Below are 576,716 nucleotides of genomic sequence, written 5' to 3' on the forward strand. Positions count from 1 at the left end.
TAGGACATTCTACTGCTGTCCTTCATGGTAGGAGAGAGAGAGAGAGAGAGAGAGAGCAAGCAGAAATATGTTTTGCTCATTTGTGCACCCACTTTATAAAAGGGTAATGTACAGCATGCATTGCATATTGTTATCAATCTTACTGTATTCCTTAGCATTCACTATTTGCACAGTGTATTCATTGTATTATATGTAGATATCCAGCTGGGCAGATAATTATGTTAAATGATTTGGAAATCTGCCAAAGTGGGAATGGAGAACAAAGCAAATGGCTGCAGAAATATTCAGAAATATTTGAAAACTACTTCCCTGTTGAGGAAAACCTCAGGCTCTCATTGTCACTTCTTAACACAATTCAGGGTGGTGTGGTACCTTTAATGGATCGCTCAACAAAAACAAGGCGAGCTTTTGAGTTGTGCTAGGTTACTTTCCCATAGAACAAAAGGAAGACAATATTTTTTGTGTTTTGTTTTGTTTTTCAAAATAATTGTACAAATCAGATTCCATAAATAACGATAACACGGTTTCTGTGTTTCTCCAGTTTGCAAAGAGGTGCAAGGTAAATTCTTTCTGCTGGGATAGGCTACACCACCTAAATCCATTCAGTATGTGATTTGTAATAAGATGTCATGCTATCCTTAAAATCTGCAGAATCCTGTTGCAAGGCCATCCTCAGAGTCTACCATTTGTGTTTGTGCATAGGAGGCTGGGTTAACTGAACTCCCCTCCCCAATGTGAGAAACACATCTTAGAGACAAGACTTATGTGACTTTTTTTTTATTTTCCAGTGAATCCTCCAGGAGAGGATTCAGTCAGTGTACATGCAAGCACAGAAGCACACACACACATACGTGCGCGCTCTCACACAAAATGGCCTGAAGTGGTACAGTCCAGAAAAAACACCACATTCCCTTTGATTCTCTTGCTTCTAGAAACCAGTGTATATCTGAGCTTGGAAGTAACCTGTTAAAATTCTGTTAAGATTAAAATCACTCCTTTTCCTTCAAGTGAGAGGGAAAGCACCAATATATTTAACACTTTTAAAAACACTCCCTAAAAGTAATGTTACCACAATTTCTATGCATTAAAAGTGTTACTAGGGCTGTGTCTTTGTGGCCATAATCATCCTCCATGGAAATAAGGTCCTCATGCACCATCCCATTAAAAAAACCTACCTCTATACAAGTGATTCTTTACCCTGGTACTTCAGATTTTTCTGGACTACATTTCTCAAAAGCCCAAACCAGCACCACCAAACGCAGAATTTCTGGACTTTCATGGCCTGTGAAATCATTCACAGTTGTACGAGTGCAATTAAAGGGGGGGAAGCTTCATGGAGGGGTATGTTGCTCCATTAGCATGAAGTGTGCATAAAGATGACAGCTTGGGTCCTCTTCTTTCAAAAAGATTGTCAGAGAACATGCTGGGTATGTGAAACTCTTGAATGCTCAGAATGTCTTTCTGTTTTTTTTATTATTATTATTATTATTATTATTATTATTATTATTATTATTATTATTAGTATTAGTATTAGTATTAGTATTAGTATTAGTATTAGTATTAGTATTATTAGTATTAGTATTAGTATTAGTATTATTATTAGTATTATTATTATTATTATTATTATTATTAGTAGTAGTAGTAGTAGTAGTAGTAGTAGTAGTAGTAGTAGTAGTAGTAGTGTTATTGTTATTGTTATTGTTGTTGTTGTTGTTGTTGTTGTTGTTATTATTAGCATGAAGCATGGAATCATTTATCCCTGACCCTTTCATTTCTTCTTTCATTTTAAGTGGCATAGCCAACCATCTGGCTTTGGGGTCTTTTGTTTCTTTTTTACTGCCTTCAGTGAGTTTTGATTTGTTTTTAGTGTTTGTGTTGCATGTTGAAGCCTTCTTTTTAGCCTCTGCCACAATGCATGCCAAAGCTGAAGTGTGATTCAGGAGAGGTGAGAGGTGGCAGTGATTGTTTTTCTTGGACTGCCTTGAATTTGGCCAAAATAGCCAAAACGTCTGTTGCTATGACCACAATGGCAACAGGCGGATAATGTACCTGTCATTTGTGTTTCATCTTGAGTGTCTGTTAACAAACCAGGAGCCAATGGTAACGGCCTATTGTAGGCTGCCCATCTGTCTGTCAGCCATGTTTCTTCTTGAAAGGGAAGCTACACTTGCACCTGGGAAGGAAGGCAAGCAAAGGAGAGATTACTTAGAGGGAATACACCTATCTGTTGTCCAAACACCAGAGAAGTGGCTACCTAAGTGTGCAGAAATAAACAACTAGCTGAGAACATCGCTGCCCAGAATGGCTGCTAACAAAAGCTGATGAAGAATACACTTGAAGGACTATAAAAGAATTTGAGTGAGAGGAGAGAACTGTGGAAGATCTGTCTGGACACTCAAGTTGACTTCTGTTTTCCAGACCACATATAGGAAGACTCAAGACAATCCAAAACAGTGTGTTGATTTCTAGAAAGGTGATTTCACTTGTACAACACAAATACTATTGATTTTTCCCCTATCCTAAATGTCCCTTTTTAAAAATCCCATTAAAAAAAAGAAAGTCTAGGCTTTCGTTCCTGTATTTCAGGAACTGGCTTTCAAACCTTACTCTCCTCCGTATCTAAAAGATAGGTTATATGATTGTGGAGGCAACTCCTTTATCCATTTTAATAGGAGGTTATTCTGCCTTATTTTGCTGTGGCATGACCAGCTTTTCTTTCCCTGACAACTTAGAACTATTTGGCATGAAGGTACTCATGAGGTGAAACACAGCGAAGGAGTGGAACAATGCTCTCTGATGTAGTTTATATACACTGGTGGCAGAAGTGGCAATTTATTGAGAAATGAGTGAGAGACAAAAGGACTGTGTGAATGAGGCGGAGCAGGTCTTCTCATTGACAAATCCGACTCGTGGCTTTATAGTTGATAGCCCTATCTATTACATAGGAATGAGTTAGATCTCATATGATTGACTACCACAGTGATTTGGGATAATGAAGAAAGATGGAAAACGTTGAATTATGTGGGATTGTCCATCACAAACAGGCAGGTATTCTGGATGTAGAAATAGTTTTATTAATGAGGTGTGTTGGGGATGTTTGAAAATATATAGCTCCTTTTAGTCACTTTATATTCAACTCAATGTTTGTTTGTTGTTTGTTTGTTTATTGCCATTAGTTAACTTTATAATGTGTCATAGTTTTGTATAAGAGGTCAGATTCACATGAGACAGGGTAATGGCTGTTTTGTGCTATGACCTCACTTTATTTACAGTTTGAGCAGTGAGTTCCTGTGTTTATGGTGTTATGGAATGTTGATCATGCCCTTTAGTTAATCAATGCCTCTTTTTAATGCACTGTAGCCCATCATTTTTATACAGATCATTTTCAACCCCTTTTCACTCACTGTTTTATCTGAGCTCAGCAGTAAGAGTGACGCAGGGCTGGAAAACTGGCAGGTGTTCAGAACAATATTTCATGAATAAATTACTGTTAAGCAAAAAGCAGATGTACTCTGAAAAAAATTGACAACTGGCATATCAGCAAATAAAATTGCTTTCACTCTTCGCTTTCCTATTAGAAAGGGAAGGGAACATTACACCTTCTGCATGTTTTGTATTTTAACTCTCATAATAATTTAAGATTGACTTAGATAACTCTTTGGAGAGTTGAAGTCCATAAAACTCACACTTAATTACTGTACAGATATTGCAGACCCCCTTAGCTTTTTGTTGTTGTTTAGTCGTTAAGTCATATCTGACTCTTCGTGACCCCATGGACCAGAGCACGCAAGGCCCTCCTGTCTTCCACTGCCTCCCGGAGTTGGGTCAAATTCATGTTGGTCGCTTTGATGACACTGTCCAACCAATCTCGTCCTCTGTCGTCCCCTTCTCTTGCCTTCACACTTTCCCAACATCAAGGGCTTTTCCAGGGAGTCTTCTCTTCTCATGAGATGGCCAAAGTTGTGGCTATATGCACCATGACTTGCATGCTTATTGTCATGTACTCATGTTGTATTACTTTATGTACCACGTTGATGTCCTCGTGCGATTTTTGCTGGGCAGATTACTTTCGACGCCCTATTGGTTCAGACCATTTGGTTATGTAACCTACAGTTATGTTATGTAACTTACAACACAATAAAAGGAGGTGCCAGGCATCGCTGAGGCAGAGTGAACAGAGTGAACAGTGATGAGTGTTCCTGTACTCCAGTCGATGATCCTGAGCATGCTTTGAACCTGATTACTCGACTGCAGTCTCCTTCATTTCAGAGATCTCTCCCTCCAGACTCTTTCAAAGATTTCTCCCTTCACCACAGACTGCTGGAGCCGGATTCTGACACAAAGTACTGGAGCCTCAGCTTCAGGATCCATCCTTCCAGTGAGCACTCAGGGTTGACTTCCTTCAAAATGGATAGGTATGTTCTCTTTGCAGTCCAGGGGACTCTCAAGAGTCTCCTCCAGCACCACAGTTCAAAAGCATCAATTCTTTGGCGGTTAGCCTTCTTTATGCTCCAGCTCTTACAGTACTTCCATACATTGTTACCAGAAAAAACATAGCTTTAACTATGCGGACCTTTGTCGGCAAGGTGATGGCTCTGCTTTTTAAGATGCTCTCTAGGTTTGTCATTGCTTTCTTTCCTCCCAAGAAGCACGTGTCTTTTTATTTCATGGCTGCTGTCACCATCTGCAGTGATCATAGAGCCCAAGAAAGTAAAATCTGTCACTGTCTCCATATCTTCCCCTGCTGTTTGCCAGGAGGCGATGGGACCTTTGGCCATGATCTTAGTTTTTTTGATGTTGAGCTTCAGACCATTTTGGCACTCTCCTCTTTCACCCTCATTAAGAGGTTCCTTAATTCCTCCTCACTTTCTGCCATCCGAGTGGTATCATCTGCATATCAGTTAAGCTCTTCCTCTGATCATCTGCAAAGGGACGGGGGAAGTGATTTTTTTTAAAAAAAAATCACTTCTCCTTATATCTGTGTTGTTCCATTTTTCCCTTCCCCCGCCCACTTCTCTTATTGTCCCCACACTTTCTCTCTCCTCCCTCAGATTCTGCCGTCACAGTGGCAGAGGATGCTGGAGACTGCTATCGTCAGGCTAAAGAACAACCATGCCAAAAAGAATGCATGCTGTACTGCTGGACTATAAAGGTGTGTGACAGCTCATAAAGGGGGAGAATGGATCATTCTATGTAAAAACACTTGTGAACAAGGTCTTTTTTCTGATCCAAACTATGCCATCAGCAGTCCATATATCATTTGTATATGACAGTGCGGACAGGCCTTAGTCCCACTGATTGAAACAGTCCTTCTCATGTTAAAGTCATAGTGAGGTAGGCTCATTTGAATCAATGGAATGTAGAGAAGACTTGTCTCACCAAATCCCCATTGAGAAATAACATTTTTTGCCTATGTAGGATTGTAATACATGTTTCTTACCAAACATTTCAGAACAAACAAAAAGAGAGCCAAAAAGAAAGCTTCTGTACGCTTCCTGTTTCATCAAATATGTAACGAAGCTGACAATTATTCTGGAGGCTGAGAAAAGTTGTACAAATGCCAACCTGTATAATCTCATAGATTATATGACAGTTTAATGTGGCATAGCATAATTGCTTGTGACAAAGTGCTCCCATTTGTCATCATGCAATGCATCTCCCAGGACAATTGATTTTATAGAAAGAGAGAAAATAAAATTATGTAATGCCAGCACACAGTGGTATTTGCTTTCCTCTTAAGTATTTTGCCTGGTGCTCTTCCAAGCAGTTGCTATGTTGTTGTTGTTGCCTTTTTAAAAACTCAGCTACTTTGATACTGGCAGAAATGTTTATTGTGATTCAATGTAACTCCCAGTCTTAATGGCAAACAAATGTTTTATGCTGCATGGGATATTTTGAGTTATTTCAAATATGCCCTGGCACATCGCAGAGAATCTGTGAGGTTTCAATACGACTCTGGAGGAATTACTCTATTTCCAGGGCATTCTCAGCTGTTGTGATAATGGAACATAATGTTTTTGTTTTTTCTTGCTATGGCATTTTTATCATCCCGTATCAACTGATCCAAAGGTCAAGCATTCCAAAGTGTTCTGCTGCCTCTTACATCCTGGCCATGGACACTGACATTGAGGCCAGTGGGTAGATTTAGGCCTGGTTCAGATCACACCTTCAGGTTTATTAGAATGCTCCGACTTATAAAACTCATGGCCAGAGTGACATATGCAAGATCTCTTTTTTTTAAGTCCTTAACATGTCCACCAAGTCATCACTAGATCTGACAGCTGTACTACATGGCAGAGCACATGCTTAACATGCAGAAGATCCTGTGCACATTGGTAAGAATGAAAAAATCAGGTAAGAGATGTAAAGAAAGGCCTCTGGTTCTCTATTCTGACTCAGAGGAAGTTTCCAAGGACTTCTCAGCTTGCACGTGTTTGTGTGCGTGTTACGTGCACCATCAAGTCAGAACCAATTTATAGGAATCCTAACAGGACTTTCAAGATAAATGAGATATTTAAGGAGAGGTTGAATGAGTGCCACACATACGTACATACACAGACACAGAAATTCCTATGGTCAAGCAGGGATTTGAACTCAGGCCTCCTGAGCCCTAGTCCCTCACTGCATCTGTGACACCATACCGGCTATCCCATCCCCTGCTACCTGATCCTTTTAGCTGGTGAGGATGAGGATTAAAATTGAAAGCGTCTGTATGCCAAGCATGTATTTTACCATTCAGCTATGGTCCCACTCCCAAGAATATGCAATACTAGTGACAGATGATATACCCAGTAGGATCTCAGCACGTGATTTAAGATCTCTTAAATGTTTTTCTCCTGAGAACGATCCTCATTAAGAAAGTCCCACTGAATTCCATAGGGCCTTCCTTTATGTACACAATTGAAGGGTTGATGACTAATGTTGTTGCATTAAGTTACTGCAAATCAGTATTTGCAGGAGATGGGGAATACACACTAATATTGACTTGAACAGTCTTGAGCCCAAGGAGACAACGTACAATGATTCCATAAATCATCTTTTCCTTACTTTAAGGATCAGAATGGAGTTAAGACTAGAGATGCACATGAACCTCGGTTCAGCGGTTTGTGCCTGCCCGTAAGTGAGACACCACAGGTGCTGCACGTTCCCTTACCCTCCCTCCCTCCCTGGCCAATGCCCCGCTCACCAGCCAGCACGCACTTCTCCTTCTCTATGGCTGTTCGGCCAGTCCTCGGCAGGAGCGCAGGCTTGCTTGTTCTGCCTCGTCTGAGTGGGCGATCAGCCAATGAAAGTGGGGCTAAGAACCCTGTGCTCCTGCCGGGGACTGAACAGCTGAAGAGAAGGAGGAGAGAACGCATGCCAGCTGATGTGTGAGGGATCCAGCCAGGGAGGTGGGGAACAGCAACATGTGGCACCTCTGGTGCCATGCTTTCAAACTGGCACAAACCTGTGAACCAAGGTTCATGCCCATCTCTAGTTAAGACACAGTTGATGAGACCTACAGTATAATGTTTAGGTACAGGACAAATTATAGATACACCTCCAGCATATGAAGTGTGCAGGCCTAGTTGGAGTCATTTTTCTTCCTGAGAACAAAGACAAAGTGGCCTTTTCCCTACCGTGTCCTTATCAAGTTCTACATATGGAAGCTAAACATATTGACAACTGATCCTTTTTAAAATACATTTTTAATTTTTTTAATTCTATCAGAAACAAACTAAACCAAACTAAAAACACTTCTACCTTGCTTTACATTAATTCATCTCTCTTAAACATATTGTTTCACCCATGTCACCCTTCAGGGCTAGGTTTTACTTTTAATAGTCTTACATTTCATTCTGCCTGCTTTCTCTGCAGAAACACATTGATTCTTCTCCCGGTGTATTCCCCCTCCCTTTCCAGTATTCCAGAATTAAATTCCATATTCTTTTGAAGTCATTAATTTTTGATAAACCTCTTCTTAATTTCATTTCACAAGTCCGTTTGTCATTAATTGCCATTTCTCCCATTCTTCTGTACCATTCTTCAATATTAATTTTGCTATCACTTTTCCAATTCTCTACAAAGAATAACCTTGATTGGCAAAGAATACAAAGAATAACCTTGATCCTTATCTAGATTAGACAGTGTACAGCAATTGGGACATGGGGCTCTGTTCTTAAACCCCTCACCCCAGTCCCTTCTGCCCAATGTCTGCTGCCTGAGGAGGCTGCCTAACTTTGCTTAATCATATAGCTGGTCCTGGAAGTGTGAGGTGTTAAATTTAAGCAAAAAGGGAGAAAGGAGAGCTGAGTGTAATAGTTAGCTAGGTACTGTCAGGTCAGAGCTGATTTATAGTGACTAGAGATGGGGATGTTCATATTCCTAAATGAATGAATATGAATATCCCCATCCCATCTGAACCTAATGAGGTTTCAGCCCCCGGGAGCAGACTGTCCACTCACGCATACTAGTGCCATGAAGGTCCTGCTCTTCCTGCCAATGGTGCCAGGAGCTCTGCTCTCTCCCTGTTTGGCTGTGGCCACTCCAAGCAGGGGGCGGGAGGACGACTCTCCCCACATGGCTGCTCAGTGGCCAGCCGAGCAGGGAGACAGCAAAGTTCCTGGTGCCATTGGGGTGAAGACCAGGACTTTCATGGTGCCAGGACACATGAGTGGATGGTCCTGTCCCATGGGCCAGACCCTTATTATGTCCAGCTGGGACGGGGATATTCATATTTCTTTATGAATACAAATGCCCCTATCTTTAATAGGCTTTCAAGGTATGTAAGTGAGATATTTAAGGAGCAGATAGCCCGTTCCACTCATGATGGCTGATTGCAAAGCTGGCAGTATCTCCATCGCCATGGACATAAGAAGGCTGCTGACATCTGGTGGGGCAGCAACAAGGGCCCTTTGCCTTCTTCCCTTCCCTTCTGCTCCACCGTGTGACGCCTGTCTTCTGGGCTCCATGGTGCAAGAAAGCTTTTGAGCGCTTTCCTGCCCCATGAAAAACTGAACACCACAGTTGCTGATCAGTTTTGGTGGAAGCGGCAGCAGCTGTAGCCACAGCAATGAAAATCTCAGTGGCAAGGCAACTGCCAGATTTTGATGGCAGTGAAATTTCAGTGTGTCAGGATGTTGCTTGTCCATGCTGTAAAGATTGGATTCACATGGGATTTCAAATCAGTTCCCTTTATAAAATGGACCTGCCACCTTTCATTGCTGTTTTCAAGATCCATATAAAGCAGGTTATCATTTGTCATCATAAGTCACAGGAACCATGTTTGCAAACTATGAAGACTGCAGAAAATGAGAAAGCTAAACTATGCTACCTAATACTCACACACTAGCATAGAAGACCAGCATAGCTCTGAGGCATCGTATATACGGCACGGCAGGATAACAACTAAGCATAGCATCTCAAAAGATGCTAAACCACCAAAAGTAAATTCTGAATCCTTAATAAAATCCTATTCTGGATCCTTCCAGATAGTCTGCCAATCAGGTTTGTTCAAATGTTGAAGAAGACAGAGTACTTTCTGCCGCCCCCAGCTGAAATCATCTCCCAATTACTGTGGTATCAGGAACAAGCCAACTTGGCCTTGAAGGCCTCTCTCTAACAAGATAAGCTTGCAGGTTTTACCTCCTCCTTTCTACTGGTGGTTACAATTCTCAGCCAGCTTTCCTAGGGATACACAAAGAAACCTGTTTTTTTTTTTTTTAAAGATGGATTCCATGTTTCATTTCCCCCAATTTCTCAGTTTCTTTGCACCTGTGATTTGGCTGTCACTTTTCAAAGAAAGGTTAAAGGAGCATGAAAATATGTAAGCACATGGATCTGCTTTAAATCTGCACATTTAGATCCCTCACTGTGTCCTGTTCAATCTTCACCAGTTAAGTGGAAGGTGTGATTGTACCTAGGCATGGCTACCATCATCAGTGACATAAGTTGGTAGTTCGGTGTTTCGTTTTTCTTTCCCTCTGCCTGCTTCTAACTTAAACATTTCCATTCCTATTTCCAGTCTGCATTGGTGCCGCAACTGGAGGCTGAGATGAGGCACTTCAACATCTACAATAAAAAAGCTATAACATTGACATGTCCTAACATTTACATGGAATGAACTGACCTTGGTGTGCCGTGGCCCCAGCCCCTGCTCGCCCAAACGAGCATGCATTCCCTCGTTGCGAGGTAACATATTACCTGTGCAATAAGATGGAGGTACAAAATGCAAGATGGTGTCTCCAAGGAAGATGCTACCAGGAAAAAAAATAGCCACAAAGTGAGCCACGTCCCTCACACTGAAGCATGAGAAAGAGTTAGGTGGGAAAGTGGTGAGGGAGTTTTCTTTGACAATGCTCTGAGAGGGAGGTCTGTGCTTCACGAATAACGAGTGTGAAATAGCAGCACGCTATTGATTAAAAGTATATAGTAGTTCGGAATAAAAGTACTGTACTTGCAACCCAATACATAATCAAATCCTTGTTAATACCTGATACAGTTCATGTGTTTTTTTATCTTTGTGATTTACTTGACAACAAAAGAATATTTGTTAATTAAACCTGTGATTCCTAAGTTCAATAAACCTTAGCTTTGGCAGAACACGTGTATAACATACATAATCGGTATTAGGAGGATAATACCTGGTGGCAGCTAAAAGAGAAACGGGTGTGAGCCTGTGTGGAGGGACAAATAAACAGGGGCAACAAGGTTGAGCGCCACAGGAGGGGACACCAATATTTATACTAGTGAATAGGAAATTCACCGTGATTCAGTGTAGATGTTCCTTTTTTAAAAAAAAGATGAGCAAAACCAAATCTAAATTACAGAAGACACTTTGCTTTAGAACCGTTATATTAGGCTTATTAGAGTTGCCAAACTAACTTGAAATGTGATCCGTGGCAGGTTTATTACTTGCCGCTGGGACCTGAACGTAATATGAGGCATAGCAGATTTGCACGAGTGAGTCTCTCTTACTCTCATTATGTGCATTTCTTCAAGGAAAGAGCTGAGGCAATAGTAGACAGACTGCATCTTAACATTTCCTAACGCCTTGATGTAGGTGGCTTCATTAACGCCTTCAGTGTGCTGTCAATCTTGAATAATTGAGATTAGCCGTGCAGTCTAAAAGTTATAAACACATTGGTCCCAAGACAAGGGGAAGGTCCTAGACACTTGAGTGAATAAATGAAAACTTGGTAATTAGAGTCATAATCAAGGTTTTTTTTTTCCTGTCGGTCGCCTTTGAAATTTAATTAAAAGTGTTGTTCTTCCAGGGCTGCTGTTCATCATTTCATCAGGGAAACAGCACTCACTTTTTTACTCCTGCACTTTTAATTGAAATAGTAGAGCCCTTCTGTAGTTCCTAGGCCAAATGCAGTGTCCAAATATATGCCCACAAACCCATGGGCATGAAGTTCTGATAGACTGTGGAGTATGTCGTGACATGTGGGAATAGTTGTTTTAAACGATGGATCAGAGCTCTTATTTTGGCTGATACTATACAGTGGTGCCTCGACTTATGAACGTCCTGACTTGCGACCAATTCGAGTTACGACCAGTTCCGGCCGCAAAATTTTGCTTTGACTTGCTACCGCAACTTTGAGTTGCAACCGGAAAAAAAGGTGGGGGAAAAGGTGGGGAAATTTGAACTGCTAACTGTTGGTCAGCAAAGAGGCTGCTTCTTTGTAACTCTTTCGCCCCAGCAGTCAGAGAGTTTGTGATCGGATGAGGCTTCGGACTGCCTGGCAAGGTACTGCTTTTTGCTTTTCAAAAACTGCCTGTTCTGGGTGGGTTTTGCAGTGTGGGTTTGCGGTGGGTGGTGGGATTATGTTTCGATGCTCTGATGGGTCTTTCAGTGTGTTTTTAAATATGTTTTTAGGGGGGGTTACGGCTGGAATGGATTAATCGCATTTCTGATGGCTCTTGCAATGTGTTTTAGTCCCTGCTGGAATGGGTTTGTTTGATTTTGAAGAGGTTATGTTTCTGTGCTTTGATGGCTCTTACAGTGTGTTTTTAGTGTGTGTTTTTTGTGGAGTGTGTGTGTGTGTTTTGGCCGGAACGGATTAATTGTGTTTCAATGTATTCCTATGGGAAATGGTGCTTTGAGTTACGACCAATTTGAGTTACGACCATCTTCTGGAATGGATTAAGTTCGTAACTTAAGGCACCACTGTAATCACTTACAGACACGCCACACACGCACGCACACACGCACACACACACACACCTATTGAGAGACAGAGAGAGGTGAACTGATGGGCATTTTTAATTTATATGACGATATTCACACTTAAAAGTATGTAGCATGAATTTCCCCTAAATGTATTTGTCTGAAGTGACACGACGTTGCCCTTGAAATTAGGCTCTCTTGGGCCTTTCCCCTGCACCCTGAGGGCCCAACCTCAGCTGGAGTGGCCAGTTCTTTGGTGGCTTCCAACTCCAGAGGGCCAGGACTTAAAAGAGGAAGACCTCTCTGATAGAGCCACGATAAGCTTGCCTTTATATTTCATGAGACATCACTTACAGTACTTTATTGTTCGTTAAGCGGCCTTCTGTGCTATGTGTCACACATCAAATTTTTCAATAAAATAGTGAGATAAATAAATAAGACCTGTGCCAGTTTAATTCAACATGTTGCCTCCCTTGCTGGCTTGGAAATCCAACCCCTCATCCAATATTGATAGCTGGACTACAGAACTCTTGGAATTGGCATTTTGGGAATGTATGGTGTTTATATCGTCATGCTTTACAACACATCTTTAATGGCATATGGGTTGCCTTCCTGGACTGCTTTGAAGACAATTTTGTTGCCCTAAAGCAACAGTACTTGTGGCCTAATATCTTAACTGGCTGCCTTCCCAGTTAATACAAAATGCTGCTCTCCCATTTCCTTTGCTCTTTTTCTACTCTTCCATGCTTTTCACTAAGATGGCCTCCTTTTGCTCCTTATGTTCTTACACAGCTAGAAAAAGGCAGGGGACCAGTGTGTGCATGTGCATAGATCAGACAGTTAGCAACAGGGACATAATTTAATTAGAATGCAATTCTTTACTTTGGAATAATTGTGTACCACCAAAAGAAATAATATGTAGTCTTTCCTGAATTTCAAGGGGAGTTTAAAAAATTGTTTATTGTTTTCCATTATTTAAAACAAACCTCATCACAATAACAATATTACGATGGGATGGTGTTTTAAATAAGTAAGAAACAGTAAGCAAATTATTTTTAATATAAACTATTAAAGACTTAAATGCAGACTTAAATTCTGGAACAGGGATTTGACATTTGATTTCTTAGAATGCCATAACCGAGGTTTGTTTCCCTCCCAGTTTAGTTAGCTCTTGGAACTACCTATGACACTGATTTAATTTTAGGAGAGCTTTAAAATTTTTTAATCATTATATGTTATTGAAATCCACCTTTCAAACAGATGATTCTTGTAAGACTTATGGTTCCCAGGTGGGATTCTTGGAGCTTGACGTGGCCTGCAAAGTATCACACTGTTTGCTCTCAGTTAAAATCAAAGTATTTTCTAGCGACTATGGGATGTAAAACTAAGTACAGGGAAGCCCACCCCCAGATATTTGATGTGTTTTGATCCACCCTGCAGCAGGGGCTACTACTGTTTTGGGGTCTTCTGCCACATGTGATCGCCTGTATTGTTCCGAAGCAGCAGTGGAGTGTGGATGTCTTTAGTGACATCAACAGTGATAAGTTCTAGTCTTCCCTTGGAATAATTTTTTTCCACTTTAGAAAGAAATGCGGTTGTGAAATGTAGCACTGAATCCCTTAAGTGCTTTTGGACCTTATAGGAAAGTGGGTGTGTTATGTTTTTCAAAGGTTACAACCTGCCTTGAGTCATCTGCTAAGTGAGTTAGAAGCTGACTTTAAAAACAACTACGGCTATGAATACACAAGGGAAGAGGGATTGTGTCTGTCCTCCTTTTCCCTGATCACACTGATAAAAGATTTTTCCTCCAGCAGGAAACTAAAGAGCTTACATAGAAACAGGAGCTTGGGCTAACTTTCCAGAGGAGAAAAACCAGAATCATGGTGAGGGGAACAGAGGCAGAGCAGGGGTGGTGGTGGGGAGGCAGGCAAGGGAGAGCTTCCCTTGGGCCCTTTTTAGGAAAAAAAAGTGGGATGAAAGTATTTTTAATTAATTAATTAATTAGGGAGGAGTGTGAAAGGGAATGAGAGGCAGGTCAGGCCAAGGCTTAGAGTGTACAAAGAGGAAGAAGTGAGTGGGCTTATCTGCCTCCCTGGAAGAAGACAAGCTAAGCTAAGCCAAGGTGGCATTAGCTAAAACAGCCTCCTCCTGCACCAGGATGCATGTGGATGATAGCAATGGAGGCTTTTATTGGCCCTCATCCAGCACAAGTCACTGAGTGTGCTTTCTTCTGTCAGTGCCCCACTGGGTCTTCGGGACAAGAGGACTGAGATGCTGGCAAATGGAGGTTAAAAGAAGGGTGAAAGAGGGAGATGCAGGAGGAGGAAGAAGGGGATCATACAAAATCCCACCTTAAAAAAAAGCAAGAGGGAGGGAGGGAAAGAAATGAAAGAAGGAAAACTCTGAGCTCAAGCATTTCGAATTGTAATATTAATTCAGCATTGTAACACCTGACAACACATTTAAAAGGGAAGAAGTCCAGAGGATGGCTAAAAGGGAGCAGTATGTGAAGAGGGTGGTGTTAATAGGGTATGAGGCTGTGATCAAGTGAAAAATGTAGTTCTTGAAAGGTATAATGTTGACTTTTAAAAAAAGAATTGAACATTTCCATGTGAAAGGCTGAAACTATTTCAGCTGCAGAAATTAACACTTCCAATCAAGCCAAATAAAGCCAGGATAAGCTCTCTGTGTAGTCCCACCCTCACTAGGTTGAATGGCAATCAGAGTGTTCTCTTATTGAGAAACAGCTACACAGATACAGTACGTGCTTCTTTCAGCTGTTTTTCACGCAGCTCATTTGACATTAAAGAAGCCATTAGAGAATCTTCAAATGATGGCCAGTTTGTACAGAAAGGAACAATCTACAGCATAATTTTTTAAAGATTAAAATTTAAAATTTCTTTTTTTAAAAGTTGAAAACTACTGAAATAAACTAAGAGAAAGTAATTTCCTCTGAATTGAGAGGTTTCCAGTCAGTGGAATTTATTTCAAATCATTTCTCCAGATCAATATCCGGTGAAATGAGATATTTGTTGAAACACTGTAATTTCATCCAGCAAAGATTCAAATATGTTCGGTGTCCTAAGAGTTTGGACAAGTTCGACATTTTAATCCTGGGCTGTAAAATCTGTAAGAGGAAGTCTGTTTTGTGCTAAGTATTCCCTAATTGTCTTTGTTGAAGAAAGTGATGTTTAAAAAGTTAGGAAAAAGAAACTGTTAAATGAACAATGCTTGAAGAGATACAAAGCAACAGCTTGCCATCTTGGTAACAGAACAAAGCAGAATGAATTGGTTCCATTCTAATATTAGCTCTCAATGTTTTGGTTATGATCACAACAACTCAAGTCTTACAATAATGTTCTCACTTAGTCAAAGTTTCACATATACTTTGAGAAAACTAAGCGAGTGTTATAATTTTCTTTTGTCCAATTAAGGACTGCTGCAATTAACTGTTCCTCTTAAGTAACACTGAGAAACGGTATGGTGTAGCAATCAAAGTGTTGGATAAAGCTGCGAGAAAGGGGCCATTTTCAGGTCACTGGAAGAAAGGTGGAATATAAATGTAATCGATGCAATAACAACAACAGTAATAATATTTTTAAAAAATATGTATAGGTAAACATAGTTGGAGAAAAACTACGGGCTTGTTCAGAGGGAGTATTTGTTTTTATTCATGTAGCTGTTCAGTACAAATGGTTTCCAGATTTCTCCTATTGTCCAAATTTTGTGATGCTGGTCTTGCCAATCTCATTACCTTTTTCTGTGTCTGCCCATGTTTGTTTTTGTCCTTGCTGAAGGCATGGTTTATTTTCTTTCAGGCTTTGTACCAGGACAGAGTTTAGGGCCGAGGTGCTTTCCGATATTCTGCATTTCTATATAAATAGGAAGGTACTGATTAGCACAGAAATATTGACATGTTTTAGGAGAGAGGCTCCACAAAGACAGCGGGTTGCTAACATACTTTAAAGACTACATGCAGAGGGGGGAAAGTGAGATTTGGATGAAAATGCTGGGAAGTCTTGCTCTCCTTTGCAATGAGCCATGGCCATGGGAGCAGAACATTTGCCCCATGTGGAATGGCACTGCATTTTGGTTGCGCTTCATCACCACTGAAAGGAAAGGGGCAAAAGTCAGGATTTCAATGGGACCACAGACCAGCTAATTGGCATTTGAGTTGGTAAAACGTAAAAATTACTAACACATTTAACAAATGGAGCATGAACACACATGATGCAATTTGGACGCCTTTGGTTCAGGGTTCCAGATGCTCCATTCCGCTTACTTTTCTCAAATTTCTGTCTATTGCCTCCACAACAGCCAATTGGCATTGGATTGGTGGATGACCACTTCCTCCTGATGTTTCTGTCATGTGATTCCCCCCCCCCCCGAATTTCTACAAATCATATTGTTTCCTCCAAGCCCACTGATTCGCATGGATGGTTCCATTTGGGCTGTGTAAGCACTTTCTCTCAGAAAACTGAAATTGCTGTGAGTATGTGTGATTTTAATTAACACCCAACATATGTTTCTGAATCATAACTATGACTGTTAATTTGTCATGAACAAAAACAAATACTTTTTGCACCTCTAAAAGTTAGTGCTGCCACCAGCAGAGGGAGATTTTTGGTCATTTAAGACTTTTCCCCTTTTTTCTTGTGGCTTGTCTGTCTTGTTCATAATCCATCTCATAACATGGAAGCCATGGACACCACCGGAAAGAAGGAAGAAGCCTTTAATTGAAAATCTCCTCCATCAATAACATCATCTGGGGGCAGCAATTATCAATAATTAAAGTCTTCCTCCTTCTGTCCTGTGGTTCACACAGCTTCCATTACGCATTAGTTGCAAGGGGGAGGGGAAGAGTTTAATTATTGAAAATCTTCTCCTGTCTGTGACAGCATCACCTTCACATCTGTAATTTACCTTACCTGTAACTTACCTGCAACTTCCATTAGAGGATTTTGGTCAAAGGTGGTGTGAGTGGAGGAATAGAAGTGAGCAGTCCTCACAGACACCCAAAGAAGAAGAGTGTGAAGGATGTGCCGTAGGGGAATTGATCAAGTTAGATGATGATGAAAGCATGACCAATAAAGCGATAGAGGTGTTTCTAGCAGAGAGGTCCAGAGACTGGAGGGAGGAGTTAGAGACATGGAGATGGGATGACAATATAAAAGAAGAGAGAGAGAAAAGGGGAGGGAGTTCAGAGGGAGTGAGCAGAGAGACGCAAACCGTGGAAACAGGAGTAGAAAGAGAGCGGATCGCGACCCTCGTGAAGAGTTTTCCAAACCTGATGAGAGAAGATGGGTTGTTGCCAAGGAAATAGACAAGTTCGGAGCAGGTGAGAGGAGAAGGGAATGGAGGCAGGAAGCGGCTTTGGCTACTCCCCCCTCAGCGAACAGCAGGACCCTTGGTAGTGTCAGCCCCCTCCTACCCAGATTGGAGGGTTTGGTAGTGATCTATCCATGCTGCAGGACAACCTGCTCGGTGCTGAGTGCACCAGTCATGAACCACAGTGTAATTTCCCGCTTTGGGGTGAAGAAACAGTAAAAGTTAAAGATGTGGGACCTGGGGTCAAACCCAAGAAGTACAATTTGTTGACTAACGGAGAGATACCGGACCGGTTTGGTCCTGAGTTGTTTAATGTTAAAGTTAATAAAACAATCCTTTTATAACGGCAACTTCGACTCCGACTGTCATTCCCGCCAAATCCCTTGGCCCACCCACTCTAGAGAAAGAACCCAATCACAGGTGGAAAATGTGCAAGGCTACTGATGAGTCTTCTGTTGCAAAATATGAGAAAACAGCTTGCTTTTAAAATGGAAAAATAAGAAAATATAGAGGTCTACTGGTGGATCATATTTGGTATTTTGCTACAAAATAAAAATATTAGAATCCTGCTTGTCAAAACTGATGCTGATGCTCAGTTTCTAACTCTTCCTATTTAAATGATAAAGCAAGAAAAAGAAGCACTGCTTATCAACATGTTTTCCTAAACAGCTCATGTGTAGACTAGACTGTCAAAAGCCTCAGAGACTCCTAAGGGAGTACAACCTTCCATTAGCTAAAAGCTGAAACCTCCTGCTTTTCACTTCAGGCAAAAAACAAAGCAAAAACAAACATGCCAACCTCTTGACATGTCCCAACAACAGAACGACAACCAAAATCTGCAAATGACAACAGATTTTTGTGCACTGTATTTAAGTATTTGTTCACTAATAAATTCTACTGTAACCACTGGGATTTACGTCCCTGAAGCTGTGTTTAGCATTAGCCTAAGACTACAGTCCCAAACATTAACCACACTTAATGTGGCATAAGCAAGCTCCAGCAGAATTATCAAATTGTGTGAGTTCAATGCACACAGCTTACTCTAATTAGATAAATCTCTCACAGCTGATTGCTCTCAGTCTGATGAGTCATAGAATAATGCAGTTGGAAGGGGCCTATACGGCCATTGAGTTCAACCCCCTTCTCAATGCAGAAATCGAAGTCTTGAATGCCTCCAGTGCTTGAGTGCACACTGTCTCCCAAGGTACAGTAATTGATTCCATTGTCATACTATCATACTTCCATTGAACAATTAGTGCATTCTTCCTAATATTCAACCAAAATTCTCCCTATAACTTAAGCCTATTGTTGCATGTCCTGCACTCTGGGTGACTGGGAACTGGGCACAGTATTCAAGATGAGTCTAACCAATGTAGAATAGAGGAATCTACTACTTTGCATGATTTGGAGACTGTATTTCTGTGAATGCAGCCTAAAATAGCATTTGCCTTTTTTGCAGCCACATTGCACTGTTGGCTCATATTCAGCTTGTGTTCTACAAGCATTCCAAGATCGTTCTCACATGTAATATTTCTGAGCCAAGTTTTGCCCATCACAGTTTACTGTGACTCCCAGCATCTACAGTTTATTGCAAATACGTAGCCATATTGAAAGACATTACAGTCCAATAACATCTGGAAGACCATACGTTAATCAACATAACTTAAACTTCTATTTCCTCCCTGTAAGTATAGCTTTGTAGAGGAAACCACTCCTCATGTCTCACAGCAAAAACTTTTGAACTGGAAGGAATTTGTGTACGCACATCAAAATTGTTACAGGGTATGCCTAAACACTTAGGTGGATGTAAAATACCTCTCTGGATTCTGGCCAAGGCCAAGAAGAGTTTTGATCCCCCAGAATAGGTGTACCTTCTATGGCAGTCACACGGAGACCCTTTAACCTACTCTCCATAACATCTGGTCTCAGAGGGCTAAACATGCTACTCTCTTACAGCACAGGCAGTGGGGCTTGAGGCATGACAATAAAGAATTTCATTCATGGGGACGGGGGAGATCAACAGGTGGGTCAACAACATAAGCATTTCTTGAAAAGTTTGCACCACACTGTATAGACTCTGGCCAAAACCTTGTTGGGGAGGCTCCACCTGTATAAAGGAAATTACTTTCAATTTCACACTGATGAGTAAGTATGAATGTGATTTAAAATGTGTAATTTATTTATTTATTTATTTATTTATTTATTTATTTATTTATTTATTTATTTATTTGTTTATTTGTTTAATTAATTAATTAATTAATTAATTAATTAATTAATTAATTAATTAATTAATTAATTATACCTCACCCCTCTAGACCATGTCTACTGTAATGGAGTAATGGAGTGAAAAAATTGTTTGAAATATTGCTACGTAGTTCCTACGTTGTTCAGGGAGTAAACTACGGTAAGTCTTACCCCATGAAACAAACTTTCTAAGGGGGGAGGTATGTGGCGGAATGCCATCACATTACGTCACTCCTGTCTGTCCATCATGTAAACTCAAAAGGTAGGAGCCTATGATAGGGCAGGAGGGGCGAAGTCAAAGAGACAGTTGAAGAGTTAGAATGACAGTTATGGAGTTAGAGAGGAGTAGGAGAGAGAGGGGGATTTGAAAAGGGAGAGTTAGGAGATTGAACTGAGTAGGTTAATACATAGATTGGACAGTTGGAGTGATAGAGAGAATAGGGAAAGACCTATAAGGAATATAGTAAGAGTATATTGTTGTGAATAAAAATACATTTAAACCAATGCATAACCAAATCCTATTTAATGAATGATCCTGAACATAACCAAATTCTATTTAATTAATGATCCTGAACATCTGTGATTTCCATTTGTGATTTACATAATAATAGAAGAACATCTATAATTTACGCCTGTGATTCTCAAACTTGAAAGTTCAATAAACCTATTGTATTTGGCAGCACACATGTCTGATATACGTATTTAGTATTGTATGAAGAATACTTGATGGCAGCGTGTAAAGAGAAAATGCATCCAGAGGGTGAACCTATGTTTAAGGAATAAACAAGGGACACTGGGTGGATGTGACAAAGTGGTGGCAGCGGTGGGACTTCATCTCATATTCACATGCACACACACTCTCACTCCTTCCAAAATAGGTTCATCCTATGTGTCATTCAACTACTGGGTTCAAAGAGCATCACACAAACAGGGCATCCACTTGGAATGATTTACTGCCTCTTGTACGTACTCCCTGTTTTGTAACCCTGGCTTCTAAACCACCTTCTTAGCAGGTTCGGAATGTTGGCTCGTTCTTGCTCCAATATGGAATTGTCCATGCGTCTGCTTATTTCCATATGTTTCCTCCTCCCACCCCACCTTTAGTGGACCACCAAGAGAGAGCTTTGTAAACAAGTGCCCAACATTGACAGTCTCTGTGCAGCCTGAGGATCATGATTTAATCTGATTAATCCAGTGAAGCAATCACCTACACGTTGCTTGTGTTAGCACTTTGAAGAAACAGTGCCACTCATCGTCAATGATTTCCTGAGTAAGAATCCAAAAAACATTTGTTCTTTTCCAGGAGTTACTTAGCTCACAGTAACTACCTCTTCTCCACATCCCTCTTTCAATTAGATGTAATGTATCTTTTAAATCCAAAGTAGGGAATATGTGGTCTTCCAGAGGTTATTCCATCTAATATGCACTAGCCAACAAAGCCAGTGGTGAAAAGTTCCATTCTTCTCCTTGTTTTTCACCCTTTCCTCAATCTAGTTGTAGGTGGTAATCACTGTATAATTCAGTCATGCTAAGGACCTAAATTGAACCGATGTGAGCTCATGGCCCCTATGCTCAATTGGTCACTAAGAGCTTCTGTATTCATACATGGATGGCATCATAAATAGCTTCTTGTCTGCTTTTTTGACATGGGATTGGATGACAGCTAAATTCAAATAAATTCTGACATTTGCTTCCCAGTCAGACCACAAACTCTTCTCAGCATCCCCTTAAAAGAAAACTACTTTGTATTCATGGCCATCCTATTCTGCTCTGTAGAAAATACCTTAAATATTCTGTATCAAGTGACAAACAGATCAAGCTGTGGGCTCTGATTTCTACCATGTGTGAAGCAGTTTAGAACTGGTTTCCTTGAAAATAATTGTATCTTTTCAGTAATTGTATCTTAATCTGAAAAGCTGCAAAAATTATACTCTTGTTTTTAAAATATCTGTGTGCTACTATTGAATTATTTCCATCCCCTTTTGTTCTTATTTGAACAGAATATTTGCAAAGTACTGGTTTCCTGTCAGGTTCCCAGTACAAATAAGGCAACTGAAATGAATTTTCAAAACTCTGAGCTAGAAATGTTTTCAAAAGTCAATCTTAACACTTGGGCTGATTTAGAAGGTTAAATACACAATGGAAAGTATTACAGGCTCTCCAGATTTTTGATATAAATTTATTGGCTCCCCAAAATATTTACAAAGGAGACATCAGTATAAATATTGCCAGTCTTGTTTAGACTATCCAGGCTATTCTGAATCTTCCTCAGGCTGATAAAGCTTAGAAAAGCACATTGCAAATTGCGCACCACCATAAAGATAAAGCCTGAATTCAAGATACCATTATGGGTACTATTTCTGACTATCAAAAAAAATATCGGGGGGCGGGGACTCTAAAATCTCAAAAACATTTCAGCTGAGAAAGCAAAGTGTGCTTCACCATATACAGTATACTGCCCCATAGAGCTTAAAGCACCCTCTGGATGGTTTACAATTTAATGATGCAGGCTACATATTGCCACCTCCCAGTGAGCTGGGTGCTCAGTTTATCAACCTTGGAAGGGTGGAAGCCTGAGTCCACCTTGAGCTGGCTACCTGTGCTTGTTGGTGTTGAACTCAGGCCTTGAGCAGAGGCTTTGACAGCAGTACAGCACTTTAACCCCTGCACCAAAAGGCTCTCTAGGTCTGAGTAACACTGCCGTAGTGACAGCATAATGAAATGTTCTGTAATATTGCTTTGGCTACCTCTTTGCCATAGTTTCCTGTGCTTGATGATAAAGAAGCTTCAGTATGCTTAGGAGGATGTCAAATGTTCTTGCTTTTGTATGACACCCCTTTCCATGTATTTTCCCCTCCAATCCATCTCCTCTTGAGATGCAAGTTCCAGCCCTTGCTGGAAAGATAGCTCATTGTTTTGCAGTAACTTTAGTCAAATGTTGTTCAAGATTCAATTTGAAAGCACTTTCCTTTTCAGGTCTTTTCCCACACCTCCTTAATTATTTCTACATTCTCTATACACAGAGCTTCACATCTTGACAGATGAGGTTGATCTAAGCCCTCACAAGGCTTAGTGATTGGCATTTACAGGACAAGGTTAGGCTTCCATTCAGCTGACAGGCTCCTTATTGTTCTCGTGCTTCCTTCTTTTACTTCCAAGTAATTGCTAACTTAGCAGTTTGAAAACATGTAAAAATGTGAATAGATAAATAGGGACCACCACGGTGGGAAGGTAATGGCGTTCCGTATCTAGCCGCGCTGGCCATGTGACTACGGAAACTGTGTATGGATAAATGCTGGCTCTATGGCTTGGAAACGGGGATGAGCACCGCCCCCTAGAGTCAGACACGACTGGACTAAATGTCAAGGGGAACCTTTACCTTTACAATTTTGTTCAAATGCTGGTTTTTCTGATCCCATGAATACTAGGCTAAACTTATTTGTGTTGACGCTCTTAAGCAACCTGAAAATGACTAAGGGTCTTCTTGAACTACTTTGTATTTGCTCTGATAATGTGCAAATATTCTTGCTTTGTGTTCTTTAGGCAACTGTCTGTGGTTTGAGTGAGTGGGAGGGACTTTTCTGGCGTGGGATGATTGTTTATCCAACACTAACCACTAGCTCCTTCCAGCCTTTGAATTCAAAAAGAGCCCCGTCTCTCAGCTGAGGTTCTTTCCTTCTCCTTCCTCTATTGGGGGCAGTTGTTTGTCTGCTGTCAGTATCTTCAATTAGCTGCTAAGTATGTCTGCAGTAAAAAAAAAAATCAGTATACAAGTGGTGCCTCGCACAACGGGTGCCTCACACAACGATGAATTCACACAACGATGCCTTTTTCTGTTAAATTTGCCGCCTCACACAGCGATGTTTCCTATGGGGGATTTTGACACAACGATCTCCCTTTTCACTCCTGTAAAAGTGTCTTACAATGTTTGGAAGCTGTTTTAAATGATTGCAATGGTTAGCCCACCTCCTGAAACCTACGCAAGCTGATTTTGGTGTTGTTCTGACACTTCGTTAATTTATGATGATTTTTTGTTTTCTCCATTGGAAACCATTAGACAGACCATCCAATGGTTTCCAATGGAGAAAATTCAAAAAATCATCATAAATTAACGAAGTGTCAGAACAACACCAAAATCAGTTTGCTTAGGTTTCAGGAGGTGGGCTAACCATTGCAATCATTTAAAACAGCTTCCAAACATTGTAAGACACTTTTACAGGAGCGAAAAGGGACTTCGCAAAGCCATTGAAATGTATTGAGTCGGCTTCAATACATTCCAATGAAGGAAACATTGTTTCACACAGCGATGTTTCCTATGGGGATTTTCACTCAGCGATAGCAATCTGTTCCAAATGGAACGGATTAACCGGTTTTCAATGCATTCCTATGGGAAATGGTGTTTCACAGAACAATGTTTCACACAACGTTGATTTTTTTGGAACCAATTAACATCGTTGTGTAGTAGTAGGCATCCTTCAGTCTCGAAAGACTATGGTATCGTGCTCTGTATGGAGGACTTGGAACAGCGTCTAGTGTGGCTGAGGAGGCCAATTCGAGAGTGACAATCCCTTCCACACTGGAGACAAATCCAATCTGTCCCCTGTCCAGCTCCCTGGTTTTGCTTCCTTTGTGACTTCCTCTTTGCCTCAGCCTGCTGGACAAGGGTCTCTTCAAATTGGGAGAGGCCGTGATGCACTGCCTGCCTCCAGGCTGAACGATCAGATGTCAGAGTTTCCCATCTGTTGAGGTCTATTCCTAAGGCCTTCAGATCCCGCTTGCAGATATCCTTGTATCGCAGCTGTGGTCTCCCTCTGGGGCGATTTCCCTGCGCTAATTCTCCATATAGGAGATCCTTTGGAATCCGACCATCAGCCATTCTCACAACGTGCCCAAGCCAGCGTAGACGTCGCTGTTTCAGTAATGTATGCATGCTGAAAATTCCAGCTCGTTCTAGGACTACTCTATTTGGAACTCTGTCCTGCCAGGTGATACCAAAAATCCGTCGTAGGCAACGCATATGGAAGGTGTTCAGCTTCCTCTCCTGCCGGGCACAAAGGGTCCAGGACTCGCTGCAGTACAGGAGTGTGCTCAGGACACAGGCTCTATAGACCTGGATCTTGGTATGTGTTGTCAGTTTCTTATTGAGCCATACTCTCTTTGTGAGTCTAGAGAACATGGTGGCTGCTTTCCCAATGCGTTTATCCAGCTCGACATCTAGAGAGAGGGTGTCAGAGATGGTTGAGCCAAGGTACACAAAGTCATGAACAACCTCCAATTCTTGTGTGGAGATGGTAATAGAGGGAGGTGAGTCCACACCCTGGCCCATGACTTGTGTTTTCTTCAGGCTGATTGTTAGTCCAAAGTCTTGGCAGGCCTTGCTGAAACGGTTCATGAGTTGTTGGAGGTCTTCAGCAGAGTGGGCAACAATGGCTGCATCGTCTGCAAAGAGGAAGTCCCTCATGCATTTCAGCTGGACTTTGGTCTTTGCTCTCAATCTAGAGAGATTAAAGAGCTTTCCATCTGATCTAGTCCGGAGATAGACACCTTCTGTTGCAGTTCCAAAGGCATGCTTCAGCATGACAGCAAAAAAGATCCCAAAAAGTGTTGGTGCGAGGACACAGCCCTGTTTCACTCCGCTTCGGATGTCAAAGGGATTTGATGTTGAGCCGTCAAAAACTACAGTGCCTTTCATTCCATCGTGGAAGGACCTGATGATGTTAAGGAGACGAGGTGGACATCCAATCTTGGGAAGTATTTTGAAAAGGCCATCCCTGCTAACCAAGTCAAATGCTTTTGTAAGGTCTATGAAGGCCACAAAGAGTGGCTGTTGTTGTTCCCTGCATTTCTCCTGCAACTGTCGGAGGGAGAATACCATGTCAGTGGTGGATCTATTTGCTCGAAATCCGCACTGTGATTCCGGATAGACTCTGTCTGCAAGCACCTGGAGCCTCTTCAGCACAACACGGGCAAGCAGCTTCCCTACAACGCTAAGAAGAGAGATACCACGGTAGTTATTGCAGTCACCCCTGTCACCTTTGTTCTTGTACAACGTGACAATATTTGCATCCTTCATGTCCTGTGGTACTCCACCTTCCCTCCAGCAGAGACAAAAGATTTCATACAGTTCGGTGATGATGATCTCCTTACCGCATTTCAGCACTTCAACAGGGATGTTGTCCCTTCCAGGTGCCTTGCCAGAGGTGAGGGAATCCAAGGCCGCATTTATTTCTGCTAGGGTTGGTTCGCTGTCCAGCTCTTCCAAGACAGGCAGGCACTCAATGTTATTTAATGCTTCTTCGGTTACTACATTCTTTCTGGAATATAGCTCGGAGTAGTGCTGCACCCAGCGTTCCATCTGCTGTGCTCGGTCCTGGATGATCACACCTGTAGTAGACTTCAAGGGAGCAGATTTCTTCTGTAATGGACCTAAGGCCTGCTTGATACCATCATACATTCCTTTGATGTTACCTGTGTCCGCTGCTATCTGTATCTGAGAGGAAAGCTGAAGCCAGTAGTCATTGGAGCATCTCCTGGCAGCCTGTTGGACTTGGCTACGAGCGGCTCGAAGAGCTTGCAGGTTGTACTCGCTAGGACAGGCTTTGTATGCTGCTAGAGCTCTTCTCTTATCCTCAATGGCTGGCATTAACTCCTCCGAATGGGCTTCGAACCAGTCAGCCATCTTTCTGGTCTTCTTGCCGAAGGTGGACAAGGCAGTGTTGTAGACAGTGTTCTTGAAGTGTTCCCATCGTTCAGGTGCATTTACATTTGCTGGACCTGGAAGGGTTTCCTCGAGTGCTTGGGCAAATTCCTTCACTTTTCTTTGATCGCGAGTCTTGTTGATGTCAATACGTGGTCTTCCTTCCTTTTTCATGTGATACAATTTCTTTGTTCGCAGTTTTACTCTACTACACACCAGGGAGTGATCAGTATCGCAATCAGCACTCTGGTAGCTGCGTGTGATCGTAATACTAGGAAGGCTAGAACGTCTAGTGAGGATCAAATCGAGCTGATGCCAATGCTTGGATCTTGGATGTCTCCAGGAAACTCTGTGTTGCAGCTTCGTATTAAAGAATGTGTTGCTGACACAGAGACCATAGTAACAGCAAAACTCCAGTAAGCGTTGGCCATTTTCGTTCATCTTTCCAATGCCAAAACGGCCTAGACAAGTGGGCCAAGAATTGTGATCAGCACCAACTCTAGCATTAAAGTCTCCAAGAATGAACAGTGACTCTCTTTCAGGGACTTTGTGTGAGGCACCACTTACACACATTTGTAATTTCAGGCAACTGTAAGTAATGTTTTATTCTTTCTCCTACAAATGTTTCAGAGTGAGTTATTGAGACTTCAAGTGCCAGTTAATGAGAAAGACGTGAACGTGACAAGTAGACCTTTGGTCTAGATGGGCGGGGCAAAAATCTAATAAAATAAATAAAAATTAATAAATAACTCTAGAGGACTTGTAGCTATTCTGTTCTGTGAATCTCTGTACGTGTACTATGTAGAAAAAGGGACTTTGCCAGAAATTTAAAATTCTGCAATACAATGCAGCACTAGACAATACTATCAAAACTATCATGGAAGGCTTCGAGTCAGCCAATCTGAACAGCAGGAAGAAGCCACCCATGTACAACTACATTCAGAGCATGACATGACTAAACTGTACAATGATACTATCCACACAGTAACATTATCATTCTGGTCCATTGGCACAAGATTAAAGAGTATTGGTACTGGGATAGCATCAGCCCACGAAGGCATGCACTGGTAGACTGCAATGTGGTAGAGTGGTTAGAGTTGGCCTAGTACTGGGGAAGCAAGGTTCAGATCCTTACTCAGCCATGAGATTCACTGGGTAATCCTTGACAATCATTATCTTTCAGCCTAACCTCATGGGGTTATTGTGAGGCAAAAGTGTGGGGTGGGAGACAGAGAGACGTATGTGCACTGTCTTCAGCTCCTTGGAGAAAAGGCGGAGTATAAATGTTAACAAATAAATAAGTTGCGGACCACCACAGGATATTAGAGGCAACAAAGATTTTAGAAGGATTTTTTTTCCCCGTAGGCTGTTCTAGTCAGGAGTTTCTTCTCGTTCAGAGAGTCCTGGAATTTCACTTCATGTTCTGTGTGTTTGGCTGACAGCTTGAATGTTCCTTTTGGGTTTTCTGACTCAAAGCAGTGAAGTGATGGAACTGATTCAGATTATTTTTAATCAGCAATGTTCATTCCACCCTTAGAAGTTGTTTGTTCACTGTGTGGTCCTTTCCCTGAGCATTTTAGGTATAAGCCATTAATTGCAATGCACGGTTTGCGAACATAAATATTGTTATGTCAAAATCTCCTGCAAAACACAAAGCTTCCAAAAATTCCAGGCAGATGTACAAGGGCAGATGTATTGAGTCTTATTTTTGATACCATCTGAGCTCTAATTTAAAAAAGAATGTTGCTGTTTCTTCACGAAAGAAATCTAAGCTGGTGCCAATGGCTGCATATGAGCTAATTTCTCATGTTTTTTTTCACTGACTATGCACAAGCTACTTTCATATTTTATACAGACCCTTTTAAAAAGTTTCTGCTGTTAAGAGTAACACTGTGGCACCTTCAACATTCAGAAATTATCCCCAGACTTGCTTCCATCTAGATTTAACTATTGTTGAGGGTGGGGGTTATTAAGTCATGCATATGCACAAGCAGGAAAAAACATGGATGCCTCCAAATGTGGACAGGGTTGCCTTGACGGCGGCTAATTACTACTGTGAAAGGCCAGGACTTGGAGGCAGGAATTTTAGGCCTCCACTCAGCAGAAGGAAAAGTAGGAAGTATGAACACAGCAATAAGTAGGATAATATACATTGACAACCAAGGAGCAGAAGGCATAATAAGACCAGAAAATCTAGAGTCTAAAGTCATCTATTCAGATCACTGCAGACAATCACATGACCAATTAAGGAAACTGCTCCTCCATTTATGGCTAAAACTTCTGTGATATATGGTACCCAGTGCACCACACACTTCACTGGGGATGTGGAACTAGTACAACCAGTTCTTAAGTACCTTGCTTACCTTGAAGACCATATTTGAGTTTGTATAAGTCAGTTCCAACTTGACAGCATGTAACAACCTCTATGAGCATAGATGGACTGCCTTTTTTCTTTTCTTTTGGTGGCTATTTCTGGGGTCTGAGTTTTCAAATGTGACTTCTTAGGATGTCAGGGAGCTTCAGTAGGGAATGAAACTGGGGGGAAAATTTCCACCACTGAAGACTATGTACAAAGTATTCTCAAAGGCTTTCATGGCCGGGATCTGATGGTTGTCTGTCTGGCTGTGTTCTTGAGGTTGTTCTTCCTAACATTTCGCCAGTCTCTGCAGCCGACATCTTCAGAGGACCGGAGTCAGAACTCTGTCTGTGCTCTGATGCAGTTTGTGGGATAGTTAAGTATTTATAGCTGTGGGATCAGCTTTTTTTGACCCCAGTCAGTCTGAAAAACCTACAACAACTATGTACAAACTTTGGGAACTTGGTCATTAATCTACTTCTGTACCAAGTAACCTGGTAATAAGTCCAAAGAAGGTGAATGGGACTCCTGTACTTCTGCTCCATGCACCTATGTAGATGTGTTTATATGACAATTGTACTAGTAATCACGGCATTCTGCCAGGGTACCAACAGACACATGTTCCTGAAGCATGTGAGAGGTTATTCTGAAACTCATGTTTTATGGGAACTTTGAGCTTTACCAGTAGCACGCCTAAGCAGATTTGTCACAATGAAATACAGTAAAATACACAGAAATACTATTCCTCAGGGGAAACCTCTAAATTAATGCCCAGAAACATATCCAGCTCTAGCTCTAGATCCATATCTATAATAGTTGCATGCCATCAAATTGTTTCCAGCTAGAGAAGGGGTATTTGTATATGAATACCCCAGCACAGGTGGCGTTAATGAGGGTCCAGCCCCATGGGGCCAGATGGTCCACTCACCGATCCGCCACGGACATGGACCACGTGATTCTACCAATGGATCCACAGTGCGTGATTTGCTCGCCACTCCTGGTGGGAGGCGGAAGGACAAGGCTCGCTGCAAGGTCGAAGAGTGGTGAGCAGATCGTGCACTGTGGATCCATTGCTAGAATTGCACGGTCCGCATCTGTGTCAGATTGGTGAGTAGACCGTCCAGCCCCATGGGACTGGACTCTCGTTAACACCACCTGTGTGGGGGTATTCATATACGAATACAAAAAAAAAACCATCTCTAATTCCGACTTATGGTGACCCCAGAAAACCCAGAAGTGGTCTACCATTCCGTTCTTCTGGGACTGTGCAGCTTGACCAAGGCTGCACAGGCTGACTCTTCTCCCAGGAGGCACAGAGGGGCCTCGGACTCCCAACCAGTGGCTCCACAGCCAGATAGCTGACTCACTGAACTATCCCACCAGCTACAGCTACATCCATCTATACACATACAACCATTCATGTAAAGCATTTGCTTGATTGCATGTAGTATATGAATTCTTGATCTTGGTGGGCTAATCCTCCAGGATGTCTGGGATGTTAAGGAATCAGTTGGGATCCTGTAGGGAAGGGACGGCAAAGAAGGTCACTGTAGAAAGGGAGCCTTTAAAAAGGCTTCCATTTTTGTGTGCCCTGAAACAACAGCAGCAGCAGCAGCAGAACAACTTGTTGAGATTTTCTTGTAGACCCTGGGTTCCCAAGTTGAAGTGATTACAGCTTCTGGTTCAGCAAGAGGAATTCAGTGAAGGTAGGAATTAAGCAGAGGATAGACTGCAGAGCCTGGAAAAATTACTCCGGAGCTACTGGGCATTCTGGGAGTTGTAATCCAAACACATTACTTTTCTAAGAGCTGGGGACAGAGAAATAGTAATAGAACTGTGCAGGAAGCAGAAATAAGCAGGAGCAAGGAACAAACAATAGATATGCAATGAAGCTCAACAAGATCACTCCAAATGAACAAGCAGTGTTCTGCTATGACAAAGACTCTTGGGAGAATGTGGCAGAGAGATTTCTGCACCTAAACTAGAAGAATATCAAAAAGAACATAGCAGACTCAGGTCATAAACATCCTTAGGCAGGTAGAGTTGCCCACTGAAATCTAACCAAGATGAGAGACCTGTATTATATTATACATATCAGGTGAGAATTTGCTAGTGTGTGTGATAATTCAGCTGGGTGTATTTACAAATTGTGCCAGATTGTTGTTGTTGTTTTGTGTCATCAAGTTGCCTCCGACTTAAGGTGACCCTATGAATAAGCAGTCTCCAAAATGCCTTGTACACAATTGCCCTTCTCAGCTCTTGTAAACCCAAGATTGTGGCTTCCTTTACGGAGTCAGTGCCAGATTGGCAGTCCTCAAATATATCTCCCATCATCAGAAAATGCTTGCAATGGTGGTTAATTTGAGTTTCATTGCTGATGCATGTAATGGTGGCCAACTGAAGTACTACTGCTGAAAGACATCCACTTGACTACTTGGCCAACTGTTGGGATGATGCAAGAAGACTGTTACAGACTGAACCTCCAGTGTCCTGTGTGCTTTTCATCTGCATTTGGTGACATGATCTCTCTATGCTCACTCACATGGAGCACCTCACAAGTCTCTCAAGGTATCAGAACAGACATACAAACCTCAGGTGGGCTGTCATATGAATTCTTGTAAATGTTGCACCCAACTAACCTCTGCCCATACAGTATTTTGCAGAACAAAAGTTCATGTGAGGTATGGCACTAGGATGATGTCAACAAGTACAGAAAATATTATCTATACATGTATAAAAGCCACAAAGGCTCACATTTTCAATAATATAGTGACCTACTCTTACCATCATGGCATAGAACCTTCCTTCTGTATATTAAACCATAGTGTGTAACCATCAGAGAACAGGTGCAGATGAGAGATGCCCCACCCAGTCCGGTGTGCATTTATAGTCCCAGGTACAGGAAACAATAATTCTTACCTTCACGAGATTCCATGCATTGTTCTCAATCTAAAAGAATGACTTACAGCCAATTTATAAAATAGTTTGGACACTTCTAAGGTGAGTACATGTACACTTTCCGCTTACAAAAATAATAAAAATGTGCTCAGATGATTCCAAATTTTGGGCAAGAAGAAAAGGAGGCTGCAATCTAGAAATGTTATGAGATTTCTTTTAAAAAATAGCCCTGATTCTGCCTGATTAATTTTGATTCTGCTAGTCATGGTTGTGAGCTTGGAGCACAGATGCCACAAGACATCTATATAACTGAAAGTTCTGTTGAGTGTCTTTGTAGATGGTAGTGCATTTTCAATTTTTAAAATAACCTTAAGAACTAGAAACGTGTTTGCTTTTAAAAGAAAAACTGAGTGTGTCTGAATTCTATGCCCAATATTTTTCCAAAACAGAACAAGCCCCATTATTCATTTCATGATTAGCTTTAAGGTTAGGTAACATTGTAGCCCAGGGTAGTTTACAATGCAATAATAAAATACAATAAAGTCGATAAACTACTTTATCCTTGTCAAGCATCCCAAAGGCACTGTACAAATAAGATTTAAAAGATAAGAGTTGTTCTAAATGATATGTGGAGTCTGTGAAGCCCATCGAAGAAAAAAGCAGTAAAAGGTGACACTGGCAATATGTTATTTTAAGACCAGTTGCCCTATTAGTTTTGTATCAGCTCAAAGTCTATTTTAAGTGCCTCACTTGTAAGACCAATCATTAAGGAAGGGCAATTACCAACAACAGTATTTCCTACACACATATAAATGTGTCGCGAGGAGCATGCGGCAAAAAAAAGTGCAAGACAGGCTGAGCCCTTCAGGCTGTAAAAATAACTCTTCATCATCAGTAGGCCTAGTTCAGTCTCAAAGGATACACAGGAGACAGGAAAGAAAGATGACTGAGTCTCTAGATGGGAAAGGCAGGATGAACTGATTGCATTAGAGGGAAATGACACTTCAAGGGCAGTGCGTATGGTACACTGGGTGAATATTGAAAAGGTTTTCCTGCAAAATTAACTTTGGCCATTTTTGCAATTTCTCAGTCTTCAACGTTAGTGAGCCACAGGCTTAGAGAAATCAACATTAAATCACATTTGGAGGAATTCGAGGGTGTAACGGGATTAAAAGTAAATTGGGGAAAGTCAGAATGTTTATTGTTAAACCACTCGGATGAGGAGAAAAGAATGAAAACAATATTTGAAGGTAAAATGGGAAATGTTATTGAATATTTAGGGATTAATATAATTTAAATAAATCTGGATATATTGAAAAAAGAGATAACTGGAAGGATAAAAGATTATCAGAAATCAAAGATTTCTTGGTTTGGTAGAGTGGCATTGTGCAAAATGAAAATTATTTCTAAATTAAATTTTATATTTTGGATGCTTCCTATAAAGATTACAGAAAAACAGCTGAAAGAATGGCAGATAATGATAAATTGTTATTGCAATGAAAATAAACAAGTGAGGATTAATAAGGAATTATGGTATGTAACACACAAAAAGGGAGGTCTTGGATTACCCAATTTAAAATTATATTATACAGCAAATCAGCTCAGACATATTCCAGATATTATTAAAGGTAATAAAAAAATTAATTTGGACAGAAATAGAAATGCAGGGTAAGGAAGAAAGAATTGAAAGTATATTGTTTAAAGAAAAAAAATGGAGAAGAGATTCAAAAGATTACTAACCCTTTCCTTAAAAATATGTTAGAAAATTGGGAAAAGTTTAGAGGTATATTGAGCCCACCAATCTCTCCCTTATCCCAGTTGGTGGATTTAAAGAATTTTCCAGAAAATCTTTTTTTAAAAAAAACCTCTTAAGAATATATTAAAAATAATGAGATAAATAGGATAAAAGACTGGATGGAGAAGATGAGAGATATAGGAAATATAAAAGAGATTTTGGGAGGAGAAGGAATTTCTTAGTTTAATATGATTCAAATAGAAAGATGGACAAGTGAATGGAATATTAAGGAGGGGAAAAGTAGAAAAATGAAAACAAAGAGATTATTGAAAAAAAGATTGAAATTAGAGGAAAAGACAGAAAGAAAGGGAACTGTAATTCAAATATATAAATTTGAATTTATATATTTGAGGCTGAACAGGATACACAAGGATTAATAACACAGTGGCAATATGATTTGGTTAAAGATGGAGGTGGTATTTAACGCCAGTAAAACTGAAAAGAATAATTAAATGTATCATCACTATGCTGGAGGTGTTAAAAAAAGAAGGGGACATATATACATATGTGGTGGTCATGTGAAGTAAGAAAGCAAGAATGGAAGCAATTTTTTTAAGAAATAAGGGAAATAACTGGATGAAATATTCAAATGTCCCCATCAATGGCTTTATTGAATTTGATTAAGAAGGATCAATTGTTGAAAGAAAATAAGGACTTAATAGTAATAATGATTACGGCAGCAACGTTAATTTTTTTAAGAAACTGGAAAAATGATAACCAACTCAATTTAGAAGAATGGTATAGAGAACTACGGGATACGGCAATTAATGATAAACTTATGTGTGATACGAAAATAAGAAGAGGACTATCAAAAAATAATGATTTTAAGAAAATATGGAATGTATTCCTGGAATATGTATTTCGGAGAGGGAAGGGATATACACCTAGGGAAGTAACAATGAAATGTTGGTGAGAAAATGGACTGAATGGAATTTCAAATATTATTAATGCTAGCCCTGAGGGTGATGGTGACACTGGTGTATTACGTAATTGTATTTTATTATGGTGCTAGGTTTATGTTGTTTAGGTTGGATGTTTAATAAATTTATAAAAAAGAGATAGAAATCAACATGTAGATATATGCAATTCCTCAATTATCTTTCTCCCCCCTCACAAATCCCTGTAACACTCTGAATGTTCTAGAACCATTACCTCTAGCTCCTAGTTGGAGGGGACGCAGCTCATAGACAAAGCAGAGGGTAGGGTGCCATACTTCAGAAAATGGGGGCCATCCTGCAGAGAGATGCCAATGGAGAGAGATAAACATTGCTGTTGATAAATCTACTGGAAAAAGCATACTTAACAGCATGCACCAACTAATTTTAATTTTTTTTCAATGTTAACAATCATTCTAAGGGATTAATACTTTTCTAAAATGGTTTTAATTGGCCTCCAATCAGATTAGATTCATTGGGGATGAGAGGCCAAGCAGATAAATCTGCCCACAGCCAATTTTCTTGGAGAAGTGAAAGCTCCCTTTATAACAGCCAAGAATTGGATGGTTCTTCAGGCTAGAAGCCTGAGAGAGGAAGAAAGTGGGTCAATTAAGTGCACTTCTGGTACCTTTCAGACAGTATAATGATGACTTCTCATCTAATTAATAATGATTGTGACACAAATGACACTTAAGGCCAATTGATCTATTTCCTTCAGGAAACACCGTATGCCAGGGCTCTGATGTATGGATGCTGACACAAAGCGCCAGGCTGTAGGAAACGTGTTCACAATAACTGTTTTCATCTCATAGAAAAATCCCCTGTGCCAGTCAGCTCTGGTTCAGCTTTGAAGGAGTCCTTGACCAATGTCCTCTGGCATCTTCCTTCTGTTGGTAGATTCCCCTGGCGGAAGACCACTCTACCATTTGGTACAACGTGGAGCCTGTTTCATATAACAGATTTTGTCATGGAAAGGCAACACATTCTTAATCATATTGTTATTGTTTTGGATTATGATAATGATGATTACTCTGCTATTTAGTTATGAATTATTTGACTTTTCAAAAAAACTACATTGTTTTGATATGTTCTGTTGGCTGGACACCACTGAAATCTATTGACATAGGTGCGATCAAGGATCCCGCTATGGGCGTGCGCACAACTCCGCTTCCCTCCGCACGTCTCTCTTCCTTCTCTGCTCAGCAATGACATTAGGTTCTGGTCATGACAGAACCCAGTGCAGGGGGGGACCGAGAGAGAGAGTCCCCCCCCAGCGGGGCTGAAAATTAGAGGATATTTTGGCTGGGATATAAATATTTTTCAAAATTACTATTTTGTATTCTCGAAGGCTTTCGCGGCCAGTTGTTGTGGCCAAAGAGCCCAAAAAAACCCACAACTACTATTTTGTTGTTGTTACTATTACGATAACACTGCCAGTGATGGGAAGATGGGATTGCCTCTTACACCAAACTAATAAGGCTGCTTTAGGGTATTTTTGGCAGGAGGTCTCTTTGGCTGCTTGGCCTCAAGCCAAGCCTTCCTCAGTCACAGGCTTATCTGGCAGCCATTTAAATTTCCAAGAATGCCCCTATAATACCATTTTAGGGGAACTGTGGTGCCAGGACTCTAGTTCTTAGCCCGTTAATTGGGTGGAAGCCATTTTCCCTTGGGTGGATGTTATTTTCCATAACCCAAAATGCCACAGCTACAGTTTCATTATTGCCAGTCTCTCCCACTGGGTTTGTCTGTGTGATTCTGGTGGCTGCAGTTTGCATATGCATAAACAGAATGCTCCATCTGCGAGAGCTGCCAAATCTCAAAGTACCAGTGAAAGAGGCTCAGAAAATTCCTTTCCTCCTCTGGGTCTATAGACAGGGGGAATAAAAGAAAGAAGAAAGTCCAATTTTACTGTGTGTTGTGACTTTTAAGCCTGGCTGCCCATCTCTTCCCCACTGCCAGCAGTTTTCTCAGGGACCCCTGGCTCACCACAAAAGCATTTATATATGTGTGCGTTGTACATGGTATTTGTTTTGGAGGCAGTGCAAGAGGTCCATACAGGTATGGAAAATGTGTATGCACTTTTGCATCTGCATACACACATGTACACACATATTCGTAAATGTTATTTCGCAATTGTTACAGAAGGGGCTTCTCCTTGGTCTCAGATTTGGGCCCTAAAATCCCAAGGAATGGGAAGCTGCTGACCCATCATCTCTACCAAGTTACAAACTTTTCCTGGAGTATTCTGGATGACTGTGAGGAAACTGTGACCATACAGAATAACTGCTGGGCTCATTTTACACATGGACGTCCGTGTTACCATAAATTGGGTGGTGGTGGTGGGGAAATATGAAAAGATATTTCTTTTATGATTTGTGTTTCTTCTGTTGCTTTCCAAAAGACGGCCTCTGAAACACAAATCATCCATATTAATGCAAGAGAGCTACGGCTGATTCCCGTTCTTCTGTGTTTCCTTTTTCTATGTAGCCTTCCTTTCACCCCGTTAGTTGTAAAATCACCGGGGAAACATTTGTCCTAATAGTGCCATGAAGGCTGTTGTCAGCAGCCAATCAGGATGACGAGGAGTGAGGGGAGCAAGGATTTTGAGTTAGTGAAAGGACTTGGATTAGTTGGAACCCAGTGAGGAGGAGAAAATGCTCTTTCTTGGCTTCAACATGGTTGTCCTGCCTGCCTGCTTGCTTGATTGATTCAATAACTCAGTCAAACAGCCAGCAGCGAACCAGCAGGAGTTTTGCCATGGTGCCTACAGGAGGCAGAGTGGGGAGCCAGAGAGGAGGTAGGAATGGTTTCTGCCTTCCCTTTCTCTTTCCCTCCCTGGTGAAGGGGAGCCCTTCTGTCTGAAAGGTGGCTGAAGCAGGGCAGCCAGCATGAATAAATGGAAGACGGAGAAGAGCTGGAAAGGAGGAGGAGGAGGAGAAGAAGCCATGATGGTGTTGCAGCTGGCCATGGGCATTTTCCTGGTGTCTAGGATTTTAAAGGGGTGCTGCAGCCAGAAGCAGAAGCAGTTAGTCAATGCCATGGCCAGCCCCCCTGTAGTTGCTTGCTAGCTCACAAGACAAGGGGCCACAGCTCTATGACTCAGCCCTCAGTGGCAGTGGAGGCGGCGGCAGCAGAAGGAAAAGAAGCCGTTGCTGGCTGAGCTTTGGTGGTGGCTGCGGTGGAAGCAAGTGAGGGGGCTGGCGTGGGGGTTCCCTGCGCCATTCCTTTCTCCTCCCCCTCTCCTTCCTTACATTCGGCTCTTTCCATTTTGACTGTCTCATTGTTTCCCCCTTTCTCCTGTTAAATGGGAACTCACTTGCTTTGCCATGATTCGCCCTCCCCCTCCAACTCCACCATTCTGAAACTTTAGGGCAGGTCTTGGTTGGATATGGGTGTCAGTAGATTTTTATGCCTGCTTTAGGGCTTTTTTGACGGACTGCCAGATGCAACATGAATGGGGAAAGATGGCCCAAAAAGGATCTGAAAGTGCTCGTCTCTTCCTTGTTACATGGAATGACCAGAACATGGAAAACACAGAAGCAAAGAGGCAGCATCAAAAAGAACCCAAAATGAATGGACGTTTCTACCATGCACATCCCTAATAGTTACATCCCATTATTGATTGGCAGAGTGGTGGGGAGTGCCATCTGGCTTAGGTCTCCACAAGGGGAGACCATAATGGACTTTCTGAGAACAACTTTAGCAGTGCTGATACTCCATCTGTACCAGTAAGGTCCTAGCATTTTATCATATATTGATAATAATATTGAGTTGTTTTATGGAACAAACTAAAGCCATGGACTTGAGGTGATGATAATGTACATTCCTTGAAGATGTGGGAGTCTCACCAAAGCCTGGTCTGCAACTGTTTCAGTTTTAAAGCTTTTCAACTTGGCAAACTATCGCGAACACAGCAGTGTCTTACAAAGCTGGTCGGTCTGCCTGGTAAAATCTAACGCATCAAGTTTATTACTCTGTTAAAGTTTGGCTCTGAGCAATGCTCTCTGTTTGTCAGTTGTAATGGGATCCATTTTCACATGTAGATACAACACCCATCTTCAGTCTAACAACACTGAAGCTAAATTAAAACAACATTGCTCTTTGCCCTTGAAAAGAGATCATTAAACTCTTAGGCCTGGACTTCTCCTATTATGATTCTAAACATTTACATGAGGAAAAATAAGTGGGGAAATGAATAAGATGTCCTGCCATCATTAGGTTAAGATTCCTGTCTCTGAAAACTTCCTATCTGACCACAAAAGCAGTATGAGGAAATAACAAGACAGCTGTGGTGCACAAGCCTTCCACAGGCCACTTACCTACCTACCACCTTTACACTGAGGCAAGTCCCAAGACCTCATCAGTGCATAACATAAGCCCCTTGAACAAGTCTGACCTTAAAAGAACACTTTACTTTTACCCAGTACTTTGCAAGTACAGATACATGGGCTTTGTAATTCCTTAGAATTCACAACAGCTCACTTACGTAGGACTCTCAATGATAGCTAGTTTGTGGCCCTCTCCACCTCCTGGATTTAGCCAGGCCCTGCTAGTCAAGAGACCAGTCCTTTGTAAGAATTTTTATAATTATTTTTAATTAAAAATAGAGTTTCATAGAATCAGTTTATATTGCTCAAGCTTTAGCATAAAGAACATATTCTGAGATCATTACAGTTAAATAACATTACTAATCCCCATTAAAATAAAATAAAAAACTACTAAAGTGGGCTAATCCCACCTCCTGGCAATCAGATACTTTACCATTCACCTACATAACACATTCCAGAAAGAATCATCATCTCTCAATTACTTCAGAAATCAGTTAACTTGTAGCTAAACTCTCTTCACACACTTCTCCTTCCATCTTTTCTACATTCTCTGACCCCTCCCTTCTTCTTGACACTCCATGGCTGTTAACCAATTAGCCTCAAGTGGCTGTAACACCTTCCTCCACTCTCAATTCCCATGAAGATCCAGGTGTTTTATCTCTTCTCCAATTAGCTCAGAATGTTGAGTCTTTCACGGGCCCCTTGGTCCGACCTTCAGCTTTATCACGAACCATGTTGTACCGGTCTTCAGAAAAGCACTCTCATAGCACTTAGAAAAACACATTCCAATGTCTCTCAAATCATCTTCACACAGAACCTGTCTGACTCCATCTTACATTTCTCTGACTACATATCCAACAGTGCATCAACTCCATCATATGCTGCCCTTTAAATTTCAAAAATACAGGGTTACATATGAGCCTGCATTTTTGACTAAACAAAAGCTAGGTTACATATTTTGGCCTCGTAATTTCACTAACTCTATGTTAAAGTTATACAATGAAATAAATGGCAAATTTTAATTATGCATTCTAACTAGCAAGCATGAGGTAGAAAAAGGTTCTATCAGGAGCAATTGAATATAGAACTCTGGGGTTAAGCACTTCTAGGAGTCTGGAAAATAGAAAACAGTTATGTTAGTAGCAAAACAGAATCACACTCTGATTATGCTCAGGAACCATTGAATTCAGAATATATTCTGGTTATTCTCAGGAACCATTGAATTAGGAATATATTCCGGTTATGCTCAGGAACCAGGAAATCAGAAAACACTTCATCAACCATCTGCCACATTTGAAATTCCACAACGCATCCTGGACAGGCTGTTTACAATGACATTCAGCTTCCCAGGAATGTGCCGAACCTTAAAATCAAAATCCTGTAAAGTTAAACTCCAACGCAACAACTTTTGGTTATGAGATTTCATCTTTTGCAACCAGACTAATACACAATGTTCAGTCTGCAGGATAAACCTGAACCCCCATAGGTAAGGGCATAAATGCTGAAGTGTTCAGACAACAGAATAGCCCTCTTTTACAGGTACAGAGTAACTTTTTTCACGGGGAAATAACTTTTTTTACTGAAATAGGAAATAAGATAAGAAATCCCATCATCTCCTTTTTGTAACAACACAGCCCTAATCCCCACCTTAACAGAAAGTGTTGTTCTCAGAATTAACAGAGGAGAGAGATTGTCATATATGCCTCTGTGAGCTCACTGAGGGGAAAGGGAGTATAAATGTAATTAATAGATAAATCATGCCACAGTACTTGTAACTTGTTGAATTCAGCTCATTAAATAATACAGATCTTATAGCCCTTCTGAAATCTGCATTGGTGTAACTTTTAAATGGTTTAAACTTTTACTGGGACAAGTTGTCGTCCTCTCCGATCTACATATTCAAATATTCATATTCAAATCAGGTGACTCACCAGTCCATCCACATGAGCATGAGACAATAATTCACTGCTCTCAGCTAGATTACACATTGCAAGTGGCCCCCACTGAACCTTTGGTAGGGTCAGACATCCCAGAAGTGCCTGAAAAATTGGGATCTATTGGCTGAAATCCTCTTCCATAAGTTACATTCCCATAAGACTGATGACAGAGTGATTTTGTGGAAATAAAAAAAATCTGAATTTCCCCCTCCCCAAAGGTCCTGCACGATCCCTTCAATTGTTAGAAAACCATTGGAGGCCGCAGGGTGAGGGTGGGATCTTTAATTTCCAAAAATTGCTGCCGACACTTAAGTCATCCATCTGGGGACGATTTGAAAACTCCCCCCCACACATGCACACACTCTCTGTGATACCTAATGGCTTTTCCATAACGAAAACCTCAGGATCTTTGGAGGAAGCTGGAACTTTTTTATTTCTGAAAAAAATGCCGCATCTGATAATATTAACAGCCTTACGCAGTGTAGTTGCACAAACAGAAATTCAGCTCACACATTCCTCATTTTCAAATCAGAGGGTATATAGAATGGACATGTGGGCCTGAGTGGGGCTTGCCCCTAATCCATATGCATTCCGTTTTAGCACATGTTCTTTAACTGGGGGGGGGGGCATGCACATTGAAACAAGCCTTGGCCTAACAGCCAAATATACAGATGATTATGTAAGCCAGGAAGCATGAACTTCCGATGAAAAATAAATACATTGATCAAAAAGAATGAGGATTAATCAGGGGGAAAGTGACCAAAGGACAAAAATCCTTATAAGACGTCAAGAGAGGCCAAAATGCCCAACCCTTCCTGTCTTTCTAGCTATCACTCACCACTGTTTACTTTAAATGCGATGTTGCTGCACTTATTCTAACAGCTTTTTTTTTCTTTTTGCATTTCTTAGGTTCATATCACAGTGCCTTGCTATGGAACCAGGATTCAAGAGTTTGAAACCCTACCCTGCCTTCCAGGAGAGGGGCCAGCAGCAGGGAACACACAGAGCTTGTGTGACTGGTGAGATTTACATGCCTCGCCACCTATGTGGTCTTTGGCAATCTGCCCAGTCCCGGAGCACACCGGGAGGAGGGACTAGCAAACCACTTCTGAGGGCTTTTTACTTAGAAAACTGTGGGCATATCTCTATAAATTGTAATCGATTTGACTTCGTATCATGGCCAAAATCCTGTTGCACAATTATGCAAAAGGTGTAACTTTTAGAGGTGAACTGCCGAAAGTTAAGAAATCTCCGTAGGCCTTGTACACCAAGTTGCTGACTCGGTGTGCAACAAATAATGTCTGCAGAGATTTCTTACATTATAGCAATTCGCTTCTAAAAATCACACTTTTGGTGTATCTGTGCAATAAAGTTTCAGCCATTAATGTGTTGTTGTCATTGTGTCTGCTTCTAAAATTGACTCCCAAAAAACAGTTTTAGAATGCCTTTCCCTGTTTTATCCACCAATCAGTCTTCTAGAACTGGTGTTACATGATCAATCCTTGTTCGCTATTTTTGGGGCACATCAATATTCTCAGGCACTGAAAAATGAATACTGTCTCACATACAGTACATAAGCAAAAAAAAAAAGAGTTCTTTCAAACCAATCAAAACACCATGTCATAATTTGTTCATCAGCACCATGTAAAATCTAACTTGAATGGAGAAACAAAGTCCTCAAATTTTCAAGGGAGTAGATAGAAGGAATTTGATAAAACATGATTTGATGTTTGTGGAATTGATTGCTTATTAAAAGCATCCCCATTCAACCTTTTTTTAAAAATCAGGGTCTGTTCCATTCCATCTTCCAAAGCAGACTTTCAGCCTCATGTACGATATCTTTTGGGATACCAAATCATTATGAATAAGCAAGTTATCTCACTGAGGTACCCTGGGCATTGCACTGTAAAATAAACTTTAACATAAGGACATTACTTTTATTTTAAATTTTCTTTCCACGCATAACATTCCAGGGTCCTTCCCAGCCTTTGGGCAAAATCTACCAGAGAACAGAGGAAATTCTTTACACCTAACATGCATTTAGAAAAGAAAAAAACAAAGAAAAAAAAAAGAAAAAGAAGAACTGTAAGTGTCCTTTCCAGAGAAACAGCATTTTTAGGGAGGCAATTTTAATTGAAGCTGTAGTTCAGGGCAAAAAGGTTTTTGTTTTTGAACAAAACCTAATCTCCACTCGAGAGATCTGATCTCTGCCCAGAGGAGCAGCCTGCCCTCTCATAAGGCAGTTCTGCAATGTAGGCATTCTGCAACTTTTTTCACCTGAAAAGTTGTAAACAAGTTTAGCACACGTTTCAGCCACTTACTGCACATTGTTCTAAAATTTAAAAGAGGACAATAAATAAATAAGCAAATTAGCCAGGACCAAAAATTACCTCAACAAATCTTTTCTTTATTCCAAGATTACTTTTTTGTTCCAGTCGACACAATAATTTATTGGGACAAAACCGTTATTTGCAGACATGATGTCTCCTGGTTGTCAGGAGGTTTTATCCATTCTCTTGGGGTCAAGAAACTGTGGAATTTTCATTGACCATCAGGTAAGTACAATGTAGATCATTCCCTAACATTAACAAACAACCCTAATCCCACTGCTAAACCTCAGTACTGTGGCATCCTCAATGGGATCAAAAATTACCCCCACAACTCACTTAGTGCAGGTATTTTTATCTTGGCACAAAGGGACTGAAGTGCAAAGTACAACATGTGTACAGGTGGTTAATATACTAATGAGTTTGGCTGTATGTTCACTGACAACCGGTGGCAAGAAGAAAAATTACTTGGGAGATTAATAGAGAACATCTTTTGAGGACCTTTCCTTTGATTCTTCTTTCCAGGATTTCTGTGCAAAACTAAGCCCTCGCCTGAGCCTGAATTTGTACCACTAAGAGAGCACATTCATTCTGTCCACCAAACAAGTACAGGCAGAAATTCCTCTCACCTGGGAGGCTGGTGACTTGTTTTTTCAGAAACGATATAGACAGCATCAAGAGGTGATCTTGTAACATGTCTTATTAATTATAATGTACCATCAAATCACTTATGATTTATGCTGACCCTTTCCTAGGTTTTCTAGGCTTAAATACCAGTGGTTTACCAGTCCCTGTGACGTAGGCCTATTAAAAAAAATAATAATTGGATGAGTATGGCACCAGAATGTGAGGAAAACATTTGTACATGTTCTTTACCTCAGCTGGGTAAAGTGCAGTTTGGTTTTCTTTTACAGAGAAAACCATCGATAGTAAACTTGGCTGCTTTTATCACCATAAGATTGCATATTCTCTATCCTGTTGAATGTGTGGACCAATTGTTTAGGAATTTTTATAAACGAGGTGTCAAAGCACACAGTGTACATGTGTCTGTTTCTGTGTCTCCGTGTGTTAAAAATCCAGGTCAAGAATGCAAAAATATATTCTATTTTTATCTGAAACCTCATTTTGTAGGAGAAACTTGCATAAGCTTTCAAGCTAGTGTTGAAACACTACTTTAGTTGGGACTGGCAACAGGATATTGGCTATATAAATGGGATGTCTGACAGTGTCCTTCTTGTTCAGCAATTCTGTAAGAATGTTCTACTTACATATGTGAAATACATATGCAAAAAAAGTACTACTTACATATGGGAAATACTTGAAAGGCAATTGATATGTGATAAGCTCACACCTTAATATGTTAATCTGCTGCTTTGCATTTGATCATCATGGAAATGAAAGCACAATGTAATCAGGAAAGAAAGACTTCAAAGGTGTTTATTCAAAAGCAGTAGTATTCTTAGGGCAGAAAAATACAGTACATAAAAACTACATGGAGTTTTCCCCCAGGCATTTTCCAATGTACGTAAGGGTGGATTCAGAATCTGTACAGTATAGCCATTTCCATAGGGAATCATAAAGTATGGCAGTCTGATTTGGTAATATCAGAAGCAGCATTTAGATGGTTAACAAAAGGTGCTAAATCAAAGTGCAAAATGATACTGTCTTTTTAAGGGTGATTCATTCCTTCTTGCATACCCCGGGCAGTGCAGAATTTTGAAAGCCACCAGTTGGACCATCCATTTTTCATTTCTGTCACTATCCAGAGAGAGATGTACATCTTGCTTTCTTCAAGGCTTGGAACAGTTCATTTTGATGAACACTTCAATACAAACTCTAGATCAGTTTACTTATTTATTTGATTTATACCCAGCCCATCTGGCCTATAAGGCCGCTCTAGGCGGCTTCAGTGGTTCCTAAATAGAGATGGGCACGAACCTCAGTTCAGAGGTTTGTGCTGGTTCATACACACAGCACCACAGATCTGTGCATTTCCTTCCCCTGCCTCCCCAGCCAGTTACCCCACTCACCAGTCACAGCACACTCCTCTTCAGCTGTTCAACCAGTCCCCAGCAGGACCATGGGTTTGCCTGTCCCACCTCCTTGTCTGAGTGGATGCTCAGTCAAGGAGGCAGGCAGGGAAGTACATCCTCTTGCAAGAGACTGGCCAGAGGGGGAGCACGAATCGCTGAACCAAGGTTTGTGCCCATCTCTGTTCCCAACCATGGGTAAACCTGGTTCTTGGACTGCAGTTCCCAGAAGCCTTCACTTCCAGTTGTGCTGGCTGTGGTTTCTGGGAATTGCAGCCCAAGAAAATCTGGGTTACCCAAGGTTAGGAACCATGGGTACAGACCCAAATATAATAGCTGGCTTCTTAATATCCACAATGTTGATCATCTGCAGAAAAGTAAGTTCCTGGATCTCGACTTTTAAAGAAAGATTTGGAAATCATCATTGCAAAACCTGATACAGTATAGCATCAGAAAGCAGGATGGACTCCCTTAGTCTCATCTAAACTCACAGAGTTGTTCAGGGAAAGAGGAGATCTATGAATGTTACCTTGATAAAGAATGAGATATAAATATAAATGGGGGAATGCACATGTATAGGTTTGGGACTACAAAAAGCTTTTGTTTTTCTACTAAAAGAATCATGTTTTCTTTTGGTCTACAGATCTACCTCAGGAACTTTGGAAGCTGTAAAACACCAAACCTGCACACTTCTAAATGTAACTAAAAAGTAACTGGGCAAATGTTCAGTGCCACCCACTTTTCTCCTAGTCTTGGACAAAGCTCTAAAGCTGAAATTTGGAGTAAGTCTCATTGAACGGAGTAACACTTCTGCGTAAGGATATATAGGACTGGAATTCATTATTGTTCTCATATCCTCTGCTCGTATAGTGCAAGCCTCACTCCTGTATTTCAACATCCTGGCACCTGTAAGAAACCAGATATTGCATCCACATTAAGGTTGACTATGATTCATGTTGTTCATAAGAGTAAGTACATAATTTGAACTTTTTAATTACAGAATACGTTTGGAAGTAGATTGTTTCTTTAAAAAGATACCTAATATATCCAATAACAAAATTGTCAGATTTTCATATTTCTTTCTCTCTCACACACACACACACTCACACTCACACACACACACACACACACACACAGAGAGAGAGAGAGAGAGAGAGAGAGAGAATTCATTTTTAAAAATGTAGCAAGCAAGTTCATTTTTAGAATACATAACAAAAAACTGCATTGGTTATTTTTTTAATTTAGAGATGTTAATATTCTTGCCAGCCCATCAGCATTTTTTACTAAGAAACATTTAGCAAAGGCTTACACACCATTAATCAAAAGACAAGGAGCAAAAGCTTTGGAGATTAAAATAAATTAAAAAGGCCCAAATTTACGTTCAAATCAAAAAGTTGTCAAAAGATGGCTGGGGATGAAGATACTTAAAATAAAAGTTTTGTCTACAAATTCTGAGGAGAGAAAGTAGTGTAATAAACCTCCATACCAGAAGCAGTGCTCAGCGTGTGAAACAAATATGGAGAAAATACAGCAGAGACAATCAGGAAAACATCACAGTAGGACTGTGTGCATTCCCATTGTCCATCTGTATTAGTACTATCCTTGCTTTCCAGTCCCTTTCTCAGGGAAGCTCCCCATTTTGTTCTGACTATCTGTTTTGTAGGGACTCCTTGTTAACATTGTAGTGCTGCTGATCTGTTGGAATTCTCCCTTCTTGTCCAAGAGTAGATTCTAGAAGTCTCACCTATAATGCATATTTCTTACTTTACAGGGGAGAGAGGCTTCTATTTCTGTTTCAGTGCCACTCAGCAAAGTACCCCAGCAAAGTGCACTCTTGAAGGTGGAATCTGAAGAGCAAAGGAAAATCACCATGACTCCTTTTCTGTAATCCATTGTTTTGTTCATAACCTCAGCAATGGAATGACCACCCACTTAGAAGTTTGACTTATTTCAAATGGTTTTGATATTCTTCTGGTAACATATGTATTTGTATGTATTTGGAATGTTAACCAAAGTGTAAAGTCCAAAAATCCATGTTCTTAACTGAAAGATGCAAAATTTAAGTTGGGGGAAAACTCCACATCCCGTATTTATTTTTAGACAAAATAATTAGCAAAGATTCTAAAAACACAAATCAATGAATGTGTCATGCAATAATGAGAAAATTGACAATCATTCTGCCTTTTCCCAATTTCCAACAATATAAATATATTTTTTCAGAAAAGATGGAAGGGAGAAGACAATCAATCCATGTGGGGATATTTTTGCTGGGCCATCTATCCTTAATAATGATGTTAGTGTTTTGAACAATTAGTCTAACCTCCACCAATCTCACTCTACATTTATTTGCACATTTCTGTCTAAAAGAGGAGCACCTTACTGCATTTTTACCCATTTCTTTGCTTCTAACGTACAGTATAGCTTGTTTGCTGGATAGTGTTTGTAAACTTGCATGTATCTCAAAACTGCCATGTCCAAAGATTTTTTATACAGAAATGAAGCAAGCAAGTGATGGCTGTGGGCTATTACATTGCAAGGAACTCTTCAAAGCCCAATGGGCTTGAGTTCATCGTGCCATTTCATGCTGATTCTGTCCTTACCCTTGAGCAGGAATAAATTGCTCTCTGACCAAATATCCCAGCATTCTTAGAGTGCCAGATCTGCCTCTATCAAAGTGCATCTGTGACCCTGCCTCTTTTGTTTTTTTCTCCATCATTATTGATGGATCCGTTTCACTGTTTTTGAACCAAGCAGCTTTCTCTGAATGAGAACTCCCTCCTGAGTCCCAGATCTTTAACTGACAGCCAGCTGTCAGCTAGTCAGTCACACGGTCACCCTTCTAATGACATAAGACCAGTGGATCACTGCCAAGACCACCATCCATGAATAGAAACAGCCTACAGAAGGGCACATGGCTCGCCCGGGGCTGCAGCTTTCATTTTGCTACAGACAGCATCTTCGACAGGGTCACTACTACTGAGCTGCATGGAAATCATCAGTACAATTATTCCTGTACTTCTGTTTCTTCTCTGAATTAATCCATCCCCAGATAAGAGCATGTTCGCTTCCCCCCCCCTCGATGTTTACTGCATCTCTCTCTCTCTCTCTCTCTCTCTTTCTCTCTCATATGCAAAAAGATATATGGACACAGTAAAACCAGAGGGAAAATATTTCAGCCTCTCATAACACTCTGGGTCTTGAGAATCACCTAATCTCAATGGTTCTGGAAACAGAATTGGGTTGGGAGTATTTAGCAGTTAGATGGGAGACCACCAGGGAATAATAAGGAGCTCCAGAAAGAGTTAAGAAAGCTCCCGGAGAGCCATTGTTCTCCCTTAGAGGATGATCACATGGGGAAATAGAATGGGATTTGAACCACTTGAGCAGCATTCCGGTCCAGCCGCTCAGAGTGGTATAGATTTACCAGATGAGCGGGATATAAATCAAATAAATAAATAAATAAATAAATAAATAAATAAATAAATAAATAAATAAATAAATAAATAAATAAATAAATAAATAAATAAATAATTCCCAGTGGTCACACAACATACAGTACAGGGAAATGTGCTCCAGCCTAATCCCAATCAGTGCCCAAGCTGGACTTTTTGGGTCCAGATGTAGGGCTTCTACTTTTGAAGGCTGGGCTGGAGAGATACCCTGGCAGACAGAAGGATTACTTCGAGGAAGATTGCTCCTGTTAAAGCAACCCTTTCCAGCACAGTCAAGTGCTTGTCTGTGCAGCCCTCTGATCATAACCTCAGAGTGACTATGGTGGACTAGATAAACCAATGATCTGATTCACTGTAAGGGTGTTCCTATGTTTCTCTCTAGTCTAGCCAAGGAGGCTCCACTCCTGCCCTTCCCATATTCAGCCGGGTGGTCTGAAAGGCTGTTCCAAAGCACAATCAGCTAATCACACTTAGAATCTCCTTCAGATATCCAAGTTATACATGGCTGTTAAGAGTGAGGCCAATAAGGATGGAGATGTTGGAAGTGGGTTGGGGCATAAGCCCCCATGTGTTCTTTGAATATAAGTAGACCTAACGTCTGAATTGAATAGGGCTTATGTCACTGATGGCAAAGTAGCCAGTCCTGAACAAAAGAACTCTGCAGGGAATCTCCAGCAAGAAACTAAAATTTGTCAAGAAATTCTTTTTTTCTATCCTGTAGTGTCAAGACAGCTGGTTTATCCCCACTTAGTGTTAATTGGCTTGCCCATTCCAGGATCACATGTGTGCATGTTTCCAAAGATGTTGCTTTTCTTTTTGAAATTAAAAAAGAAGAAGAGGTTGGAGTTAGCAAACAATGTCACTGGAAACCAAGGTCAAAATCATCCATAGCATGTGAAAGAAAGACAGGGAAGAAAAACAGGGACTAATCAACTCATTTGAAATGTGCCATTGATACAGATACTAAAGACGGCTAGAAAAGCAGAAAAGCGGGTGCTCAATGAAGTCAAGCCAGAACTCTCACTCTTAACAAAACTGAGTAACTAGAGCCTATCCTACTCAGCACATATAATGGAAATGCAGAAGTGACAAGAATAGACTTTATTGCTGGGGAAAGTGGGTTTGGTCCAGTAGACAAAGAGGAAGAACATGAGATGGGTTTATTTGATAAAGGAAGCCACAGCTATTAGTTTGCAAGATCTAAGCAGAATTTAATGGAAAAGACAATATTTCTAGGAGAGGGGAGCAGCAGGAAAAGAGAACAACCTAACCTGAGATGATGTTGGTTTACAAGATCTGAGCAGAGCTCTTAATGACAGGACATTTTGGAAGTCGGTAACTCATATTGAGCACGATCACCCTGGCATATAGTCATCAAAGCCACCAGAATGACATCTAAGAGGAAAGGAAGGGAAGGGGGGAAGGGTAAGGAAGTTGACTCCATGGGCCCTACCCACACAAGGCAGCACACTCCCAGCAGAGCCCCAGCTGAGAAAGGTGGGGGGAAGGGTTTTTTTTAAAAAAAACTCCCTTCTGTCTCCCTAACCTTCACCCCAATGTTCTCCCCTCACACTGCAGTTGTCCTTGGCTACTGTTACTGTTGTCTCATTACTTGTAATCCAGGTAAAACTTTGAGATCATCCCCAGGCACAAAGTAAAAAAAAAAAAAAGTAATTTCACAACTTAAATGAGTAAGCTGCTGAATAGTATTCTCTTTTTAAAAATATCTTTTTAAATATTTTCACAGGAAGGAGTTTAATGTTTGCCTAGGGAGGAACTCAATGTTTTCTTTCACAGTTACTGAATAGGTTTCTGAGTGGAAAGGTCAAAAACGCGATCCATTTATAATCCTGGCAATATATAAGGAAGCCCAAATTCTCACAATTTATCTCACTTTAAAACCACTAACTTCAAAGTGTGTATTTTTGCCATGAATGGCTGAATGCCTTCCAGTTTTTTAAAAAAAATGGGAGCTGGGACTGAACATTTTCTTTCAAGGTATGCAAATCTGGTCTTATCAATTTATTTCATATGTTTCAAATCAACCAAAGCTCAAGGTCACTTGCTTCTGCACAGGGTTAGAGCAGTGTTACTTTAAAAAAAAACAACATAACTTGAGAACCCTTTATCCAAACATCCCCGATTTTGGCACAGAGGAAGAGCAAACATTCTGTTACACCCATGCTAGTTTTGGTGCTGATCTGAGGACCAGTTTCATAGTTATATATATATATATATATTTGTTTGGGGCACTCCTGTTTTTTGAGTTGCTTCATGGAATGCTGAATCCTGCTGGCAGCATAATATATTGGTGCCCTCCCAGGCACCAATAATAAAATAAATAAATAATTGGCCACCCTTTCATGGCTCTTCCAAATCTGCTACATGTGGCAACTGTCTTGCCCCATCTAATGACAGGGTTGATCCTGACAATATTGCCACCTTACCGCGTGTTCCATTGCCTCCCATAGATCTAGGATGTCTTCAGTGCTAAGTTGAATTTTGGCAGCATCATTTTGAATTCTCAAGTTGAGTACAATAATGTTAACCCCTAACACAGCTTTTCATAGGTCTCTGCATGTGGTAGCAGCAGCTGAATGGTGAATATACATCATAAAATTAAATGATTGGGTGGAACATAATGCAACTGATTGCGACTAAATGAATGTTTCTTGCCTCCCTAGAACTGGGTTACTTCTGTACAGCGCCAATAACATATGAGCTTAAATGCTACATTGTCCCCCAAGGCCACATTGGTGAAAGCAGACAGGATATCAGTAGGATTTACCATGTTAACAATATCTATTGCCCTAAAATCTTACACCAAAACTGGCCCTTGAGATGTCACAGAAGCAGGCCCCAGCACAGGGGGAACATGTTGGCTTCTTAGCCTGTTAATTGTGGAAATAGGCATAAGGGGAATTTGGATAAATGGGCCCAGGTGAGATCTGGCTAACCAGGTAATACTGTATTAGGCTTGCCATTCAGCCCATTAGGAATCTTTCCCCAGCCTTGCTCTGAGCCTATGAGGTCTTCTCCAAGAAGAAGTGTCCCAAGTTGAAGCCAAATACATGCACGGAGTGGTCCACTCCCAAGTCCCTTTCCACTCTGCCTTTGTTTTTTGATGTGCTAATTCTATGCAAGGGCAACATAGCTACAAACAGTTCTACTGAGGCTAGGAAGCCCTAATGACAGCTGACAAAGGGTACTGCTCCTCCTGAGTCTCTCAACTTTGTCTCCTCATCTGGAAGCCAAGAGAAACATACCGATGCTCTGACACCAGGCAACCATAGACACCAGTGGGTTGTCAACAATAGCTTTTCTTATTCTATGCCTAGCTGCAGGTCTAACAGTATTTTCTCAACTTTCCCTACAAATTAGATTTGAATGGTATGGTCAAGTCCTAATTCAATTTGAGATGTGAATGCTTAATATATATTCTAGTGTTACTCTGAACATAAATACATAAGCACAGGGCAAGGCAAAGCAACAGTTTCGATTCTGAAAGATGCCCCAAGGAGTGTTTTGTACATCGGTGTAGCGATAAACCTGGAAGTGAGGGAACTCATCACAAGTCTCCATAGCCAACCCATAAGGAGAGTCCAAAAATGGACACTTTGCATTATGACAGGAATAGCCTACCTCCCCATTGCGACTGCCCACTCACAGAACGTAGTGTGCGCTTCTCTCCTCTGCCTCCGATGGCTGTCCGCTCCAAGACAGCATTGCAGGCTTCCCTGCCCCATCGCCTCATCTGAGTGAGTGGCTGTCGGAGGAGGAGAGACATGCACGCTGCATTCTTGTGAGTAGGGAAGTCATGCTGGGGAAACAGGGAGCAAAACACGCGTCACCTGGGGAATGGGAGAGCACACATAGGAGGCACAAGAGGGGAGCGTGCAGTGCCCATGTAACACCTGTGCAGTCATGGCACCATTGCGGGCTGAACTACTGAAATGCAGTTTGTGCCCACCTATAGTCTTAAACTGCTGGGGGTTCTAAATGATAGTGTCAGCACTTTGAACCTGGCCTCATTTCTTGGGAAACAACAGACATAACCCCCTAAAACAATCATAACCCCCTAAAAAAAATATAAAGGTACATTCTACCCAAAGACAGTATGAGGCAATGCAGCAAGAAATTGTACAAGAATCACTGTTCCAAATTCATGCCCAAAATGCATTGACATCATCATAAATTAAGCCCTACATTTGGTTGCTAGCCCCAGGGGTTTAGATCTCTGGCTGTAGATTCAGAGTCTGGGAGTTCAATTTCTCACTGTGCCTCCTTGACATGGGCTGGACTTCATGATCCATAGGGTCCCTTACAACTCTGAAGTTCTAAGAGGATGATGATAATGTATTAGTGAATGTAAGTCAACACATTTGTAAGTCCCAATGATTCAGTGGGTCTACTGCAAGGTTTCATTGGAGTCTCAAGGGCTGATGCGATATGTAGTCTCACTCTATAGAGTTGGTCTGTCATAACCCTGAACCCTTGTTTGCTTCTTCTGGAAAAGTCAATATAATGGCAACAGAAGCTCAAGTGGAGGTGAGAAAAGCTTCTTTTTAAGCTGCTTTTTGGGGGTGGCATCTCCTAGGACTCTGCCTGGGGAAATTTCCGGTGAACTCTGACAGCTGTTGCCCAAATGAAATGAAAGTCTCATGCCTGCAGGGTTTTGCCAGGCTGAAAGTCATTTTACTGTGAGGAAAACAATTTAAACTTATGACAGATGTCAATAAGTAGAGATAGCTCTGCGGTCCCTTTTTCTGCTCAATCATCAGTTCACATTTTCTACATAGCGCCTACTTTGACAGACTTCTGATTTCTTAAAAACCTGGAACTGGTAGACTAAGAGGTACACCAACTTTCCTTAAGCTGTACATACTTTTTTTTTGGTGGATGTGAATATATTTTCCTGCCCTAAAGGGAACGGGGCTCTGAACTGACTCACTCTGTCATCGGTGACCTACTCAAAAGGGATACGTGTGATACATGCGGCAGATGCTGTTAGGTGGGGGTACACCTTCCTCACGTACAGCCTACACAGGACATGTCTCCCATTTGTCAATAAATATGCAAATTCATTGTAGACCTCAAGACACACAACTTGTTGCCATGGCAATCCTGTATGCTGCACAAGCTGGCCACTCCTGCCTCGCTTGGAGAAAAACAGCACAGAAAATGACAAGTGGACTTTCTTCCAATGACACAACCCTGTTGAGTAACAGCAGCAAAGCTTTGAAATGGGGTGGTGGGGGAGGACCCGCGGGGGACTACATGTCCCAGAACTCAACAATTAGCATGGATGATAGGAGTGGTTGTCAAAATAGGCATTGCTTCCTATCACAGAAGGAGTGCTTGGGCTTGGAAACTGTGGACCAGTGGTCCCCAACTTTTTTTGCCTCTGTTTTAGTGTGCAGGAGTGGGGGGGGGTCCATGTGTGTGTGAGGGGCCATGCATGTGTGGGAGAGTGTTGGGGAGAAGGGCCATGGGAGGAGCTGTGGGCAAGCGGGAGGGGCTGTGGGAGGGACCATGCATGCATGGGAGGGGCATGCATACGTCTGCACATGCAGGGAGGCAGGAGATTTGTCTCCGCAGCCCAGTCCTGGCAAAGCTGCAGACTGGGAACCCCTGCACTGTTCCATCTCCCACAATCTTATCTCTGTTGGTATCCTAGGATGCACTGCGGTAAACCCATTAAACTTTTATACAGATCAATTAAAGCAATCTGGAAAGCTCACATGACACACACACCGCCCCGCCCCCCTTGAAGTAAAGCAACCAGTATCTAATTCACAGGAGAACACAAGGATGAAGCTGGCTGAGAATTCAGTTTGGGTCATGTTTTATATATGTCCTGTGTAGGATTAACAGTGTGAGTTTGGTAATTCGTATATTGTTCCTACAGGGGGGGGGGATGAGATTCTAAAAATCTGAATGTGGGAGAAAGGAAAACTGACAAATTCCTCTCCCCAGGCAGCAGATTTTAAATGTTTCACTCTTAAAACCTCCATCTGAATCATGTTGTATTCCACCATACATGTGGAGCAGAATGAAAGGCAACGGCATCTCTTTTTTTCTGACAGGCACCTTACCTTTAATACCTTCAAGGCAGGCAGAATCCTCTCTCCAGAGAGTTGCTGTACCTATTGAATTTGGGCAATGCAAGTGGAATTGTATCCACCAGTATTCACACTGCAATGAATTTGTTCATCTCAAAGGTGACGTAATAATTTTGTTCATGTTTGTGCTTTTGCAATTGCAAAATATGTGATTTTTTTTACAAATGGAAAGAACATGAGATTATTATTCATACAGCAAGTGTAGGGAAGGGGAAAAAATAGCAAAGTGAAATATAGATTCATCCCTACCCATGACTCAGATAAGTTTGGAAGGCATTTCCACTGGATAATGAAACTTTCCCCCCCTAACCAACAGTGGAAAACATGGGACCTTCCAGGTGTTACTGGAATATGATTTCCACTAACCTGGGCCAGCATTTTTACATCAAAATTTTATATTTGTATAGTTACATATTATGTAAGGAATCCCCTCCAAATTGCCTTTTAGATGTGTTGGATTATAGCCTTCACCATCTCCATCTAAATTAGCTCCCTGCTCTTAGGTGGGGAGGGGTGATGGTAATTGAAGTTCAACACATCTGGATGGGTCAAGGTTGGGACAGACTGAGGCAAGTAGCTCTGTACCTCCAGGACAGCTTTGATCTATTCTGATTGGATATATTCCAGACTTGATATCTGGAAGGAAGAAAAACAGATGCCACCACTGATCCCTGGCACAAATTAAGTCCAGAGTCAAACATGCATATGTCAAAATGAGCAATGGATGAGATTTCAGTCTCAAGAGCACTGCATGAAGACAGATGGTTATCCAAAGACAAAGTCACTGGCAAAATCTCCCTTGTGTACGTCAGAATGTCGTTTACACCCAAACCCTGCAAAGACCAAAATAACTGCTAACCAAATTTGGCAACAGAAATTCAGGGGCATCCTGTGCAGGCCAGTTTTCTGCATACAAGAGATAAACTCTCCCTGTAAGAAGGTTACCGGAGAAGAGGAACACCCAAGGAGACTCCAGTCCGTTGAATACAGCTGCAGGCTCAAATGCTTCAGATCTAGAGGAAAGGGGGTATGTGAGACAGCAAAGTCAGCTCTGTCAGAAGAGATGTAAAAGGAGCAGTAAATAGAGCAGCAGGATTTTTTAAGATCCTCATTGCTGTTCTTAAAGGACAAAGAGGAAATGATCAATAAACATAGAGGGTGGGAGGATTTGTTCTGAAACCCACCAGATAAACACTGTAAATATGTCAGCTACATGGTGTCTGATTTTACAAAGGCAAGCCTAACCAGTTTAGGAAAGAAACAGTAGGGAAGGGATGAAATTTAGCAGATTAAGAACGAGAGGAATATGGCAAAAGAAGCTCTGTATCTTTTCTTTTCCCACTACAGCCCCGTGAAACCTCAAGGATGGATCATGTACTACATTTTCTGAGGACAGGGACAGCCATACCGTTAAGACAAGTGGGGCAGCTATATCAGGCAGCAGATGTTACAGAGCAGCAGGAAGATGTGGAAAGACAGAGCGATATGAGCCCTGGGCATCCTAAGCTACTCTGTTGCCCTCAGAAAGTGCCATTAGTAAAGTCAAAATATGGTGTACTCATCAGGCTTTGCACATGGAATGGTAAGCACCACCTTATCCTTTGCTTCAGGCATCCAAAAATAGTAAGGCCAACCCTCTGCTTATTTATTTATTTATTTGTTTGTTTGTTTGTTTGTTTGTTTGTTTGTTCGTTCGTTCGTTCGTTCGTTCGTTCGTTCGTTCGTTCGTTCGTTTGTTTGTTTATTATGTTTTTATTCCACCTTTCTCTTTAAAAAGATCCCAAAGACTTGGACTCAGACTCGGGATCCAAGGCAGCTTTCGTCATAAAAAGACAGTATTTAAAGCTAAAAACAGTAAGTATACACATACTGAAAGGCGGGAGAGTTATCTGATGTGATACCATCATTTAATGGGGTCAAGCAAGGCTGTATTCTGGCCCCAACATTGTTGAAATTCTATATTAATGATATAGTGAATAATTTATTGAGAGCAGAGTTTCACATACTGAAAAACATCAAGAAAATGCCATACAAAAAATGGCAAACAAAATCAGCACCAAAATTCCTTACCCGCATTCAAAGTGGGTAAGGCACACATTTAAAGGTGTCACTCCGGCAGCCAGTCACTGAGGGAAAGCCTGCCTGAAGAGAAAGGTCTTTGCTTGCTTGAGGAAGGACACCAAAGATGGGGCCAGTCTGGCCTCCTTTGGGAGGGAGTTTCAGAGTCTAGGAGCAGCAACAGACAAGGCTCTCTCCTGTGTCCCAACCAAACACACCTATAATGGCAGTGGGACTGAGAGAAAGGCACCTCCTGATAATCTTAACACCCAGGCAGGCTCATAAAGAGAGATACGGTCCTTGAGATAGCTTGGGCCCAAGCTATTGCAGGCAACAGGCCTTAGCTTTTCCTTGCCTTAATCTTTCGAATTTGTTTCTTACACAGGGGCAGGGCCGTTGCATTGTATTAACACTCCCACTTCCCATGCAATATTTTTGGCAGCCATGTAGAGGAACTTAGCAATTGCTTCACATGATGAATCCATTCAGTGTGGTGAAAAGGGGGACCCATTGTCATGGGGGAAGCAACATTTTCAGCAGCCTGTAATTCCCACAGCTCAGCTATTCATCCAGGCATGAGTACAACTACTGTATGTCTTCCTGAAAGTTCTCTGTGCAGAAAGAATGTCCATTTTCTCTTTCCTCCTTTCTCTTTTATTCCCATCCATCTGTCCTCTCCCGACAATTTCACCTGCTATTTCCATACTCTTTGCTTTCTCCTGACTCCTCTTTCATCCTCTTCGCTCTTGTCAAATTCCATTTCCTTCCCTCTCTGAACGCCATCCTCTTTGCTTTCCCCTCTTGCTTCTTTCTGTCCCTTTCCCCTCCCCATTTCTCCCTTCCCACCTTTTCTTTTCTCTTCCCCTTCCTGATTTGCTGTTTCTACTTTGACTGCTGAAGGGGTCATTTGCTATGGGGACGGGAGGAGCACCCGCAAATGGCACATCACTCCCACACACACACTTCACCAGAGCCTTTGTAGCCCAATCCACCCTGTGCCCAACTGGACAGGCTCAAAGTCTCTCTTCCTTTTGGTTTTTGCTGCTTTCCCTCCTCTTGATTTTTACTTTAGCTGTGTGCTCACAGATCTCCCTTGGCAGGCAGGCATCAGTCTTCAGTGTTTGAAGTAAATAGAAAAGCTTCAACGGTTCACCCTGTGCATATTTCAGCACACACAATACACTTGGTCAGGACATGTTCCTTTGGTATTGGAGATCTTTCTTTCTAACACTTTGGCCTTTTAAAAATATTCTCTAGTAAAAGCCTTAATACCTACCTTAACAATTTATGATTCCCCTCAGTAACAGGAAGTCATCAGCTAGTGTCCTGCTGTTAAGATGCCTGACAAATCCCTCTTTTTGTTCCAAGAATCCTCCCCAGGCAGGGACAATAGGAGGTTTACTTAGCCCTCTGCCTACTTAGTGAATTGCATGTGGTTGGCAGGTTAACACTTGTGCAGATCTAATCTACAATGTGCCTTTCACAAGTATTACCTTTGGGGATCTTTCAGGGCCATTGGGTCAGATAATCAATAAACACAAGCTTTTTCAGGTCTTAATGGGGTGAAGGAGGAAACACTGTGTGTTTCTAAAACACACAGCCACAAGATTAACCGCTTCAACTTGAGAGGCAAGTTATCCTACAGTTGAAAGATACGTTTTTAAATGAACAAACTGAGAAGTAATTAGTAGAGTCACTGTTGAAAATGCCATGATGGAGAAGTGTGTGTGTGTGTGTGTGTGTGTGTGTGTGTGTGTGTGTGTGTGTGTGTGTGTGTGTGTGTGTGTGTGTGTGTGTGTGTGTGTGTGTGTGAGAGAGAGAGAGAGAGAGAGAGAGAGAGAGAGATGTCTGCTATAAGCTAACATTGTGCTGATGCTAGTAAAAAAAGTGGACCTATAAGTATATCTCCCTTTATCGAGTCTAGAAAAAGAACAGACCAAAGTAGAAGAATCTATTCAGTGACAGACACACCATAATGGGTAGACAGATAAGACAAAGACTACCATATTGACGGATCTTCAATATTTATTTCTTTTACAGCTCAGCATATGGAGGAGATATTAACAAAACACACACATACATTATTCGTTCATTCGTTCATTTTATGAGCCCTAAATAAATGAAACTCCCATAGTGGCATGCATAAGAAAAAAGAAATAGGAATACAGGAAAAAGACTAAGGCATAGCTGGTGCAGTAAAATCAAAATAATGTTTTAAAACTAAAATAAAAATAAAAGGAGGAACAACTAAATGTTTCAAACAGAATTTTAAAACAGATGCAAATATCAAACACCTAAAACATAAACAAGGACAGTTTTACAATGCAGCTTGAACATATCGAGAAAATAAGCAACAGATGAACAGTGAAAGACCAGAAGGCATCAATGGTGTAGTGGAGCTGGGGCTCACAGGGATGAAGCCCTGGGACTTTCTCAGTAGCAGGGACTATAACATGACTTTCTTGTGTAGGCTTCCCTGTACCTCTGAGCTTAGCTAGAGTGGCTGGGAGAGAAGTGGCATTTCCCAGGATGGGTATATCTGTTACAAGCTATCCCACTTCTCATGCAGAATATCTGAGGGTGGTTTGATCTTGCTATGGGCAATTAAGATCCATTAATACGACAAAAGATCTGCTCCTCATTTGTTTGTATGGACCAATCTAGCTGCCTGCATTTTGGACTCTTCTTGGGGGGGGGCAGTGTTTCCCATGAGGGACAGTCGTGATAAGCACTTGCATTTCCAAAGTTCCTGCGACACAACTGTGAAAAATAATAAACTCTTCACTTAGCACTGAGAAGTCACCAAACTGGGTATCAAGCAGACCTTTCTAAAAAGGGCATTCCACAATACAGAAGCCATCATGGGAAAAGCCCACTGCATCTTCATATGGAGATGTACTTGGAGAAGGGTATCAGATGAGGAACTTGCAGCAAAGCCAGAAACATATGGGAAAAGGCAGTCTTCAGATACTGTGGCCCCGAGGCATGAAGAGCTTTATAGTTTAATACCAACAATGTAATCTGGACCTGGAAAATGACTGCTATACTATGACCGTGGCATCCAATTCCAATCAAAACCCTATATGCCTTTGTTCATATTCACTAAAGTTTCCAGACTGTATTTAAGTGAAAGCCCTCATAAAACATATTTCTCTAATCTAGTCAGGAGTTCACAAAGCTATGGATCACTGAAGCCAACATCACAGAGTCACAAATTATTTTGTGTGATGTGCTCTGTGTCACAGAAGTAACAAGTACCTCTAGTGACAAACATGGTTCTACAAGCAGCTCCCAGCCTCCATGATGTACCTCAGGGGAGAATGCAGCTCCTTCCAAAACAGGTTGAACACCTTACTGTTGAAATGCTAACAGGTCCCTGTGATGTCTAAAGTGCATGGCCAACTCTTTGATTAACTGTGAAAGCAAGTTATCCTTCAGTTATCCAAACCATCCAAAGTCTGTCTTCTCAGCCCTCTGTCTGAGAACTCAAGCATAGCTATTCACAGAAGTAGTTTGCACAATAGTTATTAAGATCTTCAGAAGAAGAAATAAGGAGATTTACCATGGTGAGAAGCATATAGAGCAAGCCATACAGGAGCCAACTGGAATGAAGAACAAAACCACAGAGTCTAAGAAAGTGGATTGTAATCTGGAAGAAACTGCAGTGTTCAGATGCTTCAGGACTGCTTTTTTAAATCCACATCTCTATTGTTTCGTTACTGTAGCATTAGGTTGTGGCTTACATGTGTGAATGAACAATCACAGGTCAAAGCTCACTTCCAGGAACGTCCCTTTCAACGTAACCAAAACATATAGCCAGCTCTGTAAACTAAACCTTGACTAAACAAATGATGTCAAAGCCAGTTATTGTAGGTGAACTAATTCTTCTGCAAGAATTGTATGAGCAAATGAAAATCATTCTACACCTTTCCCGGAAAAATCATGTAAGAGAAATCTGTGAGTTTGGGATGGCTTTGGAGTTCATTTCCCTTAAATGGATTGATACTAGTGTTGTATATTTCAGTCAAATGGTTCATAATTCAGGTTTGTTGACAGGGAACACTGTACGAGTTAATATCCCTTTATTAATCACCAGCTGTACCTCACTGAGCAGAGAAATTATCTGCTGTGTCTATGAACAGATAAAGTTCAAACCATTAACATCAAGTCTAGCAGCAATTATATGAGCAAACAGAACAGGGATGTGTAAATAGAAGCCCAAGAGCATAATAAAGCAGTGAAGGGGAGGCAGTGAAATGGGGCTGTAGTTTAGGCACAATAGATTTTGAAGAGTAGGCGCCAAATAAAAAGAGGAGATGGCAAAGACTCAAAAGATGCTAAATAAATCCTTGACAGTCTCTCTAGAGCAAAAATATTAAACCTGTCCCAGAGCTGGGGGGGGGGGGGGCTCCTCAAATTTCCCAGCTGTTGGTCCTGCTGGACCGTGGGGAATTCTGACAGTCGTACTCCATCAAATCAGTGTTCCTAAGTTGTGGTCTTTCCTCTTTTCAGTGTAACCAAAGCACATTGGTTGCAGGGTTGCTGTCCACAGCATGCTTCATACTTGCACATGGAAGTACAGTGGTGCCTCGCTTAAAGAGGATAATTCATTCCGTTCAAATCGCTGTTAAGCGAAATCCTCGTCAAGCAAAACGAAAAAGCCCATTGAAATGCATTGAAAACCGATTCAATGCGTTCCAATGGGCGAAATACTTCAGCGTCCAGCGAAGATCCTCCATAGGGTGGCCATTTTCCGGTGCCTGTAATGCGAGGAATCCATCCTAAACCACAGCGGGGAGCTATTTTGCACAGCGGGTGGCCATTTTGAAACCCGCTGTTTTTGATCGTCGTTAAGCAAAAAATCTGTTCCCGAAGCAGGGAACCGATCATCATAAAACAGAAAAACCCCATTGAATCATTGTTTAGCGATCACAATAGCGATCGCAAAAAACTAATCGTCAAGCAATTTCCTTGTCTAACAAGGTAATCGTCAAGCAAGGCACCACTACACAGCAGTATTTCACATATGCCCTGACACACACTGAACAGTTGTTGCTGGATTCCATTTCCCAGTTGGTCCTTCAAGGTTGCTGCCTGCTCACCTGCTTGCATATATGCAGTTTCCTCAGGAACCACATTCAGGTTCAAGAATCATCTGCTCACTCACGGCATGTGTGAATTCGGCAACCGACACCTCATCTGTCTCATGGTGGGAGCATTGTGAGGGAGACCACTTAAATCTCCAGGTGTTTGGCTCTTAGCCGACTAACTTCTCATCATCTCCTGTTCACAATTTCGAAGGAAGCAATCACTAGAAGCCAGAGCAGAAAACACCTATAGCAGGAATTGCAGCAGCTCATTCACAAAATTGTAGTTATCTACTGTAAAGGTCTCAGGCACATACAAGAAGAAACAGAAGGATCAGAAGACTGGCATCAGACACAAAGAGAGAGCCTTTCTTATACTTTTTTTATGTTGTTACAAGTATGTCACTGCAACCTTTGATCCAGAGATAATAACTGTGGGGAAATGGGGAATACAGCCTTTGCATCCCTCAGTGACCCGGCATCATCTAATGGTAGTGGAGAAGACTTCCTGATCAACAATTTCAGAACTTCCAGGATCACTGCTTCTGCTCCATTATTGGCTCAAAAAGCTAAGGAGAAGCCAGAGTCCAATGTGGTTACTTATGTGAATCTTACTTTCAAACAGTAAGATTTTTCAAAGGCTGGTACTTACTTAGCATTCATTTCCATAGTATCAGGTCACTGGAGAGCTGTAGTGTGTTTGTTTGTTTGTTTTTGGTGATATAACAAGGTTTATTTATGCATATGTACAAAAATAAAATGAGGCTGGTTCACAGCATTAAAACTCCAACAGATTCTTGTTTCCCAACAGATACCTAGAAGAATCCACAAATCCCATAGAATTTCTTAGAAAAAGCATAGCCTTGAAACAGGACAAGAAAGGTTAGAGAGGAGAATCTGAGAGTTAAGCTCACTAGGGATGGATATAGCTTCTAGAATACAACATTCTAGTAGAATTTCAAATTTATTCTTCATAGCTTCATTCAATCACATTTCTGAATTAATCTGTGATTTTTTTAAAAAAATCCAACCAGAAGTTCATATTTTAATGACCCAAATTACGTTCCATAAGGTGTGATGATTTCACATGCCAGTAATTAAAGAATTCCAGCTTTGATCCTGTGGCTCACCTAACTTGCCTACAAGTTGAAGCTGATTGTGGGAAAGTTGCTGCTGAATCAGGTGAGCTCCAGGATCAAAGCAGTAACACTTTAATTACTGGCAATCTCCCCATATCAGTGGCACCACCACCCTTATGCTGGCATCATTTGCTCAATGGGATTTGGAACAATGTTCACATACAAGACATATTTATAAACATATCCCAAGGTATACATTTTGAAACATTTTTTTAAAATACTGTATGTGATACTTTTGGGACCTGAGAGCTACATGGTGAAATTCAGTGTTGAAAAAATATGTGAAAGATAATTATTTTCCAGTTGGCACCTTTGCTGGGAGGTGAGAACAGGACCAGGTCACTCTACATCAAAATATCAAAATTCAGAAACAGAAAATTCCTCATGTGTCCTTAAAATGTATAAAGTCCAGCCAAGAAACACTGCCCTGCACTGTTGCTAACCAGATAGCACTTATTTGTGTGTGTAATGTATACATTTCCCCTGAGAAAAAGCAAAATCAAAGCATATTCAGGTGTGCAGAAGAATTTTCATTGTATCCAGGAGGGAATTGTGTCAGAACTAGCAAAGGTCAGCAACAGCTCCTTAGGAAATAGTTTATTCAGTTTCTAAGGAAAAAATGTTATGGTCCTCTATTCTTTATTTTGCACTGTCTACTATCACATTCAGTTCTTTATCTTTCAGTCCTGCAAAGCCATTTCATCCAAACTGCCTAAAAATAAATGATGCTGGAATGCAACAGATATTTCTTACTAAAGCACATGACGATGCTCCCATAAAACACACATTTTCTCTGTCAAACAATATGCTCTGTATATTGTGAATTGCTGACATTTAATGGAAAACATCCTACCTGCTTGTCTAGTTCATTTTAAAATTGGTGATTGATTGTGGTACTGTTTTGTCTGGTCTGCACACTAGATCTTTTTTATTTAAAAAGAATACCACAATTTTCCATACTATTTATGGCTGGAGACACTATATATTTATATATTTTTTGTATCTACTACAATCTATGCTGTTTATTGATAGCATACTTAAGGTCATGTCCCTGACAGCCTTAATCAGTTTCCTTAAGTAATTGTCAGGTTGAAAGGATTACAGGGGCTGTAATACCTATAAGCATTCCAGCTGCTCTGCTGTCTCACTAGGACATGCTTTCAAAATTTGGGAGATTCTTTTCTATTAGATAGACATAACAGGAACTTTGCTGAAAATAAGCAAGATCTTGTGGCACCTTTAAGAATAACAGGTATATGACAACTTTCAGGTGTTGTTACCAACAATTCCCAACTAATATATCTGTGAAGATTCTTAGTCATCCAGGTGAGGTTATCTGGAAGTTGAGTCATGGCAACTGAACTTTTTTCTTGTTAGGTTGAAACGTTTCGCTATTCATCCAAGTAGCTTCTTCAGTCTGAGGAGAGTTGGTAGGAGATCCTCTTGCACTGGATGGCATATACTATATTGCTCTTGTTGTGTTTGGTGTCCAGTGTTTACCAAAAGTCAAAAGGATTATTGGTAACACCACATACCCATACACTTCAAACCCACAAGGACACTAAGGCAGAGACTTGTCCACTCAAAAGACAGGACACCAAACACAATCAAAGCAATATACTATATACTGTCCAATGCAAAGACATTTATTTTAATTTCTCCATTCTTGACAATAAAGTTGTATAGTTCTTCTGTAGTGAAGATTTTAGTCTTCATAACTGCAGTCCTGCTTTGACATATCTTTTTTCACTTTCACTAAAAGTTTTTTCAAGTCATTGCTCCTTTCTGGCAGTAAGATGGTGTCACTGACTTAAACTATTGCTGTTTCTTCCACCAAGATATGCAGATGACACTATCTTACTGGCAGAAAGCAGTAATGACCTTTAAAGAAAATCAGTCTAGAAGCATTTAAAGTAGAAAAAGGGCATCTTACTTACAGTAGCCATCTGTAGTTAAAGTCAGAGGAAAGTGGGGGTGGGGGTGGGGATGGAGTCTCTAGCATTCAGAGGCCACTGCATGCTTGCTGCTTAGAGGATGGTCAGGAAGGAGAGAAAGCTATCAACAAAATAATGGGAGTGAAAACATAGAGGAAGAGGAGCAAAGGCTAGTCTTGAATGGCAGAAGCACAAGAAGAACTTTTACCAATCAAGCTAGTGGCAAAGAACAACCATATTAGGCTGTAAAGCTCCCTCCCACTGATACCCAGTGCCTGTAAATGTAAGATTGCTATTATCCTAACAATCATTCCTTAACATGGAGTGTGCAAGGTGGATCTGATGGGGTCAATTCTTTGTAAACTAAACATTTTAGTGCCCCTGCTGTAGCTCAATGACCCCAAGCCAGTTAGAACTAATTAGCTATTTTAGTCCCATCACAAGGACTGTTGTTTTGTCAAAATGTGAAATTTTGTGTTTAGGGAATATTAAAATAATTAAGGTGTGTGTGGGAAAAGTAGCCCTGAAAATGAGCAAGCTTCATTTGAAAAATGAGGCTTGAACAACAGTTTGCTAAAGTCATTGCAAAACAATTAGCCAGCTCTCCAGCCAAGCAAAGTCACTGTACCATAACATTCCCGAGAGGTTAATGTGTTTTACAAATGATAATAAACAATCACAAAGGAGAGAGATGAAAGCATAATGAAATAAACAGAAAGAATGTATGGTTGTAGGTTTTTCAGGCTGTTTGGCTGTGTTCTGATGTTTTTTCTTCCTAACGTTTTGCCAGTCTCTGTGGCTGGCATCTTCAGAGGACAGGAGTTAGAACAGACAGAATTATAACACCTGTACTCTGAAGATGCCAGCCATAGAGACTGGTGAAATGCAGGAAGAAAAACCCCCAGAACATGGCCAAGCAGCCTGAAAAAACCTACAACAACCGATGCCAGCCACAGAGACTGGTGAAATGCAGGAAGAAAAAAACCCAGAACATGGCCAAACAGCCTGAAAAACCTACAACAACCATCAAATCTCAGGTGTGAAATCCTTCGAGAATAGAATGGATGTATATTTCAATGTGTTGATATGACCGAAAATGGCATTTCCAGGTCCTATAAATTGCATTATCTGTAGCTACAGTACTCTTGTTTTACAGTAGCTTGGTGTACCAGATCCTCTATCTTAAAGACTTTTATTCCTCCAAGCTTTGCAAAATTTAGTCTCAACAATTATGTTCATCATCATAGTGGCGGCCTGCTAGATTCTGAGTTACAAGCCCTTTTAGTTACAGAAGGTGCAAGGATGATAGAAATTTCTATTATAAAATTTAGATTGATGCACCAGGCCCCTGGACCTCCAGGTCTAGCAGAAAGAATTGCTGATAGTTGATGAAGGAGAAATAAGGGTATAAAAGCCAGAAAAATAGCCAGGGGGAAAGCATCACACCACAAGGCAACTCCATGCTACATCACACACACTGAGTAGTAACAACATTCACATAGCAGCAAAAGCATCACCAGACAAGGACAACAGAAATTTTCCTCCTTAGATTCAAAGCGGCACAAGGCTGGGTGACCACTGAGAATCATTTTCATGTGTGCCTAGATATGCTAAAAGGCTAATTAATATACTTTCCTTTCATAGATTTTTAATTTTAACAGCTTTAGTATTTTAGAGGTGTACATTTCAATGTGCCTTTTTAGGCTATAAGCTTTGGCATTTTTAGAATGTAAGCCACTGTAACTTTGAAACCTATTTATAACATGACTTGAGCATTTGCCGGCAGCTTAAGTTTTCATAAATATTTTAAGGATTTGCATCTGTGCTTTTTACATAGCTGTAAATACTTGTGTACTTTTTAACAACTTTGAAGTATTTTTGTGCTTATGGAACAGAGAAGTCATGTAGAGAAATAAAGTTTATAGAATTAGACAAGCTGATGTTGCTTGGAATTATTGCAACACTGAAAAAAAATTATGGCTTCAAGAATCTGGCAGCTGAATTTTGATATGATTGAAAATGATTGTCTGATTTCATTCTGGAATTATCCCTTTGGGGATACATGCTAGCTGTGATGAACCAAGGCTTCTGATCCCCCCAACCCCGGAGGGCTGTACAATTCTGTAGGGCTCTTAGGAAGATGTTCAGGTGTCAGACTCCCTGAGCTGACAACTTAATCATCTGAATTCTTGTTGTCACCATTTTCAGACTTACACACTCCTGCAAATAGAGGCTAACTTTAGCAAGGTAAATGTCATAAGTGTTTTGAGCACAATTATGCTTCCTAAGAGCAACTGCTCAAAATATTTCCTTGTGCATGAGTGACATCTAATTATACCCCAACAACCAGTGTGCAATCAGCATTTTATAGGGTTGGATCAAGTACACCGATAGCCTTAGAAAGTACTATACTGAGATAATAATAAACTTAAAGACGCTTACTCTTTTCTCGTAATAAGAGGCAAGTTATAAGCAGAAAACTGACAGGGGAAAAAATTGATTCGTTTGAAATGTGCTGCTGGAGGAGAGCTTTGCGGATACCCTGGACTGCTAGAAAAATAAGCAAGAAGGTCCTAGAGCAAATCAATCCTGTACAATCTCTGGAGGCAAAAAATGTTGAAACTGATGGTGCCCTACTTTGGGCACATCATGAAAAAGCAGGATTTTTTGGAAAATTATGCTGGGACAGATGGAAACCAGCTGGAAGAGAGGAAGGCCAAGTATGATATGGACTGACTCTTAAAGGAACCTCAGGCTTGATTTTGAGCTGAGCTGAGCAGGACTCTTGAGAACAGGAAATTTTGAAGATTCCTCATTCATGGGGTCACCATAACTCGGGGTGACTTGACATCACCTAACAACAACAAAGCAGTTTTATATAGTTTCCTTAAATACATAGATAGAACAGAGTTCCAAGCAACATATGGAGTCTCAACATCTGATTTTAACCCTGCCTGTGCTTCTCTTGATGTGTGGTGACAAATTCTACAGCAATTCCTTCAACAACGCAATGCTGAAGGTGCACCACAATGCTGAAGTACCTAACTGTGCTCAGTCACCAAATACAGTGGTGCCTCGCATAGCGAGGTTAATCCGTTCCGGATTAACCTTCGCTATGCTGAAGCATCGTTGAACGGGGCAGGGATTTCCATTGGAACGCATTAAACATGGTTTAATGCGTTCCAAATGGGCCAAATACTCACCGTTCAGCGAAGCTTCGTAATGGCCGGCAGCCATTTTCGCGCCCTCACCTCGCTTAACGAGGGCGCGAAAACGCTGCGCGTGGCCATTTTGGGCCATTTCCGGGCTTCCGGCGGCCATTTTGGCTGCCGAACAGCTGATTGTCGGGCTTCGTTTTGCGAACATCGGTAAGCGACACGCTTACCGGTCTTCGCAAAGCGAATTTAGCCCTATTTAAAAAACGTTAAGCGATCGCATTAGCGATCCGAAAAAAGGATCGCTATGCGATTTCGTCGTTATGCGGTGCGCTCGTTAAGCGAGGCACCACTGTAGCTAGTCTTTATTATCCTATACAGCTGATTTGATCTTTGTAGTCTCTTTCACTTCTAACAAGAACTGGATGTGCTTTATCACCGGAAAACCTGGGGTTTCTGGAGATCAGTGATGGTGAACCTATAGCACATGTGCCATAGCTGTGGCATGTGGAAACCTCTCCCTGGGCAAGCGAGCAGAGCGCTACCCCACCCACACCCCACACCCAGAGCCGAACCTCAAACTGCACAATTGTAAGCCACCTATCCCTGCTACCTTCCTTGGTTGGGGCAATTGTAAATTAGTTATTTTAGAGATTGGAGATAAGACTGCTTTAATGTTTACTGCTGTAGAACAGTCCAGGGCAGTCAATCCAGCTTGTAAATTACTACTTCTGCCAGAGGTGACTGCAAGCAGGAGGGAAAGCTCCAATTAAGGTGGGAAGGAAGGTACGAGAGAGGGACGGGTGGATTCATCAGCTTGTTTAAATGTAATGAGAGGAAACAGGGACATACTGAACTGATGCAAATGATTGCTGAAAATTTAGGGAGGGAGGAAGCTTGTGTGCCTGAGAAACTGACTCTTTCATAAAACCATGAAAAAAGGAACCTTCCAAAGTGTGTGTGTGTGTGTGTGTGTGTGTGTGTGTGTGTGTGTGTGTGTGTGTGTGTGTGTGAGAGAGAGAGAGAGAGAGAGAGAGAGAGAGAAAGAGAAAGAGTTCTATTTTTAATCCAAAATATGGCCTTCCAGTGACTTTTTCTGGTAAGTAGGGAAATTAACAAAAGAAGCCTAATCACGTTTGTCTTAAAACAGCCTTTGATGAAAAGATTTTTCTGCCCTCTGCACCATTTGAAATATTTAAATATCTGATATTTTATTATGTGATTATTTAATTATTATATTTTATGATGAATATATTTTATGTTGAATTTATTTTATACTTGTAATTATATTTTGTGTATTCGCAAAGGCGAATACACAAAATATAATTTTTGTTTGACTGTGTTGTGAACCACACAAAATAGCCTGGCTAGATGGGTAGCATAAGAAAGAAAGAAAGAAAGAAAGAAAGAAAGAAAGAAAGAAAGAAAGAAAGAAAGAAAGAAAGAAAGAAAGAAAGAAACAAACAAACAAACAAACAAACAAACAAACAAACAAACAAACTTTTAACTTGGCAGCAATAGTTCAAAGTTTGAAAAAATATAGTACTGTACTATGGAAATATATCAGAAATATATCATTAGAGCTTCACCATATGTTATGGGATGGAGCTCTGAAATCCTGCGATGTAACACTTCTAAAATGCAATGCTATCCATGTTCATAGAAGCGTAAGTCCCTTGTAGACAATGGTGCTTATTTCCAGGGTGTTTATAGGAAGACAGGCTTGATAAATGATTATTCATTAATCTTTCTGGATTTTTAAAGGACAAAGTAACAGTATGAGTACTTAATTCGTTCATTGGTTAAGTATAACATTCAGAATGCCTCCACCTACTGTATCTTTAATTGAATTCAGTTATGCCATTTATCAGGCTCCTTAGGTGATCTTCGTTAAGATACTGGTTAGATCCCAATCATCTGAGGCTTCAGCAAAGTCCCCAGACTCTGTTTTTGATTCCCAGGGTTCCCAAACTGAGAACACTGAGAAACGCTGCCATGATAGATGTGACCAGTCACGCGATACTCTGCAAAACAAACTGCTGAAGTGAAAACAAAAGTAGCTTTTCTAAGAAAAGCATGCAACAGAGATGGGGGTTGAGCTTTAAAAAAAACTACTCTTCAGGGAGGCTTTTCAATCCAACCCTGTCTGAGCGCTTCCCATCTGGTCATCTTTATTGTGAAAATTTGTTGGTGCCATTGGCTTTTATGGTTTTGATTTGTCATTGCTGTTGCTGTTACATTTTAGTGTCCATAGTTTGTTTGTCCTGGGTTTGTAATTGTCTGTAAGCTGCCCAGAATAGTACTTTGGGACTAATGGGGTACTATATAAATTAAATATAAATAAGTATAAATAAAACAATGTAAAAGGGAACCTTCCAAAGTTCATCTCCACTGCATTTAGCTCTGCAATTTTTTCTGAGAACAGCAAGTACAGTATTTCAAGATTCTGTTTAGACTCTAAATTGAACTGGGCAAAACTGGAATATTTAGCAGAGTCTCACTAACAGCAAACACCTAGTAAAAGACAACCAACACACCTGAGACTAGATTTCTGAAGTGTGTAACAATCACGTTTCTCTGTTTCTCATCCCCAAAGCAGGCAAAAGTATCATAATTTATTCACCAAACTTGAATCAGAGTCTCTCTGCTCCTGGTCCTGCTTTGACTACAACACCAAACAAAAGGTCTTAGAAACAAAAGACTGTGGCTTTCTTTATTGAGTCAATCTATCTCATGTGCAGTCTTCCTCTTTTCCTACTGACGGAAGTACTGCTTAAACTAATTGCTCACCATCTTAGTACATGCGCTTGTAATCTCAAGATTAGACCACTGTAATGCGCTCTACGTGGGGCTTCCTTTGAGGTTGCTGCGGAAATTACAGGTGGTGCAGAATGCGGCGGCCAGATTACTCAGTGGAGTGAAAAAATTCCAACATATTTCGCCCACTCTGGCCGCATTGCATTGGCTGCCCATCAGGTTCCGCATCGACTTCAAAGTGTTAACGCTTACGTATAAAGCCCTAAACGGTTTAGGGCCTCGATACCTGGCGGAACGCCTACTCCCACCAAGCTCTACCCGGGTCACACGGGCGAGCCAGGAGGTGAGGCTGAGGAGCTTAACGCCGAGGGAGGCCCGAAAAGAGAAAACAAGAAATAGGGCCTTCTCGGCGGTGGCTCCTCACCTGTGGAATAATTTACCTCCTGGTATTTGCGGAGCTCCCTCGCTGGGCACCTTTAAGAATCTATTAAAGACCTGGATGTTTCGGCAGGCCTTCTCACCAGATTACTTTTGATTTTCTTTTCCCCTTTATTGTTTCTTTACTTTAATTGCTTTGTAATTTGTTGTTTTATTTTATTGTATTTTATCTTTGTTGTTGGCCGCCTAGAGTAGTCCACCGCGACTAGATAGGCGGGATATAAATAAAATAAAATAAAAATAAATAAAATAAAATACTGCATTGCACTTTTTCCTGCATTGCTGCCTTTCCAGTGAGCTTGTCTTCTCATGATGCCACTGTAGTGCAATATGCTTTGCTTGGTTATTTCGGCTTCTGTGAGAATCCACACTTAATTTGCTTTATTTATCTTTCTGACAAGTCATGATATCTGTAAATCTCTTTTCCGACACTACATTTCAAATAAGTAAAATGTGTGTATACACATTTTGTATGTATAAAATGTAGGTATACACTTAAAAAATTTACACTCCTATATATAGTTGCTTTTCTGAGGGTAGCTTACTTTGGAGGAAACAAGTTAAGGATTTCAATGTACTTAATAAGCTTTATAGGGGGACGTGGTAGCGCTGCGGGCTAAACCGCAGAAGCCTTTGGGTGCTGCAAGGTCAGAAGGCCAGCAGTCGTAAGATCAAATCCATGTGATGGAGTGAGCTCCCGTCGCTTTGTCCCAGCTCCTCGCCAACCTAGCAGTTCGAAAGCATGTAAATGCGAGTAGATAAATAGGTACCACCTCGGTGGGACGGTAAACAGCATTCCGTGTATAGCCGCGCTGGCCACGTGACAATGGAAACTGTTTTCAGACAAACGCTGGCTCTACGGCTTGGAAATGGCGATGAGCACCGCCCCCTAGAGTCGAACACAACTGACTAAAATGTCAAGGGGAACCTTTACCTTTAATAAGCTTTATAAATAGGGTGCATTTAATTCAGTGTAGCATTTTCCACTTCACTTTTTTCTAAAAGAGCTGTCATTTGGAGGAATCAATAAAGAACCAGACAGACAAAATGTGTAAACGACATGAGTTGTTTTTTCTAAACTAAAACTTCAGTATTCAGGTTTAATTGCAGTGTTGGCACTTCAAAATAAATAATTTGGTTTTGTGATGCTGTTTGGACACTCGGGCTCAACAAGTTTCAGCATCACTGCTCTAGATGATACGCCTAAGCATGTTTGAAAAAGAGGAGATCCCTCAGGGAGTGCAATATGTGTTTCCCATAAGATCTGTTTTTGCTAAGCTAGGTATCTTGCATTTAGCATGCTTAGTTGTTTTGTGACTGATTGGGGAAGGAAAATAGAAGTTTACTTTTCAAGTCTGATTGTCAGGACATGTAGCTCTCAGGAAATCCAGCTGCAGGAGGAACAATGGATTATTTGAAGGAAATACACATTCCTCTTGGTTCTCATTTACACAATGCAAGGAGCCACCCAGGATCATAAAGGTTCTCTATCCCAGGCAGTCACCCTCATCATGTGATGGGTGTGAAGCGATGGAATGAGGTTAAATGTTTGATCCTGCCTTCCACTGTGTCTGTGTTGCTGCCAATGGTATGATTAGGGCAGGATATTGCCAAATTCTGCAGAGCTCAATGTTTTTCCAAGGAATCTTATGCAGCAAAAATGCATTCCCCCTCCCCAAAGGAATGAAATTTTGCCAAATTCTGCACAGCTCAATGCTTTTTTCCAAAGAAACTTGTGCTTCAAAAATGCCATTTTCATAGGAATTATAACTCTGCAGAGATGTGTATTTCTTTCAGGAAAACACAAAATACCTAGGAAATGTTATGAGATTGCCGGTGAGATGCTGGAGTGGAGGAACGCTCTCACACACAGCAATCTTGCTGTGAAAAGAAAGGAAAGATGCCAACCTTGATGGGGGCAGGGAGATGTAAAGAAATTTGCAGAGACTGCGAGACTGTCATAAAGAAAAATGTTTTTATCACATGCTTTTTAAAAAAATCTGTGGTAAATGATGCTGCTGGAATTTAGGAGTTCTCAAGGAAACGGTTCCTTCTTATTTTTGCTTTGAAGCCAGTTTTATTTTTCTGTTTTTAGTTTTAATGCGAAATTAAGAATTGGTTTTATTCATTTCTTGATTAGAAGTGGGTTGAGTGATGGGAAGCGAAAAAGGAGGAGGCATGAGAATTTCTCAAAATTAGAAAGGGGGTGAAAATTTTGGAAATCACCGGCAGAGATCACAAATGTGACAGGGAAAACTTCCAAAAACAGATGAAGCTGTGTTTAGTTCAGGACCAATAGTTGTTACACATGGACTTTTGGTAAAACTGTTGGCTTCCTATTTTCCCCTCCTGCCGAAATGCTTATACTGAATCTTGCTTTTTGCTTAAACTAATTGCCATGCTCCTCCAAGTCAGAAATTAATCATCCTCAGGAAGGCTTCATGGGCTTGCTTTTACAATATAAAACAAGATGCATGTTTTCTTTTCTTTTCACTTCATTTAAGAATTATGTCTTAAGGGTACAAAGGATTGGTTGGGTTGGCTGGTTGGTGTAATTAACTGCAGCAGCCCCTAAGACAATTTGCTCCAACTTTTTGAGAGTCCACTGTATCTTCTAAATAGGAGCCCTTCTCTGTCAGTCAAGAAGGAAGAATTATATTGTTTCTTCCCATCTACAAACTGGTGGCATGTTGAGCAAAATGGAAAATAAAAGAGGCAATCTTTATATGTGACCTTGCTCAGACACTGTTTGCAGTTCTTAAGTTCTAAACTCCAACGTCTGAGTGCACATGATCTTCACAGACCTTCTGCTCTATTATTGGCTGAAATCCTGTTGTTTAGCATAAGTCACACAAGAGTAGGTCCACTGAATCAATGAGTCACCTCCTCCATAAGTTCCATTGATTCAAATGGATTTTGGCCAATGTGATTTTGCATGACAATACAAATGTTTGGTTGTTTAAAATCCTTTCATTGTCTGTCCTCACATACACTCCACTTTTCCCTTAGTGTGCTCCTAGGCAAGCCATGCAAAGAAGATTACTAACAGATCAGGCAAGTGTCTGGATTTCACTTGTTTTCCAAGCCCAGTGCTGTGTCCTGAAACAATGCAGGCAGGTTCATAGGGCAACATCCAAAATGCACAATCAGACTTCAATTCAGCCAGTAGGACTTCCACTTCCTCTCCTTTCCGTGAACACCTTTTCCATCCTTCCACACCTGTTTCAGAAGGTCCTCTAACCATCCAGATTTCAGAGCTGTGTTGGGGCTGCAGAGGGAAGAGGGCATCCTTTCTGCCACAGGGACAGAAGAAGTGGACTCTAGTCTATGAAAGCTTGTGAAAAATAAAACATCTTAGTCTTAAGGGTACAAAGGATTGGTTGGTTTGATTGGTTGGTTGGTTGGTTGGTTGGTGTTACTGTTTTGTTACAACAAGCCAACACATCTACCTCTTTGAAAAAATCCTCTTGCCAAATGTGTCCATCCCAGTAGTACATATGTGTCTGTGCTTATGTGCTGTCAAGTCAGAACTAACTTAAAGTGACCCTAATAGGGCTTTCAATGTGAGATATTAAAGGAGTGATTTTACCAGATCCATTTCCTGAGTGAGTTTCTATGACTCAGTGGGTATTCAAAACATATTCTCCAGAGTCCTAGATGGTCACTCTATCCACTACACCACACTGGTAATCCAATAGTGCATATACAGGAGGCTAATGGACCAAGTGGAGGTCACAAGATGTCAATGAACAGATGGGCCCCCCTAAATGCAACCTATAGACTACACTACAAAATAGCCAGCAAATCCCACCATAACAATTCAAACAAATAAAATGTGTACTAAATAATATACTGATTTTATATGAATCTGCATTTATTTGCTTGCTTGCTTGCTTGCTTGTTTGTTTGTTTGTTTGTTTATTTGCGTACCACACTTCTCAGACAGCAAAGTGCCTTTGAATTCTCTCTGGATAAAGTTACAAGAAGATTTACTGTTAACCCTCTGCACTAATGGGTTTGGATTTTCCATTACCAGGGAAGACACCTAATGCATTTAACACCAATGCTCGGAAATTCCATTACCATGCAGAATGCACTTAGTGCCTTTATTGTTCCCAGCAGTGGGAAAACATGTATTTTCTGCTTAGTTTTCTACTTTTGTTATTGTAAATTTTTTTAATGTAGAAGTACCTTGAGGAATCTTACATATTGCAGAAAAGAACCCATCATTGTGTGGTACAGTGGAGTGGGTGTTTGATTTAGGTTACTGAAGAGCACTATAGAAATTACATATCCTCTTTAAAGGAACAAAAAGGTATCCTTTTCCACCAGGGTACTTTACTTATACAAATGATCAAGCACTGGCTCTTAATAAAAAGTATTGATGGAAGCCATCCTTTCTGCAAGATCTGATTAGAATGACGTTATTGTTGTGTTAATGTGCTGTCAAGATGGAACTGACTTACAGCAATCCAAGTAGGTATGCGTGATATTTGACGAGTGGTTTCATTAGTGTGACACACACACTCATTAGTTTCCTGACTGAGCAGGGATTTGAACCCAGTTCTCCTAAGACCTAGTCCAGGGGTCCACACACCCCGGTCCATGGCCCGGTGCCGGTCCGTGGCCTTGGCCAGACCGAGCTGCAGAGACAGATCTTCCACCCCCACGCACTCCCCCGCACGCCCACCCGCACAGCCCCTTCATGTATGAGCATGAGTGTGTGCATGTGATGTGTGAGTGCCCCACCCCTTTGTGCATTTGCACAGGTGCCTACATGCCCCCATGAGTGAGTGCAGCCCCTTTACACATGTGCATGAGTGCGCACAGCCCCTTTGTGCATGCGCACAAGTGTGTGCAGCCAGTTCACGCATGCGTGCACACAGCCCCTTCGCACATGCGCATGAGTATGTGCACCCACTTCTCCATGTACAGACTACGTTTCCCCCCAACTGGTCCACGGTATCAAAAAGGTTGGGGACCACTGTCCTAGTCTATCCATTATAATGGTAAAGGTTCCCATTGACAATTAAGTCCAGTCGTGTCCGACTCGAGGGGCCGGTGCTCATCCCCATTTGTAAGCTGAAGAGCCGACGTTTCTCCATAGACACTTTCCGTGGTCACATGGCCGGCACGACTAGACATGGAACAGTTACCTTCCCACTGAGGTGATATTTATTCATCTATTCGCATTTGCATGCTTTCAAGCTGCTAGGTCACCTTGTCATGCGGATTCAAACTGTGGGTTCAACCTTTTGATCAACAGCCCAGTGGCTCAGCGGTTAAACCCACAGCACCACTCACATCCCCTCTGCCCATGATAGTGTATTGCACAATCATATATATGAACATCGTCATCACCACCCTGCAAAGGAGAAAGAATATCTTCAGTTTTTGGAAAGCTGATAAAATGCTTCATCCAATTGAATGAAAACAAATCAAACACAGAGATTCAAAATTCAGAACAGTTTTTTGAACTTTTTGTTTATGTCTCTCACTGTAGTTCCAAATCAGACATTCTCCATAGCTTCAGAACTCACAAGCCCATATCTTGGAAATGAACTAAGCCCTAATTTCTCCTCTCTCCTACATAAGAAGCACCCATGTCCATAATTCTCTTGTTTATTGTAAGTCACTCACTGTTGTACACTAAGTGCAGTAATGAACCTCATACCAGCTTATACTGGCTCAATCACAACTTGTTTCCACAGAAACCAGTGTCCATGCCTTGCAGTGGTTCATCAGGTATACTTATCGCCTCACCCTCCACCACCACAGTGACAGACGTGGTTTTATTAATTACCTTGAGAAAACAATACATTGAAGACTCAACAGGAAAACAGTTGATACTTGGTTTTCAACAAGAGAAAGTAAACAAGTTGATTTATTCTCTGCAAACTGCATTTGCCTCAGAAGATAAACAGCCTTTTATTGACTAGGAAAACATAGGAACGAGAAGTAAAGAGTTTATAACAAGGTCACATTATTATATGTTAGAACCGTGTTATTTCCAGGCAATTACACAAGTGGTTTTCCTGTGTGCGAACTTCCTCCATCTACAAAGCCTGGAAATATGACATGTGTTGACCAGAATGCCTGCCACTGCCACGAAACCTTCTGACTCAGAATTATCTGATACTTTCCTGTTGATGTAAACCATGATTTGTAATTTAAGTTTTGTTTCATTTGACTACAACTCCCAGAATCTCCTGCCCAGCATGGCTGCCACTAACTAGTTGACCTTTGTTTAACACAACAAGCATCAGAGTGAAGTTTGCTTAATAGATCACTGGCTAGTTCAATGTTTGAAGCCCTTTGTGAAACAACCCTGTTTCCCCAAAAATAAGACAGGGTCTTACCTTAATTTTTGCTCCAAAAATGCAGTAGGGCTTATTTTCAGGGGATGTTTTATTTTTTCTACGTACAACAATCTACATTTATTCAAATACAGTCATGTCATCTTCTTCTGGTGGCTGCACAATGGTGGAGGACGGGCTTTCACTTAGCTGGGGCTTATTTTTGGGGTAGCGCTTATATTACGAGCATCCTGATAAATCATACTAGGGCTTATTTTCAGGTTAGGTCTTATTTCAGGGAAACAAGGTACCACTGTCTTGTCTTGAACTACGGACACCCAAAGAAAAAGGGTTGATTTTTTTTTACCTCTTGGGAGCTGTTTCTACTCCAGCTGCCAGTCTTACAGTCTTATGCTATGCCTAAATGAACATGCCGGCCTCCAGCACTCCCTTCCTGTCAGTCACTAACAAGATCCTTGCTGAATAAAGAAACAGTGCATGGCAAAATATGTGGACTCAGCTCGACAAAACTAGGAGCAGGGGGGTGGGTCAATTAAGATGTCATACTCAGGAAAGACTAAAAGAGAAATTTGGTCCAGGCCTGGGGCAAGCAACAGAAAGAAGGCAGGATTCCTACTACTCAGGATAGAATTATAGAAACTAGGAACAGAAAAATCGGTCTCCTGCGATTCACTCTGGCTGAGCCACATCGCTTGCCAAAATGATAACTCTGGGACTCTAAGAAACCAATTGCAGAGCGATCCCAAGGTTTTTACTGCCCCCGCCTGACTGTCCTTGTTTAGTTTTCTCCGAATCCACATGTGAATTAGTTGTTCATGAGAAGTCAAACAGAGTGGAACCTCTAATAAACAACATAGGTACAATGCAGAGGGGAAAAGTCCTCACAATTTCCAAAAAACGCACCTTCCCTTTCAGTAGTTTGGGTGAGAGCAGCTGAAAAACAAAGTGGAAATGTTGGCCCTTTCAGAATGAGTGGGAGAAACAGTGCCCTCACTTCAATTTTGCATCACAACGTTGTTATGCTGGCCAAAATCCAACTGCATGGTTACACCTATGGAAGGCAAATAGCACACCTTTCTGTGGCTTCTTACTGGCAATTAACACATTCCCACTTGGATTTTTGGATTCATACCTGCCTGCTGGCTTGGGACATGCCTGAAAATCCAAGCAGGGATTTGATATGCCATTTAACTTCCAGAGGAGTCACTACACAACAGGATTTTAACCTTCAGCAAATCAATTTTGCTACATGGCATTATGAGCAATCTTATTTATAATGACAGTATGTGTTTGTGATATCATAATGGAAACATTATGAATAAAACAAATACAGGAACAGATGACAGCTTTATTGGACCACGAAACAAAACAGCAAGCTTTTAATGGTAATTCTTCTTCTTCAGGCTGTGCACCAAGTTCCGGGAATCACACAGCCTTTTCCTTATTTTTCCTGAACTGTGTAAGATACCGTAGAATGGCTGGTCAGGGCACCAACTGAAGAACAACAAATATCATGGACTCCTGAAACCAGACAAGCAGTAATACATGCAGAGGAAAGTATCCATCAGGTGAAACTATTGATTTGGCTTTAATTCAGCTATAATTAGCTGTTCCTTAACTACCTTTTTTTCAAAAAAAAAAATCCTAATTCTGATGGAGCTGACTATGTTCCTGGGTTCTCTTGCTTTCCCCAACCGAATAGAAATTAATTGAGTTTCAAAAGAAGGCAGATGTGGGAAATGAGGAGAGATCAGATTGCTGGGCTGCCCTTTGTTTAAAGAGTTGGGTGATAAATTCCAAAACATTGGCTAGGAAGGGGTTTAAAGCCAGATCCTTCCCCTCCTACAGGCCTCTTGCAGACTGCAGCCATTTCCATCTAAGAAGCTTATGCTGACCCCAGCAATGACCATTGAGGCTTTGGGACTTTAATAAAAGCATATAAGTTTGGAACCACTCACAGAAACCTGGTGCACAGCCTGAAGAAAATAAATTATCATTGAAAGCTCGCTATTTGTTTTTTATGTTTTGCTTTTTAGTTTTATTTCTTTAGTGGTCCAATATAGGTATCACCAGTTCCTACATTCGTATTGTTTGGGGGGACGACCACACAGCTTTTTCCTGAGTTTTTTTGAATTATGAATAAAGCAGAATATAGATGAAGAAAGAGATAAGGAAAGAGGATAAGGAAAGAGACTTTCACAGACTTCCCTCTGTTGCACCAGTTTTCCATGGCCAACTTTTAGCAAAATCCTAGGCTTGTTACCCCATTCTGGCTGAAATCCTGTTGCTTAAACATTGCACTATGTAAGGTTGATGATGTTATCAGCAGTGGTGGTTTTTCATAAATTAAATATTTCCGGTTCCCCCCAACCTGAGGGTCCTGAGAATTACCTGGAATCCCTTTCTTCATCCAGAAACCACTGAGGACTGCAGGATGGGGGCAAGTCTTTAATTTCCTATAATCACAGCTGCTGCTGCTGCTGCTGATAATGATGATGATGATAAACCCATCCCACCACATTAATTTTTGGTACTTTAAGATTTCCCCTCCTGTCTCTCAGAGCCTAAGGGTTCTATGAGAATGAAAGGGGTTCTATGAGAGCCTTGAGTCCTTTAGGGCAGTGGTCTCCAGCCTTGGGCCTCCAGATGTTCTTGGACTTCAACTCCCAGAAATCCTGGCCAACAGAGGTGGTGATGAAGGCTTCTGGGAGTTGTAGTCCAAGAACATCTGGAGGCCCAAGGTTGGAGACCACTGCTTTAGGGGAGAAATCAGAAGTGTTTCTTTCTGAAAAACCGTCATGGATAATGATATCATCAGCTTTACATAGTGTAAATTACACTGCTGGATTTCAGCCAATGAATGTGCAGGTATAGATCTGCCTAAGGAAACTTAGAGACAGAGATACCCAGTGTGATTTAGTGGATAGAATGATGTGCTAGAGCTTAAGAGCCCTGGGTCTGAAATCCCCACTTGGCCATGGAAACTCAGTGGCAAAGTGGAACTAGTAATACTACTCCTTAAATATCTCACTTCCTTTGAAGACCCCATTAGGGTTGCTATAAGGCAGTTCCAATGTAGCAACAAATTAGAAACAACATTTTCACTTACTTTTGTTAAGAATCAAAATCATTTTTGTCTTCTGTCACCAGTATTTAAGAGTGAGGTTTATGTGTCTTTTTATTATTCTTAAATTATATATGTTCAAAATTTTCTCTAAAGATTAAAACTAAATAAAATTAAATGAAATGGTAACGCTAAATATTTTTTTCATATCCCCCCTCCCTTCCTGCACAGGTTGACAGAAGAGGCAAAGCACTGATTGGAGAGAATCATTTTATAGGACTTTCATCTTCACATTAAAATAAAAGAGGAGCGGGGGAAACCAGGAACCCATTTATGTCATAAAATCTGCACTTGCCTCTAAGAGACCCACCGTAGTTCTGTAGTTGCAATATTCAATATATGAACAGCAAACCTGAGGGAAATTAAGGTTAGCTGGGATGTATGCTGCATTCCATCTGAGGCAGCAAATGGAAGCCAACCTTTTAAGAGAAAGAAATATTCTTATGAATAACGTGTAGGTTATCTGAAACCCTATCAACTTTTTAATAGAAAAAATGTCCCAGGTGTTGAAGATCACCTAGTGAGAGAGAAAAATATATGTGCTGAAGCCCATGTTCTGTTCAGTGGGTTCCCCCCCCCCACCGACATACAAAATTAAAATTCAATCAGAGTGCCGCCTTTGAGGAAGATAGGTATCAGCAAAGGGCCTGGTGTTCAGCCTTTCACTGTAATCTAGTGCCTAGGTTCTTAACCTTTGTTACTCGGATGTTTTTGAACTGCAACTCCCAGAAACCCCAGCCAGCACAGTTGGTGGTGAAGGCTTCTGGGAGTTGCAGTCCAAAACTCCTGAGTTACCCAAGGTTAAGAACCAGTGATCTAGTGAATCTCTTTAGAAATACAGAAAGATATGTGCATGTTTTGAAAGGAGTTTACTGTTCCATTACCAACCAGCAGCATAGCAAATCTAGGGTTTGCAGGTTTGAAATGGAGGCATTTCTTTAAATTAGCTGAGAGGATGAGATTATCTGCTGCCCTGCTCAGGCTTCCATTTTGCCTTCTGAGTATCGCTGTCATCCTCACAGTTATTACGTATGGAGAAAAGGAGTACATCCCCCTCTCAACAATGCATTGCTGAAAGCTCTCTCTGTTGTAACAGAAAGTACTCAGGGGATAGAGGCGGGGGGGGCGGGGGGAGGGAGCTACTAACAGATCTGAATGTCCAGTTCAGATCTGTTAGCTTGGAGGTGGTGGTGGGGAGGGGGAGAGACCTTTTTGAAAACTGCTAGGACTCTACAGTGGCAGAAAACTCAACTCAAAATACAACACTGTGTTGTTTCTGTAGTATTCTTTCAAGCAATGTTTGACAAGATTTAGTTCATTAAGAAATCAGGAAAGCTTTATATGCTGAGTTTTGGGGCCAAATTGAACCTGAGCCTTCTGGTATCAGGTTCCTAGCCTTCTGGAACCAGGGCCTGGCTTACATTTTTGGGTCCCTGACCACTTGAATTGTTATGGAGGCCCCTTCACAACCAGCAAGGATGTCTGGATAACCACTGTTATCTTTTTCAATGGAGTTGTGCCATGACAAATCACCACATTTTTTTTTTTAAAAAGGGTGGGACTAAATTTGCTTCTGGGTCTCCTCCGAGATTAGGGGCCCTGAAGTTTAAGCGCCATTAGTTTCCTAGTAAATCCGCCCTGTCTGGAATAGATTTTTAGGACATGTGAGTGTTGCAGGAAAGAGAGAGAGATCATTCCTCACACTTGAGCTGGTAGAAGCAACTTCTATTGGGTACTTACTGCTCTTTTAAGCTCCTGGAGGAGTCATTAATTCCAAAACAGACTGAGCAATTAATGAGCAACTATTTTTGTCCTTACCAGTAACAGAGTGTTTTGTTCTCCTTTTTATTTTTCCTTTTTTTAAATTTTGATTTATTTTTATTTTTTTGCTTGTGTTATGGTAGTATGCCATAAATATTAAGGTTGGGGATTGCTGACAGGAGACTGTCTCTCTGCCTTGCCTTTCATGAAACAGTAGAATAGAAGGCCATTCACAAAGGACACAAATAAGTCCATCCATTCCAAAGGAAAGGGCAGAAGAGTAGTGACAAAGGGGTGGAAGAAACCTAGGGATCAGGTGACACTTCAAAATGAGGAAACAGAGAGGTGACCTTCAGAATTTCACAGCAGTCCTAACAAAAAAAGGGGGAAGGATGGCAGTGATTTCTGTCCTCGTTGGTTTTAACTTTTAGAGCGCAGGAGGTTAAAAAGATAGGGATAATAAAAATAACTGGCATGTAGATCCTTTCAAACACCCATTGTACCACCAGGAGAATCTCAGTAAAGTACTTTTGTCTCTGGTACACAACTCAATTTGCCGTTACTTGGTTACAAGCAAAGGACAGAAAACCTCATTGGTATAAAAGCATCTGTTTATGAAGATGTAAAAGATGTTCTTTTTTCACTTCATTATTTAAAGAAATGTTAGATTTGCCCAACACTTTTTTTCCATCATCCGCCCACTCTTTCTAAAATAGGACGTTTGTTGTGTTTATTCATTCTGAATCATGATCTATTTGGCCATCAGCATTCAACAGACTGATGTTTTTAGATGGCTTGCAAGTAACATTTTTCTGACATTAGAAACTATGTTCCAGTTGACATCCTGTTCCAGCAATGTGCATGCTGCTAGTGAAGAAGCCAAGCTGTGGAAACAGAGCTTCATAGGGACGCTCTGTATGAAGTAGCTGCGATCCACACTGGCCCCACCACTTCTCAGCGACAGGGCCCAAGAACTATTTGGGGGATCCAGTGGTAACTTGTAACATACATTCCTTGCCAACGCAACGATTACAATCCCCTGCCGTAAAGAAAGCTTAGAAGTAGAGATGGGCACAAACTGGAAAAACAACAAATCAGGCTGTTTTGTGGTTCGTGGCTAACAACGAATCACAAACCACCACAACCCCCCTGAAAAACAAACCAGTTTACAATTTGTTTTCCTAGTTCATGCTGGCGGGGGGAGAGAGAAGATCTGCTTCTCTGCCCCCTCTGCTGCCCACCTGCCCCCTTCCCTCTGCCCCCATCCCCATCCTACCAGGTCTTGCCTTCTCCACCACCTCCTCCTCTGCTGCTGCTGCTGCCGCCATTTTCAAAGACCAGCCCTTCCAGGAGCCAGCCCTGCCGCCTCTGCACATGCACACACCTTTCAGCTGATAGGCAGGCTCGTGCCCAGAGACAGCAGGCCCAGTTCCTGAGAGGGAGGCTGAGCCGAGGGCTCTAAAAGTGGCAGTGGCAGCGCGAGACAGCAGCAGGGACAGGTAAGGAGGTGACAGGGGCAGTGGTGGGCGATGGGAGGGCATCCCTTCTGCCGAAGCAAAGGCAAGTACTAAGGGGAGGGGGAGAAGTTTGGCGCTTCATTTCATTTTGGCAAAATGGGTTATATGAACCAAACTACAAATTGAACCATAAACCACTCTGAACTACAAACTGGGGGGGGGGGGGGGACGGACACAAACCACTTTGGTTTGTAGGGGGGTTTTTTTGTTCTGTTTTGTTTTGTTTTGTTTCAGTTTGTAGTTCACGTTGTAGCAACCATTGACAAGTCATATAGTTACCTGCCACTAGTTACTTTGGGGGTAACGAGTAATGCAATGTGTACTTTAAAAAGATATAGTAAAAGGACATTCTGAGCCTTGTCGGACTGGTCTCTTTACCCTGCTTTGAAGCTGCTGTTTCTTATCGTTCTGTTCCATCCAAGCTGGTTCCGGCGGCATTACAGCCTTACTTAAAGTCATATCTGATGGGTGTGAATTCCAAAATTTCATTCTGATGCATGTCCATCGTGTCCTGCCCATTTTGGCATCGGTCTTTATTCACAAGTGCCACGATAGCCCATTCGGTGTTATTCCATCATTTCCCTAGCCCTGTATTCAGCACAATGTCCAGTCTGGCAGGGATTCCCACAAAGCAGGGGGGCCTCTGATGATTTGTTTTACTTCCAGTGAACCAGCACAGCTGTAAACATTTCGTAAACAGACCGATTTAAACATTTTGTAAATGATGTGTCAATTCTTCTCTTTTAAGTAACAGCTTTAAGATGTTAGTGCTCTCCATCTTTATTGTTTTGAGAAACATTTTCCATTGTAATCTTCCTTGTCAGCCTTTCTGGGGGCTGAATAAATGGTACATAAAAATCTTTATATACGTACATATAAATATCTAAAGTGGCAACTTTACATCTCTATCTTAGACTAGCATCTTGTTTATGACTGTGGACTTCTTCACCATAACTATGAGGACAAAAACTGGAGCAGACATGCACAAACCAAAAGTGCCAACTCTCATACAGGACCTAAAATGTTACCTGTTACGTATGAGCTGTAGTTCCTCACTAAAGAGCTGGTTCCTACTATAATTCTAGAAATAAAGTGTAACTCTTTACTTTCCCACTTACCAACACTAATTACATTAATTGTTTTATTTACTTCTAAAACTCTGGCTGCTATAAGCCTGCATCCCCGCATCATCCCCTCAACACACAAAAGAGAGGTGAGGCAGCAACACAACTCAGCACTCAGAATTATGTGCTCTTGTTCTTCCAGCATTTGAGACTACACATCCATTAACTATAAACATGTTATATAAGAAGTGAAGCTGTTCTTTGTTAAGTTATACCAGAGTGTAACATAATTATTTCTTGGTTACTGGGAAAAGGGGTGAACAAATAATTTGTTTTTTTGTCACTCTTCAGTTCCAAATGCTAGTGTAGTAAAAACTATACTTCTTGTCTGTGAAACAGAAACCGAAAACTATATTGGACTTAAATCTTAGTCACAGATGCATACGCCATTTTGGGGCAAGCAGGGCTGGCTCTAGAATAAATAGCAACCAGGCAAGGGAAACACACACACAAAGATTTACTTTTTCATGGGTTTCTAGAAAACTTATGGAGCAGATGTCAGGTGTGACTTTGGGGTCTTTGTTGCTCCCTGTTACAAAGACTTGTGTGTGTGTGTGTGTGTGTGTGTGTGTGTGTGAGAGAGAGAGAGAGAGAGTGTGTTCAAAGCTAGAAAACATGTACAAGAAATATTGTATGCAACGACTATGTGTGACAATTGCTACCTACATCACCTTTTTGCCCTGGGATCAAGCATAATCTTCCTTTTTTCCTGCATGGGGATGTGGGAATAGGGATGAGATTGTGCTACTCCTGAGTACTGTCTCCAAATTGCAAAGTAATTCCAAACATGTGCCTACCACAAGGGTGCGAAACTCCAAATCCAGGGTGAATGTAGCCAGTTGGGGTTCCCTATTAGGCCTACAAGCTCCTTCATGGTCTTATTTCCAAACAGCAATCAGAGATATGAGGTGACTGAAAACTTGTGAACCTACTGCATGTCACTGTGCTCCAGTGTGCAGACCCAGAACCTGTGGACTGTAAATGAATTCTGCTTTGCAGCAGTTCTACAAGGTATCTGGTGGAGGTCTTGCTAGGTGTGAATCCTCTAGCTGGATACACTAGCGATTGGACCAGGGATCACCTCTGTTCAAGCACTACCACTGAGGTACAGTTATTTTAGGCAGCCCCTTATGTTCAGTCGCCATGTCATGCACACTTCAAAGTTATTAGTGTGCTGTCTGTTGGGGTGAACTGGTTCAGGATCTCTAGGTTTTTGATAGTGTGGAATAATATTATTATAAATGAATGAATGGCTGAAAACCTGCTGCTTAGCGTAAAACCATTCGTAACTTTCACTCCATTCCTAGCCAGCAAAAAAAGATGTCCACCGTGATTCTCAGGGCTGTGTGCACATGCTAGCTTTGTTTGTGCACAATTACGTCCCCGAGAATTACTCCAAGGCTTTTTAAATTGCCAGCTAGGAATGGGCTGGAAGTTACACATTTTCTTTTGCTAGGCAACAGGGTTTCAGCCAGTGTATAATAAGCAATGCTTTTAATTGATCAAAAGGCTTGTGATAACATGGGCCTGGCCTTCTTGGATTGTGATTCCCATAATCGCCTAGTCCTGCTGATTAGGAATTATGGGAGTTATAATAAAAAAAGAGAAACTTTTCCAAGTTTTGGAGGATTAACTGAAAAAGCCTGCGCATTTTGCTTCATAAGTATGAATTTGCCTGGGCGGCATTTGTTGGGGGGGGGGCGTATGAGACTCCACCCCCTTTTTTTGTCAGATAACCACAGAAATAACAATCCTGTCACTCTAAAGAATATATCTGTGTGCAAACCAGATTTTTTCTTGAAAAGTTTGCCTCCTTTAACTACTTGTTTCCGTTCCAACTCAAATCCCTTCATAATCTCAGCTGGCTACTCTATAAATGAGCTTTATGCAGCCAACGCTGCACAGGGAGCTCAGTAAAGAAAGGAGCAGCATGAAAAGATCAAATTTAAATAACGATTCTCTCTGCTTCGGGATGCTCCTTAGCTGCAGAGTTGGGAGAATGAATACAGAGAAGTCGCCAAAGAGCAGCAAGCCTTTCATTTCTGAGTGAGACAAAGGTTTGGGTGCCCGTGTCCTACTTTAAAATCCTTCAATATTGTTCTGCCAGCAGCTTGAATTCTTCCAATTAAGTAAAACTAATTTTTTAAAAAGGCAGCGAAGGCATGACGCTATTAAAAAGAAGGAGAAAGTGTCAGCCCAAGTGAAACAAGGTCAGTTTTGCACTTCATCTCCAATATTAACGAGAGAAGGGGGTAAAAAGGTTAAATATTCCTATCCAACACTAATTTTAAAATGTACGAAAGCAAGAAAAGGCAGCCGTAGGAAGGGAGACTCAGTCAGCCCTGTCATAAAATAGGTAAAGCAGCTGCCGTAGGGAGCAGGTGTGGGGTTATTTAATTTGTCATATTGTAGCTGCACTGCCAAGGTGGAAAGAAGTACGGATAGGCTTTTTTCTGCTTTGTCTTCCAAAATAACATTGATAATCTGATGAGGCATCACTGGCTGCTCTGCCTTAGGCAGCTGAGTGTATTGGGCTGGCTGTGGAAGGGGGTGACCTTTTTAGAACACAAAACAAGGTTCAATGAAATTGATAAATCAATTCCCTGCACATTTCAGCAGGGTAGCTAAGCTTGCAATGCTGTGCAGCCAGGGAAAACAGCTAAACGCCAGTTGATGGTGTGGATCTCCGTGTCTGTGTAACTCCTGTTTATACTGTCACTGATTCCATGCGCAGATGGATGTTCAAAAGCTGGTAAACTTGGTAACTTTGATGATCTCTTAAAAGAGAAATCCAAGCCATGGAAAACACCACAATTCAAACTTCCACCAATTTAGTTTGCTCCAGAAGTGTTGGGGGACAACTTCCATCCTTCTCAAACCCTATGACTTAAGGCAGTGGTTCCCAACCTTGGATTTCCAGGTGTTCTTTGATTACCCCCCCCCCCCAGAAACCTTCACTACTAACAGTGCTGGGCAATATTTCTGGGAGTTGCAATCCAGGGACACCCGGGGACCCAAGGTTGGGAACCACTGACCTCAGGCCACCCTCAGTGGGCATGATGGCACTTTTGATTCAACACAGCTGAAGGCCACCAGGTGGTGGAAAGCTTCCAATTTTCTACCCTTCTAAGAAGGATGTTAAAAAATGGAGGGGTATTTAATCAATAATGACATAAATTACTGCATGTGAGATGTATCACACACCCAAGACTCCTACAGCCAATGAATATTTAGAATATTCTACTTGTGAAACTGATATTTCGTCCATTATTTCATTCTGTTTCCATATGTCTGAGGAAGTGGACATGTCCACGAAGTCTCCTGTTAAAATATAATAGTCTCTAAGGTGCCACATGGTTTTGTCTCTTGTTTTGTTTCTTTGGATTTTGCCTGATAGGCTGGAATTCTGCTGTTTAGCGTTGTAAGTCACAACTAGGGTAGGCCCATTGAATCAATGGGACTTACAGAGAAGCTGACTCACCAAATCCCCATTGATTCTATGCATCTACTCAGGTTGCATCTGGCTCCAGTAAGCAACAGAATTTCTGACTATAGGTCAAAGTCTCTTTTTACTGGCATTACAAGAATGCCATTCTTGATTTGCATAGGTAAGGAACCTGAAGAAGGAGGAAAGAAAATTCTATGTGTTACCTCTTAGCCCCTTGAGATTTCACCTTTTCTGGAATTTCCCTCACCAGGTAGACCTTGAAGCTACAAGCCATTTTGTCAAGCTTGATTATAAGAAGGTTGATCTTCTTTCATTCCAAATGATTTATACTGGCCAGAATCCTATTGCTGATCTATGCTTGCATAAGTGAAATTGCACAAACTGCAACAAACAAATTTCCACTCATTAGCAAGGTGCTGGTTGGCTTCCATGGCATGGGTCCAATACCAAGCCAACAAAGGGGATGGGGACTAGCAGTGGTGAAGAATGGCATACTATGTTAGGCACTCTCTGAGTTATGTCGGAACCAGGGTATGGATAAACTCTGAAGGCCAGCACTAACAGTTAATCATGCCTGGAGATCAGCCAATAGCCAGCCAGTGCAGTTGACTCCAGTAGTGCTGCGTATGTACTTGCTTCCTTGCACCAAGAAAAAGAAAAGTGAGTGCTGTTTTTCACTAACTCGGGTTTCACAATGCTCAATGGGAAGCATCATGTACAGCAATGGGCCCTAGATGTTCTGAGTAGTTGTGACAAGTAGGGGTCATGCTGCCATGAGACAAAATGCAGTAACTGTCTCAGGAGGCAAATATGGAGGGGCAGCAGTGGCAACTACCTAGCTGTTATTTTCTCTTGAAGCGCGGAGCAATGCATGCCACGTAGCCTAAGCTAAGCCGCCTGAATTACTCTGCTGCCTCAGCTCAGCTGGAGAAGACCATCTCATCAACTGCCAGTATACGTAGCTTCTGTTGATGAAGAGGAGACACCAGTTTGTTCACTGCCTCAGCCAGCAAAATGTCTTGGGCTGACACTGGTGGAAATATTCCTGGAATCTCAGATCATGGACTGCCCTGTTTAGACTTCTGTTTCTTTTTAGACTTCTGCCCTGTTTCTTCTGTCTATGGAATCGGCATTATGTCAAGACAAGGTGGGGCCACTGCTGCCATCCCATCACCTCTCTGCCTCTCTTCCATGCTTCTGGCCTAGTCACCCTCCCTCTAATCCTGTAGTGCTCTTCAGGCATTCTTCTCTCATTGTGGATTATATCACATGGTCAGGGAACAGTACCATGCGTAACCCACACTTTCTGATCTCTTCCATACTGCCCTCACACCAGGGATATTTCTTTAGGACAGGTGAAGCCTGCCAAACACACCTCACTTCTAATTGTGCAGGTTTCTATAATTAACTTACAGGGCCAGGCCACATGATTAATAAGCTTCCTCGACAGCAGTGGTTCCCTTCCCCCCCCCAACTCACACCTCTCTTGAATGACAGTGGCAGCGCAAGGGGTGTGGGGGGCAGACATGGAGGCAAAGGAGGTGGAGCCAGAGGAGGAGCACCATTAACGCCACCACCAGCTCAGAGAAGAAACAGAGAGAGGATTCTGCAGCACCTTTGGCTGGATTTGGCAGTACCCCCAGGCACTAAGGAGGCCGCAGAGCAATGCAGCGTACCCTTTGGGAACCCCTGCTCTACAGTGCAGAGTAGAGATGTTAAAAGTTAAAAATGAACCAGGAAGTTCATTTTAAAAATCCCTAATTTGTTGATTTGGATCAGTTCAGGTTCATCCAAACTAGAGAACCCAAACTTTCCCAAACCAGTGAATTTTGGGGCAATTTTTGAACCCTCTGGTTTGTTGCACCCACCACAGCTTGCCCCTGCCCCCTTCCCGCTGCCCCTCCCTACCTTTTCCTGCCACTGCCTCCTCTCCCTCCACTGCTGCCTCCAACTTGAGACCCCCTGACACAGGCTGTTGGCCTTTGCAAGTATTTCCCCCTCTTATCTGGTTGCTGTGGACATGCGCAAAGGTACCCCTGGGTGGCTAACAAGCCAGCTAACTAAACAACATTTTCTTTTTAAAAATTAATTAATTTTTTTCTTTTAGTTAGCTGGCTTGTCAGCCGCCAGGGGAGGCCTTTGCGCATGTCCATGCCTCTCAGCTGGGAGGTGGGGACATGCGCAGAGGACAGCCATCCAACTGACAGGCCAGCTAACTAACTAAACAACAACAACAACAACAACAACAACAACAACAACAACAACAACAACAACAGCCGCCACTGGGCTGTCAAAAAAAATCCAAAATGAACCAACGATCCGATTCATGGTTTGTTCGGAGAATATTCATAAATTCATGGTTTGTGGTTTGTGGACTGCCATAAGCCAAGATAAACTGTCATCTTGGCAGTTCGTTCTCATCTCTGGTGTTGAGCCTGAACATTAAACTTCCTCTACAATGTAGAGTCTAAAATAACGGGAGTAGGGATGGGCACAAACTGTAGTTTGTCGGTTCGGCTCAGTTCAGCTCTGCACCTCCACAGGTGTTGCACGGGCACTGTGTACTCCCCTCTCCCACCTCCTCTGCATGCCTGCCCATTCCTTGGGTGATGCACGCTTCCCTCCCTGCTTCCCCAGCATGACTCAAAGGCAGCACTGCAGCATTCCCTGGCCCACCTCCTCATCTGAGTGGGCAGCTGCTGAAGGAGGCGGAGGAGGGAAGTGCACACTGTTATGGATGAGTGGGCAGTCATGCTGAGGATGTAGGGAGGGAAGCCCGCATCACCCTGAGAATGGGAGAGCATGCAGAAGAGGCAGGAAAGGGGAGTATGTGGCACCTGTGCAGACGTGGCACCGAATTGGGCCAAAGCGCTGAACCGCAGTTTGTACCAATCTCTAAAAATAGGTGGTAACTGATAGAAGGTGCTCTAGGACGTGGCAGCCAGCCACAGGATGCCATTTTTGCAATGTTTTAAAATGTTCTCCTTCCAAACATTCATTTTCAGAGCTTTGATGTCTGCCCAGTCAGCTTGCAAATTAATCCTGTGCTTACATTTGTTCCTTTCTCTCTCTACTAATGAGACCCTCCATTTACCAAAACTCAATAGGCTGCTTAATCCATTCAGTTTTCTGCCTCCAGGCCCCACTTCAGGAATAAGGCAACAACTAAGCTGATGCATCCTCAGCTAGGTTGGAGGTGGATGTTTTAAGCATAATGTAAGTGGTTTGATCCCAAACAGAATTAACTCTGATGCTTTCTAAACTTTTTTTTTTCAGCTAGTATTTTTATTCTTGTAAGGGAAAGAGATTTTACATTTGCACACTATAGAAGAGATTGTAGGAGGAAATTTTAAGTGCAACCTAGTTGAATGCTGTCCATTAACAGTATGTTGGAGTTTACAGTGTCGTGAACAACCTCAGCCCTCCCACCACCACTATATTTTTCGAATGATCTTCAGGCAGGAGTTTGGGTGAGCTGTTCTCAGCTTCCTGAGTTACCATCAGCTTCCTATAAAATGTTGTTTTTTCCATGGCAATATCTACATGAACTGCATTGTGTTTTTTTTCAGGGGGGGGGGAATCCTTTGTAGACCTAAGCTGATACCAGCAGATGATGATGATCAGCCTGTGACAGATGATCCACTATAGGCAGGGGTGTCTGTGTTGTGCCATTTCATCCCCCTTCTGGTTATGGGAAAACTGGTTGTACAACTTTCAGATGTGCCTGAAAAAGATGCAGACCCTGTTTGACCAAAGGCAACAGGGGGATTTTTAAAAAAAGTAGATACATCATGGAAAATGACAACTTTTTGTCATTCTCCCTTTCCTGCTCTTAAGTTTTGTCTGCCTCCAGTCAGAGACAAACAGAACTGAATTATTTGTTCCACCAAAATATCATGTAGTGCACAACAAGCAAAGGAAAGAAGGCTTTAAACAACACAATTCAAAGAAGATCAAATGCAACATTTCAGTGGCAGATAGAATTCTAAAGTGGGACAGAAATCCAAACTTTCAGACCTTCAAGATGGAGCACAAGGGTACTAAGGGCAATATCGTACTGAATTTCCACCAAAAGGAAAGACCCACCACTATAGTAACATGAGATGGTGCTGGTTTCAATAAGCTTTGGCAACATGGGTGCAAATGGCGCCATCCCACATTACTGCAATGGCGGGCCTTTCCATTCGGCAGAAGCTCAGTAGGATACTGGCCTATAAACTTTAAACTATCAGTCCAGCAAATCGATACGGCTGTGTGACTAGCCAAAAGTCTGACCCAAGTCCTCTGCGCATTAAGAAGACATTCCATCAGCATCCGGCAAAGCCACTAACAATACATGAAAGAGGTTCTTAATTGCCAACAATTGCGACTTGCAAAGAGGCTTTGCTTCTCTTTGTTCACCTGACCGTCTCTGCCACAAAGCTGTCAGATGCCATTTCCCCTGCTTATTGCAAATATCTAAGGCAGCCATTCTTTTCTCTGCCAATGCATTAACACCTTCGCCCTCCTGTCTGAGTTATCAGAGCCTGCATCTTTCTGTGGACGTGCAGGTCAGATTGGCCAGGATGTTGCTTTCAACAGGCAGGCTTAACAGATTGCTTGCGTGGACACCTTTAAATGTCAGATGGTGTCCTTTACAACAAGCTTCACAAGAGGGGCTAAATGGATTCATTATCAAGAACATTTCCTCTGCCCCCACAGCCTAAGAGTTTATTTCCACTACATTTTTTCCCCTTTTGGTTTCATGATTGTTCCTCCCTTTTCATTCAGTGGTCTCACCCACCGGTTGTTTTGTGTCTGTCACCTGCTTGCCTCGAACAAAGAAGGAGCTCGTCCTGGAAGTCATCACAGAAATCTCTCTGGCACAAGCCTGAGTCAGAGCAGAACTGGGAAATGTTTCCTTTCTGGACTAGCCACTCAGAATCCCACAGCCAACATGTCCACTGCCATGCTGGCTGGTGTGTGTTCTGGGGATTAAAGTCACACAAAAATAATAGTAATCCCAATTTCTAGGCCAAAGTAACTAAATTCCCCAAAGGCACATCTCTGTGTCTTGGTCCTTGCTCTGTGAATAGCCCCCTTGAAAAAGCCTGTTCGAAACCATTCTCACATATGAAAAATCAGAAAGGTAGCGGCCAATCCCAATTCATAGCACCCTTTCAGCTTTATAACAAACTTACCATTTCTGGTCTAAGAAGTGATCCAACATGGTTCAAGAAAAGGCAAGAGATAGAAATTCTTATCTGTTCAATCCCATATAGCTGGCTGGATAGCTCACTGACAGTGTGATTACACTAGGAAAAGAACCCATGTTTGAATCTGTTTTGGCATGTTTTAATTTAAATCGATTTTTTAAGGAGACTACAGGGAAGCAAGGATTGCTTTGGCAGGGAAGAATGTGGGTTTTTTTATCAGAAGCAAGGTATTTTACTCCTTTATTTTAACTCAAATGTCAAATCAATTTATTTTGAATTATTTTGGCATATGTGAATGCCTCTCGCCGTGTAAATTGTGTCTGTGGGACGTCTCCTTCGTTTGCAAGCCTAGATCTGATCAAAATATCAGTTTCAGTCTGGGCTGGCAATTCCCTGTTTCCTCTCCTTCCCAGCACCCTCTGTGTGTGTGTGTGTGCGCATGTGCGTGCAGATGTGCATGTGTGCGCATGTGTGCAAACATCTCTGGTCAGATTCAAGGGCTTCTTGTCTCCTTCCTTCACAGACCTAGAAGTGCCCAGATCAAATCGAAATGGCAGTTTCATCAGCCTGGTTCTGTTGTGGTTCTGTACTGCCCCTCCTTCTCCATCTTTGTGTGTGTGTGTGTGTGTGTGTGTGTGCGTGTGTGCGTGTGTGTGTGTGTACGTGCGTGCGTGCGTGCGTGCGTGCGTGCACATATGTGTCAGGCTGCAAAGAAACCTCTGTTTTAATTTTTTTTCTATCTGTCTTTCTGTTCTGGTGTTATATCAGAGGCCAGTTTTTTTAAAAAAATTATAAAAATAGCACTACAGCAGCAGGAACTAGTGGCTGTGACAGGCAGGCAGAGCAAGGGTGGGCTTACACAGGACAAGGCCTCAAATCCCATGATTCTAAAGGGCCATGTAGCTCCCTTGACCAATATATAACAAAGTTTTGAAATGGATTAAAAGTTTTCCCAAAGATATGCACACATCAATAAATTAAAGGCTCCCCCCCCCCATTGTACAGTGGAACCACAGGACCAGGATGGATGCCAGTGGAACTGGGAGAAATTTGAGGGTGGGAAGAGGGATTGTGAATGGGGGCATGATAAACTGGACTTGGAGAGACCTTGGTGTTCTCATCTGACCTGCTGGATGGGAACCACGACGATCATGAATTCCCAGTTGCTTTGGTCCCACCCAACTTTACCAGCAGCTTTTCTAAACTAGATGTTATGGTGTGGGTGGTGTATTTATTTAGCTTATTCTGCTAAGTTTATTTACTTTATTCTGCTACGTTAATTATTCTTTTATTTTGAGTATTTTTATAGATTCAATCTTTTTCTAAATATTTTATAATTAACATGCTTTATTTATTTACAGTATACATAGAGTAGCTTTCGTGGCTATATCTGTAATTATTTTCATATTTAGTTGGTATCTTATGTAAGCCGTTAATCCATTTTTATGAGTTGTTTACTTTTGCATGTAAATTTTAATATTGTAGATAGGATACTTAAGCCTTGATTTTGTTTAAACATTTTATATGTATATTATTTAATTTGCTTAGGGACCTTTTTCATTTAGTATTTAAGTAGGGAAACTTTGTGTATTAACGAGTGGACTTTTTTATTTTGGGAAGACTAGCTTGGGCTTGGGTAGGTGGGTGGGAGATAACCTCTCTGTTTTTTTTGATAGTGTTAATTTTCGATAATGGAGAATGATCCCGGCAATAATGGGCAGGGGGAGATACGATAGGGTTGGGCTACTCACTCTTACAGGGAGAGTTCAGGCTAGAAATGTGATTCCTGTCTGGAGCTCTGGCTATCCCACACACCCCTGACATGAGCGAGGTAACCAGCTCAGTCAACCCTCCAATCTCACCCTTTTGCTGCTTAATCCCAGGTCAATCCAAAATAAACCTCATCTTATTTACAATCTAATTATAGATGTGAGAGTCCAACTGGCATGTATAACCTAGACCTGGGTGGGTGCAGAGGGAGGGGCTGTTCCCACCCAGATGTGTCCACCCAGGTATTCCATCCAGCACCAGGGCAGATTGGAGGGAGAGGAAGGGTCCCTGTGCTCCATAGGGATTCCATCTGGATCAGCAGGACATCCACCTGGTCGAGTCCAGGTCTGAAGTGTCTTCACCTGACCATGGGGCATAGGGATAGATTTGGGATAGCACAGTATCTTGCTCCCCCTGTGATCCAGTGCTCTCCCTTCCAGGGCAGGTGGCGTTTGCCAACAGCCATGATGTTGAGGTCCCCTAAATTACTTTTAGTGGAGGCCTTCAACATCCATGCTCAGGCGGAAGTCTCCAGACAGCCTCAGAGTTCATGGATTCTATGACAACCATGGGCCCTCTCTCAACATGTGCTTGGCCCCACACATAGAGCAAGGCACACTTTGGACCTGATATTTTCAATGGGTGGGGTGATGGTTATGATCAGAGGATGAGGGACATTGTGTCCTCTGCCTTGTCATGGTCAGATCATTACCTGATGAAATTTGGATTGGTCACAGCAGCCCTCCCCCACTGAGAGAATTCACCCATGAAAATAGTCCATCCTTGATGGCTTCTTGATCCTGGTGGTTTTCAAGAGGCTTTGGGAGAGTTTCTGACTGACCTGGCTGATGAACCTGTCAAAGTCCAGGTCAATGGGTGGTATACTGAAGTGGCCCAGAAAGTGGACATGATAGTGCCTTCTCCACTTCAGAGCCCAGCCCTCCCCCTGGTTTACAAGGAACTTTAGGCATTGTTGTTAGTAAGGAGACAGCTAGAGAGCAGATGGAGGAAAGATCCTTTGGAATAGAATCTGGCTGCAGTGAAGAAACTGACCAGAAGATATGCCAACACTTTAAAAGAGATGAAAGAGACATTTAACAGCAAGTTGATCAGTGAGACGGTAAACCAACAAGTAGAACTCTATCAGGTGGTCCACAGCCTCACTTAGTGTCTAACACTAAACATTATTAAACATTTACTTTTTAAAAGAAAATGCAATTGATAAAGTTCATGAAACATGAATAATTAATAAAAAGCAAAACAATTCTTGAAAAAGAATTAATTTTTATTTATATTTTCAGAAATTCGTACCCATGGTGAAAAAAATATAAATATTCATAAGTCTATCTAAAATTGATCAGCAATGGCATAGAGAAGCCACAGTATGTTTTGTGCAATATTCTTCTCAGTGCTGAATCCATGAACGCTTCTAAACGCAACCATCACTTAGATAAAAAGCATTTAGAACATATTAAAAAGGATTTTGAGTTCTTTCAATGCCATGAAGCTGGTATCAGACATCAGAAACTCGATTCAACGAGACATTTTCAGTAACGGAGCTCAGCAACGGTGCAAGCATCATATGAAGAAGCCACATTAGAAATTGCCAAACCGCCCACCTCTGCGTGCAAATCCTTACACAATCACAGAAATATTCATCCAACCCTGCATGCTGAAAATGGTGAATTTTTGGGGAAGTCAGTGAGATAAAGAGGCAACAAAGGGCTCTTTCCAATAACACTCTTTAGAGGCCCGTTTCCAATACGTCTGTAGATGTGAAAGAGCAGGTTTTGAAAAAAAATCAAAATTTCTCCATTGTTTTCTTTTCAAGTTGATGATTCACTGGATGCAAGTTCGTGTTCTCAGTTGCTTGCCTTTGCGAAATATATATATATATATATATATATCCAGATGACATCAAAGAAGAGTTTCTGTTTTCTAGTGCACTTGAAAGTACTACAAAAAGTGAAGATATTATGGAGAGGATAAATACCTTTTTCGAAACTCAAGGGCTACAGTGGAAAAACATCTGTGGGGTTTCTGCAGGTGGAGCACCAGCTATGCTAGTGTCACAGTCAGGCTTTCAGACAAAAGTGAAACAACTTGCTTCCCAAGCAAAGGGCATTCCCTCCATGATTCACCAATACGCAAGCTGTTGCCAGTAAGACCCTTTCAGCCTCTGCAAGTGGTACTTGATTCTCAGATCAAAATTGTGAATCACATCAAATCAAACACCCTCAACATTCATCTGTTTAAAGAACTCTGTAAAGACATGACTTCTAATCACAAGGTTCTTCTTTTCTACGCTGCTGTTACGCTGATTGTCAAAAGGAGATGTTGTCCACCAAGTCTTTGAGTTGAAAGATGAAATCCAGTTGTTTCTGAAAGTGCAAGGGAAACATGACCTTGTGGCGTTCTTTAATGACGAAGCTGGGAAGAAAAGAGTTGCTTACTTAGCAGTCATTTTAGACCAGCTAAATAAGCCAAACTTGAAACTTCAGCGAAAGGAAACACACATCATCAAAACCGGCGTTGGAAGGCAAATCTTGGAAACATTGCGTTGTTTGACAAACTCTGTAGTGTGGCAAAGGAATTGGAAGGTGAATTAGATGAGAATCTGAAAGAGGAGATTGCTGGTTACCTTGAATCCGTTGAAAAGGAATGTCAGCGGTACTTCCCTGACCTTTCAGAAGAAGAAGCTGTATTGGTACGAAACCCATTCTCTGCTTCCCTGAATGTAGCCCACTCCATGATGAAGTACAGGATGAATTCTTGGATCTGCGACATAATTCCTCAGCAAGTAATTTATTCCATGGAAATTGATAACTCAGTTGTGGTGTACTATCAGCCCTATCCAAATCTCACTATGCTTGCCTTTCAAGTTTTACTTCCATTTGCCTCTACATATCGCTGCAAGACGACTGGGTTTTCAATACTTCTTCATATCAAAACAAAGGCAAAAAAGAGGCCGGATGTTGAGAATGACACAATGTCGGCATGAACAAACACTCAGCCACAAATTTGAAGTTGGTTGCCCAGATGCAAGTACAACCATCCTCTTACATATCAGGTTAGAAGTATATTCTAAAAAAATCTATTTTTAATTTGTTTTCTTCATCCCCATTAAAAATGCCTTTTCATTCATTTTCTGGCAAGAGGGTTGCAGGTTACTTTTCTATTATAAAAGGGGGTTGTGACTCAAAAAAGATTGGGAATCCCTGTCTTAGGGTGTTGGCTCTGAAGTCTCAGGGAATTGCTGTGCTCCTCAGAATCTCCAGGTGGAGAGACAAACATCAGGGCCACCAGTGCTAGAGGTGCAGAAAGTATGCTTTTTGTGCAACAAATGGTTTTAAGGTCTATTCCAAGGGCCCCTCTGAGGAGCCCAAAAGCTTGCACCCACTGATGCTCCCTCCAGTGCCCAGTGTCTTTTTGGTGCATCAGAGTTGGGCTATTGATGACATTTACAGCAAGGCAGGTAATTGAACAGCACCAGGGAAGGAGCCTCTGTTCTCTCAACTCTCCTGTTCCCTGCCCGTGTGGTATCACAAAGGACCTGCCCTGTGATTTCAGAAGGCCCTGCCTCCTGGTCTGAGGTTCTGGCCTCAGAGAATGGGATGCTGCTGATCTGCCAACAGGAGTTGAGAATCCCTGCATTGGGCAAGTCTTAACGATCTGTATTCTTATAAAGGGATAGATTTCTCTCCTGGGACATATCCTGAGAAGATCCCTCACCCTAGTGCCGAGGTTCTAGTCAGCCTTTATAATCCAGAAATGTGAGCATGCAACACTTTGTAAATTTGTAATAGCAGGCCACTAAGTGCTCTATCTGGGAGAAAAAGTGGATTCTCCTACAAATTAAAATTATAGTCACATTCATTTCCTTCCCCCATTCCAATTGTTGCAAAAAGAAGGAGGGGAGGATGCGGAAATATAAACATTCATGAAGAATAAATTTTGGGTTGTATTCTCTGAGAATGCAGTCCTGAGATTAATAAGCACTACGGCCTCCTAAAAAACTATGGGTCTGCTCTGGAGGAAAGAAGCATAGCTTTATAGACCATTGGTAATTTTATATATGCACTCTCAGCCAGAAGCTTAAAATCATGTGTTAGATGAAATATGGAAGATACACTCTATTCCCTTGATCCATGGGTCCTAATAACTTCAGTGAGGGGAAAGCAAAGCATGGCTGTCCAGAAGCCACAACTTCCATTAGCCCCCCCCCCCCCCCCGCTCCTCGGATCTAGCATAACCAATGGCAAATGCTGGGAGTTACCACCCAACAGTGTCTGGAAAGCGTCCCTTTGGTCCATCCTGGCTTAAAGGGATGTGTGAAAAGTTTCAGGTTCAGGATCAAGGGGAAAAGTCCAGGGAGGGGAGGTGTCAAGAGAGACCAAGCCTTGAGGCACCTGCTTTGTACAAGCAGTTATGAAACAAATATTTAGTGCAGTCAGTTGTGCAAGCTATTTCTTTATGGCATCCAAAGGTTTACTTAGCAGCCTAATGAACTTCTAAATTAATATGCCAATCTTTACCATATTTCCACCAGAACAAATCAGGAGAGAACAGATGTTTCTCTTCAAATTAAAAAAAGCGCAGTGTAAACATAAATCCACATAACAGGTGCCCAGATAAACAGGTGATATTGATCCTCTTACCTTTCATGAAAGTCTCCTTGAGCTATTTTTATTTTGGTTTAAGAAACCTACACAAAACCCACAAATCTCCATATTAATAACATTGGCAGTGAAAGTCCCTTGCTTTGTCTGGTTTAAGGAATAACAGTCCTGGGTCCCAGTGCCATACAGATGTCAAGTACCAGCTCTGTCTTTGAAATACAATGGATGGCCAGTCAATAAAGGGACTGCAGGTACAAAAAAAACAATCAATTCCTTGCTTTCAAGCAGATCCAGACACCCTGAATTCAGTGGAAGCCTTTTATTAAACTGTCTCATATTATGGAATGCACCCTAACGTTTCTTTTAAAAGATCTTCTATCTACAATAGATCTCTTAAGCCGTGTTTCCTTGATACTTTTTGGCACTGAGAGATAATCTGATTTATTACCAAGGGCGAGAACCATAGACAGTCACAATCCTTTACAACCCTTTTTATTTTATTTTTTATTTTTATTTTTTGGTCACTCAGGAGCTTTCAAGGGTAGTATGTCCGATATAGCCATTAACAAATGAACAAACAAGCATGAAAGCAAAAATAAAGGAGTGGTGCCTCTTAACCTCTTACTGGACTTCTTGCTAATTGTAAACAATACAGATTGCAGGCCAGTTAGCAACAGCCTATATAGTGTACCTGAGTCTTGCTGATGTCAGAAGGAACCATCTAGATCAGGGGTCCCCAAACCCTGGTCGGAGGCCCAGTACCAGGCCGTGGCCTTGGCAGGACCGGGCCGCGGAGACAGCTCTCCCACCCCACCCGCACACATGCCCCCCTGCACACACGTACGCCCTCTCCACACACACACACATGGATGCACGTACATCCCACCCATGGACGCAGAGATGCACGCCCACACACACACCCATGCACGCATGGATGCCCACGCATGTCTTGCTCCTGCATGCACAGACACCGCCCCCCCCCGCCCACACGCTAAACTGGTCCACGATTCGAAAAAGGTTGGGGACCACTGATCTAGTTTGGAAATGAAAGAGCAGTGCTTATACACACGGCACACTGTTATTGGGGCACACTTGTGGGAACAGTAACAACCATGTTCCAGTTCCCCCATTAATCAAATGCATGAAGGGAAAGTAGGGACACATCCCACTATCTACACCTCCCCCCGTCGTGATCTTCATGTGGTTGGCCATAGGTGAGAGCAGACTTTACAGGTGTAAAGCTGTGCATGTCCATGTACAAACAATTGAAATCCTAGTGCATAAGTGTTCATGGGGGCAGAATGAGACCATGGGAGGGAGAAGCTGCAGCTGCTGTAGGCAGGCCATCTGCCCCAAGTCCTCACTCCCCCCCCAACAGACTTCATGGAGACTCCAGCTATACGGCAGCTGGAGGGTTCTAAGAGCAAGAGAGACGCCCCACCAGGTGAGAGAAAAGAAGAAGAGGCTGATGAGCCATACCTGAGGGATGGGGCAGAGGCTGGCCTGGGTTGGTGGGACTTGAGCCTAAAGGAGGAGTAGAAGGAAGAAGGGGGCTCAGACTAGAGCTGGTTTCCATCTTCTCTGCCCTCTGGGAAGACAGGCAACTGGAGATCCAGAACTGGGGAACGGGACCAGTTCCAGACAGCTTAAGGGAGAACACATGCAGGAGGTGAGCCACCTGTCAGCCCATCAACCACAATGATCCCACAGAAGACCAAAACAAACTGCTAAGCTCACCAGCTGCTCACTGACCCACAGACAGCACAGGTGAGGGAAGAGCAGAAAGAGCACCTTCAGCAGAGCGACTGGCAGCAAGACGAACTTGAGGGGCAGGGACACAGGAGTCTGAAACGGCTTGGCATTACTGGCCCTCCTTAAAACACATTGTCTGGCTGTGGTTTGTGTCGAGAAATGGACCTCAGCCACAGACTAGAGACTGTGCCAGCCCAATGACTGCAGTTAGGGCCCAGCTGAGGACTGGAAGCAGCAGGTGGGTAGTGGAGTTCTCAGTCCCCCCCCCCAGAGGGCTGATGGGACAGGGGGAACCAGGCGCCCAGCCATCCTTTTTACCACTAATACAAATAGTTCAACCCTTATTAAAAATAACCATTCAAGCAGTGACAAGAGTCTGGATTTCATGGAGCCCATAGCTAAAGAAGCCCTTGCCACCACCTTCAACAAGGTGAGGGTGCTAGAAGTCAGAGACCAACACATTCAGTAGCCATGATCCCACTCCAATTGATGACCCACATTGTGAGAACAGGGCAAAAGAACAAGACACAAAGAACCACAGTAGTCAGACCAACACCTGGGTCTTGAAATGATCTAGAAACAAAAATCTCAGTATGTGTGTTGTGGGGGGCGTGCTTAATCCCTCTTGGTAAATGTCATCATGATTTGGGGAAATACGTTTAACAATTTGTCGTTGCCGTCTTAGGTTTGATGGAGGTTGTTTTTATATTCTTGTGGGTTGGCAAGGGTGTGGGTTCTTACTCTTACGTATCTTCTTATGTCAGAAACTGCCCAAAGTAGTGGCATGCCACTAGATGGTATAGTATACAGATTCAATCAATCTTAACGCAGGAGCAGGCAACGCGGGTGGATGCAGGGGCCAGTCTTGCACCCCCAGGATACTAAGTGGTTACACCAGCAACCACCACCTTATCTGAAAGAAATGAAGGGTTGCCAGGTCCCGTTTCTGAAATTCTATCTCCAGTTTTGGGAAGGGAGTGATGAGTTTGTGATAGTGTTGTGAATTTCTGCATCCAGTTTAATAACAAACTTGCTGCTCTTGAAGTTTTCCAGAACACAAACAGAAGGCGATGACCATCATAAATTACACGCAATGTAATAATCACAGGGTACAAAGGAACAAATGCATGCAGACTATAGACAAAGTACTTAATATATACAGTATGCAGAATAAGAATGAGTGCAAACAATAAGTGAGAAGAGTATGTTATCATAATTTGAAGAGTGACTTGTAATAGGAGTTTACCTGGAATCCTGTCACTCTGCATCTATACACTGACTCACATAATCTCTGTATTTATTCTTATTTATACAAACAATGTGCTGGCTGGATAGCTCAATGGTTTAGGTACCTGGCTGCAGAGCGAGAGGTTGGGAGTTTGATTCCCCACTGGGCTTCCAGGGAGAAGAGCCAGACTGGGTAGCCTGGGGCAAGCTGCACAGTCCCATAGCTGCCCCCAGAAGAAGGGAAGGGTAAACCACTTCTGAGTACTCTGTACTTAGAAAACCCTGGAAGAGGCTGTCATAAGTCATAAACCTTTGGTCTGGATGGGTGGGGTATAAATCTAAATAAATACATAAAAATAAATAAATTATTGTTGCTGTTGTTATTTTATATTATTATTATTATTATTATTATTATTATTATTATTATTATTATTATTATTATTATTATTATTATTATTATTATTATTATTATTATTATTATTATTATTATTATTATTATTATTATTATTATTATTATTATTATTATTATTATTATTATTATTAACTCGTGTGTATTTTGTAGCACTTTTTTTGCTGCTGCTGGAAGTTTCCAGGAGTGGAAAATATTTTTTCCAAAAATTTCAGAAACAAAATATTGAGATGTCTGTGGGGCCTGCAGGTGGTGGGGGAAGATCTATAAGATCTCGTCGTTGAGTCGTTTAGTCGTGTCCAACTTTTCGTGACCCCATGGACCAGAGCACGCCAGGCCATTCTATCTTCCACTGCCTCCCGTAGTTGTGTCAAATTCATGTTGATCGCTTCGCAGACACTGTCCAACCATCTCATCCTCTGTCGTCCCCTTCTCCTCTTGCCGTCACACTTTCCTAACATCAAGGTCTTTTCCAAGGAGTATTCTCTTCTCACAAGATGGCCAAAGTATTGGAGCCTCAGCTTCAGGATCTGTTCTTCCAGTGAGCACTCAGGGTTGATTTCCTTTAGAATTGATAGGTTTGTTCTCCTTGCAGTCCAGGGGACTCTCAAGAGCCTCCTCCAGCACCACAATTCAAAGGCATCAATTCTTCGGCGGTCTGCTTTCTTTATGGTCCAGCTCTCACTTCCATACATCACGACAGGAAAAACCATAGCTTTGACTATTCGGACTTTTGTTGGCAAGGTGATGTCTCCACTTTTTAAGATGCTGTCAAGGTTTGTCATCGCTTTCCTCCCAAGAAGCAGGCGTCTTTTAACTTTGGGGCTGCTGTCTCCATCTGCAATGATCATGGAGCCCAAGAAAATAAAATCTGTCACTGCCTCCATATCTTCCCCTTCTATTTCCCAGGAGGTGATGGGACCAGTGGCCATGATCTTAGTTTTTTTGATGTTGAGTTTCAGACCTTTTTTTTTTTTTGCACTCTCCTTTTTCACCCTCATTCTTTAATTCCTCTTCACTTTCTGCCATCAGAGTGGTATCATCTGCATATCGGAGGTTGTTGATATTTCTTCCGGCAATCTTAATTCCGGCTTGGGATTCATCCAGTCCAGTCTTTCGCATGATGTATTCTGCATATAAGTTAAATAAGCAGGGAGACAATATACAGCCTTGTCGTATTCCTTTCCCCATTTTGAACCAATCAGTTGTTCCATATCCAGTTCTAACTGCTGCTTCCTGTCCCACATATAGGTTTCTCAGGAGATAGTTAAGGTGGTCAGGCACTCCCATTCTATAGATCTAGAATGGGAGTGCCTGACCTGACCTTTTGGCACCCACCTATAAGATCTAGGTGGTTGCCAAAAAAAAAAAGCTTAAGGAGTTGCACGTAACCTGTGGGCCACATTGTGCTAACTTCTAACCTAAAGCAAGTGCTATCCTAATGGCTTCTCCTAGACTGTGGAAATTCTTGCCAAAAGGGAACAGGCCAGCCCCACCCTGATTGTCCTTCCACTGGCTGCCAAAGGCTTTTAAAAAAATTTAGGAAGCCTTTTGGCTGCTGAGAGAGGGGCATTTAAGTAGGGGGTGGAGCTATGCTTTGTTTATTGACACACTTTTGAACTGCATTCAGTTCAATTGTTATTTTAATGTGATAGTCCATTTTAGTGGTGCACTTTTAAACTGTTTTTAATTCCATTGTGATTTTAATACGATAATCTGTTTAATTGCATCTTAGTTTTACAATGTATTGTGCTTTCATTTGTATCTTTTAAAAAACATGGTATGAAGTTCCTCCCTCAAAGGCCTGCTTTACGCTCTCCCCACACACGTCCAATCCCTGGGCATTTGGACAACTACAGTGGTGCCTCGCTTAACGAGCGCACCGTATAACGAAGAATCCGTATAGCGATCCCTTTTTGGGGATCGCTATACGGAGCTGCCCCAATCGCCGCACTTGCGGATGACCCGAAATGCCCCCCCCGCAGTGTTTTCGCGACCTCGGTAAGCAAGGGGAGGGCGCAAAAACACTGACAGGGGGCCATTTCGGGTCATCCGGTGGCCATTTTGGAGCCGCCGAACAGCTGTTCGGCGGCTCCAAAATGGCCGCCGGACCAGCAAAAACATCGCTGGAGGGGTAAGTTTTGGCGCCTATTAAACTTAGTTTAATGCGTTCCAATAGGCTTTTCCTGCCCTGTACAGCGATGTTTTCGCATAGCGAAGGTTAATCCGGAACGGATTAACCTCACTATGCGGGGCACCACTGTATTTCAGTATTAACAAATGCTCTCTCCAAGGTCCTAAACCCACTTTAAAGTGGCAGATTTCTGTCCACAAGCACAACACAAGAGGGGAGTAGTGGGAAGAAGGTAAAGATAGTGAAGTTAGGAGGAAGCACCTGCACACAGGCTAAGAAGAGGTGTGAAGAAGATGTGAAAAGATGACAGAAGTCAGAGGGGAACATCCAACAAGCAAGCAGTGGAGAGGAGGTGTCAGGCATAAAGAGAGCAGTGGCACCAGTTACAGGGCATAAAAATTATCCAGGAAGCAAATTCCAACTCCAACATTAAGCCTTAAAAAAAAAGGCAGGGGGTTCAACTTAGAACATCATCAGGGAGCCAATTAGGTTGTTAACTATAGGGTATGTTGTATTAATGAAATAAAACTGTGCTAAGGGCTGTCACTTGGAGATACCTCAGAAAACCTGTTCTTCTATCTTCATAGTCTTCATTAGGGAAAGGATTTTTTAAGGTTCTGGGACTATGCAAATCCCATAATTTTCCATAAATGCCAAGAATATTCCATACTTATTCTTCATGGTTGTCACACATTAAGACTCTAATAAATGGAAAAACACCCGTATATTGATAAGTCAGCACACCCTAACATGATGAAAAGTAAAGGCCAAGTAGTATTTAGCTGTGTGAGGAATTAGAAAGCATATGGGACCTGTAGTCATATAAAGATGGAGTCTGTTAAGTTTTCTGTATAGTTTGGATTTAGGCCACTGAAAGTTCTCATGGGATTGTTGTTCCGAGTTTACTCTGGACTTGTGCCAAGATAGGGAACAAAGTTGAGAAGATCAAGAGGAGAAGAGAGGAAGACCAAACACCACATTCCTCCTGACTGAGAACGAGATAAACACCTGCAGATCTCATGTGAATCAGGGGTGGTGAACTTTGTTATGCCCTCATAATCCTAATTGATTAACAACTTGAAAGTGTAAGAAAGAACTGTGTCTGGAGACAAGTACAGTAGAAAAATGGTAGTTTTCATGTATGTGAAAAGGGGAAAGAAGAGGGGAAAGGGGGGGGAGGAATATTCACCTGATTTCCCTGGTGAGCTATTATGTAGAATGCTTGTCATGATGATTACTTAGAATAGTTTTAGCTGTTGTTATTTTAACCTAAGAATAAGGTGTGCCAGGACCTGGGCCTTTTTCTCTAGGAGGCTGAGCTGAGGCTGAAGACCAGGTTTGCTTGCATGGACATTTTGCTGAGGAGTTTGTTTTTGCTGGGATTTCTTTTGTTTCTCTCCCCTCCCCCCACTGCATGGCCTAGGAGGTGGGGCTTTCCTCTGCAAAATCCTCAAATTCTCTGATTTTATCTCTGACCCTAATATGGTAAAAAGGAAAGCCAATTAGCATTGCATACACCTGGGAGGCAGGAAAGTTTTAAGGGTCGGATCATACTTTTGCACTGTTAAAGAGCAGGCCGGGTAGGTGGGGCTTGTCAGCCATGGAAGGCACCCCATCTAGGAGAAGGAAAACCCCAATTTAAAACCTCCACTGTCTTGTGGCTATATCCACTCATGGAAAAGGCTTCAGGAGTTAACTTAGAGGCAAAATCCAGAGCTGGAGTCCCGAAGGCAGTTCGTGTTGTTCTGCCAACTACTGCGACGTTGCTGGAACCAGTTGTATTGGCTCTTGCCTTTCCTTTGGACCATTTCAGCAATGTGGAGAGGGGGGATCTGCTGCTTGGGTAACAGCCTATCCTCCATATTACTTTACCCAGGCTTCATGCTCTGGAGAGGACACTTCTCGATACAGAGCATGTTACCATAGTCTCTCGAGACTGAAGGATGCCTATCAGTAAGCTTATTTGACTCATAGTAACTGTTTAGATATGTTTATGCTTTATGCTTTTAAAGTTACAACTTTAATTTAATAGAACTATCTTATTTTCCTAATAAAACAATTATAATTCTAACACAGGACTTATCTCTTGAGCAGCAGGACTGCACTTGAATCCAGTCTGGGTTGGAAAGGTCACGAATTGCTACTATAACAGAGAGGTCCTACCTGGTCCGTCTGTTCTGCTGTATAAGGAAGCACACAGTCAATGGTTTATTGCCTTGTAAGCAGGTAAGATGTCTATTTTTAGGTCGAGCTTGTCCATAGGGCAAGGACTATGCACTTCTGAGGCTAAAGGACCTGTCTCGGGCATAAAAAGTGGTGGTCAGTTGAGCCTATAGTGACTCCTCGCCCAAGACACTTTAGGGAGAAGTGGTTCTGAGAAGCTGTTTAGAGATTTCTAGGAGCTTGTACCTTGAGCAAGAAGGGGTGCTCATTGCAGATGTTCAGTGCAGGAGGATCCCTGCTTGGTTACAAGCCACTTATGCAGATTATGTAAGTAAAGGATTGGTAGAGAAAGATTTTGTAAGATGAGGAAAGTCTTATGGCAGGGGCTACTTCCAACCCACAATACTCTTTGAGCTTTATAACAGAGCTGTTGCTTCCTGTTTAGCTTACTCATATGACTCAAGACAAGGCAGCAGACAGTCGTGCCGAGATGCTTAAGCACACATAAAATGGTGGGCAGCATCAGCCCTCCAGACATTTTTGGAATGCAGCCCTCAAGATCCCTCACCACTGACTATGCTAGCTGCAGCCGATAGGAACTGTAGGGCAGACAGCTCTGGAAGGTCACATTAGTCCACTCCTGCTAGAGAACATTGCATCAATAGAGAGCCACAATATAAGATAATGATTGATTTTGTACTGCATTGTGACGTACATCGGGCATCTGTATGTAGTTGTACAGTGCACACTATTACAATGCTCAGGGTAGCTTCTGCCTCTACTTATAGTTTTGAAAAAGGACGCTCATGAGTCTAAAACAGGCTTGTGAGGGGGTAAATGGTATCAAAATTGCCCCCCAAAATTGGAGTCTTTTGGCTTAAAATAAATTCGGGAGACCAAGGGTATCAAGAGGTATAGAGCAGATGAGGCCCCACAAGATCCAGCAGGGAACAAGTGCTATCCCCAGGACCATCAAAGTTGACCTCTCTGATCTTAAGGAAGTGTCCAGAAGGGGAACTTCTGAACAGAACTTGTTGGCCTAGTCCCTCCACTTATTTAATCCACTTTTCTTTTGCATGCTTGTGGGTGTGTTGAGAGATTAGATCCTTCATTTAACCAGACTGTGGATGAAAACTGGCACTCCAGTGAAAAGAATCTCAGCCAGGCTTCCTTATATTTCTGGTTTTGTCCTCTTTCCCTTTGCTTCCTGGGAAGGAACTGGCCAAGAAATGAGGTAGATTTAGGGATGAGGCCATCTTTGGTAAAGGAAACCCAGAGGAACTTTGATATACAAGGTGGCATGTGTCTGTGCCTCTGTGTGTGTGTGTGTGTGTGCACATGTAAAACTAGCTGCTTCAGTCTTTTTACCCAGTCCTTTTGCCTAGTGACCCAGTGTAGGAATTAACCTCTGTTCTTTGCCAGAGGCTGAAACAAATTTGTCTGCATCCTCTTCTACAGCTAAAATATCTATCATTTGTGTGTACATTGGAACATGTGACCGTCTGAATGTACATCTGGAGAAGACACTCATGAACACCATGTAGAGGACTTAATTAATTGAGCACTACAGAAAATCTGCATATAAAATAAGAATACAGTTTATAAAATGTACCTGTAGTAGCCTGCAACTTTATGATCCACATCTCCTTGTAATAATTGTGTAGATTAATCAGTAGTAAACATGCTTGCTAATTAACTGCTGGTTAAGCACACAAGCACCAGATCTATACAGTACCTTGGAAATGGCATTCTATTGAAATCTAAAAATTGTGCTTGTAAACAATGGGAAAACATGATAATATTCATGATTAATATGTATCACTTACTGCTGGGCTAGATTGATTTTATGGAAAAACAAGAACCTTTCCAGAGTATTCAAACAGAATCACTGGAAGTAATTAAAATGGCAACCAACATGTTTCAGTGCGGAATAATCTTCCATGAAGATTATACTGTAGTTTTCTTGCACTACATAGAGCTTCAGATAAGGCTGAAAAATGTTTTGTAATGAAAATCTCACATTCTTGAAACCGCTATTGTATGTAAAAGGATTTCCATCTTCCTGCTGAAAAATAAGAAATTGATATTTTCTTCAGCATGGGGAAAATGGCATCAATTGAGTAACTGCCTCTCATGTCAGGTTTAATGTCACAAGAACCCTACTAAAGAAGAAGAGGGAAGAATAGTGTGTATATACTTCAAACAAAATAAATTAATGCTCCTTGCATGAGATGAAGTATTAGCTTGTTTTTAAAACATCTTGCCTAAGATAAGATTCGAAGGACATTTTTAGTGAAAAATCTATTTGCAGTGTAGTTTTATCACTGCTACACAAAAATGAACTACTGTACTTGGATATTGTGGTTTTAAATCCTATGTTCCATGAGCAAAATCGCTGCAGAAAGCTAGGATTTTAAAAAGATGTATTTTTATGCTTTGCAGTTATACGCAGAGTAGCTTTTTATGACACTATGCATTATATCCCATGTTACACAAATAGAAAAAGTGAAACATTGGCATTGTTTACTTGAGCAAGCAAAATCTAGACTTAATGGCAAGTCACCACGGCCACTATCCTCTTAGGATTCATGTAAGGTTTGCATAACTTCCTGCCATTGTAGCTGATAAACAAGTGTGACAGACTGCTGGGTTCAGGGAATCTGACTGTAGCCACTCAGTCAGACTACCTTGTTTATCCTAAAGTGAGTGAGTGAGCCTAGGACAGTCAAATGTGGTGACTAGGGAATGGGCCTAGCTCCAGGGCCTCACAATACTCCAGTCTACCTAGAGTGGGCAATGCTTTCAAGGAGACCAAAAAACCACCAAGCTAGGCACTCAGAACCAGGGTGCCCACCTTGCGAGGTAGAACTGCCACCACACTTGCAAAATGCCAAAACTCACAGTAGCTGGTCAATGCAAGACTTGGTTTTAGTGCCATAAACCCTCTGAGCCAGGAACCCAGATAGTGGGTTGGAAATTTTGAAATATTTTATTAAAGATCATGAAAAGCTGTAGAGAAAGGCTGTAGGGCAATGAAAAGTCATGGAGACAAGAGTCAAAAGACGGGTTTTCTTTAAGGAGCCCCCCAAAAAACACCTCAGCTTGCTTTAAAGAAAGTAATAGAGTGACAGTTCTCCAGAAAGGGACACTTTGCCATATATCTCTAGGGAATTAGCAAACAATTTTGTTAGGTATATTCAAAATATTTCTGCATTTAAAAAGCACAGCTTTTGTCCCAGTCCTGAGTGCTTTCAGTAAACATTTCTAAAACCAGGCTCCATACACTACCATTCAGACTTGTTGAAAAACAGTCATGACAATTGCTTTGTATTTAGTTGAGAATTCTTAACTGATGAAGAAAAGGAGTAAGCTTCTGGGATTTTCTCTTCCTTGGTGCCACTTTGTGTGTCGTTGTGAGCCAAAGAGGGTATCCTGTAGACCATCTTGACTGCTTCCATTGGTGTTCTCAATATTCAGGCTGTCCTTTGCTATGTAAAGCTTGGTATCCTTTTTTCTGCTGGCAACATGGGCACAACATTTTGCAGCCATATTGGCTCATTTGCTGCAGACAGAAGCACAATATTCCACATTCCTAAATTGGAGGGTTTTTTAAAAAATTGAATATAAACAGGGAACACCACACTGGCTTTGGAACAGTAGCCACCATTGTTTATATAGAAAAGTCACACTAGCCATTGTGATGGGCAGTTTGCTATGTTACTATTCCAGCTATATGCGGCACTGCAAACAAATTAAGGCAGTGGGTTATGTGGTGCAGTTCAACATGATTCTTTTGTTCCCTTCTGTTTTGCTTTGCTTTTTGTAGTAAAGCTGATGTTCTGTTATGCAACCACGTTGATCTAGCTTCTTCTCTGAAATAATCCGACATACATCAAATTCACCTTCTCAACAAAAGCTATTATCCTGGGTCAGTCATTCCCTCCACTGTTCCTTTGTCATGTGCTCTATTTCTTGATCACATGGATATATCACAAAGAGTCAGATCAATAAACCACTTTGATATTGCCTTACGATCAAACAACTGATGTCTTCAGAATCTTATGTAGCTCTTGTAAAAACGTTGCCTGTTCTTGGCAAGGCCCCCACGTTCTAGATTGTTTTAATATGTAGCCCACCTCCTTTCTAAAGCCTCATATTGTTTTAATAATTAAGGAAATTAAAAATGGATAAAACACAAAGAACAAAGAGAAAGGGGAATGGAAACATCTTTTAAGTGTGATTATGGATCTGAAAAGAAAGAACAGCCATTCAAGAGTGCCAGTCAACTGTCTGCAGACAATCAATGATGTGCTTCACAGACCATAACTTGGCAATGCAATTAGGCAGCTGTCTCTAAAGTAACAAGGCAAGAAGCCAGGAAGAGGAGGAGAGAACAATATGGTCCTCTTTTAAAGGTTTTATAGAAGGTCAGCCAACAAGGAGCAATAATGTATTTTTAAATACCTGTGCAGTTCCTTAAGGTGTTTTTCATCTTTCATTTTCAGCGTTGTCATCTCAAGAATAAACACACAAATATCCATTTGTTCTGAAGTAGAGGGGTGCTCGTCATTGCTGCACCTCTGAGTTTCAGCCTTCTGATTTCTTGGCTGCCATATCCATTTGGATTGATGATTGAACCAAGGTATACAAAATTTCTTAATTACTTCAGTTTCTTCGTTGTCAACATTAAAGTTGTATATTTCCTCTGTAGTCGTGTTTTTTGTCTTAATGTTCAACTGCAGTCCTGCTTTGGCACTTTTTTCTTTAATTTTCATGAGAAGCCATTTCAAGTCATTGCTGCTTTCTGCCATCACAACAGTGTCATCTGCATATCTTATATTACTGATGTTTCTTCTAGCAATTTTCATTCCTCCTCCTTCTGAATCTAGCTTGGCTTTCTGTATTATATGTTCTACATACATATTGAATATATAAGGGGATAAAATGCACTCTTGGCTTACACCGTTGTATTATACGTATTGTGTCACTGGAGACAAAGACCAAGATCATTAACACTTATGTTTTTGATCACCATGTAGGAGTGTGAAAGCCAGACAGAAACGAAGCTGATAAGGAAAAATGATTCATTTGAAATGTGGTGCTGGAGGACAGCTTTGCAGATATCCTGGTCTGCCAAAAAGATAAACAAATGGGTCCTAGAGCAAATCAAGCCTGAACAATCTCTGGAGGCAAACGTGTTGGAAATGGGGCTGTCATACTTTGGGCACATCATGAGAAGATGGGATTCTCTGGAAAAGACAATGATGCTAGGAAAGGTTGACGGCAGCAGGAAAGAGGAAGACCAAATACAAGATGGTTTGACTCCCTATCTTTGACATTTAGGTCAAATACTGAGGGTAACCATAGGGCTACCCAAATGTTCTGCCCATGCCATAGGACTTTGGTGAACTCCTCCCTTCCCAAATCCCCAGCCCCCAGCAAGAGAGGAGGGAGATCAGGTGAGTTCATGGTCCAGACACCTTTGCTTCTCTCTTCTCACTCTTGAGAGAAGGAAAGGGGAGAACAGAGCCTGCTTTGAACTTAGAGAGCTCACCTCAAGGCCACACTGAATTTACATCTGACCTTTGTTGTCTCCCCTGGACAGACCTCTTGGACCCCCCCCCCTCTCTTTTTTTCCTTGAAGAGAGAGGGTGTCCAGCAGGTCCTTGACTCTCTCAGCATAGAGGAAGACAACACTGGCTTGGATAGTGCCTGTGTTGAGCTGTGAAGAGGGCCCTTTATGGCATTTAGCATTAGGAGACCCTCCAGATTGATCCTGGGAGTCGGACCACATCCCTTTCTCCTGCCTTCTTTGAACTGATCCTGCCCATTTCTAGATCTGTTGGCCAGCAAGATTGTTTTTTTCAATGCAACTAGCATTAAAAAAAAAGTTTCAAGCCAAGTGCTTTTTTTCCTTGAAGAGAGAGGGAGTCCACAGCAAAAGATGGAAAGAAACCAGAGACCAAAAGCCATCTTGGGGGCTGATGCCTTCTAGTCCAAGAGGGTCTTGCCCTCTCATGATGTCTGCCATTCCTCCTGGCTCAAGTATTTTGGAGCTGTGGGCTAGACAGGCAGAAAAGCACTATGGAAATCTTCTCAACAGGTCCTTCTAAAATGTTTCCCTCTCCATGAAAGGATCATATCATGGTCTTGTACCCTCATGCCATCTCTGACCCCTGGCAATCTTTACGGGGATTTCAAAGTACAGATGCTCCAGGACTGATTTGTCTGTGCCACTCCCCAGAGGGCTTCTGTGGTCTAGGAGGGACTAATGACTTATTGATACTCTGTTCACACACCACCTTGAAAGCCTTTTTAAAAAAAAAAAAAAAAACCTGTTTGCAGACAACAGGTGCTCAATGAAGGAAAAGGGGCAGCTTCGCAAGTACCCCTTTGCCATCAGATCAGGGGGATCACATTGGGCAGAAGACGGGCAAATGCCTTTTCAGCCTCACTGGAGCAGGTTTCACCACCCACTCCAGCCAGCTGAACAACAACAACAACAAAAAAGATGATTCGCTGCTAAGAAGAAATGATTCCATATTGAGTTCCCCCGTGTTAATCTTTGCATTGTGTAGCTGCTGGGTATTAATTTCAATTCATTTATCCTCAATCTTTTGGAAATTGTGGGATAAATGGCCGATTGAGGTCTTATTGGCTGCGCTCCATAGTTCCTGGAATTCAATGTCCAGAATTCTTCTTTTTGATCATTTGTAAGCCTTGCCTTTGATTTAGTGAGCCCAGGTAGTAACTATGTAAGCCAGGGGTCTCAAACATGTGGCCCGGGGGCCATTTGCGGCCCACCGAATGATAGTTTGCGGCCCCCGCCTTGTGTGCCCCTCTTGAAGCACCCATGCGTCCTCTGCTGTCAAGAGTAAAAAAAAAGTCTCACCTCGCTTGCCAGCTCTTTCCAGCTCTTGCACCCTCCATCCGGAAATACAGCCTGCCAGCCGGCCCACCAACAGCGCCGCCAACAGCAGCTGTAGCCACCTCTTCCAGGGAAGCAGCTCTCTGGCTCTCTTTCTTGGCACCCTGTGAACAGGTTCGTCTTCCGCCGGAGGCGCGCCTTGGGTGTGAGCGGGAAGAAGGAGCAGAGGCGGTTCAGATCTTTTAACATGGGTTTCTTTATTTTTTGAACAGTTCAATTCAACAGCGTCAAAAGGATCCAATAAACTTATTTCTGGCAAAACTTTGTAAGTGTTAACTCTAACATCAGGGGTCTTCCAATCACTCTTTATAGAGGGGCCGGACCAAAGTGCTCCCTGTCCATCATAGGTCTCAAAGGGGTGCTCCTCATGGCACAGATGTCCCACAACATGGGTGATGAGCCCAGTCCCCCTCATGTGGTTGCTGGAGAAAAGAGGGACTGGGACGGATCACCCTCCATCCCCCCACGCTGATTGCGAGGGAAAACAACTACCGTCCATTCTAGGGGGTCTAACTCCCTCCCTTTAAGGTTGTTCAGACTTGGTTCTGATAACAGACCTCCTCCTAGCTGTAGATTTGGGAAGTCCCTGAGAAGTCCGGTCGAGTCCTCCAGGTCATGCACGATTCTTTCTCCCTAACAGCTCTCCGTCCGTTGTCAAATTGAAAATCCGCGTGCTTTCCCCCTCTTTTATCTCCTCCCATAATATTAAATCTAGCTCCTCCCCTTCGTTGTCTACTAGACACACCTCTGAGGCTTAACCTTTTCCTGCTCTATCTCTATGAGTATCCCCTCCGCACATCCACTCTCTTCCACCGGGTGTTGCGAGGCAGAGGATGGCACACGGCTCTTCTGTCCTTCACACACACACCCTTCCGAGTGGGCCATCCTCTCTTTATGTTTGGCACCTTCCCCTTCCTGTCGGGAAAAATAATCCGCATTAGAGTGAGCGCCTCCCTTGCGATACTGTACTTCAAAAGAAAACAGCTGCAAACCCAAATACCACCAGGTCAATCTAGGCTTGGTGTCCTTCATTCGGTTCAACCACTGGAGAGGGGCATGGTCTGTCACCAAAGTGAAGGGAGCTCCCAGTAGGTAATACCGCAATGTCTGTATGGCCCACTTGGCTGCTAGGGCTTCTTTCTCTATGGTGGCATACTTCTGTTCTCTTTGGCTCAATTTTTTACTTAAATACATTACTGGGTATTCTGTCTCTCCCCGCTTTTGGGATAGCACCGCTCCTATTCCTCTGTCTGAGGCGTCGGTTTGTACTATGAAAGGGAGACCGAAATCAGGGGCATACTGACTAGGCAATTGGGCTAATATATCTTTCAGCTGGTCAAAAGCCCTCTGTTCCTTTGGACCCCAAGCTACTTGATTTCCTTTCCTTTTCCTGGTCAGGTCTGTGAGTGGAGCTGCCACCTCAGCAAAATTTGGAACAAACTGTCTGTAATACCCTGCCAACCCCAAAAATTGCTGTACTTTCTTATTACGAGGGACTGTCCACACCACTACTTTGTCAACTTTGTCCGACACGGGTTGGATTTTTCCTCATTCTACCTGGAATCCTAAGAACCGTACTCCCTTTCGCGCGATTTTACACTTATCAGGGTTTACTCTTAACCCTGCCTTGCCCAGCTCTACCAATACTCTTCTTAAGTGTTCCAGGTGTTCTTCCCAACTCTTACGGTATATCAGGATATCATCAATATACGCCCCTGCAAACTCTTTGATGGGTTCCAAGACTAGGTCCATTAACCTTTGGAATGTTGCGGCCGCCCCATGCAAACCAAATGGCATTTTTAAAAATTGGAAGAGGCCTTTAGGAGTGACGAAGGCAGTCTTCTCCTTATCCGCCTGTCTGAGTTTATGTGGAAAATTCCCTTCTTCTTAGTCTTATCAGGCATATATATTTCATAGTCCACTGGTCCCACTTTCCGTCCCACCCTGCCAGGTGGCGAATAACTTGGCATGTTCAGCATGCATTAACAGCAACACCTTTTGGCCTGGTGAAAATTCCCTGGTTTTGACTTATCGCCTCTTCTGTCCTAATTGGGAATCTCTCAAATGGTCTTTGGCAATAGCAGGTATAGGTCTCAAGTGTTCCCTCATTTCCATAACATGCTGGACCATCAGTTTTACCTCGTCCTGCCCATCTTCCCACTTCTCTTTCACCAGGTCTAGAATACCTTGTGGGTTCCAGCCATTCACTAGTTCAAATGGGGATGCTTGGGGCACCTCTCTAATAGCAAGCATCAAAGGTGCAACCACCAAATGCCACCTCCTGGGCTTCTCCATCACCAGTTTCCTCAGCATCCCTTTGAGCATCTTATTGAAATGTTCCACCCGTTTGTCTGGGGATGATACACAGCGGTGTGAACTGGTTTGACCTCTAGGAGGCGCCCCATTTCTTTAAGTGTTTGGCCCATAAAATTAGTCCCTTGATCAGTAAGGACTTCTTTCGGAAAACCCAACTGAGAAAAAACTTGCATCAGTTCCCGCGCTGACACCTTAGCAGTAGTGGATCTCAGGGGTATAGCCTCGGGGTACCTAGTGGCGTAATCGATGGGTGTGACCTCCTGCTGAGCGCACCAGGGGTCCTACAATATCAACCCCTATCCTTTGGAAGGGGTAATCCATTAAGGGTAGAAGTATTAACTCAGCGCCCAATTTGGGTTTTCCTTGCTTTTTTTTGGCATTGTGGGCATGTGGCACAATACTCTTTAATTTCCTTCTCTAAACCCAGCCACCAAAACCTTTGCTTCACTCACGCTTTCATTTTTTTTCTTCAGCCAGATGTCCTGCCAAAGGAATATCGTGGGCCAACCTCAACACATTGCTTCTCCACTTTTGGGGCACAGCGAGTTTCCTTTCTCCATCCTCCTCCACCCAATACAATAAACCCCTTTCAAGTTCCAACCCCTGCTGGCCCCTTACTATAGCTCCAGCAGGTTTTGCCCCGTGCAATGACTCCTGCAACAATGAGTCATCCTGCTGCCACACTCTGGTCTGCTCTCGCGTCGCTCTCTGCAAGAAATCGGACTTGTCCTCAGTCTCTGGGCATTCACCTTGCAAACCTTCTTTGATCGACTCTATCACACGCGTTCCAACCCAGTCCCATCCCAACAGCATTTCCCTCGACAGCCCTGGAACAACTCCAATGCTCATTCAGCTCTCATCTTTCCCCACCTTCACATTAGCCCACACAGTCTGGTAGTTTTTCGCGTTGCCATGAATGCATTTTACCACCAGCCCCTCATCCCTCTTCTCCCCCTTCAAATCTCACACAAGTGTTTTCCCGCACCCTGTGTCTATCAGGCCTGTCTTTTTCTCTCCGTTGACCCAAGCCTCTACCTCACAACGTTCTGAGGACGCCATTTTCAATGTTGTCGGAGCCATTGGTTGCCCCACCCATGAACAATCCATCCCTGGGCAGTTTTTTCATACGTGGCCGGGAACCCCACACCCAAAACAGATGGGGCATCCATCTTTGCCTTTGCGCCATTCTGTCCCTGGGGCATAAATCTGGTGATCCACTGTAATGGGATCTTCTGTCTTTCACACACCCCCAGCACTAGCCTGGCCAGCGGCCACCTCAGCACCCAACGGTGCTTCCTCCTCCTCCTCTTGATCCTGCTTCAGCCGCCTTAGCTCTGGAGGCTGCCTGAGCTCGCCTCGCAAAGTTTGCTCCTCTGTCGTCGTGGGGGTAGCTGCTGCTGAGTGTGCCTTTTTTTGAGGGGGGCCCTCAGAGGAAGGTTGCTGGACCTCCGTGTGTGCGTGTTTTTTTGTGCATGCGTGCGCAGCTGTGGGGGGCCCGCCCCATTCTGTTTAATTTTGCAGGTACCAGTGGGGGCTTTTCTCCTTTGGCAAGGCGATTCTCTGAGGGTTTTTTAATTTTATGTTGTGTCCTTCCCCCCCCAGCTAGGCGGTCGCCAGTGCTCCCTCCCTTCTCTGCTTCTTTGGCCTGCTGCTGCTGCTGGTGGTGGTAGTGAAGAAGGAGCCGGAGGGGGTTGTGGCCAGTGACGAGGGCCTGCACGCTCCTCCTCCTCGGAGCCCAAGCCAAGCTAAGGAAACTCCTGGGCAGCTTCCTCAGGCTCTTGCTCTGCTTGGCAGAAAATCTGATGTGGCTCAGCCTCACACAGACTCTGCCTCCAGTGGCCCCCTGGTCAATTGAGTTGAGACCCCTGATCTAAGCCAATCCATTTCAGTTTTTTTAAAATGGGCAGTAGACCCAAAGGGAGGTTAGAAGTTCAGTAATAGTTGATATAATAAACTATGTGGGTCAGAATTGTAGAAAAATTTTAGCCATAATTGAAATTATATTCGCCAAGCCATCGTTTCCAAAGAGGAAAATCCAGTCTCTAGACAAAGGACCGAGTAGGGAACACAACTTGGAAGCCCTAGCACTTTACGTAAGAATTGAGATTGTATCCATTCAATTGATCCATGGCATTTAACCAGACTGGGATGTCATACAAAATTTGGGGGGTAATTTTGGATTTAAAAACCTGCAAAGCTGCCAGAACATAACAATTGCCAGAATTGTAATAGAAACAAAGTATTACTTGACCAGTGAACCTAGCTACATTTATAACAATTCTGTGACGGGGAGACTAGGAGTGTTTAGAATGGAACCAGATGCTTAGGCATTTATACTCTTTAACCTGTTCAATTTTGTGTCCATTCAGATTCCATTGAAGTTGCTTCCACAACTTTGAGGAAACCAAAATTTTGGATTTCTTATAATCCAGTTGCATTTTGTTTTTGTCCAGGTATTCCACAGTTCTGTTAATTAAAAATTTCAAACCTGGATGGGAGCGAGAGATGATAACAGCATCATCCACATAAAGCAATAACGGAACATGATGCGTCCCCAGTTTTGGTGGATGACCCTCCACACTGGCTAGAAAAGGAGCTAGGCCATTCATAAATAGGTTGAATAGGGAGGGAGCAAGAATGCAGCCTTGCTTCACTCCCTTGTCGGTTGGAAATTGATTAGTTAACTCATCTTTCCAAGAGGCACGAACTTGACGTGTTGTGCCTGAGTATAAAATTCTTATGAGGGAAAGGAGTCTTTTATCTATGCCCATGTTTTCAAGTTTTTCCCAGAGAGACTATCTACTGAATCGAAAGTTGCCTTTAAGTCAAGGAAAGCCACATACAATTTAGAATTTTCATGCTTAAGTGTTTTGTTAATAAGATATGAAAGTATTAAGCAGTTATCTACTGTGGCCTTACCTTTCCTGAAACCAACTTGCTCAGAGTCAAGCAATGCCTGATTATTGATCCAGGAATTAAGTTTAATTAGTAGATGTTTTGCATAGAGTTTCCCAATTACTGATAATAAACTGAAGTTTTCTGGGAGGTTGGGGTCCCCATTTTTATAAATGGGGGCAAGCATTGTATTGGTCCAAAATTTTGGCAAGATTCCAGTATTATCTATAGCTACGAAAAGGGAAGCAGAAAGGGAAGCCATCTCATGCCTGCAGCCTTACTACATGGTAGGTTCAAAGGAATCCCGCACCTTGAAAGACATTGCTCATGCAAGTAAGGTGCATTGGAAACTCTTGCCCACATGCTTCTGCACTGTCCACTCCACCAGAGTGATCGTTCCAAATTTGTGGCACTGGTCCTGTTAAAATTGGAGGGAAAATCTGATGTGGACAAAGTCCATTTTCTGTGGAGGTGCCTGACATTCTGGAAAGAATTGCAGGTTTCATCAGCTCAGTTGTGAGAAAGCAAAACCTCACTCTAAAGTAAATGGTCTTCTGCTTTCTTACATCCTGGATTTTGTATGCGTGGGGCACTTAATGAACTAGTTTGGTTATGTTTTAGTCTCTTTATGCCAATAAAGGTTTTGTCTGTCTGTCATTTGGAACATTCCAGGAGCTGTAGTATAAAAAGGCTCGGCTTCATTCATTTCCAGTCTCTGCTTTATTTGTATTCCGTTTGAATGGTGGAGGAAAAGAAAGAGAAGAAGGCAGAAGGGGAGCAAAGAAAATGGAGGGGTGGAGGGGGAGAGGGGGAGAACCTCCTTTCCTTCTTTGCCATTGCATTTGGCACTCTCACTAGAGCCCGACATTTGCTGGAGCCCAGCAGCTGCAACCATCATGTAAGGAACTGGGGGTCCATGGGTGGAGAATGAGATGGGGTTCATGGGGGAAGAGGAGGGCTCAGGTGTATCAGCCAATTGGAACCATGGAATCCTGGGGCATCTCCCACCATTTTACAATTTCAAGGAACAGCTTGGGTTCCAGGTAATGTGAAGGGTTGGGACCCTAGGAATCACAGTGGGGAGGGATGGACAGACAGAAGAAGGTGGGGATCTGCTGAGAGAGAAAGGGATCCTGGCACAGAGTGAGACCAAAGATTGCACTACTAATGCAATATTCCATGCAAAGAGGTGCTGAGATTCGTTCCCATCTTTCCAGCGGGTCTGGTATGGTTAGTGTTCAGGACGACTCGCCATGTTCTTCCAAGGAATGTTTCCATTCAGGACAAGAGAAAAGGAATTTATGAAAGCAGTCCACACCCTCTCAGTAAACTCCCCTGCACACTACCGCCGCATGGGTGGGACTCTGAAAATCTGAGGAGTTTCAGAATGTACTTGGTGGCACTGGAGATCAAGTTGTTAAGCAGGGAGAAAAGGGGTCTCCTTGCCTGCTACTCAGATGGCGAGGGGTGGAGCCAGGCTGGGAAGAAGGGAGGAGCTATGTTGATTCTGTGAGGGTGGAACAAGTGCAAAACCTAGCAAAGACCACTTTTAGGTCAAACTGCTATGTCAAAGCAGAGGTGGTTTTGACCAGTGGAAAAGCATTGAGAGTCCACTCGCATGTCCCCTGAGCAAGAGCATGCAGCTGGCCAATCCTTCACTTCCAGAAGCACTGCATTGCAAACTTGCTTTTGAGCAAAATGACTATTGGTCTTTTTTTATGACCACAAATGACAATAATTTCTATTAAGAGTTGTTGAGGAGTCCTACAAACAGTATTTCATATATATCTATAATTTTAAATTGTACAACGTTGTGATGTGAAGGAAGGAAGGCGGGAGGGAGGGAGGGAGGAAGGAAGGAAGGAAGGAAGGAAGGAAGGAAGGAAGGAAGGAAGGAAGGAAGGAAGGAAGGAAGGAAGGAAGGAAGGAAGGAAGGAAGGAAGGAAGGAAGGACCAGTGTGATTTTCCCAGTTAATGTCCATGGAGAAGCAGGTATTTGAGTCCAAGACTCTTGAGTCCTGGTCCAACAGTCTGTCCACTACGCAACACTTGTTGTTGCTCAGTCATGACCTTCCAGAAACCAGCAGGACTGCACATTGTGCCAAAACTCAGTGTTTTACCAAGTTCTTAGTGTGTACATATCATCTGTGGTTTGATGAAATTACCACAAAGCCTTCCATGTTGCTGGTCGTCCTTATCAAAAGCTGGTTTGGCAGGAGCTCATTGCACTGGTGTTTGGCACACAGTTATATAAAATAAAAAAACAGTGAAATGCAAATCAATTCTATGATGGCTGTTTGTGTCACACAGAGAACTTCCTGTCCAACAGAGCTCCTTGTAAAAATGACCAATATAAAAAAGTCAAACCTAAATATTTCTGTGTTTATGAAATCAGTACTCCCAACTAATTCTGTACTCTAGAATGAAGGAGTACCCTCCCAAATAAAACTGTTTTGAATATTTACAGGAATGGTTTCAGGACAAGGTTTTTGAAGACTTATTCAGTTGTTTTACACCTCTGATGTAGTGATTTCTTTTTTTCTGTCAGTTAAAAGGACATCCCATTTCTCCAACTGCAGTCCTATATCCTCATCATACAGTGGTGCCTCGCTTAACGAGTGCACCACATAACGACGAAATCGCATAGCGATCCGTTTTTTCGGATCGCTAATGCGATCGCTTAACGTTTTTTAAATAGGGCTAAATTCGCTTTGCAAAGACCAGTAAGCGTTTCGCTTACCAATCTTCGCAAAACGAAGCCTGACGATCAGCTGTTTGGCGGCCAAAATGGCCGCCGGAAGCCCGGAAATGGCCCAAAATGGCCGCGCGCAGCGTTTTCGCGCCCTCGTTAAGCGAGGCGAGGGCGCGAAAATGGCTGCCGGCCATTAAGAAGCTTCACTGAACGGTGAGTATTTGGCCCATTTGGAACGCATTAAACCATGTTTAATGCGTTCCAATGGAAATCCCTGCCCCGTTCAACGATGCTTCAGCATAGCAAAGGTTAATCCGGAACGGATTAACCTCGCTATGCGAGGCACCACTGTATATGTAGAAAATATTTGTCAGTGTTTAAACAGTGAAGGAATTCCCCAAGTTTCCTGTTTTCCCATTTGTGTTAAATCAAGGTGTTTGCTATGGAGGACAGCAGAAATTATTTGGACCTCTGAGGCAGAAAATCCTACCCACACCCAACTGTCTGAGAGCCAAGATTTTACATAAAATAATGTGTAGTCCTTGCTTGAGACTCCAAACCAGATGCCCCAGACCTGTGAAAGGAGAAGAAAAGACAATGGACATTAGTTCCACAGCAAAACTCGGAAGGAAACCAGAAAACAAAAGCCACCTCAGGGACTGCCACTTCCTTGTCCAAGAGGGTCTTGCCCTCTCGTGATGTCTGCCATTCCTCCTGGCTCAAGTATTTTGGAGCTGTGGGCAAGACAGGCAGAAAAGCCCTATGGAAATCTTCTCAACAGGTCCTTCTAAAACTTCTTCCCCACCAGGAAACGATCATGTCGTTGTCATGTGTCCTCAAGTCATCTCTTATTTCTCGCAATCCTAATAGGCATTTTGACATACAGATGTTCCAGGATTGGCTTGTCTTGGCCACTCCCCAGAGGAGAGATTTAACCTACCCCCCTCCCAGTCTCCTGAATCTCTGCCCAGTACTCTATATCAAATATGCCACAGCAGCAAAGGTTAATATAGCTTACCTTTATCTACCAAGAAGATCCATTCTGACAAGGTTAAGGCTCAGCCTGACAGTTAACTGTCTCTCAGTTTCCAGAGAAACAGAACCTCACTGGATTGTCACCTCACTCTGACATCAGACAATCCAGTTTCTCTTTGGCCATGGCTGTTTAGATGCCAACTGTAGTCACACATCAACCTCTGTAATTAGGCAACCTTTGAGGTGACTCTTCAGTCATTAGATTTTTGTTCTCCTGAGGTACCTGAAGAGCTCTATTGTGACCTAGGGCTATGCTGGCAGTGGGGGCTGCAGTCCAGAAAAGTAACTGTGACGATCGCCCCACATCACTCATGCCATTCATAGTCATGAACTGATTTGCATGAGCCTATGAGAGGACTGGAGAGGCAGAATCAGCAGCTATATGAGGTTTGGCAGGAGAAGGAGGAGTCAGATAAGGGCTGGTTAGTAAAGAGAGAGGGCACAGATACTGTGATAAGGCTGGTAAATAGGTAGAGAAGGTGGTAATGATATTGCAAGGGAAAAGAAGTATGTGTATAATGTGTATCTGAAGGACTTTGGTTATTATTCAATCTGCTTCACTTCAGTAAATAAGTTCTGTTTGTGTTCACAAGACAAGTGTCCTGACAAATGTCAATTATATTGTGGATTGAGGTAATCCACTGGTGGCAGCAAGAGGAAAACGTGACATGAGCCTTTGTGACAGAAGGACAGGCAGGGGCCACAAGGGCAAATGCCACAATTGGTGGCAGCGGTGGGATATGAAATAATCCTGTAAAGCCAAAGTTTAAAAGTGAATTTTCTGGAGTCGTGGGTACCTTTTAGTCAGAGGTCTGTGGTGAAGAAGTGGGTGACCTGCTAGAGCTTTTGTGAAAAAGCTTAGTGGCAGGGCTTCTGAAGGCAGATCTGGGGTAACTAAAGATAGGGAACCGACTCTAAAGGGAAAATTCTTTTTTTCTTTGTTTACCTCAGGATTTGAAAAGACCCAGTAGGCTAGCTTGAAATTCAAGGCTCTGAGAGATAAGGGAGCACTAGTGGATAAAAAGTGGAACACAGGGTCAGAGTGGATCTGAGGTGATAGGAAAATAAAAAGCAGAGGCTTGAAAATAGAATTTGTTTTTTGTCTGACGGCAAGAAGGTTGTCTCAGACCCAGAAACATCGTTGCTGATGTGAGGCCAGATAAAGTGTAGCCATCTTTAGCTGCTGATTGAGAGCTACAGAGAAAACTACTGGGAAAAGAAAACAGCAGTAAACGTTTTTTTAAAAAAAGGCCTGACTAACTCAGCAATAGAAATCAGTACCTCTTATCAAGAAGGTACATACTTATGCCACCCAAAAGAACTAAAAAGCCAGTAATGGAGGGAATTGATCCTCAAGAGGCACAAAGTTTCTCAAGAAGTGGAGGGAAATGGAGACCCTCTAGCTCCAGTGGAACAGAAGGAGACTGATGAGGGTGCCTCAGAGAGAGAAAGTGTTCTAAGCTCCACAGATTTTGAAAAATGGAAACTAGAACAAGAATTTAAATTGAAGGAGCTAGCTATGAAAAACCAATTTGAAATGGAGAAAGAAAGGGCCCACAAGGGCAAACGCCACAATTAGTGGCAGTGGTGGGCTTAGTATCTCATGTACTAAGCAAATGATTGCCCAGAACGTCTATTGGCCCGGGATGGGGAAGCAGGTTAAGCTATATTGCCAGAGCTGTGACACCTGCCAAAGACAGGGTACTGGTAATGACAAAGCTGTGCCCATTGCCAGTCATCGCGATCCCTTTTCAACTAATAAGCCTAGATATAGTGGGACCCCTACCCAAAGTTACCAAGCGTGGGAATAGATTTATTTTATCAATTATCAATTATGCCATGAGGTATCCTGAAGTTGTACCTTTGCGGAATATTGAAACTGAGACAGTGGCTGATGCCCTAATTAATTATATGTGTCGTATGGGTTTCACTTCCAAGATAATTACAGATTTGGGGACTTCGTTCACTTCCAAATTAATGAAGAGACTGTGGCAAGTCTGCAGCATTACCCACATCACATCATCTCCTTATCATCCCCAGACCAATGGTTTAGTTGAGAAATTTAATGGTACCCTAATGAGGATGATTCAGGCGTATACAGCTGAAAATCCAAATGGCTGGGGCAATAAATTGCAGCCATTGTTATATGCTTATAGATCTATAACCCAGGAAAGTACAGGATTTAGCCCTTTTGAGTTATTATTTGGATGGAAAGTTAGAGGACCCCTGGATTTACTCCATCAAAACTGGGAAGAATATAGAGAGGATGACCCTGAGTCAGTTATCAAATACATTGATGAGCTGACGAACTCCTTACAACAGTCTCTGGAAACAGCAGCAGAGAACTTAAAGAGCACTCAGGGAAAGCAAAAACACTGGTACAACAGGAAGGCCAGGGAAAGAATATTTAATCCCAGAGAAGAAGTATTAATGCTGAGACCCATTAAAGGAAATAAATTACAACTAGCATGGTCAGGTCCATATAAAATAATCTCTACAACGAGCGTCATGAATTATGTACTTCAGGAGGAGGGAGAAGAAGGCAGAAGGGTTGTACATGTGAGTATGACCAAGCCATATTATAGAAAGGAAAATTTTGTTTTATATGCCATCAGCGAGACTCCCAATGACAAACCTGAATAGCAATATTGAGAAAGGAAGGGTGAACCACAGTATAACCATGAGGAAGCTATCATTAGCCTTACTCTATCACTAGAGTAAAAAGAAGAGGTTAGAGGCTTACTTCTAAAATACAAAAAAGTCTTTTCGAATAAGCCTGGTGTGGCCAAGGGTGTAGTGCATAAAATAGATACCAGGGATGCATACCCATAGCCGTCACTCCTTATCAGGTAACAGGGCCATATGTTGCTAAGGTTCATGGGGAGCTAGATGAAATGTTGAAGGCAAATATTATCATTCCTTCCTCTAGCCCTTGGGCAGCCCCAATAGTGTTGGTGGATAAGCCAGGTGGAAGCATCCACTTCTGCATAGACTATAGAAAATTAAATCACATCACTAAAACAGATGCTTACCCAATGCCTCGTTTAGATCAGTGGTTCTTAACCTTTTTGAAAGAAACGCCCCCTTGAGCCATTGAGGAAGTTATCATCGCCCCCCTCCCCGCGGTGATATCTTTGTTTAATTTAATTTAATTTAATTTAATTTAATTTAATTTAATTTAATTTTATTTATTTATTTATTTATTTATTTATTTATTTATTTAAGACACTTAAATCCAATGATCCCTGAAAACAAAATTAAATTCCAAGAAAATGAAATGCCCCCCAAAAAGTAACATTTAATGATTTAGTTGCAAGTGAATTTTAAGACGCAAAAAGAAATATGAAAAGGGCATAAAAACAAATGCAGGAACTAAAAATTTCAAGACAAAAAGTCTGAAACTAAATTAAAATTGGAGGAAAATATATATTCATGCACACTGTAAAAAGGCTGCAGCCATCTTCACAGGTTTGGCTTGCTCCAGCGCCCCCCTATCGCCCCCCTCCTGCTCCAGCGCCCCCACACCGCCCCTTTTCGTTCTACCGCCCCCCTGAAAAATGAAATCGCCCCCTGGGGGGCATTATCGCCCACGTTAAGAACCACTGGTTTAGATGACCTTATAGATACCATAGGAAAATTTCAGTATACAGTATTTCAAGCCTCGACCTGACTAAGGGGTTCTGGCAGATGCCCCTACACCCCAAAGATCAAGAAAAAAGGCTTTCTGTAGCCCCCTAAGCTTGTTTGAATTCCAGGTCATGAGCTTTGGATTGAAAAATGCCCCAGCGACCTTTCAAAGGCTAGTGGACAAAACCTTACAGGGGCTTAGAGAGTTCACAGTAGCATACATGGACTATATTGGGATTTATAGCCAGACCTGGGAAGAGCACAAAATCCACCTAGAAACTGTGCTACGGAGATTCATGAGGCAGGTTTAACAGTTAAAGCAAGTAAATGCCAACTTGGGAGTTCAGAGTTAAAATAATTAAGCCATGTAGTAGGTGGAGGCGTAATCAAACCCCTTGAATTGAAAAGAGGCTATTAACAATTGGCCCATGGCTACATCCAAGAAAAAAATAAGAACTTTTCTAGGGTTAGCAGGCTACTATCAATGTTTTGTGCCTAACTTCAGCTAGGTAGCTGCCCCTCTGTCTAATCTAACCCACAAAAGACGAGCTGAGAAAATCCATTGGACGGCCAACTGTGAGGACACCTTTAACAAATTTAAGACAGCATTGACTACTGGTCTAGTCCTGAGAGCACCAGACTTCCAATGTGAATTTGTAATCTTCACGGATGCGTCCAACATTGGGCTGGGAGCCGTGCTGAGCCAAGCTGATGACAACGGAAACCATCATCCTGTGACCTTCATCAGCAAGAAAATGCAGGCGGGTGAGAAGCATTTATCCACGATTGAGAGGGAGTGCCTAGCCATAGTCTGGGCATTGCAAAAACTGAAACCTTATATCTGGGGCAGACATTTTGTGTTATGCACTGACCATTCCCCACTTTTGTGGCTACGGGTTATTTGGTCCAACAACAACAAACTGTTGAGGTGGGCCCTACTCTTACAAGACTTTGATTTTGAAATGTGAAAGGGACCCAGAACATGGTGGCTGATGTGTTGTCTTGAAGACCAAATGACTAATGGGTGGATAAAAGTGTGTACAGTGGTGCCTCGCACAGCGAGGTTAATCCTTTCCGGATTAACCCTCGCTGTGTGAAAGCATCGTTGAACGGGGCAAGAAAACCAATTGGAACGCATTAAACAGTGTTTAATGCGTTCCAATTGGGCTGAATACTCACCGTTCAACGATGCTTCTGGGCGGCTGGCAGCCATTTTCGCGTCCTCCCCTCGCTGAATGAGGGCACGAAAATGGCTGCGATCAGCTGTCCGGCGGGTCCAAAATGGCCGCCAGAGCAGCCAAAATGGCCATGCACAGCGTTTTCGCGCCCTTGGTAAGCGAGGAGAGGGCACGAAAATGCTGCGCGCAGCCATTTGGCTGTTCCGACAGCGTTTTCGTGCCCTCCCCTCGCTTACCAAGGGCGCGAAAACTCTACGCGCGGCCATTTTGGGGTCGCGCGGCAGCCATTTTGGACCCGCCGACCCGCTGATAGGCGGGTCGCAAAGCGAAGGTCGGTAAGCGAACTGCTTACCGACCTTCACTCTGTGAATTGTGTCCTATTTAGGTGCCGTTTTGCGATCACTTTTGCAATCGCAAAAACGGCACTGTTGCGCGGATTCGTCGCTCTACGGAGCGACCGTTCTGTGAGGCACCACTGTATTTATTATTAATTTATTAATTTATTGAATTTATACCCCGCCCATCTAGTCAATTGATTACTCTGGGTGGCTAATAACATATTTAATACAACATGTAATGTTGTATTAAATGTTCTGTTTATGTATAATGGTGAAATACGATTAAAATGCAGTTTGGATGGTGATGAATGATGGTAAAAATAATGGTGAGTAGAGTTATTAATGTAGAGGTAATGGAATCAGTCTTAATGTCAGTAATGTGAATGTTTGTAACTGCAGTGATTGTTTCAAATGTTTAAAGTAGTAAGTTTGATCTAGTGGGCATAATAATAGAGAGAAAACTGGTATAAGGTAGGTATAAGTACAGTATATGGTAAAATATGGTATAAGATGTAGGACATAACTGGTAAGCATATTATTATGATGGTAAGTGTTTTGTATGTAATTTTCCCTGTATGTTCCGTTGTTCGTAAGAGTAAACTGTAAGGTTTCCCCTCATGAAACAAACTTTTTCTTAGGGGGCAGGAATGTGATGATCGCCCCACATCACAAAATGTGAGCCTTTGTGACAGAAGAACAGGCAGGGGCCACAAGGGCAAACACCGCAGTAACTTTAGCAAGCTCTGCTTGGCATGTTATCGTACGTCATACATCAGAAAGGCTGTGATGGCACCTGATAATCATGTTCCCTTTCCCAATTGGGGGGAACTTTTAGGGTCACCCTCAAGTTGTCTCCAACTTAGGGCAACTGTTGTGAATAAATGACCTTCAACCTGTTGATTATTCACTGCCTTCCTCAGCTCTTGCAGAGTAAGGGGCATGGCTTCCTTTCTTGAGCCACTCCGTGGTATCCACGAAGCTTTCCTCCAGCCCTTTTGGAAAGGGATACGGCCCATCCATAAAGAATAAGGTAAGAGGAGGTCTGCAAGAGCTGAGAAAGAGTGAAACAGAAAAAAAGGGTGGAATCCCATGGAAGAAACATCAAATGTTTCATAACAAGAACATCAGGAATAAGAAAAGATGATAACAATCGCATAACAAGCAGCAATAACAGAATAAAAAGACAATACGTTGGCAGAGAAACAGGACTTCTCTGGATTGTGACCTCATTCTGACATCAGAGAGGTTTTACCTGGGCTGTATCCATGGCAACCGTAGTGGCCAATTAGGCTCTCTAAATAGGAAACCATCCATTGCAATCTTCAACAAACTGGATCTTTCACTTTATAATAATACTTGTGTGCCATCAAGTTGATTCTGACTTAGAGCAACCCTTTCCATGGTTTTCTAGGTAGGAAATACACAGAAGTGGTTTCCCATTCCCTTCTTCTAGGGACATCCTGGGATTGTGCAGCTTGCCCATGGTTACATAGGCTGGTTCTTCTCCTTGAAGGCCCAGTGGGGAATCAAACTCCCAACCTTTGGCTCCACAGCCAGATACCTAAACCACTGAGCTATTCAGCCAACCTTCATAACAACACTCAGACCTAAAAGCCTGCTTCCAGTAGAAAAGCAAAGAAACAATTCCCAGACACTGGTGATCACCCATTTCCTTAAGTGTGACATATCTTGTCACAAAATGTATTTTCTATATTTAATTGACACTCAGGAATTTGTAATTTCAGGAACATCTCTAAAGCCATTTGGTAGTTGGTTATTTGCACAAAGGGGTCATGAGGCTTTTCAGGATAAAGTTATATTTTAAGCTCCTGCTCTCTCCCCTAGTCTCTCTTTGAAACATTAAAAGATTATTATAGATGGAACCTTTCAGGCTTGTATGTATACACACAAAGGGAATCACAGAAACTGCAACTACTAATCCATGAGTTGCTAATCTCTCCTCAGATGTGTGGCTGATCTCATGCCCAGTGCACACTTGACATGTTCCCTAGAAGCACACAGCTTCCACATGCTCCTCTTGTGAGAATGGGGGGAAAAAATACAGTAGGATTCAGCCTCAGAATTGTTGGTATCTTAGAAGGACCTGTCTTGACTGAATGCTTTCCTGAAATACTGAAGGACTCGTCTTGGTTTGGCATGGCAAGTAAAAGCTAGAGTTCCCTTGGTTATAGAATGCCAGCAAGGGAGGGGTGGGCTGTGCTTCCAAAGGAGATCTCCGTGGAGATCTACCTAGGCATCCCTTGTGGCTGCCAGGGAAGGCTGCCAGGAGCTTGGCAAGTGCCAAGCTCAGGGCAGGGGGAGATACCAGTGTGGCAGCGTGAGGAGGGTGGCTGCTTGGTATTCTCCTGCCTCCCTTCTGGCTCCTGATTGGTCAACATGGGGTGGGGCTCCCTTGCTGCCCTTGCATCGGCTGGCAGGGGAATTCTAAATAAACTGTGGACAGTCAGACCAGAGAAGGAAGGTTTCCACTCTGATTCACCTGCCCAGCACAAAAATGGGAAGACCTGCCTAGCTGAGCATCTCTTCCCCCAATGGCTAGCCTATGAGAAGATCATAACAAAAACATAAGCATCCTTCGATACTTGTTCCCCAATGACTGGCGATCAAACCCAAACTGTCCTCCTCAGACTGTTGGTGTCAGAGCAACCTTGAAATTTGATACCCAAGACATGTTATTCAATTGAGATAAGTAGAATCAAAGGTAGCAGCAAAAGAAAATGACTTTTCAAAAGCAGTATGTACTCAGGCAGTATTCTCCAAATGGTGCCTTCCGGATATATCGAACTTCAACTCACATCAACTCTAGCCAGTATGATTAATGGTCAGGAACTCTGAGAACTGTAGCTGGGGAAGGCTATCTCCAGGCTTAGTTTCAGGAGGACACGGTAGACATAGCTTTCATGGAAAAGGTGCATTTTGGGAAACAATTTTAAGGAAGCAAAAGAGCTTACAGCCTAATCACTATGTGGTTATGTACAGCATAACCACTATGGACCAACATTGAACTGTAAGGAAATGGAAGGAAACTGGGAATTGTAGCTATACTAAGATGGAGCCTGTTAGGTGCTGTGTAAGATGAATTTAAAAGAAATGTTTTTCATGAGCTTGTTGTGCAGTGTTGTTTGTCAAAGGCACAAGGTCGGACAGTCCAGAGAGAAGAAACGCAACAAAAAACACTAACTGGGAGAAGATAAGACACCTGGACTCTGGATCATGAGAACTTTGGGCAGTGATTGGAGTGTTCTGAATTACACCTACTTGGACTTAATTGGTTGACAGCTTGAAAGAGTAATTAGGAAAGAGGTCTTAAAGATATGTAAAATGAGAGGGTTTGTGTATGTAAAAAGGTTGGTCCATGAATGCTGTGGAATGTGAGACAGAGAGGCTTGTTTTTCTTTTCAAGAAGAAGGGGGGGGGGATAACCCAGCTTCTAGATGTCAACATGTAGGACATAGAGCAAAAATGATTACCTAGCTGTTTTCATTTTAATTAGAAATTGTAAGTTTATTTAAACATTGTAATAGTCTGAAAATGCTCAGTGTTTATGCTTTAAAGCTACAACTGTATTCTAATGAAACTTTATTTTCTTAATAAAACAAATATAATTCTTCAACAAGGATCTAGTCTCTTGACACAGCAGGACCATCTAAATCCTGTGTGGACAAAAGAGAATTAATAGTTGCTACTGTAAGTTAGGGACGTGGTGGTGCTGTGGGCTAAACCACAGAAGCCTGTGCTGCAGGGTCAGAAGGCCAAGCAGTCGTAAGATCGAATCCACGTGACAGAGTGAACTCCCGTCAACCTAGCAGTTCGAAAGCATGCAAATGCGAGTAGATTAATAGGGACCACCTCGGTGGGAAGGTAACAGCGTTCCATGTCTACGTTGCACTGGCCATGTGACCACGGAAGATTGTCTTCGGACAAACGTTGGCTCTATGGCTTGGAAACGGGGATGAGCACCGCCCCCTAGAGTCGAACACAACTGGACAGAAAATTGTCAAGGGGAACCTTTACCTTTTACCTTACTGTAAGTTAAAAGGTCCTACTGTCCTACTTTGCAAGGCTGGTGTGCATTCTAAGGAAGCACATAGTCTATGGTTTATTGCTTTAGAAGCAATCAAGGTTACTTTTAAGGTTCAGACTTGTCTATGTGGTTACTATGCACTTCTGAGGCCTAGAGGACCTACCTCAGGAAATAAAGGTGGAAGTTTTGTGCCCAGAGGGACTCCCTGACCGTGATCAGTCTCTTTAGGGAGACGGGATCGTTACAGATTATAAGAAAGGAAGGCAACCTCCATTTCATGAAGAGCTTTCCTGGATTGTCTATACAGCATTGCAGACTATTTTCAAGTCAAAGTTGATAGAACAAGATTGAGAAATGTATGTCCCGAATACTTTTTCGTGCCTCTCCTAATGCTCCTAAGAATTTATTTTTTAAAGAATTCTGTCCTGTCCTCAAACTGTAAATGAGTTGATTGCTTCATTAAAGACTAGGGGGTATGCCATTTTTTGCTTTTCTTTTCTTTTTCGTTTTATGTTTATTTGTTTTGGACTCCAGATCTCAGAATTCTCCATTCTGGGAATTCTAATCTGCCAGATCCATACTTGTGCTCATCTGTAGAAAGTCAGGGGTGGAAGACTTCATGGCCTAGGATAGGCCAGGCTCTGGCCTAGCTTCCTATTCACAAGAGGACTTGCCCCAGTGTTTGCTAGGAACTCTGGGAGATGTCCAGTTCCAGAGGCAGATAAAGAAGCTGGGCTACCTGTCTGCAGGAGCAATGCTAAGAAAAGGGAAGGACATGGCTATAGCTACTGAAAAGGAATTCCCAGCTCCAGGGAAAGTCTTCTTGTGAGTAGGGGCTTACTAGGAACTCAACTAGCATAGTGAGCATCAATGTGAATTCCGTAACATTTGGAGGGGCAAAATTTAACTATCCCCTATATGAGTACCTGCACAAGAATTCACAGAAAAGAACTACTACCGGAACTTGTTTTTCTCACACATGGTATGAGCTTTCCTCTCCACGTTCAGCCCTCAATTGCTGTTTCTTTAATTGACGATGTCCATGTCAGAAACTGCCAACACAGATCAAAGACAGAGCTTTCCACACCTGATAATACGTACTTTGAACACACTGGAGGTCATTGCAGGGTTCATCCACAAGTTATGGAGTGTGATAACAATGTACCATCAAGTGGTTTTTTTGTTTGTTTTTTGTTTTGTTTGTTTTTTGTATACGTGAATCATCTTGTAGACTGCTAACTTACCTCAACATGGCATTCTGAGAATCGGGACTGAAAGGGTGCTGAATAGTAACACTTCAGTATGTGCTGTCAGTAGCACAGTTTATCTCCAGTGGCAGTGCAGGCTATAAGGATAAGCATATTCCATGAGAAGAATCAGCTGTGTTTTCTGTTTATTGCTTTGCCCTTCTGGTGATTGAAAAGAATTGTTTTCAACAGTACAAGAGGGACTAAAGAGGTCAGCGTTCATCCAGACTTTGAAACGCTACTGAATATAAAACTCCCGATTCAATGAAATGAAAAAGCTCTATACCCAAGATATTCAGAGTCAGGGTTTCAATAAGTAAATAATAACAAAACCTTCTTGGATGGAGTTTAATCACAGTTTGTAAGCCCTGTCTGTTTTGTTCTTTACATTTCCTGGTATTAGCCATGAACAAGATCCTAGCAATACTGGCAAGAGGCTGCTGTAAAGTAGCAAAACCTGGTCAAGAAGGGAAGCAGGATTGGAAATCTTCCCTCAAAAAAATTGTATTCTTGAAGACTTTCACGGCTAGGATTCGATGGTTGTAGGTTTTTCAGGCTGTTTGGCCCTGTTCTGAAGGTTTTTCTTCCTAACATTTTACCAGTCTCTGTGACCGGCATCTTCAGAGGACAGGAGTCAGAACTCTGTCTGTGCTCTGGTGCAGTTTGTGGGATAGTTGAGTATTTATAGCTGTGGGATCAGCTTTTTGTCCTTTTCAGGAGATTGGGTGATTATGGTGATTATGGTGATCAGCGTGTTTTTTGTTGCGGGTGTATTGTAGAAATGTTTGTGTGTTATATTTCCCTGCACGTTTGCACTTCTTAAACCTCAGGTTCTTTCCATTCTATGAAGAAATCTGCCGATGTTCATACTAAAACAAAATGCTACCATGCTTGAATATGCCGAGATTCAAATTCAGACTTTTAAGATTTAAGAACATAATGCCCTGGATATTATTGGATGAGAAAGGGTCAAAATATACATTATAGGCAGTGCATCATTAAAAGTAAGAAATCCTGAAGTGCTAAAAGATATCTGATTGTCATAACAATTTTTCAAACCTTTTATGTTCTGCAAATTAGCTTGCTAATCATGGGTTTTGTTCAGAAGAGTGATCTCACAGAATAACATCTATAAAACACTAGTATGATTTCTGCTTCTTATGGTGATGTGGTGCTAAAAAGTATACCATGAACATCAGTTGCTCTCACAGTCAAATGCTTTAAATCTCACATTCTTTCCATGCCAAAAACAAAGAAACGTGTCCATTCCTATAAATTCTTAATGAATTGAAACAAATTTCATACATCCAAGAAACTGTATTCAGGAAAATGCAGAGCTGCTGTTATAAAATGCTAAAATAAAGAATAGTTCAGCAGCCTCTTTAAGACAGGAAGAGTTTTCATTTGAAGACTTGTTAACTGAATATCTGAGGAGTGATTTCTGAAGTACAAAAAATTCTTTATGTTTTAATTTTTCCCAAAGACACATCAAACATATTTTCAAAACTAGTGAAAATACAAGGGGCAGGTTTGCCATTAAAATATAATTAATGACAAGAAGCCAAGTAATTTGCAGTAGCTTGACTTGAAAAATATGACAACATGTAAAAAGAAACATGGAGGCTATCTGATTAGGTTTGATGAATTCTCCTAGGACTTAATCATTTATTCACAACAGGGTTGGTCTTTGATCAGTACAAGTGTTTGATGCTTCAGACCTTAAAGATATGTTCCGTAGGAGCTATAAAGATATTTATTTCAAAGTGCCACAGCTTTTAGTTAACCTTATTTTCATATGAGAGCAATGCACTCATTCAAAGTTGATGCATGGCTCTGAAATCAGTTAATGTGAAACACAAGTCAGATTAGAGAGCTTTAAACAAGATACATTTTAAAAGTAGTTTCCTGAACGTTAAGGACACATTCTGGAAGGCTGCAATTCTATATGGACTTACATGAGAGTAAACCGCACTGTGTTGTAGATATGGCTATAGAAGCACATTTCATTGGCCTAAATGCAACTGTTGGTTCCAATCACAGTAAACTTTTTGAATCAGTGAAACTTATATAAGAATTAAACTACTTAATTTCCATTGATTCAGTGGTTGAAGTCTTATTGTGTCATCATCATCATCTTAGACCTGCACAGCTGGATCATGAAGTCCTGCCCCTGTCAAGGAGGCACAGTGGGGCATACCTCTGAAGAAACATCGAAAATTGCATTTTAAAACATTTATTGCTCTGCAATACCTATAACCAAAATCTTTTAAGAAAAATGATGACATTACACATTGCGAACAACATACTGCATCTCCTACTGCTTCCAAATAGGAGACATACACCTGTACCTTGTTGTGTTTACTCTGTGTTTTCTTGGACAATCAACCGAAAAAAATGAAATGTTCTTGTATAGAAATGCAGTGAGATAACTCAATATTAGAATGGACTTGGTTTATGAAAGAAGCCACCTTTATAACCAAATCTAATTTTGTTTGTTAGAATCTCATGAAGGAAAGGAAGAATTATTAGAAACTCATTGCTTGAAGCAAACTGGCAAAAATGTAAATATTGTCAGGGAACTGCTGTCTTGAACTTCTTAATTTAATGGGGGGGGGGGGGGACAGACCCAGAAGGATTTTTCATTTTCAGAAGAGAATAGGAAAGTGTTCACTTTGTATTTTTCCAGCTTGTTTCTTCAGACTTATAAACTGTTTATAGGCATCCTGTTAGTTGTGCTTGGATACAATTGTTCAGTGTATGCTTAACATTCATTCCCCATACCTGTGTATAATCCATAGAAATCTACCTTTTTAAAATCTTGTGGGAGCTGATGAAAAGAAATGTCCCCTTCAGAAAATCGAGGTTTTGTGTTAGAGAAATGCAGCTCCTGGGATGAGGAATAGCTGCTTCAAATAGCATATATGCAATTTTTTTTCCAAGTCAGTACATGCTGGTTATCTTTTGTTATATCGATAGTATTTGAAGGACCAGACTGCTGCTGCTGTGAACCTGATATTGTGTGCTAGGGGGTCAATTACACTTTGCTGAAAGGAAAAGATTTCTTACCAGAAAAGTGCTGCAGAGTTTTATATTTCTGGTTAAATTCTTGTAGCTACGCAGCAGGATTTGCAGAACAAAATAGCTTCAAGTTCCACATAGTGGTCCATCCCTTTTCTCATTAGCTGGCACTTACAATCTCAATAACTCACTCTGAGATACTAGTAGGAGAAAGAATAAAAGGTTTAATTAGCTACTGATCAACAGATCAAACAGCAAACTGACAGACGTGGCTGCTTTCAACAACAGATTTCAATAGGCTGACTGCTTACAACAGACTAAAGAGAGGGAAAGAGATGGAGTTTTCTTTGAATTCAGAGGCAGGGAAGGAATGATTGGTTAGTGCGGGATAGATTGACAATTACCCCAGCTCAGAAAGGCCCCTCCGAGCCGCACCTACTAGAGGCAGCATACAAGGTTGTAAAGCCCCATTTTTTTTTAAAGAAAGGCAGTATACTGAAGATGATGAAGAGTATGTCAGACTCCTTTGAAGAAGAATCCTACGACAAAGAACTTGCTGCTCTGGAAAGTGAAGTGAAAGCTGCTCTGAAATTGCTAGGAAGAAATAAATCACCATGGATAGTTTGAATAGCAATAGAACTATTTCAAGCAACAAAGACAGAATTTGTCAAAATTCTAACAAGAATACAATCATGCCCCGCTTGATTATTACCCCGTTTAACGATGAATTTGCTTCACGATGATGTTTTTGCTATCATTTTTCAACAGTGCAATATTCTGGCTGAGAAGCTTGCCAGTAGTTTGGCCCGTTCAGTACTGAAAGACTAACCTTGCTTATGTGAGGGCAGACTGTAGATGTATTCCATGAAAGAAGGTAAAAATAAAGGTAAAGGTTCCCCTTGACAATTTGTCCAGTCGTGTCCGACTCTAGGGGGCAGGGCTCATCTCCGTTTCCAACCCATAGAGCTAGCATTTGTCCGAAGACAATCTTCTGTGATCACATGGCCAGCATGACTAGACATCGAACGCCGTTTACCTTCCCACCAAGGTGTTACCTATGTATCTACTCGCATTTTTGCATTTTGCATGCTTTCGAACCATTAGGTTGGCAGGAGCTGGGACAAGCGACGGGGGTTCACTCCGTCGCGTGGATTCGTTCTTACGACTGCAGGTCTTCTGACCTTGCAGCACAGAGGCTTCTGCGGTTTAACCTGCAGCGCCACCACGTTCCTCTTCCATGAAAGAAAGACATCCCTTAATTGCAGGAGTGGGGAAACCTCAGTGCCTGGGTCTGCACCCAGCCCTCTTGGGGCAGAATGTGGTCCTCTGAGGCTTCTCAAATGTTCATCCCCCTTCATCCTGTCATTGGGTCGTTTCTCAGCTTTAGTAACGTCTCTCCCTCCCTCAATCTAAATAGCCCAAATGTGTCTTCTAACACTGTACTAGGTTTAAACTAAAAATACTAGTCCTTTTGCCTTTACCCTTTCCCTTTTACCTTGCCTTGCAGCCTGTAGACCAAAAGAACCAATACAGTTCAATGTATGTGATAAGTGAAAAAATGACAGTTTGAGGATTAACCTCTCCTCACGCAGTAATGCAAATATTGTGGGTGCGGGAGCAACTGCAGTTTAACCTTTTAAGACCCATCGCAGAGATTAAATCTCAAACTTCCCATTTCATGCCTAATTTTGGGTCTGAGGGGAAATTCAGGACACTGGAGACATCTCACCTCAGTTTTTGTTTCGTTTTTGAAAAGTAGATAAGGGAAAACCTGAACTGCATGAATATGGTGAGGCTAGGAGAGGATTTGTAAATCCTTCCTGCCTCTCATGTTCTTCCTTTATCATCTCAAAGCTTCTTAACGGCTCTTAGAGAAAATGGGTGCATGTGCGACTAAACACAGCTTTTTAAATATCTTGTCTAGTTTAGCCTGGAGCATCATTTTATGGAAATGTGGTGAGATGACTGGACTTCACTTTAAAAAGAAACCAGTTTTACCATAAATAGATTCAGCTACACTAATAAGAAATAAATGCATCTCTTGCCTATAATTGTCCCTCCCCCCCCCCCCAATTTTGTTTGTTACAGCTATGTTGCCCCTTCTGGGGGGAAAGTCACCTCCCTGTATTTTATGTAATATGGGTTTATATTCTTTTCTTTGGTAATTATCGTTAAAATATCTAGGGACCTGAAAATAGCTAATTTATCAACTCTCAGTTAGACTACTGTGGATCACCAAATTTGAGCTCCAATGTAAAAATAATGAAACTGTAGGAAATTTCCTTTGACATCAGCTTGCTTCAAATAATTAGAGGCACTTTCTTGATGCCTCATTGTCTTCAGAACCTGGCTCCCCAGCTAATCAACACGTCACAATTCAACTTCTTCTATTATGCACTGTAGGGTATAACAGCATGAAAATGTTCTTTTTCCTTCCAGACAGGATTTAAACTGAGTTTTTTTTTCTTTATAAAAAATAAAACAAACCAAGAATCACAGATTGCTAAATGAATGGATTTTTATTTTCCTCTTGTAATGTGCCGACAGCTAGGCCATATTGATCCACAGTGTTTAAACTGAGGTCTCCTGTGGAGTCTGTTAAAGAAACTATTCCATGTCTTCATTCCCTTTCTTCCCTAAGTATCTAGTCCAACACATTTCTACACTGAAATCCGAAATTCAGTTTTGAGTTTCCAGGAAATCTTTCAGGCCTCATAGCTATCAGATCTGCTCAAACTAATGTACAACCATCAGTTTTTGTTCCCAATCAGTTCCTACTATTAGAACATGAATTAAATCAGGTCCCATTTTGAAATATAAAGGCAAGGAAAATTGAGCTCCTGCCATTCTGAAGCAGCGTCATTTCAGTTTTCCAGCATTAACAAAAGGACTTTTCAGTGGTTGTTCCCAGACTGTGAAACTATCTTGAAAGGAAATTCAGAGCATATCCAGATGGGCATATACCAGAATATTTGGATCACATTTGGTGTTGTTTCATTTGAATCAAATGACCACATGTGTTTAGATTTAGAGCAATCCATCCAGCCCCTTTTTAGAGCAGTTGTGCTCCTTTCTGGCACAGCACTAGGGCTACAGGTTTTCTGGTATTATTCAGAATGCTCCTAATTACCATTCTGTAGCCTGTGTGGATAGTTAGTTTGCACCATAATAGAGCTGTGGGCAGTGTTAACTGAGGTGATGACACTGTGATCTGTTTGATGGGTTGTGGCATTGAAAGGGACAATAGACAACCCCCTCCTCTATTTTCACCTGCTGTACCATTTAATTTTTTTAAAATATATCTTCCTATTGATGTAGCGCTATTCTAGATAAATGGGATACATTTATGTAACTCCCAAGCTCTGGCTCCACAGCTAGATATCTAGACTAGGTAGATGCATTGTTGTTTCACTATGTCACTTTATTATTTTTTTTTAAAAAAAGAGGGAAGTTACCGCAGCCCACTGAATGATAGCCATGGGAAAGATGCATGGGAAAAGCAGTTTCATTAATCAATTGGGGCCAAATTGGAGTGATCCAAAGACCTGTCTGGACCCTTCTCATGGAAAGAAAAATGACAAGCAGAGTGAACAGAAGGATCACTCAAGAGAGAGATGAAATAGATTGCACTAAAGAACCTTTTTAAGTGCAAACCAGACCACTCCAACTTCCCCCTATCTGGATGTGCTCTTAGGTTCATCCTTCTCTCCCTCTTGTCCTTCTACTGATAGCCAGTGAAAAGGCAACAGCCAGTCCTTTGACATCTCAGATACTGCACATTACTCCTGATGGGGATATTTGACTGATCAAGTGCTGTTGTTTTATTTTTATTGATGCACTCTGTGCTTTAGTCACTTTTAATGGAATTGTTTGTAATTCCTAATCATATTTTGTTTCTCTTTCATTTTACCACTGTTTTCTAGGCCAAAGCTACACTCTCAAAATCCATAGTGACTCCTGTTGTATCACACAACAAGCCATACAATGGTTCTAAATGGTCCCCAATCCAGTTCTTTCCTGCTTCATTTTTTAACAGCTATATCAAAATTTCAGCCAGTACAGGACCACTCAATTTTTGTTGCCAGTTGTCTGCCCACCTCTTCCCCATTGTGAAGGCGAGAAGAGGAGTGCGTTGTCCTCAGAGAAGAAAGAGACCATAGAGGAGAGTGGGTGTGTAGAGGAAGTTTTGCTTGAGATAGAGCAGGCAGAAAGATTTGAGGAAAACCGGCAGAAGTATGCCTGGCTGACGAGGGAGGGGAGGAGCTAGACCTCATCGTGTGGGAGGATATAAAGGAGGACAAGAATGCGCACGTTTTTAGATTTTGGACAGACGGGGATCCTGAACGAAAGGTGAACCGAGGGGTGCAGACAGAACCCATGCTCGGAGCAGGAGGCGCGACCGGTATCACTGTTGAATTCCCTAACCTTTCTTTAGGAGGTGGTTTACTCCCAGATCCGATAATACCTGGCGGGAGAGGAAGAGGATACGATCCTCTAGAATGGACTGTAGTGGTTTACCCCAGGAATCGTCCTGGAGGAAGGAGGGTGATCCGGCCTGGACCTTTCTGTTACATAACAGCACTGATGTTACCTGTCTGTCATGGGTTTGGAGGGAAAGTTCCATCCTATGGGGAGTGGAAGGCGGGACATCAGGAGGAGGGGCTGTACTGTATAAATATGTGATGCCTGTGTGGTGAAGGATGATGCTGAGACAGACTGTGAGACACTGGGTTGGGACGAAGCAGCAGCTGGGGAAGAAGAAGCTGTTGTGGGAGTCTGGGTGTCTGACAGGGTACTACTGTGTGTCAGAGTACCACCCTAAAAGGTTCAGGGGTCTGTGGGTTAGCCAGAACTGATGGGTTCAGGGTCTGTGCTTTAAGTTAAAGGTTCTAGGTGAACCAAACTGTATGCTTGTGTGTGTAAGAATAAGCCACGTTACTTTATTTTATTCACCTGATTGTTTTATTTACCCTGTTTGTATTTAGAATAAACCTTATCCTTTTATTGTTTAAAAATCCATCCCTGGTCTGTGTGACTTATTATAGGGAATGGTTGGTGGCAGCTTAGTAACTGTGTGATAGATCCCAGTGGGTCTGGGTTTGTCACATTGATTGGTGTCCAGCGTGTGGGATACGACTGGTCCAGTTGTCCAGCGGTCCAGCAAAGCCTTGGCAAGTGTGCCCAGAGCAAGGGGGGTCTAGTCAGGGACAGTCTGAGGCGCGTAGGTAATCTTCTAGGTGTACCTCACGGGGAGGTGCGCTAGTAGAAGAACGTGCCAACTGGGGAGACTTAGATTAAGGTGCTCTGAGGCAGCCTAGTTTTGGCGGGAAAAAGCTGAGGCAAATCTGCGTAGCAACAGTGAGCTAGCTTGCCAGCTGAGAGGCCCAGCAGAGGGGGGTAGGCTCTGACTCGATACTGTTGCAATTTAAGTGCTGAAGAACAGCAGCAATCTCTGGGGAGAGCTGGTTCTGAGAAAAAAAAAAGGAAAAAAGTGGTCGTTTTATTCTGGGGCTTGACTTTTTAAAGCAGCCTGTTCTGAGGGGGGATTATGCCCTTGACTCGAAGCCAGATAGCAGACATGAGTGAAGTGAAAGACCCCCAGATTGACCAAGGTTCTGAGGATGAATTTGGCTCAGTGCAAGGTGACAGCACAGGAGAGCAGGACCCAGAACTCAGAAAATTGCTCATAGCCCAACAGCATGAACTGAGGATGAGGCAATTGGAAAAAGAAGAAAGATTAGAGAGAGAGAAAATTGCTCTGGAAAAAGAAAGAATGGCGTTTGAATTAAGAAAACTGGAAATGATGAACCAGAACAATAATAATAATAGGGATTCTGAGGGAGGCCAACTGTCTAAGGCTGACCTGAAGAAATTCCCTGTGTACCACAAGGGAGATTGTCCTGAGGTGTTCTTTTCCTTAGTGGAAAGAGCGTTTGTGGACTTCTCAGTGAGGGAAACTGAGAAGATGACCATCATGCGGTCTTTAATCAGTGGTAGCCTGGCTGAGGTTTATGCCGAGATGCCTGAGGAATTGATGAAAGATTTTGCAGAGTTTAAAAAACTGGTGTTTGCAAGACATGGGATAAATGCAGAGCAGCTGAGACAAAGATTCAGGTCCCTCACTAAAAAACCAGAACAGACTTTTACCCAAGTGGGGGCCCAATTGGTGAGGCTGCTTGAGAAATGGCTATCGCAGGAGGGAATAGAGACCTATGAGCAGCTTAAAGACTTGATAGCCCTGGAACAGTTCTATTCAGTCCTGCAGGGGGAATTGAAATTCCAGGTGAGGGAAAGGAAACCGAAATCTGTGGCAGCAGCCGCAGAGATCGCAGATTTTATCTCCCAAATAAGAAAGCCCTTGGGTGAGGGGAAATCTGTAGGTAAACCCAAAGAAACCTACAGCAAGTACTCTCAGGGACCAGGGAAAAGCCAGCAAGGGGGAGGGGCCCATGGTGAAGGGAAGCCCTCAGACATGAAACCAAGACCTCAGATTTTGGAGGGAAAACCAAAACAAGATGAGAGAGAATCAAAATATACCAGAAAATGCTATTTCTGTCAGGGAAAGGGTCATCTAATCTCAGAGTGTGAGAAATTAAAGCAGCTAAAAGGAATGGTGCCTCAGAATTCTAGTGGGACCAAGCCAAAAGCTGTGTTCTGTGTCCAGAAAGAGCAAAGCTCATTGTCACAGAGGGAGCCTGTTGCCATGACTACTCAGTCTGGAACAGCTACCTCTGCTGATCAGGCTGAGGAAAATGGTCCTCTTGGGGAGGTAAAGCGCTGCTTGCTGGTAAAAACAGATTCTCAGTTGTTTGAGACAGCCGGGGTGGACGTAGGAATACTTGACCGTCAGTATAGGGGGCTGCGGGACACTTGTTCCCAGGTAACCCTGTGCCATCCAGATATTATTCCTAGGGAGTTTATAATCCCAAATGAGAGCATGAAGGTGGCAGGGATTGAGGGGCAGATAATCTCTCTGCCAGTAGCAGAGGTACCTGTCAACTTTCAAGGCTGGAGGGGAGATTGGCGGATAGCGATTTCATCGACTCTGCCAGCAGCCGTGCTCGTGGGAAATGACCTGGCTGAACATGTGAAACGGGTGCTAGTGATTACACGCTCACAAGCCACCACAGGGACAGTTCAGGGGGGTAATGATGAGCCAGAGACGGAAGCAGGTGGGGGAAGTTCAGAAGCTGTGGTGGAAACCTTAACCACAGACAGCAGATTTGGACAGGAGCAAAAGGCAGACGCCACTCTCCAAAAGTGTTTTGAACAGGTGACTGACGCCCAGCTAACACCTGAGACCCCAGTGAGATTTCTGGAGAAAAAGGGGATTTTATATAGAGAAACCCTGAGGAATATCTCAAAAGGGGGAGATGGGATCAGAAGTCAGCTGGTGGTACCTGAAAAGTATCGCCCCATGATCTTACAAAGGGGGCACTCTGACATGTTTGCTGCACACTTAGGGGTCAACAAGACACAGCAGAGAATCACACAGAATTTCTACTGGCCTGACATAGGGAAGCAGATCAGGGAGTTCTGTAAACAATGTGATGTGTGTCAAAGGCAGGGGAATAACCGCGATAGGACCAAAGCAAAGTTGTGCCCTTTGCCTGTGATTGACACTCCGTTTAAATGCATAGGGGTGGATATTGTGGGACCTTTGCCCAAGGCCACAAAGAGGGGGAACAGGTTCATCCTAACAATTGTGGACCATGCCACAAGGTATCCTGAAGCCATACCCCTGACTAACATTGAAACTAACACAGTGGCCGATGCTTTGGTGGGGTATATGTCCAGGATGGGATTTGCCTCAGAGATAATCACAGATTTGGGCGCATCGTTCACATCAAAGCTCATGAAACGCTTATGGCAGATCTGTGGAATTAAGCACAAGGAAACCACTGCTTATCATCCTGAAAGCAATGGGTTAACTGAGAAGTTCAATGGGACTCTAATGCGCATGATTAGGGCTTACTTGGCAGAGAATCCAAACAATTGGGACCAGAAGCTGCAATCCCTTTTGTTTGCTTATCGATCAGTGCCACAAGCCAGTACCGGGTTTAGTCCATTTGAACTTCTATTTGGGAGACGGGTGAAAGGGCCCCTTGATTTGATCAAACAAAATTGGGAGCAGATCACCCAGGATGACCCACAAGATGTTGTGACTTACATAGACACCTTGATGAATGACCTAAAGCGAAATCTAGAGCTGGCAGCAGAAAACCTGCAAGCGCAGAAGGTCAAACAGAAAACATGGTATGACCGCAAAGCTAGAGAGAGGCACTTTGACCCAGGGGAGGAAGTGCTTTGGCTTAGGCCCTGCAGAGAGAATAAACTGCAGCTCAAATGGGCAGGACCATATAGGGTCATTTCCAAGATGTCAGACCTGAACTACCTAATAGAGCAGGAGGAGAACCAAGCAAGGAGGGTGGTTCATGTGAATGCCCTAAAACCCTACTACAGAGGGGAACAGAGGGTTTTATTCGCGATAAAAGCAGCTGAGAGTGAGGAAGCGGAATTACCCTTCTGGGAGGGTAGAGGGGAAGTAAAATACAACCCAGAGGAGGTAAAGATCAGTCCTGCACTCACCCAAGACCAGCAGCAAGAACTAAAAACGCTGCTTAGTAAATATCAACAGGTGTTTTCCAACAAGCCGGGGATAGTGAAGGGAGTGATGCATCGGATCCACACAGGGGATGCACCCCCGCAGGCAGTATCCCCATACCGAGTAACGGGACCCTATAGGGACAAGGTGCGGAAGGAGCTGGACGAGATGCTTAGGGAGAACATAATCGTCCCCTCTTCTAGCCCTTGGTCCTCTCCGATAGTCCTTGTGGACAAGCCTGATGGGAGCATTAGGTTTTGTGTTGATTACAGGAAATTAAACCGTGTAACCACTCCTGATGCCTACCCAATGCCCAGGCTAGACAACCTGATTGAAACCATAGGGGGTTGTCGGTTCATCTCATCATTGGACCTGGTAAAGGGATATTGGCAATTAAGAATTGATCCCAGGGATCAAGAAAAGACTGCCTTTTGCAGCCCTTTTGGTCTCTATGAGTTTCGAGTCCTGAGCTTTGGTCTCAGAAATGCACCAGCCACATTCCAAAGGCTGATGGACCAGACCTTGGCAGGGCTCAGTGACTTTACAGTGGCCTACATTGACGACATAGGGATCTTCAGTAATACCTGGGAAGATCACCTGATCCACCTGGAGTTAGTGCTGCAGAGGTTAAGTGCAGCAGGGCTAACAGTAAAGGCCAGCAAGTGTCAGCTGGGTAGCCCAGAAATAAAATACTTGGGTCACATGGTAGGGGGAGGAATGATAAAACCCCTGGAGGCCAAAATAGAAGCTGTTCGTGATTGGCCTAGACCCAACACCAAGAAAAAAGTCAAATCATTTCTTGGGTTGGTGGGCTACTACAGAAAGTTCATCCCGAGGTTTAGCGAGATTGCGGCTCCGCTGACCGATCTGACGAGGAAGAAGGCTGATGACCGCATCCCGTGGACCAGCGACTGTGAGGCGGCGTTCCAGAGGTTGAAGGAGGCGTTAATCAACTATCCTGTCCTGCGTGCTCCAGACTTCGACCGGGAGTTCATCATCTACACCGATGCGTCTAACAGCGGGGTAGGAGCAGTTCTGTGCCAAGAGGATGAGAATGGTGACCAGCATCCAGTGTCCTACCTGAGTAGGAAACTTCAAAAAGGTGAGAGACATTTGGCAACCGTGGAGAAGGAGTGTTTGGCCATAGTCTACGCGATCCAGAAGGCCAAGCCTTACATCTGGGGAAGACATTTTGTTCTGTGTACTGACCATTCACCATTGCAATGGTTAAAGACAATGAAAACCCACAATAGCAAACTTATGAGGTGGGCTTTGAACTTACAGGACTATGACTTTGAAGTGAAGGTGGTCAGAGGGTCAGTGAACTGTGTTGCTGACGCCTTATCAAGAAGACCTGAAGACTGAAGACGGCGAAAGAACATGGACTATATGTATATAATGAGAACAAAAAGTTAAAATGTACCTGGTTTTAAATTGGTTTGTATTAATAAAGGTAAAATTGATGTAATGCATATGGTAAATGTTTGAAATGCCCATTTGCTATGTTTAACTTGGAGTGTAAGTATATGTAAGTATTATATGGTATGTATAACTGTTGTTGTATGTTTTATACAGGTTGTTTTTTGGTGAAAAGCACCTTAGCTTTCCCCCTACAAAACAACTTATAAAGAGGGGAGGTGTTACATAACAGCACTGATGTTACCTGTCTGTCATGGGTTTGGAGGGAAAGTTCCATCCTATGGGGAGTGGAAGGCGGGACATCAGGAGGAGGGGCTGTACTGTATAAATATGTGATGCCTGTGTGGTGAAGGATGATGCTGAGACAGACTGTGAGACACTGGGTTGGGACGAAGCAGCAGCTGGGGAAGAAGAAGCTGTTGTGGGAGTCTGGGTGTCTGACAGGGTACTACTGTGTGTCAGAGTACCACCCTAAAAGGTTCAGGGGTCTGTGGGTTAGCCAGAACTGATGGGTTCAGGGTCTGTGCTTTAAGTTAAAGGTTCTAGGTGAACCAAACTGTATGCTTGTGTGTGTAAGAATAAGCCACGTTACTTTATTTTATTCACCTGATTGTTTTATTTACCCTGTTTGTATTTAGAATAAACCTTATCCTTTTATTGTTTAAAAATCCATCCCTGGTCTGTGTGACTTATTATAGGGAATGGTTGGTGGCAGCTTAGTAACTGTGTGATAGATCCCAGTGGGTCTGGGTTTGTCACACTTTCTTCCAGCAGAAACCCCCAGAGGGAGACTGGGCCAGGCATCCGTGCTGTGGAACGGTGTGTGCAGTACGGAGTGCCCCCCTCAGACCTTTGACAGATCGGGAACGCTTCGGACCGGCTCCCTTCTAGGAGAAATCGATAAGCCTCCCGATGTAAGACCGAAAAAGTATAAGTTGTTGCCTGAAGTATGTTTGCAAGATCCTTTTGATTCAGTTGAATTGAGTTCTGTTGCTAATAAAAATGTTAATGTTAGACTTTCAGAAGAGCCTCCTCGTCTTTTTCCCGCCTTTACCACCAGCGCACCCCCGGCTAAAGAAGAACTTTGTTACACCCATCTTTCCCATTTGCCACCCCCGGGGCCCTACCTCAACAGCCACTGTGTCTTCATTTCTTTCCCCTTTGTGCCTCTGTATGCATTTGCGGAGGAGTGACTCCCTTTTTAAATCTTTATTTTAAACCACACATTTGAAGATGTGCATAAACACATTTGGAAAATTTTTAAAGGGTAGCCCAGGAATGGGACACAATGATCCTATCATATGACACCATGCCCAGCCACCAACCAACATGCCCATAGCAGTGGTTTGCACACCCGTCCGCATCATAGCAGCTAGATTAAAGAACAGACAAAGCCACTGCAACTTCATTGTGTCTTACAAGTGAGCATATGCCTCTATTAAGCTAACCTGTTCCAAATACACTGATAATTAAAGACTCCCTCATTCCATCCTGTGGTTCCAACAACTTACTAACAAGGAAGTAGGACATATTTAACTTCCCCAAAATCACTACAGTTGATGACATAATTAGCCTTATGAGTAGTTGTGTGCAAGCAGAATTTCAACCAACATAACAGAACACAATATGCCATTGGACTGTAATGCATCGAAGATAAACAGAGCATCTTACGATAGTTTTTTTTTTAAATTAGGGTTCTTATTCAAAGGAGAAAATGCATCTGATTTACCCAAATGCATATAATTTAATGAACTGCCACTGGGTTCAAGAATCTCTACTAGGCATGGCCCAACTTGAAGATAGCTACCTAGAAATAACCTTGAGGGAGGTCAAGATAGCACCTTTTTGTGTTTCCAGTTCTCTATTATGAAGTACAACTAAGAGAGAGATTACATGGACATTTCGCCCTCTGTTTGGTCTGTTCCATGATGAGCTGGGCTGGTTCACTCCTAAAGACAGTGATCAGACAACACATTTGCGTGAGTGAACCAGCCAACACCCAAACGATTCCTACGCTCACTCTTTTGCCCCCCTGTCATAGGCTTCTACTTCAGGTAGGACCACTCTGGCTTGATTCGTTTCCAGCACATTTAATCTCTGGAAACAATCCAAAGCAAACCTTACTCTTTCAATTTGCCAATATTGTGAGGTGACTTTCGAAGAAAGCCACTTCAAGATATTGTGAAATTAAAAACTTTCTCAGCTCTGTGAAAGGGCTGAAAGAAGTGGGCAAATGTTTTTTGATTGTATTAGGGCGGCTCATACACGCTACATCACTTTTTAAAAAAATAAAAGCTAAAGCAGGAGGAAACAGGAGGAGCAAGGAGGGGGATTTTTCTTTGCTTTAGTCAAGAACCTACCTGATTCAGCTGCAGGGAGGCCCACAACCAGATATTTTAGGAAAAAAGCAAAGGGGAAAAAAACCCTCCTGTCTCCTCCTGCTCTGATATAACCTTTTTAAAAAAAGCATTTCCTCAGCCCCTCCACATAGCTGAGGAAGTGTTTAATTTGACATTATCCTGAAGTGGCTCTCTTCTTAAGCTGCTTCGAATGCCTTGTGATAGTCATTTACATTCATATACACCCACGAAAGCTGCATGCCTGAGGCTACAAGTCTGGAGCACAGACGTACTAAAGAATGTGCCATAAAGATCTTATCCTCCTAACAGTAGTCATTGTATATGCACAGTGATCTATACAAGGTTTCTGCTGCCCGTACCTAGAAGCTGCGCTAGGCCCCTAATGCATTGTCTTGTCCACTAGTCCTTTGAGAGAGGGCCTTGAGCAGGTATTGCAGAGCTGAGGAACAAAGTTCGATGACAGCTGAAACAATGCACCCATCGGCTTGGCTTGGCATGAGAATTGCAGGACTCATATTGAGAGGGATCCTGTAGTGCCCAGGCTAATATACAGTGGTGCCCCGCATAGCGACGTTAATCCGTTCCGCAATGCAAGTTTTTGCCTATCTAAACATCGCAATGTGATCACTTTGCGGATCCGTCGTTAAATGGTGCACTCGTTAAACGAGGCACCGCTATATATATATATATATATATATATATATATATATATATATATATATATATATATATATATATATATATATATATATATATATATATATATATATATATATATATATATATATATATATATATATATATATATATATATATATATATATATATATATATATATATATATATATATATATACACACATACATACACACACACACACACCTGATTCTTTTCTGGGGGGTGCTGAACCTTTCTTGGCTCCGCATTTCCTTTCTCTGCCACAGCTTTTATGCATTATGGTGAACAGAGGCCAGGAAGGTGGAGCAAGGGATTCCAGGTCATTCCACAGGAGCAAAGATGCTTTCCTATGTTTTGCCCGCATGACTGGTTGCTACTGAACCAGCTAGCAAAGTGTAAGGTCAGAGCAGGGGGGGGGGCGGAGAGAGTTTGGAATGAGTGACAATAGGGCAGGAGGTGCATGAGACCGCAGGGTGAGAAAAGATTCAAGATAAGCATTAAAAAAAACCCACAAAGAATGCAGATGTGAATGAAATGGAAGAAATAAAGGTATGAAAATTGCATATAAGAAAGAGATCTAGAAGCAGGGGAGTCAAGAAAATGAGGTATTTTTGTATGACTGGTATTGCAGGGGTGGGGAAAAATGTATTGAGGTAGCTGAATAAAAGGAGGTGTGATGGAGGAATAACATTTTCTTGTTCTCACAAAAAGAAGGCTGCACAGTTGTTTTGGAAGAAGAAGCAGGGAGAACAGTTTGGAAGAGCAAAATAGAAGATTTTACATCTAGTGATTTTGAACTGAGCTGTGACACCAATCAAGCTGATCTATTTGGTGTCAGTTACTTTGTTTTGGGAAGTGTAAGAAGCTTAGCTCAGTAGTCTAGATATCCAGCTGTGGAACCACAGCTTGGGAGTTAAACTCCCCTACCTCCTGCAAGTAAACCAGCCTGTGTGGCCTTGGGTAAACTACACAGTCCCAGGGCACCCCTGGAAGAAGAGAACGGTAAACCACTTCTGTGTATTGTCTACTTAGAAAGCATTGACATAAGTCAGAATCAACTTGATAGCATGCTACTGTTTATAATGATGATGATGATGATGATGATGATGATGATGATGATGATGATGATGATGATAAACTCAAGGCACAGTGAAAATTATAAAAACATTGACTGGTACAGTGGTGCCCCGCATAGCGAGGTTAATCCGTTCCAGATTAACCTTCGCTATGGGGAAACATCGCTAAACGGAATGGAAAAGCCCATTGGAACACATTAAACTTCGTTTAATGTGTTCCAAATGGGCCCAAAACTCACCGTTCTGCGATGTTTCCCCATCCGGCCGCGGCCATTTCGGGTGTTCCAGCGGCCATTTTGGGTGTTCCGGCGGCCATTTTGGGTGTTCCAGTGGCCATTTTTGGTGTTCCGGTGGCCATTTTTGGTGTTCCGGCGGCCATTTTGGGTATTCCGGTGGCCATTTTGGAACCACCGAACAGCTGTTCCCCCATCGCAATGCAAAGAAACATTGGTAGGCGATCGCATTAGTGATCGCAAAATCCGCATCGCTATGCGGATTCATCATTAAACGGTGCGCTCGTTATGCGAGGCACCACTGTATTATATAACATTCAAGTTTTAACCAAAAACCTAAGTATCTGTTAAATATTGATGCAGAATGTATGCTATTCCTAATATTGCCATTTTTGTAGCTCTCATGGTGTGATTTCTGAGATTAGCAACTGCTTATAGTACTGTGTGAAATTTCTTTATATTGTTCCCAAAGCCCCAATGTCTATAGGGAACACTGAAGTGTATTTCTTCCAGAGGCGAGATGTTTTGATTGCCACTTTTCTGTGCTTTGTTAGTTTCACCAGTTCTTTATTTTCAACTCTGGCATCCCTTGGAATTGCAATCCAGACATTTCTTCATTCTATTACTACTATGTCTAGTGTGTTATGTTTAAGGTGTCTGTCTGCTTGGATCCGGAATTCCCACAAGATCTTGACTTCCTAGTTTTCTGACATCTTCTCTACCTGATGCTCCTATGGGTTTTTGGAGGCCAGCAAGTCATATTTTTTGCATAACGACCAGTGCACTAACTTTGCCACTCTATCATATCTAACTGTGTCCTTGCGCCAACCCTGTTTGGGATCTTTTTTTCATGTCATGCTGAAGCATGCCTTTGGAATCACAACAGAAGGTGTCTGTCTCCGGACTAGATCAGATGGAAAGCTCTTTAATCTCTCTAGATCAGGGGTCCCCAACCTTTTTCACCCTGTCTGGGGAAGGTGGGGCACCCTCTGCGCCCATGCGCATGCGCGAACGAGTGCGAGCATGCACAAACAGTGGTGCAGTGCTTGTGTGCACGCATGTGCACTCATGTGCATGCGGAAATGGTGGCGTGGTGCTCACGCAGGTACACTTGTGCTCATGTGCAAACAGCAGCGCAACACTCACATGGGCCTGCTGGAATGCTCACACATGCGCAAATCAGCTGTGTGGGGATGAGTGCATTAGAGAAGGCAGGAGGTCTGTCTCCACGGCCTGGTCAGAACCACTCCGATTCGGCCTATGACAGACCGGGAGCGCTTACTGGCCAGCCCCCCAGTAAGAAGAAAAGACAAAGAAATAACCACGCAAGTTCGCAGTTATAAGTTGTTACCAGGGTTAAGTTTAATGGATCCCTTTGAGCCAGCCGAGTTGAGTTTGTTTACAAATAAATCGAATTCTGTTAGAAAAGAAGTACAACCTCCTGTCCTTTTTCCCGCCCTGTCAACGGAACCGCCTCTGGCAGAACCAACCCGTATTCACAGGTCCCCAACCTTGGGCCTCCAGATGTTCTTGGACTACATTTCCCAGAAGCCTTCACCACCACCTCTGCTGGCCAGGATTACTGGGAGTTGAAGTCCAAGAACATCTGGAGGCCCAAGGTTGGGGACCACTGGTGTAGATCACTGGTTCTCCCTGACAGGAGAGGCTGCAAAAGGTGCCTCTGGTGGTCATTACCTGATTTAATCACTAGGCGGCACTGGATTTGATTGTACTGAGATGGAGTTTCCAGTGTTTGTTCTGTTCTTAGAGGAGAGAGACACAGTTCTGTTATGGATTCTTGAGTGGTGTTTTCCATAAACCTCTTGTGATGAATGGACCCCTAATTAAGCCACGGGTCTACTGATGAGTAAACGCCGCCGAAGGCACGGGTCAGAGGGGCTCTGTGGTGGCGCTGGAGGAGGAAAGAGAAGCGGCCGGGTGCCGGTGCTTTGGAAGCCCGGGAAGCCTCCGCAGAGGCTTCGGACTGGTAAGGTGCTACTTTTTCCTTTTAAAAAAGTTGTTTTGGGTGGGTTTTGGTGGGTAGGTTTGGGCTGGGGGGTTTACATTTTTGTGTTGTTGTTGTTTTGGGTTTTTTTAAGTCCTAGCATGAGACTTGCTCCAATCTTTATTTTTGGATTTGTTTGTTTTTTGTTTTTGTTTGTTTGTTTGCAGTCCCAGCGTGGGACTTGCAGTGTTTATTTATTTATTTATTTATTTGTTGGTTGGATTTTTTCTTCAGCCAGAACGGATTAATCAGTTTTCAATGGGATTAATCGGTTTTCAGTGCATTCCTATGGGAAATGGTGCTTTGACTTACGAACATTTTGATTTACAGCCAGCATTCCAATACGGATTAAGTTCGTAAGTCAAGGCACCACTGTACACGTTCCCCTTAATGTCTAATTTGATGCTTAGAAGTAGAGCTTACTCTTAACTCCAAGCTACCTCACTAGCTACTTTTCATGTATGGGTCATTGCTTGTTACCTGGCTCACCTATCACCTCTACCTTCAAGATCACCTTGATATTTCAACATCAATTCAGTTACGAAGCCAGCCAGCTGCAGCAGGGAAATAAGCAGCTTTCCTGTCACTGCTAGGAATCCACTGAGACAAAAGAAATAAGAGGGAGGAGTGGCACATCAGCTACCTTACAGTTTTGTTGATGCATGCAGATTGCCTGGTGCCAGCCTCCTGCCACCTTGTGTGATGGATGAATTAAGCTGGGGGTTGAGCAATGGGCACCGCCTAACCAAACCAAATACTGCATGCCACCTTCAAACACAATCCATTGTTCTCAGGGAGAAAGTTAATCATTCTCTGCAGATTTCCTAACTGAATGAGCCTTTCAAGTAGATGGCTTCTGTCGGCTGAGGCCCTGGGTTTCCTCCACCCCCAATTCAGTAAGTCATTCTTTATATATCATAGCAATTGATTTGCTGAAAAAGAAGCAATCTTTTTGTAAGTAGATTTTTCAAAAGTTTATTCCAAAAGTTTATTCCAAGATAAATCTTCTGCATAAAAAAAGGTCAGGCACATCTTTGCAATCTTCTTTCTTTTTTCCCCTTCATAACATGATTTAACAATCTCTTAAGGATAAATTCAGATTTTAGTCCCATGTAGGGTATACACACTGAATGAATGGGACTTGTTAAGGGAGCACTTACATAAGCGCCATTGATGCAATCGTTCAATTCTAATTAGATATCTGCTTCAAGTCATTTGTGACTTAGGACCGCCCCCATAGGGTTTATTTGAGTTATAAAGTACTGAGAAGTAGTTGACCAATTCCTCCCTCTGGTGGCACTCTGGGATCATGCAGTTTGTCAAAGTCCGCACAAGTGGCAGGGCCCATAGCTCCTGCTCCAGGGGATCCTGGCTGGTTCCTCCCCTGTGAGGCATAATGGGGATTCTGCTTCTCAGCCCTTGGCTCTGCAGTCAGACCTTCCAACCCACTGAGGTATACCTACTTTCCAATTCTCCTTGAACCGGAGGCCAATATTTGAATCTAGCCCTTGAAAGTTCCAAATGCTGTGCAGAACATAAACAAGAGAGTGTTTATTAATGTAGGACAATGGTTCTCAGTCTGTGGACTATGCCCTCCTGCCAGGGTGTGTATTAGGATTTCAGGGGTGCTGTCTGTTTTTTTTTGGAGGGGAGCATTAAATATAATTTTTAATTCAGAGAATGGACAAAGCAATGCTGTCTTCTTAGTATGCAGCTTGTTGCATCGTCGTATGATATAAAGTAGTGCATCTTAATGGTAACAAAAACCCACCCTAAAATAAATTTACATTTTTCTGTGAAAGGTCCCTAAAGTCCCACACAGAATTATGGCTTCTAGGGCCCCAGGTAGTGAACAGTGATTTAAAGGAGGCTAAGGCTGGAGTATACATATGCCCGGGGAGCTGCAGCCAAAGGTGGGTTGGCGGCCACACAAACAGAATTATTTCTATATCATTTTTTTTCATTTTCCCAGTGAAGGTCCTTAGGTTATCCTGTGAAAAATTATTTTGAACATGTAGTTTATCAGGAAAATGTTTGTGTATAATATTAAGCTTCTTCTTAAATAAAAGCAGACATTGTCAGGATGAGTCCAATCTGCACAGGTGGAGAGATTATTACCCTGAGAAGTGTGTGTGTGTGTGTGTGTGTGTGTGTGTGTGTGTGTGTGTGTGTGTGTGTGTGTGTGTGTGTGTGTGTGTGTGTGTGTGTGTGTGTGTGTGTGTGTGTGTGTGTGAGAGAGAGAGAGAGAGAGAGAGAGAGAGAGAGAGAGAGAGAGAGAGAGAGAGAGATGACCAAAATAATAAATAATATGAGAATCTCCTGCCTGGAATAATTTAACAGTGACAGAGTTTCACAACATGGAGCGAATCATATCTATGGCCTGCTTTTTTCAAGACAGAAGCAGAATTTTTTTAAAAAATCCACCACTCTTGGGGAATTATCTCCTATTTTCCTACTGTCTTAGCTATAAGATAGCATAAACCAATGCTGTTCAGATTGATGTCCAGCCTAATATGACAGTCTTTTGCCAAGTATCCCAAGCAGGACAATAATTTTGAAACCTCATACTTGTCCAGAAACAGCTTTCACCAGCTGCTCTTGACTTCAGCTCATTACGACGCTGGTCATTTTATTTTAAATAAGAATATTGAGGGGGAAACAAAAAAAATCTCTCACTTAAACTGTCCTCTAAACAAATACACTACAATTTCACCTCCCCACTTTTATTTTTGCATGCTTTTTATAGGAAGTTATGACTTAAATAGACCAATGATACTGCCAGTCCATTTCATATCCACAAAATAACTCCATTAAAATTTGGCAGGAAGATGAACAGACTGTTTACATGGATTTTAGCCAGTGAATTTTTTTCTGTGATAGAGATAACATGGAAATCTCCCATCATCCATGCTTGCAATAGGCAGAACTCTTGTGCATATTTTTCTGATCAATTAGGGGAGGCGTGAAACTTTTTCCCTTACTAGTGGGTAAATTATCTTCTGTAGTCCTGTATTAGAGAAAGAGTTAAACCTATATTTCTTTTGGGTCAAAAGAATACTGGATGGTTGCTTCAAAACATACCTGGCAGCTGGAATGAAACAAAAAAAAAATATTCTCACTTAATTTGTAAAGGATATAGCAGTTGAACCAGTCCAAACAGTAGCATCATTTATTTTACCCGTCAATTAGTTTGTGTTCACATTTGTACAAGCATGACTTAGTCAATCTTTTAAATATTTAATTAGCATATTACATTGCTTCCCAAATTGTCTATAATAATTTAAGTCTTTGATGGTTTATTTCCCACTCCAAATCAAATTAACAGTATAAGTTGTTGATTTTCTTTATCAACAATGCATAATTAAGACTCTCTACTTTTACTGACTGAGCTGGGAGTAAGTTCTGACAGTAGGGTTATTTTTGAGCAAACCATACAGGATTGTGCCACAGGTTCACCACTGTAGCAGTTCATACAAACTGCTATGGCATGTTTAGGCATTCAGCACTTACTGTCAACATTAACATGCTTGTGCCCTCTGGAGCTATAACCATTAGTGGGTTTGCAACTGCACTTATGATCCCAGAATGTTTACAAATCACTGTGTAAAAATAAATTCTCTTTAGCAGCTGAACTAAATTACATTATACTCACCTTAAAAGTATAAAAGAATTAAATTGAATAACTTATTTTTATTGCAGGCAACACAACCCTTTTAACATAACAACCAGCATTTACTGAGATTTCTCACTTAAACTGTATAGCAAATCATTTTAAATGACCTTCATTCAGGCTATTAAGTATATTAGCTATGTATTTTCTATACTTCTGTAAGTTTCTTCAGCCGGAACTGTGTAAAATTTCCAGTAGGTGGTAAACATTATCCTTGGCTGTTATTATGTTTGATATAATTGGATGAAACGTGCACAGAATGTGGCTGGCAGAACTTGACTTCCCTGTTTCCTTTTCTGACTCTGAAGACAAATCGGTACCTCTTGGGCATCCAAGAGACAGAGGATTTTACTGAACAATGTGGGCTATGCTACAGTGTGGGTCTTCTGGTCACCATTAGCACATCAACCCAGTCAAAACAGAGAGCTAGGATACAGAGGGACTAAATAGGGATGTGTACTCTCTTTGGATAAATGTGCAAAAACAAACTGAGTCATGTGGGTGAGTAGGGTGTATTTCTAAGGCAACCATGGAGCAGAGCAAAAATCCCCAAAGCTTTAATGGGGCTGTGATTGGGTTCATTAAAAATCAGGCACAGTTCCTCTTTTTTGGCAGGAAATGGCGAGGGAGTCTCTTTTTGAACATTAACACAGTTAATGTTCAAAAAGTAGATTCACAAAATGTCAAATTCAGTTTGCCATTTTGTGAATCTACTACAACTTCTAATGGTTCGAAACAACTGAGATCTGGTAACTGTTCGATTTGGGAAGACAATAGCTCTGTCTGTAAATTAACAAGATTCATTGAGGGGCTGGCCCAAAACATTCCCGATAGGTGGTCTTCCTCAATGGAGCACTCCGGACCGCACATATTGTCCCACAACATGGGTGTCTGGCCCAATCTCCCTCCGGAGGTGGATGGCTGAACGAAGGGTCTGGTCGAATCACCTTCCTCGAGTGACCCTGTCCTTGCGGGAAAACCACGACCGTCCATTCTAGGGCTTTGACCAAGGTCTTCTTTAGATTTTTCCGGATCAGATAGCAACCCTCCTACCTTCAAATTCAGAAAGTCCTCCAACAACCCGTGCATTCTCTCATATTTTTCTTTCTCCTCTTTGTTCTTCTTCTCTCTCTCTCCTATATTGAACTGTCTCCTCCCACTTTTCCCCCATCTCCTCCTCCCCTTTTCTCCCTCTCTCTCTTCCACTCGACATATTTCAATCTTCTCCTCTTTCTCCCTTGATCCCTCTTTCTTTCCTTCCATTATTTTCAACTCCTTATTTTCTTTTGTCTTCCTTACTTCTATAACTTTCTCCTGTTCCAACACCTCTAGCTGAGGGGACGGCTCACTCTGCTCTTTCTCCTTTGGATCTACTGCTCCTTCACAGAGGCAAAGTGGCACATGTTCAATGCAACATCGACACATCATCATTAGAAGTGAGGAAAGAGGGAGAAAAACTGAGGAAGATGAAGGAAAATATGCTCCTTAATTTAGAAATGAACCCTCTTTGCCTTTCCCATTGTAAAGTCCTGAATAAATAATCAAAGTCTTCTGGCTGCAGTATCACTCATTTGTGATCCATTGTACCAAATCACAACATTGCCTCAAAATGAGAAAAAAAGATAGTCAATCCCTACGAATAAGCTGGTGATGTCATTAGGGGAATCACAGGGATTTAATAGTACTCAATCCAAATTGATGTGACAGCTGAAAACAGTGGGGCCATTCTTTCTAGAAAAACTAACCAGAATCTTATTGGGATTTAATTCCAGAGCAACTGAAATCACATATGTTATAGTAGCCAACTGTGATGAGTTAACAAGGTGCCAGTGATGTGTCTGGTTGCATTCCAGTTATGTAGTCATCTTGGTGAATGGGACTATTACCCAAACTGAAGCTTATTAATAAACAGTGTGGATCCTTGTTGATAAGCCACAATTTGCTGCCACAATTTCACCAATTTCATTTGTTCTGGAGTGGAAACCTGACAGAATTCTGGCTGTTGTCTTTGACTAGGCAATCTGAAGAGTGTTTATAGATATGTCTTGCAATATGCAAAAATGTAATCATATTTTCCATGGTACTGAAGGTACAGCTGCCAATTAAATCTTTCCATTATGACATTAAGATCATCCAGCCAGCTGAGCATCTAACCAAGCCCTCAGTGTATATCAATGTAAGCTAGCCTCCCACAACCTTCTATGCCCCAAATGTTTTCAACTCTAATTCCAATTAGCTCCAGCTTGCATGTCTAATAGTCAGAAATGATGGGTTCTGTAGCCTGTGTCTAGAAGACACCAGGCTGGGAATGGCTGCTGTAAAGTGATACATAATAGGACACATAATAATAATGTTACATACACTAATGGAGTCTGAATCTTTAATACTTGAAAAGCAAAGTGATCTTTGGATCATTGTGGATATATGGAGTCCAACCCCTGCCAAAGTAGGAAATCCATCTCTAAAGTATCCCTGACAGGTTAATCTCTAGCCTCTGTTTAAAAGTCTCCAATAAAGGAGAGTCCACCACCCTTTATGTAATTGTTCTTACTGTCAAGAAGCTCTTCTTAATGTTCAGGCATTATGTCCTTTCACGTAGTTGTTACCGGCCAAATCTGGGTTCTAAAATTCTCTGGCAAGGAATCAGGTACAGACGCAAACAGCTGAACCAAAGGCCCAATTTTATTTGAATAGGAGCAAAGAATAGGTCAGCTGGGACTTCTCTTAAAAGCAGAGAAAGAGCCCAAAAATACAGTGTATATATGTCTTATAATGATACAAACAAAGAGTCATAAAAGTACTACAATTCTATTATCGGTCATTTGTACTCCAAGTTTGGATCCAGTCCCTCATTAGGTAATTAATGGCAACTATGCTAACCTGTTGGTTTAATGTAAGAAAATATGCTATGCCCCATCTTTCCTTGACCTATGTCCATGATGCAACAGGGATGTGCCTAAAAGTCTGGGGCATCAAGTATCTACAGTGGTGCCTCGCTTAACGAGTGCACCGTATAGCGATGTTTCCGTATAGCGATCCCTTTTTCGGGATCGCTATACGGAAACATACCCGATCTTCGCAATGGGGAAACCCCGCATTGCGAAGATCGGGTATTGCGGCGGCCATTTTGGAGCCGCCGAACAGCTGATCGGCGGTTCCAAAATGGCCGCCGGAAGCCCGGAAATGGCTGCCGGCAGCCATTTTCGCGCCCTGCCCTCGCTTAGCGAAGGCACGAAAATGGCTGCCAGCACCTGGAATCCTCGCTGAACGGGTAAGTAACGAAGATATTGGAACGCATTAAATCCCCTACCCGTTTAGCGATGATTCCGTATAGCGAGGGTTAATCCGGAACGGATTAACCTCGCTATACGGGGCACCACTGTATTTCCCTTTATCTATTGCTATGTCTATGTATTGTCTTCCTGGGCCTAGTTTCTCTGAGGCCTGTGTTTTTCTCTGCTAAGGGTTATCTGTGAATGTTTCTCTAGTTACCTGAGCGATGTGTAAATGTTTCAGGGTCAAATTCTCCCGAGGCCTGGTTTTCCTCCGAATGTACTGTCAGTTACTAATTCATTGATCAATCTTAAAATATAGTTTCAGCTTTCCTCGGTATCATAGTCTGAATCCAGTACTTTGGGTCCATAATAATCCTGGTACAGAAAACAACCACATAAAACTGAAAAAATGAATAAAATGAGAATGAAAGAATGAAAGAAGAATAAAATGAAATGAAAATGAAATGAAAATGAAAGTATTCTGGCACCTTAAAGAGGAGCCCCATGGCACAGTGGTTAAACTGCAGGACTGCAGCCAAGACTACTCACAATCTGAGTTCAATCTCAGGAAGCCAGTTTGAGGTTGACTCAGTCTTCCCTCCTATTTAGCATTGTAAAACTGAGAGCCCAGCTTTCTGGGAGCGGGCAATGTGTAGTCTGTAGAATTAGTTGTAAACTGGCTGGAGAGCGGTATATAAGCAGTACACTTGGCTTTTTAAAGGCTAACAGCTTTATTTCAGAGTCAGTTTCATAGATTACAACCTGCTTCCCTATATCCATCGAGTTCTAGCAACTGGTTTGTGCCCAAGTATACATTAGGAGGGGACTGGTGCCCCAGTGAAGATGGATGCAGACTGTGCAGCACTAGTGACTATAGCAATGAATGTTAAGAACCGTACATACATTCCACAGACATCCCGGCATGGCTGGAGCAGATCAAATGAAGTGCCATGAAATTTAAATGCGGTTTTGCACTTGTTTTACAGATTGAAACATACTAATGTGGCTGCGTCTTTGGAAACAAACAGCATATAAACTGCTTTCAACCTATCTCTGCTTGTTAAGTGTATCAAGTTGCATGCGACTTGAAGCAGCCCTGATAACATTTTTCAAGGTATGTGAAATACAGTGGTGCTCCGCATGACGATGACAATCCGTTCCATAGAAATCACTGTCTTGTGAAAACATTGTCTTGCAAAAACCGTTTCCCCATTGGAATGCATTGAAACCCGTTTAATGCGTTCCAATGGGGAAAAATCGTCGTCGTTTTGCGAAGATCGCCCATAGTGAAGCCATTTTGCAACGCGCCAATCAGCTGTTAAAATGGCTGTCCTGCAAAGCATCAGTCCCGAAAACACCCATTTTGCGAAGCGCTGATCAGTGCCAAAATCATCATCTTGCGAGAAACGGTTTGTGAGGCATGGACCCAAACATCATCCAGCGAAAATCGCCCATTGGAAACACTATTTTGCAAATCGCTATAGCGATCGCAAAACCTCATCGTCATGCGGATTTGTCATTTTGCGAGGTTGTCGTCTAATGGGGCACCAATGTATTTTAAGAATTTATTCTAAATTTATTCCATTTATTTATTAATCACTGTCGCTGCCACCACCTTCAGTGAGTTTCTAGGCCAAAGCTAGGCTTTATAGTCCATCGCTCTACCCACTGTACCACTTGGCTCTCAGTTTTATGCGTTTAGGTGATATAAATAGCAACCTCTGAATGTGGCTATTAGCTACCTGAAAGTCCATTGTTGTTGTTCAAAAACACCAGCCACAGTAAATCAAAAATTTGAAGGCATTGATTGGTATTATATAACACATACATTTTAACCAAAAACCTAAGTATCTGGTAAATATTGGTGCAGTATGTATGGTGTTCTTAATACTGCCATTATTTGTAGCTCTGATTGCATCATCATCATCATCATCATCATCATCATCATCATCATTATTATTATTATTATTATTATTATTATTATTATTATTATTACAACCTGTGTTATTATTTTCAGGCAGCTGGCTTGCTAGTATCTGTATCTCTTACTCTGTCTGAAAAATGATTTTATTCTAATGATTTTTATTCTAATTAATAAATGATTTTATTAATAATGCCCATTATTAATGTGCAGTATTAATGTTATCAGTATGCCAGAAAAAATATGGGAAATAGTCTCTGGTGCTCTCTAGTTGTCAGTCTTGATATTGTACCTTGGAACTCCACTGCAACACTTCTGGAAGTGAAGGGTTTGCCAGCTGCACAGCATTGCCCAGGAGATGCCTGAGTATATTCACAATGATTTCCCTTCTTTGAGGAGGCTCCTTCTAGGACCTCGGCTTCATGGATGCCACCACCCTGCCCCAGATGACAGCTGAAGGTGAGGAATAGTTTTTGCACACATCTCAAGCTCAGGCCACTTCCCATCATTTTTTTTTACTGTCTTGAATTAGTTTTTGAATTTGCCTTTTGTGATGAAGTGTATTTTTCTAATTAGAGATGGGTTATGTAGTCATGTCTTAACCATGAAGAGAGTTTTGGGTATCTGAAAACATGGCGAAGGAACCTGATTTAACAATATGGACTGCGTAAGAATATCGTTTGTGTACCTTAGTTTATAGTTTAGATTTTGTTTTGTTTAATAGTTAATTTTTATAGAAGGTGCTGAAACGTTATGCTATTGCTTAGAAATGAAACTGTAGAGAAATGTTTTCTTTGTTCACTTAAATAAACTCATGTTGTTTAATAATTGGCCTTTCTAGTCCTTTGAACAGAACAGTTTCCCTATAGATAACAAATTTGGCCTTACGTTACCAAAATTGAGTCATTGAACAGTAAAGATACGGTATTAAGTGTTTTCTTTTTAGTTAAAATCGAAACAGCCTTAAATGCAGGTTTGCCAAGAGTTCATGTCCCGGAAACTGTGTTGACTCAAGCAGTTAACTTCAATCGGGAGTGAAGGAAGCCTGGATTTTCCTGTTTCGTGGTTTTTGATCTCATTTATGAGACCAATAACTGACACCTTTATTTTCATTTGTCTCCATGATTGTGAATTCTGCAATGCTCTGATACAAATAAATAAAGAAGACCCTGGAAATATTTGAAAAACAGACAAAATCAAACCAAGCCATATTTCTTTGGCAACTTAGGATCAACATGAGTTGTAAGTATTACATGGCAAGAGTTTGCTTCGTGCAGTAGGAGCTCATACCACAGTAAAGTATTTTGGTTCATTTAAAAAAAACAACCCTGAAGGGTAGGATAGGCTAGCAGAGTTATTTACCCAGGCTTTCTACTAATGTGCATAACAACTGAACAAGAATCTAAGCCTGGGCATCTCAGATATGAACCCAACACAGTCAATGTACATATGAACAGAACAGGGCTATAGCACTATTTAGTCCCATTGAGTTCAGTGGAGACTTATTCCCAGGCATAGGACTGCAGGACTACAATTCACGTACATAAACTGGAGGCTTTCACATGATGCCAGAAAACATTATTCTCTATGACTCCTTATACAGCAGTTCCATGTCATTATGAAGAAATAAATGGCACTCTAAGCCTAAATGTTGTTCTGTGTACACAGAATTAAAGGGAAGCCTGAAATCATTAGTGTTAGAAAATCTGATTCCCATCACATACTGAAATAAGTTCAGTAAGTGGTACTCCATGGGAATTTTTATTCTGTATTCCCAAAGCCTTTCATGGCCAGGATCAAGTTTTTCGGGCTGTTTGGTCATGTTCTGAAGCTTTTGCTTCCTAACATTTTGCCAGTCTCTGTGGCTGGCATCTTCAGAGGACACGAGTTAGAACTCTGTCTGTGTTTTGGTGTAGTGTGGGATAGTTGAGTATTTATAGGTGTGGGATCAGCCTTCTGTCCTTTTCAGGAGATTGAGTGATTATGTAATCAGGATGTTTTTTGTTATGGGTGTATTGTTGTGATAAGGGGGAGAGATGATCTGTCACTGTGACTGATGGGTGTCATTAGCTAGTCTTTTGTGTGCAGTGATCAAATTTTTTTATTTTTGTTATTTTAAAAAAATCTCTTACAACTCAGTGCTGTACAGTTGTGTTAGATTTCCACTCACATTGTTCCTAGCCAGCCTGGCCAATCTTTCAATTGCCATACTTTTTAATATCAGTGGCCTTGCCTGCATCCAAAGACAAAGAACTTCTGAGCTGAGCTTGGAGGGACTTGGTTATTACAACTGTCGCTAACAATGTGGTTATACAGTACTGCAGTCAAGACTCTGCTCACTATCTGAATTCAATCCTGATGGGCTCAAGTACTCCCCTTCTGAGGTCAGTAAACTGTGTACCCAGCTTGCAGGGGAAAAGGGGAAAATATGTCACTTCCATAATGAAATTGTAAACTGAGAGTGCTTTAAGCACTATGGGGCAGTATATAAGGTGCACACTTTGTTTTACTTTTTTGGTAATAAGAATAAAATTAAGTTACATTTCAAAAGTAACATAATGAGTACTACAAAAGCCTGTTTTGGGAGTAACAAATAAATGTTTAAATGATAAGAAATACAAGAATAAAAATGTACTCCAGTTATTTTCAAACTCTTCTTGTAAAAAATATTTCAAAGCTTTCGCAGAGGCATTTGGACAGGTCCCCCCTCCCCTGCAAGTTTTATCTTCTTTCTTATCAATCCTAAGTGGTAGGGAAAGGTGTTGTTCTTGGGTGGTTGTTCCCCCCCCCCATTTTCTTTATGGTTACATTTTCAAGGCAACACACAAAGAACATTCTACCTTGGAAGGAGCAACCTTAACAAGAATAAACATCTGATTCCCCTAAAGTAATAAGTAATGTAACAAGATGGGATAGGATTTTTGGATTTTCTGGACTGCAAAGACCACAATTCTCCATTTTGGTAGGAAGGCCTAAACTAGAAGCTCTGCCCAAACTCCCGTCCCAGAAAGAAAGCTCTCAGCTAGCATTAGAACTATGACTAGGAAGCTCCAGCACAGCTAGGCCTAACTCAGCCTCCAAGACGTCTAATTTAGGCTTTTCTCCCAGTTGCATTACATTGAGGTATTTGTAAAGTGTCTGCAAAGTAGGCAGAGCTCCCAGAATGGAGAATTGTAGTCTTTGTAGTCCAGAAAATCTTTAGAAACCCATCCTTGGCAACAAGTTCCTGTTCAAAATTAATTTTCCAAGCTCTGCTTTTGTGTCAACAATTGCATCATTGGCCTCAGAAAGATAAGCTACAGGTGGTAGGAAGTACCAGATAAGTCTCAAACCTTCTCATAACCCTAAACAAGCTCCAAAAAAAGGTATTCAGTAGGTTTTCTCCTGCTAACCCATTGTTCCATTGGCAAATAGAAAATATTTGTCCCATTGACCCAATCCTTCACTTGCTAGAAAAAGCTTTGGTTTGTCACTTATCATTTCCCACTCCACTGAAACGATTTGCATTGGATTTTCACAGCTTATCTGCTCCCAGAAGATATACTGATTGCACCCAAGCATTTGATAGCTTTTAAAGCTTGAATCAACTTGTGATTGTCCAACTTTAAAACTCATCCCCACTGCTGCTTGAGTTTAATCTGTCACACTTTAATGGCTGTCGTTTGAGGCAGAATGGAACATCCTTGCATTCCGTCATGACTGTAGTTGGACCTAATTTTTAAAAGGGGGGAAAAGCAATTGGCAGGCAGATATAGAATCTATATACCCTTACAACTAGCATAATGTATTTCAAACATTTAGAGATAATGGCTCATTTACATCTACATGTGAAAAATGTAGGAGGAGAGGAATACATAACATTTGGAAAAGGTACTGTATTTGTCAGCGTACAAGACGACTTTTTAGCCCCAAAAACATGCCTCCAAGTGGGGGGGTCGTCTTGTATGCCGGGTGCACTTCAGTTGGGCCAGAAAGGAGCCACCGCCGCCACCAAGTGAGTGACGCGGGGCGCTCTGGCATGGGAGGAAGGAAGGCGGGCAGGCAGGCGGGCGGGCGGTCCGGTTGGAGGGAGGGAAGCAGAGCCGGCCATGCCTGAGAGGCCAGAGCCCACCGCTGGACTGCCCGGAGCCCTGCACCGCTGAGCGAGCTGCCTGCTCCCTGCGCCCCATCGGATAGCCGCTTCCCCTCCTCCTCCACTGCCGCTGCCACCCGTCTGGCCGCTTCCCCTCCTCGCCCTCCTCACAGCTGAGCTAGCTGCCTGCTCGCCTGTGCATTGCCAGAGAGCTGCTTCCCCTTCCCCTCCTCCTCTGCTGCTGCCTGCCCGGCCGCTTCCCCTCCTCGCCCTCCTCCTCGCTGGCCATGAATGTCCAGGGCGGGCCCGGGCAGAGCCCCGGGCAGCCGCCGCCGGCACCGCAGCAGAGCCATCCACTCTATATTTTGAGTGGAAATGTTGGGGGGTCGTCTTACAGGCCCAGTCGTCTTGTATGCCGGCAAATACAGTATGTTTTTGTTTTCAAAAAATGCAGTGAGCTGGAATCTAAATTCAGGTCCAGTGTTGGTAATTCACTGGGCTATGGAGGTATGAAATTGACCTGAATTGGCTGAAATTGACCAATTCTATGGAGACTTACAACACCTTCTAGAACTGACACCAAAGAAAGATGTTCTTGTCATTATAGGGGACTGGAATGCTAAAGTAGGGAGTCAAGAGATAAAAGGAATAACAGGTAAGTTTGGCCTTGGAGTTCAAGATAAAGCAGGGCAAAGGCTAATAGAGTTTTGTCAAGAGAACAAGCTGATCATCACAAACACTCTTTTCCAACAACACAAGAGGCGACTCTACACATGGACATCACCAGACGGGCAGTACCGAAATCAGATTGATTATATTCTTTGCAGCCAAAGATGGAGAAGCTCTATATAGTCAGCAAAAACAAGACCTGGAGCTAATTGTGGCTCTGAACATCAGCTTCTTATAGCAAAACTCAAGCTTAAACTGAAAAAAGTAGGAAAAATCACTGGGCTAGTCAGGTATAATCTAAACCAAATCCCTTATGAATACACAGTTGAAGTGAAGAACAGATTTAAGGAACAACATTTGGTGGACAGAGTGACTGAAGAACTATGGATGGAAGTTCGTAACATTGTACAGGAGGCAGCAACAAAAACCATCCCAAAGAAAAGGAAATGCAAGAAAGCAAAGTGGCTATCCAACGAGGCCTTACAAATAGCAGAGAAGAAAAGTGAAACAAAATGCAAGGGAGATAGGGAAAGTTACAGAAAATGGAATGCAGACTTCCAAAGAATAGCAAGGAGAGACAAGAGGGCCCTCTTAAACGAACAGTGCAAAGAAATAGAGGAAAAGAATAGAAAAGAAAAACCAGAGATCAAGAACATTGGAGTTATTAAAAGAACCTTTGTGCAAAGATGGACATGATAAAGGACAAAAATGGTAGGGACCTAACAGAAGCAGAAGACATCAAGAAGAGGTGGCAAAAATACACAGGGGAATTATACCAGAAAGATCTAGATGTCCCAGACAACCCAGATAGTGTGGTTGCTAACCTTCAGCTAGACATTGTGGAGGGTGAAGTCAAGTGGGCCTTAGAAAGCATGGCTAACAACAAGGCCAGTGGAGGTGATGGCATTCCAGTCGAACTATTTAAAATCTTAAAAGATGACATTATTAAGGTGCTAAACTCAGTATGCCAGCAGTGGTCAGAGGATTAGAAAAGATCAGTCTACATCCCAATCCCAAAGAAGGGTAGTGCCAAATAATGCTCCAACTACCATGCAATTGCACTCATTTCACACGCTGTCAAGGTTATGCTCAAAATCCTACAAGGTAGGCTGCAGCAGTATGTGAACCGAGAACTCCCAGAAGTACAAGCTGGATTTCAAAGGGGCAGAGGAACTCGAGACCAAATTGCTAACATGCGCTGGATTATGGAGAAAGCCAGAGAGTTCCAGAAAAACATCTAGTTCTGCTTCATTGACTACACAAAAGCCTTTGACTGTGCGGACCACAACAAACTATGGCAAGTCCTTAAAGAAGTGGGAGTGCCTGACCACCTTATCTTTCTCCTGAGAAATATATGTTGGATAGGAAGCAACAGTTAGAACTGGATATGAAACAACTGATTGGTTCAAAATTGGGAAAGGAGTACGACAAGGCTGTATATTGTCTCCCTGCTTATTTAGCTTATATGCAGAATACATCATGCGGAAGGCTGGACTGGAGGAATCCGAAGCCGGAATTAAGACTGCTGGAAGAAATACAAACAGATGGCAGAACGTGAGGAGGAATTAAAGAACCTCGTAATGATGGTGAAAGAGGAGAGTGCCAAAAATGGTCTGAAGCTCAACATCAAAAAAAAATAAAAATAAAAATAAAAAAAACAACTAAGATCATGGCCACTGGTCCCATCACCTCCTGGCAAATAGAAGTGGACGATATGGAGGCAGTGACAGATTTCACTTTCTTGGGCTCCATGACCACTGCAGATGGTGACAGCAGCCATGAAATTAAAAGACACCTGCTTCTTGGAAGTAAAGCGGTTACAAACCTAGAGAGCATTTTAGAAAACAGAGACATCACTTTGCTGACAAAGGTCCGCATAGTTCAAGCTATGGTTTTTCCAGTAGCGATGTATGGAATTGAGAGCTGGACCGTAAAGAAGGCTGACTGCCGAAGAATTGATGTTTTTGAATTGTGGTGCTGGAGGAGGCTCTTGAGAGTCCCCTGGACTGCAAGGAGAACAAACCTATCAATTCTAAAGGAAATCAACCTTGAATGCTCACTGGAAGGACAGATCCTGAAGCTGAGGCTCCAGTACTTTGGCCGTTTCATGAGAAGAGAAGACTCCCTGGAAAAGATGCTGATGTTAGGAAAGTGTGAAGGCAGGAGAAGAACGGGACAACAGAGGATGAGATGATTGGACAGTATCATCGAAGCAACCAACATGAATTTGACCCAACTCCGGGAGGCAGTGGAAGACAGGAGGGCCTGGCGTGCTCTTGTCCATGGGGTCATGAAAAGTCGGACACGACTTAACAACTAAACAACAACAACAATGGAGGTATGCATAGTGTAATATCCAGACACCTTTTATTTTGTATATATATATTGATAGCTCAGTCTTTCTCGAATGGGTTTTGGTGGCACATTTAAATGTTTTGTCCTTCTCTGAACATCCTTCTTATCGTCACAACAATTCTATGAGCTTAAGAGTGAGGAATCAACAAAGAGAAGGCGGAGAAAGTTTTAAAGTAGCTCTGATCTAAGGATGGCTACTGCAAATCTGGATGGCTAGAACAGAGCAGACCCACCTTAAGAATCTGTAAACAAAGCTAAAATGAAAACTTCCTTCTGTCTCTCTGCTGATTCCTCATCTCCTCCCCCCCCGTTTTTTTGGTCATCTAGCTGGCACTGCACAACTAGGACATTAAGCCAGTGGTCCCCAACCTTGAGCCTCCAGATGTTCTTGGACTTCAACTTCCAAAAATCCAGGCCAGCAGAGGTGGTGGTGAAGGCTTCTGGGAGTTGTAGTTCAACAACATCTGGAGGCCCAACGTTGAGGACCACTGCATTAAACCATAGGAAGGAAGGGAGGGAGGGAGGGAGGGAGGTGAATTGGAGAGGGAACAAGCAGACTCAAGTGTACGGAGAAGAGGATTTGAAGAGCTAACAAACTACAAACAAGGGTGATTTCCTCCCCTCTTTCTGCTGAGTCTTGCATGGTCAGCTGAAGCACATTAACCCATGGAAATCCAGCTTCCTGTTTGTGAATTCACAGTGTGGGGAGAATGCCCATCCCACCTCCTCATTTGAGTGATCAGCTGCCTGAAGAGGTGGGGAGGGGCAGCCTGAGCTCCTGCCTGGACTGGCGCACCACTAGAGAAGGTCCCAGATGGTGCACGAAGAAGGTTGAGTGGGCCAGCTGGCCGGGGTGGGAGGGAAATGGGCCTGCATGGCACCTATGGTGCCACGTGGCATGCTTCCTATGAAGTGTGACAAAGCACTTCATGCTCATCTCTGGTCATACCCTAAATCAGAGATAGATTTAATTTCTATCACATATGTAAATAGCTTCAGTAAATTGTGCTGCATGGTGAAAAATATGTTGCAATTGTCTTTAATTAGAACCAAAATTAAAATAGGCTAGGATGTTGTTTAGACTTTGGTAGGAGAGAAATGAAAAGAAAAAAAATACCCTTTTGTCAGATCATTAATGTTAAACCTAGCATTTTCTGGGCCTGGTATGTCTCATGGCAGGGGCAAAAAAAAAGAAAAAAGAAAAAAAAAAGAACCCTCAAGTCTTTCAAGATCACCCACTCAAGACCCAAAGAAACATCAGGATCATTACTCAATGTAAGCAATGCTTGTAAAATATACTTATGCTGAAATATGTGGAAGCTTTTGAATAGAAAGTAAAAAATAATGGCTCAGATCCAGTGGAGGTGGTTTTCCTGACAGTAGGACTGTTTCTAGCAGAGGACCCAGGAAAGGGATAAGAAAGGAAGTCAGGTCTTTCCCTCTGAAGATACTGACAACTGGCCACAGAGTTTACCAACCTTATTTGTAAGAATACTGCTTCCCATCTCCTTTGTTTTCTAAGAGCTCCGGCAGTTCAAATTCAACCCTGATGAGAATTATTTTAGAACGATTAAACACTGCTAATGGCCAGCTGAGATACTCCAATTGCACGAAGTGGTCCTGGTATGCCAGAGCCAGGTGTAAAACTTTAATGCACTGATACTCTTTGCTCACCTACAATGAAGTTGTCCTGAAAGGAACCTAATCAAGAAATAATCATCTAAAAACCTAGGTTGCAGAGGTTTGAGATAAGTGAATTACTACCATTTTTGAGTTTTTCAGGGCACTTCTGTCTGATACAGGCTGGCATGGGGGTAAATGCAATGACCTCTCTCTCGCCTCTCTAGCCCTATGGATACCTCCCAAAAACCCATCTAGCCTTTTTTTTAAAAATGAGGGCAGTGCAGAAATCGGCTTGTCAGACTCAGTTGGTGTCCTGATCTGTTTCTGAAGGAGAACCAGAAAAATGTCGGGCAGTCTCAATGTCCTCTGTCCTAGCCTCCCAGATGCACTGGCAGTTGATGGGGTCTTACCACATTCCAAAGGAGCATGGCTACCTAGTTTAAACAGAGCTTGGAATCCTGGTAGCTTTTCAGAGGCCTTTGTGAAATAGCCATCAAGTTCAATCTTGTGTGCAATCTGGTCAGCGCTTTGCATTCCTATTACATGTACGAGGCACGTCTTTCAGCTGGAAATCCAGCAAAGACACAGAGGCTATCGGATATACAAAAGACTCATTAATAGAATTCCATGATCTTAATTGTGAATCACTAAATTTCCTATGTAAACCTGCCCAATTACTATGAGCTGTCGGACAGACCCTCCTCTGCATTCCACCACTGAGAAATGTACATTATGTGGAGGGCTTCCTTGGCTGCAGCACCCCAACTATAGAATGCCCTCCTCTTGGAGCCTCAGCTGACACTGACATTGGTATCATTTTAGAATTAAGTCAAAATATGTTTATTAGAACCTTTGGGGTGTTGAGAATCTTGGCCAGTGAGGGTTTTAATGCAGTGGTTTTAATGTTTTAATTTTAAACTGTTTTAAAGATATTATATTTTCATTTTATAATATACAGCTCAGTAACAGCCCCTAAGATCTTGTGAAACAGCACATGAAATGAATGTTTTAAATAAAATGAATAATAAACAAACCTGTTCAATTACTTTTCGCAAAGAAATAAGTGAAACTTTTTATTGACTTCCCAGCCAACAGTGGAAGTAGGGAATATCTGTGATGCTACATACTTGTGTGCAAATATCACACAGTATATTTATTCAAATACAGCCATGTCATCTTCTTCTGGTTGCTGCACAATGGTGGAGGGCAGGGTTTCACTTAATTGGGGCTTATATTATGAGCATCCTGAAAATCATATTAGGGCTTATTTTTCAGGTTAGGTCTTATTTTTGGGGAAACAGGGTAGCTATGAAAGACATCAAGAAAACTCATATAAATGCACTCTGAGTGTACATTCTTTAAATTAGAAACACTTTAAAATGAAAGCTTTTACTCAGGCAACTACTTGTAGGCTTGAGATGAAATGCTTCAAGAGTTCTAGCATGGATAATAAAACTATACAGCTCTTCTGATGATTGCTTTGCTTGAACTGGAATGCTTGGGTGGTGAGCACACATTGTTTTATTGAAATACCAGCCACTTAGCCATAGACTATCCTGAAAATGACTTAGAAAATAAACAGGAAGAGTTTCTCTAAAGCTTTAAAAATGTAAAGCCTTTACCCTATTCTTTGCTATCAAACAGCAGCAGTCAAAGCAGTGTATATATACGGTACATCTCTTCATGGCCAGACTCCTACTGATGTTCATATAAGGATTGTGCAACTTAGCTGCAGTAAGTTACAAAAACATCAAGAGGATTCTGGCCAAAAAAAGGTAGAAATATAATCTTTAAAAAAAAACAAGTAACAACGTGAAAACATAGCCAACTACATCTTGCACATGTTGTTCAACTGTTGACTGATCAATATCGGGCCATTTTCATTGATGTTAGCATGCTAGACAACTTACAATGAAAATTCATTCTTGTCTGAGTCATCCAGGAATGATTAATACTGCCTGGCTGAAACTGGGTTCACATATTCAGGATAAATAACATACTCTGGACCCCATGTTCTACCCAGTTCTGAAGTAGCCAAAGCTGAGAAAAATTAAAGGAAGATCTTGAATCTGAAAAGACAAGCTATTTAAAAGTGAAGGACCACCAACTAGCAAGTTCTGGATGTCTCTGAAAAACACTGATACAGTATGTGTCTTTGTGACCATGTTGTCTGTACTTAGAAGCACACGACATCTTATTAGGAAACAGTGAAAAATAGGAAAAGTACGTAAACAAGAAGTTCCAACTACCATATCAAGCAGTCCTGTTCTCTTGAGGACCAGAGACATTATGTCACTCATAGTGTGCCCTCCTCCATCAGAGAGGCTGATATCCATAGTTAAATAAGATAATTCTAGAGCAGATTATAAAGTGGTCACTTCGCAAGCAATTTGGAAACAATGAAGTATAACTAGAAACTAACATGGATTTGTCAAGAACAAATCCTGCCAGAATACTCTTACCTGATTTTTGTAATATGTAACCTCCCTGGTAGATGGAGGGAATGCTACAGATGTAATCGGAGATGGGCTTGAACCACTTCAGTTGTTTGTCCCAGTTTACCACCACAACAGGTACTTGGCAGTTCAATGCCCTTCCCCCTCTGGACGGCACCACTTGAAAGCAACATCCAAGCTTCCCTGCCCTGCTTCTGAGGGGGTGTATGCAGAAGGGGGGGGGTAAGGTGCTGAACATCCGTTGCGGCAGTAAACAAACCAGGATACATTATATGTGGACCTCACCTAAACTGTTAAAAAATGACCCATGATATATTCTCATTAGCAAGCTAACTGGGTGTGGGCTGGATAGAACAACAATCAGTGATACAATTGGTTACAGAATCATACTCAGAAAGTACTTATCAATGATTCCTTCTCAAACTAGAAGCTAACAAGTTGGGTACCGCAAGATCATTCAGATCTGGTGCTTTTCAGTATTTTTATTAATGACTTGGATGAGAGGAGCGCAGAGAATGGTTATCAAATTTGTGGACAACACAAAATCAGAGTTCACAGAAGGGGGAATGTTTCAGTGTTTTAAAAAAAGGATTTTGGAGATAGGGGATATGGGAGTAGTCCTAGGGTCACGGACAAGTGTGTTCAACTATGGGACTTTCATAAGTTTCGCTGTCATAAATTAAACCACCTCTGATGGAAAGCCAACATGCAGACTCACCACATCCACTTCAGAGAGTCTCTCCAGCACCTACAGGTCTCAAATATATATATATAGTTTTCCACTCCCTTCTTCTGGGGGCATCCTGTGCAGCGGGCCTAAGGCCACACAGGCTGGCTCTTCTCCCTGGAAGCACAGTGGGGAATCAGACTCCCAACCTCTGGCTCCACAGAGCTATCCAACCAGCTGTTATTATATATAAAACTCTATTTATCTGGAGGCCAATTTCCATTTTGAGGGGTCCTCAACAACTTTGGTCTTTCCACTCATAAAAGAGGGGTTTTGATTGAAAAAAACACAATTTTGTATGAGAATGATTGGCAGGGCGGTTGTGAGAATAGACATTTATTAAATTTATACCTCACCCATCTAGACTGAAGTCAACATTAATAATATAGTTCAAGATGGGAAAAATAATCAGGTGATGACAGGAGGGACCTCCAAGGTCCAGGGATGGGGTGCATGGCCCCTGGCCTTCAGCTGCTCCTGCTCTATGACGTAATCCAAATGGAAAAAAACTCTGTGCTGCTTAGCAAATTAAGTCACGGCTAGAAACTTACAATTATTTGTGAAGCAACTTGAAAGCAAGCATGCAAAAGAAATGATCAAGTAACACTTTTTATAGCCAAAGTACTTCATTACTATTAAAAAAGCTACATGCACTTTATTTCATTTATGAATTCGCAAAAGTACTGTAGGGACAAAATGAAGTAAAAATACAAATATATATTCATAGAACAAACAACTATTCATATCTCCATTTATTATTTAGCTGTTGCGTTCACATGCATGATACACACATTTTTAAAATAATTACATTGCCTAAATTGGTTGTCCTAACAATCATGTTGATACTACACAAAATATACATATCACATAGTTAATGGCTTCTAAATATAGTTCTGTTCATGTAATATACGCAATCAGCAAAATGTACAGATCAAAATATACAGATACATCTTTGCTCACTCCCTACCTTTCTTTTGGTATGGCTGCAAGGAAGAGATCAGAAGCATTCACTCCCCTTTTTAAAGAAACATGACTTCCTTACTTATCAGCATCATTACACATCATTTCAAAATCTAGAACTGTGATTAAGTTTAACCATGGTTTAGAAAAATAAGCCAAAATTACAAACCTATTTGAAATCAGCTCCTTTCCCTAAACCATTTTTTAATTTTATTTATATCCCGCCCATCTAGACTAATACAACCAAGTTGGTCCAACTTGGAACACAATAAACAAGTATGTTCAGTTCAAAACAGAAGTCATCACTTCTAATCTTCTTATATAATGCCAGACAAAGAAGGAGAACCTCATTAGGCCTTGGTTTGTACGTGCAATGCAAACCAGTTTAACATTACACTCAAATACATTACATTCAGTGTCACTCAGAATATAATAACAATCACACTAAGATTAAGTACACATCAAATTACAATTAGGATGGAAGATGTGCACATGAAAAAGAACTGCCATACCAAAAGGAAATGCTTTCAAAAATGAACAGCTACTGGATGTCAAATTTTATTTGTACACATGTTTAACTATAAGAAGCTACATATATTTGATGCAGCCATAACACAAGATAACTCTTATAACTCTGTAATTAAAAATAAGCTTTTAGGTCAAATCTTGCATCTCCTGGTGAGAACATCACGAGTTCTACTTTTACAGAATTCTGCTCATGAGATATTTGTTTCAGCTTCTCTCTGGAGAAAGAGGAACGTCATTGCTGATTTATACCTCTGCTTCTTGGTATCTTCCAGTATGTTGGGGAACACTCTGGAAAACTTATGTAAGGCACAAACGGCTGCTTGGAGAGAGGAAAATATCATCGCGCCACATCTACTTCTGTCTGGCAGAAGTCCACTTATACACCAAACTACTCTCCACTCCACTCTGAGGATACAACGTTCAGATAGTACTAAATCCAAAGTTTGAATCACACTGAGCCTTTTCATTTTGCCTGAAGAATTTTAAAACTCAAAAGCTTGCACCCACCAATCAGCATTGTTCCAGTCTTCCATATGTTTTGCAGTTCTTGCCCACTGGCCATGGTGGACGGGCTGATGAGAATTTTACTACAAAGTATCTGGAAGACACTTATTTGGGAGAGGTTGTAGCAAGAGTGCTTTTTCCTACATTTGCAAAGGAAGTCTAATTTCCATCCACTGTATAATACAAAATACCTGAAATATGTTTATCTGAATATACAGTCTCTGATCCCCTACAGTATCTAAAAAGTAAACATATCCACTAACTAATATTTCACAAGTTAAAATCTTTCTCACCCCCAAATTATCTCATAAAATGTAAGTTTCCAACTCATTCTTTTCTCATTGGGGCAACATATAACTCACTGAACCTGCAGTTAAAAATAAGATCTGAAAGTTTGTTTGGCAGTAGAATTAAAAGGCAGTGTACAGTTCACTAGGAGTAATGCAGTGCACATCATAAACATTCTAACAGCCCTAACAGAATACAGTAGAATCAATTTAAAACAACTTCGCTGTGGCAACACGTCTCTGCAGAGAGGCATCTGGCTTTCCTTGCCAATATGTCATCAACATTTACAGCTGCTTCTCAGAACATTTGGCATCAATGTGGAGAATGTACATAGTAATGATATTCTTGTGGAAATGTGGTACACGGAAACAGCTCACAGTCCAATTGCCGTCTACATAATTGACACATTACAACAGACTCCAGTCCACTAACTAGAAGAGGCACCATATTATAGTAAGAGCTGCAACTATTCCATTCAGTATGGCCATACTATAGCCCATGTGGAACGAGTGTCCCGTCATTCGCCTGGGGGGGGGGAATCCCAAGAAAACCAATTAGGAGATTACATGAACAGCAATAAAGTAATTAATAACATTCCATATTGTATTTTAAGACAATGTTTTCAAAACAAAAACCCTTTAGTAGTCAGAAATGGCAAATGCTACAGAATGAACGGCTAATTCTAACTGCATGTTGATTACTTCTAATTTGTTACTATTACATACCAAGAAGCAAAACTGTCCCATGTGTTAATTTTTTTCTCACACTACAAACAAACTTGGAGAGTCTGATTTTTGCAAACACATTTATTCCTACACAAATATTTTACACCCGTGCTTTATCTACTCTGCATACTATTTATCATAGATGAAGAAGATACAACCATGAAATTTAAGACAAGTGAATTATATTGCCATACCAATGCTAAAAGTATAGCTGCAAACAACAGTTATATTAATTAGATGCGTAATATACAGAAAATGTGAGAATGATGGTCTGGCATTTATCAGTACAGGTAAGACATTCAGAACACGGTTGCAGAACTTAGGTCCACTGGATACAGAGGACTTCAAACCCCCTAAATACCAGCTGGCATAGCCCAAGCTCAGAGAGGCTAAGAACAAAGTACAATCCAAAGGAGCCACATATTTTCTGTCACTGATTCAGGGACTGAAGAGAACACAAAGCTCTCTTGGGAACAAGAGGCTCATCCAACTAATTTGAAAGGCCAAAGCCTCTTTTCAAAAAGGCACACAGTAGTTTGCCTTTCTCTGTAGTTACCCATATTAGTGACATGTTCACAATATCTCTTTTTTCCTTTAAAGGTGCAAATGTGTTTTGCCAACTAAAAACAATCATAAAAGCAACAGTGACAATTAAGGGCAAGAAAATGCAGTGGGTAGATCTAGAGGGTACTTGCTTATCCTGGTTTTCCCCAACCATTAACTGATTCTGTTTGTTTCTAAGCTTGAATCATGAATCCTCAACTGTTATGCTTTCAATGTTATTTTATAATAAATTTTTGTGCCTCAGTTTCTTTAAAAATCTGAATATTTAAAATGAAATTGTTTAGTAAACTGATAATAAAGAAATATGAATTACCCTACTGAACACCCCACTGTTTAACCCTTTTTCATATTGCATCCAAATTGCTTCATGCCCTAAAGTAAAGGCACAGCAATATTTACTGCAGATTTAAAAAAAAACTTATACTAGCACACACTCTGCTGGCCAGCTTGTAGAACTATTTTAGAAGTTAAATATATACAATTTATGAATGACACATAAGAAAAGGATCTTAACAGAACAAGCAAATCACAGGAAAATAAAATATTGCAAAATAGGAAATTCTCTTATAGTGAGTTAGCCCACTGGCCCATGTAGCTGAATGAGCTTAACACTGGGAATGCTTCCCAGCCCTACATGAAGATTCCAAGGATTGAACAGGGGACATCATACATAGAAATTTATGTACACACACAAAAAATCCCTGACTAAACCATAAGGCTAAATCCTGTCACCAAAATCCTGTTGCTTAGAGTAGAAAATTGCAATAGAGTAGGGCCACTGAATCAATAGGGATTTGGTGAATCTGGAATTTTGAAGTACAGTGGTGCCTCGCACAACGAGCGCACAGTTTAATGACGAATCCATCTATTTTTTTTAGATTGCTAATGCGATCGCATTGCAATGTTTTAATGGGCAAAACATCGCATTGCGATGATCGGTAAGCGTTTCACTTGATCTTAGCATTGCGATGTTTCTAAAACAGCTGATCGGCGGTTCCAAAATGGCCACCGCAACCATTTTTGCGCAGTTTCCTCGCTTACCAAGGGCGTGAAAATGGCAGCGCTATGGAGGATCTTCGCTGAACGGTGAGTTTGGGCCCCGCAGGAACGCACTAAACAAAGTTTAATGCGTTCCTATGGGTTTTTCCATTAAGTTTAGCGATGTTTTCACATAGCGACGATTAATCCAGAACGGATTAACGTCGCTATGCGGGGCACCACTGTATCCACCTTTTAACCCTGGAGATTATACACCCCCACCATAGCTTGTAACCTGCAATGGGCTTTTCCTCCAGAAATCTGCCCAATCTCCTTTTAAAGTCATCCAAGCCAGACGCCATCACCACATCCTGTGGCAAGGAGTTCCACAGACTAACATGCTGGGTAAAGAAATGTTTTGTCTGTCTGTTCTCACTTTCCCAACACTCAATTTGAGTCACTTTAGATCTCACCATAGTAGGCAGGAAATCAACACTAGCAAGCATAAATTTACCTTCTTAAGTTCCAAGAGGAAACAAATAATTGTTTCTTAAATATTTATTCAGCAGACTTATGTTATGTAGTATCAGTTTCCTCCTGTGGCTTGCTAGGCTCAATATTTAGTGTAACTGCAATTTGAATAAACTAATACTTACTTGAATCGTGTAGGTGACAGTGGAGTAGGAGGAAACATTCCCGGTTCAAAGGAATCAAAATATGTCACTGTCCATGAAAAGCTGCAACATGATAGCCCGCTTATTAAGGCTAGAACAAGAAGACTCCAAAATCCTTATGGAAGGAAAACACAGTTGTAAACAATGAAACGTCAAAATAAAGGTTTAAATAGAGAACACAGGATAAGCCCGTTTCATTGCCAGAAGGTCTTGCTTAGCCCAGAATACCATATTTGCCGGCGTACAAGACGACTGGGGGTATAAGATGACCCCCCCAATATCTCCACTCAAAATATAGAGTGCGAGGAGGAGGAAGAGGGGAAGCAGCTCTCCAGTGGCGTGCAGGCGAGTGGGCAGCTGGCTCAGCTCCAAGGAGGGCAAGAAGGAGGAGAACCGGCCGGGCAGGCTGCAGCAGCGGTGGCGGAGGAGGAAGCGGCTATCCGGCAGGCGAGCAGGCAGCTGGCCCAGCTGCGAGAAGGAGAGGAAGCGGCTGGGCGGGCGGCAGCGGAGGAGGAAGAGGGGAAGCAGCTCTCCGGTGGCGTGCAGGTGAGCGGGCAGCTGGCTCAGCTCCAAGGAGGACAAGAAGGAGGGGAAGCAGCCGGGCGGGCCGCAGCGGCGGTGGCGGAGGAGGAAGCGGCTATCTGGCAGGCGAGCAGGCAGCTGACTCAGCTGCGAGGAGGGCGAGAAGCAGGGGAAGCGGCCGGCCGGGCGGCAGCGGAAGAGGAGGAAGAGGGGAAGTGGCTATCTGGTGGCGTGCGGGCGAGCAGGCAGCTGGCTCAGCTGCGAGGAGGGTGTGAAGCAGGAGAAGCGGCCAGGCAGGCGGCAGCGGAGGAGGAGGAAAAGGGGAAGCAGCTATCCGGCAGGCGAGCAGGCAGCTGGCTCAGCAGCGCAGGGCGGCGGGCAGCCCAGCGGCGGGCTCTGGCCGCTCAGGCATGGCTGGCTCTGCTTCCTTCCCTCTGTCCGGACTGCCTGCCTGCCTTCCTCCTCCCTGCCGGCACGGCCCCGCGTCACGCACCCGGTGTATGACCCCCCACTTGGTGGCATGTTTTTGGCGCCAAAAACATGCCATCCCAGCAAATACAGTAAATTAAACATACAACAAGTCTACAACCAGCTGAACACAGTTCTATCCTATGTATATTTACTCAGATGTAAGCCCACTGAGCTAAGTTGGAGTTGATCCCATATACCATGTTTCCCCGAAAATAAGACAAGGTCTTATATTAATTTTTGATCCAAAAAACGCATTAGGGCTTATTTTCAGGGGATGTTTTATTTTATAGTCATGCCATCTTCTGGTTGCTGCACAATGATGGAGGGCGGGGTTTCACTTAACTAGGGCTTATTTTCAGGTTAGGTCTTATTTTCGGGGAAACAAGGTACAAGCACACAGATTGTTGTGTTGGTTACAATTAGCATTACAAGATAATTTTAGGTTATTTTATATACAGAAACAAATCATCTTAAACAGAGTACATGAACAAAGATCAGCAACAGCACTTCAACATATATTACTATGTAAAATATGCTGTAATCACACATTTAAAGCCTGTATCCTGGTGAAGTAATTTGTACATCAAGACTGCAACCTAGATTAGCATTCATGAAACATTACAAATACCCTCTGAATTTGGCAAAAATACTGGATAAGTAAACAGCCCTTTATATTGAAAATCATTTGCAATATAGCCCACTTTATATTAATAATGATTTGAAGAATGTTCCATCTCAGACTACAAGATCTAATAAACCAAATCTAAACAATCAGTTTAGAAACAAGATTAGAGTACTTTTACCTAAAATGCTTGTTTCTACACTGTCATTAGTCTTCTCTTTTTCATAACGCAAATCTGTAGGTAGAAATAGCCAAGAACAAAATTTCAGAACTCAATACAACTACAGGGACAAACAGCAATCATGACAGCAATTTTCTTTAAGGTACCAGCACAGTTAAATGTTCTGCACACTGGCCTTTTTCAAAAAAAATTGTACAGTGGTGCCTTGCAAGACGAGCGCTTCGTTTAACGACGAAATCGCATAACGAAGAAGTTTTTGCGATCACAAAACGATGTTTCCTATTTTTTCGCTTTGCGATGATCGGTTCCCTGCTTCGCTAACTGATCATCGCAAAACGACGGTTTTCGCACAGCTGATTGGCGGTTTCAAAATGGCCACTGGGTAAAAAAAAATTGGCCACCCTCTGTTTTCTGGGACAGATTCCTCGCTGTACGGGCAGCGAAAATGGCCGCACTATGAGGATCTTCGCTGGACGGTGAGTTTCAAGCCCATAGGAACGCATTAATCGGGTTTTAATGCGTTTCTATGGGCTTTTTAATTTAGCTTTACAATGTTTTCGTTCTACAGCGATTTCGCTGGAATGAATTAACATCATAATGCGAGACACCACTGTATGATCAACAGATCAGATGTGAACAAGACAGAACAACAGCATAAGAATAAACAGAATCAATACAACTATAATATACATTATGTGCGGCAGACTCTTAGGGAGACAAATTCCATAAATAATTGTTAGGAGCATAACCCCACCTCAAATGCATACATATTGATATATGCATGCGTATATGTATATATCTAGAGGATTAAGGCATCACTTCTCGCCTGCAGACTAGTGCTGCTGCACAGAAGCTGGCCACTTTAATCATTACTGATGGACACTGGTCTGCCAGCAGGTAACATGTATAGTACTCATCATCTCTTCCAGGGATGCTTTGCAAAACTGGATGAATAAAAGTGTCATGGAAATCAGTGTAGAAAGAGCAACGGAACATGGCCAACCGTCTCCACCACACCAGCCTCACAAGGACATAAGCACTCTTCATAAGGAATGTTCTTGTATCTGCCTTTCAGCAGTACATTAAATTTTGCTAATGTAAAAGCTTTTCTATATTTTGGAAGGGTCAGAATATTCAAATAGCTTGCAGGTAAAAAGGCCTGACCATAATCTCTAAAGCCAGGATGGGCCGTAGCTATGCTGACATGGTGTTGCAACTCATTGTCTGTGATGTGCTGGTGTAGTTCCAGTTTTGCTTTTGTATAGCCCATTAACAAAATAGAACTTCTCGAGAGGCCCAAATTATTAATTTCACATGCATAGATCTTTCCCATCTGGAATGAAACGTATCAGTTAGCACTAAGGGAGCCAATCCCACAGGGGTGAAGAACATTTTTAACCAAAAGTGTAACTTGTATCCATGCCCGAGACTCTATCAGCATCTGGTCTGTTTCTAATCGTAAAAGTATATTTGGCACACAACTCGGGAGTCCAAGAATAGTTCTCAGAAATTTCATTTGAGTGGACTCCATTGCAGTAAAATTTCTGTATCTACACCACTATGAACCATATAACATCTGTGTAAACACCTTGGCATTGAAGACCTGTATGGCTGATGGTATATGCTGACCTCCTTTTGCAAAGAAAAAAAATGTATGAGTGACTTAATTCTTCTCTGAGCATTTGATAATTGAGCCTTCCAGGATCCTAAGGACTGAAAGATCACGCCCAGATATTTATAAGATTTGACTTGCTAAATTGGATGGTCATTTATTTGCCATTTATGTGTGGTCTGTTTTCTGATAAACACTAAGACTTTTGATTTATCATAATTATCTCCTTCAATCTGGTTTTTGCATAGAGGCAACGAATCAGGAGCAGCAGCCGCCTATCAATGTTGGTTGTCTCCAACTTCTGCCAAAGCCTGTCTTGTGGGAACATATCAAATGCGGACCTGAAATCAATAAAGGCTGTATATAGTGCTCCTTTGGCCTTAAATGCATACAGTATTTATCCACCAGATGTCATAAAACCATACCATGACCTCCTGTAGAGCGTCCTGATCTGCATCCTGCTTGCTCATCATTTTGGACAATTTAGCTACTTAAAAAAAATCAGCTGAGATCGTATCACACAACTTGTGGTGGCTTTAATAATTTCTTATTTATACGACTGTAAAATAAAGAATTGAATTACATGAAAAGTGACAGGCAGTTTGCATTCAAAAGTATCACCATGGCTTTTAATTAGCATCAGAAGGCCACACTATGTCACAAAGTACCAAACAATTAACTTTAACAGGGTTTAATCAGCTCAAACTAGACTGATCTGCTTTAAGTTTTGTGGATTATGGTGAACAAAACAACACCTTCTTGCTTCTAGTAGGTAATCTACAAAGACTTGTTATCCATGTCTACATAATGTTTAAAGATGACAAAAAAATTGCTTCACATGACAGAGAAGATACAAATAGGTCTCAGTATATGTAGGTTTACCTGACTTGTTTTTAACAATTTTTGGCAAAGCCAGTAATATTTCTTCATTATACACATGCAGATCAGGAAATAAAATAGTTTTAGGGGCAACTTTGAGCGATGTCAAAATAGACAAGCAGCTGACTAGGCATGTGTACAATATCTCTACTCTCAGTTCAAATGGACACATGTTGCCATATCTAGCCTTCACCTGGGACAGGAAATATTGTAGTACTTCTTTTAAGCATATGACGATACTTCATTGTAAACACATATGAAGGATCTTGAGACTTGGCAGAAATTAGTCTGTGTATTTAATGGGAAGGGGAGGGTTTTTAAGCATCAAAAGTGAAACCAGCTCTTCCTGTCCCAAGAATTCTTTGTACACCTTAAATCCACGATAAGTAAGAGAGTAGCTGCTACAGTTTTTCTTTGTATCACAACTATTTCACATAAAATATAGAATCACAAGACAGGAAACAACCATCACTATTTGTGGCTTGCCAAGTACTGTAAGTACTATAAATAGCATAGGAATGGGCAGTTACCTGCTCTTGGGACAAAATTTTAATATAAATACTATATGCATTAACCCAAGTACAGTATTTCTGTAGTGGCTTCAGGGACCAACTTTAAACACATCTGTTTTGCTTTCAAAACATCTCTTTGTCCGTTGCCGTTTTTTTAAACAATACTAGGTATAAATAATATGATGGCTACATTTATCCCAGATAACAACCAACTCAGGATATAATCCGCATATCTCAATGCCTTATCCAGCCAGCTCTAGGCACCCAATCTCCTAAAAATCCCAGTATATAATAAATTCACTTATCCACCGTCGAAACGGGGCACCTCCTAACAAGAGGGGAGCCTCGGGAGCGAGGGGGAAACTAGTGCCCCAGAGAGCAGCTGCCAGCAAACAAAACAAGTAGCTCAATTTATCTAACGCAGAAAACGCCATTCATCCTCCTCAGGAAGAGGGAAAATACAACGCCTTGTATGCAACGCGCACTGCTGGGTCTCTGGCGAAGCTTTTCTCTGAAGCCCGCTGGGCCTAGAGAATCACACGTCGTGTCCCGAGGAGCTTCGTTCTTGCGCTACTAAACGCGAAGGTCCTCTGGTCACATAAAAGGAGAGCGGAGCCTCCTCCCCTGCCTTTGAAGCCCCGACTCACCTCGGAGCACCAGGCAGGCGACCGCCAGCAGCAAGGCCAGCACGGCCACGGCCACGAGGCAGCACAGGACGGAGCAAGCCCGGCTCGGCCACCGGCGCCCCGCCGCGTCGGCTCCGTGCGGCAACGGCGTGAAGGCAGCTCGAGGGGCGGGAGGTCCCTCACCGCTTCCACTTTCGCCGCCTCCCTCCCCGATGTCAGCCTCGGGGCCGCGAGTCCCTCCTCCTCCTCCTCTCTCGGACAGCCTAGGCCCCACTGGGCCCCTGCGGCTGGCAGGGACCTCGGAGCGCCTGTAGTACACAGCCATGGTGACCAAGGCCCGACGCCTTTGCTTTCCCGCGCACGGAAATTTAAAAAAAAAACCGGAAGCAAAAACGTTTTGAAAGCAAGCCCACCCGAGCCTGCAGTTCAACCGGAAGTCTACCTCAGCAGCTGGAAGAAACTAGGGCACCCGAGCCGGAAGCGGCGGCTGGAGAACGCAAAAGCCCCGCCTCTTCCTCTCTGAAGCGCCTGTCCCAAAACTAGGGTCTCCGATGCTGCTGCGTTCCCGTAAAGAAATGGTACGAAAGCTCGGGACCCCTTTTCCCTCCACCCGCGCCTTCCACCCCTCCCGCCGCGTTTCTCTGTCGCCCTTCCCTTTTTTTTTTAGACGTACTGTAGTGCCTTTGGGGCTTCCGTAGCCCCGCCCCGCGCTTTCCGCCTGCGGGAGCCGCTTTCCCAGTGTCCTTTGCGCGCCACCCTCCTTCCTTCCTTCCTCCCCCCCCTTCCATTTCCTTCTGTACTTTCCATTCCTCCTTAGTTAGGCCTTTCTGTTAGAGTCGGCCTGATTCCCCGCGCGCGCCTTTTGCTTCCCGCTGAGAGGAGGAGCTTCCCCCCCCTCCCGAGTCGTGTGAGGTTCTGTTTCTTCTCCCCGCCCGTCCGCCCCCCCTCCCTCCGTTCTCTTTTCGCTCGGCCGCGCGCGCGTTCTCGCTCGCTCGCGGAGTGGTTCCTTCCTTCCCCCCGCCGCCTGCCGCCTCACGGTTGTGCCTCTTGACGAAGCCGCCTCGCTCCTCGGCCGGTAGCGCAGCCCCTGCGGCCTTACTTCCGTCCCTGCCCCCCCGGCTCCCTACCCCCCCCCCCCAAGATAACGGTCTCGTTCAGGTCGGGCCCGAGACGAGAGGGCAGGCTCGTGGGAGCCGGGCCCGGCTAAAGCGGGGGGAGAGGCGATGTCTGGCGGGGACTCGGCAGCCGCCGCGGCCTCCCCGCAGCCGCTCCCCTTCTCTTTGCCCAAGCCGCCTCCCCTCATGCAGCTCAACCCGGGCGAAGGCGTGCGCCCTGTGGTGGCCGCCGGCCCGGACCAGTCGCCCAAGAGCGCCCGCATGGGAGGCCGCCCGGATTGGCCGCCCGGGAAGCCCGTCAGCCTCTTGGCTCCCCTCCTCCCGCCTCGAGGGGAGCCCGAACCCCTCCTGCCCTTCGGACCGGCTTCTCGTCAGCCGATGAGGGGGAGAATGCTGGGCCGGGGGGGCGGTGGCGCCGGCCCCGGCGGCGGTGGTGGTGGAGGCGGCGGCGGTGGCGGCGGCGGGAACCTCCTCAGTCCTTCGATGCGACCCGTCGGACCCGGAGCACCCGCCGGAGGAGGAGGAGGAGGCGGTGGCGGCGGTATGGGCCGAGACTCCCTTATGGTGAGTTGGGGGGAGGAAACCCTCGCCGAGGGGGTCTCACCCGCAGGGGCTCTTTGCGATGGATTCTCGCGTTTCATAGGCAAACCGAGCGATTCTCTAGGCTTCATCCTTATCCGTGCCTGAGAAGTGTGGCCAAAGGGAGGGGGATTTATTTACTCCAAACACTCAATGCCCTGGAATCATTTTTATCTGCTCTTTAATACCTTCATGTTAGCCATTCAACATGAATGTCTTAGATGCTAGGAATCCCTTGTGCTACAGCATATCTGGTCTCTGATTATAAACACTTACTTTCATACTTTCAGTTATGTTGTCTTCCCATATTCTGATTTTGTTTTGCAATACTTGTCCAGGGAACATGCTCAGGTTCCTTTCAGGCTTTTTTTAGCAGCTGGTATGCTCTTGAAAGGTAATGAATTAACCTTAATATAAGTTAACACTTGACCTTGTGTTTGAGTGCCACAAAGCATGTGTAACCAAAAAAAGTAATTTTTTGGCATGTATTGACACGCAGTTTCGTTTGAGGGACTATGCATTTTGAAATGTTTTCTACACAAACAAGTGGGAAATCTCAAGAATAACACTATTGTTGCTTTGTGATTTAAATTGGCTTAATCAATAACAAAAGCTGTTACATAAGAAAGTAGTTATTTTATTTTTTAAAATGTATTCTGTTAAATTGGTTTCTTTTTTGTTGAGTAATATTTTAGTTGAATTTTCAAGTTTAGCAGGAAGCCCAGCAGTTGTTCATTTTTATTTGTTGTAGTTGAAAGCAGCTTTGTGGCAGAATATAATGGCTTTGTTCAGTTAAAACAATAAGCCAGAGTACAAAGGATTGTTCTTTATTGTAAACTAGTATTGTTTGGAGGCAGACACGATATTTGTTCCTATTTTCTTTATCTCTTTATAGCAGCTGCTAAGCAGACCAATGTTGTTTAGTATGACATTTCAGCCAGAGTTCTTAGCTTGTTCTTCTGAAACAAACCCATGTTTGCAGAATCGAAAATGGATTTTTTTTACAATTTAAATTAAAAATAGCATTTTTATTTAAATTCTGAATTAAATCAATTTGATTTTTTAAAAATCATTGATTTTTTTCCTACCCTGAATCAAACCCAGGTCTCCTGAGTCTGAGTCCATCACTCTATCCACTACAACCCACTGGAAACCCTACTGACATCTTTAATTAATAGCAGTTCCATATTGAGGTTCACACCAGTGGAGTTGCACTAGTACACATAAGTAATACAAGTTTGGCTTTTCTAGGTCAGAGTTCTCCTTATGGAATAAGGATTGTCAGTTATGTCTCTGTGTTATAAAACTGTTTTTCATATAATATTTTTATAAATAGCATCCAACAATTCTTGGTTTGGCATATCTATTTGATGAAACTCAATAGCGCTTTGTATGGGTTATCTATGTTAATCTTTTTCTTCTATTGATCACTTTGAAACAGGGATTGGGTCTTTAGAGGTGACAGCATTTTATGGGGATGAGAAATGACAAACCTGTTCAGCCCTATTTTCTATTGTATCTAATATTATTCCTGGGACTTCTCGGGATGATATAATTTTGAAAACTCTTCTAAACTCTGTCAGAATCTCCAGTAGTTTCCTAGAGTGATAATATTATTTTTATAGAGGAACCTTAGCTATTATCACTCAGCAGCTTTGTGTAGAGAAAGTTAAGAGACCCCTTTCTAAATGGCTACACTTTCAGGCCTGGAAGTGGAGACTACTTGAAGATGCCTATCCTGAAGAATATTTACAAAGTCTATAGCAAACAAGAATGCATGTTTTTCTATTAAAATGATGTGATTAACTCTAGTATTTTTGAGAAGTAATTTAAATCAATTTAACTTAAATCAAATCCACACTGATTCAGATAAACCAATATTTTCCAGAATTCTGACTTAACATTCCATGTGTGTTCAGTTAATTTACTTTGACCAATGTAACTGCCAGTCTCCCCTCTGCAATGCAACACTAAGAAGACATTACAGGTGTTTAAATGACACAGTAAGACAGACTCATCCATATTCCAGGCTTCTTGTATCATGCAATCACACTCTGGATATTAAAATAGGTAATCCAAAGAAAGTTTGTGGTTACTTCTTAGTGTTTCTAACTCTAAATATTGTGGCTGGAAGATAACAAGTACTGTACCACCTTTCTATACTTTTAAAAATGTATCATTACCATAAGTAACCAGATATCATAGTTTTGTTACTTTGCCTCATTAAAAGAGAAGTACTGGTTAAAACGTAACAAATGACAAAACTGTTGACATTCCCAGGAATGCTCAGGATCTATTACGGCAGTGGTCCCCAAACTTTTTAGCCCCGTGAACCGGTTGGGGAAGGCGGGACACCCCTCTTGTGCTCATGTGAAGGAGCATGTGTGCTCTCACGCACGTGCTCATGTGCAAAGGGTGGTGCTGTGCTCGTGTGGGCACACTCATGTCCATGTACAAAGGGCAGCACAGCGCTCGTGTGGGTGCTATTGTGCGCATTCACAAAGGGTGGCACAGTGCTCGTGAGGGTGTGCTTGTGCGCCTGCACAAAGGGCAGTGCAGCGCTTGTGTGGGTGTGGGCACTTGCAGGCGCAAAGGGCTGTGTGGGGGGAAGTACGTGCGGTGATGATGGGGAGGTCTCCCTCCGCAGCCCAGTCCAGTTCAGACAATGGACTGGCACTGGGCTGCAGACTGGAGGTTGGGGACTTCTGTATTATAGGGAGGCATTTGTGTCTAAATCTTTCTGGTATATACATGCAATTAATTGTCTGAAGGCCTGCTATGTAATCAGAGTAGCCTCAGTAACTAGAATTAGAGATGGGGGCCTTTGTATGCAAATATGAATATCCCCACACAGTTGGTGATAAAGAGGGTCCAGCCCCATGGGGCTGGACGGTCCACTCACCAATCTGATGCAGACAGCGCGATTCTACAAATGGCTCCACAGCACGTGATCCGCTCGCCGCTCCTTGACCTTGCAGCAAGGCTTGTCCTCCCGCCTCCTGCCCAGAGTGGCGAGTGGATCGCACACTGAGAAGCCCTTGGGAAAATTGTGCCGTCTGCATCCACGGCAGATCGGTGAGTGGACCGTCCGGCCCCATGGGGCTGGACCCTCATTAACACCACCTGTGTGGAGACATTTGTATACAAATACCCCCATCTCTAGCTAGAATCCAGTTGGCAAGAGCTGTGTGGTTTTAAGTGATGTCCAGCCACAAATGTTGGTTTTCAATTTAAATTTTCCTATTTTTCTGCAAACACACAAACGAGTGTTCGGATACTTCCTCCTTTTTGATCTGGGAAAGCCTTTGGGAGTACTGTATCATGATGGAGAGGGAGCCTTTAATTTCTGAAAATCATTGTTGATAATCTCTGTCCCAACATGGATTTTAAGATATTAAAGGGCCCTCCCTCCATTCTGAAGCTCTCAAAAGCTTCCCTAGGTTGAAATGGATTCCCAGGGAACTCTTAAGAAGTGAAAGGAATAGATAAGTTTACATTAAATATTAATATCTATATCCATGTGAAGAAGTTGGGAAATAAGATTTCAGCCAGATTTTTCCGCCCCCCCCCCCCCCCAGTCAATGATGTAAGGAAGTCAGTATGGACTGAGTGAGAGGCATTTTCCATGGTTTTATTTTGGCACATAGCATAGATAATCCATTTCAGCAAAGACTTTTGTTGATCTCGAAAGCTAACAGATATCTACTCCTTTGGAAAGACTTAGTAATGCTAACAAATCCTAAGACTTTCTTTACTTCACCTACAATTTGAAAATACAGGCTTAAAATTATTAGTTTGCTTTTTCTGTCTCTGTTTTATATTGTGGCTTGGCTCTTGATGGTCTTCACCAAGCAGTTCTATTTTGCTTGTTAAATACTAATTTTTGAATTCACTTATAATATAAGAAACTGTGGTTCACATCTTCATTACATGGGGAACATACACTGACCAGCCAGAACATTAAAACCAACTGCCTAATATCGTGTAGATTGCCTTCATGATGCCAAAACATCACTGGTGCAGCAATGCATGGACTCCCCAAGATCTTTGAATTTGTCCTGTGGTATCTGGCATCAAGACATTAGCAGTAGATCCTTTAAATCCCACAAGTTGCGAGATGGGGAGGTCCATGGATTGGATTTGGTGTTCCAGCACATGCCATAGATGCTCAGTTGAATTGAGATCTGGGGAGTTTGGAAGCCAGCATGTTGAACTCTTTGTTGTGTTCCTCAAATAATTCCTGAACAGTCTTTGCAGTGTGGTAAGGTGCATTATCCTGCTAAAAGAGGAAACTGCCATCAGAGAACACCATTGCCATGAAAGGGTGTATGTGGTCTTCAGCAGTTTCTAGGTAGGTGGTATGTGTCAAAGGAATATCCACACGAATGCCAGGACCCAAGGTTTCCCAGTAGAACTTTGCCCAAAGAATAACACTGCTTCCACCAGCCAACCTTCTTCCCATAGTGCATCCTGCTGCCATCTCTTAATTACACACACAAACCTGGCCATCCACTTGATCTAAAAGAAAAATGATTCATCACACCAGGCAACTTTCTCCCATTGCTCTATGATTAATTTGTGACACTCATGTCCCCATTGTAGTTGCTTTCAGTGATGGGCAGGGGTCATTCTGGGCACTCTGACTGGTCTGCAGCAACACAGCCCCATAAATAGCAAACTGTGATGCATTTTGTTTTCTGGTGTTTCTCTATCATGGCCAGCATTACGTTTTTCACCAATTTGAATTATAGTAGCTCTTCTGTGTGATCGGACCAGACAGGCTAGCCTTTCCTCTGCACATGTATCAGTGAACGTTGAGCATCTGTGACCCTGATGCCGGTTCACCAGTTGTCTTTCCTTGCACCACTTTTGGTAGGTACTAACCAGCGCATACTGGGAACAGCCCACAAGGCTTACTATTTTGGAGGTGCTCTCAGTTGTCTAGCCATCACTATTTGATCCTTGTCAAAGTCACTCAGATCTTTCCACTTGCCCATATGTCCTGCTTCTGATACATTATATTCAAGAACTGACTGTTCTCTTGTTGCCTAATATATTCTTGATAAGTGTCATTGTAATGATATAATAATACTATTCACTTTGCCTGCCAGTGGTTTTAATTTTGTTGCTGATCAGTGTATGTGAGTGGATGCACAAGGCAATGAGCATTTGGACTTGTGTGCTTTTTGCGGGGTGCAAATGCATTTCCTTTTATTAAATTTAGGCATTCAGAATACTATGAGAATTTGAAGCTTAGTGTCCTGATTTTTGCAAACATCTCTGTGCTGAATCTATTACCACGTACTGTATATTCTTATAAGGTGATCCGGTTATTGTTTTCATAATTTTTTTTTCTTTTGGGAAGCTTACATTTCTAAAATGCTTCTGAAAAATAGTTTTGTGTGAAATATATAAACACACAAAAGAAAAGTGGATACCTGGGTTTGTTTTCCCAACAACTTATGAACATGGCATCTTGGGCTTCTTTTTGTATTATTAAGGCTTTCTTCTGTGTTGTTTGCTATTATGAAATTTTTAAAATTTATCAATACTAGGTTCTTTTAAGTTTTAGTAATATCTGTATTTAAACTGAATGCATTAAGAACATAAGACAGTCATGGGAATCAGAGAACTTTTGAAATGAAAACATTACAGTGCAGTAGTTTGAAAATCTGCAAGATTATAGTAATATTTATTTACGATATAGTTCATGCTTTGCATGAGTAAGCATTTTAAGAACTGTCATTTTAAGGATATATTTTACAAGTATGTAAAAGCTCTGTTGATGAGTTATATAATGTCAACTAAATGGGAAAAAGTTCATATTCTTAATGAGACTTAACTAATGAGATTTAGTTTGGAAACATAGGGCAAAGTCCTCCCCCCCCCCCCCAATAATGCCAATGTGAACATTATTGAATTGGAATTTTCAGCTGCCATTTTGTTTTTCAGATGGGACATCCTGGCATGCCTCATTACCCACCCATGGGAATGCATCCTATGGGCCAAAGACCACCTAATATGCCTCCAGTATCTCATGGAATGATGCCTCAAATGATGCCTCCAATGGGAGGACCACAGATGGGACAGGTAAGTTGGCATCTGCGCTTTTTGTTGTATAAATAGCTTTTCAAGACATGAGCCATATTTTGAAACTAATTTAAATCTATTTTAGGAATAACAGTAGCTCACTAAGATAGGTACGTACTCTAAGATTCATGTCGTTGCTGAAATCCATCCATCCATCCTTCCTTCCTTACTGCTGACTTTACTAAATTAAAGTTCCAGCATACCAATTAAATCTGTGGAGGAATTTAGCTGTATATTTTCTGGAATTTTGTGTCCGTCTTACATATGCAAAATCAAGAGCATATTTCTCATGCTGGTTAAAAATCTTAAGAGACATGGGCAGGGAGCAGTTCTCCCCTTTCAGCATCCCTCATTTGCATTTTGAAAGTTTGTACTTTGTGTTTTCTATGCAGAGGAATCTGAAAAAGTATTCTCTGTCATTATTTCTCTTCTTATAGACCCTTACACTGATGAGCAATTCCATTTCAGTCAGCAGTTAGAACAACCCTTAAACAATCTAGTCAGCTTGGATTGTGGAAAGCTGCCTTTCTTTCTGGCTGTGTCAGACATCCTTCACATTTTGCCACTAGCAATAGCAGCTTCAGTCTCTTTTTCATGATGTATTAGATCAAAGTGAATGAAGGGCACTGTGTCCTGCTATGTAGGTAGCAGGTCAGTTGGATGCCTGGTATCCTTCCAGATTATGAATAGTGTAGCAGTATGTTAGTGAAGATGAGTATAGCACAATTTAGACAAAGACTAAAAACAATTTGAGTTGTGGAAGTTCTTTATCTAATGACCTGTTTTCAGAGGTGATTCTGAATACAAAAACTTTACATTCTTAACTTTGCTTTGACTATTAGTTTCCACTAAACTTCCATTATTTTCATGTTACAGTTATCCCTCTTCTTTCCTGTTATTATCACATAGCAAAAAAGTTATGATGCAAACAAACAACTTGAGATGGTTTAATATTATGGAACTTAATTTGTAGGGGGGGGGGAAATCCAGAATGTAATTGTCTGAAATTCAGAATGTAAAAGCTTTACGTCTTGGTCTCATATCTATAGTCTGTTATCCTGCCGAGACTCTGAGCTCTAGGGAATTTTACGTGCTTATTAGGGAACAGATTGTGAATGTTCAGAATCTCTCTCCCTCTCTTTTGCTTGCTTTTGGGGGCCATCATGTTCCACGGAAGATTACCCACTATGTCTCACCATACTCCAATGTAGTTCTGCCCTTATTTAAGTAATTACTGTTCCTATTGATAGCTTCCCTTCACACATCTTGGAGCTGTGTAGACTCTGTGTTTGAGAGGTGTGTGTATATCCCAGAAAATTAAAACAGCATCCGGGAAATTAAAACTGCCAAACAAATTAACAATGAGCTGTATAACGTGTTGTGGGCCACCGGGTATTTGATAAATCTTGGGGTCTGTGGCTTGCTTGGGTCAGTGCAAACTGGATTTGTCAAGCACCATTGTTTTGTATTATGTAGCCATGTAGGCTATGAGTTTGGCATCTGAATTAAGGAATCCTTTGTTTCTGAAGCTACATGGGTAGAGGTTTTTAGGGACCATCTCTTGCGTGGAACACAATTATTTGGAAGCAGCAGTGGGGCAAGACTCCTTTCTTCTCCTGCTTCTACAGGATGGTGGGGAATGGGAGGGCCACTCCCATTCTTTCTTCTCTTCCTCACGCTTCCAAGAAAACCTTGTGGATTGAGGGTGGAGCAGTAGCCCTACCAAATACCTCTCCCTCCACACAAGATGGAAGGTAAGAGGGAGCAGTAACCTGATGCTCCCTGAAGATACATGGGAATGGGAACACTTGGCCAACCTTCCAGGGATTATGTCCACATATTGGGGGGTGATTTCCCATGAATTGTTTGTGGGGCTTGCCAGTGAAATTGAATGATCAATTAGTATTATTTGTACAATTTGTTTCTCCTATTGCCATCTTCTTAATTCCTAGTGAGAGCTGATAAAAAATGCCACCAACAAAGCCTATAGTTCCCTTTCAGAAATGTATTTCCAGTTAATGTATAATGTATAACCTATAAAAATATTAGTTCTTCATAGTAACTACCATGGGCTCCTGCCATAGATGGCTTGCATTCCTTTACAATATCATTGGCGTGTGGAAAATTGTTCCCTTCACCATATTTATGACTATGGGCAGGTATGGTTTTAATTAGCCAAGGTAGTTTGCATCCTTGTTGCATGCTTTTCTCAGCTTTTTTTAACAGTTCATGTTTTTGAACCCTGCAGTCATAATTCTTAAACTTTATAGTACTCTTCATCTTGGAACATCTTTGCAAGCATAAATCTTACTCCAGTCCTGTGAGACAAGTCTTTCAGGTATTATTCACTGTTCATAGATGAAGTAAATGATCCCTCAAGATTAATAGAGTTTACATATTTCACAGGGATTTGGTCTGGGAATATAAAAGATTTGGGCCCCGTTCCTGCAGTGACTGAATAGAGCTAATGTTTAATATTGTTTTAATATTAACATACTGGCCTTGGGGGCCTGTTCTTGATTGGAGGGGGGGATATTCCTCCACCCCAAATTTCCCACGTCGTCACTATAGATTTCCTTTTGACAGATCACCATTTGTGACTGAAATGTAATTTTCTTATTTGTTGGCCCTTTAAGATTTTGTTCTTCATGGTACCTCCAGCCACATGGGGGTGTAACTTTATGTACTTTGAAAGTCGCCACACTATTACCTCATTCCCTAATTAGCCTTGTACAGGTTTCAATATACTTCTTTATACTTCTTTATCTGCCCCCAATTATTTCTGGTAGAACAGGATTAAACACTGTCTTCCCACCAGTCAAAAGAAAAGAAGTTACATATGAAACAAATTTGATTAGGTAGTAATCACGTACTATAATCATGTTTTGTTTGTAGATGCCTGGAATGATGCAGTCAGTGATGCCTGGAATGATGGCTCCTCATATGTCTCATGCTCCCATGCAGCCTCCAGGACCGGTAACTGTTAAATCTTTTGCTGTTCTCATTTACATAGTTTAGGGTTTTTTGTAATATATAGCATATTTCTTTGTGATTTTGTTGCCTGAAACGTATGTGTTTAAATACTAAGGATTAATGAGGGAAGAAAATGGTTCATGGGTCATATTTTTAAGAGAAAAAAATAGCACTCATTGGTTTGAAATTTTACAAGTAGCAGCGGATATAAGCTTAAACTCTCTCAGCTTTGTTCCCATGAGTTTTCTCTGTAGCACCAGATGATATCTGGAGGTACTTTTCTAGGCTGTTGTGATTTTATCCCCTTACCAAGTGCCCCATCCTGCACTCTGCAGGTTTCACTGTAAACAGTGTGTGCATCTGAAAGTGTGTGCTGTGTACAAAATTATGTTGGTGTACTGCCCACTCCATTGCCCGGCAGATTCCTTTCAGTGTCCAAAATGGCATGACCAGATTATTGACTGAAGCCAATTATAGTGAGACTGGAAATATCTGGCTGTAGCAATTGTTGCAGAGTGTTGAATTTCTGATAAATTTCTCTTCTCACATAGTAGAAGTATGGAGATCCACAGAAGAGAATAGCTAAATGTTCCCTAGAGTTTATCCCTTCTCATTAATTGGTGTTAAAGTCTCATTAAAAAAAGTTTTAAAAAATCTTTACTTAGTTTATTCACGAAGGCTTTCACGGCCGGGATCTAATAGTTGTTGTGGGTTTTTCGGGCTCTTTGGCTGTGTTCTGAAGGTTGTTCTAACGTTTCGCCAGTCTCTGTGGCCGGCATCACAGAGAGTGCTGTCCTCAAAAGATGCCGGCCACAGAGACTGGCGAAACGTTAGGAAGAACAACCTTCAGAACACGGCCAAAGAGCCTGAAAAACCGACAACAACCTTTACTTAGTTGTTTGAAATTACAGACTTGTGTATGTTGTTCTCTTTACTACACACATACTTAGTAACCAGCTGAACAGATCAACAGGAAACAGCTGCCACTAACTGAGAAAAGAGGGAAAGAAGCACTCAGCAGAGGGGTAGGGTTCTCCTTGAGTTCAAAGACTGGAAGGAATTATTAGTTAGTGCTAGATAGACAGCCACCCTAGCCCAGAAAAGTCTTTTCCAGTCACAGTTAATCAGATGTTTATACTTTCTAAGGAAGAGTGTATATTCACAGATCTGTAATCTTGGGCAATTGCTCTCTTCACACACAAAGGGCCTGTTCCTCCATTCTCCACTTATATGATTACTTAGAGTAGAAATCTGCAATTCCCTTGATTCTAGAAATGGATTTTATAAAAGTCTTATGAACGGAAGTCACAAAATATGTTGCATATCACAGAAACAGATGCTATGCTGTAGGAACTCCAAAATATTGAGAACCATTGTGAAGAACCCAACTTAGAGTGGTGCCTCGCAAGACGATTTTAATTCATTCCGTGGAAATCGCTGTTTTGCGAAAACATCATCTTGCGAAACCCAGTTCCCCACTGGAATGCATTAAAATCTATTTAATGTGTTCCAGTGGGGAAAAATCACTGTCTTGCAAAAATTGTCCATAGAAGACATCATCTTGCAAAACACAGTTCCCCATACCATATTGGGAAAAAACAATCCCCTCACCTGCACTGCCTTTGGAAATTCAATGGGTCTCAGATGGCCTTCCCCCTCTTTCTCTCCTGCAACAAAGAAAGAGGATGAAAAGAATCAAAGCAGCCCCCCCCCCCGGCTCCTGATAATAGTGACTCCTTTTGCCCTGTTCCTTTACCACTGGGGAGAAAAAGAGGAAGAATGCAATGCAAGACATCACCAGGACTTGCTGCCTTTGTAATAGGTCCTGATGAGGAGAAAGAGAGATGAAAAGGAATCTAGAAAAACCAGGGAAATCACAAGTGCAATCTCCCATTAGCACAAATTATGCAGTTGAGTTCCCCACATTTGGGGAAATCACAGGGATCAGCAGCACACCCAATGTGCAATGGATGAGCCTCCCCCTGGGAAAACCACTTTTACGACATGGTATTTTCCCTGCAAGGTATGAGTTGGAATGGTCCTTGCACCTCATACCCCCTTCTGTCCCCTGACAAGGCATGGTGACCCCCTGGCTGCACCTCAGTACAGGGCTGCACAACCCCAATCCTGCCAGAAGCCAAGAGAGCTCCTCAGTGTTTTGGGGTGCCCTGCGGGACCCCCATCAGGGGCTAGGTGTTCCTCCCACAATCCTCTAGTGCACAGGTATTAGCATAAGGTATTTCGTTTCGTTTAGTCGTTTAGTCGTGTCCGACTCTTCGTGACCCCATGGACCAGAGCACGCCAGGCCCTCCTATCTTCTACTGCATATGCTAATACCTGTGCACTAGAGGATTGTGGGAGGAACACCTAGGTAATGCTAATGTGGGGAACTCAACTGCAAAATTTGTGTTAATGGGGATTACATTTGTGATTTCCCTGGTTTTTTTACAATCTATTTACCCTTTGGCTCCTGACTGTTTTCACCATTCTCTACTGTTTAATTTGCAGCCATAGCCCCATTCAGAATGCTTTGCAAGATGGTTTTTTCCCCCATTGAAATAAGACCTACTTTTTTTATCCCAAAAAAGTGGGGGAGAAAGTGTATGCTGTTAGTTTTCCAAGAGGCAGACCCTGGAAAGCCAGCAGCACCCACTTTCTCCCCCACTTTTTTGGGATAAAAAAGTAGGTCTTATGTAATTAATGTGTTTTAATGGGGGGGAACTGTCTTGCGAAACAGGGTTTAAAAAAACCATCTTGCGAGGCAGGGACCAAACGTTGTCCATAGGAATCACTGTTTTGCGAATCGCTATAGCAATCGCAAAAAGTCAATGTCTAGCGAAAAAACTGTCATGCGGGGTAACTGTCTAGTGAGGCACCACTGTATTTAATCCAAGAATAGGGAAGCTTCAGCTCCACAGATGTTGAACAACTGCTGTTCCCATTGTTCCTTACTGCTGGCCAGGATAATTGATCTCCTGAAGTTGCAGTTTAGCAATATTTGGTGAACCACAGATCCTCAGAACTGGTTTAATGTGGTCACAGTTTGTCATCAGAAGTAGCTAGAAACTATAATTTGAAAATAGAACTCAGTTTCCACATAATTGCTACTGTGGTGGCAGCTGGATGTCTTAGATTGAATGAGTAAAGTTAATGATAAATAGCATGAATAAATCTAGAGGGACACATTATCATTAACTGTTGTTTAGCATTATGTCTGGACCATATATGCTTTATTCCTGATCTTGTTTGCAACGAATAAAACTGCTGAAGCAAAGAATATAAATAGTAGATCTTAAAACTTCTTAGAATCTTCAGATACTCAAGCAAAACAATGCTTTGCTCGCCTTTAGCATTGGCTCCCATCTTCCCGATAGCTTCTCTTTTTTTGCACCTAAGAGGATGGGACATGTAGTACCATGTTCCATATTGATAATTGAATATGCTGTTAGAGGTATGCAGAAAATATGACTCTGTGCATGGATGATTTGCATTAAATTGTAGTGACTGCTGCCAGAGAATAAGTGTTGATTAGAATCCTATGTAAGAGGTATCATAAAATTTTAAATATCTTTGTTTTTATTCAGCCAGGAGTGAACAGTATGGATTCTCAAATTGGTAAGTACATCTTGTCACTTGATAGTGCGAAGTCAAATGGGACAGTGGGGTTATAGTAATTATACTATGAATTATAATTTGAAGAATTAGTTTAGTTACTTGAGGAGAATTCCTACTTGATATCTGACTGTCATCGAACAGTTGGATGTACTTCTATCCAATAGAAGGTAGGGTCTTTGAAGAAAAATTCAACTAGGAAAAAAAGGTCATCATAGAAAAACAACAACTCCCAAGGTGAGAAGGAAGACAGCATCCTTTGGATACTGACTGTTGGAAAAATATAAAACCAGGTGAGAATGGAGAATGAATTAGAGTATCATAGATTAGACCAGTGGTTCTTAACCTTTGTTACTCGGATGCTTTTGAACTGCAACTCCCAGAAACCCCAGTCAGGACAGCTGGTGGTGAAGGCTTCTGGGAGTTGCAGTCCAAAACTCCTGAGTAACCCAAGGTTAAGAACCAGTGGATTAGACCATTGTTGACTGAATACTGAACAGGAACACTTCATGCTGTAGCATTTTGCTTCATGTCCCACTTCATTAGCATGTATTTGTTTTCCTTCTGTATGTAGTTGCTTTGAATTTATTAGCCCTGCACAGAATAGTATATTTTAGGCTGATCTTCAGTATTAATCTTGAGGATCTTTCAATTTTGGCTTTTCAGTTCAAACTAAATTTGCTAGTTAGACAGAGCTTCTTGTTGGAAGATTCTCCCACATCCTCAACATTTTAAAAATGTTTTTGAAAAAAAAAGCGCTGAAGAATCCTCTTGTGTCTAGGAGCTATGGGGCAGTTTTGCCATGTTTTTAGAACTCTGCTGCCTCCTACATCCCCATTTTAAAAAACCTTTAAAATTAGATCACTACAGCTGCATAAGGAAACTTTTTCAGTAACATTCCCTTTTTTTGAAAGAATATCCAGTGATGCATAAAGGCCTTCGTAATCAGAAGTGTCTGGATATGTCTTATTGTGTGAAGGTTGTCAGAATGCAAATCCATGTCTGGCTTCCAAAACGTATGTTACATTTAACATTGTTGTGTTAACATATTCCAGCAGCTAAAGCCTTTGAAACCATGGTAAACAAAGTATTTATATTAATATTTGATTTTTAATTTTTTTCATAGGTTTAGCTCCCCCTGGAACTCAGGTAAAAAAGAATCCTTTATTCTTCTAGAATTTTTATTATATCTAGGATTTAGATTTACATTGCCACCATGTACTAACAGGTAGTTCTAATATTTGTAGATATATACATACAGCATCCAAAAATATGGTTCCAGATCATGTTGTCTGTTTCAGTTCTGTAGTTTTCTAATACATAACAGCTACCAGTTTATTTTGGTGTATTGATTTTATTAAGTCCTTCCTCAGAAGCCAGGGCTGCATATATGGTTCCACCCCATTTATTCTTAAAATGTTACCCAGTGATAGGTAAAGCTGAGAATTTGCAAGTAGATTAAAAGGAAGATGGACTGTGGGTCAGTTGTAAAAGCATTTCTAGATCTTTATTTCTAGATTAACCAATATCAGAATTACAATATTGCTATGTTTTACCCATTGAAAGCCAATACATTTTTTTTTGCTCCTTTGGTGAGGGTAGTTTAAACACCTGGGCATCACAGTGGTCTTGTGATGCTCAAAGTTAACCATGTCTAAAAAATTTCCATACAGTTACTGAGACTTTAAACTGCTTGTCAGGATCTTGCCATTTCTGGTGATATTGCACAGACTGTCTTGATTACAGTGCTAGAACATGGTGATTTCACATTGCTAACCATTTTGTTGAACAAGTTGATCTAGCAATATACTGCCCATTTTAATTTGCATGGCAATTGTGTATGTCTTCTGAAATATGATTGCCAATGGAGTGTTCTGTCTAATACATGGTGAGCCAATTTCATCCTCTAGAAATGGCTCTGTAGGCTTACATTTCCCTGGGAGTATCCAGGGTGGACCAAAATAAGGAGTAGATATAAATGTCCAGTAAATGAATTTTGGATTATTGCAGTGCCCCATTTCTTATCTTCCTTCAGTACAGCCACGAGGAGAGAAATTTGGAGCATTTGCTCTGATTTTCAGCTACCTGGTTGGTTATTTCTTGCCAAAACAAAGTGATGATGTTGAACCATACTTAAAACTAATGTTTCCAACTAACAGCTTATTTGCTGTTAGTTGAAATGTTTCTTGCCTTCCTCTTTATAGCTTTGTCTGAAGGAGGAGAGGGAGCCTGGTTTCATATGTATTACTAAGCTGTGCATTACCAGGAAACAACTATTCAGCTGAAACTTTCTATTTAAAATGTCAGAAATTAAGGATCACAAAAATCCTATTGAGGATTTTTGTTGGTATAGGTGGAAATTATGCAGATCATTGTAGCACATTTCCACTAATTAATAAGTTGCTTTTGCATTCCTAGTCATGTGACTTGTCATGTCACCAGGAATTTGAGTGACAAACATTACCTAGTCCAGTTCAGCATCGCAGTTTATGCATTTAAGGTTTATGTTAGCATGAATCTGCAATAGAATTCTGGCCTTGACTTGCATTACTTTGAAGAGCATCAGTGTTTTCAGTATGTAGTGAGCATTTTAGAAAGCACATTTCATTAATTAGAATACTTTTTAAGCTATATTTGAGCATCTACATGTTCTTTATGCTAGATAATGTTATTTTAGCTTTGATTTACTTGTAACCTGGAGAGGCTGAATAAACTTAGTCTTGGTGAAATGCTTTAGAATAAAAATAATTCTACATAAATGTATCCGTCCTCATCACTGCCAGCCATAGCAACCATTTTCTTTGTAAACTGTAATAAAGAACAAGCATGTGGAGTAAGTGTGGCATGACAGGAAGAAGGGACTGAAAAGGAGCAAGTGATGTATTGCAGTGAAACATGTTATTTACTGAAATTAACTATTTTCTTTTCTAATTCAGTCTGCTTCGTTTGCTCAGTGCAATTCAGTGTAAAATTTCTCTTCCTTCTCAGTTATTGCTTCTAAATATATCTTCTAATTTCAGTTGTTGATTTTACACATTAGGGAGGATCAGGATCATGCTTTACCTCTTCTCTACCTGTCCGTTGAATCTTGCACATACAGACCTAACCCATCAAAGTCAATAAACTGTTTGCATGTAAACCAAACCATGAAGACAAACTGCAAACTGTGGGCTTGTGTGTTTCTCTCCAACATAGTGGAAAGTGGGTGCTTCTGCTTCAGGTTCTGATTAGCACTATATCCAAATTCAGACAAACTGCAGTTAGTCTGGTTAGCAAAACAATCCAAACTGTACTTTATGAAGCCGTCATGTTTTAATATTACTTGTACCCACAAGTGTAAGCCATGCAGTGTAAGTCACTGTTAGTTAAAAAATTGAGGTTTGTATATCTGGTTGCATACAAGGTGCCTAACGTGGCACACAGTGAAAAATACATGGAGCAACTTCATGTCTAAAGCCAACGTGCCGCAGCAATTGACGTCATTTGACTTATGCTGGCAGGTCTAAATGAAAGCATTCTTGTCTTTAAATTATTTAAGCTATAGACATAACAATAGACAGTGCAAATCAAAAACAAAGCAGAAATTTGTCTTATCTTCCTGAACTTGGTTGGGGATGGCATGGCATGTGTATGACACCAGCATCTCCTGAATATGAGTCATTGTTAAATGTGACGATTGAGATTATGTGCACTGTGCATTTCATACATAGGTATATGTGTTCAAATTTACACTCTATTCTAAAAATTTGAGGATAATTGTTTTATTTGTCGCTAAATATATACAGTGGTGCCTCGCTTAACGGTTACCTCGTTTAGCGATGTTTTCGCTTAACGATGGTTTTTTAAAAGAATTCTATGCATCATTTAACGATGTTTCCTATGGGCGATTTTCGCTTAGCGATTTCGGGACCATGCTTCACATAGCGAATGCATTTTTAGGTCCCCTGTTTCGCTTAATGATGTCTGGTTTTTCAATTTTAAAAGTGTCTTAAAATGTTCAAAAATGTTTTAAATGCTTGGAATCGTTAGTGCACCTTCTAAAATGTGTGCAAACTTAATTTGGCTTTGATTTGACTTTTCGTTAATTTTTTGTGAATTTTTTCCTCCCCCATAGGAAACAATGGAGCCCAACTTTGGACAGCTCCATTGTTTCCTATGGGGGAGAAAAAATTCACAATAAATTAACGAAGACTCAGAAACTGTTTTAAATGCTTGGATTCGTTAGAGTACCTTGCAAAACCTGTGCAAACTTAGTTTGCCTTCATTCTGAGTCTTCGTTAATTTTTTGTGAATTTTTTTCTCCCCCATAGGAAAGCATGGAGCTGTCAAATTTTGACAGCTGTCAAAAGTTGGTGAGGGGAACAAATTCAGCAAAAATTAACGAAAAGTCAGATCAAAGCCAAATTAAGTTTGCACCTGTTTTAGAAGGTGCACTAACGATTCCAAGCATTTTAAACAGTTTTTGAACCTTTTAAGACACACTTACATTTACAAAAACGGACATCGCAAAACCATTGAAATGCATTGAATAGGCTTCAATGCATTCCAATGGAGGAAACATTGTATCGCTTAACAATGTTTCCTATGGGTTTTTTCGCTTAAGGACGTCAATCCGTGCCTATTAGAACGGATTAACCAGTTTTCAATGCATCTCTGTGGGAAAACACATTTCGCTTAACGATGTTTTCCCATAGCGATGGTTTTTTTGGAACCAATTAACATCGTTAAGCGAGGCGCCACTGTATGTGTGTATATAAATTTGTTACAGAAAAGCAAACTCCTGATAATCTTTCTTCACAAGTGTGCTTCCTTTTTTTTATTTAGCCCACACCTCCAGTAGTTTGTTCAGTGCCACAAACCACACCAATTAATAGCTCTACTAATGAGGAACCTTCCAAGCAGGTATATTTATCTTCAAAAATTTTGGCAAAGTTTGTCTTGCACCCCCTAGATACATTGCAGATGTTCTTCATAGAATAATTTGTTTTTATAGAAATCTATGTGGTCAGAGCATAAATCACCAGATGGAAGAACATACTACTACAATACTGAGACAAAGCAGTCTACATGGGAGAAGCCAGATGATCTTAAAACACCTGCAGAGGTAAAATAAGTTAAGGCTATTTAAGTCCTTAAATGACTATTAAAACTAGTTTTCCCTCTAGATGCAATCATTAATGCCACTTGGTCCCCCATCCTGGAAAGCTATTCATCTTTTTAAAGACTGCAGTGGGAGGAGTGTTCCCAAAGCTCTATTGCATAAATGAAATTTCATATGTAGCCCTTTATTTCTAATGCTGTAACTTTGTTGCTGCTTTAAAACATCATGCTGCTTTAAAACATTTTTACTTTATGCTACTATGTAGAATTTTTTAAAAGTTTTTTTTTAATTTGTTTTAGCAAATGTTGTCAAAATGTCCATGGAAAGAATATAAATCTGATTCTGGGAAGCCATACTACTACAACTCCCAAACAAAAGAGTCACGCTGGGCGAAACCAAAAGAACTTGAAGACCTTGAAGGTAACTTCCACAGAAACTTTTTGATACTTTTGTATGTTCATTTTCATATTTTTATTTATAGTCAGTGCCTGCTAAGGGTGTAAACCAGTGGTGGGGATATGTTGGATAGGTTGGGAGCCAGATCCGATCCTCAGACTCTCTTTGGAGCACCTCATGGCTGTGTAGGAGATTATACCTCCTGATGTTTTTAGGTCCCAGAACTGGCTGGAGTTTTTTCAGCTGGCACCTTAGTTGGGGATCTAGCTTCAAGCTATGTGGAGATCCACTTGTCAGATTTCACCAGATCCATTCTTTGCTTCTCTTTGTTTTCTCTGTGACGGAAAGGTAAAGGTGAGATTCCTTGGCAGAAGTGCTGGCTCCTTCTCTGATTACATTGAGAGTGGCTTCACTCTGTCTTCACTTTCCTGATACTTGAAAGGGAATGGAGGAATGAAGTGGTTAAGCCTTGAGGCTGTAGATTGGTTACTCTCCCACCTGCTTTCCCTCTTGAGAGCGAAGGCTTTAGAGGCGGTTGTCCTGCCTCAAGGTGCTGGGAGCTGGATGAACCATCTTAGTCTAGACTAGCTCTGTCCTTGTCATACTCTATAATCCATGGGTACTGGAGAAATCTGTTTGAACAAGTCAGGAGTGGACCTAAGAAATTCAGATTTCATTATAAGGTGTTACTGCACCTGCACAAATATTGTACCCGAGTGTGTAAAAGAGAGATAACCTCTCTTTGGTTAACCTGTCATGAACAAGGGAAAGGGAACATAATTGACTTCACTTAAGTATTGTGGGATGACCTGAGAAACTGTTATCTCCCTTAGTAATAGGTAGCCTCAGTACCATCTGACAAGCAATAATTTGTTGACTCAAGCAACAGGTCTTTTCTGATTCTGCTCCCCAGCTTCTTTTAACCAGAAATGGTTACAACTGGATCTTTTGCATTCAGAACATAAGGGTTTTTTATGTATGGGCTGTGCTAAAAATATATCAGTGTTTTGATTGAAAGAAATAGAATGTTTTTTTCCTGGGATCCAGTAATTCCCATACATCAGAGAGGACAAGATGCAGAGCCAGGGACTATATGTAGACAATCAATGTATATTTGAACCCCTCAGACAGACCTCTCTTTTTTTCTGCCACAAGAACAACTGTAGCTTCCAGACTCCTTAAGGATGGTGATTTATCATTTAAGTCTTCATGTGTCTCTTCAAGCTATTTACTGTTCCAAAATGACTTTTTCAGAACTGGAAGGGAGCTCCTAGCCATTAAATTCTTTTTAGGCATTTTTAATGGCGTCTGCAGCCCCTACAAGGATTCTTGGGCAGAACATTTCTGGACCTCCTAGAGTTGCCCAGCGAATTCCTAAAACATTTCCACCCAGAATCCATCTCATTTTTGTTTCCAACCAAGTCCCCCTAAAATGCTTCAGAATCTGTATCTGTGAATTACCTGTATACCATGTCATTTAAACTGAAATTAATAACATTTGTGTGTGTGTTTGTTTTTTATAGCAATGATTAAAGCAGAAGAAAATAGGTAGGTCTGAAAACATTTTTTTCTTAATGGAAAGAAGAATACAAAATGTTCTGGTATTTATTGTGTGATGCATATGAGGTTTTACATAAATTTCATCTGAATTATTTAGAGATTTCTTTTTTAAAAAGTTCATCCTCAGAGAGCATGATCCGTGTTTGTTCTCTCAACACGCGCACGCACGCACACACACACACACACACACACACACACACACACACACACACACACACACACACACACACACACACACAAATACAGTACTGTGGAATCTGGCGGTCTTCCAGAAGAGAAGAGCCTGGCCCTAAAACTTCTCCAGGAATGAACAGATATTGTCATAAAACCTGCTGACAAAGGAAGTGCCATTCTAATACTGAACACTACAGACTGTGTAGTAGAAAAATAAAGACAATTGAAGGATAAAAAGAAGCAAAAACTCTTGGACAAAAATGTTACTACAGAACTCAGTGGTGATAGTATTAAAATGATGCAAAACCTTATAGTCCAGGAATTTCTTAACAACATGACAGATAGTCACCTTATAAACACAGCTCCTCTTACTGGGTGTTTTTACACGTTGCTTAAAAATCCAGAAAATCAACCACTCAGGACTCCCTGTTGTTTCAGCTGATAAGCTAGTGAGAGGATCTCCCTGTAGATTTACAGGTAAAGGTAAAGGTAAAGGTTCCCCTTGACAATTTTTGTCCAGTCGTGTCCGACTCTAGGGGGCGGCGCTCATCCCGCTCTTCAAGCCATAGAGCCAGCGTTTTTGCCGGAAGACAATCTTTCCGTGGTCACATGGCCAGTGCAACTTAGACACAGAACGCTGCTTACCTTCCCACCGAGGTGGTACCTAATTATCTACTTGCATTTGCATGCTTTCGAACCGCTAGGTTGGCGGGAGCTGGGACAAGCGATGGGCGCTCCGTCGCGTGGATTCGATCTTACGACTGCTTGGTCTTCTGACCCTGCAGCACAGGCTTCTGCGGTTTAGCCCACAGCGCCACCACGTCCCTACAGAGTAGGGCAAAAAAGCCTCCCATGCTGTCTCAAAGATATCAGTGATTTCTTGCTCAGAACATGGATTTGATAATGATAGCTACATTGGGTGTCACATCTCTTTATAAACAACATACCACATTGTGATGGGGTTCAAGCTTTAAATTGTTTATTTTACTGCAGGAGTCCTGAAAACCCTGCCACAAAGGTTGTTACTAGTTTACCAACATTAGTTCCTTCTTGCAATAATTTTACACTCAATAGAAAGCACTGCTTACAATTGCAAGATACAGCAATGGGCATTAGCATGGCTCCTTGTTATGTAAATTTATTCACAGCCAAGCTAGGAGAAAACATTCTGAAAGAGGTGAAGATGGGAAAACCTCTTACATGGTGGAGGTGCACTGATAGTGTCTTTATGATCTGGATAAAAGTCAGAGGAATTGCCTAGAGGAATTTAAATCAAAATTGAAGGAGGCTACCAGCTTCTGGGAGATCTCTGTAGGGAATTCCTTTGAAGTTTAGTGGTGTGAGAGCCTGTTGATTCTGTAGGGAGAAATGAGTTGTGGGAGTTACCTAGTTCATCCTCTGTAGACTATAGACTTTACAAAACTTGGAGATGAATTAGACATTGTGCTAGAAAAATGTGACACATACATATTGTGATAAATAATTTACTCCAGTAGGCAACGTTGTTAATACAGAAAATATGTCTGTTGTTTGTATAGTGGGAAACCGGAAGAATCTGTTCCAGCATCATCTGCTGCTATTGCACCAGGAGTTACAAATGCTGCTGCCACTGTTCCTGAAACACCTGCAGCTGTACCTTCAGCTCCTGCTGTTCCTCCTGTTGTGTCAGCTCCTGAAGCGGAGCCTTCTGCTGTTGCAGTTGTAGAGAGTGAAAATCGAGTCCCTGCTTCAGGTGATGAGCAGGTGCAGCCAACAGCTCCTGTTGCACCAGAACAGACTGCAGAAATTGTCACAAACTCTGTAGAAGACACTTCTAAGCAAGAATCCTCAGAGTAAGTAACAATTTTTAATGCTCTCACTGGATACTTTGTTTCAGAAAGAATAATTCATAGTTTAGGAGTTTACTTTCAATCAAACATTTGAAAGTAACTTCTTCCTTTCTTTTCTTGCCATTCTGTTTTTTTCTCTGGGCTTGCACACTGTCTGATCTTCCTAGATCCTTATTACTACAGTGGTGCCTCGCTTAACGATTGCCCTGCATTACGACGAATCTGCTTTATGACAATCTTTTTGCGATTGCAATCGCAAAACAATGGTCTAAAAGGGGGAATTTCGCGTAGCGATGATCGCTTTACGATGATCAAAACCAGCTGATCGTGGGGGTTTCAGAATGGCCGCCGGGTGCTTAAAATGGCTCCCCGCTGTGCTTAGGGTCGGATTCCTTGCTATACAAGCAGCTAAAATGGCTGCCGTATGGAGGACCTTCGCTGGACGGTGAGTTTTCAATGCGGGTTTCAATGCGTTTCAGTGGGGCTTTTAATTTCGCTTTACGATGTTTTCGCATAACAGCGATTTTCCTGGAACTGATTATCGTCTTTAAGTGAGGCACCACTGTACAGCAATAGACAATCAACCACAGTCTCAATGGCCACTGTCTTGTTGGGCTTTTCCTTGCACATGCAAGTGATTGCCCTGTTTGATGAGGTGTGTGTTGTGTGATCAGTTGTGCAACTGTGTGGTGTTAGTTATGCAGATGGAGATCCTCAATAGGGTATTCGCCAATATATTGATAGTTTTGATGATTCCTATTTGCCATTGTTTGGCTTCTTTTTTGATTTGTTAAATGACTGTTGTTCTATTTGTGTATGCAGTATGAGTGTTTTATTTCTTAGGATATTGTGATTTATTTCATATTTATGTTACTTCAGATGTAAACTGGCCAGAGTAGTGCCCAGCACCAATTGGTATGGTATACAAGTGCAGTCAGTCAATCAATATTCAGAGTACTGACAGAATCAATGATAACCCTGTATTATAGTTTTATGTAAAAATGCTATTTAAACGGAACTTTGATGCCTCTATGTTGCAGTCTGCAAACTGCCAGTTAAGATCCCAGGTATGAGATGCTAAACAGTCTAACAGCAGTGCATGATCTCAGGATTAGTGCTACTCCCAGTTGAAAACTAAGAGAAAAAATCCAGTCGTGTTTCTCCTCCCCCCCCCCCCCGCTCCCTGGAACGAACTCTTGGCAGAATGAATTAACATACTGTATGCCCTATGTCCCTTCAGAAGCAGTGTTAGAGGATTAATGGCATCTTTTTGGTAAACCTATGCTGGATGGAGCCCCAGTGTTTCTGGATGTGCAAGAACCATTGCATCAGAGGCTTGTAGTTTCCAGACAGGAACTGTTGAGACTATTCTGATCAATCCCAGTGACTTCAGTAAATCATTGAGTAGTATGCTGGGCTCTGCTATATTCTGGCATTCAGTTATGCTTTATGTTTGTTTGGGTTCTGCTGGATGTACAGAAGAGGGCATTCACATCCTTGTTTATCATTCTTACCCATTTAATTAGTACTACGTTTTACTAAAGTATCATGATTTTTTTTTCCAATCCATAGTGTTGCCCCCAAAAAAGAAGAGGAGGAAGCCCAGCCGGTTAAAAAAACCTATACTTGGAATACGAAAGAAGAAGCTAAGCAAGCATTTAAAGAGCTGTTGAAAGAAAAGGTTTTTAAATTGAGACAATTACTTTTTAAAAATTCAAGTTGCATTAATGTATTATTCCATGTGTGAAAATTGGATGCTTTTTTATTTTTGAAGGATTTTTAGGTTTTAGTTATTTTATTTTTTCTAAGTTTGTTTTTAAAGTTTGAAATGAATGAATACTTAATAGATGTATTTTTTTGAGTTTAATTGCTTTTTAGTCTGTAATTTATTGTGTTTTTAGTTTTATTTGTTCTAACTACCCTGTGTCCCGTTGTCACAAGAAAGATGGCCTACAAATGATTTTTTAAAATTTTTATTTATTTATTTATTTATTTATTTATTTATTCATTTATTTATTCATTTATTTATTCATTTATTTATTCATTTATTTATTCATTTATTTATTTATTTATTTATTTATTTATTTATTTGACTTATATACCGCCCCATAGCGCTACAAGCACTCTCCGGGCAGTTTACAGTTTTTAATTATACAGGCTACACATTGCCCCCCCAGCAAGCTGGGTACTCATTTTACCGACCTCGGAAGGATGGAAGGCTGAGTCAACCTTGAGCCGACTACCTGGGATTTGAACCCCAGGTTGTGAGCACAGTTTTTTTAGCTTGCAGTACAGCGTTTTAACCACTGTAACTATAAGGAATAACATTCTAGTTAGAGTAAAGATGGAGAAAATATTCTGGACGACAAAGTTAATTTACACTCTCAAGTCTAATGTCATCTAAATGTATTTGAAATGGGGAAAATAGCAAGAAGGTTAACTAATTGTTATGTGTAAAGCTTATTCAAGTGGCCAAGGCAGATATATATTTCCAGTCTTCTGGGAAGCTCAGAGAATGGGAAGGAGAAGTGGAACTGTTATTTTTAAAAAATGTGGAATCCACTTTCTTCATAATTTTCATTCTTAGAGAATGACTGAGAAGCATGTATAAAGTGCTGTCAGTGCCAGTTTGTTAAGTAGCTTTATGTTCGAAATGTTACTCCTGAAACAATTGCTGCAGGATCAAAAGAAAGCCATATGTTTTCCTGAGTTTAACACACTTTCACAAAGGGAGAGGGATGGGAAATAGGAAAAAATGAAGCATTTCTTGACCAAAAGTGCTTTGTGCATCACATTTGTCTGTTGTTTGTTTTATGGATGTTTAAGAGCAGTGGTCCCCAACCTTTTTTAAACCGCGGACCAGTTGGGGGGTGGGGCACGCTCGTGGGGGGCATGCTCGCGCACATGTGCAGATGGGTGGGGGCGCATGTGGGTGTGTAGAGGATATGGGTGGGCGGTCTGTCTTGGTGGCCCGGTCCTGCCAGGGCCATGGCCCAGTAGCGGACCAGGGGTTGGGGACCCCTGTTTTAGAGGAAAGAACAGAAGAAATATTCTGTGTAAATTTTCTTTGTAAAATATTTCTCCCTTGCTGTGAACAAATACTCTTTACACTTCAGCAAATTTGGTAATGATTTTTGCTTAACATATTAGATTTCAGGGATGTGCTTGGCCAACATTTTCATATTTATTTTATTTTGGGTTCTTAAGGGGGGGGAAATATTTCATTTTCATATTTTTCTTGCATGGGTCCTTTTGTTTTTCATGAAAGAGAATGCTTCTTTTGGATCATTTTTCCCCATTTGTATTTTCTGGCATTACTCCAAAAATGCTTGAGAGAACCCATAAAAACCGCTCCAAAAAGCAAAGGTGAGGAAACAGATTCATTTTATTCCAAAAGCAGAGAAGAGCGCATGAGGAACTGAGTTTGTTATCAGAGTTGTGCAGGCATCCATCCACCCAACTGGTGTATTGACAGAGTCCTCTCCTTGTCCCACCTACTTCCACATACTAAAGCAATACCATTACCCAAAGCCCACCAAAGCATACATATTTAACAGAATAAACACACTTTAAACCAAATAAGATATTTTTAAAAAATCAGCCAAAGAAAGTGTGTGCACACATGTGCACAAACAGACACTTGGGAAAGAAATATGAAATAAAACACATACAAAGCCCCCCTCTCCCCCAAAGTGAGAAAGCTTTCATGTACTCTTCTTTTGTTAATATGAACCATTCATACTTGAGAGGCTACCTCTTAGAAATGAAAACTAAAATGAAAAAAGAGCCCTGTTAATGTAAACACAAAAGGCACTTCCCTATTAGATATCACAGTTGCTTTAATTAACATTTTAAAATTGAACATGCAATACACAATTGCATTGATTCTGGAAGTTATATTATTCATTTCTTTCTTCACAGCGTGTACCATCCAGTGCTTCTTGGGAGCAAGCTATGAAAATGATAATTAATGATCCAAGATACAGGTATAATTCTTTCGTATTTCTTTTCAATCAACATGATATTAAATGATTATTTCTATAAAGCAGTATTCAGATGATGGAAGCAATGTCATAATGTTAACTTAATTAGTTTCGGAATATTGGTGACTCCTCCCCGTGCCGGATGTGTTTGTATGTGTGTGCATGTGTGTGAGCATGCATATTTGTTTGTTTGGAGGAGATAATATGCTGCACATTTGAAGATTATCCTGCGTGCACATTTAATAGGAATATCTGCAAAAGGACCAATAATAATTGAACATCTTGATTTTTCTCTTGTCACATTTTACAGCGCTTTGGCAAAGCTAAGTGAGAAAAAACAAGCTTTTAATGCTTACAAAGTCCAGACAGGAAAAGAAGAAAAAGAAGAAGCAAGATTAAAGTACAAAGAAGCAAAAGAATCTTTTCAGCGTTTCCTTGAAAATCATGAGAAGATGACATCCACAACTAGATACAAGTAAGATTGTGTAGTACTGATCAGACATTATTTTACATTTCAGTGTTGAAACTCCTGTGGTGAGAGGATTTAAATTTCACATAATTGTGTCAATGAACATTTGAAAGCCTTTCTTTCGTTTGGAACATCTTCAGGTTCTGTGTTAACATGTAGAATGGGGTTTGCACAAATTTATGTTTGCTGTAGCCATTCTTTATATTTACATGTGGAGTTTTGTTCTCTGTCGCTTGGTAATGACAAATGTGAGTTTGTGCAAAAATCAATTTTGTATCATCCTAATATGGAAAGTTGATAAATACATAAAAACAGCAACAGTGTAGTGTAGTAGATGATGGATTTGTTTTTTGAGAAGCACCTTGGACAGTCTAATGGTGTCACGGTCAAAAGTATGACACTTGAACAAATCCTCAGGGCAACATAGACTCTAATTTTCAGCCATAATGGACAAGATTCCACCTCTCTCAAATCGACTTCATCCCTGCATGCATGCGCGTGACTCCATCTCCCTCCCTACAGGGTTACATCACAACTAAAACCAAAGGGGTTGAACACAATTGCTGCACAGAGGAGAAAGAAAGCTACTCAAAGGGAGGGAGAGTTGCGAGTGTGTATGCCTCAGCTTAGAGGGAACCTTGTCTCAGCACATTTTATAACATCCTTTAGTAGTTTGATTCTGTGGCAGTCCATCACAGCTTAACATTTATCCCTGAAAGGGTTAATTTCAAAGTGAACCTGATAATCATGACATATTAAAGTTCCTCTTGGTATCAAGGTATAAGTCATTTATTTGCTCCTGCTTTGCTCACCAGGGTTGTAGCTTCTGAATGTGCTCTACCTTCTCTTCAGAGGGTGGGAATGAATCATTTTTTTCACTCATGGTGAAGTAAACAGAGAAAAATGATTCAGGCAACAGTAGCTTGTCTAATTCTACAAGCTTTATGCATTTCTTATATGCAAAAAATCCAGAGGTTATTGAAAACATTGAAACTTTTGGAGGAGTCATAAATATGTGACTTCTAAATATAATTCTTATAATTATAAGCAAAACTGAAAGTACCAGTTAGTGAACTCCATGCATTCTCTAAGGGAGTTGCTACAGTAGTAAAACCAATAGACTTGTTACCTTAGCAAAATGCATGGGATTGTATGCGAGGTTTGTAACTCTTTGCAGTGACTTATATTGCCTTTATCCGTTAATACTTTATTTATACAAAATTTCAAAGCTTGACATTTCCCTCCCAATTAGATAAGTGTGGAGAAGTCTTGCTTGTAGGTTTTCTCTGTTGTTCCATAGTCCAAGCTTGCAATCTTGACATTAGGAAGAGGGGCTGCCAGTCCCTTAATCCTTTGCAGCTCCCATAGAGTTTAGCTCCTCCTATCCATTCCCTCTTTGTTTCTCAAAACCAGATCAAATTCAGCATATTTATCTCACAACATTTTAATTCATTGCATTTTGGCTGCTCTTTTTCTAACACTGTGAAGTTTTTAAAAAAGTAAAAATACAGTGGTGCTTCGCTTAACGAGCGCACTGTTTAACGACGAATCCGCATAGCGATGCGTTTTTTGCGATCATTTTTACGATCTCATTGCAATGTTTTCTATGGGCAAACATCACATTGCGATGATCAGTAAGCGTTTCGCTTACCGATCTTCGCATTGCGATGTTTGGGAAACAGCTGGTCGGCAGTTCCAAAATGGCCGCCGGAAGAAGAAAATGGCCGCCCGCAGTGTTTTCGCGCCCTGCCCTCGCTTACCAAGGTGGCAAAAATGGCGGCCGTATGGGGAATCTTAGCTTAATGGTCAGCTTATCCCCCGTAGGAACTGTGGGGTTTTCAGTTCCGTTTAGCGATGTTTCCGGATAGCGACGTTTTTCCTGGAAAGGATTAACGTCGCTATGCGGGGCACCACTGTACAGCTTTTTACATGGGCATATGAGTTTTAGCCTTGCCTACTATGTTGTTTTGAACTATACTCTTGGTTGATTTTAATGTTTCAAAAGCATTTTGTTGATTTTAATGGTGTGGGGTTGTGGTTTTTTAAATTTCATATTTGTATAGTTTAACCTCGTTTTCTTTTTATTCTTTTGTCATTTGAGTGCTGTTTCTGAGTGGAAAGTGAAGTAAATAAAGAATAATCTTGCCATGCTAAGCATGATTTATGTAGAGTTGGAAGTTCAGAATAAAGTATGTTTTTATTAGAATTTTTTTTTATTGTCAAATTTATACTCCTATAACAAATGGAAAATATGGAATAAAAAGTGAAGATATTTAGCCATGCATTTATGTTACTAATATCTTTTTGTCTTTTTCCCCCTGCAAATAGAAAAGCTGAACAGATGTTTGGAGAAATGGAAGTCTGGAATGCAATATCAGAACGTGATCGCCTTGAAATCTATGAAGATGTCCTGTTCTTCCTATCAAAAAAAGAAAAAGTAATTAGTTTTTTTCTCCGTTCTCTAATTAGTGCTGGGATTTTCCATCTACTCTGTTCTACTTCTCTCTCATTTTCTCTGGATGGGCTTACTTTATACTTTCAGTAGAATTAACAAAATATTTTTGGTTTTGAAAGCACTTTTCTTCAGGGGAATTGGAAAAAAGCTGTCTAAAATGCATCACTTCCATGAACCAAATACTCACTTAGTAAGATTAGTTTTACGCATTTCTACAATGTCTCACATGTTGCATTATGTTTTTAAAAGTTTAAAACATGGGGAGCAACATGATGTGGTAGTGTTATGCTCTAAGTAGTTTTGGAAAGTAGCCTTTCATTGTTAACACACTGGGAATGAAGAGTTGTATAATGCCTCCTTCATGTGAGAAATGACCACAATTCATCTGATGAGTGGAGGAGACAAATCTGTGTGGCTTCAACTTGTTAATAATCAAGAAGAAACTAACACCATTAAACTTCCTGTGACTTTTTCCAGGAACAGGCCAAACAGTTAAAGAAGAGGAACTGGGAGGCACTGAAGAATATTCTGGACAACATGGCTAATGTTACGTATTGCACTACTTGGTCAGAAGCTCAACAGTATCTGATGGACAATCCCACATTTGCAGAGGATGAGGAACTTCAGAGTAAGGATAAGATATCTGAGTTACCTTTCTGTAGAAATTTCATGAAGTTTTCATTATGGTTGTAAACTCAAAGAAACCAAATCATGTATTTAGCATATTTTTTGCTCCATAAGACGCACTTTTCCCCCTCCAAAATGTGGGGAGGAATGTCCGTGCGTCTTATGGACCGAAGGCAGCAATTTTGTTGCCGCTGGCCCCGTTGGGGGGGGAGCATCGCAAGGGTCCGGGTGAGCCTTCCAGGACCCTTGCGAGGCTCCCCCACCCCCCCCACAGGGCCAGCGCCAGCGAAATCACCAGCTTCCAGGTGGGGGGAACTTTGCAAGGGTCCTGGAAGCTCACTCAGACCCTTGCGACACTCCTCCCACCCCCGCACGGGCCAGCACCAGCAAAATCGCCGGTTTCTGGGAGTGTTTTGAGGCTTCCCAAGCCTCAAAACACTCCCAGAAGCTGGCGATTTTACCCCCCTGGCCCCGTGGGGGTGGGTGGGTGGGGGGAGGGTGGCAAGGGTCCAAGGGAGCCTCCCAGGACCCTTGCCAGGCTCCCCCCCACTCCCCCCACGGGGCCAGCCCTGGCGAAATCACCAGGTTCTGGGAGTGTTTGGAAGCTTGATAAGCTTCCAAACACTCTCAGAAGCTGGCGATTCTAACCCCCCTGGCCCCGTGGGGGTGGGGTGGGGGGAGCCTGGCAACCCCCCCACAGGGCCAGCCCTGGGGAAATCGCCAGGTTCTGGGAGTGTTTGGAAGCTTGATAAGCCTCTAAACACTCTCAGAAGCTGGCAATTCTACCCCCCCTGGCCTCGTGGGGGGGAGCGTGGCAAGGGTCTGAGGGAGCCTCCCAGGACCCTTGCCCCCCCCCACAGGGCCATCACCAGCAAAATCGCCAGGTTCTCGGAGTCTTTTGAGGCTTGGGAAGCCTCTGAAGAGTCCCGGAAGGTGGCGATTTTGCCCCCTCTGACCCCCAAGGGGGGCAGGGTGAGTCTCTAAAGTGTCCTGGAACACACCCTAGGACCCTTTGCAGGCTCACCCTACCCCCCCCCCCCACTGGGCCAGAGGGGGGGGGGAAATCGCCAGCTTCTGGGACTCTTCTGAAGCTTCCCAAGCCTCAAGTCCCAGAAGCTGGCGATTTCGCCCCCTCTGACCCCCGGGGAAGGCAGGGTGAGCCTCCAAAGGGTGCTAGGATGTGTTCCATAAGATGGACCTCTCCATAAGGCTCACCAATTTTTAGAAGAAAACAAATTAATTTTTTCCTGTTTTCTTCTCCTAAAAATTTGGTGCGTCTTGTGGAAAGGTGTGTCTTATGGAGCGAAAAATACGGTAGTTACTATATTTTGGTGGTACAGTGATTTTTTATTGAACTGTCATAAATGCAGGCAGTGAGATTTTAAGAATAACCACATCCTTAAACTGTGATTTGAAGTAAATATTTAGGAAAATTGTTCAAATGAAAAGATACATTGTTTGTGCCCTGTTGCATTTTGGAAGAGTGTGCGGTACTTTCCTAAATGTACCATAAGTGTATCTGTTCATGTACTAAAAATTGTGTAGACATTTTCATTAGCTGTTACAGAGTTTCAAACGTCCCCATTGTAAAGTCTTTGAGATGCTTCATTATGGATTACTATTCAAAATCATTGTTAGTCTTGTACTGAAGTTTTAATTATTGTGGATTGTAATTATTTTGAAATGTCTTCTGATTTATAATGTACTTTGGAATTTCTTCTCGTAGGTGAACCAAGGCAGCTCACAACAATTAAATCTATAAAATGACAGTTTTATATTGTCATAGAAACTATATTAAAAAACAAACCTCTATCAATATCAAATAAGGTGGACTTAAATTGGGAGTTGATTAGGAAAATTTATAGTCTGCCTTTTTACCAACAGGTTTAATACAGATAAGAAACATAAAATTGTATAGCATAAACATTTAAGAAAAAAATTATTTTGGTTGTTATTTTACTGCATTGAATGTGTTTTGGTGTTGCTTATGTTTTTTAGTATTGTAGTCGTTTGATCCTTTTTAGTATTTATGTACCGTATACAGTGTTGTTAGCGTATATACTGTGTTTTAATTGGGTCATTTTTAAAGAGAAAGGCAGGATAAAATATTTTAAATAAATGAATAATTGCTATAATTTCAAGAAAATACAAAGTACTGCATCCCACACCCATTGTATGTGCCTTCTGGGGAAAGGACCAGGGGTATATATCGACAGAAGCTGATGTTTTCTGATCTGTATAGTCATAGTATGAGGTGATGTTATGTTAAGCAGTGGAGGCAGGCCTACAGTAGGTATTCTAACTGTTGAAACATTTTTAAAAGAATGATAACAAAAAGTGACAGTTGTTTTCTATGTGTGTGTTCTGTATTGTTGCTGAATAGATTAAGCAACACCCCTTTCTTCGCACACTTATCGGCAAGTACGGCCCATGCAACAAAAAGGATTGAATCCAGAGATGTTCTTTGTTCTTAATGGGATGAGCCAACTAGGGGGAAGGGAATTTTTGTCTGTTCCTCCTTTCTCTTACAGATCACTCTGTCCCCTGAAAACTTGCTCTGAAGGTTTGGGGAAGCCTTTGGAACTGTGTAGGAGGAGCTGAAGGGAAAATGCAGAATTAGCAGAAGTCCTCTTTCTTGTTTCCTCCATCAAGCACCATTCTATATTTCAATCCCTTCCCCTTCATGGAAGGACCATCTGGATGAACTCACACTTATGGCTGAGCAAAAATGAGACTCAATTGTTAATGTACTAAAATGATGGTTTTTGTTATCTGTCACCAGGGTAGTTTGAAATACATTTTTGAGATGCCATCTAAAGAAAGCATCAAGCTTGAGACCAGCAGCAGATTATTAGACTAGATACTGATTTTATACCAGTGTGGGTTCCCCTCTTGCCTCTCTTATTTTAGTTCTGGCTAAAAGGGAATGGGTGCTTTCACATCTCCAAGGTATCTGTTGGAGACCAAATCCTAGTTCTGACACATGTTGAGTCAATGAGATCTAGTCTCAATAACATGATGCCTTAAGCTAGGTCTATTTTTTATGCCATGCTTTTCAAATAAAATTACTTATAATGTGAATTTTGATTCCATGAAGCTATAGTTGAACAATTTGCAAAATGGCAGCTTGTTGTAAGCAGAAATCCCATTTGAAGTGGCCATTGTGGGCACTGGTGAAAAAGAGCTGCAGTAGGTTTCTGGTCCATGTGCCTCTCACCTTTTTTGGGCACGTGAAATAGGGATTAAAGCTTCTACTTTTTATATTAAATTGTAACCATTGTTTCCCAAGTATGGAGAGCAAGCTAGACTCAAATGGTGTTTGAAACTATGGTTAGGTTAAATTAAAAGTTTGCAGGCATAGAAGAGGAGGAGAGGGGAGTGCATGTGTGCAGAATTTGCCGCAGCTTGCTCTTGTGGTGGTAAACAGGTTTTATGTCACTTCTGAACCGTAGGTTTGCTTATAAACTTTACAAAACTTTCTGTCCTTTAAGAATGGATTTGCTGTCATACAGGTTTGATAGCAAATAAAGTTTCTGAAAATCCTGTGTACTGTTTTTTCTAGACATGGATAAAGAGGATGCATTGATCTGTTTTGAAGAACATATAAGGGCTTTGGAAAAGGAAGAAGAGGAAGAGAAACAAAAGAGCTTACTCAGGGAAAGGCGGCGGCAACGTAAAAACCGAGAATCTTTCCAGGTTAGAGAAGAAATGCTAACTTCAGATTTTTCAAGTTTCCCTTTGTCCATGAATTAGCCAGTGGTTCTTAACCTTGGGTTACTCAGGTGTTTTTGAACTGCAACTCCCAGAAACCCCAGCCAGCACAGCTGGTGCTGAAGGCTTCTGGGAGCTGCAGTCCAAAAACACTTCAATAACCCAAGGTTAAGAACCACTGAATTAGGCTAAGGTTGTAAGGTTGCCCTAGCCCTCTGTTACACAAAAGTATGTTGCATATTAGTTGGGGTTTTTTAATGGAAAGTAATTCATTGATGTGGGGTTTAGGGGCAGTCCTTTTCCCTGATTTCCAGGAGTGAATAACAGGAAGTTACTCACTCACTCGCTCGCTCACTGAGAGAGAGAGATCAAACCAAACTGATCTCAGTCAGTTTCCTCTTCCTCCCTGTTCCAAGGCAGCAAAGTTTGGTGGAACCTTCTGTTGAGGCTGTGGTGTTGAAGCTTGTGGGAAACTTGTGGAAGCTTAACTTTTCCCTCTGGATCTGTGATCCCTTTTCTTTTGGCTGCAGGTCTAATAATATATGTGTAAGCTTTCTGTCCTTACCATGGCACATACACACATCCAAATTGCCTCTGGACAACAATTAGTGTGAATGAGAGAATTTTCAAAAGGCTGATTGTTGGGAGGGAGATGGAGATCCAGGTACTAATTGGGCAAGTTCTGTAGGTGTAGCAATGTATGGGTTCAGAGGCTCTCCACCACTCTACTTGTGTAAATCCAATATATTGTTTAAGAGCTAGAAACTTGTCTTTATGATCTTGTGAGGCAGTAGACAAGACAGAGCTGGCGTGTTGCTTTTCAGTTAACAGGTTTTTGAATGCAATATTAAGAACTGCCCCATGTACTGTTTCTGCAGATATTTTTGGATGAGCTACATGAACATGGCCAGTTGCATTCAATGTCCTCATGGATGGAGTTATATCCAACTATAAGTTCTGATATTAGGTTTACTAACATGCTTGGTCAACCTGGTAAGTATTGTTTCTTTGCTTGTAAAATATATGCAGGTAATGTATATTTACATTTCTAGTAGGTGGTTTGTTAGTCCACTCAGAAGTACATACGTCTTTGGTTGAAGGAAGCTGTTCACCAATCTAGTTTGTTTCTTTAGGCTCAACAGCACTTGATCTCTTCAAATTTTATGTTGAGGATCTAAAAGCACGCTATCATGATGAAAAAAAGATAATAAAAGATATTTTAAAGGTAAGGCAAAATTAGTTATCAGTTGTCAGGGAAACCCAGGATCTTTATCTATTAAATGGTTAAAATTATTTTGATTGTTTTGTTGTGTGGAATCGGGATTCATGTCGGGTGGCAAGATGTTTGTGATGCTCTGGGACCCTTATGCTTCCTGGTGTCATGCATTTTGTTGTTTTGCAGGACAAAGGATTTGTAGTTGAAGTGAATACTTCTTTTGAAGAGTTTGTCACAGTTATCAGTTCCACTAAAAGAGCTACCACATTAGATGCTGGAAATATCAAACTGGCTTTCAATAGTGTAAGTGTAAAAATATTTTCATGATTTTGGTAACACTGTTCTTAGTTTTAAAATGTGGAAAAAATAAAAATGCGAACTAAACTGGAATACCAATATTGTCAAATGGAAGAATATAAATTGTGGATCAGTGTTTGGTAGTAACACCAGGTTTTAATTTGATTGTATAATGAGGAGTTGCATGTAAGGAACCTGGTTTAGTTTCCTGTCATTTTATCTGAACAGCTAATGAGGGGTTTCCTTTGTTTCGCCAAACAGAATCTGATCCAAGGCTCATGTTTGTAATGCCAGATCATGGTTTTGAGGCATCTCTGAATCATCTCAGTGATGCAAACCAGATGATGTCAAAAAAGTGCCCTGTATTGCAAAACGGGACTGCGTTGATCTTTTTGTTTGTTGTGTTGCCTCTTTTAATGAATGGTTACTTGGCCTTATTTTAATTAGCTGCTGGAAAAAGCAGAAGCCCGTGAACGTGAGAGAGAGAAAGAAGAAGCTCGCAAAATGAAACGAAAAGAGTCTGCTTTTAAGAGCATGTTAAAACAAGCAACACCTCCTATCGAAATGGATGCAGTTTGGGAAGATGTAAGTAGATTCCATTCCATTTTGCAAGGTGTTATTTTTTAAAAAATCCTCAGTGAGAAACATGAATTTGTCATTTTTGTTTCAAACTTAGTCGAAACAATCTGGAAAGATGGTCCACATACATAAAGTACTGACTATCAGAAAAAAATATTTTAAAATAGTTTAATTTCTCAGCTCAAACAAAGTGACTTTTATGAAATCAGATGGCGATAGTAAAGAATGAAGACACTGGCAAGGAAGCTCTTCTCTAGATGTTCATCACAGAGCATGATTTACTCTGACTTCCTAAGCATAGTGTGATAATTTTGCGGCTGGAGGAAAAACATGCAGGTTGTTTTGGAAATACTTGAAAGCAATTCTGAAGAAAATTGGGATGGGACTGGATGAAGATGAATCATGAGCATTTCAAGCATTCATCTTTACAATGTGTTTTGATTAAGGCTCAGCTGTGCTTAGAACTGTAGCAGGATGTTGGTACAGGTACATATCAGAAAGGTTTTTTTCTGTAGTAGAGTTTTTGCTATAGGAGAAAATGCAGAGTCTGGTTTATATGCAGGTGATATTAATGAGTATTAAAAATTCCACTGATACAACTGTTTACTGTATTCTTTCAAGATACAGTTTTTTTCTGAAATGAAAAATGTATTTATTTACATAATGTTACTTTTAATACATTTGAGAAGCTAACTGTATACACAATTCATTTCTCATATATAGATTCGGGAAAGATTTGTGAAAGAACCAGCATTTGAAGATATCACATTAGAATCAGAAAGAAAAAGAATATTTAAAGATTTCATTTATTTACTAGAGGTAACACTATGGTCATATACTGTTGTACTGAGGAATAATCTGTTATATTTATATATAACCAGCCGCCCCACACACATCTAACTGAAAGCTTCATAAACCAATCAGCCATAGACTGTGCTATGTGAATAATACTATGGTCATGCCTTTTTCCCCCATGCTAGTATTTGTCCTATTGACTAAGTAGGCATTGAATGTGTATATAAGCCAGGCAGAAGGATGAGGCCACAATTTTTATTTTTTTGTACTAGAAGAATTTCCAAGATATGCAGGGATATTGTCTGCAATTATGAAAAACACAAATGTATCCATGTGGTGGACATCAAGGGGCATACATGCCTGTTGCCATCTATCACACCGCAGGTCTGGGTCTACAACCGATAAGCTGACATTGCCTGATGCTTGTTCCCTTCAGCTGGGACCAAAATGAAGGAAGGAAATTGGCCTTAGGAAAATACATGTCCTCCCAAGTCAATTTGATACATGCCAGTAGGAGGTCTAAACAGCTTTTTATGGCCCCAGGAGCTTGGAGCACTGCTGCTGCTTGGATCCATGTGCCCACCAGCATAATGAGACTTATGAATAGGAGAGAAATCCATGACATGGCACTGAATGAACAGGCAGGATACAGTGTGGTAGTTTAAGCTGCTGCTTCTCTCTCTCTCTCTCTCTCTCTCTCTCTCTCTCAACACCTACTCTGCAGAGGGGCTGTCAATGGAACAGGCTCCATGGATCAGGAAGACTACGGAATTTAGGGAGGGGTGTCAAAGGAGGCAACTTTTTTCTGATATTTGTTCCTCTATCACAAACTTACATTTGATTTAATTTTGAAATCATCATCTGAGCCACTAACTTTACTTCACAGTTTATCATCCATCTATTTGGAAGAATGATGTAGAGGTCTCAGTGCTCTTCTTACTGGAAGTGCTTTTAACTATAGTTGGTTCCTATCTCTGAAGCATTTTTCCTCAAGAGAGTTGTTCAGTGTTTGCAGAATATGAGATGCTATTGAGGTTGCAAAGCCATTTTCAAACCTGCTAAAAGGATGCAATATTGTTTTATAATGCAAAAGTTGTAGAGGATGTCTCCTCAGAGTAAAAAATGTCTATAAATGTCTTATCAATATGTACCAAGTATATTAACTCTCAATAGTTTTATCAATGTATACTTGCCATTTCAATGGAGTAATTTCAATTCTTTTAATACTACAGCATGAATGTCAGCATCATCATTCAAAGAACAAGAAACATTCTAAAAAATCAAAGAAGCATCACAGAAAGAGGTCTCGTTCTCGCTCGGTAAGACTTTTAATTATAGACTGATTCATTGAATTCATTCTTGGCACCAAACTATCAATAGGGAGGAATGAAAGATAAAATATATTTGTTTTAAAGGGTTCAGAATCTGAGGATGATGACAGCCACTCAAAGAAAAAGAGGCAACGCTCAGACTCCCGATCGGTTTCTGAACACTCCTCCAGTGCGGAGTCTGGTAAAATAGCTATCTCTTGCCAAAAGAAATAAAAGCTGTAGTGATGATGAGTTTCCATGGTTCTAAATCTCTGTTCCATTTTATAATCCATTACACAGAGAGAAGTTACAAGAAGTCAAAAAAACATAAAAAGAAGAGCAAAAAAAGGAGACACAAGTCTGTGAGTATCCCTCTTTTCTGGATATCGTAATATGCGAATCTTTCATTTTTTGACCTGTTTTGTGAACCAAAAACTAAGACATATTTCAGGCACAGTAATTTTGAGACCAATTCTTTTTTTCATGCCATGTTGCACGATAATGGTTTTTAACTGTAAAGAAATAGTAATAATTGGAGAGCAGTGTAGTAATTAATGCATATGTGAAATGTTGTGGTTATATATATTCTACCTTTTATTTTCATAAAATTATTTTAGAACCCTGTCTTTCTTTTTAAATGAATCATTTTAGCTTATTTTCTTGATAGTAATGAGTACTGTCCTGAAAGCTTGCAGCCTGCTGTCACAGAAGGCCAGACTGGTATCTCTTTTGAGCTAGAAGGCATGGCTTCTGTTTGTTGTTGTTAAATGTTCTTACAAAGCCACCCACTGGTTTTAACACTAAGGAATTGAATTGCATTTGGAAGGCCTGAATTGAACAACGTTGTAATATTGTAAAGGTCTGTATCACAGCATAGGCTGCACCAGACTGAAACAGGAGGAAGAATTTTTACTGTATCATAGAATAAGGAAAAGGAACTCCAAGTAAGCCCATAGGTCAATCTGGTTTGAAAGAACATGTCTTGCAGTTGTAGAGTTTTTGGATTGTGGAAGTTGTGTTGAATAACTGGCCAAAATTCTGTTGTTTAGCATAAGCTGATTTGTAATTTTCAGTCCATTACTTCCTGGTAAACAAAGCATCTCTGCTGCAGTTCTTGGGGGGAGGGGGGAACACCTGCATGCATTCAGCAAGTCCCAGTGCACATGTACACTTCAAGGAATCATGGCAGGGAAGGTTTGTTTACCAGGGAGGAACATCCCTGGTAAACTTGCGCTATTTGGCTTACGTTAAGCAACAGGATTTCAGTCATTGCTTTTAGGTTAGATGTCACTTATTTCTGGTTGTATATACTGACCAGAATATAGTGAAATGGTATTGACACAAGGATTAGCTGTGTTTTAAACAGATAATTCCCCACCACCACCACAATCTTTCAGAACAAGAATCTTGGTGCTGCTTTAGTGTATTTGTCATAACCATTAAGAGAATGAGGCTACAGAAGGAAAAATATGCTTTCTATGGGAGTAGACTGATATTTTCTCTTAGAAATGTTCTCAGGGTTGGGCAAGACCCTCAAGTTACTACCAACTGGTATATTAAATGGATTAGGAAGACTGCTTTATGGATTATTGAACATTGATTTAGGCTCTAAAGGACGCTTGGCTTGCTCAAACAATGAGCCAGCATTTTTGGCGTGAATCTCTGGAATTCATGGGAGATAAATGGTCCCCCTGGCCATTGGTTCACAAGTGCAGCCTTTCCTCTGCACCCTTGGTTTATACTGATTTATTTTGTACAGGATTCCCCTGAATCAGATGCTGATAGAGAAAGAGACAAAAAAGAGAGAGAAAATGAAAAGGAAAGAAGTAGACAAAGATCTGAGTCTAAGCATAAATCACCTCCTAAGAAGCGACCTGGGAAAGATTCTGTAAGTTTGCTTGGTTTTCTTGTGCTTTGCTACAGCTTTGCTTTTATGGGGGAAATCCCATTCAGCTAAACTTGTTTGTTATTGTTGCTTGTTTTGAATCTTCTTGTGCGCCGTCTTCAGGATGTATGCAGATGGCTGCTTGTGCTGGGGAGGTGGCATGCAAGAATGAGGCTGTCACATTTGCCCAGACCACCCATGTTTGATGGAGAGGACAGGGTGTTGTTGTGGTGAAGGTCATCCTTGTCCCAGCACAGAAAGTGTTCCTGCTAGTTTGAAGCACTGGGTAAAGAGCATCACTTGAATGATCAGAGCAGCTGCTTCTTTGGGAAGACCTGTTTTTTACCAGGGTAGTCCTGTTCCCTAAAGCGGAGGTCGTCAACAACCGGTCCGCGGCCCATTGCCGGTCCCTGGCTTGAGCCCGACCGGGCCGCCAAGACAGACCCCCCCCCGCATGCACTCCCCTTCCCACAGCTGCTTTGCGCGCGTGTGTGCCGGTGCTGGCGTGAGTCCTCCCTCACCCCTTCCCGCGAGCCCCTGCAGGCGCAAAGCAGCTGTGGGGAGGGGAGGTTGTGCATGGGGGGCGGGGAGAGGTCTGTCTTGGCGGCCCAGCCCAGCGGCGGCGACCGGGGTTGGCAAGAGCCAGGAGGGAGAGCAAGGCCCGGGTGGCGCCGGCGGCAGAGGCAACGGGGGTGGGGGTCTTGGCAAGAACCGGGAGGGAGAGCACGGCCCGGGTGCTCTCCTCCCGGCAGCAACGGCGGCGACGGGGGTGGGGGGTTGACAAAAGCCAGGTAAAATAAAATAAAAATAAAAAAAGACTCGGCACACACTCCCTCACCCCTTCAAGCATGCGCCCGCGTGCAGGAGTGGGGTGGGCGTGCGGGTGTGCAGGCACTCCTGTGCATGCGTGAAGCAATGAGGGAACACGCGCGGCTATGGCACGCACACTCCCCAACCACTACGCACGTGCATCAACGAGGGCAAGCACGAAGGGCCGCCCCACCTCCCTCAGAGACTCCCCCAGTCCGCACTAGTAAAAATGTTGGGGAACACTGCCCTATAGCATTATCAGGCAGCTGCAACAGTGCTCAAAGTAGAGCAGACTGGGATAAGGCCAGATATATATGGGGTGGGTGGGGTGAATGTGCTGAGCAGTTGCACTTCTTTAAATTTTCGAGGCTGACTATTTTGAATGGTAGAAGTGTGAGATCTTTATTCCTAGTAGTGTCCAAATCAGTTTTTAATACATGTGAAATAACAAATAGCTGAATTGTTTACTATGCAGAGGAGTGTACCAATGATTTTCATTAACCTTTTGCAGGGCAATTGGGATACCTCTGGTAGCGAATTAAGTGAAGGTGAATTAGAAAAACAAAGAAGGACCCTCTTGGAGCAACTGGACGAAGATCAATAAGAAAATATTTATACCAAATATGTTTACAATGTGATTTAATAAAAAAAAATATAAATGACTGATTTCAGGGAATGGATTCCCATATTCTGAGTTCCACTGGCACAGCAATGGCTTTCCAGTTCAACTGTGTAATTAAATAGCTCAATTACCATTACATGCCTGGCAGCAAATTGGCAGAATTTTCTGTTCTGAAAAGCTAGGCAGTCTGTATATACCCCATACACCTTGACATTCTCCTGAGAGCACATTCAGATGAGCAGATAATTTTTATTTTTTGAGCCGTTTCAAGAGCGGCTTGGAAAAGTACTTGAGCTTTTCAGGTCTCTACATCCTGTATGGAACAGCAATGTTAGAAAAGCTTAAATCTTTGTTTCTGTGTCACATAAGGTCTTCTAAGAGGTGGGAAGAGGTGGTTTCTTTGGAAAGATGATGTGATTTTCTTGTTGCTCCACTGCTGTTTTTTTAATGATTCTTTTTTTTTCTTTGCAAATGGAGGAAAAGGAAAAAAATATTTTTCTTGATTTACGGTAGTACACAAACCAGGGTTGGGTTTTTGTGCATTACCTTGCTGGCCAAACTAATGCTAGTGATTTCTGTTGATTTAACTTTAGTTTGAAATGTACAAGTTTCATTCTGAGGTGCATTTTTAGTGTCATATTTTAAAACTGTGAAAAATAGGCGATTAATTAAAATCTTAATAGGCCCTTAATTATACAGGCATTAAAATTGGCTGATGTGATAACATAGCTACCCTTTTTTATTAGAGGATAAAAATCTGATATATGTGGAAAAAAGAAATAAAAATAAAATTGGCAGTGGGCATTATTTTAGTATCAATCCAGTGTTACAGAAAACCAGAGTGTAAATTAATTGCAATCTGTTGCCTTAAGGACTTCCTGAAGAATGTACCACCAAATTCCGAAAAGCAGCTGCAATACTCTCTTGTCTAGGAAATCAGTGTCGAGATTAATACTTTTTACTTTTGAGACATGTTGACCTGATGTTTAAAAACTTTGTCTCATTTTGTTGTGTTCTTTTTCCTTTGTACTAAATGGCTTATTACTAGCCTTGATCAGATGAATACTTTCTGCCCTATACATTCTAGAGTATTGACTACTGTGGTACAGACTCTAAAATCTTTCTGATTTGAATATTTTTGTACATTTTTATCACTTATTAAACCTTGTCTTTTAGCGTGTACTAGTATTTTTGGGTTTTGGCTTTTTAAAAATACTGTACAGCTTGACACATAAGGATTTCACATACTTTCACTTGTTGCTTTGAAGACTGCATATAGGAGTTCGACTCTAATGCAGTTCAAATGCATATTTAGTCATAGCAAACAAAAGCCATGTTCAAGTTCAGTCATAGTGATGTTGTGGAATAAATACTTCTATGGTTGTATTAATTTGGAGGACACTTTTTTGTTACAGTAATTATGAATTGGCTATGCAAATAACTGCTATTTCACAGCAAGTCTGTACACATCTTTAGATCTTACTAATTTAACTGCAACCTTTACATATAACAGTTTGCACAAAGTGCAGGCAAAAGACTTGATTTGGCAAGATAGTTGCTTGCGTCCAGATATTTTATGAGGGGAACTTTGCTTATGGGACTTTCTTACCAGAGTAAAAGAGGAGGAGGGGTCATTGTCCTTGCAGCACGCTCTAGAACCGTGTGAGAGGTAATGGGGAAATGCGGTTTTATAAAAAAAATCTTTTTATAATAGATGTTTCTCTGCAGGATTGCAGTTCTTCTGCAAGTAAGAATATTCAGATCATGTATAACGAAACAAATTAGTCCTTATGCAAACTGGTCATTGGTTAATGAAAAACAGGTTAAAAGCACAGTAAAAAGACTAGGAGATTACTGACGGTGTTTTGTTTCAAGATTTTGTGACAGCGGTTACAGTGTTTGCAAAGTTGAAACATGGCTTCACACAATTTCTGGAATCTAGGTTCAGAATATAAGTGACTTCAGTATGTACAGTACTCTCAATCCTGTAAAAAATAACTGTTGGCTTGTTTTGAGAAAGTGCAAGAGCTTGTCAAATTACATACCCGTACCCACACCTAAGTACAACACATAGCTATTATGCTTAACATTTAATTATATAGTGAAATAGATGTGAGAGAGTATCAAAGTGCTAAACCACATGGGATTTTTTAATGATTAGCCCTCTTTTCTCTCTCCGATGCAGGAGTATTTATGTAAGATATTTTCATATTGCCTTGCATAATTTACATGCAGAAACATGTTTCTACGTAAATATTACTTTTTAAAGCTTTGTCTTTATTTTTCCATTAAAATAAATATAAAATTAAGTCACTGTTTATAGTTCTCCAGAATGTCGTGTACTGCCAGTTTCCTACTGTTCTTTGAGGAACACTTTGCAGCTTTAACTTCATTTGCCATTTCTCTTACTCATACATGGTCATAAATTCAATAAAAACACTGGTGTTCCTCATGCATTCACAAAATGGCATGTAATCACACTGTTTGTTTGGACACCGTACTAGAATCAAAGGACAAGATTGGGTGTGTTAATTAACTTTAAAAAGGGAAGAGGCAAAACCCTTCGCCCCTTGCTGTACAAGAACATTTCACTGGATGTGGGTCATCGGGAGCAAATTACTTGTTTAGAAGGCACTTTGGAACAGAATGTGGGCTAAAATAGGAAGAATCTATTAAAGAGGGAGATCGAAAAGTCACATATGATGAAGAACACGTGTGTAAAGTAGCTTCTTGTTCATTTATGATGTTCCTATGACTCTTTAAAGTCTCTCTGGAGAAGAAGAGGACTGCTGAACAGAATAGAGGGGAAGTATGTGTGTGTAAATGAGAGAGAAATGGAACTGGCATTTTGAAAAAGTACAACTTTGGATCCAACATAGTGCATTCAGTCAAATCTGCACTTGGGCATTTCTCAAAGAATTGGGCTGGTGGGATTGACTTGCTCCGCTCCATAGAATTGTTGAGATTTTCAAGCTAGTATTTGGTTGGGGCAAACACTACAGAATGCTGTGTGTGTGTTTTGTGTGTGCTTCTTCCCTACTGGTCATGCAAGGAGGTATTCAGCAGCTGACTACATATATGGCAATTCCTGTTTAAAGCAACGGGACACTCTCCAGCTTGTGTAATTGCAAGCCAGAGTGCCAAAACAAATGTGGAGCACTCCAGGTTTTTAGGTGGATACTAATCTTTACTAAAACAGTCTGTATCATGAGAAGTGGTTTTCCTCCTCTTTTTATCCCATCAGTTCTTTAATTTTTCTAATAGTGCTCTTACTGTTCTTCCTGTTTTCACTATTTCACTTGCTAAACAAACAATGTCATGCAGCAGCATCTGGTTCAGCACTGCTGAATACACAAGACAGTTTCCGTAAAGTGTTAAACAGGTCATTAATGGTGAGAATCCTGGGAGTCCTCATGCAAAGTTGGCATAACCTTGCACAGCTAATTGATGAGGTATCAGGATACATGCTTTTCAATTTGTTGAATACAAATCTAAAAATGCTCTGAATCACTGGTAGTAGTGTAAATAGTTTATTCAATCGTATGCCATGAACAGATCAGAAAAGTAACATGAACTGCTTTTATAAAACACCTATAATATTGCTAAGAAGCAGGTCTATTACTAGATAAAATATCTTAAGAGAACATGCCAATATTACAACCTACTTGTTCATATTTAAATATTGTAATACATTTTGCATTGCTGCAGCTGTTTCACTGCCCTTATATTGTCAGATTAAGGGTGTTTGTATATGGATGCCAAAATTAGAATCCTAATCTTTCACTGAAGGAAAAATGTGTAATTGTGGCATGTTCTCTTAGCATGTCAAGTACAAATTACCGTAAATGGAGAGTGCTATTGGCAGTTGTTTTAAAATAATTTTTCTGTAAATAGGTAAGCAAATGTCAATGTAATAATTTTTGAACCCCAAACAGTCCATTTAGTTAAATATAAAACAAAACAAAACTATAAGTTAAAATAACATTCAGATCAGTATAGCACAGGCTGATGCATTTTAAACAATATTTACAATATTACCCCAAGGCTAGAGTGGGAATTAAAGAGAAGTGTAAAAACCATAAAAAAGCACCAATTTTGTAGCAAAATATCTGTACATTTAAAAACATCATATAGCTACACATTATCAAAGGAATATGGGACCTTTACCAGTGGTTCACATAAGCACAACAAAATAGAAAAGAATTAAGTGGTTAAATACTATACAATAAATTTTACAATTAAGATAGTGATGCAGTGCTACCAGGTACGGTATGCTGCAACCAAGATATCCCTTAACTTCCAGTTTTTGACATTGGAACAAATCAAGTGCCCTGATTTGTAGCAGTGTATATGGATCTGCAACAGCCACTGTTGGCAATTAAAAGTTAACTTTGAGATACTTAATGTGCTCTAAGCCTGAAATGCAAGTGATAAGGATCTAAAGGAGGATCTCCACAAAGATAAATTCAATGTATCTTCCAAATGAGTTTTTCATCACTGCATTATGTGCACTGGCTTGTGAGTCCCCTTTCACACCCTAATGTCAAGTGGTTTTAAAATGCCTGACTTCATGTCTGACTTGCTGCCTTGGTTCCTGCTTTTTGGTGGGTGAGGGCAAAGCTGTTCTGTTTTAGCCCTGAGAGCACACGCAGCAATGAGAACATACTAAATTCCATAGTTAGCTGCACTTCAATGAAGAGAGCTTGAACATAATCTGACCTGGACTGCTGCAAAGTGCCAAAACAGCTGGTTAATAAATTTCCATTTATGCTGAATGGAGATGCAAAGTCATTCTCGGAGGGTATCCAAGGTTTTCTTAGCAGGGCACCAAATTTTCACTGTTCTGACAAATGAACAGTTGTGGTCCTCAGGAATTCTTAATACTGCTTATTGAGAAGTTAATACCTTAGTACTAATTAATAAATAACAATGTTACTCAAAAGCTGCCTCTACCTGCAGATCACAGTCATCAGAGTTTCATCCATCATCTCTGTTCACATTGTTAACCCACTGGCATATACTAGAATCTGAAAGCAGGCAAGAATTTATAATAAAAGCCATAGATTACCTCATCTTATTTACAGAAGAAATCCCACCATCCAAGCCTTCTGTATCCCAATTAACTCCTACCTTATAAACTATACTCACATTTACCCCAACTCCTGTTTTAAGGATGTCTCTCCAACCTTAAAACAAGTGAACTTTCTTTAAGTGTACAATTTAATGGGTTTCCCTCCCTTTATATATGGTAAGTCCTTAGGTATGCATATATCTATATATGCATATAGAAAATTAATTAAGTGCAGCTGAAGTTCAAAGTTAACTTCTCAAATTGTCCAGGAATGTACTGAAATCATAAGAACAAAAAAATAATCCACAGCATCTCATTCTAAGTATTACCTATTTACAACCAGTTATGAAATCAAGAAAGCTGACTTGAAGGCCATTTACTAAATTGTATGCAACAACGAAAAATACAATATGTATTTTACATTTTGGTTAAAAACACTGAACAAATTTATTGGAGTAAAAAGATAATCAAACAAAGTCCTATTGCTTTGATTAATTTGAGCAGGTTCTTGAAATTTAGGCACTTGGTAGCTACAGTTACATGGAGAATCCATTATTTTCCTCTTTAAAAAAAAAACATTTATTTTGTGCATTCCTATGCATTTTCTGTTATTGTTGAGCCCTTCAGTAGATAAACTAATGTACTGTGATCAAGGCCATAATTAAAATGGTGGCGCAAATATAGGTCACATGGGAAAGAAGTGGTCACGCTCACTTTCTACTTTACACATGCAAATTTCCCCAGTCTAGCTCACATGGTTATTTCAGCACCATTGAGAGCACGCAAATTTTGATCATCGAAACGCCGCCTCACGCTTCTTCTCACCGCATCGGCTCGTCTGTAGGGCTGGTTCCTAAGATCTGTAGGGAGGAAACATTCAAGCGTCAGAAAGTTGCCAGCCTGTGTCTTTGGATCTAGACAAGGAAAAGAGTCCTGCTGGTAGCCAATCAAAGCAGCTTGAAGCGAAAGAGGAAAGGGACTGTTTAAACCTATGGAGAACTGAGCAAATTACAGAGATAGGTCTTCGCTAATTACTAAGAGATGCAGTATGTGGAATTTCTACCTATCAGGCTTTAATGCAGGGCAGAGTGGGCTGACAATTATATTATCTTTGAGTGGTAGCCATAGGGACAGGTGGGATAGGTAACTGGAGGAAAAGGCATCAGCTTTGGGAGCAACTGCTTGTTTGGGCCGCCCCCACCACCACCCATCTCAGAGTCTCCCTGCACATTAGAAGTTTTCATTCCATTTCTCCCTGGCGTACACAACCACAAAGTGTAGGGAGATTTGGATACAGCTTGCATTCACCCTAAGTTCTGCCACTGGGAGGACTAGCACCACCATGGATCAGCTTCCAATGCATGTTTCTGGTTTGAAAGAACAAAAAGGGAAAGATGGATCTTTTTACAAAACCACACAGGGGATCACAGAAGGGTTTGGCACTAATGCTATGGGCATGGCCTTTCCCCCATCTTCTACCAACTATGAATGTGACTCCTTCATTTCAGCGTGTTACCATTTTCTTCTTCCTATGGGAGAAGAATCTATTGGGTTTGCTCAAAAAGCAAAACAGAGGAAAGCTTTACAGCATGTGCACTGTAACAAGTTTGCAATTTTTGCTGTGTTTCCTTCTTTTAAAATCTACCACCATAGGCACTAGTCTCTTCCTGTCTGTCTTCCCCTCTCTGCTGAAGAACCTTCAGCCTTTTTTAATACCCTAGCTAAGTGGCACAGTTTCCAGGCAGTAAGCATTTACATGACTATTCCCATCTTTTAAAGATCCTGAGCCTTTGCCCTTTGACCTTCTTGTGGATTTAGCAGGGGTTTGTGTGCCCTCTACTCCTCCTCCTGTTGAAGCAGCAGGCAGGTGCTAACAGCAGCAAAAATCAGCCTAGTAGCTGGGAAATGCTGCTACTTGCCTTTTCCATTCTCCCACAATGTCCTGGGGTTCCAAACAAGAATGGAGCCTCAAACACACCAAACAAGACTTAAAACAGCACTCGGAAAAGTTTTGCTACTATTTGCATATATCTGTTGCCTTGAGAAAAAAGGAAAGCAGGGCAGCGGGCTCTCTAGAACAGTGGTCCCCAACCTTGGGCCTCCAGATGTTCTTGGACTTCAACTCCCAGAAATCCTGGCCAGCAGAGATTGTGGGAGCTGTAGTCCAAGAACATCTGGAGGCCCAAGGTTGGGGACCACTGCTCTAGAGGACTCTGACCATGAGCGACTGCTGGACCAGCTCCTTTCCAGAATAACGTAATTGCAAGAAAACCTTTAGGTAAAGCAGAACATGGGATGCAAGGCAACCTTAGCAGATGTTGGCCCATACATTACTAACAGTGGTTACAGCCAAATCATTCTGGAGAAAAGTGGATCATATGGATTTGCGGTTTCATCCCAGAGCAGTATCACCTGGTCAGGGAGGGGCCAACCAGGGGAGCCTTAACAGGAACCAAATGGATGGTCCTGCCCCCAGTATCTTGCACTGAAGGCAAAACCACTGACTCTATCCAAATTTGCTTCATGTTTCATCAAGAGGCTCCCCCAACACTTCCTCTACCTAATGAAAGGATACACTCGTATCACATACGAATGAGCAAGAACTGAATACTCTTTGGGTTTTGGGGGGCTGGTTTTTTCATGCCATATTCTCGCTCCTGTACAAGATGAGCAAATACAGAAAATTGTTGTTTTAAAGAAATGTTGCCTCCCACATATAACTAACCTCTACCCACTCGAGCCTGGCTGTCTTTCTCATGCTGCAGTGCCCAAGTGATGACTGCAAGAAGCCAGCCCAATGCTCTCAGGGGCTGAAGACGTATCTCTGTGTAAGGAGGTCTCTTTAGGGCCTCTTATCGCAGGGCAAAGAAAGGCCGAAGGCATTGCCTGGAGCCCCCATGCTCATCCCTGCCCTAGAGCTGCCCCTACGATTGGAGGCAAGAAGGCAAAGCCGCAGTGCAGCCCTGTGGGTAGAGGAACGGGGCTGAACACCCATCCGTTGCTGAGGTCTGCTTCTCCCTTAGACAGAAGTGTTCAGGAGGAGCCACCACATTCTAGCAGAGAGAGAAATAACCTTGCTGCAATCACAGGAGTTTCTGTAAGCAAAATAAAGGTGGGGGAGCCGATTGTAAAGATCCAATTTAAGCAGTGAAGAACTGAACACTCCCCATTTCTGTTTTCCTAGATTTTGTTTCGTTAGCAACGGCTTCAGCCATGGTCTTTGTGTGATCCCAGTAGGGAGAAAATGCAGAGACCTCTGCACTTCAGCTCCCCCCCCCCGAGATATTGCGCACGGCACACCTTCCTTTAGCACCGTGAATTTTGTCCCGTCCTTGGCCTTGCCTCTTCTATTACAACAATCTGATATCCAGACATAGAGGAGAGGAAGTTTTTTCACAGCATTCATATCTGGAAACGCTTATTTGAGAAAAATGTTTCTGTGTTGCTTTTGAGGACTCAGGAACAGTCCTCAAAAGCAGCTGTAAAAAGTTGGCAACCCACATTTTAATTGTTTAGAGTTGCTTAGCATTGTTTCACATTGTGTCAGTACCTTTTAATGCTTAGTTATACCTAGGCCACCTGTTTTGCCATAATTCAGTTTAGCTTGGCTTTATGTTGGAACTCTTGGTACTTTTTAATTAACTTGATTGTTTTTATCTTGATGATCTGTTCTGTTTTGTCATATTATATTATCACATTTGTATTTCTTGTGATGTAAAGTTTCTAGAGTAGTACCTAGCAGGCGGTGCACATGTTAAACAAACAGACAGACCAATAAATAAATACCCTGCCCCCAAATCTTTGGATACAGGTTGGGATACAAATATTTTAATGAGTGAGTAAATTAATAAGCCTGCTTTGTGATTTTCAGTCCACCACTCAACCCTTCTGGCTACTACAAGATGCACTTTGTAGACAACAACTCTTCCATCTAGAAAGGGGGCAAACAACTAGGTGTGTGAGGTGACAGTGGTGTCATTCAGTGCAACCAAAGTCGGCCAACTGATCAGTCCCAGATGCTAGGTGTGGCAGGAAAGACTTAAAGGTGTGGAAGAAAGGCAAACCCTCTACGTCCTTTCAGCTTAATACTCCCTTATGTGACTTGACTGTATTCTGCAGCAGGCATTTTTCTGTGTGGCATACAGAGAGAGGAGGAAGCTAGGTAAAAAGTGATGCTTGCCAGCTCTGTGTATCCTCCACCACCGGTGTGCTAGAAGAAATCCTTACCCTCGAGTGAACATTTGGAAATTTAGTGATATTATTCTTCTTTAAGGCTAAACAGAAGGAAAAAAAAACACAGAATGATGGTTAAGTTAAAAATGGGATGGAACATGAAGAGCAACTCAACTCAGTGCCCAAAAGCAAAAAAAAAAAAAAAAAGGAAACAAAATCAAAATTAAAAATCCCACACGTGTTAGCAAGTCAAGCAAGAGTGGGGGAAGCCAAAGCTGAAAGGGGGTTAAAAAGAGAATGGACAGGAAGTGGTGATCACCCCTAGCCTCATGAGGACTCATAAAACTCCAAGCTGCTTTGAACAGTGGCTCCAGGATGACTATACAGCAATTTCACTTGAAAGTGCAACCAGGAGCTGGCCTCCCAAGAGACAGCCTTCTCCTTGGAAAGCCCTCATGAAAAGGTAATATTGCCCCTGTCAGAAATGAAATGCTGCTTTCTTTCAGATCCTTGGTTCCTGCATCCAAGACATCAGCATTAACAGATACATGCAGATACATGCACAGTTTTAACAGCTTACATCATCAGATATAAATGAATCCAGTTCCATGACAATCAGTTTGGGACACCTACTATCGGGAGACAATTTGGAGAGAGAGCTCTGCTATCCAATATGGATGTGACCTTCATCCAAGCTACCTGTCTTTCATTCCAGGCTCCAGGTGAGCCATCATGAGAGCTATCTAACATTTATGTGGGTCATGTGTGTGTATATATCTATGACCCTGCAGCTTCTGCCATATTATGGCCTCCGTAATCCTTTACCATTGGCCATGTTGGCGGGATCTCCCATTACAGCTGGAAGGCCGTCGCTAGTTTCCCCATTCGTGATATAGATCCCCTTATAGCTTGGTTCAGAAAACCAGATCTGGTTCCAATACTGCAATCTCTCTGGGTCCTGTTTGTGCCCAGTCTCTTCCCCAGAGGAACCAACTGATCAAAAAGCCTAGTGTTATGTAGCTCTGAAGAGATTTCCAATTCAATTGGCATGGAACTGAAACTAACATGACTTATGTACGTGACAAGATGAAAAGGACAATGTAGGGTCTTAGTTGACTCTAGATCTCACGTGCAAAGACAAGCGTGCAAGAAATGATGAGAATGGCCACCAGTGTGGAAATGAGCTCATACAAATCACAAAAGAAAAGGATTCTCTCTTGGAAAGCCCATGAAGGTTCAAGCTTAGCCCATGCGTACACACCACAATGTAAATTAGAAGCAGCTCGGGGAGTTAGCAGGATTCATGCAGCAGAGATCCATTTGATAAGGAAAGGGGGTGCAAGGGCCCAGGGAAGAGGACATAGAAAAAACAAGTGAACCGTCTGTCACACAGATCATTGTGGCATGCAAACATCTCTTCCAAATCGTGGAGGCTGGCTTGAAGCACAGCTGGCATGGGGTCTTAGTGACATTTGTGTGACGTCCAACACTTGCTGTTCTATGGCGTGTAGCCCACAGACCGGTGGTGCCTCTGAAAACGCAAGTGGTGGAGTGAAACACCCCAGAGGTCTGATGGGGAGGAGCAAAAAAAGGTTCACTGGCAGAGAAGAGCGTGCAATGAGATGACCATGGCAATGCAACTCCATCATGAATCCATTCAACAGCCACATGGCCTGACACAACAACTGAGGGGGTGAGGGAACGTCAAAAACCTACAGCAACCTTTTTTATATATAAAGATCATCAGGTGTGAAAGAGGAATAGTTTAGTAATGGAATTCCTCTGTGAGAACAGGTTCGCAGAAAAACCGAGAGCCACGCTTGGCCGTTCGAGCGGTAAAGGGCACTGTCTTCAGCACTGCATGGAAAATAATAGCCAAACAAGACAAAATACAGTAAGAAGCAAAGATCTGTTGCATTAGTACATTGTTAGTGCTTTATTATTAAGAAGGGCCTGAGATGGCTCCTCGGTCATTTAACCACAATAGGATCTGATTGGCTGGGACTGCTGTCACTATCTTTTTTTTTTTCTTTTCTTTTTCTTTTTTTGGCCATCAGAGAAGTGTGTGGGCACGTAAGAGGAACAAGATGATGTGTACAGCTTTATGACCACACAGTTTTCCTTTGGATGGGAGCTTCCACTCTCTGCCCCCACAAACCCCACCTAAAGGTTTGTTTGGTTCTTCCTGGATCTCAGTAGAATGAAATTATAACAATAACAGGTCCATCAAGGAGGCCCCAGGTGAGATTTCATACAGGAACAACTCATTGTTTATAACTGAAAATCACACATCAGAAGTTCCTGCAATTCTAATGAAGTCCCCATGGAACAGGGCTTTGTACAGGTGTGCATGTTGTTGCTTTTTTTTTTCAAACTAGAGCAAAAAAGTATGCCTTGTGTTTGGTAATGACTTTTTATACTCAGAAACCTAATACTAGGCATACCCAATCCTGGAGAAATGTGTCAGTGATTCTTCATGTCTACGTATAATTAGACACCAGTTGTTTCCGCAATGGCCATAGCCAGCTAAGTCAAAAGTTAGTTGGGTAACCTGGACATAGCAGGAATATTCCTCCCAATATTCTATAAATCAGGCCAGCCATGGTTATCTTATTGTATTCAATTCTGGTTTGCCAAAAGTGGCAAGTGTTATTTAAATTACCAGAAGAAAAGGCAGCTCTGAAGCTCTAAATCACTGAGCAATCCAGATCAAATCATGTCCTCGGGGAGGCACTGAATGCAGCAGCCATCGCAGGTGGTAGCATTTTAAGGACAGCACACACTGCCGAAGACAAGGTTAAGCACCAGGAGCGTCACATGAAGGCGTATTCAAGGACTGCTACAGCATGCATCTGTTGCGCACAGACAGATCGAACAAGGCCCGGAATGGTCTGTATGGCTTGAGACATGACAGCATGCGGAGGTGAAGAAGAACTTTCCAGAAAAACAAACACCAATAGGGACACAGCGAAGTCTCTGTTGCCGCCAGACCTGAGGCTTTGGCGGGGCCCTCACCAAAGTAGTGGGAGATAAAAGGGCCTGGTTTGTTAAATGACCGGCACATCAGATTACTGTCCCTGAAAACAACCAGTTGCACTCTCTGCACAACTCTAACAAAGGGAAAGCTATGAATAAAAACAGGGCGGGGGGCTCTGGCGTTGGTGCCTTTCTCCTCCTTACCGGTGATGATATCTTCAATAGCCCCGTCCTTCCCCTCATACACGTGTCTGTTGTCCTTGACTTGCCGCCGCCTGAGCTCTGCGATCAGCTCCTGCTGCTGCCGCTTGGTTTTATGAGAAGGAGACTGAAAGGGAGCAGAAACAGGAAGGGCGGTGAGGGAGGGAGAAAGGCTATGTGCGCCGCGAGAGAGCGCTCTCTGCAGGAAGGGCAGAAACACGTTTCCGTCGGGTGGAGAACGCGGGGAAATGGCAGCCAGAGGCAGCTCACAGGCCTTAGTCCACTGAGCTCACCTGTTTAGGCCAAGGGGGGGGGGCATGTGCCCTCCTACAAACCCCCATCCATCCCCATCAAGATTGATTTTAGGGAGAAAAATGCTTGGGACCAAAAAGCCCCACTCTGCCCTCTAGGGTGTGTGCAGGGACAAATCCATCCTATTTTGAGGGGGGGGCACCTGGCCGATGCCTCCCACTCCCATTTGAAATAGAATATGTAAAAAAGAGGTGAAAAGGCTTCTGGGGTTTTTTTCAGTTGGAAAAAAACAATATAAACACCCCATTTTTGTAAGGAAAAAAATGATGGTATGGGGGTCACAGGAGCAGCCCTCCAGGGTTCAGGGGCCGTCGTGTGAAGCCCCTGGATTTCTGCCCACCCCTGGCTGACATGACCACCTGCTTTGTAAGGCTTCAGACAAAACAAAAACATGCTTCATCAGTTCTGCCTGAAGGCAGGCACTGGACTTGGACTCTTTTGACACGTCAAGCATGTGCTCTCCAACTGAGACATGGCCTCTCCCTTGCCTGACCTCTGGGATTTGATGTTCCCAAGTGGATGAAAAATGGGCAGAATAACCCTTGGACACTCCAGGCGGTGCCCTGTGGGAGGGCCGCCCCCTCCTGCCCTCTGCCACAACCGGACAGGCCTCCGCCCTGCTCTCCTACTGCAGCAAACAGCACAGAGGGGGTGAGGAGACCGGCCCCAAAGCCTTGCTCTGAGAACTAGGACAGGGTGGGCCTCGCTCACCCCCTCAGAAAGTGGGCCTCGTAGACTCAGGGACGACATCCTCATGAGAATGGTGGTGCAGAATGGCTAACCCTGGAAGGTCTGCTGCCAAGGATTCCTTCAGGTCTGGCCTACTGTGGACATCTGGATCTGAACGCCATTCGTATTGCAAAACGGCTTGGCTGAGGGACAATATCCGGCACGTCTTGGAAAATGTCTTCAGACCAGAGCACATTCCAAGGACTGTTATCAGTGGTTTTTAGGAGAATAAATACCTGTCTGAGAGTTCGGAATAACTAGACAAGGACATGTTTGGAAGACTGTGGCTACATTCATAAACACTGCTTGGCTACTGGCCTGATGACATATCTCAGGGGAAGTGGTCTGGAATCGCTGCTTCTTGTTGATCCCATAGAAGGAAAGAGTCCCCCCCGGCCTGTGCCTGGCGCTTTTACAGTTTTCATCTATAATCATCAAAGAAGGGGTTGCTACCTTTTGGTCCTGTTGCTCCATCAGCGCCTCCTGCTCCAGGAGTTTTTCCATTAATGCCAACTCTTGTTTTTTTCTCAGTTCATTCTCCTCTTCGGCTTGCTGTCAAAGGTTTGGAAGAAAACAGAGCCGTTTATTTTAACCCCATACTCAGCAAAACACAAATGCCACAAATAATGCCAGTTCAAAGGGGATGTGCCACCTGGGTGAGGAGGAGAACCCACCATTTTCTGCCCTCTCCTACATGACAGGGCACATTCTTTCCAAAGCACCTCTATGAATAAAGTGGTCTAACCCAGTGGTTCTTAACCTTGCGTTACTCAGGTGTTTTTTGGACTGCAACTCCCAGAAGCCTTCACCACCAGCTGTGCTGGCTGGGGTTCCTGGGAGCTGCAGTTCAAAAACACCTGAGTAACCCAAGGTTAAGAACCACTGGTCTAACCCACTAATCTATGGGTGTGAAGCATCCAAGGCAGGTCAATCAATCTCCTATGGGATCCAGAGAAGGAAAGTCACACCGCTGGTGGGAGCTGATTTCCAAGCCCCGCCTCCCTTGGCAGTCTCAACAATGTCCCCTTCTCTTTATACATGTTCTTCTCTGGATCCACCCTAGATGAAAAGTAGATGCCACTGTACAGTGGGGTCTCTACTTAAGAACTTAATCCGTATTGGAAGGTGGTTCTCAAGTTGAAACGTTCTTAAGTTGAAGCAAAATTTCCCATAGGAATGGACTGAAAACCAATTAATCCGTTCTGGCTGTTTTTTTGTTATGTAGAGGTGTGTTCGTACATTGAAGCATTAGTTCCCATAGGAACTAATGCAAAGCTGGTTAATACGTACTCTACCACTAGGGGGAGATTTTTTTTAAAAAACCTAAGATGACCTAAGGTTAAAAAAAGAGCAGGAAAGGTTTTTTTTTTCCTGTTCTTATCTTGGATTTTTGTTCTCAAGTAGAAGCAAAATTTAGCAAATGGAGCTGTTCTTAAGTTGGATTGTTCTTAAGTAGAGACGTTCTTAAGTAGAGACCCCACTGTACTTCGATTCTCTAATATAAAAGTGGTACTGCCACTTTTCAGAAATAAGCAAGTAATGGGGAGAAGAGGGAGAGACACGGTTCATGTACTGCTCAAATTCTACTACCGAATGCTCCCTTAATAAGTTAATAAGGCAAGGGAGGGCAACTTGTGGCCCTCCAATATTAATTAATTGAAGTGACTTTTTTATTGGGCTTCCGCCCCCATCAGCTGTGAAGTCCAACAACATCTGGAATGGCGTGTCACACCACCTGCCCACCCTTGGGACAGAGGCAAGTCTCATTCTGGATCTCAGCACTCTTTGTATATTTATAGAAGATCCCAGGAGCTGTCTCAGCCAGCAAAATGCCTTGAAGATGCCTGACGCCTAGCAACTACCACTAACCCCATAGGACAGAGGCATGAATTAATCTTCATTGTATCTGCTTTGATTAACACAACAGACGCTCCTGTCTTTGTGGACCACCTAATCAATCTCCTGAGGGAGACGATCAACTACAACATGAAGCTCCCTTAGAAAGTCTAGCCACTTTCCTAGTGAGAAACTCAGTTTCTCTTTACCTTGTAAGCTTTCACAAATCGAACAAAGACAGGAAAGAAGACTGACGGGGGTGTTGTCTTGGGGTTCTCGCCAAAATATTTCACAGCATCATCAAAGGCATCCTATAAGAAAGACGCTTGTTAAAAAATGGGCATTTTTAACAGAGTCGACAAATGCTGTTCATGCTATAGCAAGGATGGATGTTCTGCAACAAAGAAGCACGTAAGTCTTACCGTATTTTTCGCTCCATAAGACGCACCTCTCCATAAGATGCACCAAATTTTTAGGAGAAGAAAACAGGAAAAAATAATCTGTTTTCTTCTCCTAAAAATTGGTGAGCCTTATGGAGAGGTCCATCTTATGGAACACACCCTAGGACCCTTTGGAGGCTCACCCTGCCCCCCCCCCCGGGATCGGGGGGGGGGAATTGCCAGCTTCTGGGACTCTTCTGCTTCCCAAGCCTCAAAAGAGTCCCAGAAGGTGGCAATTTTGCCCCCTCTGGCCCGGCGGGGAGGGGGGAAGGGTGAGCCTCCAAAGGGTCCTAGGGCGTGTTCCAGGACCCTTTAGAGACTCACCCTGCCCCCCCAGGGGTCAGAGGGGGCAAAATTGCGAGCTTCTGGGACTCTTCTGAAGCTTCCCAAGCCTCAAAAGAGTCCCAGAAGGTGGTGATTCCGCCCCCTCTGGCCCGGCGGGAGGAGGGGGGCAGAGTGAGCCTCCAAAGGGTCCTAGGGTGTGTTCCAGGACCCTTTAGAGACTCACCCTGCCCCCCCAGGAGTCAGAGGGGGCAAAATCACCAGCTTCTGGAAGTCTTCTGAATCTCCCCAAGCCTCAAAAGACTCCCAGAAGCTGGCAATTTCACCAGCGCTGGCCCGGTGCAGGGGTGGGTGGAGTATCGCAAGGGTCCTGGAAGGCTCACTCAGACCCTTTCGATGCTCCCCCCACGGGGCCAGGGGGGTGAAATCACCAGCTTCTGGGAGTCTTCTGAAGCTTTCCAAGCCTGAAAAGACTCCCAGAAGCTGGCAATTTTGCCCGTGCTGGCCCGGCGGGGGTGGGGGGGGTGGGGGAGCATCGCAAGGGTCTGAGTGAGCCTTCCAGGACCCTTGCGACGTTCCTCCCACCTGGAAGCTGGCGATTTCGCCCGCGCTGGCCCCGTGGGGGTGGGGGGAGCGTCGCAAGGGTCCTGGAAGGCTCACCTGGACCTTTGCGACGCTCCCCCCACACGAGGCCAGCAGGGACGAAATTGCTGCCTTCACTCCATAAGACGCATAGACTCCCCCCCCCCCACATTTGGGGGGGGAGAGTGTCTTATGGAGCAAAAAATACGGTAACTTTAATAATTTTCCCACAGAAAGGCGAAAAGATGGAGGGAAATGAGATGCCACAGATGCTGAAATAATTTATTGGGAGGACAGTAAATCTGATCCTCTGGCCAATGACCTCCTCTGGTTGGTATATACAGACATTTACGACTCTCACTGCCTCTTTGAAATCTATCATAAGAGGGGAATATCCCTCCACTTCTGCCATTATAAAATAATTACTGGGATGGCCTGTCCCCCACTCCACCTTCTGTCCTATACCTTTGAAAATTACTGCAGTGTTCTTTCTTTTAAAAAAATGGTGTGTGTGACGTTCCTTGTACAGTGAAATATATGCATCTAGTATAGTGGTTCCCACCCTTGGGTCCCCAAAGGGCTTTGGACTAAAACTCCCAGAAGTGTCCAGCACTAGTTGTGCTGGCTGGGATTCTTGGGATTTTTACTGCCAAAGAACCTTTGGGGGCCCAAGGTTGGGAACCACTGACCTAGATCATTTTTTACAGCTAGCCTACATGGAATACCTGTGCTATTTTTGCATCATCCTGTAACTTCTTTAGTTTTCCTTCGTTGTTCTGAATGAATTCCTTCAGCATGGTATTGTGATCATGCATGGTATATTCTCGCTTTGTTAGGTCCAGACCTCTCTGGAGTTCCTTTACATCCAACAGAACATTTTCAAGCGAAACTAAAGAGAGAAAGAAAAAAAGAAAACATGCAGAATCTTCATGGAAACAGCACATACTTGATTCCTGACATCTCCAGGTAAAGCCAAGTTGGGCAGTTGTGGACCTAGAGGGTTTTTTTTGTTGTTGTTGTTGTTTGCCTTTTAACTCCCATCAGCCACAGTCAGTGCATAGTGAGCAGTAAGGAACTATGGGAATTGCAGTCCAAAAACATCAGGAGGCCCATGGTCACCCACATAAAAGGATCTCATGCAGAAAAGCTTGGCAACACAGCTCTAAGTTGAGGGAACATTATGCCACAGAGACCAGTAATAGATACCACCCCATGCCAAACCCTAACATGCTGATTTTGTCTGATTTCATAAGTTAAGCAGGGATAGCCCTGATTGACACTTAGATGGGAGATCACTAAGGAATACCAGGAAGCTAGCTCTAGGTAGGCCTCGGAAAAGGTTTCCTCCCTGAAACTCCGAAGATCTGATGTCAATCAGAGTTGACAAAACTGGGAGAGCTGAACTGATGCTCTCAGATCATGTCAGTTTATGTCATGTGTTTCTTTGCTTTAAAATGACCAAACCTCCGCATGGTTTATCCTGCTCACTATGTTGTTACGAGGTGCCTGCCTGACTACCGCAAGCTAACATCATTTCCAAAGAGAGCAGATCTCTAGATTCTAGTGACACAGGGCTGAGTTTTGGGTGAAGATACATCTTGGCTATTACCAGAACCTGCTTCACGCACAGATGAGAATTGTGGCCCGTTACCTGCAGCAGCTTTCTCCACATAGTGAAGTTCATTGTAAAAAAGGGATACTTGTTGATACTTTTCCTTCACGACATTCGATATATAGTGCAAAAGGGTTTGTTTCCGGTCTGTTGACTTTGTGTCTAGTAACTGCAACCAAGAACCAAAAGAGGTAGGGGTTAGATGAGCTAATAAAGGCAACGGATCGAGTCCCGAGATACACACAGGGAGAAGAACCTTCCATCTCCTCCTCCTCACAGCAGCGACCTTTCCTGGGAGACAAGGGGCCCTTTCTGAGCCAATTTGGAAAAAAAACATGTATTTACAGCTCTTTACAACCAGTGACTGAGACCCAGAAAAACAAAAGAAAGGACCCCTTTTCTGTCCATGGAAGCTCTCTGATCCAACAGAAGGATCCTACGGGAGAAATGGGGGAGAAGAAATTGTTATATCAACCCCACCCCTGCTCCTGAGGCAGCCCCACGCCGCCCCTGAAATCTGAACCAAGGGTTTAAAAGACCTTCCAGAATAGCACAGGAGGTGGCAACACAGGACAGGGCAAGTCATAAGCAAAAACCAACTCCCCTTTCCCCACAAACAGGAGAATTCTGAGCTAAATGGTGTGGCTCCAAGACCATCCTTCAGAACCCCATCTTTGCTCCTTTTAGAAAAGACAATCAAATCCACTATTCTACTTTGGCAAAAGGTTTTAGCTGTTTTACCATTTCTTGATTGTTATTCTTTTTAATGTGTTGACTTATTTTTTTCATATAAACTGCCCTGGATGTCTTTAAAGAAAGAGACAGACACACTCTGCTAGCTGGATATTGTCATTGTTAATGACAGGCTGCGATGCTGGAGCTAATCCACTGGCTGCATTTACTCCCCTCTCACCCTAGGTCTGGTCTGTATCACGTACTACTTTTACAAGTTATGAATGGCAAAATGTTAATTCTCAGGGTTGTTGACAGACGGTTACGCAACATAGGCTGACAGAGAAAAGCAGAGTCCTAAATATACTTCCCAGTAACGGAAAACAGAGATCACTCTGCAATTCTTATTCTCACATCAGCAGACTCCAATCTGCTGCAGCTGACAGGGAAGAATTTCATCCTGGAAAGGCCACAAGCTAGAGAACGTTTTGGGGACTGGAATTTACCTCTTTTTCATACACAAGCCAAAAAAGTCTGTCTCTCACTGGCTCAGCAAGACCTCATGAGGAGGATGCAGAAATTCCTACATCAGCTGTGTAAATACAAGAGGACCAGCAGACAACCTTCTGGGCAAGGCTATATGCAGGTCGCCCAGCTTATGACTTCCCTCTACTCACCAGATCTAAACTTTGTAGTTTAAATCCATAAACAGCTCCTCGTTTACTGCTGTTCATATAGTTACCCAGAGCCAAGATTATCTGCAGAAATTAAAAAAAATGAAAAATGGTAAGTTTCATCTAACGTCCATCCCTGAAAGAAAATGGAAAAGTTAAACTCAAATATATTGCCCTTTAAGGACCAAAAATGGAATAATACAACAACACTCACCTCTAAGATCTTCTTGAGTTTCTGAGATGACTTTATGGAGACAGATGCTGCAATTATTGCATGAAGTTGCTAAAGGCAAGCACAAGAAAGAACATGAACATCTGCAGAAGCAACACACAAACTAAAGTCTGCAGATTTCTGCAAAAAGTAATGCATCTTATATATGCATCTCACGCACTGGAGTCAGCATCTGGATGCTTTCTGCAAAGTTGCCAATGAATGCCATGATGGTCATCTTCTGCATCAGCCTCTCAATCTTGCTGAACTGCATCATGAACCGATCCTCATCTGACAGGTTCTCGAGGGGCTTCCTTTCCCGCTCGTAAAGCCGCAACATTTTCACTTCATTTTCCGTGGGCAAGAACCTCATCAAGCATTCAACAAAATCTACTGGCAAAGTCTTCAGGTCAAATCTAGCCAGTGCAAAATAAAAAAAACAAGTGGATAATGTCAAAGGACAAACATTCACAATGGGGAAATGACTGTGAGTTACCAGTAGGAACAGCCTACTGTCAGCAAAACCACAAGATCCTGATGTCTGATTTCCATGATATGCTCAATCAACAGATCTTACTGAAGTCATAAATCAGTTCCACAGATGTGTCATGGCCTCATGCATATGCCACAGTTACAATTCTTTCACACTTTTGTCTGCTTGTTTCGCAGACAGGATTTAAACTATAGGGGGAAAGCACACAGAGGCCAAAATTGATTTTAGAGAAACCATACATGCAAGGGCAGTTGTCCAGTGACCTTCCTTTCACATGATCATCTGGTTTCGCAACCTGTGTGTCACCAGTCATGCAAAGGAAAGTCTACTGGAGGGAGGAAAGGTTTATGCAGTTCCCTTTACATCATAACATAAGTAGCAATGTGACCAAAGTATCAGTAACAATTATGTGTCAAAAAAGTGCCTACAGATGCTTATAGAAGTACAAAGGATGTACAAAGGCACTGAAGCATCCCAAGGCAAGGGGGCTGCTGTGGGCCTTGGCAGCTGTTCAAAACATATACAAAACATTTTAAGCAAAATTAAAAGAGCACTTTGGGCCTAGTCTAGTTGCAGAAATACTATCGAACAGGCCATGAATTCAAGTGAAGAATCATGCCAGCATTAACTCTTGACAGTGTAAATTTCAGCTGTGAATTCTTGCAAGTGAAGACGTCAACAGAGGTACTTGCTATTGCACACTGTCATGTGACTGGCATGTTACAGCAAATGCTTATGCCAGCTACTAAAGTTGCAATTCCAAAATTCCAGTGGGAGTTATGCTGGCAGGCATAAATGACTGGATTCCGGCCAATACACAGTATAGCTGAGTTAATTTTTCCACATGATTTGTTTCATTTTATAATTTTATTTTTGCGTGCTTATGGTTTATTTTATACTGAACTGCTCAGGATAGTGCATCGAACTATACATATAAATAATAAAGCTATAAAAATATATATAATCCTTTTTTTCAAAAACTTTTTACTTACGCCTGAATAGCTTTGCAGATCTCATCAGAAGTCTTCCCAGCTTTCCTTAAGGTGATAGCAAGATTTTTAGCTCTGTTTGCTTCCAATAATGTGACTTTGTTTGATCCTTTTTGGGTTATTTGTTTGCTTGAAGAAAGATCAATGGCTGGACCCTGGGCTTTCGTCTTGAAAATTTCTTCAAATTCATCCACATTTAAATCCTAAGGCAGAAACCCAACAGAAATGAAAAGCAGTCTATGAACTGGGCAAAGCAGTCCCAAAAGATTAGGGAAATGAGAATCCATGGTGGAGGAAGCATGACTTCCTAAGTCCTGTTGGGAAGTGGGGGAACAGCAGGATTTTTTAAACTCCTTTTACATTCCTCCAGGTTGTCTTTATAATCCCCTCCAAATATTGTTACCAACTGGAAGAGTATTTGTAGTTATAATTACTGTAACTAACTTACTGTATTCATTATTACCTTTACAAATTGGAAGGGTAATAATGAAATCAGCTCCAAGTCCTGCAAGCCTCCCCCCCACCCCAAGTTCTAAGGAAATATCTGGGGATGGAGTGGACTTTGCATCCAGTGGAGCATTGCCGAATATGACTCAGCACTTTGTTTTGTCCTTCTTCTTCTTCTTTTTTTACAATAGCAACAGCAGAATAGGCACAATCCCACAAAGATTAAGAAAGAATGACTGGTGTGAACATCCTTCTCTATGGAAGGACTCTCATCTCCATAAACAGATGGGAAGTAGTCTACAAACCCAATATCCACTGGGATGCCCTCCCAGAGTTCATTAGATTGCACCCTAAATGTGTAGTGAAATGAATGTAAAGTGTGGAAGACATGTCCATTGGAAGAAGCCAGGGAGAACACGGAATGCACCCACCCCTCCCTATTTTTCTGGGGGGAAGAGTTTGTTTTTAATAGGGATTTCAACTTGGAACCTGGTACCAAAGACGCAAACTCATACCTAAAGACTTGCCAACATCCTTGCATAGCACATACCTCTAAGATCCTTTCATCATCAATTTCATTGAAAACTGTCCCATTGATCTGGTTGGGCTTCAGAGCTACCCAATTAAATACTGGCATGCGGAACTTGGTCTTAATTGGCTTCTTGATTTTCACAGCTTTAAAGAAAACAAAGAATGCAGTTATATATTTCAAAAAAGTCAGTAAAAATATCTGGAGCAACCCAACAGCAGTTCTGGGACATGGCACTTCAACACTGGAGGAGGTCTAGAAAGCACTAAATAAATATCAAAGTGTCCAGAAGGATTGGGTGGCACTCGAAATAATGTTAAGGTTCTCTGTAAGTTAGTAAACTAACCTAACATTCATATAAACAAATATATTCTAATGTAAATGAATACAGTTTGAATATTGGTTGAAGCTGTAATCTTATATACATTTACTTAAAAGCAAATTTAACTGAATTCAATAGTATAGGCTTCTAAACAGGAATGTGTAAAAAAATTTAATAACTGTACAAAGCCTATAAAGTAGTCTAAGATTTCCTTTTCGTCAGGAAGCTGGCTGCTCTGTTTATCTCATGTAACTCTGGCTATATCCTACAGTATTTTTACTTTTAATACTGTGCCACCCCTAAAATTTAGAGAACTGCAAGAATCTGTTTTGTAGAGACAATTCCGTAACTCTCACTAGTTAAGGGAGAGCAATCATATGCGTATTTAGCAATCACAGACATCATGACTTAAAGTCACTGGTCTTGATTCAACAAAGGTTAACAGAAAAAGGAATGAGGGTTGTTCCAAAGAATTCCAAACACATGAAACTTTAGGGGGTCTACTACCTGATTCAGAAAATGAACACAAAACTGGGCTCTGCCCTCACAGGGATCATCTGAAAACTGCTGGACAATGCACAGCATATTCCTGCTTTCAGGGACCAAGTACACACACCTATGCTTCCACTGATTTGGACTGCCAATCTGCGATTTGCATCTTGCAGGCATTATGAGGTTGATTGTATTGAAATCAGAGGAGGTCACATTTAGATTATTGTGGCATTCAGCCACTGTAAACAAATGTTCAAATCCACAATCTTGCAGAAAATGTTAATCAGCCCAAAGCAACCAAATTAGAAGGAAGACCCAAGAGAAGCCCCATTCTCAAAAAACACCCAAGAGGCAGTTAGACTTCATAGAACTCATGAGGGGGAAAAGTGATACTGCTGACAAGCTCAAATCTGGAATTTTTAAAAGCAGAGGAATGGGCTCCAGTCTCAATAGAGTCACTTCCTGGAGTATTAATTACTTTGACTTATCATTAAACCTTCTCTGAAAGGACATTTTCCTCATTAGCCAATGGACAAAGTATAATAAACTGAGGAAGAAAATGTAGGTTAATTACTAAGGGGAAAACACTTTCTGACTTCATTAATTTTCTACTAAAGGAAGTGATGGAATGTCCATCACTGGAAATACTCCGTAATTAGTAATTCATTAGTTATAAGGATTAATCTTCATAAAATTCATGGGATTCCCCTTGCAAAATTCAGGAAAGCATTTAAGATCTAAAACATCAATTAAGGCAGAGGTTTTGTTTAAAATGCCCTTCACCATTTATATACGATTTGATTAATCAATCAACTCCTCCTTTATCTATATGTTATTATAATCATTAAAAAATGCCCAGTAATCCTCTACAGATACTGTCCCCCACAGCTACAGCAATAGAAAGTAAAATTATAAACAAAGAAAGAGTGAGCTCCTTTTTCACAGAACTGGTATCGTTTAATGTCGCAACGTTAGTTCCAAACGAGCCAAGGGCATCTGAACATCTTTTGTAGACTTCAACAGCCAACCAAAAAAGACCCACTGCTCATTCCTCCAGTTTTGAAAAAAAAAAGCCATTTAACCAGTAAAAGTAAGGCATGCAGATGATAAGGAAACCATTTGCTATGAAGGAATTTGTCCAATAGGAAATGAAATCCCTAATAAGGCTTACCGTGGCCAGAATAACATTTTCAGAGGACAGCACTGTTCTTATGCCAAGACTTGGGATGGATTTATCTCAACACTTCTGTTACATTAGTAACTTTATTTCACCAAAACCTCCTATGATACGCTCACTCTTCAGTGCAAATATTCAAATTAGGGAAAACTTGGCACCAGATTTCATAAAACTTTTCTACCACAGTACAGATGAGCAGTGCCTGCCTAGCATGTCTTGTATCCTGTTGGAAAGATGCTTCCATTGACCTGTCAAAAATATATACGTGAACTCTGATGGACAGCTAGCTGGCGGGTGTCATGCAGGGATGTCCCGGTAGTACAAAAGTAGGAAGCGCCTTCAGAATCAAAGCTCACTGCCTTCGTTTTTGCTTAAAAATGACATGTGTTTTACAGTTACAACACTGAAAACATTAGATTAGGCCACGTTTTAAACTTGAAAATAGCCAATGTAAGATTCAATGCTATATATTGTGATCTAACTTAGAATACCCTACGATTTCTATTTTATGCAGAAACAAATATTGCATTTAGGTGACAGGAGTGTCTCATGTTGTATAGAATGGGGTTTTTAAGATTTTTTGGACGACACATTCCATAATTCTCCACCTGGGGAGTTCTCCATTCTGAGAGACAGAAACCTTACAGAGAACTAAATGGGGCTCACCTTCCAAACTGGGAGGCTTTCAGGAGTAGCTAGGCCAGGTCCCACTTAGCTGCCTTGTCTAAAGGAAAGCTCCCGGCTAGCACCAGGGAAACAGCAGGAAGCTTGGGCAGAGCTAATGGAGTATTATGGGATTCGGAATCCAAAAATCCCATGCCTATTGAACAGTAAGAACAAGCTGAGCGCTGCTGGTGGGAAGAAGAAAGGGAAACTTTGCAAGCACCCAGCACAAAGCAGAACCGAGGACTCTTTTCCTCAAACTTCCCTTGGCAGAAATGGGAGAGTGCAGGCTTCAACGTGTGCTATGCACAACGGATAAATAGGTATCCTATGAAATGAAAGTCTCAGCTGAGCAGCAAATGTACTGTTTCCGAGACTGACATCTCCACGTGTAATACAAGAATCTCCTTTATACCAACTTGGACTCTTTGCATATCTAGCCCAGCACTGTCAGGTATGGCTGGCCACGGCTCTCCAGCAGAGGTCTACCTGCCCACATAACTCACACGTTGGTACTGCACAGCTTCCAGTGTGCTCCTATCGCCACAAGAGTTTATCAGCAACAACAACAAAAAGAGGAACTGTGCTCAGAGCCCTCCAAGGGGCACGATTCCACATTTTACAGCTATTCCAGGGGAATCTCCCCTTTTAGGGGTCCACAATAACCATTTTTAAAGTAACCCATTTGAAGCCTAAGCAGGAATACATTGGAGGTTGTACAAGGGTGGAAAAATCAGATTGGGGCAGCTTTTGGAGCCCTGAATGTCACACAGTCCTGATCGAACCAGAATGCTAACAACTGAACCTGGGTCCTTCTTCACACAAAAAAGGGGCTTTGCCCCTCAGCTGTCAGCCTTAAGAAGGTCATTCGACTAGTCCACCTTACTAGACTGTTGCACGGCAGGTGTGGAAAACCTCAGATGCTCCTGATGTTTTTGACCATAATCCCACAAATCACAAAACATATAAGTGTCATGCTGTCTGAGACGTCTGGGGGTCAAGACCAAAAGACGTGGAGAGACAAAGCTTCTTTGCACAAGCAGTGAGGACGACTGAGTTCATGCACACAAAATCAATTTGAACATTTTGAAAAAAAAATCAGGTCAGAATTATATCAATAACATTTTAAAATTTATGCACTGGTCCAGTCAATGGAAGACAAAACTTGTCAATAAAGCACTCGTTAGGCTTCTAAAACTCAGTGATGCCAGTGGGAACAGACCACACAATGAAGTGATTTGCTATGGCCAGTTCTAATTGCTGACTGCGGGAGCTAAGGCACAAGACTGAACATTCATGCTTTCTTGCTCACATGACTGAGTGAAAATGATGGTTTAAAAGAGTTTTGTACCAGGACAATGTTTTAAGGCAACACAAAAGCAATCCATGCTTCTAGGGAATGCAAAATCACAGCAAGTTAATTTTAAAAAAGTCACACACACACACACACGAATATGGGTAACAGGACAGGAAAAGAAAAAGAGACACCAGAAAAAAAGCATTGAAAAGTATATAAAATACTTAGCAAGAAGGAACCTACAGAAAAGCTTGATGGGCCCATCTTGAAAAGGAAGCAGAAGGAATAAATAAGAAAAGGGTTAGCCTATGGTGACAAAAGTATAGGTCATTCAATCACCTCAAAGACCGGTGCTTATTTTTCTTACTCTTAGGCAGGCGTAAAGCAGAGCTTTTGAAGGCCACATCACACATTACAGGTTTGCTCTACAAAAACAAAGCATTGCCCTGAGAAGCAGCGGGTATATGGACTAGGAAATCTATATATCACAAAAATGTGTTATTCTTTTCAGCTGCTAGGGTACAGGCAGGGAACCTGAGGAAGAGGACTCATAATCCTGTGAGCGCTGGACATGCTGACTGGGACTGATGGGAACTGGAGTCTAACGACATCTGTATAGTCACAGGTACTCCACATCAGTATTCAGGTAAAACATATCTTCTTATAGAAAGATACCACAAGTATAGTAAAACACCAATGAATTACTACTAAGAGCCTTCTACTGACTTCCTCTAGGCAGGCACTGAATGAAATGGTGCATTTTCTTGCCCTTAATTTGGGACATTTTCCCTACAAGATGTATGATGATCAGGTAGGCCTGGAACCATAATTCATTCTTCCATGAACATAGATAGCAATTCGAGAATCACACTTTTTTAACCCTAATATCTATTGGTAAATAAAGTTTGCGAACAGCAAACTGTAGCAACTGGGATGAAAGAATCTTATCCTCCTTTGCTATGATGTCCCAAGATAATCATTTCTTGCAAGAGCTGGGACAGGACCTGAATGGTCCCCTTACAACGCTGCCAATTCATGTGGACGGTAACATGTGCGAGTTGGGGACCTGTAAAAGGATAAGGCACCTTCACCTGCTTGGTAGATTCAGTGACAGAACACTGAATCTAGGCAAGTCAAGAAGGAAATCTGGAACTTCAGTCCATCACATCACTACTCACTTCCATCCAGTTCAGAAACTACAGAGTAGTGTCAGGTTTTTGTGTTATTATTTTGGGTTTTGTTTTTTGTTTGTTTTCTTGTTAACTTTGGTATTATACACATGGAACCTCCTTTCCCACAAATCCCAACATAACCTTCCCTGTCAAATGACCTTCATCCAGGCCTCAAACTGACCAATTGCAAATTCTTTCCATCTTGCAGCAGCTGTTATCTTTAAGAGCAACACTCTACTAGATTGAATGGATTCAGTATTGAAAAATTCCGATTTAGGTTTTGGACCTAAAGCTTCCCAACTACACCTAAAAAAGGGGAAATTCTCTTCAAGGAATTGTTGGGGGAATTTTCACATTAATGAAACCACCCAATGAATTCTAATGGAAGAGGAGTCTGAATCGTGATTCATAATCCTCCAAATTAAAATTCAACTAAAAGGGAACCGTATTAATTTCAGCAACACAACAGACAAATTAATCAGCAGGATGACTGATCATCAGGTTTACCAGGAAGATGGTAACTAATGACAAAATCGAGCTAAGGTCCTTGGACGTAGAGGGACAAATTGAGCTATCCTGGCAGTCGTGTCTCAGCATGTGACTGAGTCCCTCTCTTATCAGATTCACATGTTTGACCAAAGGATTCTCAAGTATGAATGCTGTACTGAATTCAGACAATGAAGAGGGAAACCACAACATCAGAACAGCACATAAAGGCACAGTGGGGATACGAAGTCCAGCGCTGGAACCAATGTAGTGGAGTCAGATCTTGCAGGGTCAAAGTCCCAGGACTTTCTGAGCAGATGGGACCATGACATCATCCATACACCCCTCAGACTACCCTCTTCACTTGGCGCTCAGCTGCAATCCTCCCAGTAGCTGGGACAGAAACAGATTTTCCCAGCAGCAATACATTCCTGCAAAGTATCTTGGTAAATGGAAAGTATTTGAGAATCATTTCTCTTGAATGGGCAGTTATAAGCTATTAATTCTACAAAAGACCTGCACCTCATTTCTTAGTCTGTACCAATCAGCTGCCTGCATTTCTGGGCTTTCCTTATGGGGAGTGGTGGCTATGGGGAATGTTGTGATGTCCAAATCTGTAGTTCCAAATTTACACTTGCATCACTGGCTGAAAGGGCAGACTATATTAACTATTCACGATGCTGATGTGTTTCAGAATCAATATCCTTCTTTGTGAGCTGTTACTATAGAATACATAGCATAAACTAAAGCTTCAATAGCAGCTCCTGGTTCAGCAAAAGAGTGGCATATGCTGAGACGAGCATCAGTTTTTCAAAGAAGTGAATAAATTTTACATTTCCAGTATTGGACTTTGTGTCCCTTTTTTCCTTCCCGTGTACAACACTAAGGAAAAGAAAGAAAGCATTTATTAAAGCACTTCTCATCTGGCCGAGTGAAGCTACTGCAGCGTGAAATAAATAGCCCAGAGACATCCAAATGTTACTTGTTTTTAAATAAGCATACATTGGTTGAGAACATTTGGAACAGGACATGTATGCGGTTTAGGGGCTAAATTTTTTGCTTTTAATGCATCACTAGATTCCACTGTGAATTTTGCTTCTCCCAACTGCTATTTTTAAAAAGGAAGAAGTCCCATGCAGATTGAGAGAAAAGAACTACTGGAAAGGTAAGGAGCCATCTGCTGTTGTTTTAAAAGCATGAAGAAGTTCCATCTGTCTCCACATAACAGGATGATTTTTTTCATGTCCTTTTCTTCATAGCAAGCAGTATTTACCTGCTCGTTGGCAGCATAATGATTTACATTCATAAAGCCATTGGGACTCCAACCCACTATTGCGGAAGTGCTGGGCCTGTTATCACCTGTTAGCACTTGGTGTAAGTGGAGAAGCTTCAAATCTAAAGGTGAGAGTCACAATTCTCCATGCGTGATGCCCACCATCTTTCTCGTAAAAACAGACCCAAGGTAGGTAACAGGTCTAGGCTCCTGAGTGGGGAGCTAAGCATCTCCCTCTATTTTTCCTTCTCCTAGTGCAGCAGTATAAGATGCCATTTCTGATCTGTGATAGCACCGAGAGGTGCCTCCCCATCTCTGAAGCACTACTGGATGGTGAGCTACAGGGCACGAACGAAGGAAGACACCACATACCCATCCTGGCCAACCCCTGTTGATCCAGGCAATAGCCATCCTTTGACTCTGCATAGACTTGTACAGCCTGCTACGTCTTACCTGCCAGTCCTGAATTGAAAACCACTGTAGGGGAGGCTGTTCCTGGAAGAGGGGGCGCAGACGGCGGGGGTGGGGGTGGGATTGGGGGAGCTGGCATCGTTTCGGTGGCAGGGCCAGGAAGAGGAGGTGGAGGTGGTGGCGGCGGCGGAGGGGGTGGCGGCGGAGGGGGTGGTGGAGGCATTGGTGCCGTCACAGGACCATTTTGTACTGTGAAAGTAAAAAAAAAAGACACATGGCATTTTCAAAGCATTCAGCCAAAGTGTGACTGTCCCCCCCCCCCGCCCGCACTGCATCCCGATAAACATAAGGGATCATTTTGAACTACAGACGAGCACAGAGGAAGCTTTTCTCTACATTGCATATAGAGGGGAACTCAACCTTTTCAGCTCCTGCTGCTCTGGAAAAGGGAAAAGTCCACACGTGTCATTAAAAGAGAAGGAGAGCATGAAGCAGAAGCAGCCGCAGCAGGCTGAAAACACTGCAAGGATCTGGTTCACTGTATTTGGAATCGAGATCACGTCGGCTCTCTAAGAGGGAGAGGATGCCTCCCGCCACTGTGTGGGCACCTGCTGTTTCCAGGACTTGCACAGTACATTTTCTTTGGTGGCACAATGCACTTGCATGTTCTGCTTCATTTTAGTCACACCAGAAGAAACAGCATCCTCTGGGCCAGTGCTTTGAGATACCATACCCAGAGGTCTCAGCCAGCATGGGCCAGGTTTCGGTCTGCTTTAAGGCTTCAGGACCGAGATGCAGAAAACACAACCTCACTGGTGAGGAAAAAGAACCCAAACAAACCCCCCCCCCTCGCCTTGGATTGGGCCATCCTCTACTCTGTCTTTGATGGGGCAACATTTCTCACCTGTTTCTGATTCTGCTGTTGACAGTGGCAAGGGGGGAGGCGGCGGCGGCAGCAATGGAACGGAAGGCGTTGCGCCAGAAACTGACCCTCCGCAAGAGCCAGCGATGGCTTCTGACCCAGAGGGCAATGTCCCAGAAGCCACCCCGACGGGAAGAATATTGATATCGCCATCGCCTTTCTTCTGAATTTTAATGGACCCTTGCTTTTCCAGTTCATGGATTTTCTTCTCTAGCGTGGACTGTCGCTGAATGGCTTCCTCTTTCTCTTTGACCATCTTTCTCAGCGTGTGAACCTGCGTATTTGCATCTTTGTAAATTTCCTGCAAAAGAGGGAGGCATAAGAACAGATGTGCATTCACAGCTCCGATAAGCACAGTACAAGATTTCCAGCTCAATCGCTGGCTGAAATCCTGTTTATGTAGCTATGCTGCACAAAGCAAATGACATAACCAGCCACTTTGACTTTTTTCGGGGGGGGGGGGGAGGAAATAAAATAATTCTGTTTTCCTCCTAACCCTGAAGGAAATCCGAAGAGTCCCATGGAATTCCCACTCCCAGAAGAAAACTATTGGGGGCTGGAAGGTTGGGGGTGAGGAGGGGGAAGGGTGTCTTTAATGTCTGAAAATTGCCACTGAGGTAACTTTATTAGTGGCAACTATTTTCCAAAATTGTCCCATAGTCCCCAGAGGCTGCCCCAAGGGGGATCTCCTGGGAGCCTTGGAATCTTCAGAGGGAAATTTTTTTATCACTGAAAAAATCACTGTGGCTGATGGCTTCATCCGCCATTTATAGTGCAGCTGTAAGAATACAACTTCAACCATGGCCTGGAAACGTGTTTTATTTTATAGTTCCTTGGTCGCTTTCTTTGTCATGATGCTAACCATGCTTTTACTTTAGTAAGTTGCATAACAAATACCAAGCCTGGTTGGAAAAAAGGGCATTATGCTAAGATTTGGGAACATTAAATTCTTTCCTTAATAGGGGAGTGAATACTCTGTTGATCACAAGTAAACAGAGATGAGTTATATGGCAAGTCAATTCAATTAAGCCTATCACAGCCTCTTCTAAGAGTTTTGGGTGACACTGCCCGACTTTTGCTGGTAGGTTTCTATCTTTTTTAGAAACTACTTCTGTCACTTGCCTCCTCCTCTTCCTTTTGAGATGCCCAGGAGACCGGGCATTCCAAGCAAATGGAACTTCTTCTGCATTGGCTTTACGGTATAATGTGCCATAGAAAATATGAGTGATCTATGTGCACACCCACACACTTCTGCGCACACACACCTGAACGATTTCCTGTTTCATCTGCAGCTACTCCTGCTGCATCAAAGGTTGATGGATCAAAGGGGAGCCTGCTTTTCAACCAGCACAAAAAGCACCAATCAAAAGCAAATTCCCACAGAAACCCCACTGCAGAACACTGCATGACTCTTTGAATTAAGCTTAATGCCACAAAAACATGGATGCACGGACATGTTGAACCATTGTAAAAAGAAAGGCAGAATTACTTGCAGAAAAGAAGTGTTTCTGATCATTTCCACTGCAATGCATGCATGCTCTGGAAATACACAACTCATTCTGTAATCTGCACGTAACATCTAGCCACCCTGGACTAAAGATGGCAAAGGTGTATCTAGCAGGCCCCGCTTTCCACACTTTGATATACATGTGAGTGACATGACTGGCCATCTAGGGAACACTCGGAGCAGCAGAATCTGCACCAAGAGTCAAACTTACTCGAACCACGTCCAGTTCTTTATTTCTCTGCATGAGCTGTTTTTCCAGTTCCACAATCTTTGCCATAGCTTCATTTTCTGTGTCTTGGAGTTTTTCTGACAACTAGATTTTAAAAAAAAGAGCAAAGAGGTCAAATTGGTTTGAGATTTCAAAACAGTGTCTTCAGTTTTGACAAAGATTTTGAATCAAGGCTTACTTGTCTACTGCAAAGATGTAAACAAAGGGTCCAAGCATTTTATCAGACTATACACAGGACAGGAAAGTGACATGCGTTCTTTGGGTCTGATCCTGCAGCCCTGGGCACTGCAGTCACTGCTGCCTCGTGGCCCTCACTACATGGGAACTGTGGTCTGAAAGCCTCTACGAGCAGAATTCTTTTCTAAAGCAAAGCATGTGCCCCTGCTTCACTGAACATGTCTTTTTCAATTACTTCCTAATGCAAAAAATAAAAATACAGATACATCCAAAACACATTTCTGTCAGGATTAAAGGCTGCAGCAGCACATCATGACAGAATAAAAATGGCACCTAGGCCAGATCAAGTCGTCTCCACCAAAATCCCATCCAAATGTACGGGGAAAGGCCTAACAAAAGTAAGGTCCAAGAACTTTACCCACAACTCCTTAAAAAGGTCTCCGTTCAATCCCAAATATGAGATATTTTTGTTTGTCCTAGAGATACATAAAGTCTAAATGACTATGTTCAGACCATTGACATGTAGTTCATGTACCCTGAGGCTCTGTATTTCTCCTATCATGTAAGTAGAGAAATTTATTTATTATTTATGTAGACCATGTCTTTCTATATAAAAAGGACCCAAGGTGGTCTGCATCAGTAAAAAAAATAGTTAAACAGCTAAAAACAAGTATATAAATATTTTAAAGAATCAAACAAATACTACACTAAAAATGATAGACAAAGCCAACACCAAAAACACATTCAAAAGCAAAAAGGCACAGCTATTTTAAAAAAAAACACCCTCATGCAGTCCATGAGTTAACCAGTATCCAAACTAGGAAACTACAGCAAATGTGTTCCAAAGAAACTAGGATAAAACTTGGCTTCTGAAATCCTGGCATCAGGACACAATCACGCCTGGTAAGCACAGGAACCTAAGATTTCACAAGGTTATCATGTAAACTGAGATTATGCACCAACTGTGATTTATGCACCAATTGTAATCAAGGAGTGCTATGTTCAAGATCTTCCCAAACACTCTCAAGTTTGTATCTCCAGAAGATCAAGTTACCTTTAAGCAGAAACTTCTACAGTACTTCCTATCCATCTCATTCTACCACAATCCCTGCTGCTGACAATTTTTAAAATCCAAAGATGTGTTTCCTTAGTCTGGCTCTGCTCAACAAAAGCTTACTGCATATCTTGGAAGCGACATAGATTTTTCTATGAATTTTTATGGTATAAAATTCTGATCTGTTGTTCAGTATTTGTTTGTTCTAGATACACAGAGCATTTGCAATATATATGGAGACTGGCAGCTTCCTCTCCAACAGAGATAGAGATGAAGTTATTCTCCAAAGTGATTGGATTGTGCTGTTGTGAAATAAACTCCAGAGCAATTTGAAGGAAATGCCTGATCGGTGAATAAAAAAGACTATGCATATTGCTATACAAACATAAGTAGTTTCACTCTTATCACACGCTTGTCTATGGGCCAGCCCAGAATGAAATGTTCTGACTATGCCATGGCTATACATTAAGCAGAATGGTTGGTTGTATTTTAATATTAGAACTGGACCACAGAGAAAAACATTAGTTAACTAATGGGCAGGGTACAAGTTTAAACAAATAAAATAAATAGTTGTGAAAGTTTTACAACTGGAAGTACACTATCTAATCACCTGTACTGAATTATGTTTTTAAATGGTGTGCTCCAACTCTGAAATTAAGCTAGACATGTGATTAATAAAAATGAAATAGTATGCATATAAAGAAAAGTTATTCTAATAGTCATCAGATGATTAGTTAGCAGAAAATCTCAAAGAAATCTTTTTAGCAAGCCTAACAACCTATTTACTATTTACTAGGAACACAAGAGGAGCCCTGCTCAATCCAACTAAATTGTCTACTTGCCCAGCAATAGTCAGCTGTATGACTACTGCTAGCTGTATAAACATCAGCACAACAGGAAATCAGGATCAGGATCATGTTTATACTTCCATATATTACACCATGTAGACTACTGCTTTTCTAGTTACTGTATGTGATAATAAGGAATAGAGTTATATTTCCTCTTTTCGTTAAATTCAATATAAAAACAGATGAGAAAATGCTTTAACAACAGCACTGGATAATAATCAGATGAACTATTTATAATTATAGTCTAATATCTTAACTGACTGATTCTCATGCTTTAGTAAGCGACAGAGCATTTCCCTAAAATGAGCATTAAAAATAAATCTAGCCTTCAAACATCCCAAATCTCTAGAAATTCAACATCACTCATATTAATACTCACATGAGATATATTTTCTTCCAGTTCTTCCACTCTTTCCAAGGCAGCATTCTTGGTCTCAGCATCTTCAAGTAAAGCTCCCACGTCAAACACATTGTCCAGATAAGCTTGTATCTGCACCTGCAGCTTATCACTTTCCGTGTGTTTCAGCTTCTGAAAAGCCCAGAGAGAGAGAAAGAGAGAGAGAGAGTCAAATGAATTTGAACAACTGAAGTCAGGTTTGCCATCCATGTCACTTAATTTAAATATTACTGATAAAACTGTATATCAAAGAATAGACACTGGAAGCTACTTTTCACATCCCACAGTGAACATATAAATTCTCAGATTTTCTGATCAGAGAAAATAGGTTGAATTTCTAAATTCTGAGCAGAGTCTTAAACAAAAAAGATACCGTCTTCGTATTTTATGGAGTATGGCTCCCTTCTCGCTCAGTGGTGTAGGCATCCGGCTGCAGAGCCAGAGGTTGGGAGCTTGATTCCCCCCTATACCTCCTTGACAGGGGCTGGACTCGATGATCCATAGGGTCTCTTCCAGCTCTGCAGTTTTAAGATCATTCATTCATTGATTGATTCATTCATTCATTCATTCACCATCAATAAAGGATCCTGTGCCTTTCAGTGCCGAAAAACATGGATAGCAAAAGGGCCCCTGAAAGTGTTCCCTAATGTGGCCCCAAGTGTTTGAAAACCTTCTCGTTTGTATTAATTATTTATTTATTTATTTATTTATTTATTTATTTATTTATTTATTTATTTATTTATTTATTTATTTATTTATTTATTTATACCCCACCCATCTAGTATTGCTGACTGAGCTATCTCCCATTTTGTAACTGTGTTTTTTTACTAGGTGCAGTACTTTGTATTTATCTCTGCTGAATTTCATTCTGCTGTTTTTAGCCCAGTGCTCAAGCCTTTCTAGATAATTTTGAATTTTGTTTCTGTCCTCCAGGATATTAGGTATTCCACCCAATTTTGTGTCATCTGCTAATCTGATTGTCACTCCCTGCACCCCCTGATCCAGGTCATTAATAAAAATGTTGAAGATGCACTGGGCCCAGTCAGGACTGAGCCTTGGGGTACCCCACTTGTTATCTTCTCCTAATCTGAGAAGGAGCCATTAATCATCACCCTCTGAGTAAAATTCTGTAGTCAACCATGTATCCAGCCACATCTAGTTAGCTTGCTAATCAGAATATCATGGGGAATTTTGTCAAAAGCTTTGCTGAAGTCAAGATATATTACATTTACAGCACTCCCTCTGTCTACTAGGAGGTTACCCCATCAGATCAGAGCAGTCTGGCTGGATTTGTTCTTGACTCCTAGTTATTACTGCATTGTTTTCTAGGTGCTTGCATAGTGACCACTTTATAATCTATTCCAGAACTTTCCCTGCGATCAATGTCACCCTGACTGGTCTGTAGTTCCCAGGTTCTTCCTTTTTGCCCTTTTGGAAGATAGGGACAACATTAGCCCTCCTTCAATCATCTGGCACCTCACCCATTTCCCATTATTTCAAGAAAATAATAGACAGTAGTTCTGAGAGTTCTTCAGTCAGTTCCTTCAATACTCTTGGACGCTGTTCATCCAGCCCTGGAAATCTGAACTTGTTCAAATTAGTAAGGTATTCTTTGACTATTTGTTTATCTGTCTCCAGTGGGTAAATAGATGAATATATAAACTGCTGGAAAGGAACCTAAAACAGCCAAGAGGTGAAATGTTTGCCTTATTGTTCTTTCCTAGGCAACACTACAGAGCTAATTTCAGAGTCAGTCTCATAAGGTACCATACAGGCTATCTCTCCTATATGCCTCACTCAGTTTCAGGAAGAGGCTCCAATTTTGGATTTGGGGGGATTTTCAAATTGGGTTTTTTCAAACAATTATATGGGCACATAAGAAATACGTACCATACAGTGTATTTTCTCCCCCCCACCCTTCCATTTGTTGAAAAGAACCATCGAACAGTTGGTTACTCAAATATACGTTCTATTGCTTTCAGTGGAATTGTTTTCTATCAAAGTCACATCCGTTTTCCTCCCTCAGCTTAAACTGAACTTAAAAGTCGGCTTAATAAATGCTGAGAACTCTTTGTGCGTACAATATCTCCATAACAGAGTGATATTTCCCCTCCTGAACTAAACATAGGGGAAAAGCTGAATACAATTCAAAAATGTTTACTGATTTTTTTTTTGTATGCATGTGTTCTTTATTAAAAAACAGCAGCCTTTTTGTAGGACTGTCTAGGCATTTAGAGGAATATAAACATTCTTATCAAGGTATGTGAAAAGTACTTCTGACTCTGTCACATAGTGGGGAAACAACCTCCCCCAAATCATTTTTTTTAAAAATTTACTTAGCAACTGGAATCATGGCATCTAAAAAGCAGCTCTTGATTCCATAGGAACACATTCACATGTGCCCGTCATTGAAGGAGGTCCTACTTTGCATTCCACTATTGAGTATCAGGACGGAAGGCACCACACCAGGCCTCAGTAGCAACATATGCCTCCCGTCACTTACTGGCTTCTCAAAAATTAATTTAAGAACCGAGTTAGGATGTATGTGTGTTTCTAATTATGTAAAATAAACAATGTTTTACCATGATGTATAACTGTCCCTTCGGGGCTGGAAAAGCAGGGCATAACATTTCAGTGACAAACAAGATTATCATTTCAATCCACATGTAAACAGATTACCAAAGGAGACAAATTGGGGATTTAGGCAGGACAGGGAAGTAGTGTCTGCATTACCACAAAGTGAGAAGGATGTTCCAACTATATGCCTTGTCTATACGTACACTGGCTTCAGCTTGTTGTGGGGTGTTCCTGACAGCTGGAGGTAACAAGCTCTGGCAGTGACAGGAAGAAAGTGGGAAAGATGGAACATGGGCGGAAAAATGAGCAGCTACTTTTCCCTTAACAACTAAAGCAAAAGTGTGCTGCTTACTAAAAAAATGACAGCTGTCTGTTGAAGGACATGAATCCAACCTATTAATATGAAATAATGCACAGAACAACTCAGATAGAATAATGTTGCTTGTTTATATAATGCAGCATGCTTAGTTCTACTGTGGAAAAAAGAACAATGCTTCTAGTTTAGCAGCAGTGGGGGTGGGGGTGGTAGTAATAGTAGTAGTGTAGCAGCCCATGACTATACCCACAACTATTAGGGGTTCTCATAAAACACAATTACTCACATTGTCATTTCCTCCTGGATTAAAGGAAGTTGCCTCTCTGCTTGGGGTCAAAGGTGAGTACAACCACTCTGTATTATGGCTGGACATTCCTCTCCCCATCAAAGATGAACTACTTGTGGGAATTAATTATCACTGGACACACAAACCACATTTTTATGGATAACCCACCTTAGGAAGGTTTGCACAGATCTACAAAACCAAATGTTCTGTGGAACGATCCACATACCCCCTTATCAGACCGGGCTTTGTCATTCATATGCAAGTAAGTGATGCAAAAATCCGGCCCACATTCCTTTCAGGAACAGAATCAAGCAACTAAATTCTTGGGAAGGGACCAGACTCAGTATCAAAACACATGCTTTGCATGAAGAAGGTCACAGGTTCAACCTTCCCCCTTCATTAAGTAAAGTAGCCAGGGCTGGACAGGTGAAATCCCAGACCATTTCTGTCAAATCAGTGCAGATAATCCTTATTGAAATGGTCCAATGGAAGAGAGCGACCAAGCATGGACGGGATGACATATTGAAGTAAAATGTTAGCATTGTTCCAGTTTCACTGGGAAGTGAGCCTCTGATGTTACATGTCTGACTCTTTACTTAATTCCTGTTCCATAATTTGTTCATTCTCTTTCCACAGTTGTGGTGAGCAAACTGCTGCCAAGAAACCAGTCATCTATTATGATCCCTGCAACTGAACCAGTGGGGCACAGAAAGAATAAAAATCCTCAGAAGTCTGCCCAGCTGTAGCCTGAGTGGTGCGTCACTCTGCCTTACTGAAAAGGATCAGCAGAAGGAGGCAGCAGGAGGGAGTTAGCTGCCAGAACTCTTGAAATGGATCCAGCTGTCTCGGCAGCAAGGCCACTATAGCGGAAGAAGACAGAGTAGACCTGTTTCACTAGCACAAAGGTCATTGAACTAGACATGTGCACAGACAGCATATGGTTTCATTCATTCCTCCTGGTCCACTAATCAGGTGGTGGTTGCATATAAGATGCAAGTGAGGAATGGGATGTTTCCCTCTCTTCAGCTCCTGTGTCAAATCTGTGATTGGCTAGCAATTGGGGCTTGTATCGTCCACCAAACAAAAACAAGAGTACAAGGGACATGTATGTGGGAAGCAGGGCAGAGACAGTTAGCAGGTGTCTGCAAGAGAAATGTTTCCATTCTGAAAAGGACATGACTTGGACAATAAAGGAATGGCTTCATGCAAGATAAACAGAAGACCCTTGATGCTCCAGACGCTTAGGATTTCAATTCCCATAGTCCCTCGCCATTGGTCAGGCTGGGCAGCACTGACTGGACCTCAGGAGCAGAACCTCTAGGGGCCACCTCTTGCACAAAGAGCCCTCGACAATGATCTTTGTGGCTGGCGAACCTTGTCTGTTACGAAAGCACCCATCTGAGCAGTGACATTTTGAAGAAAAGGCTACTTGAGAGGCAACTGGTAATCTGTAATCTGGCATGGGCAAGGCCAACACCTGAAAGAGCAGGGCTGGTGAATACAACTGAAATATATTTTCTTTCTCCCTCTCCTTACAGAAGACCAAAGTAGGGTTTATGGTTTTAGCTTTTGACAGTATATATTTATTGACCTGTTTTTTTGCAATACCATTTTGTTACAAAAAGCACAGGCAACTTTTGGCAGATGTTTAAAGTATTACAATAATAAAAATGTAAAATGCTCCTTGCAGCTTGTCTTAATGACAGAGGTGGACATTCATGCTCTGCATGATTACATGCAAAGGCAAAACTGAAATATGCTCACATATCATCCCCAGTATTATGTTTGAGCAGCAAAGAAGAGTCAAGGTGAGCAATACTCACATCCAAATATTCATCCAGTCCAAGTTTTGTAAATTCATACTGGAGGTGAACTCTGAAATTCATGTCTTCTACAGAATGAACCACTATGTTGATGAACTGCATGCACGCCACCTGTGAAAGCAAGAATAACACAAAACAGGAATCACCAAGCAATGGCACCTACAAAGGATGTGGAATCTCGGCACTCTTTGATACAGGCTAGACCCTACCATGTGGCAAAAGTGTGCCTGAGAATGGTATTAGGTGAGATGAAAGAATCACAGTGATCCTCTTTGGAAACTATGCTTGCTGAAATAAGTAATGGGACAAACCCAATTTATTACTTCAACTAGAGTGGACTCCATGGCTGAAATCCTGTTGCTCAGTTCCATATGCACAATGGAAGCAATTGTGAAATCCTGTTGCTCAGTTCCATATGCACAAAGTGGCAAATTACAGCTGATTAAAGGCTTTCTTTGGGGACTCTAGGCTGCACATGACTTACATATAATGTAATAAAGTTGTGTGCACCTTGAAATCCCCAAAGGAAGCCTTTAATCGCCTACACTTTGCCATTCCTGTTATACATGCAGAACTGTGCAACAGGATTTCAGCCAATGAATCAACCAAACTCATATAACATACTGACTTAGCAAACTGCCTCCATTCCATGAGTTTACAAGATGATTCTTGATTTTAAAAATGATGAAATGGCTTCACATCTTTCAATGATCAGTACAGTTCCGTAAACAGAACGGTTCCAAAACTTTCCATGAAATGTTTTCATATGTTTCCTTTTTCTTAGTCATTAAAGCTTCTATTCTGCCCCCCCTCTCTTATTTCCCTATGTATATCCCAGAAACAGATCTGAAACCTTGAAACAAACCAGGGTAGCAAGGAAAAAAACTGGCTGAATGAATTGTTGATTTGATCAGGACAAAGGATCATTTCTGTAATAGTTATATTTAAGGAGAATGAGCTATAGTTTACTGAAATGACACATTGGGATTATTTTAAAATAGTACTTCAGTCCATGACACAATGATAGCCGGGTCTGGAAATTCCTTTGCAAATCTCCCTTCTCCTCATTCTGTCAGGGGGAAAAAATTACTCTTGTCATGTTAAAGGTCAATTGTCTAGAGTTACTGTTTCACTAATGGATCACTGAAATTGCTTATATTTCAGAAAGTAACACGGAGCCTTACTTGACCTTTTCCTTGCTATCCTGACAAAATAGAGCTTCTGTACTGTAAGTGAACAGTCTGCTAACTGGAGAAACCCAAATGGTTTCGTAATTCAAGCAGGTTCAAGACTTCATTCCACAAAGTCTCCAAGATCTGTCTTCCCTTGTCGAGCCTAGTTCCTCTCCCAAACTTCCTGCAGCATGTGTCATGAGCCATTCATCGGTCCTCAGTTCTTAGCTCCCTTTTCTACACAATTATTACATTTTAATCATTAAGCAGGAAGGGAGGGAAGTTGGCAGAAACTACCAAACAATATAGATGTTAATTTTTATGAATCTGAGCCCTACTAATGTTACCTCTCGGATGACTTTTTAAAAAAAACAGATCTCATCGGTGGATTTAAAGAGCAAGACTTGTCAAAACTCCTCTGCAATTTTACAGAAGAGAAACACTTCATGCTATCCTAAAGCATACAGAATGAAGTCTAGCTGAGACTAATTTAAGCAATCAGATCTCATTGTTTCCAGCCTTCCAAAAATCCCTAGAAAAGAGGGCAAGGGGGAAATTCCTATAAATCCGTGACCAAGTTCTACCGAGAGCAACCGGACCAACTCTCTTTTTTTGAATCAATTATGTTGAGGTGGGAGTGCATCTGTATGCAAGCATTTTACTCATATGTTGCTGCTTGTTCTAATGACTTCTCCTCACCCCGTGTTATTCTTGGAACTGAACCTGTGGAGCTTCTGCCTTGCTTATCTCCATTGTGTACCCAATTTGTCTCTGTTTTTCAACGGTCAAATCAAGTCCTTTGTTCATCAGATGAACTTGCTGACATTAATCAAAACAAACATCTACTGGTTAGCTTAACACATCAATATTCCAGATAACAGCCCAGGCAGTTGACACAAAATTGGAAGCTAGGAGTCTAGAGAATCCCAAGTTATTGTGAATGAGCTGCATGCTCATGCACACTCCCACTTAGCTCCTCCAGCCTACTGTGATGGACTGAAAAAAAAAAGGAGGTGCCCTCTGAACCAGGGATCCTGGCTTTCCTTTCCTTTTGCAAGTCAGGATCATAAAGCATGGGTTGGTTGCTTTTGGCATACCCTGTCTTCTTTGCTAGCAGAAAGCCAGGATCTCCAACCACAAACCTATATGGGCATCTCCTGCTGGCACAGCTAATTTAACCAGCCCTCCCAAATTGCCCCGCTCTGTGTATCCTCCATCATTCAGACATTCCTGGTTTGTTTAATCTGGGTTTCCCCCAATCTGATATGCTTGGGATATTTGGGACTACAGCTCCCATCAGCTGGGATAACCATCGGGGATAATGGGAGTTATGTGGTAGGGCCAATTTGGGAAGGGGTGTTTGGTCAGGTGCATCAGCCGGAGATGCCAAGTGGAAGTGAACACAGGGCTATGGACACATGGAAGTGAAAATAAGTTTGTGAACCGAGAACGTGACTGGAGGAAAAACTCTGATGACAGGGCACTGATGATTTTGTGCGTACGTTGTCTTGTTCTCAAAGTGGCGATGCTTCATTTCATACTGGAACATACAGGTTTAAGTATAGTGATCCATGCTGTCTGTTTATTCTGTATTCAGAGTATAATTTCTTACTCAAACTAGAAGTAGGATCAGAGAATAATTAGGCATGAGCAAACTGCTAAATATGGACCTGCTACATCTGTCTATAGAAGAGGAAAAGGAACAGTCACAATCTCACTTCCCTGTCAGTGTTTTGAATCATGCGGTATCAGCATGCTGTAAATTTCAGATATCTATTCCACTTTGTTTGAGTCAACAGTATAACGTGCCTGAAACCGAGGAGCCCCAGACCTCGCTTTTTTTTTAAATTGATTTTTGAGACTGTTTTTCTAGGAAAAAAGTAGCTTTTGAAACTGCAGCCGCCAGACTGATACAAGCTGGAGTAGCTTTTCTACTATGAAATATAGCAAAAGACAGAGTGGTGTTTTAAAGGAAATCTAGCAGAAAGTTATGTGGCAGAGAAATTGTGGAGTTTTAGAGAAGACATGGAATTTTAAAGAAATGTCTCACAGGTCTGCTATGCAGGCTGCAAGATATTCACTTTTCATAACATGAAGTTGCTTCTGTTATCCAGAGGTTCAAGAATTTCAGCTAAAGCGACATCCTGGACGCGTGACAAACTTTGCAGAACATATTGGGAGCCACTGAAGCTGGACCTCTTCTCTTCTACTGTATTCAAGAGACTAAGCTATTTCTAGGGGGTGGAAAAGGAAAAAGAGGTCCAACCCTAAAGCAAGCTACTCGCCCTCTGACTGCAGGACCAACCTACTGATTTAAAGCTTTCCTTCTCAGAGTATGAGGGCAAGTATGGAATTGCAACCTGGGGAGTCTTCCCTACTTGTAGCAACTGCTCTTGTTTATGGGTGAGTTGACTGGACAAAAATACTAAAGCTACAGGCCTTGGTTTAACCGAGGTTGTGCAAGGGCAGAGAATATATTCTGAAATCTACTATACCATGAAATACTTCCAAAGCACTAACTAGATGTAATAGAAGATGACTATTTAATGTGAGCCTAGGGAGAACAAAAAGCAAAGTGTGCTGCTTATACCCTGCCCAAAAGTGCTTAAAGCTCTCTCTGGGTGGTTGACAATTTAATTACTCAGGCTACAGCTTGCCCGCCAACCCCTCAGCGAGCTGGATACTCAACTTACTGACCTCAGAAATATTGAATGCGAAGCCAACCTTCAGACAGCTTCCTGAGCCCAAGACTGAACTCAGGTCATGAACAGAGTCTTCACTGCAGTATCTCTCTTGGTGTGACAGGGGGCACAACTGAAGAATTCCAATTCTTCATTTATTTGGTTTTTTTTACATTTTCCAAGTGACCTCCCCTCATTTCGGACCTTCTTTCTCACAGCCCTGAGGCGAATTAATACTGCTGGCTGGAGCCCACACTAGAATGGTTCTTCCTGTTCTCCTGACAAAAGTAACTTCTGAGAACCAGAGGCCTTAGTATGAAATATATAGCATTGAAGATAGCAGATGGAGGGAACAATCCCTTATTCTATCAATAAGGAGAGGTTCCTTACCCTTGACCATGGTTCTTCGAATGATACTCTGTGAATCCAAACGAATGGGTTAAACTGCGCCTGCGCAGGACTCTTCGGAATATTCTAGAGCTTAAATAACTGACCAATAGAAAGTTTCCCCGTGGTGCACATGCCCTGTCTGCCCGTGGTACCTCAGTTCTGAATGCCTGCCGCTGTCATAACTCTGATAATTAGAAAGCTGTAGACAACCCATGATGGACAGCAGGGAGGTTGGGCGGGATGTGCGGATTCACAGAGTACCACTCGAAGAACCATGGTTACAGGTAAGTAACCTCTCTTTCTTCTTCGGGGTCTCTGTGAATGCCCACAAATTGGTGACTAGCAAGCTCACTTACCGGAAGGAGGGCCGTCACAGTAAAATTGAAGTCAGCACAGCCCTTCCAAAACTTGCTTCCCTTTTTGGCTCTGACATCCAGCCTGTAACATGTAACAAAGGTCGATGGTGCAGACCACGTAGCTGATCGACCAATATCAGAGACTTCAATGCCACGTAGCCAGGCAGTAGAGGTAGCCACAGCTCTAGTGGAATGTGCCTTCAATACATCTGGTGGGGCTTGCCAACCAGCTCATAGGCTAAAGCGATGGCAGAAACTATCCATCTGGAAACTGTCTGAGAAGAGACCAGATGACCTTTCCAAGGACCGTGGAAGCAAACAAACAGTCTGGGAGATTTGCGGAAGTCCTTAGTTCTAGAAACATAAAAGGTCAAAGCCCGCCGAATATCAAGGGAATGGAGCATGCACTCAACATTGGAAGAAGGGTTAGGAAACAGCGTTGGGAGGCTCAAAAGCTGATTAACATGAAAACTCGAAATCACCTTAGGGAGGAATGAGACATCAGGATATAAGACGATCTTATCAGAGTGAGATTGTATATAAGGTGCATCAGCCCGCAGTGCAGCCAACTTACTTGCCCTCCATGCAGACGTAATAGCCACCAGAAACAAAGTCTTTAGAGAAAGAGGTTTTAGAGGAGTAGAAGCCATAGGTTCGAATGGTGAGTGTGTAAGAGCTCTCAAAATAGTCTGAAGAGACTATTGAGGGATTGGAGGCTGTAATGGTGGACAAATGTTATTCAAACCTTGAAGGAATCTCTTCACAGTTGGGTGTGAGAATAAGCGGAAAGTGTCTGAACCCAAAGGCTGATAAGAAATAATGGCTGAAATATAAACTTTAAGTGTAGAATGTGCTAGCCCTAGATCAAACAAATAACACAGGAAGGCAAGAAGAGTACCAAACAAAGCTGGAACAGCCACAAAACCTCCGGACGCAGCAAACTTTGTAAAAACATAAGAATACAGCAACTTGGCTGAAGGCCTCCTAGCCCTGTCCACCACCTCCTTTATACTGGAAGAATCCTCCACACCATGAGATGGAGCGACTTGATGTCGGGATGACAGATCTTGTCTCCATACTGAGTTAGGAGGAATGGTTGGGGAGGCAGTCTCAGGAAATTGGACACGATAGTCTTGAGGGTAGTAAACCATGGGTGACGAGGCCACCACGGAGCTACCAGGATGGCACTGGCTCGCAACTGGTGGATCCTGACAACTGTCCATTGAATAAGTGGGATGGGAGGAAAAAGATAGAGAAGGACAGCATCCCATGTCACCATGATCGCCCAAAGAACCGTTGGCTCTCCCTGCTTGAAAGCAAAACTTTTTTGCTCTTTGCGTTGATCTGAGTCGCAAAGATGTTGATGGCCTGTGTGCTCCACCTGCTGCAGATATGGGCGAATATGAGTTGTCAAGAACCATTTGTGAGTTTGAGTGGTCAGGCGGCTCAGGCAATCAGCCACATCATTGTCCTCTGTTGACACATGGATGGTGATCGGAAATATGTGATGATCGTAGCACCACTCCCACAGGTGGATCACTAAGTACAGAAGGGACAATGAATGAGTGCCTCCCTGCTTGTTTATATAATACAGAGTGGTCATGTTGTCCGTAGCCATTTGCACTCCGCAATTGACCACTAGAGGATAGAAAGCGCAAAGAGCCTTAATTACTGCCAACATTTCTAGAAGACTGATATCTAGCAGCTTCTCTGAGCTGGACCACAGGGTGTGGATCATGTGAATGCCACAATGCCCGCCCCAAACTGTCATGATGGCGTCTGTCGTGATCTGTACTGTCAGTTGAAGGGGCCTGAAGAGTCAACCAATTAGAAGATGCAGCATGAAAGTCCACCACGTCAGTTGGCGTGATAACTCTGGAATCACACGTAGACGTTTGGCAAGGTTATCTAATAACAGATTGAATAGAGACATGTAGCACACCTGCAGAGAGCGCATCTTCAATGGAGCATGAGGAAGAGCAGACGTGGTGGAATCCGTAAGGCCTAAAATATGTTGCATGTGATGAGCAGAAACCCTGGCATATGGGCGGAACTTTTTTAAAAAAAGTTGTTCTTGGTGGGTTTTGGAGGGTAGGTTTGGGCTTTTTTTTTTTTTGGCAGTCCCAGCGTGGGACTTGCTGTGTTTATTTTCTTTTTGTTTGTGGTTTTTTTTTTTTTTGTTTCATTTTTTTCCCCCTTCGGCTGGAACGGATTAATCAGTTTTCAATGCATTCCTATGGGAAATGGAGCTTCTACTTACGAACGTTTCAACTAATGAACATCTTCTGGGATGGATTAAGTTCATAAGTAGAGGTTCCACTGTACTCCAGATAAGAAAAACCGTAATCAAGAAAACAGGCTGAGATCAAAACCAGAAAATGTAAACGAATTGAAAACAGCTCTAGGTGTCGCGAAGGAGTCCAACTGCAGCAGTGGCAAAAAGGAACTGAGGTACCACGGGGAGGTGGGGCATGTGCACCACGGGAAAACATTCTATTGGTCAGTTATTTAAGCTCTAGAATATTCCGAAGAGTCGCAGTTTAACCCATTTGTGTGCATTCACAGAGACCACGAAGAAGAAATGAAATATATACAGTACTTGAAATAATAAAAATGATCACAAGTAATGCATAAAAATGCTAATCTAATATCACTTACCATAAAATCTATATTGTTATCTTCGTTTCGAAAATGTTCCATCAGCTTCTCAAACCGCTGCTTTTCCCCACAAACCTGGGAAGGAAATTCATACACTCTGTTATGCATCTGTACACTAGAGGGAGTACTAAAAACATCTTTCTGTAACAAACATACAAAATTTATGGGTAGTTTGTACTGGGGGGAAAAATCAATATTCTGACATACAGAAGCTGCTTTACACATTAAGGTTCTAAGAACAAAGCTCATATGCTTCCCCCTCCCATTAAGGTCATGAGGAGCTCAGAAGCAACTGCTTCCATTTGTTAAAACTGTGGCTTATTCTATTGCTTGAAATCAAGAAACAAGAGTTAGTGGAAACAAGCCGAACATGGTTTCAGCCTGGTTTGAGTAGTCTATGAACAGCATGGAAGATCGCACGTTTTGCTAATACAGAAAACGTGAGGCTTTAATACATGCACAGCTTTCTAGCCAGCTATTTTGTGAAGTAATTGTGAATCATACTGGACTAACAGCAACAAGCCTATGTGTTGGCAGAATAGACAAAACTTTTCATTGTCAACAGTGGCACTTCAAGGTCAACAATATTCCCAGCTGGAAACGCACATTTATTTGTACAGACAGAAGGTCAAAGAGGGACACAACAGGATGGCAGACATGACTATCCAACATATAAGGAGCTGCCATATGAAAATGGTGAAGCGACACACACAATGTTACAATTTCATTCCCACCCATGATTAGGCCAACACAGGGAAAGTGCTTTCCTCTTACTTTAGAACGAAAAATGTTAATGTTTGCCTGAAATAAGATTTGGGAGTAGAAGTTGGAAAAAGAAAAATCTAACAGCAGCATGATTAAAGCAGAAGCATACAATAATAAAGGGTGGGGTAGGGCAGGAAGGGAAAATAGCAAAAAGGAGGCAAGGAAAAGATTGTTTGAAGGCAGAGAATAAGTGCTCTTTGTTATCAATCAGCAGATAGTTCACTATCGTCCTCAAATGAGCCATACGTCTGGACTCATTAACCTGTATACATCAATGATTCTAGACATCCTAAATTTAAAGTGTTACCCTTGAATACTTGTCACCCACTATCCAATACTAAGTTAAAGCAAATTTAACCTGAGTCAGATTTCTTGAGTGTGTATATTGTTGTTGAGTTTTAATTGTGCTCCTGCTGTTTGTGCATAAGAGTACATTTAAAAAAGACAGAACTGAAGAGTGTGGAAGCAGATATAAATTACTGAACTTTTAGCCGGCAAATTAACGCAGATGTACATAACTATATGGTTTAACGTTACATGCATGAACTTCCAGACTGGCACACACTCCCTTGTCCCTCTTCTGCAAGATCAGAAGCTTTAGCTTTCCATATTTGACTGTGTGGCCGAACTTGTACAAGTTAATGGTTGTTATGGACAGTGTGTAAAAGTGGGTATCTATGGATAAAAGTAGGTAACACTATCTAGATAAGTGTTAAAAGTGGTGAAGTATCATGGCTTGTTCTCCTATCACAGTTAAAATGAACCATAGTGCAGATGAAATGAGTAACTGTGGTTAGTTAAAAATAGAAGTGAGGAGAAGCATGCAGGTTCAGTGGCTGCTAACTGAAGGCACCTTCAGACAGTAACATCCAGCTGCTGATCACATTTCCTACTCCACAGTAAGGATGTGAAGAAATCTTTAAAACTACAGTACTTGTTTTTGACAAAACACCGTCTGTGTCTGAAGCTGACCAGAGAGTCTGTTGAGAAATCGCTGACCCTCACAAGCCTTCTTGCCTCCACTACAAGAACAAGACAAGGATTTTTTTTTCTAGTCAAGGTTTCGTCAAGTTCTGTCTTCATGGAAAACTAGTGTATTTTCTCTTTCTGAAGGAAAACACCCCTATGGAAAACACGGAGAGCATACAAGGATGGGCCAATGGATTTTTAAAGGACATAAACACCTCATAAGATGCATCTAATTTTTTTTTCCAAAACGTCTGCAACAGGGCACCAGCTTTTGCATTTTTACTCTACTATGCAATTCACACATTTGTAGAGAGAGAGAAAATTGTTCTTGCAAACATGAGAACTTTCGCCAATAATGAGAGAAAATATCTTGCCATCTCACAAAACTTTGTGGTTTCTTGTTCTCACACACAAGAATGAGACAAGCAATGACTTACATTCCTACTCTGGAGCAGGAGATGGGGAAAGATGCCAGTCCAGACTCCTTGGGTTTATGCTAAAGGACATGCTCCTTTAACTTCTTTAGTTCAATGTCCTATTTAATTTGTGTCATGGTTGTAAGTAAATTGTGACTAATAAATTAATCTAAAATCTGATTTCAGCTCCGATTCCAAAAAAGTGTGCTTTATTTTAAGGTTCCAACTAAACTCATTTGGCACTTGCCTGTGTCAATATATCACATATTACAGTCAATATTTTAAAATAACTCAGAAGAACAGTCTAGAATTCAACATAACAGGTATTCAAGCCACGTTTTTCCTAAGGAAAAGAAGTCATCCATTAGGGCTTCTTTCACAAGAGAGATGGGCCAGTAGGCAGGTGCTAAAAATGACAGAGAAATAGTAAAACGCTTCAGAACAGTGAAACTATTTGGAATTAGTTTGGTTCTGGTAAGCTTTCACATTATCTTCTAAGAAAGCTATTATCTTCTACAGAAAGAGTCTTTCCAGGTTTTTAAGAAATGTATCCGTACTGGATGGCTGATTATGCCACATATGCACACAGAAAGATCATTAAAACCTAAGTTAATTGCGACAAGACTTGAGATCAAGGGGCCTTCTTGTGAATGCATCCAACTGAATCATGGAAAATGTCTGTCATAATTACAAGTTATTTATGGTTCACTGATTTTGTCAGGAACCATAAAACTAGAACCATGACAAAAACCAATGCATGCAATGAAATCAGAGGAAATGAATTAAAGCAGTGGTAAGAAACATAAATTCACAACTAACCTGTCTCCACGTACATTCTTCTCTCAGCCTTTACTATTAACTGAATGTAGCGTTCTTAATCTATTATCCAGACTTTTTTAAAAACAAGCTTTTAGAAAGTTTTACGAGGATAATGGTAGAAAAGCCACTCAGCTTAGTGACCACGTGGAGGAGGAGATGATCACACCCCAGCTTGGCAAGTGGCCTGCAATGGTGTTAACATTCTGGCTTGTTCCAAAAAATGTAACAATTATTTTCCAGTTCAGACAAATCTTAATGGAAGACCTTCTGCTTTGCCTCCTGAGATATATACAACATGAGGAGCAAAGTAAATACCCACTTGGGCAACAGGCTTGTTTATATGAACAGCATCGGACCCACTGAAGCCAAAATTATTTTCTTCAGCAGAAAAATGGAGAATCCCAGTCCCTCCCCAGAATCCTGTACACAGTGTGAGTCTCCATTCCAATGTTATTTTGGGATCCTGCACCTTTTGGGGATTCAAAAACAGGTTTTGAAAAAGAGCCTCGTGGCGCAGTGGTTAAAACGCTGTACTGCAGCTAAAACTGTGCTCACGACCTGGGGTTCAAATCCCAGGTAGCCGGCTCAAGGTTGACTCAGCCTTCCATCCTTCCGAGGTCGGTAAAATGAGTACCCAGCTTGCTGGGGGGGCAATGTGTAGCCTTTATAATTAAAATTGTAAACCGCCCGGAGAGTGCTTGTAGCGCTATGGGGCGGTATATAAGTCCAATAAATAAATAAATAAATATAAATAAATAGAACAAAACTGGAAGGGATCTTCCAATTACTTCTAGGTTTATGGAGCTCTGGGTGGTGGTAGAGGAAAATAAGGTGGGCACAGTTGTCAGACCCTCCAGAATTGCTTAGTCCAACATAGGCTTAAGCCAAGTTGAAATGCAGTTAGTAAAATTACATGACAACAACATGACAATTTAATCTGTCCACATTTGTTGAGAAGTAAGCATGCTCTGGGTTGGTTAATTCCTTTACTGGATCACTAAAAAAGGTTTTAAAAAACAAACTTTTGAACTCTTCATCAACCAAAGATAGTGTACAATTTGGGGTTAAGGCATATAGTCCAAACACTCTATCAGGCATGCTACCCATTGCTCTTGAAACCCTAACCCCAAGATTTTTATGCCACTTTTGCATGAAGAAACCCAAAACATTGTGCCACTTTTGCTTGAAGAAGAGTTCTGGAGAATGCAAACACTTGCCTTGCTTGTAATTTTTTTTAGTGATCCAATAAAGGGATTACCAACTAAAACTTGGTTCTGTGGATGGCTCACACAACTACTTCTTTTAGTTCTATTTAATGGTCAGAATGCTGAGGGTTAGTTACACCTGCACCAATACAATAGCATAAGGCCCGGAAGGAGAAGACAAGAAATCGGGCCTTCTCGGCAGTGGCTCCTCGCCTCTGGAACAATCTACCTCCTGGGATTCGCGGGGCTCCCTCACTGGGTATCTTTAAGAAGCAATTGAAGACATGGATGTTTCGGCAGGCCTTTCCTCTAGACAATTCCTGATGTTTTTTTTTTCTTTTCCGCTGCACTTGGTTTCTAGTTTTTATTATTTACGCTGTTGTGTGTATACTTTTATTACCTGATGTTAGCCGCCTAGAGTGGTCCTGAGTTGGCTAGATAGGCGGGATATTAAATAAATAAATAAATAAATAAATAAATAAATAAATAAATAAATAAATAAATAAATAAATAAATAAACAAACAAACAAACAAACAAACAAACAAACCACAATGGCAAATTGCTCATCAACAAGTGGCCGTTTGTGTATTTTAAAAGGTAAAGGTTCCCCTTGACATTTAGTCAGTCATGTTCATCCCTGTTTCCAAGCCGTAGAGCCAGCGTTTGTCCGAAGACAGTTTCCGTTGTCACGTGGCCAGCATGGCTATACACGGAACACTGTTTACCTTCCCACCGAGGTGGTACCTATTTATCTACTGGCATTTGCATGCTTTCAAACTGCTAGGTTGGCGAGGAGCTGGGACAAAGCGATGGAAGCTCACTCCGTCACATGGATTCAATCTTACGACTGCTGGTCTTCTGACCCTGCAGCACAGAGGCTTCTGCGATTTAGCCCACAGCAGCACCACGTCTCTATTTGTATATTTTACTGCACACCAAATGCATGAGTACAAAGAGAGGCGCAAGCAGCAACTTGTCAACTAGTGGCAATTTTCACCTGAAAGTTTCAGCACTGTACTAAGCCCTACAGAGTCTCCCTGGCACATATGTATGGGCTTCAGAAATATACGTTCAGTTTAGGGAAAAGAAACAGATCAGTGAAAGAGAATCTTAGAAAGGGTAGAAATGAGCAACAGGTGCATCTGTTTTAAACATATTTGTCAAATGCTCTCTACCTGATCTTTACAATTCAGTCAGATGACAAATTTCTCAGAAAATAAAACTGTCTTCCTTCCATTAGGCTTCCAAGTGGAAGTACTTAACATACACCTTATCTTCTCGCATATATTGGACTAGATAATAAAATTAAGGGTAGCTAGTTCAGGCAGCAGGCTGGTGTTCCAAAAATCACATGGATACATATCATCTTGGTGCTGCCAAAAAAATCTGGACATGTACACAAGTACACTCACACCCTTCTCTCTCAATTCAAGCAGCTTTGCTGTAGAGACACCAGTCCCATGGCTTGAACTGGCAGGTATCCTTCCACATTTTCACCACACATTTTCACCCAAAGGGACAAGAACAATCAGGTGGACAACACTCTCATTTGTCCCACTCATTGTCTGAAGGTGACACGGAAATTCTCCCTTGTAATCAGGGCAACTGCCACGGCAAGCTACTCTACAAGTTATGGCCCACATCTGGCACGTTTCCTGTGTGGAAATTGGTACAGTAGCAACTGCAACAGGCAAACCAGGCCTGCAACTGAACTTCACAGTTCTAGAATGTTCAGTCCTAATGCAAGAATATGATGGAGAATATATTGAATATGATCGAGAATATATTTCACGGGGGTGGGGGAGAACCAAACTCTCAGTATACAAAAGAAAGTCAGAGAACAGCTATGAATATGTTTTCATTTTAAATATGCTTGCACGTTTAAATATTAATGGGACACTCTACTAAATGTTTTCTTTCTCTCTTTGTTCCACTATCCTGAGGGGCACAATGAATGCTTTTTCTTCTTAACACAATGGTCTAGTGTGATCAACCAATTTCACTCTAGGACAGAATTATTCTGAGGAGGGTATTTCTTACAGCCTGACATTACGTGCTTACAGATGACTGAAGGAACAAAAGACCAATTTTCTTGCAAGATTCTGGTTAAGTAAAGAGTTGTTAATGCTTACTAGGCTGAAAATACTTTTAATATTCTTTTTTTTTTAACAAGAGGGCTACATCATTTGCAGATTAGAGCTCCAGGCAAAGATGATTGGCTTATGTTTTCTAACACATCCTGTCCTGCTGTGCCTTATAAAATTAAATAGTTGCAATGACCAATAAGAATAAAGCTGGCTTCTTGTTTGCAATAAATTTTCTTCTATATAAGTTTGGATCTCTATTAATTTCTGTAAGAATTCAGGGTTAAACAAAGAGCACTTACTCCATTGGAGGGAAAAATAATAATAATAAAAAATAATAAACAGCCAGAGTTCCGTTGCCATATCACTGATCCTCAAGCATACTATATTTTTTAAAAATCCCTCACAGACTTTCCATCACAGGCTCGTGGTTCTGATGCCATATTACTATACTGTATTTACTTGGTGGTAACCTCTAGGAATTTCAACAGAATATGCTTTTAAGTGGCCCTTTTAACCTATCAGTTCAACTAGGGCCAAAACAACACATTATGTTAAACATGCTTGTTTTTTAAAAAGTATGCTTAATTCTAGCATCTTTGTTTAGAAGAAAAAGCACCTCACAGGCCCTTGAATCCTTAAGCTGCATGAGGATCCACGTTTCTGCTCATAATCCACCTCTCCGACTTTATATGCCTGAAAAAGTGCTTAAAAACTAAATGTTTTAATGAACAACTTTTTTAAAAAACCCATAAAGGGGTCCTTTTTCCCTTTCTGTGTTTTTCTATTGATTCCTGAGACACAGCCTCTTTACACGCAAATACTTTGTGTTAACTAAAAAGAGGGACCAAGAATTTCATTTTTAGTTATTTTTCCCACTTTCGTTTAATCTTTCTTTCATCACTTGTCTGTTAATTCACCCTACCTTCGACAACACTAAAAGGGCTACCATCAGGAACCAATCAAAATGTTGGGTGTATGTGTGAATTTTCAAGCTATAAAAGGGCCTAGATTGGTAGGAGCCTAGTTGAAAATGATTTTTCTTTGTTTCACTCATTCCTTGTGGATATGCAAGTTCTCCTGGTGCCCTCCATATTATGCTGCCTAGCTAGTACCTTCCTGCATTTCTACAATCCTTTCTTTTTGCCCTTGATTTCTGGAAAACAAAGTACCCGTGTGCTTTCTTAGGATTATTTTTTGGATTCCTCCCCACGGACTTCTTTTCAACTCTTTGGTCATTCCTTTTTTGGAATATTTTTGCTGTATGCCTGCTGCCATGCTGAACTCAAAGGAAACAAAAAAGGGCAAGTGGTAGGGGGCTGAAAAAGATCCGCATATTCTAGTTGTTTTGGTTTAGGAGATGTTTTGATTGTGTTTTTTGTCTTTATTTCCTCACATACTTTTGGGGGAAGGGGCTATTTTGTATGTTTTATTTTGCTATCCCTCCCCCCAAAGTGTGAAGGTAAGAGTTGCTTTACCCTTTTGATTAATTTTTTTCTTTAATGTTATTTGGTTACTATGTATTTATTCTGTCAAAGTCATATACTTTGGTGGGAGGTTTGAGGGACTATTTTGTTTGGCAGTGGTTCTTGCTGGTTGTACTGTTGCGTGCTTTTGAAGTACATTAATTCTCTGTTGCCTTGCCTCTTTTTTGGGGGGGGGGTATTTTTTTCAGGCTCTTCAGCCCTTTTTTGGACTGGTGCCAGAAAACACAAATGGAGAAAAATGAAAGGAAATGGCCAGAAAGAGGTGGTCCTTCTCATGTTAAACAAATGAACCAATACATTTTAGAGGCAAGATTAAACTAGGATAAACTACTGGAACCAACTGGCAACATCTGCCTGACTTCCTGCTTCATTTAGTACCTCATAAATACAAGCTAACAAGCCTTCACATATCATTTTAACAAAATGAAGAGTGGCCTTTCTTTGACACACAGTGGCCAAGCAGTACTGGGACTGTAATGAATGTATTGTATTAGGGCTGGAATGGTTAAGATAAATAGGCTTGCCTAAGAACAGGATAAGACTAGTTCTTTTTGAAGACAACAAACTTATTTTAGACTTCCTCTAGGCCAACTTTTTATAAGGCAACAAGTACAAATTTGCTTCTAATCTGCTGTAGATATTGTAGCTGAGTATTTTTCCTTACAAGGATTTTTCCTCTTCTGCTGCATGAAATCTGTGACAATTAGGAGGTAGGAAACCTGTGGTTCTCCCATTGCTGTTGGACCAAAACTCATGGTGCTCCAAATGCTGTTTGGGTTCAGACTGGCTGTGCTGTACCAACTGATGGGAGGCGTAGTCCAGCAGCCTCAGAACAGGGACAGGTTCTCCACTGCTGTTCCGGGGTAGACTGTTTCTTTGCTCAATCCTACCTGAAAATGGCAAAGTACCCCTTCATCTGGTATCAAAGTCCACCCAGAAACATTGCTGACTCTGCTCTTCTTCTTGCCAGTAGCAGTGAGATTCACATCACCTTTTTTTACTTCCAAGTAATGTTCTCCCTATCCATTATGCTTGGAGGAGTAAGTATCTCTCAACTGTTCTCCCAGACCCGGTTGGGATGATTCCAAAATAAAAGAATAAACAGAGTACATTTGTGGATCACTTAGATAGGCTCTTCCACACCTCTGGCAGCAATGGACTATGGGATCTAGAAGAGTTGGGAAACCTCAATGCATTCCCTCAAGAACCAATAGTCTTAAGTATGTTACAGACAAGAAGAATAAATGTATTGTTCATGGAATGTTCATCTGCCTGTGTTCTTAAGTTATTCTAGTTAAAATAAAACAACTGTTGAATACAGACAGCAAATCAGGTACGATGTGGCAAGCAAAACCAACAATAATAGCAACAAAACAACTCACCACCCCTACTTATTTTAATGGCCCCTGGGCTTTTATCACTAAAAACAGGTGTATCATTATTCTTATGTGCACACAGAAAGCTTGGCAATCAGAACTGCAGATATTCCTTATCTCCCGCTGCCTAGCCTTGGTGTATATCTTGTGTAAATAACGTTGCATATAATGAAGCTATTTGCAGGACTGGTTCATGAAAATACACTGCAAGTTAGGAAAAAAGCATCAAGCCTTTGCAATAATTTGCTGGCGAGATCAACAGAGGTCCTTTTGCTCCAGGTAGCAGATGCTGATGTCATAACAGGAGAGCAAATCACCTGTTAATTTGTTGTTGTTGTTGTTGTTGTTGTTGTTGTTCTTGTTCTTGTTCTTGTTCTTGTTCTTGTTGTTGTACTCTTTTTAAAAACTGTGAAAAATTGGGAGAGGTGGGTGTGCAGTTTTCTGTCTTGCACCAAAAGGACCGCCTTCTTCCGTATGAGCCTGTGCGTCCTCTAAGACCAGGCCAGGAGGCCCTTCTGAAGGTGCCATCCCTGAAAGAGGTGAGGGGGATGGCATGTCGAAATCGGGCCTTCTTGGCTGTTGCCCCCCCAACTTTGGAATGCCCTCCCTGTAGAGATCCACCTGGCTCCGACACTCTTGGCCTTTCGGCGCCAGGCAAAGACTTTTCTGTTCAGCCAGCATTTTAATTAAACAGTATTCCCTAGCTGGCCACATGAGCAGCAGGACTTATTAATTTTTAATGTTTTAAAAATTGTTTTAATATATGACATTTTATATTGTCTTTTAAAATGTTTTTAATGTTTTTAAGTTTTAATGCTGTATGCCGCCCAGAAGCCACTGGTAATGGTGCGGCTAAAAAATACTGTAAATAAATAAATAAATAAATAAATAAATAAATAAATAAATAAATAAATAAATAAATAAATAAATAAATAAATAAATAAATAAATAAATAAATAAATAAATAAATAAATAAATAAATAAATAAATAAAATGACTTTGCTAGCTTTGAGGACTGCACACCTTGGCTTGGGTGAATGAAAGATGCCATTAACTTTCAACCACAAGCAGCAACATGTCTTAGTGTACCCCTGGACAGTTTAGGTGATTTTTAGGCTCATGAAATAAAGAATAGTCCCCATGCTTCAGTAGAACCCGATCCAAAATAGGTGTATAACCCTAAATTGCTCTCTCCTGAAACAGAATAGCCTACCTCTTTGAAATTATCAAAGGCAGACAAAATGATTTCGTGTCCTCCTCTGACGAGACAAACCGCTGCCAACAGTTCCAAGACCAGCGCCTTTGTTCTGTAGAAAGAAAGGGAGAGAGAAATCAATCAGAACAATGCGATGACTCAGCATTTGCACGAGGACTGCAATGACATCTGAAAATAATATTTTTAATGTCTATCTGCTGTTTCAAGAGCCTGACCCCAACAATAGCTTCAAGCAAAATGTGGCAAATGCTTGATACTCCCTTGAAGTCCTAATCATTTGAAAGCTTCCCCACGGTTTCCTTTTTAATTGATGTGTACCCAATTTAAGCAGTACTGTATAAAATTATTTCTAGACCTACCTACATCTACTTAATTGATCACCAGTTTAAATGAAAGAAAATCAAGCAGAAAAGGCAATTATCAGGGACTGAGTATATTTAAATGGAGAGTTGCCTCCACAGAAACTATGATGATGAAAAAAAATAATCATTTCAACACAAAAAAGGTCCAACACAAAAAAAGCCTTTTTACCTGGGATTCTTGTTGTTCAGACTTAGTGCAATTTCATTAACAGCATGGGGGTGTGACATGACCATATTGAATCCATACTAAAATAGAAATTGGAAATAATGTTCAGCATCTGGAATGCATTTTTATCATGTACAGTTTTTTTTAAGGCTGAATCTGAGCAGCTTCACACTTTATAGGACAGCAAAACTAGATCTGCTACTAGGCAAGCTGAAATTACAGGTAATCCTGACCCTTTACAGACTTTCAGGTAGTGTTTACCTAAATATGAAGAGAGTAAGCAAGCTAGCCCCAGCCCGTCCCCCTTCTTGCTCAGCACATATGAAGAATAAATAGTTAACAAGGCACTATCCTCTACCCAGAAAGCCTTTCCATACAACAGGAAACCCTAGTATTTTTCAAAAGCCCACTTTTCAAACTGTGCTTCTCCACCCATCTTCAAGTAACACCTTCAGTGCTCTAAAACAGAATGTCTTCCACCCTTAGTGCTACACTAGCTGTGAAATTCTGTCAGTTTATGAAATCCCTATAACCAGATGTAACTAAAAGTGATTCCTTGTTTTCTATGTTTCTCACTCAAAGAGCATTTTCATTAAACTTTAAATTACAGATTGCCATTTTTAAATTTTCGACATGATGTCCTGAACAGATATTTTCTTGAGAGAGAGAGAGAGAGAGAATGTAACAGGAATTTATAATGAACTGTTTAAAACTCCCTTATGCCTTTAAGATCACATCCTCATTGGGGTTACCCTGCTGCAGTTGTTCAGCGGTAGTTTCAGTGGCCTAAATCCAACTAGAGCAAACCCATTAAACTAACACTTACGTTAAACCAGTTGATTCAATGGGTTTACTCTAGCCATGACGAACAACTCTTTAATAAATATCAGTCCTGGGAATTAATGGAAAAGCCACTATTTTGCTTCTGTCCAAGCAATTTTCTTCTGGTGCTTTTAATAATATTTGCTAATAAATAACATAACCCATTGCTCTTCATTTTAATATAAAGCATATAAAATTATCGTCTCAGCTGAAAGAACTCTGTTATGAGAGTGTTTCAGAAAACTTTCCCTTGAGGCAGTTATCCAGACAAATAATCAGAATTAAGATACCTGATAGTTCATGATGGCACGCAAGCACATGATGCAGACATGAACATCATCCTTTTTACTCACTAATCTTGAATTTTTAAGTGTTCTTCTGCTTGGTAAGGTGTTATACCTACAAATAAAAAAATACATCAATTATTTGTAACTAACAAAAACAGAAGAGATCATTTTCCCCCCTTCTAGAAGCATCTGTGAATATATGCAAACAGCCTTGTTACGGATTCCAAATAACAACATAGCAGTAGTAACAGACACCAATCTTATCTTAGCAATTTAACTGCTGGGAAAAGATTAGATTAATATGATCATAAACATATTAGCAAAGTAAACTTTGCTTAATACGTTTTAGTGGAATGGATACTATACTTCACAATATATCTGAGTTCAACAGGGTTATTTTCCTTTGTTGTATGAGGAGTTCTCTGGGCTTTATGCTAAGGCATTGAAGTGCTGGAATATACGAATTCTCAGTATTTCTGTATCCAAGTATCCACCTGCTCTTTTCTGAGGTAGAACATAACACATAACAGTAAGAACACAGATTTCTCTGCAGAAGCAAATGAAGAAACAGAGATGTTAGCTTAACAGCTGTTTATGCTGCACTTATAACATGGTGCCTGTCAGGTCTTGGCACTCTATCAATGTGCAATGCCTGGAATAATCACTTAATCACGGCTGTTCTACTTAGGTACTAACAAATCCACACATTCCTCCAGAATACATTCTCTTATGTCTCCAGTCTTTTCCTAAGTGACACTCATATGAGAACCACATCTAGCAAGAAAAATACTAAACACATGAATACATTTGCTGGCATATCATATTTCAGTCCATCCACCACAGAATGGAACAGCGTGTGCATAACATTGATTTCAAGATAAACATATTCACCATCACAATACTGATTTGCTTAAAAGAGGTTGAGAGGTAAACATATGTACAGTGACATGCTATTATGCAATCCTTCTGAAACTATACAACATAAAACTGCAAGAATGAGACCATATATTTCTAGGATCTCCACTAGCTAAGTGAAAAAAATATGCCTAGATTCATCCCTTTACCCACTTGCCCTTTCTGTTTCATTACAATTAGCAAATTCATATAAAGTATACACTCATGTATTCACTAAATTTGAACCCTTTGCTAACAAAAATCTGTAATTCTCTTATTTCACACTTCAAAATTTCAGTATAAAATATTTAAAAATCTTCATCCACAGACACCGAAACCCTGTTCATTAGCCTCTTCAGTTTCTGCTATTTTCAGAAGTTTTGTTCAAAAGTCTGTCTACAAGGGCTAGAAACTTTAGGCATTTTTCATATACAAAAGAAAAGAAACCTAAGGTTCATTCTATGCCCAATGGAAGGTGATGTCTCTACTCACAGGTGGATTTGCATCAAGTGCCCAGGTCATGTGACTGGGAGTCACATATCACATGACCAGTCTCCAGTCTCAACCATCTCTCTTTTCTCTTCCTCATATTCCTCTTTACTTAACAGACTGGACCAGAACTGTAGACATCCTTTCCATGGTTGCCTCCTCCAAATCAAGCTTCTTGGGCTGCATTTGACCTTTCTTCCAAAAGATCTAAACTAAAGACTATTCAGAGTATGTTTGTTACATGTACAGTATTCTCCACCACCACTATCACCACACAACCACTTAGACCTAGACCTCGTTCTCCATGGATTTCCACTTGGCTAATTATTTAAAACTGGTGGAAAACTGGTTTTACTAGGCAGATTGTAACAATACTGTACTTTTTAAAAAAAAGTCTGACAAAACTGAGATGCATTGTAGCTCACTACTCCACAAAGTACTAAGAAAATACATTTTTATTAGCATGTTTTATCTTCCATATCATTTTAATATTTGGATATAAATACTCACAGATCAGCTGGTTTTTAAAATCTTGTACTTCTACCTGCCAAATAAGGCAGTCTTCCCTTTTAAACTAAGCTAAATAAAAGCTAATTATTCCAACATTGTTATAACTGTTATTTTAAACGTCCAATTCACTAAACCATCTAGCACAATTTAACTAAGCTGGGAACAAATCTTGAATAAAGTTACATGATGGCAAAATATATTGCCCTGGATAAAATTATCATTATGCCCACATTTAAACTCTTACTTCTCAGTCCAGGTATTAAGGAAACTGTATGAAGGAACAAGTGTCACAGTATACAGAAAAGAAACAGAAATTCGAAGACCACTATAATACTAATACAGAAAAAGTCTCTGCTTGTTCTAGACTCACCATGTTACCTAAACCCATGGACAACTCCTATCATGACATAGGAAATTTATATAAGAACATTACCACCTCTAGACTTGCTGGATATTTCCACAAGCAAGCATTCTAACCCATCAAAGACGGGTGCTGGCTCATTTAAGAATAGTATGCCAGAGATTCAGGTTTCACACTGAACCTGAAAACTTAGGAAAAAAAACTCACTTGGGAGCACACTTGCTTTGCTATTGTAAGTGTGCAGTTGATATTTAACACCAGTTCCACTCTTTTCACCAAACATGGGTCTCTTGACTCTAGGAGTCGTCAATAAATCAAGATATTCTGCATAGGCTACGATTGATGAACGGAAAATGCAAGCAACTGATATGTCCCTTTGGCAAGAAATAAATCACTCTGACTGATTTCTCTCTACAGAAGATAAACGGTGAGGTGAAAAACACCTGCGCAGATACATGAAAGCTGATGCAACCACCTGCACTGAACAACAGGCCTTGCAGAAATCTACTCCTTGCTGCGCATGTAGAGTTCATCAGAACAAGACATGATGTATGCTATTTCAGCTCTAATGTTAACCATCTGTGCTAATTTACATAGGAGTCTGAGAACCCTGTTTTCAAAAATCAGGCGTATTCTTGACATTGTTTGAAACATTTAAATAACTTCCAATTTTTATTAGCTGTACTATTCCACTAAATGTAGGCTTTAAGCAGACACAGGACGAAACAACTTTTCTTTTCTTATATGGTTTTAAGTTGAGTGGGGGGATGTGCACGTCAGCTCTGCCCCATTCAGAAGTACAATAGATCTTACTATGCTTTGTACAAAGGTCTGCGGCAGTGCTTGTAATTGTCATCTGAATGAACACACTTAAAGCTTTCCAGTCACACACCTGGGGAAATGATATTCATCAGATGAGGTTCAAGAACCTCTGAGACCAGATGGCACAAAGGCACAAACTGCTGATAAAAATCTGAGATCCTCAAGAAGGGGCTACAGAATCCCTTCCTGAAGAGGTAGGAAGCCTAGGTCTGTAATCAGAGAAGACAGGACCACCTCCCAATCCAAGAGACCAGCACCTGAAATCATAACTAACACTCTTCTGCACCTCAGGACTAAGAGCTCATGAGGTTTGAGGGGTCATTCAGCCTGACCTTTTTCACAGGGCTAATATGAGGTCAAAGTGGAGAGAGAGCCATGCACACTGCCTTGAACTCTCTGGAGGAAAAGTGGAATATAAATGCAATAAATAAAGTAAGATGGCCCTCTTTGTGAAAAGACCTTATGTAACAACAACAACAACACAGGAAACAAGATTTTGCAGCACTAACAGATTCACTCTGGCATGTAAGCTAACACAAGCTCAAAACACAACGAATCTGTTAGTGTTAAAAGTGTCTCAAGGCTTTGGTTTATGTAGGGGTTCCTCATATTTTATGTACTAGCTTTTATGTTTGATTTTGACTTTATTTTTTGTTGGGCGGTTGGTTTGCTTGCCTTTTTTACTGAGAGACACCTTGAAAACCATGCTAGCAGAAAAACGGGATAATAACAATAACAATAACAATAACAACAATAACAACAACAACAATGTTGTTGTTGTTGTTGTTGTTGTTGTTGTTGTTGTTGTTATTATTATTATTATTATTATTATTATTATTATTATTATTATTATTATTATTATTTGCACAAAATGACACATAATGCAACAAGAAGCACAGCTCTGGCTCTGTTGCTTTTTGAATACAGCTGATGCAGTTCACTAGGGTGGAGGTTTACAATGTGTATCCGCTTTGCCCATTTAACCAGTGCCCCAAGCACTGCACAGACCAATGATGTCTCCAGTGCTCCCTTGCTTCCTCTCCTGTTCCCTAGTGGCGGTTGAAGGTAAGGAAGGATACATCATCCTTTTCACTCCTGCGGCCACCTGTCTCTTAGTGACACCAGACCTGAGGTGCACTCTACCCTTCTACTACTGCATATAGTTTGTATCTTGTTTTCAAAAAATAGGCCTCTATATGCAAGCCAGGCTTATAATAGGATGCAAGGAAAGTAACATCAACTTGTATTCAGGCATGGAATATATTTGCTGTGTTTGCCTATGTGGCAACCAAACTGAAAATACAATTTTTTCAATGTCTCTGCTGAAGTGGAAATAATTTATTATAACCAACTACAGCATCAAGCCATAAGAGAATGGCAGAAAAGACTGACATCTCTTTCCCTTTTTTCTCTCTTTGACTTGTAGCTTGGGCATTCCTTTAAGCAAAGGATGAGAATTGTTTGGGCCACAGCAAAAGCAACTCCTCCCCCCCCCCAAAAAAAATTATGCCTACAAAGGGCATGGTTTTCTTCTTTAATGCTCCTCTACCCCACCAGGCTGAGAAGCAAATGCAGCTTGTTTCCCCGGTTCGTGGGAAAGAAGACATAACCTGGAGAAAGATCTAAAAAGATATCCCCCAAACCTGGCATTTAACTGCATAAAACCCCGTTGATCTTTTAACATGGTTCCACATGTCAGTGTTGGCTTTAACAGATAGTTAAATAAATAAATTTATTTACATGTTATGTATTTACTGCACCTATAATTTAATTTGCTGACCTCTATTCTGTCTCCTTTCTAGCGACCATCAGCCAAAAACACTCACTTAATGGAGCTCTTCAGCTGATTGCCAGTGAAACTCGAGAGGCTGAGGTCAAACTGTTTTCTTTCCATTTCTTCTTAACAAATATCAGGCTAAAGCAAATAAAGCTTTTTTAACCCCTACCAGAGGTCAGAAATGACATATATGATAGCATGTTTATTGTAATAATTCATATCATACATCTCTTTTTTGCAGGGGCTTGTGGGGAACTTTTGGCCCTCCAAATGTTCTGAACTACAACCCCCCTCCTGTCTCACCATGGTCAGGGTTCCTGGTAATAGAGGGCCTTCTCTGTGACTGCTCCCAGACTCTGGAACTCCCTCACACAGGAGGCCAGACTGGCCCAATCTTTACTGTCCTTCCTCAAGCAGGGGAAGACCTTTCTCTTCAGGCAGGCTTTTCCTTAATAACTGGCTGTCCAAGTGGGGTTTTTTAATGGATTGTTGTACCTACTGCTTTGAAGGTGTTTTGGTGTTGCTTATGTTTTTAGTATAGTATCTGTTTGATTCTTTTTAGTATATTTATACTCACTGTTGTTAGTTTTAAATACTTGTTTTTTAATTATGTAAACTGTCTTGAATCCTTTTTTAAGGAGACAAGCAGGGTAAAAATATAATTAATTAATTAATTAATTAATTAATTAATCAACTAACTAACTAACAATTTTCATCATATAAGTAGTATTTGTTTCACTAATACACCACTTGAATTACTGAAGTGGCATTTGTGTGTCCTTGACAATGGAGATTTTATATGAGATTTGTTGATGAAACACAAAATAGTTCATAGTCACATTTAAAACTGACCTAATGGAAACAAAAAATGTTCAGGTAATCACAACTTCATTTCAATAGGTCTACATTTAATTAGGATTAAGCATGTTTATGACTAAGCATAACTCTATTTAGTTCTTTTCTTCTTTCTCAGAAAAACTGTGCCTTGCCATCAACTCCACCTCATAACTCTGATTCACTGAAGAAACCCTTCAGAAAGATAAGATGAGCCTGCTGCATTAGAAAGCACACTGGGAGTGTCATTCGGGTACCAGGGTGGGGAGCAGAAGGTCTCTAGAAACCAATCCATGAAGAAGTTCTATCCAAATGTGGGGGAAACCACTATTCGGGACTATAACTCCCAGAACAACCCAGCTATCATAACGAGGTGTACTAGCTGGCATACTCTTAACAGCTGTAATTCAAAAAGTTAGTGTTTCTATCTCTGCTCAAACCCCAGTGAAACCTCACAGGATTTTAAGAGGTTAAAAGAGAGGGACACTTTGGATGTTAACCTGAGATCCATGGAGAAGGGAGAGAGTAGCAGTAATAAACAAAAATATAGGACAGTGATGGTGAACCTTTTTGAGACCGAGTGCCCAAACTGCAACACAAAATCAAGTTATTTATTTCAGAGTGCCTATACTGCAATTAAAACCCAAATGCTGAGGTTTTACTTTAGAAAAAACAAATGCTCCTGCACTGCAAGGGTTGAATGCTTGTTTGTTTTTTTTGCTATGGGCGGTATTAACAAATAAATACTTACTAGATCTTTGATAGCACAGGCATGGTGTTAAAATATTGGTATGTGTTTCAAATACTTAAGTTTTTTTCTTAATGGGCTCCTTATAATACCTTTTTCATGGCAAGGGCAAGAAAAAAAGGCAAAAAGAGGCAAACAATAAGAGCAGCAGCAGCAACAACAACAACAACAACAACAACAACAACAAAAACAACCCAAAAGGGCCAAAGGTGGCATTGTGTGCCTGTGCCCATCCTTATTAATTTATTACAGTGGTGCCTCGCACAGCGATCACTCCATTTAACGAAGAAATCGTTTTGCGATGATGTTTTTGCGATTGCAAAAGCGATCGCTTTGCGATGTTCCCTATGGGGAAAATTCACTTTGCGATGATCGCAGGGAAGCAATCATCGCAAAGCCCCCATTTTTGGCCAGCTGATCGGGGGTTCTCAAATGGCCATCGGGTAAACAAAATGACCACCCGCTGTGTTGCCTCGCTTTAGAGGCACCGAAAATGGCCGCCCCTATGGAGGCCATAGGAATGCATTATTGGCATTTTAATGTGTTTCTATGGGCTTTTTAATATCGCTTAGCGATTTTTGCTGCACGGATTAACATCGCTAAACGAGGCACCACTGTACTTTCATTTTTCCCCCAGCTCAGGGCTTAGGAAAGTTCCTTTTGGGGCAAATGAGGGAGATAACTTTTGGGAGCACCAGCCTAGAATCCTGTCAGAAGGCCAACAAGGGGAGATTTAACAATCAGAGTGATTGGTGACAGGGGATACATTTATAGGCCACTAATAAAAAACTATTTTTAAAAATCATGCAAAATACAAGCTTTTGTGGGTAAATCCTATGATCATAGGGACTGTTGACATCATATTCAGGACTCAGCCAATCCCGAGGGTGCGGCTGCTGCTACCTTGGGGACCCAACCCTTTTTCTCCTGGGTCTTTGTGACCTCACAGGGGCCCAACCTCTCTGCTGGCAGATAAAAGGGGCTTGCTGGGCAGGGCAGGAGATCAGAAGGGAGGCCAGTGGCCAGAGGGCAGTCCAGTAGAGAGAGCGGCAGCGGCTACAGGGGACCCAGCCCTTCTGCCCAAAGCAAGTTCTCTTGCAAAACAGAGGAACTTGTTAAGTGGGCTTGCAAGTTAACAGCTCGAGGCTGGCAGAGATCCGTGGCTTGAAGCTGGCTGATGTCGGTGATGGACGGGGGGAAGTTGGTGTACGTTGGCAGACAGAAGCTGGTGGAATCTCCCTATGGAAGCTGGCTGAGGCCACAAGGCAGAGGCCGGCAGACGTTGGCAGATGAAGCCGGTGGTGGACGTTAGCCTCCTGAAACCAGCTGGCGGAAGCTTGGTGGATATCGGTGGATGGAAGCCCAGGTGTGTGTGTGAATGGCTGGTGGAGTGAAGGTATGTATGTGTCGGGGGGCAGCTCATTTGTGCCTGTGTGTATATGAGTGTGTGTGTGATTGGGCGGGCTCGCGTTCCGTGGGGAATGTCGGCAAGGCGAGTGTGACCCAAGCATTCGGGAGCTGGCGGAGGCTGGCTTCAGAAGCAGATTGGAAGAGATGAATGGCTGTATATTCCTGGTGGAAGCCAGTGGATGCTGGCAGGCACAACGTTGGGATGAAGTTGCCAGAACATTGGTCGGTGGATACGCCTGAGTTGAAGCCGGTTGATGGCAGTGGAACAATTCGTCCCTTAGTTGTTGTTGTTTTTTCCTCTTTCTCTTGCAGGGCCCGAAGCATCTTCTTCCCCAGGGGGATGAGAGGGACCAGGAGGCAGGCGTCCTGCTGGAGCTGAACCAGGCCATTGTCTCTGCTGAGGATAAGCGTTTAGCCTCTTTTCCAAAACCAATAAAAGAATTTTCTGGAATGGTTTTGAATTGCCTTCTTGTTTGTCAGGGGCTGTCATGGGATTATCTTCTCCATCCCCTCATTATATCTGAGGCTCAATGCCTGGGGTGGGTCTTTGTGAAGTCATGATGTGGGGCCTTGTGATATCACAGGAATTGGGAACATAATATTTCTCCATGCATGTGTGAGGGAGTGAGCTACGCATTATGGGTTCCCTGTCTGAGCTCCTAAGCAAGTACAGTGGTGCCTCGCTTAGCGATCGCTCCGTTGAGCGATGAAATCGCTTTGCGATGGTGTTCTGGCCATTGCCAGAGCGATCGCTTAGCGATGACCCCTATGGGGAAAAATCGCTTTGCGATGATCGCGGGGAAGCGATCATCGCAAAGCCCCCATTTTCGGCCAGCTGATCGCCGGTTCCAAAATGGCCGCCAGAAAAACAAAATGGCCGCCTGCTGTTTTGCCTCGCTTTAGAGGCACCGAAAATGGCCACCCCTATGGAGGATCTTCGCATAAGGTCAGTTTTGAAGCCCACAGGAACGCATTAAACACGTTTTTATGTGTTTCTATGGGCTTTTTTATTCCGTTTAGCGATGAAATTGCTTAGCAACATTTTTCCTGGAATGGATTAATGTTGCTAAGCGAGGCACCACTGTATATTATGTGTCATGTTCAACAGACACAGGAAGCCAGTGAGCCCTGGTGCCATTCGGCGAGGGTTGGAGTTGGGTACCCAAACACTTTCTTTTCTAAAATCATGGCAATCTTTTTAAAAAATGTGTGAATCAAACAAAGTAGCATACTACATGCTTTCTAAAGCACTTTTCTATTACTATTTATTCCTCTGAAGAGAGCTAAAGAGACCCAGGAGGGATTTCTGCTTTGACAAACAGGAAAAAGGGTTCTGTAGAACCCATGTCCACTTGATAATGAAAGAGCTCAGCAGTGGTGAGAATCTAAAATTGACCACACAGGTTTTAGCCAGATTTTAGGATGCTGCAGAAGAATTGAACTTGGACAGAAAACTGGCATTACATTTTCAGGCAGACCTAAATGAATTTTTTAAAAAAACAACCCTTGATGATAGCATTGAGAAGAGATAAACAAGGTTTAGCCTTAAAAAATGCAGTATTAGACCATCCAATGAAAATCAATATATGATGAAATACTGCCAGATTAAAAAAACAAACCACAAAACGATTTTACTTTCTGTGGTTCATTTATAACCAAACACAACTCACAGTGTGGGGAAGGACTCCTCCTTAAATAAAAAGACCTGTTTTCATGTTTCTTTTAAGAGTATCCCCCCATCTAATACGTAATCTTCAGCATATGCAATATAATGAGATAATCTGCACTTCAGACATTGAGTTCCTGTAGCTGGAACACTCCATGTATGACGTGCCGTTACCTTCATTATAATACATGGAAAACAGCACGAGAGGTGCTGCTGCCATGTACCATTCAGTTTTTCTGGGTATGGCTCTGCACCCACAACTTACGAGTTTTTCCGGCTTGGAGCCTCCCCAGTAGAGGGTAAACTGAAGCCACTCCAGAGGCAGTTGGTTGAAAAGCAGCTCTGGCGGCGTTTGAACTGAAGTGGCTCAGGCAGACAAAGCATTCTGATGGCATTTTGAGAGATGGAGGAGCATGGAGGAGAAAAAGAGAAGGAGGCAGTGAGAAAAAGAAGAAGAAGAAGAAATGGTGAAGCAGTGGAAGACAGGAAAAGCACAAGAAAGGAGACATTGATGTGGAGGGAACAAAAGATTTATGAGGACGTTTATGTGCAAAAGGAGAGAAGACAGGAAGAGAAGATGTGGAATGTACAGCTGAATCTTGCATTTCTGTTACAAATGGTCCCCAAAAGAGAAGCAGGGAAAAGAACATAACTAGAATTCACATACCCTTAATACACAATGATTGCTATGGTTTTGTCTTACAAACCAGTTTACCCAAATGATTCTGCATGGATTTCATGCAGATGATCAAAAACCATATCACATTTATCTGTGTAGAAAGTCTCCAAATTATTTAGCCCACCGGAAATTTCAGGCTACCCTTTTAATACCATCTTCTTCTTTCCCGTTTTTTCCAATCAAAGCTAATCCTGTCAGTCTGATCATTCTTCTCTTGTGCCCTTCCTTCCATTTGTGCAAATACCTTTTACAAATTATCAGTCCTCGGATACCTTTCAAGCCTGTGACTCTTGAACCAGTGCCATCTGCTAAGTCTTTTCTAAGTCCACAGATACAGCTTCACTTGTGAAGACAGAACTGCCAAAGTAATTAGTGAAATATGTAGCAAGTTCCCCATTCTAAATCCTCAGCGATTTCACAGTTTCTTAACACTTGAACGTCAACCAGGCAGCAATATTCAAAATGGGAGAGTGCACTTAAAAACAAACAATGTGGTATCAAATGTCAACGAAGTGATGTTTAACGTCTGCCACCATGGAATGAAACAACATCTGTTGACATATGAATCTAATGTCAGCTGGAGACTAGCAAGGGTGCTGTCCTACCCAGAGTTCAGTTTATGCTGAGCTGCTATTTGTACAGATCTGTATTTTTAACACTAAATATGGGTCAATGTGCCAATGACCTAGAAGCCGCTGTTTGAAAAAGGGAGGCCATGGCTGACCAAACTGTCACCTCAAACTATTCCAGCTTGGCCTGACCAAGCACTGCTACAAGTGAGATAGTGGCCTGGGCCATTATATGTCTGATCCAGACAGACCATTCTGCACACAGAAGACTCGCCTCCTTTGCCAAATTCACAAAATGTGTGTTTCTTTGTTTGTCTGATTTATAGGCTGCCTTTCTCCTGGTAAGAGGACTCAAGGTGGCTCACAGTATGAAAAAGAAAACACGGTAAAATATACATTAAAAACAATTGAACTATAAACCATTTACATACAATTCAATAATTAAAAACAGACACAATGTTAAAAACTACTTTAACTTTTTAAAAAATGGCATTCAGGGACTCAGTCATGATTGATAAAAGCCTGCCTGAAAAGGTGGGTCTTCAGCTGTCAGTGGAAGGACAGAAGGGAGAGGACTGGCCTGATCTCCTGAGGGAGAACATTCCATAATGTTGGAATAGTGACAGAGAAGATATTCTCTTGTGTCTCCATCAACCTCAAATCATGCAGGATACCTATGTGCAACAAATCCTACATGGTCTCATTTAAATGTTACTCAAATTCTCTAATTTATGAACTTCTTTTTGTGTGGTGAAGGGACGGCTCTCAACTTTTTGAATGCTCACTACCTGTGTCAATAAAGTATTTGTGTTTTGGAAGCTCGTTACCGGGTTTTGATATATAACTATCACTCCACTTTATTCCTGATACTTTCCTTGTCCCATCCCCATCCCACCACCACCACTGTATGTAAATGTGTGGCCCATATTTGTGGCTCCATATGTCTGCAGAAGGGGACTGTAATCCATGAAACCTCACACTGAATTAGCTACGTTAGCCTCACAGGTCACAATACTATGGTTTGTTCGTTTTTCCCATGAAGCACACCTACATGGAGATAAGCCTACAGAACTTACTTCTAAGAAAACACCCACATGGCTGCATGGCTTAGTTTTCTCCATATTTTTTATTATTATTATTATTTATTTAATTTATATCCCACCCATTTAGACCGAAGTGTACTCTGGGCGGCTAACAACAATATTAAAATAAAACAATAATATTAATACACTAGAGCAGTGGAGGCAAACCTTTTTCGGCTCGAGTGCCCAAAATGAGGGGGTGGGGAAGAAACTAGTGGTTGCCGTGCTGCCCGGAAGACCAGAACTGGAACAGGAAGTGGCAGTTTCAGGCGGAATCATGGGGATGGACAGGAAGTTAAAGGGGGAATCATGGGGACGGACAAAAAGTTAAAGGGGGAATCATGGGGACAGAAAGGAAGTTAGAAGACCCAGAACAGGAAGAGAGACGGAGAATCCCAGCTGCAGCCACTTCAAAAGATTTGTTTCCACAAGGGTGGGTGGGTTGACCGCTCACTCGTGTGCCAGAAGAAAGGGCTTTGCGTGCCATAGGTTCGCTATCACTGCACTGGAGAATGGCAAAATAAGTTAGGTATCAAAAGGAGGGAAAGCCTGTCTGAAGAGCCAGGTCTTAAGTTGGCTCTTAAAAATGCCCAGCGGGGCAGCCAGACAAATTTCAGGGGGGGGGATTATTCCAGAGCCGAGGGGCCACGGCCGAGAAGGCCTGCTTTCTTGTTCTTTCTCTTCGGGCCTCCCTTGGTGTTAGGCCCCTCAACTGCCTCTCCTGGCTAGAACAAGTGATACTAGGTGCGAGAAGGCATTCTGCCAGATATTGAGGTCCTAAACCATTTAGGGCTTTATATGTCATCATTAATACTTTGAAATCAATGCAGAAATGAAGAGGTAGCCAATGCAAGGCTGCCAGAGTGGGGGAGATATGTTGATGTTTTCTCACCCCAGTAACAAGTCTGGCCACCGCATTCTGCACCATTTGAAGCTTCTGCATCAATCTCAAAGGTAGCCCCACATCAAGCACATTACAGTAGTCTAATCTCAAGATGACAAGCGCATGGACCAGAGTGGTGAGGCCCCGACACCAAGATAGGGACACAGCTGGGTGATCCGCCAAATATGGAAACAGGCGGTACAGACCACTGATGCCACCTGGGTCTCCAAGGTAAGTGCCAGGTCAATATGTACCCCCAAGCTGCAAACCTCAGTCTTCATGGTGAGAGCCACACACACACCCCCGAAAGTGAGGGAGTTTCCCAAACCACCATTGTCTGGGCCACCCAGCCTAAGGACCTCCGTCTTGTCCGGGTTCAGCCTTGGACCATTTCCCTGCATCCATCCCAGTACGGCATCCAGACAGCACTGAAGGGAGGGAACGGCATCCACTGTTGTAGGAAAAAAGGAGATGTAGAGCTGGGTGTCATCAGTGAACTGATGACACGAAGCCCCACAGATGACCTGGCCCAGTGGCCTCATGTAGATATTAAACAGCATTGGGGAGATAATCAAGCCCTGCGGAACCCCACAATTGAGATTCCATGGAGCCGATCCACTGTCCCCAAGCTGCACTCTCTGGGGATGGTCCTCCAAGGAGGATGAAAGCCAGGCTAGCGCCAGACCACCAATTCCCAGCTCGGAGAGCCTCCCCAGGAGGATACCATGGTCGACGGTATCGAAGGCAGCTGAGATATCAAGAAGGACCAACAGAAACACTTTGCCCCTGTCGGCCTCCCTCAGCAGGTCATCAAACAGGGCGACTAATGCCGTTTCCATACCGTGGCGCAGCCTGAAGCCAGACTGAAACAGATCCAGGGTGTTGGTTTCATCCAGAAGGGCCTGAAGCTGGTCAGCCACCACCCTCTCCACCACTTTACTAAGGAAAGAAACATTGGCAATGGGCCTATAATTGCCAATATCATCCGACGCCAGATTTGGTTTCTTCCTAATGGGCCTAATGAGTGTCTCCTTGAGAGACCCATTAATTACTGCAGTTGCCCATTTGGTTGTTGTAGGCCTGGCTGCTTTGATTAGCCAGGCCAGGCAAGGGTCAAATGAGGAGGTAGTGAAAAATTTAGAATGGATACACTTACATGTAACCATAATTACTATGAAGCTTAAGAGGCAATACAAAGCAGCTGGAGTTTGAATTAAGAAATAAAAATTATTGTGTTTAGCTCTTTATTTTCTTACAGAGTTCTTTGACTAGTTCTTCCATCAGGGAAGAAGAGGGTTGCTATACAGTTTAAAATTCATAGCTCTATTTGAATGTTATTCGCTCTGTTGTCACTGGAGCAAATTGCATGTGCTGGTCCTAGTCCTAATATCCTATCGCTCTACTGACCCCTATCCAACAAGGCCGTGCGCTAGGTGCATGCTTGTAGAAGGGGACACACACATACCTACCTTCTCCTCCAATTTCACGCAGCTTCCAATTGTGGGAGAGCCTATATATGACCAGCAGGCTTCCGTGTGGACAATGTGTTGGGGATGGTGTACTAAGAAGAGTGAGATGCAATGGAAGGAAGCGTGCCTGCCTCACTTTGTGGAACAAGCACTTAGTAATACAGAGAAAACTGACATATTCAGACACTTTTCTTATGCAACAAATCAAGAGGACTATGCTGGGTAGCTTGGCCCCTCACATCACCCTGCTCAGAAATCCCTCTCCCATCACAACACCAACACAAGTTGCATGGCAATCTGCAGTGAGGAGACATTCAGGCATTCAATTATATGCATGAAGACCCTCCTCGCCTGTGGGCTTTCAAGTCTGTACAAATGCACAGAGTTCAGAAGAGGGACTTGTAAGCACTAACTCGAGGGCAGAGCTACTCAGTGCACTCTCGCCTCCCTATGTTGGAAGTATAGGCCCCTGAGATGAATCTCTTTCAGCCCTGGAGCTAAAATCAACTCCAAATGGATTCTTAGAGTTTCTATTCCACCGGTGGGCAGGGCCTAAATCTGACAAATGACAACCATCTTATTTTAGCTTACAGCCTTTACTGACAGTAACTATGTCTCAGGACAGTGGTTCTCAACCTTCGGTCCCCAGATGTTCTTAGACAACAACTCCCAGAAATCCTGGCCAGCACAGCTAGCGAAGAAGAATTCTGGAAATTCCAGTCCAAGAACATCTGCTGACCCACGGTTGGGAACTACCACCTTAGGAAATCCATCTAATTCTTTCGTAATGGTAAGGGAAAACATATAAAAACTGGCTAACTACCAAATAGGAAAGGGAGAGTGGCCATCTGGGGAAACCCAATGAACTAGATCAGAACTCTAGATGCGCCCTTGGACCTAAGATTCCCTGTCCCAGTTCAGTGCCTAAACAAATCTCGCAGCACTCAAATATGGTTATAGTAGATACTATAAACAACAGGTTCAACATACATCATACAGTATGTTGAATTATAACACATAAAATCCTAGTACACTTTATTCAAATCTGCTTTGTGTATTTGTGTGTATATTTTTTCCACTCCAAGGTAATGAGAGCACTCCAAAGTGATGTTTGCATTAGCAATGTAACCCAAAGTTCTTCGGTGCGCTAAAACTTAATTGCTCTGCAGTTTCACAATATAAATACAGTAAAGAGCAAGGGGGGGGGAGAAGCAATCAACTGCTAGCAATCAACAGCAAAAAGAAGAATACCACAAGAAAAATATCTGCTTAGCTTGTCACCATAATATATATATATCCCATTCAAAATAGCTTTAATTTCACTAGGATGAAATTAAAGGTCTGGCTAGGCAGTTTTCAAAGTACATGAGTGACTTTCTGTGTCAAATTAAGAGCAAACTACTGAGCACAGCCCTTCTGCCCCCCCTCCAAGCCACTTGTCCCCTTGAAGTTCCTTTATATTCTCACCTTAGGGTAGAATGTCTGCTAGAGCGGGAAATACTATTGCCAACAGGAGAGGGTAAATTGCTCCCTCGATGCAGATCTTCAATGGACCGGCTCCAAGGTTTAGATTTGTCCACCGAGTTTTCCATATTGTTTTCCAAGCTTTCAAAATCAAAGCTGGAAAGAAACAGAAATTTCAGTGCAGGTAGGCTAAAAACCCTGAAGAGTGAGGCTGAGCAAGAGGAAAATTAAAAGTGTTTTCTCCTCTTTGCCGCTTAACATTGTGCAGATGCGCTACATCCCAACAGATTACAGTCAACGATAAAGTGACAGAGCGCACTGTAACACATTTCCCCTTGAGCTGAAACGAAGTGCTGGTTTCACGTACATTTCACAGTAAATTTGGATCTTGAGAAATGGGAAAAGGGCAGGTCAAGGAAAGTTTTTCACTTTTCCTGACTTCTCCATCTGTTACAAGTCAGCTCTTCTGTGCTGTGATACAGATGGAATCTCAGACTCTTTTTATTCAGTTTCTTTTAATAAATCAATAAGCTGATGTGCTGTAATTTAGTCTCCACTCAACACACAAATGAGTCGCTAACACAATACAGTGGCCAAGACAAAATTCTCACCATGTATAACACACTGGGGTAATCATAACAGATATTTGTTTTGTTTATTTTCTAACCCTCCAATACACCACATTTCAAAAGGAAAGGCGTCTTCCCCTTTCTGGTATATTCTGAAGTTCTCCTACAAGTTACCACGCAGCAAGTAAAAGGACTTGCTCTCGCTTCTATGTCAGGCATAAAAGTCTTTAAAGTATGGACATGTTCCTGCCTCTTATCTCTGCAACAATACCCTTCAAAAATGTGCAAATTTTGATTACAAACTTTATTCTGATTGAAATAAAATCTTAGTCATGTCTTTTGTAAGCAACAAAAATAAACTGTTATGCATGTCCAGTCTAAAAATAAAATCCCAGTCATCTGCCGCCTTGGTGCAGACAAAACCACAAATAAAACAGAAGTTACTCTGCCTGGTATTGCCTTCATGATTCTTCCATAGGCAATGAGGGAAATGAGGCACTTCCTTACCCTCATAAGCAGAAGAACCACATGATGGGGAGGGGGGCAAATGGGAAGCTATTACTGTACATGCAGCATTCGCACGCCTCTTCCCATTCTTCGTGCAGCAATCAGGACCCTCCCACCATTGTACTGCAGACATTCTCAGGATTTAATCAAACATGAGAGACAAAAGCCAGGAAAGCAGAAACATGAAGAAGATCCGTTTCTGTTTTCTGCAACTTTGAAAGTAGAACCTAGAAGTTTCCTCTGTGGCAAGACTGGGACCGCTCTGCACCAAAGATACAAAGACTCTTTTTTTTTTCAAGGCAGAGTAAGGAAAAGGCCTATTCTGGAGAGATGGTGACAGAGCAGTGTTAGGGACCATATTTTGCATCCTAACGGCCCCATGTTCACTCCCTAACATTTTCCATCAAAAGAGTCTCACGATGCCCATCGAGGAACTCGATCCATGTTTTCAGGGCTTTCAGCAACCTCCACCACCCCGCCCCGCAAACCTCCAAGCACCCTTCCTGAATTTGTGTAAACCGTGCCTTACTTACGTGACTGCATATTGTGCAAAGGACAAATATTCCACCAACACATCCAGGCCTTTGTTTTCTTCATTCAAAAACTCCCTGACCCATCTGTCAGAGAAAAAAAATCAGTATAAGAGTTCAGTTTTTATTTTATCTAGGAAAGGATTTTCACTGAAAAGTCTCCCATTCATTACAGCAGGAAGAAATACTGACCATTTTCCCCTGCACAGCAAGGAATCCAAGAGTGCAACCTAAAGCCTAAGACCACTGCAAATCTCCAGGACTGATCCTGACATCCTAGGTAAGATTTGAGGGCACCATTACAGCCTAGGATAACAAGTTGTTTTGTTCTGTTATAACTTTGCAACTTGGGAGTCTGTATCCAGATGCCATTTGCATTTTCTCTCCGGCACGCTCAGATTATTTTACCATCTCAATACATAAATATAATGCCTCTGCAAAGGATTAACTTTATTGCTTGGGAAAGCCTGGAAATGCACTTAAAGAGAACGGCGCCCAGTTAGTCAAACAATAACGTGGAAGCAAAACCATGCAAGCAAGATATAACTGTCAACACAAAGGAGGGCAGCACTATGCATGGCTACAGGTCTGGAGGCAGCCACTGGATTTGTCTCTGAGCCTGGATGCCCAGGTTTCGGCAGCTGGCCAGAAGTGCATTTGCTCATTTATAACCAGTGTGCCAGCTACACCCATTCCTGGAGAGGTCTGATCTGGACACAGTGACACTTGCCTTAGTTACGTGCTAGCTGGATTACTGTAACATGCTCTACATGGGGCTGCCAATGGAAAGTGTCAAGATGGCTGACTGGGGTTGGTTACAAGGATGACATAACCTCCCTAGTACAGCAGCTACACTGGCTGCCGATCCGTTTCTGGGCACATTCCAAAGTGCTGGTTCTAACCTATAAAGGCCGCAACAGCATGGGTACAAGCATTTCAAATACTGTGTCTCCCTTTATGAGCCTGCTCAGGTATTAGGTGGGGGCATAGGAGAAGACCTTCTCTGTTGCTGCTCCCAGACTTTGGAACATTCTCCCACAGGAAGCCAGACTAGCCCCATCTTTTGCAGTCCTTCTGCAAGCAGGCAAGCTTTCTCTCAGTGACTGGCTGCATGAGTGGGGTTTTTTTTTTAAATGGTTTGTTATGAATTACTCTTTTGAATGTGTTCTGAGTATGGATTTTGTTTACCATTTCTCAGAGTGGTATTTGTTCTTTTTAAATATTTGTATACTCACCGTTTTTGGCTTTGAATATTCTTTTAATGATCTAAGCCAGTGGTTCTTAACCTTGGGTTATTCAGGTGTTTTTGAACTGCAACTCCCAGAAAGGCCAGCCAGCACAGCTGGTGGTGAAGGCTTCTGGGAGTTGCAGTCCAAAAACACCTGAGTAACCCAAGGTTAAGAACCACTGATCTAAGCCACCCTGATGACCCAATAGGGCTCCCAAGCCATAGTCTAAGACTCTAACCACTATACCACACTGATACTTAATGTTTCCATCAACGTCTCACTCGTAGGCTGTGTCACTTATTTGTCTGTGAATGAGTTCAGGGCAGCAAAATACTTGGCCTTTCAGACCATTATCACCCACAGAACCGCCACAACATCCAGTCTCTAGTCTGCAAACAGCATTTTTAAGGCTAAACAATCCAGAAAAAGTTCTCAGTCCCATTCCACTTCTATTTACTTTGAAGTAAATGCCACAGAGCTCAATGAAATTATCATCCTTTTAACTCGGCCCCAGTTCTAAAGCTCCAGGCAGTTCCAATAAATCAGGGACTGGTCAAAAAAAGAACATAAAAAGCAGCTAAAAAAATCCAGAAATTTAGTGCCACCTACCACATAGTGATCACTCATTTTTTTAAAAAAGAAGGCAAACATGAGGCAACATTTGCCTGAACATTAAAAAGAGATCACACACAGCACTTCCACCTGGTAGTAAACTGATTACATTTCCCAGAAACGTATTTTCTAAGAATTTTCAACACACGGGAGCTTGTGATTTTATCATGTGGAAATGTAGCCAATTTTATTACATGAAAACTGAGACAGAACTCTGTCACATTTCTGTCAAAAATAAGGGCAATGTGAGTAAGGCCTGAGCAACCCATGAACACAAACGTTAATTCCATAGAGATCTGGATGCAAAACCCACTTGATATCTAGTTACTTACACTACGATATTAAAGCACAATCTGCCTAACAATTGTAGATTATTTCCTGGTTCTTGACTAACAGAAGCTAAAAAAATTAATTTAAAATTCAAAAGGACGGCCAAGCAAAAGGGTTGTTTGTTTTCTTGTCTTATGGGACAATTAGAAGATGGATGAGATCAAGGAATACTTGGCTGTGGCAGATGTTTCACTACAAATGAAAGGACATTATTTAGTTTCTAAAATGATTCATGCGTATAGGTACACATACACAGCATGCAACCATTTACTCAAGCTAACACATACAGTGACCAAAAGAAGAAAAAAGGGGGGAAAATCCTTTCGCAGTAGAGACATAAAACTTCAGGATCTTAATCCATCTAGTAAAAGTGGCCATCTCCAGCCACAGGTGACATTGGCATCACATTTGGGTAATCTGATTCAAAAGGAGAAATTGTAGTCTCAGGGTATAAGAAAATAAATCCTTTATTTCAATTCAAAAGATTAATCTATTGGAACTTTTTTACAGATCAAATAAAGGAAAAAGACCTAACACAGATAAAAAATTGTCCCTGAAAAAGGCCATACATTTAGGCCAAACATGTTGAACAGCTTTAAACTGAAATAAAGATTCGTTTTCTTGCATCCTGAAACTGTAGTTTCTCCTTCTGAATCAGATTTGTCAGACACAGCATTTCCTTTTGGTCCTTTATCACATTTCGGTAAGCCAGAATCAATTTTGCGTGGAATTTAGTGGGGGGGAAGTACTGTTTGATGAAATATTGAGAAAATGATGGCATCTTAATAACTTCAATGGAATATTTGGTTTGGAAAGATTCCTCAAATTTGGAGTTCAGTTGATGACAAGACAGATTCAACTGCTTAGAGACTTCATTGGCATGTCATATCGAAGATAATGCTCAAATATTTGCTTCTCTACCAACTATGTATAAGAAATATTGGCCTACTTTTGGTATTTTATGGTCAATTTCATTTCAAACTGATGTTGCAAAAGGCAAGTAGGAGAAGAAGTAGAAGAGGGAGGGAGGGAAGGAGGAAAACTTCCTTATCAATGGGTCCTCAATAAAAAGTTCAGTACAGTGGACCCTCTACTTAAGGAATTAATCCATATTGGAATGGTGGCTGCAAGTCGAAAAGTCTGTAAGTCGAATCTCCATTGACCTACAATGCACTGAAAACTGATTAATCCCATAACCAGTGGTTTTTATTCTATTTTTATTCCATTTTGGTTTTTTTCTGATCTGTAAGTCGATTCACTGGCTGCAAGTCGAATCTAAATTTTGCAGCCAGAGAAGTCTGTAACTCGAAAAGTCTGTAAGTCGAGCCGTCTGTAAGTCGAGGGTCCACTGTAACAGTAGCTGAAGATCCATTTTATCTATCATGGGAATCTATTAAATATGATAATTTAATCTACTGCAGCAAGAAGGCTCTGAAGGCTTCACTGGAATCTTGTTGGGTCACCTCAGAATACGTCTCACAATTCTCAGTAGTACAAAAAAATTCATGGCAGGTATTCTGGAATTCCTTAGAAAACGAGTCAATTCAAACTAGCAAGCCTGAGACCCACTCTCTTATTCAAATATTCAAACAGACAACTATTCAAATGTTTTTTATCGGACTCATTAGCAGACAGAACTTTGCCAAACCTAATTTTGTATGGGTTATACCTAATGACATTTGTTCAAACGTTATTAAAGTGTTTTTGGGGGGAGAGAGAACATAAAAGAGTACAGTACTTGCCCAATATGATTAGTTCGTAGAGAAATTTCTAGTTCTCGTAACACTTGTGTAGATTCTTGAACTCTTCTCCTAAATTTCTGAAATTTACAAGAGGAGATAATAATCCATGGATGCAATTGTTTGATTAATAAGTATAGAAAACTTAATTTATTAAAACACATAATATATTTTAAAAGAGAAATTTGGAAGAACCAGGCCACTAATCAGACAGTAGCAAGAGACACTTTCAAAAACAACAACTCTAGGAAAGTTCTCCTTTTCATTCATCTCTTTTCCCAAGGATAAAATATTGGGGACACTGGATAGTTCACACTGAGACTAACAGGAGGCCTCTGAGTCACACTCTTTCCCTTTTCTTCACCACACCATGCACCACTCTAATGTGAAGATGATGGGCAATCGAATGTTCTGATGCAACTCCTTACCTCTGAGCGCAAACCTGCTATAAAGAATATAACAGTGTTTATATATAGTAAGTTCTTAGTGTGAATCTTCTTTGAATTTTTAAAATTCTTTTCCAAAAATATAAGACTTTATAGTTATAGCAATAAAAACTGTGTGGAGCAAGTTGATTCCAACTTATGACAGCCCTTCTCAGGGTTTTCGAGATAGAGAGTACACAGAAGTGGTTTCCCATTCCCTCCTTCTGGGGGGCCTCCTGGGACTGTGCAGCTTGTCCAAGACGACACAGGCTGGCTCTTCTCCCAGGAGACACGGTGGGAAACTGAGTACCCAAATTTGGCTGGTCTGGCACCCAGGTCAATAACTCACTGAGCAATCCAAGACCTCCAAAAATTTGCTAGAGAAAGCAATGCATCAGGATGTGGATCATCATAAAAATTCATATTCCCCTGATATTTAAACTCCACTTTTCTACAAATTGACCAGGTCCATGCATCTGATTAACAGCATGGAAGTTTAGGGAAATATCCTACGGCTCATATCCCTCATATCAATTTGAGATAAAACGGGAAGTGAAAAGAATCCAGCATTTTTATGTCAGTTCCTACCGGAGTTTGTTGCTATGTGCCTTCAAACTAGAACCAACTTAGAGTGACCTTAAGAGGGCTTTCAAAGTAAATGGGATGTTTAAGAAGTTGTTTTACTAGTTCTCCTCTCCCATTGAGTTTCCATGGCTGGGCAGATATTCAAACCCAGGCCTCCTGAGTCATAGTCCATTATTCTACTCGCTACACAACACTGGGTATCCCTCCTACTAGAGTAACTAAATCTAATTAGGTTGTTTCAGGATCAGCTGCTGGCCACTAGAAATAATAGCCAGATCTGCTTCAAGCAATATAAATGGCTCTCCTGGTATCAACCTCATACCAAGACAGCTTGCCTTTTATTTATTTTTACAGCACAAGTTTAAGTCAAGCAATTAGAGAAAAGGAAATCTTCCCTTTTTCAAACTTCATTGCAGATTCCCCGGAGGCAGGCAAATAAATCCTATGGGGATTTCTCCACGCTAAAATATGTATTAGCTGAAAGCCAGGCCATGTACACCATGGAAGACAACGTGACAGGCTAGCTAAGAGAAACTTTTTCAGGCACTTGTAGTCTAAGCTATTTTTGAACTTGAGGCCAACACAAGCTGTGGTCTGTAACCCATTAATAATTGTGGTGCACCACTTTACTCAACCACCACTAAAACTTCAACTTATGCCACAAATCTATAACGTCTAAAATATACGTATATACATCCTTTGTCTACTGACCTGGAAGTCAACCTTCAATGCCCAGTCAGCCATACAGCAATAAAACAGGACACATTTTCACTTTCAGAAAATGCATTTCTGAGCCCTGATGGGGCTGGCCTTGTGTGTGTGTGTGTGTGTGTGTGTGTGTGTGTGTGTGTGTGTGTGTGTGTGTGTGTGTGTGTGTGTGTGTGTGTGTGTGTGTGTGTGTGTGTGTGTGTGTGTGTCTACACACACACACACACTCAGTCATACATCATCATTGGAACGAATAGGTAGGTTTATTCTTGGACTATACCACTTCTGACTACAGTTTGTTTATTTATGTTTGGGAGGAGAGGTTGAACAAAAAGAGCAGAGGTTGAAGAGGTACTCTGAAAATGCTATTAGTTACACTTCAAATTCCTTTACCAACAGAACCTGTCATTAGTTATTGCTATAGCTATCATTTTTAAAAATAACCCTTTACTTTCCCATTTCTCTAAAGTAACTAAAATAGTTATCTTCTTCTCTTGCATGAAGAGACAATGAATCCTACAACCCATTGACCTGTGATATACAGTGCACTCTTCTGCTCATTTGCTATCATCTCAACACCCACACACAGTACTTGAAACATCCGCTATTTCTCATCTATTGTACAACAAGGCTATCCAAAATACAAACGTAACTGAATGTAACTGAGCTACTTTACAAAATAAGAGACATTTTTCCATGTCTCATATTCTTAACATAATCAACATAAATCTCAGCAGTGAATTGCCCCAGGTGAAGACGTTAACATAGACATTTGATGTTGCGCACTGAGCTGCTTAGCACACTATAGCACTGATTACCGGGCCTTCCTCACCTGCGACAATTTGCCACTCAGAATTACATCAGTTGAATTATGTTGCTGGGCTTAACTAATAACATTTGGTCATTAGGTTATCATCATATTGTAGAATAGCTGTACCATAATTTCTGATGGGATAATTAATTACTGGTGTAAAGGTAAAGGTTCCCCTTGACATTTAGTCCAATCGTGTCCGACTCTACGGCACGGTGCTCATCCGCGTTTCCAAGCCATAAAGCCAGCATTTGTCCCTAGAAAGTTTCTGTGGTCATGTGGCCAGCACGACTAGACACAGAATGCCATTACCTTCCCACCGTGGTGGTACCTATTTATCTACTCACATGTTTAAATGCTTTCGAACAGCTAGGTTGGCAGGAGCTGGGACAAGCGACGGGAGCTCACTCAGTTGCGTGGATTCGATCTTAGAACTGCTGGTCTTCTGACCTTGCAGCAGAAAGTCTACTGCTGTTTAACCCGCAGCGCCACCACATCCACTAATGGTACCTAGTTATTTACTAATAATTTCCAAACTCCATATGGAGGTGATACCTTTGTAGGCCAACCCAAATTGTATGAAAAGTGTGTAGAAGCACACAAAAACAGGCAAGCTTTTAGGAATATTTTTTCTTCACCCAGCAAAAAATCTATTGACATTCCAAGCTCTGGAAAAGTATGCATGTCAACATGAAAACCCCTCTTCCTCAAAGGCTCCCTAAGATTTGAGTTTTATCAGCTCTGTTTTGTGTAGAGGACATTGGTACCATATGAACTGGTGGTACCATCTCCAGCATAAAGCGGTGCAATCCAAGAAAAGAACACTTTTCTACTTAATTTGGCTGATTTCACAAACTGTCCTCAAACGTAAAGTCTACTGAAAATGTTAAAAAAACCTCAGCAGCTCTTACCTTCCTTGTTACAGCTGGATCAAGATAGCCTTTTAATTTTTGTATATATGTATGAGGAGGGTTCTTGACTTGAAATCTTTCCTGTAGGGAAGAGAAGTAATCATTAGCCATTCAAACAGGCACAAGTCACGCATTACAGCTGGTGCCAAAGCTAAATATGCTACATTTCACTTGCTCCTCTTCTGGCTCTTCAATTAATATTTTATCTTCTTTTTCAATGTACCAGAAGCTAGACTAAAGGCTCCTGAGACCAAAAACTCTGGAAGAAATAAGTGTGCTGTAATTAAAACATAGCCAGTGTGGTGTACTGAACAGAGCATTGAACTAGGCTTCAGGAGGCCTGGGTTCAAATTACTCCTTGGCCATGACATCTCACCAAGCGCGGGCAATGATAAACAATCCCAAGAACCTGTCACATACCTCAAAATTCTACTGGGGCCATCTAAAGTGAGCAGTAACTTAAAAAAATTCAACAGCAAATTTTAAAAAACCCACACACAGTTATACAGATAAAGAACTGTTCTGCTCTGTATCAACTTCACATAATAAATATGTGTTTTGGGGAATGAAGAGAGAGTTGGGAAGAGAAGGGATAAAACATGCCCTGCTATCGTTTTTATCATACACATTCTGAGTTTTTGCATTCTGAAGACCAGAAAGCATCTGATACAATAGTGGCCTCCCTTTTTCCACCTCCACGGAAGCTATAATCAGCCGTTGCAACTTTACACTTCATCTGTATATTTTTTTCCCTTTTACACAGCAAGACTTTCATCCTTGATCTAGTAAAATATATTGAAACTTACTGACTTTTAGGGTTTTTTTTTTCTTTTGACTGTATAGATCATAAGACGCTATGGGCTGTTCTGAAAGAAATGGTTGTGAGACTCATGGAGGAATAAGAAAAGATCACCCAGTGTAAGGATGTATCAAGATTATCCACACTCTGGATGGGCAATGAAGAAAGCTGGGGGGGGGGGGGGGGAACGACAATTTAATTGAACTATAGTGCTGGAAGAGAGCTTTGTGGATACCCTGTACTGCCTGCAAGACAAACAGGCGGGGCCTGGATCAACTCAAGCCTGAACTATCTCTGAAGGCAAAAATGACAAGACTGAGACTGTAGAAGGAGGGTAGCTGTATTAGTTTGTGCAAGCATTATAGGTGAAAACAAAATAAAAGCTAAAAAATTTAAAAAGACAAAAACAAAGTGGCACCTTAAAGACTAACTTTTATATTTTTTTAATATGAGCTTTTGTGGACAAGTCCACTTCATCAGACATGAGAGTTTTGTTTTATGTCTGAGGAAGGGTTCTTGTCCACTAATTTTTTTTTTCCACCTATAAAACTGAGTCTGTACTACTCTGGGCCCATCATGAGAAGGCAGGATTCTCTGAAAAAGACAATAATGCAGAGAAAAGTTGAAGGCAGCAGGAAAAGAGGTAGACCAAATATGAGATGGATTGACTCCCTAAAAAGAAACCACAGGTTCGAGTTTATAAGAGCTGAGGAAAGCTGTTGAGAACAGGCCATTTTGGAATCCTACAATTTCCTCAGAAAGCACAATTACCTGTGTGACATTGATTAGGCTGGCATTAATCCCCAGCAGCTTCTGGCCAGGGCCATTTTAATAGTAGTACACTGACAATTCAGCTCCCTCTCAAGAGAGATGAAAATAGTTCTTCCTTGTTCTGCATTACTGACTAAAGACTACCGTGTTCCATTGAGCTTTTTATGTTTAAGATTTTGATACTCTATAGTTTTAATAGTTGCTTGTAAACTTTATTGCTTGGATTGTTTCTTCATTTTATGTGACTTTTTAGTGCTTTTACTACACATCGTGCTGAGGAACTGCTAGATGTAGGAGATACAACGCTACACATTGAATAAATAGAGTTTCTGTAAATGAGAACCTGATACAGCAAGACAAAAAGCATTAAAAAGAAACATAAAAATAGAAAACAATGCCATAAAGTAAAAGTTTAACTACAGATTCCACAGCCAAAAAAACAAAACAAAACACCATATCTCCAAAATTCTGAAGTTCCCTGCTCCTCCCCCACTTCTATTTTTTATACTACCTAGTCTGATGAAGAATTCTGAAGAACAAAAAAGCTTGCACACTTTTGTGGAATTTTAATTTATTCAATTTCCCAGCTGTAGATTTTAACACTGCTTTGATGTGCAAATAATATTCAGTGTTGGTAACACTTCTATTTCCTACATAATTACTATGAAAATGCAATGAAAATAATGGACAGAAAACCTACCTCTCTGTCCTTCAAAAGATAAAAAGATGGGACTAAGGACGGAAGCCAACAGGTTCTGTGACATAACTTTGGACAGTAAAAATAATACACCACTTTTTGGCAGCAGTGGTGGATCCTAGGAGGGCACAGCTGACCCACGCGGCTACACTAGAGTACTGTCCTAAGTTAATTCTTGGGGCAACAAGGCAAACACAACACTGTGCAGGCGCAGCACATCTGTCTCTCCTAAACAGTCATTAAGTTTGTCTTATGTGATCAATTCCTAGTGTGGTGTTGTGGCTACAGTGATGGACTAGGACTCTGGAGCACAGGGTTTGAATCCCTGTTCAGCCATGGAAACTCACTGGGGGAGGGGAACTGGTAAAATCACACCTTAAATATCTCACCTTCAAAACTCTATTAGGGTACCTATAAGTTGCTTCCAACTTGACGGCACAGAACACCCACACATGCTATTTAACTCACTGAACAAAACTCACTGAAATTCATTCCAAATACAGTACTGTATATAAATGCATACAGGATTGAGCTACAAACTTCGTTCTCCTATATCCACACATAGCACTACCTCTGAATGAATACACCAAAATACATCATCATCATCATCATCATCATCATCATCATCATCATCATCATCATCATCATCATCATCATCATCATATATTCTGACTTATGGTGACACTTTTCAGGGTTTCCCAGCTAGAAAATACTCAGAAGTATTTACCCTTCCCTTCTTCTGGGGGGGGAGCCCTGGGACTGTGCAGCTTGCCCAAGGCCACATAGGCTGGCTCTTCTCTCAGGAGGCACAGGAGGGAATCAAACTCCCAAACTCTAAGCCACTGAGCTATCCAGCCAGCATTCAAAATTAAGTGTCTTCTGGATAAAGATCCCCAAGCTCCAAAAAGATGATAAAGGTGAGCTAACTCACGTTTGCTTTCTTACACCTTGAAGCATATAATAAGGCTTTCCAAAACCTGTGTTTAAGTTTGTATGCTAATCTCATAACTAAACAGTGTGGCAAAGTTTCCACCACCGGATAATGTTCCTGAACAGTATTCTCAATGTTTGCTTTTCTTCTGTAAATGTACATTACTTCCAAAATAATGTGTTATAACAACTCTTTATTATGTCCATTAAAACATCTTGGACATTAGTATTCTTACCTAAGAATACAACCTAAAATTAATACTTTGCAATGCTAAATAGTGATAACCATTTCCTATCTGAATACTGAAACAGAATACTCTATTATTCCATTAAACCAATGACTCACAAATTAAACACCGATTATCGCCCACATATGTATGTACCCACTGGCACATAATATCTTACACACAGCTTTTTCTTTATCACAGCATTCAATATCTATCCCTACCTGAGTGTCTCCATAAAGGAAAACACCCCTAATAACTGGAAAGAACGTAAAAAGTATGGACCAAGATCATTTCCTACCAATATGGAGAAATACATTGACTTTGGAAATCCAAGCATGCAATTTACATTGTGAAAGGCAATGGCTAATAAATGCCCTATGTTCCACAAAAGGCACATTTTTGGAAATCACATGTTCTCCCTTTTTCATGCCGCAAAGCAATTTCTAATTGTGGTCAAAATGTTACAGGTGTGGCGGAGCAAACCAACTCTCTAGAAAGACGTCATTTCTCCTTTTAGTCCACATGAACAACAACATGCTGAGGAAAGACTCGTGGTATGTCTTTAGCTTTACAGGCCACACAGAAGACATATAGAAGACACAACCAAGTTGAATGTTATTTAAATTTGAAACCAGCATTTCAGAAGATTTTACATTTTAAATCTTCATTAAAGGGAAAAAGTGGTGTTACATTAACTGCAGGCAAACTAAATACTAATGTTACTTTACATGGGCACTATTAAAGCTGGTGGGCAAATCTTCACTTTTAAGGGATGAAGTACAAAGTATTAAGCTTAACTTAAAATGCAGACAATAGAAGATTCTTAGCCATTTTACCTGGTCTGTTAATTTTTATTTTAAAGCACCTGATATTCCAGTCTTCAACTCAAAAGAAATCATAAACAATTAAAAAAATAGTATTGTTGGTCAGTAAACAGTTTTACGGAACAGAGGACAACAGGCCAGCAATACACAAAAATATTGTTTTTGTTTTGGTCGTTATCCTCTCCATTTTGGCAACATGTTCTAGAAGTGAACAAAATGTTCACCTCCTCCACATATCAGACTCCTCCTCCCAAGAAAGTCTGATATCTCTTCCAAAATTGATGACTGTGGAGATCACATTACTCTGCTAGGAATATACTTTGCTTAAGCTTGTTTACCAGTGTCTGCAAGTCATTCCCTAGACTCTTACTCTGTATTTCCACCACCCCTCTTCAAGGTCCCTGCTCTCCTTTCTACTTGCAAAGGAAGATTTCTGAAAGATCTGGCATCTTACCATGGGTAAGGTAATATGAATATTGTGGTAGTCCGATATACATTCTCTGCAGCAACTTCTACGACCACACAGTTGGATAAGAGTGTAGCCATGGTTCCTGAATTTGCTGCTGGCCCTACCCATAGCCTCTCAGTTCACTCATACATTTGCCCAGATGAGTCAGTGCCTGTGAAAGGCCAAGACCATTCATGTACATGTGGCACCATTCCCTGAAGCATACATTTCTTTGACTAAATATGCAGGGAACTGCTCATTGAATCACAAATCTGGCAAGTATGAGCTATAAAATGCAATTGCTACTTACAAATTTATATTAAAAAGCATCATTCTCTTGCAGAATTCTCTTGAGTAGTCTGATATCTCTTCCAAAACTAATGGCTGCAGAGACCACATTACTCTACTGGGAATATACTTTGCTCAAACTTGTTTACAACCATCTGTAAGTCATTCCCTAGACTCTTACTCCATATTTCTACCACTCCTCTTCAACTTCTCTGCTCCTTTCTACTTACAAATGAAGACTTCTGAAAGCTGGCTAAACACACTCTTCAGATCTGCAATGAATACAGACGCGCGCGCGCGCGCGCGCGCGCGCACACACACACACACACACACACACACACACACACACACACACACACACACACACACACACACACACACACACACACATTCAGACTAAGCTGCAAGTCTGAGCTAAGCTGAACCCTGAATATTGCTTCTGCAAGGTAAAAGAGGACTTGAAATAATCTGTTTTATTTTTTACTTGGATTACTGGAAACAAACTTAGGGTGCTTTGAACTGATTTCCCATTCTTGGTATTAATACTCCAAAACAGCATTTAAATATATAATAAAAGTTCTTTCCTACTGCAACAAAAGATTTTGTTCTCTGTTTTTAAATGAAATGAAAAATGACTTAGTAAATGCAATTATCAGGACAGGGTGACCCCAGATTTATTAATTTCAAGGATTTTTTTGTGCCTAATTCAAGCTTGAATAGAACAAGATGAATATTCTATAAGCACCTTAACCGCCTCTGTTTATACTGGAAAGAGTATCACTCATTACACCACTACATTCTCCACTGCCACAAGGAAATCTGCACTGTAAACTGAGATAATCCTAGACACCTTGAAAATAGAATAATGAAGTCTGATTTATTAGTTCACCACATAGACATCTCATGTCCCTTTCTCAAAGAAAAAATGGGCCAAGGAACAGGAAGTCAAAACAATCCTGTGAGGTGAGGTAGGTGAGCAAAAAAAATCTAAGAATTTCAACCAGGTTCCCTAACCTCAAAGGCTAAGAATGCCATCTGTCCAATACAGCAAAACATAAGCTAAATGCACTGATACATTTTCCCTTCTTGCTACTCTTTCTCTATCATCTCTTACCCTAATGACACAATTAGTTTGTTTAAATTAAAGATGAGTTTATCTCACAAATGGCTCATAACTTGAAGTCTACTGAAAGGAAACAAAATGTTTTTCAGCTCCTGAGTCGAATCCACTGCCTCATTTCAGTGTAAGAACGCACACAGATCCCTTTTCCCAACACGGACCTGCAGGAGATGTAGCCCGCATTACAGGAAACAGAAGAATTAATGAAGCACACAAAGGTTCTAGACTCAAGGAAAATACTTCTATGCTCTCTGACATGAGTCTAGATCTTGGCGGTTTAGCAAACATCATTTACACGAAACATTCTCATTGTGAATTCCATATAATGGAAAACAAGGGAGGGAGTATGGAACATGTGAACCTGAACCTAATTGCTCCTATATGACAAGGAGAAGAAATATTCTTCATCTTTTTCTCAGTAAATAAAATTACATTGTCACTGAGACATAAATCACACGTTTGGGTCCAACAGATTATAGGGTTCAATATTATCTATAGTTTTCACTATCCACGAGGGAGGTTTAGAACCAATACTCCACAGATATAGGGGTCCTAGTGTATTATAGCAACTGGCATAACTATTAATCAGATAGTAAATCTTTTAATGAAAAGAAAGTAAGAACGCTAAGCGAGTAGGATTTTTCTATCATTTGGTTAATTGTGGACTTTCCTCCCTTCCCTCCCTCTACTATATCTTTTAACCCTTAAAATTTAAACTATAAAGAGCCCATGGTTATTACAATGGGTTATATGTTTTATTGTAGGAAAAAGGTAAACAGTTTCTCCTTCTGCCTTACAGAAGCGAAAACAGCAGCAATATACAGTCAAGTTGATTCTGACATATAAACCACACCTTCTGGCGTCTTCCAAGTAGAGAATACTCAGAAGTCATTTAGCCTTCCCTCTTCTGGGGGTTCCCTGGGACTATGTCACTTACTTACCCAAGACTACACAGGTTGGCCATCCTCCTGGGACACACATCAGGCAATCAAACCCCTAACCAACTCATCAGCCACTATTTGTTCAAAAAGTATGTAACACAAAGGAAAAGCACTAAATATGTAGGCCAAGGCAACACTGGGAGCTGAAACCACAAAACAAAAGGGAAATTTAAACTGATTGCAAAGAACCTGGGATGAAGGCCAACTACATACCAGTTTAAACAAAACTTTCAAGGTTATAATAGGAAGCAATAAAATTAATTTATTTTTCCTAAATACTTGAAACTGTAACACTGAAATCAGCTAAAAAAAGTTTTCTGTATATTGGCCACCTACCTCTCGAGTGTTCCTCAAGAACATACAGTTTTATGTGTTTAGTCTAATTGTCAAGAAATCCTGTATTTTTCTGGCAGCACCAAACTTTAAATGATCAAAAAATATTATGGGCTAACATGATACCAAATAAAAATGTCAAACCAATGAGCAGCGAAAAAGCATTTATTACCAAATTATAACGACGACAACAACAATGACAATGACGACGACAACAACAACAACGACAACGACGATAATAATAATAATATTAATATTATTATTATTATTATTATTATTTAATAATAATAATAATAATAATAATAATAATAATAATAATAATAATAATAATAATAATAATAATAATAATAATAATAATAATAATAATAATAATACAGTGGTGCGCTTAGTGACGTTAATCCGTTCCAGGAAAAACGTCGTTAAGGGATTTCGTCGCTAAGCGATTTTTAAAAGCCCATAGAAACGCATTAAACCATGTTTAATGCGTTCCTATGGGCTTAAAAACTGACCTTATGTGAAGATTCTCCATAGGGGCGGCCATTTTCGGTGCCTCTAAAGCGAGGCAAAACAGCGGTCGCCATTTTATTTGTCTGGCGGCCATTTTGGAACCACCGATCAGCTGTGCAATAACTGGGCGTTTGTGATGATCGCTTCCGCGCCATCATCGCAAACGCTCCATTTTCGCACAGCTGATCGGCGGGGCATCGGGATGATCGGGGGAAGCACTCCCCCCCATCATCCCGAAGCCCGCATTTTCACCCAGCTGATCGGCAGGGCTTCGGGATGATGGGGGAAGCGCTTCCCCCCATCATCCTGAAGCCCGCATTTTCACCCAGCTGATTGGTGGGGCTTCGGGATGATTGGCAGGAAGCGCTTCCCCGCAATCATCCTGAAGCCCTGCTGATCAACTGTGCGAAAATGGGGCGTTTGCAATGATCACTTCTCCGCGATCATCGCAAAGTGATTTTCCCCCATAGGGAACATCGCAATGCAATTGCAAAAGCAATCGCAAAATCTTCATCACTATGCGGATTCGCCGTTAAACGGGGCGCCCGTTAAGCGAGGCACCACTGTAATAAATGTGGGAAAGCCCAACCAGACATAACAAAAAAACCTCATGAATTAAACACATTTGTAAAGCGAGCCACCACTGTAATAAATGTGGGAAAGCCCAACCAGACATAACAAAAAAGCCTCATGGATTAAAGACATTTGTAAAGCGAGGCACCACTGTAATAAATGTGGGAAAGCCCAACCAGACATAACAAAAAAGCCTCATGGATTAAAGACATTTGTAAAGAAACTCAAGGAAAACAAATGGATGATATTGCAATAACAACTGAAATGATTAAGAGGCAAATAAAGGCTGTGAAAAATTAGAGTGTGCCTGGTCCAGATGAGCTGCACAGATTTTGATTAAAGCATCTAACAAGTCTCCATCAACGTATAGCAGTGCAATTTAATCACTTACTTCAAAATTCTGCAACTGAAGACTGGATGACAACAGGCTGCACATTTCTGATAATAAAAGGTTATCAAAAGGGCAATGAACCCACTAATTATTGACCAATTACATGCAATCCAACAATGTTCAAGCTCCTCACAGGAGTACTTGCAAGAACTATATATAAATACTTCACTGAAAACTCCCTGTATCCAACTGAACAGAAAGGGAACTTTAAAAAGTCAAGAGGCACAAAAGATCAGCTGCTTATTGATAAAATGATCCTGAAGAATGAAAAAAGACGAAAAACAAACCTTAATATGGCCTGAATAGACTACAAAAAGGCATTTGACTCATTGCCACAGAGTTGGATTAACACCTGCCTAAAAATGTTTGGGGTTAGTAAAAACATTCAGGAGTTCCTCAAGAAAAACATGGAAAATGGAAAACAGTCTTAATGGCCCATGGTGAAGACATTGGGGAAGTTAATGTCAAAAGAGGAATATTTAAGGGGGATTCTTTGTCACCATTGCTATTTAACATCTAACTAATCCCCATGTCAATAATTTTAAATAAAACTGGATTGGGCTACCATATTTCACAACAAATCATCTCTTATATGTGGATGACCTAAAATTATATGCAAAAAGTTCCACGGAGATAGAATCACTGCAAAACAATATGCAAATATTTAGTGAAGATATCCAAATGAAATTTGGGCACAAAGTGTCAATATTTTGTGTAGCCACCATTATTTTCCAGCACTTCCTTAACCCTCTTGGGCATAGAGACACTAATGGGTCTCATGACACCAGGGAAGGAAAATGGCTTCTTGGGCCCAATTTGGACATTGTCACTTAGGGGTGTACAGTACTCACTTTTGTTGTCAGCGGTTTAGACATTAATGACTGTGTGTTGCCTTATTTTGAGGGGACAGCACATTTACACTATTACACAAGCTGTATACAGTACTTACTGCTTTGCATTGTAGCCAAGTGTGATTTCTTCAGTGTTGTCACATGAAAAGATATACTAAAATATTTATGAAATGTGAGGGGGTCTACTGTATGTTTACACTTCATTTTCTGATCACCCGATTCATTCATTCATTCATTCATTCATTCATTCATTCATCCATCCATCCATCCATCCATCCATCCATCCATCCATCCATCCATCCATCCATCCATCCATCCATCCATCCATTCATTCATTCATTCATTCATTTTTATGCCAGCTTTCTCCCCACAGACACAACAATTAAAACTGTAGCAAAATAAACTTAAAATAATAAATAAAAGTTTGTTCGTTCGTTTAGTCATTTAGTCGTGTCCGACTCTTCGTGACCCCATGGACCAGAGCACGCCAGGCCCTCCTATCTTCCACTGCTTCCCGTAGCTGTATCAATTTCATGTTGGTTGCTTCGCAGACACTGTCCAACCATCTCATCCTCTGTCGTCCCCTTCTCCTCTTGCCGTCACACTTTCCTAACATCGAGGTCTTTTCCAAGGAGTCTTCTCTTCTCATCAGATGGCCAAAGTACTGGAGCCTCAGCTTCAGGATCTGTCCTTCCAGGGAGCACTCAGTGTTGATTTCCTTTAGAATTGATAGGTTTGTTCTCCTTGCAGTCCAGGGGACTCTCAAGAGCCTCCTCCAGCACCACAATTCAAAGGCATCAATTCTTCGGTGGTCTGCTTTCTTTATGGTCCAACTCTCACTTCCATACATCACAACAGGAAAAACCATAGCTTTGACTATTCGGACTTTTGTTGGCAAGGTGATGTCTCTGCTTGTTAAAATGCTGTCGAGGTTTGTCATCGCTTTTCTCCCAAGAAGCAGGCGTCTTTTAATTTCGTGGCTGCTGTCTCCATCTGCAGTGATCATGGAGCCCAAGAAAGTAAAATCTGTCACTGCCTCCATATCTTCCCCTTCAATTTCCCAGGAGGTGATGGGACCAGGGGCCACGATCTTAGGTTTTTTGATGTTGAGTTTCAGGCCGTTTTTTGCACTCTCCTCTTTCACCCTCATTACAAGGTTCTTTAATTGCTCCTCACTTTCTGCCATCAGAGTGGTATCATCTGCATATCGGAGGTTGTTGATATTTCTTAGGGCAATCTTAATTCCAGTTTGGGATTCCTCCAGTCCAGCCTTCCACATGATGTATTCTGCATATAAGTTAAATAAGCCGGGGGACAATATAGAGCCTTGTCGAACTCCTTTCCCAATTTTGAACCAAATAAAAGTATAAATAAATAAAAGTATATTAAAATAATTAAACATTAGTCAAGATTAAAAATGTTAAAACCACTGAGCTATAAATATCTATTCATAAACAGAGCATTTCCTAGACCCCCACCTATTGCTTAAAAGCCTACCTAAAAAGGTCTTTGTCTGACAAAAGAAGGACAAGAGGGAGAGGGCCAACTTGGCTTCTCTGGGCAGTACATTACAAAGCCTGGGAGCAGCCACTGAGAAGGGTCATCCCTTGCGTTTTGCACAGGTAGTTACATTTTTTAGTATCACTTAATACTTTCTGTTTGATTATCAGCCTTGTTATTTGATTATCAGCCGCCAAGATGAGCATATTCTCTAGTTTTCCTGTGATTGCTCTCTAACCCTAGAGCTAGCTCAAGGATAGACAACAAGTGGGCTCATGGGCTACAAGGGGACCTCCTCTTCCTTTCTGTCTCCTTCCAAACTTCACGCTACCGAATTTCAGTAGTGTGGCAGCAAAAAAGCTGCCTGTAAAAAAAAAAAAAAAAAAAAAAAAGACAAGGTGCATGGTCCCATCTTTAACAACCACAAAAAGTGTCACTTTCTTTTATATTATAGTACGCAGTAAATTAAAATACAATGGTGGCAGGATGCACCCCATAATGTGTTGGGCAGGCGCAATGAAGCCCTCCTGCCTCTAGAAAATTGCCTGTCCCTGCTCTATTCTTACAGCCACAGAATGTGGTCCTCCTCCATTTACTTTGACAGGCTCACTGAGCCCATACTGATATCTGATATGATAGATAAATATTCCAAATAAATCATTCCTATGAACCTAGGAGAGTCACAGGCTCACCAGCCTCACATGCATTTCTCACTTTCTGGGACAGGTGTAGAGAGAGATGACCAGACGCTATCACCTCCATTTCTCCTTACGCACAGCTCTGCCCACACTGGGGAAAACTATCATTCGTGGGGACTGACTGTAGGGCCTCCTTGGTTGTGGTCTCCTGATTTTGAAACTCTCTCTGATTTCTGGGGAGAGGAGACAGGTGAATACCTTTTTATCTCTCAGACTTGGCTTTTTCCATCTCTGGTGCTACTGTTTTCCCTTCAAATCAGAACGGAGAAATAATTGAGAATATCTAAAATATTTCATGAGGAGAGGGAAATAAATAGACAGAGAAAAGCACACATATATTGGATGCAATTGTTATACAAGCCAATAAGTTTATCTGTGCTTGTATCTGTGTTCTACAAAGAATGGCTAATCAATTCTAATTGAGGCACTTCGGTCAGCTTTCTTAGAGGAAAAACAAAAAAGGAGCAAAGAGCAGACCTCATTAATGCGATGATGCTTACAGTGTGATATACATCAGTCTGCCAAGACAAGGAGACAGAAACTCCACCATCCCCACCACCAGTCCTCTAGCAATCATTCAAATGGTATTTGGGGCGGCACTGAGCAACTGATGCAGGGAATCTCTGCACACCTACATATACTTATGCTGCTCAGCAAATACTGATGGAGCATAAGATGCTCTGAAGGAGGAGGAGAGGAAGAGAAAAAGAAGATGAGCAGAAGGGGGTGGGACAGAGGAGAAGCATTAGCAGTGATATTTCCCAAGGCAACAAAAGACACAAGTTGTCTATCCAAAGTCAGTCTCACCTTTTTCAAAATCAGAATTTAGTTGTCATTTCACTTACTTATTTGGCGTCTCTATTTTTAACATTAAAGCAGCGTACTTCCAGAAGATTCTGCGTAAACCCTCAAAAAAGACAACTGCCTCATGGAGACAGCCCAATAAAATTTGGAGTGTGTAATTATTGTTACATAGAACCAGAAAAGAAGAAACAGAACTACACATGAATACAGAGAGAGAGAGAGAGAGAGAGAGAGAGAGAGGAACCGTGTAACACAGCAGGCTGCATGAGGAGAGCAGAAGTCAAAATAATTCAGTAATGGTGCCTTACACAAACAAAATTATCATTTCGCTCACATAATACATGTCTGGATTAAAGCAACCATGTTTGCTATTGTTAGAAACACAAGCAAGCTTTCTGGTTTAGTTTTTTCCCTTCCTGCATCTCATTCTAACCAATTGTTGTGTCCATTCTGATGGGTCTAATAAAGGTATTTCCACAAGATGAATGCTGAAGTTTGCCTTGCAGCCAGAACGGCTACTTTCTGACGTCCAAAGCCTCCCTTACATAGTCCCAGGCTAGTGATTACAACCCAGATTAAAGTTCAAAAAGAAAACACAACTATTTTGTCTCCTTTCTTGGATTTCATAACAGAAGGCAGGCCAGAGCCAAAGGGCCCCTTGATAAAGCATTAGTCTGCCAAAGCCAAGAAAGGCTATTCTCAGATCTGAGATATACGCCTGCAGAATCAATCTTTGGGAAAACTGTGCAAACTACGTGCTATAATTGCATGGTTAGCGATATAAAAATTTCATGCGCCATATGCTACATCAGCAATCGCTCTATGAAATCTCTGCCTCATGGCTGCTCTAATTTACACTTGCTGATAATGAGCCTCGAGAAGTCAAGAGGTCAACCACAGATGGGCTACTGGAGCGCTCTTGATGTTTAAAGTCCTTGAAGTGGAAGGAGGTGGCAAAAAAAGAAGCTAGGAAGACCACTCTTGAATTCTCTCCCACCATGGAAAAGGAAGAGCTGATACAAAGTGTGGTTTAATGGCCTCTTTCTTTGAATCAAGGAGTCTAAGAAAGCAATATGAAAATAGTCAAGTTTTAATAGACTCTCCCATCACCTTCTTCTGCCTTGACTGAAAATTTCACCTGCCTTTCACCTATCCTGCTATCAGTGTTGTGTGTGAATTCCAAGAGGACTGGTCCTTATCTGTAACAGCAAATGAACACAATTGATGCTGAGGTGTGAACAGACAGTGCCTGGGCCCCAGCCACATAGCTACTGCATTCTTCCTGAATCCTGCCAGCTGACAGTGTATACAAACCAAAGACAAAGCTCACAATGCAGAGGCTTTTCATTCTAACTGTGCATGCTGTAAGCAAACAGCCCCGAGGAAATGAGTTACTTACACCAGATTAAGCAATTTGCCACAGTGTCTCAGTAAATTGTAATTGTATGGCATACAGCGCTCTAAACATTCAGCACAGAATGTTCAATGAACACACGATGCTAGATCTGTAATTTCAAGAAACGTGATAATTGCTCTCCCTCCCCCTTCTCACAAACATGCACACACACTCATTTGTGTACGGAAGTCAGAACTGTCAGATTGCTGACAGACGGCTAAGAGAAAGAGAGCACATATCCCACAGCCTGGGGAGTGGGTGGGTCTGCCATTAAATTTTGGTTACCCCCATGTAATTACAGGCAAACCCACTCACTGAGTTTCATAAATTTCCAAAGACGTAACTGTTAGCCTGTCTCAGCATGCCATCAAGAAAAACAAAGGGAAAATATTGTAGCACTTTAGAGATCAACAGATTTTTTTTTTTTACAGCATGGACTTCCATAGATTGAAGTCCACTTTTTCAAACACAAGTAGTAAAAATACATAGCCCTTGCATTTCCACAACGGTAAAGAGTCTGGAATGTTTTCAAATCTAAAAAGTCACAGCAATTTTAATTTTTTTGTGTAAATCTATGGAAGGTGTGAAGAGTTCAATTTCCACATTTCAACTCATGTATCAAGTCCAAATCAATCGGAAGCAAATTAGAACTGAAATTAAAAGGCTGAACTGGGCTGAAACAGTCCTATTTTAAAACATTTTCCCCTTTACAGTATGGAATTGATTGATGTTTAATAGATAAAATAAATCATGACTGCTTGGCCTTTTCAAACACAGATTAGCTTCAGTCTCGTTCCTGGTGGAGAGAACTGTGGACAACACGGCCATCACGGTAGGCACCCAAGAACAATCCCATTGGTTTCAGTGCATCAAAGGGTAGCAGTAATTAAGGCAAATATATATGCTGTGGATATTAGCCAAAGTTAACCAAACTAGATCACAGAATGTAGTACACATCAAACCTACACATGGTACTGGGCATACACACCTGACCAGAGCAAAGAGAAGTCAACTTTTAGGAATGCAGAAAGCCCCTACAAGCATAAGTAGATGGTTCGTCACCACTGTCAACACAAATGTGCATTTTCCTTATAACTATCAGATACCCAGAAGACTGCAGAAATAGGCCTTAAGACTAGACATGGAGATGGATATAAAAACAAATCAAGGTATTCGTTAAATATCCGATTCGTAAGATATTCAATGCTTCATATTTTTGGGGTCCTGAGGCTCCAACAAATACAAAGCAATTAATATAAACCTTTTATACTTGTCCCTTCATTCCTTATCTGCTTATGCACCCACAGATCAGCTGTTTCTCAAAGACATAATCAGAGAGGGTTTTTCCCCCTTCGGGTGGCTTGCTAAAGCCTGCCCAAAAGGAATCCCACCCCTGGGGCTGGGGGATGGTTTGGTTCTCCTTTCCTCCTCTTTCTATGCCTGCACAGCATAAGAAGAGCAGGGAAGGGATCAAACAGGGATCAAAGGGATCCCTCAGCCGCTGCCAGATCGCTTTGATCCCTGCTTTCCCCCTTTCTTGCTAAACCCTGTGGGGCTTAGCAAAAGGAGGGGGAAAGGGATCAAAGCAATCCCACAGCAGTGGCTGCACAATCACTTTGATCCCTGCTTTCCCGCCTCTTGCTGTACCCTGGGGCATAGCAAGAGGAGGGAAAGCAAAATAAAAATAAAAAAACCCGACAAATGACGAATTGATTTGTTGTTTGTCAGGTCACTGAGGAGGGCAATTCATGGTTGGTCGTCAAACGTGATGTTTCATTCATTTTGGCGCTTTGTCCCCATCGCTTCTTAAGACTTATTTCTTAGATGCAGAAATGAGCTATCACCTTCTCTGCATCAGTGACCACTATATTTCTAAAGCTTCAGAGACAAAGGAAGGAAAGCAGGACACACACTTTGTATGCAGAGGGTCCCAAGTGCATGCAATCCCTGACAGAACCAGTTAAAACCATGTCCAAACAGGCAATAGAAAAGTCCTCTCCTCCCTGGAGAATCTAGAGAGCATCAGACTGAGGAAACAAACCCGGGCCCGAGATCAGTGGCCAAGTATCAGGCAGCTTCCTGCGTTGCTGCTATTATATCTGGGAGAGAGTGCTGTAGAACCAAAATATGCTCATCAGTACCAAAAACAAACTCTTGGTTGTCACTCTTACCTGATCACAGATCAATTCCCATTTCTTCTCATTGTCGTACTGCCGGAGTAGCCTTGCTTTGTCAGGAGGCAAGTTCATGGCATTCTGCAGAGAAATGGAAAGTGAAGATGGGTGACTACAGCAGGCTTAACACCGAGAGAAGTTGGATGTCAGTACACTATCACAACCATTTCCCTCTGAATCCTCTGTTAACAGAGTTAATCCACAGGGTTCCAGAAAGAGCATCTTGAAACAACATATCTGCAAATGAAGAGAAATAGAAGCAAACAAGTAACTCTCCCCCTTATCTCCACCCCTCTCCTTCAGTTCAGAACTGCTCAAGGTCTGATGTCTAGAAAACCAACCATGGACACACTTCATATAAAACAATACACTATTCATGATTCAGACAACAAGGCACTTTGGGAGCTTGTTTAAACATAATTAGTTTACAGAGGGGGCACCATGTAAGGAAAAACAGCAAAGGGTCGGTGGCACCTTAAATACTGAACAGTATTATCATGACATAAGTTTTTAAAGATAGTACCTTTTTCACATGTGTGGCAAGAACTCTTTTAGCCCAGTTTTTGAAGCAAGAGCTATCTGGAAACTTACACAAAACTTTTAAGGTTCACTCATGGGTACCTTTCAATCCATACATAACCCTTCTATGACACTAACACTAACAATAATCCTGTGAAAAGCTGAAGGCAAGAAAAACTTGGCAAGACCTGTTAGCCGGGCTGTTAATGGCAGGACCTTATGGAGAGCATTAAAGCATAAGGTTGCCATAAGTGGGAAGGAACCTGATGGCACATAACAACTAAATACGTAACTGCCAAGAAATGTGCATTTTAATTGTCACTTGCCATGTTAAGAAAGGTATTCAAGCTGTGTATATTCAAACAGAGTGTAGCCACACCATACATAGAGGGGAAAATTAAGTGGTTTCTTAAAAGTTGCCCAGTAGTAATCTGTATATCAGTACAATGAAGGAAAGGATACAAGGGGAAGAGGAAGAAGATTCACTGTATAATCTGCCTGGAAATAAAGAAGCACTGCATACTGTACAAAAAACATGGCACAAGTCTCTTTGTGATCAGTGTTCAGGAACCACAAGATTCTTTGTTATGAAAACATGTGATGTTTTGAAAAAGCGTTCCCCACCTGGGTCTCCTGATGTCAAATTACAAATCTCTCTCCTTCCCCACCAGCACCACCAATGACCCCACCGACCAGAACACTTCTGGAGGGTACCAGGTTGCAGAAGTTTATCTGAAAGATTAATATAGGGACAGCATACTCCATTCTCCCCCCCCCCCCAAAAAAAACAACTTCACTTGGGTTGGCAAGACAACCAAAAAAAAAAAGAGGAAAGGATGCAAGTCAAAAAGCAGAAACAACACACCTTGTTTAATAACAAGCTCTTAAGCTGCCACTATTGTTTATCTCCTGGAAAAAGAAGTGTCCACAATGAAAAATCAACGGCTATTATAGTTAAAATACAAGTTAAGGCATATTAACTCTAGTTAAAGTTAGGAGAGTTAAAAACTGTCAGGGTTCAGAGTGAAAGCACACAGTGATTTATTAGTTTGCTTCAGATAACTTGTAAAGTTAAGTGGCTAAATGGAATAGTTAAGTGTTGTTTAGATGGATTTTTATGATTCCACAGAGATTCTGAGTGTGAACTGGGCAGGACATGGCTGAACAAATCCTGGTTATTGTCTTGCTGCAACTAAGAATGATCAAAGAAGCAATTCCTGTAAACATACTGTGGCTGAAATCTTGTTTTGCAATTATACAACCAACATAACTTTTAGAGAACTGCCATCAATTAGTTAAGAAATCTCCACAGACTTTATCTGTTGCACACCAACTCACACAATTCAGTATGTAACATATCATCTCTATAGACATTTCTTAACTTGCAGCAATTCACTTCCAAAAGTCATGCTGGTTGCATAAATGCACAACAAGATTTCAGCCATTGTGTGTTACGTGCCCTCAAGTCAGTTCTGGCTTATAATAATCCTACTCGGGTTTTCAAAGGTATGTGAGATATTTGAGGAATAGTTTTACCAATGTCACCTCCCAGCGCGTTTCTATTGTTGAACAAGGATTTGAATCCAGGGCAATCTAGACTGGCATTTTATCCACCACAGTACTGTACACTGACTTTACAGGGAAGTATCACAACAACAGTTCCAACAGCCCACTACCGATATTCCACACAAAATGTATACAATACAGGAACTACTATCAGCGGAAGAGGAGGAGATTTAGGGAGCAGGGGAACAGAAGCAAACTGAATAACACTGACTGCCATTAAGTCAGAATAACACTGACTGTCACTAAACCTAACTCCAGCACTGAGACAGAGCATCCTTTTCTCCACCATCCCAGAAGGCAGTTTATGCATCTAACATCAACTCCTGGAAAGGGAAAGGAGTGCTAGGTTCAAGGACAAAAACCTGTGCCTTTTAGGCATCTCACTTTGTGGGTAGTGGGAAAGCCTCCAGGAGGTACTCTGACCCAAGAGGAATGAAATGCGACCATTGAGCTCCAGACCTTCCTGGAACAAGGGACTCACTTAGAACTCTCCAAGGTGCTGCAACATCCTGCCTTGCCTTCTGAGAAGGCTTGTGACGGGTCCAAACATGGCAGAATGATGAACTCCATTCACTCAAAACAAACTGCTGCATGCAGAGTTCTTTGAGTCTCACTCAATGGATACCTTTTTGCACCAGGTTCCAAAACATGGGCCTTGGAGTTCCAGCCAAAACACCACACTCTGAAATCTGCCTACCACTGACTGATGATGATATACCACAAGGCATCCACAGCATATTATAAAGAGTGATAATACATTCATATTTCTGTGGGAAAACTGTGGGTGAAAACAGCAGGTAAAGCTCCAAGGAGATGCCAGTCAGATACATAATGAGGAGATGGATCATCCCCTATTTCTCCATGCCAGGGAAAATTTTCATCTGCTTAACTTCTGCCTATCATAAAGCTGTTATTTATTTATTCCTTAGATTTATATACCGCCTCATTAGTGTAACGCACTATGCTGGGTGGTTTACAGCAAGCTAAAACATATAATCATCATATAAAAATAAAAACAGAATAGAACAGAACAGAATAGAATAGTTAAAGGCGTAGGATCCGCATCAGGAAAAAAGAGTGGAAACATAACCACAAATTCTGACATCAACTAAGAGCCTTTATTATACCAGTTCTTTTTTTTTTTTAAGAAAGAGATACTGTCTTGAAATGTCACTAAAATGCTAATGAAGTAGTATTTTGGTACAACATCAGGGCAACATTCTGATATTAAAATGTCACTCCACTGAAACAGAAGGAGATAACTTGCATTCTTGGATTCTGCATCCTTTGTAATATGGCCCTTCTCATACGAAGGAAGCACAATGAATTGGAAATAGCAGCTGACAAATCGTGAGTAATAAAATAACTGAATGGATAGAAAAGGTGTTCGTCAAAACAGGTCGGGAAAAGGGTGATCCTCCACAGTCTATACCTTTAGGGCCACTTTGTACATTGTGTTTTAAAGACACAAGCTGCTGTTTCTATGCAGATTCTCCCTCTTCTCCACTCTGATACTGGAGGGACCACACAATCCCCAACAAAAAGTCTCTGGCATTTATTATAATGGCTGCATTTTTGTTGTTGTTGTTGTTGTTGTTGTTGTTTTAAATGAGCCTAGGCCAGGGTGGATTTGATCATGATTGAAACATTTAAAAAATCAGATTCGTTGATGTTTCAATTAAAATACCAATTTTTAAAAAATGTAAGTTATGATTTAAATCAATTTTATTTTTAAAATATTATTGGTTTTCATCCACCCTGGACTAGTCACATTGTTTCCTCTCTCCTTAGGACTTAACATAAGCTCAGTTGTAAGGCTGGTCTCAAGGGAGGTGGCATGAGCCAGCAGAGCTTATGTCAACAGTCAGCAAATCAGATATTGTTGACGCTTAAGCCAGTGGTTCCTCATCTTGAGTCCCCAGGTGCTGCCAGGCTGCAGGCTCTGCTGGCTAGAGCTTCTGGGAGCTGCGGTCCAAAAGCAACTGGGAAACTAAGGTGGGAACTACTGCTTTAAGCAGCAATCTGCCACATTTGGAGAAGTTGACTAGAACTGCAGATGGGGATATTTCCCTGGCAGCAAAGGTCAGAGCCAATCCTGTCCAGCCAGGCTGGTCAGGAAAGATCCAGGGCAGGAGGGCTATAAATGGTTTCCTGTTTGAGCCAGGACCTTTGTGTAAGGAATAAGGTCTTCTTAGCTCTGGTATGTTATTTTCTTTTTTAAAAGCATTTTACTAATTTTTCTATCTATCTACATTCAATTCATGCTTGTTAAACATTGTGTTACATGGGTTGCTTATAATTCTGTTTTTTGCGTCTTGGTGTCTTCTTAGTTGTCTCTTCAAAATCTATACATTTTTAAACATTTAAACCATTCATGTGTGTATTTTAGTATACAATATTGGATAGTATCATAATATTGCTCTCAGAGCACACAATGTTCTCAAAATCCTCTAGAAACATACCTAATAAAAGTACTGTATTTTTCGCTCCATAAGACGCACCTTTCCATAAGACACACCAATTTTTAGGAGAAGAAAACAGGAAAATATAATCTGTTTTCTTCACTCCATAAGACGCACAGACTTTCCACCCACCTGTTTTGTGGGGGGAAAAGTGTGTCTTATGGTGCGAAAATACGGTAATTCCGGTTCCAAATTTCTATAATTTTGAGGTGATTTAACCGACAAACTTTGTACTTTATACCAATAATCACTGAGTAGGTTACTAACTTATAATAAATGTTATCTAAGGCATTTTATACAGATTTTCTTTATTGACATTTCTATCTCCACATTTTCTATCATGCCTATATCAATATCATATCTAATGTGTAGTTTCTATGGACGGAAAAGAGCAGATACGGATTAAATGGTTTTCAATGCATTCCTATGGGAAATGCAGATTCGACATAAGAACTTTTCGACTTGAGAACCGCCTTCCAATACGGATTAAGTTCTTAAGTAGAGACCCCACTGTACTATTTGCTTTGCCCCATCTTTATATCTAGCTTCAATTTACCTTAAAAACCGTGTTATGCCTTTACCCTGATTACTGATCCCTTGTTTCAGTTTAATTCCCTTTTTTGATATATAAGATATGCCCCTTTACAGTTCCAGAAGTTAAGTATATACATGCTTTCAACGTTAAGGGCCAACTTAATATTTTCCCTTTTTCATCTTTCTAAGTAACTCCTTCTCTTATTTGTCCTTTCCCAATTCTTGTTTCTATCTCCCTAAACATTCTGCTGTCCCTTGTGTCATCTGAAAACATTTTATACACTTGATCTATCTCCAATAGATCTTTATTCACTTGATCTATCTCCAGTAGATCTTCCAGGCTATTTTTAATTAATTCTGCTAATTTTCTCCCCTTATCTTTCCTTAACACAGCTAAAATTCTCCTCGGCTCTAGGGTTAGAATTAAATCTTCTAAATTTTTCCTTCTGGTTTCCTCCAGCCTTTCTTTTTGGTTGGCATACATCATTCTCCACCCTCACATTTCCTTGTTCATTATTCCCTGTCTCCTGTTGAATATAGTCCTTCTTTAGTTGCTCCTTGAATGATTTCACCTCTTCATTATGGGATCTCACTATTTCTAAGATTGTTTGAAGGATAGATTTTGTTTTATCCCAAAATTTCCCTTGTTGTAGCATTATGTCCCAAGATGCCAAGTACTTGTATTGCAGGTAAAAGATGTCCAGTAGCTTAGAGCAGTTAGCCCAATTCCATCGATAATTGCTTCAATAAGTCCACTTTAGTAAATTGATCACCTTTAGGGTTAATTTAATTCCAGTCTCTGGTGTAAGTTGATAGCCCCATTCACTTTCCAAAGTTAATTGTCTCTGTTTTAGTCAGTTCTCAGGAAAAAAATGGAAAGTCAAAACAGACTTCCAAGTCTGAGTATTCAAGGTCATGTTCTGGGCTTTTTGCCAACTCTGTGGATAGCTATAACAGTTTAACTCCCAGAATTGTTTGGTTAAAATAATTTTAAGAGGGAAATTTCTTCAGTTTAACACCAAAGTAATACCAAACTTCCTTCCTCAAAGTATAATTAAGTGTTTAATTAATGTCCAATTTATTTTCTTTGAGTCTCTTTGCGTCTCTTTCCCCTTCTCCAGATCCACTACTGCTCAATCTAGTGGTGGGGCTAAGAGACACTTTTTTCTGTTAAAGGGATTATTCTGTCCAGGGATAGTCATAGAGCGGTATAGTTACGATTTTGTATCTCACCCAGTGGTAATGACAATGTTTAATTGGCTGATTTATCGCTTCTTTTGCCAGCTGCCAACGACTTGCAAGCAATCTAATTCAGCTGCTTGTTTCTGCTGGTTGATTGGGGAGTTTCCTGGATCAAACGTGAGTAACTGCCGTCTGTCCCCTGTGATCAACAGGCTTCTCTCCCATTTCACCACCTCTTTGGGATGGTTTTAACCCCCTGGGGGGTCCCAAACAGGTTGGAATTCAGCCCAGGGGACTGAGCTCCATCCTCCTCCTGCTGTCTCATTGCAGCATGGTATGTTCTTGTGAACCTCTCAGTTATATCTCTCCACCTCACTTCTGACAGATGGCTAGAGTTCTGTTCTCCCTTAGAGATCAAGACTTTGAATCTCATCTGCTCTGTACTCACTAGAACCTGCTCACTGTTTTTTTGGAAGTGGAGGCATGCCTGAAATCTACAGCTGACAAGAATTCAGGAAGTTTCAACATAATAGAGCATAAGTATTTGCTGCCTCGGTATGAGAGTTGTGGCTATCGTGGCAATCTGATTTGAACTCGCCAATAGAATCAGCCACTGGATGGTTCTCCAGGTGGACTGGAAGTTTGGGGTTTAGAAACTGGTCTGCCTGGCTAATATAAAACCACTGCTTGGCCACAGTGGACCTCTCTTCAGCTTTGGAGTTTATCTCCACCTACCCTTTAATTTTGAATGCTTTTCAATAAAATGTGTTAAATGTGGTTTAGTCAATAAAAACGTTTGGGTCCTGCAAATAAGGTTCCTGTCACAATTTTGCTAGGAACATTTTTGAAATCTAAGGATGGCCACAGGTGGTAATGGGAAGGAGCCTCACGGGTGCAGGCTGTCATCCCTGGTGGTCTCCCCTTTACAGTCCACCTGGAGAACCATCCAGTGGCTGATTCTATTGGCCAGTTCAAATCAGATAGCCACGATAGCCACAACCCTCATACTGAGGCAGCAAATACTTATGTTCTACTATGTTGAAACTTCCTGAATTTACAAGGCAGGAAGCGGGGGCATCATGTCACATCATATGCACACCCAGCATGGAGACTGTTGCATGCCTGCCATTCCAAGCAGAACAGTCAGCTGTAACCAATAAAACTGGCCAATTTTCTACCAAAATATGTGTATTTTCATTTGTACTCTAGCTTTGGACCACCATTTGGCTTGCTTACAAACATCAGCGACAATAATACAAGGTAACATCAGATATACTTCCCTGTTAATCACTTCAGTCACTTCCATTTCTTCCTGCAATAGTCTTCCCCAAGTGGATGCCCTTCAGATGTGCTGGACTATGACTCCCCTCCAAAAGATTAAAATGGAACAAGACAAACTGTGTACACTTCACACTTCCAGCCACCTGTAAGCCATTAATGGAACTTTGCACAACATCCTCTACAAAATGTATTGATCGCTTCTCCCAAGAGAAAAAGGAAAGGTGGATGGTCAACTGAAAACTCTTTCTAGGCTAGAGGGAGGTTCTGTCACGTCTACATAGCCGAGAGCAATTGCTATTTCTTCAGAGAGCAGGGAGTGGCCAAAATACAGCATTGCTTTAACTCTCAGATGATGAGGAAAATGAGACCAATTACGGCAGAAGAACTGATTCCATGTACTTGGATGTTTTTCAAAGCACATCCAGACTTGCTCTGTCTGCTTTTTAATGCTATCACACTCATTTTTTTTTTGCCTCTCTATCAAATGCTAACACAAACCCTACCAAGAAAGCTTCATGTATCCTTCTGTATCATCAGAAATGATTCATATTTTAGCCTGAAGATGTCTATGGCATGACTCGTCCTTCTTCCTGTAATTACAAGGCCTGATTAAGTGTACAGGAATTGTGTAACAACAATAGTCTCACAGTGTACTGCACTCTAATCACCTCCTCATCTGAAACATAACCTGGACACACACTATAGAAACCATGTTTCTGCACAAGCTGAGCTGATACAAGTGGATGGAGAGACAAGCTTCTTTTAAACTTTGTTACCTGTTACTTTCTCAGGCTCAGAAAACGTTTATTCTTCAGATCGGTAACCCACAGACTTTGAATCCAAATGGTAGCATAAGAGTCAACCAAATAAAAACTATTTCATGTGTTCGGTTTTTAAAAACACATAGACATTTAGTTTACTCTTGGAAACATGAGGCTGTATGTAATTCATGTGTGTTGTGGATCAGGTGTAACAACAGCCACCTGAGTGTATTTAACAATAAACTTGATTTGCCTCTGTAAAATAAGTGAAATAGCCCTACTCTAGTCGCTACTCTAAGCATAAACAAACCAGGAAGGAAGCCTCATCGAGTTCAACAGATTTCCCTCTGACTAGGTACGCTAAAGATCAGTCTCGATGAACATGTAATTCACTTTTTTAAAAAAACATTGCAGGCATGTTTGAAAAGCATGCTTTTGAACGCTGATATTCTTATGTCTTCCAAGGAAGGCATTTTGCTGAAATATGTCTCATCTCAATCATGTAAAACCTGCTCCTCATTTTCAGTGTTACAATTTACTATCCTACACCACACACTTGTCTTTCTTGGTGAACTTCTATACTTACACTGGAATTGTCAACTGCCTTTAAATATTTTATCTTTTACTGCCAGTTTTAATCACTCTCTCACAAACACCTATAACAGTATTAACTGATTTTTATTTACTGGTATCCTGTGTATTTATCCCAACTGCTGTATTCAACAATCAACCTTTCTTGATCCTGCAGTATTTTTCATGAGGCGACAGCTACACACTCAAGGTGAGAACCCCACAGTATCACTTGAGGTGGGAAGCAAACCTATACAGTAATTCAAGTATCTGAAATGTGGAAAATGTCCTCAACAATGTGACTCATTTGCTTTTTTCCTACAGCGCCACATAGTTCTAAAATACAACTAGAAGCTTATCAAAAGCCTATCTATTTGTCACACCTCTGACCCCCACCCCACCCCCATGACACCATTATATTTTAGACAGGAAACAGGTCCATTCCTTATCTTAAACAGTTTTGGTGGGTTTTTTTATTTTTTTGTTTGTTTGTTTTACAGAATTGCTCACTCTAGTATCACTCCAGCAAGTGACTCATTTACTTCTCCTCTGGTGCTTTCCACCCTCCTGTATGAGCTTATTCCTTGGCTTTTTCTCTTGCAAACGTTTTCCCTTCAGGCCAGTGTTCTTGTTCAACCTTGTTTTGAAATCAAAAATATTTCTCTTTCTTCATTCCAAAGGCTAGCCTACACCGTAGATCCCAAACTCGAACAATAGCAAAGCACGTCTCCTTGGTCTCTCTCCTGCGTCCCATTCCCCCCCCCACACACAACCTTTCCTTTCCATCTTGTTCAGTTGCACTTGGTGTTTTATTTTTGGCTTGTTTTTATTTAAATCCAAGGTTCTTTGATATGTATGTTTTTGCTGAGGGGCCTTCTTTTAATCCTGCCTAGAAGCTGAGGATCTAAATTGCATTCCAGGACTTTGCAAAGCTCCAGGGTTATGTAAAGCATCACTATTGGCAACTGAAATACTAAATCACCTTGAACTGTGATCTTAGGAGCAGCACAAGGCTAATAAGAGACTCTCCTTTCAAAGTCAAAGCTCAGTCAAATCCACAGCTTACAGAGGCGCTGTGAAGTTCAGGGCAATTCAGAGTCATTCATATACCACTCATATCATTTTTGTTGACATAAGTGTTTCTATGTGTGAGGTCCAGGCCACAAGATAACATTCTCTCTCTCTCTCTCTCTCTCTCTCTCTCTCTCTCTCTCTCTCTCTCTCTCACACACACACACACACACACACACACACACACACACACACAGAGAGAGAGAGAGAGAGAGAGAGAGAGAGAGAGAGAGAGAGAGAGAGAGAGAAAATGTTAAATTCTCATTATTTATTTATTTTTAGATGACTTCAAAATTTTTACTGCATTTGTTTCTCTGCTTTACACAAGAATTTTAAGAAGTTTAGACTATTGGAGTCCCGTGGTTTAGGATCGGGCTGCAGAGGTTGGGAGTTCAATTCCCCACTGTATCTCCTTTGAAAGAGACTCAGTGATCATTAGGGTCCCTTCCAGCTCCGAAGTTCTAAGAAAATATACTAGCTATTTGCCCTTCAAACATTTTGACTGAAGATGAGGTATATGCAAGGTCATTTGCAGATCCTATATGAGTATTAAAGGTAAAAGTTCCCCTTGACATTTAGTTCAGTCATGTCCGACTCTAGGGGTCAGTGCTCATCCCCGTTTCCAAGCCATAGAGCCAGTTTCCGAAGACAGTTTCCATGGTCACATGGCCAGCGCGACTAGACACAGAAACACCGCTACCTTCCCACCGAGATGGTACCTATTCATCTATCTACCTGCATTTTTACATGCTTTCAAACTGCTAGGTTGGCAAGAGTATATGAGCCACTTGTAATTAACAGTAGTTCTCTAGATTAATTTACCTCCAAATTCTATGCATCCCAGAACAGAACTAGGTACCCCACAAATACAGTAAGTTTAGCTTTTCTGGATGGTAATTTTCACTTTGAAGGCACATCTGTGCAGGAGCTAATAAAATCATCACACATATAATGTTCTTACATGAAATTAAAAATGTATTTGTATACACCGCACAAAAGTTTAGGTTCATTTTAAAAGATGAACTCATTCTGTTACATCCCAAGCTGCTTTGAGGAGGCGATTTGCCTGGAAATGCAGCAACAGAAACATTTTCAAGAAAATAAATGCATGCAAACTGATGTTTATATATAATTTATGAAAAGCATTGGCTCTCCCGAATACATTTTGTGAGATCAGCCAATCTGGACAGACCCAAACCACACAGCAGAGGTTAGCAATACGGAGTTGGGAGACAGCCAACTGAGACAAATATGCATCAACTTAGGGGAAAACAAAATGAGAACTATAAAGGAAGGGACTACACAAAGTCTATAAGACACATGAACCTATACAGGCCACTGGTTAGATAAGGCAACAAGCTAAGAGAGAGATGAAGCAATCAGAGTGAGGGTTTAACTACAGAAAAAAAAACAAGTAGGAAGGAGAAGGAGAACAGAGCTTATAAAGGAGTATCAACTGATGCCTAATGGAATTGTGAGCAATCCATTCCCAATGACATCTTGGAAAGACAGCTTTGGTCTTACCCAGAGATAAACTAGAAGGACGAAAGAGAGAGGGACTGATTCTGGCAATGTGAATTCAGCATAGCCCATTTCCTGGGAAGGCAGGAAGAAACTTCAAGAGATGGACAATACTCACTAACTATCTGTACGCATCTAATAAACATGACTGAATGGCCAGTTGTTTGTCTGCATCTCTGAAAGCAAACCATGGATTCAGGAAGTCCATTCAGTTTTATTTCCCCCAAGTGCACCCTGAAGACAATGCCCTTAACATGTCTACACACATGAAGAAATGTCTTCATCAGAGTAACATGTGAATTCCTGTCTACTAAACTATACCCCCAGAACTCCAATCCCTGAATCGTTCATTGCTGTAAGGCTGCCATTTAATACTGGTAATAAAAACCCACTTCATCCTATTAAATAAAGTTTGTAAACACTGAACCAGTTATTCTGGTTTTTCATTTATCTGATACCCTCTCTAAATCTGAGCCCCTTTTGTGCTGAAATATAGTGAAGTAGCGCCCTGCATGGAGAAGCACTGGCCTCACCTCCACATCAGGTAGTATCTTTGCTCATCAAGTGCAGAGATGTGAACAGAGAACTTCCATGCACATCAATTTCCATGGAAATCCTGGCAGTTTCAGGTTTCCAGCTTCCGTGGAAGCTTATATGCAAAGGCCTATCTTTCTCGGATGTCCTCACTAAAGTGTGAGAGGTTGGGGTTGAAGGAGTGAAGAAAGGTGCACATTCCTGGAGCAGATCCCTATGTCCCCTTCTAACATGTAGACCCCTCTCACATGACTAGGTATGACGGAGCTCAAATCTCACCAGAAGGCTAGCTACCAGTAGTGGGAAACATGGGGACCTCTAGATAGTCTAGGATTCTACCTCTCACCACCTATAACCAGCAGACCCAGTGATGTGGGATGATGGAAATTATAATCCAACAGCATCCAAAGGCTCACACATTCCACATCCCTACTATCCACTACTAAACTATACCCCAGGACTCCAATCTCTGAGTTGTTCATTGGCATTAGGCTGCCTTTCCATATAGTGTCATTAGTACTAAGAAGCCACTTTGCCCTACCAAATATATTTCAAATATCTAATGTTTGTAGGAGTTTCTGCCAAGCTTATAGTGTAGCTATATTAAAAATGTCCATTAATCCAATATATGCATTCACTCTAATTGTTCCACAGTTAAGACTTGAGTTTGAATTTTGACAAGTATGATGGCTTATAGGGAAAAGTATTAAATTCCAAATAGCTTGTTTTGTAGCCCCTTCTAAACTCTGAAGAAGACATACATTCAGCAGGTATACTTCCCATCATGATACAGGAAAACATTCTTGCTGAATGCTGTCCTGGTTGAGGACCCTCAAAAGATTTAGCCTATATTTTTGTGATCTGGTTATTTTAATCACAATTCCTCTTCCCAAGACAAAGGAGGTGAAATATTTAGCTATGCAAAGTGCAAAGAATTAAGAGTACTGTACTAAGCCTCACTGTCTACTGGTGCTTTTTTCCTTTCACCTTTCCATTACACATGATGATGTGTTGCATTTACACAGTGACATATGACAATAAAACATTTGCCCGGAAGCTTAGCAGGGCAGGACGTGACCAGGATCTAAGTCATGACGTTTGTTTTCACTCTGGAACGTAGCCATCATAATCGCTCACCAGACTGCACCTGTGCACTTTCACTTTGCTATACCTGATCTCACATTCAAACAAGGAAACTGGGTTTCTTAATAAGGAAGTGAATAAATCTGATCAAATTTCTGTAAAGCTTATCACACTCCTTAACAAACCAAAATGTCATTTAATTTACACATTCTTCTTTCTAGAGCACTAAACACCATGGACAGACTTTATATAACAACAAGCTCACTTCCTTCACATTCTGGAAAACGGAGAACAGCAATTGTCCAAAGCCTGTAAGCATGCATGCAAAGCTCTGAGAAGAAAATGCTAGACCTGCGGCAACAGATGCTGCCTGGGTCTCCAACAATTAAGCCCTAAAATACTCGGAAAAGACACAATAACAGTCACAGACATATTCAGAGCAGACTGGACACCTACACCCACCCACTGTTCATATTCCAAAGATGAAAATGGGAACGTCCGTCTACCATGCCCACCCCACGACCTTGGTGTGACCAATAAATAAGTGAGGGCAGTAAGCAGGCAGAGAAGCAGTTCTGCAAGATGATCAGCCTATCTCTCCCAGACATACCTAGCAGACAATGTATGGATTATAAAATCTGAAACACCTTTCCACAGGATAGTAGACAGGAATTAGTTTACATGAGCTGGAATTCTTTTCTTTTCATTACCTCCCCCTTTCAGTGATGTTCTACACTTAGAATCTGCAGAGAAGCTGAAGGGCTGCAGTAGCATAAGCTCGGGAAGACCACAACCGACTTCTTGTATGTCAGCAATATTACGACTTCTGTTTTTTGGCATCAGAGTTCTAAAACTGTTGCCAATCAATCTCATAATGCACACTATTGTCTATACTGTAGATTGCCAATTGCATTCTAGCTCAGCTGGCACAATGCTTCTCCCCCCCTTCCAACTCCCCAATTTATTCATGCCTCTTTTTTTCCTGAGTGCCAAATGATACATGTTTAGATTTCACTTCATTTATCCTCAGCACAAATTGACAAAGGCCAGAACTTAAGCTGAATTGCGATTACAGATGGCAAATGTGAAGGGAACTTTAGAAAACCAACTGAAGTACCCAAAGGTTTTTAATTTATAACAACAGCAAACCAAAGGAGCTGTACTAAACCCCAGGCTACCACATGGACATACATCCCAAATGACGCCACATTACCCTACTGAAAGTTATAGATCATGCGCACAACTACGCTTGTCGTAATTCTCACTTCGAGCAGCATTCATACCGAAAAGCTGTCAGTAATAAAATAAGGAACAATAAAAAGAGCAAAAGGTCACCATGACATTATAAATGACTCCAGCTTCAAATCTAGATGCACTGAAGCCTTACTCAGCCCTCTACCCTACCAACAATTTACAGAGGCATCCTCTGTAAGACACTCATATGAAGTCATGGAAAAAGCTGAGGAGCATGCCCTTTCTTCACATGGATTTGTCCATGTTGGATGGAGTCCATGGATTCATGCCAGACCATCCCTACCGGAGTACATTTCTGTGTCTGGTACTTCCACCAGCACTAGATGGTTTTGGCCCTCTGGGGGTGCGCAAAGCCAGGGCTGAGTTCAGTCTGCCAGATAGTAAAGAGTCTATTTCACTCCCAAGAGAGAAAAGCTGGGGTGGGCCTGAGGCCCAAAGCGGATAGGATATCTCAGACGAAATCTTTTGCAGACTGGAGAATGGGTTCAAAAACTAAGAATCGCCTTTAAACTATCTTAACTATTAACACAGCACTAGCCAAGAAAGAGAAGCAGAAATTAACTGTGAAGATAAATATTTTTTTAGAAGCTACACTCCCAGGATAATAAGCACTTAAATGATCCACACAAATTTAGAGAAAACAACCCACGAGGCAAACGTCCTTCAAAATCATCACATGCAGAACACGTGGCTCTGATTCCCATCCATCCCATGCCATTTTCACCACAACAGAACTAGCGTAGGCCAGAGGGACATGACCCACATCGACTGAACTCATGACCCACACTGGCTGAATTCATAAATGCATTCAGTGATTTTGGGATGTAAACACTTTCTGTTTCCTATAAAGCAAGGTTCTGCCATCTAGCAGCTGGGGAAAGGCTGCAAGGGATCTCGATGCAGGCCAGACCATGAGCATATCCATCTAAACTGAGAATTTTGGAGTCCTCCTTCTCAGAACGGACAAAACCCTTACCAAAAGTCATTACTATGTGCTTTGCTGGACTCCTTTAATTCAAATGATATACAGTAATGAATATTCAGTTAGCTCCACTCTCAGTTGCTTCTCTCAATTTCTCTTTTAATGTTCCTCCCAGATGCACCAAACTTAGTTAGGGTGTGCCACAGCTAATTTAACTACTCTTATTTAGATGCTTCACATGTTACAATGTGAGTACCGGTGTGCCTAGGTAGGAATGACGAGGAGCATGCGTGACTAATGCAGAAACTATAAATGTGACACAAGAGATAACGGAGCAATGGTGTGCCCATGTCTCCCCATGGAAATCTGGACTGGATGTAGTCCCTGATAGGGAAACAGATTGCAGGTGGAATAACTTTGGCTGGAGGCAGCTTTATAAACCCTCTTGAGACTTGCTCATTGTAATTGTAGCGCACAGATGAAGGGTGCATGATTTGCAGATCTTGGCAAAGTTATTTTTGAGGACTACAACAACCAGAAACTCTTAATCTGAAAAACAACTTTAAAAACTCTGGGATAGTCTGTCATTGCATTCCTGTCTCCACCGCACAATGTCTTTCCCAGAAATCAACTATCCCTCCCACTCAAGATAAGAGTATGTCACAACATCCTGATTTTCAGTAATGTTTCTTTGTTTTTTTGAACTCTTCCCCTCCTCCTTTTTATCTCAGGAAAGTATGATGTCTTCCACTGAGCACTTCAGAGACATAACGCATAGATACACACACACACATCCAAGTGCCTTTTAACAGCTGCAGATGTGGTGTTTCACAAAGCAAATGTGCAAAAAACAGAGGCTAATTTACTGTTTCACACTTTGTACTGAGATGAATTGGTATAGCTGAAGGCCTGCAAGTTTTCACAGCTCCATGTCACTTCACCACTGCAACAGAGGAAAGAAACTGACAAGAAGATTTCCTTATTGCTGAGAGCCTAGGAGCTTCCTCTTGTGTCTCAGACCCACACATATCACAATGTGACTGAGCTCCTTTTCTGCAAGGAGGCACAGATCACTAAGTTCATTCTAGACAGAATCAGGGACCCAACTTCCACAGCTCTTGTCTGACTGAAATGTCTTTAGGAAGCTCCAGAGATAAAATAATTCCAAGAAAAAGACAGTTCATATGATATAACAGGCAACTTGCATAATTGCCAGATATGGAATTCAGAGGCATGTCCAGCCAATGAGTAGGTCAAGCTGATAGCCTGGTGAAAGACACATACAATTATCCTGCCCTGAAAAGAGAGAGAGAAATTGCCTAAAGTTTATCCTACAATATCCTATTCATCAATCTCTCACCTAATAACACAATGTTGTAATCAACTAAGGTATCATATTAAAAACAAGCATCAAATCAAAACAATTTAAAGGCCATTTAAGGCACAACAAGAATAAAAATGCAATGCTAAAAATACAGAAGAGCTTTCCTTTGGAGCCATTTAGTGGGTCAAAGGCTCTTCTGAACAAAAATGACTTTGCCCTCTGGCAGAAAGGCAGCAGGGAGGGGACCAGGCTAGCTTTCCTTGTGTGGTCAATCTATCCAAATTCCAACGCCTAAGTAGGGCTACAAGGTCAACCTTGTCCCCATAATGTAAAAGAGACCAAAACAGCAGAGTTTAGCCTCTTAGGGTGAATGAACCCCCTTTCCACCCGGCTTGGGCAGCTCCCCAGACAGCCTTTCCTGCCTGCTTCTCCAGGAATCCAGGGAGTGGTGTTGACTACCATTCTCTTCCTCAGTAAGTATCTCAGTAGTGCTACTGAGTACAGATGTGACTCTCTGTAAAGGTAAACAGGCACACAGGATTTCCCCCTTAGAGATACAGGAGGAACTTCATGATTAGAGTTGTCTTCACCAGTGGCCTACGGTTTTATCTTGACATTCAAGTGCTCATCACTAACAGTCCTCACAGCCAACTACCCTACAATAAACAAGAGTTTGAAAATGCAGGCTGCTGGACCAGTCCATAAGAATAAAAATGAGAAGCTGATAATTTGAAAGATTACTGATTCTTATTGCCGACACCAGAGGCCAAACAATCCTAAAATATTTTGCATCACAGCAGAGATGGCTTGCAACAACCTACTACAATATTCTCAGAAAAACACTATTTGACTCCTAACTATTTTGGAGACTGCCGTTAATCCAAAGAAAATAGGGAAGCCACAGAGAGAGGCATAGAAGACAAAATAGCAAAGCAAAAACAATATGCTTGCACACACAAAAAAACACACACATGTGCACAGACAAACAACTACTTCTTTGAAAACTACTGAGATAGGCGTTAGATGCTCTCAAGATCAAAGAGACCTTGGGTAGTGTGGGCGGCATATGTTAAATAAATAAATAATAAAGATCTCTGATCCTCAAACGGCCCCACAGCTTTGGCTGGCTTTACTACACCATAACCATAAGCAGAGGGAAGAAGAGGAAGAGCAAAAAGGGAAGGAGAAGGAAGAAGAGTAGACTTGAGTACAGTGGTGCCTCGCAAGACGATTTTAATTCGTTCCATGGAGATTTTAATTTGTTCCATGAAAACGGCTGTCTTACGAAAACAACATCTTGTGAAACCCAGTTCCCCATTGGAATGCACTGAAATTGTTCTTCCCACAATCCTCTAGTGCACAGGTGTTAGCACTGAGGAGCTCTCTTGGCCTCTGGCAGGACTGGGGCTGTGCAGCCCTGTACTGAGTGGGAGGTGCAGCCAGGGGGGTCACCACGCCTTGGGGGGGGTCAGGGGACAGAATGGGGTAGGAGATGAAAGGGCCATTCTAATTTATACCTTGCAGGGGAAATGCCATGCCATTAAAATGGTTTTCCCAGAGGGAAGCTCATCCATTGCACTTTGGGTGTGCTGCTGATCCCTGTGATTTCCCTAAGTGTGAGGAACTCAGCGGCATAATTTATGTTAATGAGGGGATTACATTTATGATTTTTTTTTAAACAATCTCTTTATCCTTTGGTTTCTGGCTATTTTTACCATTCTCTATAATTTAAATTTGCAACTATAGCCTCATTGGCAATGCTTTGCAAGATGGTTTTACCCCCAATTGGAACACATTAGTTACGTAAGACCTACTTTTTTATCCCAAAAAAAGTGGGGGAGAAAGTGTATGCTGGTATTTTTCCAGGCGGCAGACCCTGAAAAGCCAGCAACTTACACTTTCGTCCCAGCAGCATATACTTTTTTGGGATAAAAAAGTAGGTCTTATGTAATTAATGTGGTCCAATTTGGGGGGAAACTGTCTTGCGAAACAGGGTTTTTTTGGGGGGGGGAACTGTCTTGCGAAGCAAGGACCTAAACATCGTCCAGCGAAAATTGCCCATAGGAATAATCGGTTTGTTTTGGGAGGCAATCGTCTTGCGAGGCACCACTGTAACTGCATTCTCATTTATTTCTATGGAAAGACCATGGTCTCACAAGGTTAATAGGTCAGCCACTGAGCCAGCACGTTGGTGTCTGGACTGCATGGATGGGCATGGTTTGGCTTGTGTTTAACTGTTCTTGCTTTACTTTCCCAATGGACCCTTTCCAATATTGGGACCAAAATCTACCTACCTATGGACAACCTACTGCCACAATTTAATTAAATAAATAAATAAAATAAACAATCAGAGCTGACTTGTTTCTCTGGTGGAAAAATTAGGAGTCCTGTAGCACCTCCAAAGACTAACAAGTTTTACATGGCATAAGAAGTACAAGCAGATGAAGAGTCCCAAATTCAGTCCCTATACTATCTGGTATACTAGAATAAATAATGTCTTCCTTGCATCACAGGAACAATGAGCACTCCTAACCAAGAAACTTAATTGTTGAATTCCATGGGGCACCAAGGAGGGGAAATGATTTAGCGTATGACTACTTAAACTTAGCTAGTTATTACCAAACTCTGGGCAAATCTTGCAGCTTTTCATATTATAAACACAACTAAATGTGTGAACTTGTCAGCACAGAGGAGGGTAAAAGACTTGGCAAATAAAAGCTCCTGAAAAACAAATGATGATCTTTACTTCTCCCCACCCAATGGCTTGAAGAGAAATGCCTTTGAAAAAACAAACTACTGCATCTTGGAAAAAATAGTACACATTCCCTTGGCTACGTGAATGGTCATTAACCAGTAACAACTATAAAGCCACTCCCGACAAGGTCTGCACTTGAACCAGCGACCTGGTGGTCAAAGGCTCTTATATCCCATTACCTGTTCCTTGAGCTGGTCAATCCTCTTATAAATAGTTTTTATCTGGTCTGTCTCTCCTCTTATGTAATGTAATGTTCCTTGAAAAGAGACCATGTGGACAGTTCTTCTTAAGGGATTATTCTCCTTTTGTTTTAGGCACCTGCCCAGGGCTAATTAACAATAATGGAATTGACCGTTGTTGTGGGTTGTTGTGCACAGACTTCTGAATCCTCTGTCCTCTGAAGATGCTGGCCACAGAGACTGGCCAAACGTTAGGAAGAACAACCTTCAGAACACAACCAAAGAGCCTGAAAAACCCACAACAACCATCAGATCGTGGCCATGAAAGCCTTCGGGAATACAATAATGGAATTGTACTTTAAATGGCTCCAAAACTCTCAGCTGCCTTTCAGTCAACAGAAGCCCAGCGTTCTTTCTTGTCCCTGTTATAAGCTGGGTAACAAACTGAAGCTGAGGTTTATTTTTGCAAAAAATCAAGAGCAAAACAGTCAGAAATCTAAAGATGAGTAGGTGGATATGAAGGTAAAGGAAAAACTTCAGTCTTGAGATGTTTCATGTTAGCTAACTTTAACAGGAAGACGCATATGGATGTATTCATAACTTCTTGATACCCTCCTTAGTAACACAATATCTAAACAGCCAACTCCAAACATTTACATCCAATCTCCCTAATACAAGACACACGGCACATGTTCAGATAATGTAAGGAATATAAAGTTGCTTAAAAAAGAATATATAACAAAACCTAGGAACGACAGCTGGGTTTAGACAAGTCAAGGTAAATTAGATTTTCAAGGAGTAGATTGTAAACTTTTTGAACAAAAGGAAATAGAAATGTCTTCTTACATTTTCTGCAGCCTAGATTCCAGAGATGTTTGTTAGAAAGTCTATCTGTAGCACAGGTCATTATTTAAGTAGGCACTGTCATTTTTTACAGTTTTAATTTTCTGGTTTCTTTTCTTGTTCTGTAACATGACCATTCCCACTTTGGAGGCCAGCAGCACTTGCATGCGAGTCTGCAATTAATCTGAATTGTTTTCTTTCATTTCCCCTTTTACTTATCAACAAAAAAGGTGAACGCCATATGAGAGCTTGTGAAAAAGTTCACGGCAACAGCAGAACCACTCCCTAAAAAGGCCCACACTGTTCATATGACAATGTTAGGAAGCTCCCCTCAGTTCTATAGAGCTGCTGCTCTTCATGGGCCACTGCTAAGGTGAGGTGCAGGGAGACCACAGGAGCAGGACCACTAAATGTCACTACACTGGTGCAAGAGTCTGACCCTGGGAAAGCCTAAGCATGGGTAGTTGCTTACATTTTCAGATAGCAGACATCTGCTCAGTTTGTGGGCATCCACAAGGCCAGTGCGGTGTCAAGCATGTGTATGAGGACCATGTGTAATGCTCGACTCCCCACTGCTCTATTCCTGGCTTCTACACCAGACAAATGAATGACGAACCAGGGTTCCTAGTCTTTTGCAACTGTGTTGGCTCATTTTGTTGTGATCAACAAACCAGAATTAGAAACAATCAGACACATATTTACTTAGCCAAATGCGATGTCATAGAAATCATAGAGAAGTGAAGTTGAAAGGGGCCTACAAGGCCATCAAGTCCAACCCCCTGCTCAGTGCAGGAATACAATCAAAGCATATCTGCCAGGTGATTATCTAAGTTTTTCTTGAATGCCTCCAGTATTGGAGCACTCACTGACTCCCAAGGTAACTGGTTCCACTGTTGTACTGCTCTAACAGTTAGGAAGTTTTTCCTGATATTCAACCAAAATCTGGCTTCCTTTAACTTGAGCCCATTGTTGCGTGTCCTGCACTCTGGGATGATCGAGAACAGATCCTGCCCCTCCCCTGTATGATAGCCTTTGAAAATTGCTATCATATCCCCCCCCCCTCAGTCTTCTTTTCTCAAGGCTAAACATGCCCAAATCTTTCAGCCTTTCCTCATAACACTTGGTTTCCAGGCCCTCAATCATCCTTGTCACCCTCCTCTGAACTTGTTCCAATTTGTTAGGATTCTCCTTGGAGTGTGGTGTCCAGAACTGGACACAATAATCAAGGTGAGTCCTAGAGGGGGACTAACACCTTGCGAGATTTGGAAACTATGCTTCTATCAATGCAGCCTAAAATAGCATTTGCCTTTTTTGTAGCCACATCACACTGTTGGCTGATATTTAGCTTATGATCTACAACAATAACAAGATCCTTCTCGCTCTTAGTAATGCTGAGCCAGGTATCCCCCATCTTGTAACTGTGCAACTGGTTTGTTTTTCCGAGGTGCAGTACTTTGCACTTATCCCTGTCGAATTTCATTCTGTTGTTTTCGGCCCAGTGCTCCATCCTATCAAGGTCACTTTGAAATTTGTTTCTGTCTTCTAGGGTATTAGCTATTCCGCCCAATTTGGTATCATCTGCGAATCTGACAAGCATTCCCTACACTCCCTCATCCAAGTCATTTATAAAAATATTGAAGAGCACCAGGCCCAGGACTGAGCCTTGGGGTACCCCACTTGTTAGAGAATGACCCTCTGAGTATGATTCTGTAGCCAATTGTGTATCCACCTGACACTTGATCTATCCAGTCCACACCTAGTTAGCTTGCTAATGAGGAGATCATGGGACACTTTGTCAAAAGCTTTGCTGAAGTCAAGCTATACTATATCTACAGCATTCTCTCTCTCTCTCTCTATCAGGGAGGTTGCCTGATCAAAAAACGAGATCAAATTAGTTTGGCAGGATTTGTTCTTGACAAATCCATGCTGGCTTCTAGTAACATCACTAGTAACATCAACTCAAGCATCTCACTATACAAAATCAGGCACCCCAAGGTAGTCTCCCAGGAATATCCTTTCCACATGAGAAAGTTAGTTGCCTTCCTCTTCTCATTGCCAATGACAAAAATTTGGACACAGCTAATGATAGTGATGGACCTTTACCCTGACAGACGACATCTAAGACAGAGTTGGGCTGATCTACTTACTGAAGTGGCCAAGAATGGAACCACTCTTTGCAGCAGAGTTCCAGTGCAGCTCCAGAAAAACAAAGACTCTGCATTCTCATTTTTACACAAACAGAATCTCAAGGGCAGAAGAAACCATCATCTCTTCCCCAAAGCATGTCAAAGGATAGCATATCAAATAAGGCTGAAAAATACTGCCATAAATCTCTTGAGTGAACTGACACAAGTTAGAAAGCCAGGATAGGCACTTGCTGTTGCAAACCAAGCCATGCTACTTGGCCAGCAACCACAAATCCTTACGCTGACTTCTTTAATTATGGCAATTCACCAAAAAGGTTTACATAGACTATGTTACACAGAAGGCATGATTTATGGGATTTGGGCCGGTAATTGCCAAGTATTTTGTGATGCAGCTGACTCAAAATGATTTTTTAGAAAGAACGCCTACTGAAAACATGGAGCCACCTGCATGTGAACAAACATAACAGCCTTGAAAGGAAAAATCTTTACAGATGTATTAGAATTACTAATTTGTTAATAATATTTTATTGATTTTTATTATTTATTTTGTCGTATGTTTGCCTGTGCTTGTTTCAAAGTAGTTCAGGTATAGACCTGAATGAAACAATTGTTTCCATATAGTCTCCCCACCTACCTTAAAACTGGTGTTTAACTATATCTGCAACTTGGGGACATCCAGATGGGTTGGTGGGAGGACTAGACCTGGGAAGTCCTAAACACCAAAGATCAAAGTATAGGGTACAACAAAAGACTGCTCTAGGTGGACAGAAAGCCATGCACTGGGATCACTTTTCTCACAACCTGTGCTTTATGGAACTACGTCAATGCTTTCTAGTATCTCCCATGTCCATTCTCTCTCTCTCTCTCTCTCTCTCTCTCTCTCTCTCTCTCTCTCTCACACACACACACACACACACACACACACACACACACAAACACACAAACACACACAAACACACACAAACACACACACCAGATAACTGCACTGGAGAAGACTAGGGGTATACATACTTCTTCTCCATCATCTACTACACTAATGTAAGCCATGCAGACATGTCCACCTTGAAATGGGCATTCTTCTTTACAGCCCCAGTGGATGAAACTCAAAGTTGCACAATTATTTTTGGAGGCATTAATCACCGGCCAATCTTTTACAATAATGTCTGGAGGTGGCTATATAACCCTACCTTGTACTAGGGCTGACTAACTGGTTCTGCGTACTCCGCATACACAAGACACTCACTCTACAGCCATCTGCACATACTCAGTGTTGGAGACAAAGTTAATGCCATACATGTAATTTCTTTTCAAGCAACCACCATTTATGATTCCACTGGCAGCATCACAGCAAAGATACCACTTTAATATTATGCATGAAGCAGATTATTCATTGCTTCCTTCTGGATAGTGTGGAACTTGTGTCAAGCTCCTCACCCAAGTTTTATGCATTAAAATGTCCTGAACATTCTTTGTGGCAGATGCCAATTATTTTTACCCCACAGCTGCTTAATTCGTTTGAAAGTTAACATTCAACCTAAGAGGCTTCAGATTTTGGAAATGCTGAAGCCTCATTAAATTCACAGCTTATAAAAGAAATTCATGCTCTAAAAGCTTCAAAGCTAAACCAGGCAGCATATTTTTTGTATATTTCGCTGTTGCATCTCTCCCGCTGGAAGGTAACTTCAAGCAAACACTCTTTCATCCTGCTAAAGGAAAGCCACAAAAACTAAAAAGTAGAACTATTTTTAGGAGGATCAGACAGAGTGAGATAAACAATCTCAGGAAAATCAAACCTGTTACAATATTATGGCTGAGTTATCACAATAATTATCGATGAACTATCACTCAGAATTTCTGATTAATTCTTCTCATCTTGTAATTGCTTTTAAGTAGCGATTCACGTGCATCAATCCATGCAAACATGATAGTACCGTACTGAAAAGGACTACTGCTAATTCCACTGTTATAATGGAAAGGGTGACCTCCTTTTCACCCCCCTTTAATCTCTAGGGCTGGACTGTGCATGTCCATAAGGCAGTTCTGGAAGATTTCTGTTTGATCACACAACGATTTCCAGTGGGGTCCCACAAGATCATCCTAGCCTTCAGATCTCCACACTTCTACGGAAAGGCTCTTTTAAGAAGATACAGAATGCGGTGCAGCGGTATGCTGATAATGGCACAACTCCCTTAGCCATCTAAATTTGCTGCACTTGTGTGGGTGCCAAACCCATGTCTGAATTTGGCAATGGGCTAATTCAGTGGTTCCCAACTTTGGGTAGCCCAGGTGTTCATGTACTGCAAATGCTAGGAACCCTGGGCAGCACAGCTGGTAGTGAAGGCTTCTGGGAATTGCAGTCCAAGAACACCTGGGTTACTCAAGGTTGGGGCCACTAAGCTAATTTATGTCAAAGAAAGTGAGGCTGAATCCCATCCATCTCAGTTATGGGATTTGAGTGCTCAGTCTGTTGTAAACAGGTGTGCAGTCCCCTTGAAAAAGCAGCCGCACAACAGGTTACCCATTGATGCATACTTTTCACTTAACACCCAGGTAGCCTTGGTGGCGAGGAACTTTTACCAGTTCCAACTAATTTTTGCAAGCTACAATTGTTCCAGACACAAAAAGTATTGTTGCAGAAGCCCACGGTCTGGTGGATATCTGCTTGGATTAACCAGAACGCATTATAGATAGGGCTCCCTTGAAAACGTCTCAAAAGTCTCAGCCACAAGATTTTATCCAATACAGCCATACGGAACTCTATTACCACTGACTTTAAATGAGCTTGAACTGACTGTTTATCCCCTTCCAATCCCAATTCAAGGAACTGGTGATTACCTTCTTAGGCCTACATGGCTTTGGATCCAAATATCTGAAGGCTCAAATCTCCCTCTACCAGCCTTCATGACAAGGGAATGGTCTTTTCCCAAATGTCAATGGTCCAACACAGAACAACACAGGAAAGACCCAGCTTTGTAGAGATGCTTCAACTGTGAATGTCTTTCCAATGCAGCTATCTTATACTCTTCTCAGCTCCAGATCTGCTCAAGCTGATGCTTTAAACTGGGTGTTGTGTGCTGTCCTTTATATATATTTCCTGCCCTTTATTGTCATACTTGATGAAGTTGTTTATTGCTTCCATTGTTTCAATGTTTAACTGTATATCCTATCAGGATTTTTAAAAAAATGTTTTTATACTGCTCTGATATTGCAAGGGGAAGAGCAGTACGAAAGTAGCTTAAATAACAACACAATCCCAAAATACAACCTGAAAACAGGATGCAGCCATCCTGGTGAAGCTAAGTAGGTTCAGAACTGGCCAGCACCTGGATGGGAGATTACTTGGAACTGTTATGTATGTCATTTTAGATTCCACTAGAGAAGAACAATGGAAGTCAATGAACTACCATATTTTACAGTGTATACAATCCCCCAATGTATAAAACGCCCCCCCAATTTTGACTCTTGATGGAGGTGGACGCGTAGTTAACGGGCAACTGCTCCTCCACTTCCATCCCCTCCTCCTGCTGCTGCCTGCCTGATCACCTCCTCCAGTGCGACTGCTGGGGTTCACCTCCAGCTCACGTTGTCCCCTGCCCTAAGGAGATAGTGGGAGGAAGTGATCTGGTGGCGGCAGCAAGAAGAGGTGCCGAAGTGGGCGCGAGTGCTTGTTTGCCTTCACCTCTGCCTCCTCCTGCCTCTACCACTGGAGGGGACAAGGCAGCAAGGTGAGCTGAGCCCGTCAATCCCAGTGGAGGTGGTGATTGGGCAGGTGGGGAAGGCAGCAGCAAGAGGTGCCTGAGCACGTGTGAATGCTCCTTCAACTCTGACTCCTCCTGCTGCTGCCTCGGGGCCACCAGAGGGGACAAGCTGTGAGCTCTGGAAGAGGTAATTGGGCGGCGGCGGCAGCAGCAAGAGGCGCCCGAGACAGCGCGCGACTGCTTCTTTCCATGTATAAAACAATGCTCAATTTTTCCTCTAATTATTTTAGGGGAAAGTGTCATTTTATACACGGAAAAATGCAGTATGTACCTGGAGTACTGATATTCAAATTATGATTCTACAAAACTTGGGGATCCTCTGTAGCTTTTGAGAGGCACTGTTCCTTAACAGAATCCATAATAGAGAGAAAAAATTACCATGGGTAACCCAGATGTTCTTGGACTGCAAATCCCAGAAGCCTTCACCACCAGCTGCGCTGGACGGGGTTTCTGGGAGTTGCAGTCCACAAACACCTACATTACCCTAAGTTGGGAACCACTGAGGTAGAAGATATTTTGGCTGTGATATAGGCTCCATCGATACGACCTCCATTCATTTGCCTCTGACTCTCTCATGTACTACTGCCCCACTGTACCTGATTGCTCACCGCCATGTTCCCATCCTTCTATACGTGGATGATGCTGTTGTACTGTCATGTTCCCAAACTGGACTGAAGCGCTTATTACGTCAAGTTATGATTAATGAGCTAACTTTGAATTATGGGAAAACAAAGATTCTAGTTTTTTCTAAGTCCTGGAAACAATTCTCATGGTCAATACAGGGAAATGCTATTGAGCAGGTCAAATCAGTCAAACACCTGGGGATTAACTTTTCCTACAATGGGAGCTGGGTAATCCACTGCAAGTGCGCCTTATCAGTGGCAAGAACTAGTGCCTTGGCTATCGACCGTTTCTTTTATCTGAAAGGGAACCGATACGTCCCTATGGTCTTAAGAGCTTTCAATGCGAAATCCCGCTCCCAACTCTTATATGTTGTTCCTACATGAATCAAAGCCTTCGATCATAGCACCGAAGGTTTACAACCTTTTTTTTTGCGATCGCAAAAAGATTGTCGTAATGTGGTTTCATCATAATGCGGGGCAATTGTAAAGTGAGGCACCACTGTATCTGTCAGAGGCAGCTCGAAAAACTTGTTCCCCTAGTTACTTGGGACTATCTCTGAATTCAGGGCTTTTAGCTCTCTATTTCTCCCTTTTAACCGACCCTTACCGAAGAAGAGTATTTATGCTGGCAAGATTTAATGTACTACCCTCGGCTATTTTATTTGGCAGATACCGCAGAGTCCCTTATAATCTGAGACGATGCCCCTGCAGCCAAGATGCCATTGAAACAGTTTCCCATGTTCTTTTGGATTGCCCCTTTTATAATAGCCTCCGAGCAAGATTTTTAGATCCATTGCTCTCCGGTTATCAAGGTCGCTCTGATAATGCCAAGGTCTGCTTTTTAGTCCAGGGGACAACTAATCATGTCACTACCTACGTTGCTTGTTTTCTACAAACTGCGATTCAAATCAGAGAGGCTATCTCCCAGGTATAGCCCACGGTTGCTCCTCCCTTCCTAATTTTAAATCCGTCATGGTTTTATTATTCCACTTTCTTCACTTGTCTAAAGCACTCTGTACTTTTAACGCCAATAAAGGGGTGTGTGTGTGTGTGTGTGTGTGTGTGTGTGTGTGTGTATGTATGTTTGTGTGCACCTGACTGCAGTACATGAGAGTGTCAAAGGGCAAATTACACAGCTCTCTGCCAAAGTGCTGTGTGGGAGATTCACATTTAAAGATGCCATATGTGGCTGTCAGTATTTGCAAACCAAGGCAAAAATGTTTGTTTGTTTGTTTGTTTGTTTGTTTGTTTGTTTAACTTATATGCCGCCCACACTACCCGATGCCCTGCACATTAATTATCCCAAAATGATGCCCAGTCTCCAAATCAGAGAGCTGATCCAGGCAAATGCTCTCTGAGAAACACACAAATGTCCACAAACATATTTGTGATGCCACTCACTGTTTTTTGAACAAGACATCTCTTTTCTATGTTGGAGGGGAAGGGACATGTCCCAGGCAGAATTTCCTCAACAAACACATACACCTTTTTTCAGAATTACACCCGCTTCCATTCCTAGTTCTAAGAAAATGGGTCAATTTGTTTTAGAAGAGGAGAAGGCTCAAAATATAATCAGGGAAAAATACGAAAAGATAAAGATCACTATATAAAAAATCACTATGATAAAAAAGGTTTTTGGAATGCACATTGTGGGCAGATGCAGAAGAAGGAGGCATTGTTCAGTGTAAGCCGCAGTAAAGTGAAAAACAGCCACACTGGTCCATTTGAGACTCTTTGTCATTCCACATTTGATACAGTTCTGTATTATTTGATGGACTGTTCACTGTACTGCTTGACTGTCTGATTCAGCATGTGTAAATCTTTTCACATCACTACGGTGCTGACACATATTGGTACAAAGTAGATGCTGGATTGTTACTGTAATTGCCTTTCGCTGACTGTTTTTGACAGTTCTGACCGTTTCACTTGAAAAGAAACACTCAAGTGACAAAAGTATAGACCCTTCTCCCAACTGCATGCCAATATTCTATAACACTCTCCACAAAAGGAAAAGCCTTTAACCTGTCCATGGCTGATATTGATATTGTGCCAAGAGCTGTTCCCTTCACGCATCAGCAAATATTTTTTGTTGTTTTTAAAGGAACTGCAGGCAAAAGCAGTTGTTGCAATCATCTGCATGCCAAATGATTCGGTGTTGACTGATCAACATAACACACCTCAGTCAAGATTTACCTTCAGTCTACATCCAAAGAACAGTCCAAATGGCAAAAATTCACATGGCAAAAATTCTGTTGTTGAGAAGTAAAAGCATTTGTTAGTAGGACACTATTGTATCAGCACATTAAAAACAGTTTTCCACATTCAGAGCAGACAGAATGCTAGTGACCTGTTCACTATGAGTAACAAATCAGAAACCACTTGCTTCCTCTCTATATTCTGGCTGCTCGTTCCCCTCCAAATAAGGTCAACAGCGTTCCCTTTTGCTTAAAATACAAGACTTTTTTCCAAACCACTGCTTCACATTCTGGTCAATCAGAAACCCACATAAATCTCATGTTGCAAAATTGTGAAACACTATCAACAGCAGACAGAGAAATATGCACCAGCGAGGGAACGCACCTTCCTGAGGCAGGCTACATGCGCACTAAACTGTGGTTAGCAGAGACTAAATCTAGACTTAAATCTACACTATTTGCTAGTCCCAACAAGAGCAGGTCCATTCACAATGTGATTTACATTAAGTGTTAACTGGTCATTCAGGAACAGAGTCAAAGGTCTATTCTAGTTGGAGCCAGAAACTGGATTTAGGTCATTGTGTTTCTGATGGTCTTTCATGACAGATATTTTGGTGAAGAATCTGACAAGGATCGTTAGCTACACCAACATCCCTTCATCTCTGCCCTTCCTTCATTTCTATTAGGAATTATGTAGGAAAAAATAATAATCAGGTAAAAGACAGAATAGTTTTCATCCAACGCAGCTGCCAAACCATAGTCTACAGAGAGAAGTAGAATCTGAAAATGGCTTTTTAATCACAATAATTTAAGAGAAATGTCTTGAATTGTTACCCATCTAGTAAAATACAGTGTGGCTCAAGATCGCAAAACATCAATAGATTAAAAGGTTTGAAACATGCAGTGCTTTATGTTTTAAAATAGCTGAATCTGCAGCAAGCATGACCAAACAAAGCACAGTAAGCTAGCTTAAGGCATGGAGGTTCTTGCATGCACGAATAAGCTACTCTGACCTGATCATATACAGAAAGTTATTCTCTAATGTACAGCACTTGTATTTCAAAAATCAAAGTAATAAAAATAAAATTGTCAAGTTCATATCTGCAGTCCTTAGTATGAAAGGATAAACAGAAATCAGAAGCCACTGGCCTTCTATAGATTGCATCCCTATATTTGCTACCTGACAAAAAGCTGTCCCCCTTCACGGATTGCTGCCTTGTCATGGCGAAGGGGCTTGAGTAATTCAGAGAAGCTATGGGCTATGCCGTGCAGGGACTCCCAAGACAGAAAGGTCATGTTTCTGACTAAACATGATCCACCTGAAGCAGGAACTGGTAAGCCACTCCAGTATCTTTGTCAAGAATACTCCATGAACAGAAACAAAAGGCTAAAAGATATGACGCTGGAAGATGAGCCTCTCAGGTCAAAAGGCATCCAACATGCAACTGAGGAAGAGTGGAGGACAAGGACAAGTAGCTCCAGAGCTAATGAAGTGGTTAGGCCAAAGCTGAAAGGGCGCTCAGCTGCGGACGCGCCTGGAAGTGAAAGGAAAGTCTGATGCTGCAAAGAAAAATACTGCATTGGAACCTGGAATGTAAGATCTATGAACCTTGGGAAGCTGGAGGTGGTCAAACAGGAGATGGCAAGAATAAACATCGACATCCTGGGCATCAGTGAACTAAAATGGACAGGAATGGGCAAATTCAGCTCAGATGATTATCGTATCTACTATTGTGGGAAAGAATCCCGTAGAAGGAATGGAGTAGCCCTCATAGTCAACAAAAGAGTGGGAAAAGCTGTAACGGGATACAATCTCAAAAATAATAGAATGATTTCAATACGAATCCAAGGCAGACCTTTCAACATCCCAATAATCCAAGTTTATGCACCAACCACCATTGCTGAGGAGACTGAAATTGAACAATTTTATGAAGATTTACAACACCTTCTAGAACTGACGCCAAAGAAAGATGTTCTTCTCATTAGAGGGGATTGAAATGCTAAAGCAGGGAGTCAAGAGATAAAAGGAACAACAGATACGTTTGGCCTTGGAGTTCAAAACGAAGCAGGGCAAAGGCTAATAGAGTTTTGTCAAGAGAACAAGCTGCTCATCAGAAACACTCTTTTCCAACAACACAAGAGGCGACTTTACACATGGAAATAACCAGATGGGCAATACCGAAATCAGATTGACTATATTCTCTGCAGCTAAAGATGGAAGTCAGCAAAAACAAGACCTGGAGCTGATTGTGGCTCTGCTCATCAGCTTCTCATAGCAAAACTCAAACTGAAGAAAGTAGGAAAAATCACTGGCTACTCAGGTATAATCTAAACCAAATCCCTTATGAATACATAGTGGAAGTGAAGAACTGTCATGAGTGTAGCCGAAGATCTGGAACCTGAAGGGTTAACTGTACCTGAGGAGAATGCTGAGTGATTAGAAATACAAATACCTGAATCGCCTCCAGATTCTCCTCCCCCAGTAGACAGGCTGAGGGCCAGGCTGAGGGGAAGACATATGACGAAAAGGTCAGAGGTTCGCTTGAAGGCTGCCCGCAAAAACATCCAATCAACTAGCCCTGAGTTCTGACAGGAAGAAAAGGCTTCCAGCAGTTCAAGGACTGTTTTTACTATATAAACAGCTCTCAGACGGCTGAAAGTCTGTGGAAGCAACAAGTCAAACCTCTGGCTTGCATTGACGCTCCTGACAACCTTGAACCTTGTTCTCTGGACCCTTGGCTTTGGACTCTGACCCTGGACTACGTTGTGTGAGTTGGCTTTGATATTTGAATATTGGCTCTGTATTCTCTGAATTTCTGACTGGCTTATCGGGCTCTGTTGTTGTAACCCCCGGGAACGTAACAAGAACAGACTTAAGGAACTAGCTTTGGTGGACAAAGTGTCTGAAGAACTCTGGTTGGAGGCCCGTAACATTGTACAGGAGGCAGCAACAAAAACCATCCCAAAGAAAAGGAAATGCAAGAAAGCAAAGTTCCTGACCAACAAGGCCTTACAAATAGCAGAGAAGAGAAGGGAAACAAAATGCAAGGGAGACAGGGAAAGTTACAGAAAACTGAACGCAGACTTCCAAAGAATTGCAAGGAGAGACAAGAGGGCCTTCTTAAATGAACAGTGCAAAGAAATAGAGGAAAAGAATAGAAAGGGAAAAACTAGATATCTGTTCAAGAAAACTGGAAATATTAAAGGAACCTTTTGTGCAAAGATAAACATGATAAAGGACAAAAATGGCAGGGACCTCACAGAAGCAGAAGGCATCAAGAAGAGGTGGCAAGAATACACAGAGAAATTATACCAGAAAGATCTGGATGTCCTGGACAACCCAGACAATGTAGTTGCTGACCTTGAGCCAGACATCCTGGAGAGTGAAGGCTAACAACAAGGCCAGTGGAGATGATGGCATTCCAGTTGAACTGTTTAAAATCTTAAAATATGATGCTGTTAAGGTGCTACACTCCATATGGTAGCAAGTTTAGAATACTCAGCAGTGGCCAGAGGACTGGAAAAGATCAGTCTACATCCCAATCCCAAACAACGGCAGTGCCAAAGAGTGCTCCAACTACCGTACAATTGCATTCATTTCACACACTAGCAAGATTATGCTCAAAATCCTCCAAGGTAGGCATCAGCAGAATGTGGACCGAAAACTCCTAGAAGTACAAGCTGGATTTTGAAGGGACATAGGAACCAGAGACCAAATTGCTAACATGCACTGGATTATGGAGAAAGCCAGAGAGTTCCAGAAAAACAACTACTTCTGCTTCATTAACTACGGAAAAGCCTTTGACTGTGTGGACCACTGCAAACTATGGCAAGTCCTTAAAGAAATGGGAGTGCCTGACCACCTTATCTATCTCCTGAGAATTCTATACAGTGGTGCCCCGCAAGACGACAATCCATTCCGGGAAAATCGCTGTTAAGTGAAATCGTCATCATACGAAAAGCCTTTCCCCATTGGAATGCATTGAAACTCGGTTTAATGTATTCCAATGGAGAAATTACCTCGTCGTCCAGCGAAGATCGCCCATAGGGAAGCCATTTTTTGAGCGCCGAAGCATGGGTCCGAAAAAGACAGGGCAGCCTTTTTAGGAAGCCGACGATCGTTGGAAAAAATCGTCATCTTGCGAATAAACAGTCTGCGAAGCACAGACCTAATAATCGTCAAGCGGAATTCCCCCATAGGAATGACTGTTTTGCGAATCATTATAACGATTGCAAAAAGTTGTCGTAATGCAGTTTTGTCGTACAGCGGGGTCATCGTCTAGCGAGGTACCACTGTATGTGGGACAGGAAGCAACAGTTAGAACTGGATCTGGAACAACTGATTGGTTCAAAATTGGGAAAGGAGTACGACAAGGCTGTATATTGCCCCCCAGCTTATTTAATTTATATGCAGAATACATCATGCAAAAGGCTGGACTGGAGGAATCCCAAGTCAGAATTAAGATTGCTGGAAGAAATATCAACAACCTCAGATATGCAGGTGATACCACTCTGATGGCAGAAACTGAGGAGGAATTAAAGAACCTCTTAACGAGGGTGAAAGAGGAGAGCGCAAAAAATGGTCTGAAGCTCAACATCAAAAAACCTAAGATCATGGCCACTGGTCCCATCACCTCCTGGGAAATAGAAGGGAAAGATATGGAGGCAGTGACAGATTTTACTTTCTTGGGCTCCATGATCTCTGCAGATGGAGACAGCAGCCACGAAATTACAATACCCCTGCTTCTTGGGAGGAAAGCAATGACAAACCTCGACAGCATCTTAAAAAACAGAAACATCAGCTTGCCGACAAAGGCCTGCATAGTCAAAGCTATGGTTTTTCCAGTAGCGATGTATGGAAGAGAGAGCTGGACCATAAAGAAAGCTAACTGCTGAAGAATTGATGCTTTTGAATTGTGGTTCTGGAGGAGACTCTTGAGAGTCCCCTGGACTGCAAAGAGAATAAACCTATCCATTCTAAAGGAAATTAACCCTGAGTGCTCATTGGACGGACAGATCCTGAAGCTGAGATTCCAATACTTTGGCCATCTCATGAGAAGAGAAGACTCCCTGGAAAAGACCCTAATGTTGAGAAAGAGTGAAGGCCAGAGGAGAAGGGGACGACAAAGGACGAGATGGTTGGACCATGTCATTGAAGCTACCAACATGAATTTGACCCAACTCCGGGAGGCAGTGGAAGACAGGAGGGCCTGGCGTGCTCTGGTCACAACGTAATGACTAAAAACAACAACAAAAAGACTGTCCCAGAAAAAAAACAGACAGGAAACTCTTGGTCAAAGAGTTTCTCATTGATTCCATCCACGCCGAACACAGTAGATTCAGTCCAGACCACAGAGCAACCAAGTTTGGGGCACAATTGCTGAGAAAACGGTTCACTATACAGCCAGATCAAGTCAGCTAACTTTATGTATTTACTGACGTAATTTATATCTTGCCTTTCGTATACACAAAGAGATGATTTATATCTAAATGTGTTACAATTAAATATATTAATAAAATGAAAACTGTACTGAACAAAGCAGACGCGCAAATCCTTGACCGTGGAATGAACTATAATGTAAATCAAATCTATGTACATTTCATTATGCAAAACACAACCACATGAAGGAGCTCAAGAAAACCAAAAACACAGGAAAGCTATAAAAGATATATAAATCAGCAATCTTGTCTGATTGCCCTTTAAAATAACTGATATACAGCTGACAGTAGCATTCATTTGATCAGTGCTCGATTTATATGCATTTAAATTAACCATAACCTTGGGACCACATAGGAGTTCTACATAATCAAACTCCCAAGAACAAAAAAATTAATTCAATTCCAAATCACACACGAAGACAGCACAGCTCTATAGTGCAAGAGACAGAATTGCTAAGCTAGTTCCTTTCATAGTGACGCATTTTCCCTGTAATTACAACGTGGAACTCAGAGGACAACAAAACTACTACCTTATCAACAAACAAATAAGAAAGAAAAAGGGTGGGAGGAGAAAGTTTAATCATATCTTCATGCTCTATTGAACAAAAGAGAGAGCAGCTCATATGGTCTGTACAGTTCTTAGCAAATTAATGAGCAGAACAAAAATTCCGTGACATACTTTTTAAAAAATCCATTTATACGTAAAATACCTTCATGACTACGAGGTCCAGAGCTTCTGAATATGTTTCAACCTCCGTTCCAAAGAAAAGACAGAGAAATGTGCGATGTATAAGGCTTATGTTGGAAATATTTTCAATACTGCACAAATCATTAGGCCCAATAGGAAACATAATGCTGCCACAATGTGGTTAGCATGAAGTGATAACTCTAGTCTCTGACACTCTTTCTTTAATGGAGTGTATTGTTTTAATCCTTTTCTCAGACAGTGATGTATCTCAGACTCAACCTCCTAAAGACGCCTTCAACTCAGAGACATGGGAAGTCTGGAAATGAATCTTATTAATTTTCAAACTCTGTGGGATGGATTCACCAAAGTGATGGATGTTCTCTTTCTAGCCATTCACACTTCAGAAAAGATGATCTAAATCACTGGGGATTGGACAAAACATGAACACTCCATATGTGATCAACTTCCTCCCCACTTTAAATCTGACACAGGCGTTACTACTTTCCTTGCTGCTCTGGAAGGGCATCAGCAGTTCATCTCTGTGCTGAAATACTGCTAGATGGAGAATAAGGTTTGCTGGGGAGACACTATACCTGAGAATGAACATTTCATGCTCTAGTTCAGTCTGGCTCATGGCTTCAGAACTGATGTGCTGGGAAAGGGAGAAACATGTGCCATGAAATGTAAGTGAATTGCCTTTCCTGTTCCCTCTGCATTATCCAACTTTGTTAAGAGTCCAGCTCTCAAGAATCTCTCAGGCAACATGACCATCGGACATGTTGGAGGAGGGGAGGAATACTGGGAGCTATCATTCCAAAAGAGAGAGAGAGAGAGAGAGAGAGAGAGAGAGAGAGAGAGAGAGAGAGAGAAGCTTCTCCAAGCTTTAGCGTGTACTGTGGAGAAAGAGAAAAAAGTTGTCTCATCCACAGTCTTCCTTCCAGCTCTGTAGTTCTAAGATGATTATTATAAAGAATTGCAAGCCCCCCCCCCATGTCAAGACAGGAGCATTTTTACCAACAGAAGCTTATAATGTGATGGGTCACAAAGGAAATATCAACCTGTCGAAGGCCAGTAGAAATGGCATAATTACCACCAGAATCCAAGAGCGATATAGGTGCAGCTTTCCAGTCTACAAAACCAGAAAAGACAGCCAGCAGCATTTGTTACCTGGAATATGACTGGATGATGGACTGGTTGGCCACTCAAATGAAAGAAATCCTCACATATGGACATCACAGCATCTCCCAATCCCTCTGCTACCAACTAATCAGATGTGCTAGTAAACGTAACAACCATAAAGCCCAAATGATCTTGAAATTTGTAAGCTGTGTGTGTAGTAACATGTTGTAAACCTACCATCCCATTTTACACATACTTTTGGAAGGAAGTCCTATGGATTTCAATGGCCAAGAGCTTTATTTTTAACTTACCCCTTTTTGTATTATCCTGATCATTGAAAAAAGTGTTGTCTCAATAATTCTCCACCAGCTTTGCAAGCTACTGCAAATTTAATAGTGAGCATCTTAACAGCACATAACATCACAAACATCATTGTAATAAATGTCTACATAGATCTTGAGCAACCTAAAAGTGGATTTCTTTCTGAACTGATGCTCATTGGGGAACTGATCTGCCTACAACTCTTTCCACATAGGATGTAGAGCTTCCTAATTCTTCAAGGATCCATGAGGAACTTTATAGCTTCAGGCTGCAGAGCCAGAGGTCAAGAGTTCGATTCCCCACTGTGCCTCCTCGACAGGGGCTGGATTACAGTTGTGTTCAAAATTATTCAACCCCCAATGCTGTAAAGGGGTTTAGGGACTATAGTGTACATTTGGAATTGTATTCAGAATGAAATCCTACAAGGACGTTTTAAAGAACCAAATGCAACTAAAATAACATCAACTGTTTATGTAATACAGTAGTAAATGTTTCTTTTGTGGTTTCTTCATTGCCACAATTATTCAACCCCTTAAAGACTACCACTCTGAAGAAGAGAGGTTCATTCAGGTGTTTTTGAACAGGTATTGAAAACACCTGTGGATGTCACCGAGCACCAATCAAGCATAATAAGCACCAATTAGGCAGCTTTAAAATGACTGTGATACTCAGCTCCTTCTAGACATTTACTGGTGTGGTTACAAACATGGTGAAGTCAAGAGAATGGTCCAGGAAGACAAGAGAAGAGGTGATTTCTCTTCACAGGAAGGGCAATGGCTATAAGAAGATTGCAAAGAAGTTAAACATACCAAGAGACACCACAGGAAGCATCATTCACAAATTCAAGGCAAAGGGCACTGTTGAAATGCTACCTGGTCGTGGAAGAAAGAAGATGCTGACTTCGACTGCTGTGCGCTACCTAAAGCGTAGAGTGGTGAAAAGTCCCCGTGTGACTGCTGAGGAACTGAAAAAAGATTTGTCAGATGTGGGTATAGAAGTTTCAGCTCAGACAATAAGGCGCACACTGCGTAATGAAGGTCTCCATGCCAGAACCCCCAGGCGCACCCCCTTGCTGTCTCCCAAGAATAAGAAGAGTCGACTGCAGTATGCCAAAAGTCATGTGGGCAAACCACAAAAGTTGTGGGATAGTGTTCTGTGGACTGATGAAACAAAATTAGAACTGTTTGGGCTCATGGATCAACGCTATGTTTGGAGGAGGAAGAACAAGGCATATGACGAAAAGAACACCTTGCCTACTGTGAAGCATGGCGGAGGGTCAATAATGCTTTGGGGCTGTTTTGCTTCTGCAGGTACAGGGAAGCTTCAGCGTGTACAAGGTACCATGAATTCTCTTCAGTACCAGGAGATATTGGATGAAAATGTGATGCAGTCCATCACACACCTGAGGCTTGGGAGACGTTGGACCTTTCAACAGGACAATGATCCCAAGCATACCTCCAAGTCCGCTAGAGCATGGTTGCAGAGGAAAGGCTGGAACATTTTGGAGTGGCCATCGCAGTCACCAGACTTAAATCCGATTGAGAACCTCTGGTGGGACTTAAAGAAAGCAGTTGCAGTGCGCAAGCCTAAGAATTTGACTGAACTGGAGGCTTTTGCCCATGAAGAATGGGCGAAGATACCCGTAGATCGCTGCAAGACACTTGTGTCAAGCTATGCTTCACGTTTAAAAGCTGTTATAACTGTAAAAGGATGTTGTACTAAGTACTAAGATTGAATGTCACTTGGGGGTTGAATAAAAACTAATAATGATGTGAGCACAGAAAAGACATTTGTGGTTATTTCATTATAAACTTAAGGTTATATTTCTCTGACCTACAAGTGCCTCTTTCATGTAAATGTAAGCAAGATGACTGAATGATCAAAATCAATGTCAAAATGGCCAAAACATTCAATTTCAGTGGGGGTTGAATAATTTTGAACACAACTGTAAATGGTCTAGGATCTCTTCTACCTCGCCAGTTCTAAGATGCCGATAAAGAAGAAAAAGTACAAGAACTGGGGAACTGCTCCACTTTAAAAATCACTAGACATTTCTGGACACTCCGCTTGCTTCTTTAATGAAAGGTTCCACTTTGCCAAAAGGGTAGTTTTTGGGGTAAAAACAGAATCTGACAACTATCCATTTTGCTCCTGACATTTTCTAATAAAGATCCAGATCCCCTTTCCAGTACAACCAGCTAAAGAATGAGTCACCAGGAACAGAGCTAAGCTCTGGACACAAAACGCCTATTCATACTTGATACAGTAGTCTCCCTGGAAAATGAGCACTGCGTGCTAGCTGGGTGATAAGTTTTAATGGCACACATATGGCTTCTGCGCAGGGAATGAACATGAAAATGCCTACTGTGTAGAGCTGCAGTATAAATGTGTGGTTCATTTAGACTTTGGCGCACTTGCTTTATTCCCAAACCTCTTCTAAAAGAAGAAGGAAACAAAGGGGGAGGAGGGAAAGAAAGAAAAAGAAACCTACATGTTCTCTTTGAATGCCACCATTCCAATTAGATGACAGGTTGAATAATGTGCTGGTACTTCATAGCTTTACATTTCTTTACCCAGGCATGATTTGATGTGCAAACAAGTTAACAAATCCCCTTGAATTGCCTATAAAATGTGAGAATTGACAGGATTTCACCATATTAGAGTCCCCCAGATCACCCGCTTTGTCTACTCCCACAATTTGATTAACCTCCATGGCATCTTTCAGGGTGGAAAAAGAATGTTTAATTTTGTACCGTATACAAAAAAGATGTGAGAGTGTGTGGTTCCACCACCACCCTGCAAATTATGGGTGAAATTAAGCTAATTACATCTTTTGTCTGAATACTAAGTAGTCAAAAGTTGAGAGAGAGAGAGCATTTTTAAAAAAACAGAACAGAAGTACTTGCAAGCTGAATTTCTTATTCCATGTGCTCCAGTAAATATATAACCAGCAACCTTCCTGGGAAACGTTTGCTTAGGAAAAGTCTGGAGATCTGGCATCAGTACAAAAATGGCACTGCGTTCCGTCAGGGAAGTAAGGGGTTAAATCACTCTTTTCTATAGTTGTTGCTACTACAGCAGCTACTTAAAGAGTTTTGGGGGAGAGATGCAGGAAGGGGAGAGAAAGTTCCCTCCATCTAGTTGGCTTCACATCTACAGTAGTTCAGTCTTTGGTATGGAAATAACCCTTCCTATCGACTTTCATTTCCAGAAAACTGCTGGCACTTGCTCCCCACTCTTGGCACAGTTGATTTCTGACTTGGGCTATGACTTCCCAACTCTTGGTGTACCTAACCCAGAACAGAATGGAAATGTTGCTGGTTTGAATACAGCTCCCAGATCTCTCTCTCTTTCTCTTTCTAGCCTTGTTTGCTTTTGCTTGTTTGTGCTTTTTAAAAAGAGGTTTAAGGGTTCTGAAAGCTGTAGTCCAAAACATTTCCATGCTCTGGCACTTGAGAGGTCCTTTTTAATATCCTGCTTAGTGTTGTCATCTGTTTGCTATCAAAGGAGGAAACGTTCCCGACAGATGCCAAGGTCAACGGTGCATTCCCTTTTACGCTCACTCTGCAAGAAATACGACTGATAGAAACAGTGGCATTAAACATAAATGAAGAACTACTTTATGCCCAGGAACAGTCTCAGGAGCACTTCACAGGTCTGCTGAAGTGCTGAGTTTGCTACACACACACCTCTTTTCAATGATGGCGCACAAAATGCTGCCTTCAACAAAATCTAAGCACTCAGGCATAGAGACTACAGAGGGTGAAAACACCACACAGCGCACTTCAGGGCACTGCCTCTGTGGTGCCACACAGCAACTCTTCAAACTATCATTAGTCAAAGCAATACAGGATGTACAGTATATACAGAGAGAGCAAGTTTCCCATTAACAGCTTTCCATTAGGAAATAATACTGCCTGCCCTAAGCCTGCTATTATACAAGAACAAGCAGGTCTCAGCTTGCCGACCTATAATATTCCTCTTTTTAAAGAAAGAAGTTAATAATTAAGATGTGTGTGAACTCTTTCTGTCCTTTCCTATGGGCTATGGGGGGAAACAGCAAAGCAGGAACACACACACACACACACACCAGATACTGTTAGACTGCAAGTCGTAGCATTCTTCACCTTCGACTATGCTGGCAAGGGCTGACAGGAGCTGTGGTCTGACAGCCTCTGGAGGGCCCCAGCTTTCCCTCCTCCACAGCACCACTTGTGGTGACCAGCGCTTGTTCCTGTCCTTGCCGTTGTCTACTGCCAGCAGCTCCCCCTCTCTGTGTCCAATTCATAAAAGTGCCAGATGGAAACAGGCAGCGATGGGGGTGGGCAGTAGGACTCAGCAGAGCACAGCCCTAGCGTGCAAGGCCACATCTGCCATCTCAGAATGCCTCTAGTACAGCAGTCCTTGGGACTACATCTCCCAGAAATCTTAGCCACCACAGCTAGTGGAGATGTTTTCCAGGAGTTTTAGTCCAAGAACATCTGAAGACCCAAGGTTGGGTACCACTGTTGTAGCACTAAGGTATCTGAACCTGTGACCCAAAAGCATTCTGAGGTAAAAAAAAATTTTTTTACAAAAACTGTAGTTGCTTAGCTTGTAGCTTCTCTTCTGAGTGCCTGGTAAAGTGATGAAGAAAACTGTTTAAAATGAGCTTCAGGGATCCTCCCAGCCATTTGCCCCACCATGTCAGGTGCCAATAACCAGACCTAGTTATAGTATCTCTGACGTTCACTGTAGCAGAAACAGCCGCTCGTTCCAAATCACGGCCCTCACATTTCCACCGTGAAACCTCAGCCTTCATTAGGAAAGACATTTCAACCAGTGCCCTAAAGGTGAAAATGCATAATGAAGTGAAATTTTTAAAGTTCTCTTGTTCTGTTTTAGAGATCAAGCTCAGCATCCACTTTTCACAATCTCTAAATGGAGAGAGCTCAGCATGAACTTAAATAAGCACATATAAATCTTCCATGACCCACTTTTACTGCTGACACCTCAGAAACATGAATGATAATCCCCAGGATGGATTTGAGGCTCCAACACATCAAACCACAGCACAACATCACCAGGCAGCTAAATTTTCCAAACAAAGCTAGCTTTCACTACATTTTTTTTGTGACAATGTTGTCACTCAACAATAAATCCTCCAAAATGTGCTCTTTTCCACCTAAAAGATATGTACTCTTAATAAAAGCATCATTTCTTTATTCTTTGATGCTCTACCAGAATGATGGGGGCTTCCACTCATTGATTTATGGAGCATCTTTGGATTCCAACCCAAGAATGTGCAAACCAGGATGTATGAAAACAAATCAGTCTCACTTTCAAGGACTGTCGGCAACTCTGGCACTAGGTAATACTGATTCTGATCACTGATTATTGTTGAATAACAATAATCAATGATAATCAATGTAAGCACATTTCCAAGTCTCTTAAGCATCCCTTCTTGTCTATTCTCTTCCGCAACCCATGGCCTATTTATCCTTTGGTATAGCGTTCAAATTCGTCCTCACCCCATGACATCACATTACTCTACTCCTTGATGCACAACGTTTCTTACCAAAGAAAAGACACCTTTTTTTTCTTTTGAGGACCACTTCTCCCCAGGGGTAATCTCTGTCTTTAAGGCAAAGACTGCAAGATTGTTTCTAAGATAAATGAGAAATAATGACATGCTGAAACAATTCATACCAAAACAGAGATTTATTATTTATACTTTATTATTACTATTTATTTTGCTAGTATTAGTATTAATAATAGTAGTAGTAGGGTGAATATAATGGCAAATTGAGACCATTCTTAAATCTATAGTGGTAGCATGATGCTCTGGGTTCCAAACTCTGCACTGGTGGGCAGGGCCAAAGCCACAATTGGCCTTCTCTCCCTCCGTCCTGGTCCAATAACAGGCTGCCCAGAAAAGGAGCCATCAGTCTTGCCAGAGATCTGAGCCAATTAAAAGCTAAGGGCTGCTGAAGGCACACTTCTAATGGACATATCCCTAAAGTGCATATAGAACTGATAACAGGTAATACTGTATTAAAGTCTCCACAAATATCAGGGCCGGGAGAACTACTGTCTCTTTCTTTTACTCTCCCGAGCAACTTCCAATGTTTGTGCTACCGAACACAATTCAACCAAAGGTAAGTCTTCTGGGAGTCATAACTCTTAGTATCTTGAAAAGCACAGCACTCATAAACCCATTTTTAAATGTTCTAAACATTAACAAAGAAATGCTTCATACCATATGTTCAGTACCACAGATCTAGCTATCTATTATATCATCTTCAAATAGACTGTTCCTGTTTTCCATCAGACGACTATTGCTGGCTAGCTTTCAATTAATTAAATCTGGCATGTGCTAGTTTGCAAATGGTAAAGTAATTATCCAGAGTGCTTAATCTAATATGGCACCTTGTAGGTGTTTTGTCATCCTCCAAACCACACTGTCCAACAGCCGTACAGAATGCTGTTTCCATTGCGAATTGTTTAATTACCAGCTTTTTCTATCAGCTGTATATTCCTGTTGCTCACAGAACAGGACTTCACATACTCAGCTACGTTGGTTTCATCTTCTTGTCCAAAACAGATGTCAAATTATATTACACTTCTACAAAACTAAAAACTGCTTATCAAGATGGGGGGGTATAAAGATACCATTCACACGTATAAAAAGTATAAGCATGGAAATAAATGTATTCGCGAAGGCTTTCACGGCCGGGATCTAATGGTTGTTGTGGGTTTTTCGGGCTTCTTGGCCGTGTTCTGAAAGTGGTTCTTCCTAACGTTTCGCCAGTCTTTGTGGCCGGCATGTTCAGAGGACAGCAGTTTGCTGTCCTCTGAAGATGCCGGCCACAGAGACTGGTGAAACGTTAGGAAGAACCACTTTCAGAACACGGCCAGGAAGCCCGAAAAACCCACAACAACCATGGAAATAAATGTTTAGCATGGTGTCCTCTGAAAAACATTCTCCTTTACATGCTAAAACATTATGGCAACAGAACAGAACAGTGCATCCACTGTGGTATGCCCATACCTTCTGAGAAATCTGTATCATTTCCAACAGGCTGAACTTGGAAATACGTACAGTGGTGCCTCGCATTACTATGTTAATTCATTCCAGCGAAATCACTGTAAAACGAAAACATCGTAATGCAAAAATAAAAGCCCACTGAAATGTACTGAAACCCCTTCAGTGCATTCCAATGGACTGGAAACCCACCGTCCAGCAAAGATCCTCCTTAGGGTGGCCATTTTCGGTGGCTGTCTTGCGAGGAATCCGTCCCAGAAAACAGCGGGGAGCCATTTTATTTACCCGGTGGCCAATTTGAAACCGCCGATCAGCTGTAGAAAAATCATCATTTTGCGAAGAATCGGTTCCCAAAGCAGGGAACCAGTCATCGTAAAGCGAAACAAGCCCATTTAGATCATCGTTTTGCGATCGCAAAAGCTATTGCAAAAATGTCATCGTAATGCGGGGCAATCGTAATGCGGGGCAATCATAATGCGCAGCACCACTGTATACTTATAAGAAGAATTAATAAAATGGCACACTGAAATCATCTCTGTATAACTGAATAATAGAATGATACATGGGTGCCTGGTGATCCATCGGTAACCTGATCCAATATAGATAGCTTCAGAAAAGAATCCACAGTGTCAGTGTGATTGGTTTCAGCATGTTATTATATTCCTTCACCTTAAAAATAACTTTCTAAAGTCTACGGCAGCCACATGTAACACCAGTTTGCATCTTGGTTGTGCTCAGCAAGACTAAAGAATGAAAATCCTTCTAAGTAAAACATCTATCCCTGATCAAACTGAAGGGCTCTTAGCTAGTTAAGACACTTGCAAATAGAACTGTGACTTTTAATGGAGTCTGGTATCCAATTCATATCACAGCAAACAATGTACTGATCCATGTTTTTTAATTATACAATAGCATAGATGGACTGTCACTTGGCCAACAGAACCTCTTCTCCTCTTTAATTCATTAGCCACTTTGAGCTTGACAGAGAGACAGGTCTTAAGCCTGCATTTTGATCAAAGGCAATTAAAACAGATTTTAAAATCTGTCCTTCTGTTGAGAGGGCAGTTGTAGAAAGACTAGGCCAGCTGATGAGCACAGTGTTCAGACCCCCCATGCTATGAAAAACTATGTACAGTATTGCATTCTTTCAGTTTCTGTTGTGTTTGACTGAAACAATTATGTTGGGATAGATTAAGAATTTGATAACTAGACACTATGCTTCACTGTACTGTACAGATTTTCCTCAGGCAGGTATCTCATCACTGATAAATACAACCTGAACATGAAATGCAGAGCAATGGCTTAGAAGAGGGGATGAACTGTACTGAAAAATGTGCAAGAAGTATTCATTGGCCTAAACAGATCAGATTCACTGAATCAATGCAATTACTGTATTGATTTACCATGTTCCCATCAATTCAATTGGTCTATTCTAGTAGGGACCAACTGTTTAAGTTCTTACTACAGCTTAGCACCCTCTGTCGCAAGGCCAATGGGCCACAAAGTTTCAAACAACCTCGAATGCTTCTGCTGGTGTCTTTTTCTGTGCAAGAGCTACCTCCTCCAGCCCTACCTTGTTGTTTGCTTCAACCATTGGGCCACAAAGCTATGTGATTAGGGACAGAAAAGGAAGTGTCATGGGTGGTATCCTATCAACTCTGAAATGTTAGGGGAATGAGCAGAAAAGACTGGAAAAGCTAGTCAGAGGGGCCAAGGAGCCCCAAAGGTGAGGACCAATATGACCAGCTACAGTGGTGCACTGCACAGATATCGAAGATGGAAGAGAAAGTGAGTGAAAGCGAGCATATACAATGATATACTGTACAATGCTGGGAGATTCTAAAGCCCTAAGCAGAGTAAAACTGTCTCAGTGATGAGAAAAAAGATCCATCCCAACCCAAGCTCAAATAAACCTGTATAAATTGCTCTGCCTGGTGACTTACACACACACACACACACACACACACACACAGAGAGAGAGAGAGAGAGAGAGAGAGAGAGAGAGAGAGGAAACACATCTCCACCAAATCACAAAAAAGCCAAAATTTAAATTGCTAATTAACTTGCAGTTTGGAAAAGCTTTTCTAAAAGAAATATGAGACAAATAAGTTCACTTTTGCTTCTGATTTCTTTTTAAACACCAATACCCACCCCCATATTCCAGGAAGTTCCAAGGGTAGGGTGCATTCCAAGCACAGGCACTATGAAGAAAAGCAAAAGGGTGTGGCCAACAAAATCTGCATAACTTAGCTTCGAGATCTTCCTGTCAGTAACTAAGCTTCAGGAGAGGCATTTCAGACTTCTAGAAACTGAAAATACACAAAAACTGGCAAACCACGGATTGGGACTCAAAATCAGATTGAGATGCCTGGGCTGAGGCAGTCAACCCCTAATTTTAGAAGATGAAAAGTGAACTATTTTTCATCTGTACATTAGGACTAGTTTTAATTTTTAAGGGGGAACTAAAATTTGGGGACTTTTCACACGCTCTTTGTGCAGTAAATGTACATTTGTAACTCATTCATATTTTATCTCTTTCCTGAAATACATCTGTTGAAGGATATGAAACTGATCGCCAGTACTCTGTTACTGGAGCAATCTTAACTTTTCTTTCCTTGACCCCAACACAATTATTACTCCGTACACTTGGTGTCCATATGGGGTCAGAGGTTGCTGTTTGGTAGAGAATGCATTTTAACATTTATTTTATTTGTTTGTCGCGTTTTGCTGCCTTTCTCCCAGTGAAGGGACCCAAGGCAGTTCAAAACGTTAAAAGATGTCACATAAAAACCACAATAAATTACAAAGTTAAAATACAATTAAACATACAATAGTAATTAAAAATCAATTAATCAATCAATTATCCAACAATAATTTAAAAGCATTTAAAGCTTTGAAGACACACCATTCAGGGGACTTAGTGATTAAACACCCTGCCTAAAGAGACAGATCTTTAACTAAAAAGCCAAAGGAGAAAGGGCCATTCTAACTTCCCGAGAGAAAACATTCCATGACCTGGGAGCAGCCACAGAGAAGGCTCTCCTCCATGTGTCTGTCAAATGTCCCTGTGATGGCAACAAGACTGAGAAAAGGGCCTCTTATCAAGATCTTAAGGGCTGGCAAGGCTCGTATGGGCACATACGGTCCTTCGGATAGCCTGGACCCAAACATCACCAGTGGTGAAGAAATGGAGCACTTCTTGTGCACCCTGACATCATCTAATGTACTTCTGAAAACAACTGCTTTGTACATGTTTGTGGAGGGTGCCTTTCACTTCTATTCCATGGCAATCTCCAGCAAGACTGTTGTATTGGTATGATTAAGAGGCCGAGAAGAGAGGGTTTTTTTCCCTATGCGAGAAAATAGCTGAGGCTCATTCTAGCTTTACCACCACACTGGGATCAATTGAAGACCACAGCAAGCCCCTAAGTGATGACAAATCTTTTTGAGTCCAAGTGCCCAAATTGCAAAAAACAAAACAAAACAACCCAGCAGGTGGTGGAAGCAGCGGAAGTGGAAGTGGCAGCAGAAGCGGGAATCCTGGGCACCGAGGTGCATCCAGACCCCACTCCAGATCCATCTCCAGTTGTGCCCAACCCTGCCACTTCCTGGAGCTCAGCCGGCGAGCCGACGCCAGCACCAGCTGCTCTAGATCCTGGCTCGCCGCCTGTCAGGGTGCTAGCACTGCGGCTGCAGCCGCCTCCTCAGGTTTGGCTGCCGGGGGTAACGATCCAGTGACTTATGGCTCGTGTGTCCACAGAGAGGGCTATAGGTTCACCATCGCTGCCCTAAGTGGTGGGTTTCCCACACTTGCTCCAATAATTTTTCTGGACTAAAATCAAGTGATACTATTGACTCCTTCTTTAAAACGCTCTAGATTCAATCATCTTCCCCTTCCTGCCACAGCACTAGTCCCAAAGTTAGCAGGACATAGATCAGCCTCATCCAGTTGAGGGCACTCCTCTGAAACAGAATACTGACATTTTAATTGACAGCAGGTTATCTGTTCTCCACCCTACTGGTTAGCTTTACTCCTCCCTCTAGCTTTCAGAGTATACTTTCTCAGCTTCTGACACAGGACTGGCAAGGCTACTGCCCCTCAAATGCATCCCAATTTACAGCTGACCTCCACCAGCTAACCAGATATACGCTTTACTGCCCATCAGAGAGGTAGTGGCTTCTTGGAGGAGTTCAGTCAAAGAAGAGGAAGAGAGGAAAAAGCACAAGCTGCTACAGTACATGTTTCTCTCGAGGATTTCACAAAAGCCCCATGCTGCTTTAAAGCCTCATAATATCTAGTAATACTCTTCTGATTAAGCTCCATTAACAAGAGAATCCCATTTGCGGAGTTGCTAAATCTGACTGCAACAAAACAAGAATTAACCAAAGTCTTAAGACAACATACAGCTGACACATGGCCACTCACTTCTCTGCACATCACAACCACAAAATGGTCAATAAAAGGAACAGAGGCATTCTGGTGGGGGAAAAAGTTCCCCATGACCTTTATAAAATTAGCTGTGGTTTCTGCTTCTCAAAAAAATGCTCATTCATCTCCTAACTGGTAGAACAGAAATTGCTGGATTGTCCACTCACCTTGTGTTCAAACACACAGCATTTTCTCTACATCTTTTTCTCACTAAATAACTGAGTCTGCATTACCTCAAACAGAAAACCAAAGCATATGTATTGGTCCGCTTCCAATCTACATGGGATCCTACTGCACATGGGCAATGCAATAATTTCAAGCATTCAGAGTATTTATTTATTTATTTATTTATTTATTTATTGGACTTATATACCGCCCCATAGCGCTACAAGCACTCTCCGGGCGGTTTACAATTTTAATTATACAGGCTACACATTGCCCCCCCAGCAAGCTGGGTACTCATTTTACCGACCTCGGAAGGATGGAAGGCTGAGTCAACCTTGAGCCGGCTACCTGGGATTTGAACCCCAGGTCGTGAGCACAGTTTTAGCTGCAGTACAGCGTTTTAACCACTGCGCCACGAGTAGCTCTTCAGGTGCATATTTTAGTATGTATTGTGTTCTTCCAAGCAAAAAAAAAAAGTCAGAAAGCTGATTTGGTGTGGCCTCTCCTCTCAAACTGTCCAGATCTCAATATAAAACAATTAAAGTGCAATATGGCATTTTGATACAAAACCCATGATAATGCTCATTTTAAAGGGAACTGAAAGCAAAATGGGCAAGCACATAACACCCTTATTACAAATCCATGATGCAAATATAGTTCTTGTTGCCAGCCCTCAGGCTTGTTTGTTTTTTAAGGTACAGAATAGAGGTAACGTCCTTTATGGGGACTGATATTTTTTGTGGAGAAAAATGACAAAATTTGGTAAGAAGGAACATGACAGAGGTACTGTATACAAATACATGTATATGTAAACAAAGTGATGAGCAAAGGTTGTCTCCCTCTTGTAGCACTAAAACATGAGGTCACCCAATGAAGCGGGCGACAGATAAAAGGAAGTTATCACATCACCCAAAGTCAAACTACAGATAGCCAAGAACACACAATCATCATGGTTCTTAAAAGGGATTAAATGAATATGTGGAGCTATCACTATCTATTTAGAAAAAGACACCAGTCTGAAAAAAATCTATTTATTACATTATTTCAAGTTTAATTGAACTAAGGAACACTGGGCATTGTCTTTCTGCTAACTGTAATTATTTCAGTGGCACTCATATTCCTCTTTGGTTAAAAATAAATTAATGCATCTTCACTATAGCTAAGGAGGCAGAACTATGAAAAACTGGCTCGTATGCTCTGTCACTATCTCTTTTACATTCAAACATTCCTAATGATTATGAACGATGATGCCCAAAATGCCCTGGGGTTGCTTTTGGATTCCAAGTCAAACTAGAGATTGAAAGTTAAGATACTGTATGGGCTTTAATTACTGCCAATACAGCTTTTAGATATAAAGACTAACATAGGAATTCTTGGAATTCTGTTGCTAATTTGTACACTCATATGTTAAGCTGGGCTGGCTGCATCAAGAGGCACATGCCTGACTGTGCAGCAGGCATGTATCTTACTGTATAAACACAGGAGCCACTTTAAAAATACCTTTTGAAAAAATAGCAACAGTACCAGTACATGTCCTTTAACCTGTATGAATATCATTCAGAATAAATTTTCACTTGCAGTAACATCTGTATGACGGTACACCTTGTGGGGCAGATCTAGGAACAAGTCTTATTCAGAATGAGAGAGAAAGATTCTATTTCCTAATGAGGAAACCCCTTGGGAAAGACCCAAAGTCAGATTTCTTCAGAGTTGTTAAAAATGAAGGTAACCTGTGTTAAATCGTGCTATGGCTTTCCCTGCCTTCCTTTTCCTGGGAATAAAATAAATCCCTCAGACAGTAATTAGGTTCATCAGACTCACTCAGAAGCAAGAATGGCACAGAATAAAAATTAATCTGCAACAAGAAAGAAAGAAAGAAAGAAAGAAAGAAAGAAAGAAAGAAAGAAAGAAAGAAAGAAAGAAAGAAAGAAAGAAAGAAAGAAAGAAAGAAAGAAAGAAAGAAAATAAGCAAGTAAATAAGCAAGTAAATAAGCAAGTAAATAAGTAAGCACCTTGCTTCAAGTCACAGTTAAAATCTTTTCAGGCAAATCAGCTCAAAGTTGACTTCAAGTTGCAGATGAAAACTAATATTGCATTTAGGTTCAAATGGTCCTTGGTATCAAGGCTGGGACACAGTGTCACACCACAGCATGGATAATTAGAAAATGAATTCAAACACAGAGGTGAAAACCACTGAAAGATACTGAAATGAGACCATGGACATAAAATACCAATGGGAAGAGCTCCTTTCTCAGCCCACACATCTCCCAAGTGTTCCCAACTTTGATGTGCTGGTGGAAAGACTGGTGGAATCCCTGGCAGAGAAAGAGCCAGCTCACAGAGAAATGTCAGCTGCGACTAAGGCCTGTTCAAGAATTTTCCATCATTAGATTTGTAATTGTTTGCCTGGAGCCCTAACCTGCCAGGAAAATTCCCACAACACTTTTGCTGAAGAAGACAGGTAAAAGTTATTGGAAGAGGAAAGTTACTGCAAGAAAGCCATCAACACAATTTCCCTTATTTTGTTTGGGAATGGACTTTTCAGCCACACACCAGATACTTCCAAAAAGAAACAGACAACAATATGCTGTGGTCTTCAAAACAATGACCAAAATGTTTCCATCAACACAACAGTGATTCAAGCGTGTAGCTGCATGTTTAAAATCAACAAAGCAATTTTCCCCAACTACACCGGAAACAAAAGTGAGGAAATGCCTGTGAGGAACAGATTACGTAATATGCCTGACAGGTGGAGATCAGAAATTTTCCACTTTTATTGACCATTCAGACGTTTAAAGTGCAATCCTAGGCAAGTTTCTCTGGCGTAATATATATAGTAGTTGTGTTTAGCACTGTTTAAGAATACAAGATATGCATCTTTGTTTCCCAAATGAAAGAATATAAGCACAAAAGTACAAATTGCAGAGGCATTTGGGAAGAGTCAAGTTGATGGCCAACATCACACTGTAGTGGTTACACCGGCTAAACAATGTACACAATGACTACAGGAGGTTCACTATTCTCTAGCCTAATGTAAAAGTCTTGGTGTACCTATGGCTAACACAAGCTGTTTCCAGTTCATCCTGCAAAGCAAGGTGCTACAATTCCCAGGTGTAGCAGCAATAGTGCTACAAACGCCTGGGAATTGCAGCTAATGCTGTAATGTACTTTTTCCCCTGTTCAGCAGCCTCAATGGCACCAGGCAAGTCATAACAGCAGACTAATCATAATCTTACTATACATAAAGCACATTTCCAGATGCATGACTTTCAAGATTTCAGTTCTTCTTAAAAAGACACAGAGGAAGGGAAGTACTCAAAGAGCTTCCCCTTCACTAGAGAAGCTGCTGCTTCTGTCACAGATCACAAGTGACCGTCAGTAGGGATTTTGTGAACTTTGCAAAAAGTGCAACAGGGCCAATAAATTGGCCAAGGAGGACTTCTGAGGCATAAGAAAGAGTGTCAAGAACAGCGAGAAAGCAGAAGGTGGCAGGGAGTGAGGTTTCATGTTGGAAAACAGTGAAGTTGCGCCATATCAGATATTGGGCTCACTGGCAAGATTGTGGCAGTGACTAACAAAAAAAGGAGGAGGAAGTGAGAAACACCGGGACCAATGAAGCAGAATGTCATCTGAGTGTGAAAACAACCATGAAAAAAATGTGAACTGTAGATGAAAGCAAGTAAACAAATATTGAGCCCTCAACTGATTTACATGTCTGGAGAAGTGAGAAAGGAAGAGCTGATGAGAGACCCTTGATTGCTGGATCAAAGAGCTGCAAGGGAACATCACTCTGCTACTCCAGCACATTCTGCTACTTCAAGGGCAGGCGGGTTAATGGAATAATCTGGAAAATGCAAACTGTCATCCGTTATTTTCTTTGCAACTGCAGAAATGCAGATCACTCAAACAGGAGGGCCATGTGGGATGGTCAGGGGATTGGAAACCAGGCCTTATGCTTCCAGGTCTTCATTAAGGACCACAGTTCACAGGAATTTTTGTACTGGGAATGTCCTGTCACCAAGAATGTCCCGCCATCCTCTAATCTATTTCTTGCAGTCTTGAATTATATTACATTCTTGTTTAATTTTATATTGTTATTATTTTATGGATTGTTGTTAGCCACCCAGAGGAGACTTCGATCTGGATGGATGGATGGATGGATGGATGGATGGATGGATGGATGGATGGATGGATGGATGGATGGATGGATGGAAGAACTAGACATGTTTAACCTTGAGAAAAGAAGACTAAGAAGGGATATGATCACACTTTTTAAATACTTGAAAGATAGTAATTCAGAAGATGGGGAAGTATTTGTTCTTGATCATCTCAGACTGCAGGACACATAACAATGAGCTCAAGCTATAGGAAGCCAGATTTCAGAAAATATCAGGAAAAACTTCATAACTTTTAGAGCAATATGAAATTGGAACTAATTACCTTGGGAGGTGTTGAGTGCTCCAATGCCGGAGGCATTCAAGAGAAAACTGGACAACCACCTGTCAGATCTGCTTTGACTTAGAATCCTTCATTGAGCAGGGGGTTGGACTCTATGGCCTTATAGGTCCCTTCCAACTCAGTTATTCTATGATTCTATTATTCTTATCTAGTATAGTATAGTCTTATACAGTAAGGTTTTGTTTTGCCATGTGCTGACAAGTTTAAACTAACATAGCAATCCTAACAGGGTTTTCAAAGTGAGATATTCAAGGACTGGTTTTAAATTAGTTTCTGTGGCTGACTGGGGATTTGAACCCAGATCTCCTGAGTCCTAGTCCATCACTCTATCTACCAGACCACATTGGATACTTTTAATAAAGTTAGTTATTTTGAAATAAAGCACATCTAAAACTGAATGAGGAACTGGCAGAAACCACCTAGCACACACTGTAAACTGACTTAAATCAAAATGATACTAAAAGTCTGGAAAATTTATTCCCACAATTATGCACTGCCCTAAGAATGCTCAGCTGTATAAGACGGGTATACTGTACATTTAACAAACAGAAACCACTAAAGATTTCCCCGAGTTCTATCATAGGGAAAGAAAGTTTTGTTTATTGTGCTCTCAGCAGAAAGTTTTAAACAACGCAAGAAGAAGTGTAATTAATGTGTTAAGTATGCAAATGTTTAATAAATTCTGTTCTTAATTTTAGTAATCTTAAATAATGATTATGGATACTTCAACAATTTAATTTCATCTGCCGACGACTTTCCTTTGCATTTCATTAAATTAGGCTGGATGAAGTTGCTAAATTCATTAATAACCATGGATTCTGGCTCAGTAAATGAGCAAAATGTCTGTCCTGTGAAACCAGTATCCTTGGTTACTAATGCATTTATCATCAGGCAAAAGTGCACCCATGATCTATTCATTATGTCAATATTTCTTATGCCTGTACTACCAGCAGCACTGGGGGGGGGGCGGGCGGAAGGGATACAGGAGGGGGTGTGAAGAAAACTCTTTTGCTCTGGGCTCCAGGTTGTTTTCCTGAGACCCTGCTTCCCTATCAACCGACACCACCCCCCCAAGTGTGACACTAGCTGTCACACTTGGGACTATTAACTGAATACCAGGTAGCACAGGGCACGAAAATGCTATCCTGGGAAACTGACTGCTCTGGAAAACCATGGAATCTTTTTATCTCTGCCACTTTCCTGCCCTCCTCTTTTTGGTGCTGGGAATTTTCTTCATCCACTTGTGTTCAACCTGAGGCTGAGTCCGTTGATGGAAAGGGTTCATTCCTGGAACTGACCATCTAAATTGGTGTTCATATATATCAAACGACAATGTGTACGCCTGCAAACTATGGGCCAGAAATTATCCCAAGACGCCAGTGCTGGCCGAGTCCCATTCTTGGCCTTCTTGTGTCACAGAGCAACCTCCTGCAGGGAAACCTGCATCAAGGGAGGATGACCCAAACAAACCTGATCAAGGCTGTTGGCAGAGCCATTATCTCCTCCCAGCAAGTTCTCCAGCTAGCTTTATTGACAGCAATTAGCAGCTCCTCCAACAAACTAGTTCCAGTTGCTAATGAAAGGGAAGTCATTAGTGCATGCTGAATTCCTTTAGCAATGGATTCTACTTGGCTTTCCAAATAACCATTTTATCCTCAATAAAGTGCTTACAGTAATGCAGTTACTAGCAGAGTCCTTCCAAGGCAGAAAAAAATGACAAATGGGTCAGGGGAAAAGAGGGAATGAGATGCATGGGGGTGGGTCAAGGTTTTGTTTGTCTTGTTTTTGGGTGGCAGACAAAACACAATACTAGCCTCTGGTTGCCAAGCCACAGATATACTGTACTGTTTTCTCTCACAGAGCACTTTCCAAGCCAAAACTCCCTACTCTGTAGTCCTTGCATCTTTATGACCTCAACCCCATGCTGAAACAACAGTGCCTCACTCTGCTAAATCCAAAGTAAACTAAAGTGGCTTTAAAGGGGGGGGGGAGGATCAACTTGTTGAAAATAAAAAATGAAAACAAAACCTTCCCAACTCAGCCTCTTTTCTCTGCTAGATGGAAGTGGTATCACTGATTTTGTTACATATTTTAAGCACAGACAATACTGTCATTAATAAATGATAGCTTCCTTTGATTCTAGCTCTCCACTTTGTGTCATGATTTTACACGCCAGGAAGGGGTATGAGAGCCAATTTAGAGATGGGAGGTTTGAATTTTTTGGAAGATACATCCCATAATTTTCCTTTGTGGTTCTACCTAACAGATACCATACAGTCACCTACACTTGGCTCACCTGGGGATACGGCCTGACCTAGAAGGCTTTGAAATCTAGCTAAGGCCTAGCTCTGGCACAGCTTCCTATTCCTGCCCCCCTGCTTAGGGTTGCCAGATGTCAAGCAAAAGGAGGACATGTCCTCCTTTTCAGCCTAATGTCCTCCGTCAGGCAGGCAAAGATAAAAACCTTTACAATGTCAGGCTTTTGTATATTTTATGTTATAATTTTGGATGGGAGGCGGAGAGGTGGAAGGACTCCCCCCTGGCTTTCCCCGCCCCCACCTGCCCCCCTCCCGGTATTTTGAAAAAAAGCCTCCATTGCATTTATTTTTAATTTTTAACATGACTGTTTCTTGGTCGGTTCACTAAGAGACATTTATTGGCAGCTATTGTAATAAAATTGTATTGATTTTGGGTTTAATCTGGAATGATTCAAATGAAACATTCAATATGTCCTCCTTTTTGTCTTTCTCTGTCCTCCTTTTAGTACCCGTGTATCTGGCAACCCTACCCCTGCTAGCTGGGAGCTTTTTTTTCCTCAACAGGAAGCTAAGTGGAGCTAGCAGAGCTAGGCCCAAGTAAGCCACACTTGGGTGTCTGTGTGGTGTCTGTCTCTCAGGTAAAATTCCCAGAATGGAGAATGATGGGATTTGTAGTCCAAAAATTCATAGATCCCATCCCTGAAGCCAATATGATTTAACAGTTAGAGTTCTAGACTATGAGAAGATTAAGCTCCAGATGATCACCTAGTCAAAAGGTTCACTTCATGGTCTTGGATCAGTCATTCTCTCTCCTCCCAAACAGAGGACAGATAGATAAGAACTAAACATCACTTCAGGCAGGGTTTTCCCTGGTTCCATTTTTTGAGAGAGAGATGAGAGAGAGAGAGAAACAGAAGTATTTAAGCCAAAACATTTTGCTTAAATGCTTCTGTTTGTTAGCCACTCTTTTACATATTTTAGTGGTTAAGTGCATCCTTCAAATGGGTCCAGAAAAACTCTGACTGAAGAGTTGCTTAGTTCTTCTTACCTATCTATTATTTATGAAATAAATACAGTGGGGTCTCGACTTAAGAACTTAATCCGTATTGGAAGGTGGTTCTCAAGTCGAAAAGTTCTTAAGTCAAATCTGCATTTCCCATAGGAATGCAGTGAAAACCATTTAATCCGTATCTGCTCTTTTCTGTCCGTAGAAACTAATGGGAAGCTGCTATTCTGCCTTCTGCCACTAGAGGGGGATATTTTCTTTCTTTTTTCCCCTTAGGTTCAGGGAAGGCAGGGAACACTAAAGGCAGCACTTTAGAACTCTTTTTTTTAAAAAAAACGAAGCCAATTTTAAATAATGTTTTAAAGCATGTTGTGCTGATTTTTTCAGCACAAAGGCACTCAGGCAGGCTTTTTAGGTGCTGAGCAAGCCTCCGGAAGCCTGCTCAGAGCCAGCCGATCAGCTGTTAGGCGGGGAGAGGAGCCGGGAAAACCACAAAATGGCTGCCAGGCTCTTTCTAGGTGTCGGCTTCTAGCTCTTTCCTGCTCTTTTTCCTGTGGTTTGGGGGCTACCAAGGCCTGGTAAGTGCCTTTATTTAACAGTACAGTATTTATTTTTAAGTTTCTGACCCTTCCCCCCCCTCCAGAAGCCTCTAAGGGGAGGGAGGGAGGACTTTTTTCCCTGTTCGTAACTCGAGGGAAGTTCGCATGTGGAGTCCTTACTTTCCCTATAGGGCAGGTTTGTAACTCGAATTGTTCGCAAGTCGGGTCGTTCGTAAGTCGAATCCCCACTGTAAATATATATCTGTAACAATAATATATGACCTTATTTATATTGATATTATGTACCCCCACGTCTACGTTTCTGCCACAGTTCCAAGACAATCAAACACAGACATCTGAAAGCTGGCATGGATACCAAGGGTCTTCAGAATCCTCTGAGTTCGTTTTTGTTTCCATGAATTGATTAATGTTGATTAAAGTCTGCCTAATGCCTTCCGTATCACCCTCAGTCACTACAACACAGATCTCCCTATCTTTAACTGCCAGACAAAAACCGCAGGCAAACCAGAGGCATTCATGGCTCCAGGCGGCCTCTAGTCTAGATGGTTCCATGGGCTGCCTCTCTCTGCAGTACCACTGAATCCTTCAGTTAAAGGAGGGAGGGAGGAAGCAAGAGGGGGAGAGACCAGTGAGAAAGGCAGAATGTGGATAGTAGGGGAGGAAAAAAACTGCTAGAAAGAGAAGAAGCTAGGAGAGAGCAGCTAAAGAATTTCTAACTCCTGCAAAGTTAGCAGAACCATAACCTAGAGCAAGCCGCACTCTAAGCAGGTACAGAAGTTTCTATGAAAAAGGAGGAGGAAAATGTGGTGTGTCTCAGAAGAAGGAAGAAAATTATGGTTTCAAAAAAGAAAAAGTGAATGTGGTTTGGAGGTGTTAACATTTGTTTTTCTAACACTCACCAGTGGATTCATCTCTAGATTTCAGGTCTGGAAACTTTGAAGCTTTGAGGCAAAGCCTCAATTGAAAGCTGGGTACTTTTCTTAGTACAGTGGTGCCTCGATTAGCGATTGCTTCGTTTAACGATGTATTCGCTTTGCGATGGGTTTCTTTGAGGAAATTTCCCCATCGTTTAAGGATGTTCTCTATGGGGGAATTTCACTTAACAATGTCCGTTTTTGCTCATTTAAAAGTGTCTTAAAATGTTTGAAACCTGTTTTAAATGCTTGGATTCGGTAGTGCACCCTCTGAAACATGTGCAAACTTAATTTGGTTTTGTTCTGAGTCTTCGTTGATTTTTGGTGATTTTTTGTTTTCCTCATTTAAATCCACTGAACGGACTTCACTGCTTTTGAATGGCTTTCCCTTGGGGGAAACATTGTTTCACTTAGCGATGTTTCCTATGGGGATTTTCGCTTAAGGACGGCAATCCGTTCCCATTGGAACGGATTAACCGGTTTTCAATGCATTCCTAGGGAAAATGGTGTTTCGCTTAACGATGTTTTCCCATAGCGGTGTTTTTTTTGGAACCAATTAACATCGTTAAGCGAGGCACCACTGAAATGCATATGACAGACAGTGCCTGTGTCCTGTCACATATATTCACACACAATCCTATGCACATTTATTCATGTAAACCTCCTTGTGATTATGAGGCTTACTTTGAGGTGAAGGTTCACAGAACAGCAGCCTTATCTTATTTTTCATAGGGCTGATTTATTCATTAAAAATGGTCAGGCTGTTCAAACCGTGGCCATAAAGCCCATGTGTTATTCCTCAGAAATTATCGACAGTTTATAAGACCAATCAGTTGGGATAACAGAATAGGAACTCTAGCGATTTCCTGACAGAGCAAATACTGTAATAACTTCCTCCTTACAAAAAGTCCCAGTGTTTCCACCTTCTTTGTCCCTTTTGCTTTAAGTTGGCATTTGTCTAATAATTTACTAACTTGTTTGGAAACATAAGGTGAATTCACCATCCACCCCAACATCTCATAATGTGTTGAAAGTACATGATGAGGACAGCCAACGCTTTTTTCACTCCCTTACATATTCTCCTTCTCATTAAGTGAAAATACATTGCGATTCTGAAAGCAGCACTGCAGCACCAAAAGTGCCAGGCCAATTCTCCCCCAATCCACCCACCCACCCCACCGACACAGACATCACTGCCCTTCTCCCCATATTTCAATGTAGTTTTTTTCCCTGAAAGATGGGAAGCCTTTTTAAAGTGCTGTATGACAACAGGCAATGTCAGGTTTTACCCTGAGGAGTTCTGAGATCAGCACCTTGAATCAAGGGCACATTTTATGACCCCAGTCTTTCCTCTTTTTTTTTTATTTCAAAGCTACACAAAGTGAAAGGCAATTGTATTTGGATCCCACAAGCCAACTCCCCACAACAATTAGCCATGAAATTAAGTGAGTTATTATCTAATTAAGACAACTAATAAAGACTCCAACCTGGCACCATAGGGATCAAACATGTGGACTAGTTTTCATGTAACCAACCAAGATAAAAACAATCAATAATATAACCAATGCACTCTTCAGATGTAGGACTGTGTGGTCCCAAATGGGATTTTTTTAAAAACATCTACCCACTATTACTAACACATAAATAACAGTACAGAACATTTTTATTTTCTCACTCCTAAACATGTACAGTACAGTATATCACAAGTGGTCAAACATCAAAGCTGGGCACTTCGCTTTACTACCATATATAACTTTTTATTTAAGAAACATGGCCTAGTAGTAGTTTTAAGCCTTTTTAAACTGCAGAACATTGCAATATGTTGTAACGCTTAAACATTAGCATGCTAGAAGCAATGTTGCTTCTTTTTTATGAAAGAATACTGTATGTCTTTCTCTGTGTATCCATTACATAGAGAGAGGAGGGAGGAGAAAGAAAGGGAGGGAGGGAGGGAGGGAGGGGAGAGGGAGAGAGAGAGAGAGAGAGAGAGAGAGAGAGGTTTCTCTCTTTAAAAATAATACGTAATCACGGGGATTGGATTTTGCATTTTTCTCAGCTCACCCTTCTGAACAAATACTCAGTTACTACCTACATCAGAGAAATAGATTGGCCAACAGGAATAAACAGGTAAGATCTAACTCTGTTTCTTTTCTGAATGTTGAACCCACAGGGATTCTTTCCGAGCACAGTTATAACTGAAAAAAACTAGATAGTGGCAACTACAGAGGGACACAAACCAAAAAAATGAACCTAGAAGTTCGTAAAAAAAATGCTGGTTTGCTGGTTTGGGTTGGTTCAGGTCCATCAAAACAAACAAACTGAAACAACCAAAACAAACTGAACCAACAAGCGTTTTAGCCATGAACCACCACAAACCATCATTTTTTGAGGTTCATGCCCATCTCTAGTGGCAACTATGATGGCCTTAGTACTAATGTGACAGACAGTACAGTTCATCTGCACTTATTTGTGACAGTCAAAAACTACCTTAAAGTTGGTTTGCATGAGGAATATATGGATGATGTAGAACAGCTTTTGCTGTATGTATTACATTATATACTAGATTTCACACAAAAAATTAGTACGTCTGTGTGTGTGTTTGTGTGTTATTGTGTTTGTGTGTGTTTGTGTGTGTGTAGAGGAAGCAAAATCCTTCCTAATCTCTCAAAATAATCTGAAGAAACACTATATTAAAAGTAATGAGTAAAGCAGCACATTACTTATTGCTAGTAATGTAATTTTGCAAAATGAACATTGTTATATTATCTCTGAAGTAATGCAATGCAAATAACACTATTTCTTGCGATGTGTTACTTTTATGACCTTCCTAAGATCTTGTGAGCTACATTCTGCTCAAAGAAAGGTAGCTTCTGGTAACTACTATCAAAAAGGAGAGAAGTCACTTTTGTGGACAGTCCCCACTCCTGGAGAATCTGCTTGAGAGAGCTGGAAGACCAGAGTGGAAGCTGGCACACAAAGAGGAGAAATCAGGAAAAATTAACCTCTTCCCCTTCTGTTGATGGGAGTCTACAGCAGGAATTTATGGACAGGATATTTATGAGTCTAACATGGCACCTTAAGATCCAAGTAACTCTTTTATGTTCTGATTTTCCTTAATACAGTGGTCAGAGAATAGGGGTAAATTACCCCAAATGGGGTAAAAATGAAAATCCTGGGGGTAATGGGGACGTGATTCTAACCACCTTCCTTCCTCCTCCTCTGCCCGGAGGGGGGTCCCCAGCAGCCTGATTGCCCCCCTTCCCACCCCCTTCTCCGGCCTGGCTGCCACTGAACCACGGCGGCCGGCAATGGGCCCCAGCCGGTGGCATATGGCAGCCGAGGCGGCAGTGGGGCCAACTATGGCAGAGGGAGAGGCCAGGGTGAGTGCCTGGAGCGCCCCAGCCAGGAGGAGCCTCTCCTTCCAGTGCCTGGAGAGGTAGGTCGCAACGGAGGGGGAAGGGCACAGCCAAGATGGCAGCCTGGGCCAGGCTCAGCCTCCTGCCGCTGGGCTACCGCCCCCTGCCCCGTCCCCGGAAGAGCCCATCGGGCGGCGGCAGCACTCGCCTGGCCGCAACGGCTTCCTTCGGTGGTGCCTCCATGCTGGCTGACCAGGCATGGAGGAGCCTCTTGCCCTCCATGTGGCAGCTGTTGTGGCGCTTTGACAGCAAGGCCCGCAGCTGCCCCAGCGAGCAGCTGCCGGAGGTGGTGTCAGGTGCCCCCAGAGGGCAAGCCATCTGCTGCTTTTCGATGGCCGCCCAGGAGCCGCCTGCTGGCGGAGAAAGGGAGCTGCCCCCATGGGGCCAAGGATTGATCATGGTCCCACCAGATAGCGGAGGAGGAGGAAGAGGAGGAGGCCCAGATGGCGAGGCTTTGGTGGCAGCGCTCGACTGGCTCCGTGTGAACGAGATCCTTCCTTTCAAACCAAGGGGGTAACGTCAGCACATATACATTTTTAGGGGGTAAAAGATTTAAAAAGTTCCCTGACCCCTGCCTTAATAAGTAAATGCGCAAGCTGGTTGACTGCTCAGGTTAAGCAGATTGTCTATGGAACCTTATTAAAAAATAGAAAAAGGATTTATTGGCTAGAACAATTGAAGACAGTGAAAGAAACTGTCCCTCCGCCATCTAAATTCCTTCACAAAACTTAGCATGCTTGCAACAAGAGCCAGTAATTTACAGTGTGGACAGTTTACTACATCCCAATGCATAATGCGATATCGTTCTTCAAAGCAACACTCTACGTTGTTTTTTATTCTCTGACTGATGGCAAAATGGCATATGTTGGAATCTGGACTACCGTAAATCGGAAAAGAGAGGTGAAGTATGTGTCATGCTTCAGATATAGACCATCTTTTGTGGTGATTGGAGGAGAAAGCTAGGGGTAAGCCATGAAGGTGGACAGCTTTTCTTTTCTTTCCCTGGATCTAGGGCTCCACTTCTACTTCATCCGATAACCCTCCATTTATGTAATATGAACTTGGCAGAGTTACAAAAGGAACAGGTCTTTCTGTTTTACCCTTAAGCTTTTTCTGCATGCTCATCTAGTGTGAAGACTGAAGACAGCAATAAAATGAAACACATAATGAGATGAATGGCAAAAGGAGCACAAGTGTCTCTGTCACGAGCATGAGAGACTAGAGACAGCCTCTTTTGCCAAACGCTGATGTCTGAAACAGTGATAACACTGCTCTTCTACCCTTCAAAATGTACAAACAAGAAAGGCAAGAAGCAAGAGGGATTAAACACTCAGGCCATGACTCTACTGGTGACATCATGAACATTTACAAAATATAGGCCTATCAAAGGTATGGAGGGCACCAATACCATTGACCACATCCTACCAACTAGCCCAAAACTCACTGCAGTAAAGACAGAAAAAAAAAAGAATAAAAAACAAACACATTGAAAACCACACATGTCAAGCTAACCAAAAAGAACCAGAAAAGAAAAAAAAGGTTGTAATCAATATAAGCAATAACATCATGGGGACATAAGAGAAAACAGTGTTCCCACCAGTGCATGACTTGGCCCTTACAGCAGGGCAAATGCGAGCATGGAAAAACCCCTAAGTGAAACTAATGCACATATTCTTTGATGAAAAGACACAGAGCCACCTTTTGTCCAATTGTTGAGAGTCTTCCCTGACACATCTCTTGTTTTCTAGTCCTTTGTAGTGCTCCCTCCCCACATCATCACAAAATGTTTATAAACAAAACAAGCATGACAAGTAAACAGAGGAATACTCCTTCCTTTAGAAAGAAGAACAAACTTTGATGTCATCCCACAATAGACCAACACACTGTGCTGAGGAAGGAGTTCAAACTGATGAAGGGCTGTCCTGCATGCTCTTAATGTGCACCTTTATTTGTTTCAATAAGCAGATTTAATGCCGATGGCTCTACTGGTCCTTTATCACATTTGCACTGGCCAGCTGCCTGAATCTCAGTTAGCCCACTGATCAGTGGTGAACATGGATAAGTGTATTTCTTAGCAAGCCATAAATTGATATATTAAAACCTTTTGTCTTCACTGAGCCTGCAGTCTTCAGCTTGCAGCCACCGAAACAAACTATAACCAACGCATCAGCCGGTATCCTGTAGGAATCACACAGCATAAATCACTGATCACATAAACAGTGCAAACATGGTCAGATATACCTGGGTCATGTACTCAAGCTTTTGCACAAGGCAGATGCCTAGAAAATTGCAAAAACATTTGCATGACACCCTTTACACATACTGTACAGCAGGGTCCCCAAACCCCGGTCCGCAGCCCGGTGCCGGTCCATGGCCTGGGCCGGACTAGGCCGCAGAGACAGATCTCCCACCCTCTCGCACGCACTCCCTGCCTGCACAGTCCCTTCACACATGCACGTGAATGTCCCCGTGCAAGCGCACCCCACCCCTTCACACATGCACATGAGCACCCCCACCTCTGCCCCTTCGTGCATGCGCACGAGCACAAGAGTGACCCACCTTCCCTGTACACATACCCCAACCTCCCCCAACCAGTCCACGGTGACAAAAAGGTCGGGGGCCACTGTTGTACAATATTTCAGAACAGGATTCTGGGCTTTCTGTCTTCCTCACCACCTAATGTGTGCCATCTCGCCTCACAAAGGACTGTGAAGAATGCAAAAACTCAAGCCACTTTTGCAATATTTTGGTATTACCCAGCTCTGCATTTTGTGACAATTTAGACCACATGGCTACTTTGTTTTTGGTATTACTAGGAAATTGCTTGATCCAAGTTGTTTTCAAGAATACTTTCTCCCTCTGCTCTAGTCCTTGAACACATAGAGCTGATTTAAACGCAACTACTGAATCACTGGCTCTTGAGACTGCACTTAAACAAACGAAGGCTTCCCATAGTTTCCAGGAAGCATCTCTTAAACCAGTGCTGTTTCTCTCAAGCAGTCAGGCAACAAAACCACCTTCAGCATGTCATGTGGTAAAACATTTGCCACCTTCATTGTGCACTTGCAGGCTCTTCATCCTAAACTGTTATTTCAGCAGCACTAAGAGGGCAGCCTTCATAAAATTTATGTCTGCAGAGAACGCAAATGGTCAACTGTGCTTCTCTGGCATACACTGAAGCTTTAAACTGAACTGATACAGAGGATGCTTTCTACATTTCATTGCCAGTTGACCCCACTGTTTAACTTAGCTAGTCTTTAAGGTGTCACAAGATGCTGCTGTTGTGGGAATAACAGGCTTGCGCTCTCCCCATAAAGAGAAAAAGCAAAATCCTGCAACAAAGCACCCATTGTTCCTATCAGTTTCCATCTTGTCCTTCGCCTCAAGAATCAATATGTCTTAAGCTGGTCCTGACATTGCATGTCTGTGGCCGAGAAAACTCAAAAAGTGAAATACAAGAAACCGGAATGAAAGTTGTCTCATACTGTTGCACAGCAGGTCAATTTAGGATAATAAAATAGATTAACAGCATTAAGCAATGAAAAATACCATTTTCAATCAATACAGAGAAAGTTAAGAGCATTGTTCTTTACTTGGAACCGATCTGGCCACAGCTGGGTTACTGCACTATAGGCAACGGAGTAACCTTCTCCAGAAAGCCTGCTGAACCTCCTTCCTGAGGAGCTTTTGAAATGAATTTGAAAACAAAATTGGCAGTCTGCTATTAGGCACAGGAAATCCTTCCTCCGTGCAATGGGCTAGGGCTAGATTATCATCATAAGGATTCATCCAATTCTGTGGTCACAATATCCTCTTTTGGACATAAAATAAACATCTGCAGGATTGAGACTGAATGTAGGACACTGGATTCACAGCCCCACTGAGCCATTAAGCATATTTGGTAGTCTCTGGTAACAAGGAGTGTCACAAAAAGTGGGGGTCTTAAAGAGGTGCTCGGTTTGTTGTTTTTATGTCTTCCTGTCTGTGCAGGAAAGGGGAGACCAAAAGAGGAAAATGTGTTATACTATTACTTTGCAGTTATCCCTTCAAAAATACCAGCCTTTCCACTAAACAATACACACTGCAGGTGTGCAAAATGAATTGCCAGAGAAGGAATACATTCTCCCTCCTCCTTCTCCTCAGAAATGCCCACACTCCTATATACACTATATAGTGGTGCCTTGCCAAACGATGATAATCCGTTCCACTGAAATCGCTGTTTAGCGAAATCATTGTCTAGCGAAAAGCAAACCGCTGCCTAGTGCAAATCGGTTTGCGAAGCAGGGACTGAACATTGTCAAGCAAAATTCCCCCATAGGAATCACTGTTTTGCGATTCGCTATAGCGATCGCAAAAAGTCAATGTCTAGCGAAAAAACTGTCATGCGGGGTAACTGTCTAGCGAGGCACCACTGTATATGTATTCAGTACACACTGGGAACCTCGCCGGAGGGAACGGAGGGTCAACGAAGCTGGAATGTCTGACTCCAAAAGGGGGAGAGCTTAGTTTAGTAGATGGGTATTTTTTTTCTGTGTTGATGTTTTAGTTGTATGTCTAGTAGTATATTAAATAAAAAAAGAAATGCCCACACTCCTTCAATCCAAGAGACACCTTGGCATAACAAGATTCAAGAGAGAGTTGTGATAAGGGACAAAACACTTTTCTTGACAGTCATCTCCCCCCATATAAGCTAAGAGGTACATGTCAGAAGTTGAAAGCACAACATCTTTTTCTATGGAGGTAAATGTTCGTCTTTCAAGCAAATCCATTTGGAGTTTTAAGACATAACAATAATCAAATAATAACATGTTCCGTCAAGTCAGTTCTGACCGGCGACCACCCTTTTCAGGATTTTCTAAGTGCATGTTTTCATGCACACATGAAGAATTCTGGTTGCAAGAAATGGAAGGCTGACATTAAAAAAAAAAAAAAGGGACAACACTCTAACACAGAGAAATGCCAACCGCCACTGCTGAACTGCAGGATTCTTAAAGACTTTAAACCCAAAACTTTTTTAAAAATAAAAAAATACAACAGACAGCTCCAAAGTAGACCTGCCCTCTTGCTGAGACAAAAGAGGTTGGGGGGGGAGGGGGAAGGTAGCAGCCTCAGAGAATGCATGTCAGAAGTGTGGCTGAACCACCAGACAAAAAGTCAGAGAAGGAAAAGATTATAGGCACATGCCACTGGGCCAGATGCACCAGTTTCAGAAACCTATACAAACTGATGGTTTTACTGATTTTCCCTAGCTCAGGAATCTCCTACGTGAAGGCTTCCAGATGTTGTTAGATTGTAATTCCAGAAACCCTCCTCACTAGTCATGGTGGTGGTACTTCTGGGAGCTGAAGTCCATAATCATCAGGGAACTCAACGTTGCAAAAGCTCATGAAAGCCACTCCCTTTGGCCTGTCCCTTCCTCCATTATTTCAGGGCATGTCCTGGAACCTTCACAAAGCCCTGCGTGGACAACTTTGCAGCAGAATTGCCAGTCACTCCAGCCTATATGCATGCAGGGAGTACCATTAACGCAGGATGGGGAAAATCACAATCAATCTCAAATACCCTTGTAGCACATACAAGAATACTGTACTTTAAAGCAATTCAACTAAATACAAATCCAAAGGGTTTTGTGGGTTGGGGTTCTTTTCTTTGTTTGCTTTGCTTTAAAAAAAAAAAGAATAGAGCATTACTCAATGAGTAAAGGGACGTATGAGAAAGAGAACAGGAAGAAAATACCTCAGAAACACAAGAGCACAGAAAGGTATCATAAACCATGACAAACTATTGGTCCACCTTGGATGGAAGCTACTTCACCTGAACTAGAATTATAGTTTAAATCACTCTTATGGGTAGATAATTTTGGGAGCTATCATCCCCCCCAAAAAAATATTTTTTTCTGGGTCAGTTTCAGGCAGAGGTCTCTTCTGTCCCTTGCTGCTTCGTTCCTGATACCTCCCCTGCCATGCACTGTTATCACCTCTTGCACTGAGAGCACTCGAGACCTACCCTACATTTCCCACAGTCCGTTTGAAAGATACTGGAAGCAGAAACACAGAAGAGTGTCTCTTCCTCAGGTACTAGCAGAATTCCCCAGTGCACAAATTGCTCCCAGGTAAGAGGCAGAGGGCCTGCTTGCTTCACTGGCCCTTCTAGTGAGATCAATGTTACTCTTGCTTCAATGCCTTTGGAAACTGACAGGGCCGCAATGAAATAAAATAAAGTGACCCTGACTAATGGCAGCTAGCAACCCAACTCGTTCTGTCTTTATTCAGAGACTGGACGGCAAGCCAGTGTTTCTAAAATCATTATAAGGAAATGGTAACCAATACATCCACCACAAAGAACAAGTTAATACAAAGGAAAGCCGATGAACTGCCTAGAATGGCAAGGGTGCCCCCAGTTACAGGATACCAGTCAAACAAAGTGTGTCTCTCAGAGAGAAATGAGGAATGCCAAAATGTCCGCCGCAGAAAACAACTGACCAACTCATAAGATGCCTTACCATAGAAGGAAAAATAGCCTATGGAGCCTGAGATAAATAAATGAATTGCCAAAGGTGTTCAAATATGTGTGAACCAAATGAAGTTTTAAAGGAACTGGATATAATTCTTGGTTTCTCACCTTCATAGCTGAGGCGAATAGATTCCTATGCCAGAATCCGACACACAGTGCTCTCTGAATCAGAGGTCAACCCATAACAGTTGTTCCAGCCTAGTCTAACCAAAACCTTTATGCAACAGGATGGATTAACGCACCATGAAGCCAGACTAGACCACAAACTGGGTAAATGAGTCAATCTTGGTCAGAGCTCACACACAGTCAGGTGTTCTTTTTTATCTTCATCAGCATAAATTTAATTAGCAGGCAGGACTCTGCTGGTGTTCCTGTAAGGTTTGTGCAACTTGTGGCTAACTGCAGCCACAATTGACAAAGCGAGAGATGCAACTTGGTCACATGCTCAACTGTGCAGCGGGGATGTGCTCTGATAGCAAAACAATTTGCCGTCACTAGCTTTGGCAAGAAACACATACCTTACACAAACGCCAATAGGAGTCGGTGTCTGAGGAACTATTATAAAATGCTATAATTCCAGACAGACAAGACAGAAGATGACTTTGGAAGTTTTTTTTAAAAAAAGGTCTCAGAGCCAAAAGAGAAACAAACACTGTTTCATGGTTAAATCTGCCCACATCAAGTTTTTCTGAGGGGACTGCATTCCACAGAAGCAGGTGCATATAGCTATTTAAAAATAAATGTAAATACCTCTGCTAACTAAAAATACCTCCTAAATTTGTAACAATACAACACATGTAGTTCCTGCCTCAGTCACACAATGCAGCCAAGTCAGGCAATGCCATTTTTCACTTTAGTGAATTTATTCATTTATTATTATATTAACTATATTGAAAGCAACAAACCGATCCAGAATGTATGTCATATACAAGTGGCTGATTCAGATACAGTTGTTGACAACTGGAATTATTATTATTCAAAAACACCAGGCACAGTCAAACAAAATTATAAAAACATTTGCTGGTATTATATAACAGATACAAGTTTTAAACAAAAACCTAAGGATCTGTTAAATATTGGTGCAGTATGTATGCTGTTCCTAATATTGCTATTTTTTGTAGCTGTGATGGTGTGATTTCTGAGATCTGCAACTGCTTATGGTACTGTGTGAAAATTCTTGATATTGCTCCCGAAGCCCCAATGACTATGGGGACCACTGAAGTATGGTTCATCCACAGCAGGATGTTTCAATTGCCAGGTCTCTGTACTTTGTTAGTTTTTCCAATTCTTTATTTTCAACTCTGGCATTCCCCCCGAATTGCAATGTTAATATACAGACCTTTCTTTGTTCTATCACTACTATGTCTGGTGTGTTATGTTATGTTCAAGGTGTCTGTCCATTTGGATCCAGAAATCCCACAAGATCTTGACTTCCTCATTTTCTGACATCTTCTCTATATGATGTTCCCATGGGTTTTTGGAGGCTGGCAAGTTATATTTTTTGCATAATGACCAGTTGGCAGAGTCGATATTTGCTGTTAGAACTAATTCCTTGGATCTTAACTTTCATCACGTTGGTTTGGAGTGGTAAATATAATCTGCCCACATCACTTTTTGGATGTAGTACATGATGCATGTTCATTAGTTTCTGTGTTTTTCGATCCAGTTCCTCTAATTCATTTTGGGTCCAATCTATTATTCCAGCTGGTTATCACATTCTGCCCATGTGTTTATGGCTTTGATTGTATTTCCAACATTTAATGTTGATTTTAAGATTTTCCGCAGTCTTTCGATATATTCCCTTTCTGTCCGTTCTTTAACTTTTGTGTGCACAACGTTATCTGCTTCTAGTATTCCAAGATATTTATAATTTTCATAACTTGGAAGTGATTTCATAATATTGCCAATTTTTAACTCTATTCCATCTAGTTTTTGGATCTTGCTATAGTGTATAGACAGAGCTGCACATTTATCAAATCCAAATTTCATTTGGATATCTTCACTAAATATTTGCACAGTATTTAACATTGATTCTATCTCCATGGAACATTTTGCATATAGTTTTAAGTCATCCATGTATAACAGATTATTATTATTATTATTATTATTATTATTATTATTATTATTATTATTATTATTATTAGTAGTAGTAGTAGTAGTAGTAGTAGTAGTAGTAGTAGTAGTAGTAGTAGTAGTATTGCTTGTGGATGAAACACTTCAGTGGTCCCCATGGTCATCCAGCTAGCTAAACCACCAAGCCAGCTAACTGGAATAATGCCATGTGTTAATAAGTTCATAATCACCACCCAAAAAATAAGTCATGCAGAAACCATAGGAAGACGGAAAATAGAAACAGCAGGAGAGAGAACAACATACAAATCCTTTGAATATTACCCCACAGTGGCACAATTCCTGTCCGGTGTGTTTCATTTTGTTTTTTTAAAAAACAGCATTATTGATAGAACCAGCACCTTCCTGGATGAAGAACTCCCAGACAGATAAATGAGGAGTAATCCTCTGGGTGCAAGGGAGCAGCAATGCTTACTACTGTACAGTATATGCTAGACTAAACTTCCACAGTTGCTGTTCCTTCCTTCCTTCCTTCCTTCCTCTCTCTCTCTCTCTCTCTCCCTCTCTCAGTTCCACAAGTCCCAGGATCTCTCTGACCTTGCACAGAGAAATAACTTTTGGAGAGGAACCCTGCTTAGGCCACGTGCTGGATATTATGGCCTCGGGTGAGGGAAGAGAAACAAAAGTTAAGCTTTTCAGATTCAAGCTTTTGTTATTTTTACACCCACTGCCTGCCCATTAGTTTTCAGTTCTGAGTACTAAAATGGGCCATTTCGTGTTTGGTTCCTCAATTAATGCTCGCCCAAATTACAGGGCTGCCTGTTTTTTAAAATAAGGCAGAAAGAGAATATTATAATACCAGTGGGACCCCCTCAACAGGCATCGTGGCTTTGCTAATTTCACTCAGCAGGAATCAGCTACAGAAGCTTGCTCTTATGATCTGCAGTAAAAGAAAAAGAAGGGTTTGGCAGGGGAGTGGGGGAGAAAGAAGTGCAGCTTTTCCACAGTTTCAGTAATAAAAGGGAAAGCACGGGGGAGAGGATGATTGGTCCCCATCCTTATACTGTACAAGCACAAAACTTAACATTTCCTAACTAAGGTATATTTCAAATAAACTACTAAATTTAGTTTACCCACAACTTCAAATTAGCATTGTGGAGACCACATGAGATAACTCTGTCAATGTTTCACCACAGAGACCGCCCTTAAAGCAAGTCGTGCATTTATTATCATTACCATCACTTCAAATGCTGCTGCTATTTTCTTCCCTTGCAACCTTTCTCTCTGCAAGGATACATCTCCTTCCTGTCCTAAAAAGTATATGACACAATATAATGAGACCACCCAAAGAGAATATTCACAACTACAGCATGTAGAAGAGATGTATATTTTTACTGAAACACTTTTTTTTCTTACCAGCAGACCGAAATGTCTGTACTAACAGTCTATTTCCACTGTAGCTCCAAGCTTAAAAACCAGACAGCAAAAACTTGGTATATGTACCAAGGGAAACCTGGGGTGTTTACCTCAGAGTTATTTCATTTTAAAAAAACACCTTACTAATTAACTTAATTTGAATCTCTCTGTAGCCTGCAGTACTCTTTTCAGTCACTTGGAGCAGAGGACAAAGGTTTACTGGTGCCAGAGCAAAAAGGAGAATCATTTGGTTCATTAAGGAAAGAAAAAGAGCATGTGGAGAGACCTCCATCAGAGATGAGGCTCTCGCGATGGTGGATGGGTGGATGAACGATTGAGATAGAGGGTGACTATCTACAGTGGTGCCTCGCTTAACGATTGCCTCATTTAAAGATGTATTCGCTTAGCAATGAGGTTTTTGGAGCGATCTTGTGCTCTGTTTAGCAATGTTTCCAATGGGGGAATTTCGCATAGCGATGTTCGGGACCTTGCTTTGCTTAGCGATGACAATTTAGGTCCCCGTTTCGCTTAGCGATGTTTTTGACTTCTCCGTTTTTGCTGTTTTTAAAAGGTGTTAAATTGTTTAAAAGGGTTTAGAGTGCTTGAAATCATTAGTGCACTTAATAAACCCTTTGTTAACCAAATTTGGCTTCGTTCTGACTCTTTATGAATTTTTGATGATTTTTTTTCTCCCCCATTGAAATGCATTAGCAATGTTTCCTATGGCGATTTTCGCTTAAGGACGGTAATCCGTTCCCATTGGAACGGATTATCCGGTTTTCAATGCATCTCTATGGGAAAACGCATTTCGCTTAGCGATGTTTTCCCATAGCGATGAATTTTTTGGAACCAATTAAAATCGTTAAGCGAGGCACCACTATATATAGGAATAAAGAGCACTGGAGGAACCAAGGGGGTTCTGATCCATAACAAGCTAGGTACACTCACAAACATGTCTTACAAAAGTGCATTTGCAACTTATGCATGACGAAAACCTGAACAAATTTTGTCTTCCCCAAACTTAATTAGATTTTTACCCCTAAATAATACAGAATAAAGAACTGACAACAGCCTTATTGGCATTCTTTGTTGCTTTGTTGTGGACAAATGTACGTACGCACTCTTTGAGATACACCTGCAGCTTTATGGAACAGAACCAAAACAAGCTGCTCCATGCATTAGAGCAACAGTAGAGAACTCTTTTTGTTTTTCTAAAATTATATTCAATGTCTACATTACAATAGTCAATGGTTCAGTTAATAAAAGAACAGCTAAATGTGACAACTTGCTGACCTGTGGTTCCACTACAAAAGCAATCAAAAGACTATAGTTACAACACAAAAGTGGAATTATTGCTTGTAATTCACAGTTATAACAGAAACAGTTATATTTCCTGCTGAATAAACTAACTACAACTACACAGATTACTTCTTGCAGAAATTATTCCTGCACAAATTATTTCACAGAAACGCAGAATTTAGTTTTAATTTTAGAAAGAAAAATGATTGTAGCCCTGAAACAAATACAAGATTTAACCTCAAGAACCATTAATAAACCATCTTTATCCTTCCTAACACAATATGGTGCTGTAACGTCAGTGCCACATTACAGCATGCGCAGTGGATAAGAAATTGTTAAGACACAACAGTTAATACCTCTGGGACTATCATTGGGGTGGATCACAGTCTCTGTTACATCAACGAATGTTGATATAATCAAAACAGGCAAGGTGCATAACGAACAATGTTGTCTCATCGACATACAGCATGCACCTCTAGTGAGACACATGACAACACGCATCCATGCACACACAGAGAGAGACGCTCACTACTCAGGAAGAAACAAATTGCTGCAAAGTTCAAGAAAGGAGAATTACAAACCACCGTAAAAGGGCAAGGGTATTTTTCTGCCACTGAGAAACAGAAAGCCGCGTAAAGCAGTAAATGCTCCTAATCTTAAACCAAGCACAGTTTTGTGAGTTACAGAGAGGAAGAGATGAGAAAGCAGAGTGTTCCAACCCTGGGCCTCTTGCCTTGGCCTCATTCTGTGAGGCACAACAACCACAACCGTCATTCATTTAGCAGAAAATTGGACCGAGGCAGAAATAATTTCTACTTGCACATGAAGTCCAGGCTTTGGCGCTACTCCAGAGTGTGTATGTTAGAGAGGGTGATATTAGGCAAATGGTGACAAACAAAAAAGTTAATGAATATGTCAAGACATTTCCTCCGGGTTTCTCTAGAAAGCTGGACTGGTTCCATGTCACAAATGGGCCTGGCTTCTTTCTCACTAACTGGCACAGCCCTGCGTACCTAAATGTACAGCCCCGGTGAATCCAGAAGTTAAAACAGCAGAGAGCCTTATGCGCATGTTCCAGACTCCGGGAGACCTCTGGAGTGGCAGAAGCTGCCTACTTCATACTGATCTCCCAATGACAATATGAGAAAAAATCCCTTAGCATTAACAATGCAACGTTTTCAGTGTCAGATCAGACTTACTGCTGGCAACTACCATCTTCGAAAGTGCTGAGCAGCACAAGATGTCTAAAAGCCACTGCTCTTTTTCCTGATGTCTTGTGATATCAAATTGCCTTCCACACAACTGAGTGAAGGTCTGGCTTTTACCATCTTCTGGCAAGAAAACTGCTCTGCAGAGAAATATTACGTGGCCCATGCAAAAAGCCAAGGAACATTAATCCTTGCGCTTGAAGAAACAGAGCAATAGAAGGGGTGAGGAAGTGACAATGCACTGTTACACCCATGTAGAAGTAGAACTTGGGTGTAGCTAAATGTTAACCAGACTTTGGCACAAGAATTAGGTTATTCCTGTTTGTTCCTGCACACCCCTCAAGACAGAATTTCTTCTTTCAACAAGAACACAGCAAGCAAAATGCTTTAACAAAGTAATGTCTTCCAAAGAAATGGACTGTGGTGTTCTACAAAACACCAATTGTAGACCAGAAGTTATTTTGGGGAGTGGGGGAGAGCTACAGCTCCCAGCATGCCCCAGCCAGCACCACCGTAGGCCACGCTGGCTGCAAGACACAGAACAAAGAAGTCTTAACCCTGAAAATCCCAAGGTTCCACAGAAGGGGGCCATCATGCTTAAAATGGCCTCCAGCTGCTATAACCTGCGTGACACAGATGTGCTTCCAAACACATGCACGAGGCGTGCAATAAGGGCTCAGTCCCAACTCTATAACTCCTAGAAGGTGGGGAGACAATAGGAAAGAAGGAAGGAGCAGGGCCGAAGGTGAGGGCGGCAGTCAAACTTTTTGTCATTAGAAGATGTTGACAGCTATTTGAACATGTTGATATTAGGTTTTAGGATGGACTTGGTCTTTCTAACTTTGACAACTCTCATTGACATTTGCTAATATTATGGCAGAATCTTTTCAATTTTAAGACTGAACGTCCGGCATGGCTATAATTAGAAAAGAAAAATATAGCAGCATTACAGAGATGGATAGCTCTGAATCCTGAACACTGACATAAATTTCATGTGTCTCTACAAATTATGGCCAAAAGGAAGGATACGGAGATACTTATATCATCCTTAGGCATTGACCTTAATTCACATGGAGATTCACATTGTGGTGCAATCTATTCCTAATATAAAGGTAAGGTAAAGGTTCCCCTTGACATTCAGTCCAGTCGTGTCTGACTCTAGGGCGCGGTGCTCATCCCCATCTCCAAGCATAGAGCCAGCATTTGTCCGAAGACAGTTTCTGTGGTCACGTGGCCAGCACGACTAGACACAGAACGCCGTTACCTTCCCACTGTGGTGGTACCTATTTATCTACTCACATTTACATGCTTTTTGAACTGCTAGGTTGGTAGGAGCTGGGACAAGCGACGGGAGCTCACTCCGTCACGTGGATTCAATCTTACGACTGCTGGTCTTCTGACTTTGCAGCGCAGAGGCTTCTAATATAAAATCTGGAGACAAATCAGTCCTGTAGCACATCTGAGTAGATCTAGAAATCAGCATCTTACCACAAGCTGACAAGAATAAATACTGCTTGAAAACTTTTTATGCTCTTTAGCCTGAGCTTAAGCTCCCTAAATCTGCCTTCTGATATCTGTAGCGTGGCACTGTTTCAGCTATGTCTGATTTACGTAGATACCCTGCTGTATCAGAGATTTCTGAAGTTTTCAGATTCTTGCACACGGTAAAGACCTTCTCCCAGTCACATCAATTTCCATGTGCCTATGTAAGAACAAAACTGGGTCCTACATTAAATAAGTCACTGATCAAATGGATTGCTGAATTACACTGAGCACTAGACCCTGCTGAGTGGAGTTATATTGTTACAAATATCAAAAACCCTACCTGAGATTTGAGACTGCAGGTAATTTAACAGAAAATCATTATCTGTGTACTCTGGACACCAGACAGATTCAGTTGTTCTTCAGCTCATACATTTTGGTCAAAAAAACACCATTGTCCCAATACTGTATATATATGACAGAGAAAACTCTGGGAATTTCCAAAACATCTGTCTGATTTCCATGACTAAGCCCAGTAACTAAGTGTATGTGCATGTTCTAAGCTTGTGAGGTGTGACAGAAGATGAACTAGAATACAGTCTGAGGGCAATACTAATTGCAGGAGAAAAGATGCCACCTAGACAGGATCCTGCAAGATGTCACATCAGAGGAAATCCCCCTGAGGATGAGGAGAACCCAGAGCACACTGCTGCTCAAAGGAGCATACCTGCAACATCCTCTAATAGGTGGCTAAGGGACAAAATTCTCATTAGAAGTAGAAACGCTGCTACAGGTAGGAAGCAAACTTATCAGTAAACCAGGACTACCAGCAGCTGAAGTCAACCCAGCTTGGGAGTAAGAAGCCTAGAAACCTTAACAGCATGGGCATTGCAAATCACCAAAATAAGAGACAACTAACAATGCCTCACCCAAATTACAGTAAGTGGCCTTTTAAAACTATCTGATTCCTGTCCTATCTCTCTGAAGAGTTTATGAATTGCCTCTTATGTCCACAACAGATGTAGGACCAGTTTCAAAGAGAACACAAATTGTTCCTTAAAGGACTGACAGATGAAACACTGGTGAATCACACAGAGGGGAGAAAACAACCTGCAAAAAAACTTCCTGAAATATTATGGATTCCCTTTACATTGGAAGCACATTTCTGACCTACTTGTTCTCAGTGACAGCTCTCTTAATTAATCTTCTGCAGAGAGGAAAATCTATCTTTGTTACCACTTGCAAATTTTCCATCTCCTGAGACAAGGCTTAGGTTTAAACACCAAGTGCTAAAGCAGTGCAGTTTGCTAATTAAAACTTTGCAGAATCTTCCTTAATTAGATTTGTTTACAACAAGTAGTTACCAAATCGATCCTTCAGAGATATTCTGGGAGGCTCCCTGCCAAACTGATTTACCTTCCTCAATGGCAAAGGTCACACAAGGTACAGATTTAGCACTTCCCCAACCATCTGTTGATGTTATTTGGAAAACAAAAGAAGCGACAGGAAAGGCCAGGGTCTACTAAGTCCCTATGCTTCAAACTGGCTTCGTTTTGTTTTCATCATGCAGCCGAAGAACAATACAATAAACTTGGTGGTGAATATTCTTTAGTGCTTATTAGAACTGGCAGCTTAGGATCTTCGTGCGTTCACTCTGGCTTGAATCACAGCAAAATCAGAAAGGGACTGAATCATGATGTCAAGCACTGACAGGCTGAGTGAGCACAAACAATTGAACAGTGTGGGCATAGAAGAGGAAGGCAGTATCTCAACAGAGACATCAGACTCAACAAAATAGTCAGAATTCAGCACTCTTAAGGTTAGAGCCAAAATGTGAAGACAACCAAAAAACTATGGCCCATGCACAGTGCAAGTTATTGCTGTTAGTGCCCGCATACCAGTGCTTCAATGAATTCCAGATCTTAACATGTAATTCAAGTGATGAGAATTAATCTCTTTTTTTTAAGTACCTGTTCTAAGAGACACTACGGGCATTACTTAGTGCCCATCTTTAGCTTTCTTTTTGAATTATGTTTTGTTTAATCAGTGTATTGTGTGATTTGAGAAGTCAGTCACAGCATCTTCCACAATCTCTCTTATACTTTTCATATGGCATTTAGCTGTGTGGCTGAAATGAGTGAGTGAAAAAAAATGTAACAAGTAAATTACATATCTTTCAAAAACAGTTTCAAATATATACCCAATGACTGCAATTCCAAACTGATTTTAAAAGCAAAGCCATTCCATAACACTTAAAGCACTCTCTGGGTCATTTAGGATTTAATTATGAAGGCTACATGTTGCTCCCCCCAGCGAGTTAGGTACTGAATTTACCAACCTTGGAAGGATGGAAAGCTGAGTGAACCCCAAGGTGGCTACCTGGGATTGAACCCAGGTTGTGAGCAGAGTTTTGGTTGCAGTACAGCCGTTTAACCACTGTGCAAGCAAGGAGACTACCGTCGTTCTATTGTGAGTGAATTCTTTAATACAAATGCCATGTATACACATTTACATCATTATAGCAAACGAGATAATGATATGTTTGAGCAGGCAGTAAACTATTAATTTGCAACTTTAGGGGATGAGCTCAACATAATTTCAACATAGGTTTTCTCAAGGTCATTCTTTATATATCTCAAAAAAGTTACTGCCCTGATTCATGTCAAAAAAAGAGATGCTAGAAATAACTGGGTGTTTTATCCACATTTTTAAAATATGGTCCATCTAGCATGTCTCTTTGCCTAGGAGAACATAAGCACATCAGTCAAATGAGTCTGTCATGCATTTCAACTGAATGTCACACAACAGTGTACTCCTACTTCCTATCAAACACTCTAGAAAGTGAGAAACCTTGACAGGGTGGTTTTAACACCATTCTTATGATCATCAGCAAGCAAGGATTTTTTGAAGATATGGGACTTCATGAACATGAAACAAGGTAGAATATGGTTGACTGAGCTCATGCTACAAAGAAATAAAGAAAAAGACTACCAGAACCATATCAGGTATTCATTTGCTATTATATTACCATCATACTCTGCTGTTTTCTGAATTCACATGTCACTCAATCAGCAAGAGTGACCCTATGGTGGGATTATCCAGAATTAGTTTTACAAATATATCCACTTGCATGAAGAAGCAGACAGTGCAGAAAATGATCTCCGTAAGGACTAAATAAGAATTCTGAGCACACAATCGAGCAATCTTCTACTACGTGAAAAGTGCCATGTCAGTCTATAGGCGGAGCCTCATGGATAAATAAATATGCATAAATAAATAAAATCTTTCCTCATTAAAATAAAAATAATAGTGGTTAAGAAGGGTTTGCCTGGGGTTTTTGGATGGATGGATGGATGGGTGGGTGGGTGGATGGATTTATATACTGCCTTTCTCTCAAAGACACAACTCTAGGCAACTCACAACAAGATTTAAAGCAGGTACAGAAAAATATGCACAAAGAAATTATGCTAACACAAGAGCTGAAATCCCATTGCTGTAACTGCACTCATGGGCTGACAGTGACAATCTCAGCGTACTAGCCAATCTCAAGAAGATTCAAATGGGTTCTCTTTTTTAATTCCCGCAGCCTTAAATGCCTTAAGAGCCAACCCTTTCTTCATCCTGCTCGATTTCCTTCTCTGGCTCTGAACTACAGCTGAACTTCCATTCTCCATGGGTCACAACAGAGAGTGCACAAACCCATCTTGCTGAAGCATTTTTGAAGAAGAAAGAGAATGGACAGCTACAATGGAATTGTTTTTCAAGCACAGTAAAAAATGCATTACCGAATGCTGATACAAATGTGTATCAGGTGTCCTAGGAAAATAAAAGTACCTCCTCATCTGAGAGGCACACCAGTGCAGAAAACACATTTTTAAACTTAGTGAGCAATTTGATGTAGATTAATGCTGTTTCCTTCAAGCCATCACACCAGCAAGTGAAAACAGACTGGTTAATTCCTGAGGGCAGCCAAGAAACTTTGATGAGAAACACATGGCGGCTGTTGCAAAGGGTTTACCCAGACTTATTTGGCCTGAAATTGACTATTTCCCTCCCCCCTTTCTGGTGGTAGGAGAGCCTCAAACTAAAGACCTCATTCAAGGCTTTATTATGGAATTTCCACAAATAAGAGCCAAATTCTGCCTTCAGATCCTTACAGTGAACTCCCAGAGAAGTCAACTGCCGTTGCGCAAGTCAAGAGGCAGGATCGCAGACCTTGAATTCTAGGCTTCCTCAACGGACTGAACTTGTGGTCAATGAAAGGGTGTGAGAACAGAGCTACATTTTCACTGTATGCTTCTTGACTGTTCTCCCCCAATCCCCCATGTCTCCATAAAAAGCTACATTGTTTATTGAGATATAACAATTAAAGCTTCTGGGACAGCAACTGTAACTAGTCCCTTTGGTATGAGGTAAAATGCTCTTGTTTACTAAGCTAGTGGAAATATTTTAAAAGAAAACAGCATTAATAGATTAAAATCAGAAGAGGGTGTAAAAGAGAAAACAAGAGAATATGTTTACCCTCAGTTTTATAACATGGGACTGGGAACTAACTCTGAACTCGTACACCATCCTCCCCCTGCTTCTCTCTTCTCCCTACACATGCACAGTTTATTGCACAGCTCCCTGTTTTGACTAAACTGTAATTCAGTATTATATCTGATCTAATGAATTATAGCTTCTCCAGGATCTCTGAGTACAATTTACTCTTTCTCCCCCCCCCCCATTAATTCCTAAAGACCCTGGTCTTCAGTCTACATATGATGCAGGATATGGTGACACAATGCAGAGTTATTACTCATAAAGGAGGCACACGACATGTTTTACAGGGCTCCATAATTAGTAATAATAACAACTGCATGCCTTCAAGTCAGTTGCAACTTATGGGGACTCTTTTCAGGGTTTTCTGGATAGAGAATAAATACACAGAAGCCGCCTAGAGTGGTCTGGTAGTCCAGATAGGTGGGGTACAAATCAAATCAATCAATCAATCAATAGAAGTGGATTATCATTCCCTGCTTTGGGGGGCATTCTGGGACTGTGCAACTTGCCTAAGGCTACACAGGCTGGCTCTACTCAGAGGAGACACAGTGGGTACTGAACTCCTAACCTCTGGCTACACAACCAGATATCTAAACCAGTGGTTCTTAACCTTTTTGAAAGAAACGCCCCCTTGAGCCATTGAGGAAGTCATCATCGCCCCCCTCACCATGGTGATGATATCTTATTTATTTATTTATTTATTTATTTATTTATTTATTTATTTATTTATTTATTTATTTATTTATTTATTTATTTATGACACTTAAATCCAATGACCCCTGGAAAAAAAAATTCAATTCCAAGAAAATCAAATGCCCCCAAAAAGTAACATTTAATGATTTAGTTGCAAGCGAATTTTAAGACGCAAAAAGAAATATAAAAAGGGCATAAAAACAAACCGCAATGCAGGAACTAAAAATTTCAAGACAAAAACTCTGAAACTAAATTAAGATTGGAGGAAAATATATATTCATGCACACTGTAAAAAGGCTGCAGCCATCTTCACAGGTTTGGCTTGCTCCAGCGCCCCCCTACTGCCCCCCTTCTGCTCCAGCGCCCCCACACCGCCCCTTTTCGTTCTACTGCCCCCCTGAAAAATGAAATCGCCCCCTGGGGGGCATTATCGCCCACGTTAAGAACCACTGATCTAAACCACCGAGCTGAGCTATCCCCAACCACAATTTGGAACATACAGTATAATTCTGAGGTTCTACAGTAAGTGGGCTGCTCCGGACACAAATTTCACCATAGTTTAGTGTAGTGAACAGCCTTGCCCTCACCTGTCCGTCACAGTAGAACAGTGAAGAAAGAGCCAATGAGTGGATGGAAGGCGGAGCCAAGGAGGGAGGGGGCTGGATATAAAGGCTGGTGTATGGAGTCTGAGAGAGATTCTGGTAGTGAGAGACAGTGTGAAACTTAAAAGTGAACTAAGAGTGAGTTAGAGATCTGTGAGAACGCTGAATGGAACAGAGAGTTGATAGAGTTTTAAAGTTAAAGTAGGACTGATTCCAATACAAGTGATTAGCAACCTGTGATTTACCTATTAAATATTAATCAGATGTTAACTTCCCTGATCTAATAAATGACTTAAGTTTTAAAAGCACACATGTCTCCATGATTAAGTGGGATTAAAGCAGTAATACCTGGTGGCAGCGAAGAAAGAAGGGCAAGAACCTTGTGAAGGCCAGAGGGAATAGGGGCTTCAGAGGAGATCGCCACATTTAGCATTATGAGAATGACTATAAACAAACCTCAGGCTTTTCTGCTCAACTTTTCCTCCACCAGCATGCTAGCTAAGAGAAGTTGGAAAGATTTTGCTTCCATTTTATCTTACCGTGACTTGCTGTATTGTGAGAACTCATACAAGCTGAGGTCAACGATAACTAGGATTAGTGAAAACAAGCCAACATCCAGTTGTAGTAGGGAAGCTGGCTTACTCACAAAATAACATCAGTCTCCAAACATATCCCAAGCAAAACCAAGTCAATTCATGTATCCTATAATTCAAAATACGATTAATTATAGATACAATAGCTATAGTATGTCATAACTGCATAAAACAATGACTTCTGCCTCACCAAACTTTTCTATCACAACAACTTATTCTTCACCATATTTTGCAAGCACAAAACAGGAAAATTTACTGCACACTCAATCTGTAAAATGAATATATAGTTTCCCATACAAATGGGTGGGTTGGGGGAATGAGAGAATATATAAATTGGTCAAGAGTGCAACTACCTCAAAACTTCTGAGAAACCTCATTCTCCACATGTTGTTCTCGACACGGAAGTAGGGCAAAATATCAATTGTTTCTTCTTTTAAACAGGTTCTATCACAAGTCTTCAGAGGGTGGTATACTGTTTGCTGCAAGGCTCTTACAGCTGGCTCTTCTTGTAAAATTGAGATGTTTCCTGTCACTTTTCATTTCTTCTCCATACTTTCTTCCCTGCAATGGCAAGTGACTTTGGAATTCTCAGTTTCTCATATTTCAGGTAGTACAAGAGTTCTTTTTTTTTTCAGCTCTCTTTGTGTTAATTTGGTGACATATTCGCTGTCCACGCCTTTTCCCACTCCAAATTTAGGATTTTCCCCCTCACCTCAGATAATAATATTAGAATGGAGCACAAAACCTGAACCAGGGTATCAGACTTGTCCCATCATATGAACTGCACTAAAACCATTGGTTCTGTGAATGTATCAATGAATCAATGACTATTGAGGTATAATTCATGCTCTGCACTGTACTGCCTCTTCTCTGTCCCCTTTCTGACTTCAGGCAACAGATCACAGACAGCAAAGCAGTCTTCTGAGAGACTCTTGGCAGACCCAGTATGAACCAACTGAAGGGAACTGTGTGTAATCCTAAACCCATAGAACCAGTGCAAAGACAGCTCAGTGTAGATCATATGGTCAGTCAAACAATCAAAATTATACATGGGGATAGAATCTCAGCTTTCCTACCCATCTCTTCCATCTCAGATACTTCCATAGTCATAGCTTTAGACAATATAGCCATATTAGTCCGTGCTACCATCTTAGGCCAAAAACAAAATAAAAATAGAGAAAACAAAAATGTTATGGCACCTTAAAGACTTAACTGCCAAATTTTAATGTTAGCTTTCGTTGACAAGTCCACTTCCACAGACACTGGTCTTCCTCAGTCTGAGGAAGTAGAGCTGTCCACAAAAGCTCACATTTACAATACAGCAGTTAGTCTTTAAGGTGCCACAACCTTTTTGTTTTTCTTTTGTTTTTGGACTGATTGCCATAACAAAGAGAGTTATATGCCCTGTGCTTGTTACAGCAGGTTGGTGCTACTTTATCTGCCATGCTATGGAATCCTGGGATTTATAGTTTAGTGAGGTACTTAGAATTCTCCACTGTAATTCAGGAAAATGCACTAGAGTTTCCTGGCAGAGCATTCTAAGTACTTCACCAAACTGTAGAGGCCAGGATTCCGTGGGATCAAGCTTTTGCACCAGCTGAAGCACTTTTAAAGTGCTACAAGGGTGTAGGGGAACTATATTCTCTTTAATGAAATCCAGGGCTATGACTGAGCCAAAGAACACGGCCTAGCAACTGCTGGAGCACAATTTAAACTCTTCACCCTCTTCTAGAGCAAAAATGTCTAACCACCAGGTCAGTTAAACTGCCAGAGGTTCCAAAACAAGAGTTAAAGGAAAGGAGGCTAGAATCATAAAGGACTCTTTCAAGTAATGTAGAGGAGAATTATAAGATGACTGTGGAGTGAGACAGGAGGCAGGTGGGTGAGAACTCACAGTAGAACATGCCATCAGAGAAAAACTGTGAAGGGTGCTTATAGACTTTGACACTGGACTAGAGGAAGAAAAGGCTTTTAATCTTAAGGTCTCAAATTGCTCTGCAACTGAGGTAATCAATGCACTTGACTTGTACAGGTGACATAACCAAATGAATGTCAGTGGAAATACCCACCATATCAGGTAGCCCTCTCCTTCATGCCACTTATTCACTCCTAAGTGCAATCAAGAGTCCCTTTTATGTAGCAACCCTATATTCACAGCAATGTAAGGTACAGGCTCTGCTTCATTTCCTTCTTCCACTTTTCCCCATTCCAGACCAACATCAGTTTACCAAGAGGAGTTATATACAGCAAATATAAATGTTGGCATCTTCCACCTCTTTAGCAGATGCAAGCCAACTACATTCGTCATCTTAATGACCACAGTGCAGAGCTCACCAGTCACTCTGCTGGAGAAACAGCAGATCCTTGCTCTCACAGCCCTTTTTTTCTCAAAGGATGATGCTCCAGGGTCACTCACCTCTCCATAGCAACAACAAAAATTACCAGGGTCTAAGTCTCATTCAGTTACCATGGGCAGCACATGACTCCTCCACAGCTTAGAAAACCCATGGGTGGGGGAAATGCGACACCGTTTTTACTGACAAGCACTGGGAATGAATCTGAGCATCCTTAGCAAGATAATAAGCTTGATCAAAATTCAAAGTACCTGTACTCTGCTGGTGTCACCTCACAGCAAGCAAAACCAGTTAGCTGAACACTCTTGCTGGCCACGTGCTAGAAGGACAGGGAGGCATATAGGACTCTGATGCATTTCAGGATGTCCTGCCTATTAGTCTCTGTGCTGTGGGAACATCTCTCCTGAATCAATGGTTCTTAAGGACGTGCCATTTGCAATTTTTGGATTATAAATCCCAGAATTCTCCACTCAGGGAATTCCACCTGACAGACATTTGACACCCAAACGAGGTTCACCCAGGCCAAGATCATGCCCTACCGCTTCCTTTCTGAACAGGAAGCCTTGTCAGAGCTGAGCATAGCCGGGCCACAAAGCCTTCAAGCGTAGGCCTTTCTCCCAGGTAAGCCACCTTTTGGTGTCTGCAGGTGTCAGATGGAAGCCTCGAATGGAGAGAATTGTGGGATTTGTAGTCCAAACATTCCAAATGGCCCATCCTGAGCTAGCCTCATGTATCTTGTGTCCCTCTGATCACTCTACTGAAGAACCTGATTTTGCTGCAAGAAAAACAAAAGACCCACTTTTTCTCTGAAAAAAGATGTTTGTATTTTTATAGGCATTCCATTATTAGAGTTATAATACAGTCTGTTGGTAGATAGAAAAGAGTTTAGAGCAAACACTGTGTTTAACTTTTTAGTAAATGTTATGAAAACCTTGCCCCCCCAAAAAAAAACTGCTGTTGTGTCCCACTCGTTATACGTATGCCATTGACAGAAAACCCATGCAGCAAGCGCTACTTAAATACGTATGTATCCTCGAAGGCTTTCACAACCGGGATCCGACGGTTGTTGTAGGTTTTTCGGGCTGTCTGGTTGTGTTCTTGAGGCTTTTCTTCCCAATGTTTCGCCAGTCTCTGCGGCCAGCATCTTCACAGGACAGGAGTCAAAACTCTGTCTGTGTTCTGCTAATTGAGCACAGACAGAGTTCTGACTCCTGTCCTCTGAAGATAGCGGCCACAGAGACTGGTGAAACATTAAGAAGAAAAACTTTAAGAACACAGCTAGCCAGCCCAAAAAATCTACAACCACCATCAGCTACTCAAATAATTGGGCAACTAGTAAAAAATTCTAAGCCTTACACTTTTCAAAGCGGGAGGGTGTTAAAAGCCCAAGACACAAAACCTCAAGCTACTCCTGACAGCTAGTAGAGCAGCGGTTTCGTACTTGAGGACAAAGTATGGAAACTCCATTTGGAAAAACAGAGTCACAACTTTTTAAACAGATTCACAACCCATTCTGTACATACACCATATTTCAAAATACACAGATAGTCCTTTTTTATTATCTAACCTAATAAAGACTTCATCAACACACCAAATCAGATTTTTTTAGGAAATTCATTCTAAATACTTCACAGTCCAGCATTCCACTGTGGAATCATGAGTCCAAAGTTCTTGTTCATAAATGTATAGAAAATTATGTGTATTTTATATATATATAAATTATATAAAAATACACACACACACACACACACACACACACACACACACATGCACACGCGCACACACGGTCCACCTACTGTTCCAATCCAACCATGTGTCTCTAATTATTTTTACATGGTTTTCAAAACTAACAATGATTTCAGGAAAGCAGGATGCCTGCAATTTCAATCTTTTTTAGAAAGTGACGCTTCGGAACACATTTTAAAAATCTTATTTTCTAAAAAAGAAAAGAAAAGAGAGGAATTTCGCTAATGGCTGCATAAATGATAGGCACACACTTTTAAGGCTTGCATTTTTATATCTGCTGGAGACTGGAAGAATAATTCAAAGGAATGTCAGACCACCAAGTGTGCAAATAGTGATTTTAAAAATACACAGAAACAGATGTCAAAGTCCTCAGGCCTTACTGTCTTTATCCAGTTCTTTGTATTCACTCCCCCAGTCCCTAAATTCAAGCAGGACTGTCCAAAAACACTTCCAACAAATTCAGCAACCACCCAGGTCTCATCAGCTTCACTGTCTCGAACTGTAGTATCTCCCAAACGTATTCAGTTTTCTATATTATAATGTTATCTCTCACTATTCATGTTCCCCCCCCCCCCCGGTTAATTCCCTGACTCCACTATGGTTTCAAAGTGGATCACAATTTTGTTTGTAAAGCAAGACTCAATGAGTGACTTGGTGGTCTGTTTTATTCGCACCTACAACCTATAGCAAAATATACTACTGACAGGCAGAGGCTGCTTCTAAAACAGGAAGAACTGCTCTAGCTACCATATCTCCTTGAATCCTTGCATAGCTAATTAGCAATTTTAAGTACGGGGTGGGTGGGGGGAATTAAACAGCCAGTTTCTCAACCTACATTTTTTGAAGTGACCTTAACAATAACTTCAAAATACTGCATGGTGTGTACTCTGTATCTGCACGCCACATGAGGACAGAGCAAATTTTCTAAATGCAGTATTACCCAACCCTCCCACCTCCCAAAATGTCAGCAATCTTTAACTGATCCACAACTAATATTCCTTTTAAAATCTCTAATGAGATGTTATGGTTTCTCCCATCCAAGATTATATGAAGCACTCGGCATGATGGAACTAAGAGGAGGCAGAATAAGAATTTATTCAGAAACCATGCTCTTTCTATCTCTACAAACTAAACTGTTTCTTCACACACCCCAAACCCTACAATGTCCCAGCCTGGTTTAATATCCTGGAGAACACAAAATATTGTTGTTGTTTTTTAAATGACATGTTCATGATCCAATAAAGATATTACGCAACCCTAAGGTTTATGGACCATACACCTGTATGCTGCTTTTTCACACAAGATATGATTACACGTTTTTCTAAATGGTAGGAGGATGGTGTGCAAACATGGGAAACTGGAACACAGAGTGGGAACATCCCCTTAAACAGGGGAATGAAGCGGAAACATGGGACACTGATAACTGAACACTAGCATTTGCCTTCTGTTCCTATTCATTTGACTCCTGCTTTTCATTCAGGCAGCTCACAGGGTTATTTCACTTTGCCCCCACAATGATGAGCCTTTGGATATCCAGATGTTCTGGATGTCAACTCTCAGAAGCCCTTTGACAGGGCAGTCATGGTCCGAAACATCTGAAGGGTGAGAAGTATCCTCCGTGCACCACCTTCTTTGCTGTTGGCTACCTCTATGTTATTCTTTCCACTTGATACACCCAGAAACGAAGACTGCTCTGTGCACAAACCTGCACGCTTTAAAAATAGAAAACTGAGTGAACAAGAAAAAAAAATTTGAAGTCTGCAGTTAAGCGTTTCTAGCATTGGGGCAGTATGGGATGATGAGAATTACAGTCCAACAAGCATTGGAAGTTATATTGAGATTATTAATTCCAGCACAATTGCTAACAGGTTATCACTAATCATTCATGACAATAATCAATTACTGTATTACCGAGAGAATATTTGTTTCCAGATTGGGGACATATAGGCATTATTAAATTCCCTTTTCAAACTGATACATACACTCAACTGCCCTCCTTCCTGTTACACTCAACTTCCTAACATTGTTGTTTCCGCGAACACTATGACGCCAGAATAGCACAGTTGCTCTCTGTCTTCAAGACAGGAAATGGCCTAGGATCAAAACAAATGCCATCCTTCTGTCTTCTGCTCCAACCTGTATTTTGGAAGCTTACAAGGAAGGCTGTGAAGATAATTTCATGCAATCTGTGTTGAGCACCTAACACAGGTGTTCACCAACATTTTCCCCATCAATTTGCCCCTCCATGCGCTCATTGAGACTTTACAAAAACATCACATTCAGGCAGATTGTGTTGTCTTTGGAAAACAATCAATAAAATTTGCCCCTAACCTTAAATATACCCTGCATCTGCTCTAATGAGGAGCATTATTTCATTGCCATGCCTTCATCGACTCTCCCCCTCCCCCACCTCTTTCCATTTCTCTGCTGAAATCAGATAAATAAACAACTCCTCATGGAAGATATATTTCATATAAAGAGGGGGGAAAGGATGGTGAGAGAAAGGGGAGACTATTTCCTCTCAGGCTCTGGAACTCTGGTGGCAGATTTGCATACAAAGGTCAATCAGAAGCATCTTTCTGTCATGTATAGGAGGTCTTGTGATCTCCTCTGCTACACTGATTCAACGGAAGAAAAAACTCAGGAGCCAAGCAGAAAGTTAGTTCCATAACCCGAGCAGTCATTCGAGGCACATTTACTTGGCAATTAACCTGACTGAACTTGACAAACATAGAATTGCATTGATACCCACCTATCAGTGAATTACTTCAACTTTATATAAATGCATCCCATTAACTTCAACGCAGCTCCCCGTTCTGTTGAATTAATGTCTTGAAAAGACTGGAGGACACTTCCAATTGACTTCAACATGCAGATTATAGCCATAATTGCTAAAACTGATGAAAAATCCTCTCCTCTTTCAGCCTCCAAGTTATTATTATTAAAAATTCCACACAGAGGACAACATTCAGAAAGCAGCACATGCATATACAGTATTAAACTGCAAAAAGACATGGGTCAGCAAATAAATTTTGAGATGACTTGTTTTTTGTTCAATATTTCACAAAATCATAACACCACATTTCACAAGGCCTCCTAATGTGACAAACCAGACCAAACCAGAGCATCTTCTAGGGCTGGGTATGGGGAATCTTTGTTTCCTGACAGCATACTATTAAAAGCTGCTATCCCACACATCCCTATTTGCAGCAAGGTTGACTGAATTACAGGTAACTTACTTACAGGAAAACATTCAGGGTCATCTGACTATAACAAGAGCCAAACCACCATCCCCCTTTTTTTAAATTCCCGATGGAAAGTATCTGCCTTTCCTTAGGACACAACATAACAGCCACAGAAGTAGTGAATTGACCTGAAATGCAAGGGAATAAGCAAGAAGAGGGGAAAGGGGAAAGGGAAAAGAAGCTTAATGAGCTGGGCTTGATTTCTTTCAGGCATGTTTCTAGTTCCTCTGGATCATGGCCATCCTAATACAAAGATATCACTGAAACAAGATGCTGTTTTGGAAAAAAAATATCTATGCATATCCTATATGGAAGAAGAAATTTCTTGTGCCTGAAAAAAGCAATTGTTGCCTATTATATATAAAAGCAGAGTCATGTTTTTCACCTGATTTTTAAAATATTATTAATTAGTAGCCTGTGATGCTGAAACGTACAGGCATATTTGAAACGACATGAGGCATACTTAAAAGCTTTGCTTGGCGTCTTTGCCCCTTTAAACAAAAGCCATTCTCCTCACACATTGTCATCTTCAAGTTCAAAATGTCTAAAGAATCTTTTTTCCATTACCAGTATTGAAACCGGGTAGCCATAGAAACCATTATGGCACTGTACAACCAGAAGTCACCTCTTACTGCACAGAGGGAAGGGACACAGAGCAGAGCATATGGATCCTATATTCTTTCAGCATATCAGAGAAAAATGCATCCATGGATATGATCATCAGGAAAGAGCAGCACCATCAAGATTATGTTCATCACTACTGCAGTTAAATATATATATATTCCAAAGGAGGAGTAAAAGCTTTAAATTACTGAAATAAGTAGATGTAGAACATATAAAGCTACAAAGAAAGAGTACATTAAATCAGAGCAACTCTGCTTATTCTAGAACTACTTCAGCACAGGAGTACACAATCCTCACACCCAAAGGGAGCATGCTCCCCTCCCAAAACTCCTACATACCCAAATTTACCATTGATTCTGCTGCCTCTTCCCCTACCTCCTTGCTCCCACAATTGGCTCACCCTCCAACCTCACCCCACTGGCAGTCCCTAGTAATGCACAGCTCCTCCCCACAGATTCCCCCACCGAGGAAGGCCAACTCTGCTTCCATTTTTGCTAGTAGGCTCTAGGATTCAGTCTCAAAAGACTCTGGCCTTGACATGTTGGCTGGGAAGGGGAGCTCTGCTCATCTGAATGTTTTGGGGTGCAAATCCTACCACCCATTATCACTGGTCTCCTCCTGGCTTGACACCTGAAGTACTGAACAGCCAAAACCTCCTCAGTTCTCATCTAGGGCAGTGTTCCCCAACCTTGGGCCTCCAGATGTTCTTGGACTACAACTCCCAGAAGCCTTCACCACCACCTCTTCTGGCTAGGATTTCTGGGAGTTGAAGTCCAAGAACATCTGGAGGCCCAAGGTTGAGGACCACTGTTCTAGGGGAAGCACTGGCAGCCACAGTGGGAGGACATGAGGACCCACTAATCATACTCATCAGTGCTGTGGGTCACAAGAGAAACACAAAAATCAGAAGGGATGTTTCTCTCTCTCTCTCTCTCTCTCTCTCTCCCTGTGTGTGTGTGTGTGTGTGTGTGTGTGTGTGTGTGTGTGTGTGTCCCTGTAGCACACATGTGAAAATGGTGGAACCTTGATTCATAGCGCTTCAGATTCCAATATCTGGGCCATGTAGGCTCCAATGTTTTTAAACATCCCATCCCAAAAGATGCAGGAGAGAAAACAGAGTGGACTTTCTTTTCCTTTCTGCTTGCCAGTGCGTTTTCATTCTCATGAGATATTTACAGAGATATTTACAAGAGTTGTGCAATTACACATGGGCTCTATCCTTGGCACCTGGGAAAAACACATCACCTTCTCAAGACAGCTGTGGACATCCACTAAGAAAGGCATTTGCTTCCCAGGCACAGCCTATGGAACAAAACAATGGTAAAAGCAAGACAGCGTAGCAGCTCAGGACCAGTATGTGCTCTGCATGGAATCACAGGACATCTGCAAATGACAAGGCTGATTACACTGATTTCAAGTAGCAGGGAGAACGACTGACCTGCAAATGACGAGGCTGATTACACTGATTTCAAGTAGCAGGGAGAACGACTGACCTAGCACCCTCCAGACACAAGGGACTACAACTCTTATCATCCCCAGCTAACACATGCAGGAGGTCGTCAGGCTGCAGAAAGCGATTTCAGACAGTTGCTGTCCTCCCACTAGACAGGAGGAGACTAGATCTAATTAGTCTGAAGATACTTCATAGTATGTTATCAGACACTGCTGCCTCCAGAAGTCACATAGAAAATGTATTCAAATACTGTGCCTGCATTTACCAAGATCTGTGCAACATATTTGCTTCTGCTCTATTTGGTTGTGTCACTTCATTTTCAAAAGAGAGCTGAATGGGGTTGTTTAACATTCTTTTTAGAACAGAGCCATTTCTGTGCAAACTGAAAACGGACACATTTAGGAACACTGCAAATTAAAGCAAGGAGGCACTTAGCAGTCTTCTTTTTTCAGCTTCCACTCTGCATGAGGCCAAGGTGGAACTCAAGCAAGGAGTCATTTATCCATGTAGTGGAAAGGCTGTATTACGGTAAGGAACAACACCACAAACGGGAGAGGGTGGTAGTAAAAAATTATTAAGTCTCCATAACTACCTAGTTCCAACTCCACGCATGGAAGGGGGGAGTGAAGAACAATCGAGCTTCTGTAACTGCGTAGTTCCAAGTTCAATCTCTGCATAAAAGTAAGAATAAATACACTGGCTTGCCTTGGATCTGTAAAAGTGCAAATAGATTTCCATTCACAATAGGGCTTCTCTGTCTCTCTCATAATGCAGCCATGTGAGCAACCAGCCAAACCGCACCTAAGGCCCAAATGATGCTCCAGAATGAGAGCTGCCAGAGAAGGAAAGAGGAACGGGTGGCCATTTGCACGAAGGGTGCTCCGCTTTGCAAAAACAGAAGCATACGTTGGTTGAGATCCCAACCACTAAAATCTAGAGGTCACCATATGAGACACTAAACATATTCCGCTTCCATTACTGGTTGGAATAATGATTTTGGTGCATCTGAAAGACTCCTGCACTGAAGACAAAGTCAGTGGCTGGGACCCCAAAGCCTTTGTACACCAATCGCCACATTTCCTCGGTCCCTCTCCGCTGCACTCCCTGAAAAGCTGCTCTCAAAAAGCAAAAGAGAAGCAGGGGCCACCTCTGAAACTGCAGCTGCACCTTTAATGGCCACATAGACAGCATTTCTACTAGTGAGCAGAACCACAGCATCACTCCCTCCTCCTGTCCCATCTCATCATCCGCCTATCCTATGCTGAATATCCATACAAAAAGCAGGCTGCTTTGTTAGTTTACCCTTTTGGAAAGCAGTGAATTCCTCACTTAATGTTTCTCCATCTCTTTTCCTTTCCTTTCCTGGGCTATCAGCAGGAGTTTATATAGTCTCTAGGTTTATGACTATTTTTCCATATGTGGTACCACTCAAAAGTCAGACAAAGAGCCGACTGGTGGTTTTATGGCAGCAGGGTGGAAGGAAGGAGGGAGGGGAGGGAAATTTCGCTTCCCTTGCCAAATTATCACTCTAGGCCAACATTTAATTGGTGGATTATTCATACAAGTAAGGCTAGGTGAAATGGGGGAGGGGGTGTAATAATCCTTGTTATGCGAGGGGGGGGGCACAAAGCCAGCACACAAAAGGTGTGACAAATGACTTTCAGCCCCAGAGTGCTGATTTTTTTTTAAATGTGGATCAAGCACAAAGGCAGGCACTGTGTTACTCCTAAGAAAAGTAACAATACTGGAGTCTTTTCTTCCTCTTGGGTTAAGGGAATAATGCTATGGTTTAGCTGTTGTTTATCAAAAGGAAGAAAGGCTTTCAGTTCTCTCTTGTGCTTTTGTTTGCAATTGTTCACAACTGTCACGGAAAAGCTTGTCTCTTGTTCTGGATCAAGGGATTAAGAATCTATTGTTCCAGGCAAAGTGCCAGAACCCTATTCTTCCTGGCTCTTTCCACCATGACTGAGACTAGTGCCAGGTAGCCTATAAAGTCTTTCTGACAAAGGGCAGTGCCATCTGGCTGAAATCTGAGGGCTGACGCTAACTGCCCAGGCCAAGGTGCAAGAAAGCCAAGCAAAATTCAGCCACTCTCATCACCAGTGGGCTTGGGTGGAGGACAAGACCCGTCAGCAGACCACAAATGAGCACTCCGAAAAGGATATGAAAACAGTAATGGCACCACATAGAGATTAATGAAATACAGAGCCGGATAATGCAAGACAGCCCTCCAAATATTTTGGGGCACAACTTACACTAGCCTTAGACAGTATAGCCCATGGTGAAGGGTGATGGGAATAACAGTTAACAAACTTTCAGGGTGTGATGTGTGCCTGTTTCCAATCCCGAGACAGTGAAACAAGAGATTTTCATTTTGTGAACCTTAGAACATTCCTCACACTCTCCTGCTACTTAAGGGAGATTGGTTTCTAAGAAGTTACCATGTTTGGATTTTATTAAAAAGTCTTCTTTTTTTTTTTAAAGACTCCTTCTGTAGGAACATTTACATGACCACAATAGGTAGAGGGGGTATCAAAAGGTCCCACAGATCCAAATATTAAGGCAAGATTTAAAGTTATGAACCACCAGAACTTACTTTAGTAAACTAGTAATTTAGCATAACCCTATCCCCCTGTTTATTTCCTAAAAGATAGGGAGCAGTTATTTCACCCTGCCCTGCTCACTGCAACTTCTCCCCAGAGTCTCACCTCTGTCAATGACTTTATTTGGGGCTATGAGACAGGTGTGCCAGTCTCTAAACAGTTAATGCCCCTACCTCCTAATGGTGGAAACTGATCAAATTGCAGTGGCCTTCTTCATGGACATAACTGTGTCGGAGCTGGTGTTGTCAGGCCAGGATCTGGGGGATTGGTTGCACCTTCTCCAGGCAATGAATGGGGTTGCAAGGCTTTCTAAAGGAGGAGGCTTAAAGGGCTTCCTGGGGAAGTTCTGATTGTGGGCATTCCAGCACCAGCACACAGACCCTCTCTTTGTGTGTCCTCTCCTGCTTCTTCTTCCTCCATTCTCAACCATCAGTTGCCCTCAACCGCTATGTCCTGCCCACAGTTACACTCTAGTACAGCTACCACACCACTCTCATTGCTTCCTTCCTTTTACAGCAGTGGTCCCCAAACTTGGGCCTCCAGATGTTCTTGGACTACAACTCCCAGAAGCCTTCACCACCACCACTGCTGGCCAGGATTTATGGGGGTTGAAGTCCAAGAACATCTGGAGACCCAAGGTTGGGGACCACTGCTTTACAGCATCCTCACGCCCTTCTCCTCTTCTATCCCTTGCAAGTAAGTTCCTCTGGAGTGTCTGGGTCAGCTCTACCCTGAGTCTCACATGTCTTGAAATTTCTAGAAAAATCTGCAGCTCCCAAGTTTCCTGGGAGCTTTTTTTCTTCTGCTTTTCAGTAATCTATCTCCATCAGCAACCCAAGAGTTTGTGTCTTCATAGCTGGCATTCCTTCCGGAGTCTTCCATAGGCAAGGGAGCCCTGAATTGATCCCAGGATGCTCCCATTTTGAAGGCATGGAACTAGCCCAACTTTGGTCCCCATTTGGACTCCCTCACAGAACAGCAGTTCATATGTAACAGGTTCATATTGTACATTATTTACTTCAACTGCATTCCTACACATATCTACCAAGGAATAACTCCAAATGAGCTCAAAAGAGCTTACCTCTGATTACACTGGATTGCATTCTTACTAAACTTAAACTCCACCTTTCTTTCATCACAGAACTCACTGGATGAAATCCTGTTGAATAACTATGTTGAGCAAGGGAAAGCGCTCACTGTGCCAAGCCAGATGTGCTCTCCATGAAGCACTTCCACAAGTGCATTGCACAACTAGTCAATACCGGAACCATGAGACTGGTTGTGCAACTGAACTGTACAATCCTCAGTGTCTGGGCAGAATGCCCAGACATTTACAGTGGTATGACATTATATATACTGTGACTAGATAAAAAGGATCACAGCCAAACGTAACCTATACAGGGCTACACACCTGCTGCAAGGTGGCTGCATCATGTGCCTTCAAATCTTATTCTGGATAGCTGCTATACCACCTGTCGGGTGCAGACTGCATTAAAAGATTTCATCATGGATTGCAAGAGAAAAGGATTCAGCTACAACGCTCAGAATAAACTCTGAGATATATAGACAGAAGGGCATGACAGAACAGATTGTATGTTTCCACTTTGAGCTCCGTGCTTCTTTGGGAATGATCCAAAGAATGTGTTATTTTAAAGTTCAGAAGCAGTTTGATAACATTTCCCAAAAGCAGTATAACAAAGTTCTAAGTACCTGTTTGAAAAGGATCACAGAAATACAAATTTATTTTATTCTCCATGCTTCAGAATTTAGACCCAAATTGAGAAACAATGGTACGCATTATTATTTTTCTCCTATTATATGTGTTGTAACTGCCCAAAGTAGTGTTTCAACACTAATGGGAGCAAGATACAAATTGTAGTTAGTTGGTTAGTTAGTCAGTCAGTCAGTCAGTCAGCCAGTCCTGACAGGACAGAATTTCATCTCTTCTCAGGTCTGCATTCCCTGCCCCGTCTTATCCTCAAGCCTACCCATGAGGAGAATGGAAGTTCCTATATACATATGAGATAAACTACAACTGCATGTGTAATTTAAAGTGGCAAATAAGGAAGGCATCTAACCTCAGATCCCTACCAACCTCACCTTTCTAGGTGAGAGTAGTATATGCCCTTCAGCTATCTCTGTTTCTGAGGAGCTCTAACCCCCCCCCCCAAATTGAATTTCAGCAGCATATTTACATTAATTCTATTGTAGGATTTATTAAAGCAAGGTTCATGCAGACTGTGCATTTTCTTTTAGCTTTAAGGCATGGTTTCTAAAAATATACAAAAACTAAAAATATACAAAATATTTCTGGTTGTAGCTGCACCACTGAATTTACCGTATTTTTCACTCCATAAGACGCACTTCCCACCCCCAAAATAGTGGGGGAGAAAGTATGTGCATCTTATGGAGCGAATACAGTAAAAAAAGAGGGTTCAACCACCACCACCACCCAGAAGCCTCCCACTGCCATGCTGGGAGGCCTCTGAACTGGCACCAGAGACTGCTTGCTATTTGGACCTCACCATTCTGTACTGCTGGCTTTCCAGGATCTGCTTCCTGGAGCCCACCTGGAAAACCAGCAAGGCCAACAGGCCTATGATAGCAGGCAGTGAAAACAGCCACGGACCAAAGGGGAAAGAGTGATTCTAGAATGACCAGGAGAAACCACAAACACAGTCCCCCACTTAGGCAGTTGATTTTTCCACATTTGGGGAAATCACAGGGGTCAGCACATCCAAAGTGCAATAGATGAGCCTCACCCTGGGAAAACCACTTTGATGATCATGGTATCTCCCCTGCCAGGTATGAGTTGGAATAGCCCCTGAACCTCCTGCCCCTTTCTGTGGCCTGTCCCCCAAAGGCATGGTGACCCCCCTCGGCTGTACCTCCTGATCAGAACAGGGCTGCACAGCCCCAGCCCCGAAAGAGGCCAAGAGAGTTACTCAGTATTTTGGGGTGCCCCACAGGACCCCCATCAGGGAGTGGATGTTCCTCCCACAATCCTCCAGTGCACAGATATTAGCATAACCTAATATGCGGGGAAGGCAGGGAAAGTGGGGAAATTCAAACTTTCAGTTAGTGAAGAGGCTGCTTGTCTGCTTCCTTGCTAGTCCAAGCAGTCAAGAGAGCTGGGAGAGAGACCTGGGGCTGCCTGATATTGTCGTTTTAAAATGTAAAATTTAGATTAAAAGCTGTTTGTTTGGGGTTAGTGCTTGGTCTTAAATGCCCTGTTTGAGTTGAAACCTGCTTGTGTAGAAACGTGCATACTTGCTTTAAAAGCTGCCTAGGAAGTGTTCAGACCAGCGCCAATCAGCTGTTAGGTGGGGAGAGGACAGGGGAAAGGAGCAGGAGAGGAGAAGAGCACAAAATGGCTGCCGTCTACCAGCTGCTTGCTGGCTTTTAGCTGTTTGGGGCTCTTTTTTGGCTGATCTGGGGTCTACCAAGACACTGTGAAGAGCCAGGCTCAGTCTACAGTACCTGGTAAGTGATTTTCTTTTACGTTTTTTAAAGTTTCTGACCTTTTCCCCCCCATAGAAATGCATTAATTAATTTTCAATGCATTTCTATGGGACATTTGGATTCAACTTGCAAACTTTTCAACTAGTCCTGGGCACCTAATAGAGAATGTATTTCCAAAGGGTGTTGCAGCAAGGAAACTAACTGTGCCTCGTGACTTCTAACTGGATTACAGTACCTGCTTCCTGATTTCAGCTACTGTAGTTTGTATTCAGTTTTTTTGGCTTGTCAAGAACATTGTTCATGGCTTTGTGTGGCCTAACCTGTTGTGCCTTGCATGCTATAAACGTTCAATTATGTCAGAAAATGGAGATTTGGTCTTATGCTGAGCATGTGCTACTGCTGGTGAATGGGATCAGGTTGAGCTTTGTGTTGCTGTTCTTTTGCGTAACCTAAAGTAAATAAGGAAAACCAGCTATTACAGTAAATAGTTTAATTCCACTATTTATCCTCCACACAACTAAAAGGGACCTCTCAATGCAGTGCCAAATCAGACAAACCATTTCTAACTTAATATAGGCTTGAGCTGTAGCTGAGCAGAGTTGCACAATAATCTCATCTGTCATTGAGACATTTCTATAAGCATGGGGAGGAGGTGGATGAAAGGAAATGTAAAATGTAAGTAGAATGGTATAGGTCTTATCACTGGCTGATAATGGTCTATATGTACTTGAATTAAATTTATGGTACACAAATTTATGGTATATAAACTAGAGTATACAAAGCTTTAAGTCTCTCCATTTGTTAATGACAGTGGTAATGGTTCTTAATGTGTAGCCTGCATAATTAATTTGTAAGCCCCTATGGGGTGGTATATAAGCAGCACGCTTTGCTTTTGCATTTTTAATACCACTGTTGACTGCTGTTCATTTTACATGGTTCAAATGTTATTCTGTTATAGTTTATTAAATATTTTATTACACTATTTGGTTCAGAATATATTTTCCCTGTTTTCCTCCTCTAAAAATTATGTGCATCTTAAGGTCAGGTGTGTCTTATGGAGCAAAAAATACGGTAAATCATGGAAGATGAGTGAAGCCCACAATAGAATCCTAGAAAAGTGAAGTTGGAAGGGGCTCACAAGGCCATCAAGTCTAGAAGCCCCACTCTTATCAAAATTGCCCATTCCTGCTCCAGTATAAGACTTGGATTATGAACATATGCCATGAGTTGACTCATATGGCAATAGGAAAATGTCTTACAGACAGCTTGGCTTTAAGCTATTTAGGATTCTACACATAAAAGTCAGCAACTTGAATTGGGTTGGAAACAAATAGGAAGCCAGTGGAGCAATTTCAAAACTAGCACTATGTGGTCAATAAGGTGAGAGACAGAGGTTCTACTACCATGTATTATCATTTACAGTGGTGCCTCACATTACGACACTAATTCGTTCCAGGAAATCGCTGTAGAACGAAAACGTCGTAATGCGAAAATAAAAAACCCATTGAAATGCATTAAAACCCGATTAATGCGTTCCAATGGGCTGGAAACCCACCGTCCAGCGAAGATCCTCCATAGGGCAGCTATTTTCAGTGCCTGTGCAGCGAGGAATCCCTCCCAGAAAACAGCGGGGAGCCATTTTATTTACCCTGCGACCATTTTGAAACCGCCGATCAGCTGGAGGAAAATTGTTTTGCGAAGAATCGGTTCCCGAAGCAGGGAACCGATCATCACAAAGTGAAAAAAACACATTCAGACCATCGTTTTGAGGTTTCGTCGTAATGCGGGCAATCACAAAGCGAGGCACCACTGTATTATTAACTTTCTGAACACTTTTTCAGAGCAGTTCTGCGGAAGGAGTATGTCACCACAATCTAAACTCACAGTAAAGAAATCTTGAACCATTGGGGGGGGGGTTAAGACTGCAAACTTGGGTCTCACATAGGTGTTGATACACAGGATATGACTACTACTTAGAATTAAATTTCACAAATTCCAATAAAATTTAGGTACATACATACTGAAGGCTTGGCTAGCAGTCTGTGCTAATATGAAAATTCTGTTATAAACCATAATGAGTGTCACTAACCAACAGTAGCTGTCACTGCTGTTGTACATGGAGTGTTCCATGAATAATGCCTCTTATAGCCTTCAACAGTAACAAAGTTAACATGATGCAACTTTAGAGTTTCCTGAACAAACTTACTTTGAAGAATACATAGCATCAATGAAGGAGTAGGAGTGACCAGCGGCTGGATATTTTAGGTACAATAAGTAACAGAAATGCTTTCCTTGCTTCCCAAGTCAGATGATCAGGTTTTAACCTTTCGTGGTACCACCTAACCCTTCTCGAGAACTGAAATATCTACATGCTTCTGTGGCATTTTACCCTGTCCTAATGGCTCAAATGTGGATTCCGTGTGTATGTGTGTGGAATAATCTTCATCTGTAGTACTTCCCACTTTTTATAACTCTACCAAGTGTACATGTGGGACCGTTTGGAGACAGAGAAGGGGGTTGGTCAGCATATGTTTGAACTACTGCATCTACATGCAGTCTTCTCCTTCCAAGGGCTACAAAAATAATGGCGCATCATTGCAGCTTACAGAGTTGCTTGGTGCTTAAGCCTATTATTATTAGACTGAACACCCTGCAAATTGCAGAAGTGGTGTATGTGTAAGCATGCATGTGCACATATAAACTGGTTGTGTTGCTATTTTTGCTACTACCCGTAACCCATGTAAAAATTTGGCTTCTGAAGCCATAAGGCAATCACTTTCCAAAACCTGCCACTACCAATCCCAAGGACACAGAATTTGCATTTAGCAATGAAACCATTCGCCCAGAGAACTGGAAAAATGCCTGCAGTGCACAATCCATTTATTCCACAGTGGCTCCACTGCCTGTCTAGTCCCGTCATTCTTTTGTTTTTTTCTGATAGGTCTGCCATTCCTGGTTTTAGGAAAGCAGCCATATGCATATTTACATTCAAATTGAGACACATATATCACAGTCATCTCCTCTGCACAGCACTTGGCAAAAATTTATCCAGCTGATCTGCATCCCCTCTTCTCACACATACCCAGCCACCACAATCCCCTTAGGGCTGTCTAATTCTTGTGTGGGGTTTTTTTGGTGTTGTTCTGCCAAGTCATGTCAGAATGCCATGGCAACTCTGAACTGAACTTGTAGCCATGCTGTAGTTGAAAGCGCATGCCAGCTGCAAGCACCAGGTACCCATTTCCCAACTTTTCTCTACTCAGAGCCTCCTCCTCCCCCACAATACTATAATTTCACAAGAATTTCACCCAAAAGGAGAAAACAGGTCATGGATGAAGGAAAGTCCTATTCTGTAATGTTGAAAACTAAACACCTAAACAACCAATGCTCTCTAAATAAGAGTTCACGTTTATTTGGTCACACGATGGGGATGCATAAATGTGTGGGTTTTTTAAAAAAATATATACTGAATGGTCAGACCATCTCCCAAGCAAAGTGTTACTTTTACACACACACACACACACACACACACACACACACACACACACACACACACACACACCATTAAACTTCATCTTGGAATCTATTTAATCTGTAAAGCACAACTGACAAATTGCTCAGAATAACAGATGATTCAAAATGAAATCTTTAATCTCCTACTTATTCCTTTCCAAGGCTATTAAATGAGGTAGGGGCTTTTAAAGCAACTATAAGATCTTATCCTCAGCTAGACAATCAGCAAGACAACTTCATTTGGGATTTCCCCCCCCCCCAGCACTTCTCCTAATCTCTCTAAATGATTCCGACTTTTAAAACCAGGAGGGAGTGGGGTGGGGGGAAGTAAACAAACAGTAAGCTCTACTAGAGTTGTGCATTTTCCCACCCAGTTGGGGTTGTAAGGAATGTCCATAAAGGGGCTGTATGCTAGGTACAGGTAGCCTTAGGAAAGCAGCCTTAGAAATATTTAATATGAATGGAAGCATGATCAGGGCAAAGATAAGCACAACCAGGTTAAAAGAAACAGTATCTTCTTGTAGCGCGCCGCCCTTGACATAATGCCACAGACGCCTGTCATGAACTAGCATGATCATAATGGAGCAGTAATTTTGAATGACACCAGGAAGCAATTTGAGTCTGACTGTCCCAATTTAGTTCCTCTTAAAAAATGACAAATTAAAGAGACAGAAAAATGGAGAAGAAGGGAGTCAACTCTCCACCAGTATAATGTCTGAAGACAGCAAATGTGGGACAAAATTAATATATATATCAATTTTTTTAGGACTAGCTTACTTGTATCTAGTAACTATATTATTAATGTATTTCTGGCCATTTTTTTTAATCCAAGAAATTCCACACATTAAAAATGCCCCAAATCCTCCCAAATCCAACTTTACATGTACCATTTCTGCAATAACAAATTAACATCATTTGTTATGCAAAAGAACACATTAACATTTGTCTCGTTTTCACAAAAAAACGGTTGAAAGGAATGACATTGTTCTTCACTACAAACATATTTTTAAAAGTCATCTCATTGCTTTGAAAATGTTACTTTCCAAACTGTGAGACAATGACACTCCTACAGTCTCTGCCCATAACAGGACGAAAAATCGCAACATAACTGTCAAACTCAAATTAATAACATAAACATAATGAATAAATAATGCCCTTCAATTCTGAACAGCCCTCTCATGCTACTAATACGGCTTCTTGGTTCCCAGCTCTAGAGAAGAAAAGGACAATTAGTGCAGTGTTTTTAATTGTTTGGTTTAAATATCTGGCTCCAGAACCAGAGGCTGAGAGTTCAGTTCCTCACTCTGAAGAGAACACAGTGAAAATCGATTACTTCCCCTTGAGCAAAAGATGGATCCTGATTGCTGCTTTTTGTTAAAATAATAGGTAATACAATACACCAACGGCCCTGCTTCCATGATTACAGACATAATCTAAACTAACGTTTTGTGGCTGAAATTCTTTTGCACAGATCTACCTGCAACAGGAATGACAGCAACAGCCACAAAAGAAGAAACCTTCCACTGATTAAAGGCATCCATTTTGTGATGCTGTCATGCATAGGGATTTCATCCTATTATGGGAGAGCCATGCATCCCAAAATCATAGAAGGATAAAAATCAGCAGGAATCTGTCAGTACTGATGATACCATTCCCACTGTACACACAGACCCTGCATAGGATTTTGGTCTGTGTTTCAGAAGAGAAATAAAGTTAGTTCTAAGCAAATTCACTTAAAATCAACAGATCTTTATTTGAAATGAACAGCCCTATAACTATATAGTCTGTATGGTGGCAACTCAAGTTCCGCTGACGTCAGTACCAAGACTTCTACTGAATGTAATGGTTGAACAACTGCACTCCATTTAATATTTTTCCAGCAAAATCTCTGCTCAGCAATGACACACACCCAAATGAGTGCAACAGGATGTACTCCCAAGGAAATATGCATAGGATAGCAGTGTCAACCATCTTACTGCTAGCAGAAGCATCTGTTGGCATGTTGTCTATGTACCCTCGCCTGGGGGACTATTCTTTTAAATATATATATTTCACTTGTGACATTTCATTCTAGATGCATTCCTCTTAAAGATCTGCAAATGTGACTAGGAACCCCATATTGTGCTCGGAATTCACACCATTTCATCATTTAATTATCAGGCTCCTACCAGACACTGTTTAAGATATCCAAGAAAAATGATACTTAATATTGTTTTATTTCTGTTCATAATGAGGGGGAGGGATTTTTATTTTTTTATTTTTTTATTTTTATTTTTTTGCAACCAAACACTGGTTCAGTGTGTATTTTATTCAATCACCTCATCCCCTCATCTTACTGGGGTGGTAAACAGCATATTGGATCACAATCCTAGCACTCTCCAAAGGCAGCTGTTTGAGCTCCAGCATTCATCACCAAGCATCCATGGCATTAACCCAACAATGTAGGCTCCGAGGCAATAAAAAGGCCATTTTCATCTCGCACAGTTCAGGGCTTAACCCCAGCTGAGAAATAAAGACAAGCAGCACAATTCAATTTAAACATCTGTGAAGCAAGCCTGAGCCTCTTTACATTATGCTATGTTTAACTGGGTTTCGAGTGGGCTCCCTCTGTAAAAGAAGGGATGAATGGTCTCCGACTAAATTCTTCCTCTGTAAAAGGAGGGATGAATGGTCTCCGACTAAATTCTTCCTCCTGCAAAAGGCTACAGCAGAGAACAGTTTATCTTCGTTTCATTTGTCCTTTAATATCCATGAAATATGTTGTGTAATTCAGCGCCTCTATTTAGTATGTTCCAGTGATCGCTTAAAGGAGAAGAAGCTCAGCAATTTAAGGAATCTTATTTTGAAAGGCACTTGTTTTCTAGAAAATGTCAGGACCATTTGCCCAGAACAGGACACCAAGAGTTGCAACTACCACGAGGTCTTTTGTCTGTCAGCCAACTCAGGAAGTGACAAAAGGTTGACCCGTTGTTTTAATAGGAGGCCTGAGAGAACACAACTAAGTGATAATCTCCAGATGACCTAGACCTGAGAGTCAACCAAGCAAATCTAAATCTAGAATGTTTTAAAAGATGGTTCAGGAAAGTGCAAAAGTGAGCCCCTACAGGAGATGAATTAAAAACAGAAGTCTAACAAATGAATTTAAAAGAAGGCATGCTTCAAATAATCTTCAGTGATGGCATCCAACGACCTTGCTCCTGGCCCCTGAAAAGAACTCAAAAGTAAGTTCTCTTCTTTTTCCCTCCTCTTCCCTCCTAGACCATTAGTGGGCAAGCAACTGCAATAATGACTTCTGTAAGTTCATCACTTCTTCACTCTCAGTTCCAAAATGATACTATTTTCTTCCACTAACTGCAAAATGGTTGAGGTGCTACTTCAGGGAGATTCAGAAGCTCTGCCACACACATGTTCACAGAGCTTACCCAGGGCCTGTCAGAATCCTAAGCCCCTTGTGTGACAAGTCTTAGACATATATTATACATCAGTAAAAGCATATACAGTACCCACGAAGGAGGAATGTAACCACCCTACATGTGCTGTCAACAACATGTAAGAGGTCATTTGAATTCTCCTCTAGGATCAAGATTAGAAACTACTCCGGATTTAATCAATCTCATTCTCAAATAGGTGCAAAAGCCCAAATGGGTGTGCCATGACCAATTTTTCTGTCTCACTTCATCTGCAGTGTATGAAGTCGTAGAAATCATACACATTCCTGGTGTTCTTTAACTCTGTATTCTTCCAAATTAGCCCTATCATCATTCATTCATGAGTAATGTGTCTCCCACTAGCTCCCTGTACCCTCTGGCCACACTGTCACTTCCGTATGAAGAATATGCTCAGACATTTCCATCCTTTTTACCCCTTGACCTCACTATTACAGAGGCATCTGTAGAAACGCCTGGTTAAAGTTGCTGTAAAGGCTGTAACATGGAGATCTCAGCTCTGTTAAGTATGCAACCTAAAACAAAATGTACGCCGATGCACTTAAAGAGTATTTCGTTCTGAAGGGTTAGGATTCTGTCATATCTCTTATTATAACGTGATTCCAATGGGAACACATATATCCAAGTAAACAGGTTATGTATAAGCTATATACTAACCCAACACTGATCATTAAAGCAAAGGAAGCATGGGGAGGAAGGAAGTAAAGTAATATAGATTTGTTGTTCTAGGTGAAAATAAAGACACACACCAACTGGAAAGGAGCTGGTCAGAAAGAAGACTGGCTTTTCCTGTGGTTCTTTGAATTAAAGCTCCAAAGACAGCTGATTTGTGGCAAACTGACAGCAGATCTGGACAGACAGCAATGCCCTGGCCTCTTGGACCAACACTGGTTTAGCTGCTATGGCCTCACAGAAGGACCGGATAATTTTGGATTAGGCCACTGATGTCCATTTAGGCAAATATTGCAATTCGAACCGTAAGTTTCAGAAGCTGTGTTGGTGAAATTAAATTCTATGAACTGAACGCTGGGCTTTGTACGTGCATCAAAAAATATGCAATCCACTTCTAATCTGTAAAGGACGACTACTTTTTCTATTTTGCTCACATGGAGCTAGGATTTGGGATACAGAAGGAGATGGTAAAGGAGAAGAACACAGTCAACATTCTTCTATGAAACTACTGCTTACCATTCAAATGCATGGCCATTTCAAAGATCTAGTTTAAAGGGGAGGGGGGACACTAGGATCTTTTCAACTTCTAGAAAATATTTAAAACATTTCTACATGGCAAAAACTGAAAAAGCAGTTTTCCTTTGCCACAGATTAACCAGGCTGAATGAATTTTTATCTCTTTTTTTTCTTCGATGAAGAAAGCAGCTCCTGTGTTCATCATGACAAGATGAGAATTTTCATAAGGAGGTTTTCTCACCATCCCTAGAAACTGTGATACACAGCTTATAAAAATAAATATGCTGAGTGTTTTTTGACTCGAGGGTCTATCAAAGTCTTCTTTCTTTCCTCCTCCTGCCCTGCTTAAGAGTGCCATTCTGTGTGATATCATTAACATGGAAAGGCCAGTATCAAGAGGGTTTTTATATCTGGAAAAGACCAGCCACTGAGTATTGCAATCCACTAGAGAATGGGAGATTTTGAAAGCAGCAGCCCCTGTATTCTTAACCAAGGCTGAGTAACCTTTTCTCTATAGAAGGCCATGTTTCATTTGGAGACAGACTGTCAGAAATTGTGTGTCAGCCAGAAAGAGCCTCCCCCTCCCCCTTTCCTTCATTCTCATTAGGCAGATGATTTCCAAAGCGCTTCCAAAATCACACTGAGGGCTACAAGGTGCTCAGTGCTGGTCCAAACCATGAAACTGATTTTCTGTTGCAGGAATACTGTGGAAAAAAACATCAATGATTTCTTTTAAAAATGAAATTACAATTTAAATTTTTTAAATGATGTTCAAAATTTAAATTGTGGTTTAAATCAAATTTAAATTGTAAACATCATTTAAAAAAATTGATTTAAATCAAATCCACCCTGATTACTTCTTTGACTCACATAACAGCAACTACTCTACAAATCTGCACGGTGAGCCTTTTGGATGAGTTTTGTTTATCAGTAAAAAGGTGGGGGTATCCCCTGTTCCCAGTTATTACCTCCCTCTTCTATCTTTCTGCCTTGGTAAAATATCATTCACTGCTTTGTTGGGAATTACCTGTCATTGTGCTGTTTCCGTCAAAATACACTTTGTCTTCCCTGATCCGAAGGAGCCTCTCCTCCAGTCACTCTCCCTGCCCCAAAACATTTAGAAATTGTACAAAATGCTGCTCCGTTAGTACAGAAGTGTACAAAGCGCAGCCCTGCTTAAAATCCTGAAAGGGAAGATAGCAGGGATTGAAATTAAGAAGTATTTATGGAGCGCATGTGCCTTTGCCTTTTACTTACAGTGTGCCTCACAAGACTATTTTAATTCGTTCCGTGAAAATCGTTGTCTTGGGAAAAAATTGTCTTGCGAGGTTCCCTATGCATCAGTCTAAAAAAAAAGTCTTGTGAAGCATCGGTCTCAAAAAAAAAAAAAAACACCATCTGGCGAAGCATGGTCATAGAAAAAAAGTCTTGCGAGGCACCATAAGGGATCGCAAAAACCAATCGTCTTACGGGTTTTTCGTCCCCCGAGGCAATCATCTTGCGAGGCACCACTGTATTTGATTAGGGCAGGACAATGAACAGTTGGTAGATGGACAGAGAGATATGTGTTCTAAGACGCTGTAGGTCTAAAGATATCACAACATAACATGGTAGTAGGTGAACTGGACAAAAGCTATGCTATGTTTGGATGAGCACAACTGGAAATACAATAAATCTCAAAAAAAGATGCATGTAAGGGAACAGACAAGAAGGAAAATTTTAGTGTTCTTTTTTTCACAATTTAACTTGAATGTTCACTTTTGGTATGTGGGTGGGTGTTTATGTGTGCATACATACCGTGTGCATGCCCTGTGCATGGTAACATTACTGAAGCCTTCTTACTGCATCTTAGCTTGGGTGGGTGGCAAATCCAAATTTAAAAACAAACTGTTCAAGACAGATAAACTGGCAGTAATCCAGTGGGAAGGCAGACAATTGTTTTAAAGAAAAATGAATATGGTTTAAAACACTTTTGATTCCCATGGTGTACCGAACTCCCCCTCCCCTTCTACTTCTGCCTGCAAAAGGCCAAGAGAGATGATGTGTCACAAAAGAAGCCTGAAGGAACTGGGCATGTTTAGAGTTGTTTAGTAGCATTAGGAAATGCTTCCTAATTACAAGAGTTAATTAGGAAGGGAGGATGGAAGTTTCTTGGAAGCTTTCATGAGAAAGTGGGATAATTTTGGGGGGGCCAATTGTTAAGAAGCAGGGTAGAATTTCATATACAAGTGCATCCTAACAGTTACATCTTCATAGCTCTATTACTTTCACATTCAAAATAAAGGCCACCCTATTAGGAAAAGCAATTCATTTCTTTCTTTTTTTTTGTATTTTTTATTTTTTATAAGGGATAACAAAAAGGAAAAGGGAATTGGGATTGATGAGGAAGAGGGGAGACAATAACATACTTTCATCCATTCTGTACCTATTGCCATATCAAGATTTTAAATTATTCTGTTTGCTCTTTTCTGCCTTCTAGATTCAGTTCTCCTTTCAATATATACTGTTCACAAGCTGCCTGTTGATTCTGTCCACTTGTTAAATAGATCCCATCTTTCTGTTGCCTTTTGCAAGGGATAGTCCTTCATGACTTCTGATAAAATGTCCATTTCGGCTATTTCCCGTATCTTTTCAATAAGATCTTCTTGTTTCGGTACCGTTGATCTTTTCCAATTTTTAGCATATAGAATTCTGGCTGCCGTAACTATGTATATAACTATATAATTCTTTGACTTATCTATATTTTCAGGTATCATACTCAATAAAAACAGTTCTGGGGTTAATGGCACTTTACAGAGCAATATTTGTTCCAACATTACATGTACTCTTTTCCAATATTGTTTCGCTACTCCACATGACCACCACATATGATAATAGCTTCCCACTTGTGATTCACATTTCCAACACTTATTTGATACATCTGTATACATCTTTGACAATTTTTCTGGGGTCATGTGCCATCTATAAAACATCTTATATATATTCTCTTTAAAGTTCACCGATCTTGTAAGCTTTATATTATTTTGCCATATTTTCAGCCATTGATCAATATCAATATTATGCCCTATATTTTGTGCCCACTTAATCATACATTCCTTAACCATTTCATCTTGCATCTTAATTTCCAACATATAATTATACATTTTCTTAACAGTTTGTTCTTTTGAACCTAATAAAAGTTTGTCAAAAATTGTTTGCTCTAAGTAGAAGCCTTCTATTTTATCTTTTGTATAGGAAAAGCAATTCATTTCTAAGGTAGTTGTACATAAAGAAGAGAAACCTTCTGCTTCACGACAGATACATAACTTACAAAGCAATACAACTATCTTGGTATGACTGTTGAGGCAGAATTTGTCTCAACCAAAGAATCTTTTTGAAGAAGGATGCTGTAATATCCACATGTGAAACCTAAGAAACCAGTTTCTTAGAGTTGCCAAAAATTTATGGTCAGTTAAATTTAAGAACTGACCCTAAACTGTTTAATAAATACAAGTTAATGAATTTCAAGTGATATGTGTGCAACCCTCTCTAATGTGCCTTAGCAACAAAAATCCTAAGGCTGAATGCCTGTATTGATCCTGAAACACAACCCTAGTGTTACTATGCTGTGCCACTCCATTCCACACGAAAGGAAATGTGCCAGTGCTCCTCTGTGGCTATCAGGGCATGTACACACTGTTTCTCCATGAAATATGGGAACTGATCCAAATGGTGTTCCTCCTGACACTGAAGATTTCCAACTGCTCTCCTCCAGTACTTGAGTGCACAAGTGGAGCCTTAGCCCCACCAGACAAGCGGAGAGGAATGCCCTCAGAGAAAGACATAGGGCTCACCCATGAGGTCAAACAGCTGCAGCAAACCTCCCTATTGTAACTAACTTATTTGATTTATAAACCATCCCATTAGTGCAATACACTGTTCTGTGTGGTTCACAACAATAGAAAATACATATAACAACAAACTATGGTCACACAATAAAATTAAAGCATTAGTAAAATAAAAGCAAGTGACAACAAAGACATTTCTCCGTGTGATGGCAGGAGTGGGGACATAAAATCAAAGTCAGTATGGAAATCCTCCCTGAAAAGCAAAGTTATAAGTTGCCTTCTAAACATTAACAGGGAGGGGGCCATACATAGCTGCACCAGGTTGGAGCCACCACAAAGAAGGCCCAACTTCTCATGGTTAACTTCTGCTCAGTGTTGTAAATAATTTAAAGGTACAGAAACAATAAACTAGCTGACATTTATTATAAAGAATGTAGCTTCTATCAGTGTAATATCAACCTAGGGTACTGCTATATCTAGTGGATAGAAGTAACCAAGACTGTTTGCACAAAATAAAGAAGAGCTTCCCAAATGCACCTGCGTATCCAAGAGAGTCTAACATCTTAAGCAATACATAACCTTCTGCACCCTAGCACTGGAAAGACATTTGGAACAAATCCGTCTCACTTCCATTTGTTTCTCTAAAGTAAGATTAACATGCACCTCACATGCCCTCAGACAACCATCTGCCAAAAGATCAACCAACAAGACCCAGAAAAAAAATAAAAGGAAACTATGAGCTACTTGGAACTTTTAAGAGTGGGTGAGAATGAATGATTTTTTAAAAAACACAAGAGGACAGAACCAGTAAGGTCTTTTTAAAAATACAGACAGCATCAACAACACAAATATAAGCCATTTTTCTTAGGTCACTGTCTGGAGTCTGAAGGGAAACGGCAGATGGTTACAGGAAAGTGATAGCACAAAGCAACAAGGTCAGATGAGCTAAGCTAAGCGGGTAGCAAAAGAAAAAAGTATAGACAAGTTCAAGGCCTTAATCGGCTGGGTCCAAAGAAAGACCTTCATCCTTAGTTTTCATCTCGTCTCCACAGCAGTAAACAGCAAGCTTGCAATAGTATAAAGGAAGGTCTCTGGAGCCATATCAACCTTCAAGTGGAACAGCATTCCCACACACAAAAGGTACCACTGAAAGCAACAACTGAGTCGTGAAGGGGAGGACAGAGGTATCATAGGGTATATTTCATAGTGAGGAAGGGTTATTAACTCAGTCTGACACACAGATTAGAAAGAAATACAGGATTTATATTCGTATTTACATTTAGATTTTCATGTAAACTTGCAGGTGCTGGATTTTTTTCCCCTTTTGTTTTTTACATTGTAGAAAATGTTGTAAAATGACAGAAAATAAAGCATAAGGTATTCCTGTTGTCGAAGCAGCTCTGCAGAAATAATCCTGCGAAGAACAGCAAGAGAAACACACAGGGAGCCTGATTTAATTATTTCACAATTGAAAGCTCAGCAGTGGTCGATCTTCCACCCTGCCACACTGTTCCCAGGAACGCTATAAAATGCACTGCAGAGGGCAGAACAAGGTAAAGAAAAAAGAAAAAAACAGGAATTTGGCCCACCTAGCAACTCAACAAAACTACTTACCTTGCCTCTTGTTTTGATCTTAATAATGCCAGAATGCCTGCCTTCCATTGCAAACAAGGCCTCTTAACTCATTTGTAACTACTGTACAGGCCTTTTTCACAGGAAGGCGAGACAGGGGCAGTCACACTATTTCTTGCAGATTCTTCTTACATCTCCATTTTACAGTGTATGAACAATTAATTGCCTCCATTAAAGGTCACTTTTATTGCTGTTTAAAATCAGATGTATGGATCCCGCCAGGCCTTTAATTATCTCCTCCCCCCATGTTATGATTGCATTTCAGTCAGCAGCAGAGGAATTTATAGGATAATTAAGTTTCGTTATCATTCATCTGGGGAAATCAACCTTCCCCACCTTGTCATGTAAAAGATCCAAGGCGGGCTGCCTGTTACGCTTACCAAGGTGCTCACCAAGAGTCAGTGCTTGGAATTGGGACGCGACATATGCATGAAGAGGCCCAATGAGGCCCACCCATCCACCCCAGGCCAGTGATTCTCACCAGGGCCGTGCACAGCACTGACAACAGACAGAAGCAGTCAAGGGGGGGGGGAACACAGGGCTTTCATCATAGTTACCAACGTGATTTCTCTCAATCCCCATGCCCTCCTGTAAGCGCGTCATGCAATTCCGATATACTGCCATGGTGTGCTAGACCCACTGTAGCACAAAAATGTATACTCAAAAAGTTTCACTGCAATGCTCTATTACTAATGGAATTATTATTATTTTTGTCCATTTAGGTTGACTCCCAATAACGCTACCACATCTTTAAGTTTTTAAAACTTACTATAAATAATGTAATAGTGGCAAAACATCAGAATGGCAAGTAAACAAATGCATGTCCTTTTTAAAAAAAAGTTAAGTGTTTGTTTCTGTCATAGTGGGGCCTCTCTCACTCAGGGATGTTGGCAAGCCTTTGAGTCCGAGTCCAAAGGCTGGGTCCGAGCCTTTGGTATCGAGTCCTGAGTCTCAAGCCCCAAGTATGAGTCCCTTTTAAAAACAAGCTTTTTTTCCCTCCAAAAAAAAAAAAGAGGTGGTGAATGGGTTCTGAGTCACAAATGGAGTTCGAGTTATTGGGGGGGGGGAACTGAGTTGAGTCACCCGTGTGACTTCAGTCTGACTTGACAGGCATGTCCTGTGAATCAGGTCCCCATTCCTGCTATCACTGTTCAACAGAATGATCAGTGGGACACAAAACAAGATACAAAACACTGAGCCCCACTGCTCTGTACAACTGCAGTATTGAAGTCACACACAGGAAAACATCCTCCATCCTACTGGACGTCAGACCGTTATGAACTCTTGCACAGATTCTCAGACTTCAGAACACATAAAGACGCCAGAGCAGTTCATCGATGGCAACAGTCCATGCTTGAGCCCTGACAAAAGCCTACCCAGATGCTGGCCTGTATGTGACTTCTTTTTTTTCCTGGATTCTATGCCGTTAACACACCCAGCACTTGGCTGACACATGGATCATGAAATAAGGAGACGGCAAACCTGGATTATTTTCTGGAATTTGTGTTAAGTACAAAATAATAATCACAAACGCTTAGAGAGCTTGAATATGTCAGATGTGTTGATTCCACCAAGCCTGGGAGACATGTGGCTTTAACTGATGTCCTTCAACTGCAGCTCCTCCGAGCCTTAGCCAGCACAGCCGACAGTGAGAGCTATGGGGACCTGAACATCCAGCAACATCTGGAGACCTGTACAATCCCCAACCTGTCAACAGAAGGAACATCTATGAATCAGAAAGGTGCTCTGCCACTATTTTTGTCAAAACCACTCCTCACTATGCAAAGAGGAGCTAAATAAACTGGTCTCATTGTCACAGCAGGAGTTTCTCTCACCTCCTGGAGTTTTCAAATCAGCTCGCTTTGTTTTGTGACTAATCTTCAGAATTTAAGCATAGAATTCCTTTGAAGTCTGACCGCCCAAAGACTTTATCGGTCAGATCTCTCCAATACCTGGTGCTCTCAACTGGAATGATGTGTTATCTATATGACGACTTCTCTAAAACCGCATACCTGAGTAGCCAGGTGGCATGAAATCCACAGCAAGGAATCAAACAATTCTGCTTAAATTCAGCAAGGCTGATGTAAAATGTGTCCCACAATCACAGCCTGAGATTGGCCCTAAGGAGGCTAAAAATGTACTCAGTTCACCTCTCCAAAATGCCTTATAAAGCAACCTCCAGTTTTTTTGGGGGGAGGGGAGGACTTAGTAGACTGAGCAGAATCAAATCTAAAAGAAGTAGGTCATCTAAACAACTTCTGTACTACATACCCCCTATTTACCCCCTTACCCAACATCCTAAGGTTCATTCCTTGGCTCCCAAGAACACATGTCTGACCGTGACTCCACTATCTCCAACAGACAAAGGTCAAACTGTCTAGACCAGCAATGGCAAACCTATGGCACGTTTGCCACAGCTGGCACGCAGAGTCCTTTCTGCAGCCACGCGAGCCACAAGTTGCCGGATCGCTACTCCCCCTCCCCAGCCAAACTTCAGGAGGAGGCTGCAGCTGCAGTGCCAGCGGATCGACAGAGCAGCTGGTGCTGGTGGCGAATCCGGAGTGGGGTCTTGAGGCACCTCCGTGCCTGGGATTCCCCCTTCCGCTACCACTTCCGGTTCCGCCACCACCACCACTTCTGCCACTACCACAGCACTGCTGCCTGTTGGGATTCCCCCCCCCCCCAATTTTGGCACTCGGGCCCAAAAAGGGTCACCGCCACTGCGTCTAGCCTCACCAGCCGGTTCTCAATGTTTCTACAGATAGACAATCCTGGGTGCCATTTTAGCTTTGATATTACCAGCCATCTTATTTCTCCTCCACTCCTTTCTAATCTTTGAAAAAGAGGTGACCCTGTTATCTTCACCTGAATCCCTCACATCCCTCACACTGTCCCTTCTCCATCTCACGAGGTGGAACACTGTCGGCCCAGAACCATTTGCCAGGCTCAACTAAGCTGTGACATCAAAGATATTTCTTTCCCCTCAGCACCCCTTAGCTCTGGGAGCCCCGTCATAAGCCTCCCTCTCAAAACACATTCTTACCCATTTTATTCCCAAGGTCTGTGATTTCTCATAGCAGATCCCATTTTCCAAAGACAATGGAAAAAGTAAATAAACATGAAATTCAAAGCAGATCAGAAAGGAAAGTCCCAAGGATTATGATTCCGAGCACAGCAACAATGTATATATGCCTTGCCAGGATAGCTGAGACAGTCATTGGAATCCCCAAATGGCTTGAAATAATGTCCCAGCTAAGAAGTCATTTTGTTGCTAACCTCTGCGCTATTTGGCCTCTTTCGGTCTTTTAAAGAAAGAGATACAAACGCCCCAGAGTGCCAAAGATTACTTAAGAACAACTGTTTGCAGATTACCAACCTAATCCAGCAAGATAAACACCCACTCATTTCTAGTGAATGACACAGAATTGCTCATCAAGCATGAGGGGAAATGCAGGAAAATCCGATAACTACAGATTGGGGGGTCAAGTTCTACTAACACACTGCCGTGCACAGCCTGTTTGCCAGCAAGCCTGATGGTGGCCCCAGGGCTGGAGCGTCAAGAACCATACAGGCAAACTGTTTAGGTCACAGCTCCCAATAGCTGTTGGTACTACTGTAGTAGCATAAGGATCAGATCCTCACCAGCCACCTTGCTTGGCGTTTGTGGGAGACAGACACAGGGTTAACTTAATGGACGTAGGGAGCAGTGCCCCTGCCTGTCCCGCCCCCAACAGCCCCTAAACTGGGCGTGGATGTGACCTCCCCACCCTTGGCAACGGATAGTAAATTTCCCCCAGCCGACCAAGCAAGACCTTCTAACAGGTCTGTTCTGCCCATCCTTACTGGCCATATCTGAACCAGGGTGGGAGCAGCTGACCACAAAGACCATGAGCCCTGGAGGGAGGGGAGTCTCTAAGATGGGGCCTGCCACACTGTCCAGCCCCAAAGCTGCCGCCACTGATGAAATGGGGTCCCACGGGTGAGTTGAGGACCAGCACTGCTCTTCCAAGCCTTACACAATAGACATCAGGTCCCTAGAGCCTGAGGATGGAGGGGGAGGGATTCTCTTAGACAGTTGTTTTTGGACTACAGGTCTCAGCAGCAAGGGTGACAGGACCTCCAGTTCAACTAAAATTCTAAATAATAATAATGCATTTAAAAATGACATTTAAAAGCAAAACTTGGGCAAGTGAGTAGATCGCCTTCTAATAAGCCCCCCCTTTTTTGCACCTGTTTCTCTCCCCTCCCCATGGGACTCTCACTTACAATAATAACTGGAATGAAATTAACCGTTGGAAAAGCAAGCCATTTCAAGTAAAAGAGTAAGGTGGGAGGAAGGTTCATTTTCTTTTCCTTATCAGTCCTTTATGGAAAATTGACAGGACAGGTATTAGCTCCTGCAACCATCGCCTCTAGTGGTACCTTAAGATTTAGTTACATGTATGTTGTTGTTACTGGTGCTGAACGATTATCCCCCTTTGTTGTACATTCACATTCAAGAGAGCCTCAAGGCACTCTTATTGACTGCCTTCATTGTCTAAATGGCTGTAAATTCAGCCTTATTAACTTTTAACATCTATTTGTGCCAAAGCTACAACCTAAGCATGATACTCTCACAAACAGAAAGCAATTTTCTTGACACATCTTGACAACGGCCCTTTAAACACTGTCTTAGACAGAAAGTGAAACGAAGGCACTATCAAAAAGAGAACATAGTACATGGAGTAGGAACAACTATTCTGGAATACACAGACACAAACACAAAAAAAAAACAAATTAGTAGTACTCCTGCTTACTGCAGAGCATCACTTACAAGGATGGCAAATTTACAAAAAGTGCAAAAAAAAAAAAAAAACCTAAGACTATATACACGAATGGACAGTACTTCAAAATTCAAGGTTATTATGCCAGAAAACAAAAATAGGTGTCAAAAGGCATTTTCCTGACATAGAAGTAATAGAATAGAACTAACAGCCTTATTCAGAAAAAAGCACCCGTCATCCCACTGTCAGTATAGCCTGGTTGCAAACCAGTTTCCCAACCTGAAATCACAAAACTAACCACAAATCTAGAACCTAGGACCAAGGTGGATTTGATTTAAACAATTTAAATTTTAAAAAATCAGATGTTTTGATAATTTATATCAAAAAAATATTTTTACAATTTAAATCATGATTTAAATCAGTTTGATTTTTATCCACCCTGCCTAGAACCATGACAACTTCACAATTAACCTACTCCCTATCTAGAAGCTGTGATTTAAAAAAACTGAAATAAATGCACACAGAGACAAGCAGCAAAACTTTTATATAGCTCCCCATAAAGTATATGGGCCATAAAATCTAACGGTGAGCTGCCATGATTACATTTAGATAGAGTAGGAAACAAATTACACTTATTTTAAAAAATATGCAACAGTGAAAAATTGTTGTTACAGTGATAAGGTTTTTTTTTATCGCACCCATTTTAGTGTTCAGTTCTATAGTGGCTTTCAATGGTGTTGGAGAAGCGACACAAGTTTGCATAGTGACACAAAACAGCAAGCTATGAATCAATCAAACCAGAAAGTGATCTATAAAACCAGATGCATGAAGAAAGAAGAAACCAGAGTAAGATCTGTGCATGCACAATTCGTTTCTGATCTTCCAAATCACGGTCTGGAGAATGAGAAATAGGACTCCGCAGTGCACCTATGGAGTACCAGATGTGAGCAAAAGCAAGCCTTAGGATTGTATGCATCCCCTTTCAGAGAGAGGAAGAGAAAGAAGAAGCTGAAAATTTGATTTGTTTCCCCATACGCTAGGATCAGTTGAAGAGAACTTAATAAGTTTTGTTGAATCTCTCCTTCCCATAAAGTCACTTCATTTTCTTGAAACAGAAGAGGATTCAGTCCAGGACAGAGGAGAAACACAGGAACAGTGTAACAACCACCCTTACCTAAAGAAACACTTCTCTCTTTTATTTTAGTGTGAGAACATTAAAGGAGGAATGAGATTCATGTCTGCTTGGAAAGCAGCAAGAGAGAAGACACGCTTAATCCTTTCCCTTCCAAATATTTTCCTGCTCAAGCTCTCTCTCTCTCTCTCTCTCTCTCTCTCTCTCTCACACACACACACACACACACACACACACACACACACACACACACACACACAAAACTGTTCCCCAAAGTCATCACATAACATAGGATCAAAATGTGTGTTTCCAAGATGAATAATTTGTGATGCATAGATTTATCCCTCCACCCATAAAATCACCCTTTTCACTGGAGTCCTTTCAAAGCCAAGCATATAGCTTTCTTCCAGGCTATTTCAAGCCCAGCAAATGACACATGGAGCTTGACAGAATGAGTTCATACCTTCACCAGTAAAGCCGCCATAAATTAAATCAATTATCTGGTATGCTATCAATACATGCATGTGTATATATAAACACAAAACTACACATTTGAACATTTTACTAGCATTCATTTTACAGCTGCAGTCCACAAACCTCTATAGTGTTTTAATTCGCATGCTGTCAAAAATATGCCTTGCCTATTCAAGCAAGCTTAAAAACATATTTTCAAATTCAGGAAAATAACAGACCCAATGCACCAATACCTTAGCCAGAGGCAGACTGAAGTAAAACTTAGTCATTTTCCGAAGTTTATTCCAAACAAAATATGTTAAGAAAGATCTCTTGCCCTCTGTTACCTCTGGCCCAACCAATCAGGGAGGTAAAGCAGGTACCAGCTGATACCCAGATAGCAGACAGCCTGTAAAAGGGAAAGTGTTATTTTTTTTTTGGGGGGGGGGGAGGAGTCTGTAAGTGTATGTTAAGGGTTACAGATTTAATTTGACAGAGGTATCACTTTATTTCAAGGGATGTGGTGGCGCTGTGGGCTAAACCACAGAAGCCTGTGCTGCAGGGTCAGAAGACCAAGCAGTCGTAAGATTGAATCCACGTGATGGAGTGAGCGCCTGTCACTTGTCCCAGCTCCCGCCAACCTAGCGGTTCGAAAGCATGCAAATGCGAGTAGATAAATGGGGACCACCTCGGTGAGAAGGTAACAGCGTTCCGTGTCTAAGTCGCACTGGCCATGTGACCATGGAAGATTGTCTTCGGAGAAAAATGCTGGCTCTATGGCTTGGAAATGGGGATGAGCACCGCCCCCTAGAGTCGAACATGACTGGACAAAAATTGTCAAGGGGAACCTTTACCTTTTATCACTTTATTTCCATGTACTGATCCAATAAACAGAAAGAGCTCGATACCAGGGATTGGGGAAAACTGGTTCATAGAAATCAAGGATGGCAAACAGCCACGCTGGGGTCATCCAGCCTCAGGACCCCCAACAGCCTACTCAAAAAGCTTAGAAAGTTAAACTAAGAAGCAGGGCCCAAGCCAGAGAGCTACTTATCTCGGATCGCCTTTATCCAAATCAGAGCTGTTGCTGTAAAACTTTATGTACAGAGATATGTTTTCTTAAAGATTTACTGCCTTCAATCTAAAGGGACCTGATTACTTCCTATCATGAAACATGATCCATCTCTACAGGATACACAGATGACAGAGACACAAGAAACCAATCTGGATCGTACTGGGGGAAAGTTACTTTTCTGATGTACAGTTTCCAGAATGGTTGTTGTGGGTTTTTCGGGCTCTTTGGCCGTGTTCTGAATCCCTGAAGAAGTACTGATAGTGATTGTGACTGCTGGATCCAGTTGCTATCAGACACTTATCTGGAAAGACAACCAAGCGGCTCCCCTTGAAAATGTTGCTCAGACCAGAAAAGAGTCAAAGGTGAAGGTGACCTTGAAACAACTGAGCTGACGGCGGTATTCCAGCGACTGCCCTAGATTTCCCAGCTACCAGTCTCAGACAGCTTATATCCCACATTGTTTATACCTTTGCTTCAGTTCACCCTCCCAAGCCACAGCCCTCACGGTGAAAGGAGTTGGAAACCAGTGCATCATCCACAGAGTTTTGGGGCTCTCTTCACTGTCCAACATCATGCATGAAAATCATTATTCAAAACAAAATGCAAAATCCGTTTAATTTTTCTGAATAGGGGAGTGTTGAATGTATTAACCCTCCTACGCCTAGAATGGAAAACTAGAATGGGACACTTGTTTCTGATTGTTCAGTGGAATAGTACAAATTCTCCTTTTCCTACAAATACTAAGTATCTGCAGATGGATAGAGCAAAATGCCAGAAGAAGAATGGAGCGAGTAAAATAAAGGCACACGTGACAGAAGAGTGTGGAGGCTGTGCATCTGATTAAAATAAATAAATAGCAGTGGCAAGTGTAATCATCAAACCCACATTGTACTTCCTCCTTCAAAATATATTGTTCTGTGTCCCTCCGAGGCCCCTCCCCCAGAACTGTCATTTGCACAGGGAAAGAACACGGCTGAAGGGTTCGAAAAGAAAGATGTTTCGTGTTAGAATCGCCAGAAACGTGGGAGCCAGAGATCACAATGATGCCAGCAACAGCTTGTTAGGCCACCGTCTTCCTTGCAGCCCCACCCCCTCCCTCGTGCGCCCATGCGTCCTCCTCTATAAACAGACACATTATTCACAAAGGAAGAGGAGACCACCCTGCTGGAAAGTACTGCAGCTTCAGTGGCTGCCTTCAAGCATCCCAGACCAGTTATGTCTTTGGACACAGCTGAGAGGATGCGAGGGCAGAGACAGCCATTTCCTCTATCCCAGTTCTCATTTCAGCAAGGCTAAAAAGAGAAGGAAAGAGGAGAAGTGTCACTGAATATGTCAGATACACTTTGATTCGGATTCCTGCACTGAGCAGGGGGTTGGAATTGATGGCCTTACAGGCCCCCTTCCAGCTCCTCAATTCTGTGATTCTATGTGCAAACTCGTTAGCTTCCAGCAAGGCTGGCTGAACATATTCTTGAAAGTCACACAGGAAACTAGCTGGATAAACACCAACAGTTGCAAGGGCTCCATTCACACATAACGCTCGGCCAAAGATCCCAGCTGACGTATGCCTTTCTCTTGGTCTGCTCCTCCTTTGGCACAAGCAGAAAAACTAACCAGGAAGCCAATGTTAATCTGAGCTTTCCGTGGCATGGAAACAACGAAACATCATAAAACGTTATCAAGCAAGCCAATACATGCAGGCTTAACCAGGGTTTGAGGCTGGATGAGTGTCCTGGATCAGGCCCAGATTTTTGATTTGGCAATACATGGAAGTATGACCTGAAGCATTACAAATATCCATGCAGGTGTGAACTCTTGCTTACTTTCTCCTCTTCATACACATTCACATGTTACAGCTGTTCCCAAATCATAGCTTTAATGTGCAAGCATGGAAAACTAATGTGCAAATCAAACTTTTAATTTTGTCTTTCCTCTCAAAATCAGCAGGGTGTATACTTGTCATTCACTGAAATCCTGTTGCTTAGTGTAGTACAGAAGTTCCCAACTGTGGGTCCCCAGATGTTATTGGACTACAACCCCTAAAAATCTTGGCCAGCTCAGGGAATGGTGAAGGCTTCTGGGAACTTTAGTTCAAGAACATCTGGAGACTCAAGGTTGGGTACCACTGGTGTAGGAAGTCATACCAGAATAGGCCAATTTGAATCAATGGAAGTTATGGAGAAGCGGACTTATCAAATCCTCACTGACTCAGTTGGCATACTTTAGTGAACAACAGATGCTCACTGTAGCACAGGAAACAAAGTAATGGACGAGGTGCTTCAATTCCCCAGCTCTGCCATGAAAGCCCACTGGGGGAATAGAACTGGTAAAACCACTCCTTAAATGTCTCACATTGGAAGCCCTATTAGGATCATTTTAAGTCAGTTCTGACTTGATGGCACATAACAAAGTGGTAACAGGATTTCAGCCATTGTGTTAATATGTTTCAGAAATAATGGCAAAAAATGGCTGAGCTTAGCTTGGTGTGTCACAAACTTGTACAGACCTGGTGCAAAATCAGTTTTCATTACAATTTTCTGAAACATGGCAAAATCAATAGCAATAAAACCAATTAACAGAAACACACCGTTTTTGTATGTAAGTCTCACTGATATCCAATGAGAAGGGTCTCATGAAGGCCTGCTCCACGCAATGCTTCTAATCTGTATTCTATGTACGATTAGCTAAGTAGTCACCTCTAAAATTAAGTGGTAGGTTTTAAAGCTCAAGCATGTCTGAAAGGCACATCTTCTGACCTGGGAGTTTTGAATACAGATATTCCCAGAAGAGGAATGGGCAACTTGTGGCCTTCCATAGGTGATGTGGCTGTTACCGTCAGCCTTCAATCCTTTACTGTTGGCTAAAACTGATGGGAATTCCAGCTCCATTATCTCCAAAAGGTCACAAATTGTCCTTTTCCTGGCTTAAGAGCCAGTTGTAGCGGCACAGCGTGGGTGGAACAGCCCTCCACACATTCCCCACACCCGAGCGTTGAAGGCTGGCACCAAAAATGGACCTTGGGAAATCTCTTCAAATGAAGCCCACTGTACAATCAATACCCCAGTGATTGTCAGAACACAGAAAATGTACATGTATGGGGGGATTACAAATCCCAGCAATTTGAATTCAGCCTTATTTCTCAGACACCAATTTGCAGGCTCTTAGCACCTAATACAGAAACTTCAAACAAACAAAATTAAGTCTTGACATGACTAAAATAAACAGATGAAAAGATGTACTCAAAGCAAAACCAACTGAACAGCAGACTTAATTGACTACAATTAAATGTTCAGGAGATGAAAAGAAAAAAAAATAATACTAATTTAAAAGGGCTTTAGAAAAACAAGCAAGTGCCAACATTTCACCCTCAAATAGAAATCCTCAAGGACTCCCAAATCCTTTGTCACAGGAAATAAAGATTCTTACACGGTTGGCAACTTCTGGTGCTTGGATATTCTGTAACATTTACCAATTACATAGAAAGCAGGCCTATGCCACTTTACTTTCCGGCTTCCAACATGCTTAAACAAAGAAGCATTTTGCAGACATCATTAACATTTTTTAAAAAATTACAAATAATGTATCTTGGAAAGGGTATGTTCAAGTTCTCGGTCTACACAAGCAAGTCAGTAAATCTGAAGTATTGATGTGTTACTTTCCACTTTAGCTCCTTCACCAACAAGATGCAGGGCTTTGACGTTTCAACCACATGTGGCACAGGAAAATACACAAACACACACACATACCCGTAAGTCTACTGATGGGGTGATATGCAAGGACAACCCAAGATACTTTGCTGCCTGAGTCAAAACTTCCTCCCTACCCAGTCATTCCCCACAAAGAATCCAAGAAGTCTACACCTATCAAAGCTTGGAAAAGTTACTCTTACATATGTACCACTGCTTGTAGAATTCCCACACCCAGCATGGCCTTTACCCTGTTTCCCTGAAAACAAGACATAACCTGAAAATAAGCCCTACTAGGATTTTTCAGGATGCTCGTAATAGAAGCCCTACCCCAAAAATAAGCCCTAGTTAAGTGAAACCCCCACCCTCCACCATGGTGCAGCCACCAGAAGATGACGTGACTGTATTTGAACAACTGTAGATTGTTGTACATGAAAAAAATAAAATGTCCCCTGAAAATAAGCCCTAATGTGTTATTTGGAGCAAAAATTAATATAAGACCCTCTCTTATTTTCAGGGAAACACGGTAGGTAACACACAGGCAACAGGATAGTACTTTCTTTTGCACCTAGGGGCAATCATGTGGTTTTGAGGACACAGGGCAGATGAGAAAATTCTTTTTCCGTCTCCCCACCACCAACATCCGATGCCCGGGCCTGCTACTTCCCTATGACTCTCTCTCTCTCTCTCTCTCTCTCTCTCTCTCACACACACACACACACACACACACAGAGAGAGAGAGAGAGAGAGAGAGAGGAACACTCAATCCTCCCAAATGCACTACTGGCTTGCCCTAACATGGCTGCACATGGTTACACCACTGATGCCCACTAAACCCCAAAGCAGGGACTAGCTGGCCACAGAGAGTGACTAAATAGCAAACCTAGTCAACCACAACACTTCACTCAACCTCACATCTGGAGACCTATCCCCTGGTAAAGCAATTTGTTTTGGACGTAAACATGGGGGAAACCCTGCAGAGGGCAGTTCCACTCTAACTAATGCTATGGAACTTGTGGCACTGGATTATCTCCTACAGTCAACAGTCGCTGACCCATCCTGCTGGTCCTCAGCAAGGACATGTACTGCAGGTCGGGGTCACGGGTCACTTTATTTATGTTCTGCAGCCCTTATTGAATAATTTCTTCCTTGACCTTTTGGAGTGGGATAATAAAGCTAGTGTGTATGTGTATGTATGGAAAAACAAGGCCTTTGGGGGAGAAAGAAGCCTCTGCTTTCTGAGACAGGATGACTTTAGCCTATTAAAAAGGCCTTTTTATGCAAATGGGGCAAGGAAGTCGCAGGTTATTTGGCTATTATAAAAAAAGGGGTCCTGTCTCAGTAAAGTTTGGGAATCTCTGCCCTAGGGAAACACTAACTATTATCAGCATAGGGTGAGCAACCTGTGGCCCTATAGATGTTGGATTGCAGCTCCGATCAGCCGACACCATTAGCCACGTTACTTGCAGCTAATGGAGAACTGCACCCAAAGAACATCTGCCAAAGCCACACTCCTTGATTTAAATGCTTAAAGTAGTATTTTAAGCCAGATTTAGACATATCATCTAAAAGATAGACTGCATATACTTTTTAAAAAATAAATCATACTTTTAAGGAACAGTCAGTAATAAACTGGACAAAACATTGTTTTTTCCCCTGTGGTGTATTTGGCATCCCCAGCCTTCTCTCCCTTCATATGCATGTCAAGAAGAGTGGTTAGGTAAGGAAAAACCAGTATCACAAAAAAAAAATATGTATGTTCAGAAGGCAGGAGTCAAAAGGGGGAAACAGACATGAAACATGAACAAGAATGAACAGATAATGGTAATTGTATGTATCATTCTAGTTGCACAATGCATTTTAGACAGGAGGTGGATTTTAGGGCTTGCCTGTTTTCTCCCAGTATATTTAGAAATGCCTCTTCTGAACTATTTTAGTCTCATGGGTTCTCCCCCTCTTTTATCTCACACTAGGAAATCTAAGAATGGAAGACATGACATACTGACAAAGGCAGGTTTTAAGGCAGGGCTCTTGGGCTGGGTTTTACCGACCTGCTGCATCTTCAATCCATTTAGAATTTAGACCTAAAAAAACCCTCAGATACCTTCCTACCACAACTTTTCCCTTCTCAAGCCTGTCCGGACCTGGTGGCAGAAACAACTAAAAGTGGATTCTCTTTCAAGTATGAAACGCCAACCCAAGCAGGCCTGAATCCACCCAGAGCCTCTTGGAGCCATGGGAAATACAGCCCGCCACTGTCCCAAAAAAGAAACACGTTCCTACTTGTTGAGTAACATTAATGATATTCTCACGCAAAGAAGGGGAAGGGGTTGGTGAAGGATGTGGTAACCACCAGAGCCTTTAAACAGGGTGGTGGAAAATCCCTCCATCAAATAGGCAGATACAGATCAGTCACTCCTTTACAAGGCACTTAGAATCACAGAATCACAGAGCTGAGAGGGGCCATCGAGTCCAAATTGTGCACTTGTCGTAGCACACCTACTGTGGCCTTGTTTCTTCTCCACTGGTTCACACACACACACAAATATATACTTTTAAAAAGCATACATACGGTGCTTGCAAAACAGAAGAGTCCTCTCACACGATGGGGACAGATACATAGCCAGGAAGAGTAACAAAAGGGAGAGTCCTTAAGGATCTGTCCCTTTTGTCAATCTTCCTGGCTATGTATCTGTCCCCAACTTGTGAGAGGACTCTTCTGTGTCGCAAGAAGCTTGGGTTCCTCAGGGAAGGAAACAGTACAGGACTGAGATAATAGATAGCCCTCCCCCTCCCCCACACCAAGTTAGGAAACATCAGAAATTTTTTCGTGCTCAATTGTGTTATGGGGCTGCCACCCACAAACCTGAGCATTCATAGTTACCTAGTGGGGCAGAGGGGTGGGAGATGCAGCGATGCAGGGGAAGGGAGGGAAGAAGTCATTTTCCTTGGCTTGCCCTTCTGAAATGTACAGGGATGAAGGGTGTGCGTGCCTTAATGATTAGGCATCTCCTAAATCTTCATGTCCCCTCCTCTATGATACATACAATCAAACTGTCAAGACCTTTTCCCCCTTCACTTGGGGACATGTCAACTGCTCTCAACTTATAAACAGCGAGTTTATCTGACTTCTAGTTAAACCCATTTCTCTGTCTCTCTTAGTCCCAAAAATCAGCAGCCATCAGGATTACATTTGGATTAAGAAAAAAAAAATACTATTGTACTACAGTTCCTGCTACTTACTGCTACAATGGTTAATCAACGCTTGTTTATGCATAAGTAAGCAGCAGGAAGAACCCACTAAGCTATTTTCGGGTCATTCCATTTCCTGTCCAAATGGAGGTACTCAGCCATACAAATTCACTACTAGGTGGAAGAATGCTATCACACTGGGGAAGACCACCAATACAGCTCAAAGCCCATGGCTGTAGTCTTAAAGCAATGGTCCCCAGATGTTCTTGGACTACAACTCCCAGAAATCCTGGCCAGTACAGCTAGTGGTGAAGGCTTCTGGAAACTGCAGTTCCAAGAACATCTAAGGATCCAAGGTTGGCAACCACTGGGTTAGAAAGTCAGAGTAAGACCTGGGAGGTCCAGATTCAGCTTCCCATTGTGCTATGAAACTCACTAAGCGACCATGGACCAACATTTAAGAAATAAATTAACATAATATGGTCAGGAATGGAAAAAGCCATCATGAAGCCAGGAAAAACCACTCTGATGCAGCCATGTGTAAAAGGAGGAAGTGATTCTTCAAGAATAAATCACATACTGCAATCATTTTCTGCTAACCTAATGAAGAAACTAATCCATCTATACACTAGAGCTATACACTGAGCTGAATCTCTTGACCAGGATCAACAACAGTGGAAGAAAATATAATCACTCCAAAGAGGGAGTAACTTGTCAAACATCAAGCCATGTAAGAAAAAATAACTTCAACACTACTTTCACTTAAATTAATTACATTCACTGCATGTTTAATTGCTACCTTCTTTGCATACTTTATTACTGCAGATTCCATCTAGCAGGATCCAATTGCACAATTAAGAGCGCTGCAAGTACAAACGAAGAGAAAATGAAATCCTGTCTACTTCCTTCAAAACACATGATTGCTTCTGGCTAGAAGTGAACAAACCTTGGTGTGTTTTTTTTTTAATGTGTGATTTCTGCAAAAGCTGACGTCTATAATAAATCACTCCAAAGGTGAAGAAACTGAAACTTAGGTTGCAACAGATACAAAAAGCCCATGCCTGAAGCCTCTGAAAAGAACTTATTTGGAGACTCTTTAAAATAAATGTCCATTTCTTAAGACCAGGCAAGCCGACAACTGAAGCTGTTACAGCAGAACTATGAAAACGTGCTTCTCTGCCTAGAAGTTCACAAGCTCCCTGCAACATTTCTGTGTAGTCCCAAAATATTCATACAGAATAACTCTATTCCAAACATAAATCCACAAAGAGTACCACGAGAAAACACCACTAAGAAGTCTGTTTCCTTCTGATGAAACGCTGATATCCATTAAAACACATTTTGGGAGAACGGAATAACAAACATTATAGAAAATAGTATCTAGGATCAAAGGACTCTATCACAGGTCTAAATCCTGCTTGTCTGCTCGCACCACCTGTTCAGAATGGGAAACAACTGAATAAAGAGATCAAGTGTCTTTACTCCAGTTTAGGCAAAAGCACACGATTTAAAAGTCCCAAAGCTTTTGCTCAATCCAGGAGGGGAAGGGGGGGGGGGGAGAAGGAGAATCCGGGAAGACACCACGCCTTCTTGATCTCACAGGATCCAAGCTTCGCAGCTGGCCACGAGAACTGTGGACACAGCTGCCATGAGGCAAGTTTTATTAAATTATTTAAGACATCAAGAAAAGAGGGGCGGCCCAAAGTCTACTGCTTCCAGCGCACCCTCCCAAGCCAACGGCGACAGTCGCGATCGGAACCGTCGATAAACTGAACTCGATGGGAGGTCCTCAACGAATTGAATGGGTCTTATATAGGATCGGGAAGGGCGACACCTTTTCTAATTCTCGTGGCCTTTAAGAGGACCGAGCAGCCCAACAAACGACAAAACACGCGGCTTTCCAACTTTATTCAAGGGCTGCGATGCTTTTGCCTCTTCCTCCTCCTCTCCCCCCCCCCCTCACCGCCCCACTCCCTTCTCCGGGATTTCCACCTCTCCCCCGGGGTCGGAAAGGAGATGCGGGGCTTCGCCGACTGAGCCGCCCGGGCAAGAGCTGAATGGCCGCCGGCACGGCAGTAACTTTAACCGGAGCCTGAATCTCTCCCTGGGATTTCGGGTGTGTGTGTGTGTGTGGAGGTGGAGGAGGAGGACTCGTGCACGGGAAGCTCCCTCCCCTCCTCTCTTCGTCGCCCCGACTCCTGCTTCTCTCTCCCCCCCCACCCAAACACACACACACACACACACACACACATCCCGCCGCCGCCGCCGCCGCCGCCGCGAGAGCCCCGCTGCCCCCTTCTCCAAACAATGGATCAGCTGCTCCCTCAGCGAGCCTTCGCCTCATGCCGAGCGGCAGGCGCCCATTTCCTCCTTGGGGGTGGGAAGAGGGAGGGAGAAACGGGCCAGGGGCTCCCGCGCCTCTTTCTCGTCCCCTTTTGTGCCCCACCGCGAGCCCAGCTGAGGAGGCGAGGAGAGAAAGGGGGGTCCGAGGCGAGCCCCTCTCCATCGGTCGGTGTGACTGAGCCACGCTCGCCCCAAATGGAAGCCCGCGGGGGGGGGGGGGGGGCGAAGAGAGAGAGAGAGAGATTGAAGGCAGGCGAATCCCGACGACCGACACCCCCCCCCGATCCCTTCCGCTCGCCTTTCCGCGGCCGCCCCTCGGCCTCCCACTCACCAAGACCACGGCGAATCTCTCCTCCAGTTCTCCCGGCTCCGGCATCGGCAGCTTGAGCGGCATGTTGTGCGCCCTGAAGTCCGTCTGCTGAGAGTCCATGCTCCCCGCATTGCCCATGGCGGTGGCCCTTCCTCCGGGAAAGGGGGCGCGGGAAGGCCGCCCACCTCGCTCGCCGGCCGGGTGCCTCGATCGCTAGCGGCGGCTCCTGAGCCTGCTTCTGCCGCCGCACCGCGGGGGTCGCCGGCTGCTCCGTTATTCCTGCCCGCCCACCCCCTCCACCGGCCCCAGCGCGATCGCCCGCACACCCTTCCGCCCCGGCCCCCCGAGATGGAAATCAGAGCCGGGGGAGGCGAGTGGGACGGGTCTCTGTCTCCCTCTAGGACCGGCCGTGGAAGGAAGGAAGGAAGGGATCGCCTTCCACCTTCACGCCCGCTCTCCTCCTCCTCCTCCTCCTCCTGCCGCTGCTGCTCCTCTTCCCCAGCAGCTCAGCCGGGCTCCCTTTCTTCCAGAGGCGCTGCTCACGGGCGGCCGGCGGGATCTCAGCCGCGGCATGGTGCACACTTTTTTCCGCGCCCAGCAGTCCTGACTGGGAGAAGCATGGCTTGGGGCGGAGCAGCCCTCCTCAAGCGAGCCCCGGCTCTCCCCTCTTCGGGCCGGCCAGCCAGCGCAGCGCCTTACAAAGCCCCGACCGCCCGAAGGGCCAGCAGTCGCCGCCGCCGCCGCCGCCAAGCCAGACAGACAAATGCGCACCGCTGCACAAAGCCCCCTCTCGGCAGCCAGGCGCCGCCGCCGCCGCCGCCTCGGAGTACGGGGCTTCTCCACGCCCTCCCTCGCCCGGGGAAAGCTGGGAATCGTAGGCCCCGACTGGCCGCCCGACTGGCCCCGACGGCAAACCTCATGTACAGTATCCGTTTTGCTTGTCTGTGATTTGTATGACATTTGAACCCAGGCCTCCAGAGTTCCAGTTTGTCACTCTGTCCACTACTACATCCCATCAGACACCCCATTAAAGATAGATAGATAGATAGATAGATAGATAGATAGATAGATAGATAGATAGATAGATAGATAGATAGATAGATAGATAGATAGATAGATAGATATGATGTAGTCACTACACTGTATCTATCCATCTATCTATAGTGGATAGAATGAGGAACTAGAACTCAGGAGGCCTGTGTTCAAATGCTTGTTTAACCATGGAAATTCATAGCCAGGTGTGGAACTAGTAAAACCACTTGTTAAATACAGTATCTCAGAAGCTGACCACAGGGGCTGCATAGCCCACTGTTTGGAAAGCTGCAGGTATGGGCTGGTGTGCTCTTAAAAAACAGCAATGAGTCAATGCCTTTGATACAGGGTACCAGCCCACATTCCCGAGTGCTCCTGCCCTGTTTCCCCAAAAATAAGACAGGGTCTTGTATTAATTTTTGTTCCAAAAAACGCATTAGGGCTTATTTTCAGGGGATGATTTTTTTTCATGTACAACAATCTACAGTTATTCAAATACTGTACAGTCATGTCATTGTCTTCTCGTTGCTACACAATTGTGGAGGGCAGGGTTTCACTTAACTAGGGTTTATTTTTGGGGTAGGGCTTATATTACGAGAATCCTGAAAAATCCTGCTTTTCAGGGAAATAGGGTACCTGCACCTTTTAGGCCCCTGCCAAGGAGCTTCTACGTCTCTGGTGTAAGTAGGATCACTCTGGTTTGGATCAGTTCCAGGCCCATTGCTGGAACCAATCCGAAGCAAGCCTTCCTCTTTCAATTTGCCAGTATCGCAAAGTGGCTTAATAAGGGAACCACTTGAGGATATTGGCAAATTAGTCTCTTCCCCTGCTTGGCAAAGGGCAGGGGAAGCGGGTGTGAAATATTGACTGTTTGTAGACTAGCGCTGATGCATTATATCAGTTATTTTAAAAATAATATATTCTTTGCCTTCTCCTAAAGGCTTCATGGAAAAAGTGCCTGCAACCAAAGCTGCCACCTATGTACTTGTTTAAAACGAAGCAAGGTGTGAGGCCAAAAAAGCTGAGTGAGCCAAGAAATACAAGGCCCTGCCCCTTTCAAAGGATTTTTAGAAGGTAGCACCATTTTTTTAAAAGGGTGGACTAAAAGTTGTTAGGGGTCATTGTGGCGTTCTTGTTGTCACTGAGGAGGAAGGATATGTTAATGGCGCTTTTGTGGCTTAGGTGCTAACCTGACTGACTTTTCATAACGGGCTGGTATTGCAATCTGTGCCATGATTTGCAAAGTGGAAGTATCAGACTGGCTGTCGTTCATTTAGTACCTTGCCTTTGCTTCCAAGAGGATCCAAAGCAGCTTCAAAGTCCAACAAATAAAACAATTAGAAAAATTCAATGAAATATTTTTTAAAACATATTTAAAAGTATCGAGTAAAATCCCTTTATTTATTTATTTATTCTAGAACATTGTTGTAAATTTAAAAGAGGAAAAAAGGACAATTCTGCCATTAAAAGCCATTCACATGTGCAATTTCATTCCGATGTGTTCTTTGCCGGCTAGGCTTGGTCACTCATGGAAGGGAGTTTGGAAAGGCTCTGTCTTGGGGGGGGAGAAAGGTTCTCCATCCATTTATACATCATGGTTTAAATATAATGTATTTATAAATTCCCATTGCTATGCAATGTGTTTATTCTAGAAAAGTAAAATTCACGGATCTGAAAATCTAGTACATGTCACCCTGATTCCAGAATCAGAGGTAATTTGCCTCAAAGGGCAGAAGTGGGCTCCAGAAATAAACTACAGATTAGGACCACTCACTCCACAGCAGAGAAAATCCTTGGCAGAAAAGCTTACTAGTTCACCAGCCCCTTATCATGAGCTCACATATTTTGCTTCACTGTGCAGAGTCTTTCAAAGCATCTGCTGGTGCATACCTGAGCCTGGGCTTTTATCATGACAAACACGTTCCTTGTGAAGCATTGTGTGTGTGTGTCATCATGTTATTTATATCAACATCACATGCCCTACCAAAAACCTCTATGAGGAGAATGGGAGGGGACATTCAACAGCATTGAAGGAGGTCCCCACCTGCTTGTTCCAATCTGCTGTTTCTGCTTTTGAAGTGATTAAAGCAATATCCAGATGAAGGTCGCAGTCCCTCTGATAAGAAGCATGGCTGGCTGAGTGCCTGCTGGTTTCCAAAAGGAAGAAGATTGTCCCCCCCAATAAGATGGTGGTCTGTACAAAGTCAAGGAATTCCTAGGTTTGCAGAATTGTTTACGTTTGTAAATTAAAAGAAGGGTGCTCCCAGGAATGTTCTGGCGGGGACCTGGGAGAAAAGGAACTGGAATAGAAAAATAATGGGAGATTTGACTGCCTAAACCCCAAGTACGAACATGTGAGGGAGTGAAGACACAGCCACTTCGTGACCTCAACAAGGGTGTGCCCCCAAAGAATTTTTTGTATACAAAGTACACAGGTACCCACTCAGCCCAGAAGCGCCCCCCCCCCCGCTTGAGTAAACAGTCTAAGAATAAGATCCTAGTAGGGATATATGGCTATATTTTTTAGCTTCCCCTTCTTCCCTCATGGCAGGTGCGAGGGGCACATTCTTCTTTGGTGGAGTTGTCATACCTCAGATATTGAGTGTATGGCTTAGGTGCAGAACTCCTTGGTTCATTGACTGGCATCTCCAAGACAGCTAGGAAAAACTGCCCTCTGAAACGAGAGTAACTATTGGGATTTTTCTCGAGTATGAGTGGTGGCAAATTGCAGCTAATTAATGAGGTGTCAAGTCACACAACTGGGTGCACAGGCAGACAAATGCGACCAACAGCTTGTTAATTAGCTGGAATTTGCCAGCTTTATTTAATGCGAGTTCATTCACTCCTGAGTAAAATCCCAGTAGGATTTGGGCCAGTGTCAACAACTTTGAACTAGACCGAACAAGAATCAGGTCTGATTCACTGTAAGGGTGCTTCCTTTCTTCCTCTAGAATCTCCCTCTTCTAATCTCCCACATTAGTTGCTGAGGAAAGTGCAGTATAAACAGGGATTGCTAGTCAGTTGAAAATCAGGCCTGAGGCACCGCACTCTGAATAATGTGTCAACCATATCACTTATTAGTCAGAAATCAACAGAGATCTGTAGCAAATTATAGCTAATCGTTTAGAGTATAATGTGCATGTTAGTCCCACTCAGACTTCTAGATACACACCTAGAACACATTTTCCCCACCTGGACCCCACTGGGCACAATACCCACCAATCTCCCACCAGCAATGTCACAATTCTCTGGGGATTATTGTATTTGTAGTTCAAAGTTGGGATTGGTTGACTGAAGGGCATAACTAGACGTATGTGTGAAGAGGTTTTCTCTGGAGGAGTACCCTTTTTACCCTGAAATTAAGATAGGGTCTTATATTAATTTTTGCTCCAAAAATGCATTAGGGCTTATTTCCAGGGGATGTTTTTTTTTTCATGTACAACCATCTACATTTATTCAAATACAGTCATGTCATCTTCTTCTGGTTGCTGCACAATGGTGGAGGGTGGGGTTTCATTTAACTAGGGCTTATTTTTGGAGCAGGACTTATATTACGAGCATCCTGAAAAATCCTACTAGGGCTTATTTTTAGGTCAGGTCTTATTTTAGGGGAAACAGGGTATAACTTCCTTCCTAGAGTTTATAAAAATAACCTATTTGGCAAGTAGTCAACTCAGAATTAATCCTGACTGTGTGGAGAGAATAGAGAGAGTTGGCAGGACCAATATGTTTCTTTTAAAGGTATTAGTGGAATCTTTGCTGCTCTGGACAGTTATCTGACAAAAATTATTAAAATTACATGTATTATCTTAAATAGCAGGTCATCTTCATCATACAATCCAAAGGGAAAGAGAAGGGAAGTGCTACATTTTTACTGTAATTCATTATCTACAGTCAGTATGATGGTGTGGATAGAGTGATGGGCTAGGACTCAAGAGACCTGGGTTCAAATCCCTTCTTGACCATGGAAACTCACTGCATGAGTGGACTTGGTAAAACAATTCCTTAAATATCTCAAGTACCTGGGAAGCCCTATTAAGGTCCCTATAAGTCAGTTCTCTGCCTCCTCTGAAGATTCTCAAAGCTGAGTAGGTTTATATGGGGTGATACGATTCTCCAGACCCAAGACATATGAAAACCCTGTTCAAAGACATTTGTTTCTCACAAACCTGCATGAGTGATGGTGTAATGTCTCAACATCATAATGAAGATTGCACATGTGCAATTAAGAAGAATTAGCTTATAATACTTTAAAAAGGAAAAAAACACAAGACATGCTGTAAATTCTATGAATCACAATGTACAGTGTTTGATTTTTGTTCGTGCTTCACCTTAGGAGTGTGTAACGGGCAGACACCCCCTTCTTTACAAAGTCCATACCACACCCTGGAACCAGGGTTTTAATTCATAGCTGAGAACTGTGAGTTTCTCACCAGCGAGATAAATATGTGGTTAAGGCAAGGTAGCCAATGGCTTTGTCTTGCAAAGGGCCGACAGCCGCCCACATCAAAATAATCTTGTGGAAATCAAGATAGCATGTGTTATTGTTTAAGGAAGAAACATTTTGTTATTCATCTGATATAATTTAATTGTTCTTGCTCAAGGCACAACACAAGATGCTGCCATAAAAATATATGAAAGTCACAAGCTACTATTACATTCATTAAAGTAATTCAGGATTGCAATGTTTATCTCTTATCCCACCATTCATTAGATCAGTATATAGGTTTTAGGTGAGTGACTTTGATCTAACAGAATAATAGATGCCAGAATCTATCTTGTTTTACCAGAATGCATTTTCTCTGAACACTGCTAATAGTGTTGGTCATACAGTATATGGAAATTTAAGGCTAATTTATTTATATGATGCATTTATTTCTTGCCTTTCCTTCTGTGAGCAAAAATCAGCTTACATGGCTCTCCTCCTCCACTTTTCATCCTAACAGTGACCAATCATAGGAGGCAGGGTAGGATCAGGTTGAGAGAATGTAACTGGACAAATGCCACCCAGAGGGTTTCATTGGCATGGAGAGATTTGGAACCCAGGTCTTCCAAATCCGAGTCCAACAGTCTTAACAACAACAACACACTAGCTTTCAGTGTTTTAGTCTACAACAGTGGTTCCTAACTAGACATGGGCACTTGGTATTCGTATCCTGGGGGTACGAAAATGAACCATGGCACCACAGGTGCTGCAGCAACCCAATTCCCTGCCCCAGAACCAGCTAGGAGCACTCACTGGGTTCCACATGGGGCAGCGCTCCACCCTCATGGTGCCAATCGTGGAAAGAGTCCGGCTGGTGCTTCCTCACCTCCCAGCGCAAATGACCACTGAACATCTGAGTGGAGAGACTCCCCATCATGCCTCTGCACTGGAGTGGACCATCGGTCCAGATAGGCGGGGTATAAATCAAATAAAATAATAATAATAATAATAATAATAATAATAATAATAATAATAATAATAATAATAATAATAATAACAACAACAACAACAACAACAACAACAACAACAATAACAATACTACTACTACTAATAATAATAATAATAATAACAACAATAATAACAACAACAACAACAACAACAACAACAATACTACTACTACTACTACTACTACTACTACTACTACTACTACTACTAATAATAATAATAATAATAATAATAATAATAATAATAATAATAATAATAATAATAATAATAATAATAATAGTGGTCGGCTGCACAGACAGGCAGGGAAGCACCAGCCAGGCACCTTCCATAACTGGTGCAACAGCAGAGAAGCACCAGTGAGTAGACCCGGCTGGGTCTGTGGGAAGGAACTGGACTGCCCAGAATACAAATATGAAGTGCCCATGTCTACTCCCAACCTTGGGTAACCCAGGTGTTTTTTGGACTCCAACTCCCAGAAGCCTTCAGCACTAGCTGTGCTAGCCGGGGTTTCTGTGAGTTGCCGTCCAAGAACGCCTGGGAACCACTGGAGTGCAATGTATTGATGTTGCACAGCTGCTTTTGCCAGATTATAATACACAACCTACGGTGGTGTAGATTTGTTCCTGCGAGAAGCAAAAATCGCTAGATAGGATTGTTTTAACTTTACAATAAACCCCTTTTCTCTAGTGTACAGAAAAGAAATTCCTGAAAAATCCTGAACTGGTGGTCTTCAGTTGATTAAGGATATGTTGTATCTCTTTTTCTCTTAGATTTCAGAGTGTCAGGTCTCTCCAGCAAAAGTTCGAAATCCTAACTCTAGCATTAGTCTTTGCCAGATCCCTCTTCCATGGTTCTCTGTTGATCCTGATCTTTTATTTATTTATTTATTTATTTATTTATTTATTTATTTATTTATTTATTTATTTATTTATTTACTTACTTACTTACTTACTTACTTACTTACTTACTTACTTACTTACTTACTTACTTACTTATTTATTTATTTATTTATTTATTTATTTACTTACTTACTTACTTACTTACTTACTTACTTATTTATTTATTTATATCCCGCCCATCTGGTCTGGTCGACCACTCTTGATCATTTTGCTGCTCTTTGTTGTGTGTGCATATGTGTGAATATACGTATGTGTGCAACATTCAGATAGATGGATAAGAATTTTTTTTTATCTCTCACACATGCCCCGTTATCATTTCTAAACAATGCCTTTCTCAGAATGTTCCAGCCTTCAGGCTGTCATGCTAGGACTCTTGTTCATGATATGTCTGGGCTTCAGTCACAAATTTTAATTAAAATAATAGTTACAAACAAGGCATCCCCTCCTAGAACTTTTCCATATTCTGTTCTGATCAGGTCCAGGCTGCTCTATGATACTGGTCTTCAGGACATGTATCTGCAAATTGATATTTACATGGTTGATTTCCCTAAGGGCTCTGTGAACGTATTCTCTGTTATTTCTTACAAATGGCCAGCAGCAACAAGAACTGCTAACTATATTTCAGTAACCACTATTGTTTTCCACATAGGGAAGCTTCCATAGAAGACACTTCACAATTGTTTCCTTAAGTCAGGCACCAAAAACCCAAACTGGAACACCTTTGAAAATACATAAAGTAAGGTACAGAGAACTGTGCAGATCCAGAGAACAGAAGGGACTGCACCTGTATCTCTGTGGCTAAGCAGAATGAGGCCGTCACCTCAAACAATAGATTTTGGCTGTCATGAAAGGACACCAAATTGTTGGCTGCTTAGTATTCTGTTGTATTTTTAACTCTCTGGGAAAGGGCGACAGTTTCTGAGGTTATCTGCCTGAACTGCAGACTGCTTTTGAGTTCAATGAACCTTGATATGGAGTTGTAGGGAAGGTGAGGTTACAGTTGCTGCTGTTTCGTACCAAGCAGAAACAAGTTTTAGACTTACCACTAAGAAGCATGAAGAAGTCTTCAATAACAAATAGCCCAGAAATATGGTCCAGTGTAATCTGCATTCCTTTCTCCAAAGTGAGTGGGTTCAATTTCCTCATCTCAAAATTGCCTGCCATATTTTTGCAGCAGCTCTATTAAGTACGGATGCTGTTGGATTTAAGCAGGGTACTATAAGATTTAACATAATAACCCCTAATGACTTGATTTGTTTTCAAATGTCCTTTAAAACCTGAAGTTTAGAATCCAAACATAAAAGTTGAGCATTCATTCAGCATCTGTGCCCCGTTCGGTTCCCTGCGCTCCTTCCCCATTGTGCCATTGATGAAGTTCTACAAACCACTTGGTCTCCACAAGCAAATGAATCATCCTGAGGGTTTGATCCTGCCTTTGTTGTAAGTAGGCCAGCAGTTCATCCGTGTATTTTGTAATGACAGTTTCCATGCCTGTGCACACATGCTTCTAGTGCAAAGGCTGACACTGCCTGACTGACTGGGATAGGCGCTTGTGTAGCAGATAGGCAGATAACAATAGAGCCATCTAAGCTAGTGCCTTTGTGCACTGAGCTATGCATTAGGCAACTTCCTTTTTGAATTAGGAGTCAACTTGCAGGCTTTAACTCTGATTTAAACTTAACAGCAGACAGTGCTACATTCATTGAATTCCTCTGGCATCAAAAAGGTACTCCTGGGTTTATGTCAAATCTGTGCATGCATAACTAGGAGTAAATCACTACTTCAGTGACACTTACATTAGAGTAAGCATATATAGGATTGCACAGTGCAAGAGCTGCAGCTCAGGGGTCTCCAGACGTTTGACCATGAGGGCCACACCGGATATTTCCAGCATTTTTGAGGGCTGAAGGAACAGGAACATGTGCAGACATGTACACAGGTCCCCCGCATGCACACAGGGACATCCACACACACCCTGGGCACATTCACAAATGCCCATGCACACGCGTGCACACACCATGTGTGTGCAGGCTGAGGGGAACGGGCCGGATAAAATGGTAAGGTGGGCTCGATGTGGCCCGCAGGCCATAGTTTGGAGACCCCTGCTGTGCTGATACTTTGTGCAGAGTCTAGAAATAAAGAGTTTCAAGTCATGTAGATACCTGTAACTAGTTAATGGGGGGGGGGGTTGGCAATAGAGATGTAGTGAAGTTATGATTCAAAAATAATGTAAGTGACAAGCCCAGACTTATTCTTGTAGTTCATAATATTCTTTAGTTCCTTCCACAAGTTACTTAAAAAGTCCATTTTAAAGCCGTTCTCAAAATATCATGATGGAAATGTTTCAAATCATGTGCCACCTTTTCTCAATTCTAAGCCTTGGTAACATAAAGCAACACAAAGCAATAGGCAGCACAAGAAGTACAGTACTGTAGTGCAATTGATCTTTCCCCCCCTCAACACTGTAACAAGTAATAATAACAGGTTACTTTCCATTTTCCACAAACACTGTAAAGAGTAAGAGGAATGGCTTACTTTGAAAAGAACTTGCATTCTGTATTGTGTCAAACCACAAAATTATTTATTTATTTATTTATTTATTTATTTATTTATTTATTTATTTATTTATTTATTTATTTATTGTCATTGTAAGCATATACACAGTATACCCATACAATGAAATTCACAGACACCCAGAGATCAGACACATGCACACACATAAAATTCCCCAAACAATCCCCACCCACTAAAAAATCCCCCAAACACTCCCCACCCACTAAAAGTCCCCACTAAAAATACAAACATCTACACCGCAGGCCAAGTAACACAGTCCAACTCACTATTCACTACTGGTGGTCTTTAAGCTCATTATTAAGTGCAATTATAGCTCTGGGATAAAAACTATTCAGAAAACGTGTGGTCCGAGTCTTAATTCCGTTGACAAATAAGACCTTTTAAGCCCGGTTTTAACTGTCAGGAAACTGGAGGCCCACCAAAGTGAAAAGAATGCTAAGAATTTGTAAGAGACAGTTTAGCGCAGGACCAAGCCGTGAATCAAGGCCTGTCCAGACTGGCCATTTTGGTGCAATCTGGATTGGGCTAACAATCATTGATTGAGTTTGGGGGGGGGGGGAAGAGCAATGGACTATTTGGCATTCTCCTCCCATCCAAAGGGCACTTTGGCTCCTGCCCTCAATTAAATGCTTCCCCTGATAATATATGGAGGGTCAGAGGAAGTGATTTTTTTTTACGCCTCCTAGATCATTGCTGAACTGATTAAACACTTCTGTTAAGAAAATATTTTTCTTTACCTCTCTGTGTCCTGTCAACTAAGAAACTGCCCTCAGCCTAAGGCTGGAAACTGATCTGGCAGATACAAAAAATACATAATGATTTCACTTCCCCAGACCATCTGCAGATGATCAGGAGAAGCGTTCAATTTCCGATATCCTGAAGCAGCTCGTAAAACACTTCAGGGTATCAGAAATTGAAGCTGGAAGGAGTGGCAGGGCTCTAATTAGTCTGTACCAAATGACCACACACATTGGGAATGGACTTTACCCAAGCCTTCCAACCTGCACCAGAATAGTTGATGTTTAGTCGTTTAGTCGTGTCTGACTCTTTGTGACCCCATGGACCAGAGCAGGCCAGGCCCTCCTGTCTTCCTCTGCCTCCAGGAGTTGGGTTAAATTCATGTTGGTAGCTTCGATGACACTGTCCAACCATCTTGTTATCTGTCATCCCCTTCTCCTCTTGCCTTCACACTTTCCTAACATCAGGGTCTTTTCCAGGAAGTCTTCTCTTCTCATGAGATGACCAAAGTACTAGAGCCTCAGCTTCAAGGTATGTCCTTCCAGTGAGCACTCAGGGTTGATTTCCTTCAAAATGGACAGGTTTGTTCTCCTTGCAGTCCAGGGGACTCTCAAGAGTCTCCTCCAGCACCACAATTCAAAAGCATCAGTTAGTATAGAATAGTAGCTGACAGGAATTCATAAAAGTGTCGGACAGCCCTTAAAGGGGAAGATTGGATCAGTCTAAAGGAAGTACATGTAGATGCCATAATTTGATCCAATCTGAACCATAGCAATAGCAATCTCTATACCGATTGATAGGCCAGTGTGGACAGACTGTGATTAAAATCTATTATTAATTCATTAGGAGACTTTAGGCAGGGTGGTTATTTAATCACCCCATGCCTTTCCAATATGGAAATAATACTAATTCCCTGTGTTACTAGTGGTAGTAAGGCCTACTGCTATATAAAATGGTCCCAACATCTATGGTTCTGAATCCGGAGTGAACATGGAAAGCTGTAAACACATCATGTGAAACTGACAGTCTTTTGTTACTTGTGTTAATTAAAGTTGTTAATTATGCTAAGATTTATGGGTTAGATAGGTGAAATAAGCTCTCATTGAAATATGACCAGATAACGTTTAAATCTCCCTAATTTACCAGTATGTAACAGTAGCTATCATATCACTTAATGCTCCCAATTTCTTTCAGCTGTGAACAATTTGAAGGCTGGTTTTAATAGTCTCTGTTGTTTTGATTACAGAGTCCCAGAGGCTTATGTGGCCTTTTGTGATTAATTGGTTATAAATATCGACCTGGAACAAGCAAGGAGCAAGTAGATTATAAACAGAAAAATGCTAAAATGCACTTTCCATCTTTGACTGTTTGGTACCGATATACATAGGATCTGGATCATGAAGTTTGGCTTCATGAATTTTATTGAAACTGCTGGTTTCAGGGCATATCCATTAATGATAATGTGTGGGTGGGGAGGTTTAATTATTTAATCCCACGTCGTAATCCTAGGAATTACCATCCTCGGAAAGAAAAAATCTCTAAATGGGCAGATAGGCAGATAGCTTCTGTTCCGGGTCTTCTGATCGACCCCACACGTCATTTTTCAGACCAGTTATACGTGTGCTACTTGTATATTTTTGTCCACTGTGGGTTGAAGTCAGTGTGAATACACTTTCTCGGCTTGTAAAAGGTCTTCGTTTCAGACCTTTCATTTCCACTGGTCCTACAAAAGGTCCCCACCTGAAAACTGGGATGACTATTCCTAGCCACTGTCGATACAGGTAAACCCATTTGTGTCTTGTGGGATGCACGTGGCCCTGGATCCCAAATGCAGATCACCTCTAGCACCTTGGTGATTGCCAGATCATTGCACACTCAAAATTAATTTTTTAAAAATTACTCATTAAGGCTATGAAGTCCCCTTGTGACTTCTAACAGGCATTAGATACAGTTATGCCTCCTCTGGGGAGGCGTATCCCTGCCACTGCACACTGTCAATTGTTTCATATTCTGTAATTGACCACTAGAAGGCATGAGAGGGCTTTTTACATTTGCAAAAAAGTCTTTCTAAAAAGAAGATATTTTAGGGTGTGCAAGGCAAATGAAGCCCTCCAAGTTCAGGGCTGGGCATGTCTGGCCCTCAGCATTTGAACAGTGTCCGCCCCTCCTACACCTCTGCTGTAGGCAATACCAAATTAGAGACACCTATGATATGGTTTAGTTTAAGGAAGCAACTTTTTTTCTCTGCCCAGCAGGAAGAGAGTGAGTGAGTGAGAGAGAGATCTGGAGTGATCTGGACAGAGTAGTGTGTGGCAAGCTTCCCCAGTCTAAACGGAATATAATGATTAAAGCCTTTTCAACTTCAGTTTCAGTGACAAGCACGCATGCCATTCTCAGAAACATATTTTCTGTAACAGTCATGCTGACATGCAGTAGTGCCTAGTTCTTGGGACTGGCTTTGTAAATAAGTTGTCATCATAGCAATTATTTTGGATGCTACGTTGCTACAGTTTTATTAAAAATATTTATTTACTTGAAATCAAGATTTTTAAATTCTTACACACCACCTGTTATACACAATATAGTCAAGTACTGTACAATGATAAAAATACCATATGAAAATACATCTCAGTTGAAATAAGATTACAAAATCCTGTTGCATAGCTATATCTGCATAACTCACAATTGTATAACCACTTGCAACATTTCTACCAATGCAGAAGTTTTATCCAGCAAGCGGTTCCACAGGCAGAGCTGCACAATTGGTTGCACAATCAACGGTTCAATCAGGCACATCGTGTGGAACTGCCTGGGTGTAACTCCCTGCAAACGTCTGCAAGTAAAACAATATGATTTTGCCAAACACAGTAGAATTTTTGCCATTATAATCAACAGCCTTAACTGAAAAATCAAAATGAGCGGTGTTGTAAATGCCAAAGCCAATTTAAAAGTTGCCAACAGGTACCAGAATATCAACAGAGTCGAACTAGAGATTTCACCAGAGTTGAGCAGGTGAACTTAAATAGAACTTCCACAGCCCATTGTATTTCATGGAGGGGAGGGGAGTGTTTCCTAACATTGGACATTACCATGTAAAAGGACCAGTCCCTGGAATATTAAATGGAATTTGTGTGACACTACTATGATTTTATGTTCTGCCAGTCATTGCTTCCTCAGTGATCTAATCCTTTCCTGCTCAGGCAAAATGGCATGCTTTTCCCCCAGGTATTTTTTCAAAGCAAAGGCATCAGATACAGGAGACTGGTGACACCAAAAGGAGTTGTGATCCACAGCACAAACAGTTGGATTTCAAGCATTCAAGAAGCAAAAGTAACTACAGTAAATTTAAGTCAAACAATTGTTATTGGACCCAATGAAACAAATTGGCTAACTAACCCAGTCTCTAAAAACCAGGTATGGGGACTCAAGTCAAGTAACTTGATATCAAGTCACAACTTGAGACTTGACTTGGACTCGAAAAGTGTTTTTCCCCCCTTTCCAACGACTCACACTCGAGTCGCAACTCAGAACCCACCCACCCTTCCTTTTTTTTTTTTCTGGAGAGAAGAGCTTGTTTTTAATAGGGGCTCAGGCCCTATTTAGACAAGGAAAATGTTTCCTAATTCTTCCAAGACTTTCCATACCTCTGTTGTACTGAATAGCAGTCATGTGGTTTATATCTGGGGACAAATGTCCCAAGAATGTTTAACAGTTTCGATTTATTTCCTCCTGTTTGAACCAATATGCAGCCACATTGACACTGCCTCCTCTCTGCACAGCTTTCTTCCTCCCCCCCCCCCGGTGCACCCACAGCAATGGTTTCTGGCCCCTTTTGTTCCAGTTGCAACAGAACCCCATGTGGAGGAGGGGTGGACTTGCACCCCAGGGGGGTGGAAATTAGAGGGAACGTTGATTGGGAAGGGGGTTCTGTTTAGGAAAGTGTCCCTCTGTTGCACGAGCTGCTCCGGCAGGAATGCATTGCACACAATTGACTTGGGATAGCCACGCAGCAGTACTGGCAATCACCCAGCCTTGGTGACATTGGCATACCAACAGTTCAGTGTATCATCCCATAGAATATATTTAAAAAAAACTATTCTTACTTGGCAGTAATGTAATGGCAAAGCCCTGCCCCCCCCCCGGACATATTTTTTACCAATGTATCAATGTATTGGTCACAAAATCTTTTTTAAAAATGTTTGTGCTGTCAGCTTCCTGGCTTCGATTCTGAAAAGAAATGGGGCAGGGCATGTACACAGGCAATCCCAGTAAGGAATGCACTGGTACAACTAAGGTACAAAATAACACAACCCTCCTGCCAGTAGGGAAACGTTCCGCAGTTATACCACTGGCCAGGAAAATGTCTCGTTCTTGTGGGTGATAACAATGCAACCATCAAATCCCGGCCGTGAAAACCTTCGAGAATACATCTCGTTCTTGTCTCTGAGTTGTGTGACCAGGGGGAAAAAAGCAATGAACTAACTGGAGGGTGACTAGAGAACATTCCTCTCCTGTAACCAGGGCCTCAGACTTGGGGCTTGGGACTCAGGACTTGGTACCAAAGATTCAGACTCGGACTTGGGATGTGGACCAAAAAACTTGCCAACATTCCTGCTAAAAACAGGCAAGCAACTCCCTATAGTGATGAGGTTCCAGGCTCGACTAAGAGCTTTCCTACATCATCCTGAAAACACTGCTGCATTAGGGCTGATGCGATGGTTTTAGCCAAGGGTTACAGACCGCACTGCTGTGCAGTTATTGCTAAGCGCTCTACTCAGGTCCCTGCCGAGGCCATCTGTTATAACACAGCAGGAAGGAAAGGAGGCAGCTTGTGAGGAGGGTGCCTTGTTTGCCTCTCTTCTCCTTGAGGGGTAGGGAATATGAAAACAGGAAGGAGGGGGGAGCTTTTTGCCAGGGAGTTAGCCTGCTCCTGCTCCTCCTTCTGGCTCTGGAGAGGCCAGCTCCTTGAGGAATCCAAGTCAACAATTATTTCAGTGGAAGCCTAAAGATTTTTTGCAGCAGCTCTTCTTTTGTGTGATGCTGGTTTCTATAATCCTGTCTCAATTCCCTTCCTCAGAGCTGCTCCATTCTATACAAGTGTCATCTTGCTAGCGAAATTGACGACAAAACACACACACACACACAAGCACACTTTCTGTACCCGGTTGGATGGAACAAATCCTGTTTTCTTCAAAGGCCCATGTGTTGAGTTTGGCATCCTCCAATGTCATTTTGGCAAACCTTGACTTGGGGTGGGGGAGGAGAAAGAGAGAGAGAGAGAGAGAGAGAGAGAGAGGGAGAATCTTGGATTGTTGGAAACCATTTGCTCCTAACTTTGCTTGCATTGTTATCACCCAGCTGGGGCAGACACCACCAAACACATTCATGACATGAATCAATCTGTCCCTGACTTAATGATTGTGGCTTTTTTAGGGTATCTCTGTGGTTCATTCCGTGCCAACTGAACCAAAGACCAGGGAGATATATTGTTATTGCTTTTCTTTAATTTATGGGACCTGGGACCTGTCTTCCTTCCAAAAACGGAGATTGAAGGTGGCTCAAAAGAAGATTGAAGTGAAAATGCAGTTAAAAGACAGAAAATATAGCCTATTATCACCAGTGGTGTATTGGAATCAGGGCTCGCAGTGTGAAAGCCCCTCGGCTTCCTTGTTCCCTCTACGCTTAGCTGTAATCCTCACGGTCAGTGGGGCAGATATTAATTTTCCTAGCAAACGTATATTGTTGTGAGCTTAATCTAAAGTGTTGTGGGTGGTTTGATCTTAGATATGATGGTCTGAGCCATTAGCTTTACCAAAGAGCTCTTTTTAGTGGAGGCAAAATGGCCAAGACTCATTTGCTGATATGGACTGCCAGACACTCCTCTTCATCACTGGTAATCTTTAGCTGGCCCTCCTCTTCTTCTTCTCCTGAGATTTCATCAGGCATTGCCTTTTGGCCTCAGGGGACAGCAATTCAGATGAAACCCAACAGTCCTGGGATGCTGGCAATGCATATCCTGTATCAATGTATGGCTGGGATACAAAGAACTGCTTGATGCCTAACCAAGGGTAACTAGCGGACAGCCACCAGGATTCTGCCTGTATCACTCCCAATGCTATTTCACACCATAGTTTCAAAGTTCCTTCAGTTTTGTAAATTTGTTCTGGTATGACTTTTTAATGAGATCCAGTGTGGTGTAGTAGTAAATAGAAAGCCAGACTGGAATTCAGGACACCAGGGTTCAAATCCCTGTTTGACTATGGTAGTTATGGCGAACCTATGGCACGCGTGCCACAGGTGGCACATGAAGCCCTTTCTTCTGGCACACAAGTACCTTTTGAAGTGGCTGCAACTGAACACTTTCCTCCAACAGACAAAGAGTTGACTCTGTAAGAGAGCCAGATATCTTGGTTACTGGAACATCTGATTTCCTTCCTTCCTTCCTTCCTTCCTTCCTTCCTTCCTTCCTTCCTTCCTTCCTTCCTTCCTTCCTTCCTTCCTTCCTTCCTTCCTTCCTTCCTTCCTTCCTTCCTTCCTTCCTTCCTTCCATCCATCCATCCATCCATCCATCCATCCATCCATCCATCCATCCATCCATCCATCCATCGTCTTATTATTGTCTGGCATTACAGAGAGTAAAATCATAGAATCATAGAATAACTGAATTGCAAGGGGCCTATAAGGCTATTGAGTCCATCCTCCTGCTCAATGCAGGAATCCAAATCAAAGTAGGTTTTATTTTTATTAAATAAAAATATGTTATTAAATAAAAATTAAAAAATAAATAAAAATAAGTCCATTATGTTTAGATTTTGAATTAGTTTTGACTGGCTTTGCATTCTTTTTTAGCCACCTTGTCCATAACATGGCACTTATCCTCAGGTAAAATAAAACAGTGGCTTGCAAAGAAGGATGAGAGTCTGCACTCAAGAGAAAACCAAGGTGAAAACTTATTTGGTTCCCTATAACTAGGTATGTTGTTCTTTGGGCTCAGACTTATATTCTTGTGCACACAGGACAGTCTCCTGAGAAGATGCACTCATGGATGCAGTTGCCTATGGATACAGATGCAGAGGTTCTATGGGGGACACAAATGCAGAAGCTTCTGGGTGGGGGCGTTGCCAGGCTTGGACCAACGAGGCCCCAGTTCCAAATCTGTTTCACAGGACTCTGAATGATCTGCCTGGTACCAGCAGCAGGGCATCTTGCCATGCAAAGGGCAGCTTTCAGAAGGGAAGATTTAACCCTCTCCTCTCCAGGTGTTGCAATGCTTCCTCTTGCCCACACATGGTCATTAAGCCAAGGGGGGGGAACATTGAATGAGTCTGTTCTACTAAGAGCTTATTTGATGAACTTACTTGCCATCCAATGAAGGATTTATTCAGAAGAAAGGAAGCAAACATGAGAGACAGTCGAGCTGCTCAGTGAGGCAGGCAGCTCTTTTTGTGTGTTTCGTCTTTTTCTTTTGCACCTTGAATGGCTATCGCATTACATCTTCTAGGGGGGGAGTCCCAGCCCTGGAATTGTTTGTGAAGGTTGATCACTTTGTTGAATCCTCTCTCAAAAATGGAGTTCTGGGTATTGCCAGGAAATGTGAGAACCCTGCCACAGGAATTGTTAGGATTCTTCTTCTCCGCACCAAGATTTTTATTTTTGAAAGATGATATAGACATATTTCAAGTGTGATCTATACTTGCTACTGCTAGATGTTCAATACAAGGATAAAGACATTCCAAGGCCCTTTCAAATTGCTCATGATTTTAGTGGAAAGAGGAAAAACAAAGCCTTGCCAGATTATATGTCTGGCAATGAAAGCAAAGAAAAGGGATTTTGAAAAGGGTAAGAATCTGACATTTCGCCAGGGTGATTTATCTGTAAAATGAACGTGGCTCCAAGATGTGCTAAAAGTCATACATGTCTTTCTGAATTCCCACGTTACTTATATTTCTCTTTAGTAGTGAGAGGACATAAAGGAACATTCTGTAGTCCAGTTTTACTGTACGTTGGTGAAATAAGAGTTCCAAAGGAGTACTTCCTTCTGGTGAGGATCTCATGGTTTACAAAGCCACAGAAAAGTGTCACGTGCAACTGAGGCTGCACATTCTGAAAGTGGTAACAACTGTTACTCAAAGTTTGTCTCCCGTGAGTAAGGGATGCGGCCATTTCAGATTTTGCCATGGAGTAAACAAAAAGGATTTCAGTAAGTAAAAGGCAAAGTTCAGGGCAACGTTTGTGAATCTACTTTTAGCTTACAGGATAGGGATGTCCGTAATATTTGTCAAGATTTTACTTGAGCAGCCACATTACCTCCAAAGAGGTTTTTAAGCAAAATACATGAAAATGCAGTGGCTGAAATCCTGTTGCTTAGCATCGTACGTCACAGTAGAGTAGACCCACTGTACTGATGGAACTTACAGAGGAGTTGACTAACGATGTTGGGTTGACTCTAGAAAGGTGCACAACAACCAAGAGTGTCTGCAGGAATTTTTCTAAGGGAAGGGCTGGGTAGTAGTAGCTTTCCATAACTGAATGCAGAGTGTGAGCTAACGCAACACGGTATGTCTGTACTGAAATGACAAATACATTAAGAATGGGAGGGGGTAGCAGATAGCTTGCATTCCCTGATACCCATTATGGTAGTAGAACTGAATTTGGTGTCGACTTGTGTGCCCTGCAACCCACTTCCAACAGGCGCATGGAGACCAGCAAGAGGGTGTGAGCATGGAACTTGATGGAGAAAAGCCTACTTAGAAGCAAATAGTTAGGGTGGAAATTTAAGGCTGGGACCAAAGGTCTTATGAGGACTAAACATGTTCCATGGCCACAAGGTGGAAGGGAAAGTCCTGTGAGATAGCTTTGCCGGCTGGTTGCCCAGAACCATTATATCCGATACTACAGTCTTTTGTTGCATACCCAACATGGCATTCCTAATGTATCTCCTGGAGCATGGCAGACCGTTCGTCATACGTTCGGGCTTTCTTGTAATCCAGCAATCATACACCAAGTTTTCCAGCCTTAATGTTTCTCTCCCACCACCAGATGACGTTACTGTGCGGTGTGTGATTTGCATTTACTATGAAAGGGTTGCATTCTTTTTGCAGAACTTGCAGTTTCAGATTGTCCAGGCGCTTTTACTCTCTAGACCAAAACACTGGAAGAAAAGGGAAACTGGTGCCCTGTAGTAAATATGTACACAAAAGAGGAAGAGTTGAATACAAAGGGCAGGGATGGGTAGACTGACGCCAGGCTTGTGGGTTCCTTGGGCAGAGCTTGAGAAACTAACACTTTTACACTGCAACTCCCTGAATCGCTGAGCCAGTATGGTCACCAGGGTTATGCTGACTGGGCAGTTGTGGGAGCTGTTGTTCCCCAAAAAGGGTCATTTTTTTGCAAGCTCTGCAGGCCAGGGACCTGCGTTCGATCAGCCCCTGACTTTTTTTGGCCTCAGTGGCCTAATTTAGAGGAGAGAAAGAACGAGATCATTGGTTGTCCTTCTTAAAGCACTGCAATGTGGGTGGCGTATGGTCCAGGGAGGGGAGTCCCTCACACCCTGATCAATTCTGAAGTGAGACAAACACCACCCCCACCACGCCACTTGTGCCATGAGACACCCCACCCTGGGACCCTTTAGGTACTGGCTCACTACCTTCTGTAGACTGCCATGCAAACAACAAACAGTAGGGACCTACAGAGGGTATGAGAGAGAGAGAGAGAGAGTCCACGAAGATGCCAGATAATGAGGAAGCAGGCATTTTACAAATTGGACTTCTGGGTTGTTGGTATTGAGGATGCAACCTACCCAGGTGTATGGAGGATCAAGCCCTGCCAGTGCTTTCATAAGACAATGGGCAGATGCATGAAATACATGCTTTATTTCAAATTCTTCTTAAAATGGCTGTTGTGGAATTATGTGTGAAAACATCTGGGATATGTGTTTCTGTTGTTATGTGCTGTCAAAACACTTCTGACTTATGCCGATTCTAGTAAGATTATCAAGGTATATGAGATGTGCAACGAGAGGTTTGCCATTGTCACCAGCCAGGTGAGTTTCCATGGCTGAGTAGGAATTTGAACTCAGGTCTCCAGACCCTTAGCTCAAAACTCTATCCACCATTCTACACTGGCTCTTTGGCTATGTTATTTGCATTTTATATACTGTACATTACCATACATAAGAATGAATGGATGAATATAGACATATGTGTGCAATTTAGCGTTGCCCATTATTTGACCCACCCAAAGACCCCTGCCTGAGGAGAAAGACAGAGAGGATTGCCATCTTTCACCACCCACAGAAACAGAGGAGAGGCTTTGTCGTTGTTTCTTTAAGAACAAAGGTTCCCAAGGGCTCTTAGAATACAGAATTCCATTCTGTGACCATTCAAATTATGTGATTCTATTGATCAAGATGTTGTTGTTCGGCGCAAGCCAAGTTGTAACGTGTGGCCCATGTGGTCCATTCCTCCTGGCAAGCAAACGGTCCCTGCCGTGATTCTGCAGAGCATGCACGCATGCTGGCTGGATGCATGCGCACCCTCCTCCCTGAAAATCATGGCAGGGACACTTGGTTTACCAGGGAGGAAGGAGCTGAAAGTTACGCTTTGACAAAGAAACATAATTTCAGTCCATTAAATGAAAATACTTGAACTTATGAGAGAGACATCAGGGAAGTAGAGTTTCTTTTGCTCAGGAATCGCCTCCTCTGTTTGATGTAGGCAACTGCAGGCCAACATTGTAAATACAGCATGAGCTGGAAGGCTGTGGCTAATCTGATTATTTAAAACAAAGGAATAATTAACATAGTTTGTATAGAATTTTAATGAAGGTGGCAGGTGCCAAGCTACACTTTACAAGCTTGTAGTATTTATTCTACAATATCCTTATTCCACAGAACAGTGTGTCCAAATGTGGTGTATTAATATAATGAGTAAAATGTAATAAATGTGCCCCCTTGTTTTTTTTTATTTTAATTTTTATTTTTATATTTGACTAGTTAGTAAAACTGCATTTTCATTTTTGTGATGTTGTCATTTTTGTCAGTGCACCCAGTTTTCAACCCATCCAGCCCCCAAGTCTGGCACCAACATGGGTGCGCACTACCCTTGAAAGCAACCTGGAAATCAATAAGCAGTGCAAAACGTGGCTGCCAAAAACCTGCCAGGCACAGCTGTCAGGAAGCCCATAATGCCATTCCCTCAGAGAGATGCCCTGGTTGCTTATCTGCTTCCAGGCTGGGTGCTGGTGCTGACTTACAAAGCCCTAAATTAGGGACGGGGGGGGGGCCTCCGGATGCCGCTCCATTCAGGCCTTTAGCCACAAGGTTCTCCCGCTTTATCAATGATTGTATATAAGACACTGTTTAAAGGTGCAGAAGCTAAACTCTGCTGTGCTAGTCAGTTCGGTACTCCATTGAAATGGTAGTGACTCCCCCAGCACTCGCGTTTTGCTGAGGCATCAGTGCAGAGTCCTTCACAGAACACAAATAGGAAGATATGGTGTTCCCCAGAAAGGAAGAAATGGTTTAAGCTTTCAGAGAGAGAGAGAGAGAGAGAGAGAGAGAGAGAGAGAGGCTGCAAGGGGTTGCTGTTTATTTTCTACTCTGCAATAAATTCACCTCTAGCTTTCAGCGCTCTCCAAATGTTGGTGCCCTGGGGCACAGCCCCACTTGTTCCGTCCCAAATGCACCCCAGCCTGGAAAGCAGATGCGTAGACCGAAGCTGGGACTTGCAGTGCAGAAAGCTGTTGTATGGAACTCAGCTCTGTTCCTTGGCAGTTCATCGGGAGAAATCATCATTACATTGTGGGAACATCATGACTGCAGCAGTTCACCACAAGGGCTGGCTAATCTGTGGTGGGAGAGAAAGTGCATGTCAGGACTGAGGCGAAAGCAGTTGCTATGGCAGTGGAGCCAGGAGTCCTACCAAACTGGCGGGTCAAGTCAGAATTCAGAGTTACTAAACAAGAAAGACATTAGAACAAAACGGACTAATAGTCATTGCCAAGGCAAGGTCCTGGCTTAATTAGGGGCCCATTCATCGCAAGAGGTTTATGGAAAACACCACTCAAGAATCCATAACAGAACTGTGTCTCTCTCCTCTAAGAACAGAACAAACACTGGAAACTCCATCTCAATACAATCAAATCCATTGCCGCCTACTGATTAAATCAGGTAATGACCACCAGAGGCACCTTTTGCAGCCTCTCCTGTCAGGGAGAGCCACTGATCCACACAATTGGAGGAAGTCAGTATAGACCAGCTTTAGGCCAAGTTACCATCTCCTGGGTTGACCAGTTGTAGCCTTTCCCTGTAAGCCAGGAGAAGTGGTCTTTACTACTTTTGACAAATGGAACTGGATATGATTGAACTCTGTGAAAGAAACCAAGGTATTTATGAATTACTTATTCAAAAGGATTTGGAATAACACTCTGCCACAGACTGTGGCTATTTTGTTGAAAAGCCATTTAACAGAGCAGTTTCCCACCCGTGAGCCTTCTCCCACCCTTGCCAACTCTGTTCTTTGTGTTGTGGCTCCTTGCTAGCTTGCACTGAGATGCTGCAGTCTACTTACGGCTCAGATAGATGTCCTCAAAGCCAGAGCCAAAGGGAAGACGACAGCCAACAGAGAAAAGACAACCTACTGTTTCCCAGCGGCTGCACCCACTTTGTTTGACTTAGGAGAGCCGACGTGTCGCTTTGTAGTTCCTTTGAGCACTGCATGTCGGTTTGACTGCCAAGAATCTCTTGAGCATGGTTTCCAAAGCAGACAGCAAATATTTAACTTGGGAAAATGGTATGGAAACATGGCAGGTTTTAAAGGTATGCTGAATATCTACAGAAAAAAAGGGGTCCACTCAAAAGTCCATTTTTGTTCATATTCAATTCAGAACAAAACATTATTTTTTTCTGATGTAAATTGGGCTTGGTGTACAACAATCAGAGCTTATATGTAATTAGTTACACATAATGCTGTTACCTGTAGCTAGTTACTTACTGTATAACTATGTATTGCTGTAACCTATAACTAGTTACATGTATCTCGTTATTGTTGAGGTGACGTACAATTAGTATTTGGCCCCATCTGTGCTGGCCTTCTGCAGGCAGATGAAGACTTTTCAAGCTGGCTTTCCCTCAGTGACCTGGCTGTCTGAGGGTTTTTTAAAAAATATTTGGTTGTGCCTTGTTGCTTTTAAATTGTAAGCCGCCCAGAGACCTTTGGGTAGTGTGGGTGGCATATAAGTTAAATAAATAAATAAATAAATAAATAAATAAATAAATAGATAGATAGATAGATAGATAGATAGATAGATAGATAGATAGATAGATAGATAGATAGATAGATAGATAGATAAATAAATAAATAAATAAATAAATAAATAAATAAATAAATGTGTCTTTAGTATTATATTGCTTACCATTTTAAATATAATATTTCTTTAATTTTGGACTGTTGTGCTCTGTTATTTTAAATGTGTTTTAATATTGATCTCAGTTACCATTTTAATACAGTACGTGTTTAATTATTTTTAAATATTTGTTTACTTGCTGGGTTTTTGTGTTTTTTTTTCTTTTATATGTTGTCTTTTCAATGATGTACACCACCTTGGGTCCTTTCTAAGGAAAAAGGTGGGGTAAAAATATATTAAATACATAAATAAAACAAAACAGTCACCAAGTCACCTTTTAGGTATGAGAAACACCTATGTTACATAGGTGTAATAACTAACATCTAGCAACTGTCAAAATTTATTTTTTAAGTGCATTGAAGACATAGGATTTTTTTTTCAGTTTTTATGCCATTTTCTTATCAATCCTAAGTGAGAAGAGATATATTCTTTGGTTTTATATTTTATAAATATTTCCAAGCTGCAAGTTCAGAATTTGCTGCTAGAAGGAGAGAGAGACATGCGGGGGGGCTAGCATGTAAATAATGCACCAGGCCGTGGAGCCTTCTGGTGTAACCTATTTCCTGGTGACCACACAATAGTGCAGGGAAATGTGCTCCATCTCAGGCCTGCTACATGCCCTTTCTGGTGGAACTGTAGGCTTCAATACCTGGAATTGGGCCAGCGTGATTCCTCAGCAGATCAAAGAGCCCTTTCTGGTGAGATCAAGTGCATGCCTTTGCAGCCATCCGATCTCACCGCACATTTGATGGTCTGGTTCAACTTTTCATTGCGTGGTGTCCTGCAGATGTTTTGAACTACATCTGGAGAGCAATGCAATGATATAAGTCTGAGCCAATATGTGAGTGATCAAGAATTGTGGGAACTGCAGTTTAGAACAAATGGAGAGCACTAAGTTGAGAAGGGACATCTCATTTGTGGGACCTGGACTGTGATGTCAAGCAGATACATGAAAAATGCATTCCTCTGAAATCAATGTGGGGCAGTTTACAAAAAAACATTTTGCATTCACCTGGGGATCTTCTTTCTCTTAGGCCACATTGTCTGAAACCGTCTGTTATTTAACACCAATCAATCGTGCTGCAAGATGTACTGTGAGAAGGGGAATAACCTAAGACCTACCTACGTAGTACACTGTGGGGAAAGTAGCCAGAGGCACAAGGAAGGTGGCCAGTGCATTTGTTTAGGATCACTACAGTGAGGTAGTCAGAGTGTCAGATTAAAACAGGAAAGACTTGAGTTCAAATTTCCTGAAACTCTCTGGATGACCTTGGGTCGTTCACTCACTCTTCATCTAAATAATAATCATGTGCCACTTATGGTGATCCAGGGTTCCCCAGGTAGAGAATACACAGGAATGGTTGACCCTTCCCTTTTTCTGGGGGCACCCTGGGACTGTACAGTTTGTCCAAGGCCACCCAGGCTCTGTGTGCACAGGAGGCACAGTAAGGAATTGAACTGCCAACCTCTGGTTCCACAGACAGATGTACCTAAACCACTGAACTACCTTGCTAGCTCAACCTCAAAGGGTTGTCGGCAGGATAACATGCGAAGGCGTGGCGAGAAAGACGGCGTGTAATCCAATAAGGTCCTTCCACTGGCAGAATTCCTTCTGCTCCTGCATGCAGAATGAGACGTGGGGCGAAACGGCCCCCTGCCCCCCCCGCAACCCGTCTCCTGCTCATCTTCATGATCTGCTCTAGGAGGTTGGGCAGAGCGAGCTGTAAGGGCAAAAAGAAGAAAAGAAAACCTCAGTGAACAAGTAAGACCTCTCTAATCACATGGGGTAGAATTTCACCCCACATCTGTCATCCATTCCTTTGAGCAGGGGCTCCCAACCTTGGTCCCCAGACGTTCTTGGACTGCAGCTCCCAGAACCCCTTCCCACTCGCTGCTGTGTTGAACAAAACAAAAGGAACTGGTACATCCATGGAAGTCCAGATTATAAATGAGAAACAAAGTCTCAGGATGTAGAAAATAGAATCAAGCTATTTATTCTGTGGTTGTTCTGAGTTTTTCGGGCTCTTAGGCCATGTTCTGAAGGTTGTTCTTCCTGACATTTCACCAGTCTCTGTGGCCGGCATCTTCAGAGGACAGCAACCTGTACTCTGGTGTAGTTGGCTTGGGAAGAACAACCTTCAGAACACAGCCTAAGAGCCCGAAAAAACCAGAATAACCATTAGATCCCGGCCGTGAAAGCCTTCGCAAATATATTTATTCTGTATTTCTTTAAATGAGTCATTAAAAAGCTCTGGCTCGAAGCCTTCTTCAGGAGCTAAGCATAGCACAAAACCACAGATTACATAAACACACACAGAGAGACAGACAGACAGGCAGGCAGGCAGGCAGGCAGACACACCTGGATTAGGACAGTTTATATACTGTAAATACATGCATTTATTCTGAGCACATTAGGCATGATGAAATACAGTATATTAAATAGAATATCAAACACTTACCAAGCTTCTTTATACAGCACTCTCTGCACCTTTCTTTGGTCTAGATCAGCTCCAAAACTAATTGAAAGTGTTCGAAAGTGCAGGCACTAGGAAAGGAGGCATTTGTACACAGCCCATCAGTGTTATCATAATAAAGGGAGGAAGTCTATTTCTTCATTTAACCCATGAGGTGTTCAATTTCAGAATCCAGTCAATTTCCCTCTTTAGTAAAGGCCTTTCACAGTTCCCAGGAACTATGTCCACAGCCCAGAACACTGGATCTTTTATTGTATGGTTATTTTCTGTAAAATGGCCAATTAGAGGACTGCCTAGTCATTTATTTCTTAAATTACTAAGGTGTTCACCCATTCATACTTTAAGAGGTCTAGAGGTTTTTCCTATGTACAGTTTATTAGCTGTGTTGGCCAGGATTTCAGGGAGTTGCAGTCCAAGAATATCGGTGAACCCAAGGTTGGGAACCACTGCCTTAGACAAAGCAGGGAGACTTAAAGAAAAGAAATAGAGGTCTTTTTGTTTTATCACAAGGCAAGGGAGGGAAAAAGCGTGGTCCTCTAAATGTGGTTGAACTGCAACTCCCATCAGGTCCTAGTCAGCACACCCAAGTATGAGGTGCTGTTGAACAACATCTGGAGGTTTATGTTTTCCTCACTGCTGTTCTAGGACAAGAGGGGACTTACTTCAGCTAGCTTGTTATAGCACAGCAGAACTGATGTTATAAATGAATGGTCCTGGCAAATAGTTATTGGGCACGTTCTGTCCGCAACATGGTCTGAATTACCCCTTGCAGTAAGCGCAGCAATGAGTATTCAATATCAGTTTAATTGTTTTTCATCTAGCTTCAAATAACCAGTCCAGACAACATTCAAAGGAAAATGGGAGATGGAATTCTTCGGTATATACAAATTTTCTCATCTTCTAAACTGCTCAGAAGGCACAACAGTTCTAATGGGGATTCCTCCCAATTTCCTTGGCAGCTGAAATCTCAGTTCCTGTTATTTTCATAGGCTAGGGCCATCTGCTTGAATCAACTGTGAACTGTGGAAGGCAAAGTATACCTCTAAGATATAAAGTGTGTAACTGACTGTTTATTTAAAGGTTATCTTGAAAGACATACTGTACATTTACTATACAGTACTATATTTATTCTCAAAATTAATTCAATCAAAATGCTTTCAGGAGAACACACTCTGGATGGAAATGTTAAAATCTTTCTTTCTTTCTGAAATCTTGACTGAGAGACAGAGTACAAATTAGAAAACCATGTTGATTCACCTGTGCCCTCTTCCCAAAATTGTTATTCCTGCTGCTGGCACTGTTTTCTGCAGTTCAGGGGCCGTCAACGCTAGAAACACATCTCAGTTTGTAACCTCTGCCTGACCTTAACCTCTTTCCAGATGCAGTTCAAGCTCTGAGCCTTGGAGTCATCGGGCTTCTGGTTTCCCTATAAGATTCTCAGGCTGAATGGGTTTTATGCCCCTGCCTCAGTCAGAAATGGCTAGAGAAATACAAGGGCAGGAGGATTTATTTCCCTTTTCCAAAATTCATTTTAAAGATAATTTTCTAACACTATATAAAAAGCACAGACAGGTGCTACGGGTGGAGCCTGACTATTTTCTCTCTGCTAACAGAGAGAGGAGAAGAGAGAGGGAGTCGGTTTTCAGCAACTCCTTGCAGCTGGCCTCTATACTGTAATACCCAGGGGTTGATGTATGGCTATATATAGATACCAACTGCGAAAGACATTGTTCCTTGCTAGGAAGATGAAATATGCAAGATCAAACCAACAAGTCCCTCACCTCTGCCCACAGACAATTCTTACTCACTACAGAACCCACACTCCTTACCCATCAGCGACCATTTTATGGAAGGAAGAGGGTGACCTCTCCTTTCTCTCCTTCTCAAGTCTTATGTTCTTCATTGGGTGTGTTTCAGGGGCAGGGGGCAAGGGGGAAAGACCTTCCATCCCTCGTTGTGCTGTTCTGTCCTTGAAGCAGAGACAGGGTGCCAAAGAGGAATTCCTTGGGGTTAATTCTGTGGCTCTCTGTGCACTTCAGAAGCGTAAGCGCAGGCCCCATTGAACAGCGCTTCTTACTCGAAAAACAAACATTCACAATGAAAACATCCCCTGCCCTTTGTGTGTGTAGATCTTAGTTATCAGCACCAGTGATCTCGGCAGCACCTAACAATGACTGAGTTCCAAAGTCTCCTAACAACAAAGTGACAGGTGCCCATGAAAGAGCACTGCCCCGCATTGCAGGTTATACACAAGGGATGAATAAAGGAAATGTATGATTCTCTGAAGATGTAATTAGAATGGGAAAGATTAGATTTTTGTGAACAATGGAATATTCGGGAAAGAGATGGGGAAACTCCAGCCTGTCGTATGGGCTTGGACTCTGGAGGATCGCAGTCCGGGCTCTGGGGGGTGGGGGTGGGGACTTACTTCCTTGAGCCCATTTCCTCCTCCGTTTCGGTGCAGCTGCAAAAGGAAGTGCTTCCTTTCCACTCTAGCCGTCAAAGAGAAACAACCAAATGTAAGGGGCAAGACTTGGATTTATTGAGAGCATGATGTGGCCAGGTTGGGAGCTTTAAGTATTTGCCCCAGCTGTGGGCTGCAGTCCCAATTGGGGGTGGCATTTCATCCACTAAAAGGTTTCCAGGACTGCAGTTGAACCTTAAGAAGATCCAAATCAGGGCTACAGAAGAACGACACAGCTTTAACCTTGACAATGAAGAAATTGAAATGGAGATTTTGCGTCCTTTGGCTCTATCATCCATCCAAAGGGAGATTACAGCCAAGACATCAGAAGAAGAATGAGACTCAGAAGGGCAGCAAAGAAGAAATTAGGGGAAAAATCATCAAGTGTAAAAATATGTCACTGGAGACCAAGGACAAGACCATGCATACACTTGTATTTCTGCCGCACATTTTAAATGTGTTTTTAGTATTGATTTTGTTGACCATTTAAAATATAATAATTGTTTAATTCTTTTTAAAGATTTGTATCTCTGGGTGTACGGGTGTGAAACCTAGACAGTGCAGAAAGCTGAGAGGAGAAAAACTGATTAGTTTGAAATATCCTTCTGAAGAAGTGCTTGGTGGATATCCTGGACCACTAGAAAGACAAAGAAATCAGTCCTAGAGCAACTCAAGCCTGAGCTATTGCGTTCTACTTTGGGCACATCATGAGAAGGCAAGATTCTCTGGAAAAGACAATAATGTTAGGAAAAGTTGAAAGCAGCAAGAAAAGAGAAAGATTAACTGGGAGACAGACTGACTCCCTAAAGAGAGCCAAAGACTTGAGTTTACAAGAGCCGAGCTGAACTATTGGCAACAGGTTATTTTGGAGGTCATTTTGGAGACCACTCACTCATAGGATCGCTGTTGGAGGTGACTTGATGGCATTTAACAACAACAAGTTCTCTGTTTATTTTTACCCCCAGTACTTCTAGGCCTATATGCTATATAAAACAGAGAATGGAGATTTACAAAATCTACATATGAAACAATTGTCATTTTGCTTGTTGATCAGCTCAAATAAATAAATAATGACATGATTCAGTGTGCCAAAATTAAGCTTCTTTAAATCCCATTGATTTCAGTGGCAAAGATTCAGCCATATCCTTGGACAGCTGCAATTCAAAAACTGCTTAATTTCAGAGTAGTTGCCCTTTAAATTTAGTTGGATCATGCATAAAATGGAGTGATGATAGTTTAAAGAAAAGTGGATAAGTAGGGGGGAATTATAGATATATATTTGTGAACAATGGCATATAAGTATATATATATAAGTGGTTTTTATCACACCACCAGTATTTCTATGTATTCATTCATTTCCCCAAACACTTCTTTTAGGTAATTATAGGGTTAGGTACTCTTTTTGTCTTACTAAATAGCTTCCTCCGTTAAAAATAAGATGGTTATCCAGGGTGTGTTAAAACAAACCAAATTAAATTTAACAGTATCACAGCTATGAGAATAATTTAAAATCTAAATGTCTCTTTCATTTAAAAATTACCTTCAAAAAGAGATTGACAGATTTGGGCTACCATGAGAGAAAATGTAATCAGTATTTTATGTCTAATTTCATTTCTAGGCTTCAGGCAACGCAGGTCTTCCTGTTGCTACAAGTGAAAGAAAGAGATATTTGCCCTGATTCAGCAACAGCAACCTGTTCACACAGAGGATTTGCTCTTGGTGCAAAGATGTCACTGGCAAACTGTTATCTGGACGGCTCTTCTCCACATTATGCTTCCCCCCCCCCATGGTTGGCTTACCCATGATAACAGATTTAATGATGGTGGCATCAGCAATACAGCTATCTATGATGAGCACCTGAGAATTGCCCACCATTTTAAGCGAGGGCTGCTATCCCTATGGTATTGGAGGAAATATGAAATGGCAGGTAGCGTGCACCTACTTACTGCTAGGTGAAAATCATGCCACGGCAAATGGATGGGCAGGTGGGAAGATGACGTGCAAAATACATGTCGGCACTGGTAGAATGCCTGTGCAGATACAAAGCCTTCATCTGTTTGGAGCCATGAAATCTGAAGGACACCATCTTCTTGGGTGATGCTGTCAATAGTGGAATCACTCGTGTCTACCCATGAGGAAAGCTGAGAAAACGGAGCAGGGCCTTTTCCAGAGGAATATACTGTATAAACTCTCTCCCTGAAGAAGATAGCCTGGCCCTTCCTGTATATGGTTTAGAGCAGTGGTCCCTAACCTTGGACCTCCGGATGTTCTTGGACTACAACTCCCAGAAGCCTTCACCACCATCTCTGCTGGCCAGGATTTCTGGGAGTTGAAGTCCAAGAACATCTGGAGGCCCAAGGTTGGGGACCACTGGTTTAGAGGCACCCCAAAGCTCTTTCCGTTCTGCATGACTTTAGTGTTATTTTAAATGCTGAAGTGCCATTCTCTGGAGGATTTGTTTTTTTTTTAAAAAAAGATGTTTGTCTTGTTCTTCTCATTATACAGAATGTTTTAAATGTTATAAGTTGTTTTAAGATTTTCCTATGAAAACACCCTTGGGATTCTTTTTGGAGCATAAGGCAGAAATCATTCCATAACAAAAAAATCTCTCTCTCCTCTCTGTCATGTCAAACAAAAGGCCATCGCCTAAAGAAGAAACTCGCACCCAGCAACCAAGCATCTAAACTGAAATTCCTCCTAAAACCAATAATAAGACTTGCCTTCTGTTCCTTATGCTAATAGAATGCCATTTCCATGGAAGGCAAACGATGTCTCTCTTTGCAGACGCTACAAGCACCATGCACATCTGTTATTACTATCTTCTATGGCAAAAGAAGCATACTATAGGACCTCCGTACCCACAGGGGATTAGTTCCAAGCCCTACCCCACAGATGCTGAAAACCACAGATACTGTAATAGTAAATGCTATACAGTACATAGCATGATAAAGGAAAAAGAATTAACATTTTTTTTCACACAGATTACCAGATCTGGCCGCCAGAGGGCACCAGAAACCATACTATGTATTATTCAACAAGATGAATTCATACAATGATCTCTGGCTCTCTTTAGTGGCCAGTTCTGGTAATACATGTGAAATTTTCCCCCTCTGGATTTTCTTCTTTTAATATTTTTAATATTTCAGACCACGGATAAGTGAAACTGCAAATATTGATCCTGTGAATACAGGGGCCCTATTGCATTACAAATAACTCACAGGGCAGGATGGATTGGCTTGGATGTAGGGCTCACTCAGAAGAGTTTCAGGTGAATAAAGATGCATTCATTGAATGGTGGAGAAAAAGACTTCCCCAAATTTCCTAGATTATCCTTTACCTGGTTCTGACCTGGCTTAGCCTTTCTTCAGCCCTAGATCAATAATCTCAGGTTTGCTAATGTCACTTCTTTCCTTGTATGTTTCTCTTTAGACCGTCTTTAGGAGAGGATAAAAGAGTCATCTTCCCTTTGTTCCTGAGACATGAGGGAGCTGTCATGACCCCCTGCATCTCAACCTTAGTGAGCTGGAACTAGGATTCCTGTATTGTTTCCTCTTTCAATGTTTCTTCCTACTAAATACTAGCTTTCATATTGTCCTAGAATATGGATGTTGCATATTTACGAAGGGTGCTCTGCTAACCCTACATGCACAAATTAATTTAGCTGCTTTTTGGTGCTACTTGCTTGGGTAACAAGGACAACTACCTAGGGTAAAGCCAGCTTGTCAATATCTCCTCTGGGGTGCCTTTGCATTCTGGTTCAAGCTGCAAAAGTCCAAGGCATCCTTTAAAGATGACATCCTTTATCTCCTGCACTGAGACCCGGACCTTTCTCCTACAGTGGCAAAGAAAGCAGCTTATTAATGCTAGCATTTGTCAAATCCTTTCCCGGGCAGACATTCCAGCATACCTACATCCAGCCTTCCTAAGACAGTGATAGGACGAAAGCCACATCTGGAGATCAACAATGAGCAAGGCATCCCAGACTGTCTGGTTGTACAAAAGCTATGAAAGAGGGAGGGGGGGGGAAACGTTTTAACTTTGGGAATGAGAAAAGCCTTGACTTTAAAATATTGTTTCATATATCTGTCTATAATATTTCTAGCTAGTCTTTTCATCTGTGAGCTTAAGCGGACATGCATGGCTTGCTTCCTACTTGCTTCACCCTCCCAACCTGGCCAGGGTGGATGAGGGTGACTGGTTGAAGATCAGTTAATGAGTTTTGTGGTCCAGTTAGAACTGGAGATATTCAGTGTGGTGTAGTGGGTAGAGTTATGGACTAGGACTCAGGAGGCCTGGGTTCAAATCCCCGTTTGCCCTGGCAAGACACTGAGGTTGTAGAACTTGTAAAGACATTCCTTAAACATGTCACTTACCTTGAAAGCCCTGTTGAAGGTCACTGTCATTCAGTTCCGACTTGAAGGCACGTAGCGACAAGAAGACCTTGAACCCAAATCTCTCAAGTATCGTTCCAAAACTGTTATCACTACACTGTATGAAATCCTCCTTTTCTTCTGATAGGGGAAAAGTGGAGCAGAGACATTTAAACACCACTGCGTTTATGAAACACACATACAGTTAGCAATGCATGCAGGTATTGCCTGATGAAGATTCTGGTCTCATGTTCAGCTCAGGCTGGCCAGGTTAGGACCATCCCACTCTCCAAAGTTTCAGAGCCAACATCTGAACACAAGGGGCATAGCTCTTGTGATGTCACAGAGGTGGGGCAAGCAAGGGTCCGTGCAGTGGTGATCTTAGAAGTACTCCTAGGCCACCTGCCTGTGGAAATAGGCATGAGGGCAACCTGGGCAAATGGGTGCAGAATCCTGGGTTAGGTAGGTAGCACGGCAACACAGAGCCTAGAGGAGAAGTCTACTCCTTTTTGGGAGGTAGGCAGCCCCCCCCCCCAAAAAAAGCACCCAAGCTGCAGTGGGGTTGCTTCCATTTCTGTTACAGTCACCTTCCCACACAGCCTTCCCTTCGGAACCTACACCATGTGGCAAGTTTTTCCAGGCCCTCTGCTCTTGCTGGCAACCTGGCCCCAGCTGGAAACGGGGAGAAATGGAAGTCCAGGCTTTACACCTTCCCCACAAAAGTCAAACTTTCTCCTCCTACAGCACTACTTGCCCCAAGATCTGTCTGGAGAAGAGCAGCAGTTCCTTTAGATTTCAGCCAACGTACTGAGAACCCGGCAGCCCCTCCTCATGGCCAGACAGAAAACAGCGCTCAGCGTTTTTCACCCTGAAAGCTTGCTACGCTAAAATTAGAAATTATCAGCCCAAACAGCAGCCGATGCTACACCTAGCTGTGTTCTCCCCTGCTGGTTTCATGCTTGGCACCCAGCAAAGCTATGAATGGTGATGTTCACAAGCCTGTCTACCATCCACGCAGGAGGTGCTTTGAGTTCTACGCCATGGTCCTTGACAATCTTTGCATGAAATGCGCGGCACTCGTAAATAAATATTTTACAACCAGCATCGCATTTGCCTTCCCTCTCCCCCTGCCGCATATTTCAAAGTTTGAAAAACTGCATGAAGAATTAAAAGAGGTCTCCTCGGAGCACACGTGTGTGTGTGTGTGTGTGTGTGTGTGTGCATGTGCGTTTCTCCCTCTCTTCATGGAACCGTGCCAGAATTGATAACACCAAGAAATGGATCAAAGTTAAGCATTTTTCATGTGGGCCGTTGAGATTGTGAGCAAAGGGGGGAAATCTGCTTTCGGCACTGCAGAGATGTTAACTCCAAGGCGAGGGAACAGACTGCTTGATGCACGCAGGAAAAAAGAACAAAGTCCTCAGGATAATTAGGGCAGATAGAAGTGGGGGAACTCAGCCTCCTCTCGAAAAGATAAAGAAAAATATGTCTCAGGATTAGGAGGCATCTCCTGCCATTTTGGTGTAGTTTAGGGCAAGTGAAAAAACCATCTCTCTCTCTCTCTCTCTCTCTCTCTCTCTCTCTGACACACATACATATATATTTTTTAAAATTCTGTTCTGCTCCCAAAGCAGATCACCATGCCAAGCAAACAATGAACTTCTAAAAGCAAGGAACACTCAGGCAACACATACTAAAAGTTAACCAGGTTTCAAAATCACAGGTCTTTTATGGTAAAGAACTATGCAGTGTATGCTCACAGCCAAGGTAGATTGGGAGCTCGTCCCTTAATTAAGTCACACCTAAGAGAACTCTGATGACAGTACAGCACACGGCCTGTAAACATGGAAAGTAACTTTTAGAACAAGGGCAGGCAAAGCCCATAGATCTGCACAAATCCCGAGGCTTTTATTTATTTTGCACCCCTGGCCCCAGAGAGCCCCACCATGGACAAAAGAAACGAAAACACCTTGCAGTTCGGGAAATGGTTTTTCCATTCCTGGGTGACTCTGGAAGCAGTGTTTTTACAGGAGGGATCAGCCCAATCCAATGCAGCCTCCAAAAAAAGCAAAACCCCAGGAGGCGATATCATACCACTTCTGCTTCTGATATTGCAGCAAAGCTGGAAATGCTTTTAAAATAGAAAAAATAGGAAAATATTTCCAGCTTTGCTGCAGCCCTCCAGGGTGTGTGTGCAGAGGGCCAAACCAAGACATTTTGCTTCTCAAAGCGAAAGCCATGAAAACACCCCTGCCCTTGAAGCCAGTGAACATGGCAGTTGACTCTTAGTTCAACTTTGGTAGCAAGACATCAAGATGGCTTAGAGCAGTGGTCCCCGACCTTGGGCCTCCAGATGTTCTTGGACTACGGCTCCCACAAGCCCTCACCACCACCTCTGTTGGCCAGGATTTCTGGGACAACTCCCAGAAATCCAAGAACATCTGGAGGCCCAAGGTTGGGGACCCCTGGCTTAGAGGGTGAGAGACAGATTGTGGCACACGTGGATCTGACCTCCAGCCTACTTCACCTCCCACATCTGCCACCTGAGATAGCTTCCTTCCTCAATCTGCCTAACAGTTGGGTCTGGCCCTGTGACTGGAGATTGAGGCTTCCATAATAAGTGTATAGCTAACATTCTGAACGGTGGGTTCTTGTATAGGACTGATTGTCTGTTGTGTCCTTTTGTACAATAAATTTTCATGGCCTGAAGGAAAGAGCCACAGATGTTGTCAATCCTTAACGAAGTCCGGAGATGTTGCCTTCAAAGTAAAGCAAAGCGTGCTACTTATGTACCACCCAATAGCGCTTAAAACACTCTCTGGGAGGTTTACAAGTTAATTACACAGGCTACACATTGCCCGCCCCCCCCAGCGAGCTGGGTAATCATTTTACTGACCTCAGAAGGATAGATGTCTGAGTCAACCCTGAGCCAGCTACCAGGGATTGAACCCCAGGTCATGAGCACAGTTTTGGCTTCAGTACAACAGTTTAACCACTGTGCCACAAGGCTCTCTGTATTTATAATGTAAGTGAGATATTTAAGGAGTGGCTTTGCCAGTCCCACACCCCAATGAGTTTCAATGGTGGAGTGGGGATTCAAACCTAGGCCTCCTGAGTCCTAGTATGTGAGACAGGAGGTGAGGGGAATACCCCACTTGCTGGAGAGCCATCCCTCCTCCGCCTCGAAGATAAGGAAACAAGACCCCAGCCAACATGAGCACCCACAGACACAGAGCAGCAAGGGGCAGAAGCAGACAAGCTGGGAAAGGAGATGCAAAGCATGACATTAGGAGGGGCTCAGGGAGAAACGGCGGGAAAAGAGAGGAAGAAGATGATGGAGTTTGAGGCAGGAGCAGCAGAGATAAATAGGAAGGAGGAGCCATTGCCGCCAGGTTGGGAGTGGGTATGGATGGAAGATCCGTGGACAGGATTATGGGAGAGATTAAGGGTACCTAAAGAAGAAACAGATTATAGAAAAAGGAGAGTGTACCCACCCCGACCATCTTATTGGGGAGAAGCTGAGGCGAGAGAGTGGAGAAAGAAACTGAGAGAGGAGAGAGAGAGAGGGTAGAGGCAGAAAGAAAAGGCAGGTTGGAATGGAGGATAAGAGAAATGAGGAGGAGAGCTTACAGGGAGGACCCTGGAAGGATCCGGACCCAGAGGGACGCTCCCTGTGGAATGACGACCAGGATGATGAGACCGTGCCCCTGTTGGAAGGTGAGATGGGACAGACCGTAGCAGACGGAGTCTCTGCAAATTGGCTGGGCCCTTGGAATGTCAACAGTGGAAATCTGTTCTTGTTTGAAGATTGGAAGCCCCTTCAGGACCCATTGGCGGAAGGAGAAAAGCCTCTAAAATCCTGTTATAGACACTTGTTATTTGTTAAATACACCAATAAATATTTTACCTGTTTTGAAGCATCAAAAATCTACTGGTTTCTTTGGTGCAAAAATGGAGTGTAACGTTGAACCCCCACATACATATGTAGTAGTAGTAGTAGTAGTAGTAGTAGTGGTGGTGGTGGTGGTGGTGGTGGTGGTAATAATAATAATAATAATAATAATAATAATAATAATAATAATAATAATAATAATAATAATAATAATAATAATAATAATAATAATAATAATAATAATAATAGGATTATCTTAAATGTTTTAAAATACACAATCCTGAGGTACTTCAAGGCATATGGTACAATGCTATGGGTACCCTTTAATTTGACCAGATGCATGCAGTGATTAGGAAATTGGGGAGGCTGTTCTATGGGAAGAGTAACATTGTAACTTGGCTGGAGGTATATATATTCCTTTGGGCCTGCAAGATAAATAATAAAAGAATAGCGATTTGAGAGCACAGAGGAGTAGGTACCTTTCTCCAGCAGAGAAGGAAGCTGAGCATCATTTTGTCAAGGCAATCTTCAGCAGTGTTTCCCCAAGGATTATACCACTCTCAGTATGGTGAAGAGGAAGTGCATTGACTCAAACACTGTGCATAAGCTGTTTTCACTCCTATTGAATTAAAGTGGCAGCTTCTTGAAGGTCGAGTCATATTTTTATTACGAGAAAGTAAAATGGATTTTTAAAAAAAGAAATCCCTTCGGGCATTATTTTCCATGCTAATGCCTCTGCTGAAGATACAGTTTGAACATGATGCTTGGAAGCAACCCTATTAATGACCAAAATCAAACTGTTCTTCCAGGTACTGATCACACTGAGCTGGGTTTATTTTATTAGATTTCTCTCTGCTTTTCCTTGGAAACATCCAGGGCAACTGACACTACAAAAATAATTGGAACATTCAAAACACTACATAAATAGAAAAGAGCAAGGCTGAATAACAGCAGCAGCAACAACAGGAATTAGCATGCCCTGCTTTTGGGATTCTAATCGCCATCTGGCTGGCTGCTGTGTGAACAGAATGCTGGACCAGCTAGGCCTCTGGTATAATCCACCATAACTCTTCTGTTTTATAGAGTGGCTTAAGCCTTTATGGGATTTCAGGGTGAAGAAGCTGGCATCTTGAAATGAGCCGGGAAACCAATAGGTGGCAACCGTGTTATATTCCGTCTCACATGTCATATCTCCTGGACCTTCTAGGTGCATTTCAAGGTGTGTTCCACATGGGGTGTGTTGTTGTGGTTCAGTTAGGTTACAAAAGCCCCAAGGGTGGAAGCCGTAGTGTGGGTGACAGCAGGGAAACCTGGCCACTTGTCTCTTTTTGTGAAGAAGAGCTGCTACATAGTTCAGTGATTAAAGTATCTGGCTGCGGAACCAGAGGTTGGGAGTTTGATTCCCCACTACGCCTCCCTGACAAGAACTGGACTTGATGATTGTGGTGTTCACCGGTCGTGCCCCCTTGCTTGACCGTCAAAACTCAGAGCACAAGAAGGCAAACAATCCCCTCTTTTATACTGCTGCCACCAGGTGATCACTAAATCACCAATACTTCAGGAAGATAAAGATTCAGGTCCACACTTCAAGGTCTTTTAAATAGAACTTTTATTGATTACAGAAATTGAAACTGATTCATGAATATCTTCTTTAGGTAAATTTATTATTAACCACCACCTTCTATTTGATAATACCCTCCTAATTTTAATCACACCTCAGAATTCCCCAAACTCCACACTCTAACTACTTCTCTCTCACACACTCTCCCCCTGACTCTCAGCTCTACCTCTCAGCAACATGAATATGCATCAACAATTAACATATTAAAACATGAATCATTGACAAAATAAAGGGGAACACTACAATGATCCATAAGGTCCCTTCCAGCTCTGCAGTTCTAAGATGATGATGATGATGATGATGATGAAGCCACTCCCTCACACTTCATTAGACATGCCTCCATAAAATTTTTGACAAGGGCAAATGGTTTCCCTGTCCCACAAGAGGGTCCCTATGTGGTACAGCCGCTTTACTTGATACAAACATTTTGTGTGAAAAGTGTTTGCTACTCCATGAAATACTAGCGCATGCAGATTAGCTGTGCCTCAGTTGGACAGAATTCAGTTTTGCTTCAGAGGTTTGATTTTCAAAAATGGGATGTGTGTTCTCTCTCAACCAAACCAAGGGCACCCACCATAAAACTGTTTTATTAGCCTGTGCCCCTTACGAGAGCAAACAGTGCTGGCACGGTAAGGCCCTTGGCCTCTGTGGGTAGGAAAATGTTCCAGCCTGATAAGGGGATTCCTTGGGGTGGCGCACAAGATTCAGAGGACAAAAATGATCCCACCTGGGGGAGTGCAGCAGCCATTTTTTTAAATTTGTAGCTGGAATGCAGGTTGCGGGTGACAGGTCTCAGACAGGGTCTGGCATTCCTCTCAAGACAGGGGAAGTTGTCTCTCTGCAGGTGCTCCTTTCAGGAATGTTGGTGAGTCTGGCTGAAGACAGGCAGCTGCTTCCCTGAGGACAGAAACTGGAAAGAAAGAAACAAAGGAAGATTTGCGCTGTCACCGATGGGTACAGGAGCCTGTGTCTAAGTCTTAGAATATGTGCAATTAGTTTATCAATACTCTGACCAAAATATATGGCTCAATACTTTTTCTACTGAGCAAACATACACGGCTCTCTTGTTGGGACAGGCCCTGAAATTTTCATCACTCACACTAGAAAATTAACCTTATGAACCTTCAGCATTCAAGAACAAACCCAACAGAAACTGCCACAGCAGTTTGCTCACCTAGATGCAAAACAAATATGCGCTGCTAGCAAGCATTATATATTCTCATCTCTATACACTATAGTAGTAATTCATGATCTTTACTAAAAAAAAAAACTTCCTGAGTCTTCTTTTCACCTTAGCTTTACAACGATGGTTACTGTTGCTTTCACAATTGCTCCTAGGTTGCTCGTGACCATTTACTGCTCCACTGTGGAAGAAGTGACAGAAGGAAGAGACACGGAAAGGGCACCCAACGCTGCTCTCTCACAATTGCTCTTACAGCTGCCAAATGTGGAGAAAAGTAAAGGTGTGTCAGTTATATCAGCAGGCTTGCATATTTTTAGGTGGAAAAAAGGATCCAGATAGAAATACCATGGCCACAAGAGATTTGAAATGCCATTGTGTGTTGAAATTATTAACCATCTCACTTCTTTGTTCCATCACAGGGAGTGAGCTAAGCTGGATAAGGTTGGTTCTGTTGGAACCGGGGATGCCAATCAAAGGCAAGCAGAGGAGAGGGTGGATGCTGGTAAGGCCAAACCCACACAAAGCAGAGGTTAGGTTTTGGTAAGGCAAAATCCACCAAAGCAAGTAGCACCGTGGATAGCTCCATAGGAAACCCCCCCCCCCAGGAGAGCCATGCAGGCTGGCTCAAATATTCCCCTGGGCCACATCAATTCTACAGAAATCTCCAAATAGAGATGAAGGGATTTGTGGCATCTGCCCAGGTCATGAATATTAATATCATGTCTGCATAGACTAATAGGAGTGCTGGAGGGGTGGAGTCACGAGATATAAGAGACTCAGCAGGAGGACAGGGAGTTTAGATTGAGAGACGGAGAGTTGAGAGAGTTTTGGGAGTTTGGGCAGGAGAGTAGTAGTTCAGAGTGGATAAAGGAGGATGTTTGTTTAAGAGTTAACAACATTCCTTGTTCTGTCAACATCTGTAACAATAAACAATTTTTATCTGGTTCTTTTAAAATGGCATATGCCCTGGACCTCAATTATTAATAATAGGTAATGTTGATGTAATCAATTGGTGGAAGCTGAAAGACACGTAGCATGAGCTCTTAGTTTGGTGAAACAAGCAGGGGCTGTGTGGGAATCGTGACAGGATTTACTAACCAATCCCCTAAGATTAGATGCTGATTCAGCATTGTTAGCTATATTTGGAGAAAACAATGTAAAGACACTATACACAACATACTATCTCTGATATTTTAGTGGAAAATAAAGATATGCCTCCCCCACCTTTTTAAAAAAACTATGGAAAATACCTGAATAGTCATTCAGAGCAGGAATTAAAACCAACACAAGGAAATCTATCATCATTCAAGGACTGCTTGATACCGAAGACTTCATATCATTCTATCCGCCACATCATACTCTAGGCTTGGTTTGGAACTGCCTGCTGTGCCACCAAATGAATTCTCCAACTTTGCCATGTTTCTGCGGGGTTCTCCTCCCAACGAAAGCAGAAGGCAAGTACTTAAAGAAACGGCAACGGAGGATTCACTGAGTGACTCTGGCATCCATTTGTCTATAGAGATGAAGAAAGACAATTTCCTCCACAAGCTTTAAGGCAGGCAACCCCATCAGGCACATACATTCCAGTGATCACACCTGGTATCACTTCCAGGAGCCAGAGAGGTGATTCTAGCTCCATAGTCAAGCACACCAACCCACTGAGCTCTCTTGATTTACTCATCGATTTAATTGACAAAGCAAAGCAAATCGTGCTGCTTATATACTGCCCCATAGCACTTAAAGCACTCTCTGGGTGGTTTACAAGTTAGTTATGCAGGTGACACATTGCCCCCCCCCCCAGCAAGCTGGGTACTCCTTTTAACAACCTCAGAAGGACGGAAGGCTGAGTGAACCTTGAGCTGGCTAACTGGGATTGAACCCCGTGAGCACAGTTTTGGCTGCAGTACAGCAGTTTAACCACTGCACCACGAGGCTCCTGATACTGAACAGTTTGAATACAGATCCTAAGTTGCAGCACCTAGTGCTTAGCTAAGTCAGACATAGCAGTATATCAATCTGTGACCTTTCAAAATCATGCCTGATTCACTAATGAAAAGATTTCATATTATGGTTTACCTGCCATTTATCCTTGCTTGCCTTTGTGTGACTATTGGCCATGCTACCGATTGTTTTTGATGTATAAATAAAGGGTTTAAAAAAACTCAAAATAAACCTTTTTTTAAAGGATCATTTTTAAAAGGACTTACTTCTCCCTGCATTGTATAGCTTCGTCCATCACCACACACTCTACAAAGGCTGCCAAGAGGCAGTCCTGCATTTTGCACAATGTCTAAAGGATGGATATCCACAAAGCTCTCCTCCAGCACCATATTTCAGACACATCAGTTTTTATCTCTGTCAGCTTTCTTTACTCTCCAGCTTTCACATCCATACATGGTGACCAGAAATACAATAGGGTGGATGGTCTCTAGTGACACATCCTTACACTTGATGATCTTTTCTAATTCTTTCATTGCTGCTCTTCTGAATCCCAGTCTTCTTCTGATTTCTTGGCTGCAGTCTCCATCAGGATTGTAGTACTTATTTTTAAGTTAAGCTGCGTGAGAAATTCTCACCCCTTGTTACTTAAATATATTATCCAGACAACCACAAATACAATCAGCTCTCTTTTACTAAAAAGGACTTTTGCAAAAGCAGGTGTCCTAACTGGGTAGGCACACCCATCAATACAGGTAGCATGATATTTATCCCCTATTCCTGGCTGCATGCTCCCTCCCTTGTTTCCCCACTGGTCAGGTACTCCAAGCTGTACAGCCTATCCGGTACACTGAAACAGATCACAAGAAGTCCCACCTTTGTTTACATCTCCCACTCCCCTCTTTATCTAGACCCCAGACTCTTATTTACTTCTCTCTTTATTTCATATATGTTCCCTTTTCCTTAACCTCACTGCGGTCATTCTAACTGACCCACTAAGTTTCTCCATTATTAACTAGGCTCACTCACTTGCAGCACTTGTTCCCCCTTGGGAAACTGAGCACAGCTTACTTGTTTTCTTCTGGCAAGGCAAAAAGCATTTCATGCCCACAGATTCTTCCCCCCACAAGGTAAGGATGCTATCTATCATTTCTTCTAATGGTCAAAATCAATGGGGGAAAAACATGGTATAATTCTTGATTAGAACAAATGAGGTGAACAGTTCGGTCAGAAACATGGACATACCATGTGCCAGTAATGAGAGGCTGATTACACTGCCATGGATTTTTTTTAAAAAAAGCTGTCACATCTGTGATAATAGCTACAAAGCAAACAACACTGTATCTTTACAGACTTGAGGAAGCAGCAATTCCACTGATTCTGTCTGTATATAATTCCTGCTACTTCAATATCTGGCAGACTACAGGGATTCTACAAGCATGTTGCATCTCTATTGCTGCATATTCTGTCTTGTGTTCCCTTTTCTCAGTCTTGTCTCAGGAGATCTGCAACAAGGAATCCTAGGGCAGGCTAGTGAAAAGGTGCTGAAGCTTCCATTTCAAACTCTAGGCAGCAACAGCGGTCAACCGATGGCTTGTGGCTGCTATTGTTGGGAGAACACTGCCACCTTCAGGACCCTTCTGTTTAAAATAATCAAACAAACAAAAAAAAAAAAGCAAAAAGCATGCTGCTAGTTTAGAAGACAACACAAATAGCAGCTAAATCTGTATTTCATTCTTCCCAGATGTAGGCCAGAGCCAAGTATAATAGAAACGGTACAAGGAGTGCTCCCTGCCTTTATGTAATAAAAAATGGGGATTCAGCGCTGATTCAAACACAACCTTATACCTTCTTACTTGAAAACTACTGCCATGGGGCAATACATGTTCCACTGAACTCAGAAATCTGAAAGCAAGGCTGGATCACACTGGGTGGCCACTAAAAAAATCATATAAGCCAGCCTTTGACCCTGCATGGGTCTTCCTCAGGATAGGCATCACAAAATGGAAGAAACATAATAAATATTCATGTGCCTTGAAGTTAATTCTGACTTATGGCGACCGTCTTCAGGGTTTTCCAGGTAGAGACTACTCAGGTTTGGTTTAACTTTCCCTTCTTCTAGGGACGTGGTGGCGCTGCGGGCTAAACCGCAGAAGCCTGTGCTGCAGGGTCAGAAGACCAAGCAGTCGTAAGATCGAATCCCGCTCCCGCCAACCTAGCGGTTCGAAAGCATGCAAATGGAAGTAGATCAATAGGGACCACCTTGGTGGGAAGGTAACAGCGTTCCGTGTCTAAGTCGCACTGGCCATGTGACCACCGAAGATTGTCTTCAGACAAAATGCTGGCTCTATGGCTTGGAAACAGGGATGAGCACCGCCCCCTAGAGTCGAACACGACTGGACAAAAATTGTCAAGGGGAACCTTCACCTTTACCTCCCTTCTTCTGGGAGCACTCTGGGACTGTGCGGCTTGGCTAGAGGAAACACAGAAGTTCCCAAAATCAGGGCCAGATATGAATGCCAGCACCTTTATTAGAAAACAAGTTTCAAAACGGGGGCTTCATCAGGCACCACCCACCCTTGCTTTTGAATTTTGCACAAGGACCACTTAGCTTCCCCACCCTTTTGTTGTTGTTGTTGTTGAATTCAACAAGACGTGCGTGATTCGTTTGAATTGTGCAGAGTTCCGTCAAACCTAATTTATCCAGGTATGCAACCTTAATATTAACCAAAGATTGAATATAACATTATTGCAATGACCAATCTAGAGTGGTCGTATAGACCAGATGGGCGGGAGATAGATAGATAGATAGATAGATAGATAGATAGATAGATAGATAGATAGATAGATAGATAGATAGATAGATAGATAGATAGATAGAGAAGGAGTTGGACGATATCTTCAATCAACGCCCCCCTCCCCTTCTGTTTCCAACCTTTCTCTTGCTGCAAAGCACTCCCGTTAAATATCCACCTACAGAGTGCTAATCCCTTTTGGTGGATCTAAACAATAATATGATCGGAGAAGGCTTTTATAAGAACAATGTAGCGTCCCTCCGGGGGGATCGGTATTTATCTTGGACGCCACCGTACTTCCTTTAAAAAGAAAACCCAGGGAACCTTAACTCTAAAATGTACGCCTCTATATTTCTATCTCTATACGGATCTCTTTCTTCTAAGGACCCTTTGAGGAGTTGTCTAACACTCGCCTGTCCCGCGGGTCGCAATCTTTTCCCTTCAGTTGTTATTTCTAGGACAACGGTACCGAAAAAGACAAAAGGAAGCAGAGTGGAAGGGTTCGCCGTGCCATTTTATACTCAGTTTCCAGGCAGCGGTCTCTGACTAAAACCTCTGCCGGAGTCAGGCATCCGTTTGGCGACCCGGAGCTGAGCGAGAGGGTTGGAGACGCAGGTCCCCCGTCCGATGACGTCCGCGGGCGGAACAGGAAGCGGAGAGGGGAGGAGTTGAGCGGAGGCTGCTGCGCACTGAGCCCGTCGCCTTCTCACCTGAGGCGGCAGCTGCCCGCGGCCCAGCCAGCTGGGAAGACCGGCCTCCCGGAGGTGTTGGGGTAGGAGAGGTTGGTGGGGGTGGTTGTCGTTGGCCGCCGCCGCCGCCGCCATTATCATGCCTCTCTTCGCCTCCAACCCGTTCGAACAGGATGTGGGTGAGTCGGGGCAACCCCTTCTTTCGGCAGAGGGTCGGGTGGTGAGGGGAGAGACGCGTCGGCTCTTGGAAGGAAAGCTTTGCCCCCTCAGCCTGAGGGAAAGGGAGGGAGGGAGGGAGGCTGCCTGGCTCCGGTGGACCTTTCGGGGCGCCATTTCGAGGCAGGGAAAGCGGGTTGAGAGGCCTCGACCCGCCCAGGAGCTCTGCGACTCAGCCTGGGGACTGGGCGGGGGGGGGGGGGACAGGCGACCCCCCCCCTCCTCCGGCTCTTCGGGGGCAAACTCTGTGGAGAGAAGTCGGGGAGTTGAGCCAGAAGCCGGGGAGCCCAGTTCCCAGATCCCGGGAAGTCACTGGTGTAAGGAGTCTTCGTGATGGTGGATCAGGCCCCTGTTTAGCGAGTGAGGTAGGAAAGGTCAGATCTCTTGGACAGGCCTTAGAAAAGGCCCCTCCCGTCTCATGTGATGAGGCGCGGTTGGGGAATTTCTTTTTTTCCCCCGAGGAGATCCCGAGAGTGAGCTCGCCGGCATAGAGGTGGGCTCGCTACTGAACCGACCTGCGGGCAGCTTCGGTGGGGCTTCTGAGTGGCGGAGGTCTCTGGTTTGCCTCCGGGGAGAAAGTGAGCCCTCCTCCCGCGGTGAAGCAAGAAGTCCGTAGTTTTTTTATAGAAAAGATAGCCCTGTTAGTCTGTGGGAGCGTGATAAATAAAAACAAAGCCAAAGGGGGGGGGAATAAATAAATATAAAAGAACAAATAAAAAAGACGAAAATACGGGGCCACCTTAAACTGTTATGACAAAATATATAACAGTCTTTAAGGTGCCCCCAACGTTTTCGCCTTTTTTTATTGGTTCTTTTATTTTGTCATTACCTATGATACACTCCATAGTACTTCTCCTCATTAAAAAGAATCTTCCTATACAATGCGGAAGCAGGGTTGTTTATCTTCTCAGCTGCTGCTCCCAAGTTTTACAGTGCTTGTGAGCTACCTAGATATCAGACTTCCTCCACTCTTTGGTGTGAAACTAACTCTGATGACTGCTGGGCTTGTTTGTTTTTGGCTCAAGGACAAATTCAAGGATTTAGAGTGACTGGACTATTATGGGTCAACTGGATTGTTCTTTCTAATACATTTTCTTTATGCCCTGCCAATTATTATGGAAATGTTGGACAGTCTATATTTTGAATGTTTATGGCTTGACTCCGAATTTCACTGGTTTTGCCTTTGTTTGTCATATCAATTGTGAAGCACCCAAAATAGTGCATAGTGTTAATGGGGTGATATATAAATCAATAAAATAAAGAAATGTGTTCAAACAATAATAGCACTGAAAGAAAAGCTATGCAACTACTGCTTTTGTTGCTCTTGGCTTCATTTAGCATTTTTAATTTTTTTTACATGTTACTTTTCTTTTTCTTTCTTGTGTTTCTAAAGCAGTACATGTTCAAACAAGGCATTAACAAAAACTGAAGCTAAACCTATGCGAGGGGGTGCGATAAGTATTGAGCTTTTCCCAGAAAAAATTGAGGTAGGAAGCTATAATTGCCACATTATTCTACATATTCCCCCAGGAAGTCAGTGCACTTGCGACATCTGTCCAGCAGCTTCTTAAGTCCCTGCAAATAAAATTCTTCCGCCTCCTGGTGTAACCACTCATTTGCAACATTAGTTGCCTCCAGAACACTCCCAAATCATTGTCCCTTTAGGTGTTCTTTGAGTTTGGGGAACAGGTAATAGAAGGAGCCAGATCGGGAAAATAGGGTGGATGGGGCATCAGTTAAAAGCCTAAGGACTTCAGTTTTGCCATTGTTTCACCTGCAGTGTGTGACGAGGCGTTGTCATGCAACAAGATGACACCTTAGGAGAGCTTTCCTTGACGTTTTTCCTTTATGTTTTGCCTCAACTTCATCAATAAAGCACAGTAATATTTTGCATTGATGGTTGAAACCTGTTGGAAGTAGTCCACCAGCAGAACCCCCTTCTTATCCCAAAAAAACCTGTTGCCATTTGCTTCTGCACTGACTTTTGCACTCGGCACAGAGACAGAAACAGGCCTTCCACTGGGTTTCTCACTTTCAACACCAAAATGTCCAGTTTAAAAATTGGCAACCCAACATTTAACTGTTGCATATGAAGGGCCAACGTCACCCATAGTTTGTGACATTTCATCACGGATCTGCTTTGCACCTTTCCCTTGGAGGAACAGGAACTTGATTATGGTCCTATGCTTTTTCATATTGAAGTTTTGTGGAGGTGCCGCCATGTTCACTTTGGACCTGAACATGAAAGATAAGTTAAAATAATAGGTAATTGATTTTTGCATCATTGAATACAGACAAATTGGTCAATACACCCTGCAGTTTATAGCTTCTTAGCTTAATATTTTTCTGGGTAAGGCTCAATACTTATCAGCACCCCTTATGAAACCAGAAAAAGCGGAGTTGAAGCCTTCCATTTCAAAGTTAAGAGCTAAATAATTTTTCACTGCTTAAAATCAGTACTTCTATTCTCATTTCCTTCAGGGGATTTCATAGCAGGTGCATCCACAGGAAGTGCCATGTCTCCTGTTGCCCTTTTGATGATATGACAGGGCCTCCAGTAACCTCAGACTATGCACAGGTTTAGATACCCAGATACAGTACATAATTTTGAGCACTCTTGTACTGTTTAACCAGTGCAGTAATTGAATTATTTAAACATTGGTTTAAATTAATTTAAATGTAACTGTCTACTCTTTAATTCTTTTAGTGTCTCTTACTCACTAGAATTAATGAACATTAGATCTTAAAAATAATTTTTGGCTTTGTAATTGTGATGCCTGGTCATATTTAAATGCGTTGTTTATATAGTTTGGTAAACTGTGTAATGGAAGGGGGGGAGTGAAGAACATGAAATGTTGGTAAGAATGCTTCTGATTGGTGGGGAGAAAAACTAGGTAAGGAGGGGGAGAGTATTGTGTTGACACATGAGCTTTTAAATCTGACCTAGAGCAGTCTGGTATGGAGAGATTGGGGAGAGAGGGGTAATGGGATCAGGGAGTCTGAGAGAGAGCAGTCTGAGAGGTTGAGGGGGGAAGAAGTAATAGAATGGGAAAGCTTGTACTAGATTAATTTAGAGCCCTGGAATAAACACCGGTGTTTTTTGTCACATTCTTATTTTAATAAGCAAACTGAGTGGTGTAGAATTCAGTACCTGAGGGCTGGCTGTGTGCAGGGTATCATAAGGATTGAATATGCACACACAAATGAGCAGCTAAAGGTAGGTGGCAGCAAAAGAGGAAAAAAGTGAAGATTATTGAAGAAAACACATTTATTCTGCTGATAATTTAAAGGCACCATTACCTCAATTAAGTGAGAAGACCAGGGGGTTGATGTCAGTATCAGAGAAAAGGGATGATACAGTGACATTTAAGAGTATGTGATTAAAAGTTTAAAGTTTCAGGAAAATACTCTTCCGGGAGTTTACTACTCAGCACATTATATGCTGGCAGAAGTGACAAGGCATGTTATTTCTGTCTTAAGTGACATCAGCTGTGGCGTCTGATTGTGTCATTGCTAGTTGACAGATATTTTGCAGGTAAGAACAGGTACTGTTTCCAAACTGTCTATGTTCTCAGAAATGTGAAATTAGACTACAGTCTTACATACACTTTCTTGAGAGTATGTGTTGCACTCAGGGAGGATACTTTTTCGGAGTAGAATTGTAGATAGGATAACAGTGTAATATTTGGGTGTTTGTAGATTTTGAGTTGTTGACTGTAGTGTAATGCAGTGGTCCTCAACCTTGGCCCTCCGGATGTTCTTGGACTACAACTCCCAGAAGATTTCACCACCACCTCTGCTGGCTAGGATTTCTGGGAGAAGTCCAAGAATATCTGTAGGTCCAATGTTGGAGACCACTGGTGTAATGAGTTACACTTCAGAAAAGAAGCTTAAACGTATCTCATTTATATTCAGAGTACAATGCTTTATGATGGACCAGGGCTGTGGAGAACATGGTTCGAATATTGACTTGGTCATAGAAACTCAGTAAGGGTTAGGTTAATATAACCCAAAGAGCATATCATACAACAGATCAGGGTTTAAAAACACAGTGGCAAAGTACTTCTGTAAAGAAAGTATAAAAAACCTTATACTTGATAAGTAAGTTATATAGAGGGCAGGTGTATAGCAAAGCAGCTTTTCAGGCTTCCAGACAGGGGCCAGTTCTCATAGTTTGGTGTCACAACTGCCAAAGTGAGCCTCTCTGTTGTGCAACATGCTTGCAAAAGCCCTTCATGATCACTTCCACCTCTGTGCTATTTTCCCAGCCGCTTGAGGATTTCAACTGATGTGGACTTCAACCACACCTTTCTCAGCAGACAGCAGCTGCATTTTGTGCCAGCTAAAGCTTCCAAAACTGGATGAAAAACTGTAGCAAGATGTAGACATGTGCATGCACATGCAATGTTGTGTTTTAACTTTTACAGATATTTAGCATCAGAAATGGGTGTTGTGCTCTTGAAAACCATAAGTTGGTCTGAAAGCTGTAATTTGTACAGCTTATCTAAAATGCTGCAGTCATGTACATTCCTGTTCATATCTTGTTGATTTCAGTTGGCCAAGTGCAGTCTCAAAATGTTCTAGAGTTTGTTTTGTGCTAGTTACGGAATAACCATGGATGCCTTTGAGGGAACAGAATTTTTTTCCCACAAATACACTGCTTAATAAGATTCTGATCTTTCTGTTTATGAATGAATTTTGTTCGTTATGAAATGAATTTCTTCATTTCTTAAATTTGAGAATTGGCTGTTTAAAACATTAAAAATCAATGCATGTGTAATACATGGGTTCTGTAACTACACTATGTTTTACTTGAAATACATGTTTCAGAATCAATTATTCTGATGTTCTACTGTAGATAATTTATTTAAATATATCTCTGAACTGCAAGCTGTATTACAAATGAAAGTGTACTCTTCTGGTAGAAACTTGGTAATTTTATTTCCACAATGTGGCTGAACTATATGAAATTGAATGCAGATGGACTTTGATTTCTGGCACCAGTTCTGCCTCCCTTTGTCAACATATAAAAGAAGATCACAACAATTAACTTTTTTTAGAAGCAGGTTACTTGCTTATCTATAAACCAGACTGAAAATAGAAAGAATTAAATGTGAAGAATTACATTTTTTTCTTGTTATACTGTTTCATCTTTGACAGTCAAGAGATGAATAAAGCTAGGGCATTGTTTTGTCATGTGATTTTTGGATATATTTCAGCTTGTGCAACCTGAGGATATAGGGAAGTTACTTGAAGCTTGCCACCTGTTTCCTAAGTCCTTGTCACCTCTGCACATTAAAAGCTACTAGGGTCAGTCCCACTGTTTTGGACCTCAGGAGTGGTTAGCACTACTTTGAGAGAAGAGTAGCTCTTACAGTCCTTGAAAAGGCATCTCTGACAGATAAAAAAAAACCTGTCCGCACCTAAGAGTCCTACATTGTTACCACCTGGTGTCTACTGTCCTGTCCTTGAAGGACATACTGGAAGGGATAGTATTGCCTCAATTCCAGTAAGCTTTGAATGATGCCTTATTAGGATTCCAGTCGTATTGAGAGTGGATGGAAACAATCTTAGTCTCCCTGAAAGTGGACTATAAGAAGGTAACTAGACTAATCTTCATAGACATTTTCAACTAGTTCTGGATGGGTGTCTCTGAAACAGCAGAATCAACAGATTAGGGGTCCTTCTAAATTTGGTACTTTCTGTGGAAGTACAGGTAATGATTGTGGTGGCAGGAAATGCTTTTTACCAGCTTATGGTTGAAGCTGATATACTAGCCTAGTGGTTCCCAGTTACTGTATTCTTGGACTAAAACTCCGAGAATACTATCAGTGTTGTCCAGGATTTCTGGGAGCTGTAGCCCAAGAATACCTGGAGACCCAAGCTTGGAGGAAGGAATCAGTGGTGACAGTTACTTGTGCTCCAGTTACATCCCACCTAGGCTACTGTATTGCTTTTGACATGGGATTGGCTTTAAGTGAGCCTCGTGGCGCAGTGGTTAAACTGCTGTACTGCAGCTAAAACTGTGCTCACAACCTGGGGTTCAAATCCCAGGTAGCCGGCTCAAGATTGACTCAGCTTTCTATCCTTCCGAGGTTGGTAAAATGAGTACCCAGCTCGCTGGGGGGGCAATGTGTAGCCTGTATAATTAAAATTGTGAACCGCCCGGAGAGTGCTTGTAGTGCTATCGGGCGGTATATAAGTCCAATCAATCAATCAATCAATCAATCAATCAATCAATCAATCAATCAATCAATGTAATTGAGAAGCTTCAGCTGGTACAGAATGCAGGTGATGATTGGTGTTAAGTTTTCTGTGTACATGACACCAGTTCTTTATCTACCCGATTGCTAGCTGCTTTAAAGGCAGATATAAAATGCTACTATTGAACTTTGTCGGGTTAGTTGAAAGACCACCTAGAGCCATATAAATCTTCCTAGACAGGGGTTCTACTGGGACCCACCAACAGACTGAGTCAGATTATAAACAGGGCCTTTTCAACTGTTTCTTTAATTTTTAAAAATTATATATCTTAAACATTTGTAAACGACAGAATAAAATAAAACACATGAACAAAAACCCCAAACAAATAACCTTAAAACAAAAAGGAGAAATAATAAAGCAACAATAACAAGTACACAAAATTTTAATAAAATCTAAATATAAATTTGAAGGAATGTAGATGATGAAATGTCTAGGTCTCTGTATCTACTTACAGTATTTGCTGTCTATATGTATATGCCATATATTGAAAAGCTAGAAGAATATAGTGTTCAGTCCACTGATTGTATCCTACATATTTGCTGTCTGTATATGCCATATATCGGAAAGCTAGAAGAATACATGATGCTCAGTCCATTAGGATGGTGCTCAGTGTTTCATTGTTACAGTGTCAGTTGTTCAGGATGCAGAGAATCCATATCCAATGATGACCTCTTATCTGGGCAACTTGCATCCTCAAGAAATACATTTAGCAGCTGCCCTATTTTTCATTATTTTCTTTAAATCTGGAATTTAAAGTTGCAGATGTAGTCTTCACGGACAGGAGATGTTACCTCCTTGTCTCCAGAAATCTGTCCTCTGCTTATGGAAGATGATGGAATGGATAAAGCTAGTGCATGCATCCCCTCCTAGATCCAGGAGGAGTTGTCGATCCCATGGATCCTGAATTGTGGGGTGCCACAGAGGTCGTCTATCTCCCCAGTGCTCTTTGATAGCTACATGAGGCTGCTGGGAGAGGTCATCCAAAGATTTGGAGTGTGTTTTCATCAATATGCTGATGACGCAGAACTCTATTTCTCCTTCACTTACTTAAAAAGAGAAATCACATAAGTAAACAATGCTGTATAACAATTTTTCCAGAATATCTATCATTGCTACTGTCTCAATTCCTTTGGACCTTCTCATACTTCTTTTATCTATACTTTCCAATTCATTTTTCAGATCCAGTTATAAAACTGTTCCCATTTTTGAGTCCTTTTTGAGATGATCTTTCATTTAATGCTTCTGTTAGTACATCCATCTCCACCACTTCCAGGATCTTTTCTGTCAATTCCTCAAGAGACTATACCTCTTCTTTCTTCCATTATTTTCCTTGTAATATATCCTTGCTGCCATAATTACATGTATTATCAAACATCTCATTTCTTTATCTACAATTTCAATCATAATATTCAATACAAATAATTCCAGTTTAAATGGTATCACATAAGATAAGATTTTTTTGTAACATTTCCTGTTTTGATCTCTGATAATTTTTTTGCTTCATGTCCACCAAATATGGTAAAAAGTGCCCTCCTGCATTTTATATTTCCAGCATTTTGTTGGAGGTGTTTTTGTACACTTTAGACAATTTAGTTGGAGTTGTATGCCATCTATAACACATTTTATATATTTTTCTTTAAAATTTACTGATTTTGTAAGTTTAAATATTATTCTGCCAAATTTGTGCCCCCTGTGCTAAGTCAGTATTATTGTGGTGTCTGCCCAGGCTGTGAATATTCATGTGCTATTTGCATGGACCAGTGAGAGTGCTGGAGAGGCAGAGTCATGAGATAGAAGATTCTCTGCAGGAGGAGGAGGCTAGATTAGAATTTTAGGGTTTGAGAGTGGGAGAGTTTTGGAGTTTGGGGTGGATAGAGAGAGGGTTGGCAGTTGAGGGTGGATGAAGTGGGATGTTTGGTTAAGAGTTAAAGATACTGATTGTACCTTCATCACCTATAACAATAAACAACTTCTACTTGATTCTTTTTAAAATGATACATTTTCTGGACCTCTGTGATTAATAATAAACAATGTTGATGTAATCACCTGGTGGCAGTGACACGACATGTAGCTTGTACCTTTTGATTGGTGAAACAACCAACGGACAGGTGGCAGTTATGACCAACATTTTGTGCCCATTTTATCATACAGTCTTTCACCACTTCATCTTCTGTTTTCATATTTAATAGACATTCATACATTCTTTTAATTATTTTATCATTTGCCCCTGTGTCCAGGTCAGTTTTCAACCTACTTAGACTTGATGCCCAGTTGCACCTTTACCTGGAATGGGGGAGGGGGGGTCTCTGACTACATTGGGCCATGTGCTGGGGATCTCTAAGATTCATTACTATAATGCTCTATATGTGGGGTTGCCCTTGAAGCTGTTATGGAAACTGCAAAAGGTCCAGAATGCAGTGGCCAGACTGGTGTCAGATGTGAGCGAATTTGATCACATCTTGCCAAGGCTGGTTTATCTGCACTGGCCCCTCTTGTTTTTTGGGCCAGATTCAAGGTTTTAGTACTAGTATATAAAACCAGGGCTTGAAAAATTTTAGAATGTCTCACCAGTCAGTCAAAAATTTCGCCTGTCAGCATGACCAGATTATAGCCTTGCAATTTATGTTAACAAATTTAAACTAGGCACTTCTTCACTTTTATTTCTACATAACAATGCATACAAACCCAAAATAAATTGTATTACATACACGGGAATCACTGATTTGGGTTGCTTTATTACTTGCGTGCCTGTGGGGGCATGAAGCTTGTATTTTTAATGCCTTTCTTTTGAATGTGTCCATCAAAAATAAAACTGAAAGCAAAAGCGCCCGGCCTCTTAAGGAGCCATCGTTCCCTCACACCCCAGGATGTGTGTCCCCCCCCCCAGTTCGGTTGAAATTGGGAGCAAGATATCTCCATATTCTCCAGCATGGGACTACTCCGCATTCTCCTGCAGAGCTATATCTCTGTGTGCTATTTGAACTTTCTTCTTGCGAGAAGAGGGCAGTTTTCCTTTTGCAGTGGAAGGGGAGGACTGCAGGATTAGAGAGAGAGAGGCTCGTCGAGCATTTTTCACTTGTCACAGACAAGTGGATGAGTGCATTTTTCAAGCCTTGATGTAAAGCACATAATGGGTTGGAGCCCCAGTATTTGTCGGAGTGTCTCTCCCTCAGTACATCAGCCTGTACTACCCGGTCTTCACAGGCCTTGTTTCTCTGGGTTGTAGGTGTACTTATTTGCCTATTAAGATTCTCCTCCAAAAAAGCAAAACATGCTGTTTGTTTGCTGCCCCATAGCACTTAAAGCACTCTCTGGGTGGTTTGCAGTTGAATTATGCAAATGCCACATTCCCCCCACCCCGTCCCCAGCAAACTGGATCTCCAATTTACCAACCTCAGAAGGATGGAAGGCTGAGTGAACCTTGAACCAGCTATCCGGGATTGAACCTGGGTTGTGTGTGGTGCTTTGGCTGCAGTACTGCAGTTTAGCCACTTTAACATGAAGCTCCCAACTAGAGATGAGTGCCGAGTTCCATCTCCCTCCCTCCAGGTCTCCTGGTCCATTTACTCTGCTTTGCATGCTGCTGGGGTCCTTCTTTGGCAGTGTTGCTTCAATCCAGGTAGGACCCCAGCCAGCCTTTCTCTGCCTCCTCAGGCAGCCAATCACTCTGGTGAGGAGGCAGGATGGGGAGTCTCACTGCACAGGGACCAGGAGGCCTTGGGGGAGGGAAATAGAACCCAGCACCACCTGTGGTTTTGTGCTTTGTATGAAGCATGTAGCTCCCATCTCTATCCCCAACGCAATATTTCCATTTGACTCAGGAGGCCAGTGGCTTGTGTGGAAAAGTAAAATGAATTTTCCTATGCTATGTTTCTCGGTAGTAGAGCCAGTAGGCAAACTATCTTTGATTTTTCAACCCACAACAACCATCAAATCAAAGATAGTTTTCCTGTGCACTGTCACTTCTTAGTCACAAATGGTTAATATGTGCTGTCAAGTCACATCCAACTTGTTAGGATCACCATAAAATTTTCAAAGTAAGCTGAGGGGGGATTTGAACACAGGTTTCTGAGTCCTATTCTAGTACTCTATTCAAGTGCTACACAGAATACAAACAAGAGTTCTGACTCCTGTCCTCTGAAGATGCCGGCCACAGAGACTGGCGAAACGTTAGGAAAACCAACCTTCAGAACACGGCCAAAGAGCCCGAAAAACCCACAACAACCAATCAGATCCCGGCCGTAAAAGCCTTCGAGAATATACAGTATATCTTTGATATGTACAATAACAGACAAGATCAGAGGGCTGAACATTTTGAAATTCATAAGGCATTTAGTTCTCTGTGTGGGTTGTTGCTTTGACTTTGGCCCATAAACATTCTGTTGGAGAATTACTTCTAAAATTTGAAAGTGGGCTAATAAAAATAAACATAAAACTCAGCTACAGATGGATAACATCCCAAGTCTTCTCTCCTGAACTCATATAAAAGCCACCACTGTTTTGATTCATATTTGAGGGATTTGAGATTAAAGGTATGAAAGGGACCATTAAAATTATTTCACACTATTGACAGTGATTGGCAGTATTACCTCTGACTAGTTTAAAACTCAAAGGGGTCTGGTAGGAAATAGTCAGATTCTAAAATCCTTTCATATAGGGCTCGAACTCATGGCAGAAGTAAATGAATGACTACACTCTTTCCAGGGGAACACTACATTTTTGTGTACAGTTTTGCCTGTAATCTACTTCTGAATAATGTTCTGTAAACCAGTGCTAGTACTTGGAGTTCAAAACAAAGCGGGGCAAAGGCTAATAGAGTTTTGTCAAGAGAACAAGCTGGTCATCACAAACACTCTTTTCCAACAACACAAGAGGTGACTCTACACATGGAAATCACCAGACGGGCAATACCAAAATCAGAGTGATTATATTCTCGGCAATCAAAGATGGAGAAGCTCTATACAGTCAGCAAAAACAAGTCCTGGAGCTGATTGTTGCTCTGATCATCAGCTTCTTATAACAAAATGTAATTTTAAACTGAAGAAAGTAGGAGAAACCACTGGCCTAGTCAGGTATAATCTAAACCAAATCCCTTATGAATACACAGTGGAAGTGAAGAACAGATTTAAGGAACTAGATTTGATGGACAGAGTGCCTGAAGAACTTTGGATAGAGGCGCGTAAAATTGTACAGGAGAGAGCAACAAAAACCACCCTAAAGAAAAGGAAAGGCAAGAAAGCAAAGTGGCTGTCCAACGAGGCCTTACAAATAACAGAAAAGAGAAGGGAGGCAAAATGCAAGGGAGATAGGGAAAGTTACAGAAAATGGAATGCTAACTTCCAAAGAATAGCAAGGAGAGACAAGAGGGCCTTCTTAAATGAACAATGCAAAGAAATAGAGGAAAATAATAGAAAGAGGAAAACCAGAGCTCTGTTCAAAAAAATTGGAGCTATCAAAGGAATATTTTATGCAAAGATGGACATGATAAAGGACAACGAAGGTAGGGACCTAACAGAAGCAGAAGATATCAAGAGGAGGTGGCAAGAATACACAGAGGAATTATACCAGAAAGATCTGGATGTCCTGGGGAACCCAGATAGTGTGGTTGCTGACCTTGAGCCAGACATCCTGAAGATTGAAGTCAAGTGGGCCTTAGAAACCATGGCTAACAACAAGGCCAGTGGAGGTGATGGCATTCCAGTGGAACTATTTAAAATCTTAAAAGCTGATGCTGTTCAGGTGCTACACTCAATATGCCAGCAAGTTTGGAAAACTCAGCAGTGACCAGAGGATTAGAAAAGATCAGTCTATATCCTAATCCCAAAGAAGGGCAGTGCCAAAGAATGCCCCAACTACCGTACAATTGCATTCATTTCACACGATAGCAGGGTTATGCTCAAAATCCTCCAAGGCAGGCTTCAGCATTATGTGGACCGAGAACTCCCAGAAGTACAAGCTGGATTCCGAAGAGGCAGAGGAACTAGAGACGAAGCTGCTAACATGTGCTGGATTATGGAGAAAGCCAGAGAGTTCCAGAAAAACATCTACTTCTGCTTCATTGACTATGCAAAAGCCTTTGACTGTGTGGACCACAGCAAACTATGGCAAGTCCTTAGAGAAATGGGAATGCCTGACCACCTTATCTATCTCCTGAGAAATCTATACATGGGACAGGAAGCAACAGTTAGAACTGGATCTGGAACAACTGATTGGTTCAAAATTGGGAAAGGAGTACTACAAGGCTGTATATTGTCCCCCTGCTTATTTAACTTATATGCAGAATACATCATGCGAAAGGCTGGACTGGAGGAATCCCAAACTGGAATTAAGATTGCCGGAAGAAATATCAACAACCTCTGATATGCAGATGATACCACTCTGATGGCAGAAAGTGAGGAGGAATTAAAGAACCTTGTAATGAGGGTGAAAGAGGAGAGTGCAAAAAATGGTCTGAAGCTCAACATCAAAAAAGTTAAGATCATGGCCACTGGTCCCATCACCTCCAGGGAAATTGAAGGGGAAAATACGGAGGCAGTGACAGACTTTACTTACTTGGGCTCCATGATCACTGCAGATGGAGACAGCAGCCACGAAATTAAAAGACGCCTGCTTCTTGGGAGAAAAGCGATGACAAACCTAGACAGCATCATAAAAAGCAGAGACATCGCCTTGCCGACAAAGGTCCGCATAGTCAAAGCTATGGTTTTTCCTGTTGTGATGTATGGATGTGAGAGCTGGACCATAAAAAAAGCTGACCACCGAAGAATGGATGCTTTTGAATCGTGGTGCTGGAGGAGACTCTTGAGAGTCCCTTGGACTGCAAGGAGAACAAATCTATCCATTCTAAAGGAAATCAACCCTGAGAAGGGCAGTTCCTGAAGCTGAGGCTCCAATACAGTCCTTTGGCCATCTCATGAGAAGAAAAGACTCCCTGGAAAAGACCCTGATGTTGGGAAAGTGTGAAGGCAAGAGAAGAAGGGGATGACAGAGGACGGGATGGTTGGACAGTGTCATTGAAGCAACCAACATAAATTTGACACAACTCCGGGAGGCAGTGGAAGACAGGAGGGCCTGGCGCGCTTTGGTCCATGGGGTCACGAAGAGTTAATGACTTAATGACTAAACAACAACAAATCATGAGTGTGTTTTAATATTAAAATATAACATAACTCCGTATGATGTCTGTAACTTACTATATTTGAATTTTGTTTTCTTTTAACTGTATTATACTCTGTGTGTCAATTCTGGGAGAATGGCACAATAGAAATAAGTAACATCACATAAAATGAAAGAAAATACATTTAAAAGTGCTTTTTGAGCTAGTGGTAGATCCAGACATAAAATCCCTTCTTTTCTGAAAAAGTGTTGATTCTCAATCTTTCTTCTTTCAGAAAAAGCCACAAATGAGTACAACACTGCTGAAGACTGGGGAGTTATTATGGATATATGTGACAAAGTTGCAAGCACTCCTAATGGGTGAGAAACGTTTTATTGCTTGCCCAGCCTCCTCTCAGTGCCATTTTATGCCACCTTCTGTGAATGTCATTTTATGTTTTTACCGATTTTACCTGTTTTCTGTGCTCAGATCTGATGGCCAGTTCTAGTCATTTCACACACTGCAGATGCGTTTAGACAGTAATCTGATTAGGCTAAATGGGGTCCTTTAGTTAAGATCCAAAGAAGAAATGTAAATAGGTTGTTTCAGAATCTATGCGAGCTGGTGCATAAGCTCTCTTTTGTGTTTATGTTGTCAAGAGACATATACTTAATGCGGGGCATCCAGTAGGGAACAGGCTAGTTAAGTTTATAAATAATGTATCTCATATTTTTGTAAAAATAATTTTTGTAATAAGTGTGTTCTGATTGTGATGCTCATACCTAACAAAAGGACTTGTCTGATTGTGATGCTCTTACTTGACAGCACTTTAATTTAATTAAGTAAGAGCAACACAGTATTACCCCAGAGATGCATGGAATTAATTATGTTTGTTAGTGGTTAGACTGAATGAGTTAAAATGTGTATTTGCGATATGACATCACAGTTTTGGAAAGCCGGTATCATAGCTTTCGACAAGGTGAATCATGTGCCAGATTGATGTTGGTGATATCACTTTACAGTGGTGCCTCGCTAGACAATGATAATCCGTTCCACTGAAATTGCTGTTTAGCGAAATCACTGTCTAGCGAAAAGTATTTCCCTATTGGAATGCATTGAAACCTTCCCAATGGGGAAGAATCATCGTTGTCTAGCGAAGATCAGCCATAGGAAAGCCGCTTTGCGAACTGCCGATCAGCTGTTTAACTAGCTGTCTTGCGAAGCTTAGGTCCTGAAACACCTGTTTTGCGAGTGCGGAGGGAGTTGTCAAAATCATTGTGTAGTGAAAATCGGTTTGCGAAGCAGGGACCAAACATTGCCCAGTGAAATTCCTCCATAGGAATCACTGTTTTGCGAATTGCTATAGCGATCGCAAAAAGTCAATGTCTAGCGAAAAACTGTCAGGCGGGGTAACTGTCTAGTGAGGCACCACTGTGTTTTCTGTAGTTAGCTAGCTTTCTATTTGAGATTGGCAGTACCTGGTTTTAAGCTAAATATCTGATACAAAGGAAAAGCAGTCAGAATATAGGAAATTAGTTCTTTTCAAACCTTCAAATCTGATACAGATTCTGTATCAACATATAGAGAGGGAGTGGGGTTGTTCCTGTGATGGCTGTCTTGTTTATGTGTACTCAGCAACTGAGTATGGAGACATCATAAACAGTACTTCTGGAAGGCTTGGAATTACTCTTTGAACTATAGGATTATGTCTCGGGACAATGTGTCTCTTTAGTGTCTTGTGCCTTGCAATAGATTTTGAGCCCTTGTGAAATTGATAAAAGTGTGATTCTGGTTTATTTTATTTAGAGCAAAAGACTGCCTTAAAGCCATCATGAAGAGAGTAAATCACAAAGTACCCCATGTTGCTCTTCAAGCTCTAACTGTAAGTGTCATGAATGATTGATTTGTTTTTTATAAGACAGAATGTATGACCAGATTTTATCTTGGACTTACATTAATACTGGTGTTTACAGTGATAGAGTGTTTTATGTCACATACTTTCAACATTACTTTCATGCATAGCATTTTGTATTTTGTGTGATTGTTTCCATTATCTAAATTTCCCCCCAATTTTATTTAGCTTTTAGGAGCCTGTGTGTCAAATTGTGGAAAGATTTTCCATTTGGAAATCTGCTCACGTGACTTTGCCAGTGAAGTACGTGGTATAATAAACAAGGTAAGTTTCTACTGTGCATCATATTTAAAGACAATATAAAAATACATAGATGGAATAGCTGTATCAGTAGAATGTACTTCTGATATTAGCTCAGGTTGCTGGAAAGAGCATAATTGGAATCGAATGGAAGCAACTGATGTGATAAAATCATACAAACCTATGAAAAGAGTGTATACGAGGTACATGCTGTTCATGCTTGTTCGGGGGAGAGAGAGAGAGATTGCAGTATCTGAAGTGACAGTTGTCATGGAGAAAAAACAGATTGTAAGAAATTGCTGTATCTGTTTCTTATGTGGTAGAACAGAGCATTTTAACTCTGAAAGTTTATCATATACTTGATAAAGATATTTTTGAAATGCATTGATTTTAAAGCAATTCTTTGTAGACTAAAACTAATTTTTTATACAGTGGGGTCTCTACTTAAGAACTTAATCCGTATTGGAATAGTGTTCTTAAATTGAAATGTTCTTAAGTTGAAGCAAAATTTCCCACAGGAATGGACTGAAAACTAATTAATCCGTTCTGGCTGTTTTTTTGTTATGTAGAGGTGCGTTCGTACATTGAAGCATTAGTTCCCATAGGAACTAATGCAAAGCTGGTTAATACATACTCTACCACTAGGGGGAGAATATTTTTTTAACCTAAGATGACCTAAGGTTAAAAAAAGAGCAGGAAAGGTTTTTTTCCTGTTCTTATCTTGGATTTTTGTTCTCAAGTAGAAGCAAAAATTAGCAAATGGAGCTGTTCTTAAGTTGGATTGTTCTTAAGTAGGGACGTTCTTAAGTAGAGACCCCACTGTACTGACTTCTAAATTTTAAAACTATTCTACTTAAGTTATAACAGTGTTCAGACATGCAAAAAAGGATTAATTTAAAAGCCTGGGCAGAGAGAGGGCATCCCAGCTCTGTCTTACCATGTGGTTGGGCATCCTGAAAAATCAGAATTTCCAATCTTGTGGAGAGGTCCTGTGTAGCAGACTGTCTCCTGTTCAGACTGTCGTTCAGATGTGCAGATCACAACAGGCAGGGGATGCAAGGCTTGAACTCTCCCAGTTCAGACTTCCAAATTAATATTTATTTTTTGAGTGCCTGAATAAGGCTATCATGTGAACCGGTGACATACCGGGGTGGACTTTAGCTATGCCTTGGCCATGCCTTATGTCATTCAGAAACCAAAAGAACTTGCTCTTAATGTTGGTTCATGTTTTCCTCAGTTTAAAGGTCAGAATGTATGGAAGGTTGCTTTAAGCAGAAGCCCAAATCCCCTTTGTCATGCAAAACTAGTTCTGTTGTGTTTTGGATTCCAACAGTAACTTCTGAAACAAACAAACTTTTTATTAACTGCTATTAGATCACAATTCTTGTTTATGCACACTTCTGTTTTCCCTCTGGATTTTTAGGCTCATCCTAAAGTATGTGAAAAATTAAAGGCTTTAATGGTGGAATGGTCGGAAGAATTTCAGAAAGACCCACAATTTAGTTTAATATCAGCAACTATTAAATCTCTTAAGGAAGAAGGAGTCACATTTCCCACGGCTGGGTCACAGGTGAAAGACCAGATTTCATTTTGTTTCAGAATATTTAATATTTTCCGGACAGAGAGGGGCATTTAATCTAGAGACTGGAGATATGGTGTCATGGTCACTTCTTTTTAGTTGTCTTTTTTTTTAACTTTGTGATCTGGTTTATGAGTACAGTATCCTGTTTTGCAGTGAGAGCAACTACATTTAAGGTAAACATATATCTAAATGTATTCATATTCTTTCATGTGATATTTGTTTTGTGCCGTCAAGTTGGAACCCACTTATAGAGACCCTGATAGGGCTTTCAAGGTAAGTGAAATATTTAAGGGAGTGGTTCCACACTCCCATTCACTTTCCAGGGCTAAGCAGGGATTGAAACCATGTTCTCCAGAGTCCTTGTCCATTACTCTGTCCACTGCACCACACTGGAAATGTTCAGAACTATATTTATATCAATATTATATCAATAATTACTCAACTCTGAGTTTTGTTTTGACATTTAGCTCACATGGCTACTTCGATTTTTTTAAATTCTATTATAAAATGTATGTCTTACCCTTCAGAAGATTTTTTTCCTGAGGGTGGTTTGCAGGAATCATACTATAATCTATAAAATTAGAATATTAAATCTATTTAATGATGTAATATTATTATTCTTGCACAAGTGGGCGTTTAGCTTAGCTAACCTTGACATGCAAATGTTTATCTAGGCAGCTTTAAAAAATGATTACACAGACTTTAGCCAAGGGCAAGGACTGCTGGTCAGGCTTGTGCGCTTCCTTCTCCTCTCATGTTACCCCAAATTCTTCTTTGGTAAATGAAAGTTCGCGATTATACCCATTCTGGCTGTAGTATTCTTTGCTTCAAAACTGAAAACTGGGAAGCAAATTGGATCATGGAGCAGGAGCAGAAACACACCTGTCCAATTGTCATTTATATAAGCATAGATTTCTGTTGGATTTGCAATAGTGTCTCTAGAGCACAGGTCGGTAAATGTATGGCCTGTCAGATGTTGGACTGCAACTTCGCTAATCTGTCATCCTTGGCTGTGCCGACTGGAGTGGATAGGAGGTTGTAGTACAACATCTCTAGAGAAGAGGAGGGCCACACATCACCCTCTCTTCTAGGGAGAGGACTTGCCATGTATCTGTGAAACAATACGTGGTACTACTTTCTGACTGAGCTGAAAAAGCTGAGGTGTCTTCAAAGGGTTACTATCCAAAACATATTGACTATTTTAGTACCTCTTGTGATTCCTCTACTTTTATAAAGCACAGGTCAAAAATGCTTACCAGAAGACAGATACATTAATGCATTGTTGTTTTAAAGTGCAGGCAAAAGTAGACCTTTTTCCACTTGATTTAATTATCAAGCTTATTTATTTCTTTAGCTTATTTATATTGCAATGCCATTTACAGAGTCCCTCCACGACTGCCAAGAATGGTGGTGCGTCATCAAGCAAAAACAAAGAAGATGAAGATATAGCTAAAGGTAAAATATTAGTCACCGTGTCTCTTGAGTGAGATAACATTCAAAGTGTTTCTCTTCCTGAATTGGGAAATACTGTATGGCTTACTCCTTAAAATGTGCAATATTTTCCATTTAAAGAAATCTGAACCCATGAAGTGAGAAATGAGAAGGCATTTTTTTCTCTCTCCCAAGGGCGAGGGGAGGTAGGGAAACTGGAAACTATATTAGTTATGCATCTCAGAAAAAAAAAGAATGTTCTTTTGAATCTCATTTTCTTTCATGATACTTTTGGTATGATTGTAATCTCTTACAACAGTTCTTTAAAGTCAGTGGCCAGTTTTTTGGGGGGACGGTAAAAATGCGTGAAAGGACAGTCATACTACAGTTGATCTGCAGTCTGTCATTTGCACAATGGAGTGCACAGCTGATTTTACAACCAGACACAGGAGACCCAGAAAAGAGAAACTGGTTTCGTGCTTGCCTTTCCGCTCTGCATTTCCCTGGCAGTGTTTTGTCCATTAGCATTTTGCATTGTAGCTTATTCAGATAGGCCTTCATTTAACAAAAAAAATATGCTGGGCAGTTTCAGTTTTCAGACCTTACGTCAGAGTTGGGAAAATTCTGTCTCCTGGTTGCATGCAGTTCCAGCTTCCCTACCCCACCCCACCCCAAATTTTAGAAGGCCTTTTTTAAAATCACAGGAAGCCTCATTCTGCTCTGTAGGGGGGCATGGGAGGCGGTTTTGTCGTGTTTCAGGCCCGTACACCCCAGCTTACTCTGAGAGAGAGAGAGAGAGCGCGCGCATGGGAAGGGGGGGGGGAACAGAAAAAAAAATTTCACATACATTACTAGAACTGGCCAAGAGAGGGCACCAGAGACCATGCTATATATTCTTTACTAAGAAGTACCGTATTCATAGCATGATCTCTGGCTCCCTCTAGTGGCTGTTTCTGGTAATACATGTGAAAATTGGGGGTGGGGTGGGGTGGATTTTTTCTTTTAATGTTTTTAATTTTTTCAGACCGTGGATAGTGAATCAGTGGTCTGCAGTGCTGCAGTTTAATCACTGCACCACAAGCCCCATACATCCAGAATCTGGAAGGACTGAATGCTTTTGGTGGAAGAGGATCTTCATTGATGCACACTGTGTGTGGCAGGCGACCTGTGACGAATCTGATGGCACACTGCTCCATCATTTCCACATGATTTGAGAAGCTCAGAAGGAGCCACTGCTATGTTCTTATCATGCTTTCCTAAATATGGTTTCAAAAGGGACTCCATAAGTCTCCTGTTCTGTTATTTTCTTCTGAACCCAATGCTGGGATTGTTACTATAGCACACAGACATTCTTATAAAGTAGTAAGCCATATGCACACTGCTATGCGTGGTGATGTTGGTATGCAATGGCTGAAATCATGTTTTGTAAGTTATGCCTCATTAGGCTGATGATATCATCAGCTGTGGTGATTTTTTAAAAGTAAAATGTTTCCAGTTTTGACCCCAAAGCTCCTATGGAATTCCTTTCGTTATAGGAAAGCCATTGGGAGCTGCAGGTAAGGCAGCAATGATCATTTTTATAATTCAGCTCCCTTCCCATTTCACAGCTCACAGTGGCTTCCCAAGAACAAATGAGAGCCAAAGGGATTATTTGGAGGAGGTGGGTGGGAGTGGAAACGCTTTAATTTCTGAAAAATTGTCACAGCTGTTGATATAACGTAAGTAAAAGGATTTCACCCACTAGATTCTAAAAGTTAGGGCAAATTAGACAAGGGTCCCCCACTCAAAAGTTTTACAGAATGCTGTTTTACAGTATAAAATCTGCAATTTGCATATGTAATAGTCAGCCTAGACCCCTATAAACCCCTATAAAAAGGTATTTTTTGTTTTCTATATCATAGCTATTGAATTATCTTTGCAAGAACAGAAACAGCAACAAACAGAAACAAAATCTTTATACCCATCTGTAGAAGTTCAGCAGAACAACCAGAAAGTCTCAAGAAAAGTGCGAGCTTTATATGACTTTGAAGCTGTTGAAGACAATGAACTTACCTTTAAAACTGGGGATATAATTATTGTTCTGGATGACAGGTACGTTATAGTTTGAAGCCTCTATTTAATGAACTAATCGTGTACTCTGTATGTCTTTTTATTGCATGCTCCATATCCTTTGAAAGCTGGAGCGTTTATAATTGCAAGACACATTTAGTTTCTTAAATAATCTAGATAAAACTATTTCAAGCCTTTGTAAATCTGTTCTCAAATAATTGTGTGGTTCATGCATGTGATCAGTAGGTCTGTGTATAGTTTGTATTGTTTGTCCAAGTAACTCAGTGTATGTTTGGAAACAAGTTTCATTTAAATTCAGGGTTTTAACTCGTTAAGTATGAATTTGTTAGCAATCATTGTAAGTAATTTTGCTGCCTTCAATAACTAACATTCTGATTTGTACATTTTCATAACTGTTAAGCAGTGGCTAAATTCTGTTGCTTTAACTTGTAAAGGTAATCATGTCATCAGCCATGCCAATTTCCTAGAAACAAAAAAAAAAAAAAAATCTGATTCCTCCCCAAAAGGTCCCATGGCTCCAGTGAGTTTCTTTTTGTCATGGAGAAATCACGGGACCTGGCAGGATGGGGAGCAGAATCTTTAGTTTCTGAAAATTACTGCCACTGATAAAACATGCCCACTGCAATTTTAGGAAATTAAAGGCTCTCCACTGCCCTCAACATGTTTCTCACATCAAAGAGAACACATGGGAACCTTGAGACTTCCAGGGAAGGGAGAAATTTAAAATTTTTATTTCCAAAAAATTGTTGCATCAATGAGGTCCACCAGCCTTACATGGTTGGATATATTGCAACCTACATGTGATGCCCTTGAGAGGTTTTGACTGAGAAGGACCTTTTTCTGAACTGAGGAGAATGTCAGTCAACTCAGTAGCAGTGAATTCTTTCCTCTCCACCTCAGATTCCACTCATAGTGGAGTGGGGATTTAAATCCAGGCTTTCCTGTTCCAACCACTGAATCATACCGGCTCTGACTGTTTTGCATTGCAAGCAATTGAAGTTTGTTGCTCTGGCTTTTCTTCTAATAGAGAGCTACAAATAGAAGAAAGCAAGCTGTAACCAGTACTAATTTGTAAATTTAAAAAAAGTCTTAAGCCTAGAGATCTGAAGGAGGCAATAAAAATATTGTGGATCAGTTTGTGAGTGCTAACATGTAAATGTTTGTTACTCAGTGATGCCAACTGGTGGAAAGGAGAAAATCACAGAGGAGTGGGATTGTTCCCTTCTAATTTTGTGACCTCTAACTTAAATGATGAACCTGACTCAGGTAAGCTGAATAAAAACTTGGTTTCGGAAGTACTTGAAAAATTATACACTAAGTGTTTTATCCCACTTCTATGCAGAGAAGTGCCATGAAATTGAAAGACTTGTCCAAAGTCACTGAGTACCCTGGGAATGGGATCTAATCCTCTGACTCATTGTGCTCTAATTTCTAAATCATTTGTACTCTGTGCAGTATGACAGAAGATCCTGCTTCCCTTATACCTGCAAGACCTTCATTCGCTGTATAACTGCACAGGATGAAATTCTGTTTGTGAAGAAAGTTGGTTTTTAAATGGTGCTCCAGTTGGATTAAAAATTTGTCACTGCTGAGCAAAGACATTGAAATATTGCAAGTTAGATGCTACTAGAAATTGTGGGATGAAATGGCTTTTAATTTGCCATCTGGATTCTGAGTTCAGGGTGCATAATGTGTGTTTTAAAAGATGCTATCTTGATAGCAGCAAATCTAAAAGTTTTCTGTGCACATATTTAAAAAAATTTCTCCACTTAGAGAACTTACAGTATGCTGAGAAATGTATTAGCAGACTAGAGTAATAGAAATATTTTTAGGCTACTGGAACTAAACTGAAAAGAAATTCATATTAGTAAGTTCTCTTAACAGCAACTGTGGATAAAAGCTCTTCTTGTGAAGACGCTACAGAGGAAACTGCAAAAGCTACACCTGAACCAGTTTACATAGATGAGGTATGTGGTGGTTTCTGACTGATATATATGTCATGTGTAGGACTTTTTTTGTTGAAGAGGTTACTGTGGCATAGCAATAAAGTTTTATGAATTTCTGAAAGAGTGCTACTACCTTTGTAATTATGCATTTTCCCCACTTTCAGAATAAGATGGATAAGACATTGCAGTTACTTCAGAGCATAGATCCAAGTGATCCTAAACCTGATTCTCCTGATCTTCTGGATTTAGAAGGTATTTAATTGCTGCTAAATATAATAATGATTACATTTCTTGGTTTTGGCACAAGCCCTTTGGAATTGGCTCCCCGTTAACTACACCTATTATTATTATTATTAATTTTATTTATATCCCGCCTATCTAGTCAATAGACCACTCTAGGCGGCTAGCCCCCTCCTTACCTATCTCTAAGAGATTGCCCATGACATGGCTCTCCACAGAAGCTTTTGATGGCAACCTCAAATGAATTTGCCATTTGCCCTGCCCACCCTATTCACAGTGTCTTTGTCTTGTGATTCTCAAGTTGATTTGATTTGTTCTTTCATTTTATCATTCTTATGGTTTGCTTTGCTATTTCTGTTTGATTTTACCAATTGCTAACCATCCAGAACTGTTAACCATGTCTTGCACTGATGGGGCAGTATAAAAATCTATGAAACAAACAAAAAAATAAACCTCTTCCAACACCACTATTAGGTTCATTTTGATTTGTTCATTAAACTAAGTGCAAACTGAAAGAAATTTTGCAGGTGGTGTTTGCTGGCCCATCACTACAGGAAATTCCTGTTTCATGCTAAATAAATTTTACATTACTTGCAGCCTTATTGCTCTGTAGTTTGATTTATGAGGATGTAAATGAAAAAAATGTCAACACTTTTATGTCACTAGATATATGCCAACAGATGGGCCCCATGATTGATGAGAAACTGGAAGAAATTGATAGGTAAGATAATCTCTTACTACAAGGAAGTAAAATTAAAATGTAAAATGTGGTTAGTACACATGCCCCCACTGCTGCTTGTAGGAAAGGTGAACCAGAGTAGCTCTGGGGATGTCCAGTAGGTCAGGATGCCCTAAGAAGTGTAGAAGATAGAATGCAGAGAGCAAAGCAAAGACATGCAATAGAGCAGTGGTTCTCAACCTTGGGTAACCCAAGTGTTCTTGGACAACAATTCCCATAAATCCTGACCAGCACTGTTAGTGGTGAAGGTTTCTAGGAATTGCAGCCCAAGAACACCTGGATGAACCAAGGTTGAGAACCATTGCAGTAGAGGATATGGGAGACAGAAGCCTACATCCCAGGTCACACTGATCCCAGCCACCAGCTTTCCTTTCTATCTCCCCTGTAATTTCCATACTGCCCAGAACCCAACTATAAAGGGTATCCTAGCTCCAGAGCAGATTTAGTGGTTGCAGTGGGAGAAGGGCCACTCCCTTCTAACGCTTCAGTCAAGAGAAGTTCTATCAATGGAATTAAACTTTTGAATTCTAATCCAAATATTTAGAAGGCTCTGTCTAATTCATTTTATAGTTAAACTTAATAAATGCAGCTAATGCACAGGAATTGAAAACACTTGACTTTCCTCTTCTGCTGTAGGAAGCATTCTGAGTTATCCGAACTAAATGTTAAAGTGATGGAAGCATTGGAACTCTACAACAAATTAGTGAATGAAGCACCTATGTATTCTACGTACTCAAAGATGCATTCATCCGGATCCTATCCACCTGCATCAGCTGGCGTTCCAGTGCAGGTCAGAGACTTTTCCCCCCTAATTTCATTCTGAGGCCTTCTACCAAGGATGTTAGACTTTGAACAAGAGCAAACTTCACTACCTCTCTACTAGCAACTTGAGATTTCCATACAAATTTCAAAAGATTTCTTAATGATTTCTCACCATATGCTTGTACTGCTCCTCCTATTAGTATTACTATGCTAGTACATTTTAATACTAATTGTAATATTCTTTTAAACTTATAGCCAAAGACGTGTGCATTTTAGAAGCAATATTCCTTGATTTTTGTCCATTCCCTGTTTCACATGCACCTCACACCCCCTTAAGCTATTCTGTTTGGTTGCTGGATTCTCAGAAGCAGCTTTGGGGAATAGGGTGCAGGTGGATGGTATGAAGAGGAGGTGACACAACGGTTTTACATGCGAATGGAATTTTTTAGAGTCTTGATTAGGATTCAGGCTACCAAATTTCCCAAATTAAATATTTTCATTGTGATTTTGCATAATGGTGAGCAGATTATTGGACTTACTATCTGAAGTTCTTCACAGATTATCAGTTAAAGGCATGTGGGGTGGCAGGTAATGACTTATGAACTAGGCATACTGCGACCTCAGAATGCAAAATCACAGAGGGTACAGCAGCATTGCCTTAATTTAATCACAAAAGACAGATATACCCTTGGATACAATCAGTGTACCTGTATGGCTGTTCTACAGGACCCTTGAAAATGAGTATATAAACATTAGAAGGCCAAAAACTATGTTACGAAATATAGCCTTGATTTTTATCTTGTATTGCTTTAGGTGAGATCCAGTGTGATATGATGGAGTGCTGAGCTGTGACTCAGGAAACCTGAGTTCATTTCTCTGCTTAGCCATGGAAACTTATTAGGAGTGATCGAAAGGCAGGAGAAAATCACTCTTTGAACATCTCACAAACCTGAGAAATCTTATTCAGGTTGCTGTAAGTCAGAAGTGACATGATGGTACATAGCAATATACCACTAGGCAATAAGTTATTTGCACCTTGGATTAAGTAACTCCAAATTTTAGGACTTGGAAGTCATTCCAAATCCAAACTCCCATGTTAGTTTATTTAAGTTACAAAAACAGAGAGAAGAGGAGAATTTGCAGGCATTAATTAAATATAAAACAGTAGAAATGTGGCTGCATATATTAGGTGGGTTTTACATAATGTGTGAAAAGAATAGTTACCATGGTAACTTCAGCATGAGAGATGATGCATTTAGCTGTTATGCCTTTTCTTGAACTCTTAGAAATGATGAAAGATTGATTGCATTTGGGGGTGTAAAGGAAATTATGAGTATTAGACATCTCAAGTTTAATATTCTCACTTTGAGATAATGCTGCTTCCTGGTGAAAATTAAAAGAGAACAGATAACTGTGTAGAACTGTTTGTACAGTACTGTTTAGCCTCTACCTTAAAGAGCTAAATTTTGAAGGACAACCTACAGTATTTTCTTTTCCCTTTTCGATTTTATTGATTCAAACAACAATGGTACAATGATAATAAAAATTGCAAAATTACAGTGAAAAGAATATATTGAGTTGCATAGATATTAAAATAAGTTTTTTTAGTTTACTAGAAGGAATGTAAGACCCTCATCTTAAAGTGGTTGTTGAGTAATGACTCCATGTAACACAGATAAGCTTTTTTTCCCTTTTGTTAAGGTCCTTGTAATATTAAAGATCTTGGAGAATTTGAATCACTTTGGCGAGCAAGCAGGGAAACATTCTAGTCCAGTACAAACATAATGTTACTTCGTGCCTGTCCACATTGGCATATAAATATGGTATATGAATCACAGTTGGCACTGTTTGGATTGAAAAAAAAAGACCTCATCCACAAGTGTTCCTACTTAGAATGGTCCATCCTTCCTCTGTAAGAGCTGTCCTGCACATTTTTGGCACAGGATTAAGACATTCATTCTTTTTGGCATGAATTAGTGAGATTGAAAATAACTCTTTGTTCAGCCTTCACCAATGGGTACTTTCACCAACATGGCATTGGGGGCAGTGTTAACTGTGGTGACAACCCTATGATATAATAGGTGGGTTGTGGCATTGAAATGGATGGTGGAAACCTTCCCCCCTCAATCATATTTTTCGATTCCTCTGGAGCTTTTTAAGAAAATAAATTCCTAATTATGCAGGGCTACTTCTGACAGACCTGAGATGTTAGTTACATTTTACTTAATGCCTTGCTGAATCAGCTGAATGTGGATCCATAGGATCTGCGTCTTACATCAGCATTTTTTGCAGCCCAGCAAAGCCATGTACTGTTGTATCCATGATTCCTGTGGTGTAAGCTATTGGCACAGATGGGATAGTATTTGACAGTGGTTTGAGGCAGATCTTATGTAAAAATCCTATATATTCATGTGGATCCGATCCTTGGAACCATGTTTTTGCTTCACTGCAAAGCCATGAACTAATGGATCAGTTATGTGGTTTAGTATGTGGGCGCAAATGGAACCTATGATTTCAGAGGCTCTCTGTTTTATTTTTGGTGTTTGTTTGTTTTTTGGTTTTGGCCAGTGCAATGCCTGTGACAAAGTATGGCCTTGGGTTAGGGGGACAGTCGCACTGGCACTTGCAGTGCCCTTTTAAGGCTAAAAGGTGGGTAGGGCTGGTAGTAAATGGGAACAGGATCTGTACCTACTCATGCCCTTGCCTGCAAGGATCACTGGGAGTCTTGGGGTTTCACAGATGTGACCTTGATACTGGTAGAACTGCAACATCCTTGCCCTGGCTAACTACTTTCCTCCTTAGAGGAGAACATTGCAAGCTTTAAACAGTGCAATTTTTGCCTGACAAGACTGAACAGCTTTTTTGTGAATTATCCCTTCATGTTTCTTATTCACCATGCAGTGCTGACTAGCAATATTGTTTTGTTCCCATTACAGTCATATCCCATGCACCCTCACAGTGGGAACTATGTGGTCCATGCTGTTCCACAAGGTTACAACCCGGGAAGTGATCAGATTGGTCCCCTGAGGTCCTTGCCTCCAACAATAAATTCTACGGGAGCATCTCAGCCTACTCAGACAGCTTATTTAAGGTATTCTTTTGGCAAGATAATATTAACTATATGTTGCAGGTTCATTGTTTAAGAATACTAATATATACTGCCAGTTGATTAATGTCTTTCTTTGTGTTTTAGCACCGGTCTAGATGCTGTGTCCAACCCTACTTACGTGAACCAGAATTCTTGCCCTCCACCAGCTGGCACAGTTCCTTACAGTCAACAAATGGGCATGTCTATGGATATGTTGGCCTATCAGAACAGTGTGTCTAGTTTGCCTCAAGGAGTGTGCTATCCAGCCGTTCCAGCTCATTCACTCCCACAGCAGCAAACAAACTACCATCAGCAGCCTCTTCTGTGAAAATGCTTAGTCTGTTCCTGAAAGCAGTCTTGGATGTTGCTGACCCTGGTCATTTAAGTTGCCTCTCCACTGTTGAAAGGATGCTTCTGCTCAAGGGAAAATGCAACCACGCAAATGTCAGAATTAAAGTTAATTCAAGTTTAGCAGTTTTTCTGCATAGCTGTTTAAATAGGTTGAGCTGCTGCTAACGTGTTTAGAAACACACAAACATGGCCCGCAAACCCTGGCTTGTATAGTGTTCCATCTACTCTCCTGCCTATTTACACAACTTCTCTGAAATAACTTTTTTCTTGTAGTGAGTTTCATAGGAGGAAGCTTCAGATGTGAATATATGCAGCTCTTCTCCTTTGTTCTTTCCAGACTTTAAATTTGGAGTGCTCTCTTGAAACCCAATTTATTTAGCTGATTTGCTTTCCATTTGCATCCCTGGTAGATCATCTTAACAGATTGCATTTTATATCGTACAATAAAGCATTTGGGAACTTAGAAGCAGAAAACCTGCAATGACAGAAGAAGTTAATGGTCTTTGTGATTTCTGCCAGAATGGATTTCTGATTTGCATTTCTTAGAAATTAATGCCATTTATTGCTGTGAAGTGATTTGTACTCCAATCTAAGGAAGTTTAAAGTATGTAAGCTCACTTTGAAACACATGTTGGCTTAATGGAATTGGACTCTTTGCTCTGTCTTTTACATCTGCTCTCATTCCCTGGTGTCACTGAATACTGAACGTCATATGAAAGAAAAGCTTTTAACATTGGAAAAAGTATGTTTATACAATGGTTTATTTACCACAAACATTTTGCCTTAACTAGAAAATACATATTGTTAACTGTGAAGATTTAGAATAAACACCGTGGCAATGCATCGTTATATTGTTCAGGGCTCAGGAAGACTCTCTGTCCTGATGTTTTTTTCAGAGAGAAAAAGGAAGTCTCTGTTCTTCTGGATGCCTGTTCTGTCCTTGTTGCCCATTTACTTTGCAGTTATTTAACATAATCATCTTACCCAAGGTTGAGAACCACTGCTCTATTGCATGTCTTTGCTTTGCTCTATGCATTCTATCTTCTACACTTCTTAGGGCATCCTGACCTACTGGACATCCCCAGAGCTACTCTGGTTCAGCTTTCCTACAAGCAGCAGTGGGGGCATGTGTTTATAGGTTACATATGGCTGCATTTGAGGGTGGGTTGGTGGGGAAATGATTTAACTAAGCAAAAGATTATTAAATGCATGGGAATCAAAGGAATCTATAATTTTATCTCAATTCTCCTGCAGCATATGTTATCTATTATAGAAATAACATATTTGTAATAAGGTCTGTCTTTGTCCAAATTTGCCTGTTGTTGATTAGCAGCTCCATTCACTTCCTATACTGGTGCTAACAGGCTATTCGGAAGCATGATGCTAGTCAGGTGGAGTTCATTTTGGACCAAGATGTCTTCTTTCTTTAATTGGGATGGGGAGGGGAGTCCTTTGGGAATCTTTACTCTATTGGTCATCTTTCCATGCCAACAAAGATAGTTGTGCTTTTTCTTCATGGTGGCTTTTATTTTATTTTTTTCTGCTAATTGTCTGGAATTGCAACATGGGACATGTATATGTATATGAACACTTTCTTTTCTCCTTTCAAAATTTCAAAGGGTGCTCTTCAGAATCCTTATTTAGAGCAAGGTCAGTTTTTTCTCAGCTAAAATATTTTGTAAACAAAATGCAAGTTTTTGAACAGTGGAACTGTTCATAAATGTCAGTAAATCAGATACAAAATTTTTATTGTTCTACAGTCTTTGATACTGCATTAAGTACTGCCCAATATCCTACTGTAATGTTTAGTTAAGGCAACCTTTTTCATTGTATTTTGTTCTTTATATATAATATATAATGTGTGTATATATCCACTTGTCTGAGATTTTATACACAACTACATATGTACTCATTCTCTTTTTTAAAGAAATCACTGAAATTTTATATGTAGCCACATTTGGCATTACCAGTAGTTTCTGTAATCTTTGAAAGCATTTATGCAGATTGTAAATATGTACAAATTCGGATGTTGAAATTGTGTATTTCGTCTTCTGGCATCAATGAGGGTCTTTTTTTGTCTTTCCCTTTTCTTGACTAAAACATTATTTATTACTAAGGTGTGATCATAATCTGCCCCAGCTGCAGATCATTACAGTGAGGGTCCATATTCCATTGACACCGGTGAGAATGTAGACATTCATTTGAATAGAGTTAAGAATGTATTCCAGGCATACACCTGTTTTTATATTAAAAGTAAGCATCAAGTGCTTTGCTTTTCAAGTGACTTAATTGACTAAGCAGAAATTCCTGGCAGTTTGTAATAAGGATTGCATTGTGATTTCTTTCTAGGGTTTTAAAGCAAGGTACAGTCTTGTGTCCATCTTATTGTGAACTTAACACTTGCACAGGGGAAATCCCACAGGTTTTTGTAGCAAATTGCCAATGCTAATTGCATTGTCTGGGGTGTGCCCCATTCCATGATTAGGTTTGTGTACAAGAGCTTGTTAAGGCTTGGCAATTGGCTGCCAGTGCTTGTGCACTTCCCCCCTACATGTATAAGTTTGCAATAGGACTCTCAGTAATGTTTGCCTAGTGATCATTTATTATTTTCGCTGGTCTGTGCAAAATCCTTCCCCCCCCCCCTCCAATTTAAATGTTGTTGTTATCTGTTCAGCTCACTTGCCTGAGCTTTGGTTCATTGTTAAAATAACTTGGTTTCCACAGATCTCTCTGCCTATTAAGTGTCCACAGCCCCAAAAATGTTAAAATGGCGAGACGTTAAACATGCCTTATTACTACTTTTTTTTGGCTTGGTTTAGTTGTGTCCTTTCAAGACCCTGTTAAAAGACTGCCAGTTGAGGGTGGGATGCTGACATACTGGGTTTTTTTCTACCTGAATATTTTTTCTCTTTTTATCTGTGCGTCAGAATGTACCTGGCCACCTATCAGCAGAATAGAAAGTGGTGTTGGAACATTGCTTTTTGCCTCCTGCATGGCCTCATATCTCCATAACGTTGGAGGATTCTTCAGAATAGATTGAGGGGCATCCAAAAGGACAATAACAGGATGTCCTTTTGGATAGGCAGAAGGTCATTCATGTAATTCATGTAATTTTGGACATAGGCCATCAGATGAGAATTGTGTCATAGTGTTATGTATAATCCAAATTCATTGCAATGATGTAAGTGCATAACAGGCTTGACTGACTCCCTGAAAGATCATTAATTGGAAAAGCTGGTATGACACTGAATTTAAACTACTGTATTGTATTCTGATCTTCAGCTAATTAAGGAAAGGAGAGGAATTACTATAGAGAACTGATTCAGTGGCCTCTCTTTTAAAGACTTACTCTGTGCTAAGATGTTCCCAGTATGGTTGCTTCTCCAAGTTCAGGCCAAGAATTTTTTTTAACAACAAAATATATATTTGGTGTTGTTGTACAACACTGTATTTGAGCAGTCTCCAGTATTAACAGCTTGGAATGTGGTCATATGAAATAGCCATTCAGCCTCTTGCCTACAACATATTTGTGCTGACTTGTGGAAATAAAACTGATTTAACAGAAAAATTTTACTTTTTATTTCAGTACGTGGTTAATTGTTGATCCCCCGGCCACAGAGACTGGCGAAACGTTAGGAAGAACAACCTTCAGAATACGGCCAAAGAGCCCGAAAAACCCACAACAATCATTAGATCCCTTTTTCATTTGAGCCTCAACAGTAGTTGAGTTAGATCTCCAGTTCTTTTCCAGACTTGGTCTTGGTTCAAAGGACTTTGGGGGAAATGGCACTCTAATGGACTGTTATCATCTGTGGGCTCCAGAGGATTAGCCTTGTGGCAGCAGAAGCACTCTAGCGTTGCAAGGAGGGTGATCTGGCTCGGGTGGCTGTGTTTTCCACAGTGCCCTGGAACTGTGCAGTATTGGGGCATATTGTAAAAGTTAAAATGCTGTCTAGATGCAGATTTTGAAGCATCAAGATCTACTTGTATGTCCAAAGGAGAGAGGCCCAGCAGGTATCAGAAGTGGCCCTCTGGCAAACTGTCGAGGGATTCCACATGTTCACCCCAAGTCTACCTTAATTCATTGCCACATGCTTGGGAGTCTGCAGACATCAGGTCTACAAAATAGACTTCAATCTAAAGACACACAAAACATAAAAACAGATCATCAGCATGCTGAATTACACGCACACTCAATTTGTGCTTGAGCAGCATCTGCACAACAGGCCTTTCTAGCTCAGGCCCCCTCCGTGTGCTGGAGAGCTGCTACTTAGTTTAGGAAAAGCCTCTGGATGGGGATATGGTATTGGGAACTAAAGCAATTAATTGGCAGGAATTGGGAACATCTTCCACATGTGACCAGAAAGAAGTGCATGCTGTTCAACCAAAGGGTTGTTTGGATCCATACATTTTACATCCATTCTGTGCAGAATTAGAAAATAATCAGATCTGACCCAGTCTTCTGGATTAGCAAGGAGGCCTTCCCAGCATACATATTCCTATTTGGATGAGGCGCTGTGCATTCCAATGTCTTCTGCCTGTGTAATTCATAATTTGATATTTGCACCTGGTTGGATCAGTGGTGGTAATACTACTCCCTTGTTTCAAAATAGAATTATATTTCCTCCTCTGTTTGCCTCCCTCCCCCCAGCAGGTAATAAGCTTTTATTGAATAGGCTACAAATTGTATGGGGGAAGTCAGACGAATGCACCATGTTCACATCGGTAAACACACAGTGCCACATAATGATGTTTATGGAGACATTTGTTGCTAGTTGAGATTTTGAACTATTGGTCTCCATGTTAACAAGAAATCTTGGTAGGAAGGAGAGAAGGATGAGAAATGGAATGGAGAGAAAAAGGTTCAGGATATTGTTAACCATTAAGCCATAAAATTACTCATAGAATGTAATACAAGTTAAGGATACCTTATGACCCAAATAAGAGCCAGCAATAAAGGATTATGCAATGGACTATCCTTATAAAGCTTGGAAGCAAAATGTTCCTGTGAATCACTTCTCCTCTAACTTCACAGGAACCTATACTGTCAGTTACTTATTTGCATCAACTGATCCCTGAAATGTTTGCAGCTTCACATACAGTGGGCTGTGTTAGGTTCATTTTAAGGTTCATAAAATGAGAAGAAGGAATGTATGTCTGCTGGGGTCAGCCAATGAAGTCTGTTTGCAAAGATCTGCCAAGTTACACCTATCTGTAATTTATTCTTGGTATACAAACCCTGACAATGTGGGATCTCGATTGTGGAAGGCAAAAAGGGACAAAAAAGTGATGTGGCTCAACGGGCATTTTTCCAGTGAATACTGTATTACACAGAGAGGAGAATAAATGTTTTAAGAAAGTGCCAAGTTGATTTGACATCAGTTAAATTAATCCCTATTTAAAGGGCAATTTCCCATTTGCAATTGCATGTGACATGATTTTTAAATAATATTCTGCAAAGTAGGGTAAAAACAACAGGTGACCTTTAGAGAATGCGAACTTCATTTTCTTTCAAAAAGGCTTTCTTTATTTTCTGAATTAGTATTCCTATCAAAAACAGAGTGAGGCATCCTTGGCTTCTCTTTTATTCCTTTTTAGTAACTTCTGACTTTAATCTAGCATGTTTTAGTACTTAATTGTGTGCAATAAAAGGTTTTACTTCCTAAGAGAAGGAAAGGATTTGTTACCAGTTAAAATACACTATTTGCAGTACAGCATTTCAGTTACTTTATATGCACATTACTGGCAAAGCCCAGGCTTTCTCAGTACCATTTAAAAAGGTACAGTACTATGTTCCGATTGCATTCTTATCTTATGAATCCAGCAGGAGTCTTTTTGAGTCTTGCCACCCTCTGTGCATAGTGGGCTTGATGTTATTACTGTCCTAGCATATCTCAGTGTTAATTTCATAGGCATTGTGCCTACGGTAATTATCAGAATCATATAAAATACCTGTGAGCAGCCTGAGCTTCAGCTGTGTTGCTGTGAATCACTCCAAATCAAAATGAATAAAACAAGTTCAGGACTCTGCTATAACTGTCTAAACCAGAGTTTGTAGTCTACACATTTGTGTACTTCCGTCATTTTCATTGGGGCACCAAGTGTAGAGTGATGGATGGACTAGGACTCAGGAGATCTGGGTTTTAAATCTCCTCACTTGGGGGGGGGGGTCACTGATAAAATCACTTGTTCAGAATACCTTGAAAGAACTATTAGGCTTTTCTCTGTTGTAATAGAAAATGGGGCACTGCATGTGCCTCCCATTCATTTTTGAGGCATCTCTGCTGCCCCCACTGATGGTATTGATGCAGGAAAAAAAACCCTATACTGTAATTTCCTTTAAAAAACACAAAGAGACAAAGTGCTTTGGTTTGTAGGCCAGACTGCATTCCTGGAAGCCCTGGAAGAATAATAGGCTTTAAACGTGATGCATGCATGCGTTTATGTCTTACATGTGCATTTCAAGGGAAATCTGGAATGTTTTTACAGAGCTGTAATAACAGATTTGACAGCGAGTTAGGATAGGACCTTTGGTGGTTTTGCTGGGGGCAACACACACACCTCTTCTCATATGTTGCCCGTTTTATGTGTTGTTTCCTTGCAGTTGTTCTTGTGGCCCTTCAAGTTAGCAGTATGGTTTGTCACAATTACAGAGAATTGTAACACGACTGTCTGATTGCAGTTGTCATTTATGTATTTATTTACAGTAAAATCTAACCCACCTTTCACTGTGCAAAAGACAGTTGACAAACCTCTAAAACGGTGCAAAATCAGGAAGGACAGAATAATAATAATAAAAAGCAAGCTTTCAGAAAACAATTCATTAGAAGCAATGGTAACTTTAAAAAAGGAAAAATTAAGAATTCACAGGATATTAACCATATGTACCCACCAACATGATGCCTCTTGATGTATCAAGGCTTTATAGGCCAAAAGCAACATCTTACATTTGATCCTGAAACAAAGAGGCAGTCAGAGTCATGAAAAATGAAGGTAGCACAATTTACTAGCTCCCACAAGCAGCCACTTCCTGTACAAATTGCCGTTTCCAGCTGTGTTGAAGGGTAACCCTACAGAAAGAAAGCACATTACTGTAATCATAAGCATTCATGAACTGAGTAAAGCATCCCAGGATGCAGAACCAAAACAGTTGTAGAGCCAATACTGCAAAAATAATTATAGCAATAATGAATGATTTGTGCATTGATATAATAGCAGCTCCAACAAAAAATGCTGCAATGTGAATTGTTCTTGCTCAGCACTATAGTCAACTTACTCCTTCTCCAGGACGTGGTGTTCTGTTTCCACCACTTGTTTCCCCTATGGCAGTCTGTCAATGTCCTGTGCCTATTGAGCATGGGTCAGCCCTCGTAAGCTGTGATGTTGTTGCTCTTTCCCTACACCTGTTTCTGCTTAGCATTTTTCTATAATATAAGAGAGAGAGAGAGAGAATCCTTCCGCTCGTCTCAATGATCTATATTCTTCTTGGGTGCCAGGGTGCCATCTTGCCTACATAAGATCTACGCTCCAAAAATGAGCTTGATAGGGTAACAAACCGAACATTCAAGTTCAGTATGACCAACTTCTGTTTGAACATTCTGGGACAGAAATCAAAAGCCATAATTTATTTTAATACCTGAGACAGAGCTGAAATGTGCTACTACAGTGTGAAAAATATCCGCTCATGTGGGTGCTCCCACATAGGCTATGTTGCATTTAATAGGCTGTTACTTCTGTGCCAGTCTCCGTGTTATAAAGTGTGGGGGAAACTCTTGTTTTCTTGGCTCTGTGTTCTCAGTGCTTCCTAATAGCGCTTTGTGTTTTAGCGTTGCTATGCAACCTGTTACCAGGAGAAATTTCAAGTTTTCCTATTAGTTGTTTTTTTTTTTTTGCCAACTGCCCATTTGTCATCTGCAACAGTACTGCAAGACATAACTGTATTTAAAGGATGCTTTTTCACATTCACCGAGTGCCTACAATTGTTCTGAAGAAGGACTGCTGTCTAAGCTGAGTCAGCAAAACAGCCCGGGAATTCTTACTTGGTGGAGGCACTAGGCAGACTGTCCAATGAAATGATTTAACAAGTTGACTTTCAATTTATTCCTTATCAATGCTTAAGTCAACTTACCTACATCAGAATTTAGTATCATGCACGTTTAAGAGAATGGGAAAGATCCAGCACCATAAAGATTCTATAATCATTTTCACTGTGGAAAGTGCCATTAAATTTTCCTAGCCTGATGGCAGCTCTTATTTCCCCTTGAGGCTGCTCTAGTAGAAAAGAGCAGCTGAAAAGCAGTAGTGGATTCACTGCAGCCATTGTACAATGTGCAGCCCAGACCTGTCCATGTTACTCAGAAGCAAGCTACACGGGTACTCCTCAATTGCATGCATGTAGAAAATAAATGGAAGGAAATAACATCTGTACCACAGCCCAGCTCTTTGCAGCATTAAGAGACTAATAGTAACTTTCAGTTTTGATTAGTCAGCTATAGTTGCAAAAAATACAAGAGCTGCTTCATTAAAAAGTGTGACAATAACCTCAAATAACTAAAATGGGTAGGGTAGTGAAATTCTTAAGTGTCACTTTTAAAAATAACATCTCAGGATAAAACACCCATTATTACCCAATCTTAACCATACCAGATACCAAAGTTATCGTGTCAACTCACATGTGAAGATGAATCCTCAACAAGGGCATCCACAGAAATAGTGCGTTTGGGAGAGACACAAAGTCTTTTAATGATTCCTATTAATTATTGACCTGACTGTAGTTTTAGACAACCATATTGTCACTGTATGGATAAGATGTCTGTAACTTACAAAACCTATAGAAATCGCAGATGCATTAGATCAGCACTATGTAATCTGCCTCTGGCCCAGTCAGTTTGCCCCAAGAACAGGGCAGGAAATCCTGGCCTTGCAGCTGCACCCTGCTATTAGCTCCTTGATCTCACTGGTCTCTGTAATCACCCTGCTTACACTTCTTTCTGTGTAGCTGATCTCTGTGTGTATGTTTAATGTCCTTGTATGCAATAGTGGTCCTCACCCAACCAGATAGGCGGGATATTAAATAAATAAATAAATAAATAAATAAATAAATAAATAAATAAATAAATAAATAAATAAATAAATAAATAAATAAATAAATAAATAAATAAATAAATAAATAAATACCAAACTTAGGATTCTAGGGGTGCGTGGATGGGGAAGTCCCTTCCCTTGCTCTCCCGCCAACAATGAACATCCATGATTCTAAGCATGTTTACTTGAAAACATGGGTCTTTATGAGGGGGTGCTGATAGGTATTGAGCCTTTCCCAGAAAAAATTGAACTAGGAAGCTGTAACTGCCACACTATTCTACATATTTCCCCAGGAAGTCAATGCACTTGCAACATCTGTCCTGCAGCTTCTTAAGTCCCTGCAAATAAAATTCTTCTGCCTGCTGGTGTAACCACTCATTTGCAGCATTAGTTGCCTCCAGAACACTCCCAAATCATTGTCCCTTTAGGTGTTCTTTGAGTTTGGGGAACAGGTAATAGAAGGAGCCAGGTCAGGAGAATAGGTTGGATGGGGCATCACTTGGAAAGCCTAAGGACTTCAGTTTTGCCATTGTTTCACCTGCAGAGTGTGACGAGGCATTGTCATGCAACAGGATGACACCTTTGGAGAGCTTTCCTCCACGTTTTTCCTTGATGTTTTGCCTCAACTTCATAAATAAAGCACAGTAATACCAATGTTTAACTGTTGCATATGAAGAGCCACTGTCACCCATAGTTTGTGACATTTCATTATGGATCTGCTTTGCACCTTTCACTTGGAGAAACAGGAACTTGATTATGGTCCTATGCTCTTCCACAGTGAACTTTTGTGGAAGTGCTGCCATGTTCACTTTGGACTGGAAGATGAAAATTAAGATCATAGGTAGCTGATTTTTGCATCATTGAATACAGACGAATTGGCCAATACACCCTGCAATTTATAGCTTCCTAGCTCATTTTTTTTCTGGGAAAGGCTCAGTACTTATCAGCACCCCCTCGTATTGCTGAGTCAGTAATGACAGCTAAGATAATGGTTGCTAGTTTCCCGTTTTCATCTGTAAGCATGGATTACTGAAAGAGGCGAGGAATATAACCCAGCTATCTAAGCACTTCTACTTGTCCATGCCAGGCACTAAGGAATTGGGAATCCTTATTAAAGGATGTTCTGCAAAGCATGTACAGTACTCTTAATGGGGCTGAGAACTGATACTGTGAGTGATGGTTGTCAGAGGGAACAACTGCAGTAATTACCTCACAAGACCAGCTCCTAGTCCTGTATTGGACCTATGTTGTCTACTGTGCTGTTTCCCAGAGTGGCCAAAGAGATATCCACCGGTGGCTCATAAGTGGGATGTGAAGTCAGGACACCCTTCCTGTTACTGGGCCCCAGAAACTGGTATTCTGAGGATTGTTACCTTCCACCCTAGATGTAACATGGAGATATTAGGGCCAAACCTTCTGTAAGGCAAAATGTGGCAGGCGACTTCTCCAACACATTCTGAGTGGCAAGGGTAGAAAAGTCTTGCTTAATTAACATTATTTTATTTTAATGGTGGGACCTTCTGCCTTCCCTTCCAAAATAAGGTCACTGGCCTTGGGTATCATGGCTTAAATCCAATTGCTAGTCCCAACTAGAGTCGAGCAGTTGCTGAATCAACACTTACCGGTAAGAACACTCCACTGATCCAGTGAGTTAAGACTCTTAGTTAAGACTAGCAACTGAGTTCAGGTCTAAGTACCTTGAACTGGTGGGTGGGATGATGACCCATGGCTTTCCCAGGAAGCCAAATGTCTTGAGCTAGTCCTTAACAACCACTGGGACTCCCTATGCTTCAAGTCGGCGACTAACAACATCTCTTTTAGAGCCCTCAGAGTTGGCCACCGTCTCTCCTTCTTGTGGTAGCAAAGTGTAACTGGAACGGGGGGGGGGGGAGAAGCCGTAAACAGAAGCCCATGTTTCATTAGGGCAGGAAGTTTTATTGTACCAGTAGAGCTCCCGGTGACAAAGTGGGACCCACAACCACATCGAGATTTGAAATAGTGCCCAAGTACAGTATTTGTATATGAGACGGTTCGCGCGGGGCTTTGAGGGGAGGCAGAGCGCACGCCCCGGTCTGAATTTTTGTTAAGGCGGGAAGAAGAACCCGAAGCGCCTCACGGGTGGTGGTGGCGGTGGCGGCGGCAATGGCAACAGTCCGCGAAGAGGCAAATTAAACGTGTCAGGTCTCTGGAGTGCTACAAGTCCGTCCATCCCTCCGTCCTTCTCCCTTACCTCCCTCCCTCCCCGCTTCCTTTCTGCTTTGCTGCTTTGAGCGGCCCTAGACGGCTTTGCCAGCGGGGCGGGAAGGAGACGGGGAGTGACGCGGTCCCTTTAAGGATCCGGCAGCCTTGGCAGCGGCGGCGGCGGCGGCGGCGCCCTGAGCCGACTCCATCCCCACGCGCGGGCGAGGCGGGAGCGGGCACACACACGCGCGCACAGAGAGAGAGAGAGAGAAAGAGCGCACACCGCACCAGGCAGGCAGGCAGGCAGGCAGGCAGGCAAGCCAGCCGCCCGCTCGCCCGCCTTCGAAGCAGCCCCTGGAGCCCGGCTGGGCGGCGAGCGGCGTGCTTCCGAAGAGAGCCCGGCGGAGCCCCCCCCGCCTCCCCGCTGTTCCGCCCAGCATGTCCAAGCATCCTTCCTCGTACGGCAAGAACGGGGTGGCGGACCCCATCTTCCAGGTACATCTCCGGCTGTCCCTCCTCCTCTTCCTCGCTCGGCACCCAACCCCCTCCCTGGTTCCCCAGGCCAGCAGCTCCCTGGGGCCAGTCTCTCTGGGGTGGGGTGGGTGTCCCAGTCCCATCATCATCATCATCATCATCATCATCATCATCATCATCATCATCATCATCATCATCATCATCCCTGAGGATCGGGAGGTGGGGGTGGGGGAGACGGGTCCCTTCTCCCTGGGCCTCCTCGAGTGCTTCTCGATCGCTTCCCCTACGTGAGCCTTCGTGGTCTTGGGAACGAGGTCCCCCCCCCCCCCAGCATCTGCCAGTGGAAGCGGAGATGGCATTACTGTGAAATCGGAGGTGGGCCGGGATCCGCAAAGGAGTCGCTTCCCGATCCAAGAGAGAGCTCTGTGTTTTTTCTTTTCTTTTCTTCAATTGCTGTCCCTGATCTCCCTCATTCACGCGTTCTCCCCTCCTCCCTTGTGTTGCCTCCCCTTCCCCACACCCTCGCCGCTGGCTCCAGGGAAGCAGAGGCACGGCGACCCGGCGGAGCCGGTTAAAGCGATCCGATGGCAGCACCACGTCCACCAGTTTTATCCTCCGGCAGGTAAGAGGGCACCGGGAGTCGGTGGGCAGGCGGGCGGGCGGGCGGGCGCCGTGGCTGGCATCGGGAAGCGAGCGAAGCGGGCACCCTTGGGGAGGGGCGGGCGCTCGTGCGCAGCCACCGAAGTGTGTCAATCCGGGAAAGTGAATGGCGGAGGCCAGGCTCTCTTCTCTTCCCCCCCCCCCCGCCGCCCCTTCTGCTGCCTGGTATTTAAAAGGCACGCCGGCTTCTTTTTGTTTTGTTCTGCTTGTTTTTTTTCATGAGGATGAAATTGCATTCCTCAGCTCGAAAAGACTTATGTCGGGAGGCAGAAACTTGCTCCCTTTATTCTGCAGGATTCCCCCCCCCCCTTTAACTGATTTGATCAAGAGTGTAGAGGTTCAAAAGTTGAATCAGCAAGGTTAACGTTTCAACAGCAAGTTTTTGAACTAGCCTTTGTCTACGCAGGTATGCATGCACGCCCTCACACATACACAGGGCATACTCGCACCCCTTGCCTTAGCCACCTCCTGATTCTGTAAGGATTCACTAGGTTCCATGTGTTGCACTGATTTGCAGTGGATGCTAAGGGTTATGATTTGAAGGTACGATGAAACAGTTTTAAATAAATGTATAATAAAAACAAAGCAGTCTCCTGGTAGCTTTAAGGCTAACAGATTGATAGTAGCATGAATTTGGGTAGATTACAGTCCACTTTGTCAAACAGTGAATTACAATCTGTGAAAGCTCACATGACAAGAAATAAGTTTGTTTGTTTTACATGTCTGAATAGCAAACATAGCTCTTTATCCAAAATAATAATTTCATTCAGTGGAGAAACACAAATGTGTGCAAACTTGGTATCAAACAAGCATCTTGTATTTGAGCTAGAGCTGTGGAGTTCAGAGTTAGCATCCTAATTTTGGTGTAGTCTGCTAGCCTAATAGCAAATGTAGTAGGTAACTTCAGGGAATCCATACAGCTGGCTTCTCTCCCCACCCTAACATCTTTTCGCTTGAAGAGACTGAATGTAGCAGATCGTTCATGTGAGGGGGGGGGGGGGGAATTCTCTGAAAATAAATTACCAGTCTGTATCTATGAGCTGAGTAAGAGGAACCCTGCAGTTTCTTGGCATGCATGCCAAGTAGCATTTGGGCAGATGATGCACTCCACCATGTTGTCAATCACGTGTTTATTTAGGAAGAAGAAATCAGCAAGAATTGAAAAAGAATGCAGAAAGGGGGCTGGGGGGAGAAAGGTGGTTTGGAGATTTGGTCCCATATTGAGCGTAAAAACGGGTTGTGTTAGGGACTGGCTCCAGAATCACTCCTAGAAGCAAGGTGTGTCTGCGGGCACATACTGTACAGATGGCATTCCCTTGGTTATTAAGCAGTTACAGCTGGCTCTTGAGTATCAGGAATTATTGGACAGGCAATTCAGAACACAATAGTTGTGGTGCTCTACGAGTTCAGCTACCAGTGACCTTTCTTCCTCCGTCTCTTTTTTCTTTTTCTCATTTTGCTGTCCTTCTCGAGTTTAAATTAAGAAATGTCTTCCTAAGTGGGTTTGTGCAAAGGCCAATATATCTATGAAATAATTTTTAAAGTTAGTTTCGGTTTGCTTGCTGGAGTTTAATCTTTTTCCAGGAATGGGAAATATGAGCTAGTTATATATTCTCAGGATTCTTCAAGGTGTTTTTGCACCAGACGCCTCCTTACCCTATTAAATCTCAATGTGGAACCATTTAGATTGAAATGTAAGCTAACCGTCACTTAGAAGAAATGAAGGTAGATAAATGTTTGGCCCCAAGGGCATAGGAGAGTTATCTCCAGGAATGTTCGGCAAAAGAAGTCCAGTTATATGCATATAGCAGGGAAGATAGAAATCGGATACATTACTGCATTACCAAGCCAGTGGATGAAATGGAAATTAAATTGGAACCTTGTACAGGAAAGTTGCAGAATATTTTTCCTTCAGCTAGAAAAGTTTGTAGGATTTTGTCTCTTAACTCTTTCCAATATGTAGCATATCTCACTGCCTGTCAGCTGGCCATTTTCAGGGACATTCAGCAGCTGCCTCATTGAATTCACCTCTTGCAGATAGTAATAGAATGAGAATTAGACGTCCTGAGCTGAACTAGGTCATATCCCATCATTTTGCTATTGTGGGGCTCTGCCTCGTTATATTTAGCCTTGTGTGCAGGAAAATTCTTTATTCCTCCCTAGTGTTCCACAAATATCTCATAGCACCTTTTTTGTGTAGTACAAATGGAAAAGTGCATGCCCCAGTGCTAGTGCAACTAACACATGGATTAAAAGATCCCTGATTGGTTCCATATCCTATAGGATGCATTGGACATGGGTTTATTGAACACAGCAGCTCCATGATCTAGCACAGCAATACTCTCTTGAAAGGGAGATATTCCAGAAGAAATTGATGACCAAGCTGTAGATCAGAGGAAAAACTGCATGTAACCCAGAAGAACTGTTGTGGCCAGTCAGAGCTGACCATTCTGGGCTTCAGGGACTCACTATAAGGTAGTTCCCTATGTTCCTTAGCAATATACATGTAGAGTGCCCAGCTGTGTGACGTGCTCGGCATAGGATTTAAACAAACTTCAGAGCTTGTGGAGAAGAGTGCATATCTGCAAACACATGAACCTAGAGGTTTTCATAGTTGCAGCCTGCATGCCTATATGCTGGGCCTGATCCAGTGAAAGTTAAGTAGTGCTATCCTTTGCACATTCATGGAGAAGTTTATCCCTCTGTGTTGCGTGGAGTACTTTCCCAGAAAACTGTAGTTAGGACTGCAGTCGAAATCTCATTGGTTTCAATCAAAATAATGGAGAGTGTTTTTACATCTTAAAGGATATTTGGATTTCATGGACTGTGGCCCACTTCTTCAGGTTCATGAAAGGTTACATCAAATGAAACTTTCTAATCTATAAGGTACCACGAGACACTTCATTGTTTTTGCTGGAACAGAATAACATGGTTGTCTCATTAAAAAAACCAATTTAAATTATTAGCATTTGCTTAAGACTCTACAGTTCATATCAATAGAACTGAAAAGTGCTTAACTTTGTCTAGATGGTGCCTGTTACTTTCTTTAAAAATGTACATTTCTGTTTGATAGGACTATCCTATGTTCTCAAACCTGCTAGTCAGCGTTCCTTGTTTCAGGGCTCTGTTGACATCCTATTGTTATTGCTAAAACCGAACAGGATAGCACTAAGAATCTGAGATCAACATTATGTTCTCTGTGATAACTGTATTTCTTCCATAAAAATAGCTTTTAATAAGGTATTAATTATCTCTAGCATGAAAGTCAAATGCAATGAATGCCCAGGGGTTTTGGTGGTGGCCAGGAGTGCATTTGCACAATTAAAACTGGTGCACCAGCGTAGCACCTGTTCTTGGAGAGCTCTGATCTGGCCACGGTGACACATCCCTTAGTTACAGCCCAGCTGGATGGCTGTAACACGTTTTAGATCAGGCTGATTTTGGAAAGTGTTCAGAAACTTTAGCAGGTCCACGTTAGCAGCCAAAATGGTAACTCAGGCTGGACATCACAGACATCACACAACCCCCTTGTTACAGCAGCACCGCGGGCTGCCGATCCATTTCTGGGCACAATTCAAAATGCTAGTTTTAATCTATAAAGCGCTGCATGGCTTGAGTCCAAGCTTTCTCTTCAGGCAAGTTTTTCCTTGGTGGTTGGCTGTCTTGGAGGAGGTTTTAAATGGAGTGTCGTGCCTTGTTACTTTAAATCTGCGGTTGCTGTTGATTTTGTTCACTATTTTTAGTGTGGCGTTTGGTTCTCTTTAATATTTGTATACTTATTGCTTTTAACTTTTAAATATTGCCTTTTAAATGATGGAAACCGTTTTGGGACCTTTTTAAGGAAAAAAAAGCAAAGCAAAAATATTTTAAACGTATAGAATGAAATAAATAAGTGAATCGGTTGGACTCTGGTTTAAAATGGCAATAGATACCCTTACCTGGATTGTCAGCAAGCAAAGCCTACAGTGACAGAATGGCTGAAATCCAGAAGTAAATTGCAACTAAAGGAGGGCCATTGGATTAATGGAATTTAAGGAGTTGACTCACTAAATTCTCACTGATTTAGTGGGCCTACTCTAGTTGCAACATGCTACTGGATTTCAGCCAAAATGACCTTTATAGAGAGAAAATCTTATTAAATAGAGGTTTCCCTGAAACTCTCTTTCACCCCTTCCCCATTTCTTTGTTGTTTTGATAATTAATACTTTGATAGTTACAGTTAGCAGAGCAATCCAGTATTCTTTAAATTCTTGCCATCTGTGGGGCTTATGGAGTTTGACAGAGCTTGAACAGCACTCACAGGATGCTCTGGAAAGATGAGTAGAACTCTCTGCCAGTAGAGCTCTGCCATCTTTCTGTTTTCACGAGCAGAACCACTGAAATGGAGCAGTTACTGGGAGATAGCAGAGCACAAAAGAGCATCATTTGGTGGTACCTCAGTACATTTTCAGAAGAAGTGCTCCCTCAAGTGGAGGAAGATATGTGTCCTTCAAAGCACATGACTCCTTACTTCCATATCTTGGATTCCACATACGTTACCCTGTTTCCCCGAAAATAAGATTTTTCAGGATGCTCGTAATATAAGCCCTACCCCCAAAATAAGCCCTAGTTAAGCGAAACCCTGCCCTCCACCATTGTGTAGCAACCAGAAGAAGATGACATGGCTGTATTTGAATAAATATAGATGGTTGTACATGAAAAAAATAAAACACACCTTGAAAATAAGCCCTAATACATTTTTTGGAGCAGAAATTAATATAAGACCCTGTCTTATTTTTGGGGAAACATGGTATTTTGTGAAGCAGGAAAAAGGAAATTTGTGCTTAATCTACAAGTGTGAGAGTTGATGAACATATATCTGTGGAAAGTCTTTCGTGGGAGCAAAAATGAATTAACTAAATTCCTTTTAAAATCTAGTATTTTGACTCTCATGCTTTATCGTGTCTTCCTCCAGATCGCAGCTGTTTCCCCTTGGGCTGAATGGTTAGGATGAAACTGTATACATACTCTAGAATGGATATATGTATGCACTGGATTTCTTTCCTATTAGCTGCATCAGGAAAGAGATCATCATTATCTGTGTCCCTCCATTGACAACTGCTTCATCTCCATCATCAAAATTTGTAGGATATGGCATAACTCAGCATCCAGTCACAGCACACTAGTTTCACCAATATATGAACTCCTCACAAGATCCCACAGTTCACAAGGCTCTACATTATGCAGACTTAAAGCTCACAAGGTGATGGGCATTAAGGAGAAAGCTTTGCATAAAATGTCCTGTCTGCTGAACACTCCTAGGAACTTGAGTGCCTTGCTTAACACTTATTTTCCTAGAAACCTAAGAGGTTTCTATTCCTCAGGACCCCAGAAACAAACACACAGCACTACTCCGTTTCAACGTCTGGGGGGGGGGGGGTAACAGGAAAGAAGGTCCCATACACATATGCAAGGGAACTGTACTGCAAAGTAGAACTGCTGCAAAGGCTCCCAAGACTTCATGCCTTGCCCATACTCTTTATTACGTACAAATACTTTGCCTTGTCTAAACTGTATGGCTTGAATGTTCCTGCTAGCTCCCAGTAGCAGCAGAGAGCTGTATCTCCCATACACAGGTGAGCTACTGAACCCAAGACACAAATAGGGTCTCTCTTGGCAAAGGCCTCTATTATTCGCCTATCAGTAACAAAGTACTGTAATCATCACTGGTTGCCTTCTGGAACATCTCAGCCCAGATCCATTGGCAAAAAGGATAGCCGGAGGGCACGGTGTTCTACTACAACCCCAAAGGGGACATATATTCACAGTCACGGCATTCCCCTTTTCCCACTATGAGGCATGAACCACTAATAGGGCGTTCAGGAAGCACCCATTATTCTATGTCCTGAATGCTAACGGTCCAACCAGGTACACGCCAGCAGCTGACTGCTGTTCACTACAGCTGCACTTTACCTGCTGTCCTCTTGTTTTCCTACATGGTTGGACTGGGAGAGTCCCACAATCCCAGACTCTGTTCTGTGGAGGCCACAAGGGAGGCCTAGCCGTTTGACCAGTTGTTGTGGCTGAAATGCTTTTGGCTGTTTCTTCGCGTGGCCAGGAATATTTTGGCTCCAGGCAAACTCCATGGGAGGCAAATATGCAGCAGGGGACGTATTTCTGAGGCAGAATTGGTGCTGTAAAGTGGGGGTCCCCAACCCCCAGTCCGTGGCCCATTGCCGGTCCATGGGCTTCACAGGGCCGGGCCGTGGAGACAGATCTTCTGCCCCCCTCCACACACACACATGGTAGGTGACCATTATTGTATACCAGGCATGTTCAGGCAGGGCTGGGACAGATTCATGCTGGGAATCTTGGACAGCAGTGGCTGCCAGTCAGTGTTATTAATACTGCCTTACATGGAACAAAGGTCTGATTCAGAATAAGACTGCTATATGTTTTCTAATCCAAGTGGCTCCTCCTGTAGTTTATGTGGTCCTAGTTTTATAGCTGGATCTTGAGAGGGGAGGAAGACATAAGGCTCATGATGTGTAAATTCTCATCTCTTGCTACACCTCAATTGTTTGGAAACCATTCCTGTCAGCATTTTCTCTTGTGCCCTGATACGATATGAAAGGTGAAGCTTTGCTACTCTGTCCTGGGGAAAAAAGGACCCAGGAGAAAATGAGGGTCTAGAAGAGATGGAGATAGTGAAGTTAATTGCTCTACTCTATGTAGTTACTGAATAAAGTTCTGAGTTCATTGCACTCATTGGCCTGCCACGTGGTGATGATCAACCCCAGGGTTTGCTGTCTCCTTATCCATTAAGGGTTTGGAGAGACAGACACACATACACTCTTAGTAGAGTTAAGCTGTGTGCAGAAACCCATTTCTTAACAGGACAATAACACTGATGACATGTGGACAATTTTTCCTTGGCATTTAGAAGAGGATCACTAGATGGGGAGGGATTGCCATTTTCCCACCCTTTATGTATGTATGTATGTATGTGTGTGTGTGTGTGTGTGTGTGTGTGTGTGTGTGTGTGTGTGTGTGTGTGTGTGTGTGTGTGTGTGTGTGTATGTATGTATGTATGTATGTATGTATGTATATGCAGTTAAATGTAATTTGTGGTTGAAAGCAATTTGGAAAAGAATGTTTATACATTATTTTACATTTTAAAACATTTGAATTTGCTTCAATTTCAGTGCTCTCTTTTACCGCACAGTAAAATTCACGTGTGTTATTAGGTCGTTATTTTGGATGTGCCAAAATAAAATGGTGGTAGCTTTTTTGAAGACTTGGTTTCGTGGGTAAATCCCATGGGACCAAAAGGTTGCAAGGGATATGCAAGCGGTTCAGCTTATCCTTTGGGGTGGCGTTAAGCTGCTTTCTAACCACTGCCATTTTGCAAAATGGAGTGACAGCCATGCCAGCTACAGGAGTTTGCTGTTTTATAACTGCTGCTTCTGTGTGTGTGTGTGTGTGTGTGTGTGTGTGGGTGCGCACATGTGTATGCTATAGAGAGTAACAGAGATAATTGTTCAGCCACAAGACAAGACAGGAAGAGAAGACCATGAAACCTGGAATAACCTTTTGTCAAAGACATGGGGATGGCTGCATAAAAAATTAATAAAATGAATGAAATTTCAGCCAATTTATCAAGGGTCTGTGCCAGTTGAGCAGGTTTTGCAAAAAAAAAAAAAAAAAAGGAAGCCAAAGCTTGGAAATAATGCATTGCAAGCAGGTACAAATTCTGTTGAGCACTCTTTTTGAAGGTAACAAGGACACCCCGATGTTCTTTCTGTAAATAATGTAGTAACTATTAATGTCATTTAAAAAAATGTAATAAGCATTATTTGTTATTTCTTTCTTGCTACTTATTCTTAGTTAATAGCAATTTGGTGGGGGGCATTTGAAAGGGATTTTTTTTCAATATTCAACCCATTTTCAGCCAGATTTAGAGGGATATTTTCCACACACATGTACCACCTGAAAAGTGTGAATAACATCATAAGAAATGCAATAAGCAACAGGAATTTTCTTTGCAGTGCTAATGGCACCAAGGTGTTTTTCAGGCTTTGTAAGGAGTTTTCATTAGTTGTCTTAGCTGTGGCAGTGGTCACTTTATACATTTAATCAAAATAATCTTTCCTAGGCTCTCTTTGAATATCTCTTTAAGATATGATGTGTGCACTTTCCAGCGAAAGTATGTTAACTCCTTTCTACCAGAATTATTTATCTGCAGCTTGTAATAAATGCCCATGTATTCTAAAAAGTGCAGAAGTATTTGCATTGCATCAAGATGACTTTGAGAAACTCAAGAGTATAGAATTAGCAAGAAATATTACTTGGTTCCCCCCTCCCCCTGGAACACTCTAGACTGAATTGGGAATTTGTGGCCCTGCAGTTGTTGAATTATAATTCTCCATCATCTGTGAACACAAGTTGCATTTCCTACAGCTGATGGATCTTACAGTGCCACACCATTTTCAGGTTCCCAATTTCATTTTGTCTTCTGCAGACCAACCCACCTTCTCCCTTGAGTGATGGGAACCATTTTAATAAGATTTTGCTTGATCAACTGTCCCCCTCCTCACCTCAGATTTGCTCACAGGATCAAGGAAGTTGCTAAAAATGGAAAGAGCTGAAACGAGAAGCACCTGGATAATATAAACATCTTGGCTCCCCACTTCCTGTAGGTGGTAACTACATTTAAAAATAGACATTACTTTGGATATGATGAGCAGAGTTTAAATTTCAATTTAGGTACACATTTTGGTGCCTGGAAATCGTGATTTCCTGTCCTAGTAAATTAAAATAATCTGTTCAGGATGATGCCGCACAAGAATGGAATGGGAAGCACTTCCATGTATGCTCTGCCTAGTGAACATTGGAAAGGGTTGAACATAAGTTGGAATCAACTTGAGGGCACACACACATATATATTTCCATATATGCATCTCCATGCACGCATAGACAGACTCAGCCATCAAAGTCTAAAAACAGAATTTTATCTTGAACAAATTACGCATTTTTTGCTCCAGAAGACGCAGTCCCCCCCCCCCAAAAAAAGTGAGGGAGAAAGTATGTGGATCTTATGGAGCAAATACTGTAAAAAAAAAGGTTCAGCTACCACCATCCAGGAGCTTCCCACCACCATGCTGGGAAGCCTCTGAACTGGCACTAGAGGCTGCTTGCTGTGGCAACCACATTGGACCTCACCACTCTGCCAGGTGAGTTTTCCAAGATCTGCTCCCTGGAGCACTAGAAGGGCCAACAGGGCTATGGCAGCAAATTTAAATGGCAGAGGACAATGACCAAAGGGGAAAGAGTAATTCTAAAAAGACTAGGGGAAACCACAAACACAGTCCCCCACTACCATAAATTAGGCAATTGATTTTCCCACATTTGGGGAAATCACAGGGATCAGCACACCTAAAGTGCAATGGATGAGCCTTACCCTGGGAAAACCACTTTTATGATCATGGTATGTCCCCTGCCAGGTAGGAGCTGAAATAGCCCCTGCACCTCCTACCACCTTCTGTGCCCTGCCCGCCCCAAGGCATGGTGACCTCCCACTGCACCTCCTGCTCAGAACAGGGCTGCACAGCCCCAGTCCCACCAGAGGCCAAGAGAGCTCCTCAGTGTTTTGGGGTGCCCCACGGAACACCGATCATGGGCTGAGTGTTCCTCCCACAATCCTCCAGTGCACAGATATTAGCATACCTAATATGTGGGGAAGGCAGGGAAAGTGGGGAAATTCAAACTTTCAGTTAGTGAAGAGGTTGCTTGTCTGCTTCCTGGCTAGTCCAAGCAGTTAGAGAGCTGGGAGAGAGACCTGGGACTGCCTGGTATTGCCTGGTATTGTCATTTTAAAATGTAAAATTTAGTTTAAAACCTGCTTGTTTGGGGTTAAACCGTGCTTTGGTGAAAAGGTGCTCCATTTGAGTTGAAACCTGCTTTTGTAGAAACATGCATACTTGCTTTAAAAGCTGCTAGTTTTGCTTTAAAAGCTGCCTGGGAAGCCTTTCAGACCAGCGCTGATCAGCTGTTAGGAGGGGAGGATGGAGAAGAGCACAAAATGGCTGCCGGCTGGGTGCTGGCTTTTAGCTGTTTGGTGCTCTTTTTCGGCTGTTCTGGGGGCTACCAAGGCACTGTGAAGAGCCAAGCTCAGTCTACGTTTCTGACCTTTTTTTCCTCATAAGAATGCATTAATTAATTTTCAGTGCATTTCTATGGGAAATTTGGATTCGACTTGCAAACTTTTCAACTAGTTCTGGGCACCTAATAGAGAATGTATTTCCAAAGGATGTTGCAGCAAGGAAACTAAGTGTGCTTTATGAGCCAGAACACAAACTTGGCTGCTGATCACAAATTAACCCTGCATGCATGGGAAAGCAAAATTCAGTCTTATTTTTAGTTGTTTCCAAGTCCTTGTGGTTGTGGTATCTATTTGATGTATCTAAATCAGAACAGGGCCAGGAAGTCTCAGAGACAGGGCATACTTATTTGGTTAGTGTTTTTGGAACAGAGTTCTTGCCTGTAGCACATACTACATTTGCTGATACAGTAGTTTGAAAATTAAGAAAGTCAAAATTCTTTGTGACTTCTAACTGGATTACAGTACCTGCTTCCTGATTTCAGCTACTATAGTTTGTATTCAGTTTTTTTGGCTCACCAAGAACATTGTTCCTGGCTTTGTCTTGAATAACCTGTTGTGCCTTGCATGCTATAAACATTCAATTACGTCAGAAAACTGAGATTTGGTCTTATGCTGAGCATGTGCTACTGCTGGTGAATGGGATTAGGTTAAGCTTTGTGTTGCTGTTCTTTTGCATAACCTAAAGTAGATAAGGAAAACCAGCTGTTAAATAGTTTAATTCCACTATTTATCCTCCACACAACTAAAAGGGACCTCACCATGCAGTGCCAAATCAGATAAACCATTTCTAACTTAATATAGGCTTGAGCTGTAGCTGGGCAGAGTTGCACAACAATCTCATATGTCATTGAGACATTTCTATAAGCATGGGGAGGAGGTGGATGAAATGAAATGTAAAATATAGGTACAGTGGTGCCCCGCATAGCAAGGTTAATCTGTTCCAGATTAACCGTCGCTATGGGGAAACATCACTATACGGAACGGAAAATGCCATAGGAACGCATTAAACTTAGTTTAATGCGTTCCTGTGGCTTCTAAACTCACCGTTAAGCAAAGTTTCCCCATCCGGCCGCCATTTTCGCGCCCTCGGTAAGTGAGGGCAGGGCGCGAAAAGCTGCGCGCGGCCTTTTTGGGCGTCTGGCAGCCATTTTGGATCCGCTGAACAGCTGATTTTAAAAAATCGCTATGTGAAAATCTGTAAGCGAAACGCTTACCGATCGTTGCAAAGCGATTTTTGCCCTATTAAATCATCACAATGCAATTGCATTAGCGATCCCAAAAAACGGATCGCTATGCGAATCATCGTTAAACGGTGCACTCGTTTTATGCGAGGCACCACTGTAGTGTGGTATAGGTCTTATCACTGGCTGATAATGGTCTATATGTACTTGACTTAAATTTATCGTACACAAATCTATGGTACATAAACTAGAGTACACAAACCTTAAGTCTCTCCATTTGTTAATGACAGTGATAATGGTTCTTAATGCCACTGTTGACTGCTGTTCACTTTACATGGTTCAAATGTTATTCTGTTATAGTTTATTAAATATTTTATTACACTATTTGATTCAGAATATATTTTCCCTGTTTTCCTCTGCTAAAAATTAGGTGCATCTTAAGGTCAGGTGCGTCTTATGGAGCAAAAAATACGGTAGTTTATTAAGCCAATCTCTACTTCTAGGCAACAAACTATGTTCTTAAATTGAAATATGAACCCTGCTCATTACATCAAAAAGGGACAGCTATTACTCTACTTTGTATGGATGGACGCAGACAAGACCTAGGATGTGAGGACCTTGCTGGTTCAAGTTGTAAATGCATATAAGATGCTTTTGAATATGACCTAAACCTTCTACTGAACTTTGAAAGACAGGGAACAAAGAATTGAGGAAAACATGCCAATATTTAAGTGTCTAAACAAAGCATACTTGTTACTGAAGGCAGCGTAGGAGGCTGTGTGCTCACACCTGCTGCAGAACAGATTTAATTTTGAATATTATTTACTTTGAATATTTTTTGGGATACCCTTGCTTTCATGAAGAATTTGTCTCTCAAACATGTTGACGTAAAGAGTAGGGGAACATAGTAGTTCACACAGACAGTAGGAGAGGTTTCAGGAGGTTTCCAGAAGAATAACCTGTTGTGCTGAATATGTTTTGGGCACAAAGATGGGGCTTTTGAAATTGGGTTAAAGTCACACGGTATCTGGATCAGTGTGTGCGTCCTCTTGGGAAAATGTTCAGTCCAGTTCTAAGCTGTGCTGTATATTGGTTGAGAGGGCTACATAGGTTTTTTTAATCATTGCAATTGAAGCTTTGTCATGCAGCCACCTTTGCACTGGCCACTTTCTCCTGCTCCTGTGCTAAAGGGAGTCTGCTGGCAAACCTGCTTGTCTCATTAGAAAGCTTGGCTGCTTCTGTCCCTTTGAGAATGCTCCAGCTGTTCCCTTGGAGGCAGAGAGAAGCAGTACTGTATTTAGGAAAAGAAGCACAGAGAGAAGGGGAAAGAGAGTTGTTAGGGATTGGAAAGAGAAAGAAACCAGTGCATGGCTCCTGAAAATGTTCTGGCCCTTTTTGGCTCCAAAGAACACCAACTCTGGATGGACTGTGATATTTGCAAAGAGACAAGAAGGGGACCTTGTGAGCCTTGATCTGCCCCAAACTACTGTCAAATCATACGTGACATTTGTACCCCCCGCACACTACATCACAGAAATCATAAGTAGATGGCTTTTCAGTGGTGCAAAACCTGATCCAAGGCACAGTTCTTATGTAGGATCATCCCCAAGGCACTGTCCAATCTGTGGGCAAAGATGGTGCCTATGATTGGAGAGTGGTTTGGGGAAGGAACCTACAAAAACATTATATAGATCCATGCCTACGATCCTTGTTTTTACCCCACTGAAAAGACAGCTCTTCACACCTCACTTAGGCTATGCATCCCACTTGCCTCTAGTCTTCAACTCTGCACCTCAGGCTTTCCCGTTTGCCTTCTTCACACTGTGAGACCAGAGGCGAGGGGATTGAAGCCCTCGCCGGAGTGTCGTCCTCCCCTAAGAAAGAGCAAGAGACACAGACAGAGGCAACAACTCCCCGCGTCGTGACAGTACAACAGGGAGTGGACACCCGGGATCTAGAATGGGTTATGACAAAGCTGTCAGTGGCCACTCAAACCTGGTCAGAAAAGGCGGGAACGGAACGGGAGAGAGGGGCAGACCATTGGTAGAGGCGGGAAGTGGCGATATAAAAAGGGAGAGAGACGCCATACCAGGTGGCTGGGAATTAATATGGGTCGAAGATCCCTGGACTGGGAGGTGCGAAAAAGTTAGAGTGCCTCGTGAAGAAGCAGATTACAGAAGGAGACGCGGTCTGCCCCCTAAACCCTCTTACTGGGGGGAATCTGAAGCTAGAGAGTGGCGGAGCCGTTTAAGGGAGGAGAAGGAAGCTGTAGAAAGAGAGGAACGTGAGAGAAGAGCATGGCGCCTGGAGGAGGCTCACCGGAGGAGGTATTTACCAGACCCTGGGACCCCTTCAATTAGGGTACCGACCCCTTCAACGTGGAAGGAAGAGATGAGGAGACCCTTCCCTTGATAGACACTGGCATAGATGACCGGGACCCTGAGGACACCAACCCTTTTATCAAAGGTCCCTGGTATGAACCCGGTTTCAATCCCTTTTTACAAGATTTATGGACACCCTCGTTTGACCCGTTGGCAACGAGAGATAAAATGACAACTGACAAGTTTAATGTTGATACTTCTTTGTTTAATGTTCAAATAAATCCCAGTACTGACTTTATGAAAACAGAGCAGCCTGTGTCTGTGTCCAATCAGCCTGAGACCATTTCTGAACCCTCACACATGCTTTGCTAATTTGCAAGGCATTCTCATATGTCAAAACAATCTATTTCACAAGCAAGTTGAATTAAATGACCCTCGTGCTGCCCATTAAAATACCTTGCTTTCTGACCCTAAAACCCCATGCTTCTAGGGGCTGTGTGGAATCTGAGTTTCCATGTGTGTCACGTAGTCACCTTTAAAAAAAAATTGATTTAAAACATGCTAAACCTGTTTCAAAATCTTTTCCCCCTTTAGTGTAACTGGGCTCTGTATTTGTTTCTCCTTGGGAAGGACTTGGGATAGCTTGGCCAGCTATTCATAAAAGGCCATAATTCTGTAAAGTTGGGCTGGTAAATCCTGGGACTTTTGATATTTTGAGTAGCAACTACCCCCCCCCCCAAGTCCCTTAACATGGGACATGCTCAGTGGAGCTGATGGGTGATGTACACCAATGATATCCGGAAAACCAACATTTCCCTCTTCCTGCTGGAAAAGAAGGTATACTGCTTGTACCTGGATTTGCATAGTGAGGATCTCACAGCTGTAATGCTAAAAGAGGTTCTTGTCACCTACTTCTTTCACATCTGCTGTCTTCTGTCCTGAAGGGCCTATTCATATGTGCTTTTATAACCTCTTGATCTGACTGCTTTCTGGGCCTGCCTTTTGAATACTGCTTGGGATTTTCAGTGGGAGCTTGTGTGTGGAGGTTGCTGTGAATTCAGAGTCAGGCTGCATTTATATAAAATAAAAACAGTCTCTTAATGACGAGGCCAGCATATGCTCTCCTACTGGCTAGGTCAGTAATGAGAATACTTTACTTGTAAGGTCATAGGAAGCAGCCTTATACTGAATCAGACCATTTGTTCATTCAACCTGTAGCAGCTTTCCTTACGGGTTGAACCGGGGGCTTTCTGCATGAACTCCACCGGTTTTCTAGATTTTGAGTCAGGAAACAGTGGTCCTAATCTACTGTACAGTAAAGTAATTTGCCTTTCTTTAAAGCCTCAATAGATTGGGACCAACATTCGCCAAAGTGTGCCTTGCAGAATCCTGCTTTAGTTCTGTGGGTCTGATGGAAAGTATGAGCTACCCATCATGTGAGATGATGCTCCGTCTTGTTTGCCCTAAGAGGAAAATGAGATCAGGACCATCTGAAGAACATTCTTTACCTCTTGGGCCCACCTAAAAAATCTTGCTATCTGGTGGCTGTTGCCGGGGAAATTTTGGAACTTAGGGATTCTATGAACCACTATTTGTTAGGTTTGGTCTCAGCTGTTTGCCTGTCACATTTGATTCTATGACATTTGCCAAGATGTGTATTTTGAATCTCTCTCTCTCTCTCTCTCTCTCTCTCTCTCTCTCTCTCTCTCTCTCTCTCTCTCTCTCTCTGTGTGTGTGTGTGTGTGTGTGTGTGTGTGTGTGTGTGTGTGTGTGTGTTGTGTTTGTGTTTGTGTTTGTGTTTGTGTTTGTGTTGGGAGTTTGTTCTCTGTCCCATACATTCGGTCTCTGGTGAGCTCTTTGGTGTGAAGTCTCTGTGAGCCACATAACTCATGAGCAGTTTGTTAAGAGATCCTGACAACCCAAAATGAACACCTCCTATTATGGGAACACAGATAAATGCTCTTAAATGTTTAATATCTTCTCTCACTAGCCAGTGGCTCATAGCTCTTGTTTGTTGAAGTGTATGTCTGTATTTGTGACTTGCTTCTTTCCATGCTATTTTATTGCCAAGATTTCCTTCTTTGGTTAAAAAAACTCTCATGCTGCCTATGTGCTAGTCAAGGTTTGTTCTTTATCAAGATTTCAAGAGCAAGCGTTAAGCCAAACCATGTTTTTGTTAATATTAATTAAAACCTCACTGTGTGCACAGTTCCACGCCTTAATCATTTTATTACAAAACATGGTGTCTCCATACTGTCAGAGTCAAGCAGAGCTGAGCAGGATCTGCTTCAGGATCTGTTCCCTTTTTCATGGGAGCCAAGGAAAAATCTGATGCAGAGGGAAGATACTTATGGTTCTGAGTCCAGGGATTTGTCTTGAGTTCCAGAACTAGATAAAATAATACAAATAAACTCTTGGTACTTGAAGGTTTTAAAAATGTTTCAGTTGTTTAATTAGTGGAAGGAATCATTCTGCTGCTGCTCTTGTTGAACTGATGGGAGACAGAAATCCTCACTGACATATTGCAGTAAATTCCATGTTTCTTTTCTGTATAGTTTGTTTGTTTGTTTGTATGTTTAAAAAAATCAATAAAATTTTGTTTAATCTCTTCCTAAAACAATGTCGCACAATAGCAGGAAGTTGAATAAATCAGCATAAGACCAAAAAAGTTTGTTAAGAAACAAACTGAATTATATTGTTTAAACACCCTGAAATAATAGTCTTGGATGAAAGGGGAGCTAATAAAACCTCATTTCAGTAGACAGCAATGCAAACCTCAACACCTGTATGCTTACTTGTTACAACCCATGAATTTTAGAAGTGTGCATGTTATTTAAGCACTCACAAATTTACATCAAGCACTACACCATTTAATTGCTTGGACGAATTGATTTTTAAGAACTTAAGAGGCTCCCCTAATTTGAATAATATACCTGTGTTGTTGCATTGTTTATTTTTAAATACAAGTTGACTCTTGCAAATTAAAGATGACAGGCGTTTGAGGGTCCACAACCTGCCTCAGGCCGATTTCTGACAAACTCCTCCTTTGGGTCAAGCATTAAAGACACATTCTTTAAGACCTAAGCAGTCAACATTTATCTCAGGAAATCCAAAAAGTTATTAACTTCAGCTGGTATAAATGGCCTGTCTCTCTTCTAAATGCAACGACATGAGGAAAGAATTGTTCTGCTGTTGTGTAAACGGGTTGGTAGCACATATCTCCTAACTGTTCAGTCCCTTTCTTGAGGGTAACATCCATCAGCGGCGGGTCTGGTGGACTTCAAAGCATAGGCATCTGTTCCCCTCCGTGCGTCTCTGACCCGTGTGTCTTGGCTCCTTGGTCTGTAAACTCCCACGGTTGGGGTCGTTGGTCCTCTCCATCCCAGAAGGTCTCTGCCATCTCGCTCTTTCACGTTTCCCTCTCTCTTCTTGCTTCTTCTCTCAGTACCGTCAGTCTCTTCCATTTCAGTGTCCATAAGTTTTCCCACCAAGCCCACTCCCAACCAGAGGGAAGGGGCTTGGGCTGTTTCTTTGAGTCGGCCTCTCCAGCCTCTATTAAGTCTCTCTTGACTTGCCTGCCCTACAGATCTCCTTCCATTCCTCCTTCTTTACTACCAGCCTTCTTCTATGGGTCCTGTCCCCTCCCCCAGTCTCCAGTCTGCCTCATCGGCCTGATCTGTCCCCTCCTCCCTTTTCTTTCCCATCTTTTCTTTCTCCTCCATTTCCTCTCCCTCTCCTGCAGAGGTCATGACCCTCCTCTCCACCTGCGCCTTTCCAGGATTAGGGTCACTACTGGTTCCGACCAGAAGGGAGGGACAGTGCTCGGGCAGGGACGTTGTTGGGCCTGCCTCCATCCTCGCGAGGCATCATCTTAGAAGAAACATTTCCCCTTCATTCTCATGCGAAAGAGATGGTGAATGCTGTGGTATGCGCATGTCCTGCCTAGGGACTATGACCACTATCCTATTGCTCTCATAGTCTAGATGAGACTATTGATCTAGTCTCATCTAGAGTAGACCCACTGACTTAATATGATTTAAATAAATGTCAGTTTGCCGTTCAGCAGTTGATTCAATGGATCTACATTTGGTTGGGACAAATAATAGGACGCTGGCTCATGCTTTCTCGCTTCTTTGCATTTTAGATGCAGACTTACCAATAAACTAATTTGATTAAGGTTTCTTTGGTCAGATGCCAGTGCTAATCATAACGCATTTTATAGCTCCCATCATGTCCTTAATGCAGCCAGAAAAAAGGGTCCCTGGATGGAAAGAATGCCATGTGGTTGTGGTTGGTTTTTGTACCTTAGAAAATTATTTTGAAAAAGAAATTAGTTATAGTTCAAGTGCTAACCCCCTCTCAAATGGTTACCATTATAGTTAGATTTTTAAAAAGAGACTTTTGGCTTTCCACTTTCCCAGAAGTAGAGAGAGTGTTAACTTTTGGATTTTGGTTTTTTCTTTCAAATGTGAATGCTGAAACGTGCTGGTCTATAAAGGCAAAACACGCTTTTCCCATCCTGGGTGAGGCAAGAGTAGCTGCTGGCTAATAAAGTTCCAGACCAAGGAAACTGTGAAGCGGGAGATGCAGGAACTGTAAAGCTCACCATAGCAGGGCAATCCAGAATCATCGTCCAAGAAGCAGTCCAAACAGTCAGACAAGGTCTGGGTAATCCAGAGTCAGGGATTCAGGCACACAGGAACAAAGCAGAGGCTGTCTGAAAAATTGCTTCCAGCCGCTTGCTGAGCCAACAGAAGGCTGTTTTCTAGCTGGGCTGCTGGAGCCACATACAGAGGCAGGTGTGTTCAAGTGGCAAGGGAAGAACCTTGCCACTTATGGTTTGACCCCTAACTCTGCCTAATAGAAAGAGCCCACTTGTGAGAAGACCTCCCCTGCAGCCAAGCACTCTGCCTTCGGTTACTTCAAACCGGGCTGATGCCTTCAGCCTTCTTCACTCCTGGGAGCTGGGAGGTTAACCCACCTCTTCCTTGGACTCTGCTCCTGAGCTTGTGTCATCCATAGGCTCTTCGGTTTCCGAGAGTCCACAATTCCCAGCGTCAGGCAGGTCCTCCACCCCCATCAGGCTTTGGAGTCTCCAGTTCCTCAGGTTTATTCTCACCGGAGGAACACTCTGATGAGGACACACCATTGACCCACCTGTCCTCCTCTCTCACCTCTCACAACAAAGCATGAGGTGCACAGCATGGGGAGGAAAACGAAGCACGTGATAATCCTCTGCCATCCCATTTTTGGTCAAAAAAGTAACTAAAAATGTAGCTATGCTGGAAGAGGCGTGAAGCTATCCCTCATTAAATTGCAATTGTAGTGTAGTAGTGGACTAATGCCTGGATGGCACATTGCCTGAGAATATTTTGAGTTCCATGATGGACGCAAGATAGGTTAGAATCTGTATGTTTTTCTGAAAACAGGTAAGAGAAAACAGCAAATTTGCATGGAGCTTTAGTCCCTACAAGCTTATTTTGTTCTGTAAACTCCCTATCTTTAGGGTGTTGCTGTTTTGTAATGCTCTTTTCACTTAACTGATTCCAAGATTAAGAGAAGCCCAGTTTTAGGGGGAATGGCTATTAGAATCAACTGGCAGAGAGATTCTCCAGGCATAGAAAGGGTTAAGTGTCCCTGTTTCATTGCAAATCTTCCCCCTGACCTTAGGTTCATGTCAGATAACAGGCATATGTTCAGGCAGTGAATATTTGCTGATACAATTTACAACTGGCAAAAAATGGGTAGATGATTTTTTTTCCACCTTTAAACTCTCATGCCTGGCTAGAAGGCCATTTTTGAAGTGATACATAGAACATACTCATAACAGGGTACAGTTTGTGTATCTAAAGCTATTACACATTTGTTCCTCTAGCCAATTGCTGTTATGACACACTAGATGAGCCACTTTTGTGAGTATATGCTAGAGTCCAATTGCTGCATTTCTCTGCATATAGCTTTAAACTTGATTCAATTGCCTACATTTATAGTTCCTTTTAAGTCAATGCTATTTTTATGGCTCAGAACAAAAGTTTGCCAACACCACGGGCGAGCAGACTCAGCAACCAAAGCTAATCGCATAACTGTGCTGACACCGTTGATGCGTCTGCACCAGTATCAGATTTGGCACAACCCATGCTCAACATTTGAAAGCTGCTAAATAAATAAAGTTTCTGCTCTGCACTAATGGCTGCCAGAAACGTAGGGGGAAATCGTACACAATTCTGAACATTCAACTTTGTAGTGGTAGTAGGAATTCTAAAATGAAGAACAAAATCTATTTGTGGAAAATGGAAGAACCTTGTTATTTGCGGACAATCAAAATGTGTCCAATAGACTAATTCAAAGAAGTAAATTTTTAAGTTACTGCCCCCTTCTATGGAACTGTTGGCTCTTAAGGGGCATTCAGAAAGCAGCATCTTCGTATTTGCTCTGAGTAAGGTTGCCTTAACCTGAATTTGGCAAATTAGCTTGCTTTTGGTTTGCAAGAGGTCATCAGAAAATAAGCACAGCTTTGTTTGCAGGTCTGGTTTTTGAGGCGTGTAGTTTTCAAAGATTTGTGTGTTGGGAGGGAAAATGTTGCAAGATGAATTCATGTTCATTTACCTTAGTGATCTGACTCTCAATAACTGCAGCCAGCAATGGTGCAACTATGGCTGGGCCTTTGGGCTGAGATCCAAGGCCCTGCAGCCCAGTCTCCCAAATGATGGAGAACATTGACAAAAACAGAGACAGGCAGACTCAAGGATACTGCTGCTGGTGGTGGTGGTTGTGGCATCTCCCCTTCTTATTTTCTAAAAAACCATACTCAGTGGTGGTCAGTCAGATGTGTGCGTCATTTTCGAGGCCCCTTTGTCTTATATTTTCTTTAAGAAAGGGTATCTTCCTACAACAGAATAGGGTTTGTGTTCAAGTAATTCTGTTTAGCAGCAGCAGCAAGTTCTCTTTTAACTTCAGCAAAACCCAAAGGATAAAAAAAATTAAAATTAAAAATAATAAAAAACAAAAACCCATGGCACCTTAAAGACTAACAGTTATATTTTTCATGGACATTAAAATATACATTAAAATATAACAAGTCTTTAAGGTGCTATGTGGTTTTGTCTTTTTTATTTTGTCTTTTATTTTTTTAAATGATTTTTTTCCTTTGTGTTTTAATTCTTGCAATCATGATTTGAGTAAATTTAAAATGCAAACCAGCATATGCTCAGATTGTTTCTTCTTTTGTCAGGACTGGCAGATAGGTCTGTATGTGTGTGCTTGTTTCTGTGTGTGTTTCCTCTGAGCGAGAAATAATTGTGAAGTGCAGAATGATGAGGAAAATTGTAGAGGAAAGAGCAGTTCCTTGTTTTGGACTACAGTATTCATCTCAGCATCCCCTAGTTAGCTTTACCCGTTCTGGAAACTTACCTCAAACTCTGGGAGAAAGAATTTTTGTTATTGCGTGCTACACAATTTAATGCATCTTTATGGCGGAATCCACGGCACAAAGTTACCCCCAGGGAAAACAGGTTCCTTTTCATGGCTAAAGGAATGGACACCTTCCAGTGGATCCTTTAGTAAAACGTTTGCTGTAAAAACTCCTCAGCGAGTGGCAGCTTAACATGCGGGATAGCTCAGTGGTTTAGGTAGGCTGGGGATTCGATTTCACACTGTGCCTTCTTGACAGGGGCTGTACTTGATCCATAAGGTCCCTTCCAGTTCTGCAGTTCTAAGATTAAGATTGGTATTGGTATTCAAAAAATACCAGGCACAGTTAATCAAAATTATAAAAAAATTGACTGTTATTATATAACAGATACAAGTTTTAACCGAAAACCGAAGTATTTGTTAAATATTGGCACAGTATGTATGTTGTTCCTAATATTTCCAGGTTTTTGTAGCTCTGATGGTTTGATTTCTGAGATCTGCAACTGCTTATAGTACTGTGTGAAATTTCTTAATATTGTTCCAAAAGCCCCAATGACTACAGGGACCACTCAAGCATGTTTCATCCACAAGCAAGATGTTTCGAGTGCCAGATTATCTTGTTAGTTTTTCCAATTCTTTATTTACAACTCTGGCATCCCCTGGAAATGCAGTGTCAATGGTCCGGACGTTTCTTCATTCTATTACTTCTATGTCTGGTGTGTTATGTTCAAGGTGGCTGTCAGTATATATCCAGAAATCCCACAAGATCTTGACTTACTCATTTTCTGACACCTTCTCTACCTGATGTTCCCATGGGTTTTTGGAGGCTGGCAAGTTATATTTTTTGAATAATGAGCAGCGCATTAATTTTGCCACTATCATATCTAATTTTGTAATTTGTGCAATCTTTGGACATTCACAGATGAGGTGTGACACAGTTTCTTCTTCCGATGATGATGATGATGATGATGATGATGATGATGATGATGATGATGATGTAGTAGTAGTAGTAGTAGTAGTAGTAGTAGTAGTAGTAGAGTGGTGCCTTGCTTAACAGTTACCTCGTTAAACGAAGAAACTGCTTTACGCTGAAGTTTTTGCGATTGCTATTGCAATCACAAAATGATGTTCCTATGGGGAAAATTCGCTTAACGATGATCAGTTCCCTGCTTTGGGAACTGATTTTTCGCTAGATGATGATTTTAAAACAGCTGATTGGCAGCTCTAAAATGGCCACCCGCTTTGCAAAATGGCTCCCGCTGTGCTTTAGGATGGATTCCTCGCTTTACAGGCACCGGAAAATGGCCGCCCTATGGACGGTTTTTGCAAAATGAGCAGGTATTTCGCCCATTGGAACACATTGAATCAATTTTCAGTGCATTTCAATGGGTTTTTAAATTTCGCTTGACGAGGATTTCGCTTAACCACGATTTGAACGGAATGAATTATCCTTGTCAAGCGAGGCACCACTGTAGTAGTAGTAGTAGCAGCAGCAGCAGCAGCAGAATCACAACTGCTGGCTGTGTCCGTTGTTCTGTATCTGCCCAAAGAAAATCGCACAAACCTTTCAAGGTGTGTGTTACTGTAATGGTTGAATACACATCTATCTTCCTTCCAGTCCCCCCAGATAATGACTTTGGAAGCAGCTTCTGTAGTAGAACAAATCCAAATCTGTTCCTCCACTCTCCCTTCCTCCAACAGCATTGGACATGCTGTGATGCACAGTTGACTCATATGCTCTGCACTGCAGTTGACTGTAATTGTAGTGTCAGTAGCTGGCCCGGGATCAGAAGGGATATTGGCAGTTTGCATTAGGCTGTCCCATAGCCCAAGTGCTCCTGACTAAAGAACTGCGGTCTATACTAGGAGGCTTCCTCCTGCTGTTGCCTAGATTGGGAAATGGCCATGCTGTTATTTTTCAGACGTGAACATAAAAAGAGGGGGGGGGGAAGAGGAGTGTTCTGTACACTAAGGTGGGCAATCTGCTGCCTTAGAGCCATGTGTAGCTTAATTTGGCCTTAAAAAGCCCTCTGCAGATGATATGTTCTAGGACACTGGTTCTTAACCTTTGTTATTCAGATGTTCTTGGACTGCAACTCCCAGAAGCCTTCACCATCAGCTCTGCTGGCTGAGGTTTCTGGGAGTTGCAGTTTAAAAACACCTGAGTAACAAAGGTTAAGAACCACTGGTCTAGGATATGCAGAGTGATACACCTCTACCCCAGTAACTCCCTAAGAGAGGAGTAGGAAAAGGATCCATCACTGGTTCCAATCCCATCTACAGCTGAGGTTTTAGGACATTTAATGTAGAAAAGTAACTTTTGTAAGCTCTGCCATTAACATGTCCATCCTGATGATGCACCCTAAGGGAATGAATCCTTTTTTAACATTTGAAAAAAGAAGTTTTCAGTTGTATGTCAGCACAATATGGTCTTCGCCATGAAGCACACAAACAATTATTGGAATGAAAGTTACTTAAGTTTGAGTTTGTTTAGTATCTCTCTCCCCCTTCCCCGACGCACCCTCACAAATCTTTGATGAGCACAATAAATAGATCACTCAGTTCAGATGAGTTATTGAAGAGAACAGTTTTTCTGTCTAAGTAAATATGGCATTCATGATTTTGATTGGCAAAGAATATGGACTAGTTTCCATCTTTGGATAAGACTGAGGGCTTGGCTACGTGGCTCATTTGGAGTGGACTGGTGTGGACTAACATCTCATGAGAAGAAAAGACTCCTTGGAAAAAACCTTGATGTTAGGAAAGTGTGACGGCAAGAGGAGAAGGGGACGACCGAGGATGAGATGGCTGGACAGTGTCTGTGAAGCAACCAACAGGAATTTGACCGAACTCCGGGAGACAGTGGAAGACAGGAGGGCCTGGCATGCTCTGGTCCATGGGGTCACAAAGAGTCGGACACGACTAAACCACTAAACGAACGAACCGTGTGGACTAAACAGGGCTATTTAGATAGAGACCTGGAACGCCACATGGTGTGGTCTGTGCATCCACATGGCAGAAGTACCTCAAGGGTTCCTATTTGGTCCGCTTCTTTTAAGTGTGTGTGTCTGTGTGGGAAGAAGCCCCACTCAGCCTTTATCCTTTGTCTTTGGGTTTCCTGGAGGGAGAAGGGAAGCTGGACTAACGCGGCCACACACCATTTTCAAAGACCAGATTGCTTATTGTTTCTCCCACCTCCACAACCCCCATGCCGCCTGTGCATGTACCACATACTTTTCTTCTCATTGTTTGTTTGTTTTAGGGGCAGAGTGGGTTGAAGCTGAAATTATAGTGGCAAGGATGGGGTGGGATGGAGGGAGACCATGCAGACGTGTGCACAGCATAGTGATTCATCTTTCTTCCTCTGTTTCTGTCCCAGTGAGCTACAAAACCCTGGCAATGCCAGTTTGCTTTTGAGGCAGGGACACGCCACTTGTGCCAGCCCATCCCTTCCCCATTCCCCAAAGTTATGAGAGTCTATTCTTAAAACAGGCACGGTCTAGGTGGCAATTCCCTGCCTGCCCATTAAACACTTCACATTGCTTGGCATTTCTCTCTCTCTCTCTCTCTCTTTCTCTCTCTCTCTCTCTCATATCATCTTTAAAAGTCTTTATCTGTAAGGTACAGTGCAACAGCACTTCCCTAATTGGTTTTAAAAACAACTTTGCTTCCTCCCTCTGCTCCACAGAGCAGCAGAGTAAGGATGTTTTTGATTTTACAATTTCTCAATGGTTAACTGTCAGCTTAAGCCACTAATCATATTGGGAAATGGGACGGTGTATAAGTTGAAATAGTAAGTACTGTAAGTAAGTAAGTAAGTAAGTACATGCCTGCCTGCCTGCCTGCCTGCCTGCCTGCCTGCCTACTTACCTACCTACCTACCTACCTACCTACCTACCTACCTACCTACCTACCTACCTACCTACCTACCTACCTACCTACCTACCTACCTACCTACCTACCTACCTACCTACATACATACATACATACATACATACATACATACATACATAACAAACCAGCTGGCAAATTAAAAGCACTCCACTTTGGTTAATTCCCCCTTTAGCACATCCTGGAAACAAACTAAAGCAGAGCAATCCTACCCATACCTGAAAGAGTGTACCCTGGACAGGGACACAGAAAGGCGTAAGTAGGAACACTCTTCTGTGGGCTGATTTGCTGCAGCAAATACGTTGTCTGATGGCTGGCAAAAGGAGCAAACCAGTCTGTCCCCGCAATGAACCAAACAGCGGGTTAAATGCCTGTGTAGTCTCCCTCTCAGCTTCCTATTTTGTGACCCAACTGCAACAAAAACCCTGGGTGCCCTGTCTTTCATGCCCCTTGAGCTTCTATCTCCACTTCTTGTCTTGCCTCAGGCTAAAAGGTACTGGGCCTAGAATTAGGGTTGCCAGATGTCAGGCAAAAGGAGGGCATGTCCTTCTTTTTAGCCTAATGTCCTCCGTCAGGCAGGCAATGATAAAAACCTTTAAAATGTCAGGCTTTTGTATTTTTTATGTTATAATTTTGGATGGGAGGCGGAGAGGTGGAAGGACTCCCTTCCCCCTGGCTTTCCCCCCCCCTCCCCCCGGTATTTTGAAAAAAAGCCTCCATTGAATTAATTTTTAATTTTTAACATGACTTTTTCTTGGTCGGTTCACTAAGAGACATTTATTGGCAGCTATTGTAATAAAATTGTATCGATTGTGGCTTTAATCTGGAATGATTCAAATGAAACATTCAATATGTCCTCCTTTGTCCTCCTTTTTGTCTTTCTCTGTCCTCCTTTTGGTACCCGTGTATCTGGCAACCCTACCTAGAATCCTGCAGGGCCCGATCAGGTTTCCGGTGGAGCTCTGCCAACTCCCCACTTGAGGTCTCCTCCCATCCTTCACTCGTTGGCCAAAGTCTGGGAGGGTCGGGAGAGTGAAACATTGTTGGGCCAGAACAAAAGATCTTAGGTGTTCTCAGTTATTGGAAGAAAGCCTCACCTGTTCCGTCTCCTCTCTTGCTGCCCCTCAGTATTATTAAGAAGCAGAAGAAAAATACTGCAGTTGCTGTTGCGGCTGCCCTCCCCTCTATTCTACAGCCACAGACAACAGCTGCCCTGAATTCCTGGTTTAGCTATAAGCTGAAAGAGATTTTAACAATGGGAAGGGGTAAGTCATTTTTCAGGCAGCCTCCCCAAGCTTGGGTGATAAAACATTCTAAGATGGCGAAGCAGGGGCCTTGACCGTTCTCCATCAGTTCTTAGGACCTGGAAATTGGATTGGGTCAGATGGTATTTCTATATGAATTACATTTATTATTTCTATTATACATCAATATACTTGTGCCTATTTGTATTTTTTTGACTGTAACTCTTAGAATTCCTTAGGTGGCATGGCTGATTCTACTGCCTCAAAACTGCAGGAACTATAGTTAAAAACAAACAGACAAATATGTCCACAGCCCTAGTCTATGCATATGAATCGCCATACACCATGTTTAGGCAAATCTTTGCCCTCATGTTATGTTTAACCAGATATAATTTTCCTTTTTGCCAATGTGTAAGAGTTCACCAGAGGGCAAGGAGCAGGAGTGTGGGCTTGATTTTTAGCAACGCGGGAATGTACAATCACACTAGCCTGTTGTGTCGTTTATAATACCTGACCTCCAAAACAACAAAGTATTTTTTTTCTATGATTCCTCTCTTTACACATAAAAAGTAGGTGTTATCTTACTATATGTTTTAGAAAGCACAGATCCAGGCTAAAAAGGTATGCGTAGACTTGAACTTGCCTATAATGAATGGTTTAAGAAAGAGATACTTTTCAAAAATATCTACAGTACAGTACTTTTTATTAAATGAAAGGCAGTTCGAGGCTTTATCCTAGCCACTGTAAGCAGCTGAAGTGGAGTCATAGCTTCGTGTTGTAGCACATGGCTTACATATGTAAGGTCCCAGATCTAATCCTTAGAATCTCTTGTTTTAGAAGGCTCTCGGGAGGATTTGTATGAGCAGATGTACACACATTATCTGACAGGTGCTGCTCAATTAGATTCAAGACTCTTTACAAGGTACAGAAGTCAATTATCAGCATTCCAGCATAGACCAGGATGTAGGTCATCTAAATGCTGACATACAGCTTGGCAAATGCTGTCATTGTAGCTCATTGTCAGGCCCTGGGTGCAACTCGCTGATGTGTTTGCACAGGCTTCCTGATGCGTATTAACATGTTATCCGTGTGACTGAAAATATAGCTAATGGCAAAATGAAATTGATTCTGTAAAATTAATGCCATGGAATAGTTGTTTAGTAAGGCTAGGTGTGACATCCAACACCTGCTTTGTTACAAGAGATGCTAGGTAATTTAATTGAGAAATCCCACGAGATGGTGCAGAGATGTCTTTAATGATAGGCAGACAGATATAAAATGGATGCAAGGACATTAAATCTTTCCCCCATTTGCGGCGTTACATAATTTTGGGTGAAGGGGAAAAAATGAGGCGGTTAGGATGAATAGCTCTTTGTTAAAACCATTAAAACAATATTTCTAGCAGCTTTAATGCCAGTGAAGGTATTCTCAGGCAAACCTCACAATGGGGTGTGCCATTAGACATTCTGCTAACCGCGGGTGCGAATGGAGGAATAATGGAGGAGATGTACAGTTTATAAAACGGTAAAGGCTTTTTAGGGCTCGAGTAGAGCTAGAGGCTATTGAGGCGCCAACAGAATCAGCTCTGTCTAGTCATTGCCATCCGAGCAGAAAGGGCACCCGAGGTTGTGCCCAACATGCCCTTGTGATTACAGGTTGTAGGAAAAGAATTGCAAGTGTTGGGCAGGCTTGTCTTTTGCAAAAACATCCACGCTCCCTGCTTTTTTTTCTTTTTTCTTTTTTCTTTTCTTTTGGTACCCCATCACTGTTCCAGACACACAGATGATTTTTTTTTAAAAATGCTGCTCCTGGAAGCCTTAAAGGAAAGTGATTCTCCTTGTTTCAAAAGATTTTTTTTTTTTTAAAAAATGAAAACAGAAGTAGAATTATGTCCATGTCTGTTATCAGTTTTGGGGATGATGCCACTTACCGTAGGCTGGGGTGTGTGTGTGTGACTGTGTGGCTCATGGACCCTCTCGGTTTGCTTGCCCTTGTTTGAAAGCATCTCTTATGTTGTAGAATCGACGAGAGCTGTCTTCCCATGACATTTGAAATACACTAACCTCTGCCTGTGGCCCTTCTCGGAAGCACTGTGCCCTGCTTTTCAACTATTTCTTTTTGTTGCCATTACCTACTCAGGTTTGTTTGTTTTATTTATGTGTGTATTTTTAGGCTGAAAACCAGGTCATGTAGCTACTCTCGTGAAGGGATGATTATCTCATCTGCAGGGTTTGTTTGTTTTTTTAAACTAAATGCTTCCTACATCTGCCCTATGTAATTCCTTTCAATTACTAAAAATTGCCATGAGCGGTAATGCTGTCCTGGAAGCGGTGATTTGTGGTAATTAAAGACTTCCTCTTTCCGTCCCATGGTTCCCACAGCTTCCAGGTGATGAACAAGATTACGCGGGAACCATGGGATAGAAGTAAGAAATGTTTAGTTTCCAAAAAATTGCTCTTGCTGATAACACCATCAGTCTAACACAGGCATAGTTGCACAAACAGGATTTCAGCCATTTTAAGATTTATTTACACTATTTTTAATCCCATTCCACTGCAAAAAAGATGTATCTTCAGAGGGATTACAAACAATGATTTAAAACACATGCACCAACATACTGTACATACTAGCACATTTAGCACAAAAGACAAAAGGATAAGGAGAGAAGAGATAAAGATGAGAAGGGCAGAGGAACTGATGTTTAATTTATGATTACTTTTTTTAAAATGGTCATCACCCAGAAAGTCAAAGATTAGCTATGTTCTGCAGTTGAACTGTATAAGGATATATGCAAAGGATGTTAGAGAATCTTACTCTAGATCACATTAATTCATTTTATTAAATATACAAATTGAACTCTCCCTTTGCTAAGTGCCTGAGACACTGTACAATAAATTGTGGTCATTAAAACCCAGAAACACAAGGTACACAGGACACAAAATGAAAAGTCCCAATAAATATTTGAGAGCAGGAAGCCCACTGAGCAGTTTTGTAGCTGCTTAAGTCTGGTGTGGTAAAAGATGTGCAAGTGAACTCTCGTGTGGTAAATTTCATATTTTCTTATCTTTAAATTATGTTTAGAGCAGGTAGGCAACTTGAAGCGCTGAGGCAGGTGGAAGGGTGGAATGATACCTCTGACACATCTCTTACACTAATTGTGAAGCCAAACTTGAACCGAGGGTCAAAATATTCACTGTGGCTTTCCCTTCAGAGATTACATCTATCTTTATTCACACTTCACTTTCTTTCCTTGCCTATTTCAATGCCACCAGCAGCATGTTCTCTCTCACCAGTGACTGGGACTAAAGCCCTGATGTTTGTTTGTTTCCATTTGGTGTTATCCATAAGCTGTTTTCAGATGGGGGTTTAATAGCCCCCTTTGATGCGGTAATCTTTTGAAGATCCACAGGAGTCAACAATTCACACAAAACGTATACTTCCTTCGCAGATGCGCTGCCTGGCTTAATGTCTCCATGGAAACAAGGTTTCATTTTTTAAAATAGCCTAAATCGCAGGAGGGAAGTTCAGATATTTATAGCATAGCCAACGTATGTATGAACAATCAAGTGTAAGATTTAGTTTATTCAGTTTCCATGATTCAACATTTTCCCCTCCTTAAACAAAAACAGCTTGTAGTGTTCTTTTTGTTGCCCTCCCTATAAGAAACCCAGTTTTTGTTAAATCACATAGGATTTTTCCGCAGGCTTGATGGTTAGTTTGTCCTGGCCATGATTTCATAATGAAAGATTTCCAAAAAAAGTTTTTGATGATCTGATAGTATTGAATGGAACTTCTGATGAGCAGACACTACTCCCTCTCTCTCCTGACATAGCGCTATTTACAGCAGTGGGGGGAAATTTTCTTTGGAAGGTCAGAGCTCCACCTCAGACTCCTTTGGAGGCCAGATGTCATCACCCAACCAACCATCCAAAGTGTTCACTAGAACATCTTCTTCCTTGTTTCCTGCAGCGGTTAAGAGGGAGAAAGAACAAACCACCTCAGTGGGCCTTTGCAACGCCAGCTGAATCTTAAAGCTGTGGCTCAGCTGACTTCTGGGAATGGCAGCTGAATGTGGGTCAACTTCATACAGTAGTCTGACTCCTGACTTAGGGTAGCAAGGGAAGAAATCCCTGCTGTGGTTTCCAACTCTGAGGACCCCTGTCATATAGGGAGTTAGAAGTAGGGAAGGTTTTGTGGGAGACAGAGGGTGGTCTCACCTAGACATTTCCCTGGGTCAGATGTTAACTCTCTAGAGACCTCTTTCCCCATTTTTTTTAAAGCTGGAGAGAAAAGACTGTCTATGTCAAATAGATTTTGGGGAGGGGAATCATACATTCTAACCACATACCTCACTGAAATCATGGTCCTTTAAGTATGTGTCAGATCACAGCCCATGTTTCAGAAGGTGTGGTAAGGGGTCACAACAGGAGGCAGTGCTCTAGATGAGAGTTTTGGTTGCATTTCCCCCCCCCCTTCTCTAATATTCCCATAACTCCTTTATGTGTCACTTCGTTTCAGTCGTTTAGTCGTGTCCGACTCTTCGTGACCCCAAGGACCAGAGCACGCCAGGCCCTCCTATCTTCCACTGCCTCCCGGAGTTGGGTCAAATTCATTCTGGTAGCTTCGATGACATTGTCCAACCATCTCATCCTCTGTCGTCCCCTTCTCCTCTTGCCTTCACACTTTCCTAACATCAAGGTCTTTTCCAAGGAGTCTTCTCTTCTCATGAGATGGCCAAAGTATTGGAGCCTCAGCTTCAGGATCTGTCCTTCCAGTGAACACTCAGGGTTGATTTCCTTTAGAATTGATAGATTTGTTCTCCTTGCAGTCCAGGGGACTCTCAAGAGCCTCCTCCAGCACCACAATGCAAAAGCATCAATTCTTCGGCGGTCAGTTTTCTTTGTGGTCCAGCTCTCACTCCCATACATCACTACAGGAAAAACCATAGCTTTGACTATGCGGACTTTCGTTGGCAAGGTGATGTCTCTGCTTTTTAAGATGCTGTCTAGGTTTGTCATTGCTTTCCTCCCGAGAAGCAGGCGTATTTTAATTTCGTGGCTGCTGTCCCTATCTGCAGTGATCATGGAGCCCAAGAAAGTAAAATCTGTCACTGCCTCCATATCTTCCCCTTCTATTTCCCAGGAGGTGATGGGACCAGTGGCCATGATCTTAGTTTTTCTGATGTTGAGCTTCAGACCGTTTTTTGCACTCTCCTCTTTCACCCTCATTACAAGGTTCCTTAATTCCTCCTCACTTTCTGCCATCAGAGTGGTATCATCTGCATATCGGAGGTTGTTGATATTTCTTCTGGCAATCTTGATTCTGGCTTGGGATTCCTCCAGTCCAGCCTTTCGCATGATGTATTCTGCATATAAATTGAATAAGCAGGGGGACAATATACAGCCTTGTCGTACTCCTTTCCCGAATCAGTTGTTCCATATCCAGTTCAAACTGTTGCTTCCTGGCCCAAATATAGATTTCTCAGGAGATAGATAAGGTGGTCAGGCACTCCCATTTCTTTAAGGACTTGCCATAGTTTGTTGTGGTCCACACAGTCAAAGGCTTTTGCATAGTCAATGAAGCAGAAGTAGATATTTTTCTGGAACTCTCTGGCTTTCTCTATAATCCAGCGCATGTTAGCAATATATGTCACTTAGCTATTTGCTAAAATTATACTTTTTCACAATAACCTTCACAGCCCCTTGTCCCGATTTACTCTTTTAAAAAAAAAACTAGGAACTCTTCCTTCTTTTATTTTTTAAGATAAATTTACATCAAGAGAATTTGTGTGGCAGATTTTGAGAAGCACAGCTATGTAACAAAAATCTTGAATCATGGCTTTTGGGCTTCTTCCTGGGCTTTTACTCAGAGCAGTATCTTTGCTCGTTCAGAACCACAGTTTGTTGATGTCGTTTGAGCCCTTGTATATAGCAAACATGGTTTAGGTCATGTAAATATCAAAGACTGATTTTTGTCTCCAGTTGGTTAAGTTCTTCATGATGCACTTTGGCAGTTCTGTTGACCTGTACCCATGCCATGAGTCAGTAGTGGAAGAGTCACTTTTCCTAATTCCTTAAAAGATCTGCATATATGGGGTGGGGGAGGTGGGTTAGTCCCCAAGTCCAGGATGTAGGTAGACAGCCTGTTCTGGATGGGCTTGCGCTCCCTCTGAAGGCAGCAGGTATATAACTTGGGAGTACTCGTTGAGCTATCTTTATCACTTGAGGCTCATGTGGCTTGGAGTGCCTGGAGCCATCTTTCATTGACCCCCCCCACCAGTTATGACCATTCCTGGACAGGGACTGTGACTTCTGCCCTGAGGAGGTGCTGACCTTTCCACTAATTTTTATACTATCTGGGTCACACATTCCTCAGTAAGAGTTGTTGTTTTTGGGCTGCCCCAACCGAAGCCTCCTTCACTGCAAGCTAGTGGTCCAGATTATTCAGGTATTCTGTGAAATAATTTCTCTATCTAAAAAAACCCTCCATGTTCCTAGTGATAAAGAACAGTTTCATGTGACATGGATGGCTGTTCCTTTGTTAGCACTCTTGAGTTCATTATTTTTAACAATGGCAGCAGCAACGTGCCATCAAGTTGATTCCAACTTACAGTGACCCTTTTCAGGGTTTTTCCACGTAGAGGATCCTCAGAAGTGGTTCACCATTTCCTTCTTCTGGAGGCATTCTGGGACTGTGCAGCTTGCCCGAGGACACACAGGCTGACTCTAATACCTATAAAACAAAGAATGAGGAGCGATTGATTCCGATAATTGACAGGATTTTTATTTAGGGACTATAGGTGAGAAGTACGAAGGAAAAGGTAGGTTCTCGGATATGACTGGTAAGGGTTAATATAACAGTAGGATCTAAATATATTTCTTCAGCACTTAAAAGTTCAAAATAAATATGTTACAGATTCTCAGTCTTTCTTACACACACACACTCTAACCACTATAGAGAGACCTCTCTTAATAGATGGTACCACAGATGACCACTCTCAAAAATACAGTGGGGTCTTGACTTGAGAACTTAATCCGTATTGGAAGGCGGTTCTCAAGTCAAAAAGTTCTCAGGTCAAATCTGCATTTCCCATAGGAATGCATTGAAAACCATTTGATCCGTATCTGCTCTTTTCCGTCCATAGAAACCAATGGGAAGCTGCTATTCTGCCTTCGACCACTAGAGGGGGATATTTTGTTTCTTTTTTTCTTAGGTCAAGAAAGGTTCAGGGAAGGCAGGGAAAAGACAGTCCAGGCAGTACAGTACCAGGCAGTCCGAAGACTGTCTCCCAATCCACTCTCTAAACGCTGGGAGGAGTGAGGAAGCAGACAGGCACCCTTTTCACTGGCCAACAGTTAACTGAAAGTTCAAATTTTGCTCTTTCCCTGCCTCCCACGTGGTTTTTTTCAGTTCTTAACTCAAATCTAAGTATGTAAGTCAAGTCAATATTTTCCTATGAGAGTGGTTTGTAAGTCAAAATGTTCTTAACTCAAGCCGTTCTTAAGTCAAGACCCCACTATACAAGAGAGGGTGATACCTTTTATTGGACTACTAAGAAATAACCTTTAGCCGATCCTACATACTGTATATGCATTTGCCCATTTATTTAGGCCCTTATAACACCATTCACATAGCCCGCTCTTAGCTACTGAACTCAATACTATTAAGTTCGAATAGAGCACATGCGGTTTTATTAAAACAATGATGTTAAAAGAACATTGTGTATTCCTAGGCTTTATATTCACTCGGCACAATCTTTCATTCTCCCCACCATCTTCCTCCAACGTCTCTCTCCAGCTTCTGTCTCCGACTCCGGACTCCAAAACCACCCTTTTCTCTGATCTCTCCACAACAGACTGCTCCTAAAGTCTCTCCAGAGCTTCTGTCAGCCAATCAGAATCATTTTTGCCAACATTCAGTGCTCCTCACTCATCCCCTCCCATCACATATTTTTGCCACACCATATGAACTATACATTTCAATTTAGCCAGGCATCATACACTCATGAGAAGAAATGTCAAGACATTTTAACTTGGCTTTTAAAATTTGTTTTTAGTATTGCTGTTTTTTAAAGGATAGTTTCATTTTAGCGTGTTTTATTATCTTTGTTTGTGTATATTTGTCATTTGTGTATGTTTGTTCTGTACTTAGTTAGTTCACCAGTAGACAAACTTTAAAAAATAAGTAATAAATGAGAGACTAGGCTTTCTTCTATTCATTCTAAATTATTTTTTTTCAGCATGATTTACAGTAAAGATACTACAAGATTCAAAATCTAGCTTTTCTTCAGGAGACAAGCTTTTTTTTTTTTTAAAAAAAATTGATATTTACAGTCTACCTTTTAATGATAAACCATATTAAATGTGGCTATAGTCTCCCTTAAAAAACAACAACATCGGAGTGACAAAACTCCCTGTGCAATTTATTTAGTGTTTATATATATATTGCAAAGAGCTTACTAGGGTACAGGGCAACAATGTTCAAAAATATCTTCTACCATGAGGAATTTATTATTTTCTTAATGTGGTTCTGGATGACTTGGCATCCTAATATGTTTTGTGTGTACCTGCCAGTATTGTAATTGTGCTTTTAAATGGAAGATTCAACTTTGCAGTAAATTTAGAAATAATTTGTCTGTTGTGAGTGTTTGAGCAGTATCTTCCTGCATGTTAAATCATTAGTCTCTAATAAAGTTAGACAAGTTTTCAGTATCAGTGTCCTAAGTAAATGAAAACAAAATTCCATAGCATACTTCTGATTACCTTAATAAAGAATATTGTGAGCTATCGCCAGTTTTCAGGCCCTAGTTCTGAAAAACAGAGAAGAAAATCCCATTCCAAGCTATCTTTGAGTGCCTTATTTACTGCAGATAGTAATATGCCCTACATATGTGTGCATGTACCTTGTGTTTGAGTTGGATTTCTTTTAGCAGACCCTGAAACAAGAGCAGTTTTTATTACCTATGTATCACAGAAATTATGCTAGATTTGCTATACTATACTCTGTTTTGAATATAAAGTAAGACCCCTGTATCTGTGGGATCAGTATCCATGTTTTCACTTATTTGCAGTCTGAAAATATTAAAAATATTAAAAGAAAAATACTAGAAACACGTATTTTCATGATGTTTTCACTAGAACTTGCCACTAGAGGGAGCCAGAGACCATGCTATGTACAGTATTCTTGTTGCTGAGTTCATAGCATGTTCTCTGTCTTCCTCTAGTGGCCAGTTATGGTAATATGCAGTAAAATACTTATTTCTGGATCTTTTTCTTTTACCATGGTATGTATAATGTTTGCAATGATCTGTGGTTTTCAGCATCTGTGGGGTTGGGGGTGGAACCAACCCCCCCCCACAGATACAGGGAAATCTTACTGTATGTCCTACTGTTCTAATTTTACTAATTTGTTATAATTTCCCAAAGAGGAGACAAATCCTTTTTTTTTTATACGGGAAAAAGAGAAACAGTTGAAGGTAAACTCCCCAAAGTAAGGAAAACGAGAGTACAGCCCAATCCTTTTCCTCATTCAAAATGCAGGCACACATTGGTGCATCCTTTTTGTACCTGTTTTTAAAAATAAGAACATGTGGGCATAAATATTGGGAAAAGAATGTCTTTCTTTACTGAACAACTTAAGAGAGAAAAAATTAAACAAAACAGAGATGCTAGAGCAACACCACACTTTGGACTCGGGCCACTCAACAACTTCTTCTAAATATGGACTGTCTGAAGAAACCACCCCCATTCACAAAGGAGTCTTTAGTAAAGAGATGGGTCCAGCATTTTACAAAGTGTCACTCATAAATCCTTTTCCCATGAGCAGGGGGAGTGCGTTGAGAGTGCCCCAGGAAACACAATGCAAAGTCAGATGCAATCTGCAAACAGCTACTCCCACCCTACAGCAGGATGTCAGAAAACCACAATTTTCAATCTGTAACTGCCTCTGTACTTCGAAGGCTATAAAAGTAAAAATTACTGTATGTACAGTGGAGGTTAGTGGTGCCGTTCTAAATCTGGATATACCGGTGGCCATCATGACACTCCCTGTAGCCACCTCAGCCCATAGGTTGGGTCCAGAAATGCAGGCAGCTCCATGGGGGCATATCAACAATTGAGGAGTAAATCTTTCGTAAAGCATCTCCCTCCCTCCCCCCAACCCGTTCCCAGTTAATGTTTGTTGTGTGTGTTGCATTTGTACGACTTCACCACACAAAAAAGGGGGAGACAAGGAGTGTGGGGATATTGCCAGTGGTGGTGGTGGTGGTGGGGTCATGGCCTTGAGGTCATTCTGCCATTTGGAGCCACTGAGGGAGTGGAGCACTAGCCTTGCAGTTTGCAAGACCGCTTCTTGCACTCTCCTGAAAATATCCTGAAAGCAGTGGTGCAGGCCCCGGAAAACTCTCTGGGGGATAGCGGTGAACCGTCTCTAAATCATGGTAGCACTGAAAATATGTGTCAAGTGTTACGTGTGGTAATGTAAAGATGCCACCTAGTAGGAATGGTGGCAACCACTGCAGCTTCTGCCAGCATTTTGCTCTCT

At 41.7% G+C, this 576,716-nt stretch overlaps 5 protein-coding genes, 3 long non-coding RNA genes, 3 other non-coding genes and 1 pseudogene across 32 annotated transcripts in view; 6 read left to right on the top strand and 6 right to left on the bottom strand.

Moving 5' to 3' along the window:
* Positions 1-43,521: 43,521 nt before the first annotated feature.
* On the top strand, positions 43,522-46,955 carry LOC110080844 (uncharacterized). The gene is made up of 4 exons (XR_013536837.1): positions 43,522-43,677; positions 45,670-45,808; positions 45,897-45,994; positions 46,798-46,955. It is a non-coding gene; the product is annotated as an uncharacterized LOC110080844 (long non-coding RNA).
* A 7,613-nt stretch (positions 46,956-54,568) lies between these two features.
* Positions 54,569-57,078, top strand: LOC144587618 (uncharacterized). The gene is made up of 2 exons (XR_013542779.1): positions 54,569-54,699; positions 55,948-57,078. It is a non-coding gene; the product is annotated as an uncharacterized LOC144587618 (long non-coding RNA).
* A 117,850-nt stretch (positions 57,079-174,928) lies between these two features.
* On the bottom strand, positions 174,929-185,250 carry ARL6IP6 (ARF like GTPase 6 interacting protein 6). The gene is made up of 4 exons (XM_020797090.3): positions 184,859-185,250; positions 181,209-181,262; positions 179,395-179,527; positions 174,929-176,996 (listed from the first exon to the last, which is right to left on the bottom strand). Exons 1-4 carry the CDS (start codon positions 185,160-185,162, stop codon positions 176,903-176,905), a joined length of 585 nt encoding a protein of 194 aa, XP_020652749.3. The 5' UTR covers positions 185,163-185,250; the 3' UTR covers positions 174,929-176,902.
* Positions 185,251-185,304: 54 nt separating this feature from the next.
* Positions 185,305-228,207, top strand: PRPF40A (pre-mRNA processing factor 40A). 5 transcript variants are annotated; one of them, XM_078376561.1, is made up of 26 exons: positions 185,305-185,415; positions 192,484-192,621; positions 195,517-195,597; positions 199,179-199,209; positions 200,333-200,355; positions 204,031-204,108; positions 204,200-204,310; positions 204,607-204,727; positions 206,227-206,251; positions 207,976-208,269; positions 209,839-209,947; positions 212,188-212,252; positions 212,560-212,724; positions 215,047-215,155; positions 215,651-215,801; positions 219,363-219,496; positions 220,390-220,504; positions 220,645-220,736; positions 220,914-221,030; positions 221,472-221,609; positions 222,327-222,422; positions 223,631-223,717; positions 223,814-223,910; positions 224,009-224,070; positions 225,468-225,596; positions 226,915-228,207. In XM_078376561.1, the coding sequence occupies exons 1-26, from the start codon at positions 185,389-185,391 to the stop codon at positions 227,005-227,007; spliced, it is 2,688 nt and encodes an 895-aa protein (XP_078232687.1). In that variant the 5' UTR covers positions 185,305-185,388; the 3' UTR covers positions 227,008-228,207. The 5 variants fall into 5 exon arrangements, with proteins under 5 accessions (XP_078232687.1, XP_072839249.2, XP_072839252.1 ...); XM_072983148.2 differs by lacking the exon at positions 185,305-185,415 and adding an exon at positions 186,367-186,516; XM_078376567.1 differs by lacking the exons at positions 185,305-185,415; positions 192,484-192,621 and adding exons at positions 194,266-194,375; positions 194,870-194,959.
* On the bottom strand, positions 197,462-197,625 carry LOC140703350 (U1 spliceosomal RNA). The gene has a single exon (XR_012082783.2). It is a non-coding gene; the product is annotated as a U1 spliceosomal RNA (small nuclear RNA).
* A 2,332-nt stretch (positions 228,208-230,539) lies between the features above and the next one.
* FMNL2 (formin like 2) lies at positions 230,540-454,762 on the bottom strand. Of its 15 annotated transcripts, none has more exons than XM_078376534.1 (29): positions 454,168-454,762; positions 326,798-326,881; positions 310,529-310,609; positions 307,092-307,168; positions 303,182-303,265; positions 301,576-301,728; positions 295,692-295,811; positions 285,919-286,027; positions 284,810-284,886; positions 284,276-284,369; positions 273,941-274,015; positions 266,684-266,794; positions 261,664-261,813; positions 259,188-259,289; positions 257,452-257,770; positions 256,590-256,796; positions 253,449-253,469; positions 249,276-249,400; positions 248,282-248,481; positions 246,978-247,212; positions 246,800-246,868; positions 246,589-246,669; positions 245,279-245,408; positions 244,353-244,516; positions 242,533-242,634; positions 240,941-241,039; positions 239,450-239,573; positions 236,324-236,370; positions 230,540-232,956 (listed from the first exon to the last, which is right to left on the bottom strand). In XM_078376534.1, the coding sequence occupies exons 1-29, from the start codon at positions 454,282-454,284 to the stop codon at positions 232,918-232,920; spliced, it is 3,396 nt and encodes a 1,131-aa protein (XP_078232660.1). In that variant the 5' UTR covers positions 454,285-454,762; the 3' UTR covers positions 230,540-232,917. The 15 variants fall into 15 exon arrangements, with proteins under 15 accessions (XP_078232660.1, XP_078232649.1, XP_078232654.1 ...); XM_078376523.1 differs by having other exon boundaries at positions 236,277-236,370; XM_078376528.1 differs by lacking the exon at positions 236,324-236,370 and adding an exon at positions 237,992-238,126.
* On the top strand, positions 344,894-345,060 carry LOC140703445 (U1 spliceosomal RNA). The gene has a single exon (XR_012082840.2). It is a non-coding gene; the product is annotated as a U1 spliceosomal RNA (small nuclear RNA).
* Positions 422,783-422,937, bottom strand: LOC140703340 (U1 spliceosomal RNA; annotated as a pseudogene).
* A 17,702-nt stretch (positions 454,763-472,464) lies between the features above and the next one.
* Positions 472,465-486,955, bottom strand: LOC110080845 (uncharacterized). Its single transcript, XR_013536858.1, has 2 exons — positions 479,732-486,955; positions 472,465-476,666 (listed from the first exon to the last, which is right to left on the bottom strand). It is a non-coding gene; the product is annotated as an uncharacterized LOC110080845 (long non-coding RNA).
* Positions 486,956-499,610: 12,655 nt separating this feature from the next.
* STAM2 (signal transducing adaptor molecule 2) lies at positions 499,611-531,155 on the top strand. Of its 2 annotated transcripts, none has more exons than XM_020797072.3 (14): positions 499,611-499,829; positions 513,522-513,606; positions 515,033-515,108; positions 515,307-515,402; positions 516,802-516,948; positions 518,343-518,415; positions 520,293-520,482; positions 521,633-521,727; positions 522,346-522,428; positions 522,572-522,659; positions 523,314-523,368; positions 524,023-524,176; positions 527,085-527,239; positions 527,342-531,155. In XM_020797072.3, the coding sequence occupies exons 1-14, from the start codon at positions 499,790-499,792 to the stop codon at positions 527,562-527,564; spliced, it is 1,560 nt and encodes a 519-aa protein (XP_020652731.3). In that variant the 5' UTR covers positions 499,611-499,789; the 3' UTR covers positions 527,565-531,155. The 2 variants fall into 2 exon arrangements, with proteins under 2 accessions (XP_020652731.3, XP_020652732.3); XM_020797073.3 differs by having other exon boundaries at positions 520,362-520,482.
* Positions 531,156-539,030: 7,875 nt separating this feature from the next.
* CACNB4 (calcium voltage-gated channel auxiliary subunit beta 4) overlaps positions 539,031-576,716 on the top strand; it is a 222,144-nt gene continuing 184,458 nt past the window's right edge. For all 3 annotated transcript variants that reach the window (XR_012081870.2, XM_072983195.2, XM_072983212.2), the window contains exons 1-2: positions 539,031-539,347; positions 539,865-539,948. Coding sequence is in view for 2 of the 3 variants with exons in the window: in XM_072983195.2 (XP_072839296.1) it covers positions 539,291-539,347; positions 539,865-539,948 (141 nt within the window). In the remaining variant the exon portion in view is untranslated. The remainder of the gene's footprint in view (positions 539,348-539,864; positions 539,949-576,716) is intronic.
* LOC140703317 (U1 spliceosomal RNA) lies at positions 549,313-549,476 on the bottom strand. Its single transcript, XR_012082756.2, has one exon. It is a non-coding gene; the product is annotated as a U1 spliceosomal RNA (small nuclear RNA).

The sequence above is a fragment of the Pogona vitticeps genome, chromosome 1 (assembly GCF_051106095.1).
Source record: "Pogona vitticeps strain Pit_001003342236 chromosome 1, PviZW2.1, whole genome shotgun sequence".
Taxonomy (NCBI): domain Eukaryota; kingdom Metazoa; phylum Chordata; class Lepidosauria; order Squamata; family Agamidae; genus Pogona; species Pogona vitticeps.

Coding starts and splice junctions, on each gene's coding strand:
- ARL6IP6 (XM_020797090.3), bottom strand. CDS start 185,162: ATGGCTGTGTACTACAGGCGCTCCGAGGTCCCTGCCAGCCGCAGGGGC. Junction 179,528..181,208: donor TGTAGAAACAAGCATTTTAG/GTAAAAGTACTC, acceptor TCCTTCCATAAG/GATTTTGGAGTCTTCTTGTT. Junction 176,997..179,394: donor CTGTCACCTACACGATTCAA/GTAAGTATTAGT, acceptor CCCCCCCCCCAG/GCGAATGACGGGACACTCGT.
- PRPF40A (XM_072983148.2), top strand. CDS start 186,436: ATGCGACCCGTCGGACCCGGAGCACCCGCCGGAGGAGGAGGAGGAGGC. Junction 212,253..212,559: donor ATTAATGATCCAAGATACAG/GTATAATTCTTT, acceptor CACATTTTACAG/CGCTTTGGCAAAGCTAAGTG. Junction 222,423..223,630: donor ATTTCATTTATTTACTAGAG/GTAACACTATGG, acceptor TTAATACTACAG/CATGAATGTCAGCATCATCA.
- FMNL2 (XM_078376515.1), bottom strand. CDS start 454,284: ATGGGCAATGCGGGGAGCATGGACTCTCAGCAGACGGACTTCAGGGCG. Junction 295,812..301,575: donor AGCAGACATTCTACCCTAAG/GTGAGAATATAA, acceptor AAATGCCATCAG/AATGCTTTGTCTGCCTGAGC. Junction 245,409..246,588: donor AACTACAAAGTTTAGATCTG/GTGAGTAGAGGG, acceptor TCTTGGTTGCAG/TTACTAGACACAAAGTCAAC.
- STAM2 (XM_020797072.3), top strand. CDS start 499,790: ATGCCTCTCTTCGCCTCCAACCCGTTCGAACAGGATGTGG. Junction 515,403..516,801: donor TACGTGGTATAATAAACAAG/GTAAGTTTCTAC, acceptor CTGGATTTTTAG/GCTCATCCTAAAGTATGTGA. Junction 520,483..521,632: donor ATTATTGTTCTGGATGACAG/GTACGTTATAGT, acceptor TTTGTTACTCAG/TGATGCCAACTGGTGGAAAG.